The sequence below is a fragment of the Mesocricetus auratus genome, unplaced genomic scaffold (assembly GCF_017639785.1).
Source record: "Mesocricetus auratus isolate SY011 unplaced genomic scaffold, BCM_Maur_2.0 Super-Scaffold_15014, whole genome shotgun sequence".
NCBI lineage: Eukaryota > Metazoa > Chordata > Mammalia > Rodentia > Cricetidae > Mesocricetus > Mesocricetus auratus.
In genome coordinates, this window is record NW_024429186.1 from 65,184,274 (window position 1) to 65,760,989 (window position 576,716).

Genomic DNA, 576,716 nt, shown 5'->3' on the forward strand with positions numbered 1-576,716 from the left:
CTTCATCAGTTAGTTTTGCTTATCTTTTGGAAACAATAAAAATTGGCACACATTACATATAACATATTATTCTATTGGATGTCTTCAAGCAATCTTTTGCTTGTGAGGTTTATATTTACTGTATCTTATACATTCACTAGACAATTGATTAGCACCTAGGGTCTTTCCAGTCTGGGACTATTAAAAAATGTCTCTGGTCTGGAAGACATTTTTTTCTAGAGTAAACATATGGTTCTAAGTTGCTTGTCACTAGTAGATAATAGTGAGCAGCTTCCCAAAGTTCTTATTCTGACTTACAGCTCAACCTAGAATGTAATGAGAATTGCTTTTGTTTTACATCCTTACAAACACTTTCCTTTTCATTCATTTTTACTTTTGACCATTCAACTGGGATGTGTTCCTCTTTCAGTGTGTTCAAAAAGAACTTTTGAAGTAATTGTATTTCAGTTACTTTTAAGAGGTGATACAGTTACTTTTAAGAGGTGTTGTTTGCCAGGTTTCTCTTAATGGCAACATATTCTGGAGCTCTGGACTCCTGACTGACCTTAGTACCATCATGAAAAATAATATCTTGATCATCAAGAGGATCCACACATAGTCTCTATGTCCACATATGCTTTCTCCACTTCACGATTAATTAGTTCTCCACCTCTGTACATTTTCCATTTCAAGAAAGCTATATAAATGAAATCAGGTCATTTAATATGTTGAGCTTGGTTGAGTCTCCAGAGAATTATGCTGGTGATTTTTTTATTGATGAATAGTATTTGAGGAAAAGGATATACAATACAATTTACAGGTTAGTGGTTCACCCATGGAAGGACATTTGGGTTGTCCCCTTTTACTATTGCATATAACTTTTCTGTAAACATCTATGTATAAGTTTTTGTGTTGCCATAAATATTCTTTGCTTTGGGATAAATAGCCAGGAATAGGTCATATTGTAGTTGCATGTTTTATTGTTTAGAATGTACTTTTCTCTAGAGAAGGCATCTTACATTTTTAAGAACAATGTGTGAGTGATACAGTTTTTCTACCCCTTTCATTATTGTATAATTATAGCTCATTATGGTTTAATTTGCATATTAGTCTTTCTTTTTTTCCTTCTTTCTTTTGAAATGGTGTCTTGTACAAGTCAGGATGAGTTTGAACTCGCTGTGTCCTTGAGGATGATCTTGAACTTCTGACCCTCCTGCAACACATAATGAATGCTGCTGGGATTACAGGTGAATGCCGTCATGCTGGCTATATTATTTGCTTTTTTGGACGGTTGAGTTTTAGTCTTTTATATTTCTGTCCTTTGTTAAATATGTAGTTTGCTAATGTTTTCCCCAGTCTTTTGCTTGTCTTTGTAAGCTCTGAGTCTTTTGCAGGGAAAATATTAAGAATTTTATGAAATCCTATTTATTGTGGATCGTACACTTAGTATCAAGACTAAAACTGATTGCCTTATCTAGCTCATATACTGCAAAGGTGGTTTGTAGGTTTCTGGAGTAGAAAATATCTATGGTTTATTCAGTCCTGGATGATACATACTATAACACAGTACTGCTAGCAAGATGTAACTATGGGTGCATTTGTGTCATAAAGATTACAGTGTTAAGGAGTCACTTTCTCCTGCATATGAGGTCTATTTTGTGGGAGAGATTTTATGTCTGGCACTGTAAATTTGGCTAAAAGCTCATGAATGAGGAGTTCATAAGCCCTAGGTGAGAACCTCGTATTGTGTTGCTATATGGTCATGTGGTCAAACTGCATTCTAACATTCTATAGACATATATTCATACCCATAGATTTGTGCTGTTCTCATATGATCAGAGAAGCTTCTTTTTGCAATGATTAGTGGATAATGCAGAGATGCAGCATTGATCAAAGCGCAGAGTGTAAATAACCCTGAATTCTCAGCTGTGGTGGGTTATGTATACCAGCCTCCCTTTATCCAAGGCTTAGAAAAAGTTTCAGAAGCAGGGGCTGAAGGATGTGAGAACTGGCAGATGGGGAAGATTGCTATAAATTGCTGATTTCTAGATACGACATGACAGTTGTACATTAATCCGCAAAAGCTGTGTTTACCTGCACAAGACCTGTACAAGATTAAGCCAGTTAAAATTTCAGCATAGTGCCGGGCGGTGGTGGCACACGCTTGTAATCCCAGCATTTGGGAGGTAGAGGCAGGCGGATCTCTGTGAGTTCGAGGCCGGGCTGGACCGACAGCCTCCAAAACAATACAGAGAAACTCTGTCACGTAAAAACCAAAAAAAAAAAAAAAAAAATCAGCATGTCTTGTGGAGAGCTCACTGAAGACTTAATGGAAGTTGATGGCTGCTGAGGGAGGGAGAGTCATTCTCCTTTGGGGATGTGGCCACTGGTAAGTTGCCCATTCCCCAGTGGATGGCCACGCACATAGGGCAGCATAATTGGCCTTGGTGTTATTTATAACAACAAGAAGAGGGCATGAGTTCAGGAAAGAGATGGAATAGGTCTCTAGTGAAGAGTTGGAGGGAGGTAGTGGTGGGTAGATATAATTAGTATGAATTATATAAATGTATAGAATGTTTCAAAAAACTACTACTTAATGAAACTTAATTTTTCTTTTTTATACATTTTATAATTATTATATTTAAGTTTATGATCAACTATACTTCAGTTTTGCACAGGGTATGAGGTGTATGGCAGCGTATTTTCTCCATAAATGTATGGTTCAATTGCTTTCTGTGTTTTATTCAAATTTTCCTTTTAAGTCACTTGAGCTTTCTCCACAGCTGTGCAGATGCCATTTAGGCAAATTGGTTCTCTCGCGTCTTCAGGTCACTGATTTATTTGTCTACATCTACTAGTAGCATGCAGTATTGGTTATTAGACGCATAAAATAAATCTTGAAACTGGGCAAACCTGGCCTTACCACGGTCATATTAATGTTTAAATTTGTCTTAATTTTCCAATTTCTTTGACTCTTTGTTAAAAATTTTTTCAAAGTTTTTCCACATATATAAAAGCAGTGGAATGATTTTTGTAGTCATCTGTCAATTTTATATAACCAAAGAAATAATAGCTCTACAATATTAAAATTTTAATCAATAAAAGGTTGGTTTTTCTATTTATCTAAATTTCTTTCCTTCATCAGTGTTACCTAAATTTCAGTATACAAGTCTTAAACACTATTTTACATTTATATATGCATTTATTTTTAGCAGTTGTAGACAATATATTTTTATTTTACTGCACATGTAATCATTGCTAGTATATAGAAATATAACCATTTTTTCTTTATTTTGTGATTGTGTGGCCTTAATGAACTTACCTATTAGTTCCAGGAACTTTTTTGCTCCTGATTCATTTAAAGGTGGGATTTAACAGGGTGAGATTAAGTTAGCCAGGGTTCCCTTCTTTTCCTAAATTATAAGTTCCCTCAGGAGTTAAAATTCAGTGTTGGCTTCAGTAAGTAGATGAGATTTGAGCTTTAACATGGGCAACAATGTAACACAGAGAGGGTCAACTTTGGAGAAATGCTGTGTCATTGCCATCTACTGGTGTCAGCTGGGACACCAAAGCTGGGTTTGTAGAAATTGCCCTTCCCCCGTTTAAATAGACATGAGAACAAACTGGGTGGGAAGTTAGAGCTGCCTGCAAAGCCATTCTAGGGACCATTCTACTAAGCAGACTTTGGCAATTTCTTTCTGTTTCTGTCTTCCTAGTAGAGGAAAGAAAGAAGGAGGTCCCGAAAGAAGTGACTGTAGAGATTGGCCTTATTGGTGTGGCTAAGTATCCTCCCAGGTCTGCATGCTGAAGGTTTGATCCCCAACGTGACACTATTGGAAGATGCTGAATCTTTAGAAGGTGGGGACTCTGATGAGTTAAGTCCCAGGGAACGTGCCATGCCATCAAGGGGTTGGTGACACACCTGGTTTTTGTTGTTGTTTTGTTTTTTCTTTGCTTTTCTTTCAGGCTAGTGAGCATGAGGAGGTTTGCTTTTGTGTGATCCTAGCATTCGCCTACCTCACCTGAGGCCCCAAAGTCAAGGGCTGCCCTATCTTGGATTTCATACTTCTAAACTTTAGAATCCTTTTTTTCTTTATAAGTTAATTACTTCAGGTATTTTCTTATGGTAACACTAAACTGACAAAAACAGTGATATATACACATATTTACATGTATGTATTGCATAGGTAAAGATATTCGGGAAACATTAAATAGTGTATATGTCAATCTATTGCACTGAACTTTGGATAACTGAAAAACAGGCAATACAAAGGAAAAGATTATAATACATAATGTAGTCAAACTCATTTAAGGTGTGCGTGTGTGTGTGTGTATGTGTGTGTGTGTGTGTGTGTGTGTGTGTGTGTGTGTTTAAAGAAACAGTATCATTTAGGTGTTGCTCAATACCTTTGAGAAATGTTAGACTGCATATTTAGTCAGGGAAGAATGCATGCTTATTTCAATTCAGTTGTTAAGTAATACACATATTTCTTAACAAAAATATAATCAAGCAAGTACTGTTTGCAGCAAAAATGGTGGTGACTATGAATATCAAACGTACAGAGTCCTTTGATCTGTGTACAGGCTGTAAGCATTTGGAGCCTTCAGCAGGTTACCAACTGTTTAAATGACCCTGTTTTCCAGAACAGAACATTCTTGAGAAAATATTTCTTTCTGAGCTTTCAGTTGCTGTAGAACAAGATAAACAAGTTTTCCTGAAGCAAAAATAGGTAACTTTCACTTCAAGAAGTAAACATGTTATTCAAAGAAGAACATTTGTCATCAGAAATATCTGCTTGCTTCCTGAATATTAACTTTGTAAATGTATTCCTATTTCTATTATTTCTATTTATCTCTCACTGGAGCCCTGCCCTGAAGCCTGCCCATTCCTTTTTTTTCTTTTTGAGAAGGGGTTTCTCTGTATAGCTTTGGAGCCTATCCTGGCACTTGCTCTGTAGACCAGGCTGGCCTCGAACTCACAGAGATCTGCCTGCCTCTGCTTCCAAAGTGCTGAGATTAAAAGATGTGAGCCACCAACACCCGGCTGAGTATGCTCATTTCTAAACATGATTTTTTTGTACATAACCAGTAAACTCCAAACACACACACACACACACACACACACACACACACTACATTTGCACATTTATGCACACAGAGACACATACACACACATATAGAGAGAGAGAGATACAGAGACACATATATGCACATGCAAGCAGGTATATACTTGTACACAAAGACACACAAATAACATATAACACACACACACATATATATATACACAGACACACAAATATATACACACAGACACACACAGGCACATGCACACAGGCACATGCACACATACATACACACAAATCTTTTTATCTTGATGTAAAAATGCATGCAAGGTCATTCATTAACATCAAACATCATTTCCCTAATACAGTTGTATTTAGTTTTTACCAGACAGGGCAAATGTGGACTAAAAGGAGTGTTAACACTGTTCAACTTTCCCCTATGAGAAATCCAACCATTAATAAATAGTGTTAACACTCCTTTATTTTTAACTTACCTGCACTGTGATTAAGACACTGGCCACAAATCATTGTTGGAGCAACTTCAAATCAAGCTTTGAGAGTTTGTCTGTCCTTATTTTAAGCTCCTGCAATTCAGCTGAAATTCAATTCTGTATGTAAAGCACACTTTCAATCACTTGTGTCTTGTTCCACAACATTCAGAAACTCCTCTCCAAGAAAGGAGTTACTGTTGGGAGGATAAGTATGATTGCCCCAAGGGAAAAAATTAGCTTAGCTTCTACCAGTGAAGAGACTTTGAAAACTCTCAATATAATTTAAGTGGGTAGGACCAATAACCCCAGCAGTCACCCAGAGTAATAGACATAACCACACTTTCTGCACACTCCCTTCTGGTTTCAGGTAAACACAGCAAGGACTGAGCTGGAAGAGTGTGTTGTAACACAAGACAATTTTCACATTTTAATTTGAAACACAAAGAATTCTTTTTGTGTGTATCTTTCTACCCTTCCAGGGAGCCTGAGCACCTAAGCCATTTTAATGAACTTTGTCATGGTCAGCACATGCAGACTCAGGATTTGGGGTGTGGGTATGTTTTCTTACTGATTATCCATCCCTCCAGAAATGCTTAAGGCCTTCTCTGGGGATGGGGATGATGGAGGGACTATGGCGCACATACTTATCAATTGTCATTTTGAGTTCTTTCCTTTTGACCTATACTTTTGATGGTTTGCTGTGGCAAATGCTCAAATTGCTCTGAGAGAAAATTCAAAACACAAATGGAGAAAATAGAGTCTTTGCAAGGTAATTGTTATCCAAACAGGCTTCATACCTGTGGTGGTTTTATGAGAAATGTTCCTCCTAGGTGCATGTGTTTGAACACTTGATTCTCAGCACTCTTTGAGAGGTTAAGGAACCTTCAGGAGGTGGAGGCTTGCTGGAGGAGATAGGTCACTGGGCAAAAGGTTTGAGGGTTTATAGCCTGACCCCACTTTCTTCTTGCTCGCTCCTGTGTTCAGATGAAAGTATAATCGCCCATCTTCCTCCCCCTGCCCGTTGTCATCCTTTCCATAATCTATTGAATCTCCCCAGCTATGACAGTCTCTATCTTTCTAGAAACTTAAGTCAAAGGAAACCCTTAATTCCATAAATTGCTTTTTTAGGGCATTTTATCATAGCAACAGGAACAAAACGGGCACAATATCTCAGTCTTGGTGGATTGTTAGCCAACATTTTGAAGATTTATTCCCAATAAAAATATTTTTTAAATAATTTTGAATAGTATAAGAAATACTTGTAGACCTGTAAGGATTTATAGAACTTAAATTACCTTCTTTCCCAAGTGTAAATTAAATAAACATAAATATAGTCTCCTTAAAAACTAAATTGGGAAACTAAAAGAAAAACAAAACAAAACAGGGCAAATGAACGAACAAAATGAATACCAACGGTTGTGTTAAACAAGTCCAATAACGTTAGGTGACCATAAGAAATTTAGAGATTTGGTCCTGTGTGGCACATAAAAATGTCTGTTTCATATAGGACAAGCTAGTTACAGAGCACAAAATCCTTTTCTAAACTAGACATCCATTACCCTTTCTCACTTCATATGGGTCCTAGTCTAAGGAAAACAGGATGTTGGGAGCATCCTTGAAGAGGATATTGGGGCCTGGTTCCTTGTCTCTTTGTTCCCAGTGACAATGAGTTGAACACTTTAGTATGTCACATGCTTCTCCAAGATGCACTGCCTTACCTTTGTCTAAAGACAAAAAGAGGTAAGCAACCAGGGGCTTTAGCCATGGAAACCATAAACCATGAACCCCATATAAATCTTTGACCCTTGAAGTTTTATCTGTATTTGTCATAAAAATGGAAACTAACTACCACCATTGTTTTTGGCTCCAGGTGGCTCGTGGCCTCTATTTTCACACCAGTCTTCTGTGTGTCTTGCCTCTGTTTATATTATAAAGACACTTGTCATTGTCCCTTGGACTTATCCAGACAAACCAGTAAGTCCTTGTAGATCTCTGGACATTTCCCTAGTGCCAGATTTCTCCTTAAACCTATAATGGCTCCCTCTATTATGGTATCTCTTTTATTTTTCTCCTCTATTCTTCTATTCTTCTCCAAATCAGATAATAACTATGGGTTCTTTGGGAATGGATGTAACATTTGTAGGGGCTGTCATTGCCATTCTACCATTCTACTCTTATGACTTCTTGATTTCTCACAAATAATTCTAGTTTGTGAAGTCAGTAAAATGCAAAGGTACATCTCAGCTCTCTCTCTCTCTCTCCTTTTCTAGTCATATATATGGATATGCCCATCTGTGTCTATACACAGTAGTAACTTCCAACTGATACTAACTGGTGGGATCAATTCCATCCATGGAGCATTTCCACATATTTGCATATAAGTGCTTTAGGAATTTCTCCTTCATCACCCCTTTAGAGTGTAACACATTTTCTTTTTTTTTAACTTTTTATTTTTTCCTTTTTTGAAATTTAAATTAGAAACAAGCGTGTTTTCCATGTCAATCACAATTCCCTCACCGTCCCCTCCTACACTGCCCTCCACAGATCCCCTAACCATCATTTTCTGCTCCCCAGAGAGTGTGAGGGATCTTCAAAATCTGTCATATCATTTGGAACAGGACCTAGGCCCTCCCTGTGTGTCTAGGCTGAGAGAATATTCCTCTATGTGGAGTGGGCTCCCAAAGTACATTCCTGTACTAAGGATGAATACTGATCCACTACATGAGAACCCCATAGATTAACCAGACCCCAAACTGATATCCATGTTCAGGGGGTCTCGAATAGTCCGATGCTAGTTTCCCAGCTATCATTCTGGAGTTCATGAGCTCCCCCTTGTTCAGGTGAGCTGTTTCTGTGGGTTTCTCCAGCCTGGTCTTGACCCATTTGCTCATCACTCCTCCCTCTCTGCAACTGGATTCCAGAGTTCAGTTCAGTGTTGGTATCAACTTCTGCAGTCATCAATCTCTTTATACAGGAAGGGCATTTTTTTGGTTTTACGAGACAGGGTTTCTCTGTATTGTTTTGGAGGCCGTTGGTCCAGCCTGGCCTTGAACTCACAGAGATCCACCTGCCTCTGCCTCCTGAGTGCTGGGATTAAAGGCTTGTGCCACCACTGCCCCGCCAGGAAGGGCATTTAAGGTATATTCCTAAGAGTGGAATTGCTGGATCTTATAGTAGACTGATTTCCATTTTCCTGAGGAATCTCCATACTGATTTCCAAAGTGGTTGAACAAGTTGGCACTCCCACCAACAGTGGAGGATACCCCTTTCTCCATATCTTCTCCAGTATAAACTATCATTGGTGTTTTTGATTATAGCCATTCTGACAGGAATAAGTTGGTATCTCAGAATTGTTTTGATTTGCATTTCCCTGATGTCTAGAGATGTGAGCACTTCCTTATATGTCTTTCAGTCATTTTAGATTCCTCTGTTGAGAATTCTCTATTTAGGTCTGTACACCACTTTGTAATTGGATCTTTTGGTGTTTTGGTGACTATCTTCTTGAGTTCTTGTATATTTTGGATTTCAGCCCTCTGTCTGATATGAGGTTGGTGAGTATCTTTTCCCATTCTGTGGGCTGCCATTTTGTCTTGTTGACTGCATCCTTTGCCTTACAGAAGCTTCTCTGTTTCAGGAGGTCCCATGTATTAATTGTTGACCTCAGTGTCTGTGCTACTGGTGTTATGTTCAGGAAGCTGTCTCCTGTACCAATTTGTTCCAGGGTACCATCTAATTTCTCTTCTAATAGGTTCATTGTAGTTAGATTTATATTGAGGTCCTTGATTCATTTGTACTTAAGTTTTGTACATGATGATAGATATTTATCTATCCACAGTCTTTTATATGCCAGCATCCAATTATGCCAGTACCATTTGTTGAAGATGCTTTCTTTTTTCCATTGTATAATTTTAGCTTCTTTGTCAAAAATCAGGTGTTAATAGGTGTGTGGGTCCATATCAGGGTGTTCAATTCGATTCCATTGGTCCACCTGTCTATTTTTGTGCCAATACCAAGCTATTTTCAGGACTATAGCTCTATAATTATGATTGAAGTCATGGATGGTGATGCCTCTGGAAGTTTCTTTATTGTACAGGATTTTCTTTTGCCTATGCTGGCTCATTTGTTGTGCCATATAAAGTCAGTATTGTTTTTCAAGGTCTGTAAAGAATTGTTTTGGGATTATAATGGGGATTCCATTGAATTTGTAGATTGTGTTTGGCAGGATTGCCATTTTTAACTATGTTGATCCTACCTATACAAGAATTTCCATTTATGGTATCTTCTTTAGTTTCTTTCTTTAAATACTCAAAGTTCTTGCTATACAGCTCTTTCACTTTTTTGGTTAGCATTACCCCAAAGTATTTTATGTTGTTTGTGGCAATTATAAATGTGATGTTTCTCTAATATCTTTCTCAGCTCATTTATCTTCTGTATGTAGTAGGGCTACTGATTTTTTGAGTTAATCTTGTATCCTGCCACTTTGCTGAAGGTGTTTATCAGCAGTAGGAGTTCCCTGGTAGAGATTTTTGGGTCAGTTATGTAAACTATCATGAAATCTGCAAATACTCAAAATTTCACATATTCTTTTTCAATTTGTATCCCCTTGATCTCCTTTTTCTGTCTTATTGCTCTATCTAGAACTTCAGGTACAATATTGAAGAGGTGTGGAGAGAGTGGATAGCCTTGTCTTATTCCTGATTTTAGAGGAATCACATTGAGTTTCTCTCCATTTAGTTTGATGTTGACTGTACATTGCTTTCATTATGTTTAGGTGTGTTCCTGTTATCTCCAATCTCTTCAAGACCTTTATCATGAAGGGGTGTTGGATTTTTTTTCTAAGGCTTTTTCAGCATCTATTAGAATGATAATGTGATTTTTCTTTCTCAGTTTGTTTATATGGTGGATTAAATTGATGAATTTAGGTATGTAAAACCATACCTGCATCCCTGGGATAAAGCCTATTTAATCATGGTGAATGATTTTTTTTTCTGATGTTTACTTGGATTCAATTTGCCAGTATTTTATTGATTTTTTTGTATCAATGTTCATGAGGGATATTGTTGTATAATTCTGTTTCTTAATTCTGTCTTTGCGGTGCTTGGGTATCAAGGTTATTGAAGCCTGGTAAAAAGAGTTTGGCAATGACCCTTCTGCTTCTATTGTGTGGAAGTGTGGAATACTTTCAGGAGAATTTGTTATAAGCTGTTTTTTGAATTTCTGGTAGAATTCTCCACTGAAGCCATCTGGCTGGCCCTGTGTTTTTTTTGGGGGGGGGGGGGTTGGGAGATTTTTGATGACTGTTTCTATTTCATTGGTTGTTAGAGGTCTATTTAAATTGTTTATCTTTTCTTGATTTAATTTTGGTAAGTGATGCCTATCCAGAAAATTGTCCATTTCCTTTAGATTTTCGATTTTGAGGAGTAGAGGTTTTCAAAGTATGACCTGATGATTCTCTGGATTTCCTCAGCATCTGTTGTTATATCCTCCTTTTCATTTGTGATTTTGTTAATTTGCCTGTTCACTCTCTGCTGTTTGATAAGTTGGATACAGGTTTGTCTATGTTGTTGATTTTCTCAAAGAACCAACTCTTTGTTACATTGATTCTTTGTGTTGTTTTCCTAGTTCCTACTCTATTGATATCAGCCCTCAATTTGATTATCTCCTGGCACCTACTTCTCTGGTTTGAGTTTGTTTCTTTGTGTTCTAGATGCTTCATTGTGGTTTTAAATCTCTAGTGTGACTATTCTCCAGTTACTTCATGTGGGCCCTTAGTAATATGAACTTTCCTCTTAGCACTGCTTTCAAAGTGTCCCACAAGTTTGGGTATGTTGCCTCTTCATTCTCATTGAATTCTAGGAAGTCTTTAATTTCTTTTTTTATGTTTTCCTTTACCCAGGATTGGTGCAATTATGCATTGTTCAATTTCCACAAGTTTGTAGGTTTTCTGCAATTATGTTGTTGCTGAATTCTAACATTAAAGCATGGTGGTCTGATAAGATACAGGGGGTTATTCCAATTTTTTGTACCTGCTGAGGTTTGCTATGTTGCCCATTATGTGGTCAATTTTAGAGAAGGTTCCATATGACACTAAGAAGAAGGTATATTCTTTTGTGTTTGGATGGAATGTTCTATAGATGTCTGTTAAACTCAATTGGGTCATAACTTCTATTATTTCCTTTGGTTCTTCTTTAAATTTCTGTCTGGTGGTCCTGTCTGGTGGTAAGAGTGGGGTGTTGAAATCTCCCACTGTAAGTGTGTGAAGTTTTATGTGTGATATCAAATTTAGTAATATTTCTTTTATGAATGTGTGTTCATTTATATTTGTGGCATAGTTGTTAAGAATTGAGACTTCATCTTGATGGATTTTTCATGTGATGAATATGAAATGACCTCTGTCATATCTTTTGATTGTTTTTAGTTTAAAGTCAATTCGTTTGATATTAGGATTGCTACACTCACTTGTTTGTTGGGTACATTTGATTGGAAAAATCTTTTTCCAACTCTTAACTCTGAGGTACCATCTGTCTTTGAAGTTAAGGTGTATTTTTTTATGCAGCAGAAGGATGAATTCTGTCTTTGAGTGCATTCTGTTAGCCTGTGTCTTTTTATAAGCGAGTTAAAACCATTAATATTGAGGCATATTAATGATCATTGATTGCTCATTCTTATTTGTTTTGATTTTGTTGTTGTTAGTATTGTGTGTGGATTTCTACCTCTTTTTTCCTTTGGCTGTTGGTCAAGGGGGATTATCTGTTGTCTGTGCTTTTGTGGGTATAGTTACCTTCCTTGGGTTGGATTTTCTCATATCCTCTTTGAGGTCCTCTATCATTTTCATGATGTTGTTTTTAAGTTCATTCTCTTCTGCTTCATCTGTGTTGGGATATTCAGGTCTTGCTGGTGTAGAGTTCTTAGACCCTGGTGGTGACATATTCACTTTTCTGTTGTTGAATGTGTTTTTATATTGTATTCTTACCATCCCTTCTTCCAGTGTGTGCAGGAGGAGTCTCTTCCCCTCCTGGTAGGTACAGGTCCAAGGTTCCTTTCCATTGGGTGCAAGCAGGATCAATACTCCAATGGCTCTCCTCTTTCTGTAGGTGGAGGCAGGACTAGTACTGGGTCCTTGGCAGTCTTTGGGTGAGCTGGACCACCAGGATGGGATCCCAGTGGCAAGTCCCCAGGTCTCAGGTGGCTCTGAGCAGGGCACCAGAAGGCAGGCCAGAAACAGGCCCATGCTTAATTTGCCCCATGGGCAGAGAAAGGAACTAGGACGCTGGCAGTCTCTGGTTGGGCTGGACTCCTGGGATGGGATTCCCCAGTTGTAACACATATAACTGACATCTGGAGCGACCCCAGGGAATAAAAGCACATTTAATTGAAAAGCTAGTATGCAGATATCATTAGCTCCCAGGGGACTATGACAAATAATCCAAGGCACATAGTGCCATCATTGTCACCTAAGTAGTTGTGGATAAGGAATAGGTGGGGAGTAAAGCATTTTAATGAGAAAAGCAGCTGTGGTCTTTAGTCATTTTGAGGAGAACGGGATTGTGAGTTGGCCTATGTGATAGCTAGCTTTGTCAACTTGGCACAATTCTTCCTGGGAAGAATGTCAGTGAGAGATTATTCCACTGGGTTGGCCTGTGGGTATGTGCACTACAATTTCTTCTAATTTTATACACTCTACCTTGGGTGAAGCTCATTAAGACAGTATGTTCCAGAGGGAAGCTAAGAATCCCATCCTATACACAACTGTGTTGAGACTCGGGAAGTTTTAAGTGGAGCCTCCTTAAGCCTCAGGGAATAAACAGCACAGGATCTGCATGAAAGCACTTACAGTGAGCAGGTACACTAGGGTCCTCCCCACTCCAGGCTTATGTAAGCAGTCAAGACTTCCAAAAGACTCTTTCAGACCAGCTGAACTGATCAGAAGAGGCCAGGCAAGTGCCTGGAAGGGGCAGAGTGGATGAGCTGCCTGGATGAAGCTCTGATCAACTCAACTGCCTACAAAGGATGCTCTTCAGCTTGTCAAGCTTCCTGAAAGGTGTGCCTCAAGCCCCAGAGTTCCAGTTCTCATGAGTCATCATCCTTGGTGGGGAGGGGATTTGCTGATAACAACTATTTTTTTAGTCATTTCTGTACCTGTATGTTCATCAAGGTGTATTTTGATGATATCCTTATTTTAGTCTGTCATTGATTCCCTATCTGAAGTGAATAGATATTTGTGAATGCGTTGTAGATTATTACTTTAAGGTATATTATTTTTATGCTATCTTAATGATGTAAAGTTGTGTTGCTTTTGGCTATGCTGCATTTGTTTAACTCTGTGGAGATGTATTTTTTTGACTGTGTGAAACACCTGATGGTCTTATAAAGAGTTGAATGGTCAATAGCCAGGCAGGAGAAAGGACAGATGGAGCTAGATGGCAGGGAGTAAAAAATGGGAGAAAATTCTGGGAGAAGAGAGATGCAGAGAAACAACAAAGAAGAAAGGAAAGAAGGAGGGGGAGAAGAAGAGTGAATGTAAGATGTACAGAAGTAAGAAAAGGGAAAATCACAGAGGCAAAAGGTAGATAAAATGATTTAAGAAAAGCTGGCAAGAAACAAGCTAAGCTAAGGCCGGGCATTCATAAGAAAGCCTCTGCATAGGATTTATCTAGGAGCTGGGTGGCAGGCCCCCTCAAAAGAGTAAACAGCAAAAGAACCAAAGAGCAAAAAGAATATAACACAAACAACATTTGCTGGGCCTAATGGGGTTTAGACATGAGGTCCAGGGTAACTCCCTGAGCCTGACTAGAGTTTGTCAACCTGTCTCTGGCCTGTACCTTCCACATGGGAATGACTTAGCATGGCCCAGCTTAGAACTGCCTCTACCTAGCTACTGCTACCGTGGTGAGACATCGTTGGTCCCTGAACCCCATGTCATCTCATCCCATCCTTAGTCTCCCACCCCTTCCCTCAGCCCTATATAACCACTTGCCTGATATACAATAAAGAGAGTTCCTGCTTTGACAAGTCTCCCAACTCAGATTCTCTCTGGCGACTTAGAAGGGGGGTCGGGGTGGTTGACACTGTCCATCCTGCTCATCCCCTGGAAGAGACTACCTGAACCAGATCTTCCCCAACCCAGCAAATATCAATCTCTCTCTGGGAGTAATATCACAGAATCTATGGGGTATGTCTTAATTAAATTTAATGATGTGGGAAGACCCAGCCCACTGTGAGCAACATCATTCCCTAGACAGAAACTTCTGAACTGTATAAAAGTGGGTCAGTCAAGCTGAGTGCACCAAGCAGGCAACTGAGTATGCATATGTTCACTTATCAATGCTCTTGATTATGAGATATGACTGGCTGTTTGGAGTTTCTGATGTGACTCCCCCATAGTAATAGATTGTAACCTGGGGTTGTTAGCTGAAACGAGCCCCTTTCTCCCCTAAGTTGCTTTCCGCCAGGGAATTTTATCACAGCAAGAGAAACTACACCATAATGGAATGTTATTTCTAACTGCTGTAGAGAATGAGGTAAGCCAGAAAATGAAATGCCTTGAATGTTGAATCAAGCTACAAAATGTAAATGAGTACGCTTTTGTGGTTGTTCCAATGCAGTTCTTCAGTGCTTCTTGCTGCAGTGTAGACATAGATAAGCATCTACTTTGCCCTGGTCCTCAGAGCTGGAAAGCTTTAGTAGCTGTGACGTGTGTAGCCTGCCCATAGTTTGATCTGCCTTCCCACAGGAAGACAGGAATGTGTCTTACTTTAATGTGCATGTTAAAGGATGACAGCATGACAACTTCAGTGAAGATTGTAGGTACCCATGTCTAGAGACTGGTCCTCTCCTTCTAAACAGAAAGATGGCTCCCACTGCTCTGAAGGAAAGAATATGATTTGGTAGATCTATTTAATGCTTGATGCCATATAGACCAAATTTGGGCATATTTCTCAAATTTAGTTATTGAGCGGCCCTAAAGGCAGTTTTGAATGGTGTCAAGCACATTGAAATAGCCTAAAGCAGGGATGCCATGGCATCCAGGCTATATTTAAAGAGTCTCTGGCCTTCAAAAAGGATCTCTGGAATACAAGGTGAGCACTTGTAGGTAATCCTGTACTCCTTTGGTGAGTCATATGTCCTTCCTTTAACTGTCTTCCATCTGTAAGAGACCTACTGGCTTGTATTTTGCAAACCACAGACCTTGGAGTTGCTACAATCTGTATTACTTGTCACGTGATTCACATAAATAGGTTAAATATGTTTAGTGGAATGGCAGTTTAAATGAAAGTGACGCACTGTTACTGATCTCCAGCAGGTCTGGAAGGCTCTACTACACTGAGTGGATGAGTGCTGCAGAAGGCCCTGGTGTCTACTCATAATGTTTCACCACTTTATTGCAGCTATTTTTTAGAAGCAGCCATTGACACTTGCCAGAAAGTGGTTAGTCACTGCATCTCAGCTCTGTTTAGAGGTGGTCCCAAACCAACAGTGGGCAATGAAATTACCTCCAGGGAAGAGAACATGGAGAGTCAGGTAGGACTGATTTGTTTATTCTCTCTATTGAATCCTATAGGATGCCTATGATGACTGCCTGGCTATTTCTTCGATTGTACCCCAATATTTATTTGAAAATGAATCAACATCCCATGAAATGCAGAAACATTTTTGTTGAAATTTTCCTCCCAAAAGGCTTGTGGTCAGAAACTTTTGAATACCCTTGAAATATTATTATTGTTTTGTAAGTAAGATTGGCAGTTAGAGTAAAAGAAAAATCGGAGTGCTATAGAAAAATCCTAAACATAAAGGATGTTTTGAAAGCTTGTGATTTTGTGCTCTATTACTATAGTATATTTGAAGGCTAGGTACAAATATATTTATTTTATGAGCTGTAGTTAAAATGCTTAATTTGAGACAAAAGAATCTACTCTTACTATTAGAGAAAAGTAGAGAAAGGCAGCTGAGGGAAATGAAATAAATATGCTTTCTAGAAAGAATTAACAAGAACACACAATTTTCCTGATATATAGTTTATCACCATTGTATCTAGAATGATACAGTAGGGAAAAAATAGAAAGGCTTTTTGCATATTGATCACTTCTGAATTGCCTTGTGTAAACGCTTCTGGTTGATTAATTCATATCTTCATGTCTGTACACAAGCTGCTGGACATGCAAGGCATTTTATATGAACTTAACCATGAAAAATAGACTTTAAAAATGTGGTATGATATCCAACTGCAAAGTAGATACTCCAAATTTTATAAGCACATGGAAAAGAAGTTGCTATTTTGCTCAGTTATTTATTTGATAAGTGTCAATCCATATTCTTCTACCATGTGGAATTCACAAACAACATAGCAACAGTAATAAGCTTCAGCCCAATATTGTATAAACAGAAATTTACACTTGAAGGTCTCTTTTGCTTTTTTTGAAACAGCCCAATTCTCCCCAGTTAACTTTATCCAGCTTCATGGCTGAGAATCAAGTAATGTTCATTTCTAGTCTGATGTTTTTATAATGGATCCTGGTATTTTCTAACTCACTGAATGAAATTTACTAACGTTGAAAAGGCAAGGCATTAACATAGAATAGTATACATGATCATTAACATTCCAAGGCTCCAGAAGGACTGGCATCAGATCCTGTTCCAGGGGCCCACAGCGATGGGATGGCTCACATGTACTCAAACACTGTTACAATCCCAGTGAATCCAGCAGCCTGACCAACCCTTCTGGTCTCCAGTTGCAGCCCAAATGCTGTGGTTGATTGAACTGTTTGGGAGGAGACTTGGTCTTGCTGAAGAAGGTGTGTCAATTGGGCTGGGGCTTTGAAGTTTCTAAAGCTCATGCCATACCCATTTAGTGTTCTCTCTCTCTCTCTCTCTCTCTCTCTCTCTCTCTCTCTCTCTCTCTCTCTCTCTCTCCCTCCCTCCCTCCCTCCCTCCCTCCCTCCCTCCCTCTCTCTCTCTCTCTCTCTCTCTCTCTCTCTGTCTCTCTGTCTCTCTCTGTCTCTCTGTCTCTCTGTCTCTCTCTCTCTGTCTCTCTGTCTCTCTCTGTCTCTCTGTCTCTCTGTCTCTGTCTCTCTCTCTCTCTCTCTCTCTCTCTCTCTCTGTCCCTCTCTCTCTCTCTCTCCCTGAGTTGTGCTCTTGTGAATGTGGATCAGATGTGAGCGCTCAGCTACAGCCCCAGCAAGATGCCTGCCTGCTTGCTCCCATGCTCTCCTCTGTGATGATGGTCATGGGCTCAGTCTTTGAAATTGTAAGTCCAATGAACTCTTTCTTCTTTAAGTTGCCTTATTTGTAGTGTTTTGTCATGGCAATAGTAAAAGTAACTAGAAGTGACAGTGGTTTCTCATACAGGGTAACACATACAGTCAAGGCACTGTAGAATTTCATGCAACAAAAATCATAGGGCCTATGGGAAAAATAGAACTGGATATAACAGTCAACCTCTGTATAGTGGAGTGAAACATTCTAAAACATTAAAAAAGAAAGAAAAAGTAACTAGGACAGAATGTCAGCCATAATTACAAGAACTCCTATGAAGTTTACAGTGGGCTTTGTCAGTGTCCTACCTAGATCTGCTTTGATCTTTTATAATTTCTGTGTGGTCCTTCCCCACCCTCTAGAATTGTGTCTGAATGTGATTTCCAGCAATGCTAATTCTTTCAGAAACATCTTAGAGTAATGGAGCCACTTTCTCTGCAGGTGAGGGAGCAAAGTACTTGGGTTATGTACTTCTAGCTGCAGAGTGGCTTAGCTAGTGTCTGTGGATGCAAGGCATAAAAAAAAAGCTCCGCTGTTTGCTCATGTGACTTAACTTGGAACAAATGTGGCACCCCTGCAGGACGAGCCTGGAGCTGGGCTCCTCCTATTCCCCATCCTGCTTTTTCATTTCCATATTTTCATGCCTGCCTGGTTGTTTTTCTAGTTTCCTTTCGTGACAAAGCTTTTCCTTTGAAACATATCACCAACACAGGATTCCTTACTTGGAATCTGCTTTCTGAATTAAGGAGCCAAGTTTCGAATAATATCGTCTCAGACTCTCCGGCTAAGGTTTCTCAGTCTGCTTAGGCTCTGATGTGGACTGAAGGGAGAGGGTCTGCTGGGACATCCATCCTGGCTTCTGTCCTCAGGCTGGGTTACCACTAATGTTGTTTGTTTGTAGAGATCACTGAAACCTTAGCAAGAACAAAGTTTCTCCTGATGAGTGTGTGGGCTCAGTGATGTTCACCAGGCTGTTATCCCACCAGTACCTTCAATTGCCAGAGATCACACCACTTGATTTTCAAAGGTGCCTGTGTTTGTCTGTTTTTTTATCCTCCCCACCCCTGCTCCCCCTAGCATTTAAAACTACCTCAGTATGGAATTATATACCATTTGTTCTAGTATTCCAACTCAGGACACTTACCCCATATATATCCCTTCAGTTGTAGCTGTCAATGTAAATTAGAAAACATTTTTATTCTTCTTTGGAGGCAAGGCTTTCCTTCCTAGACTCAAGTTTTCAGTGTTTCTTGTATCAGAATACTGTCCACCATATACCCTTCCATGTTTCTGCCATTGTAACTTGGGAAAACATTTCATTGATTCTGAAGCCTTGCTTTCTGCCCTTAATTTCCTACTGATTCTTTGAATATGTTGGACCCTGACACCCTGACTTGAGTCATGGATATAAGAAATTGTAGGGTCTAGGGAATAGGTTGTGAGGAAAATAACATCACCTAGTGAAGTACTAGCCTCAGGCCAGAGGTTTACCTGGCTGCCAGGTCAGGTAGACACCAGAGAAAATGTGGTTTCTCCTAGTAAGGGATATTTAATGGATTCAGGTGTGGAGAGTAAAAATTCCAAGCCATCAGGTTTTTCCATTTTCACCAAGGACAATTCCCCCTGAAGGTCCTAACTTTCAGTAAGAGCATGGTACTATATGAATTCAAACGATGTAATTCAGAAACCACAGGATTAGTCTACATTTAATTTTCAGTTTCATCAGCCCTGTAGAGATGAGAGCTAATTTTAGCATAGGCACTCTATCACCTTGGCATTTTTACTATTTTGAGTTTGGAATTTAAAACTTTCTATCAGTTTCGGCACACCTAGAAGTAGTGAAGTTCCTCTGTAGCCTACAGTGTCTTCATGCCCATTATATTATTCTTAGAAAGCAATCACTTGTTCTCCACGTCATGCCTTCACCAGCCCCATTATTTCAGAGAGCCAAGAAGACAGATAATTAAAGTAAGTAATTATTTACTTTCAGCATCCTCTGGGTACCTGCTGAAGTGCAGACCTGATTATGTTCCCTAGAACTTGTATCCTGGAAGGTGGCCATGTTGAATTGTGAATTCGAAAAAGGAAGTAATTATATCATTGAGAGTGCTGTCCTTTGAAGGAGCTAATATTGTTCTTTGGGGATCATAGTTCCCACAGAGTGAGTTAGAAAAAGAATAATTTGGTACCATCAAATGCCTCCTGCTTCCTGTCTCATTATGGTTAAGAACTCACTCTTGCCCTTGAGTTGTATGTTCCGTAAGGTATGTGCCAGATACCAACCACACGAGCTTGACAGTCTTGGAATGGAAACCTCTAAAACTGCTAACATAGTACTATTATTTTCTTTCTAAAGTGTCCCACTTTTAGGTAGTCTTCAATAGCAACAGAAAGAAGAAAATGTGCTCCACTTCTGTTTTCATTATAGGAGACATGGTCTCACTCTCTAACCCACAGTGATCTGAAATTCACTGTGTAGCTCAGACCGGAATTAAATTTGATTTTGTCCCCAGTAAGAGAATTACAGTCATGAGCCACTACTCTTGGCTTCCTATTTCATTATTCTTCTTAAAGACCAAATACTGGTTTCCTAATCTCTGTGTGGTTTCCAAATGAAACACTTATCTACTGATGGTGTTTGTTCCTGTACTAAACCTTTTTAGCTTAATGAGTTCTCATTTATTAATATTGGTTTTAATGCCTTAATTTGTTAATGGGGTCCCTTTTAGAAAGCCCTTTTCCTGTGCCAATGACTTCAAATGCATTCCATACTTTATCCATTATCAAATTTAGGGTACCAGGTCTTTTGCTGAGGTCCCGGATTCATCTGGAGTTGAGTGTTTTTCTGGGCAAAAGGTATGAATCCAGTTTCATTCTTCTATATATATATACAGGTATCAAATTTGAACAGAACAATTTGTTGAAGATGCCTCAATGTGTATTGTTGGCCTCTTTATAAAAAAATTAAGCAACTGTAGGAGTGTGAATTTACATATGGGCCCTCAATTCTTGTCCCTTTATTAATGAATATGTTTTTATACCAGTACCATGCTGTTTCTATTACTATACCTTCGTGGTGTAACTGAAAATCTGGGATGGTGATAATTCCAGCTGTTCTTATATTGTTCAAAAAATGCTTATATCCTGGGTCTTTTGTACTTCCAAATGAAATTTAAAAGGATTCTTTCAGTTTCTGTGAAGATTTGTATAAGAGCTTTGCTTGAGAAAAGCACTGAATCTAAAGATTGCTTTAGGCATATTTACACCATTAGTCTTACCAATCCATGAGCATGGAGATCTTTTCATCTTCTGTCATTTTCTTTTCTCAGTGTCTTAATGTTTTCACTGCATAAATGTTCCACTACTTTGGCTAAATTTATTCCAAGATATTTTATTGTATTTGAGTCTATTGTTTGTCTGATTATTTTTCTTATTATGTTTGCCATTTGTATATAAAAAGGCTACTGATTTTTTGAGTGATTTTAATTTTGTATCCTGCTACTTTGCTGAATGTGTTTATTAGCTGTAGGAGGTTTATGATGGAGTCTTCAAATACAACATGCCAAAAATTGAATCCCAGATACTCATTCCTTGAGGATTCCTTCTACTTCTAATAACAAATTGTTCTGTTAGCAAGAACCTTTTGCTGTAAACATATTAATTCTGTCTCGTTTAGGAAGGAAATGTACTTATTAGTGATCCTAAACAGCTTGTATTTTCACTTAAAGAACTGGGTGGGGGGATAGGTTAAGCTCATGAGAAGTACCCACAATCCATTGCCAATTTCAGAACTGCTTCAAATGAGGGTAGTTACTAGTCACTGCATCAAGTTTACATACACTAGAAAATAATACATTCGTGGACAGAGCCTTTCCTTACTTGACCATGCCCATATTAAAGATGTATGTGGGTGGAATTATTGGGAGGATCTGACCCTTTGTTACTCTGAGCACAGGGAAGAGAAGCTTTTAGGTTCTTTCTCAGGAAAGCAGTATTCACTTTGTAGAAAACCCAAACAAAAGCAGGTTTTCAAATGATGCTATATAGCCCAAACCAACAAATATATACCACCCATACTACTGTGCTATTTTGTAAAACTTTATTCTGAAAATATGTGCCTTTATTTCACGTACTTAAATCCAGAAATGATACTTAAGTGTAGTCAAACCTTCAGCATGTCAACAATACCTACACTTTCACAAAGACTGCCTATATTCATGGTGGAATATAGTAAACTACACTACATACGTGCAGCTTCTACTAGTGAGAGTAAAGTCCATAAACATCACACTCACCCTTCAGGTCTTATTATATACAACAAAATCTGAAGCTCTTTGGAGGCAATTTATCACCAATTTTACCTTGTTCATTTTTATCTGTTGTGATGGTTTGAGAGAAAAATGGCTCTGCATAGGCTCACAGGGAGTGGCACTGTGAGGAGGTGTGGCCTTGTTGGAGGAAGTCGGTCACTGGGGGTGGGCCTTGATGTCTCAGAAGCTCAAATCAGACCTTGTGGCTCACTGTCTCTTCCTGCTTCCTTTGGATCAAAATGTAGAACTCTCAGTTTCTTCTCCAGCATGTCTGCCTGCATGCTACCATACTTCCCGCCATGAAGATAATGGACTAAACCTCTGAAACTGTAAGCCAGCCCCAAATAAAAGTTTTCCTTTATGAGAGTTGCCATGGCCATTGTGTCTCTTCAAGTCAATAGGACCCTAACTAGGACATCTATCAATAGAAGTTATCCTTTTTTAAGAATTACAGACCTTAATTGAGTTATGTGAGATAAGTATATTTTCTGAGCCTGGCTCACTTGACTGTGTTTAAAGGAATTCAACATGCTAGGAAGATCTGTGTGTTTCATGTAGCCCACATATACATAGGCATACATACATACGTACGTACGTGTGTGTGTGTGTGTGTGTGTGTGTGTATGGGTGGTACACATACCACACCCAGTAATGCAGAAACCTGAAAATAACAACCCTATTATTCATTAGAAAACAACAATGTCACACTCTCCTAGAGGAAATTTAAGTCTCTAACTTAGAAACAATGTTTGGAAGACACAAGACTTGAACCTCTTCTTTGCTCTTTCTTCGGAATAACACATCTGGTCAGCTGTACTATAGGTACACCAAGCTCATCATATTCGTCTCTCATTCTTTTCCAACAGTCTTCTTCCTCTGTGCTTGCCAGTGCGGTATGGTCACCAGCATCCACTTCTCTCCCCAACACTCACTGGGGCAGAGGCTTCTGTGTTCCTACTTCCTGTGTTTTCTCAGGGCTTCTGCTTCAGGGCACAACACCAACCATTTTCTCTTACTGAGGCCATTGAGCCTGCACTCACAGTGTGGGGATGCGCCTGTAACTTTTTTTTTTACATTTTTACTCTTATTTACACATCCCCCCCCCATTCCCTCACCCTGCCATCCTCCCATGCTCCCCACCCACTCCCCAGGGATAGTAAGGCCCTCCACAGGGAACTATCAAAGTCTGTTACATCATTTGGGGGAGGACCCAGGCCCTCCTTTCCATATCTTGGCTACAATACTATCCCTCTGTAGGGAAGGGACTCCCAAAGTTAATTTGTGCTCTAGGAATAAACACTGGCTCCACTGTTAGAGATCCCATAGACTGCCCTGGCCTCCTACCTGACACCCACATTCAGAGGGCTTAGTTCAGTCCAATGCTGGTTCCCCAGCTTTATGACTAGGATCTCCAGGTCAACTGTTTCTGCGGGTTTCTCCAGAACGGTTTTGGCTCCTTTGTTCATCCCTCCTCCCTCTCCACAAGTGGATTCCAGGAGTATGGCTCAGTATTTAGCTGTGGGTGCCTGTTTCTGCTTCGATCAACTACTGGGCCAAGGTTCTAGGAATGGCAACCAAGGTAGTCATCAATCTCATTATAGGGGAAGGGCACCAAAGACAGGCTCTCCACCACTGCCTAGATTCTTAGCTGGGGTCATCCCTGTGGATCCCCTAATTTTTCCCCTGTGCCAGACCTCTCTCCAAACCTATACTGGCTCCCTCTATCAAGGAATCTCCTTTCTTGCCCTCCCCTATTAATCCCCTGTCTCAGTTTTCCTCTTCTGCCCCCCTCCCCTTCTCCACTCTCCCCTTCTCACCTCCCTGATCTCTCCCCTGTGCTCCCAAATTGCTCAGGGGTTCTTGTCCCCCTCCCTTCTTCAGGTGACCATGCTTTCTTCTCTTTGGGTCCTCCTTGTTTCCCAGTTTCTCTGGTGGTATGGATTGTAGACTGGTAGTCCTTTGCTATATGTCTAATATCCATATGGAAGTGAGTACATACCATGCTTGTCTTTCTGTGACTGGGTTACCTCATTCAGGATGGGTTCTTCCAGTTCTATCCATTTGCCTGTAAATTTCAAGATTTCATTGTTTTTTTTTCCCACTGAGTAATACTCCATTGTATAAATGTGCCACGTTTTCTCCATCCATTCTTCAGTTGAGGGGCACCTAGGTTCCTTCCAGGTTCTGGCTGCTACAAAAAACTCTGCTATGTACATAGCTGAATAGATGTCATTGTTGTATGAATGTGCATCCTTTGGGTATATGCCTAAGGGTGGAATTGCTGGATCTTGAGGTAGACTGGTTCCCATTTTCTGGAGAAACCGCCATACTGATTTCCAAAGTGGCTGTACGAGTTTGCACTCCCACCAGCAGTGGAGAAGCGTTCCCCTTTCTCCACATCCTCTCCAGCATAGGCTGTCATTGGTGTTTTTGTTTTTAGCCGTTCTGACAGGAGTAACAAGGTATCTCAGAGTGATTTTGAGTTGCATTTCCCTAATGACTAAGGTTGTCGAACACTTTCTTAAGTCTCTTTTAGTCATTTTAGATTCCTCTACTGAAAATTCTCTTTTTAGTTCCACACTGGTGTTCCTGTAAATTAATTCCAGTTTGCCCGGGAATAGTCTTATCAATGCATCATGAGAGTCGGAATGAACATGCTGCAGTTGTCCCAGGCCCCCTGTGGTTGACTAACACTGAGAAAGATCTACAGTCCAACTTTTTACTGTCAGAGCTGAGCAAGTTAACTAACTTGTTTGGTAATTGTGCTGAGCTGCAAAATGTGGTCACAATTCCACTGATTCTGGAGTGCAGATTCCTTTGCAAAGTGTTGTTGTTGTTCTAACAGAAACTAGACTACATTTTATGTACTTACAGTGTTCGCTAGGATATTGCTTTGTATGATTTCCTAATTGTTCTACGCTACAATGTATACTATGTGTACCAAATTACAACTATATATTACATGCGGAGTAATATAATATGCATTGTATGCCCAACTTATTACAATATGCTGTGACTGATATCCCCTCCTTTACTTGTAGAAAGACATCTTTTGGACACTTTTATTCTTTACACTTTTAAAAAGTGGTCATATCAAGTATTCATTGTCAACACTTCAGCTACATACTGTACATTTTCATAGTTTTTGCCTCAGCCATAAAATCTGGTTTCATATACTCATGAGAAATGCAATATTGACACTTATTTATATACATCCTGTCCTTCCTTCTTTCCCAAAGTTAAAATTTTGTTACAATTTTCATATTAGTCTAGAGAATTCTTTTTAGCTATTCTTTAAGAGTAGGTTTCTCAGAAACCCCCATTAGTTTTTTTTGTTTTTGTTTTTGTTTTTGTTTTTTACATGAGAATGTCCCTATCCCTCAACTCTCAAATGGCACTTTGAGAGGGAATATACACTTTTAAGATTTTTAAGATGTGTTGCTCCTTCTGGCTTCTCTCAGTTTCTGGAAATGTCCACTGTCATTCAGATTGTTGTTCTTGTAGGCGTGCTGTCATTTCTCGCTGGCTTCTTTCAACATGTTTTCTTGGTCTTTACTTTTCAGACGTTTAATGTATTTGGGTGTGAAATTCCTTAGATTCATCCGGAGTAGAATTCATTCAACTTCATAAATCTATGGAACTTTTCCCTTGTCGTTAAATTTAGACCTTCTTAGCCATTGCATCCTTGGATAATTTACCTATTCCGCTATTTTATATTCCTTTCCTCCTTTTGAAACTCAGCGTGCACACATACCTCCACACACCATGCCAGCAGTCTGACTTTTTGCTTTTATCTCATTTTCTTTTGGTTGCCCAATACGTAAATTACTTGATCCGTTTTCATACCCACAATTCTATCCAGTCATCCTTGTTCTTATTAACCTCCTATATAACCCCTACGTTATTATTTCTTATACTTTCATCTGTCAATCTTTCATTATTCTAAGAAATGCGGCTTACAGAAGGATTTTAGGTATTTTAAAAATTATTATCAGATAATTTCAGTATCTGATTCTTCCCAGTTTTGGAATTCATTGATTTTTCTTCTCATTAATTTGATCTTTTGACTCAGTACCAGTGATTGTCTGTTGCTGTATACTTTGTACTATGGATTTTAGTTCTTGGGAATCTAAATCATTTTGTTTTTTCAAGACAGGGTTTCTCCATGTAATCCTGGTTGTACCAGGTTTTCTTTTGGGCCAAATGATGACACAGAGACTTCTTATTAGTTATGAATGCTCGGCCATATGTTAGCTCTTATTTTAATGTTTCTCTCCATCTACATTTTACATTGGGGCACTTTACCTTTCTTTCTGTGTATCTTTCTTTCCTGCTTCTCGTGTCTGGCCTGTCTGGTAGCTGCCTTATTTCTGACCCCAGGTGTGCCCCTCTCTTTCTGTCTCTTTCTCTTCTCCTTCTCCATCCCAGATTTACCCTCCTATTATTCTGTCTGCCAACCCCACATATCTCTCTCCTGCCTAACTATTGGCTCTTCAGCTTTTTTTCTTTTTAAATTTAAATTAGAAACAAGGTTGCTTCACATGTTACTCGCAGATCTCTCTCCCTCTCCCTCAACTCCTCCCATGCCCTCACAAATGCCCCCCATCCCCCTCCACCCCAATCTCTACTCCTTTCCCCAGGGAGGGTGAGGCTACCTATGGGAGTATTCATAGTCTGTCATTTCATCCAGGGCAGGACTTAGGCCTTCCCCCAAGAGTCCAGGCTGAGAGAGCATCTCTCATTATGGGATGGGCAACCAAAGTCCATTTGCATGCCAGGGACAAATACTGGATCTACTACCCAAGGTCCCATAGATTGCCTAGGCCACCTCACTGACACCCACATTCAGGGTGTCTGGATCAGTCCCATGCTGGATTCCCACCCATCAATCTGGGGTCCAAGATCATCCCCTTGTTCAGGTCAGCTGTTTCTCTGGGATTCACCAGCCCAATCTTGACCCCTTTGCTCATCACTCTTCCCTCTTTGTTACTGGGCTCCAGGAGTTCAGTTCAGTGTTTAGCTGTGGGTGTCTGCCTTTGCTTCGATCTGTCACTGGATGGAGGTTCTCGGATGGGATGTAAGATAGTTGTCAAACTACTGCCTAGTATGCCAGTCGGTGTCATCCTTGTACATCTCATTAATGTCAGATCTCCCCTCAAACCTAGAATGGCTCCCTCTATTATGGTATCTCTCATCCTGCTCTCCTCTATTCTTCCCCCAACTCAACCTTCCTGCTCCCCCACGTCCTACTTTCCCTTCCTTTTGTCTCCCCCTCTTTTTCCTGGCTCCCTTTCCCCTCCCCCACCCTGTGCTCCCAATCTGCTCAGGAGATCTTGCCTCATTCCACCTTCACTATGGTCCAATTTATTAATTGTGGACCTCAGTGTCTGTGCTACTGGTGTTATGTTTAGAAGCAGTCTCCTGTACCAATTTGTTCAAGGGTACCACCCACTTTCTCTTCTAAGAGGTTCAGTGTGGCTGGATTTATGATGAGGTATTTGATTCATTTGAATTTAAGTTTTGTGCATGGCAATAGATATGGAAATATCTGCATTTTTCTACATGCCAGCATCCAGTTAGGGTCAGCATCATGTGTTGAAGATGTTTTCTTTTTCCATTATATATTTTTAGCCTCCATTGAGTCTGTAGATTGCTTTGGGCAGAATTGTCATTTTTACGACATTGATCCCAGATCATGGGAGATCTTTCCATTTTTTGGTATCTTCTTTAATTTCTTTCTTTAAAGACTCAAAGTTCTTGTGATACAGGTCTTTCACTTGTTTGGTTAGAGTTACCCCAAGGTATTTTATGTTGTTTGTGGCAATTGTATAGATGATATTTCTCTGATTTCTTTCTTAGCCCTTTTATTGTTTGTACATAGTAGGGCTACTGATTTTCTTGAGTTGATCTTGTATCTTGCCACTTTGTTGTTACGTTGATTCTTTGTATTGTTTTCCTCGTTTCTACTTTATTGATTTCAGCCCTGTTTGATTATTTGCTGGTGTCTACTCCAGCAAATTTGATTCTTTGTTTCTGGAGCTTTCAGCTGTGCTGTTAAATCTCTAGTATAACTATTCTCCAGTTTCTTCATGTGGGCACTTTAGTGCTATGAACTTCCCTCTTAGCACAGCTTTCAAAGTGTCTCATAAGTTTGGGTATGATGTGCCTTCATTCTCATTGAATTCTAGAAAGTCTTTAATTTCTTTTTTTTAATTTCTTCTTTGACCCAGGAATGGTGCAGTTGTGCATTATTCAATTTCCACGAGTTTGTAGGGTTTCTGCAATTTGTGTTGTTGTTGAATTCTAATTTTAATGCATGGTGGTCTGATAAGATGCATGGAGTTATTCCAATTTTTTGTACCTGCTGAGGTTTGATATGTTGCCAAGTATGTAGTAGATTTTTGAGAAGGTTCCATGTGGCACTGAGAATAAGGTATATTCTTTTTTATTTGGATGGAATGTTCTATAGATGTCTGTTAATACCAATTGGGTCATAACTTCTATTAGTTCCTTTGCTTCTTCGTTAAGTTTCTGTCTGGTAGTCCTGCTTAGTGGTGAGAGTAGGGTGTTGAAGTCTCCCACTGTAAATGTGTGGAGCTTTATATATGATTTGAATTTTAGTAATGTTTCTTTTACGAACATGGATACCTGTGCATTTGGGACAGAGTTGCTCAGAATTGAAACTTCATCTTGGTGGATTTCTCCTGTGATAAGTATGAAATGATCTCCTTCAACTCTTCTGATTTATTTTATTTTAAAGTCTAGTTTGGTAGATATTAGGATTGCTACCCCTGCTTGTTTCTTAGGTCTGTTTGATTGGAAAATCTTTTCCCAACCATTAACTCTGAGGTAATGTCTGCCTTTGAGGATGAGGTGTGTTTCTTACATGCAGCAGAAGGATGGGTTCTGTCTTTAAGTCCATTCTGTTAGCCTGTGTCTTTTTTTGGGATGGGCGAGTTAAGACCACTAATATTAAGGGATGTTAATGACCATTGATTTATCATTCTTGTTTCTTTTGGAATGGTTGTTGTTGGTGGAATTATATATGGATTTCCACCACTTCCTTCTTTTGAATGTTGGTAAGGTGTGATTATCTATTGCCTATGTTTTTCTGATTGTAGTTAACTTCCCTGGGTTGGAGTTTTCCTTCCAGAACTTTCTGTAGGGCTGGGTTAGTGGACATGTGTTGTTTGAATCTGGTTTTGTCGTGGAATATCTTGTTTTCTCCATCTACAGTGATCAAAAGCTTTGCTGGGTATAGTAGTCTGGGCTGGCATCCGTGGTCTCTTAGTGTTGGTAGAATGTCTATCCAGGACCTTCTGGCTTTCAGAGTTTCCATGGAGAACTGAGGTGTAGTCTGTTGGTTATGCTTGCATCTGTAGTACCTGACCATTTGTCCAGCTTTTCTATTTCCAGCCTTCCTTCCCACTGTGTTTTTTTATTGTATCTATTTTAGTTTTCAACCCTTTCACTGTTTGAATTTTTTCTTGCAATTTTTGCTTTGTCTTTTCCTCCATTTGTTGCTTTTTTTGGTTTATTTTTTCTTCCACTTCTTTAGGGGATTTGCCCATATCCTCTTTGAGGGCCTCTTTCATTTTCATGAAGTTGTTTTTAAGGTCATTCTCTTCTGCTTTATTTGCATTTGAATATTGGAGTCTTGCTAGAGTAGAGTCTCTAGAATCTGGTGGTATCATATTTGTTTTTCTGTTGCTGAGTGTGTTTTTGTATTGTCTCCTTCCCATCCCTTTTTCTAGTGAGTGCAGAAAGAGCCTCTTCCTGGCCTGGTGGTTAGGGGACTAGAGTTCCCTTTCGGTGAGTGCAAGTAAGTCCAATACTCTGGCAGTTCTCTTCTTCCTGGTCCTTGTCCTGGTCCCATGGGTGGAGAAAAAGACCAGGAAACTGGGATGCATAAACTCCTTCCATGAGGGGAGGGTCAGTGGCAGTCCCTAGGCAGTCAGTCCCCTGGCACTGGAAGGCAATCCCTGATACAGGGCCCGATTTACCTGGTCCCATGGGTGGAGAAGTAATGGGGGAAGTCCTGTGTATATGTCAATAAATCACTGTTGGCCAATAGGGGAGCAAGATAGGTGGGACTAGGAGTCGAGGAGGACACTGGGGAGAAGAAACACAGGGAGACACCATGTAACTGCCATAGGGGTAAGAAGTCCAGACCCTTTCTCCAGTAAGAGAAATACTTAGATTAACAATTATGGAGTAAATACTTAAGTCAGAGCTAGCCAGTAAGAAACAAGCAAGGCCAACAGCTTCATAATTAATACAGTGTCTTGTGTGTTATTTGGGGACTATAACGCGGCAGAGCCCAGGCGACTGGTGGGGAAAAACCAAAGTGGCTGGCAAGGAAAAGGCTTCACTCAACAGAGAAGAAGACCAGGAATCTGGGGTGCATAGGCTGTCACAAAGCCAAGATTTCAAATGGTAGGAATGCCCATAATGACTCCACGTACAATAAAAATTGTCACGGTTCAGCTAGAATAAGAGAAAGAGTTCAGTTATACTCAGAGACTTGTTCTAAAGACTTCCTAGAAAAAAGAAAGCTCTCCATACAGAAGGGAAATGACACTAGGGAATATGAAACAAGAAATTTGGGAATGAAGGGCAAAAAGTGAAGTGCATGGAGGAATTACTCTATGGCTGAGAGTCATACTCCATGTACATACCTGCAACTGACCCAAAGATCAGCGTGAAAATGCGGGCAAGTGGGCAGTCACGTGAAAGACTGTGGATTTTATAGCTAGGAATGCAAACACTGGAGAGAAATCATGTGTCTCTTATACTTCATCTTATTTCAGTTCTTTGACAATTGTTAGATTTGTTTAATGACTCAAGATATGACCCAAATTAGTAAATGTCCTTTTAGTGATTGAAAAGAATGTATGTTTGCTCTTTAGGGCATGTGTTCTGTAACTGTGAATTTCATGTTAGCTGACGGTGTTGTCATTTCTGTTGCGCAAGTCATGATTTTCTGTTTAGTTCTGATGTCATATGGTGCTATGAGGATATTGCCACCTCCTTTCACATCAATCAGGCTGTTTATTGAACTTTGCAGTTGGATTGCTTGAAGCACATGTCTCGATGATTGCTATGCATTCTTGGTGTACTGACCCTGTTATTGTATTAATATGTGCTTGCTGTTAAGGATCCCCTATTTAATACAATTGTAGGCACCTCTGATTTTTTTATTAGTGATTATAATGTGTGTGTGTGTTCTTTCCAATTTTCCTATATTGCTGTATTTGAAGTGACTTTATTCTCATGTGTATATGTGTTCATATGTGCAACTGGCATGTGAAAGTTATAGGACAATCTATTGAGAGCTGGTTTTCACCTTCCACCTTCTTTGAGGCAGTGTGTCTCTTGTCTTTACTGCCGTACTGAGCGGTCTAAGAGAGCTGGTGTGCGTGCTGCCAGGGCACTCTCCTGTCTCCTAAATCTGCCATAGCACTGCTGGTATTGCAGATCAACGCTGCTGCACCCACCTTCTTCATAAAGAGTCTGGGGTTTTGGTCCTCAGGCCTGTGCAGGAAGTGCTTGTACCCATTGAGCCATCTCTATGGCCTTGGTGATATACTTTTAATCCAGTCTCACAAGCCCTGTCTTTAAATTTTTCTAGTTAATGTACATTTAGTATAAATGTTGATATGCTGTCTTTAACTTTCTATTATAATCTATTTTCTTTTTATTTCTTTCCATTCTTCCTTTATACCCAAATACATCATATACTGCTGTTTTATTAGCTAAGGCTACCAACACTTATGAAGTTAATGAATTTCTGTCATAAAATATACACACACACTGCTTTCCAAATATAGCATACATCACCGTTTTGAATTCTGACAGCAGAACTGATCTTCTCCTAAGGTGTCAAATTTGATTTGAATATTCAATTTAAACATTTATGAAATGTCTTAATTAAAATAATTTTTAAGGTTTTGTGTCATTCTAATGCATATCACCATCATAATATTAACAAATTTCCCCATTTTTAAATTATCCTATTTTTAAACCCTGTAGAAATTCTTGTTAGTAGATTTCTGCCCCCTGCAACTGTTTAAATTTTTCTTTAATGACTATAAACTCTGGCAAAGTTATAATAAATTTAATGGACTTTAAAAATATTTTTAAGGAGACCCAGGATGCTCTTTACTCCTAGTCTCCTAGCTTTACATTGGGTGCTCCACTGCAGAGAGTCTACACCATTCTGTAGCCATCTCACATGATATTTCTCAAAAATGGTAAATGACTTTGAGAGAATATTCTTTACTATACTAAGAAGTATAGTATACTAAGAAGTAAGTATAGTTAAGAAATAAGACTATAAAGTTACAAAGCTCAGGGAGTAAATATCTCAAAATCTCAAGAACTTGGCAAAACTTGGCTTTCCGCAAGGCCCTTCCTCCAGTTAATGGAGATAGAACAATTGCTGTGGAGAAGAGTCTTGGGCTGCCTGCCTGCAGGATGTGCAGGAGACTCCAGAGACAGTTTTCAGGAGTCATTTCACATGCTAGGACCAGGCTTTGGGAAGGTGCCACAATACTGGAGTTACCCATGCTTCTGGGAGTCACCCTGATGAAAACTTACAAGTATCTAGAGAAAGGGAAGGTTAACTTAGAAAATACTTCTAAAAGAGTGGCCTGTGGAAAATCCCAACCCCTGTTTTAGTGGTTCTGGGTTCTGTGAGAAAGTAGGCTGAGCAGAGTCATCAGGAGCAAGTTAGTAAGCAGTGTTCCTCCATGGCCTTTGCCTCAGCTCCTGCCTCCAGGTTCCTGCTCTGCTTGAGTTCCTGCTCTGACATGGAAGCTGCAGTAAACTTCTCCACCTCCCCCACAAAATGATAAAATATTGCTTTCAATACGCTTCTGCATGTGAACACAAATAGCAAAAATAAAACATAAGCTGTCATTTACCAAAGCATAATTTTTAGTTTTAGACTTGATTTTTTTCACTGTCTAAATTAGGTTGCATTAATTTCATAATTAAAAAACTAAAAACAGTGCATGCTTTCACAAAAACAAAAAAGGTTAGTGGAGGAATCTTTTTGTACTTTTTCTGGAAGCTCAGCCACTAAGAGATGCTATGAGGTTTAAGCTGAAGTCACTAACTCAGTAGAATATCACCATACTGTTGCCAATTGTGAGAGCATAATGCCCTGGACAGATATTGGGTTCTGGACGCACATGGAGATGGGTATGTGGAGATGATTACACAATGGTCCCAGGTCAGCAAGTGAAGCCAATGCCATAAGCTGTGTGTTGGAGTTACTATACTTCTTGACAGGACAGGGACATAAACATGCCGAGTAAGGGTAGTTGGTGTGTGTGAGTCACACGAGAAGCTCTTATTCTGAACTCGATGAGAAATCCCATAGGAAATGTCTGATCGATAGCTGGCTTCTGTGACCTGAGACCTTGAACATGGTGGAAACACAAGGTCATCTTGACAACAATGCTTGTACATTTTCTGTTTTCACACTGAAGCTGAAAAGCCTTATCCCAAGAGCACACTAGTGGAGTTGTCTATGGTCCTGTACTAAAGTATGCCTCTGTAACAGCGATAGGACAAGAGCTTACTCGAGGAGGCCCAAGTGAAAAATGTAATGTTCGTTTCTGTCTTGTATAGTCTAGACAACATAATTCTGTATAAAAAGTAAACATGGTTTCCTTTCCTTGTTTGTGCTGTGAAGTAGCCTTGAAGTAAATGTTATAATAACTTTTCAGCCAGGCAAATTATTGAAAACGTTTATACTATTATTTGATAAAAAGTTTCTTATTCATTAAAATAGCCTTGTTTTGAAACACAAATAGCAAATTATAAATTTAAGCCAACACACAAACATATCATTTAATTAGGAAGCTTTTAGAATTATTTGCACAAAAACAGGCTATTTGGTAAAGAAAAGGCTTTAAAAATCTGTCACATTGCTATTTTAAATTCTTTTATTTCTTCAGAGCAAGTAAATTTTATTTCAATAACTGAGTTTTTAAAAATTCAGTTTGCAAGGTCAGATCTTGATGTCTGTGTATTGAAATAAAACTAAAAGGAGACAAAGACATGCAAGGCACTGAAGGGACTTCTGGTTCTTGGAAGGCAATGGCATTTGAATCCCATTGTATACACTTGTCATTTTGGGCTTCAGCAGGGCAGCAAGGGAAAACTGCCCCAGGAACTTTTACCATGATCTTTTATCTCCACACATTTAAGAAAAAATATAAATTTAACTTTTTTTCAGCTTACAGTGTCTTGACACTCTGGATGGTTAATGAGTTCAATAAAATAAAATGGGTTGACAAAAATGTAAGTAAAATACGCACATGTGGATGACTGTTTATAGTTACATATGAAATAAATATTTAATTCAAGAAGTACTTTACTTACATTTGTACAGGGCAAACACTTTTATTTTAAATGTTTAAGTATAAAAAATTAAGCCCATATTTTAAGGGTTGAAGATCTATTCTACTTAAATTACTTAGAGGGATAATATATTTGAGGACAAGAATTGATAGAGAAATACAGTTTAATTAGATGAATTGTATCTTCAATATCATACAAATAGCTCCATGTTAATTATGTAGACTTTTAAACTGGGGAAATGCCTAGTTTTAGTAATAAAGAATTTTAGAAATAATGCTATTTAAAAATTTTTAGAACAGCAAATTACTTTTTCTCAAGCCAGCAAAACTATTTTCCTAGTTCTGTCAGTAAGAAGAAATCTGCCAGGTTCTTTCCATTATACTTTTTCATTTTCCAAATCAAGCATTGAACCATACTCAGGAAATTTCAACTCAAATTCATGTTTTTCCAGGGAGGGGTCTGCAACTCATTTTGGAATAATTGTACCTCCTCTATTCTTTCTTGTTAAGTTTTTAAAGTTCAGTTATTCATTTTAAGTGTGCTGAAAAAAAGAATACACAATTTCTCAAAAATAGTATGTACTGAAGAGAATAGACTGAGTTATGGAGTGTGTGGCCAACACTGGTATTCATGTTAGAAAATGTTTGGCCATGACACACTTTTGGAAGAAAAGTTTCTAAGTCCTGGGAACCGGGCCTTGTGTACAGTATTAGAGTTGTATTGCTACCAAAATAAGTGCATTTCTTTCAATAACTTTTGAACTTGAATATTAGATTTACCTAGTAAAAGATTACATGCAAAATTACAGGTGAGAAATCTAAACCATGGCCTTGTGAGGATAGAGAAGTCAAAGAAAATCACATTGTTAGTGTGGTGATATCAGTCTGTTTTCTACACAGAAATCTGAACAGCTCTCACCATGCCTCAGAGACAGGAAATTTTAGTTCCTATCAAAGAGTCACTTCTCACTGTTTGGGATACAATGGTACTTAGGCAATCAACTCCAACCAAAACCAACAGGATGAATTGGAAAGGTCAATTCAGGTGTTTGACAAATGTGCAAAATGTATACAATTATGGATTTTAGATATGAATCAGGGGAGTGCCAGCCTACAATTCCACTGCCAGAGAGTCTGGGAAACAGAACCTTCATCCAGCAACTGATGGAAGCAGAGGAAGACACCCACAGCTAAACACTGAACTGAACTCCTGGAACCCAGTGACAGAGAGGGAGAACTGATGAGCAAAGGGGTTAAGACTGGGCTGGTTTAACCCACAGAAACAGTTGACCTGAACAATGCGGAGCACTTGGACCTCAGAATGATGGTTGAGTGGACAGCATAGGACTGATCCAGACCCCCTGAATGTGGGTATCAGTGAGGAGGCCTTCGGTAATATTTATCCCTGGCATACAAATGGACTTTGGATGCCCATCCCACAATAAGGGATGCTCTCTCAGCCTGGACTCTTGGGGGAGGGCCTAGGCCCTGCCATGTATGAAATAACAGACTCTGGAGATCCACCATGTAGAGCCTCACCCTCCCTGGGGATATAAGTGGAGACTGGGTGGGGACTGGGGGACCTGCTATCGAGGGCAGGGGAGGAGGGGAGGGAGAGGAAGCTGGGAGTGACATGTGACTTAAGCTTGTTTCTAAATAAAAAAAGAAAGAAAAAGAAAGTTTTACATTTTGGATGGGTAGTGGTGGCACATGCCTTTAATCCCTGTACTCCAAAGGCAGAAGCAGACAGATCTTTGTGAGTTCTAGGCCACTCAGTCTGTAGAGAAACCATGTCTTAAAAGACAAACAAAACAAACAATGGCAACAAAAAAAGTTTTTAGCATTTTGAACAAGAAATTTTTGAGAACAAAAAAATGAGAGAAATGTAGGTTAAAGAATGCTTGCAAAAATTTCCTGGAAGCTGGGTGCACTATTGATGACTATAAATGAAAATAAAATGTCCTATCTAACACCATTCTTTCAGGAAAATAGGTCCAGAAATTAGTATGTATATTTTCAAATTTCCAGCTGGTTAAAGTTTCCAAGAATAAAGCAATAGTAAAAATGTATTAATGGATAATAAAATTTATTGGTGGATATCTGTTTGATCTCAGATTTAAATATGCCTCCCTCAGAGGTATAAATCAAGGTTGCCATCATATCAGAAAGCATCTTAGGGACACAATTCCACAGAATTAAACCATAATTGGCACACATAAATGGGCTTTATATTAAGCCCATTTCTACTCCACATAATAAGCTCTTATTCGCCAATAAGTAATAAAGGTACATTTTGTAACTAAAAGATAGAATCCTCACAAAGGAGGGATCAGTAGCATTAAAATGAAAATACAGAAATTTCCTATTAGTTAATTATTAGGCAGCAGGGTGTTTATTATTGCTTTGATAAGGTTAGCATGGTCTTTTTACGAGAGCCATTTGTCAAAACGATTTATAAAACTGAGCAACAGTCATCTCTTCTTGGAAGGTTGAACTTTGGGAATTTAAGTATTAAGATATCTGATGAAAGCCATTTTAAACTTTTTCTGGAAATTCATGAATAAACTAAAATTTGATGGTAACCGAGTAAGAACCATATGAAACAGACGCCACAAAAAAACCTATCACCTTGTTCTAGATTAAAGCGTGATCTCTTAGTATATGTCTGTGAATATAATAGCACTCATAGCCAAAGGTTAGCACATAATATTTTTTGACTTTGCACATCTGTCTTGTTCATTGTCGTCTTTTAGACTATAGAAAAACGATTCTGCGTCACATTTTCAGTGTGTCGTTTCTAATTGGTGACACCCACATAGTACTCATGCCTGGTTTTCATTGTGTACTCCAGATCTACATCCTCGTTCGACGTGTCAGAGGAGCCATAGAGGCATCCATTAGGACTTCCCATCCAGGCTGACATCAGCACCTTAAGAGCAGCTTAATATTTGTTTCACATAGTATTTGGATAAACAGAATATCTGCATTATTCTCCATCTTAAAGAAGACTAAGACATAAAACAGTGTATATGAAGCTATGTGGCACAAAACTACATGCTAGTACACTGCAGATCATGGAACTAAAAAGCCTTTAAACATGTTTGCATTCTACGCATCCCCCAAGGATCTCCAGATTTCTTGTTAGCAATGGGAACTTGTACTGTCAATGCAATTTGTGAGACCCTAATAATATTAACAGTAGAAAGCAGAGATTTCTAATAGAAACACAGGGGATCTAGAACATCCATTCTTCATACAAAAGCTATTTATAAAACTGCTGCTATATCACACACAGTTCTAAGAACACCACTGATACACAAAATGATCTTATAAAGCCTCTTTGATTATTTTACCTTTCATCTCTGTGTTTGACAGCTCCCATCTCATCCATAACCTCTGAGGTAGTTATACTGGCTTTGGAGTCTCACCTAGGTTATCTGTGATGTGACAGTTGGAAGTTTGTCTTCAGAAGCCTCCCGTCACTTTGGAGTACTTGATCCTAGGATCATATTGATCTTTCCTTAAGTTTTTGAAATCTGTTTAAAGACTAAATCAGTTTTTCTCCTTGGGGAAAAATTAAGTTCACAACTTTATTGCCCCCTGTTTCATTTCCTTGAAGTTATCAGCATGGTAATGCAATAGTTTGTCCTGTGTTTTGTCTTAGCTTGGTTTCTATTGCTCTGATAAAGACACTATGACCAAGAGTTATTTTAACTTTTAATTCTCAGGTCACAGTCCATCACTAATGGAAGTCAGGGCAGGAACCCAAGCAGGAACCGAAGCAGAGGCCACAGAGAAGAGCTACTTTCTGGCTTTCTCCCCATGGCTTGTTTAGCCTGATCTCATATACAACCTAGGACACCTGCCTGAGCTACGTCTTCCCACTTTTGGTCATTTATTAGGAAAATGCCCCCAGACTTGCCAATGAGCTAATATGCTGGAAGTATTTTTTTCCACTGAAATTCCCTCTTTCCAGATAAGTCTGTGTGGACGGAAGTATCTGTCCAACCTGGCCTTTCTGCCCTTCTGTCCCAAATAAACTCACAGAGGCTTAGATTAATTATAAACTGTTTGGCCAATGGCTCAGGCTTCTTATTGTTAGCCTTCTCTTAATTATTAACCAATTTTTATTAATTTGTGTATCTCCATGTAGTCTTGGTTTACCAGTAATGCCTGGATCTTTTTCTTCCATGGCAGCTACATGATGTATTGTAGTGGTATCTTGTTTTGTCAGTGGACTTGTAGTGGTGGCTTCATCTTTGGAGTGTGGCTCCAGGTGTGCAGACATGACTCCTCATAAGAAAGAGTAGGGGTTGGCTCTCTCTCTTGTGAAGTAGTCTGGAAGGGCAGAGACTGCATTTTCAGGAGCAGATAGTCGTAGGTGTGAATTTACTATTAATTTTGCAAGTGCTTTCTTAATAAATACTCATTAATCATTTATCATGGGTCTTGTGGACTTATTTAAACCCTGACTTCAAGTCTGACTACTGTCAAGTTGAAAAAAAAATCTGACTAGGACCTTTGGTTTTCATACCAAATTTCTGCTAGTTGACTATGTGATTATTGTTTCTATTTGTATCAGATATGGTTACTATTGTTATGGTGAAAGACCATGAAAGAAATGGGGAGGAAATGGTTTATTTTGATTAAAGTGTATTTGTTTATACTTCCATATTGCCGTTCATCATCAAGGGAGGCCAGGACAGAACTCAAAAAGGACTGCAGCCTGGAGGCAGGAGCTGATGCAGAGGCTATGGAGGGGTTCTGCTTGCTGGCTTGCTCATCATGTCCTGGTCAGCTTGCTTTCATATAGAATCCAGGAGGACCAACCCATGACTAGTTTCCCTGCAATGCACTGGGCCCTCCCCATTAGTCACTAATTTTGAAATGCCTTATTGGCCTATGTACAACCCACTTTTTCATGCCAATACTTAACTTTTTTCCTTTTCTTTAATTTAAATCAGAAACAAACTTGTTTTACATGTCAATCCCAGTTCTCCCTCCCATTCTCCCCTGCCCCCCAACCAACCCCTTCTCCTACCCCCTTTCTTCTCCCCAGGGAAGGTGAGGCCTTCCATGTGGGATCTTCAAAGTCTATCATCTCATATGGAGCAGGGCCTAGGCCCTCCCCTGTGTGTCTAGACTGAGAGTGTATCATATGTGGAGTGGGCTCCCAAAGTCCATTCGTATACTAGGGATAGTACAACCCAATCGAATGGAGAGATTTTTATCAATGGAGGTTCCCTCCTCAGATCACTAAAGCTTGTCTCAAGTTGGTATAAAACCACCCAGCACATCATTAGAATCTTATTTTTCTTTTGTGCTCTTTTGTACCATTACCTGTATCTAACCTGGCTTGACAGGTAATTATAAATGAATACTCCAAAACAAGCAACAACAAAAAATGTGTACCCACGTATCCATCTGTCTACCCACCCATCCATCCATCCATCCATGCACCCATATTTCTATCTTCACCCTTATGCATTCAGCTTCTAGAGCTCAGTAACATTTAAGAATGGATATGCTACGATAATATCTGCTTCACATTTCTGAGTTGCAGACTTTTGTACAATTCCTCTAATCTCAATTTTCTCAAGTAGGAAACTTTCAGACTAGTGTGTATAATCCTTTCAGCCTCAGAACTGCAAATTCTTGAATTTTCATTTCCTGTCTGCTATCCATCTTATTTGGACACAGTTTATGGTTTTCCTAATCTGACTTCTATTCAAATCAGGTTATTTTCAAACTGCTTTTTATTGCTGATTTCCAATTACAAAATCATTTGGACATATAACTGCTTTAAAAAAACACAAACACATCTGCAAGGTTAGCATTCATTTGTGTACCTTGATCAATTATTTGGGTAGAATGTTGATAAAGGCTCTGAATCTTCTGAGAAGATGTCCTTAGTCATCAACAAAGTTATCCCAGCAATATTAGCCATAATTCAAATTTACAAGTGCTCATTTCAAAAAATACAGTAATTTTTCTGAGTTATTGTTGGCTTTCTAAAGGCTCTCTCTTTTTCTGTGGATAAAATATCTAGAAGGGTTTGAAACTACTGATTCTGTCTCAAGTCCTCCAACTTTTTGCGACATTATTTTGAAGTCACCAGAGACACACGCCAGGTTCCTTAGGCTATACTATTCATTCCTTTGCCATTCAGCAAGTTAGTAGCAGCTGGCAACCTTTCAGTCTTCAGATGCCTACCATAACAATTTCCATAGTCACTGGGTGTGGCACATGGCTGCGTTCCCAGCTCCTTTGGGGAGGAAACAGGATCATAGTTTCAGGTCATCCTTGCCTGCACAGAGAGAAGCTGTCTCAACCATGGCTCCCCATAGGAAACAAAATTGTTAGCAACCAACTCTGAGTGTCTTTGGGGGGGGTGCTGCTCTTTATGGGGAGTTTGGGTGGCCTTAAGATTTGTTTTGTCCTTGCTTTGCTTCATTTACTCTTCTGCAACCAGGAATGGTTTAGCTTCTTAACTGTAACTTCAGTTTCCTGGGTTGCTTCTGTCTTTTGCTTCCTTTTCAACTATTTCCAGCATTTACAAGAATCTTTCACATAACTGGTACAGCATAAGGAGTTATTCTCAGTTTTTTTTTCTTCCAATGTGGTTTACCCATGTTCCTATAACTCACACATAACTGATGAGTACGTGAAGCTGTTTCGAGAGATCTTGTCTAAAACAACTTTAAAATGATTTCCAATGTAGTTATGACCCATTTCTTATCTTGAATATGAGTCCCAGAAACCCAGCTCTGGTTGTCTTTTCCAGATGAACGTCTAACGTCCTTTCAAACCGAAATGCTCAGGGGATGAATCTTCTTCCTCCCCAACCTGCTTCTTCCCTGTCTTCTTTCTCAGTTATTAGCAGCAACACCGCACCAGTTTCTCAGAAACCTTGGCTTCCTTCATGACACCTCTGTTCCCCCACTGCTTAGGAATCTGATCAGGCAGCCAAGGCCTTCAGTTCTGCCTCCACATTGGAAACTGCTGCCGTTCATTTCTTAGCATCCCCACTACCATTGCAATGGTCCTGCAGAAGGAACAGCAGCCAGCGTCTCCCAGCTAGCGTCTCTGCTTCTATTCCTTCCCCTTACAGTTCGCCTCCTGCATAGCAGCCAGAGAGTTATCTTTGAGAACCTGTTAATCACATTCACTCCCTTGTCAGAATCATTCCAGCGGTTAACCCTGAGAATAAAATAGAAACAATTTGCCACAGCTTTGGAGATCTGGTTTCTAGCCTCCTCTTGTCTGCTTCTGTGTCTTCTGTTCCCTCTGACCAGAAGGACATTACCTCAGCTCTCCTTAAGGCTGGTCCCTTTCCATCAGCCAGGCCTTGGCTCAAATCTAAATACACCAGAAAATCTTGCTTTCTTCTTCACTGGCCAAGCTATCGGGCCTTTCCGCACACTCTTTATTTTTTTATTTTATTTTAGAAACAATCTTATTTTACATATAATCCCCCATTCCCTCACCCTCCCATCGTCCCCAGTGACCCCCTAAGCCACCCCCCACCACTCCCCAAGGATAGTGAGGGCCTCAGTGGGGACCATCAAGTGGGTCACGTCAGTTGTGGGAGGGGTCTTGGCTCTCTTTTGTCCACATACTCTTGGTCACAGTTCTGCCCTTAACCACTCAGTTACTGTTACTTATGGTAGTTGCTGGTAGTGGAACTAACCTTATTTACTGTCTTACTTTTCTATTTCCAGTGGAATCTGTCATGGCCAGAACCTAGTCTGACATCATGGATAGTTGGTGCCAGGTGACTCTGGGACAGAGAAGTTCTCACTTCAGAGCTGTGATAGCTAGGGAATACAGATCTCTCTTGCTCTGCCCTCTCTGAGGTAAAAAACCAGTTGCTTTAAAGTATGCAGTGAACTTAAACAACATCCATACCCTACCCACACAAACAGTATTCTGTAGCATCAACCCAGAGAGTCTTCTAGAATAGTGAATAAAAACATGTTGTTGGAGGTTTCAAGATTCCATTACTGACACACAATACAACTCTGTAGAAAGATACCTTCCAGTGTCCTGGACTAGAAGAGAAACATTAGTCAAGACCAGACAAACAAACAAACAAGCAAACAAACAAATGAAAAGCAACATAAAATTAACACACTGCAAATGAAAACATGCAAAATGGTTTGTGTGTGCTCGTACACACTGGGGAGCCAGTGTGAGAGGGAGACTTGGCAAGATGGAAGAATCCTCATAATGCAATTCTCAATAAATAATTCTCTGATAACTATCATTGCAGCCCATTAAACCAAATAGGGCCCCGGTAAATCCACATATGCAAAGAACCCATCCTGATAGGACAGCAGTAGAATCAGGGTGTGAGCACTGGGGACCAGCCACCGGTATGATTAGATCAAAACTGATTAGTGCAGACTGGCCAGCCTGTGTGTGCTGCGGGTGTGGGGCTGGAACCACTCCTAGAAAGCTGGTGTTTAAGTTCACAGAAGAGGAAGCCAGTTTCGAAGAGGCTGCAACACAGGAGTTCAAACACAAAAGTAGTCAGCAAGAGCCCAATTCAGACCTTGGTCTTGCCTGCCCTTCAGGAGGCGGTGGGTGGAGCAGGTCGGGCTGATGGAAAGGGTGCACTAAGATACACTATTAGAAAAGGGACAAGGTTTTAAAGAGGTCAGCGGACTGGCCGTCTACCCATTATAAACTCGAGGGCTCCTTGAGGGAGTCCGACCTAAGTGGGCTCTGCCGGCCTGGCGGCGTTCCTGGGTCACCCAAGTCGCCTCGCTGGTGGAAGTGCGTAGTGTGGGAGCCCTGGCAAGAGGTGGCCAGGACTGCCCTGAATGGGCGGGTCCGGCGCTTGGGGCTGCAGTGTGGGCTGGGGCGGCAGCGGCGCGCAAGGGGGCGGCTCCCCGCCGGGTCCCCGTTCCCCCCTTGTCAGCTCGCCGGCGCCGCCCTCGCCCCGCCCCGCCCCGCCGGCGCCGGCCGCGCGGACCAGCCTGGGTCCCCCGAGCTGAGCGCGCCGCGGCGGCTGGAGCTGGGCGCCTCCCCCGCTCTGCCGCGCGCTCGCCCGCCTGTCCGCCCGCCCGCCCGCCCGCTCGCCCGGGCTCCCCTCGGCCATCTTCGGCGCCCTCTCCCGCCCGGGGCCGACTTTCCCGGAAAGTTTGTTGCTTTCTCTCGGCCGCCGCAGGCAGCGTCGCCGCGTCCCACGTCTGCCAAACTTTGGGGCTTCACTCGCGCCATGAGCGCCCCTCCGCTGCTGCGGCCGCCCAGCCCGCTGCTGCCCGCCGCGGCCGCCGTGGCCGCCGCCGCCGCCGCGCTGGTCCCCGGCTCCGGGCCCGCGCCTTTCCCGGCACTCGGGGCGGCCCCGGCGGGGGGGCATCTCCTTCCATCTGCAGATCGGCCTGAGCCGCGAGCCGGTGCTGCTCCTGCAAGACTCGTCAGGCGACTACAGCCTGGCGCACGTCCGAGAGATGGCTTGCTCCATCGTGGACCAGAAGGTAAGGTGCCCCGAGGCCCCGCCAACTTTGCAGCCGGCCTCGCCCGCGCCGTGCAGCCTGGCGGTGGCCGGGCTGCTGGCCCTCACCCCGGGCACTGCTCTGCCTGCCGCGCAGTCCACCCCGGACTGATCTCCAGCCTTTCTTCGCTGGTACGTCTGCCTCCTCTCCTCCCTTACCTCCCTTCCACTGGTGACAGTCCAAGGGATCGTGCACTTTTCTCCTGGTGCGCGGGCATATTCTTGAGGCTTCCTGGCTGTCCCGACTCTCTGCTCTGGACCAGAGCCTACCTGGTGCTAGATCCGTTTTCCAGCGCCAGAGTTCCCTTGGGACAGCCCAGAGCATTTCAGCACCGCTCCCTTCTATTCCATCCTCCCCTTTCAGCTCTAATTGATGCTGAGAAGTTCAGGGTGCGACCTGGACGCCAGGAATTTCTCACCTGTCAATAGTGCTTCTAAGACAGTGTGATTGAGCAGGCCAGCTGTGAAAACAACTGAGCAGTTAGTGCACCACTACCCAAGTCGTCCCTGAATTTAGCACCGCCTCCCTGTGAGCTTAGAGACATTTTCCAACAATAAAACCTGAAATTTACAGTCTTTCTGTAAATCTGGCTTCATTTTCCATGCACGCTGATCTTGGAAGATTGGAGTAGTGAGGGTCTAGGGTTCCAGGAACACCCAGTGCTGGCATTGCTCTGAAGTTTGAGGCTGTGGGACTCTGGGAAGCGGCCACTAGACTAATCGGGGGTGGGGGTTGGGGGAGGCCCATAAAGCTGCGCTAGGCCACCCATCACTGTTTCCAGTACACTTTTGAATTTAGCTTATCTCTGTGGCCATGCAGAAGGATACTTCACAGAAAGAGGCCGCTGAATGTAGGGGGGGAGGGCTCATGGTGCCACTCTTCACAGTATGAACAGCCAGGCTTCTGGGGGGGGAGGAGGGAGAGGGGGAGGGGGAAGGTAGGTAAAGGTGCAGAATTTCAACCCCCCCCCCCAGGACTGACTGGCTTCTTCTCACCTTTTAATGAATAGTCGAGAGCAGCTTTTTCTTCAACTGTTTGGAACAAAGTGTGCTGAAGTTTTTGAGCAGTATAAACAGTGCTGTGAGCACAGAGATCCCAGGGAAGAGCTCCTGGGGAGCAGTCTCTAATCCAGGAAGTGAAAATTCTGGAGGCCAGGCCAGACTCAAGTAACAGTGAGTGCCTGGAAGTTTTGTTAATTAAAAGGAGTGACATTTTATGTCATGTAATTGAACTGTTCGTAACTTCCTTGAAGTCTAAAAATGGTACTGTGCAGTCTCTCCTCTTCCTCCACATTTCGAATAAACATGTGTTCTAGACTCTAACTGCCTTACTGTATGTAGCCTTAAATAGTTCTATAGGACACCAACTGGTTAATTTGAAAAAGCACTGTCACACAAGCATACACACCACATGTATTGAAATTTCACACAGAGCCATTCGGTTCCATAAAATATTAACAGCAAATTCGGAAGAAAAATGATATATGATATAGTGGGCTAGATTCATATGAACTTTGTTTGACCCACATAACCTCCCGTCTCTGAATGGGGAGCAACATGCATGGTTCAAGATGTTTGGGTTGGACTTTTGGCTGGATCGTAAATTGCATCTGACTGGTATGGTGCTGCCTGGAAAGTGTTATCAGTACCTGGGGAGAGGTGTATGATCTAGGACATGGGATGCAGCAGGCTGGGACCTCATCAGTAGGAATTGTAGGGAAAGTTCACTTCAGAAAAAAGCCTCGAGATGATTAGAAACGTACATTGTAAAAAACTCAGTAATCTACCCAAGAGAGATAACCATACCAGGCATATCTGAAATGCAAGTTAGCTGTGTGGAGGGTGTTTTAGAATGGCAAAAATGTTATGGCAGAAAGAAAACTGGAGTACAGTCAGGAGCTACTTAGATGTGAGCCAAGACTCGGGAGAGCTGCAGGAATGCTGGAAAGAGAAGGGCACCAGCCCCACTGCTGCTCTCTAAGGGGACTCCTTTCTTCATTGTGTTTATTCTGTAGTCTCTTGCCAGAAGAAAAGTTTGAAACGTTTTCTTGGGATTGCCGTGCTGTTTTTAAAACTGGTTATGGCAAAGTGAGAGATTTTGAAATAGGGATTTTTTTGTGTCAGGTATATCCAGAATATTATTGTAAAATGTACTAGATAATGTGTCTTGACAGTGTAACTCCTCAGTTATTCTACCATCTATCCATGTAGATACCAATCACCTGTCTATTATGTATATCTGTCATCTTTTATCATCTGTCATCCCTCCATCTATCTAAATAAATCATGTAGCTGTCAATCATCTATCTGTTATCCATCTACCTATACATAGTTTACTATCTGTGTATCTTCTGTGTCTATTTTGGGACATGTTATTTTCCCAGACAGAAACAAGATGTAGAGGGCTTTGTGCTGTGTGACAGCAGAAGTGGGCAGCTTGCTAGTGTGGAGGTAAGGAAGTGTGTGTTGGGGGGCTTTTGTGCTTTGTCTTGAGTTTTCTCTTATGCATTATGAATGCGTTAACTGAGAGAAAGGGTGATGAGAGAGAGATACAGAAAAAGAAAGGGAGAATGGGAGACTACTAATATTAAAATTGGTGTTTGGGTAGCTAGGTTTCAAGTCATTTGCAATTTAGCATTTAGGCTTCTTAAGAAAAAGTTCTCTTGATTTTTGTAACCCTTCCCACTTATTGCTTCAGTATTAGGAATCTTTTTAATCTGGTTCATGGTCAAGAGCACATGAATACTAACATAGATGCCCTTAGCTTAACTCTTGGAAGTATTAGCTGACAGTTCGGTAGTTTTCAACAGTATTATTCATGGTAACTTCTCTGTGCAATGAGTACCTGAGGTGGACAGGCCTAAATAGGAGAGCTGCTGTACCTGAGAAACTTGACTTCAAGATTTTATTGATGCGTAGAACTTAACAATATAATTTTTTCCTCATTTTGGTGGTTTAGAAAACATCAGATGGCAATTCAACAGAAATTCTTTTAAAGTGTTATATCTTAATCATTTGCTGGTTGTAAAGTTACTAACTACTTTTTATCTGATAGTTTAGAGTAATATGAGATGGTCTCTTTCTTTGCATGGAAGACTGTATGAATATAAAAGATGCTATTGACTCCATTCTTTTGGGAAGCTGAGCTAAGGTCTGTCTCACAGTATTCATTCATTTAATGGTTTTGCTACACATGTGTATGGCATTGGAGCTTGGTCATACTTAAAGATCTGTTCTTTAATCAGTATGTATGACTTCTGTTTTTGCTTTGAGACCCTTTTACTTTCTCTTGTCAAAGAAATGTTGACTACATAGGGTGAGAAGGAACTGTCGTGGAGCAAGGGTGAGCATCTCAGAGGTTGACATGGCTTGTCTGGATTCATGACAGGCTACATACCTACCTTAGCATGCATGCACACACAGGTGCACCCTTACCACTCACAGCTCAAAGGACACTGAGTGAATGGTGTGCAATTCAATTATGTAGCTTCCTGTTCATTTGAGTTTTATCTTACTAAAAAGCCAACTAGAGCTCCTCTCTTGGACACCCATACTTAGGGCAATCCCATCCTGTAAGACACCTGGCCTAAGCTTTACATTTAATACTGGTCTTTCTTGCTACAGAAATTAAAGAATGAACTTTTAAGTGAAAAATAGCTACCAGAGTAACAAGGTTAGTGCTTTGGTTTGATAGTAACATTACTTTGCTTGTCATTGTTTTACATTCTTAATTGTATATTGTTTTCTTAACAGTTGCTGTGTCCCTTTTAACCCTTATAGTTAATTTTAGCCACTCTACTTTTACACAGATTGAGAAAGCTGGAAGTAATTAGCTGGTGGATCACCCCAGGGTGTGTAGACAACAATAACCTTTTAAACTAATGATAGTCTTTGTTATGTATTTTTATTCTAATTTTATTTTTGAACACAATATATACTACTAATTTCTGATTTAATGATAAAGCACAGAACTTGACATTTTAATAGGTGATTGTTAAAAAACAAAACATGCATTTCCAATTTCATGTTTATTTTCAAGTTTAGTAATGTACGAGCTACGATTTCATTGGGGTTATAAAGTATTTTGTGACATAAATGCCCTGTTCAGCTTAAGTATCATTTATCCAAAATTCTTGGGACCAGAAGAGTTTGGGCCTTTGGGTTCTTATGGATGTTGTAATATTTATAACACAAATAGTGAGATGTCTCTACAATCAGAGCCATCCTTAAACACACAATTAATTTATTTCATTTATAATTTTAGTGTTTCAAAAACTCATTTTGACTGGTAGTACTTTCATGGGGACAGGCATGGGATTTTCCTCTTGTTGACATGTTGGTGATCAAAATATCTCAGAAGATTTTGGATTAGGGATGCTCAGCCTGTGTGCACAGTGTTTGTATGTAATATATACATGTGTACACCGTATTTATACACATTTTTGAGGCATATATGAGGGGCTGGTTATTTAGGTACAACTTCTAGATATTGAAGTATTATTTCATACTTTACAATGGTTTCCATTATATTCTGTCTCATAGAACGAAGCAGTCACACTCCTTTGTATCACTGTATCAGTACAAAGATATGTCAACCTTCTCTCACAGGTGTAAACTGTGTCTGCCATAGATTTCACAAGAAGAATATTCTTTGAATTTCTGATGTGGAAAACAGTAAGTCTTGCAGATTTTATGGTGGAAAGAGTTGGATTGTAAATGAATTGATGTAGGCCATTAGGTTCCAGTTCAAGGTATTTGAAAGAACATGATTGTAGTGTGCATCGTGGTGGTGGCTACATAGAATAGACTAGAAAATTACTCAAGTTTAAAACTTTCGTTGAGATATCATCCTTAATGGTAGTTACATTGTCCTCAGTTTTATGTCAACTTGGTACAAGGAAGAGGCAGTTTGGAAGAAGGACTCTCAATTGGGAAAAATGCCTTCATAAGATCTGGCTGTAGGCAAACCTGTGGGGTATTTTCTCAAGTAGTGGTTGATGTGGAAGGGCCAAACCCATTCCGTGTAGTACCACCCCTGGTCTGGTGGTCCTGGGTTCCATAAGAAAGCAGGCTGGCTGAGCAAGCCATGAAGAGCAAGCCCGGTAAAGAGTGTCCCTGCATGGCCTCTGCATCAGCTCCTGCCTCCACGTTCCTGCCCTACTTGAGTTCCTGCTCTGACTGCCTTCTCTGATGGACTGTGACCTGGAAGTGTAGGCCGAAATAAACCCTTTCCTCCCCTAGTTGCTTTTGGTCATAGTGACTCATCATAGCATTAGAAACTCTAAGACACTGGTTTACTAGGGAAGATTCCAAAGTTTTTTTTTTAAATCATTATAACTTCCCCCCCAAGATTATTACATATAATTGTTTTATGTTTTAAATTATTTTATGCATGTTTTTAAAATGAACTTACTAGACAATATAAAAAGTGTGTATGTCTGTGAATATATGGTTATAAGCTCTCTTTGCATGTGAAGGTAATATGTGCAAAATGTTAAAATCACTGCCTGGTAAGTATGTATACAGTAGATGCTATTATCAATCATCTGAAGTTCCCATTATACAGTATTATCTTGCTAGCAAAATAAATGCATAAGTAATGTTGCAGTGTTATTAAGAGTATGCCTGTAGGTCTCAGCTATACCATTCATGATCTATTCACAGGGCAAATATTAGATACTATACTTTGAATGAACTGCTCAGGTCTCATCCTTTAAGGTTTCCCCAAAGACTAATATATTCACACTGTGCATCCAAGATAGAAAACAAAGTAAAACAAAGCAAACTGCATTTGTAGGTAAACCTAAAACACCCACAGAAGGACATTTGTACCATAATCCACATAGCATGGCATACCTCAGACTGTATTAAAGTAGATAAGATGGAGTCCAGCCAGAGTTTGATATTGTAATGGTCCATCCGTCCTTCCTTCTGTCCGTTCTTCTTTCCTTCCTTCGTTCCTTCCCTCCCTCCCTTTCCATGGGGCTTCGGGACAGGGGTTCTCTAAGTAACAACTCTGGCTGTCCTGTAACTTGCTCTATAGACAAGGCTGGCCTCAAACTCAGAACGATCTTCATGTCTCTGCTACCTGAGTGCTGGGATTAAAGGCTTGAGCCACCCAGCCTGGCTTAATGTTTGGTTTTAACCTTGGTTCATGTGAGCAATAAACACCAATAGGAATAAAAATTTAGGATGCTGTTAAAGGTACTTACTTATTTTTTAATTTTGTCAGCATTATTCTATAGTAGAGTTTTGAAAATGGCCATTCAATTTTCTTGAAACTGTTTTTTGCATGGTGCCGGGTGTTGCACAATTGAAGCCAAAGAGGGCATGATGGCATGGTCTTTCTTCTAATGACAGGACCTACAAACCAAGAAGATGATTGGCTCACTTATGGACAAAATATTTCTCATGTACAAAATATGTGAAAATTTCCCTAAAAATTCTTCTGATATAGCAAACAAATATATACATTGGTATCTAGAGACAGGGTTTCTCTGTGGCTTTGGAAACTGTCCTGGAACTAGCTCTTATAGACCAGGCTGGCCTTGAACTCACAGAGATCCTCCTGCCTCTGCCTCACAAATGCTGGGATTAAAGGCATGCGCTGCCAACACCGGGAGCAAACAAATATTTTTGTATCATTAAAACCCTGTAATGAAATGACCTCTTGAAGTTACTTGGATACATAAAACCCCGTATCATGTTGTTTCTGACTTCACTTATCTCACATTAAAAACAAAAATAAATAACTAAATAACGATTTTTTGAATTTTGTGGGCAACGCATAATTAAGAAATATCATGTAATTAGAATAGATAGAAAGGTGAAAAAATAGAAAGGTGAAAAAATGATGTAAATTCATTATACCTTCAGCAACAGTTAACCTGGACAGATGCATAGTTTCCTGTTAAGAAGTTTCTCCCAAAGTTGCAAAAGATTTTATTTGGTTGAAGCTAGACAGTTGATACAGCAACTTAACAGTGTTGGCAAATACACAGCTTAGATTTTAAAATATGCAATCATTCGGGAATTTTGTTCAACTTATTTTGGTGAAAAAGAGAAAAAATGTACCCATTCCTGGTACATTGGCATCTGTTCTGACTAAAGCACTGACTGATGAGGAATTTGTTGAATTTACTGCTTGTATTTAGGCACAATTTCAAGAATTTACAAGTGTTTCTCTCCTTAATTGTCAGCGGCCACTTTTTCATGTGTATCATAAAATGGTTGAAAAGAATGAATGTGATAATGAAGATGTTAGTGAAAAGTATGAATGTGCTTGACAAATTGCATTTCTGGTAATTCAAGGCTCTACAGATATGTGTTATCTTGTTCACAAAAGAAGTACATACACTATTAGTTGAAACTTTTTCTAACTTATGTTGGAAAAACCTGAAAAGTTTCATATACATGTGCGTGTACATATATGAGGGATATATGTATATATATATACACACATATATTTATAAAGAGATGAGATACACACACACACACACACACACACACACACCCCTCATTGGTTCCACTAATTGGATATTAAATCTTGAGGTCGCTGAAGCCTGCTGTGGTGGACAATTATCTTAAAGTTTATTTTGATCATTGCTTTTTCTGTACTCAGTGCCCCCACAGTTGCTGAGTTTAAAGGGTAACAAGACTGCTTACTTGGATGATGCAAATATCATACTTTCATCTTGGGTACTTTCAGTTTTTTTGCTTGGTTTCATATGAATTCTGCTTAAGATTGGCACCCGTATAGGCTTTGTGAGAAAGTAGTAAGTGTAACCCAAGCTCTATTTGGTCTTAATAATAAAAATCTGGAGTCAGACATAGGGGCAAAGACTGAAAGATCATGAAGGAACAAGCCATAGCCACACCTTACCTCGCTCGCCAACTTCACAGCTTAAAAAAGAGCGAGCTCCTGTTTCCTCCTGCCTATATTCCCCTCTGTACCCAACCATCTCACTTCATGTTTATCTGTTAGCTAGTGGCAAGCTCCACCCTCTGATCTTCAGACAGCAAGATATCACCACAGTTAGCATTGCTTTTCATGATGCCCTCAGTCAGAGCTGGGGATGGGTGGTGGGGAGGTAGGAGTGAGGTGTGGTTAAAAAGTCAGAAACAAACAATTCATATTAAATATCAAATACCTGAGAGATGAAACATTGAGGAGTTGCCATTTCTTCATCCACCAAGTATTGTAGTCTCTGATCAGGTGACCACCAAGACCTGGGGTTACTGATGTTTCAAAAGATGTTTATAGTTCCCTCTCCCTCTCTCTCCTTCCTCCCCCCTCTCTCTTTCTCTCTTTCTCTCTTTCTCTCTCTCTCTCTCTCTCTCTCTCTGTGTGTGTGTGTGTGTGTGTGTGTGTAGTGAGTGTGTAGTGAGTGTGTAGCATGCTGATGCGTGTGGACCATCACCTGTGCCTAGAGATTAAAGCCTGACCTGGACTGTCAATCTTCACCTTCCAGGTTGTTTGAACTTATGTTTCTTGCTGTTCACCATTATGTGCATCAGATCAGCTGGGAATGAAATTCCCAGGCTTCTCCGTAGGTGCACTGGGCTAATAGATGCATCCGGCTTTCTGTGGTTCTGGGGCTATCTCTACGGAGACATCTTCCCTGTTCAGACATTTTGTGGCTTCTTAAGGAAACTGCACATGGCCTTCATTAGGATCATTCTAAGTCAGTGGTTTTGTACCATTAGTTAAATAAACATTTGATGTTTCCTGGGTCTCAGTTTGAAGCACCTTCCTAAGCTGAGTTCCCTGCAGTAGAATGGATGGTCTTCCCTGTATCCCATTGCGTGTCTGTGTGTGTGTGTGTGTGTGTGTGTGTGTGTGTGTGTGTGTGTGTGTGTGTGTGTGTAAGAGAGAAGGAGAGTCAGAGAGAGAGAGAGAGAGAGACAGGGAGAGGAAGATGAGAGGGAGAGGGAGAGGGAGACTCACTCTGACATACTGATTTCATTTCCTTTGGATATATATCTGGGATGGTGGTTTTATTCTTATTTCTTGGTGAATCTTTTCACAATTTTCATCGTTGCTTTACTGATTTATGTGTCACCAACAGTGTAGGTAGGGCCTGTGTCCACATTCTTGCGGACCCTTTTTTATCCTGTTTGGGGTGACACCGTTTACACTTCCCTGATGGTTAGATAGTAAACATTATTTCATTATCATATGTCTGTTGATCCTCTATGTGTTTTGCTTTTACCTACCCTTTAGTTCTTAGAGGTTTCTCTCTTGCTACTGATTTTTTGAGTTCCTTCTGTGTTTGAGTATTAACCCTTCTTTACGGTCTAATCCTTCCTTCCTGAGATGGCCAATTAGATGTTTATCTCCTTTAATTGTAGTAGTGCCATGTAAACTGCATGAACTTTTTTATAATCATTTACTTTTATGAGTGTGTGTGTGTGTGTGTGTGTGTGTGACTGATGCCACCACTGATAGACCATTAGATATTTATCTCTTTTATCATTGTAAAGCCACGTGATCTGGCTCAATGTTTCATTATCCTTTGGCTGTATTTTTTTTAATGTTGCTCTTAAAAGTGTAGGGAGGATTTGCTTACTGTTGTAGAAGACCAGGCTATTAAATCCTGTGGCAGTGCAGCCATTCCTTCTTGTAGCCATTACTTAGCTTTCCTTCCAAGCATTAGGCTCCCTGTGCATAAAATGGGGGAGGAAACCCTCAACAGCTATTAACACTTGAAAGGTATCAAATGTGGTGTGCCTGTAAAGCCCCTATGCTTATTGAGATCTCCATCCAGCAATATGTTATTCTTTCCTTTAACATTTCCCTTTCTTCAACTTTAAAAACTTCTCCTGTAGATTTCTTATGATCACAGCATAAGCTCTTATTTTGTTTGTTTATTTCTTTTAACTATATTGGAGGGATATGCTATGTGTGATACACCTGACAGAGGAAACTTGCTTCAGGAAAAAAAAAAGAAACTAAATAATAGATGGTTAAGACTCAATTTAAGGGACAATTTTTAAATAGTCATCTGGGTACATTTCAGTTCTTTTTTCGTAAGCCACTGGTTGTTACAGAAGTAATATGCCTTCCTAGTGAGAAATCACTTGATACAGATTAATATAGGAGAAGCTAATGTAACAAATGCAGTCTCCAGCTAGTACCCAAAGAGGATCCTGCTGTGAATAGAAAGTTTTACTAAGTTGTAAGCACTTCAGGCTCATGCATTCCGCACACACTGTCATCCTTAAGTCTCCCTTAGGTCCCAGCCCCAGGTCACACTCTGAACAATTTAAACTGAGACAGGAGACTGCAGATCTGGCCACTTGGGCAGATGGGAGATTTACACAGCAAAGATGTTGCCAGAGTTATTTCCTAGGTACACCAGTGTTATTCTTTTCAAATAGCTGTTACCCATGGTCACCATTCCTGCCTCTCTGATTTATGCTTTCCCTGACAAGCTCTCGGGAGACTGGTTGATAGACCATGACTTATGGGTGCTTGTGATCCTGGACTGCCCCTTTGTTATAGCGATGGACCTAATGGTTGTCTCGTTGTGATGGGTAGACTATTTGGAGGTCAATCTTGGTGAATAAAGATTAACAGAAACTTTCAGCAACACCAAAGTTCAGTTATGATACAGAATTTTCTTTCTTTACTATTTTAAACAAGTCTGGTCAGTACACTGCTTATCTTTGAGTCATATTAGAGATAATGCTCCTCTAGCTAAATTCTACTAAATTTATAATTCCTAAGCAAGTTTACTGGTAAATCCTTTATAGCATCAGTTTTATTACCTCAGATTTTTCTTGCATCATTGTTCCATGAACCAGACATGGTGGCACACAAACTGGTAGTCACAGTACAGCATTCAGAGGAACTGAAGTGCAAAATCATTGTCAGCTTCATATAGATTCCATAATCTGTCTGGGCTAAAGACCCCGTGTGAGAAAGCAGAACAGAAGCAACCACAGATTAGAAGGAATATGAATGTAATCAAAGCCGTGCCTGAGGTGCCGTAAACAAAAGCGTATTTGAACATCAAAGAAATGCTAATTTTGTTCAAGATCAAATTTACATATGATTAAATTAGTTTACTTTTTGTTTTTTAAATGATTCAAGTTGATCTTAAAGTAAGATATTTTGAAAACATTTATTTTATTTGATGTGTATAACTGTGTGCCAAAGTGGATGTATGTGTACCACATGTATACAGTAACTCAAAGGCAGAAGATTTCCTGTAATTTAGTTATAGACAGTTGTAACCTCGAGATAGGTGCTGGGAATTAAACCTGTGTCCTCTTCAAGAAGACCAGGTGCTCTCAAATGCTCCCAACTACCTGTTAGCTCCAGCTCTAGGGAAGCCTTCTTCTTGCTTCTCGGGACACCAGCACATTATATCTACTCACACAGACAGATACACAAATATCTATATGAAACCTTCATGTTATACTAATGACTAGCCTGGAAAAACCATGCCTACTGATTCAATCGTGTCATCAACATCGTGGAAGTATCCAACTTCATTTTGAATGGATGTAAGTCTTACTCCACAGGATGAGATTCATACCTGAAGCTATTATTGGGTTAAAACACTGTGGCCAGACATGTTGTAGGGCTTAATGGAAGACTCACTACTATTATGCTGCAAAACAGGCATAGTATTAAACTGGTTCCTACTGACTTATTCTTATACCTGTAGATTAATTCATCTCCCAAACCTCATCTGGGATTTCTCTATGTGCAGTAGATGGTGATTAACACAGTGTCCCACAACTAGCCAAAAGAAAATAAGGTATTATAGGATGTTCAGCCCTCGAAAGGAACATATATCACCAACCCCTCTCAAGGCTCAGGGCTCATTGCTGAAGAGCAGGTAGAAAGTTTTTAAGAGCCTGAGGTGGTAGATGACATACACAGCACAGTACCTTTGATTATGAATTTATTGCAGCTTCAACAGCATACACCAGGCCAGATTTAGTGAGGAGAGAGGAGTTGGGCACACAATCCATCCCAAGTCTGTAGCTATTGGCAATTGTTATCATTTAGGAGAGGGAAAGTTAGTTTCCTCCATTAGTACATACCCAAGACTACCCAGGCAGTAAATTGGCCTTGAAAGTTTTAGAAATAAGAAGACTCAAAAATGGGCTGGTAGGGGGGAATAGGGGGTAACAAAATTTTTTAAAAATACACAAAAAAGAAAAGATAAGAAAAAAAAAAAAACAGCCACAGACCTGAGTCCTGGAGTCCAGGACTTCTTATTTTTGCTATAGGATGTTATGACCATGCTTCAGAGAGAGTGACCTATCAAGGCCATGGAACATTTGACACAAGAGACAATGAGGAGCTAGGAGTTGCCAGAGTGACTTCTTTGCCATAGAAAGCAGATGTTTGGTCAGGGCAGGAGACTCCTCAGCTTACAGCTAGAAGTCTGTCCCTTCTTGCTTATTTCCACAAATTCTGAGACTCAAAAGTGACTTTGGTATTCAGCAGCCTAGAGAGGATTACTCAGCATTCCTGCCATGGTAAGCTCAACTAACTGAACAAGTTCTAATGATTTAGAGATGGATTAGTCCACTCAGACCTTCAGCATAGTGGAACCATGAGCACCATTCAGAGTGAAGTCATGACCAAAAGTAGGAATAAGCTGGTGTACTTCAGGATCTGAACAAATTTAGTGTGTGTGTGTGTGGGGGGGGTGGGTGCGCGTGTGTAAGTCTGAGCAGGTACTCATGGACATGTGTGTGCCGACCAAAGGCTGTGCTGTCATTCCTCAGGTACTGTCCACCTTGATTTTGTTTTGCATCTCTCTATTTATTTATTTTCTGTGTGTACGGGGTAGGGGTTGGTTATATATGGGCATGCATGCCGTGTCATCTTTCTGGGGGTTAGAGGACAACTTGGAGGAGTTGGTTCTCTTCTTACATGCCGTGAGTTCTGGTAATGACATTCTGACTGACAGACTTGGCAGCAAGCACTGTTACCCTCAGAGCCCTGTGGTTTCTTGATTAGGCTAACTTAGCTTCCCAGTGAACTCTGGGGATCTACCTGTCTCTCCACCTCCCTCTGCACCATGATCCCAAGCCTGCTGCACAGTATCTAGCTTTGTAATGCTAATCATCTTAATGATAAGAACCAATGCTCTCATCAGTTAAATTTTAGTGATAACCTTCAGTTGTTATGGTTAAGAGCCCTGCGCACATTTTGGCTGATGAAATCCAGCTGTTAGTGGGATTTTGATGGTAGTGGCACTAGAAGGCAGGGGAAGTGCCCACAAAGCTTTTTACTCATCTGTGGATTTTGTCAGCAGGGTTGGCCCCACTAAGTAGTGGAGGAACAGTAAGCAGTCAGGGAAGTCTAGTGAGTGGCTTATTACAAAGCCATTATGCTGTTTTGTCATTTTCTGAGAGTCTTACGTGTGAGCTCTGAACAGCTCCACGATGGCTTCCTGGGAGAGAGTGAGGAAGAGCTCGTCTCTGGAGCATTGGGTCATAGTTGACAAAGTTCCAGAGCCTCCTCTGGAAAATTCCATGGAGTGGCAAAGGACCTTGAGCTGGTGGCTTCTTTCATGGTACGATGACCAGCGGAGGGGAGCCTCCGGGAGCAAACCTTGTCTTTTGTCTGTGGCAAACTGGAGCTCAGCTTCTTGGTGCTTGTCACTTAAAACTCTCAGAGCAGACCTCTGCTGTGGTCATTTGTCTCCAGTTTAACATAAGGCCAGAGAAGCTAAATCATTTATCCAAAATTGCACAGCTACTGAGTAAAAACTTGACTCCTTCCAACCACTATTACTTGACTCACTTGCTGGATTAATATAGCTTTGAACAGAGGTTGTGGAATTATCAAGTGGGGTGTGTGTGTGTGTGTGTGTGTGTGTGCGCGCGCACGTGTGCGTGCGTGCGGGCACACCCGTGTGTGTGCACACATGCATCCTCACACACACACTTGCACATTGTTTCTATTATATTGGTTGAAATTGACTTAAAAGGTACTTTAGCTTTAATAGTGTGGTATGATATGTATGTTAGTTCCATTTAGTCCCCAAAGCTTCTCTCATTTGAAATTCACATTCAAATTAATGGCCACCTGGAATTCTAGTGACTTTGAAGGGAAATCCTACAAGTCTATCCCATGTCTTTAGTGTTAATAAGGTGCTTTAGAAATAGATCCTTTTTGGGGTGTTAGTGTTTTAGAGAGAGATGGCTGTCTGGTTTAAAGGTCCTCTTCAACTCTAAGATGACCTGCAATTTGTTACTCAGGTAGTTGTCCATACTATATTTGTTTTGTTTTGTTTGTTTTTAGGTAACTCATATATGTGCAATAGAATTAATTTGGAGTATCCAGTCATTACTTAATGATAGTAACAATAACAACAACAAAAAAAATCAAAATTTATTTTATGGGTTGTTAATCCTCATCTGTCTTTAAAATGTCAGACTCCACAGTCATTCACCTGAAGATACTTTGTGTGAGATAATGAAGATGTTGGTTCAGAACTCTTCCTTCCAATAAGGTGTTGGCACAGGAGGAGTGCTCTGTAAAGCTAGGGTCAGGTTGTAAACTTGTGGTCTTTGTGGTTCAGGATAGTAGAAATAAAGGATCTGGGCTGCCAGGGTAAATTAGTGTTTTGCAAGTGTCTATTTTTTAAATAAATTTGTATTTTGTAACTTGCTTTTATCAATGGTGAGTTAATGTTTCCTAGGGAAACTTATTCCATCCTGCACACAATCAGCCCCAAGCCAAATGGGGGTCTTTCTTCCATTAACTATGTTCATTATTCTGATTGCAAACTGCCTTATATTTTTTGAGTGTGTATAAGACTAGCACTTCTTGTAGACTAAATATTGCCATCCTCAGACTTTAAAAAACTGTAGCTATATTGTGGGAAGACATGATTAGACCTCAGTGACATCCAGAGTGTAATCAGACTTGTTTCTAAGCATTCCTGTCCTGAATGTCACAGCACACAGCAAAGGAGCTGGAACTGTGCTTTCTTCACGATGTCTCTGTCTGTGTGGTGTTCTCACAGGCTGTGAACTGTGGAGGTCGGAGGTGTTGGATCCCTTGGGTGTGGAGTTATGGGTATCAGATGTGGATACCGTGAACTGAATTTGGGTCCTCCAAAAGGGCAGGAGGAGCTCTTAACAACTGTGCCATCGCTTCAGCCTGCACTTGGGATTGTGAATACTGCAGTGCAATGGATGAATCACATGAGAATTCCTTCTTGTCACAACCTAATGGTAGTCCCTGGCTAACAAAAAGCAGCAGGGTGGCCAGCTTACTAGACTGGATTTCCTAGATGCTTGCTTCTCAAAGGCTGTCATGTAAGCCTTGTATCAGGTCCCCATCCTTTTGAGCCAGTACACCAAGTTAAATCTGGAAACACTTTGCCCTACTTATTCAAGGTGGTTTCTGTTTAGTTTTGTTGTTGTAGGATTCTCTTAATTTGTATCTTTTTGCCATTAAAACCTATGGAGTTTCAAGTAAATACATCAGAATCAAATCCAAAACGTTGTTCACATGAGGTTGTTTTTTTTTTGCCAAGAACCTTTCCACACTTAAAACTTGCAGAATTTAATTTATTGAAAGGCATCAGATTATTAAAAAGGTTCATTTTCACTTAGTAGGACTTTCCTAGAGTAGGCTTAAAAACTAGATACATATTAAAGTGTTTATGCTTTTAGAACACCTCCCTTTTAAAGAGTTATTTTCAATTATGTGTATGTGTTTGCATGTAGGTACATGTAGACGAGTGCAGGTGCCCACAGAGGCCGGGAAATTGGATTCCCGAGGAGCTGGAGTTACAGAAACTGTCAGCCACCTGACAGGGTTGCTTCGAATTTAAATCAGGACCTGCAGAAGAGTAGTGCATACTCTTAGCTTCCAAGCTATCTCTCTGGCTCAGAATGCTGCCTTTGACCAAAAGTTTCTAGATAACTGAATTTAGACTTCATATCATAAACTAGTTGATGGGAATCTCATTTTGAATGCAAATAAAACCAAAATACTGCAATATATAGGTACATTTTTGTGTCAGATGTCAAATAATTTTATTGTTTGATAGTTCTGATAGTTCATGCTGCTTTTATTAACTAAAATAGTAGAAGTACATGTCTTTCGGCTTTAGGACCTCTGGGCAGCTACCACAAGAGTCAACGAACTCTGGTGTCTTGGAGCTGTTATTTAGTTTCTTCTTTTCACTGGGTAAAATACAGCAAGGTCAGAAAAGAGAGAGAAACTGCTCAGAAATACACTGAATTGTTTAGAAATCCTCTTTTTATTTAGAAAAAAGGATATAATATATTGGAAATGTCTTGTCCCAAGGGAACAATAATGTTCTTTATATATTTGTAGGCACTGCTTGGATAAAAAAATATATGACTTTTGCTTATTGCCGCACACTTGGTTTCTGTTGACAGATGCACTGTTGAAGTGATATTAGCAATTATGGGTTTGGAAGTCATGCTATGCAATGTTGTGACTCTTGAAAAGATGCAGGTCAGTGGTTGAAGGCTGCTTGAAAAGGGGCTTGATTTTGCATAATCATCTCCATTTATTATCTTTTCCAGATGAAAACATAATTCTATTTCAATTAAACAGTTATCTTTTTCTTTGATTTTGAAAATTATTGAAATGTGTTGTAGGTAGAATCATGGCCATTAAAGATGTTTTCACTCTAATCCTGGGAACCCTTGAATGTTATTCTTTATAACAAGAAGAGTGTGATTAGGATCTTGCAGAAGGAATCTTTCCTTGATATTTTGGTGAATCCAGACCAATTCTGCACGTTCTTAAAAATGAACAGTCTTCTGATCTGGATGGGGTTGAGAGACCAAAGCAGGTCATGTGAAGAACACAAATCACTAGATTTTCTGTTGCTGACCTTGAAGGTGGAAGAGATGGGCCAAGAACTAAAGGATACTGGAGTCATTTTGAGAGGAAAACAGAAGTTGGAGCCATGAACTTCTAGGAGAGGTGACAATAGTTGCAGGAGTTTTGAGAGAGGGAAAATGGGCCAAAGAATACAGTCAAAAACAACAATAAGAAGGAGAGGGAGCTGGGATTGTGATGTGAAGCAAGCTTGTTTCTAATTTAAATAAAAAAATGAGGGAAAAAACAAAAACAAAAACTAGAGCTTTCTCCTAGAGTCTCCAGAGAAAATGCACCCCGACCTTAGCCTTGGGAACATGCGTTTGGTGTATTTGATCCCTAGAAATGTGAGAGAAGTTACTTCTGTGGTAGTTGGCTACAGCAACAGTAGAGGATAAATGTCACATTCACTGCAGAAGGAGTAAGAACTTCAGATTATCTTGAGGCAAATCACACCATTCAGTAAAACACTGCTAGCAATTTGGCTAATGTCTTACCAGCTTTTGTCTGTTAAAAATGTACTTGGCAGGATGTACCTTGCCTGTATTTGTTTCTTCATTTGATGCAATGTCTTTCTATGAGGGTGATTTAAGTGAAAAGTGTTTGGCATCATAGGGGTACTTTAAATGCAAGAGGACTTCATAAATTTATTTGGGTTTTAGAATTTAATATTCAAGTTATAGATTTAAACTTCACCTAATCTTTAAAAATGTATATCCTTATTAATTCTGTGAGGATTGCAAACATTGTATTTTGATTATATTCTCCATAGACCCATCCAAATCACTCACCTGACTGTGTGTCCTCATTTTTGACCCATTGTGTCTCATCACTTCTGCCTAAAACTCTGGGGTTGTAACAAACCACTGGAGCATGTTAAACCTAGTAGATGTCACAGTCCTAAAGCAAACAAACTCCCCGTCTCCTGGCAGCTGTTGGTTACCCGGAGCTCTTCAGCTAGGGCTGGGACTTTGTGGCCACATGTCCCCTCTGGTTTGAGCGTGCTCAGGTTTTATGCATGCTGTCACAACATCTTGTGAGTTCATGTGTACAACTGCCCTGTTGTATCCTAAAAGCATTGTGTTCTTGTAGCTGTCTTTCTAGCACTTTTGGCTTTTATAGTTTTTCTACCTCCCCCCCCCCCTTTGCAATGATGCCTAAACCTTGGGAGGTGGGGGTGTGACACAGATGTCCCATCTAGGGCAGGTCACCCTGCAGTCATTCAGTCTCTGCTCCTACACCAGTTGTGGATCTCTGTGTTAAGTTCTTTCTTTAATTTTTTAAACCTTAAAAATGTGTGTGTGTGTGTGTATTTAGTTTATACCGCAATTGAAGCCTCCCCTCCCTCCTTTCTCCCCTCCTCCCTCTGCCCCCACTAAATTTATCCCTCTGTAGGCCTTCTGTGGGCTTCTGCAAACCACGATATATCAAGCTGCCTTAAGACCAAGCACCTCTCCCTGTATTCAGGCTGGGCAGGGCAATGCAATATGAGAAATAGGTTCCCAATTGCCAGCCAAAGCACTGGGAACAGTCTGCTCTGGTTGCCAGAATTACCACCTAGCTGCACAATGGTCATATATATATATATATATATATATATATATATATATATATGTATACACACACACACACACACATACACACACACATACACACACACACAGATCCATTCCATGAAGGCTCCCTGGTTGTTGGTTCAGACTCAGTGAGTTCCCATGAGCCAGCCAGTAGTTTCTATGGCTTTTCCTGCAATATGCGTAACCTCCCTGTTTCCTACCATCCCTCCTTCTTCTTTTCATCAGGGTTCTTTGAGCATGGCCCAGTGTTTGGTTGTGAGTTTCTGAATCTGCCTCCATCAGTCACTGGATGAAAGCTCTCTGATGACAACCAGGATAGTCATCAATACAATCACAGGGGTTGGCTAGTTCAGGCAATGCATCCACTGTTTTCAGGAGTCTTAGCCGGGGTCATCCTTGTAGGCTTGTGGAAGTTTACCTGACTGGGTAAAGACCCCCTTTCCAGTCATCCCTCTCAGCACTGTCCTCCTCCACTCATCCCCCAACTAGATCCCCAAGTTCCCATGCTCACCTACACCCCAAGTCCAACTAGGAAATCTCTTTTTCCTCTTCCTTGGGAGATCCATATGTCCCCTCTTGGGAACTCCTTGTTACCTAGCCTCTCTACGTCTGCAGATTGTAGCACAGTTATCCTTAACTTTACAGTTAATATCCATTTGTGTGTGAGTACATACCATGTTTGTTTTTCTTGTCTGGGTTATATCACTCGGGATGATTTTTTTCTAGTTCTATCCATTTGCCTTCAAATTTCCTGGTGTCATTATTTTTAACAGCTGAGTAATACTCCATTTTCTTTATCCATTCTTTGGTTGAGGGATATGTACATTATTTCCAGGTTCTGGCTATGGACATTGCTGAGCAAGTGTCCTTGTGGTGTGATAGAATATCTTTTAGGAGTATGCTCAAGAGTAGTATCACTGGGTCTTGAGGTAGATTGATTCCCAATTTTCTGAGGAACAGCCATATTGATTTCCAAAGTGGCTGTACAAGTTTATACTCCCACCAGCAATGGAGTGAGTGTTCCCCTTGTTCTACATCCTTTCTAATATGAGCTATCATTTGTATGTCTCTTTTGGCTTTTTCGAGACAGGGTTTCTCTGTATTGTTTTGGAGGCTGTCCTGAAACTTGCTCTGTAGACCAGGCTGTCCTCGAACTCACAGAGATCTGCCTGCCTCTGCCTCCTGAGTGCTGGGATTAAAGGCATACACCACCAATGCCAGGCTCATTTGCATTTTTGATCTTAGCCATTCTGACAGGTGTAAGATGGAATCTTAGAGTTGTTTTGATTTTCAATTCACTGATGACTAAGTATGTTGAACATTTCTTTAAGTATTTCTCTGCCATTTGAGAGACCTCTATTTAGGTCATTAACCCATTTTTAAATTGGATTATTTGGTTTTTGGATGCATAGTTTCTTGAGTTCTTTATATATTCTGCAGATCTCCCCTCAAACTATAAAATGGAGAAAAGAAAGCATCTTCAACAAATGGTGCTGATATAACTGGATTTTGGCATGTAAAAGAATGCAAAGAAATCTATATCTATTATTCTATGCAAAAATCAAATTCAAGAGGACCAAAGTCTTCAACATGAATCCAATAACACTGAACCAGATAGAAGAGAAAGTGGGGAACAGCCTTGAACACATTGACACAGGAGTAGAACAATAATAGCACAGACACTAAGACTGACATTTAATTAATGGGACTTTATGAATCTTAAAAGCTGTAAGGCAAAGGACACTGTCAATAGGACAAAACGGCAGCCTACAAAATGAGAAACGGTCTTCACCAACCCCACATCTGTTTTAATTTCTATCTACTGCAAAAGAAGCTTCTCTGATGAGAATGGAGAGATGCACCAATATATGGGTATCAAAAAAACTTTAGGCATTAGCTTATACTATTGATGTTTCATTAGCAACATAATAATAGTAAGCCTTACATCAAGTCAGAAGGTGGTTGGTCATTCCTATGTCCTTTGTGCAACAGTTGACTTCAGTGAGGATGTCTTAAGAGGCGGGTCATTATTGTAGCATGCAAGGTTCACAGCTGTCTGAGACTGATTACTTTTTCCTTTACGCATGCACAGTACCTTTCTAACACTATGAAAAATGGGCAGTAGGAATGGAACTTCCATATCAGCAACAACTTGATATCTACATGTTCTACAATTCAAACATGTGATTTCTTCAGTGGTAGAGTCTTACTGATTTGAATTTAGAAAAATTTCAGCTCCTTTTTCTAGGTTGGAGATAATTGAACGAATGCTATGTCCTACTGTTGATTCTTCTCAGAGACTAAGGAGATTAAATATGCAATTCATTGGAGAATGGTAGTTAAAACTGACAGGCTACTTTTGGAAATTAGGATTCTATTTTCATTTTTTACTGTGTTAAAAAATCCCCTTATGTGTATGTGGTGGCATGTTTTTCTACTTGCATATATATCTTCAATGAACCTCTTTCGGTATTATCAGTTTGTATCCTAAGGATTGATATTCAAATTAGCTATACCTTTTAATTCAGCACAAAGGTTCTTTACACTTTTCTTTTGAACAGCATGAACACAAAGGAATTTGTTTCTGATTTGCCTTTTGTATAGAAATCAAGTGCTACATGTCATTGTACAGTAAGAGGGGTTGGATTGACTTTAATAGCGAAGTCCTGTTGGGTGGCTAGCACATAAAATATCTCTAGCAAATTCATAAAGATATACAGTGGATAATAACAGACTTCTAAAATGCAGTGTTTGACTCTTGGTTTTCCTGATTTTCTTACACAAGAACAGATCTAATCCACTTTTATCATAATTCACATTGATAGTTAGAAAAACATACATTCTTTTACATTTTCAAGACACTCTAAAAAATAATTGCTTACAAATAAGGTTTCATTGTATTTTATTTGTATTCACTTCACAATTTTTTAAACTTCTTGGACTTTTAGAGTTTTGCAATGTATAAATGTTGTCTTTGACATGTCTGTCTTTGCCTGGAAACAATTATTTGACTTATTAAATAAGGCAAAACTGTCTTTGATAGGCTGAAGTGTTTTGACTTTGAAAAATTTTATTTATACCCAGAGGTTCACAGTCTCTGTTAAGTGAGTTACCAAGAAGTGAGTGAACACTGTAGACACAAGGGTCTTTGCTAGCTTCAGCTGCTTGGTACCAAAGGTGGTAGAATTATTTCCCTTACCGACTTGTAAATGTGTCCCTAGAAACAGGAGTGTATGGTTAGGATGCATATCTGCATTTGAGACTTGCTGTAGAGAGGCTGAGAAGGTCTTGTTTCTACCTTGGCTGCGTGATGATTATTTCAAGAACTGTTCTGTGAAGAGAGTTTATAGTGTTTGGGAGGATGAGAGGCACTGGGGAAAATGTTGGTCTGTTTCTGCAGGAAATAAACAACAAACCCTGGTCTGAGTCTCCTCTGAGGAATTGTACTGTTTGCCTTTTACTGGCCCTGGCTTTAAAGTCAGGAATATAGGCCTTCCTTCCTGAGCTCATTTTATGGTAGGGCCTGAATAAATATTTGTTGAATTGAATGAGTCTTTATAGCAGTAATCCTTATGATTTTTAGTGAAGCCTGCGTTCAAATAGTATAAAAGACACTTCATTGTCTTGTCAAATCTCAGCCCAGTTTTAAACAATAAAAAATCTCACACACGAAATATAGTGGCAGGACAGTTCAGGATGTGGAGGAGAAAATTTGTTTTTGGGGAAAAAACCCTCAGATAATAAGAAATGCAACCAATATAGCCTGGTGACTGGGTTTTGTTTCCTACTCACCTGTCAATTTGAGGCTCTTAGACAGTAGTGGTGAAACAGGGAGGAGCTTTTAAAATAGTCAGTAGTCAAGATGTTGGCAGCTTTGCTTTGTATTAGTAGGGTTGGTTTAAAAATATTTAATTTTTCCTATCAACTCTTAAGCTTCACTTACTTTGAAACATAATTTACACACTCATTATGTTAATTGCATTTTTGGAAAGTTTAAAATTATTTAACCTGATTAAAACATTTTAAAATTATTTAAATCTATGCCTTCAATATTTATTAATGGTATTGCAAATGGCATGGTCTGTACATATGTGTGAATACCTTCCTGCTTAGGTGTGTGTACCTTATGTCTCAGATACTTTTAAGGCTTTCTCAAGCTCTTTCTTTTCGTTGACTTTAGCTGTTGATGGTCCAGATTTTCATTCATTTCATAGGCTTTTTATTTAAGCTCTGCTGGTTTCCTGTCCCTGGTTTACTTTTTCACACAGCTGGGAGCCTCTCGAGCATTCTCAAGCACTGAGATACACAGGAGTTGACCTTCTCCATAGTTACCATAAATGCTGCTAGGTGGGTATCGTTTCTGATTTTCTGGAATCCTGTTGCTCACTAATATAATATCCAGTTCTTGATGAAGACTGAACTCTCTCAAGTGCAAATACTGCGGTTTGGGCATGCATCTGCATGCTGTAAGCTCTTCTCTTGGAGGGCAAATCTCAGCCCTCTGCGCTTAGCAAGGTTTTGTTCTTACAGATGGACTCAAGGGACACAGGAAAGGTGAGTGGCAGCCTCACTCCCAGGCTATTCCAGAACTCTCCTGCTCTTATTCATTACAAGATGTTCACTTCTCTTTCATGGTAATAGTGTTTTAAGAACAAAACATGGTTTTAGAAAGTTATTTTAATGTAGATTAAAGGAAACCTATTTCCCCACTGACAAATGTTATAGTAAGTCCGACAAGGACGTCTCTTAACTAGATATATTCATAGTACATCTTTTGACACAAAAAAGTAGTTCATCCTGTTTTTCTGATTTTTTTACTTGGTCCCCTCTCACTGCTTTTAGGTGTAGGAATATATACATATGCAAGACCAGAGTCCCTGGAGGAAAACTTGGCCAGAACTGAGAACTGAGGCCATGTTGAACCTCCCTTGACCAAGTAGTGTGCCCTTCCTATGTCTCTCCTCCCAAAGTTTGTCCCTTATTCCCCTCAGTGTGTGTTCTTTCATCGTGTGTGGTGTCTGTCTCACTTCCTGTCTAGCAATACACGCCTCATAATTCTTTTTGGCAGTGTCATCGGTCATCTGGCAGATCCAGAGTTCAGTTAAAGAACTTTAGAAAAATGACTGCAACTGCATGGTCACCTTTTGGTTGATTTATTGTTTTTTGTTGTTGTTTGATTTGTACCTGGAAATATACATGTGAATATTTCAGGCGAATGATATTACACAAAGAGTCATCAAAAGTAAGAAATCCTTATTTTACCACCTCTTTAGAAGTAATTGCAGAGAGCTTTTAGGTTTTGGTGATCTCCCACTGGATCCTTGGATAAGAATTTATTAGAACTGTGCCATTTGAATTCAGCGTATAATCTCCTAAGAGGACCATTGGCATATCATCAGTAGCAATTACTTCTGATAGCTCAAAATAACAGTAGCAGTTAGTATTAATTATAGTCAATTATATTGATTATTAGTCTTCATAGAGCTCTAATATCAGATATTACTTTATCAGATAGCATTTTAAAGTTCCTACCTAGACATTTAATATGTTTAATTTGCAAAATCAGTGAAGTGGTAGATACCTACTTTTCTCTCAGTTTATACACAAGGACAGTGAACATAGAGAGAATTGTCTGGGGTTTCAAACAGTCAGAATTGAAACTTGAATTTAGATTCCTGTATTGAAAATTCATGTTTTTAAATATCTATCTATCTATCTATCTATCTATCTATGTATCCATCCATATCCATCCATCTTTAATTGGGCTAATTATTTTGAGAAAAACAGTAGTTCACATTCCATTTTACTAGAAAATTAATTTATACATTAAGTTAAACTTTAGTTATAACTGTACTTAAATTTGCTGCTGGAATAGTGCATTTATTTGCTGCCAGCGGTGTCCTGTGTGCATGCATTTCATGGATAATGTGAACTGTTAGTTGAACAAACTAGTAAGTGATAACTTGGCATACATTTTCAACCTTGCACCATAAATATGACAGTTTTCACTTTGAACGTTTCAGTAGTCTTAATCAGTTAAGCTTCAGAATACTTCAGTGATCAAGACATTGCGACTTAGTCTCTTGGATGAGGATTGGCATTGGCAGATCAAAATTCTCTTTTCTCCTTTGCTCAAAATAGCATACAGGTAATAGTATTTACTATTGTTTCTATGAAATTTATTTCACTTCTTGTATGTTTATGAGAACATATTTTTAAATGTCTGTACTAATATCGAAGGAAGGCTCAGGCAGCTTGTATATTTGGGTGCAACTGATAAAAAATCATTTGGGTGGAACTGAAGCCAATTTTATCAGATTCTCAGCCAGCTCAATTAAAAACAAAACCAACATGAGCAGCAGTAACAGTGCTAGTAATCTGTTGTGTTTGAGAACAAAAATAGTACTGAACCAGGGATGGCTTAGTCTTCTAAGAAGTTAATAGCCCCATGAGATAAAAACATCATAGATGTTACATATTTGTCCATGAAAACCTCCAATATTTGAAAAGCATGCATTTATTTATTAAATATTTGTAATTTTTGTTGACCAAGTATGCATAGACATGTTGTTGTCCAATGAGAAAACTATCCTGGCTCTCCTGGAGGAGCATGTAGACTGCTCCTCTGACTGCACCATTAGGCTCATAGCTCATATGAGGTCTTTTTAAAAAGTAGATGCTAGCCTCTTTGCTAACTTATGCTTCCTTCACTATTATACTAAATGGCCCTCATAAGCATTATATAAATTCCTTTTATTAGATGTGTAAGTTTACACATAAATATAACATAAATTTCCAAATTGAAAATTTGTATATACTACTGACTGTAGAAATAAAATAATAACAATATAATAATATTGTAATTTAAAATTTTTGAAGTTAAGAAGTAATTTTTGTGGTTTTAGAATAGATCAGTTTTTAGCTGTGGGTGTCTGCCTCTGCTTCTATCAGCTACTGGATGAAGGCTCTAGGATGACATACAAGGTAGTTGTCAATCTCATTATTGGGGAAGGGCATTTAAGGTAGCTGAACTGAACTCCTGGAAATGAGTTGCAGAGAGGGAGTAGTGATGAGCAAAGGGATCAAGATTGGGCTAGTGAAACCCATGGAAACAGTTGACCTGAAAAAGGGGGAGCTCATGGACCCCAGAGTGATGGCTGAGAGGTCAGCATGGGACTGATCCAGATCCCCTGAACATGGGTGTCAGTGAGGAGGCCTTGGCAATCTTTGGGACCTGGGATATTAGATCAGGATTTATCCCTGGCACCCGAATGGACTTTGGGAGCCCATTTGACATGGAGGGATGCTCTCTCTGCCTGGACACATTGGGGATGGCCTAGGCCCTGCCCTGGAGGATATGACAGACTTTGCAGATCCCCCATGGAGGGTCTCACTCTCCCGGAGAGTCAAGTGAGGATTGGGTGGAAGGAGGAAGGCTAGTAGAGGGTGGGGGAGGAGGGGAGGGACAGGGAGGTGGGGAGGAGGGGAGGGACAGGGAGGTGGGGAGGAGGGAAGGGACAGGGAGGTGGGGAGGAGGGGAGGGACAGGGAGGTGGGATGGACATGTAAAACAAGCTTGTTTCTAATTTAAATAAAACTATTTAAAAAGATTAAAAAAGAATATATCAGTTTTAATTTGTAAGTTGTTTAACTTAAAATAAGAATGCATATATTTCCCTTTATTCTTTGAGAACAGTTGTACTTAGTATAAAATATTAGTTTTGAGAAAAGCACTGCAGTTTGTAAGAAAGTGCTGCCATATGGATGAAATAACATCTGTTGTCAAATTATTAATTTATCAAACTATTTAAGAGACTTTCATATACCCCATATTTTAAAATATTTTATCTTAGCCTGTAAGGATGTAACATATAAATACCAACATGTTCCATTATTTTCATATTTAATTTAGTTTAGAAAGGAAATGTTAGCTTTCTAGTTGTACGTGAAATGCCTTTTAAATTTATGTAGCAGGAGTTTTAAGTACTACAGAATCTATTTGTTCTAAACTGTATACATTCTAGCGTCTCCACTGATAAGCTATCTTTTTCTTTTGGATGGCATACTGGACTTTTGAGTATAATCCTATTGTGCTTGGAAGTTGAATTCTGTTATTGTATTCTAAAGTTATTTGAATTTTCAAGAATTGTGAGATCACAAGGAAGATGCCAGTTTCTGCCATGAAAGCTGGTCTTTAAATCACTTTAATTCTTAACTATATCTAAGACAACAAAGCAAATTAAGCACCTACTAACTACCTTCTTATTTTTTGTTTCCTCCCCTGATTTTATAAAGAGTGAGCGTGTGGGTTTGGAATTGTTCCCATTTTACACATTAGGAGGCTTTGACACACAAATGCAACAACAGGGCTGTGTAGTGAGTGAGCAACAAAGGGGGGTCTAATTAGCTTTCTACCAGATCATGGAGGAGCCACTCAGGATATTGCAGTGTGTCTGCGATGGGGCTGGAGAGCACTAAGCTTTCTAAATGCAGCATCAGCCTGTGGATTTCAAGTCACCTTAGAGAACGAGGGCCCTGGGCTGTGCTTTCCGTGCTAACACGTGGCCTCTAGTATCTGTTCTGAGAGTGTTCTTTTAAATTATTTTTCTAAAACACACCAGTTGGAAACCTAAAACACTGTGTAAGTTTTCAAACATAGTAAATTTTAACTGTAAGACCTTTGCAAGTTTCCCTGGTCAAGTAGATTATATCAGTGTTCTCCAACATTTGATACACAGTTGTTCACACTTCACGTTTTCTGGAATGGATGTATGTTTTACCTTGGTTTTGTTGCATTGTGAGTACTTGTTTCTCTTGTTACCTTGGGAAAATGATCCTGTCTAAACCTGTTTCCTTTTCAACATCTGCAAGTGCCCCTTGAATGTTGTGTGGATATCCTGAGGCAGTGTAATGCTGAACCTGGATAGAAATGATATATTTGAATTATATTAGTATATATGCTAATTATACCAAATCTGTATCTTAATTTTTTAAAAATGAAAGTCTCACAAAAGTGTACAAAAATCATGTGTTCAGGAACCGATTATTGAGAACCAAGATGTATCAGTGAGACAGCAGGAAAATGAGCTATATTATGTCCACATTATTATGATCATGCAGCCATTAAAACATGCATGAAAAGCTATGTTTACATTTATGTGAAAGATGTCATTGATAGGTGGTTATAGTTTCCAAAACATGTAACATGAGCCGTTACCGACAGTACGAAGAGGTCCAGATGGATACTCTGATCCTCTAAACTGCTCTGTTTTCTACAATTGATAGAGTGACAGGTGTTTCGTGTCCTTTTACATAAATTATACAATGATTATAAATGTTTATAATGTAAGAAATATGGGTTGTTGTTTTTAACTATTGAAAAAACATTTTGGCTGTTTACAGTAATTTGACTAATAATTCTGTCCTTAATTTCTCTTTTATTTGTGCTCATACTCCTTCATCTCTGGTCTGGTAAATATAACCAGATCTATCAGGGAAGAGGAACATACAACTTGTTTTTAAATTTATTTTCCAATGGTCTTCCAAAAAAGACTCATTTGTGTGCCACTTGCAACAACAGAAGACAAGCAGGTTCGGGCATCCTCCCTGATTTTTTCTGTCTGTTTAGTTCTGGTTATAAGGTAGGACATCTTGATGTTAGCTCATTCTTTTACACGGGTGCCCCTAAGGCCTGGCTGCCATGTTGTTTATATCTTTGCCTATTTTGAGTTTTGCTTGCCTGGCTTTATATCTGTACCTGAGTTTTTGTTGTTGGATATAGAAGTCGACCTTGCTTTATTTTCCTGATGGCATACTCATTATCTGCGAGTGAAAAGCACTGAAGTGTACTTCCTCCTCTGTCACCTAAGCAAATACCACTGTTTATCTTACACGTCCTGCAAGTCTGAGGACTCCAACGTTCCCAGGGAGAAAGAGTAATGAGTGTTAAGGCTAGATTGTGGGGGTGACAGAGAGAAGGCTAGTTAGGGACTTATTCAGGAACTGAAATGACAGATTGATGGTGGCTTAGATGAATATGAAGGCCTCAGGTGGTGAGAGGGATCCAAATGCACAATATTAATGATGGTGTTTATCAACCATAGGCAAGTTCTCGGGTTGTACCAGATCCCCTTCTCAAAATCAGTCAGACACTATTTTGGGCTTAGAATTTAAATATATGCTAATATTTGAAGATGCATGTTTTATTAGAAAAAGGGGAGTGTGGGCACGCAAATGAGCCCATATATAGAAAGGTCAGACAGCAACTTCGTGCATTACATTCTCTTCTATCTTTAGTGGGTGGTTCTGGGATTGAAATCAAGTCAGAAGGCTTTCAAGGCAAGCCATTTCATCTGCCCCAAAGATACATAATTTAACATTATATATCTAGAAATGAAAATGAGCATTTTAGATTCTGACTACTTTTATTAAAGACCTTGTGAATAAACCAAGGTTCAGATTGATAGACATTGCCCATTGCTTCTGGGCATCGTGTGTAACACGCATTCCAGGGGTGAATTCAAAAGCTAAGAGGTCACTTTCAGCACAGTCCTCTTACTATTCTTTCTCTGTGGTAAGATCACCAGGTCTTTCCTGTTGTTTTCAAACCATAACCCAACCCTGTTCATCTACTCTGCCGACCACACAGTATTGCCCATTGTCCTTTCTTTATGTATCAACTAGAGGATTTTGCTTAAATACAAGTCTCTTCAAGGCACATCTACATAAACCATCAGTGATGTCCTCGGTAGACGAAGCCCTTCTTAATTCTCTGTCTGTTTGGTGTCCCAGGAAGCAGTTGTCCTCACTCTTGGAACTCCATTGACTCGTGGCTCTCCAATGAGTACGGTGTATCTCCTCATATGGAATCAAGGGCCCATGACATAGATACTAATAAGCAGATAAATAATAAAGAAGACCAAATGATCTGGGTGATAGATGCCAGGAGACGGGTCACATCTCCTCCACCGAGGCCTCTGACCGTGTGACCTCTCAGTGACCTCTGATCCCCTCATTCCATGACTTTGCACTCTCCAGTTCTCCTGATTTTCTACCTTCCCCTCTTTTCTTTCTACTTCAGCTTTCTCATTTTGTTTATGCTGGCTGCCCGTACTTCAGCCTCACTTCCTCAGAATCACCCTCATTCATTCTACACTCTGACATTCCCTGGGTTCCTCCATTTTGTCAGGCGTTAGGCCCTTTAGTCAATATCTCTGCAATAAGTTGCACGTTTCTCTTTCCTGCTAGATCACAGACTCCATGAAGTCGAATTTCTACCTCTGAGGCAGTGATTGGTAAGCACACAGCACCCACTCTCTGCTCAGTTAAGGTAGCCACGCAGCGAAGGAAGCTTCACACACAGTTCTAGTCAGCAATGGAAATTTCACATGTTAGTGTGCCCTCATATCAAGGAGTAGAACTAGAACATAAATGGTTGTGTGTTCAGTCTGGTGCTGGGACTGATATTTACAAGTCCTGCAGTACTACTTAAGTACCTGAAGATCTACCTGATAGTCAATAGAGATACACACGCACGTTAATTGTAATAGCATCTGCAGCAGCCCATTATGAAATCATCCAAGTATGGATGAATCGATAGCAAAGTGTAGCACAACATACCTGGACACGCACATACATAGACATATCAACACACATATCCACACAAACACAGACAAAAAACACAGTATCACTTGGTCGTAAAGAAAAAATCACATCATTTGCAAGAAAATTGAGGGAACCAGAGACCATCCTGAAAAGCAAAGTAAACCCTAGATAAATATTGTGTGCTTTCTCTCATATGTTAAATTTATAGATTAAAAAAATTCCATGAATGTAGGAGAAGGAGAGTGGGACCAGTAGGAATAGAGAGAAAACCAGAGGGTGAGAAGGAAAATGAATATACTTGAATGAAGTATATCATACAAAAAGTTGATAAAGATATACATTATTTTCTACAAGAAATGTATGATAAAAATTAAAAATGGAACTGCACACTGAAGAAATAGTGCCAACAAATTAGTTCTCATCTTTAATTTGAAGCTAAGAGTGCTTCCAAATGCTCTCATTATACATGTGTGTTATACTATCTATAATTGCTATTATTGATTTTTTCCCTTCTTTAATTAAAAAGTAAAAAAAGGTAACACTTTAGTACCAAATAACATAGGCAAAGGGAGAGAGTACCTGAAAATTTACAAATGTAATTGAAGCAAAAACAATGCAATTATTTTATAAAGAATACTTTAATTATTTTAGAAAGAATAATCTTACCAACACTCTCCTCAAAGCTGTACAATGTCCATTTAAAGAAATTAGATTTTTTTGCCAGAAACCTGCTTCTATAATTACTAAATTATTTGACATCGGATTTTTCAACTATTTGTTAGCATGAAATTTTACTACTCTTCCATTTAATATTTATAACTTAGTTTTGTCTGATTGATTCATTTAAAACTCTTGAATTCTGTCTTGAGAGGTTCTACCAGTAGTTATTTCAGCCTACAGTTAACAGACATGGTATTGAATTGCCCACTGTATTCTAAGAATTTTATTCAAGGAGACTAATGAACTTATTTGTAACTCTGTGAAAGCATTCGTCTCTGATGGACATTACTCATGATGCTTGTATTCCAAAGTATGCACTATGTATGTATTAAACTATATGTGTTTGTATGTAGTTTTAGGTAGTCGATAGGGATTGGCTTCTGTATGACTTTTTCAGATACCCTGTTATTTTACATTCCTCCTATGACCTGAACTCACAGTAAGGTATTGAGTTGGAAGACTGGGGCTGAGAAATAGAGAAGAGAAGAGATAAAGAAGACAAAAAGCAATAGATGGAACCAGGAGGTCCCTATATATTTTTGGTGGTATACAGAAAATCTGTCGATTTTATAGTCTGCCACATTGCTGAAACTGTAGATTGCTTCTGGAAGTTTTTCTGGTAAAACTTTTAGAAACTCATATATCATGGAAAGTGTTACTTTCTTCTTAAATACGGCATATAATTTTGTTGGGTACATTACCTCTAGGGCTCCTCTGGCTTTAAAAATTTCTACTGGGAAATTTGCTGTGGTTTTGATGGTTTTCCCTTTATAAGTGACTTCTGGTTTTCTCTTGCAGCTTTAGATGCTCTTTATTTGTCCTATATACTTAGTGTTTTAACTATAACACGCCATAGGGAGTTTTTTTTCTGGTCCTATTTTGTGTTCTGAGAGACTCTTGAAGGTCCCATCTGCTTTCAAACTACTGAATTATGGAATGAAGCAAAGGTGATATTCAGTGGTAAACCACCCTACACAAATCATAGCACAGTGTATACCCGGGACAACAGTTACTCTGAGCCTCTACCTTTTCCATGAGATAGTATGTGATAGAAGGTCAGATGCGTTAAGTTGTTCTTGGCACTGAAGTGGAGTCTTTCTATGAAACTTCTGTTTTGAGGTCAGCATGGCAACTGAAAACAAACCCCTGTAAATGATGATGCCTACCTAACCCCCTGTTTTCTTCTTTTATCATTTTGTTGGGTGATCCTGGAATGATGCTACATTTAGTGGGGGAAGGCTCAAAACCTTTTTCTTAATACAAAGCCTAAGTGTGTCAATAATTTGAGGTGTTTGTTAACTTCAATTCTTAAGAGTGAAATTGGAATGTTTCAAATGATTAAAGGGGTTGAGGAAGTACACTGAGATGGATTGCTGAGGAGTAAGGAGTCTATTAGAAGAGCTACCATTTCCATGGACTGACAGATAGGGATCAGAAACGTGGTGGGGGCTCTGAGGAGAGTTCAGACCCCATTATTGGAGACAGACAGCATGGTGAGGGTCTTTAGGGAGAGGATTCAGAGCCCATGTGGTCTAAATAGAATCTTTTCTTAATGCTTTCTGCTGATGGTAGTTTTCATAGCATGTGCCCGAAGCCAAGTTCTCTGATTCCTAGGTTAAGACATTGAAGGAGTGGTTGTGCAGGATATGACATTTATTTACCTTTGGTACTTCTCGCTTCCCAGATGAGGGATCCTGGCCCCAGGGTATCTATTAGCCAGGAACTCATGAACCTTGAGCAGTAGGGTGCCTGCAGGTATCTTTGGCTGCTGTATGTATCATGGACTGAGCAGAGGGTGGATTCTAACAGTACATTCTTTTTGTTTGTTTTTTGTTTTATTTTCGAGACAGGGTTTCTCTGTATTGTTTTGGAGGCTGTCCTGGAACTCACTCTGTAGACCAGGCTGGCCTTAAACTCACAGAGATCCGCCTGCCTCTATCTCCCGAGTGCTGGGATTAAAGGCGTGCGCCACCAAAGCCCGGCTAACAGTACATTCCTACAAAAAGAAAACTCAGTCAACACTTACCATCTAACTTACCATCTCTTGTGTAATTAGTGATGGATTGACCTCAGGGCAAGTTTTGTGTGTTCAGACACTGGTGTTAAAATTAAAAGAACTAAGGTGCATGAGAGCTATGTGCAGTAAACTACTTGGAAAACATATGACCTACCAGAGCTGTGTGGTGGGACATCCACCATGTGCTGAAAGGCATTCAGTTTGGTGAGGAACGATAAATCTGCAATTATGTGAGAGCAGAGTTACTGAAGCTACTACCAAGGCTTATTCATCAGCATCATGGAGCCTGCAAACTTCTGATGAAACCCGTTTTTTATGTTTTTATGTAGAGTACGTAATAAAATATATGTTTTGTTTTGTTTTTTGATTTGCCACCACACCCTGCATGCCTCTTATTTCCACTCCTTTCCTCAGTGTAGCCCTTTGCACCGTGTGCTCTCCCTGAACTTTGTTCTCTTGTCCTCAACACCCCGTTTCCTTGGAGCATCTTTCTTTCCTCTCTTATTTTTGTGTTCATGCCCAGGATTGGCATAGCTGGGTCGTATGGCAGTTCCATTTCTTGTTCTTCAGAGAAGGCTTCACACTGATTCCTACAGTGGCTGCACCAGTTTATACTCCCCCTAGCAGTGGATAACGATTCCCCTCTACACACATCCTCACTAGCATTCCTTGTCATTTATTTCTTGATGGTAGGCATTCACACTGTAGTAACATGGAACCTGAAACTGTCTTTAATTTACAAGACTCTGATGACTGAGGATATTGAACATTTAAAAAAATATGTATTGGTCATTTGTTTGTTCTTTTGAGAGCTGTCAGTCCAGCATTCAAAAACGGGACTTGATTGGCAGCTTAATTTCACTTGTGTTCAATTTTTGCAGTTCTTTATATTCTTGATATTAACGCCTTGTCTGATGTATAACTATCAAAGTTTTCTCCCATTTTAATTTTTTGTAGATTCTTTTGTTGGACCAGATGGATTTTTTGATGAACTCTACCAAATTTTCAAAGATCTAACACCAACACTTCTCAAAATATTCCATGAAATAGAAATGAAAGGAAGAGTACCACACTCATCCTAAGAAGCTCCCTTATTCTCTAACTTTTGAGATGGTCTTGCAGGATAGCCTTGACACTGTTAGTCTCCTGTTTCAGCCCTAGTGTGCTGGCATTAAATGTATGCAGTATCACATAGGGCAGTGGCTAGTGCCTTTAAAGAATTGTAAGTAGTAAAAAAAGAACTCTTTTAAAACTTGTATATTAATGATTATGGTACTGTGATCTGTAGTTAATTATTCATGTATTTATAATTAATTAGCAGCATGTATATTCTGTTCTTGAGTTGAATTTTGCAAATAATCTCAAACAACCTATTTCAAGACTGTGTGTTTCCTTTAAAGGAAGAAACATTAAGGTATTTATTAATTTTCTATGTGTAGACATGGAAAACTGAACATTCCGTGAGGAAACTTGAAAAATATCAGAAAATATGGTAATAATGGTGGACTTTTCAGAGACATGCCTTAAAGCCACAGTGATGTGGGATCCCAGACAAGCAGAGCAAAGAAGGCTATAGTGATGTAAGTATTGATGTGTCCCAGAAGGGAGACCATTATGTGTGGAGACAGAGAATAAAGAGTCAGCGTGACTCCAGGTGACGGTTTATAACAGTGTACTACTAATGCTTGTGTGTCATGTGGGCACGTGTCCATGAGGGAGTGACGCAGCAAGAGGATGAGGAAAGCTTGTATCCAAGAAGACCCTTCACCTGTTTTATCTCATTTTATTTCTGAGCTGCCTAGAGACTGTCACCATCAAGGCACTTCTGCTGCGTATGAAAATCAAGACACTTCTCGAGCTTATTACTCCATATCGTTTTGGTCTTCTCCGAGTTTCTGAGAAGCTTCTGCTATACCACAGGTCTTCTCATTTCGTGCCACTAATTGCACGAAGGCTTGGAGCATCCTGCTGTCTTTCCTTTGCCATTTGTGCATTCGATTAGGGGCATGCACTGGTGCTGTTCACCACTGACAAGTCCCTGGTTTCTAGAACACTGGTGGTAGGCAGTTTAATTTTTTTTAAGTAGTTGCTGCATGTCTTTGATAGGGATTCCCCCTTGGAGTTTAAAATCAGGTATAGATTGTATAAACAGAGAGTATACTTGAAGCAGACATTGGGAATAAATGAAATTTTCAATATGAAGTATTAGCTCTCACAACAGTGGCTCAATACTTAGACAATACATATTTTACCCATCAGAATATGACTGTTAAGTGAAACTCAGATTTCTTCTGTCATGCGTCATTTTTATATGATGTAGGCCGTTAAACAGTGAAAATTAAAATGAAGCTTCCCTTTCCCTGGAATGTACTTGGCAATTATTTTCTTTGGTTTCATTGTGGAAAAGAAAAAGCATCAGTGGTTGTGTTTCAACTCCATGACCGTTTAAAATATGTGTTAATTTTATAACCTGTATCTTATCTTTATTTTATGTGGTGACAAGGCACCACCCCCGTTTCCTCCCCTGCTCCTTGTCATAAACAGTGCCGTTGGGTCTCAGACCTGGGACAAATGGCAAACCTAACACATGCCACGTTTGTTGTTTTCTCAGAAATGTTTCCTTCATGGATGGAGAATGAAGGGTAGGGGCCTTAGGCAGACACTCATGAGTGAAGAAAGATTAGGAAGTGTTTGGTAGAGTTGAGTCTAGGTACTTTCTGTAAAATCTAGCTCTTATTGTCAAAAGATGTTACTTGGAGATTTACTACTTTAATTATATCAGGTTAGGGAGAATTGAGAAAACACTTGGAATTGCTGAGTACGCTGAAGACAGCTGCTTATGACTTTCCTTCTAAAGAACAGTAAGGTGTCTAGAGAGACCTGTATTCAGTAAAACTAGCAAATGCAGCTGAGGAAGTTTCAATGACATAGCCACCCAAGGATTTAAAAATTTCATATAGGTAATAAAATGCCATGGAGAGTTGAGATCCTCATTAGAGAATTACCAAGAGATGACTTTTTAGCTTATGTCATTTCCTATATTTTATAGATTTAAAACGCTTTTCAAAAGTTTTCTTTAGAGGATTCAGTGAGAATGCATGGATATCACGTATCTAGATGTTGATCATCTTGATAGCTGCAGTCCTTAGGTTAACATTTCCTGGGCTCCCACGGTCAGCTATTATCACAGTTATTCTGAGTTTGTGCCTAAGGCATGCTTGGATACTTCTGGTAATTTGGGACAGAGGGGTTGACAATGACATGTTATTTCAACTTCAAACTACATGGATTTTTATAGTAAAATTACATTAGCTATCGTATTTTAGAGTGTGGTAGTATGGCTTTTTACATGTATGATTATGTTGTTGCCTTGACCTTGTTATTTTTACGCATGTAATTCTGTACATGTTTGTGTAATTCTTTGATATCTCTGTATTGTATTAGTTTAAATGCTCAGTGAGGACACTGTTCTGTTTCTTTCTGTAGCCTCAGAAGCTAAGCATGTATCTGGCATAGATTAGCTCCCTATAAGTCTTTGTTGGATAAATGGAAGTAACTTTGATTTTTCAGGCAAGGTTTGACAAGTCATTTTACAGTATCCATAACTCTATTTATTTAATACTCAAAAGCACTTGTAAAGACGATACTGTTAATATCAATACCATGTCTTCCTCCCTATCATGACAGTACTTGAATTTACCTGAATTTAAAAGTAAGCCAAGATCACATATATAATATTGTTGCTTAGCTTTGTTTTTCCAAAATCTTGCTTTTTCTTTAAGAAAACAACATAAAATACACAAGATACTTTTGCCTGTGTGTTCAGGTAAGGAAACTGTGGCTGGGTAATGTTTTTTTGAATCACATGAGCAATAAGAAGTTGTTAGTAGTCACACACCATTCTTGTTTTGTTGGTTTTTTTCAAAGAAAAAATAATCATGTATTATTAGATGTCTTTCTGCATTTCAATATGCAATTATAGGGTAAATAATAACACTAGTTTTTTAATACACAACTTGTATTTCTCCTTCATATTTGTAACAATGATCAAACCGTTAAAATAAATATTTTAGTATGTGACCAATAATTCTTGAAGTATGGCTCTATTTGTTCATTTTGAAAAATGTTGTCTATTATTACAGATTTTATTATTATGTAATCAAGCAATTCTATTCCTAATGTAGTTATTAATGTACTACTAGAGAAAGCCACTGAAAAAGACCATAAAAGATAGGATTCTGATTTGCTTTTTTGTGTGTGACTAGGAATAGAACCCAGGGTTTTGCACATCCTAGGCATGTTCAGTACTATTGAGATCTAACCTGAGCCCCATTGAAACTATGACTCTTTGTTGACATTTTGGTTTGGAAAGAGACTTACTTCTAAGTTAGTTTAGAAGTGTAATTGTTCTCAAAATGACTATTTTGGACATATTAGGTAGCAGAACTATACTTTAAAAATTCATTAAAGTTAAAATAAGTTCAAAAATATGATCGAAGTCCACCAGGTACTGGTATGAGAATGTCATAATGAAACACTTACTTAGCCTAATTATCCCAGTGACTCAAGGATTGGAGGGTCAGTTTTGAGAACTCATGGTATCTTTGAAAAACTTGTGGGTGTCCATGGGTGATAGAAACACAGCAGAGAGTTGAAGGGAAAACAGACACGTCAGAAGTTTGGATCCTGTCCCGACTTTGCAATAGCAAATTGTGTCCAGCTTTGCTCTTTAAGTTTTCACCTTGTTTAAGTAGCACTCTATGTCTTTAAAAGTCAATTCTTAGAGAAGTTTTTTGGGGAGCAAGATTGAATACAAATTAATATCTGAACCATTGGAGCCAGGTGAGTTTGACTTACCTTACCCAGGAGTGGATTTCTGGTCTGTATTTTTTGTTACCCCTCTCTTTCTTTTTTTTTTGCTTTGTTGCTCTATGGGACCCTTTTCCATTGCTTTCTTGTGCTAACCTTTCTGGTCAATTTGTATGTCATAGATGTCTACATATGCGATTATCTGTTCTGATAGTTTTAGATTATATGACCTATGCTTAGATTTTTTAAAATTATTTTCGCAAACTGTTTGCTTATTTAAAACTCAACCTGTGCTTAGATGTCAAACATAAGATGTTTTATGGACACCATTCCATATAGGAATTGATGCATCTTTCTGGAGGCCTTCAAACGTTACTGTGATTTTACCCCCATGTGACATTTAAACATCTGAAATCTTTCATGGAAATTATGGCACATTATATTGTATGCGAATAATCTTTCCTCCTTGATAGTTTTTCTTGCCTGTTTGCAGATGGCTTTTTCTGTGCTGGAAGATCTACTGCTCCTTTCTTCTGTGTTAGCTCTGTAGACTTATTGAATAGACATCCACGTGTAGATCCATACTTCCTGCATTATACACGGAGTCTTCAGTGTCCACTCTCTCACTCCTTGTTCTGTAGTCACCCCTCTCTGCAGAGGAGCAAGGGGAACAGTGGGTTGTCATAAAAGGTACCTCACTACTAACCTTAGTGCAATCTCTCCTCACCCTAAAGTCTCCGATGATTCTTCAGTGAGCATTGGCACTGTTTCGGTATGATTTGATGTTAACATAGGCAAGAGCAACAACTGACATCAGGCATGAGTCTTATTTAGTGTTAGGCTTTTGGCGAGTCATTGCAGAAATGTTATGCTAACTTTCACCATGTGCAGCCAGCAGATTGCCATCGAGAGGTGCACAAGTTTCTTTCCTGAAAACTGCTGCTCATAGAATGTCAGTCATGGGTGCTAGCATGACAACTACTATCATCAGAGAAAGAACAAATATAATTCACATTTTTCTTTTCCTTTCCTTTTCTTTCATTCTTTTTCCTGTTTAAGAAAAAGTCTTAAGAATGTAGCTGAAGCCAGGTGTCCTAAAACTTACTAATTAGCCCAGGCTGGCCTTGAATCTGAAATCTTCCTGCTTCACTCTTCTGAGTGTGTCATGGTTTTCCTTTGTCAACACATAGCGATTTGTATAGTACCTGACTAAACATAATAGACAAGGAAATGGCAGTGAAAATAATTATACTGTCTTCCTTTTATTCTGATGCAATAGAACTTTGAGGAACTCTTTGGAAGATCTTAGTGCATGTACATTTACTTTGAGCTCTACTATATTCTGGTGAACACTTTACACATCTTGATGTTTACAGAGTATTATATGAAGAGAAGTGGCTGCGTGGGTATCAGCAGATGGTGGTAGGCACAGAGGGTATTTTTTCATTGCATGGTTGAGTGTGTTTCTAGGAACTCTGTCCTAAATATGATATTTGAAAATAAACTTGTTCTTTTGGAGACACTGATAAATTTTTTTTCTGGATTGTTATGCCATAGAAGGTATTATCACCAATTTAGTGGTTCTGGGACTTTCTTTTGGTCAGGGAGAAGGAGAGTGAATCAGAGCAACTATTTTCAGTAGAAGTTTATATTACGTATATTACTTAATATATAATAATTATTAAATATATATATTTATCAATAATATAATACCTTTGTATTCAGTCTCATACTTTTTTCAACTCTGTCACCTACTACTGAGCATTATTAATGCTTGGGCACAGAAGCAGTGTAGAGTGTTTGCACATACTAATATGCCTTCAGATCATGTTATCTGCTAGAATGTTCCCGACAAACAGTCTTTTCTAATGGCTGGAATTTACTGTAAGTTTGCCTGCTGTAAGAATGTGTCTGGCTGAAGAACAAACTTTTTTCCATCCTTCCCTTCTTTCAGAAGTTCCTGTTGGTTATACCGAGTGACTGTCTGAAGGGGCTTTGGATGGGTACCAGAGTCTTTTCTCATACTTCAGGTATTCTGTAAAATGTGCTTGTAACATTGTATTAGAACAAGAGGGTAAATTAATTTAAACTCCCATTTTTAGGAAATGGGAATTTCCCTTAACTTTGCTAAATGCTGTTTTTGTTCTTGCTGAGGAACTTTTAGTTTTAATTTTTTGTGTGTGTTTTTTTGGTGGGGGAAATGATTTATTTCACCATTTAAAAAATATTCCTTCATATATTATATCCTGACCTTAGTTTACCCTCTGTCGTCTCCTCCGTCCCTCTGCCCCCAACTTCCCATCCATTCCTTTCTCAGTTTTCCTTCAGAAAAGAGCAGGCCGCCTGGGGATATCACCAAACCAGGGTGTACCAAGTTGCACTAAGACTAGATACACACCCTCATACTAAGGCTGGAGGAGCAACCCAGTAGGAGGATAAGGACACCAAAAGCAGGCAAAAGATTCAAGACAGCTCTTGCTTCACTGTTAGGAGTCCCACAGGAAGACCACGCTACACAGTCATAACATGTATGCAGAGGACCTAGGTCAGACACATGCGGATTCCCTGATTGTTGGTTCAGACTCTGAACTGACATTTATGTGAACACATATGAGCTTAGGTTACTTGATTCTGTGGTTTTTCTTGTGGTGGCCTTGACCCCTCTGGCACCTACAGTCCTTCCTCCCTCTCTTCTGCAGAGTTCCCTGAAATCCACCGAATGTTTGTCTATGGGTCTCTGCGTCTGTTTCCAACAGTTGTTGCATGAAGCGTTTATCCTGATGATTATACTAGGCTCCTGTCTGAGTATAACAGTAACATTAGGAATCGTCTCATTTACTTTTATTAAACTAACTAATTAATTAATTATGATGGTTGTGTTTGCTTCTATCCTAGGTCTCTGGACTATCTGACCTCTGGCTACTGGTCTTCCAAGCAGTGTCAGGGATGGGCTTCCCGTCCTGGCATGGGTCTCAACCTGTACTAGTCATTAGTTGGCCAATCCCACAATTTCTGCACCAGCTAACATCAGTACATCTTGCAGGCAGCAGAAATTGTAGTCCAAAGGTTTAGTGGCTGGGTTGGTGTTCCAGTCCCTCTACTGGAGGAAGTCTTCCCTGGTTGCAGGAGATGGTTTGTTCAGGCTTCTTACCCCTCATTATCAGGAGTTTTAGCTAGGGTCAACCCCATAGATTCCTGCGAGTTTCCACTGCACTAGGTTTCTTCCACATCCCTGAAATACACTCCAATTCCAGTTGTCTCTCCCAGTGCTCCCCGCTACCATCTTCCCCACCTTATCCCTACTATTCCTATCCCTACCCACCCCATCCCACCCACAAAATCTATTCTATTTCTGCTTCCCAGGGAGATCCATGCCCGAACCTTGAGCACTCTTTTTCTTAGCTTCTCTGGGTCTGTGGATTGTAGCATGATTGTCTTTTCCTTTACAGCTAATATCCACATATAAGTGAGTATATACCATGTTTGTCTATCTGGGTCTGGGTTACCTCACTCAGGATGATTCTTTTCTAGTTCCGTCCATTTGCCTGTGCATTTCATAATGGTATTTTTAACAGCTGAATAATATTCTGTTGTATAAATGTACTACATTTTCTTTATCCATTCTTTGGTTGAGGGGCATCTAGGTTGTTTCCAGTTTCTGGCTATTATGAATAAGCTACTATGAACATAGTTGAGCAAATGTCTTTGTGGTAGAATGGAGTGGTATATCTTGGTCCTGATGTAGATCGATTCCCAACTTTCTGAGACTGCCCCATTAGTGCCAAAGTGGCTGTTCAAGTTTGCACTCCCATCAGCAATGGAGGAGTATTACGTTTCTCCACATCCTTGTATTTTTGGTCTTAGCCATTCTGACAGGTAAAAGATGTGATCTCAGAGTTATTTTGATTTGCATTTCCCTGATGGCTAAGGATGTTGAACATTTTTAAGTGTTTCTCTGCTGTTTGAGAACCTGCTGCTGAGAATTGTCTGCTTAGGTTAGTACCTTATCTTTTCTTTTCTTTTTCTTTTTTTTTTCGAGACAGGGTTTCTTTGTGGCATTGGAGGTTGTCCTGGAACTAGCTCTTGTAGACCAGACTGGTCTTGAACTTACAGAGATTTGCCTGCCTCTGCCTCCCCAGTGCTGGGATTAAAGGCGTGCGCCACCACTGCCCAGCCCAGTACCCATTTTAAATTAAATTATTATTTTTTGATGTCTAGTTTCTTGAGTTCTTTATTTTGGAGCTCAGCTCTCTGTCAGAGGTGGGGTTGGTGATGTCCTTTTCCCATTCTGTAGGCTGCCCTTTTGTCCTATTGATGGTGTCTTTTACCTTGCAGAACCTTCTAGTTTCATGAGATTCCATTTACTAATTGTCAGTCTTAGTGTCTGCACTGTTGGTGTTTGAGGCTCAGATGTTCAGAACTGAGATGCCATCTTGGTGGGTTTTTCTACTTTTAATATTTTTTAATTTACTTAGATCAGTATTTAAAAAAATCATCCTTTGGTTCCACAGCTGGAGTTCAGGACAGTTCTCACATTCCCACATACTCTAATCTGTATTGTTGTTTGTTTGTTTGCTTTTATGTTTTTTTTCTTTTGATGTTTTTTGAGACAGGGTTTCTCTGTGTAACAGTCCTGGCTGTCATGGAACCTGCTTTATAGACCAGGCTGGCCTCAAACTCACAGAGAGCGCCTCCTGCCTCTGCCTCCCAAGTGCTGGGATTACAGGTATGTGCCGCCACCACCAATGCCTGGCCATACTGTAATCTTGGTGGATCATTTTCTGAGGATTGTGAGGGAAGAGCTAGCATAAAAATGACAGAGGTTTTCTCCGTGCATTGGTGTCAGAAGGACAACATTGATTTACCTTGGAATCTCTGTGTCCACTGTGTCCATTTCATAGAGATAAACCATGCAGTTGATTTCTTCAGGGACAAGAACTTAAGCCCAAAGAGAAAAACTGCTATTAACATTTTTGCTGGCTCCAGTGCCTTTGGACAGGCCATGGTCATTGCTAGAGAACACCAGGTCACCCAGGAAAATGCTGAGTTCACCTTCATGTAAGAATATGCATATACTATGTATATATATATATATATATATATATAATGAGTAAGTAAAAAATATATATTACTTACTCATTTTTCCTGAATGCCTTGTGGAGGTCAGAGGGCAGTTACTGGTTCTCTTGTCCCACCATAGGAATTCCAGGGATGAAACTCAGGTGACAAGCACCCTTACTCTCTGAGCCTCCTTACTGGCCCTTTTCTTGGGATTTAAAGTGCTGTTGCCTCGGTGATGGCCTCCCACGGTAGAGATCTGTACTGGTTCTATTCTGCATCCCTAGCTCTCTCCCTTCAACTCTTGTCTGCTCTGCACTTTAACTGTATGCCAACATGTGCTCTTTGCACCCGAATGAAGTCTTGAGAATGGCTCTCTTGTTTGATTTTAAAACAGAGCATTCAAACCATCTTTGTGCAAGTATGTTGAATTAATGAATGGACGGTTTCATAAATTTTTGTACTTGGAAAAACCTTTTAATTTTCGGTAGCAGACAAAGTTGTACTAAGTGATCATTAATATTGCTTATGTTAGACTTGAAATATGAATGCAGTGATATAGTTAGTATTCTTTTTCAAAATCTTGTTACTATCATTCTTTTCTCTTTTTTTGCAAAACAACTGAGAAATCCTAGAGACCAAGTTATTTAAGAGTTGTGTTTATTATATAAACAGAACATTGCAAAGGACTGAAAATAATGCTTTCAAATCCAAGGCCAGTTAATCACCTGATCCATATGCCTCTGGTCTTGGGGACCTTTCACATTTATGTGTAGGTTTCGAGCAGAAAAGAAATCATGGTGTGCATATCGTTCTTCAACTGAGCATCATGTTTGAGTTGAGCGATTTACCCAAACATGTCGGGGCAGGGGCTGCCGTGTGATGATCGTCTTTGTGGATGATGCTCACATTGAGTGGAGAAGGTCAGCCATATGGGGAGGTTAAAAATAAAATCTGCTGGCCTTCACAATCCTCTTATCGGCTCCCTAACAGGGTCAGCGGCTGACAGCGATGCGTGGAGCTGCAGTGAGTGAGGACAGATTGCAAAGTCCTACAATTGTGAATTGTGTTCTCTTGATTCCTTTTCCCTGTCTCTGTTCTGAATCCTGGCAGGTTTCGGGACTGCAAACTTAGGTGGTGTGTCTAAGGTACAGCACCACAGGACTGGGAGTTGTTTACATATTCATGTACTGAACCAACTATTTTGTGATATGTCAATCAAATACAACTAAGAAATCAGTAAACAAGTCTTTTCCTGAAGTAAGTTCCTTCTAAATGTAGCTAAAAAGAGCTACTTTGCAAATAAAGTGAATGAATATTCATTTTTTGGAACAGACACTTTGTTTGGATTGTGTTAACATATGTCTGTTAGTGAAAGTGTGAGTTACAAAGATAAAATTTCTTCTAAAAATAATATATATTGGAAGAAGCAATGAATATATACATAAGAACACACTTCTCTTTTCTGCAAATTTTAAATTAATTATATTTAGGTATGATATGCTTTGTAATTTTTGTGTCATTAATAGAAACTTGCCCTCATGGTAGTAGCCAGGAGGTAGGAATTATCTAAGTTCGATTTATGGTTGAGCAAGCAAACTACACAGCATGCTGTCTCGCGACAGAATGCAATTCAACCCTAATATGGAGGAATATTTTATGTCCATGATACATATTTTATGTATGGATGAACCTGAGGACATTATGCTAGGGACAAAAGAGACAAGTATAAAAGCATAATTCAAAGCATAGTTTCTGTGTGACTCTGCGTGTGAGCTAGGCCCCTAGCTAGTCTTATTCACAGAAATGAAAAGCAGTGTAGCAGTTTGCAGGCCTGGGAGAGAGAAATATGGCGTAGTACCACGGACACAGACTCAACTGAGCCAGACAGAAAAGCTCCAGGCCAGAGATCAGTTAGAATACCTTTGACTATTCTTAAGAATTTTGAGGGCCTGGAGAGATGGCTTAGCAGTTCAGAGTACTTATTGCTCTTGCAACATGCCTGGGTTCAGTTTTCCAACGTTCACATGGGGTCTCTCAATTACCCATACCTCTGGTTCCAGGGGGTTTGATGCTCTCCTCTGACCTCTGGACAGACACCAGGCATGCACACAATGTGCATATGTATATGCAGGAAAAACACTCATGTGTGAAATAAAAATAAATCTTAGAAAAAAGAATCTTGTACTTTACACTTAGAAACAGTTTATCCCAGTCTTAGTTGTGTACATTTGTAATCTTAGCACTCTAGATACAGAGGCAGGAAAAACCATGATTTGAGAGCCATCCTGGGCTACGTAACAAGAATCTGCCTTCCAAAACTGCAGGTGTAGGGTAGAGAGCCTAGTTAAAATTTACATGTATTTAAAAATAACTAAAAAAAAAAAAAGAAACTGGAGAATGAACACAACCTTTAAAGTAATTTTAACTGAAACATATTTATTTAGAGCCATAATTATTTCTAAAGATGAATACCTGGGTCTTTAGAAGAATTTTAGGTTTTTTTCCTGACTCCAGGATATTCTGCCAGTTTCAGAAAGATGCAGAAGTCCTGCTAGCAAGCTGATAGCCTCTAAGTTGTCCAGTTTATTGTGATGTAAAGTATTGACCCCTAAAAAACAAATATTTGTAGAGTAATTGAACACTGAATATGTGCTGAAATCACCGTGTCTAAACTTTGATTTTGTGGCTATTGCTTAATCATCCAGAAAAAGTTATTTATTCAAATATTTGTCACCTTCTTACTTAACTCTTTTGTGAGGGACTGACATCCATTGTTTCTTTTTGTATTTTTAGACATGGTCTTCTGTATCTTGGACTGAACTGGAACCAAGAAAGATCTCAGTCTTCAGATCTTCCTTTCTCGGCCCATGAAGGGTTGGGATTGCAGTGTGGGCCATATCTATCTTTAATCTTTGGCGTATAGTGACACACAGATCTTGTCCCTAAGGAGTCTAAAATCAGCCCTATGGGGAATGAGGGAGAATGAAGTGTAATCCCGAATGTGCCAAGTGAGTTGGTGATAACTGTACGTCAGGAGCATACAAGGAGGGAAGGAGGACGTGGTGCTTTTGTGAGGGGTAAAGAGGAAGCAATACCTTGTAGGAGGTGAGGGAGAGTGAAAGAAGGAGGTTAGGATATCTAGGTGTTTTAACTGAGTGGTTTGGGGAAGGGATGGACATAGCTAGTGAACATCCATTGGGAGAGGATAAAAGAAGTCTCCAGATTGGAATCCTAGAGTACAAGTGAAAGATTTGACAAGGGGGTAAACTCTAACCAATCCAACCAGCGAGGGTCGACCTGATCAGGAACAGGTAGAGGTGGGTGGAGAGAATCAGGGCTTCCCGTTCATGAAGTCAAGGACATTTAGGAAGAAGGCCTAGAGCAGAGGCTGACAAAGGTCTCGGTGGCAGTGATGGGGATGTGACCTGAGAGCTTGGTCCTGCTGGGAGGAAGCAGGTTTCTTGCTGAGTTAGAGCAGGAGTGGGCTGTAAGCCAGGACAGCCTTTCTAAGAATCTTCCTGTAAGGAGAGTGGAGTAGAAAAATAATTATTCTAGAGATGACTCTGGGTTTAAAAGGGGTTTGAAATTTTGATGCACTTTATTTTTTTAATATGGCAAATAAAAGGAAAATGTCTAACAAGCTTATTATTGTAATAATTTTAAGGGGACAATTCAGTGGCATTAATCACACCCCCAAAGTTGAGCAGCCGTCACAATCATCTAGCTTAAAAACATTTAAATTTTATTAACTCTTTGATAATCTCACACAATGCATTTCAGTCATATTCACCCTTCTTTTGCCCAACTCCCCCAAGACCTACCCCATCTCCTTATACCCTCAACATCATGTCTTCTTTATAGAAATAGTTCATATCCCATCACATTCAATTTGTGCTTGCTCGTATACTCCTGAGTGTGGGGCCATCACCGATGACCATTGCACCCTTAAAGAATACAGAATCCCCTTCCTCAGCAGCAGTCATCTGCCAATAGCTCCTCCCACAGAAAAGCGTTTTTATCTTTCTGGACAGGAACGCCAAGGATCACAAAGTGCCCGTCTCTCTCACTTTCCTACACTCTGATAAGATTCACTCTTCTGTCTCCATTGATCTGCTGGTCTAGACAGTTTGTTTATCAAATTGTATAGAACTTTTATTTTTTTGTGCTTTGCTTAGTTCACTTAGCATAATAATGTTTTCAAGACTCATATAAATTGTGTACAGTAGAACCCTACCCCATTTTTAATAGCTGAGTAGTATTTCTTTATGTGTGTCTTAGTTGTCATCAAAATGGATTTATTTGTAAGTAAGTGCTTCGATTTATTCTCCCTGTTAGCTACTGTGAGCAGTGCTGCTATGGTATTAGTGTATATGTGTTCGTTTAGACGCTGTTTTCAGTTCCTCTGGGTGTATTCATAGAAGTGGAATTGTTGGATCTTTTGGTAATTCTGAGGATCTGTTAAACTAGTGATTCTCAAGCTTCCTAATGCTGTGGTTTCCTCAACCATACAATTACTTGTGGTGATATTTTGCTTGTGCAAATAAAGCCTGTCTGCGGGTCAGAGAATGGAGCTTGCCACTAGCTAGCCGATGGAGCTTGCCACTAGCTAGCCGTAGAGGTCTGGATAAGCAGTAAGCAAGGTAGCTGGCCAAAAACAGGATATAACCACAGGGAAACAGGAAATCGCTCTTGTGTCTGCTGAGAGGACGTTAAGGAGGTAAGGTGTGCTGTGGCTTGCTCCTTCACTCTGATCTCTCAGCATTTCCCGCTGTATCTGACTCCAGCTTTTTATTATCTAGACCAATTTAGAACTCCATTTACAACTGCTTCCACTTACACTTCTTAACTGTAACTTTGCTACGGCTATGAATCGTTTTCTGATGTCCTTAGGCGACCCCTGTTTGACCCTAGGGGATCACAACCCACAGAGTGAGAACCACTGTGCGGGACTGTCTTCTATGGTAGCTGCAGTATTTCCATCCTGCCAGAGTGTGCTGTGAACAGTCCTCCCACCTAAAGTGCCTGTTCACTCTGGAGTTCCACAAGGGCTACCCCAAGTGGACTCCTATCTCACGGTGGCCTGCCTCGGTGGCTGGCTTGCTGTTCCCCTCCTATTGATGTTGCTTAGGCTTCCATGTTTCCTTCTTGTCATTTGTCTTCAAGTCATTTATGACTTCTCTTTTGTCATGGCGTTGGAGTTCTACAAACAGCTTTAGGGTACTGGGTCCTTTTTGTACTCATGCTTTGTAGATACATTGTTTGTGAATGTATTCTCTGTGTTATCTGTTTGATAACTAAAACTTTAAATATTAAAGGAGATCTAAGTTTTCTGTTTCCTTCTTTTACTGTTTTAAAAAGTGAATTTTTAATAAAAGTTTCTTTTCAGGGAATGTAGGAAGTAATGTGGATTCTTCCTGCTAGCCGCCTGGGTTCCTTAGCTGCTGTAGCTCCTAAATAACACACAGGACGCTATATTAATTGTAAAGCTATTTGCTGTTTGTAATGGTTTCTTAATGGCTAGCTCTGACTTAATTATTAACCCATAATTACTAATATATATTTTATAAGGTTTTATCTTACTGAGGATGCAGCCTCATGAGTCCTCTCCCCGTGATCACATGGTCATGACTCTCTTCACTACATTTCCCAGAATGCTCTGCAACTCCTATTCCCACCTGTCTTGCTTCCCTATTGGACCACACTTATTCATCAGCCAATAAAAGAGACATAGTTACAGAATGACATCTACCATCAGTAGGACTATATGAATTTTAATATTTATGTAGATTTGCATACCTGTCACCAAAATCAGCCTCTGCAAAGGTTCCAGGGCCCTAAAGACCCTCCCTCCCTTTGCTGCAATGACTGCTTAGCACTGACCTCTTCTTTACTCTTCTGCCTTTGCCTTTGCAGAAATGAGATTCAGGTGGAACTTACATAGGAAGACGGATGTGCAGATGTCTTTGTGTCTGCATGCCTTGCAGAGGCACCAGCTGCCTTTAACTCACAGTGTGTGTTCACAGATGATGAATAATGGACAGCTTTGGAGTGCTCATTCTGGGGCAAAGAGTAGGCACTCTTACTGCCCTATACGAAAGGCTAGGCTTCCGTGAGCAACCCGCCTTGTATGCTGGCTTTCCTTGCTCCTCACAGTCTTTCCCTTATGGAGTTGGGCTCAGCGATCACTGCCCTGTCTAGCTCACACACAAATGCTGTGGTGGCAATGTGGTTGTTGCTTTTGCTGTAAGAAAGGTATGGGGATATGTATTTGAACATTTGAAGTGTGGAAACAGGTTTGGGTTTTTTAAAATTAATTATTTTTTACATTCCAAATACAGTTCCCCTCCCTTCTCTCCTCCTGCTCCCTTCACTCCCTCCCCCCTCCTCCCATCTGCTCCTTGGATGTAGGCCTCCCCTAGGAAGTCTACTAAGTCTCTCCCATCATCTCATTGAAGAAGGACCAAGGCACATCTCTACCCCCCACACCCCTGTGTCTAGACTGGGCAAGGTATCTCTCTATATATAGAATGGGCTCCACTAAGTCAGTGGAACCTTTGCTAGTGGCCTCATATATTGTTCCAGTCACAATCTTGTCAACTTTGTTAAGGGAATCTAGTTCAGTCTTATGCAAATTCCCCATTTGTCAGACCTGAGTCTGTGATCTCTCATTAGCTCGGTTCAGCTGATTCTGTGGGTTTCCCCCTCATGGTCTTGACTCCTTTGTTCATATTTTTGCTACTCCCTCACTTCAATTGTACACCAGGAGATTGTTCCATTGATTAGTTGTGGATTTCTGCATCTCCTTCAAACTGTTTCTGGAAGAGGGTTCTAGCTTTTTGGGGGTTGGAACAGGTTTGTGATAGCTGTTGCATAAAAGGGGAACAAGAGACGTCAATAATTATATAACAGAACAAGATGGCTAGAAACAGTTAGTTGCTGTATTTGTGGAGATACATGTAGGAAAAAGTCCAGACAACAAATCAGTGATGTTTATTCCTAAGACCTGCTTTTAGAATGTTTTCATAAACCTATATTTAAGTGGACACTGACAGAGTATTAAAGCACCCTTAGCTAAAGCATCCCCTGTCTTTGGTGAGGGCATGCATTGCTTATCTTTAAATATGTCATTGTTGCAAATGACAATTAGCAATATCATTCTTATAGTTCTATTGTCCACACTCGTATTTTCATTTATTATAATAATACAAACAGTATTGTACAAACAGTAATGGAAACAATGAAATGAGTTCAGTTTTGCCATCTAATAAACTGCCTGTTTTCTATGGATGCTATTCTCCTCCATACACAGTCTTAACTCATCTGTTCAATATGTCATTGTCGTAGCATTTCTGTTGGTGTGAAGGAAGATCATGTGACCATGGCAACTCTTATCAAGGAAAAAGTTTAATTGGGTGGCTTGCTGTTTCAGAGATTTAGTCCATTGTCATCATGGCAGGGCATGGTTGCATAAAGGCAGACATGATGTGGGAGAAGGAGCTGAGAGCAGAGAAGGAGGCACATGTGGATCCCACAGGAAACAGGAAGTGGTCTGAAGCAATGCATGAGGCTTGAGCATATATGACTCTTCAAAGCCCGCCCCCACAGTGACACACTTCCTCCACCAAGGCCACACCTACTGCAACAAAGCCACACCTCCTAATGGTGCCACTCCCTGTGAGCTTATGGGAGCCAATTACTTTCAAACCACTACGGTCATACATATTATTTAATTTATTGCTTCTCTATTAACATTTTATAGGCCTGACACTGGTTTAAAAACCAAGGATAAGAAAAGGTGACTTCCAATATAAACATATTGGCCTGTTGAAGTAAAAATCATTGCCACTATAAGTGATTAATATTAAGATCATGTTTTGATTTTTTTATTATTTAGTATCATTAGCTAAGATTCTCAGCTAGGGCCTGGAGTGATGGCTCAGTGGTTAAGAACACTCATTGATCTTGCAGAGGACCTGGGTGAGCAACTACATGGTGGCTCACAACCATCTGTAACTCCAGGTTCAGGGGATCCCACACCCTCTTATGACCTCCTTAGGCATCAGGCATGCATGAACGGCACTTATATACATGCAAACATTTGTATACCTAAAATAGAAAGTTTAAAACTTTTAATTGCACAGCTAAAATATATGGTTTCAAAATAATGCTAAGGTTACATGTAGCTACATATTTGTGTATGACTTTGAGCAATGCGGACATTTTTAAAATATATATATATATATATATATATGTGTGTGTGTGTGTGTGTGTATGGCATATGTCAATTACATTTGCTAAAAATTACAGCCTTGTAGAAAATAAATATTAACAACTTATGAGAAAAGTACATTGATTTGATATATGAATGAAGAAAGGTTATTTTATTTTGCATTTTCAATTTTTTTAAATTGCACAAGCACAAATTTTATATCATAGTCTAGTGTATAGATGTTTATATATAGTTGTGTATGTGATTTTTTATGGACTAAATGTATATATAAATATACATTTTATTTAAACTTAACCATACTATGACTACAGTCTCTAATTTTCAAATTTTCTAGCATTTTTCTTTTTTTTCTATGTAGAAGGTGGTTGTCCATGTATTTTAACAGAAATGGTAAAAAAATATTAGAAATATACCTTATATGATATGTTAAGGTACTTTTAAAATAATATTTAGAGCTCAGCAGGCTAAAAACATGTTTCAAGTTTAGTTCACAGAATTTGTAACTCCAGCTCCAACAGATCTGATACTGGGTCTTCTCTGGACACCTGCACTCAATTATACATACCTGGTCCCCCATGTAATTAAAAGTAAAACCTTTTAGAAAGCAAATATCATATGCATTTTGAATAAGCAACAATAACGAACATGCAATATCTGTTATGTAGGAAGCATTTATACCTGTGTAGGGAGTTTTTGTTTTGTTTTGTTTTTCATCTAAAAAGCATGCTGTGTGACAGGAGTATAGTTTTCTGAGTCAGTAACTTTTTGTATGATCTATATTTTGATTCATTATCTAGGTGAAGTTCCAAAAGTTTGTACTTATATAAGTGTTTACAACTGTAAGAGAAATGGAGTGCTGATAAAAATTGGAAATGCTTGAATGACAAGGTTTTCCCAGAGTCTAGAATCTGTAGGGGAGATTTGTGTTAAACTGTCTTGGAAAGTGAAGTTGTGAACTTACCTAGGATGTTGTTTGTGCTGGTGTTTTGGCGTTTGGAGTAGAAACACAGTGCATAAATCTAAGTGAGTGTCACAGAGAAACCAGCAAATGACAGTTTGACCTCAGGAAAGTCACAACTTGTAAATACGTATGTGTATTTCAGTAGCCTGGGTTCACTGGAGTATGGTTCTGTTTAGACTGTTTCTGAGCATCGATTTGTTCCATAGCAACTGCCAAATGAGACTATTCTAAAGGGATTGTTATGAACGACATTCATGTCGCAGAAATCAGCTGTTTTCCGTTTGGACTCTGGAAGTTGTTTAGAACTACTTATAATGTATGTTTTAAAAGCTCTTTTTTTATTTATGTTCATGGGTGTTTGGCTTGCATGCTATGTCTGTGCACTGTGTGTCTGCCTGGTGCCCATGGAGGGTAGAGTGGGGCCTTGGATCCCATGGAACCGGAATTACAGATGTGGGGAATCAAACTTGTTCCTCTGGGAATATAGTGAGTTCTCTTAACGCCTGAGCCTTCCCTCCAGCTCATGACATGTTATTTTTGTTGTTGCATTTTAAAGCATGCTCCTCCTGAGTTGCGTGTTTGGGGTTTAATTTGTGTGGACATAATGAACAACCTCTCCTCTCACTGCATACAGTTCAGTTTGTAGAGGCCGGAAATTGTGACCTTTCCCTCAGTGATTCCTGAAAACTTCAGTACTGAGCAGAGGTGATGAGGAGAAGGAGACGGTGGAAGCTGCCCATCAATGACTACTGCTGTATTAGACCTGACAGAAGCCAAAGATGATCATTTTCCATTATGTGGGATTGTCCTAGGCACACCCTTTATGTTTCACAAGCTATTTTTAACTCTTACATTGAACTAACTGGGCCTGAGTGGCTTCCCTTCCCATGTGGGCAGATGAGATTCCCAAGAATCTTACTATTTCTTTTGGAAAGGTTAATGTATGTGGCAGGAAGACGCAATCCTGGAAGTGAGCACTTGGTTGACAGTTATGTCAGGCAGCTCCCTCCCCCCACTGCCCCCATCATCACACTGCACTATGGTGATGGGAACAGAAACAGATTCTTTAAGATGTGACAGAAGCTGTTTTGCGAAGAGCTTTGGGCGCATGATCTCATTGAATCACCAGGGTAATCCTGGGTTAATTATGCTCAGGCTCCCCTCCTGTAAATTAAGGAACTAACAGAGAAGACAGATAGGTTCTTTAAGGTCAATTTGAAATGGCAGATCGTGTAAGAATTAAACTCAGACTGCATAGCATGCCTCTACTACACTCTACTGTCTCTCATTTTGGCAATAAATTATTTTGGCAGATGGTGATCACAGAAGTTGCTTAAAGTCACAACTTTTAAGACTCTTTTTTCCCTAAAGACAAATTGTGTAGTTTTTATCCTAAAAATTGTATTTTCACTTTTATAGTAGAGTAGAAGGTGTGAAAACTTGAAATGTTATCAATTCTCATTGAATTTCCTACTTTCCATGGCGAGCTTTCCATACCCCAACTATTTGTCATCAATTGTTGCTCACATGCACAGAGGCAAAGGCAGTGTTAGGGCTGAGCAGTGGCTCCCTGGGTAGGAGGAGGACACTCTGCAAGGCTTTGGCATACACATTTAGCAAGATATCTGGGGCAGATGAGTGATTCATATGGCAGGAGTACTGCTAATCGGAAAGGTGCTTTGATATGAACATTAGCACCTCTAAGTGTTTCTGAAATGCAAGGATGGAGGGCCTGCAGTATTGACAACACAGCTTTAAAAATGGCACTCCTTTTAATAGTTAAATATGCTGGCAGATATAAATTTGTTGATCTACTTTCAAGTTGCATGTGATCGAGCTTGTCTGTAATTTTTTTTATTTTAGAGGAATACTGAACATATGTTTCCTATAGTTCTTAAATACCATTATTACATCCAATCCTAAATATAATTCCTCCATGATAAAATTTGCAATTGATGCACAGTATTACTATGTGATAAATCCTACTTTGAGATGTTTTCAAATGAAAATGGAAATTTCCAACATATGTGATTTCAAAATGACTCTTAACATTTCTTCAGGGGTTATTACACAGCAAATGAAAGGAGTTTTTATAAGGCACAGTTCAGTTGCTGTTTCTCCCCCCTCGGAATTCACGTTATTGCCACAGCTTACGAATGACAAACATTTGTGGACTGTGGCAGCAATCTGTTGGGTGTTTCAATCTATTTTGAGCTGAAATTGATTAGCACTTTATGAGAAGTGTACAGAAAATTGCCACGCTTATCAAGGCAAATCAAGCCATAATTCTGCCTTTTTTTTGTACACCTGCAGCTATGAATATTTTTTGGTGGATACATTGAGATGTGCTCAAGAATATACATATTGGACTGCATATCATGCAATTTATTCTGATCTTACTGACAGTTTGCAAACAAAAATTCAAAACAAGATGCAACTGTGCATAGCTCCCGAACTGTAGGTTCTGATTTTGGCACCCATGAATGAGCTGGGAAAGGGGCCCCAGCTGAAGAGGTATGCTCTTGCCCATCTTACTGTCAAATGTAATCTGGGCATTTGTTTGATGGATTTCATGAAATATGGAGGAAATCTGAGCCAAGGGTTTCACTTGATTGCCTTTATTTTTGCCCCACCTTGGTAATAATAAGAAGTGAAAATCAGCAGGCAGGGATGATTATAATACCATAAGTTAACCATGTTCATGGAGGATCATTAAGAAGGAGGTGGTAAGCCCTGTTGGTGAACTTCAGTGTTAGATGGGAAGAAGCCCCCCTTATGGTAATCCATTTAAAGAAAAACAAGTGTTATGGGCTGAAAAACAACAACAACAAACCCAGAGAGACCATCAATTACATGGAAGTTAACTGGTGTTAGACAGCATTTGAGAGCAGAAAAGTATATCAAAACAGATGAGTCTTCATATTGTCTCTGAGGCAAATCTGAGAATATGTGTCATGAGATTAAATGTAAGAAAATCATTGGAGAACTTTCACGTGCTCTGGAGTAAGCTATTAATTTACCTTCAGCCAGTATGAATTTCACCACGATTTGAGTGATACTCAGGAGTTGCATATTGTGTTGCCTTCTCCCTGGGCCTATCTAGAAAAACAGGAATCGTGTGGCCGAATTCTGTATTTGTATGAGTCTATTTTGAATGAAAGTGTATTTTGAATTTTTGAAATGGAAAAGAAGGCAGAAGACAAGTGTAAATGAACTCTCCAAGATCAGATCTTTTAGCTGCCTTGGTAGTGCGCCATTTTGGTGTTCTTTATTGTACACTGGAAATAGCTGCTATGGGATTTGCTTTTTAAAAATCACCCATACACATATTTTTACCCCATTGAACATTCCCTTCATGTTGTGTTTAGAGCACTGTTGGTTTTATCTTATGCTGTCTCCAACATTATATCTACCTGTTTATGTTTATATCACCTATTTATGTTTGGCTGTTCCCAAACATTTAAAGCTCATGAAATGGTCACCACACGAGTGCCACCAACATTTAAAAAAATTACCTGTTGAGGCGACATTCACATAACAGTCCCAGTCATGTGGAACTGTCATCAGTATTCATTCCTATCACTCCAGAGTCAAATCCCTGCCTCGTCACATGCATTTTGCCGCCTGATTCCACACAGGCCTGCATCCCCTCCTTTCAAAGTGAAACCCTTGGCTCTCGGAGTCATTCTGTAAATTCTTGTTATATGATTTTAATTAGCTGCACGCGTTTCTTCTACACTGTGAAAACTTTCCCCAGCCAAGTCTGATTGAACTTCCCTTCAGCACACACTTCATTTGGCCCATGTTTGATTTTATCTTGTCGTACCAGTTTAGAGGCACATGTTGCCTATAAAGCATACTGTAGTTTCAGTGTTCCTGGATTTGCATGCTGTCGTTTATTTTATGGCTCCTGATGAGTATCTTAGGGCAGAAGGACATAAATATTCCTGTCAAAATGAAAATTCAGTTCTCTCCTCACACATCTTAGCACAGTATTCCATTACAGAGTAACAACTACCATTTCCCGATTAACTATCCTTTGAAAATACCAGTGTTGTATAATGTCCTGTAATATAAGCTTACTTATGTGAATTATTTAAGTGATTATTGTGACTTGATCTTTATAAAATACGTTTTTATTGGCCAGAACATATATCTCTTTTAAATAACAGTTTCGTGTGTGTGTGTGTGTGTGTGTGTGTGTGTGTGTGTGTGTGTGTGTGTCCGTGTTCAGCCTTCTTATTTTGTTCTTGATGCTATTTGCAGGAGCTGACTACCAAACACAAGGTTCTAATATATAGGGTTGTACTTTTGCTTGCGTTCTCAGAATGCTCTCAGAGTGACTAGTAACTTCAGAGAATATCCAAAAATTATGTTTTTGCCATTTTTGTTATTATTTCTGATAGTTCAGAGCACATTTTACTAAAGATATAAAGGATATGGTTTGTCTGCAAGTGTCTTTGCCTGGCACTGTGTCCATATTGATTGACTTCAGTGATGGGGATGCATGTTTCCATAGGAACTAGAATAATAAACTGATATGGCTGTGCGCAGAGTTCCATTGTTCCAAGAAGTCATTGGTGGAGTAAAGAATGTGAATTTATATGCTTAGTAACCACAATTTTTACTTTAAAAAATAAGTGTTTTTGAAAGTCTTCATTTTATCCCCAAAGAATTACCCTCTCATCATTACTATTTCTGAGGAAACACACTCACTAGAGAAAGTCTTTGATTTTACAGACCCCATTCCTCTTTTATATGAATCTGTGAAAACCAAATTGAGAATAAGAATTGAAAATAAGATTGAGCACTATAGCCCTTCTAGTGTACTCCAGATATTTCTAATAGACAGTCCCTGTTTTTTATTGTTCTTGTAATCAGTGAATAAGTTGTGCTTAATTTTATTGACACCCCTTTTAAAAACAATTCAGCCTGATTTCAGAAGAGACATCTTTTGCATCAGAGAGGACTAAACTATGCAGAGTGGCCCTCCTCTGAGCAATGCTCTGGCAATGCTCATGACTAGAGTGGTAACAAGGAATTTTGCTCAAGCAGTTCCTATAGTGATTGCAAACTGGCTCACTTCCCAGAGCTCAACAATTTCAGCGTGAGCTTGTCTTGATTGACCACCAGTCTTTAGCATTTCTTCACACACACACACACACACACACACACACACACACACACACACGCACGCACGCACGCACGCACGCACGCACGTACGCACGCATGCATGCATGCACACACATGCACACACAGGCACATACACACACATGCACACACATATACACACACACACAGGCTCATGCAGACATAAGATAAACAAACAAAAGGATCTTAGGAAACTCAAGGAGCAGTTTGTGCAGAACTAAAATCCTTTTTCTGTAAGCAAGATCCCTACTTTGTATGCATGAATATAAAGATCCCATCAATAATGACTTTAAACTTTTAGAACATATAGTCACTTGTGGGATATATTTTAGTGGTTCAGACATTTGGGTCTGTGACCACTCACCCATCAGTGTTGGCTGAAATGCATTTACAGCCTGATCATTTGAAAACTAATTTGTTTCAAGAGTCATTGGCTCATTTAGGAATGAATTTAATCTTGTGTTTCTGGGATTACTATGTGCATGGCTGTCCACTAAACATAGTAGAAACCTCCCTGAAGGTTCCACTATGCATATTCCCCTCTTGGATTACTTCTTACCTTAGTTGTCTTTTAGAATATTTTGGCAGTGTTACCGCTGTGATCTTTATAAATTCCTAGTTCTCAGTACAGCTCACAGTCCATATCGTGTGGCTGTGGCCTTCCTCACCTTCATTTCACTCTGATCCCTGTGTCCCCTGACTTCCAGCCATGCTGGCTATCATGTGTAGAATGGACTGGCCTTTTCTCTCCTGCATTTCGCCCTGCGTGCCCTGCCTGTTCCCTTTAGCTAAAACACTCATTCTTGTTCCTTCCCAAGTCAGCACTCACCGTCCTTCACATAGTTACTTGAAATGCCACTCCTTGGCTAGTTTTCCCCAAGTGTGATAAGTAAATAGGCCTTCCCTGTAACTCTTTTGTTATCGTGTCTGTACTGTACATTCAAAAGTCTGCCCATACTCAAGCAGGATGCTGAGATCCCAGTGTCTGTGAATTGAAAAGCATGTGTCCTGGTGGTTGAACATCAGAATTTTAAGGAGTTAGAAGGATTATGGCCAGATGGGTTTAGGAGATTTTAAGTGTGCTACAGTGTTTAAGCTAGTGTCACTTGGCGATATAGTAGAGCTTTCTGGAGTTGATTGCCTAAGTTGGGTTCTACTATGAGTTTGCTACCCAAGCCCCAATTAATGCTCCCTAACGTTCCTTTCTTGTGTACAAATCAAAGCTTCTCTCACAAAAGATTCATAAAACCAAGCTTAAACTCACCAGGGTTTTTCTCATACTTTCCAACTTTATTCCTTAATGGCGATATTTAGGAAACTCTTACCCTGCCTCATTCTTCTTCTTAGATCTTGGGGAGGCCACTTCTGTTTCGCCCCATTTCCTGTCTAAAGCCTGTTGAGCTTGTAAGCCTTGACTCTGCAGTTGCTTTCAGTTACCTCCTCCCTTGCTGTCCATCTCCCACTGGTTTGTGCTGCCTCCTTTGAACATGTGCAGGCATGAGCATGGCTCCTTATGTCAGTGCTTTCCCTGTGTTTCATGCCTTTACACTAAGCAGCCGGAATACCCCATAGATGCCCATGTGCCATTGCAATGGAAAAACTCTTGATGACAGAAAGTAAGACAATTTTCTCTTGTATAAATAATAAAATCCTATCACACGATAGATATGAAAAGTTGTAAGATGCTAATTCATTGCCGGTTATGAGATTCAATACTTGACTACCTGTGCTTAAAATGACTGAGTTGCTTCTTGTATTGGTAAGAAACTTATGGAAAGGGATGTGTCAGACTTCTCAGTGGCATCCTGAGATGTTCAGAGGAGTTTTTGTTCTTAAATATATACTTTCTAATTTCCATGACTAGTTTCTATATCCCCTTTGACTTGTGAATTATCAGAATGGCCAATGTATCATAGACATCTTTTAATGTAGTTGAATAGCATTATTTTATGTTCATTTTAATATTCAGATAATACAAGGTTAAGAATTAAATTGCTTCATTTGTAGCATTTTATTAAACCCACTTTTATTGTAGATGTTCTTTCAGTGCCTGCTTTCTTGTGTTGGGGGCTAGATATAATTTAAAAAGGGATGGGACCAGCATAGCCGCTCGCCCTTGTGCTGTTTATATTTTTATTCACCATCAATGCTATTGTAGTTTCCTTAGTTCTTGCATGGCACTGCCGATCAGTCTATAAGCTTTCCCTCACTGACTTGTATATACTTTATATTTATATATTTGTATATTTGATGCGGCTCTAGAAACATGAAATGTGGTTAGAAATTTGAGCAAACACCTGATTGAGTACAAAGCTTTAAGATAAAACCTAGAAAAAGTTCAGAGTGGACCTCTGTAGACTCAGTCTGGGCAGAGATGCAAGGTCTGGGCTGTGCTTAGTCCCATGCTCTATCTTGATTCTTGGTTCCTTTCTTTCTGGGTTCCTTTCTACAATTCCAGACTCTTCAAATTGCAACCAGATGGCTTCTTCAAAGTGACATCCTCAAAATGATTTACTTTGGGTTGTAAAACATCCCTTAGCATATCTACACACTCATACCTCCCCCTTGGCTTTTCTGTTATAGCATCATGGTGAATGTACATTTTGACTGTTGAAACACAGAAATGACTGTGGATAAAGCATCAATTCATAGAAGAGAAGACAACCTTAGTTCTAATTTGCTTTTCTTCATATTGTCAGTTCTAAGAACCGCTGGACTGTGTTAGTTGTTCTTTGAACATACTAGAGGGCATATAGAAAGTGTGCTGTTTTTATGACCATAATTTGCATTTTAAAGGAGAGAATGGAGTCAATGGCAGAGAAGTCAAGACTTGAGATTAGACTGTCTTGTTTGGATGTTGGAATAAACTCAATAATTATCATTATTTTCTTGATTCTGTGGGGTGAGAGGGTACCTTTTAGACCAAGTTACATTTTCAGAATATTACCCATAGTGATCATAGTATTCCAAAGAATTAACCTAGTTCTGTAGTTTGATTCAGAAAATAATTGTTTTCATTTGTAACTGGAAACCACATGCTTGTTTTAAAAGGAAATATTTTTACTGAAAGATGTTACAGTATTATCTAACCAGATTTACTTTAAAATTTATTTTTTGAATTAAAATTTAATTTTTATTATGTTTATTTGCACATGCATCTGTGTACCATGTGTGTGCAAGTGCCTACATGTACCAGAAGAGGGAATTGGAGCATCTGGAACTCACAGGGATTTCAAAAGACTTTTACCTGTCTTATGGGGGTTGGAAATCGGGCCAGGTGTGTAGGTCAAGCCACAGAGAAAGACTGGCAGAAGGAATTCCCTTTGAATGATTCTCCATGTCAATTCACCAAGAGTAGGTGTCTGCTCAGGGTCTGTTTGCATCTCATGTACCCAAACCTTAGGGCAACTTCTGGGAACTCTGTACTTGAGCTCTGTCCTGGATTACTATGACCTTGACCAGGCCTCTATCCTTATCAAACATTTAAAGTAGAAATATGAACCATGAGTTTCTGTGTTGAGCCGAAAAGCATTATGGACCATAATGTGTGATCAGTATTGGCATAGCCTGTTGGTTCATATTTTAGCCTATTGTTCACAATGCTTGTATTTCCTTCTCCAAGGCAAGACATATCTACTTATCCATTGTAAGAAATACCTAATGGGAAACCTGTGGTTTTGATGTTTTTGTTCTTAGGGCTCCTTACAGGTCTTGGGTTGTGCCCATAATACCAGTTATTCTGGTATTTCAACTGCTGTTTGCAGTAATTCCCTCTCTTTGTGAGGGAGATAGGGAATGGGCAGTACTGCCCAGTATAGAGGAATCTGCTGTCTGAAGGGAAACACTGCATAGATTTGCATACAGTTTACTTTGGATTTACAGACTAGCAGCAGTTTTGTTTGCCTGTATTTTCCAGGATTTGCCAATTCATTTTCCTTTGTTCCTTTTGTCATGTGGCATAGGAGGGGTGGCAGTGTTCCTGTGCTGTCTTTCACCCAGGAATATATTTTCCTACTGCCCAAAGTGAAGGGAAAACCAGGTTCCCCACAGTGCTAGACTTTCAGAGAGCTTATGGTATGTCCTGTATTAAAGCTCATTTTTCTGTGAACATTTTCACTTTTGCAGCTGAGACTTGGTTGGTGGCGAAATCCAAAGAGCAGGGATCTGGGAGGATTATTCATAAGTCTGCCTCATGCTGTCTAGGTATTGGACAATTAATAAATATTCCTTTGCTTTGTGGGTGTTAGTTTCCTGTTTATAAATTTTCCGATGATCATTGAGGTTTTTGATCAGGCCTCCCATTCTGCGATCTAAGTTTGAAATAAAATAGAATGCAGATAAATTCACTTTAGGATGACAGAAATGAGACTATTTCGCTGTTCTTCGGTTTTAGTTTCTTTATTTTGATTATCTGCTTTGCTACATAAATGTTTATGGTGGTTGTAGCTCCATGTTGCCTTGACCTGTATTAGAAGATAACGCCCTCAAATGTCTGGGAGTGTCTTAATTTCTTCTTTAGTTTTGAAGGTCAATCTTGGTGGCTGCTTTCTTTTTGAATGTTGACTATATTGGTCCCCTGCCTCCTGATGGCTGCTTTAACTAATAAGAAATCTGCTGACAGGTGTTTTATGTCTTCCCTTTCCTTTGCTACTCTCAAACACTGTTTTTTATTTGGGAAAGCTTGATTATACTGTCATTTTAAAATATGCATCTCTTTGTATCTGTGTTACGGATCATAGTTGATGTTTATCTGTTGTTTTGCTTATTTGTTTCTGACAGGGAGGTTTTCACTTATTGTTTCTCCAATAATTCAGCCAGTTTCTTTCCCTTTGTAATTCCACAGTTCACATGTTGGTCCTGTGATTTCCTCAAACTCCTTAGAATCTGCTCATGATTCTTCAACTTTTTCCTTTTTGTTTCTCAGAATTGCTAATTCCATTGGTCTATCTGAAGTTTACGGATTTTTGCTTCACATCTAGGCTTTTTTTTTTTTAAGTTTTACTGTATCCTTGTTGATATTTCCATTTTGTGTGTATATTGTTTTCTTGACTTTTTGTAGATCATTATTACTTCCTTGAGCATCTTAAGATAATCTTTCAACGTCTCTGTTAGGTCTTCAAGGGCAATTTCTTATGGTTAATGTTCTTTTCATGAAACAGTCATTTGTTTCTTTGATTCTGTTTTTTTTGTATTGATGATGCTGAAAATTGGATATTATTTAATAATATGACACCATTGTAAATTAGCTCCTTTCAAAAAATATTGGGTTGTTTTTGTGTTTTATTGTTAATTGTTGGTTGTTATTTCTGAGTTTTGATAGTTATAGATTCTCTCTGTTTTGTAGATAATCTTGAGATAGGAACTAAAGTTTTCCTCCATTCACTTTTTAACCTGAAACTTTCCCACAAGTGAATGGTCACTGTTAAGTTTTCCCCACTTATGCAGTCCTTTTGTTTGTGTGTGTGTGTGTGCGCGCGCGTGTGCATGCGTGCACATGCATTGTTCTTGATTTCAAAGTCGGGTCCAAAAAGAAAGCAAAAAGAAAAAAATGAAAGGAAGAAGGAGTCCCTTAGAGTCACATTAGCTGTGGAGAGGCGGTCTTCCAATGGCTGTGGTACAGTGGTGTCCACTCACCTCCTTATGCCTGTTGTCAAGCAGCAGTTAATGAGTAGATACAGATCCCTGCTATTTAAGACAGCGTCTTTCCTGTCCACCTTGTCCCTTGCAAGCCACTTTAGGAAGGTGTACGTAGCTGCTAACAATGAAGATTGGGGATTAGTAATTCCTTTAGTGCTAGGAGTTGAAATGGATCTACTGGACAATGTAAGACTTCAAAAGACTTCAGCATCATAAATTAGGTATATCAGACATCCCAGGTTGTATAGTTATTACCTAGGTATGAGGGGGCAAAGACACCTTCCCAGTTTATTCTCTCTTTCTTCATTAATTGGAAAAGATAGCAACAACACTATGGCATGCTGCCATCCATGTAAGTCTCCTTTTTCCCATGAAGAAATCTTGTATGGAATTCCATGAAAAGAGAGTCATCTGAAATGGAAGCAGTGGCCTTTCTTTTTGTCCTTTTCTCTATTTTATCCTGCCCCGTTGGCTATCACAGCTCTGCTACTCCCTTAGTGGGCTGTGATAGCATCCTTATGGATAAGGAGGAGCCTGGGCTGTTGACAACTGTGTGGATCTTCTTATAAGTTCTGGGATGCCAAACTTCAAACATTTCTCCTAATGCAAAATAAAATAAATTTCTCTTGACTTAAAGTTCTTTCATTTTCATTGGCTGTGCTGCTCTTGTGGATCATTAGTCGTTTTTCTTCTCTCAGTCTCTGATACCATTTGAGACTCCGCTATACACTGGTGCATGCCATACCCACAGACCCGTGTAGAACAGAGACTCAAGTGGAAAAGTCCACCAAGCTTTATTGAAATATTTCAGCCCATTGATATCTTACTATTTCCTCATATCATTAAATTATTTTTAAACGCATTTATACTACTTGACATATAAATGCCATAATTTGTTTAGTTGGCCCAATATTTGACACAATTTTAATTTTTGTATAAAAAATCTTAAATTGCATGTGTTTATGTCTGTTTGGGGGCATGCACATGCAAAGGCACATGAGTGTAGGTCAGAGGGAAACTTGTGGGACTTCATTCTCTCCTTCTACCATGTGGGCTCTGGAGATCAAAATCAGGCATGGTGGCAAGTGCATGTACCACTGAGTCATCTTGTTTGGCACCATTTTGGTTTGAGACAGGGTCTTGTTGTGTACCCTGGGTAGTACTGAGAACACAGCAGTCTTCCTGCCTCAGACTTCCAGGTACTGGAATTTACATGAGAAAGCTCAGAAGCCATGTTTAATCTTCAAATCACCCTCATCCTCCACTCTTTGGGCTCCATACACTGTTTTATCTGTAGTGTCTAGCACTTTCTAACATGCCGTATGATTCATTAATGTAGTAGATCTATTCATTGTAGATAGATAGATAGATACCTAGTATATTATGGAGACTTCAGATGAGTCAGAAATGCTTTTTTTCTAAGTTCATAGAATAATAATGGCAACTAGTAGGCGCTTAAATATTTGCTGAGCAGAAGTGTTATTTTCAGGTCTGTTTATCAATGAAAATGTTTGAGGTGCAATTTACAGTTTTTCACTGTGGTTTGAGAGCACCTGTAACAGTTCAGAGCCACAAGGACTGTTTTCAGGGTCTGTACTCTGCTCTTTGTGGATGTCTGCTGCAGACATACTGTTTGGACCCCCTGGCTCCTTCCTCACATTTACTGGCTGCATTGGTTCTCTTGGGCAACCATCAGTGAGGCCCTCGGGTAGGGTGATGTAAGCAAGGGTTTATTTTCTCATGATTTTGGAGACTGAAAAAATTGAGATCAGTGTGTCAGCAGGTGTGGATTCTTTGAAGATCCTTTTCTTTTTTTTTTTTTTTTTTTTTTTTTTTTTTGGTTTTACGAGACAGGGTTTCTCTGTATTGTTTTGGAGGCTGTCGGTCCAGCCTGGCCTCAAACTCACAGAGATCCGCCTGCCTCTGCCTCCCGAGTGCTGGGATTAAAGGCGTGCGCCACCACTGCCCGGCTTGAAGATCCTTTTCTTTGGCTCCTTCATGGCCATCTTCTCTCTGTTCTCCTTTGTCATTGGTTGGTGCATGACAATCTGTCTTCACTTGTGTTTTCCTCTACTTTTAAGGTAACCTCTTCTCCTGAGGACACCAGTCAGGGAGGATTAAGGCTTGAGAACCTCGTTTTGCCACAATTAGTTCTTTGCAGGTTCTGCTTTAAACATCTGAAGTACTAAGGGTTAGAAGCCAGAATATGAATTCTCTTTTCGGGTGAGGGTGCATGGTTCAGTTAATAACACCTTATACCTTCCTGGCCTTGTCTGGAAGGCAGTTGGTGTGACAGTCTCTGAATTTTATAGTTTCCTTTCCCGATAGTGTCATTGGTGACTTTTTCCTCTAACTTTTGACTTGGCCTATCATCCATTCCTCTGTGCTCCCTCCCCATTACTATCTAGCTATCTGCTTATCTACACTCCTAAGTACTTTCCAGGAAATTCTACACAAACACATGGAGGTAACAATCCCATGGACATGTCAGTTTGGTTTGATTTTTGGAAGACAATGTGTGTCATAGATGGCCAATTACTATATATAAGAGGACTTTTATTAGATTTTTTAAAGAAATAGTTTTCCAGGCTAACATAATGATTAGAGTGTTATGTATTCCTAAGGAGCGCATCCGAATCATAAGGAGAGACTGACAAATCCACAGGGGGATAAGTGGGGTTTTAGCACACTTTACTCACTAATTGGTAGAGAAGTCAGTGTTTTTCACACTGGTTTAGCACACATCACAGTTGCTTGAATATTTGTTGAAACAGATTGCTGAACCCACTTTCCATTCCCGGATTTCTGAGATTTTGTTCTGAGATCCGGTTTGAGCATTGACACAGTTTCCCTGGGAGTTCTGATACAGCTATTTTAAAGATCAAGCCCAAATATTGGAAATTAGTAAGAGCATAGATAGCATGAGAATTTAGCAAACTTGATCAAGTAACACGTAGGTAGCTGCTGGCATTGGAGAATTAGCTAATAAGCCATATATTTAGTTAGACAAGAGGTCTTTATCAAGCTAGCCATGTACTGTGGCATAAAGCCAACTCAGTAAGGACCAACTGTTGACTTGTAAGACAACATTTATGCTCACCATTCAGTTGAATTCAAAACAAATTATAAGAAGCTAACTAACTGTTGTGTTTGTATGTTGCAGAGGATCAAGGTCACAACTGTATATGTGCTAGACAAAAACTGTATTACCCAATCCTCTATCTGAAAATTTAAATTCCATAATAAACCAGGGCCTTGAAGCCATTGTTAAGAATATACAAATTGAAATGGTGTTTCTGCACATGTTTGTTTTCTATTTTAATTTTTACTAAAAATGTTTATGTATATGGATGTTTTGCCTGAATGTATGTATGTACATCATATATATATATATATGTGTGTGTGTGTGTGTGTGTGTGTACATTCATGAAGCATTCTTAGGTTTGTTCTTCTTGTTTGAATGAAAGTCAGACTCTGGGCTCTCCTGAGAAATCCATGGAGCTTCCACATGGCAGCAGCAACTAAGGGAAAGCCATGTTCTCTCTTGAATGATTTATTCAGGAGGTAAATCGGTGAAAGTGAACTTTTCCTATCCTGACTGCTTGCTCCCAAATAACCAGCAGCTGCTTCCCAAATTATCACACAGAGGCTTATATTACTTGTAAATGATCAGTTGATAGCTCAGGTTTGTTACTAAAAAGCTTTGACTGTCCAGGTCTCCCAACTCACACCCACATTCAGGGAACCTGGTTTGGTCCTATGCTAGTTCCCTAGCTGTCTGGCTGGGGTCTGTGAACTCATAGTTGCTCAGGTCAGCTGTTTCTGTGGATTTCCCCAGCATGGTCTTGACCCCATTGTTCATCATCAATCCCCCTGTCTACAACTGGATTCCAGGAGTTTGTCTCAGTGCTTAGCTGTGAATCTCTGCTTCTGCTTCCAGCAGCTACTGGATGAAGAAAGTTCTAGGATGGCATTTAAGGTAGTCATCATTCTAATTTTAGAGGAGGAGCACTTAAGTAGCCACTCCACTTTTGCTTAGATTCTAAGTTGGAGTCATTCTCGTGGATCCCTGGACATTTCCCTAGTGACCATGGCAACTCGTATATGGAACACATTTAATTGGGGTGGCTCACTTACAGTTTAAGACTAAAGTTCATTATCATTATGGTGGGGAGCATGGCGGTGTGCAGGCAGACATGGTGCTAGAATCGATAGTCCTATATCTTGTAGGTGACGGGAAGTTAACGCAAGACACTTGACAGTACCCCGAGTATAGAAAAACCTCAACGCTCGTCCCCACAATGACACACTGTCTTCAACAAAGCCACATCTCCTAATAGTGCTACCCTCTATGAGATTATTAGGGGCAAATACATTTAAACTACCTCATTCTACTTCCAGGCCCCCATAAAAGTGTTAACAATATCACAGTGCAAAATACATTCAGTTCAACTTCAAAAGTCCCCATAGTTTATCACAGTATCATCAATGTTTTAAAGTCCAAAGTTCAAAGTCTCTTTTGAGAACATGTAATCTCTTAACTGTAATCCCCTGTAAAATCAAGATCGAAAAGCAACATATAAAAACATAGAATATACATTACCATTCCAAAATGTAGGGAAGGGAGAATAGTGAGAAAATACAGGACCAAAACAAGACCAAAAACCAGGTGGGCATACTCCAACTTCTGCATCAAAACACTATCTCTAACTCTGTTCAGCTTCATTGATGGCAACACACTTCCTTCTGGTGGACTGGTTCCACTCCCAGTTAGCAGCCCTTCTTGGCATGCATCCCATGACTCTCCAATCTCTGATGTCTTGGGTTCTCCAAGGAAACCCAGGCTTCAACTCCACAGCTTCACATAATGGCCTTTCTACTAGGTCTCCATTCAAGGACACTCCTGATACAAGCCTGGCCTCAGTGACGTTCCTTAAGCATGGTGGCTATTTCCATAACCCATTTCTTCTACCCTCAACTCAAAAGCCTGAACCACATGACCAGAGCTGCCAAATTATGCTGCTTCCTGGGGCTGGAATATGGTCCCGATGTTCAATTACATCTTCACCAGCTCTCTGTTTTCCACATTCACTGCCTTAAGCTTGGATGTTTTTTAGCTCTGTAGATCAGCCTGGCCTCAAACTCCAGAGATCCATCAACCTCTGCCTTCTCTAAGCTTCTCTTAAATTCCTTTTCATGGTTGGAAATTTAGCTGGGTAAGTAAGACCTGCCTGTCTATGCCTCTCAAGTGCTGCGATTAAAGGCCTGCACCACCATATTTGGCTCTAAGCTTTTCCTTAATTTCATTTTCCATGCTGGAAACAGCTGGGTGGGATCTTTCCCTGAAATCACTACTCCCTTTATTCCATTTCTTAATCTGTCTGTCTCTTTGAACACAAGACTTAGTTCTATTGAACTCTTTGGTGTCCCGTTTCTCCTTAAATTTAACATTTTGTTATTTAATTTCCCATGTTAAGCTTAATCCTTTTCATTATAAATTTTCATTTGCATTATCACTAATAACCACATGACAGAGTCTATACTAGGTTCTTTTGAGATTTCTTCTGCCAATGGAATTAATCCAAAAATTATTCACTTTAGGCTCAGGGAGACTCTTGCGATAAGGGCAAAAGGCAGCAGTTTTCTTCAGGACAATGTTAACAAAAATGATCTCTCCAAACAACATACTAAAATTCTCTGAAAACTCTAGAGTGAGCCCCTAACAGTTTATCAAATCACAATGGACACCATCGTCTTCTATGCACCCAATAGTATGGCCCATTAAACAGTGATTAAAGAATTTCACTGCTTTCCAAACCCAACGACCAAATTCCTCCAAAAACATGGTCAGGCTTATCAAAGCAATACCCGATTCAAAGTACCACTGCCTATCTTAATTAGGGTTTTTATGGCTGTGAAGATACATCATAAGCAACTTTTATAAAGTAAACATTTAATTGGGGAATGATTTAATCTTTAAGAAATGAACAGCATCAGAAAGTTAGAAATGCAATGACATTTCTTTTGATTTGCAGTTAGTGTATTTACTTGAATTACCTACAGTTTGAAGATAATATCTTTTTTTAGTTTTTAGATCCATTTAAAGTCTTTGAAAATAGTTTTTGTTTTGTTTTGGTTTGTAGTGATGTGTTCTCATTCTGTAACCCATGGTGGCCTTCAACTTGTGACTTGCCTTAGCCTCTATGGTGCTGGGTTTACACGCCTGTACCACAAAGTTTGACTTGTCTTCTGTGCTGAGTACTAGGTGGGATTGTTTTAGCCGTTCTTACTGGAAACTCAGTCAGTCCACTCAATGGTAGATGTATCGTTGTGACTAACCTAAGATCTCAACTGTACTTTGGGGAGTCATGTGACCCTTCATTTCTGCTCACAAATGCACTAATCCAACAGTATCTGCTCATTCAGCTGTCTTTTCATTATATTGGCTTTTCAGTTGGCCCTGCACTAAATATGTTCTGTTGGTAACCCCATAGGGCCTTCAACCTTCTTGCCTGTTCCCCTTGCTTGTGAGTTGGATGCTCTGATGAGACTATGTTCTTGTAGAATGCTCTCCAAAGGAGACTGTTTTTTCTCATGGCTTCTAACTCAGTGAGAGGTGATAGGAACAATTGTAATTCCAAGTTCTGGGTCCAGACTCTGGTGGTGCAGTGCCTCTTCACTGTGGCTCTGATTGGCTTTCCTGCCAATGCTGCTGTCACCTTAGTTACCCTGCTTGGAAGAATGTCACAGATGCTTTGCTAGATCCAGTGGTTGCCACTGTCTGCTCACAGCTGTCTTTCTCCCATCACCTGCTACCAGCCAGGCGTTGTTGACCTGCAGCATTATGCAGTTCTCCACAGTCATCAGTGATAGTAACCACTTCTTCAGCCTAACTTTGATGCTCTTTCTAACTCTTCATTATGTCCATAGGATTTCCCATTCATTGCTCTGATCTCAAAACTTCACATTAAAAGTTCGTTGGTGACTCCTTAAGATCTTCACCGTTAGTATACTAAGTCTTAGTGTGAAAGCCTAGCTTCAGCTCCTTAAATTGGTTTTCTCTCCAGGAACCTTAGTTTTCTTGCTGGCTACTTTGGTGTTTTCCAGAACATTTCTCTTAGCACCTCCTCCTCTAACCCCTTCCCGCCCAGTTCGGTCATCAACTTAGGGTAGCCTGGCATAGCTGTTGTCTCTTTAGGAGAATCACCTCAGTTTGTCTGTAAATTCTTTCTTCCTGATCTCCTTGGACATGCAGTTCATATTGTTTTAGCTATACTTCTCACCTACTTATATCTCCAGTTTGGATTGCTTAGTCTTATGATGTGAGATATGAAAATAAGTCATGAATTATAGAAAGGTTATACCAGGATCGTAACATAGTTTGTTCAATAGTTGAACACCAAAATGGAAGGCTTTCAAAGGATCTTGTCAGTAGATTCTAGTGAAAGGAATATTTGAATAACAAGTAGCAAACTGTGATTAGGTTACCTCATTCAGGATGGTTTCTTCTAGTGCCATCCATTAGCCTGCAAATTTCAAGATTCCGTTGTTTATTTTCCGCTGAAAAGTACTCCATTGTGTAAATGTACTACATTTTCTCTATCCACTCTTCAGTTGAGGGGCATCTAGGTTGCTTCCAGGTTCTGGCTATTACAAATAATGCTGCCATGAACATAGTGGAACAGATGTCCTTGTTGTATGAATGTACTTCTTTTAGATATATGCCTAAGAGTGGGATTGCTGGGTCTTGTGGTAGACAGGTTCCCATTTTCCTCAAGAATCTCCATACTGATTTCCAAAGTGGCTGTATGAATTGGAATTCCCACCAGCAGTGAAGGAGTGTTCCCCTTTCTCCACATCCACTCCAGCATAAACTATCATTGGAGTTTTTGATTTTAGCCATTCTGACAGGAGTAAGATGGTATCTCAGAGTTGTTTTGATTTGCATTTCCTGGATGGCTAGGGATTTTGAGAACTTTCTTAAGTGTCTCTCAGCCATATAAGACTCCTATGTATTCACTCATATATGGATTTTAGACATGAATCATGGGAGTGCCAGCATACATCCCCACTGCCAGAGAGTCTGGGAAACAAAACCTTCATCCAGCGACTGATGGAAGCAGAAGCAGACACGTACAGCTAAACACTAAATTGAACTCCTGGAATCCAGTCACAGATAGGGAGAACTGATGAGCAAAGGCCTTAAGACTGGGTTGGTTTAACCCACAGAAACAGTTAACCTGAACAAGGGGGAGTTCTTGAACCCCAGATTGATAGCTATGTGGAAAGCATTGGACTGGCCCAGACTCCTTGAATATAGGTGTTAGTGAGGAGGCCTAGGTTTTCTCTTGGGCCTTGGGTAGTATTTATCTCTGGGGTACAAATAGACTTTGAGTGCCCATCCCACAATGAGGGATGCTCTCTCAGTCTGGACTCTTGTGGTGGTGGTGGGGGGCTGGGCTCTGCCCTGGATGAAATGACAGACTCTGGAGATCTATCATGGAGTACCTCACCCTCCCTGGGGACTGGAGTGGTGTTTGGGTGGGGGACTGGGAGCATGGTGGGGAGATGGGGGAGGATGGCAGGGAGAATGCACTGGGATTGACATGTGAAACAAGATTGTTTCTAACTTAAATGCAAAAAGGAAGAGAATAATAAAGAAAGAAAATTGACAATGAAAAAAGGTAGCAAAGTTTGATCAAAATTGATCTAAGATTATAATTAATTCTTTAGATCTATGATGTTATGCTTGTTGATGTAAGGTACTATGTACTTAGAAACCTATTTTTTTTTTGTTCACACCTATAAATAAAAATAAAGGTTGAGCCTGTCGCATACTTTTCATTTATTCTAGCCAGGAATAAAGGCAGGAATGGTTCACAGAATGGAAACTATCATTGATGTTGCCAGCATAACCACGTTACTATGTAAAAACAATGAAGAGGCAACCGAGGGCAATGGCAAGAGGCTGTGTTGTTTTGAGGTTCTGAGCCCTGCTTGGGCTCCTTTGATCTGACCAGCAATTCATAAGTTGATTCCCCATACCCTGTACTGTGGTTTTCCTTAGATAGTCAAAGTTTCTTGTCTGTAACTTAATTGACCCAAGTAACATGACTTCATTTAAATTATATTCATATGTATGTTTATATATATATATGTAATTTTATGTAAAAGTTAAAAATGTGATTACCTGTGGCTTTTCAGTCATCTTTCTTAGTAGTTATCTCTCTCCTGTTCCTCTCCCTCTTTATCATTCTCTCTGTGCTCTCCTCTTGCAGACCCCCATACCTATTTTTCCTGTTTCCACTGTGTATCTCCCTATTGCTGAAGACACTGTATTCTTCAGACACTGGGCTTGTGCAAATTGAGATGGAGCTGACCTAGAGGCCTCCTTCTTGACTACTAGCTCTCATAATACTGAAAGGTACTATGCAAGCTGCTAAGGGAAAAAGTGATCAGTGACCCTACTGACTTATGACAATACAAGCTACAATGACCCATGCAGCAGGATATCCCTAAAGGTGTAATAGTGGCACTTACATCTTGACAATAACCAACAGCTGTTTAACTAAACAGGAGGGAATCATGCCTTCTTCTGGAAAACTAGCCAATTTCTTCAAACTAGTGAGGTCATGGATCTTAGAGATCACACTACCACCACTTAACTAAGCTAGCTTGATTCCAAAGTACATGCTAAATACTCATCCTGAAACTGACGGATACAGGTAGCTTTCGTCACCATCAAACAAGCTTCTCTTTGTAGTGGACAGAGACCTTACCAAAAGCTAGAACTGGTTAAAATCCTGAGGACAAGTTATCGTGGTCTGGCTAGCCCCAGCTGATTCATCTCCAACACAATTCCTACACCTGTAGCTTAGGAAATACGATGTCTCTAAGTGCCGGAGGACCAGTGTGGTGATATCTTGCTTGTACAAATAAAGCCTGTATGAAGGTCAGAGAACAAAGAATACCACTAGCTAACCATAGAGGTATGGAGGTTTGTGTAGACAGACAGGAAATGAGATGATTGGGCAAATATGGAATATGAGCAGGGAGAAACAAGAACTTGTCCTCTTGACTACTAAGATGCTAAGGAGGTACAGTGTAGCAGTGTCTTTCTCCTTCTCTCTGATCTCTCAGCATTTATTCGCCAACCAATAAGAGAAACCGATATTCACAGCGTATAGAAGGACATCCTCCATTAGACCAGGATGTCTGCCTGAGAGTCTATGTCGTTATATATGACTGGTAAGCTGCCTCCTTGAAATGTCAACACTGTGACTGCCTAAGTAAGAGTTTTACAGTGATATCTCCAGTTGACATCCCAACATTGACTGGCGAAATCTCACAGGGCCACACCCCTTGAGGAAGAGCTACCAGCAATAAAAGACTGCCAAGGGAGAATCTGTCTTCGAGGGATAGATAATCGAACTGATTATCTAATTCCAAGCAGTCAGCCTTCGAAACACATGAACTCAGCAAGCTCTTTTGAACAGTTAATTGAGAAATGATTTTTCTCATTTTCTTAACTGCTTAATAATTTCTATAATGACCATGTTTTTAGAGCACTGGAACCATATTCACAGTATTAATGTGTGCTCCTTAGTGTTGAATTTCTCTACTCTTGTTTTTGGTTTTTGTTTTTTTGTTTTTTTTTTTTTACCTTTTACACCTTTTTGTTTTCCTTCCCTGTGTGAAGGTCATAAGGCCACTTTTGGGAATTTATTCTCTCCACTTTTGGGAATTTATTCTCTCCTTCCACTGTGTGGTCTCTGGTAGACTTTGGCAGTCAGACTTGGCAGCAAGCACTTTTACCCACTAAGTCATCTCACTGTTCCTTTTAACTGTTTCAACTTGTGAAAGGGGTAAATTAATTAAGAGGGGGAAAAATTTAGGCATCAGGACATCTATGCAAGAGAGGTATTTAATGTATTTTTATATTAACTTGGGAGTCTTACCACCACCCTCATCTTTATTATCTTTGTCTGAATTAATATATTCCTTTCTAAAGTGGGGATTAATTTATCTTATTGGATGTATAAGTATTATAAGGAGTCATTATTGCCAGATGCTTAATTCAGTGTTTAACTCGTAGTTATTTGTGTGTTACTGCTCTATAAATTGAATCCTCTTGCCTGTAGTCTATTATACATTGAATGTGTCTAAACTAAGAATCTGAAATCCAAAGTATTAAAAATTCTAAACTTTACAGAGGGCCAACAGGATACCCCCCCACACACAAATACACCAATCCCGTAACTGAACTCATGACAGTTTTTAGCCTAGCCACCGGTACACCAAAGAGAACATTAGAGAACATGAAAAATGCATGTTCTGACTTAGGTACTGGAAGATATCTCAATGAGTATATGCAGTGATTCTAAAATTTCAATAAATCTGAAACACATGACTTTTGGCCTCAAGCATTTTGAATAAGGGATGCTTAACACAATTGTTATGTAAACAAACTTGTTACAAGATAGTGTTACTAACAAATACTCAAATTAAAAAGTAGTGATGGGCAATTGATTATAGTATCTGTAATCTGGAAAATAAAGTATTAAATTATTTATAATGTGTGTGTTTATATATTTTTTTCTGGAATTCTGGGCAACTCTTCCCAGATTTAGTGATATATAAGGAACCTGTCTTGGTCTTCCTCTTTCATTGCTCTTACTTCCAACTTCATGTTTCAAAAAATGTTAATGGAAAAAAAGTATTTTACTGATCTATGAGGGAAATGGAATTTCAATAACAGTGTGTCAAAACAGAACTTCCTGTGGTGCAATTTATTTCTGCCACCATCCCAAGGTAGATGAAAAGAGTTTCCCCACCAGAACAGCCATTAGTCCAAGTCTCTATAGCAGAGCCAATTTGATGAAATCCATTCTCTGGGTTTACTGAGAAACCCTGCCTGAAAACATTCATGGTTGCAAACAAATTAAAGTTTTACAGATGCTCAGAAATTAGTATTCACATCTCTGTGATTACTTTGCGGAGGCAGAGTTGGTATGTGCTGCGGGCCTGGAAGACAGAAAAGATGGAGGAGTATATGCTCTTTAGGAGTAGTGCTGCAGTCCTTTGATTCGGCTGCTGCTAAAGACTTTTGAGTAGTTAGTTATTTTCTTGAGACTTTTTCCTCCTTTCTTTCTTTCATAAAGCCACTGCTCTCTAGTTGGTAATGGATATGATGGACAGAAAATAGAGGAATAGAAAGTATTTCTTTGTTGTGTATGAAATGGAAATTGGTTGCATTTAAGTAGTGATTTCAATGTATAGGATGCTAAATCAACCTCAGTTCTTTAGAGATAGCTTGAAAATGGATGTAGAGTTGCTTGTAAAGTGGAATAGTGTGATACCTGTGTTCCCATCTGAGGCATTTCCTCCGTGATGGGAAGGAAAGGCTGCTCCATTCTCCCTGTTCTTGATGTGGCAGTGAATGTATTTGCCATTATCAGAATCCATTTCCTGGGAGACACACTGTCTCTGGGTTGAAAGTAATGGATTTTTATTTCATAAGATCTATTAGAGTTGGGAAGTTGTGTCTGTCTCATCTGGGCAGCTGAATGTTAAAATTAAACTTTGGTTTCATAGCTTCTGTGAGTGATCTTTTAGCTTTGGGGGACAGATTCTTTATAAAGGAAATTATTTTGGTGATCATTTTGTCTAATTATTTTGCTTGGAAGTGACAATATTCATGGGTGACAATAATGGAAGGTTTTAGGATTTTGAGTGACTTTCCTATCCATGTAAATAGTGCTAGATAAGGAAGGAGTCCCTAAAGGGTTGCCTTTAAATCTGTATATATTTAAGATATACTTAAGTAGTTAGAGATATTAATTATGAGCAAATTTGACCTTGTCCCTTTAGTTTCTTTTTATTGTAGTATTCTCCAATTGAGTATAAAACTTACATTTCCAATTTCTGGAAAACAACAAAACAAAACCAAAAAGATCTGCCTTAGTCCAGGAATAAAACAAAAAGAAAAACCCGGAGTGGAGATGTGGATCAGGGTTGTGAGTGCTTGCTGCTCTTCTGGAGAGCTTGGGTTCGGTGTCCAGCCCTCACTTGTGATAGCTCAAGGTCACCCATAACTCTAGCTTCAAGAGTTTCTCCTGCCCTCTTTGTTGGTGCTGCCTCCAGGGTACGAACCCACACTAAACTAAACTAAACTTTACTAAAACACTTTACTAAAACTAAAATATTAGAAAATCAAACTTGACCAGACAAGAATAATCATCTTCATAGTGTGATACCAGCTAAGAAATAAGATGAAACACTGTCAATTGGCCCATAGCTAAGTTTAGCGTTGTATCATCAACTACTGGAAGCCTTTCCTCATTGGATGCTATTATTTTAACAAAAACTATAAATTTTAAATGCATTCATTTGTGTATAAAATGAAAGAGTGATTCTACTTCCAATAAATTTTATTATTCAATTTTGAGTGTCATTTGAAGCATTTTGTCCCAAACAAGGAATAAGTTAGTTCAAATCTTCTTCTCTCCAAGAAAATCACTTATACATATTTCCATTTTAAATTTGTAGATGAAAGATACAGTCTCATGCATTTGATTTGTTTGCACTAAAGAAGAGGAAAATTGTAGCAGGCTTTCATGGTTCACCAGCCACCACCCCCCAATTATGATGTGGAGACTTAATTATTAGTAATGGATGCTCAGCCTTATCTTACGTTTGTCCCACTAGCTCTTATAACTTAATTTAACCTGTTTCTCATCATCTACATTTTGCCTTGGGGCTTTTTACCTTTCTCATTTACTTTCCTGCTTCCTCACTGTCAGACTGGCTGGCCCTTCACTGATTGGCTGGTCCTTGTTATTCTCTACCCTCCCCACCCTAGGGTGGTGGTGGTGGTGGCTGGTAGCCTATTGATTAGCTGGCTCTCCTTTTCTCTCTGCCCACAAGCCCTGCCTACCCCTCTACTGCCTAGCTATTGGCTGTTCAGTTTTTCATTAGACCATCAGGTGTCTTAGACAGACAAAGAAAGCTGCAGCGCATCTTTACCTAGCTAAACAAAAGCACCATAAAGAAAAGCAACGCATGTTTACTTAGTCAAGCTATTATTCTGCAGCACAAACAAATGTAACATGTATACATAGTAAACAATATTGTATTCCATAACAGAAAATGAGACAAAGTTTGTCCTCTCAGAATTAAATTGCCTGTGTAGTAAAGACCACCGTCAGCAAAACTAAAAGTCAACTTATTGTGGGAAAAATAATGTGTACTAGGTAACTGGAAATAAATTTTGTGAATCAGATTGAAAATGTACACATGCTAGTGGAAAGTGGGTGGTCACCTACTGAATTTGAAAAGGAGAAAATCTAAACAATTGAATCAATGCACTTGCTGTTCTCTTGAGTGTTTGTATGTTATGAAGGAGTATATCATGTCACATAGTCAAAAATGAAAGACCTTGGTGATGAGCAGCAGGGTCTGGTGGTGATAGGAGGGTCTCTCTCAATAGTGTAGAATTGTTGAATTCATAGTTTTACCCTGGAGCAAATTGGCCATCTTGAATGAAGTTGAGAATGAACAATGTAAAAACTTCTCCGACCCAAGGAGACATGTATCACAATAGTAACTTCAACACTGTTATGAAAACACAGTAGAAAAACAATAGTGTTCTATGCCAAAGGATGGATATATCTAGAAATTAATAGTAATTCCTTGGAACTACACACACGTATTTACATGGAAATGATATCCAAAGAATGTTTGAATGAAAAACAAAATAGTTGCATGTTATAACATAAACTATGTAAAAATTATTCTATATGTGCCACCGTGGACATTTGTAACAAGCACATATCCAAGAAACCTGTAAAGCCTGATGTGTGGTGCCCTTGTAACCTTAGCCCTTGGGAAAGTCGAAACAGGAGGATTTTTTTTGCAAGTTTGAGGTCAGTTCCTAGCCAAGCAGGGCTGCTTTGCAAACTTTGTCTCAAAAACAAAAGCATCCAAGCAACAACAAAATACTTTCTAAACAAACATGCCTGAACAAGGTGCTTAAAGCCTTGACTGAAAGTATACACAGTAAGTTTTGGGAAGTGCTTAAAATATGTCCCTGAAGATTAAAAAGTATTTTGTTTCCTCCTGTGTAAAATAGAGAGGACTGTAGTCTATCTTATGGCATTACATTGAGGGACACATTAACCATTCGTGTGTGTAGAACTCACAGTGCTGTATCTGAGAAGTGCCATCACTCAGTTAAGTGTTTGATTCTCAGGCTATAATATAATAATTGATTACCCAAGACAAATTATGGTATTGGCTAGTCATCAAAAATGATATTCTCTGTAGATGCAGATCACTATAAGACTGATGGCTTCATTCTTTGTAGTTGTGTCTGTTATTTTTTGTGTGTGTGTACTGTTTGGTAGAGTTTGTATCTTATAACTCCCCTTTATCAAGTCTGTCACAATTGTGATTAAATTCACAAACACATGTAAATATATACATTTGAGGGAATATTGTATACATCCAGGATAGACATGAATTAATTTGTGGCTCTAACCCAGTATAGATTTCTTAAATGAGAAGATTTGACAATACACATAATTGAATTGTACTAAGACGACTCCACTCTGAATGGCTTCTTGGCACATGAAGAAGTCCTAGTTAAGCATGTGTCAGTATACACTTTGGGGTGGAAGGAGGGAGGGGCAATTAGGAGTACACTGTATCTACTTTATGGCTACTGATTTCAAACAAATTTCAGATCCCCGTTATTGTCTAATCATACGTTTGGGAGGATGGGCTATTTATGAGTTGTTAGCATTGCAGCTGCTGAAACAAACAATGTGCTGTAAGTGCCACATTCATAAGCCAGCCCCCTAAATGTAGCAGATCAGCCGCTTCTAGTCTTTGAATTCAGAACAAATGTTAGAGAAAGGAATGCTTGCAGAGATGTGTAGTCTCCATTACCTCATTAAAACACATTTATAAATGAAGGCGACAAAGTAGCAAATGTCTGCATAAAACATTGCCTCTTCATTAATATTTTCTGTTACAAAAACTCTTTCTATGAAATCTGCCAGCCTAAAGGAAATAAGTGAATCAGTTTCTTTCTTTCTGATGTTTTGTTTATTTTTCCTCATATGCAAATAAAAGTTTAAAGGAAATATTTTAGCAGTAAATATGAACTTAGATAAAAACCAAATGTAGCATTTTAACATCTGGTGCAAAGAACACGTGCTTTTAGAGGGTAGTGGGGGAGTTGCCTGAACTTCGACAGGGTTAAGTGTGAGATTTCTGTCCTTGTGGAGAAAAACAGGAGCTCCATACTTCACAGTAATTCATTAATAGAAGGTTCATTATCATTAAGACAAACATGAACATATATACTTTCCTTCTGGTTACAAATTTTGTTTTAAATGAATCTTTAGAATATATATGTTATTTCTGGTTTTCTTTAGCACATATTAGCTGCAGAGTTTTCCCATGGTAGCACTTCACACATTCTCATAATGTACAAGGATGGCACTCCCTGCAGTACTCTTAATGATTTAAAAAGCACATTATAAACAGGCGAAACCCAAAGTACACAGCAACATGTGACCCTATTCAATTGTACAGAACAGTTTACTTTTGGCTTAAGGAAGACTGGGGATGAAATACTAAAAATGACTTCTAATAGATTTATCTTGAAGGTGGGCTTTATTCTAGTTTTGTTGGTAGAAAACAACGTAAGGCCAAAACTTAGTGCTACAAAATGGCTTCTTTGTCGATATATTTTATAGCTTAGGATATCAGGACTCTGTGAGGTCTCATCTCTGTGGAGTAATCACTGGGGTGTCAACTGATGACCTTTAATGGCTAGGTCCCAGAGTCATCTCTATCCCGTGCCTGGCTTGTAGGAAGGACTACAGATAGGATGCAGTGAAGCTATAGGCTGTGAACATTCTGTGTTTATGTCTGGGGCTTCTCACAGCCTGCAAGGATGGAGCTTATCAACAGGCAATGCTTAATTGTCCCTTATGGACTAGCCGAGGGAGTTACATACCATCATTTACACTGTGTTCTTTCCTTGAAACAATTCCAAACTCCTCCAGATTTCAGAAGGTTTTAAATTTCATCATTTAATGAGGTATACAACCATTTTACAGCTTCCAGAAATGATTTCTATCATTATTTATTTTTTTCTAATTCACTGAAGTTTTGGCTGATCGTTACTTTGTAAGGCTCATATGATGTGGTTGTAGAGCACCTGTGTATGTGTGTTTTGAACACGTAGGGTCAGTATTCCTTTACATGTTGAGTTTTACTCTCTTATCTCGTAAGGTTTCATGAGCCACTGTTTGTGGTGCATTGGATCTCAAAGCATTATTTACCCTCTGTCTCTATAAGGACCTATCTAGTGTAATGTTCTCAAGAGAATTTGGATTTTAGAGAACAGAACCCAGTTACAGGTATTAATGTTTGCTGTAATGAGATCATAAATCTCCCCAAAGCAATGACTCACCATTCTGGTTAGTTTGGCTGTTTTGGTTTTCTTTAAAATTTTTGTGTAAATGAGTGTTTTGTCTGCATGTATGTCTGTGCAGCAGATATATGCCTGATGTCCAAAGAGGCCAGAAGAGGACATAAGGTTGCCTAGAACTGGAGTTACAGTGCTTGTGGTCTGTCATTTGGCTGCTGGGAATCAAACCCAAGTTGTCTAGAAAAGCAACTACTGTTATTTAGTAGTGAGACATCTCTCAACACCTGTGCTTGTTACTCTCAACTGTCTACTTGGTACGACCTAGAACCACCTGGTAGACACATAATGAGATATTTCCTAGCTCAGCCTGGACTATGGGTATATCTGTAGGGGACTGCAAAAAACAAATGTAAGGTCCCTGTTGGAAGACCCACCATGAATTTGGGAAGCACCATTTCCTGGGCTAGGCCCTGGCCTCTATGAGTTGACGAAACTATTTGGGTCCTAAGGAAATGAACAATTGAGCAAGAGGCATGGGTGCATTCATTGCTCTCTGCCCTTGACTGTGGATATGGTATAATCAGCTGTTTCCACCTCTTGCTTCTGTAACTTACCTGAAATGATTGACTGTAACCTGTAATTTTAAACATAATAGACCTTTCATCGAGTTGCTTTTGGTCGGATACTTTATCCCAACTTTTTGTGAGATGAAATGAAGTAAGGACACTCACCTTTATTGTGGAGGGTCAAGGATGGGAAGAGCAATAAGGTATCTCATTTGGATTAAAATAGCTCTATAGGGGAAAATGTGGAAGATGCTAGAATCTTGACAAAATATTTATATTCTTATTTAGAATAATATAGTTGGTGAACAGTCTACTGTTTACAATACTACTGTATTATATGATTGATGGATGAATGAATTACTACTCACCCCTAGAATTAGACCTACACTTTGATACCAATTTATCAGTATTCTTTGTGATGAGACAGCAAATATCTGATACTCATCCTCTATCCTACTGAAATTTATGTTAATTTTCCTGGAATGAGATTTTCCTGCCTTATGGTAGAGCTCTTCCATATAGACACATTCAAATGCATACCTATATCTATGTACATTTAAAGATAAAACTCTCTATTGGACCAGTGGTTACTTCTTATTGGCTGAAGTGTCAACTTGATTTTCTGTCTGCCCCATGGACCTATCCTGTGTATCCCACTGTCATTATATCCACATCATTGAAAAGAAGTTGGACTGCGTCAGCTATCTTTATTTGACTAGGAAATGGCTCCCATTCACCTCTTTGTATAACCTGAGAAAGCCACTTTCCTTAAATACATGGAAGACTATATCGAAGACTATATCTTTCAGGTTCTCATCAAGGGAAACTGATCTCACTTTATTTTGAACACAAAGTGGTCACCCATTCAGAGAGTTCTCATCCATTACAGCACTTATATGCTGGCACCTTACTGGAGTGCAGCATTAATCTGAAAGGGCATTCTGATGACGTGTTAACTCTTTGTCTTTCTCAACATACAATGACAAGGGGGTGGCAATTGGGTTATGATGCTATGCCTGAAAGATGCTGGAATCTCTGTAGTCACAAGGCTCTCTGATTCCTAAACAAAACAAAATAAAACAAAACAACAACAACAACAAACACCATGTGGTTGAGCCTGGTGATAAAGGCCTGAAGTCTCAGCTAGGCTGGAGGCCTGAGGCAAGAGGAGTCAAAGTTCTGTCTGGGCTACTAGGTGAATTCAAGGCTTAGCCTAAGCAACTTAGTGAGACTGCATACAAAACTATTTAAAAAATATATAAAAAGGTTAGGGATATAACTTATTGTAGAGTGCTTTGATTGGCTTTGTGCAGAGACCTAGTTCAATCTTCAGTACCACAAAAAGAAACACATAAATAAATAGGGTGCATGTGTAATTAAGAATCTACTTATCTGATTATATAACGGTCTCCAAGCTATTGTTCTAGACTGGGAACCCACTAGCAATGGGCTTAGCAGGATTAATTCAGTGAATGATGTAAGCAGGCTTCTTGAAGATAAGTGCACTCTGTTGGTGTCAGGCTGCATATTAGATTTTGAAGCAAGTGTTTGGAGACTTTAGGTACTATAGAAGTTATAACTGAGTTTATTAACCCTCCATGACTTTGGTATGGGGCTCAGAATATTCAAATAATATTAACTCTAAGTTGATTTATTAACTTGTAGTTTTGATGCAGGGAGAGAAATTTCATTCAGCTCTGTCCCTAGGCTGCTGTATTGAAGCCATGGTGGTTAGAGCTATAAGGTAGGACGGGAGCTAAATATCAAGTTTATCTTTTTGTTTGTTTCTTTTCTTTTGTTGTCTTTGCTAATGCAAAGTCTCAGTATGTAGCTCTGGCTGGCCTGGAACTCACTCTGTAGACCAGTCTTGCCTATAATTCACAGAGATCTGCCTATATCTGTCTTCTCAGTGCTGGCATTAGAAGCATGAACTACCACACCCAACATGGTTGTTCAGCATAGTTTAGCGCCTATGTTAACTTTTTACAAATGGAAAATTGGAAACTTGATTTAGAAACTTGGGCAAAACATTATTTAGCCTAGTCAGCCTTTGCTAAGCTTGACTTATGTAGACTTTGGCAGAAAGCTGTAATTGTGACAGAGGCTATTTCACCAGAATGAATAAAGGGACATTAGAATTAGAACATTTGGAGTCTATTATTTCCAGTTAAGATCTTACTAAGTACAGAATTGCTTCCCCCCTTACCTTGAAAACAATGATTTAAAAAAAATTGCAAGGCCCCTGGCACTGTAGCCCAGCGATGGCAATCCTGATTATATTGAATACATGCAGTGTATATCTGAAAAATGCAGCACCTTGGGAGAACTAGGGCTGTTTGTAGGGCTTTGCCTTAGAATTTATAAATTGAATATTGACATAGCCAAAATACACAATGGAAAATATACACCCTCTTGCTGTTTCTGCGTAGTTAGCACACTCATTCCCTTCAGACAGGTGGCTAGTCAGCTTGAAGGTGAAAAATGTTTATTAATGTGAATATGATTGTTTGGAATAGCTATAACTGAGAACCAAAGATTCAAACATCTCTGCTCTCAACAGCTTAGAGTTGCTGTATCCTAATATTTCTGTCTCACCTGTTGTTTAAGAGCTTTTAAAAAAATGGTCTTGGCCTTTATTTTAATGCCAGATGCCAAGTTACGGAATAGAGGAGTGCCCCACTGAAGAGTGTTGTGTATGTGATCCAGCTTCATTGGCAATATGAAATGTGACTCGTACTTGGTGATTTTATTATGTGGAACAATCTACCTGATGTGCTTAGGATCCAGGAAAAATTTAAATTCCAAGCCTTGTTCATATTTACTAATGAAATACATGCTTTCAAACATGTCTACATTTGAATAGATTTTTTAAAAAACATTGTTCTGTGAACACATAGGCTCTGTAAATTACTAACATTCAAAACAACATTATGTGAAGTCTCTTTTGATGGTTTCTTAACATGTATCAAGTGGAATATTTGGGGCTGTTCTTTGTTTACAGACCTCTAAGTAATGATTGCAGTGCAAACCACATGCACATAATGGAAAATTATGGAATTCCTCAATGATGCTGTCATTTTGCAGCACCAAAGTGGAAAGCTAAGGAGGAAGGCAATATTTAGTGAGTGTCTGTACATATCAAATGCCAGAATTAGTTCATTCACATGATATTTTAAGTTATTTCCATCTGGAGTCTCAGAAAAGTCAAGGAACCTGTCTAAGGTCATCTAGCCTGTGAGTGTTGGAGTTTTGTTTTGTCTGGCTTAAAATGTGTTTTTAAATCTAATTATACTGCTTCCAATATTCAGTTAGTTTTTCATATCCGTTATCTTTGGCTTGACTTTAAATTTTCTTTGGGACTGTTTAAAAAATACCTTTCCTCATCATAGAAATGTTAGTTCTTCTTTAGTTAGTTGTCCCCTTAAGAACATCATGGGACTGAATTAAAAATGAGGGAACTTTTTTCTAGTAGTACAGTCGAGAATGTGCCTTTTACAACCTAGCTACTTGCAGGATAGTCCCTAAGGAGAATAGTTTCCAGATATGCATGAACAAAACCCAGGATTCTGCACTGAGAACAACCTTTTTTAAAAAATGTTGATGTAAGTCTAGATATTATGTATCTCAAGTAAAGGGCAACAGACTCACTGCCTGCAAACACAGTGATTGCATTCTTCCTTTGGAAACTAAGAATCTCAGCATGAGGTTTTATTTATAAACAGTACTGTTTCTCTTACAGGAGGTTCATCATAAGGTCACCTTGTCTGTCCAGATTGAAGCACTAAAATAATTGCAGTTCTGTTAACATGCTAGACAAACAGCAACACTATTTGGGAGTCTAGTTCATTGCTGAATTGCAAAGGCATAAAATGAGTATTGATCCCAGAGAAATAGTTACAACACGACAAAAAGATCATACAATGCCTGTGCAATGAATTCAGATTATTTCCTGAAGAATATGCTGGGACGATTCTGTATAAATTATACCTACGTCATTTGTTTTGAAACTACTGAACTTGATCTGTGACTGGTGATTTTCTATAGCACATGTGTAATGAATACTTGTACTGAGATGACTGGGTAGTATTTATTCAAATGATTGTACAAGGAAAACAATCTGTTTTTCTTAGTGAGTCAGGAGGCCGGAAACATTGATGTTCTGGGCAGTACCTTCATCATGAATTCTAAAAAGCCAGTAGTTTTACATATAGAATGAATTGGCTCATGCAATGACTTGTGATACCAGGTTGCTATGCTGACTTCCTGATTACAGGTATCATTGTTGCCATGAGAGGAGAGATGATTGCACCTGACTGGTGGTCGCTGTGAGCGATGAAGGCAAAGTGTTTAAAAGGTTGCATTGATGAAGACGCCTGACTCTGAGCATTGTGGGCGTGTGGTGGTGGGGGCACAGGCTTTTAGCTGTATGTCTGCAGGCACTCCATGTGGAGGAGGCTGTTGTTTAATTCAGAATCCTCTAGCATTGGTGTGTTATAATCAGAGTGTTGGCAGTATATTACTAACGGTTTATTCTTCCCATCAATAGTATTAGAAGAGGGATGTATTCACACACATGATAACAATACATGCAGTAGTAGTCCATTCAAAGAGGGATGAATTATTCAAGAATTAGGCTGCCAACTTTCACTTGTGTTACCTTATAAGGTCTGCATTTACTTTTTTTTCTTTTTAAATTGTTTGAAACTTTTTTATTATATATTTAAATTATAAACAAGCTTGCTTCCCATGTCAATCCCAGCTCCCTCTCTCTCCCCTCCACTCCCACTTGCCCCCTACCCCTCCAATCCCATCTGTCATTTCCTTCCAGGGAGGGCACAAGTCCTTCCCCAAGTGTCCAGATTGAGAGAGCATCCCTCATTGTGGGATGGGCACCAAAGTCCATTTGTGTGCCCAAAGCCCCGTAGATTGCCTAGGTCTCCTCACTGACACCCACATCCAGGGGGTCTGGATGTTTTTAAAGGCTTGTTTCTCCATGAATTTTGCCACTGTTTAACATCCCTCATTGCAAAATATCAGGAAGAGTGAGCAGGAAGAGAGCTTCCCTTCAACCTTCTCTTCTCCAAATCATCCAGTTGTTCCCAGAGCTACAGAGTGAACCAGTGAATACTCAGACTCCAGCGAAGCATCTGGTGCTGAGGAGGTCACAGTGAGCGTGTGGTGTGACTCTCGGTGGAACTTCAGTGGTGTGGTGTCTAACCTGTGTGCAGAGCTTGTTGTTTAGGCTCATGATTTCAGAGAGCTTCAGTTCACCCTGGTGGTTAAGACAAGGGAGCTCTTCAGATTATGAAGCAGGAACCTGGGGGTCAGAGGCTGTTCATATTATAGCACTTTAGGAAGCTGTGTATGCAGTAGGAAACATGGCTGGTGTGAATTTCAAAGGCCCTCCTGAGATGTCCTTGTGCTTACTAGGGCCTCAACATATCTAAGTTCCACAGCTTCCCAGCATAGTGCCACTGCTCATGGCCAAGTGTTCAAAGCATGATCTTCTCAGATTTAACCCATAGTATAATATACAGTGTGTTATTGGCTACCCATGACTCTACTTTTTCTCATTTTTTCCTCTTGCTTATGGTTTATTTCTCTTTCTCATCCTCTTTAAATACATTTCCTACGCTGCCTTCTTAATACCTACTCTCCCTGAGAAAAATAGATTGAAGTTCTCATGTGTATGATCACCAGTGATTTTATATTGAGTATACTGTTCTCTGAAATTTCAGTGTGGTTTTCACAGTTCTAAACCTGAAACCTAAGCTTGCCACCTGCAATTTTAAATATGACACACTGAAAAATAATTCTCCTTTTCCTTTGCTACCACCGATGGCCTCAGGGTTTGCGCTACAAAAGTGACTCTGTTAAAGGATCTTTCTTTTCACTTATGTGTATTTTTGTGTTTATATGTTAGTACGGACACATGTGTGCAGGTGCCTGTGGTGCCAAGAAAGAAGGCCTTGGATGTCTTGGAGCTGGAGTTACAGGCAGTTGTGACTCTGGTCTTCTACAAGAGCAGCAAGCACACATATCCGCTGAGACGCCTCTCCAGACCTTGGGAAAGGCATCCTCTTAGCCTCCCTCCTCAGGCAGTTGGGTGCTGGACACCTCCGCTCTTCCTATTTTCCCTCCATTAGTGCCTCTTTCCTGGTTTGGGCTGTCCCAACGTTTCACGGGTTCACCTAACTCCCATCTTCTAACTCCCAACGTTTCTTGAAGGTTTATGCACAACATTTCAACCAGAAAGCTGTTCTGAAAGTAAACATCACTTAAATTTTCTGCTGAAAATATCGCACCGTTCCCACCATAGGATTATTACATGGTTCCATAGCATGCTGTCTACAAGGCTTTATGGGATCTGTCCCTAAAGTACATCTTCAGGAGGCTGTTACAGCTCCAAGTTGTAGCTTTTCCCTTTGAGTCAGTGAGCACACCCTATACTGTTCCTTTACGACTCTCTGGTGTTCTCTCGAGCTGTTGGCTGGCTTTCCCTTCTCACTTCCTTTGCATTCATTTCAAGGAGCATTTGTTCATCCTTAAAGTTCTAATCCCGGACACAAAATTTATGTTTATTAAGGAAACAAAGGATTTTTGAGCCCTCTTAAAGTGCCTGGCACACTCCTTATAACAACACCATTCAAAGTCTGCATTGTAGTAGCAAAATTATATCCCCCCCCCTTTCCTTAAGCTGTGAGTTCCCCGAGGATTGTGTCAAAGCTTTTCATTTCTCCTTTCTCACATGTAGTCTGCATACAGTAAGTACCCGTCTTTCTCCATCAGTTTTTGCCTTTGGCACGCTACTCACTCTCCCCCCTCAAACTTTTTCCTCCTCAGCTCTCTGAGGATGTTATCTCTCTTTGTACCTTCTCTGTGCTTCCCACAAATCAAGTTTTTTGTTTTTTTTTCTAGTGGGGAGCATATAACAATTTCAAGATTATTGTTACCAAAATTATTTAGATCCCTCATTTCCATTTTAATTTTGTCAACTAAGCCCCCAACTTCTTATTTATTTAGTTAAATCTGATTTATTTGTTTCTATGATGTGTGTGTATACATGTGTGTGCCTATGCGTATATGTACATAACTGAATTTGCCAATATTTACCAAGTGATGGGCTCTGTTGGTGGTTTCCTCTAAGACTAACACGGAATGTGGGTCAAGTGAAGTTATTTTTGTCAATTGAAATCATCCATTCAATGTTTGATGCCTTCAGTGCCAAGAGAATTTAATTCTCCTTTAGACACGTGCTCCTAAGCAATTGATACTAAATCTTTGAATTAATGCTTTTACTATTAATACTGAGGGAAGTATGCTAGTTTGACTACAGGTATTTATCTACTAATTCCTTGGAGAATCAAACCGCAAAGGTATTAAAATACCATACATGAATATTTAATAGATAACAAATGTTTAGAGTGGTTAAACAAGAAAACAAATTAGCATTGAGCTGATTCAGCTGCTGTGGGTATTTATCCCCAGGACTGCAGAGTATTGTGAGCTATGGTGTTTCTGTTGGTGGCTGTTTGTCATCTTTTCTGCCATCTCGGCTGAACTTATGAATGGAGAAGCAGCCTGGGCTGTTTCACCAACACTCAGACCTCCCCACACACTTCCTCTTGCTCACGTATGCTTCTTTTTGTTTCCCAAACATGGCCACCTTTCATTTTCACACTCTGGGGAGCTTAGCGCAACCACCACACAGTGCCATGGTGTTGGGGTTGGGGTTGGGGTAGCCTGTCAGGTAAAGTGATGCTGTCAAATGCCAGTTTGTAAAACTTTAATAGGTTTTCTTGCTTCATTCTTTATGATGACCTCCCAGAAACTTGAAAATAGCATTTCCTTCCCTGCTGCTTTTGTCATTTGTTTTAGAAGACAGTTTTCCAATGGTTAAAAAAAAAAGATGCTTTTAACTGAAAAGTAAAAAAAAAAAAAAAAAAAACCGAAAAAACAAAAAACAAAACCCCACAAAGCCACACACTCTTGTTTTCCCAGTAATCATGATGCTTTCTTTGTTTGCTTGCTTTAGTGGGCTTTCTGGGTAGTTTATGATCATGATAGAAGTGATGACTGCAGAGATCAGGTGCCATACAGAAGTTGTGTCTTACAGTTTTGCCTGCAACCCTGTACCAGATCTTCAAAACCCAGAGGTTTTTGCAAAAGCTAATACCCCCTCTCTGACCTCCTTGTACCTCATCTGTGAAATGGGAATACGTAACAGTACTGCCCTGTAAAGTGTCACGAGAATATGGTGAGTGGACACTTTGGAATAATATTGTTCCTGTGAAATAGTGAATGGTATTTGTTAAGTAAAAATAAAACGCTCCCTTCTTCCCCACTAAGGTGGGTTCATCATTTTCTCTCATGGCCTGGTTTGTTGGACACCAGACTTCACAGTTCCTCAGGGGGCACTCTTGTGAAACTCAGGAGATGCTGAGTGAAGACATGCGAATCTTTGATCTTTTTGAAATGTATTCTGGAATTCACAGTAAATCGCTTGTCACTCATTCTCGAGAATCATAAAAGGATTTCATGCCTAGACTCTGGCTACTTACACACACTCAGCACAACCATGTTCTCACATTGATTGTCCTGTGAGATTCCACAGATGTCAGGTGTACACACTTGTGGAGAAAGATTTCTTTTAAAGATGACCCTACATATGTCTTCTCACCTGTAAAAACAGATGCCCTCACTAACACTGGCTATATGAGGAATATATATAGAATATATGAAGCTATATTTAGAAAAACCATTGTGATCCTTTACGCTTTTGTGAGTTTTTAAACTAAATGGAATAAAATAAACTATTTGGAAGCTGGAAGGCCCATAGGTCATGTATGTCTGGTGCAGCCAACGAGAAAACATGGTACTTTGGGCACACAGGGATTGGGCAGTTCGCCATGTCTGACCATTCTCAGCAATGGCAGCATTACCTCAAAGAGATTTTGCATATCATGGGGGACATCATACCCTGGTGCAATCATTCCAGCCCATTGGCCTGTAATGCTGGGAGGGAAGAACCTGGGGCATAATTCTCAGAGAGCAAGAGCAGAATGGACCTTGATGTGGGTGAAGAAGAGCTTTAGGACGAAGGTCAGTCTTTCAGAACATTTAAGTGTGTGTTAATGGCTGAAAAAACAATTCAGTCAAGCTCTGTAAACCTAATAATACTGTTTAAGTAGTGATCAGGGAGTTTGAAAGGCAGTGGAAGTCAGCCTCCACATTGTGTTTCTGCCACCACTCCGCATGTGGACACAGAATGAGTCTCCCTTAGCAGGGTTTGCTGCCCGTCCATATTCCTGGCTTCTCTCTCTCTTAGTGAAGGTTAATATTGCTGCGACAAAACACTTTGATCAGAAGCAACTTGGGAAGAAAAGGGTTTGTCTTGGTTTATGATTCACAGCGTAGCTCATGGCCAAGGGAATTCAGGGAAGACGCTCACGGCTGGGTCAGTAACGTGCTAGCAGGCGATGTCGCGGAGGCCATGAAGGATGCTTCTCACTTGCTCCCTGTGACTTGCTGCTCACTGGCTTCCTCGTGACTTGCTCAGCCTGATTTCTTACAGAACTCAGGATGGCCAGCCTAAGGATGGCACTGCCGGAGGTGAGCTGGTTCCTTCCACATCAATCATCAGTCAAACAATTTCACCACAGACCTGGGCATGAGCCAGTCTGGCGGGGGCATTTTTCTTAATTGAGATTCCCTCTCCCCAGGTACCTCAAATTGACATATAACTAGCCAGTACACTTTCTGTACTTCCTACAAAAATCAAAGTAAATGTACCTAGGAGGAGTTCTTATCATTAAAACACTTTTTATTTCATACCTACACAAACAGTGGAAAAATTTAAATAAGAAAATAGTATTTTTACATGTACTTTTAATCCCTGTACTTGGACAGCATAAGTAGGCATATTTCTGAATTTGAGGTGAGACTGTCTCAAAAGAAAATAAGAGAAGGAAAAGGAAAAGAAAAGAAATAGTATTTTTTTTTGGTTTTATGAGACAGGGTTTCTCTGTATTGTTTTGGAGGCTGTCGGTCCAGCCTGGCCTCGAATTCACAGAGATCCGCCTGTCTCTGCCTCCCGAGTGCTGGGATTAAAGGCGTGCGCCACTACCGCCCGGCCAAGAAATAGTATTTCTACTCGGCAGAATTGATGCATCATGATCAAAGTGGCAAACACTGCTGTTACGATTTCTGACGTTTATTGGTGATAGAGAGAGGGTAGAGCTGGACTTGTGCCCTGTGAGAATTGCAGTTGGAGAAGCTGCAGGAACTGAGCGCTCTTGGGCATTTGTATGGTACACATTCCTTATCCAAAGGATGAGATTTTGTTACCCACCTATGGTCTAGATATGATGAGTGCTACAAGATGCATTCAGCTAAGTCCTCAGTGGCTGCTTGGCTCTACACTCTGTATGTCATCCAGGTTCTCTTCATGGAGAGACATGGATAGAAATAAATATCTCCCTTGTTTTCTCTTTCTCTTTCATATTCAGATCTGAGTTTCTGCCAAAATGATCCATTTTATAGAAGTCTTTCTTCCAATTCTTTGTCATGTTTCCTATTTGGTCTGGGATAATTTTCCTTTGGGGATATTTTAAAACTGAAGTTTTTTAATGGATGAGTGTGGATCTACCACAAAGATCGTTGTTATTTCGTATGGGTGCAATAGCCATTTAGAAGCAAACAGCCATTCTATGTGATTTATCTCAAATAATTTAGATATTCTCAATACTAGTTTTACTCAATTGAGATTATTTAATGTTGTAGTGTAATTTCTTCCGTGGTAACTTTTCTTTGATTAATGGGCCATCTAAGCACTGGGAAGATATTGGTAAAGTGTTTGCTGCACAAACATAGTGACCTGGGTTCCATCTCTGGAACCCATGTAAAAAGCCGAATGTGGTGGCATGTCTTTGTAATTTCAGCATTAGGAAGGTATAGATCCCTGGGGCAAGCTAGCCAGCCAGGCTAGCTAAACTAAATGAGCCTTGGGTCAACTAGATGGCCTCTGAGTACCAACTTCTGAGGTTGACTTCTGGCTTCTACATGTACCTGCACACACATGCATATATACCATGGTACACAAATGCACCCTCATACACACCAGTCCCCAGCAAAAGAAGGAAAATAGTCTCGGTGTACTTTTCAAAATTAGTGGGTATTTATTTAAGTGCTGGCAAAATGACTCAGGAGGTGAAGACACTAGCCACTGAGCCGGATGACTTGACTTCCATCGCTAGGTGGAAAGAAAGATTGACACACAGTCCATCCTTTGACTTCCCACATGTGCTTTGGTGTACCCATCTACACATACACCTCCACAATAAATAACTACAAAAATGTTTTAAGAAATTAGTGTTTCGGTTTAAAAACTAACAACGAACCTACTGAGTTAGAGAATTGAGAGTTACAGTTAATTTTATTGTCATATGTTAGAAAAAAATCGTTTTTAAGACTCAGCATCACCTGGTATTGTTCACCTATGTGAAACCATGCGTTTTGCCAACTTCTTTCAAACAACTGCTTATTTAAAAATTCCCGCTATCCTTTACATTGTGTAGTGACGTAACTCAGGTTGACACTTGTGTTTATATTCCTTAGTCATTAAAACTTTGGCTTATAGTTAATTAAATTGCACGGGATATAATTAGTTTAGCTTTAAGTGGCGAGGAATCAGTGAGAGAAGAGAACAGATTCAAGTTTTTGTGATGAGTAGATACAAAACTGTATTTGTGTCGGTGCCAGCATGGAGGCAGCAGGGAATCACTTAGACAGGGCATGCAGCCAGCCTGGGATCGGAGCCTAAGCTGAGTGGAGAGGGTTGTGAATACACCTTTGAGAAACTACATTGATATCAGGTGCACACACTGATTGAGGCTCATGTGGACACGAGAGGCGAGTCATTGAAAGCTTGCAGGGCCCAAGATGGGTCATAGAAAAGTCCCTTTCGCCAACATAGCTAGCAGTCTAGGCATCCTTGAGAACTTGGGCATTACTAGAAGGAAGACATTAACAGTCAGCCACCATCATCACTCTCCTGACTCATGGGGTTCTTAAGTGCTTTTTTGTTAGACTTGCAGACTCAAACTAGACAAAGATGCAATAATTTGCCCCACCTGGCAAACTGTGACACAGAGCCATTGGCATGCCTACACCTGACTGCTGCTGGCACTGATTAATTATGTAGTGACACAGCCAAGTGAGGTCATGGGCAGAGTGCTTCTCTGTTTTGCTTCCTGCCCTTCTGTTTTAACTCTAAAACAAAGCTGCATGACATTTAGCAAGTAAAGAGAAAGGAAAAGCCAGCTTAGTGAGATGTCTGCACATATCCATTCATTAATTCAGTCTTTCATTCAGCAAATACATGTGAACACCTTAGTATGTAATTACTTAGAGGGAATGAATATTCATTCATCTTTGAAATTCAAATTCCATTTTGCTAATGAACAGCCCAATGCGGTTACCAGCCAAACAGAGTTAGCAGTGGTAAAATTAGTTTAGATCCTAAACTTTTTTTGTTTATTTACACAGTTCTTCAGGTGTCTCCAAAGGTGGGCTGGAGGCTGGAGTTGATCATGAATGTCCCCTGATGGAGTAGGAAGTGGTAGATACAGTAAAGGGCTGTATAATTTGCACCGAGATCACTTCCGAGCCCACTGTTAGAGCATGCTGTCTTGTTGATATTAATTTCTAGTCGCTATGGAGTATTTGTAATGTGTTGGGCTGTGTGGTGTGAAGCAGGTTTCTTCCATCATCGCAGTTGACCCTGAGTGGGTAGGGATAGGTGCTCTTTGTGGAACTCGCCATCAAGTCCCCACACTGGCCTTTTGCTGGAAAGAATTCCTCTCTCCTTTGCTCACACAGGCAAGCCCTGAAAGAGTCTCAGAATTCTCATCTGGCCCAGATATTTCTGAAACTCAACCTGGAGAATTCATATTTTTATTATACGTTGGTGCTTTGTCCTTTGCCAAATGTTTCATTTTTTTCTATATAGTTAAGTAACTAGGCTGGCATCAAATACACATTTTCAGTTACAAGTGGTTAGTGGCATGGTCTATCAGCCAGTTTACAAGAATGTAACATTGTAAAATTGGCTTAGGGTTTTCTACATAGAGTTGAGTCCTGAGTAGTGGAATGTTTTTAAATAGATTATTCTTGACTTCCCAGAGCCCTTTAAACTTATTTGAGACTTTCATAGGTACATATAGTGTGTTTTGATCCAATCCACCCCTCCCCCGTTCATCCCCTTCATTCATTTCTTCTGTCCTGGCATCACTTTCCCCTCCCACCTTGATGTGTTCTTGTTTTGAAGTCCAGCCTGCATGCCTGTGGGAGTGAGGCCATCTGCTGGAATGTGAACAGCTTGTTCGTGGCTTCTGAGGGAAGGGGAATCATGTTGTTTTTGTTTTCTTCTTCCTTTTGGCAGAAGCACCCTGTATGCATGGTTCCTACAGTTTCACACTGTCTTACAGACATGGCCTTCCTGCCTCAGCTTCCTGTGTGCTGAAAAGTTAATAGTTAAGGACCATCATGCCTAGGTCCAGAGTATTGTGTATATTTTTATTTTACCATAACCATGGAAAATATGATAAAATATATTGTATACTACACACACATGTTTATATACATTGAACAATAAAATCCTATATATCTAAAGTAGTAGCACATTGGCATGAAAAAATAGAACATAAGTGCTACTTACGATGGAAACAATATTTTTAGGACATTTAAGAATAAGATTAAAAGATATGTAAGACCCCATGGAGAACAGGTAGGGATAAATAAAAAGTTACACATATACATGCAGGTCAATTCAGTTGAGATCCTTCCTTGTGTCTTAAGTGGTACGATATGTGTATGTAACAAAAACAGTAAAAGAAACTGGGAAAGGCTGTGGAGTGGCTAGAGATGAGGCTGAGAGTGATATAATTTTATTTCAATTAATTAATTTTGAAATAAATAGGTCAAACAAAAGGGAAGTTACATTTTGAAAAATTGTAGTATAGAATCATATCTAGGATGCAGGCATAGGTGTCCTCCTTCATTTTATTCAGGTTTCTTGTTTTTGTGTGTACTATGTGTAGACACATATATTTAGGTGTACACAATAAAAATTTGGAGCACCTGTGCAGCCAGGATTTTCTGTGCAGGAGCCATGCCCACAGCCTCCTGTCTGACTGTATGATGTCTGCAGAGGAAGCTAGCACAGGCCTGAGCTGCTGCCCTGTACCCCTGTGGCTTCCTCTCTCAGTGATGAGCAAGCCTCGTTTGGGGTTTAGCTCTCAGACTGAGTCTCCCTCTCCTGGAGCTTTCAGTTTTCCCTTGCTTTCATGTTCTGTCAGTGATGGCATAAGGGTGTCTGTCCTTAGCCTTGCAGTCTTGGTTCGTGGCACTGCTGTCTTGTGATGGAGTCTTTGCTACTCTCTGCTGCCTGCTCCTCAGCAATTAGAATCTCATATTCTGCATGACATTGGTCCTCACTTTTCCCTAGAGCTGCTTCTTTCTTTAGCCACTCCTGGGGAGGGAACCATGACCTTAAGCAAGAGACATAAGCCTCTCAGACAAGGCCTTTGATGGGTTCATCCCCATCCAGGAGAAGAGCTCCCTCCGCTTGCCCCTCATCTAGATACCAGTGAATCCTTCCAAAGGGTCAACTTTCTCCTTAGAGCCCTTTGCCAGCCTTACAGTGGGCTGTGGGCCTATAGAAAGAGATACCTAGAGGGACTTCCCTCAAAGGTACAACTCACACCACTGTTCTGGTAGCTCGTATGAAAGATTGCAACAGTCAGCAAAGAGGACCCATTTTTCCTTCTGATTTGACAGCAAGGCAGTCCCTCAGGGGGGTCTTCACTTACACTGCAGGCTTCCCAGTCTATAAGTAGCAAAGAAACAGTACCACGAAGGAGAAACTGCAGAAAAGAAGGGAAAAAATCTTGATTTTTCGTACCTTTCACGGTACTTTTTCTCTGCTTTTTGATTAAGGGGCCCTGCAAATTATGTGGCACTTTCTGATAGGCATGGTGTTACATTCAGCAATCATCTTCTATACACAGTGCCCACTTGTTTTCATTGCATCATCCTATATTTGCCTCAAATCTCAGTGATATAATGAGAAGATATTCAGTGCGACTGTGTGGGGAATAGACCAGCACAAAACCCATAATGATATAAATATGTGGTGGAAAATTACAATAAAACCCTTGCGTCTTCCACTTTAATTTTGCCTCAAGGAAATGGCAAAATGCCCAGCTGGCTATAGCCAGTTCCAAGTGCTCTGCCAAAACTACTAGGTGGTGAAATGTATAGTTTTTTGCCCATCCCCATCTTGGTGTCTGACTGGAGGTTTGCGGATTGATATTTCAAAGCTAGAACAGGTGCCTGCCACCTGGAAGTGTTTTCTTGAGTACCATGCTAATATCAACACAGCAAGACCCAGTGAGATGTGTTCTAAATAACATTGGAAGTGCAAAACATGTGTATATGTGTCTGTTGAAATCAAACCGTAAGTAGGCCTGAAATTTTTTCATTTGGAATTTAAGGAGATATGATTTGTGTCTTGACAATGAATGATTCTTATAAAAAAAAGAACATGCTAATGGAAAACATTTAGATCAAATAGAAACACATGAAATGCTCTAGCATAATAAATTTATATTGCCTCACCTTAGACCTGTACAGGTAAGAGTTGCAGAAGGCTCAGGGAGAATCAAGTAAGTTGTTTTTGTTGTTGTTTGCTTGCTTGTTTTTTTTTTAATGAGCATTCATGTTCTCACTGCATGTATGTATGTGTGATGCCATCAGATCTTCTAGTTAAGGCAGTTGTTAACTGCCATGTGGGTACTGGGAATTGAACCCTGGTCCTCTGGAAGATCAGTCAGTGCTCTTAACTAATGAGCCATTTCTCCAGCCCAAAGCAAGTAGTTTTTAGGACCAAATTTCAATATTGGAGGCCACAAGACCTCCAATGTATGTGTGTGTGTGTGTGTGTGTGTGTGTGTGTGTGTGTGTGTGTGTGTGTGATTTCATGTTAGTGCTAGGAAGTAGTCACACATCTGTGCACTCCTGGACTTAGGAAACTCCAGCAGGGTTTCTCCCCTGTTTCCTGCAGTGTTCCAGTTTGCCATGAAACCGCTGCATAAGTTGCACCATTAGCATTACCCAACTTCAGAAGTTCCCCAGGTCAGGCTTTGTTTAGGCTCTTCTGAGCAATCTGAACAGCAGCTTCCCAGCACACATCTAAACAGACCCTCTGTTTGTCCTTGTGCCTGACCTGGGCATTCTCCCTAGAGAGAATCCACTATTCTTTAGCACAGACCACAGAGTTCTGACTGTCCCATGCGGTACGCTTCTTCCTGCAGCCCGAGGGTAAGGCCAAGAAAGCTCCTGAAATGGGATTAATGAGACTGTATTTGCATCATTAGTTTCATCTCCTAACCTCCTTCTCCCAAACCTATTGTTAGCTCCCCAAGCAAGAGCAAAATAAACTGATTTGATTGTCACCCTTGCTCCCTACTTACTTTGTAAAGTTGCTAATTAGAAGCAAAATGTCCAATCAATCCTGTAGGAAGAAGAAGGAGACCCAGCAAGGGGCCCAGATAATCTGTAAACTGGGTGATTAATGTGCGAATAATCAGGATTCTGCCGTCCTTGGGAGTTTTTTTTTTCCTTTGTATTTCATGCAGATGTACTGTTCATGTCCTCCAGCAGTTGGTGAGATTTTTTTTTAACTGGTTTCACTTTTCTCTCCTGGGTGTTTATTTCTCAGAGTGATTGGTTTTCGTTCAACATATCACAGCCTGGGTGGGTGATGCAACTGTCTTCTAAATCTATGATTTGTCCTAAAAGTTACATCCATGCTCCAGTTTTCCAGTTCTCTCGCTTGTTGCTTTTGATCCCGTTCCGTGCCTTTCTGTTGCTTAGTCTCCTTAACTGACATCACCTTGAGATGATTCACAGTTCCCACTAGGATTCACAGTGCCCCTGACCGGAAATCAGAGCCTTTGCTCCCAGGCAGACCCACAGGGTAAGCTCTAGCCTCTTCAAGACTCACCAGTTTAACAGCCCTCTCATGGTGTACAAACAACTTAAGCTCTCTGGGTTCCTCTGTCCACATCCACAGAATGAGGATGAGGGTAGAAATCCGACCTCACAAGGCTTCTTCCTGGGACAATTTTACTTACTCTGCATCGTATTTAGCTCAGTGCCTGGTACAGAGTAACTTTTTGGCACATGGAAACTATTCTTATTCCTTGTGATGGGTTAAGTTACATGACCAAGGACCTACGAGCGCCATTCTTCTTTACAGTAATGTCCATTCATATTCCAGGATCTTATAGAACCCACTGTTCTTTGAGCTAAGTCTAGCACCACTATTTTCTCCTTTATTAAATCATATTTTTGTGAGGATCTTTCAGCCACTGTGTCTGGCTTCCCTTTTGTCTTCTGACTAATCTAGTGAAGTTAAATCTGGCTACCTCAGATGTGGTCTACTGACTGATGGCACCGCCTAGGAGGGTGTGGAAATCCAGATCTTTGGACATGTCTTAGATGAACTGAATAAGCGTCTGACCTTCCGTAAGATCTCCAGGTACTTGTGAAGCACAGGGAAGTCTGCAGAGCACTGTGTTCCCGCCTGTCAATGTCAGCAGCACCATCGTTTTGCTCTAGGGAAACGGAAAGAGCCAACCCGAATTCTGTTTCAAAACACATGATATTGACTGTTTCTACAAGTGCAGCACTTTAAGCCCTATGAGGCTTTCTGGAAAACCCATGTTGGCGTTCTCCTGGGTATAATTGTTATCGATTAATGCCATGATTAAAAGTGCAACTCAGGTCTACTGGGAGGTTTGACTCATTGAAAGTAAAAAAGACACCGTGTCATTGATTGGAAGCCCTCAGTCACTCATTCTTACCTTTGCAGAAAACACTTCAGATAAATAGCAATAATCTTAGCAGTGAGAGATTTGTCTCAAGGGATAATCTTTCCAACAATGACTTGCATTGATTAAGTTCGTTGCCTTTTAACTGTTCACTTCGTTGCTGTGGTAACTGTTTTAAGCATTGGGATGCATTTTCTTAGTTGGGATTCTAAGAGAAGAAAGTAATACAAAGACACCTTGGGCTTCCTGTACTCCTGGGAAGTCACTTGCTGGGAAACTAGTGTCCTTGTTTTCTAACTATTGCTTTGCTGGACTAAGGCTCTAGAAAGGGAGGCATTGCACATTGTTTTCAGGGTCACAGCGTATGGAGGAGTCTAGCCAGCTCTCTGATTCTTGGTGTCCATGTTGGATGACAAGTGTCAGGGCCCATTAGCTGAAGAACTTTCTCTTTGGCCTTGCCTAATCAGTTTCTTGGTAGTTTTCTCCCTTTGGCAGTTGTCTGTTTTTATGGATTGCCTGAACATTAGTCCTTGTGACTGTCTGGCAGCAAGAAAAATTGGGTTTAGAACTTTGAACCTCATTGCAGATGTTAAATAACGATATTTAGACATTAAAATAATTAATACAGAATGATGCTTGAACAGCAGACCAGTAATTAAAGCACAAAACACCTTTGTATTCTTGATGCTAACCTATGTTAGCATCAATCTTTCCAGATACTCCTCCTTCAAATTGTCCTAGTTTTATTTCTGTTGCTCTGATAAAATAACTCAGGGAAAAGCAACTTAGTGACAAGGGCTTAGTTCTGAGTTAGAGTCCATTGTTCTGGGGAAGTTGGAGCTGGAACGTGAGAAGTGAGTCCGATCCAGTAAAAAGCAGATAAATAAATGCATGGGTGCAGACCTGCTTGCCTGCTTGCTTGCCTGCTCACAGCTAGCTTTCTTTGCTCTTGCACTGTTCAGGACAGGACCCAATGCCTAAGGAATAGTGCTACACACAACAGGCTGAGTCTTCCTACCTACATCAATCAAGACAACCCACTCCAAACAGGCCTCCAGACCAACCTGAAACAGGCAATTCTTCATTTATCTATCTTCCCATGTAATTCTAGATTCTGCTAGTTTCTCACTATCCTGCATGCAGGTCCAACCGTGTGCCCAGTCCTTCCCCACTCATGTCCTCTTCCTGAGTCTCATCTCTTACTCAACCTCGTCTTTCCCTCTCAGGTTCACTGCCCCTTCAGACTGTTGCAATAAGCTCTCTGGATCAGATGTCATTTCCACTATCCATTTTAATAGGGTTACATGGCTTAGTGGCTTCCCATTGCTAGAAAATTTCTAGTTTGGTCATTTAATAGCCTCTGGAATTATTAGTTAGCCTTTACAGAATTCTTGTGTGTGTACTTTGTGTGCTACACAATTTTAGTCTTTTTCTGCATCTGTATTGTATTTCCCAACCTTTTGGCATTTACTTATGCTTTTCTCCACCTGGAATGTTCTGACCACAATTTCTGCCCATTTTCTATGCTCCATTGATTTTGAGAAGCCTTTCAAGTTTGAAACAAAGAGCAGCATTTTGGAAGAAAGTAGAGATTGCAGTCATGCATGGCCTGGTTCCTGGAGGTGCAATTTTTAGTGCTCAGATTTGAAAATGTTTTGTATCCAGTCTGAGTTACCATGAATCATAAAAATGGATGCAGGGTGTGAAGCCTTGGGGAGTGCTTCCTTGATCAGTGTGTATTGAAGAGTTCATGATGGTGCTGGTGTGGATTTTCTAGGGAATGTCTCTGCATAATGAAGTATCTGCTAAGCAGAGTCAGAAAGGGGAGATCCTAATTGCCTCAGAATTGAGACTGAAAGAACTGTTTAGTCTTGAAAGATATCCTCTCCAGGTTATGGGAAAACCTCATTGCTCTATCAGTTAACCCGATAGGGATTTTTCCTTGGATAATTTGATATAATCACTGATGGCTTCTTCAGGTTCAGATCTCTTACAGGGTTGCAACTGACTTAATTACAGTTTTCCTTTACATCATTTTCCATTCTAGCAGTGTCATTCTAACGATGATACTTCGCTACCCAGTTTTAAATGTAAATTAGCAAGGCCCTACCTTTGTTAATGTGTAAAAGCATTCATTCCAAGGTTCTAATGACTTCCTACCACCCAGACTATGAATGGCTGATCTAATGGGCGTGTGCTTGTTCTTAGTTGTGGTTTCTGAATGTTCCTTTTGTTGGGACCTGAGTTCTTCAGTTATTTTGTGCCTTAGATGCTTCATTTTTGTATTCATTCCTTAATGTGTCTGTTTTGTGTTTATGGGCCAATCGTTGTGTAATAGGCAGGAAAAATTTTTAGAAGCTAGAACTATTTTTTATTACAGTTTTGTGTTGCCTAAAGTTAAATGATGATTGTTTTTACAAAAGTTAACCTGTCATCCTCCCCATTCCCTCCCTCCTTTGCTCCATTCCTTCCCATCACTCACTCCTTTCTTTCCTGCCTTCCTCCTTCCCACCCTCCCTCCCTCCCTTATTCCTTCTTTCCTTCCCCCTTTCATTCATTTCCCCTCTCCTTCCCTGGATCCTTCCATAGACATTTATGAAAGACTTCCTCCCTGCTAGGAGTATATCAATACCTGAGAATATAGTTATATGACACAGAGAGTAGTAGTATAGATGTTGCCATTTCCTGCTTGTGCTGTTCATGTAGTCCAGTAATATCTCCCATCCCTCTCATTCTCAAGTTAGCATGATTCAAAGACAAGCAACACATCAGGTAATGTTGCAGAGCCACCCTTAGGAAGCCCAGCTGTTTATTTCCAAAGGGCATGGCTGTGAATGCCACTACAAGGAGAGTCAGCACCAGAAGGAGGGCAGCATCATTTACTGACATCTCTCTTCCTCACTTCATTCATTTATGAAAGGCCGAAAAAAGGCTGAACTGTAGAATGTGGAGTCTGACGGATGGCTGGAATTTAAGACCATGCTGTGGTCTGAATTGTTTTTTTTTTCTACTGCCTATTTGAGTTTCTTGAAGGTCATGTTATTATTGAAGGCACAGTGATGGCTGGTCTGTCTACTAAGAGGAGAAGAGGAGACTAGGTCATACTGCTCTTTTAAGGTTATTTTGGGTTTTTCTGTGGAAGTATTTTATAACTTTGATTACAATCTCTTGTCAGTAAGCTTTATGTAAACAAGAATGCAGCATCCATTTATAGGCCAGCATGGAGAGAAGGAGGATGTGTGTGTGTGTGTGTGTGTGTGTGTGTGTGTGTGTGAGAGAGAGAGAGAGAGAGAGAGAGAGAGATTGATATTTTCCTTTTTTAATAAGTTGACTAAATTTCTTGATATATGTTCTGACAAATATCAAGATGTTACGCAGCATTATTTCATTATGTCAGACTGAAAAATTAAGTGTTTAAAGTTATTTCTCTCTCTCTCATATAGTTTTCTTTTTCTAAAAGGAGGGATAGTTTACAAGAGTCTTATCAGGTAGACAGCCAGCACAGAGAGTGACGGGAATGGATGAGGGATTGTGGTTTGTCTTTAGACTCACTGGAAAGCTGCAGAGCTGCGGCAACCTGAAGGTCCACCGAAACGCACAGTCTTCCAGGGGTTGGTTCTGGTTTGTGACATCACTTCAAACCGAATCGGTGACACTGAAATGCTCCCACGAAACATACAAGCTTAGCTCTGTGGCTCTCTGCTCACATTTCTGTGAGCTCATGAATATATAATCCTGTTTATATTTAAAAACAACTTCTTGAATATGCTTATGGCCCACCGCAGGATACAGTATGTATAAATGCAGGCACATGGCATGCTGTTTCCTTAGGGGCACTGGGAAGCTCTTGTGGACTGTTAGTGGAGGCTTTGGAGCAGTCATATAACTACAGAGAAACATGCTGACAGGTCGGACTCAGTGAGTCTGCTGATGCAATGAGAGGAGAAACTTCGGGCAGATTTCTTGAACCAAGCAATACCTTTTTGGCCACCCTGTACAAGTACCTGTTACCCCAAAGGGCTGTGTGTGGTGACTTGAGAATTATGATACATTCTAGTGAGTAGCTGAATTCAGAAATAAGGAGTTGATACATACTGAGGATATGTTAAAATAATTTAGGTCTTTCTAGAAGATAAACATTTGTACTTAACTCCCTAAAGACAGTCTCTAAGACTGTCAAGTGTTGTTAAAGAAAGACGTTTTGCTTCTCAGCATCTTATGTTCATTTGCAAGATGCTTTAATAAACATTTTGTAATTCCCATCACTGCAGCCTTTTTAGGAGACGAGAATATGTGCAATAAACAACAGAATTTCAGCTCAGGCATTATGGCTTCCTCAGGAAACCTGAGCACTTTCATGTGTCTCTTTTAGGCCTCTTAGAGATGACTGAAAAAAAAACCCAACATTAATAAGCATGTAATTCACAGTCCAAGAAAGTAAATTATCATCTTCTCTAAAGTCTGAATGGTTGACATGGTTGTTTCATTGTTGTGTCACTTTCTGAAACCACTGCCTCCGTCAACTGAGCTTCTCACCTTTTAATGATTTTTGTTGTATTGCCATTTGCCAAGGATTTAGCAAGTCTCCAAATTGGGTTCTTGCACACTATTAATACTTTCATCTTTACAGTAATCCTATAATTCTCTATTTGTTCAACACTTTGCTAGTTCACATTTCTTTGCTTAAGAGTTCTGAATTAAGAAGCCTGGACTTTTCTGACTTGAGCTACTGACACAACATGATAGGACTAACACCAGAGAAAGAGAATGAAAATCGGGTCACTCTCTATAGTCACTGGGGCACAAATGCGAACTTAGAGGCAAAAGTAGAGTCAATGGTGTAAAGGGTTATTTCAAGTTTTATTATCAAAATTTCAACTAATAGATCACCGTTGACCAAAACAAAGGATCAGTTGTTTTTGTACTGAGGAAAAATCACTGTAAGGTGTTCTTCTCAGTCAGTCCATACATTAGAATGGGAAAATATATTCATATTATGGCAAGTCCAATTTAGTTAGGATGAGTAGAAGGGTACACTACCAAAGGACTTTGATATGAATATGTATAACCTGATATAGGCAGAAGAAGCAAATTAGGGAATTAGCATGGGCAATAATCATGTTCACATAGAGATACTCTTAGAAGGAATTATATTAGGTAGTCAGGAGATTTATCCAATTGCTGTTTGAAATTAAGGGTACCGAGATCCTTAATGCTGTGGGCTTGCATTTGAAAGACTCGCTCATCAAGATCTTTAGACACATTATATTTGCTTTTGCAAATTAGAAGCTCTAACTGCAGATGCAAGTGTATATTGCCATGTGTGGAATTAATGCTTCAGACAGCTCATGAATATGCATGTGTATTTTGGTGGCGCTTCTGCCACAAGAGTCTGAAAAGCAGTGGGAAGTGGCTAGAACTGCGTGGAACTGAATATTGCTGTCAAAAAAAAGTGCAGTTCTCAAAGGAATAAGCTATAGGGGCAAATTTTCATTTCAGACATGGCTTTGAATACATAAAAATTTCCAAATGAGGGAAAAAAGGCTGATATTTGTCAATTTTAATTATTGAAAGCTCTGGTGACATTTTTGTAACTTGCAAGTGTTCTGAAGCCAAGCCTTTTTATTTAATTAAATGTTTGTACATCTTCGTTGTGGTTTCTGGAATGCCTGTTTTAACACATGGCAAGAGTTGTTTGTATTTAGTGCTATATTTAAATTTTAAATGCCGATTACTTGGGTCCAGCTTAGTTTTAGTAGGAGGCTTTATGTATGTATGTCACCAGGATTTTGTTATTAATAACCAATTTCCTTAAAACCAACTCGTGTCGGCAAAGAGATGCAAAGGAAAAGATAGAGCACTTGCTGTCTGACCATGCTGCTGCCATTACTTCTGGGCTATGGGACTTGTGCTAAAGGAGAAGCACTAAGGGGCATAGCTGCTTCTGCAGTGGCTTATGCTTCTAGAACAATAGAATTGCAAAATCCTTGATCCTCTGGAGACTGAGGATCCAACTGCTTGTGGGACCCATGGGTAGTTTGAATTTGCTACCTGCTATAATCAGTATAGAGTCCTTTCTTTTATAAAAGCCAGGACATTTGAGGACAGTACCTTATGGAACAACAAGCTGGTGACTGGGTCTGGCTACAACAGGACATTTATGTTTCATATACTGCAACACTACAATTCTGATATTGTAGGCATACATCAATAAACCATTCTTTCCAGAAGCTTTTAAACCTAAGCTGAACCAATGGTGGATAGTGGTGTCATTCCTGCAGCTCTGTTTAGTTAAATACTATTTATTATGTTTGGCTAAGCATTGACCACAAAAGAACGTACAACCCATGAGTTGCATGTATTTATTTTTCTTTGTAGACAGGCACATTAATATTGTCTTAAAGCATCATCTGAAATTATATTAGTTTCAGAAAGTGGTTCTCCTTTAGGGTCAATGACCTCTTCAGCCATGGGCCGTTGGCCAGGTTTACAGTATCAGGTATGAATACCATCCTATTAGTGGCCTTAAATCCAATTAGATAGCTGGTAGTTACCTCCAAGAGAAAGGGGCACTGTTGCACCATTGGAGGTATCTTGCCTGAGTTTGTGGTCACATTTCAACAATAGTCTTCTAGGTTAAATGTGCATTGTTCAGTGTTTGGTTTTCATTTCATTAGACCTTGCTGCAATGCACTGAATACAGTGAATTTTTCCAGATGTCTGTAACCCACTTGATTTTCTCTTTCCAGACCTCATAGTGTTGGAAGACTGAAGGCATTGGGATTCAGTCTCTTCTCTATTTGTGCTTGTCCTTGGGACTCTCATTCAGTCCTGTGACATTAAATATCATTTAGAGTCTGATGGCTACTAAATTAATGTCATTAACACAGAACTTGCTACAAAACAGTCAATTTTCCTATTCTGGAAGCTACAGGAATTTCTGCCTCTACATCCAAAGAATTTAATAGACAAGTTGATCTTTTATCAAAAGAAAAAGGCAGTCTTATGAAGTGACAAATGACTAAAGAATATATTTAAGAACTTCCATATTGTTATAATTAGGCACTCACACTAATTTCCATATTTAGAAGTTGGGGAATTTAAGATAGACAAACTAGAATCACTCAATTCAGGAAAGCACACCATACACATTTAAATGATTTTTATGCATACTTGTTGATTGCTATTTCACATTTAAGGTTATTTACCTAACAAACTAATTCATGCCAACATAATATACCCTCTAATCCTATTGGGAGATACCATTTAGCCAGAGAAATCAGTTGCTTGTTTAGAAGAGTGTTACAAATATGCACATCACTGTTATTTATGTATCAGTACATGAAAGGGAAGTATAAAATTTGTAATTAGGGACAAAACAAGTATACTAATATGGCCAGCTAACACATGTGAAGTGATCTGCATAAATTATATTTGTACATTTTTCTGGCTTTCCTTTATCAACTTTGCCCTTTCACCTATCCTTCAAAAAGCAGTTAATGTTAACGTCCTTAACTACTTCAGGGGTTGAATTTAGAACTAAAATATGCATTCCACAAAATACTACTTTGTGTTCAGCTGTCTTCAGTAATTGTTTTACTATGTGGAACTAAGAATACTCAAAACCATTAATCATGATTTTACACTTGGTAAATTCTGCTATAGCTTCAAAGTACAACAGATTTTCCATTTGAAAGCAATTTTAGGTTGATTCATTTTGACCATCGAGACACCAAGACCACTGATCTTTGTGTGAACTCTAAAAATGCTCATACTGAAAAGTGGAAAATGCTAAATTAGAGCCTGCAGACATGCTTGTCAGTAAATGAATATTAGGTAGGAATGAATTAGTACATGTTGTAAAAATTGGGTGAGTATAGAAAGGGAGGGGAACTTTCTGTGTAGCACATTTTATCCAATAACAATGACAATATATAAAACAGACTAGAAAATTGAATATGTATCTGTATATAACTATAGCTTATCTGTAATTATGTAAAATACATGTATGAAAAGACAAAAGCAAATTGTTTTAAAGTGTGACATTTCCTGTCTTACTCTTCACTCATAATCTCAAAATATTTAGGAGTTTGGTGAACTATTGATTCATTTATTGTTCAGAAAATTGAAATTGATGTCCTTAGGAGAATTCATACAAATACAAAAATGATATTGAAGGGACAGATGCTCATAAAATTATTTTAAATAATTTTAAGTAGATCTCAAATTTGAAGAAAAGTATCCAACTTAATGATACCACTAAATAAATAAAGCCACGGTGTGTTATTGAATCACTAAATCCCATGAATCTTAGGTAGACTTTAATACATATAAGAATTAGTACTGGAAAGATCGTCCTTACTTAGTATTGTACATCTGGAACTTTAATACACTGCTAGGGGGCTCTGGTACAGTCACTTTGGGAAATGGTTACATAGTTCCTTGGCAGGGGGATATCTGCACAAGTAATCCATGAAGTCTAGAGTGTTGCCTGGCAAATGATTACATCACATTGCACTGAACTGAAATGAGGGAGAAATGACAGAAAGTTTCACTTGAACCATAAAGATAAATGTTAAACAATAGTTTTCCTCATTTGAAATTGCTAAAGGTATTTAAGTGTTAGACTATACACTAATATATGTGTCCTTATTTTGGGGTATGCATCCGTCGAAGTTCTGCTTACCCTGCTTCATGCCCCTGTGAAGCTATACCTGTGAATTAATACAATGGCAGAAGCAGTCAGTGTGCAATGAGGAGATGGAGGAGGGCAGGCACGCTCAGATTAATACTCACTTTGTCAGTGGTGTCATTCAGACAGAGGAACTAGAGATTTCATTACAGATGGAAAGACGTGTACCTCATCTTCAACCCTTCTGTTCCCCAGCAAGCAGCATGAGGACTCCCATTTGGACCTCAATCTATGTGGGATACTGGAACCAGAGTAGACTGAAGAGATGTATACACCAACACCCCTGATGAGCAGAGTCTGATAGAGAGCTTCAAGCCATCAGGGGCCCTTTGTTATTATTCATGAAAATATAAGGTTTTGCCTGGCCTGTCTGATTGTACTTATAAGATAATTTAAATGTGTCTGGTCTGGAGAACAGCCCTGTATTGAATAGCTGAGACCATGTCATCGTCATCACCATCTTCTCCATCATCATCATCATCATCTAGTCACTGAATGACTGCTATCTATGCTGTGCTCCATATCAAGTCTACAATATTCACAATAACCCCCAAAGAGGCCGTATCTAAAGCTTGTTTATGATCTGTTTATCCAAACAAAGCGGAAGTTCATTTTGTATTTCAACCTGTACATCTCTATAATATGTGTGGATACTATAGTCACATTGGATCCCACAATTAGTACATTGTTATCTCTGTCTTCTTCAAAATGCAGGGCTAAAACTTCTCACTTATAAGGGCTTGTAATTCAAATCTTCAACCTGTCAAGTGAGTGACTGGGTAGCATATGATCATGATATTAATGTTGTATTATGATATGGATAATAGCCTGAGGTACAGTGATTCCATGACTTAATGAGTAAAGAAAATTAAACGGAATTGTAAGCAATGAAACTGAAAACTATCCTTGAGATGTGGAAGTTATACTGTTCATAAACTAAATCAGATTGAAAATGCCATGTTGTTGAGTGATTCAGGGCATTAAGTTCAGTCCACTGACAATACACTAATCAATAAGATGTATCAGCCTTTTCTGTTTTTATTTTTTATTTTCAAAATGCAAGCGTGAATACCTACAGGTATTTATCGCAGATTATTAACAGCTGCTGAGTATATTGTAAACATTCTGTTATTTGTGACATTATGAAAATTAAATAATAATTAGGCTGTACCCAGAATGTACATCTTTCTTGTAACTTGTTCACTCAGCTGTGCATATATTATTAGCAACATGACTTAAAATTTGCATCTTGAAATACATCTTACTTAGGTGGCGCTTCTAACTAGTTTACAGCTTGACTATTTAGTAAACAGAAGTGTTTCCAAACCAAACAACAGAAACAAATATTTTTAAACAAACAAAATTGTGTTTTGATAAAAAATATTCATTTAATGGAAAGATTTACACTTAGACTCATTTCCTTTACCTAATGACACGAAATCACGTTTTGTGATCCACTTAGGATTTTTGGTTGTTGTTTCAAGTAACACTCAAAACCCAGGGGAAGTCCTCAAAGCAAAACAGTCTAAGATAAAGCAAATTGCACAGGATGCATTTGTGCCTTGGAATGACAGAACTCACTAGGCAAGAGCCCTTGAATGCAGAGCACTTGGCTGTGACACAGAGGAGGGCCCTTATTGCTCAGTCAGGACTGAGTGCCAACTGGAAACATCTCTTCTCCCTCGTTCATAGTCTTCTCAAAACAAGGGCGCCTTTCGTTTCCAACTGAACTCTGTGTCATGATACAATATTTTAGGCAAATACGCTTTGAAATATTCAATAAACTAATTGGGCATAAAGATTATATTATCACCTTAGCACCAAATATATAAACTATATGGTTGTTCTTGAAAATGCAGAAGAAAAGCCCTTTAGTTAAAGAACCCTGAAACTGGTACTTTTTGGTAATATCAGGACAGGTGATTGTATACCTCAGTGCATTGTCAAAAGAGATGTGGCTGGTAAATATCATTGTTCTCTTTTATCTATTGTTTGATACAATACATGGGTTGATGTCTCCCCTCCTTGTTAAGTTACTTTAACGCTTTCTATGATTATGTCGTGGAAGTATTCTTGTGTTCTACTATATCTAAGTATACAAAGTACGAAGTAAATATTTAAAAAATGTTTCTACTCTAACCAATGATAGAAAGTTGTCATTGGGATCCTAATGCATTTTTAGACATCATTTGAAATAGTTATTACCCATTATTGCAACTGAAAGGGTACAAAGTAAGATAGTTCATGTATTCCCTCCCCCTAGCAGCCTACCCACTGCCTTCCAGTAACCCGAACACTAGCCAGGAGGGAGGACACTTCCTGCTTAATATAAACTAGATTTCTCTACATCGTGTTGTGACCACAGTGTCCTGCAGGGTATGTTATGTCCATGTACGCAATACATCCCTCACCTTCTGATTATGAACACTGTAGACTAGAACATCATAAGAGGAAAATTGTCTCTGCAGCTGTTGTCCCATTTGGAGAGATTGCTGAGGTTGCCCTTTAGGGCCTGTGCATAGCAACATTTGCCTTTTGTAAGAGGAATATCAGGCTCCTTTCAGCCTCAACTATCATCTTATTCCAAAGCTGCTTCTACAGTTTCAGATCGTTGTTACAGCTACACTTTTGGTACAGACTCCTTTCTTCATTCATAATAGCAAAATACTTCCAAATATGTAAGCTGTGGCTTATAGTTTGAGGGACTGGGGCATCAGATATCCTAGGCATAGCAGTTTCAGTGTCTACCAGCTGCATCTTCACTAGGCAGAATGTGCTGCCGGCCCCTCTACTCATTTACAAGGTGGCTCTGACCCCTGTGATCTCATCTACTGATGTTCCCACTTCTCCATAGCATTGTGCTTCTGATTAGACTTCAACATATGAACTGGGAGAATGCACAACCAGATCACAGCAAGCTTAATGTGTAATCTATAATTAATAGTGATGTCGGGTGCCAGGCATATCAAACTGTATCTGTTTCGCTTCACTGAGCGACACAGATACTGCATGCTTTGAAATTTGAGTTGCGGTGACCTTGTGTTTGGCAAGTCAGTCGTGGACATTTTTTCAGCAGCATGTCTTCCTTTCCACATTGCAATGTCGCATGGAGGCAGGTCTAGAAATGTTTCAGGTTTTTTTCACTACTTTTATGTATGTTAGGGTGATCTGTTTGTCAGTGTGTTTATTGGTCTTCCTATGGTAGTTGTTTGGGGACACCACAAGTCATACTCATCTAAGGCTAAATTTAAGAAATGGATGTGCTGCGACTGTTCCTCCTAAGCAAGTCTCCCCATCTTACTCTCTTCAGTATTTACTCTTTATTTCCTGAGGTACAGAAGTATTGAAGTCAGGCCAGTTAATACTTCTACAATAGCCTTTAAGTGTACTGACTAGTTTGATGTCAACTTGCTACAAGCTGGAGTTACCTGAAAGGAAGGAACCTCAATGGAGAAATGCCTCCATAAGATCCAGCTGTAAGGCTTATTCTTCGTTACTGATTGATGGGAGAGGGCCCAGTGCGTTTTGGGTGGTGTCATCACTGATGCAAGTAAAGCTTTAATGGACTGAAGATGAAACCAAGGATGGCATTTCCTTGTGGCAAAGTTTAATGCACAGCTGTGTCCCATCTTCTTGAAATCTAAGCCTGCGAGTGATGAGGAACTTGCGGAAGAACAGTTTGAAAACAGCAGAGGTGAGGTTGTGAGGATTTGGGAAAGGATATTTTAGGGAAAGTAGGCAGGAAGTAGACAATTCAGCAAGGATATCCAGCCATGATGGTCAATCAAGGATGGCAGTTGCATGGCATCTAGGTTTTTTACTGTAGAGAAAATAGCCTGGTACTGTAAGTAGGTTGCTTTAGGTTTTTTTGCGGCTGGGGAGAACTTAGTGAATGAGTTTAAAGCTTCCCCTCAGCCTCAAGGAACCAGTACCCTGATCAGTTAGCAGCCATTGGCACAGCTCCCAGGCCACTGCCAGCACACTTGCTGTGACTTGATGAATGCTCAGATGATCAACTGCTTTAAGAATAAGTATTTTTAGGTGAAAAACTTAGAGATGTACTTTAGGTTTCTCACCTTTGTGTGTGTGAGTGTTTGCATGTTTGTGTCTGTGATGCAACTGAATAAACAGACTGCAGTGTAATATGAATGAATCTATATAAAGCTGGAATCTGAAAGGTCATAATTTGATTTATCAGAGGTTTGACTGATTGCAATGGTAAGGAACTCAATTGGCAATATCTAAACTATGCCTATGGATGACTTGCATCATGATTAATTGCATATTATTTTATATTGGTTATGGTGTTTAATAATGTATTACACCTATGTGTCTATTCATATTCATGTGTAAATTTCCTTGGAAGACATTCCATACCACATGATTGTTTTCTTAGGCTTTTTATGTACATATATACAATGTATAATTGTTACTTTCTTAAATATGCAAGTGTGGTAAAGTTGAAATAGTTAACTGTTGTAATGACTCTTCTATGTTATTTTTTAATAAATTCACAAGAACCATAGATATTTCATATTAAAAAATCACAAAATGGGAATACAAAATGCTATATGTGGGAATCACTGTGGTGTCTCCTCTGGGGCCCAAGATGCACTGGCTTTCTTGTCTTGGTGACATCACCTGCATGTCCTTCTGTCTTCACTCTGTGACTCTTATCAGTCGACACTTCCGTTATTTCCTGATACTCATCTAAACCATTGTGGAGCTTTTAGCTTCCTGCTTATGAGCTATTGGCCCAGTTTGGGTGGTACATTCAGGAATTAATTCACATCAATCCCCCTGGGACAAAGCTCCTCATGTTGAGTTGATAAGAATAATGGTCCCAGGGAGAGGAGGGAGGTATGCATATTTTCAATTGGGTAGGGAAAGTTTAAGGGATAAAGTAATCTGAAGTATAAGCATCTTGTCAAAATAGGCATAAGTTAGGACCACTGGGAAAAGGAAGGTTTATATTTTAGGCCTGTTATTAGGAAAATATAGAGTAACAATTGATCTGCTGTGATGACTTTTGTTATCAAGGAGAAAGACATTGGTTCTGGACACAAAGCAAACTTGTTCCACAGGAACTAGGTGACTTAAGAGATAAGGAAATGGGGAGCAACCTCCTTAGCAATGAAGGAATTCGGCCTTCAGTCAGATTTGCCACTTAGCATCTTGGAAGCATCAGTAGTCATCTCTACAGTTGTAGAGGACTGAAGATCCTCTTAGAGACTAGAGTCCAGAAGAGCTACCTAAGGAATTTACAGATTGTTAATTGGTCACTGTGATCTCAAACTTTAGCAATATTGTAGAACCGACTATGAACCCGTGTGAGCCATTTGGAAAAGCAGTCTTTATTGATGGGAAATAACCCGGCTGTGAGACACATGAACAAACCACTTAGAATGACTCCACATTCTTTTGAGTGAGTTTTTAGGGAACTTTATGTAGATAGAGAATTTGTATTTTCTTTACATAAATTTCTTATGCTGGCCTTATGAAGTAAATATGAAAATCTATAGTTGTAAAATTGGCCTGTCCAGTGAGTATTGTTTAGTGGATCACTGTGACTCTCTATGGGGGCTCCTCTAGAGACATACAAATTTCCATCCTGTCCTGCCTGATTCAAAGGTAAATCAGTGACTTATGTTAAGACTACAGGGCCTGCTTGTCAGTTCTCGGTGTATCTGAAGTAGAGGCTAATACAGGATTGGGAGGTGAGCACCTGGATACACCAGGTAAGAAAGGAGAGTGCAAGGAAAAACATTCTAAAGCCTTTGGAAACTTATCTCCCTATCTATAAAATAACACAGCCAGTCTTTTATGTTGAAGAACAGTAAGGGCTTGCCAAAAGGAAACTGATTTACCTCCTGGTTGAAGGAATAAAGAAAAAGTTCAGACACCTTAAAAGTCTGTAATTAGCAGCATTGCGTTTATTATGTATGAGCAGAAACTAAACATAACTATTAAAATCAATCACTTGTAAGATGTAATTGTTATTGAAATCAATCATATTAAAATGAAATCAGATGCTTAACAATTAGCTGCATGAGAAACACAGTTTGAGCTGTTTGCTGATTGATTTTCAGGTGCCAGTAATAACCTAAGCTTTAGTGCAAGCTTTGCTAATAGGAAGATGGTTTATGTATGAAATACATGTACAGTTTGGGAATTTATATAGAGTAGAACATTGACACAATGGATCTGATTTGCAGAGATGGAACCTGTGAAATATTGTAATAAACTATGTATGATCAACATGGAATATATACTAAGAGGTGTTTGGAGAACCCTTCCCGCCAGCCTGGTCCCAGAGCCACATCAGACCCAAATGAACACACAGGACGCTATATTAATTATGAAGTTGTTGGCCTTGCCTGTTTCTTACTGGCTAGCTCTCTCCTAAGTATTTACTCCATAATTGTTAATCTAAGTATTTCTCTTACTGGAGAAAATGGTCCAGACTTCTTACCCCTATGGCAGCTACATGATGACTCCCTATGTTTTCTCCTTCCCAGAATCCTCCTCAACTCCTAGTCCCACCTATCTTGCTTCCCTATTGGCCAACAGTGCTTTATTCAATAACCAATAAGAGACAGATTTCAGAATGACATATCCTATCATCTCCTCTTTTCTGTCTAAAATAAGAGAAAGGTTTTAACTTCAACATAGTCTAATTATTTATAACAGAACAGTTACCAAGTAAGAGCATAGTTATAATATTTTGTCCATTAACATTTAGTGAGATTTAAAGAAAATATCACCTATCCTATCTTTGTGAGTCTAAAGTCCTATATGTAGCTTATCTTTTATCATAACTAAGGAAAACTATGATGATAACTATATGTCTTCAACTCCATCAAAGACCACAAAAGGATAATTCATAAACACTAGAATTGACAGAGACATCTTGCTACCTGGACAGTCACCCGAAGTTCCTCTGTAATGTTGGGGCATCTATCTTCAGTCCATAGACCACAGTGTGTCTGGAAGACTTCTCAGCAAAGCAGGAAATTTCAAACTGTCCATCTGCATTGGCAGTTTGTCAGTAAATTTTCTGTGCCCTGCAGAAAGTCTCGTCAACTCTTCCATGAAGCAGGTACCCTGAAGAATTGTTTGAGTTTAGTAGTCACTTTCCTGTGGGTCCTGCATGTCCAGTTTATACAGCTACAGTCAAGCAGTCCAGGTAAGAGCAATTTCTTGCCCAAATGGCTAATCTTGCCATGTTGAAAGCAAACTTCATAATGAGTTTCTTTGATGCCCATCTTCCTCTCAGACATAATTGATGATGCCAGGAGCAGACATTTCTCATTGTCAAGAAAACCCTGAAACATTTTAAATGCCATTTTCTGAAGGTATTTGAAAGGTTTGAAGACTATCTACCTCAAATATATCTCTGTATATCTAGAAAACCTAACTAACCTAGTTATAAGTTCTGACTATTATAAGTAACTATCTATAGTCTGTATTTAATTATGTTTATGCTTTAAAAGATCAGTATAAGCACAATACTTAATCAAGAGGAGAAATATACATATCACAAAATTGACTTTGAATTTGTATCAATAAATAAAAAACCATACCTATACAAAGTACTCATTTCCATACCATAATCCCCTTTTTCCTATAAAAAGCGATTGGTTGTGATTATTAACCAATTGTAAGCAACCCCATTTAAATGAAAACAAAGATTTGTAAACAATATGGGGATTTGGACATCATTTATTTCAAACTGCTTCCTGTTGGACAGGGACGTACTTTATACCATGGGGATAATGACAAAACTCAGAAACATGTATAAGTCCTTATTTTCGGGGTCTGTAAGGCTGCATCATCTTAGCTGTCTCAATTGTTGGAACACCTGGCCCATTGCTGCAGGGGGTCTTGGATCATCAAACCACAGAAGCCTGGAAGGAATCCTCAGCTTTTGATTTTCTGTGGAAACATAAAGAAAAACTCTTTTCCCAAGTAACTGGTCCTTATATTTAAAGTCAGAAGTCAAAGCGTTTTTGAAATATATAAGTTGGATTAATTCAGCAGCATTTATAATCAAGTATACTTTAGCAGTTTTTCTTCTTTAGCAATTAAAAAACTGAAAAACACAATAGCATACAGTATCTAGACTCTGTGTATTTTCCATCTTTACGTGGTTTATTTATTTATCTATTATTATTACTCTATTTCTTTTTATTTATTTATTTATTTCTCTGAGACAGGGTTTCTCTGGAAATCTGCCTGCCTCTGCCTCTGGAGCAAATCTTACCAGCGTGTGCCACCACAGCTGGCTTCTCTATTTATTTACCACTATGCCATTTCTTCTTCTCTCTCAATCCTATGTATATTTTTAAACACACTGTAAACCTTTAGAGGTTTTTCTTTATCCAAGTCTGACTTTACTGTAAATCCTTATGTTTTTCTGGCCACGTGTCTGTTAAAACCGCGGCTGTTTAAACTGCAGTTTTTCCAAGCTGGCGGGCATAAGTGTGACTCCAGCTCATTGCCTCAGTCTATGCTAACATTCAGCAAAAGCTGCCAGCTTGGAGATGTGGTCACTGCCACTTCCAGCTGTACATACACACCTTTCAATCGTTAGCAGAGCCTCTTAAAAGAATCTTGCTTTTTTTTTTTTTTTTGCTGAGTCAGGAAAACTCCCTTAAGCGAGCAGCATGAGTCTCTGCTTGTAGCTAGCAAAACAGAGCCCACCTAAGAAAATGCTGCTACCAAGAAGCTATGCTTATCACCATTCTTTTGTTTTTAAAATTTCTTTTAAGCTTTTGTCATTTTCCAGGAAAATTCAACCCCGCTCCTGACAACCAAGAGGAAAACGTCTTTATGTGACACATGTCCTGCAATATACTAGGATATATAAGTGAAAATTCAAGGCAACAATGAACATATCTTGCAAAAACCTTTTAAGATAGTGGAATATCTTTTATAGCTTCTTTGTGGATTTCATATCATGCATTCAGATCCCATTTAATCTTCCTTGAATCCACCCTCCTTCCTGAAACAAAACCAAATTTCAAAGAAAGAACAGTGGTGTTGGTGCATGCCTTTATTCCCAGCACTTGGGGGGCAGAGGCAGGCAGATTTCTATGGGTTCAAGGCCAGCCTGGTCTTCAGAGTGAGTGCTAGGACAGGCTCCAAAAAGCTTCACAGAGAAACCCCATCTCAGAAAACAAAACAAACACAACAACAGAAACAAAAGAACAGACACCAAGCAAAAGAAAGCAAAAACAAACCAAAGAAAAACAAAAGAATCTTGTCATGGGAGCTCTAGTTGGGACACACAGTTTACACTTCACTCCATTCATCTTTACTTGCAAGTGCTCACTGCCAGGAGTCATTGGTCCCTTTGAGGCAACTGGTTTCTGATGCACCATCAATAATAGACTCTCACTGGGGTTCCTGATGGATACTCTATTGTTGTCCTTGTCATGGGGATCCTGCTCTTTCGGTCTGTAGGTTCCGCCCCTTCAAATGCACCAACAGTTCATAGATTCTGTGGATGTTGGGCTGGGCCATCTCAGCCCTGGGCCTGGGCCTGGGCCTGGGTGGTAGCTGGGTTGGTCAGCTGGCCAGCTTTCCCTCACCGTCACTACCCAGGTGAGCTCTCCAGAACTGTCAGCACTGTCTTGGCTAGCTCACCTGATGGAGCCTACAGCATGGAGTGGGGACAGTTCTCCTGCTCTGAGGCCCTCAGATCAGTGTCCCCCACACTCACATCACCAGAGCCAATTCTACTTTTTTGCTCAGGCAAGGTGAAGGGTCCTCTCTCCAGATTGCTGTGGTGGGGATATGAAGGGGAGGTGGGTTAGTTCTCCTGCTCTCATGCCCTCATGAGAGGCATGGCTTACCTACCCGCCCCACCCCCAAAATAGGGTCAGCTCTAGGGTGCTGCCCTGGTGTGTACAGGACCCACTCTCCTGTGTGTTGTAGTTGGTGCGGGGGGGGCTAGTTCTCTCACTCTAGTGACTCTGGGGCTCGCTCCGCCTCCCACAGGTAGCAAGGGGCAGAGGAGGGAGGGCATGTTCCCCTCAACCAGGCCACCCCATAGCAAATAAGAGGGTGTCAGGGTCACCTCTGTTGCTCTCATGCCCTCAGGGCTGGATCGCCTCTGTAGCTGACAACAGGATCTGCTCTAGAGTGTTGCCCAGAGGAAGTGTAGAGTCCATTCTCCTGTATGCTGCAGCCAGTGAGGGTCATGACTTGCTCTCAAACCCTGTGACCCCAGGACCAGCTCTCTTACCTGCCACAGGTGGTAATGTGTATGGGGTAGGCACCTTTCCCTAATCCATGTGGAAGTCTGGCAGACAAGGTGGGGCAAGCTCTCTTGCTCTCACGCCCTCAGCACACTCTGGAAAGATAGCACCACCACTCACCCTTGGTGTGCATCTCACCTGGGATAACAGAATATATTTAAGTTGATGATAGAAACAAAATCACACCCTGTTCCAACATATATCTTGAAGTTGCATCTAAAAGTACGATGGGTAGCCTGGAAAGGTTAACGATGATTTCCCTTGCTCATCCCTGCAAAAGATGTGACAGTTGACTGATTTCAAGAGTTAAGGTTGGCTGGAGGGATAACTCAGCCATTAAAGGCTAGGCTCACAACCAAAATGTAAGAGTTAAGATTTCAGCTTTCTCACAATTTAAGGTATACAGGGTAATGTCTTGTCTCATGTCTAGTTGTATTCGACACTGACGAAAATTTTCAACCTGTATACATACACATAAGTTCCATTATGTTCATAGTAGCATTATTTGTAATAGCCAGAACTTGGAAGCAACCTAGATGCCCCTCAACCGAAGAGTGGATAGAGAAAATTCAGCAGAAAAAAATGGAATCCTGCAATTTGCAGGCAAATGGATGGCACTAGAAGAAACCATCCTGAGCTAGGTAACCCAGTCACAAAAAGAGAAACATGACATGTACTCTCTCATATATGGATTTTAGACATAGATCTGGGGAGTGCCAGCCTACAATCCCATGGCCAGAGAGTCTGGGAAACAGAACCTTCATTCAGTGGCTGATGGAAGAAGAGGCAGACTCCCTTGGTTAAGCACTGAGCTGAACTCAAGAAAGCCAGTGACAGAGAGGGAGGACTGATGAGCAAAGGGATTAAGACTGGGCTTGTTTAACCCCCAGAAAGAGCTAACCTGACAAGGGTTAGCTCTTGCATCCCAGGCTGATGCCTGGAAAGCCAGCATGGGACTGATCAAGACCCCCTGAATGTGGGTGTCAGTGAGGAGGCCTAGGTAATCTATTGAGCCTTGGGCAGTAGATGAGTATTTATCCCGGGATACAAATGGACTTTGGACTCCCATAGAACAATGTGAGATGCATTCTCACCCTGAACTCTTGAGGGAGAGTCTAGGTCCTGCCCTGGATGAAATGACAGACTATGGACACCCCCATGGAGGGCCTCACCCTCCCTGGGGAAATGAGGGGATATTGGGGGGGGTTGGTGGGAGGGCACGGGAGGAGGGGAGGGAAACGGAGAGGGACCTGGAATTGACCTGTGAAGCAACCTTGTTTCTAATTTAAATTTAAAAATAAGAAAAAAATAAAAAAAGAGATGAATTAGATAGCAATATTACACAGGTGGGGAGGACTCAGAATTGACACCTGTAGACATATTGCACAGTGTTTTAGTTAGGGCTTATATTGCTGCTACACAACACCATGATCAAAAAGTAAGTTGGGGAAGAAAGGGTTTACTTGGCTTACCCTTTTTTTGTTGTTTGTCACTGAAGGAATTCAGGATAGGAACTCGAATGGGGTAGGATCCCCAAGGCAAGAGCTGATGCAGAGGTCATGGAGGAGTGCTGCTCACTGACTTGCTAACCATGGCTTGCTCAACCCACCTTCTTATAGAACCCAGCATCAGCAGCCCAGGGGTGGCAACCCCCACCATGGGCTGGGTCTCCCCCATTGATCACTAACTGAGAAAATGCCTTGCAGCTGAATCTCATGTAGGTATTCCCTCAGGTGAGGCTCCTTCTTCTGAAGACTGTACCTTGTGTCAAGTTGCCACACAAAACCACTCAGTACATACAGGAACTCAATAAAACACATGGAGAGTAGAGTCTGCGCATGGTTTTTGTTGTAAAGGAAGAAAGACTGAGAAGACTCAAGCTGTATGAAAACGAAAATTTTGAGTTGAACCCTGGGGCTGCCATTGAGAGTAGTATAACACATTTACACACATGCACACACAAACACACACACACACACACACACACACGTCATACTGTACCCACAAATATGTAAAATTACTATGTGCCAACTTAAATAGCTGTATCTTTTAAAAGAATAGTATAAGTTTAACTAGAAGTAAAAGTAAAAATTTAGACACAGTATAATGGAAGCCATTCTTTCTTTGAGGATTGTTTGGGTAGAATGAAAAGGAAGTTTGTTACGCTGCTGTAGAATGTCTCCCGTAAGATGGTTGAGGACTAATTAGGCCATTTCCAGACTCATGTACTGAATGATACCAGTGTACAAAGAATGTTCAGAACATTGAATAAATGAGATAACAAAAGTTTTGGTCTCCTTCCCACCAAATTGACACAAACCTTAAGTTCTCAGTGAGTACTACATCTAAAAAAAATCTTACTTTTTTTCTCCCTAAATGTTTTGTCAAAATTTACCACAAGTTAAGAGTTAGGTTACTTTTGACAGCAACACTTTTTGAAGGAAGCAAGTCCTTAGGAGAGGATACATACATACATACATACATACATACATACATACATACATACCTATTACAGATTACTCTTCCTTCCTGTTGAGTCTAAGGGGAAAAGCAGTATGACCACCACTGTGATGCCCAGAGAGATCTCCACCTCCAGCATATCCTTTCCTGAACGTGCCGTGCACGTTTGCTGATAGTGAAACCATCAGCGACGGAACACCTATGTCCCCAACCAATGTAAGCCTCTCATGGAGCAGCAGAGAGGGTTGAATGGTGCTGTGTAGAACTGACATGCCTGTGCCATGTGAGCTGAAGGATGGAGCACCAAAATTTCACTAGGCTCCCCAGAGCCCCCTCCTTCTCTTTACTTTGCGTCCTCATGAGCTTTCCATTCTCTTGCACTCCTCTCCTAAAGGGTATTTTTTATTCTGTCATTGTTTTCAGTACAAGACCTGCAACTGGGGAAGTCTACAGAGCTGAAACTGTAGCATGGTGACATTACAAAGCCTTGAGCAGTGCAGTCACCACCAACTCAAGGGTGGGAACTTAAGCATCTCCTGTCTCCTCCTCAGTGAAGGCCCCCACACTCTAGTGACTTGCCTTTTTATTAAAAATTTACAATCTGTGTATACAAACCTAAAGAATATTGCTGAGGCTTGTCAGATTTTTGTTTGTTTGATTTTGCCATTTGTTTTTGTACAAATAGTACCATATTATAGATTTTTAAAGGCTTCTTTTTTCACTATAGTGTGTTACGGGAAGCTTTTTCTTTTGCTAGCCGCTTTGGTTTATCCCCCGCCAGTCGCCTGGGCTCTGCCGCGCCAGCCTGGTTCCAGAGCTGCTTCAATCCCAAATAAACACACAAGAGGCTATATTCATTATGAAGCTGTTGGCCTTGCTTGTCTCTTACTGGCTAGCTCTGTTTTAAGTAATTACCCCATAATTGTTAATCTAAGTATGTCTCTTACCGGAGAAGTTTCCGGGCTCCTACCCGGCGTTACATGTTGACTCTCCTGTGTTTCTCCTACCCAGAATCCTCCTGGATTCCTAGCCCCACCTATCTAGATTCCTATTGGCCAGACAGTGCTTTATTAGCATAAGACTTCCCCAACATCTCCTCTTTTCTGTTTAAACAAAAAGAAAGGTCTTAACTTTAACACAGTCAAATTGTATATAACAGAACAGTTATCAAATAAGAACATAGTTACAATATTTTAGCAAGATTTAAAGAAAATATCATCCATACCATCCTTGTGAGTTCAAAGTCCTATATGTAACTTATCTTTTATCATAACTAAGGAAAACTATAATTATAACTATCTGTCTTCAACTCCATCAAAGACCACAGAAGGATAATATATAAACACTAGGATTGACAGAGATATCTTATTGCCTGGACAGTCACCCGAAGTTCCTCTGTAACGTTGGGGCATCCATCTTCAATAGTGTATTTACCCAGTCATTTATTGAATGCCTTTTGATGTTACATCAGAAAAGGAAAACAATCTATGGGGTACACACACACACACACACACACACACACACACACACACACACCGCAGGATGTGGGAGTTGATGTCTCTCAGCTCTCAGCAGTGTGTCTTGTTCTGGAACTTCAGTACTAACCAATCAAGTTGGTATGTTGCATCATTAGTTGTGGGTTAGTTTGTGACTCCACTGATCATAAAGGATATACGTTATTGCTGTTGGTTCTCCTCCTTTGTGCAATGTCTAGAATTTTACATAGTTCTGTGTTCCGGCTACTCTATTTGTTTCAGTTGCCTCATTCAGTTTCTTGTCTTCTGCCTTCCATGTGATGTGCTCTGAGCAGTACTGTACTTGAATACAGTCACATTTACTGTGATTCTGGAATAAAGTTATCTTCCTCTAGAAAGGATCTAGACTTGCGTCTGCCTGGCATGAGAGAAGCCCCGCCATCTATTACTGACTGATTTTGAGACTTGAGTGTCTTTAGGATATGGGCAGTACATGTTTGTACTGTGCATCTGTACATTCTCTTCATTCAGACCCTCGGTTCAAGCCTGGATTAAAAAAGTCAATATTAGATTCTGCTGGAGTAATATGCTCTGACACTCACCAGCTTTATTCAGACTGTGCCTTTGCCTTCAGACACCTGCTACTAGTGAAATCATCCAGGGAAAAGTTCAAATCACAAGAATTTTGAAATTTGTTGGCATTAGTCAATGCAGTGGCTATGATTCAATGCTTTTTGTCCTGTCCAAAATTCATGTTGTAACTCAGTCCTGTATTAGGAAGTGTGGCCTTTGAGAGGTGATTGACTCATTAGGTGCTCTTATAAAAGGATTGAGAGGAATTCACCTCTGTTCACCCTTCCTTCCCTTTGGTCACGTGAGGACATAGCAACAAAGAACAATTCTAGAAACAAAGAACAGCTTTCCCCAGTCCACACAGCTCCACCTGACTATGCTAGCCTGCACAGCTGAGGGAAAGAATTCTTGCAATTTATAAATTACCCAGATTTGGGTATTCTGTGACAGTTATACAAATGGTCTCATGGTACTTTGTGTTAGTAAGTCAGTATGAAAAACCTGACCAAAGAACATGAAGGAAGGCATGATTTCTACCCATGGTTTGAAAGCATGTCCAATCCATGGCAGTTGGCCCCGTGTTAGACAATGTAAATGTATCTCTGTCCCCTAACTGGAGTGCCCAATCGGCTCTGTGCCCAATCTGCTCTATGCAGATTCAAAGTGCAGGATTGGAGATGCTAGACAGAATGTGTACCACTAGAAAGAGTACAGCCATTTGAAAGAATGACAGGAACAAATGGAGGGAGCTGGGTCCCAGTGTCATATCCCTTGCCCTAGTGTCCAGCCTATGGCTCTTTTTGGGTATACTCCAAATCACTGATGTGTTTGGAAGTCCCCAGCAGTACCCAGGGGATAGGAACTACATTTCCTAATTGTGTAGCTTCTGATGCCTTCCATTTTCTGTTTGCCTTCTACTACTAAAAACACAGTGATCTCATCCCCCACTTTTTCTATTGCTGATCTCTTATTTCCTTTTAAAATACTTCAGAGCAGAGACACCTACACTAGCTTACTACCTACCAGAGGTCTAACAAGTTACGTAAGAAGTTTAGTGGCTCTCTGCAGTCTAGAAGTGAGGCTGCACTGTAATCCTCTAAATCACATCCCAGAAAGTATGAGAAAGTCATTTCAAATGCATCTAAGAGGTTGGTAGGAGAAAAGATTTGTGAGAGATGAGTGTGTTTTTACTTGTATGCTTGGCACTTGTGCTATGGTGGCTGGAGTGTAGACTTAGAAACCTGGCAGGTGTTTTCAGATATGTCAGTCCAGAGCATCTAGTGTGTGAGCTTGGGTGAGCTGGGAAGATTCACCATGAATGTGAGCTGGCCCCACTTAGAATGATCGGCGTCTGGAGAGAGCAAATATGAGAGATGACTAGGTTTGTAGCTGAGCATTTGGACAGGATTTTCTTCTGTTGCTGTGAACATCAGAACTCCAGCCTTGCTTGCTTGTATTTACCTTGAGCTATAGATGTGGTGGTGACCTTTGTGACTTTCAAATGAATCCTGTCCAAAGAAAGGCGATCTGCTAAAATATTACATATGTCTGCAATCGCAAACACTTGATTGAACACATTTACTCTTCATGGTGATGTGCATTAATAAAGTTCAAGTTTTGACCAGTTTCTTTTAGACAGTTGTTGATCCACTGATAACTATTACACTCACACAGCTTATTTACAGCAGTGAAAGGAATGTATGTCATCACTCCCTACACCCTTTCATAGAAAGTTTATCATATGTTCTGTTTTATATATCTCAAATAAATCCCCCTTTAAAATATAAGTAAATGTTCTTAAAACAAATGTTTTTTGTATTTTTTGAATTGTGTTTTGAGGATTGTTCTTTGGAGGAGGTGGGATTAAAGAGTCAGGTTATTGCATGCAGGGTGTTATTTTAGTTACCTGATCTTAAATATAAATTCTTTAAATTTTGCCATATGAAATATGTCCTATGAAATTCATTAATCTTAACACCCATTATTTGTTAAAATTCTTCCATGTTCTGGCAATTGTCTGTAATTCTTAATTTATTAGGAATTATATACTTTCTCTACACTGTGCTGAGAGGCATACGGACATCTTCTAAATAAAGCAGCTAAAGATTTCAAAATGTAGCCCCGCAATATGGAACCCAACTTCACTGAAGCAGTGTTTTGAGTTCTGATTTGATGAAATGAGTTCCTAGAAAGATGTGGAGATGAGTGTTCAAGATTCTGTAAGGAGCATGCGCATAATGGTATTTGTGATCGTTTTCTAATATGTTTCAACTGTTAAGTCTAGATCTTGTTCATTGTGGGCGTGTTTTTATTGATTGCCAGTGTATGTGTTACCTTTACTATACAGTTGTGATCCATCTCATCGAGACATGTAGTTTGCTAAAGATTGTGCAATTACAACATTTGAGTGCAAACAATTACTAACCATGGCCTCTTTCTTCCTCCACCACCGTCACCCAAAACTGTGTTTTTTGTTTATTCATGGAGACCCACATTTCTCACTAGAGAGGAAGGAGGGAGAACCCTTTCTGATAACCTTCCTTTGTTTCAAATTGCATGTTTCTGTTTGTTGGGCCACTGGTGTACCGATGTCAGCGGTCCTGGCACAGGAAAAATAGTTGTTGGTAATGAAAATGAGGCAAGGGGATGATGGGCAACAGTTGGAAACTGGGTGAGGAGTCCCAGCAATCTCGTCTATTTCAGCAGGTGGTGCAAGTCCTTTAGCTGTGGAGCATGCCATAGACTAGAGTGTTGGAGCGACTTACACTGTTAACAGTCTAACTCACTACCAACCACATGAGGGATGAATCCTTAGACCCTTCCCGAGAAGTCAAGCTAAGGGTCACACAGTCCTGAGTCACTTGATGCCTTGGGTTAGCTTAGGATTTTAAAATGCGAGTGCTTTTGATGGTTCATGGTATTATGCCAATTAATTGCTGATGTTCATTATGATGAATTCAGTCCAATGCTCAAAATTTAAAATACGTTTAGCAAAATTTACTTAAGTTTGTGTAACTTCCATGTTACAGAGATTTTTTTAGTGTATGGGTGAAGCCTCTGCCTTTTAGAAGCTTACCTCTTGCACTCTAAATCTCTTGAAGAAATGACTTCATAGATATGATGTAAACAAGCCCTCCTCCCTTTTCCACACTCTTCTACTCGTCTGTTTGCTTACTTTCTGCACCTGCAAAATGCAGAATAAACTCTGTTCCACTGTCCCTCCCCACCCTATCCCTTCAGTCAACAACTGGCAGTTACCAACGAGAGACACCTGAAAGCTGTGGTTAGGCTAACTCCCAGACAGCTTTGGAAGCTCTAAGAGTTTCTAGGTCCCTGGGTTTGTTGAGCACCCTGTAGTTGCCTTGATGTGGGGTACGGAGAGCTGCCTAATCTTGGCTCACTTTTCCTGCTGCCGCCCCATCTCTAGAGTTCACGTGTCTCCTTTTCTTCCACTTGTATTCTCTGTTCATGAAGTAGCTTCCTTTCCTGCTCCCTGCTTATTCTTTTTCCATGCTTTTTACTCACTGTCTTGGTAAGGAGAGAACTTTATTTACTCTGTAGGAAATTATAATTTTGGCAGAAAATTACTGGCTTCTGAGCAGAGCAATCACTAGCAGAGGCACACCCAGAAAACAAACCTTGCCTCCTGGCATCTCACAGGTCCTTAGAATGGGGCCTCATTTCTCCTAAGTCTGTGCTATTGGCCCAATTCGGAGAATGCACAAACCATCTGGTGAGCTCTGTAGAGCTGATCTGAAAGCTGCCCTGCCTGTGCTCTTTCCCTGTGAACAATACAGCCTGTACAGTAAATCACTAATCTACCTATCTTGTTTCTCTCTCAGCTGAGCCTTGCAGGCTCACAGCCCTCCTCAGGGTGCTGGATTCTTCTCACCCCCCCCCCTGCTTTCCAGTCTCACCCCTTTAAAGATGATCTTTGGAGAACCTTATTCATGCCCAGGCCATGCTTCTACTTAAAAATCAGCCAATAATTTCTGTATCTACAGTAAAGCAAAACATCCTTCTTATGGTAAATATGAACTAGTCCCTGTAATCTCTCCTGTCAGAGATGGGACTTGGTCTAGCCATACACAACCATTATCCAGTCTATGTTAGCCCTTGCTCCATTCACCCTCTTCAACTACTTCTCATGTTTCCACACCCAGGTTCCCTGGTCCTTTGTGCATGACTACTTCAGGTAGGATTGGTACCCATCCCTGCCCCCTTGGCCTTCTGCTTTTGGCTTGGTGATTATGTAGGTAATGCACTGCTCTCCAGCTCTTATCACACTGTGTGCTCCTGTGAAGCAGGAGGTATGTTTTATTTCAGAATAATTCCTTATTTGAATGTCCAGCTGCTCTATGTGTGCATAAAAGTGCATGTTCTAGGTTGGGAAGAGAGCTGTTAGACTTCAGAGACAAATTACTGCACAGTGTATGGTATTGTTCTAGCTAGCCATGTGACACTTTACATTTGCTAATCTTTGTTGAAGGTCACTCAGATAATTGAATAGCTTAGTCCATCTATCACAACTATTATAATTTTTGTACAGTAAAAATTCAGTTTATAATTAAATGATGTTCAATCTTTACATAGGCTACACACAAATTAAGAAAAAACAACAAAATCAGTGAGGTATATACAACTTTTAAGAAAAATAGTCTATTCTATCAGGAATACTTGAGTGAACTGTAAAAATGGGTCTACAGTGACAGTCCCTTTTATCCAATCCTTGAATAGTTAAGTCAAAGTGCAGTCATTGTGGAGTCCTGAGGTTTTCAGGTCATTTCTGAAATACCACTATTTCCTGGTCTGTGGAGTTCTTTCGGTTCCATCCCTCTGCAGTCCACTTAGATGTGTCTGCAGGACTTCAACCTTTGGATCTTGCCCGTAGTGAAGCCGGGGCGGGAGGGAAACATACCACTGTTCTTAAAATGCATGAGTACCTGTCTGAGTCAGGGCTTTCTAGAGGAACAGAGCACATAGAATAAATATGTATTATATATGTGTATATATACTAACCATATATATGTATGTATGTATGGATGGATGTGTGTATGGATGGATGGATTTATCAGATTGGTTTACACTATGCAAGCTAAGTAAACACTCAATGGCTGTCTCACTCCAGAGAGCCTGAGAGCTGGGTAGGTGCTCAGTCCATGAAGCTGGGTACCTCAGAAGTTCCAATACAGCACTGGAAGCCTGAAGAATTCCTCTCAGTGGTAACAGTCAGGGTCAAGGGACAAGACCTTTCCTTGTTCCCAGGCCTTGCATTCGACTGCTATGAGAAGGTGCTGTTGACATTTTGAGTGGGTGTCCCCACTTCAATTAAGACAATGAAGACACTTATACACAGACATGGCCACAGGTCAACATGATCTAGACAGCCCCTCCATGGGAGTTCTTTCTCCCAAGTGATTTCAGATTATGTCCAGTCGACAGTTCAAGCTAACAATCACCGGACCCTCCATGCACAGTTGTTCTATGTCTGCGAGGGGAATTGAGGACAAGCATTGGGCAGTTTTTGTATAAAGTTTTACTTTTTCAAAGAGTCATCTATGCTATTAATATCTTATTATAGTTCTTTATTCTTAAATGCTTAATGTCAAGATAGACTACTAACTACAAGAGTGCTTTGAAATCCATGTACACATATTTTCAAAACTTTAAATATATGTTCATCACTTAGTAAATTTTGATTTTAAAGCACAGAGAATCTTTTATACATAGTACAGAGAGAGAGAACACTAAACAGACTTTGGCAGCATGTGTCATTGTTTCTAAATGTAAAGTTTTTAAACATAGATTGGTACAGCAGTTTGTTACAGTTAGAATTCAGTTTGTGTCACTTTGGGGAATATAAACATTGTTTCTCTGTCATATGTCTGTGAAATTATATCATATGCTCTGAGAACTCAATGGGATATTGGGAGTGACAGAGTTTGCTAGAGGAGAAATACATATGTATAACTATTATAGATAGAGAGAGATGACTATATAGAAATGAGATCTTTTTTTTTTCCTCATTAGGTTTCCAAAAGAGTTAGGTCACAAGTAAGGAATAGCTGTAGAATTAGTAGTCTTCTATTTTATCTGCAAATGGGTAACAGTAACAAAAAGGCATGGTCAATTCAATTGTTGGAGGATAAAGGGAAAGCTGACTGTTCACAGGGTGCCAAGGGGGCCCAGGCGTGAGGATGAGGTCTGAGTTGCAGTCTGGACCAGCATCCGTGTCTCAATATCTGGAGCAAACGTTCCAGAGTCAGCATTTTCCTGCGGGTCAAAGTAAAGACAGCATTTTAGGGACTAGAGATCGGTGATTCAAGAGCAAAATGGGATCCATGTTACATATTAAGGTGATAGGAGCAGAGTTGACACCATGAATGACAGAAACTAGTAGAAGAAATTTTCTCAAGGGACTCTGTTGGTTCCCAGAGTTTTATCTGGATAGGTTTTTACTCATCCAGGGTTCATTTCTTTTGCTTATTGAATTAGCATTTGACCTAAAGTTTGAATAATTCTTTATGATAAATATATATTTGAAAAAGAGGATCTGAAGGATGTCTTATTGATTTGGGAATCACAACTTTAAAATTTCTGCATCGATAGATTTGCTTCATGGGGTTTTAAATTCATGGGAAATTTTAGTATATTATTGAGATGGAACAAGAAAGGGCAATAGCTACAGTCTACAAAAAGAGAAAGGGAAAATGGAAGGGCTGAAATGGGTGAACTAAGGCTGTGCTTTCCAGAATGAATGAATGTTTATCTAAAAAAGCACTTACACAGAGTTCACTGCTAAAACTGTAAGGCTACAAAATGAGTGAAGCAGTATTCTGGATGCACAACCAATGTTCCAGTGCTCATAAATCAGGACTGTTCTCCACTTTAGTAAACTCTGACATGGAAAGGAAAGGGCATGAAAAGGCCTGAGAAGAAAAGCTCTGTTTATATTTGGATTTTTGTATTATCGGCTGTTCCCTGATGATGTTCCCCCACTAATGGAAATGTTACATTTAATCACTGTGTCAACTAGCATTTTTTGTTTTATTTTTGCTATCCCTTGGTAAATTAATATATACATGTATGTAGTGTGTTTTTATTATTTTCACCTTTTACTCTCATCCCCTTCTTTCCCCTGAAACTCTTCTTCAACTTGTGTGTGTGTGTGTGTGTGTGTGTGTGTGTGTATGTGTGTGTGTGTGTGTCCCACTGAGTTTGTTTAGTATTTATCATACAAGCACAGTTAGGAGTTGTTTACTGAGCATGGGCTATTTTTCAGGGGATATACCAAGATGAAATTGCATCTCACCCTTCAGCAACAGTTAACCATCAATAATCCCTCATAGAGTATTGGGACCTCATTTGCCCCTTCCCCTATTCGTGGTAAAATGTTGAAAGTCCCATTTGTGTGCCTACATTGTGCAGGTAAAACAGGTGCAGTGACTTCTGGAGTGCAATGCCCGTGTCAGGTGACAGAGACATCATTATGTAACCTACATACTATCTAATCCTCAGGGTGTTAAAAATCTTTCTTGCTCTTCTTTTATGATGTACTCTGTGCCTCGGGGTGGATGATTTTGATGTCATAGTCATGACTGAACAGTCTGCTCTCAGTTGTTTTTGGCACTTTCAACAGTCATGAGCCTCTCCATTATCTGTGAGTTTCTGTCAGGGACCTTCTCCAAGCAGGGATCTGTGCTTCATTATAATCAATGAATATAAGGAGGCAGTTTGACAGCATTTCCACTAAGCAATACACTTGTAGCAGGTTCCCCTCTAGGGCCTATGGTCTCCTCATCTGTGCACTATTGACAGGTTTATAGGAATAGGTGTGGGTTCCCTCATGTGGAATGGGTCTCAAAATCCAAGCAGAAAATTGTTGGTTATGTCATCATAGTCATGCCACTTACTGTACTAGTGAGAATATCTCATTTGTTAGGTCTGTATTTTAGCATGCAGACTGTTGATGACTTTTCTCCATAATAATTTGCACATAATCTTCTAGAGTATGGAACCTGTCCAGCACATAGGAAGTTTCTAGCTTGATTTATCTGTGTTTCGTATCCAACATAGCTTGCACCATCATGTTCTGGTAGTAACAAAGAGCAATGGCAATAGCCTATGTTGCTTTGGAAGCCTCTGAGAGAAGCTTTGTGCACCTAAACAAGACAAACGGAAAAAAAACCAGAAACCTGTTTTTAAGCTTATTAAGACACACAATTATAAAACAGAATGAGCATGTTTTGCTGTTCAGCAATACTACAATAAATTAGTGATTATGGAACCATAAAACTGAAGTTCAGTGGGAAACTGTTCTCTCATTCCTATCACTAATAGGTGTAGACGTCTCAGAAAAGACCAGCATATTAAAAATGCAAGGTTAGTGACTCAGATGTAAAAGGCGGGCATTGGATTTATAGACACTCACCTCCCAGATTCAAATCCAACAGCACTCTTTCTCTGATAAGTTATAAAGGATGCTGCCTCCTCCTTTCACATATCTTTTCCAGTAGAGTTGAGCAGCATTCTTTTAGTTTCACAACTGAAAACTGGATTTTGTGTCACAATCTCAAAAGAGAATTCAAGTATCCATATTTCCAAAGATAAAAATCTGCTAAAGTCCCTAAAAATCTAAACTCTGTAATCACGATTCAGAATGTTAAACCATGATATAAAGCCTAAAATCTTGAAAGCTGAAATTCCCCTGAAGCTAATGATATGTGTGATAAAACCCAAATTCAGGGCAAGGGATTACTGTAGTTATGGTTATACACATTGTATGCCTCCACGTATTCCATCTTCACTCAGTGGCAGCCCACAGATCTTATGGAAACTAGATGGACATCACTGGTCTCTTTGTCTTAGTACTCATGAAATCATTTGCCTTTTACTTGACTCCATGGACTTCTTTAGGTAGATATGTTTTTAATTAATTAATGACCCCTGGTTTTCACCAGTTGGAAGAATTCCATGCAGAGAAATTAACACATCTTTAAGTGGAATTTTTAACACTGCTATATCAAATGTCCAATTCAGTCGTTGGAATTTTCTTCCAAACTGATTGGGTCGATGGGAAATCCCAACTTTCATAACTCCTTAAATTTCCCTTTCAAAGCCTTGGTGGCACCCAGTTATCATTCCGTTCTTAAAGCTTGCATGTTCAGTTGGAATCTGTTTTATTTTGTGATGGAGCCCAAAGTTTCACATAGACATTTATAAAATGGCTTATCCCTTCTGGTCATTATTAACATTAATGACCAAGTAAATTCTTGCGTTTTTAGATCTTACAGGAATGCATACTGTATGTATTTACTCAGAAGAAATCTGGGGACTGTTTGAAATGTAATGACAATGCCAGTAGACAAACTGAAACATGGGCTGTTCTTTCTTTTCAGATTGGTGCTAGACATAAGTGTGTCTTCACCAGTATGGCCTGAAAAGTACTTTTCACCACTTCATATGCTTTTTCTGTGACAGTCACAGCTTTTAACTGGGTACTTGTCTTTGGTTTAGATGCTTAATGGTCATGAATTATTTTTGTTCACTGGTTCAGAAAGTTGTTGGCTTCTGTTTTTTTTAAGGGCAAGACTTCCTCCTCCCCCTTCCCAACTGTCCATCTTCTCATTTCTCTTCTGTTTCTTCTCATAGTGAGTCCAGGTTTTCCAGGTACTGGTTTTAAGATTTTGTGAGAGAATTTTCCTATGTTCGGGATTTCATTTTAGAAATTTGAGTCATAGTTATTTTAGGCATTTTTATGATTTCATCATTTTAGATCATGGTAATTGGTATCACAATATATATGTATTTGGGGATGCATGACTGGCAGCAGGAGAGACAGAAAGATCACTCTTTTGACAGCATTGATCCTTTCTGTCTGAGGGAAGACGGTCAGTGTTGAACAGAATAAAGGTTCATCATAAAGTTCAATAATATCAAAGGCATGTAACATGCCATTTCCAAGTCAAAATAAAGAATAGAGTACTTCACCATAAGTTCCACATGATCAATTCTAGTGCAGAATGATTTGGTTCACTTTTTATACACACACGCAACTGTGACACTCAATAATGAAGATAGAGAAGGATTATAGTTCTAAAATAACGAACGACTGATAGCTTTGTCTGTGTTAACATATGTTATGAATAAGAATCCAAAAATATCCCTTAACAATGCTGTGAGTTAGTTCTTTGCTTGCTTAATTGAATGATTGTTCTGGAAGAAAGAACCATTTATGACTTGTGTATTTGTGTGTGACATGCTGTTCACATGACAACAGTAGGTTTCAAGGGCACCAAGAGCGATCAGAAGTCTAGTTTGTAGTCCCTCCCATACTATTCTGTGACACAGTTCAAGATTAGATATAAAACAGAGTCCCAGAGTCCATTGTCTTTTCAGGGTTGGATTGTCATCTGTTATCCTTTCGTTGTTGGACTGGTTTTCTCTTTACTATAATTATTTTTGAATATTTAACGGGTGAAAGATCCATCAAAAGTAACATGCTATCTTCCCAAGAGAAGTGGTATGCAATGTGACAACAGATACTTTTTAATGTGGTTATTTTTGTATATTTAATGGGGAATGTATCGTTTCATCAGAAAGACACATTTTTTTCTTACTTATCGTGATTGTTTCCTATAGTGTCCTGACAACACACTCAGCATGGATAGGTTTGATTTGTACATAGAGTAAACCTAACAGTTTCCACATCTGCAGATGCTTCTCTATAAATTAGTTTTACTAGAATAAATAGAGTCTCTTCTGGGGTTTCCCTCATATTTGTTAGATTATTGACAATGATTATCTGTCACTCAGGGACCCTCATAATACAGTATGACAAAGTGACCCTTGCTCCAGACAGCAGAAAGAGAAACAAATAATTCCTTTGGCAGTGCAGTAGACTCTGATTCTTCTATTTCTTTTGTATTATTATTAGTATATTTATCTTGCTGTTTGGATGGTTTGCCTTTCTAATGTACTCTACCATCTCTGTATATATTTTTCTATGATACCATTATTCATGGCAGGAGGAAATTAATATTGGATTCTGGGTAAAGGCTTATAGTTATAAGGTTTCTTTAGCTACTAATTTTGAACCCTTACACTGTCTCATTAAAAGATAATTTTGATGAAGCTGGTTATTCTGAAACTATACTGGATGGCAGCCCTGTACTACTAAGGTCTTTATAGAGAACCAGTGATTCTGCATGCATATGGCTGAGGAAGCTGACCTACAGCCTGTGCTTGCAATGATCCCTTAAGTAAACAGTTGAGTAAAGCATGTCTGACATACCTTCTCTGGGGTCAGCCCCTTATGTCAGCTGCATCTTGGTGCTGACAGTGTGTTGTCATGGAGGCAGCACTCCAAAATGGTGATGGGAGATGAATCGCTGGAAGGGTGACCCCTGAGTACCTCCCCCAGTGATGCCTTGCAGATGTAACTGATGTGTGTGACAGGTCATGAGCAGACATCTTGACTGCCACACAGCTACAGCCTCGCTCTTGTCATCTCCAAAGCCGATTCATGCTGCTGTCATAGTGTTCCTTTGCTCTCCCATGCCTGATTGGAGAGTAAAGTTGTATTCTGCTTCTGCCATGCAATGAGCTGGAGCGGAGAATATGCAAAAATGGAGAAGCACAGAGTATTCCAGAGGACAGTAGAACAAAGTGCTGGCTGCAGCATTTCTTTTCCTTGCCGTACTGCAAAAGCATCATGTTTATGCTGTCATAAGTTTGAAAAGTACATAAAAGCGCAAAAGATATGAAAGGTTTTTACAGTCCCATTAGAGAATATATTTATTCTATGAATACATTCCATGTTTTTAACAAAATAAGGAATCTATTGTTTTTGTTATTTCATAGTTCTCTTTTATCACTTACTAGAACCTTCTAGGGAAATTCTCAAAAATTAAATATTTTATGCTTTACCACTCATTCATTTAGAACATATTTACTGAGAATTTAATGTGGTATAGTATGTTGTTGGTAGAATTTTACATTAAAATAATTAATCTGAATTTTAAAAAAAATCTATTGCTAGTTATTGCTTTTTTTTCAATAGGCAAATACTGAGCACGTGTGCCTAGGTGCTGAAGACAGCATTCATGAGAAAGACAAGCCCTACTTCCTGAAGTCTACACAGGGTACAGGGCTAGCTGCGGTTGTCATGTAAACCCATGTATAGTCCTCTGTGGAGCTGTATCCATTGCACTTCCATTGTCATGACTTCTTTCAAGTTTCAGCCCATATTTGGAATGAAATCTATTAAATTTCCCCTGCACTTTATTTAGGTTTCAACAGATTTGTAGATAGTCTCTTTTCTGTGCCATCTGCCATCTTGAGTCAGAAAAGTTCTCAGCTTCTGCTTTAATCTGAAGGTTATCTCCCCCCAAACACACAAAGTCTTGAGCATCTGAATACTGTTACCAGTTAGTGGCTGTTTGGGATGATGGGGGTGTGGTCTTTAGGAGGAAGTATGTTACTGGGGGTGGGGTTTGAGGTTTCAAAAGACTCAATCAATTTTTTTACTGATTGCAGTACAAGATGTGAATTCACAGCGGCTGTGAACCCACCTCTTCCTGCCCCTGCCCCATCATCATGTACTCTAAACCTTTGGAAATATAAGCACAAATGAAAATTTCTTCTATAAGTTGCATTGGTCATGGCCTGTCATTATAGCAATGGAAAAGTAGTAAGGCATCTTTCATTTAAAAGAACTTTCTTAGTCAGAAAAAAGTATGCATATTTCCTTGTGATTTATTGTGGTTTAATTGTATAGATGCGGTTTGGTTGGTTACTTGGAGTTTGGTTGGCTTTTGTATTAGTTACTGTTCTTTTCTCTGTGGTTAGTTACCATCACAACAGCTCACTTTAGGGAGAAAAGCTTTATTTTGGCTCACAGTTTGAGGTTACAGTGCTAGACTCACTTTCTCCTTTGGCACGACAACCCAGAGAATAGTGCCACAACCAGTGGGTATGCCATTATACTTGTATTAACCTAGTCATGATAATCCCTCATATGCATGACCAGAGGCCAACCATTGTAAATCACATCATGTTGATAATTGGGAATAACTATCCCAGTTTTGTGTTTTGCACGTTTTATATGTATGAGTTTGTATGTGTATATGCACATGTGTGTACAGGTATGCTTATCTGTGTGTGAGCATGTAGAAATTAGAGACCAGCATCAACTGTCTCCCTCTATTACTTTCTCCCTTGTTAGTTTATAGAACCTAACCTCTCATTGAATCTGTGGCTACCATTTATGAAAGCCAGCCCCCCAAGGTCTTCTGCTTCTATCCATTTGGCACACAGGTTGTTTACAGTGCATCTGTGTCTGCCTTTTCTGTGGGGGCTAGGTATCTAACTAGGGTCTTCTCAATTCTGTAGTAAACGTATTGCACACTAAGCCATCTTTTTAGTTCTCCACAAATATTTATAAATACCAAACCACAACGTATTACTGCACAGTTATATCATTAATACTATAGTTATTAATTTAATTATGGATAAGGTCAGCATCTTATTTGGGAACCCACTGACAGTAATAATCTGCCATGTGATTTCATTGTGCATGTGTTTAACAACTACTGTAATTTTAAAACATGAAAGGATTAAGAATACTTACATTAAAAATTATTTGCAATTTATTGGCAAAAAGATTTTGTAGAATTTAAACAGGAAATATCTTAGAGAGACAGTGAGTTGAAACTATAGATGCCTAAAAAATTTCATATGTCAATTCATAAATTAATGAAATGCTTGAATATTTTTATTCAATAATCTCCCCATCATGTGAATCATTTAATAACTAGAAAAGTTAATTATGTTGCAAAGTTGTTATCAGAATATTTTGATCTGCATTGGTCTTCAACTGACTGAAAATGTGCTGAGTGAGCAAGAGCAAAACTGAGAAGGAATGTTGAGAATATGACCACTCTATTTAAGACCTTCATTTGATGACACTTTATCGATGGCCTGTTCTCTGTATTTCTCTGACTTGCATCCTAGACCCAGCAATAATCACATGCACATACATTTCTGTAAGTAGAATTTATGAACATCTATGCAGTGAGATAAGTAATGTAAGGATATTTGGGCTGAGATGGGAATCAGGTGAACAAGATAAACTTGTAAGTGAACTGTTATATGAAAGTACATCTAGGCAAAGGGAATGGGGAAAAAACTGAGGCTATGAGGCTCTTGTAAAGGAGCACTGGAGGAAAAAATGGAGAGGGGAAGGTGATAAGCTGAGAGGTTGCATAAGCAAGACCCCCAAGTTCTTATGTCATCTATTAATTCTCCAGGAAGGCATGCTATTCCTTGCTTAACCTATGTTCTAAGAGGTAATAAGGTCATGATTCCTTCTTATGGGAGATAGGCAAACACGTGTTTGGAAAATAAGAATCAGGTCCTCAGAGACCTGGAATTTCCACATGGAAACCCTCAGCTCAGGAGTGAGCAGTCTGCCAAAGTCATCAAAAACACTAAAGTGTTCAAATGTGTCTGGGCCGTAACCTCTGCAGCGAAAGGAAATCCTGATTTCTAAAAATAAAGATTGCTTTTATTTTAAGAGTCAAAGGGGAACATACTGTTCAAGCAAATGCAGGTCACTGACATGTTTTGATTGTGACAATGGTATATGAAGAGAAGGTCTTGATCATAGCAAGATGCTATTGTCTTCAACTGTCTCCAGAAAGAGAACACATAGGAATACCCTGGGACTAAGAGAAGCAAGTGGAATGGGAGCAGCGATGCCTACATCCAGTGCTTCTGGGATGTGGGGACCTGCCCGTGGAATCTAGTGCTATGAAAGTTACCCTTCTTTAGCCTTTTGAGAGAAGCTTGAGAGTAGCGGGAAGTTAGGCAGAGAGTGTATGCTGGGTGGTCAGAGAGTGGATAGTGGATCACAAGCAGACATGGTGAGGAAAATGGTCTGTACATATTTTGTTAGTAGTGTCAATTTAAATTTTTGTATTTGGTATTTTGAAGGCAGAGCATTCTTATTCTAGGTATGTTCATATCTCAACTAACATTTTCTTTTCTGTGAGTGTAGAGTCAGACTTGGCTCTTGACTCCCTGTTCAAAAACCTCTGATTTTCATTTTGCCTTTTTTTCATTCACTGTAAGTTTAAAATACCATGCTCATTAAATCACCTTATTGAAATGTTTCTTTTCTAACTTTTTGTATACCCTTCTCATGACAATGAATGCAAAAGCACAGGAATTTGGGAAAGACCGACTCTAGATAAAGTGACACAGTTGCGTACTCAACGTATTTTAAGCTTCTTGATTCTTCCAAAAGACAGTATTGCTTTTTAACACCTACCAAGATAGACTAGACCTCTTAGATGATTCACTTGTAAACTAGATTCATGTCAAAATAGTCTTATTCTTCCATCTTGTAAAGACAAAAAGAAACATTTTTAAAAATGCCTTTCATAAAACATCTCTCATGATGCCCCTTTATGGTCCTGTGATCATGAGTAAGTTAGCTTGTGGAAAATAAAGAAAACAAGATGAAAAATGTCCCTGCTACTTGGGAATTGCTTCCAGTAACTGCATTAAACTTAAAAAAAATTAAGTAAATTGAGATCATAGTTTAGATTTTCATTATGGCCAGGCCTTTTGTCCATATTACGTGTGGATCAGTCCATTGATAAAATATAAATATAAATATAAATGTGCTTCTCATGCCTGTAATTCTGCATATAGGAAGCGAAGGCCGAGGGAGCTGAACCTCAAGGTGACACTTGATACACAGAGATTGTGAAGCCTGCTTGTGCCATTTGAGAGCCTATTTCAAAGGACAAACAAACCAGAAAACAATAACAAGTCACCAATAAGCAATATTAGAATAAAGTATATCATGAGTTGTGGTACAGATATTGTAGATATTGCAAGGCCAGTTACTGTTTTTCTTGTATTTCATATTATCAAAGATAGACTCATATTTTATATGAGTGGAAATTGAAAAGACTTGATCTATTTTGTTCAAAATTACAAAATAATGTTTAAATCTTATTTCCTTTTTATAAAAAGAAAATTTACTATAAAATTTTTATCACAAGATTCATGAGGTTTGTGCTGGCCTAGAACTTATTGTGTTGCTAAGGCCTGCCTTGAAACTGTGGTCTTTCTGTTCCAAGTATTCCAAGGGCTGGAATGACAGACATGACATGTCACTCAGGCATGCCTTTTCTTTTTCTTTCTTTTTTAAAATAGCCTACTACCCGCAAATAAACATCTGTAGATGTTTGTTTCTTTTTCTATGCTTCAGTCTTTATTTCAGGCTCTCCAGGGAGATGATACGGTTCCTGTCTCTTAGTGTTGGTCAGATTTATTCTTCCATGTTACACCTGCCTTTAAAAGAGCGTTGTAGAGAGAAGAGAGAGGGACAGGGAGAGGGAGAGAGAAGAAGAGGAGGAGGAGGAGGAGGAGGAGGAGGAGAAGAAGAAGAAGAAGAAGAAGAAGAAGAAGAAGAAGAAGAAGAAGAAGAAGAAGAAGCTCATGCCTATAGTCCCACCCAGCCTGAAGTATAATATAAGACTTTATAATAAATAACCAACAATAACAAATAAAACAGAAGAATAGGAGAATAAGAAGAAACAAAACACAATAAGGGTTATATAGTTTTACTGGAAAGACAGTGTTTCTATGATGTAGTCTCCCCAATATGGAGACATGGGTAGAGCTCTTATGCTTACTCTTTTTTAGATGTTTTTTTATTTAAAAATTTTTTTTAACCCCAGTTCTCCCTTCCTCCTCTTTTCTTGCACTTCTCAGAGAGGGTTAAACCCTTCCTTTTGGAGTCAACAAAGTTTGGCATACCAAATTGAGGCAGGATCAAGCCCCTCCCCTCATATCAACTGAGCAAGGGATCCCACCATAAGGAATAGGCTCCAAAAAGCCAGTTCATGCCCCTGGAATAGGTCCTGGTGTAGCTCCTAATCGTAACAGATGACCAGAAGTCTTCTCATAGCCTGTGGCTTGTTTTCAGTTCAGCTGCAGTATCTTACCACTAGACAGGAACTTACAGGTCAACCTGGTAAGGAGTAGTTTGTGGGCGGTGGAGGTGGGGTCATAAGGCTGGTTGCAGTGTTATCTTTGCTTCCTGCCCCATCCTGCCCATGTTCTGGACCCTACTGTCCAGGCGCTGTATAGTATTTTGTAAGGCAGAAGGTTGTTTCCTATTGCTGGGAACATCAAAGTGAAGAGGGGAGTTTGCTGTTTTCCTTTGTTCTTTTAAATCAGATGTGCTGCCTGATTATCAGTACAAAGAAGAAAAATGCACAACTCCTTTGGGGTTTGGCTTTTGGGAAGTTAAGTTTTTATCCCTGAATGAATGGCTCATTATCAGCATAGTCAGAACAATGGAATTCCATTGTACCAATGCCAGCATCAGATCCATGGCCTTGGCTTCCTTTTAATATAGTATATGAAATCATAAAGTTAATGCAAAAGGGTTGTAATATTAATTAGATTGGGCTTTAAAAATTACATTAGCCTCTGCCCTTCACTAAATGAAGGTTATTTTTAAAGGAAAGTGAAATATTATATATGTATGTGTGTATATATATAATCACTAATACATTTATGTCACAGAAAATTTACAAAACGTGTAAGTATGTAAAAGTCTCAGTTTTTCTCTTTGAAGTGTTAATGCCTTGTCTTGATCAATTAAATGTCATGGTAGCCATCTTACAGTTTTAGGGTCCAGTAGAGACAGGTCACTGAGCATGTGTAGTACAGGAAGTGACCAAAGATTTACTTATCGGCCTAGTGAACTTTCCCATGATCATTGTTATCTTCAGTAGCAACAAACACTTTGGAAGCATTTACTGTGGGTCTTGCCCTCTTATAAATAAATGTTTGTTCATTTTATCTCTTCCATGGAACTCGGATAAAATCCATACACCAAGTAAATGTAAGAATGAATATATGTCAACCAGTATATACACAGAGTTAATAAACACTGCATAAATAAACATAACTGCATGTCTAAAATATGGGAAGATTACTGGGATTTTGTACCCATTGTCCAAAGGATATGATATCATTATTTAGAGAAATAATAAAAAAGCAAAACTTTTGCACAATACTCATTTGCCCAGTATTTATATTTCTAATGTTTTCCTTCTGAAGTTACTCTAGGTCATATTAGTTACTAGCTGAAATGTCACATATATGAGAGACCCTTCCTAACTCCTTGTTTATGTTTACTCATTTATTCTAGTCGCTGTGTATAAGATGTTCCATTTCTCTATAGGGGTCATCTCACTCTGTTGTTAGACATTTATTTGGGCAGTTATTAGGGTAATCTGTCTTCCTAGTTATTCTTTCCATGCCATGTTTTCTAGGTGACGTCCCATGGAGAGTAAGGAATATTGTCTGGTTTTGTTTGTCATTGTATCTCTAGCTACAGACAGCATGTTTAAACATTTACTCATTATTTACTCAAGGAATGCGTCTGAGCACTTGTGGTAAGGAGAATGTATTTATACCACTTCTTTTTAGAGTGGGATGTTTGATATCTGTGTTATGATGATCAAGGTGAGTGGGATTTCAGCATAATTCCTGGTTTTAAGACAGATCAGGGGCACAGTTCTTTGAGAGCATATGATTAGCATTGCCAAATAAGGATAAGGATATTAATTTTCCAGGTCTTTCTTGTGAGCACCTTTTCCATCATCCTGTGACTGATCAAAACTTCAGGAGGAGTCTCTTCAGCCACATGTTCTTAACAGTCTAGAGGAGCTAGCAGTTACACAAGATGCTTGGCCTTTGGCAGCTGAAGACTGGAACTGTTGAAAAGAATAGGCCTCTGTCACTCTGAGGAAACTCTACTACCAGGCTCTTTAAAGTTAGAGCAGCCACTACATTACAACTCCTTTTTCAGAAGGCCTTGCTCCAGTCACTGCCAGTTGGCACTATTTTCATTGACTTCTAAATGACCTTGCTCATCTTGAAGAGCTCACTCATGACCGGAAGACCCCTTCTCTTGTTACTCAGCAAAAAATTCTGTGGTTGACTTTATATAAGATTTTGATTAGTTCATAGTGAGTCTTATGAGTGGTGGTACTGGAAGCTGGGCACATGCAATCCCATTCTTGATGCAATTAAAATATGTACATAAGCATGAACAGAATTCTCTCAGTCCCATTGGTTTACTAGGTGGCCTAACCCTGTACCAAAAGGAAAAATGTGCTGGAAATGACTCACAAAGGGTTTTTTTTTGGTAGGGAAGGGGGATTCAAGCTGAGTGTTCCATAAGCAAAACATTCAGCCACTAGCTCTTACCTCCACCTCAGAACGATAGTGTGATCAGGCTAGCTCTACGAATCTTCAGAGAAAAGTGTTTTCCATGTCTGAAACTAGTTTCCATATGAGACCCTTTGTTTCTTCCTTTTGTGCCTTCCTAGTGCTCTGATTAAATTCATGTGATCCCCAAGTGATGAGATCTTCTTTGTGTGAGCTGTTTCTCTTTAGGACTGGATCAATTTTGTGTATCTCAGTGTGGCCATGAACTAACAGAGATCCATCTGCCTGTCTTCTGAGTCCTCAGACTCCCAAAGAATATTAAGTTCCCAGTACTCCAGAGGCTGTAAGGCCTTTGCTCACTTCATGACTAGGAGGTTCTAGGAGAGTGGCAAATTTTGTCCTGGTGCTGATAGTTGAGTACACAGAGAATTGCAGAAGTATCAAGAAGGCAAGAGGCGCTGGAGAACCAAATCTGCAAGGCCAAAGGATTATGAAAAACTGAGGAAGTAAGTTCAAGAGATATAACCAAGGGACTCAGCACCCATCATCAGAAGTTGGTGGAGCTATAACACTTTGTACTGTCAAGAGTCAATGTCCCAAACATGCATAGTTTAGGGCTATAACTTACTGTTAGGTGCAGAACTATAGCTGGGAAGGTCCAGAGCCTGCCCTGACCAGAATACCTAGAGCAACTGGGTCAAAGTGCCCAGTTCTCAAGGTTTACATAGCTATAAGCCTCTGGAGTTTGGGTCCAGTTCTGTTAGCCTCTAGCATTCAGGAGCTCATGATAGCCAACACTATCCTCAGTATTCTTCAGTTGTTCCTGTATGTTTATAATTCCATCAGTATAGAGAAGTACCCTGGTGGTATTTGTGACATATGCTTTCTCAACTCATTTGTACATTTACTATTCATACCCATTCCTTGTTCCTCTATGATCAATCATTAGGTTCATTTCAGTAAGACAAATGTGTTTTGTGTATCTTCAAACTGTTTTCCATAGCATTCCTTTCTATGCTTTTGATCTGGGGCATCAAAAAATTATCATATAGAATCATTGGTCCCATAGGAAAAAGGAAAAACATTTCTGTGTAAGTGCAAAGGTTTTAATTAGATTTTCAAAAATAAATTTGAAGACAAAATGTACATTTATTTAGAAAGGCTCTGACTTCGTGTTGACTAATGATGTGTGACAGTAATTCTATAAGGGTACGATAGTTTGTGTTTGTAATTCAGACACATACAGTATAATTTCCCAGCAATTTAAAATGAAAATTTAAAATATGTGAACCAGCAACCAGACAAAGCTTAATGCTAACTAAAATTAATATTCTGGTATGGACTTGGAAACAAGTATTTATATAAAACTTAAAGACAGTGCTGACCTCAGATAATTATGCGACTTCATAGTCTGCCAATTTATGAAGATCATTTAAAAATAAACCAACCTTAAGTGAAACAAAGCTCTTATTATTAAATATCTGATTTTGATTAAAGTATTATACTTTAAAATGTATAAGCTGAAAGACATATTTCCTCCTGAAAGGTTTTGTTAAGACAGATTGGAGATCCCTTTCAAATGAGGATCTTGTACAAATTCTTGAATGATCTCATGGGTTAAGGGTACCACTGACAGGAATTTTTGAGTCTAACACAATTAATCCGTGATGATTCTTCCTTCCTCCCCCTTTTTGAACACCACCTTTTGGAGCATTTATCTAATTTTTCTTTATCAATAAAAATCTGAGAGTCAGAAATGAGATAGGAACCTGAATGATCAGAGAAGTGCCAGGGCAGTCAACAGTGACCACCTCTCTCTCTCCTTCCTCAATACAAAATTGCCAAAAATTCTTTCTAAGCCCCACCCTACTACTTCCTTTGTCTCTCTACATATCCTATGTCATCCAAAACCTCTATAGCTAATTTTCATCAGCTAGTAGCTAGCTCTGCCTCTGATTCAAAGTAAACTTTATTGGCAATCTCAGGAGTGTCAGAGTACAATCAAAATATCTCACAACATTTCCCTCTTTTGTCTAAATAAAAAGGAAGGCTTTGACTCTAGCAAAATAAAACTATATGCAATAAGAACAATTATTAGGTAAGAATTACATTTGCAATATCCAGTTCATTTGCATTTGGCAAATTCAGAGAAAATACTCCATTATCCAATCTTGGTGAGTCCCAAATTTTGTACTTAATTCACTTTCTGTCTTAACTTGTACCACCAACCCAAAACTATCTTTTTAGATGCCAAAAATTATCTTAGATAAATAATTTAAGCCTTTATTTCTCTCAACCTTACATACTTTATACCTGTTTTGTGAGTTTCTGTTTTGAATTTGATAACAAGGAAATCTGTAACTATAAATATCTATCTGGTCTTCAAGCCTATCTGAGATTCAAGGTGGATATAATATTACCCAAGTAAACAGGAAGTACAGAGGAAACATCTTCCAAAACTATAGAAATTACAAACATATCTGGATGCCTAGATAGTCACTCAAGGTTCCTCTGCAATATGGGAGTATCCATATCTGGCCTACAGACCTAGAATATCTGACAGACTTTTCTGTGAAGCAAGAATTTTGAAGGACTTTCCTATCCTATCTGGGCAAATTTCAGCAGTCACTTTCTTTTAAATTCTGCTTGTCTAACTTGGACAGCATACTGTCAGCAGTTGAGTCAAGGGCAATTTCTTGCCTAATGGCTAACATTGCATATGGAGGTTCTTTGATGTCCATCATCTTCTATGAAGTAGATTGGTGCTGTCAGGAGCAGATGTATCTCACTGTCAAGAAAAGCATTATGATATTAAAACTTCTTAAATGCCATATTCTCTAAGTCTCTGAAGTGTTAGAAGACCATCTTTCTATCTTAAATATATTTCTGTTTGACCTTGAAATCATACCTAACATTACCACAAATTTGATTATTATAGGTGACTAACTATTATACCATGTTTTGTAATTATGTTTAATATTAGGTTAAACAGTTTGTAGTAATAGCTTTTAAGGATGAGAATTTTACATTACAGTTTAAAATGAGTCACCTAGATACGATACCTTAAACAAGAGTAGAAACATATATACTGTATGTTAAAACAAAAATAACCTTAAATTTTTATCAATAAACAAAACTATCTTAAACAGTAGTAGAAACATGTATACAGTATAACAAAAAATAACCTTAAATTTCTATCAATATACAAAGATCTGTACCAATGTAAAATGTTTCACTAGTAGTTGAGTTTTTATTTTAAAAATATGTTTAATAATCTACCCTTTTATCCTATCATTCCTATATCCTCCCCTTTTTTCGCAGAAGAATATACCTGGATCTAATCTCCTGATTAGTTTCCTCCCTGATTATGACCAGTAACAGCTTGAAACCAACCGCCTCCTCAAGGGATGATAAACATACATAACCCACCGAACATCTAAAACTACCTACCCCAGCTCTTGGGACTGTGGGCAGTCTCGGGAGTGTCAAAATATCCCACAACAATCTTTAATTTTCATATTTTTAAGTCAAAACTCTTGAGACTAATTGAAGGATTCACTTACCTGCTTCAAATAAAGTACAACACTATCATTTGTTTTAATGGCCCCAAGCCAGCTTTTCTGTTGCTGTTACCTGTCTATCCTGCAGTCACCTGACATTCAGTCAGTTGCCCCTCTGCCACCAACATTTTAAAGTCCTACTAGTAAGAAATATAAATTCCTGGTAAGGAAACAGTTGCTACACATATATTAAATAGCTTATCTAGGTTTTATTCCATCTTCCTAACCTGTAAGTGTGGGTTTTCAAGCCAAGAACAGTCATCATGGCTTTCAGGTCTGAACATTAGTGCACTATGTCAGGGTTTCCTCTTCAAGAGAAGCAGAACTAAGGGTAACAACCGACAAGTCAGATTGAGGAGAATGGGCTATTAGCCTCATTTTGTTCTTTTACTGCCCAATGTTACCAAGTAGCATATACTCTTTATTTTCTAGGCATCACCCCATTGTCCCTAAAATGGGAAAACAAAGAAAATAATCACTGGAAGTTTTTTTTTTCTTCTCTACAGTTCTTAACATTGGGTGAGCCTCTTGATTTGCTGCTGAAGCTTTCATTTTGTCTGGTACATATTTCCATTGTTTTTACTTAGAAATCAATGAAGCTGTCTGAAATATGAAAACACTGTAATAGACTATCATGGCAGTTTTCTTCAGAGGAAGACAAAGAGAATGATGTACATCTGTTTTCATTTCCAAGCTGCACGTCCATATACCTAATTACTGTTGTGTGAGTAAGCTCAGAGCATCTACTGAGACTTAATAGCTCTTAGACACTCAATGTCTGTCAAGACATAATGCAGATGTGTTTTTACACCCCAGTTGTGAAGCTCTCATTAATTATTAGCACCTGTAATTGCTTGATATGAACATTTCATTTTAAATCTTAAAAAATTGCATACAACAAAGCAACGATGTAAACTACCTCTAGGATGTGGATCTCCAGAAATTGCTGCATTCGGGAGTAATGATTTTATTAAGTCTTTTCTCATTACTTTTGTATTCTTGCTAGATGACATTGTTCAAATTAAAATAGAAAAAAATTTCAGCCCCAAATAAAGCTTCCCAGTGAGTCACATCTACCATCTGCTGCTTTTAGATGGGGACTTAGTTTATTAGATTCCTTGAACATTTGACACAAAACATCAATATTTATGTGTGCTTAAGGAAGAATTTATAGTTGTTTCTTTATTAAAAAAAATAACCAAGCTGCGATTTTGTGTGTGTGTCTGTAACTATAACTGATTTTAGAATCTGATAGCCAGCCTATCATTTCAAATGTAATATAAACTTCATTCTCTAATGAATTAGCTGACCTATCTTTCTTGGAAGATATTCCTTCTTTTTCATCTTTTCCTATCTCTGTTTATGTTCTTCTTATTGTAATACAAATTCAATATAAACACCCAAACTTTTGCAATGTCTCACCCAACTACCAGATCAATGATATCATTTTATGAGCTTTCACCAGCCACACAGGAGCTCTGCACCCCCTCCCCACCACCATAGGAGCTCTGCACCCCTCCCCACCACAGGAGCTCTGCATTCCCCCCTCACTGGAGCTGTACCTGCCCCCTAACTTAAGCTATAATAAATCTCTATTTAAAAACCTCAAATTTAACATTATAAGTGAAAATGATTTTTAAAAATGACATTTGAGTTTAATAAAAAGTATAGTGAAAAAATAAATCTTGACAAGAAATGAGATTATGGATCAGATTCTAGGCCTGACTGTAGAAAAGCAAGCATGGCAAAAATTAAGGCCCCGATTTTACTGGAAAGGATGTTTTTGTTTAATTTTTACCAAACAGTGATGAGAGGAGTAACTCAAGTGAGCTCGTTTTCTAAATTTGAACCTTGAAGATTGCTGGAGTTGATAGACACCTGCTGTCAGCCACCCCTAAACAAAGAACCCATTGGTTTTGCAAAGCTGCCATAGGGATGCAGGTGCTGGTGTAAGAGAGGACTCTGTAGAGGACGAGGGGCCAGGGTGTGAGCTCTTGCCTGTAGTCCCTGCATGCGGGACTCAGTGCACTGGCCCAGAAAGAGCAAAGTGCATTTGGCAGTGCAAGTCTTTGTGGCTGTGTAGTGAACGTGCCTGATGTTTGTCATATCATGGTAAATGTATAGCAAATCTTTCTCCTGTGTATGGGTGCATGTGTATGCACGGCATACACACACACAAGCGCATCCTTGGTTGCTCATCAGTTCTGCCTGTTTTGTGTTTTGAGATAGTGTTTTACTGAACCTGGAGCTTACCAATTAGGCTCAAATGACCGGCCTTAGAGATCCTTCTGTCCCCACCTCACACCCACAGTTGGGATTATGAGCTTGTACCACCATTCCCAAAATTTCATTGAGGTTCCAGGAACTGCAACACAAGTCTTCATGTTTGTGTGGCAAGAAATTTACAGCCTGAGCTATTTGCCCAGCTGTTGTTATGAATCTTCCTATATCAACCATGATGTATTTCATTTATTTGACATTTTCAAAACATTTAAAACTATTTTATGGATATAGGTATTTCATTAACCATCCCGAATCTGTGCTCTGATCAGAGAGATGAGTGATTCTACCAAGGATCTATGGTTCAGTTTGGTACAAGGCCAGTCAGACATATCAGCTTGGGTGAGATGGTGGGGCGGGTGTTTCATGGTAGAGGGAGTAAGGAGAAATGTTTTAAAGTTTTTCTAGTTTCTGTTTCCTGTGATTATTCAGACACTGGCCACACAGCTGTAGGTCACAGTGTGAGTATTCTATCCACATGCTTCCATTTAAGGATACAAATCATGCAAGAGCAGCACAGTTACTCCCTTTCTAAAGTTTAAGAAACCATTTGTTGGTTTATTAATTAGTATACCTAGAATTATGATTGACTGCCTTGGTTTCCTTAGTTGGTCCATTTGACCTTAGGATCAGCTGCTTCAGAATGGCTTCTTTTCAACTCTATTCGGCTGACTTCCAGAACCATCTGATGTATCTCTGTCAGGCTAGTTTAGGGGCCTTAGGTGTGCTCTTATCTAATGGAACTCTCATCTGGTAGAACTATACCAAGCTAGGTGATGAGACCAAGGCAAACTCTCTTAAGCAATTGGTCACTCTGCTTTTCAGTCTTTATGCCTGTGGAAAAGAATGACTACTCTTCTGACCAAGATATTAAGTGGTAGCTCCTTTTAAAGTTCTGATAACTGAAAAAGACCATTCATACACTGATCAGGAGAGCAGGAAACATTGGGAAGTAGTACAAGAATCAGCTTTCCTGAGAAAACTGCGGTATTCAACTGTTGAGCACAACATTTTAATTCCAGGGCTTCATTAGAGCCTCACCTTTTATCAAAAGTAAGCTGGCAAGGCATTTTCATTTCCTAATTGGGCCATCTCTGTCTCCTCTCTTCCACTTGACTGAGTGGTGGATTAATCTGTTTCTAGAATTGCCTGTTCCTCTGTGCTTGGCCTCCTCTGTAAGAAGACACCCTTTGTTCCTCAGATTTCCCCTTGGCCAGGTCGCAGTTCAGCAACTCATTAAAACATGTATTTATTCTACTCTGGAGCACATTGTCTGGCCAGCCATGAATTTACAGTGAAATGTAACAGTAAATTGTGCTCTGTGGTCACAAATGCCAAATAATACATGCTGCAGTGTAGGGGTTTCCAGCACAGGGACGAATGAAGGAGCTTAAGACCAGTGCTGGGCTTGTTGGCTGTATTTTCAGTGAGCAGTTTTGTTACAGGCAAACTTGGAGAGAGCTGGGAATCACTTGTCTGGGATGTTTGTGCTCACAACCACAGAGCCTTGAGAAACACGGGGCTGATGGTGTAATGAGCTCCAGCAGAGTCTACAAGCCTCTAAGCCCTTTCAAAGCATGTTTAGCTTAATGAGGGTTTTCAAATTTCAAAGCTCACACACCTTCACATAAAAACAGATGATTATGACCAAATTAGGGAATGTTGTTCCAGGAGTGTTTCCCCCAATATGTTCTCCTTTAAGGTGTCGGCATTGTTCTGTCCCGTTCTCCACCTCCCAGACATCATTTTAAAATATGCTTTTTGAAAGTCTTATTGTATATAGACTCTATTCAAGCAGAACATTATGTCACATAAAAGAAAAGCCTTTTATAGTCAAAGGGGATTGTGAGTATTTTTCCTCCTCATAAAACCCAGAAAATTTAAAAAAGTAAATAAACATTCAGATTTGTCAGCTGTCCTGTGAGGCTAGCAGTCCATGTTCAGTGTGGTTCTGCCCTAAGCTCTGTAACCTGTTTTTGTGGGCTGGTAGTGAAAAAAAATATGATGTTGTGATGCAGTAGGGTCAGTGGTGGGAGGGAGCCACCCTTCAGTCCAGCACACATATAACAGATTGCTCTTAGTAAATCATGAATATTCTTGACACTTTTCATCTAAAGTCTTTGTACAATACCTTTCATATTTGTGGCATATTATTACTAGAGTTTTGTATTAAAAAATCTTTAAGTCACCTTAAGAAAGACAATAGCTGGGCCATGAGGCATTGGGGCCCTATGAACCCCTCACATACTACATTGTGCACACAGTTTTACAAAGGGTCACAGCACAGAACGTGGGATTTAAATGTCAGCAGTGCTCCAGAATGAAGAGGGATATGCAACTCTTCTACAGAAGGCATGAAACATGTGGACAAGAATTTGCTGCGCAGAAAGGGTGAGGAGCCCATCTTTGTCTGCTGAGTTCCTTAAACAGCTTTCAACCAAATAAGCACCCCTAAAGAATTAAAGAGTTTATTCAACTTGTACTTCCTAGTGGTCTGTCACCTGGGGCCACAGGCAAGGGGAGGATATCAAGGCTGGAACTTGAAGCAGCTAGCCAACATCCATAGTCAAGAGCAGAGAGAGGGGGAAAAATGCATGCATAGTTACTGTTCTGCCTCAGTTTTTCTAATCTTATACAATTGAGGACCAAATGCTAGGGAATGGTGCTGCCTGCGATAGATGGATCTTCCTTTCTCAAAGTAATCAAGACAACACCCTATAGATATGCCCAAGGTCAATTAGATCTAGACCATCCCTCATCGAGACTCAATTCCCAGGCTATTATAAATTGTTAAATTGACAACTAAAAATAATCATTAAAGCCTTGTACAATTTAATTCACTCAGTTTGTGGTTTTATAACCTCTAACTTTCTAGCATTTTCTTACTGTAGCCCAAGTACTGACTGCTTTGAAGTTTTTTTCTCTACCTTCATGAGTCAAAATTAATCACCTCTGTTTATGAACCATAAAATAACAGAATATGCACAATTAATTAATTGATGACTTGTATTTTATTAAAATTTTAGTGTAAAATTTTATGTGTAATATATATATGCATATATATATATATATATCTGAGTACAAGGGAGAAAAAAAGAATACAGAGAGAATTCTTTCCTGCTGCAGGGAGGGAACAAAGAGAGAAGATGACAGGGTGCCTATAAAACCAAGAGCTCCAGAAATCTACTAAAGGATTGAACATTAGGTCAAAGGGAAATCTGGATGGCTATTTGTTAGGGAATGTAACTAGAACCGAGTCTCTTAGCCATCAAAATGCAGGTCCAGATGTGTCAAATACTAAAATGTAAGGTCCGAATCTATGAAACTATAGAAAGGGAGAAAGGAAACATTTCAGAACAATGGACTAGACAAGACCACTTCCCGATTAGTCCTCAAGGCACAGCAAGCAAAAGGAAATATGAACAGATTGTATCTTCTCAAGTCAAAAGGCACTGTGAAATGAGTGAAATAGTCACTGAGTAAAAAGACATTCTACAGACCTGGGAGATGTCCGCTGAATGTGCAGTTGACAACAGTTGTTATCCAAAATACATAAACAATTCAAGTGATTCAAAAGCAAAAAATAAAAGCCGATAAATATGAACAATAAACATAAATGTTTTTTTCAAAAAGATATGCAAATGTCCAACAGGAATATAAAAAAGCACTCAGCATCTCCAATTATCAATGAAATGGAAATCAGAACACTTTAGAGTAGCCAAGAAGCAGAAACAATGTATATGCCCATCAACTGAGGAATGAATAGGGAGGTAAAAGTGGGTACTTCCAAACTAGAGTGGTAGACAACCATAAAATGGTAAAATCTTGCCCTTTGCAGCAATATTGATGAAACTGGAGATCACTATGTTAGATGAAATAAATCAGACACTTAAAGACTCTACGAGCATATTTGTATATTGAATTTGAAAAGGTTAACCCTGTAGAGACTGGGAGCTTCATGATTGTTAACCAGAGTCTGAGGGAAGTTAAGGAAGATAGAACTGGCCAAGCATTATTTAATGAGTGCTAAAAGAGAAAGCCCACAGTTAATGAACCATACATAGTAAGTTGTGTATTGCAAACAGAAATGATATGTGCTTGAGGAAATAGCTATGTGTGCCCTAGTTTGAATCTTGCGTAAGGCAGTTTGAATGAAATGTCCCTCATTGTCTTGGGTAATTAAATACTTTTTCCCCAGCTGGTACACTGTTGGGTAGTTTAGAAGGTGTGGACTTGTTGGAGAAAGTATGTCACTGGGGTTGAGCTGTGAGGCTTCAAAAACCCCACGTCATTCCAGTTCACTCTCTTTGCTTCTTGTTTGAAGTTGGCGATATGAATTGTCAGGTGTTCCTGTTGCCATGTCTCCCTGCTGCCATGTTTCTCTACTGTAATTATCAAGGACTCCTATTCATTTGGAAGCTTAAGCCCAAATAAACTCTCCCTTCTATAAGTTGCCTTGGTCATGGTGTTTTATCATAGCATTAGAAAATTGACAAATGAAATATTAATGAGTAGCAACCTTATATGATATTCTACAAATGTGCATACTTTTATGTGTCAGTTAAAAAATTCAAGAGACAATGGAACACTTTAAAGTGCTAATAATATTAATACAAGACTCTAAATTAATATCTTTGCAAAATTTATCAGGTTGCAAGAAATGAAATCATGTGAAAATGCCAGTCTTTCATAAAGTCATAAGGATTAATAAACTTTAAAATAATAATCCAACTCAAAGTTATCCTTCATTTTAAAGGCAAATAAGCAAAAAGATTAGAGTTACATATTGGCATTTCTAATATACTTAGTTATCAAAAATGGCAAAATAACATGAAGGAAGAGTGGACATTAAGCCTATAGTGTGTGACCCTTGGGTTGGATATGAAGTACGATCATATAACATATGAAAGTGTGGCTGCCTGGAACATTAGTTGAAAAAAAAGCAACAAAGAGAACATAGGTGGGAAAACAGGGAAACAGTAGTCACCTTAATTATGAATAAATTAATTTAAATGACAACAACCCAATTAAATAGTAGAGATTGCCAGAGTGGTTTTTTTTCCCAACAAGTAAGACTTACATGTATGTCATGTGCAGAACTCAAAATATAAAGGATGAGTGATTTAAAGGATGACAGAAAATGGGAAGTACACATTAATTATAATAAGTATAAATTTATCACTCACACAGGAGACACTTGCAGAGACAGAGAAGCATATTTAAGGTTAAATTCTCCTAAACCAACTAACAGGCTTCCATGTATGATATCTCCCGGCAGTACTTCACAACGTTTGATGAAAAAAACTATAGAATTTAGACAGAATTTAGAAAATAAATGTCAAGTACATAAGATTTCATTCTCCTTTGTAATTAATTTATAGTGGCAATGAAAAATCATGAAGTATATATAGCCAGTTGGCAGGTGAGGGGCTAGTCTATTTGATATTCATTGAACTTTCCATTCAACAAAAGTAGAAAGCCCATGTGGGTTTTCTCTTCATTTTTTAGCAAATAATATTTATAAAGGTCAGTTTTATTCGGGGCTGTGAATCCCCTTAGAAAGTTTTAAAAGTTATCCAACATTGGGTTTGGGCCTAAAGAGAAATAACTAGGAATAAAGAATATGAAGACTTAGGAAATTTCTGAGTATTTAGAAATTGCCCAAGTTTCTTATGAAATACCTTTAAATTGTTGATTAGTTCAAAATATATATTAGATATAAAGTGCATTTTAATGTTTAAATTGGCAAATAAAATTAGTATTCTTATCATGTATGGCATGAATAATTTTAATTATTTAGGAAAATCTGACCTTCATTGTGCATAGTCCAATTGAATGTATTAATAAGCATTTCATTGGGCTTTCAGATAATGGTGGGTAACTAAAAAACTGTGTAAGGTATGTATCTCTGTCTTCATTTTCTACCTGTCTCCTTTGCCTTAAACTGTGGGGCAAACTGCTGTTTCAATCTACATATAGTCAGGTAGTTGTATAAGAAACACTCTCTAAAGTCCTCCCAACTCAGTGGTAACACACTAAGATGGGAGTGACTAATTCATTTCCAACAGATTCTCTACTTCCAGCCTTGACAGGGTTCTGTTTCAGAGTCCTGGAGAGGTTGTGAAAGATTACTAAACACAGTTTAGAAAGGATGGAGGCTTGCTGGCACTTGGCTCTATGTTCAGACTGCCCCCCTAAGGAGAAGCAATCATTTCAAAGAAAACTAGGTTTCCCCATTCCTAGATCACAAGTCTATGAAAGAAACACCCTATGAAGTGAGCTGCACTTGTTCCCTGATTGAGGCCCTGAGCAACAGCAATTTTGTCAGCACCATAGAAGAAGAGCGGCAATTTCCTCAACCAGAACTGATACAGTGACCAGTCAGACCATAGTTTGAGCATCACTGATTCTCAATCCTCTTTCCTCATTCCTCTTGAAGCCTTCGACATAGTGGCCTTACCCCTGAAGACAGAGCTGAGATTTCTCATCTCCTGTTGCTTTCTGGGATTTTCATACTGAATTAAATTCCTATCCTAGTTTTCTTCATTATGTTTTGCATTTGTCCCATGGGACAACTGCCTGCACCCGATTTCTTTGGACAAAAGAGTTAGATATCTCACCTAGGGCTCTGCTAATAGCAACTCTCCTACTTTCCTTTTATTGTATGTGGCCTTATAAATGACATAGTTTCCATAAGGCCAAAGGTTATTATTACCTGTAGTCACGGAATTACACAATACATCTCTTGAACTATTTCACTTGTGTAACTGAAACTGTGTGGTCTTTAGCCAATCTCATTGCAATCCCTGCCTCACCTTCAATCCCCTTGGTAGCCACCATTTCACTCTCTGCTGCCATGAGTTCATTTTCGATGATCTCATGTATCAGTGAGATCCTTTTCTGTCTCTCTCTGTCTGGCTCATTTCGCTGCTCATAATTTCTTCCAGGCTCATGCGTATTATTGTAAGTTACAAGACATCTTTTAAAAGTAATAAGTGTGAATTGTATTCCAATGTGCAGGTTCTGTAGCCGTTTATCTGTTAAAGAACAGTTTTGTTCTTCATCGTGAGTGTTATGAATTATACAAGAATGAAAAAGGAATTGTAAATGTTCCGATAAATTCTCAATCTCATTCCTCTGGATGTGTGGGTTCTCCTTTCTCTGTATTTTACTCACCTCCGTTACCTCTTTTCGGCACTGGCTTATAATCTGGCTGATTGATGACAGCTAACAGAAGATGATGTCTTTAACTATCATTTCTCTGATGATTAGTAATGTTAAGTATTTTACATATATGCCAGTTATCTGCCTATCTTTTCTAGGGTTTCTCTTCAGATCCTTTAGTCGTTTTCTAATTGTAGTGTTTATTTTCCTTACTCGTATTTATTGTATGTCAACATCTTGTGGGATGAATTATCTGCAGATGCTTTCTCTTCTCCCATAGGATGTTTCTCTGCTGTGTCCATTGCCTCCCTTGCTGTGCAGAAGCTTATAGTTTGACACACTCTCATTATTTGTTTTGTTCCTATTTCCTATGCTTTGGGGAACATATTAAAAAGTTATTGCCTAGGCTGATGCTGTAAAGTTTTCCCATTGTGTCTCTCTTTTTTTTTCTAATACTTTTGGAGCTTTGGATCACTAACCCTGTTGAAGTCATATGTTGTTTATGTTATGGTGGATAAAGTATTTTATAGTGAATAAACGTGAAAATGACTTTATAAAAATTTTCAGAATTATCTGCTGTCAAAGAATACTTGGAAACTGATTATATTAAATTCTCCTATTACATAAGAAAACTTACAGGGTTCAAGCCTGTTATACAAGCTTCTATTATAAGAACTTGGGATGGGAAGTACAATCCAAAATCAAGTTAACTAAAGAAAATAGCAAAGACAACAATGAGAATGGGTATGGGAAAATTACAAAGAAATTGCAGGAAAGCTGTAGCTTGTCACTGGGAAAAAATCATCAGGCCCAGGAAGCATAGGGAAATTCTTCTTGTAGTTTAAGGGGCCATAATTAAATATATGAGGCTTGAGAATTTAAAACAGAGAAGAATTTTATCTCGCTCAGTCATGAACCCTTCACTTTATAAATTACACTGGCTCCAACAATCATGTCCCTACTTGACTATGTTACCTTGTGGCAGGTGAGTACGTCAAAGTGAGAGAATACATTCCACAATTGGAAACCAGAGTCTGGCTGATCTTGCCCCTAACTCACTGATGGGATATTACCTTCTGGGGACAACTCTTCCTTAACAGTGTCCGTCTCTTAAATCTCTGTCAACCACCATGGTGAGGACAACATTTTCAGCACACTTATATGAGGACAAAAATCACACACACACACACACACACACACACACACACACACATTTTCACATGTGCTACCATCTCTACACACCACACATGTCAACAGATTAATTCAGAGTCATAAGTATAAACTGAGGGAATAATGTGAACACCTTTATTTCTTGGCTGACAATGTAGAGGAAATGAGTGGTTCCCCTAGAGAGAAGCGAATTTATAGGAGGAAGCAGAATTCCATTAGTGCTGCATCTGTTAAGAATATTGAGTGAAATTTAACACATTTTTAGAGATTGTGAGTCTAGGCCCAGAAAATTTCATTGCAGAATCCTTCCAATCATTTAAACAATAAACAGTGTCAACACCATACAGTTCCCTAGAGAATGCCAAAATTTAAACTTCACTCTGCTCCTGTACTTTTTGCTCTCACTGTAGATGGATGAATGAAGCCCAAAAGACAACATTATGAAGTTTGCAGAATACTGCATAGGTGAAAATGTATGTTTCTTTAGGGTACAGTTACATGAGGGACTTGTAGACACTTAGGAGGGGAATGCTTGCCAGACCAATCTTAACTCAGCAGAGTGTCAGAAAAACATCTCAAGGACATGTAAGATAAATCATGAAGTTTAGGAAAAGTATCTGTGAAACATATAGAATGACAAGTCATATGCAGGAAATACAAAAAAGTATAAAACTGAAAAAAGGATAAATGTGGAGAAGGATGAAGGAATTAGTTCACCTCTCTTCTCTTTTGCTCTCTTCTTCTCTCTGTATGTATGAGATCATGTGTGAACAATAAATACATTAGAAGATCATTATTCATGCAAATTGAAACCAAGACGTGCCAACATAACCTTACCAGAATGTGTACAGTAACAATCTGAGAGATGACTGCATACTTGTTTTTTATTATTTAATTTAGAGACTACATACTTCTTAAGGTTTATAATAGCTGGGATCCTTGTTCATTGATGAGTGATTGCAAAGGGAAGTCACCTTGGACATGCTTAGCAGCTTCTGCTAAATTTGCCCAGACACCCACTGTGCACTTCAGACATAAACATAAATGTGTCTGTTGATGCACAAACTTCTGTGAACATTTATGGTGGCTTTATTTGTAGTCATCAACCAATCAGTCAGTCAACCAACCAACCAACCAAACAAACAAACAAACAAAAAAAAGCAGACTCACCGTAACTAACTTAGATGTTTCTTATCTCTAGCATGGGTGCATGCACAGTCACATATTCAGTACTATGATTGCTTCAGGAATAGACTAGAATAACCTCTCAATAAGTACCCCAGCACCAAGTCTTAAACATTTTTTTCTACATGGAAAAGGCCAGACTCAAGTTTTTTTTCTTCCTTTAAATTTATCTGTTTTGTTAACTAGCTTGTTTTCCTCAACTGAACACACACTAGCGTTACATAAGAAGCAGAACTTCACTTGAGAAACTGCCTTCATCATATTGCCTTTAGGCAGTTCACTCTGGTATTTCCTGGATTAGTGGTAGATGTGGGAGGGTCCAGCTCACTGAGGTTGTTGCCATCCCCAGGGCATATTGGATTGTATTAGCATGCCTTGCAAACCATGGGCAGCTAGCAAGCTAATAAGAGGCATTTCTCCCTAACTTCTGCTTCTGTGCCTGCCTCCAAGTTCCTGCCTTGGTTTCTGCTAATAATGGACTGTAACCTGTCAGCCAAATACACACTTTCCTTCCTAGGTTGCTTTTGGTCATGATGTTTATCACAGAAATAGAAATGTAATTAGGAAAGAAATTGGTACCAGGTTCATGGGATGTTATGACAGCCCTGACTATGTTGTTTTGGAATAGAGAGTGGTGGAATGAGTTTGGAACCTTTAGCTGGAAAATCCATTGAGTGCTCAAGGCTTAATGAGCTGTTGTGAGTGCTTGGAAGAGAGGCCTACTGAGAGAGATGCAGACAGTGGAGGCCCAGCTTCAGATGTTTGGGGAAGCAAAAACAATATCCAGGTTGTTCCGCTGTTCCTGTGATTTTAAGGATCTGCTAGGGCTATAGAGTCAGTTCTGATGAATAAAAAAGCAGTACCGCTGAGGTGAAACCTTTGCTTTAATGGAATGTTTGATATTGGTTAGCTGAGATAGACAAATCAGCTGTGGTTAAGAATAGAAGAGCTGAATGGGACATGAAGAATAACTAGGCTTAGTGCTGTTGGGAAGGTCTGCGCTTCTTGGAAAGCAACTAGAAGAGGCCATTGGTAAAGGTACAGTCTCTGTTGTCTTGGAGATGCCAGCCTATTGGAGATTCTGGGAGACTAGAGCAGCAGCATCTCTTTAGTGGAGCTGGCCTGAGACTGAGACAAACTGTGTGTTCTGTGAATGGCAGGTCTAGAGAAGGGTGACCCAAAAGGTTTTTGGGGTACCAAAGGTTGTGAGTCCCAGATATTGGACACTGAGTTGGATACCGTTAGAATTTTTGGTGTTATTTCGATTTGGTTGTGCCTGTGTCCAGGTTCTTCCATTTCAGAACATAAAATATGCAAATTACTTTGACTTTATAGGAGCACACAATTAAGAAAGTTTGGGTATTTTAAATACACTGAATTGTTAGTTTGAAATTTTAAAGACTGTGACTTTTTTGCAGTTTTTAAATTTATTAATTTATTTTTTGCATTCCAAATCCAGTTCCCCCTCCCTCCTCTGCTCCCCGTACCCCCCCACACACACCTCTCATCTGCTCCTCCCAGAGGGTAAGATCACCTCTAGGAAGTCTATTTTGAAGTTATATTTTTGCATTGTAATCTTTATATTAACATACCATATAAAGGAAAGCTTATAATTGAATAGTGACTGTGTTAATGTGTCAATTTATCAAGGGGTCAATTGTGCTGGCTATTTTTATGTTCAACTTGAAAAGATCTAAAATTATTTGGGAAGAGGTACCTCAATTGAGAAAATTTCTCCAAAAGGTTGCCTGGAGTTGCGTCCAAAGGGTGTTTTCTTGATTAATGATTCATATGCAAGGTCCCAGTTCAATGGGAGGATGGTCTTTGGTTTTATACGTAACCCAGACAAGAAAGCCATGGGCACCAAGTCAGTGAATAACATTCATCCATGACCTCTGCTTCGATTCCTGCCTGAAGCAGTCTGATTATGGATTCTAACATGTAAGCCAAAAAAAAATGAGAGAGAAAAAAGGAGAGAGAGAAAAAAATAGTGATCCCCAAGTTGCTTTTGCTCACCATATTTATCACAGCAATAGAAGCCTAACTAGAACATTCGTCTTACTTTTAGTGTTTAATTTATGTGATTAGCTTTTTGCCCTCATTTTTAAACTTGTTTTTTCTTGTACAGCATAATAATTTTATACATTTCCATAATGCATTCTGATTACTCTCTACCCTTACTCTTGCTTATTTCTGTCTTCTCTTCCCATCCCTTTCCCAGATTCATGACTTGTTTTTTGTATGTGTGTGTGTGCGTGCATGTGCATGTGCATGTGCCTGTCCCTTTTATTAGAATTGAAGATTTGTGTTTCATGTCCCCGGTTACTTTGACTTCCCCAAAAAGGCCACAATAGAGATACAAAAGTTTGTAAGTTTCTAAGAGGGTGAGACTAGGTTGTCAATAAAAAGGTTGATCTCTTTCACTAGGCATGGGGAGGTATTAGAGTGGCCGAGCATTCTAGGTTTTGGCTTCATTTGGGTATTATTTGTCTTCCTTGTTTGTTTCCCACTATATCTATTTATTTATCGGTCTGAATCATTCTATAAGTCTATCTAACTATCATCTATTGATCAAGCATATATCATCTGCTATATCATACATATAGCCTGTGAATATATATATTTTTATATATTACACATGTTACATGTACTTATACTCTAAAAAATTGAATTTTAGTTGCATAAAATATTAAATATGTAGAAATAAACTTATTAAATATGATTAATATATGTATTTAATATATAGACATAGATATAAATACTGAAAACTACAAAATATTGTTCAGATAAATTAAAATGTGCTTAATAAATAGAGTCATATTTTGCTCCTAATAGAAAGGCCCTATATGGAATAATGTATATCTCCCCAAATAAGTCTGTGCAGAATCACTGAAAAACCATAAGACAATTTTTGTGTATGTATAAAAATTGATGAAGTAATATTTAAATTCATGTGTACTGTGAGTAATATTACTTAATATAATATATAATTTCCAAATTACCTTGCAAGGAAAGAACTTGAAGGAGGAGTTATTATTCCTTATTTCTAGGCTTTGCATAGAGCTATGGTAGTTATAAGTAGTGTGACACTGGCATGAAAATGGACATACACACATACATACTCATCATGAGAACCAGCAATACTACTTCTAGGTGTTTACCCACATGAATTGAGAGCATATGTCCACTACAACACTTGAACATAGATGTTTGTAAACTTTTTATTTGTAACAGCCACAAATTAGGAGAAAAAACAGATGTCCCTTTGTGGGTGAATGGACAATTATGCTAGATTCATTTAAGGAAATACAAATAAGCAATATCTATGCAGTGTGTACAAATGAATCCCAGTACCTAGAGAATACTGTGTTGTTTCCTTTATGTGAAATTGTGCCACATGAGCTTGTCTGTGGGTTTAGAGAGGGACTCTGTACCCATGGTTAGATTATATGACAAGTAGATGGCAGAGAAAGGGCTCAGTGACCATGTTTCATGGCTTGATTATGATTTCGTTTGCATTGTTATTGATGTTTGTTAAAACTGTTAGATCTAGGAGGCCTGGGCAACCTATGGGGCCCTGGGCAGTAGATCAGTGTTTATCCCTGGCATACAAACGGACTTTGTGTGTCCATAACACAAAGAGGGATGCTCTCTCAGCCTGGACTCTTAGGCGAGTGCCTGGACCCTGTCCTAAGAGAAATGACTCTGGATATTCCCTATGTGGAAGGAAGTGGGGATAGGGTGGTAGGCCTGGGGTGATGGTGGGGGTGGTACTGGAAGAGGGGAGGGAGAGGGAACTGGGATTGACATGTGAAGCAAGCTATTTAAAATTAAAGTAATAAAAAAGGTTAAAAAACTTATATCTATGTGCTTATGTGCATTTTATGTAGTAGTACATTTTGTTCTTCGAGGAAATGGATATTTTTCTTGAGAAGCATTTTGACTCTTCTATTGTTTTTAAGACTGAGGAAAGTGGTATTTCTGTTTTCTCTTTGTTCTCTAGTGCTATGATGATATTACTGAAGCCATTTTTAAAAAGTGAACCACGTTTTCCCTTTTAATTAGCGCAGTGGAAGTGGTGACATCATTTCAGCTGCTGTGTTTATTTTAGGAAAGTCTAAGAGACATGCAGAAGTAGTTTTAAGCCTTGTCATCAACATAGACTCCGAAAAGCCCAGAATGTTCTGAATATATTTATTTTTAATTTATACAAAAAGACTCACATGAATGAAGCCCCTAATTTTATGAATAAGAAATAGATGGATTCATAATACAGTGTACTTTTCTTCAGAATATTAGATTCTGGACATTTGTTGCGTAGAAGACAGACCACTTTTTAAAACTTTTGAGTTTTGAGGTATGGTCTCCCGATGCAGCCCAGGCCTGTCTGGGACTCAGTATGTGACAGAGGCTAGCTGAGACCCCACAACTTTCCAATTTTCCTTCTTCTGGTTTCTGAGTGATTGGATTTGAGGCACATGCCTCTGCTGTTCTGTCACACACACTGACATGGGTGCGAGATTCATCACCAATTCCAGTATCAGAAATGGAGTCTTCTCCTTTTCTGGCTTGTGACTGTCTCCACCAGATTGTAGTGTTTGACATTCGAAAGATAACACTGATCAGTAATCCCTCCACAAAGCAATGTGTCAACGGAAGTCTTCATATCCCAAAGTTTCACTTGTAGCTCATTTGTTTCAGTGAAAATCTGTCACACTGAGTCAGAAAACCCTTTTTGGATAGCTCTCATATGTCCTTGGATATACAATCCAGGAATGTTGTGAAGAGAGCCAAAGGTGAGGAGTGCTGTCTAGCCTGGTTCTGTCTTGGGTGAGAGGATGTAGATCCCCCTTCAATGCCCATAGCGTGTTTACCTCCTTTGAGTCATGTCTATTCTGGCATATGTCAAAACAGGCTGACTTATTTTAGTATTTTTTTGTTCATTTGTTTGTTTTGTGTTTTGCAATATTGTCAAGTTATATGTAACAGACTTTTAATAACTGCTGATTCCCTGAATCCCAGTTTAGGTGAGAGCATTCATTCTTATCCTCACACCACATTGTATGCCTAGTATGTTTCTTAATCATGTTACTATAGAAACCTGTTTGAATCTTGTTTTCTGTTTGTTTGTTAATTAGAAAACTTCTTGGTCATTCATTACTGGCCTTCTGATACATAGCTTCTCTCCTAGTAAAGGAGTCTTTGAATACCAAGTCTGACATTCATTTTCTTTTAATTGAATGTTCTGGATATGCATACTTTTTCTAATTAGCTTATATTTTTGCCCTGACATTTATTTTATTTTTACACTAAGACAAAATATTTAGGAAGATTTTGACATCTAAACTATTGTGGTATTGCATTTACAGTTCCCTGAATGTGGTTTCTATGGACTATATGATAAGATCCTGCTTTTCCGTCATGATCCTACCTCCGAAAACATCCTTCAGCTGGTGAAAATGGCAAGTGATATCCAAGAAGGAGATCTTATTGAAGTGGTCCTGTCAGGTAGGATCATGTTTTCCATGTCTATAAATTATTTATTTGTTTTTGAGGAATTCTTGGGCATAGGTTATTAAACAACCTAAAACATATACAATGTACTGGTTTCCAACATGAGATATTTTTTAGCTCTGGGTACATGAACTTTTAAACTTATTTTGAAAAATCCTGGCTTGGAGGTATATATCTGTGATACCAGCACTATCAGGCTGAGACAGAGGATCGTGAGTTAAAGGCCAACTTGAGACAGAGTGAGTTCCAAGTCAGATCTGGCTACATAAAAAAGACTTTCAGAAAAGAAAATTGGGAGAGAATTTGCCCTTTTTCACTCCTAGTAAAGACTCTCTTATATAATCCTACTGTGTGGTTTCTCTCAGCCTGTAAGACACATCTATACCCACACCCGACCCATCCCCTCACTAATGATCACACCCGTATTGCTGCATTCTGTTTAGTAACGAGAATGACTTGGACAGCAGCAGAAACAATTATCTCTACAATGGTAGTGAGGTGCCCATAAGCCCACCAAATACCTAGAAGCCAATAAAGAATAGTGGAAAGAATGTTTGGTTTGCTATGGATTGCTAAGGCCAAAAGCCCTGGAGGTAGACGAGGTCTCACCATTTCCAAGATATTAATTAGCTCATTCCCTGAGGATTGCTGTGTTTCTATCTACCATACATTTGATTTGGGTCTTAAAATTCAATTTTTAAAATTTTTGAATTAAAAACTTATTGCCATTAGTACTGTGCCTACCAACAGAGAAAAAAAAAGGTGGGCAAATTTAACCTAAAAAATATAGCATCCTTGAACAGCTGTAGCTGGATTTTTTCTGTTAATTTTTAAAAATGGAGTCACTAGCGAGAAACGGGGATTATATGGCTTCTCTCTGCTCTCTGACTTTCGTTGCCTGCTGTCTCTTTGATTATAGGGAATCCATTAGCGTCCGATTTTCTGGACTCAAGTTCCTGGCGTTCTTCAGCTGATGTGCATTTGTCTGTGGGTGTCCTGAACTCCATGCCCTGTGTCTGTTTACTTAGTTTTATTTGCCTTGTTTGCTTCCACTCACTTTGTTCCTGCAGATCCCCTACGTCATGGTTACGTGACGACCTGCTTGCATAGGACAGCCTTGTTACGACAAAGTAAACTTTTAGTTAACAAAAGAAATCATTTTCTGTTGTTTATGAACCTGGGCCATTGTTAAATAAAAGTAATAAGTCCAGATGCTTGTTGCTTTAATCTGTGAGTTCATATGAGCTTTGCTCAGTCGATTTGGAGGGTCTTTTTCTCTTGGTGTCCTCCATCCCCTCTGGTTCCCACACTCCTTCTGCCTCCTCATCAACAGAGATTCCTAAGCTCTTAGAGGCAGGATTTGATGGAGACATTGTATTTTTGAGCTGTGTGTTTCAAGGTCTCTCTCAGTGTGTAATGTCTGGCTGTGGGTCTCTGTATTTATTCCTTAGAACCATTATCTCCATATTCTAGTGTCTTTGCCATGGGAAGGTTCTCTGTTTGCTACCAAAAGAGAAACATAAACATTAAACCAGTCACAAAACTTGTGGTCTACAATCTGTCCTGCCTACAAAATATGCTAGAGCTTATCTTGGGAATTGCCAACCAATGTCTGATTTGATTTAAGGCCCACTCCCTGAGATAAAACCCATGCCTGACTCTGAGTGAATGACCAAGAACCAGACACTAGATATCCCAGAGACCCTGAGGTAAAACCAAATACTACTGGATTTATAATAAAAGTGACAATAAAATGTCCCCTAATGATTCTCTGCTATAGTCATATATTGGTGCCTAATTTAGACATCATCATAGAGGCTTCCTCCTGCAGTAGGTGTGTGAGGACTTTAAATATTGGGTTTCTAAATTTAACTTCCCTTTGTCTCCATTTCGATTACATACACATACACTCATACATATATAATACATATAATATATATGTGTGTGTATGTATTGTATTCATATATGCATACATGCCATAGATAGGTAAAAGATACATGGATATGTCGATATGATAGATGTAAACATTGAATTTTGTTTAGATACCGTCCACTTACCTGTTAACTTCACAGACAGCATTGTCTTCCTTGCCCTCTAGTGACTAGCTCTCTGAGCAGGATTACATAATTTAAAGAAGAGAAGTGAGATTTCCTAGGGCACTACATGTCATAGGGACAAAGGAGCTTGGCTCACATACTCTGTGTTTGATCCAGGATGGATATAAATGGTATGCCATGCTTCATCTATAATGCATGGCATTTTATGGAGGAATTCTTAAGGTTCACCTTCACCAGCACCCCAGCTGCTTTTTTACTGGTTAGTTGCACAGCATTAATAAAGTATGGGCATTTTCCTTTTGCAGTCTTTAGTTTTAGCATTAAATTTTGTTTACAAAAATTGTCTGCCTTTTTTCTTCCCACAATTAAGTTTCATTTTTCCTTTGGTATGAGCACAATTTTAATTTTTTGTTATATTTAATGTGTCACCATCAGAAATGTTTTCTGAGATTAAAAAGAGCAAAAAAATGAGAGACAATCTGGGGGAAAATGTAATTTTGAGAAAGGTCATTTATTTTTCCCTCTTGTCACCTCAGTGATTTCTCTTTCTTCTGTAATTTCTAAGACCTTTCATCATCTCCAAGCTCCTTCGAGAGTTCATAGTGAACCAGGCTGCCACTGGCTAATTGGTTGGATTTCTCTTCCCTCTTTGTTTGAAACACATGACTTCTACGACTAGCAGATTTTGACCCTGTGGTTAGGAAAATATTGCTCAGAAGTGGATGCATTGGGTAGGAAGAAAAAGATGAGTAGCTGCATCACAGTGCCCTAGAACACACAACCAACTCTGGCAATCGTTCTCTGGAAACACTAAACGTGCACATTTCTCTTGGTAAAGTCAAATTCATGCCCTGGTTCAAGTGTGTGGTATATAATTGTGAAATAATGGCCATGCTCTACAATGCTCTTCATGATGGATGTCTTATGGAAGAATGATTATCTAGCCAGAGCAAAGCAGATGGGGTACAGCACCATATTTCAAATACTCAACTCTGTACGTTTAACTCTTCATATGTAATAATAACACATGTACATGTGTCTGTGTTGTATAGACACCTACATCAAGAATAGCCAAGAACAACATTTCCTTGTACGTTTTATACCTCTGTAATTGATTGTCTTCTATTTTCACTTTTATGGGAAGCTGCTTCCTTCCGTATGTTTTTATTTGTGCTCCATGTTCAAAAACGTCATTAAAAAAGCAATGCTCTACCCAAAGGAAGTTGCTTTCTTTCACTGATACAACATAAATACCTACCTCTAGGGCATGTTGACTCTTGGCCGCTGTCATAATACAGTTCCAAAGAACTTGCCATGTTTCCTTCAACAAGATATCACACAGCGCATTACACTGCTGACACTCAGGTGTTTACCTAAAGATTTAGGAATAGGGCAACACTTAAAAAAATAATGCCCTGTCGTGACAGAAGGTCCTCCGAGGCTTCATCTCAGTCGATGACACAGTAGCCGGGATGGAGGCAGAGAAGAGCTTGTGTTAGGCATAAAATTAAAGTGTTGTGAAAACCACTTGGAAGTCATTGATGTGAGGGACAGAAAAGTGAAGAAGGACTCTCAGGGGAGCTGGAGTCCCCTCAGCGTGTCAACATTCCCTTTCCCATTCCATTTGGTGTCCCTTTGCATTGTTCAGTTTAGTTGCTGAACTACACTGAACAATTTTTTTAAGTTGCTACAAAAATAAAGCAAACATGTAAAACACTCAAGAACATCTGTACTGTAAAAACCACAATAAATGTTAGCTGTAATTTGTTTGCTCTTTGCAGCCTCTAGGCAGACATTCTCAGGAAGCCAAATCTGATAACTCTGAGGAATGGTAGGTGAAGCATGGAAATGGGGGAGCAAAAAGGTTGAGTTGGCAGAAGAATAGAGGAGAGCAGGATGAGGCACACCATAATAGAGGGAGCCATTGCAGGTTTGAGGAAAGAACTGGCACTAGGGAGATTTCCAGAGATCTATCTATAAGGAAAACACCAACTGGCAATCTAAACAACAGTGGAGAGGCTACCTTAAATGCCCTTCCCCTATAATAAAATTGATAACTATTATAAATGCCATCCTAGAGCCTTCATCCAGTGGCTGATGGAAGCGGAGGCCAACACCCACAGCCAAACACTGAACTGAACTCCTGGAACTCAGTTGCAGAGAGGGAGGAGTCATGAGCCAAGGGGTGGGGTCAAGAACGGCTGGTGAAACCCACAGAAACAGCTGACCTGAACAAAGGGGAGCTCATGGACCCCAGACTGATGGCTGGGAGGCCAGCATGATACACATCCAGATCCCCTGAAAATGAATATCAGTGAGGAGGATTTGGCAAACTATGGGGTCTTTGGTAGTAGATAAGTGTTTATCCCTGGCATATGAATGGACTTTGGGAGCCCATTCCATGTGGAGGGATGCTCTTTCAGCCTGGACACATGGGGGAGGGCCGAGGCCCTGCCCGGGATGTTATGACAGACTTTGGGATGCCCCCATGGAGGTTCTTACCCTCCCTGGGGAGCAGAGGGGCCATGGGGTGGGGAGCTCGTGAGGGGTGGGAAAGAAGGGGAGGGAAAAGGAGCTGTGATGGACATTTGAAGAAGGCGTGTATCTAATTTAAATTAAAAAAAGAAAAAGAAAGAAATTAAAACTTCAAAAACGAAACAAAAAAAAGATTCATCAAAACTTTTGTACACATGTGAAGCCATAGTTTCCAAATTCGTATATAAAGCTGAGTTTATCACAGGCTGTTCTTAGCCTTCCTTGAGTACCTACAGATTCTTGCCTCTGCTGTCCTATACTTATCCAGAGCATATCCATGGAATGATTTATTTGAAAATAGGTTTCTAGTCTATGCTGAAGGCATCTTCCTCTCCTTCTATATAGGGCAAGAGTCCTGACATAAAAAATGGAGACTTAAGGAACTGAGGACATGGTTCATTTAATAAAATGGTTGCTGCATAAGCATGAGATCTGAGATCAGATCCCTCAGAACACAAGTGAAAAGCTGGACTTGGCATCATGCTGAAATTCTTGACAACTTGTATGTAAAATTCCTTCTTTAGTTAGATAACAATGATAGTTTGTCAACTACAGAGGACAGCAATGAGATTTCAGGATCCATTCACATTATCTTTGATATAGAACCTCTAGCCTCTTCTCTCAGAAAACAAATTAGTGTTCAGTACAGCTATTCAGACTACAGTCAGATTAAGGCAATGCTGAACGCTCTTCCTTGTACAGATATGTTGCATCATGCAGGTAGCTGAGGCAGGAGGATTGCCACATGTTTCAGACAGCCAGAGTTACATACAGAGTTCTAAAATGATCAGAGAAATATAAAATATTTAATAGGGTAGCATTGTAATTGCTCAGACAGGGTCTCCTCCAAATACACAGCCCAGACTAAAACTAAAATCATGACTTAGTGACCCTATTTTTTCTTAATGGTGCCTAAAACATAATCCCAAGAATCTTACATGGTTACATTGTGGAAATATCCTTATTTCTTTTTAGGAAGTGTAAAAGATTGTTTCCCATGGCATCATGCCATATACATGTTATAGAGTAGCCTATTGCTTAGCATGGCTGAGTCTTTCTCTGAAATATCCATGGCATGAAACAAAGCTCTTGAGAGAGGGATTACAGTTCATATTGTGTGCTATCCAGAGAAAGCTGTGCTTAGTTTTCAGAAGTCCATATCAGTTATGGGTGATATCTTCCCAGTACTAGCACTATGTGAGTAGTTAGAGTTGTAATAGCTCTGGATTTTAGTACTCAGTGTGTATTTCTTTGTAACTGCATCTGACACAGAAGTATCCCAATCTGAATGCTAATTTTTGTCCAATTTCTGTTACAATTATGTGCAAGCATCTACAAATATGGGATTACGTGTTGTATGATTTTAAGGACAAATTTCCTTACCCCCCAGAAGATACCTCAATCCATAGGTAGTAACAACTCCTGTATAAACAATGTTCTTTTCTAATAGTTATATACCTATGACAAAGTCCAATGTATAAATTAGTCACTGTATGACATTAGCAATGATAATTAATAACAACAAATTATTATAGTATCCTGTAATAAATTTACATGAACATGGTGTTGTCATGCAGTGTTTATCTTTCATATCATGTAAGAAGCTGGTACAGTGCCTACATGAAGAAATGGAATGAGGAGAGAACCAGGTGCATTTTAGGCTCCTGGGTAAGAGTGACATGAATATAAGCCCTGAAGAAGCTTAACGATGGATCTGATGCTCAGGACACAGAAGGACAGTTTCTGATTTTATCCCACTAATCAAAGCATGATATACTTTAGTGCATACGAATGGTTCCTCTAAATTATATTTTCAGAGCTTGGTTAAATACTGCCAGGGGAAACCAGAAAAAGCAAACCTGCAGACTGCACTGTCTGTTATCTGTAGTTCTCATAACTATAGATCATCTTGTCTCTTCTCTCTTCTTTATAACAGTATTAGTTTAGTTATCTTTCCATCTTCAAGATTTCAGTACACTGGCTTGCTTTCTTTAGGTATCACCCTAAACCCTTTAATGGCAAATAGACTGGCAAGGGCAATCACTAGGTTGTAATGTTTCCCTTACCCCCAGACTCCTACTTTGCCTCATGTGTGACCTCAGTTTCCACGTGGTGGGTTGATACATCTTTTCCTTATTTTGACAGTCTCCTTGGTTGTAGCCTCATGGAGGGGATTCTCCAAGGCTATTGTGGTACAACAGTACGATGTCTCTATTCTTCTCCTTGAGTTGTTTCAACATCCTGAGGCACAGGGTGCTTTGTTCCAAGACAGATAGGGAAGAGGACAAGCCCCACAGGGAATAGTTCTTTGAAGGCTTTATTTTTTTCTTCATACTTGTTTTATTTAACTTTTTACATATGTCACACTCAGTTCCTCTCCCTCCCCTCCTTCCCCACCCCTGAATCCTCCCAACCCTTCACCTCCACTCCATCCCCCCTCTGCTCTCCAGGGAGGGCAATGGCTTCCATGAGGGATTTTCACAGTCTGTCATATCATCCCCGGAAGGGGCCATGTTCTTCCCCATGTGCCAGGCTGAGAGAGCATCCTTCCATGTGGAATGGGTTCCCAGAGTCCCTCTGTATGCCAAGAATAAATACTGCTTCACTCTCTCAGGTCCCACAGATTTCCAAGGCCTCTTCTCTGGTACCCAGGTTCGGTGAGGGGGATGGCTGGATCAGTCCCATGCTGGCCCCTCAGTCATCAGTCTGGGGTCCATGTGTTCGCCCTTGTTTAGGTCAGCTGCCTCTGTGGGTTTTGCCAGCCTGATCTTGATTCCTTTGGTCATCACTCTTCTTTGCAACTGGGTTCCAGGAGTTCAATTCGGTTCACAGCTGTGGGTGTCTGCTTCTGCCTCCATCAGCCACTGGATGAGAGTTCTAGGATGGCATATAAGGTAGTCATCTTTCTCATTATCATGGGAGGGCATTTAAGGTAGCCTTAATGCCAGTTGGTGTCATTCTTGTAGATCTGTGAAGATCTCCCTAGTGCCAGATCTCTCCTCCAACTTTTACTGGCTCCCTCTTTTGTGGTATCTCCCATCCTTTTCTCCTCTATTCTTACCCTGGTTCAACCTTCCTGCTCGCCCATGTCCTCCTCTCCCCTCCTCTTTTCTCCCTCTCTTTCTCCCATCTCTTTCTACCCTTTCCTTCTTCCCTCCCAATCCAATTATGAGATCTCATCCCATAACCCTTCTCTGGGTTACCATGCATATGTCTCTTAGGGTCCTCCCTGCACGCCAGACTCTCTAGCGATGGGATTATGGGCTGGCAATGCCCTGCTCTGTCTAAAATCCATATATGAGTGAGTACATACCATGCTTGTATTTTTGTGACTGGGTTACCTCACTCAGGATGGTTTCTTACAGTGCCATCCATTTGCCTGTAAATTTCAAGATTCTATTTTTTTCTGCTGAGTAGTACTCCATTATGTAAATGTACCACATTTTCTCTATCTACTCTTCAGTTGAGGGGCATCTGGTTCTTTCCAGGTTCCGGCTATTACAAATAATGCTGCTATGAACATAGTTGAGCAGATATCCTTATTGTATGAAGGTACATGTTTTGGATATATGCCTAAGAATGGAATTGCTGGATCTTGTGGTAGACTGATTTTCATTTTCCTGAGGAATCTCCATACCGATCTCCAAACTGGCTGCACAAGTTGGCAGTCCCACCAGCAGTGGAGGAGTGTACCCCTTTCTCCACATCCTCTCCAGCATAAATTGTCATTAGCGTTTTTGATTTTAGCCATTCTGATGAGAGTGAGATGGTATCTCAGAGTTGTTTTGATTTGCATTTCCCTAATGGCTAAGGATGTTGAGCACTTTCTCAAGTGTCTCTTGGCCATTTTGGACCCCTCTATTGAAAATTCTCTATTTAGTTCTGTATCCCATTTTTAAACTGGATCCTTTCGTGTTCTGGAGACTTGTTTCTTGAGTTCTTTGTAAATTTTGGATATCAGCCCTAAGGCTTTATTTTATAGGAAAATTTTAATACATGTTTGCATTGTGATAGTGATGATTGCAATGATGGTATAAAGACAGCATTTGATATGTAGACATCATACTTATGTTATAGCATACTGTATATAGCTTGAATGCCATGTCATTGGTATCATCCCAAAGCTTTAATTTTAGTCCCAACTCACACAAACACACACACACACACACACACACACAGCTACAAGTTATTTCATTTCTCTAAGACTTTATCCATCATCTATAACACACTACCAACAGTATCTCCAGTGTGACTGAGATTGAGACTAATATAAATATCCAATATGTGTTTGTGGAGTAAATGCTTAAATTAATAAGATGAACAAATCAATAAATGAATGATTGAATTAGTATTCTAAATATTACATTCAAAAATTACAGCCTGTCAGAATTGCATCTCTGTGTCTGATATCAGATCCCCTTAGCATAATCTACTAGTAATATTATTACTATTACTGCCATCAAACTAGCCTTTTCCTCTGGACTTTGATGCCTTCTTTTAAGAAATTGCATTCATAGATTCATTTAAGGGGACATATGGTGTGCCAGGGCATTTGTATGGAGGTCAAGGAACAACTTGCAGGAGTTGATTTCCTCTTTGACGATGTCAGTTTCAGGAGTCATACCTGCTGTGTCAGCTCACTGGCCCTGTGCCTTTTCCATGTTGCTGAGTTGATTATATTTTAGAAACTGTTTATTCAGAGAAAGGCAGCTCTAATTTCAAACTATTGCAGTTCATTTCACTCTATCTCACACGTCAAAATGTGGCCTCGTTTTCAGTCTGATTCTTGTAACTTGTGGATATGACCAGCGCCACCAAGTAACGAGGTGGCCTGATTTGCTTTAGTCATCATTTTTGGTCCCCCCCCCCCAGTGCTGTATTTACCAAGCTTCATTTGCTTGTTAACTCTTGCTCATGGGTTCCTGTGTCCATGTTGAGCTATTCAGGGTGGCCCCGGAGCTGGCCTCAGATGCCTGTTTCAAGTCAAGAAGGAATGAGGCACGATGCCCTGAAGTTCTGGCTCACCTTCCATGCTGCTCTCAATACCCCCATGCTCTGCACACTCTGTGTCTTCATCTAACAGGGCAGTCTCTCTGCCTGAGGGTCAGCTGGCAAGACCTACAGGAAAAGTTGAGTCATATGCACCATCACTGGAGTCCAGATCTCCATAGATCTCTGTCAGTGTACATGCCATGGTTTTCAGAGAACACGTCAAGCTCCCCTGTTGCAAAGAATTTGCCTCAGGCCTGTGTCTTCACCATCTGGCAAGAGATATAAGCCAGGGATCATGGTGGCTTCCCTTTCCTTTTCATCCACTAATTGCGGACAGTATTTCCACTGCCATACAGCTAAACAGGAAGCGCACAAGGGCCATGAGAACCACACACAATGGACTTTTTCTTGTGTTCTAGTAGCCAGAAATTCTTAGGATTTACTTCTCACACTGACAATTCCTATGTTGTTAGTCGTGTGTATTTAAATTAACCATGTTAGGTCCTTGGTAAACAACAGGAACTAAGAGAACTTTACATCCATACAATATTTCTAGAACATATAGCAGCTGTTCTTTTTGCTTTTTTATGAGTTATTTTTTAAACTGCAGGCAAAAAGCCTTCTGTATGTTTAACATGCTATGCCATTGAGCTATGTCCATCATCCACCAAGAGTCTTATTAGTTTATCTAATTGAGCACTTTCAAGTGGATTTTGGGGACTTTCTGTTTAAAATAAAATCCATATTTCATGTTAAAAATGAAATCTTTACATGTGAAGGATACACAAAATTTGCTGATGGCATTAAAACTGTTTTTTACAACTATGTATTTCTCTAAATAGATATCCCCTGGCTTACCTTGGTAAAAGACAATAAATATCTTTTATATTCCAAGTTAAAGCATAGTAAAAGATTACTTTTATATTGTGTTTAGTTTAAACTAGAGGATGAAAATATTTTTGGATTCTCTTTTAGAAAAAAAATATGACATTCTGATGTGACAATTGATTGAGAGACATGATCACCCCTCTCATAGGCAGTTAATTTTGGCAACTACTAATTGTATCTAGCTATGTGTATTTAATTAAAATGAAATGAAACAGAAACTAAATTTCTATGTTATACTAGGTACTCATTAATGTTTCCGAAAACACATAACTAAGAGCTGCCATTTTCACCAACAGAGTAGCTGAAGGAATACAACTTAACCCCCAAATCACAGCCTAATCATACCCCCAGACACACACACCTTACTGTGCCTGCAATATCCTTGATATGACATACTGAAGAGTGAGACAGATAACAGTACAGCATTGCACAGTTATTTCCAAAGTCTCTTGAAGGAAATTCGGCTGCTAAATTACCCTCTAATTTCCTTATAATATGACATGTTTAGGCCTAATGGCCCACAGGACTTTGTTAAAAGAAAATGAGAAATGGTATCTTAAGAGTTCTCAATTTTGACTTTGTAGAAGACTTTTATAGTTACAAGTCACCACAGTAGACTAATTCTGTGAATTTGATACAATATTAAATTTTTCCAAATTTCCTTAATTTCTTTTTATTTCATTGTGGTGCACAGAGAATATATTATGCCCAAAAGTGTAATTTTTAAGTGCCTTATTATTTAAGTGTCAATATCGCATATTAGAAAATATAAATTTTAATTAAATCTGTATATCCTAGAATTTTCATAAATATGATTTTGAAGAATCTTTTTTTAAAATCACAAATGCTTATTTCAGGAAACAAACCTCAACAGACATGAAAATAAATGTGAATTGGGGAAATTTATATACTAGAATTCTGAGTGCAATTTTTGAAAAGTATAGATGGACATTGATTTTTATTGTTTGTCTTGATTAGCATTAATCAATATTGTTTCATGGTGTTATCTAGATGGATTGTTTCTAATACTGTGAAGACATATTGGAGTGCTCTTTGAATTCTTTCAGTGTAGTGATAATTCCTTTATATAGGAAAGATTATAGCATATACTTTATTTCCATATTCATTTCTCTGTTTGTCTCAATGTCTCTTTCTATGCCAGGCCCATGGACATACATTAGAAAGACAGACATCCAGACAGACCACACACACACACACACACACACACACACACACACACACACACACACACCCTTGACAGAAGAATCTAGAGGAGGAAAAGAAAGACCAAATTGTACATACTTTTGCAGCCGCCCATGTCATCAGAGACCCATTGGAAATGCTACTACAGAGCTATCTGGAAGCTTCATGGGAGTCAATTATTTTTGCTTGAGTTAAAAGATTGTTTATCACTTGAAAAGCTGCCAAATACCCTGTATTTGATGCTCCATGATTGGTGCACAGTGTCTCATCCATGCCACTGTCTGCCCAGCACTCTCCCGGTGGTTGGCATGCCATTTGCTTGCTTTTAACATGCAGCCCATATAAAAATCTATCATAATCTTCCAAAATTAGAAATGCAGCTGTTTTAAGTCTTAACCAGCAGTGACACTATTCATTATGCCAGTGTGGGAATCAAATACAAAGATGTATTTGAAAGGAGTAATGTTGCACCAGAATGTATGTGTGCCTCCACTCTGTAAAATAATTCACAGCCACAGACATTTCACAAGTGCTGACTTCAGGCTTTAAAATGTACAAATACAAAAATTATCTCCTTTACTGCATGCATTTTAATACAAAAATAAGGATTTGAACCAGCTCTGATTTTATTTTCCCTGTTGTGAAACAATTTCTGCCTTTTAGTTTTTAGAAAAATGTAACTTTTCCTCTAACCATTTTTTGTCATGTTTGGTTTTTATTTTGCTCAGAAAGTTTTGATCATTAATGCATGTTAATCCTGAGAACATCTATAATGTAGAACTTTAAGATTTCTTCATTAGACAAAACGATTGTTCATTATTTTTCTTTTTATTGAAAATAGATTTCTTTGTTAAAAAAAAGAAAACAGATTTTTCCCTACTGATTATAGTTTCCCTTCCCCTATTATTCCCAGTTTCTCCCCACTCTCCCTCCTTTCTATCCCTCCTTAGATTATAAACAGGATTTAGTAGATAATAATTAAATAAAATAAGATTCAACAAAAACTAACATGCCAGAGTAAGACAATACAAACCAGCAGAAGGAAAAGAGCTCAAGGGAAGGCGCAAGAAACAGAGACCCACTCATTCACACACTTCAGGATATCATAAAAACACTAAGCTAGAAGGCATAGTATATATGCCAGGTACCTGTAGCATAAGGACAGGGGGAGAGGTGGGATATGTATATGAAATACATAAAATAAAAGGACCATCCAAAGATGCCACCAAGTAAGAAGAGGTAGAAGTCTCCGTAGTTAAGAATACTCACCCTTTTATCAGCGAACCTGATTTCAGCTCAGCCCCCACATGGTAATTAATTACAATCATCTCTAACTCAAATTCAGTGGACCCAACGCCCTCTTCTGGTTTCCACAGGGTCTGCATATATGTGGTACATAGATAGACAGGCAGGCAAACACTTAATACACATAACATACAAATAAATCTCTAAATGGCAATAATAGGCTTCTTGAAAACAGCAAAAGTAGAGAATAGATTGGCTTAACATGATAATTTTGTCATATTGAAAGGCAAATAATCTAACTAGAGCAAAAAACAGCCCTTATTTAACCGAGTCATACACAACCCTGTTGTCTAGGTGACAGAAGTCTGGCAGCGGTGAAGATTTGGATGCATCACTCTGTGCAAAGACATCTTTGATTTTCAGTGACTTCACATTCTTGTTCAGAGTAGAGCTTGATAGTTTGAAGTGGTTTTCCTCTATTCTTTAGTTATCACTATTCAGATGGGTATGTGTTAATATTGACCCCCTATGAGGTTATTCCTAGTGTGAGTTTCTCACCTACAAGTTGCATTTATTTTTGATAATTTACCTAAGAAGACTGGCTTACTCTTCATTGATCCAGAACATTAAAAATACAAGTAAGCATTCACAAACTGACAAAATGAATTTAATAATATATGTTTATCATACTTATTCATCAGAATGGATAACACTGTCATGATGAAAGTTTACTAAGGTCCTTAAAAATTATCCATAGGAAAACTGATTAATTCACATCCCATGCCACGGTTGGTCTTCTACTTTTAACAGATGTATCATGACATGATGGTCATCCTAAAAATACTCATTCATGATCAATGGACTTCATAATTGGATCTCAATTTGAAAAAAAAATCTACTGCCTTTAAGAACTGGGTACATTTGAGGAATTCCCAGGTTAGATATTATGAACCTAGTTCTTTTGCTGTACATACAGTAGCTTCTGAACATCAAGGAAGGGAGTAGGGCTCTTGGCCACTGTGGAATTATACTTCTTTCATTACATTGTGTGGATTGGATCTAGTTTCATAGTTGTGCGATCATTACTCTCTTAGTTCCTTAGTATTGCAGTGTAACATAAGGGCATGTGATCTTCAGTTTAAAAATTAAAATAACCCTTTTTTAGAAATATTAACTGGCATTATCCTACATTCTTAGCTTTTTAAGAAAATATTAGACAATGCAACATGATATTACTGCAATTATGGTCAAACTTTAATGAAATATGTTTATTCAATTCCAAGCCTTGATTGACAGTCTTTCTCCTTATTACAAGTAGGTTGTGTTTTACATATTGAGGCTAGTTGATTAATTTTGTCCTTCAAGGTCAACAGCAATCTCGGGATTATCTCATGTGGAAATCTCTAATCTTGCTGGTTCTATACTTTTAAAACATTTAGTGCTGAGCAGAGGTCTTGGTTTGGCATCTCTAAGGACTGAAGTCTATTTTTAGTATCCTAGAGTACTTAACATGCAGAGGAAGGAATCTGCACAGTGAATCTTTCTGACTTAGAAACTGAGCTGCCCTTAGTAGATAAAACCATAGCAAGGGTGTGTTATAGTCAAAACCCAGTGTATTTTTGAGCGAGCTATTTTATTTCAGAGTAGTTTTAAGCATATAGAAAAGTAGCAAAAACTGTGCACACAGTTAATGGTGCTGAGATTCATTCTCCTCTAATGGTATATTCATTACTGTCAAATCATTCTTCATTCTTCATTATTGTCATGTACATCAGTTAAAATGAAGAAATCGTTGGTATAGGCTTTGAATCCACCAAGTTACTTTCCATCATTGCACACCTCTGTATCAAGAACATAGGTAGCATGACAAAATGCAATTAGCTGTCCTGTCTCTTTTGTTTCCTCTGGTCTATGACAGCTTCTCTTGCTTTTCATGTCTTACTTTGGACTTTTTGTTGTACTGCTCCTTGTTATCTTTGTTTTGTTTTATTTGGTTTTCAGTGAACTTAACTGCCTTGAGTACAATACGCAAGGTATCTTTGAGGATGTGTCTTAGTCTGCTTTATGTGATTGGTTTTTTTCTCATGATTTAACCAAAGTTGTGCTTTTTGGGGAAAGTATCCTAGAGCTGCAGTAACCGTCACATCACATGAAGGATACATTTTCTCTCTTTGGTATTGATTTTACTACCATGGGTTACACAAGTCTTACTGCTTTAGTAATACATTTTAGCACAGCTATTTTATCTTTTTTATTTAAATTAGAAGCAATCTTATTTTACATGTCAATCCCAGTTCCCTTTCCCTCCCATCTTCCCATTTCCCATCTACTCCCCAGGGAGGATAAGAGCTTCCATAGGGAATCAACAAAGTCTGTCACATCATTTGGTGTAGGCCTAGGCCCTCCTCCGTGTATCTAGGCTGAGAGTATCCCTCCATGGGGAATGGGCACCCCAAATCCATTCGTGCTATTTTATTCTTTTGCTAAACATATAAGAAGCAATCCCAAACTTTAGCTAGTGTTGGTATAAGAAACTGTGAGGCTGCTTAATTTTATGAGCTTTCTTTTCTGGGCCACAGGTGCCCAGATACTTGGTTACACATTGAACTGAGCATGAGTCTATTGCCATATTGAGTAAAGCAGGTGGCCCTCCCTGATATGGATGAATATCATTATATCCATTGAAGCCTGACTAAAATGAGAAGACTGGACAAGGAAGAATTTGATTATTCAACTTCTGTTATATACACTGGCCTTAAGCCTTCACCCTTTGGAATTGGCCTTGAACTTACGGTGCTATTGGCTTACTTGGCCTAGAGCTTGCTGAGTGAAGTTCTTAGACCTGCAAGTTCTTCATAATCATTTGCATTAATCATTATGGTAAATGTGTATCCATATTCAAGTCTATTGTTCCTAGTTTATCCACCTTCTCCAGTTGTCCATCTGTAACCCTGCTTGTCTGTCATCTGTATATATCTATCTTGTTGGTTTTATTTCTGTGGAACCCTAATACACCACCAATTCTACAAAAGAATGACAGAAATATTATCAGAATGGAAAATCTCTGTATGCTCCCTTTCCAAATCCTTCTTTTTGTAGTCAGGTTTTGTCCTAATCGTCTCTTACATCTTTATATGATGAAATTTCTTTTTAAATTTCATGAATTTATAAATGATTAAGTTGGTAAATGGGATAAGTTACTGTCTTTATAACTTTAGTTTTCCTATGGATTTCACTTTATGCTTTCCTTTTATCTGGGGGAAATGGGTTATGGATTTTTCTTACTTCTTTAGTATTAGTGATATTGAAGTACATGCACATTACTAAATAATCTTACATACCCACCAGCTTTACTCTGTAATTAATGTGCTTCTGAAGCAGATGCTAATCTGTAGGTTTTCTCTAGATCTGAATTTACCTTAAAGAGAATTTGCTTAATGACAATTTGAAGTATCAGAATGAAAATTGAAGGGACAGAGTACCTGAATGCTCCTATAAATGTTAATGTTGCATAAAACCACATCTTCCAAATTTATTATGACTCTACTACATGTTAAGTGGACTTAACTTTCTATTTACAAACTTAATGATTCTTTAAAAAATAAATATTCTAATTATGAGGATGTTTGGTTACCTTCTTGAAACCAAAGTCTATCAAAATGAAACATTCAGGTAACTTCTAAGTTTGATCACTATATAAATTTACATGTTTTTTAGATCAACTGTGTTTCCTGTTTAAGCAATAGTTGTTATTGAATAGTGAGAGGGGAAATCTTCTTTCATGAACTGAGAGATGGTTGTTGACTTGGTTTCTACTTGTTTCTCTAGCTATGCTTCTCTTTCTCCTGTTTTCCACCTACTCTAATGTGTGAGCATCTGGAACTTTTTTTATTACCTCTGACCTGTTACCATGCCAACCTGTTATATCGTCTTATTTATAATACCTTTTGGTACCTTCTTGGTGTTTTTGTCATGTACTTTTTGAACAATAACTCATCCTGTTTTGAGTATTCCCCAGAAAACTTCTGTATGTGTTTTGTGAATAAGCATGTATATCCTCTTCCAAGACTTCTTATCCAAAATAAGTTTGAGTCAGGCAGACTTATCTATGAGGTGCTGCCCTTATTAAAATACACTCGCTTGTAATCATATGATGATCTTAAAGTTTATGATACTCTGTGGAGATAGGGACTGTGTTAGAATTAGTATTGTAAGGTTGTTTTGTGAAAGTGTTGTGAAATACTCTTTGCTCTTTCTCATCCTCCTGTTGAGTGTCTTACAATGTCTATAGATTAGTATTTCTAAACAACTGCTGCTGGATATATTAAATTTATATACTGATTGTTGAAATGGCACTTATTTCACATTTGAGCTTAAATTTGCTGTGGATGATAAGCAATTTACAACATAATCATTATTACTTGTCAATCTAAAGAGAAAACTTTTTAAATGAGTGTTTATGTGAGTTTTTAAAACCCATGACTTGAAGTGCACCTAGGAATAAAGATTTTTCTGGAAAACATTAATCAGTAGATATAGCAAGAATAAATCATGTGCAATAAATGTCTTTTCTAATCCCTGGAAGGTAATTTTGAAAGATGAGTAAAGAATTTAAATACAAGTGTTTCCAAAGAAGATGTACAATTGACTTGCAATCATGTGAAAAAATGATCAACATCATTTGTTACTGGAAAATGCAAAACCAAACCACAATGATGCATCCGTTCCCATGGAGGAGGTCTACACTCACTTAGGTGGACAGTAACAAGTTGAGCAGACTGTGAAAAAACTGGAACTCCTACAAGTTGCTGATAGAAATATTAAAAAATGTAGCTGCTCTGCAGGAGAGTTTGGCTGCTTCTCAACAGGTTTCCAGTAACTCTTTCCCAAGTAGCAAAGTTATTGAAAGCATATGTCCACATAAAAACATGTACACAAATACTCATGATGGCATTATTAATTGTAAGCAGAAGGTAGAATAAATAGAATTAAGATTAATTGACAAGGAAAAATGTAATATATTAATTCAATGGATTAGTAAGCTGCCATTAAATTGAATGAAAAAACTGCCGTGTCTATAGCAGATTAAACCTTGAAAGCATTTTGATAAGTCAAAGACAGCAATCATAATATCCATGGAAAGTACACCAGAGAACATTACATAGAGTTGATGAGATGTGGAATCTTGATGCTTCATTGCATCTTTTAGGGTGATGAATATTTGAGAACTCAATAATAGCAATGATCGAGCAAGCTGATGAGTAGATTACAAAATATTGAGTATATTTAAACTTTAAGCGTATAAAATGTATAGCTTTGGAATTATATATAAATAAAGGTAAATAACAATGAAAGGATAATTTTGCCTTTCTGTTCACTTACGGAGAAGAAGAGAAGATTACATAAAACACAGAGGGCTATCATATCCAATCTTAACTTTTAAGTGCTGAAGACATATAGACTACAGAGAGTGGCCTGTCTAGAAGTGGAAATGTGCTTTATTTCTGAGAACCCATTTTAGGAATGTGGTTATTGAGGTTTATCCTTTCTTGGGAATAACATGTCAGTATGAATAACTGCGAGGATCTGGCTGTTATGCCCCACAGTTATGAAGTTCCTTGCCAAAAGAGATTTGCCTGTTACTGTGAGTGTGAGGCTCTCTGATAATATGTGGTTGTACAGTGGTACTCTTCATGTGATAACACTGTACCTCTAGCCTTGATGGGACAGATGTTTTGTGGATATGTATGTGCATTTCTGTATGTGAAAGTGTGAATATGATATACACATTAAATAGCTCTGGACTGAAGTATGAGTCCTTTCAGTGGCTTTATAATTTTTCCGGTAGACATTCTTATTCAAAATACAGAGAAGAAATAAACCACTTAAAATACCAGTTTAATGTTCATACATATAAAAGCACCTTACACCATTGAGGCTTATAGTTTTTTTAAGACAGAACAGAATTTACTATTTAAGTATACAGAGGATCCCATATGCTCTAGTTATTTGTGTTCAAATAATACTAAGAATTGGAGAATATTATTGCGTCATTGTGCATCTTGAATCCAGATGTCCCTTGGCTTGATTCTCTGCCCTCTTATGACTTTTCTCTTTATTTAATTAGTTCTTTGAGGATTTCATATAGGCTATTTTGATCATACTTAACCCCTTTCCCAACTACTTGTATAACCACTTCCTACTTCTTTGCCAATCATGTTCAGCTCTTCATTTTTAAAAGCCCGTTGATCTGTTTGCACTGGTAGTATACTTCTGATGTATGGCTGTCCGCTTGAATGAGGTCTATGTATCAGAGGCTATATCCTTAAGTGAAACTGACTCTCATTCAGGGCCTATCAGTAGCAAACAGCTCTTCATCTAGTGCCCAGATGAAGTAACTGTGGGAAGTAACCTTGCCCAATGTGTGTTATACTACTGAACAATATTAAAGGAAGAACAGAGGTTCCTGTCAGTCATGAAAGGAGACCTCTTACACATTGCTGATGGAAATGGGAGGGAGTGCAGCGACAGTGGAAATCAGTGTTTGAAGGTCTGAGCATACTGTTCACAAAAGAACTAATACAAAAAATATTAGGAAAAAAATCATTGATTTGGTCTGTATCCCTAAGAACTGTATAGGAATCCATTTTTTCTTCATGGTGAACAAAAATCAGGAGGCCAAGACAATACTGATGATAATATTTGTCAACATATATGTGGTCAAAATCCCCAGCTTGGCACAAGAATAACTCATTGACCAAGCAGTCCCTTTATATATATCCTACATTAATACTGTTGCAGGACTGAAGGTTTACTCTCTTGTACGTTTAAAATTCTACTGTCAATATACAAGCAACAAATCAGAATCACAGTGCCACTGATGACCAAACTTTTGGTACTTGATTGCCACAAAATATTATTCCATAGTTAAAAGAAAGAATTAAGAAATGTATATCTATTGGCATAAGCGTATTTGTGGCATTGTATTTTAATAGGAAAACAATTAGGGAGATTTTATTCTGTGGTGTGTCCTTTACAAAAGTCTGTTTTCTTTCTTTCATTCAACAGGAGAAGGCCTCCCTCTGGTTCTACTTTTTAAAATAATTTTTTATATTCATCATAGTACTATGCTTCTTAAGCACATTTCCATACACATGCATCTTGTATGTTAACCATGTTTTCTAGCCCCCGGTTTCTGTCTTTCTCTCCCATCCCCACTCTAATTATTCTCCTTTGTTCTTCTAGACAATTTCACTTTTACTTTCATGAATTATATACACACATGATTATTTTCAAACAATCTCATTCAAACAATTCTCCCATTCCCTCGCGAGCCATCCTCCCATGCCCCCCACTGACGCTGCCAACCCACCCCCACCCAGTCCTCAAAGATAGTGAGGCCCTCCACTGGGGGCCATCAAAGTCCTTTACATCATTTAGGGGAGGGCCTGGGACGTCTTTCATGAATCTGGGCTGCAATAGTATCCCTCCATAGGTAATAGGCTCCCAAAGTCCATTTGTGTGCTAGGAATAAACACTGGCTCCACTGTCCGAGGTCTCATAGACTGCCCAGGTCTCCTAGCTGGCACCCACATTCAGAGGGCTTAGTTCAGCCCAATGCTGGTTCCCTAGCTTTACAACTAAGATCTCCGTGCTCTCACTAGGTCAAGTCAACTGTTTCTGCAGGTTTCTCCAGAATGATCTTGGTTCTTTTGTTCATTTCTCCTCCCTCTCCACAACTGGATTCCAGGAGTATGGCTCAGTGTTTAGCTGTGGGTGCCTACTTCTGCTTCGATCTACTACTGGATGAAGGCTCTAGGAATGGCAGCCAAGGTAGTCATCAATTCCATTATAGGGGAAGGGCATCAAAGGCAGCCTCTTCACCATTGCCTAGATTCTTAGTTGGGGTCATCCCTGTGGATCCCCAAATATTTACCCAGAGCCAAACATCTATCAAGGTATGTCCTTCTTGTCCTCTATTCCTCTCCTGTCTTAGTCCTTCTGATCCCTCCTGCTCTCCTCCCTCCTTGCCTTTCCACTCTCCCCTCCTCTCCTCCGTCCTCCCCCCAACCCCCATGTTCCCAGTTTACTCAGGGATTCTTGTTCCCCACCCCTTTTTTGAAGGATCATGCGTTCTTCTCTTGGGGCCCTCCTTGTTTTCTAGTTTCTCTGGTGGATACATATATGATTTTATATGTATATGCAATGTATTATCTACAAATAATGGATAGAATATGATAGTTGCCTTTCTGACTGTGAGTTATTGCTTATGAATTAGTTAGCTTTCTATAACCATGCTCATGATAACCAAAACAACAGGGGGAGAAAAAGGCTTATGTACATTTACAACTTATAGTCTGTCATCTAGGCAAGTCAGGGCAAGAATCTGAAGCAGAGACCATAGAAGAATGCTCCTTACTAACTTGCTCAGGCTGCTTTCTTATATACTTCAGGACCACCTGCCCAGGAATTGAACTGCCCACTTTGGGCTGTACATTGCCTTATCAGTTATCAGTCAAAGAACATTCCACAGATTTTCCTACAGAGAAACCTGATTGGGGTATTTCTCAATTGAGGTTCCCTCTTCTCAGAAGACTCTAGCTTGTGTTAGGTTGACACAAACCAACAAACAAAGTTTAGTATGTTGACCTGCAATTGTATCCATTTTTTCTGCAAATGACATAACTTCTTTCTGTTCTGTGAGTTGATATCAACTACAGTTTTTCAAATATTGTGAAAACATCATAGGCTGAACATTGCAATTTATTTCTAAGGACAGTCAAGGCTATTGTTAATTTTGCTCTTAAAGATCTACTGGGCCATGATCCAGTTCTCTGTGAAAACTTATAAAGTAGCAGGACCACTGTCACATGTCTCAAGCCTTTCTAGGAGTCCCAGTCCTTATGACACAACTCTAATACATGCACACAGATAAAAGAAGACCAATACTCAAAATCCAAAAGGCAATAAAGGGTTTCTGTCTTGAATAACTAGAAAGGAACTACAATGGCTAGAATTTCCATCAAAGTGACAGATTGAAAGGTGGAAATTCATTCAGAGGCCAGACCGTCCTTACCTACCTTCTAAGATTTCTCTTGATGATAGAAGCAGTGCTGGCATAGGAAGTTCACAACAGAAATACAATAAAATCCTTGCAAATATTTTGTTTGTGTCTTGTCATCCTTAATATAACTTCATAAAGTTTACCTCGCAAAATTCCAAAGTATAAAAACCAATTCTGCTTAAGTAATTTAGTCCCCCTTGTTCCTTTGCACTTTTCATTTTTTTATAAAAGTGATATGCTAGTGAGCCATGCTTACGACACTTAATTTCAGTAATTTTAAACATTTTGTATCATATCTTATTATCCAGATGATAATAATTAGGAACATTTATTTATGTTTCAAATGTCATTTCCAATTTTTTAAAAACCTAGTTTCAAATATCCCATATTTGAGATGGGGAAACATTAGCTTTATATAGTGAGTATCTGTGCACTGACAGATCCTGTGTGAATACCCATGACAGTCTGTAGGAAAAGCCGAAATCTAAGGTGTAATCAGGAAAACACATTTCAGCAATGTATATTCAAGCAGCTCTTGTTTTCTCATGACTTTTGACCTGAGCTGCTTTGCCAATGCTTCCTGCACCTTCAGCTATTGCTCTTCGAGACTTGAATAGGCATTTATTCTCAGGTGTTCTGTCTTCTCTGGCATATAAAATTACAGGCTTCTTATATAATATCAAAAAAGTAGAAAGCTGTGGGAGTTGTACAATTTCATTATGTCAAACAGAAATACATTAAATCGTACTGTTTGTTAAAGTTAAAAATACATTCACTGCAATTGCTGGAGAAATTCAAGTATAATAATGTCAAAAGAGAGCTGAAATACTATTTAAAATGCTTTTGGTTCAATTCATGAAGTAAAATTTTGGATTACATCCTCCGTGCTTTCCCTGAGAGCTGTTGTACACACTGATTTTAATAGCATGGTTGTTTGCATCATGGAGCCATGCTGCTTTTGAGTTGGTAACTTTCCTGAGACATGAAGTCTAGAGTACAAGTCACAGCAAGTCTTCCTGTATGAAGTGAATGTTCCCAACCTCAGAACTGGGTGATTCTGATGACATTTTAACTCTTTATTAAGCATTTGGTCTTTATAGACACCCATTTCTGTGACAGAAACACTAGGAGTTCATCGACATTATGTTTTTATTAACTAATTATAAGATGATACACCCCTGGGGAGCAATGTAGAAATAATTTCAAGAATATGTATCAGTACATATTAGCTCCTAAGACCAAGATTTTAAATTACAATCAGAGCAGTAATGGATTGAATTTGAATATGTAACTTTTTGGCACTGTTAAAATATAGTTATAAATTATCTGTACATGGGCCATATAAACCTTTATGTATGTATTATAGACCAATATTTTTTCTAGAAAATAAGATTGGATGTTCTAAAATTTGAGAACTTGCTTGAAAATCATAACTGGTACACAACACCCCCCCAATACACATTAATGGCAGTCACCTCCTGGAGAAGGTAGCCTCTTTTCTGACAAATCTTGCATTTTTTGCACAATCACCTCCATTCTCTATTTTCCTCCTTTTACTGCAGTTCAGAATCATTTTGGCAGCTGAAAATTATGCTTCTCTTAAACCTGAAATATTGAGCAAAATTTGTCCCTCTTCAAAATTATAGGAAGAAAAAAAACAATAGGAATGTAGAGATATTGTTAGTGGTTCCCAACCTGGGGTTGCAACCCTTTGGGGGTCATATATCAGATATCTCATACAAGATATTTGCATTAAGATTTACAACAGTAGCAAAATTATAGTTATGAAGTAAGTTTATAGTTGGGGGTCACTACAACATGAGGAACTCTATTAAAAGTATTATAGCATTAGGACGGTTGAGAACCACTGTAGTAAGTGAGTGTGTCAGAATGATATGAAGTGGCCCACTCCATTTATCTCAGTTCCTCACACCTTAGGAACAAGTAGAGTGTTCAGTAATATTCATTGTTTCAAAATACATGCCATTCTTCTGTCTCTCAGAACTTTAAGATATGGCCCATCTGTAATGTGGAGATGCAGCCAATCAAAGTGCTGAGAATAAGTGACTGTTGAGGGTGCATCTATAAACAGGACGTCTGTAGACCTACACACACACACACACACACACACACACACACATACACACACACACATACACACTCACACATACACACTCACACATGCACACACACCTGCCAGGCTCACAGGACATCATGGAAGTGGAGATAGAAAATAAAAACCAGAGGATGGAGAAGAGAGCCCTGAAATGCTGTCTTCTAGACATGATGAGGGTGCTGCTCTCATGACTTCACTGATCACCTGAATGAGACCAGTCAGCATTCCAGCTGGCAGCTGTAATTCTACTCAGTGGGTTACAAAATCAAAAAGACATAAAAATGAGTGATCATGGTGCATCTTTGATAGGGAGTCTAGGTAAACTTGGAGGAGAAGTTGTACAGAGTATGATTAAGATGCACTGTATACATGTATGAAATTATCAAAAAAAATAAATTTTAACTTCTTACTTTCTTTTATTTTTATGAAAATAGATTCTTTTCTCATACAGTACATCCTGACCAAAATTTGTGGTCCTGCCAGTCTTCCCAGATCCCTCTTGCTTATCCTCTTACTCAGATCCATTCTTCCTCCATTTCCACTTCAGAAGAGGGCAGGCCTCCAACAGAGGACAGCCAGACACAACAAAAGAAGATACAGTAAGACAATGAAAAGCCCTCATATGGGGCTGAACAAAACAACCCAACAGGATGAAAAGAGTCCCAAGAGCAGGCAAAAGACTTAGAGAAGAACCTATTCTCATTGTTAAGAGTTCCACAAATACACCAAGCTAACAGCCATAACATACATAGAACACCTGACCTGTGTGTAGGCCCTGTGATTGCCCCTTCAGTCTCTGTGAGCCTATAAAGCCCTTCTTAGTTGATTTGGTGGACCATGTTCTGGTGTCCTCCATCCCTTCTGACTATAACAATCTTTTCCTTCTTCTGTGGGGTTCCCCGATATGGAAAGAGAGAGACGATATAATTATTGTATGATATAATTGTATCATTTTGCCCCTTTTCTTCCCTGAAACCTCTCCCGTGGCACCCCAAGCCTCTCAAATTCATTTCCTCTTTTTCATTCTTACACACACACACCCATACACACACACACACACATGTGCACACACACAAATATATTAAAAACAACTTGTTGAGCTTGTTTAGTATTGCTTGTATCTATGTGTCTATATGACTGACCATTTGGTATTGGATAATCAAGGAGAGGGCTCATCACTGGGGGTACTTAATTCTTCCTCTTTGGGCAATTGTTAAGTGCCTATTGCTCTTTATTTATGAGGGAGTACCCATGAGATTCCCTCATCCATAATGTCATGTCTATTGATATTTTCATTGTTCAGGTCTTCTTTAGGCAGCTATATTGAGATACCATGGTTGTATATTTCTCTTTCACGTGTAAAACACACATAGCAGACTTGCCAAACCTCAGTCTCCACCCCCAAGACATTGGCTTAACCTTGGGTATAGGGTTTGTTTTATATATGTTGGGTCTGCATACCCCCAGAGTCAGTTGTTCTCTGCATTTTGACCAGTTTTAAATTCTGCAATGGTCTCTCCCTATCTGCTTCAAGAAGAAATTTCTTCTATGAGGAGTGAGGGCATTATCTGTGGTTGTATGTGTAAGTATTTATACTAAAGTTAGGGATTATATTGGATTAGGAAAAGTGGCTGCAGTAGATTGTTTTGTACTATCTGTGACCTCAACAGGATTGGGTAGTGGACTAGGTTTACAGGTGTCAGACATGATTTCCCTATTTCCTGGCAGACCTATTTTGAATGACCCAACAGTGTGACACATATTCCTAGGAAATGGAATTCCCTTATTATATTCTTGAGATTCTTGTAAAAAAATTCTTTGAAAAATTCCTCATTCCCATGAGAGTGTTTTTAAGTTAGATTTTATCAATATTTCCTACCTTTGACTTCTCCTTAAAACCATTTGGAAATATAAAAAAAATATGCTTTCTCACCCCTCACCCATAAGGCCTACTTAGTAGGTATGATTCTGATATATATATCAGAATAGGCACAGATAGACAAACATAGATATATAGACATATAATGTGTGCTGTGTATGTGTGTTTTCTTATGTGTAGATATATGTGGAAGCAGGGTCTCTCAATGAATCCTGAACTGTTTTTTGGCTAGTCTGACTAGCTAACTTTCTGTTGGATTTCGTGTTCCTCACATTACTCACTGGACTATCTCACCAGTCTTCTGCACGGTAAATAGATTGAGGCTCTGCAGTTGATTTTATTGTATACCATTATCATGCTGGATAGAATTATGTATGCCATGGGTACAGTCTGCATTTGCCATATAATTTTTGGTAATTTGTGAAGTATAGAGGGCGAGACATATAAAAGACCACAATAGAAATATAATGTACTATATTATTTCCAACCACATTTACAATCGGGTCGTATAGTGATTAGCCATTCCACTTGAACATCTTACAAAGAAGAAAGATTATATGGTGCTCTCTATGACTGCCATGTAACTACTCTTTGAGTATATGAACCAAGATAAAATAAATCACCAGTCAATATTTATTCTGAAGTACAGTGAAAGAAGGTTTAGTAGAATGCATCTACTCAGACTAAAGAGAAGGAGGAAACAAGACAGTCCAGTGAAGTTCAGAAGAAAATTGAAAAATAGATAGGACTTGCCTGGTAAAATGGGAAGAAGTGAGTGGCATTGAATGTCCTTCTACATATTAAGAGATAAAACAGTTAGCATTGCTGGTCAGACTTACAGAAGGTTAGATAGTGCCGTAGATTTCAGGAGTATAAATGCAATGCCATTACTCATACTAGCACTGGGTTATGTTCTACAGCAACACTGAATTGAATTTGATATGAGGATTTGTATAGCAGGGTTCATGTTGTGGTTCAGTGATAGAGGGCTTACCCAGCATGCACAAAGCACCAAGCCTGGGTTAAATCCATAGTACTGAGAAACAAAACAAAGAAAATACTCTGAGGACATAAAAGTGTTCAAATCGCAAACAGATCATGAATGATTTGGATGTTAGAAATTTGATGATGTTAAATAAGAACCTTAGTAATCTGAGTGGGTCATAAGGATTCGATGGGTTTAATTTTGGATATATTATATCAGAGTTTTCATGAACTGAAAAGAGGAACCATGCAATGGTAATGGAGATGTAAGACAACAAGCTACTCAAGGTACATCAGTGGATAAGGGCATCTGCACTCAAATCTGAGGACCCGAGTTGATCCCTTTAAGTCACATGGGGGGAAGAATAGAGTCACATGCTTGTTCTCTGTATTCATGCACTGTGGTGCGTGTGCACACGTACACACACACACGCACACACACAAACACTAAACAAACAAATAAGTAAGCAAGTAAATTAAAGGAAAGACACTAATGGCAGATATTGGAGCCAGAAGCAATCTAGGGAGGGGTAAACATTTATAAGTTAATTGAAGCATGGGAGTGGATTACTTCAGCATATGAAATAGGCATAGATAGGATTGTACTTATTTGGTAATACCTGTCTTTTTCATAACATCGTTCTCACTGAAATGTAGTTCTAGCTTTTGCACCACCTGTAAGTGTGCTGTTGGTTATTTAATTACTATTATGGCTTTTCCTGATTTATATCATGTAAAAACTGAGCCCTACCTAGATCATACAAAGTGCCATGGTAAGTTGAGCAATACCTCCGTATTGACCAGGTCATATTCCTGGGATCTGTGAATGTGTCAGGTTAGATGAAGTGGTCCATTAAGATTACAGATGGAATAAAAATTACCAGATAACTGATTTTCAGATTATCCTTAGAGACCCAATATAACTATGATGATTCCTTTTGTTAAGATTTTGCTTTAAGTATGCGTGTTTGGCTGCAGGGCAGGAGTTTGCGCCTCTGTTCACACGGGCGCAGTTACTCATGGCAGCCAGAAGAATGTATGAGAGTCATTAGTGCTGGAGTCACAGGTAGCTGTGAGCTGTTGGATCTGAGTGTGCTTTTAACCATTGAGTCATCTTGCTAGCCCAGCTACAGTAATTCTTACATGGAGACGAGAGACTGAGAGAAAACCAATGAAATGGAAACGAGAAAAAAATTGACCTGATGTTGGTGGCCTGGAGATGGGATAGGGATGCACCATCTGGAAAAAAAAGACAAGCAGATTAGCTCCTAGCAACTCCAAGAGGGAGCTTCTGAGACCTCTATTGGGCTTCCGGTCTCTAGGATTGGGAAACAGTAAGTGTGTAGTATGTTAAAGCTACTTTTTGTGATTTAGCACAAGTGAGAAGTTAATGAAGGGTAGGGCAGATGAAGTCACAATATGCATATGACACTCTTTTCTTTTCTTTTTAAATTTAAATTAGAAACAAGATTGCTTCACATGTCAATCCCAAGTCCCTCTCCCTTTCCCTGCCCTCCTCCCACTCCCTGCCACCAGCCCCCCCAATACCCACTCATTTTAAAGGCAACAAATGCATAGACAAATGGGCATGCCTGTGAAGGTTTGGCTGACTATAATTTTGGTGACAAATAATAATTACCAGGGGTGGGTGAATTCATCATGTGTAACTCGCTGAAACCACAGATTCTTGTACACAGATTTCTGTGTAACAGGAAAGGTGGTGGCAATGTAAAGACACACAAACACATGCTTGATAGCAATGCTGAAACTCAGGTAATTACGGTTTAAATATGTGTGTCTAGGTGGTTATGAGCAAGGAGACATACTATTGTAGAATTTAGGAGAGCACGGGCTCTCTGGTTTTAAACAGGTTTGACCTTGAAACTTGTAGGTCCTTGGCAATGCCTTCCCAGCAGGGTTGCTTTGAGGACACAACTGTTCTTGGTACCTTTGCCCTTTTCTGTATAGTTCTAATCCTAGCCACTTTCTCTTTCTGTCAGAATGTCTAAAGATCTCCGACTCTCATAGACCCTGGTGGAATAACTAAAGGTCTCTCTTAGGATGTACCACTCTGAGACATTAAAGTGTATTTCTTATGGCTATGATGTTGCTCTGTTCTGATCACTTTTGCAAGTATCTATCATGAAAAAAAAAGTAATCTTACAGACATTGACCAGTTCTGTAGAAGTAGAAAACTTAAGAATACATACCACTGTGTGTGGTTTATCATTGGCAGGCAGCAGGTGGTAACTTCTAAGTCAGCCTTTGCTAACCTCAGAGGTAATAGCACGTGTATTGATAAATTTCTTTCTGGAGCACTTAATGGAGTACAAGTTTTACCCATGCCTCAAGCAATCCTGAAAACATCCCATTTAATTACAAGTTTAATTGTCCTCATTTTATAGATTGAAGAGCTGAGGTATAATGAGCTTTACTAATTCATCCAAAGCCATGCACCAGATAAATAATGAATAGAGTTAGGTAGCATGCACTCAAAGCCCTTGACCTAGAATCTAAGAGCCCGTTTCAGGCAAGAGAAAGGCCCCAGATACATTTCTGGAAGGGAAAATTGCAAGACTTATATGAGGCAGTAGATATCAAGGATCATTTAGGTATCAATTTTAGTACGGACAACAGGAAGCATTTGGCCTTTAGAACCAGGCATGGGAAGCACACTGAGTGTATGGAAGGCGCAGGAAGCATACTAGTCACACATGCCTAACACAGAAGGTGGATGCCATGGCAGAAGCTAGAGTGTCAGGTTCAAATCCCTGCTCTCCCGTACCCTGCACACTGTCCCCTTGCCATTGCTCGAAATTTCTCTTCCCTAGGCCTTGTAGGACAACCATGGTTGGGCAGCCGCCCAGGCAGCGCCCTCACATGACACAAGGGTAACCTCTGCTGAACTGTAGAATGCATTCCCCATTCAAACAGGAAGAGCCAAGTGGTCTATGAAGAAGCCAGAGAACGAAGAGAAGAGGTTCCAGCTTGGCAGTGGGACCGGGTGACTGTGTCTATACCACAGAACTTATAAAAAAAAGGAAAAAGAAAGTAGGAAGCCTTTGATAAGGACTGTGCAAAGCAAATCCAAAATTGATGTGTCTTCCCCCTTATAACACTGTTTTCAAGGAAAGTTATTATATATGCATCTTTGGAGACTTTAAAATGGAAATAAACATTTTCTCCAAATCAGCTGTCATCATCAAAATGAGAATCTGTCTTACTGTTAGAAATTCTGAGTTTAAAAAGTTTCTATTTCTAAAACTAAATGCTGATGAGAGCTACACAGTCCAAAATAGAAATCCTTTCTCCTAAGCATAAACATCTGAGCTCATGTTATAGTTAGCTGGTTGAGTTATAGTTAGCTGGTCAAGTGTTTCATGCACAGGATAGGGTATCTTTTGTTCATTGTCATGTTTATTCATCTTCCTAAAATATTAAACTAAGCTTTATACAGGATATTATTTGCCTCCAAAGATTTATTGTCTTTACAGGAAGCTATTGTCTTGTGAACTGAAGGTGAAGCCGACATTGAGTGGCATGACCCTTTCCCTGTTAGGGTTATTAGTGTTAGCCTCCATTATGCTATTTTTTTCACTGAAAACATTTTTTAAATATTTCTGAATGTTTCTACTATCTGAATAAAGTTCTAGTGAACTTCAGATAAGTCATAATGACAGAGAATTACCTTAAATGCATTTGGTATGGGATTAACTTCCTCAAACACATTTGAAATAACATTAAGGCATTTGTTTGAACAAGAACCCAGGCTGGGGAAATGAAAGCACCCTAGCGGTCATCAGCTTAGTTGATCTCCACACAAATAAGGTGTAAGTACACCAGAGACCACTCTGTTTCTGCCCAATGGGTCGCTCCTGGTATCTCCAGCAGGCAATGGCAAGAGATCATACTGCACCTATAGCCTGTAAATCACTGCTTAGTGAATGTAGATGGGTATGTACATGACTTAACTTTTACAGTTTGAGCTACTCTAAGGAAGAACTCCATTTTTTGAATCAAGAATGGAAAAACTTTGTTTGCAAGACATTTTTTTTTGTAAAGCGCCTTCAGTGATGGAGGAAAATGTTATTTCATACTTTTTAAATTAAGAGTGTGAAAGGCATGAAAACTTTGTAAAATAAGATTAAATTGCTAACCTATTGGGGGAAATGTGTGCTTTAATTTGCCGGCAATTTTAAGGGTGTGATCACTACAGGGGAAGTTAAATATATTTTTGGAGCGTTTTGCATGGAATAGCCTGGCTCTGCCTTACTCAGTGAACAGTGACTTGCTCTCCTGGTCCATTCATGGTCTATTCATGGTCCATTTATGCCTCTACATTTTGGTAGACTGAGAACTTCCTCTTACTCTCTTAGAATTGTTTTCATAAACTTAATGGCATGCCTCCCCAACTATTCAGCTCTGATTTATTTTAGTCTTGGGAATAAACCTTGATTCACTATGAATATTTCCTCACTGGGCATCAACTCCCCTTTGACATCAAATTAGCTCTGCAGAACACAGGGGGAAGAAACCCGCTTACTTAGCTTACAAGACACCAGTAAATTTAAATGTTAGGGCATAATCCAGATAAAACTGTGCATTTTTCCGTGTCTTCATGACTGAATATCCTATATGTCTAAAAAGAAGACACTAGAAAAGTTAGGCAGACATAGTAGAAAGAGCAGTTCTAGAACTGGGCTCTGGGGGTTGGTTTTGAGTATGTGAAAGATAGTTCACGTATCCATAGCTTTGGGGCATGTAAGCACAAATGATTTGTTATCTCAAACAATGTGATTGGGCTCAGTAACCCTTTATGGACACACCTCTGCTGTGTCTGTGTTAACATCGTGTCCTTAAAAAAAATAGTTCAGTTTCAGTGTCCTGGCTTTATTTGTTCATGGATGATGTTAACCTTATTGCCTCTTCTTTGCCTATGGCTTTTCTGTTCCTGGGCAGATTCACACCCACCACTTTGAGAAGTACCTAGGCAGACCTCTGTAGTCTCCAGCTCTTGCCTGAAACATCTGCAGAACATTTCCTCACGGATAGTCTAACTTAATACATCAGACCAGACCCCATCATTCCTCTGCTGAAGTCACACTCCTTACTTGAAATTTTCAGCATTAGTGAGACTGCTGAGTTGTTCTGAGTGCCACGGGTTCCATGTCATTTTGGCATCTCTTCTGAAGTACTTATCACACTAGTTGTCAAGTCTTTAGGTTGCATTTAATTTCCTCTCCTCCATACCCATTGGCACAGCCTCTGTGGAAGCCCCCTAATTTTTCGTGTAGCGTCCTTAGGCTTTTGCAGTGCTTCTCTAGGTTTCCCGAAAACCTAGAAACAAGCAAGTACTATCGCTCTCTAGAAGCCATCCAGGCCTCCTCATTTCCTATCTGTTCCGTATCACTGCTCAGAACAGTCACTCAGGCTTCTTGGTACAAGCCCTGGCGACCCTCCAGCTGCTTCTGGCACGTTTCACCCAACCTTTGGATATTCTGTGATGCTGCCAAACAGAGCAGCTGCCACTCCTAAAGTTTCCCTTTGTTTTTCTAATCAAGACACTTCTTTCTGTCTAGAATGCCTGATTCTTCACACCTTGGTAACCTTAGCATTTACCTCACAGGACTGAGCTGAGATCCAAAGTTCTACATGAAGGTTTCTCTTTACCCTTGACAGTGAATTTATCTTTATGTCATGTCTTTTATTTCATCAGGAGTTCATGAACCACACCTCACTCATTAGCCTCCTGCTTGCCTTCTCTGCTCACTTCAAAGACTATGGTAGCCATGTAACTGATGCTCAAAAAGTTTCTGAAATGAATAATGAGACGAGAAAAACAAAACTATTTTTCAAATAAGCCAGGAGGAAAGATATTGATAAAAATCCGTATTTTAAGAAGATCTCCCTAGTACTAATCACTTCAAAGACACAATCTAATTTTTCAAAATATTTGAAAGTTACAAAGGAAAGTAAATTCACTGTAATGAGATTCAGTTTATCCTTTTGCTCACAGTGAGGATGAGAAAAACCTGTTAAGAGAGAAGAAATTCTAACAATTTCTACCTTTTCTTCTATCACTCTGTAGCTTCCTCAGAAAATAATTGCATAATAATCACAATTCAAAATAGATTTCCATGCGGCACTTACATTTAAGATGACCTAATGTGGTCCAGAACTGTGAGCCCAAATCCATAACTACACACACGAACACACACTCTGTGATTCAATGCTTGCCAGCCTCAGTCACTTATGGCCATTTTCCTGGTTCTTTTTCTGGTGCTCATTACCCTTATGTTCTGTGCAGTCTTTGTGCTGTTGAGAATGTTACTGGTGGAGTAATTGTGAATTAGCATCCATACTCAGCAATTTTGAAAGCTTAACTGCTCATTTTCTCAGCGTACTGTTGGCTGGAAGTCATCATTTTAAAAGCATTTACCATTAAGGATGTGGGTTCTTGAATGTAAATTGCCTATTGGAATTGGAAGTCTAAAACCAAAGCTGTGATCCACAAGGGCAAGTGTGGTTTGTCATACAGGACAGTGTAAGTAAGAAAAAGGAAGTATCTCTCTTCTCCTACGGATAATATTCTTATTAGACATATTGCATTTTCAGTTACTTAACATAGACACATTCCCACCTGATAATTTCAAAATAATTCATGCATTTGTTTAGTTTGTATGCCTCAGAATGCAGTGGGGAATAAGCCCTGCCACAGTACCCTTTCAAATGCACAGCGACTGGAATGGAGAGTACCAGTTGACTCCAAGTGGCCATTCTACCTTTCCTTCCCCTTTCCCAGTTTGACAGTATTGTTGTGTATCACTGCAATAACTTGCCAATCCTCAGATGTAGAACACTTTTGTTCGTCTTTGTGGAGGCAAAGAGCTCTGGAAAGATGGAGAGGATGTCTGGGATTCTTACCATTTACAGGTTCCCAGGACAAGAGACTATATTTTTAAACAGCAAGAATTCTTTTCCAGCACCCTGACAGATGTTCTAAGAAACTTTTTCATGAAATTGGATTTGGATTTGATGGTAAAGTAAAGAGCATTGGTCTTTTGCGATCCTTAAAGCTCTCTGGCTTGTATATGCAAATGCATTCAGAAAGCAGTAGGAGAAGAGTGTAAGGGGACGTGGAAAGAGAGGAAACAGGAGGATGCAGAGGTGAAAGTCAAAGGACAGGGGAATCAGAAAGGACTCAGTCAACTGTAACAAGTAGCTTATACTGACTGTTGGCTGTCTGTCAGACACAGTCCAAAAACATCATAGAGACCTCCAAACCAATTAGGTACCATTTTTTTCTGTGCACTCCTCTGTAAGAAGAAGAAAGGAAACACAGGCCAAGATACCACCTCGGTCATCTCAGAGGTGAGTGATGAAAAACTAGAGGTGTGCCAAGACTCCACTCCCAGAGCCTGTGCTACATGCCACAACTTACAAAAATCATTTTTCATCATTACCATCTTAGGCATGCTACAGTGGTTATCCTAGCTCCAGGTAGTCTACAATGATTTGGTTCAGATGTGTAAGAACTAGCCCTGAGATGCTGCAAGACTGAAGAAAAATGGTTCAAATAAATCCAAGGCTTTACAGAGTGCCAATTTTTGGGTGACATTCTTCCAGAAAGATAGTCCTGGGCAATAGCAACATCAAGGGGATCTCCACAATTTACGTCAGATGGAAAGATGTGTATATTGGCCGTAACAAACATTACCTCATCAAATTCAGAATGTACCTGCTTTATCTTAAGTAAATATCAAAGACTCAAGTGCATGTCTGGAACCAGGGTCCAGCTGCAGCGTTCCACGTGATTCTTAATGGTTTGGTCTATTTGTAGAGTGTTAAGAAACTGGCTAGATACAACTAGGTTTATTCTGAAACAAGCGTGGTTGTTGTGACTGTACATAAATGGAGCCATTTCAAGTGCAGTCTATGCAGTGGATATGTCTCTCCTTGGTAAGAGCAGTAGCTGCCTTCAACTTGAACTTCCATGAAAGGTACTTCTTAGGCTTCTTCTTAGAATGTCAAGAAGTAGGTTCAAAGAAGAACCTATGTCCTCACGAGGTCACACTTTACTTCTCGGAATATTCACTTGTAGGACTATAGCCTTTGTCTCTACTTAGGATCTGGGCAACTAACTATATTTTCCCCTGGGGAATAGAGCATAGTGCTAAGACTATCTGCAAACCATACCCGTTTTCTCAGGCTATCAGGTCAAACTGGGGCCCTTCTTTCTTTTAGGTTGGAGCAATTTAGAACTAAGTCAAACATTTCTGATAAAGAAAAGCGCAGGGAGTGGACTCAAGTGAAAACAGGGCTTCAGAGTTCCGTGCTCCTTGTCCAGCATTCTGCTGGAGAGACACGTGCCTCCAGATCGGATTTTCAGGGTGAGATTCAGTGGGGTCTAGGATGGGCCTTTATCTCTGCCTACGTGGTGCTTTCAGTGGACCGTGGCCACTATGATGGTAGCTTTGAGCATTGATCCTGGTGCCTTATGTGACCTTGATGACAACAAATGAAGACTTATTATGGCATGTCTTAGAATTCACAAACAAGACAGTGGTGGTGTGTTCTCTCTCATTTGCTTGTTTTAGCAAATGATACAAGCCCACTCTGTGTTACCACCAGCTCACCTGGTCTTAGATAAGGTTCTGAAAGCTTTGTCCAAGCAGGGCAGTTTTTGAACTTGCCGACCATCAGTGGCCAGTAACTAAATGATAAAGAAGCCAGTGAAGCATTTTAACCCCCCCATAGAGTCATTGTCATTTAATGAGTCACAGACATTGTATGCCAGACTTCCCTCTCCCCACCTGACCTTCTCGTCCAATTCTGCCTCCCTTTTTCCTTCTCTCATTTAGATCAGTGGGCTGGGCTCTGTTCTTTCAAACCCTTTAACAGATGGATAAAACTGTCCTCATGTCACACAATATGGAGATCTTTTCTCTGGCCACTCAACTGCGGCCTTATCATATCCTTGAAGGCTTCTGTTTCTCCTCAGTGACTGTGTGCCCCTGGTTCTCCTCTCTGGTTTCACATTTTTTTAGTCAGTTCCTTTGACTAGTTCTTTCTAGATGCCCTCAACTTCCATTTTTTTCTTTGAAATTGTCTACTGAATCCATATCATCCATCTGGGCTTTATTGTACTTTTCCTAGTACTGGTACACTTTAACCTTCACAGGTCTCAGCGGTAGTTCTAAAATGTAGGCTTCACCCTCAGATATTCCTTACTTTCCTGTACCTGTTAGTGTCAGGAATAGTTTCTTTGATCTGTACCAGAAATAGCCAACTTAAAACAACATCAATTACAAATATTTTTTAAAAACACATAGTGTTATTTGATTTCCTATATTTTTCAGTAAGATATTATGGCTTTTCTTTGTATTTTCTCCTTGCTGTTTCCTTAGTTTAAGGAGTTCAGGACACTTCTTGATATGACCACTCTCTGCACTTTCCTCCTCCATGCCAATAAAGAGCACCCCACTAATTTCAACAAAACCCTGATGCCGTGGGTCATCAGCCTACTAAGGAAGCTGTCATAGGCAGCTTCAAAGAGATTAGTATGCAGGCTCTCTTCAGTTAGGTGGAACGTACTGGATGTTAATTATTAATTTTCAAATGGTGCATATATTATATGTGTTCTTTTCTATATGTCACACTTTTAAATAAACGGATTATAAATGCTTTAAGTCCATACTATGAGTTAGTACATTTTGGAAACTCAACTTGAAATTACAAACATTAGCCACCAACCACTTGGACTGAACTACACACTGGTCCTCTCACTACATCATCAGTAATGTACCACACATACACAGGCTACTTCTCTTGCTTTGTGTGTGTGTGTGTTTAGTGCGTGGGTCCTCTCAGCAAGAATGCAAAACCCTCCACAATGACTCTTCTGCTACTCTGTCATAAATATTCTAGAAGGTGCTCTACTTGTTTTATTAAATATTCTGAGTGTTTACATAACACTTAGACTGTTACTATAAATGTAGAGTGTGCCAGAAAATGATGTAGGCCAGCTATAATCTTTGATTGGTAAGTATAGTGACTTTAGAAATGAAATGAGATTTCTACCAGGCCCTGTATTCTTACATGCAAAAATCATCCTTTGGAAGGTTTTGCTCAAAACCCCCTTGTGCTCATGTTATTGCTATACACATACCTGCAAGATGAGCTTTAATTACCATATTTAATCTATTCTCTACTAATCATCAAATGAACAGTTCTTTACCTTGAATTTCCATTTTAGGTTCATATCCTCAACATGTAAAATACATATGGCACGAAACTTGCTTTCTGACTTGCATACTTTTTTGTTTTATCATTTATTTTCAGCTGGAACATTTGCAAAAGGAGCCTAGGGAAATCATTGTTTTCTTTCTGCCTTGTGCCCACATGATTAACAGGTAGTCTTTACAAATGGCTCAGATTTTGAGCTTACCTAAAGGGGGACGCTAATAAATAAATTGTCCTCTGTTTTTAATACTCATTTTCAAGCTTACCCATTATCATTTCAAACAATATTTTCTGATTTAAGATGAGGATTATCATTTAAAATGTATGCTAATTATGTTATGACTCATTTTTACAGTTTATTAACTTAAATCTGCATACTCATGTGAAATCTATTATTTTCATCAGACATACAATTAAGTTCTGTGAAGTATTATACTTTGTTGTGATGGGAATATTTCCTCACATCATTCGGGCTACTGTAGTTTATTGGATTGCCCTGTTTTTACCCTGACATTCATGCTGTTTAATAGAAATGGAAAACTTTAAAAATATTTCCAACTCACTAACTCCATTCCGTACAAAACATTTTAAAAAGCCCTTTGTGTCAGACAAAGCTTTAGATGAATCTCTATGAAACATGCATAACATCTTGTAGAACACATGAAGCTGTTTAATCCTACCCATTCTAGCACTAACATGATTTTTTAATGTTCAAACCTCAGAACAAAAGTACAGGGAAGTTAAATTCCTATGTTGGTACCTAGCCCAGCTTTCATCAGTGTGGCTTCATCCAGCAAATGGTGGAAACAGATGTAGAGACCCAGAGCCAAACATTAGGTGAAACTTGGGGAATTCTGTGGATTAGAGGGAGGAAGGATTGTAGGAACCAGAGGGGTCAAGGACACCACAAGAAAACCCACAGAATCAACTAAACTTGGCTCATGGGGGCTCACAGAGACTGAAGATGTAACCAGGAGGCTTCACAGACCTGACTTAGGTTCTCTGTATATCTGTGACAGTCATGTAGCTTGGTCTTCTTGGGGGACCACCTAACAATGGGAACAGGGGCTGTCTCTGATCTTTTGCCAGCTTTTGGGGCCCTACTTCTCATACTGGGTTCCCTTGTCCAGCCTTACTACAAAGCCTCTGGTTGATATTCATGGGAGGCCTGCCCTTTTCTGAATAAAAATAGAAGAGGAGGAGAGGTAGGGCAGAGGAAGGTGGTGGGGGTTGGGAAGAGATGAGGGAGTGGAAACTATGGTTGGTCTATAAAAAATAATGAAGAGGAGGAGGAGTAGAAGGAGAAAGAGAAGGAGAAGGAAACAAAGAATTCATTTTAAAGGGTATGAAAAAGGAAACTAGGCTTCATAGCTCACACTTTTAATCCAAGCACTTGAGAAGTAGAGGCAGGCAGATCTCTATGAGTTTAAGGCCAGTCTCATCTACAAAGTGAGTTCCAGGATGTCTAGAGCTACACAGTGAGACCCTGTCTAAAAATAAAAAAAAAAAAACCAAAAGTGTGAACAAGGGAAACAGAATCACAGGTCACGATCCCAGATTGAATGACTGATACTTTTAAATGTATCCTATTGCATAGGGAAGAGCTTACAAGGAGACTCAGAGACACTGAATAACTTGTCCTGAATAGGGAGTTAAACTATACATACACCCAGTGTGCCTGAATCTAGGTTCTAGTAGAAATTACAAAATATTATTTTAGCCAGATGAATGTTAAAAAAAAAACTTAAAGTGCTTAAGGAAATAGAATCCACAGGTTTACAAAAGGATAATGGAAATTAAACAAGATGTTCTTGAAGGGATAAGATGATTTCTAAATAAATTTGCACATGTGTAATGTTTTATGTCAGTTTATGGGTGGGTCATGTTTCTGGTCCGTGTGCACGCATTTAGAGGTCAAAGCAGGAAATGGCTGTCTTTCTCTATCACCCTTCACTGTTGCTTAGCAACAAAGTCTCTTTCTCCATCATCCTTCCCTATTGATTAGCAACAGAGTCTCTTTCTCCCTCACTCTTCTCTATTGCTTAGCAGCAGAGTTCCTTTCTCCATCACCCCTCCCTATTGCTTACCAGAAGTCTCTTTCTCCATCACCTGTCCCTGTTGCTTAGTGACAGAGTCTGTCACTAAACTGAAATCTGTGCTGGGCTTACTTACAATTGACATGCTCTTGTCTCTACCCCAGAATGCTGGTGTTACAGGCATTTGCAGTCATGCTTGGCTTATATAAAATCTCTGGGAGTTTTAGTTAGTTCTTCATGCTTGTTAATGGCCTTACCCACTAAGCCACCTCTCTAGGCCCTAAATCCAATTTTGAAAACAATTATTAGAGACCCTCTGACTAGCCTGGGTCATCACAGTCTGGGCAGGCAGAAGGAATCCACAGGCCAGCCTGGTACCACTCAGCCCAGATGGGTGAAAGACACCACAGGCCAGGCTGGGTCCTTGCATATGAGCTAGCTGGAGACATCTGCAGACCTGCCTGGTGCTGTTATGATGAGCAAGTATGTGGTGGAGAAACGGGAGGGAAAGAGAAGCAGAGTGATCCATATGCTATGGAAAGAGGCAGAACTGAGGGAGTGAAAGCAGGGTGAAGCAAGCTAATGTGATATAGCCCGCAATAGAGTTTCTTTTACAAACTTGGCTACACTTGTGTTTGGGGCATAGATGCTTAGAATTGGGATGACCACGTGGTGGATTTTTCCGTCAATGAGTATGTTGTGTCCTCCCCTATCTCTTTTGGTTAGTTTTAGCTTGAAATCCATTTTGTCAGATAATAAAATGGCCACACCAACTTAGCTCCATTTGCTTGGAATATCTTTTTCCACCTCTAACCCTTAGGTGATGTCTATCCTTGATATTAAGATGTGCTTTCTTGGATGCATCCTGTTAGTCCCTGTCTTTTTATTGGAGAATTGAGATCATTGATGTGGAGAGTTGTCAATGAGGTGTGGTTTTTATTATTCCTGTTACTTTGTTGTAGTTGTAGTGTGTATACTCTTCAACTCTCTTTTCATCTTGTGAGTCTAGGATTTTTATTCCCTGTGTTTTCTTGGATGTAGTCAACCTCTTTAGGTTGGACTTTCCCTTGTATCACCTTCTGGATTTATAGATAGATATTGCTTAAATTTGATTTTATCATGGAATGTTTTATTTTCTTTATCCGTGGCGATTGAAAGTTTTCCTGGGTATAGGAGCCTCAGCTGGCATTTGTGGTCTCTTAGAGTCTGTAGGACACCTGTCCAGCCTGTCTGGCTTTTAAAGTGTCCATTGAGAAGTCGTTTGAAAGTCTAATAGGTCTGCCTTTATGTGTTACTTGCTCTTTTTTTCCTAGAAGCTGTTAATATTCTTTCATTGTTCTGTATGTTTAGTGCTTTGATTACTACATGCTTAGTGGACTTTTTGGTGGTCCAATATATTTGGTATTTTGTATGCTTCTTGTACTTTGATAGTCATCTCTTTCTTTAGGTTAGGAAAATTTTCTTCTATGATTTTTTGAAAGCATTTTCTGAGCCTTTGACCTGGTTTTCTTCTCCTTCTATTGCTATTATTCTTAGATTTGGTATTTTATGTCACAGATTTCCTGGAATTTTTTGTGTCAGGAGGGTTTTTTTTTTTTGTTATAATGGCTGTTTTAAAGTCTTTTTCTTGTGAGTCAACTATGTTGGAATACTCATGCGCTGCGTGAGTTGTTGGTTGTTGGGCTCTAGTGGAGAAACAATTGTCCCGGCTGTTATTGGTTGTGTTTTATTGTGACATCTAACCTTCTGTGATTGGAGAGATTGAAATTCTAGGTGCTGATACATGGTCTTTCTTTAGGTGTGTGTTTTGTTCCTTGGTTTCTGTTTCTTCTCTTGTCCTTAGTAGAGTATTGTGACTGTCTGTTGGCTGATACAAAATTATTATGAGGTCCTGATAGGTGTCACCCCTAGGAGTTCTATCTAAAATGTGTTTCTGAGTTATGGTACCTTACAACTTAGGAATGTTGATGGGCCAGGTTGGGGACTAAGGGGGTTCGGTTCACAGGATGGAGGAAATCAGGATGTTCAGCCAAGATCTGCTTAGTCGTTATCCTTGGAATGGGAGTAGAGAGTTAGGAAATGCCACAACAGAAAGTCTGCTACACAGCAGGCAATGAGAATGGGGATTTGGATTTGGGTAATAGAGGGAGAGGTGAAGATCTATAGTTAGCCTATTTGCTTCCCTGGTCAGAGTAGCTGGTGGATTCCCAGGGAATGCCTGCTGGATTTGGGGGCTAGGATATTGAAAGCGAGGTCAGGAGGCAGTGATCTATGGGATCCACTAGAGAGATGCAGGGGGCAGGATGGGGATGGAACCTGCTAAGGTGTTCTGCTGCAGACCTGGTCATTAGATAGGGGCCTTGAATCTGAAGGAGTAGAGGGAGAAGTGAGGATCTGCAATTAGCCTACCTGCTTCCCTGGCTGGATTGCATAAATAAACAAATATATAAATAGTTATTCATTTACTACAAAAATATGCAGAGCATTTTATAATAAAATTATAGCAGCCTATGCATGGAATTTAAATAATGACTTTTAAATATAAAAACCATATTTAGTTATTTTTGTGCTTTCCCAACTATTTTGGGTAATGACTTCCAAATTGGAACAAATATTGTTCTTTCATTTATTAATACTGAAGGTCATATGAGATCTTGAAATCAATACAAATAACCCAGACTGTAATACATGAGTAAAATAGCCCCAAACATTTACTTGTAGATTAGATATTTACAGCATGATGAATTTAGGATTGATTTTTTAACCCCAATCTAGCCTATAGAGCTAATAAGCTGTAGTGAACCTAATATGTATGAGCCTTCCTATGCTCATTTAATAACCATGTGGCCTATTTATTAACTATGCATTCATTTTCTTGGCTTTTTGCTTTTTTACAGCTGATGAAGCTACTGGAATCCAGATCAGCTTCTTTAATCAGCAGTATACTTTGAAAGCATTGCTCCTAAGGAAGTCATGTACTATGAAGTATTCAAAAACATTGTTCATTTCTTTATTCTGTTCTTCTAAACATAGACTGACATTAATTTAAGTTAGCCAGCTGTATCTGGATAAAAAATCTTTACAGGGAAAGCATCCTTATTTTGTAATTTTTATTAGAGTGTATTACTTATGCAAAATAATAGATTACATTGTAACATTTTTGTGCTACATATATTATACTTTGATCATGTTTACCTTCCCTGTTCCTCTAAAACGGCTACAAAATAATGGCAAGTATTCAGCTATTTAAGAAGTTATGAACAATGACTTTTAAAACAATAAAAGATTTCATCAGATAGGCACTTGATTTTGAAGGGCTGGTAGCTTAGTCAGCATATTTTCGCATATTCTTAATTTTGTAGCAGAGATTTTAATCCTGTTTTAGAAAAGTTGAAGATGTATTTTAGTCGTCAGTCGCTTGCCTGGCATGTGAGAAGTCCTTCATAAAAGCCCCAGGACTGCTGAAATGAACTCACTAGTGAATGGAAAACGATGCTTTATTTTTTTTTATTTTTATTTTTTTATTTTTTTTGGTTTTTACGAGACAGGGTTTCTCTGTATTGTTTTGGAGGCTGTCGGTCCAGCCTGGCCTCGAACTCACAGAGATCCACCTGCCTCTGCCTCCCGAGTGCTGGGATAAAGGCGTGCACCACTACCGCCCAGCCACGATGCTTTATTCTAATGAACATAGGTAGAAGAGCTGTTTCCAACACAGGGGCTTGGTGTTGCTAATCACCCCTAGAAGGCTGAGATGAAAACTCTTTCGTCTTGGCAGCTCTTCATTGGTGTGCCGTTCTAGGTTCCCTGTCTGTTCCCCCCTTAATTCCCAGATGACTCTCTACTCTCAGACCCCAGTGAAACTGGGATTTATGCTATGGAAAGGAGCAAGGTAGTAATTAAGACCTGCGACTTACCCAAATGAAACAGAGCCCAGTAACAGAAGTCTTATACAGCGGCTGTACACAGCAGTCTGGGTGGCTTTGTGTTCAAGGGAGGTAGAGTGAAGTTTGCTATTCTGGGAAAAGAGCAAAAACTAAACTACAGATTGCTAGGGAAAGGCCTAGAAGAGGAAATTCTGTACAAAAGGGCCCAGAAAAGTTTTGAGTGGGAATGATGAGATTATTGTATATGTCATTGGTGGTCTTGATTATATAGTTGCATGTATGGTTAAATGTGTACAAAGTGAACAAATTTTAATTTATGTAAAATATATTCCAATAACCTTTAGTGGAAATGTAAACTAAGATTTCAATATTCAGAAATTAATAGAAATGGTGTATTTTACTGTAAGGAATTGGTGCAAACTTTCAGTAAATGCTATAATCACTGCCTTGGTTACCCTTTGAGAGCTTGATGGTAAGGCCCTACTGCTGAAGACATCACACACTTGAGACAAGGAGAAATAAGGCTAATATTGACTCAGAGGGTTTCACCACTGGCTTTTGTAGTGCTTAAAGGTTCTTTTCACACTGCTCAGGGAAGAAATCAAAAGACATACAGTTTTGAACCCTGTGTAAAAATGACTGCCCTTGCAAGATATGCCCACTTGCATAGTAGTAACACAAATATGGGAATAATCAGCCACTTTCAGATTGGATTTAAGTTCCAGTCCACAAGATGTAATTATGCCTGGTGCTGTTAACTGAGCCACCAACCTGTGATTGACTGGCTGTAGAGCCTGCAGGAGAACCTAGTAGTATTATTCTGCTAAATGGACTCAGTTATAAACTGACCCTTATGTTCTTATCTTTATATCCAAATATTAGTGCTTGTCTCAACCCTCATCAGAGATGTTTCTTTATAGTAGATAGTGATTAATATAGAGAGCCACAACTGTTCAACATGCAAAGGATAAGACACTAGGAAATGCTCAGCTCTAAATGAGAGGGCTATATCATACTCCCTTCCCAAATGGTTCAGGAATTATCTTGGAAGAGTGGTTGGAAAAATCATTGAAAGCCAGGAGTAGTGGGTATTTACAGTGAAACAGTATTTGTCAGATATGACAGGGCCATAACACATATACACAGACAGTGGCTGTGACAACATACACAAACCTGTTCGAAATCAAGCCAGACAAAATTACAGCATGGATGGGGGAGGGATTCATTGAGTCCCACCCCTAGCTGAAAAGCTATTAGCAATTAGCATTAGTTTTCTTCAAAGATGGGGCTCCTTAGAGATAACCTGCACACATATGGACAACACTAAGTGGATTCCATGGCTTAAAATAAAGAAGCCCATGGAATTGGGAAGAAAAATGCAAGTTATGGGAAAGAATTAGACAGGAAAGAATGAGAGGTGGATTTGATCAAAACACATTATATATGTATCCGAAGTCAGCAATAAAAACTTTAATATACTAAAGGTGTCCATCAGCACAATGCCTTCTATGTCCATAGCCATTTCTGTTGGCAATGGGAGCCTTAAGCAGAGTTGAATGGGATTCAGCATTAGTTGAACCCTTTTGTTCCTGGAGAAAGTACCCAGCGGATTTCACAGCTTTTAGGGATTTATTCTTAAAAATCAGGTATAAACATCTGTTTTATGAAAAGTACAGTGAGACTTTCAGAAATATGAAGCTAAGCATATAGACTCTCAGCTTGGAGTATCTACATGCAAACATATTGGACAACAGTGATGCTTTGTACCCAGCAACCCCTGTTGCCCTTCGTTCTGTATAATGCTGTACCTAGTCTTTGTCTACAGTCCTTCTGTTAGAAGCCTAAAGGGTAATTTGTATGCTGGTTTTCCTCATGTAAATGAGGTCATTATCCCTTTTAAAGGTATAAAGTCTCCTGTACATGATGGCGCTTTCTGAGCAACAGACTTGACCTTTCGCTCCTCTGTTCAGAGTACCTGCAGAGCATGCACTCATTAGCTCGAATTTGACTCCATGACATTTTTACTTAATTTTCTTTTTCCTTTGTGCTAGACACATGGGGTAACCATTTACATTCTTTCTTGACCTGAGATGCTCTCTAATCTCTTTCCAGCTGTGGCATTTGTCATTCAGTCCCATCAGGATATGGTGACCCTTCTTTTTCCACTGCAATTCCTAACTGTTAATTGATTCACATTAGAGAAGGAACTAGAATCAGTCCTATGGACTTAGCTCTACTTAATTACAGTTAACCAGACAGTAGATGGAAAAGCAGTTTCCTCTGGAGTGCAAACATTTTTATGAAGTAGAATGAACAAATAATAATAGTTTTTTTGTTGTAAATACTCAGGTTAAGCTGTTGGTTGGTAATAAAGAGCTTCATACCTCTCCATTATTATTGATGGTCATGATAATATTAATTATTGTAAATAATATTAGTAACAGTGATTCATACTTTGATATTTTGGATTTCAAAGGCCATACTCTTAATAACTTTACTAAGAACTTTTAGTGATCAGTCGACCAAAATGTTAAAGGCTCACAACAGCTGTGTCCTCCTCAGAGCCCAATAAGGATGGTTTCACTTACCAAGTTTCACAGAGAAGAGCAATGAGATACAGAGAAGAGAGGGTCGTTTTCCAAGATCATCCATTTGCAGTGACTTGTGATAGACCCTGGACCAGCTCTGACATCACATCCATGGCTTATCACCATTGCCATAGTGCTTAAAAGGTCAAAGGATACTATCAAGGCCATCTCTGGGAAGTTTTGTAATCTAATTCAAATTGTGATTTGATGGGTTTTGTTTTGAATTTGAAATATTGTATTTGTAGATTATTAAAACGCTGTGAAGTGTAGACACCTTGAGTTGTAGGTGGGCATGACTTTATTCTACCACAGGTGTTAATTGATCACTTTGATATGTGTGCATACATCTTGATATATTGTGGTCTCTGTCCTCCAGCAATCTCTTACTCCATGTGTGATCAGATTGATGGTTTAGTAAACAGTGATAGATTCTATGATAGAAATATACCTATAAGATGCTCCTGGGTTATTATCATGTAATCGGCCATCCTGCCAAAAGTGATCTACAGATCTCGTGCAATCCAAATGAACATTTGAATGACATTCTTCCCAAATATAGAAAACCAAAGACAGCCGACGCAATCCTGATCCAAAAGAATAATGCAAGAGATATCACTATGCCTGATTTAAAGTTGTGTATGGAGCCATAGTAATGAAAACAATGAATTTCTTGGAGAAAACAGACACAGATCACTGGAATAAAATAGAAGACCTAGATGTAAGTCCATGAAGGTACAACTAAAGGTACCTTTTTTCCAAAAAGATGTCATGAATTGATATTCGAAGAGGGACAGTGTCTTCAATGAATAGTGCTAAGAACTTGGATATCAACATCCATAAGAATGAAACTGATCTGTATCTCTGTGCACAAAAGTTAGCTGTGTACTGATGGAGGACCTCAACATAAGATGCGATCTGAAATTTCTAGAGGACAAAATGACACTTACAGAATTAACAGCTAAGTAAGACCCTTGATGTCTTTTCTCCCTAGTTGATTGTATCACAGCTTCAGCAATACCAACCAGCTAGGCTGGATATATACTCACCTGTGCAATAGTAGCACTGTTGTGATGGAGACAACTACCTTCTGATTGATTTGTGGCTTCTCCAAAGGAGGGGATCCTTGCCTGTTTCTGTATGCCAAGTCTACAACCTGTGCCTATGTAAGTCACATGACCAAGAGAGGAAGTTACTACTATACAATTAAATGGACAAATTATCATATGGACTTCTAGACATCAAGTTTGCACTTACAGATGAAAGCTACTCGAATCCTTAATCATAGAAGCCTTTCTTTTTACCAAGTGGCTGCCCTAGATGCTGAAAATTAGTGATGGCTAAGAGCCTAAATGAGATATTTTTAATATCCCTCTCTAAAGTTCAGGGAACACTGACGAAGAGGTGATAAAAAGAACGTACGAGTGAAAGGGAGAAGGGCTATGAAACGTCATCCATTAGCATGATGCAGTCGTTGTGTTCAGGAACTCAGAGAAATTACCGGCATCTCTACTGAGCTGGCACAAAACTGGCTTTGTCGCTAATCAGTCATGGATAGATAAGGGGCTCTCAGAATGTCTTGCAACTTACTGCTAAACAACTGGTTACTGATAGATTCTACTAAAGTGAGAGTCATTGCCTTCAGTTGTCCATCCACTGCTGAGATCAAGAGGTTCCAATAAATAGCTTCAAACCCATGGTCACTCACAGACATCCCTGAAAAAAAAAAACAATGAATCCTTAAACAAAAAAATAGATGGGAATGTGAGATAAAGATATGTAGCAACAGAGTGGGTGTTAAGAGGTGGGTAGATAATGGGAGTAGGGTAATAGTAATCACTATAGGGGTGTGTATGGAGATGTGTGTGCATGTGTATGTCTGCGTTCACTATAGACACACATGGAATTGTCAGAAGACAAATTGGCTAATATAAAGAAATGTGCTCAGAAGGATACAGATCAGATAAAGTGGGAGTTTTCCACAGATGTGGTGAGCATGCACCAGGACCAGAGAAACGTCCCCAAGCAGGTGGGCTGGGGTGTGAAACAGTTAGGAGTCAGTTAGGTGAGGAATACCTGCCTACAAAACACAAGGGAAGATGTGTAAAATTCGAGCATCCAACTATAATGACTGGAAAGGGAAGTTTTCTGAGACGATTGTTCTTGGTGAGTTTGTTTGAATGTGGAGAAAAATGCCCGAAAATAGTTTCATTTTCGTACCTGTCTCCTTTGATTATAAAGTACTGTATTTTATAGTTCTTTTATATATATTTATGTATTTCCAGTTAACAAATAATTCTTATATCTGTTCTGTAGCCGTTTGGGCCTTGATGCTGTCTCTGAAATAAGGTTTTGTGGTGGCCATGAAGCTCAAAGCCCTGTGAAAAAGGAGAGGGAGGGAGGCTTTTTGTGTGCTAAGGCTCTTTCATGAGTACAACCTCTTGAATTGAGTTGATACTCACATTAAACATTTCTTATGTCCTTCTATCTTCCCATTCATGAAAAAAGGAGGCTAGGCAAGGGGGGTGAACCGTTTTATTTCTATGATAGAATAGTCACAAGCTTTCCTAATTAGAATGTATGCTTGACCATCAAGTTTGGTATCTAACAATATATAGAAATATGTCCCTGGATGCTGTAATTATATCCTGTATACCTGAAATCAGTAAACATAATGAGCTTTCTGTGAACTATGACTTATAGTTATTGTGAATAAATCAACTGTGACTATGTGGAGTAAAAGACTGAAAGATAAGATTATTTTAATTTTACTTTTTTATTAGTAAGTTTTGTTCTTTCATAGATTCATAATCATGCACTATGTATTTTGACTCTCTGTCCTATCCCATTTTCCATGCCAGCTCTGGCCCCACTCCTCCCTATGAATTTCCTCCCCATTTATCAATTCTGGTTTGATTTAGTGTGTCATGGAGTTTGATCAGGGCCAGCTATGTTATCCTGAGCTTGGAACTAATCACCAGTGCCTGATGAACTGGCCAGTGCTCACAGGACTTGACATGAGCCTCCCCTCTCCCAGAAGCTACGACCAAAGGCATAGATCCAAAGGTGTTTCTCTCCCATGTTTGCTAATTACAAATGATTTTTATAGGATGGCCCATCTGTGTTGAGCTGTTATATTTTTAGCATATTTTAAACTCATGTGTACACTATATCTCCAAGTTGTTAATTAAGCCCTTATATTGAGTTCTTTTTCTTACAATCATTTTAAAATATCACTTTGTAGAATATTTTATTTCAAGTATGACTACACATTTCCCATACTCTCCTATAAAGCTTTCCAGTCTTTATTAAAAATATTTTTATTCTTATCAAAGAAAACGTTAGAAAAAAATTTACTAGACAGAACAGGATTTCATTAAAAGCTGATGATGCCTCATCCTACAGGAAAAAGAACTACAGGCATCTAAGGATTACTCTGTGTGGGAGAAACAGCCTTCCCTAAGGAAGAGCACACTGTTTAGTCATGGAATACCAAATGGTCAACACACACATTGAATAAGTTGTACTTATACATTTAGGGGTGTGTATCTCTGTGTATACAGATTTATTATATATGTATCAACAATTAATGAGAAAAGAGGACATGAATATGAAAAAATCAAGGAGAGTTGTATACGAAGCTTTGGAGAGTGGAAAGGAAAGGAGGAATTCTGTAAATGTACTATATTCTCAAAAAATAATTTAAAATATAGATGCTGTAGAGAGAGAGCTCTATGGTTATGAATGCTGCCTGCCCTTCCAGAGTACCATGGGTCAATTTCAACATCCCCATGGTGGCTCACAGTCATCTGTAACTCTAAACCCAAGGGATCCAACTCCATCATCTGGCCTTTGCTGGCAACAGGCTTGAAGATGATGAACAGATGTATATGCAGGCAATACTGCCATATAAATAAAACAGGAAAATAGAAGTAAAGCAATTTATATAGGTGACTCCTTAAATGGAAGTTTCTGTATCCTACAATATTATTTATTTGGGTCCATTAGAAATTATTCATTTAAAGACCTTGAATCTTGGATAATTTGCTTAAGCCTCATAAACTTGATTTTCTTCTGGAACATGCTCTTCCTTTCTCTGATTTCTTAAAGATGGTCCTTTACAGGAAAGACTAAAGCACAACTGCAGTGGAATTGTTTGGCTCATTTTGTATTTTAAAAGCGAACCTGTCTGCTGTGGGCCAGGCTTCAATTTCTCGTTTGTCTCCACACAGAAAGCCGCCTGAAGGCCGTCTCTGTTTCAGCCTTCTAGTCTAGTTCTCTGGCCATGTCTTTCTGAGCAGATCCTCTTTCCCGCCTCAGCCTGCCCTTGTGTGGCCACTTCTGTCTCTGACTTATTCCATCTTTGTTTATACCATTTTGCCTTTTTTAGGGTAGATTGGTTTTGTGTTGCTAATCAGTCTTATAATATATTATTCCAGGTAGACTGTGTGTATGTGTGTGTGTTCTTTTTTTTTATTAACGTGTTTGTTATTCAAAATACATTTAACACTGTATTGACATGCTCTTCTTGGCTTTCCATCATTTCTTACTGAGTCTCACTAATCAGTAGCTTGAAGTATATGTTCTGTTGTTGTCATTGGTTGCTATGATATTGGGCATGATATGCTCATGATATGCTCATGGCCCCCTAGTTTCTTCTCATGACACCTCACTTTTGTTTTTCACAGCAGATATTGAGACGTGAGTAGAAATTTCCTTTTTCATTTTCTCAACTAGGTGAAGGTATTATTGCAGATGTTGAATAATAACTCGCTGAATGATATTGCTATTGCGGGGCTATGAGCCCTTCCTAAAGCTTACTGTGTCCAGGTTTAATAAAATGGGACAGGTGGGGTTGATTCCCACAGTGGTGAATGATGGGAGAATTTTTCCATAAGTAGCATGGATAATCAGGAAGTTGAGCCAACACCCTGTGTGCACAATTGTGTGGATTGGTGGAAGGGAGCAGAGTTTAGATGGGCCCAGGTATCATCTTACCACCACTGAGGCACACCTGGGCCTCAGTCCTTCGGATGTGGGAACTACCTGTTGGCATCATCCAGGTGCCTCCTGGACAGTTGGGAATCACATCCTCATGATATACCAGACGAGTGTGAAGAAGCCACAGCAATTACACACACACACACACACACACACACACACACACACACACACACAAATAACCTTACCAATGTCTGTAACTAAATGAAATCAGACTATAAATTTTTGCTCCCTTTTCATATCTAGTCTCTTCATTTTAAACTACCCATCCTTCAGAATTGTTTAGTGTGGTCCTGCTCAATGAAGACTTCAGAGACAGACTCAAGCACTCATAGCTGCCTTCTATACTGACACTGATACACTTTCTGATTATGTATGGGGCTGGCATTTTCAACTTGACTTGTATCTCTCATTCACAGATACCCTACTTTGGTTTGTTTTCTACCCAGTAGGCTTTGGATAGATTACAAAAACCTGATATAAACCAACTCTACACTTCTGGCTCTTATGACTTGTGTGGAATGACTTGAGAAAGGCATGACAAGTCTATTTTAAGGTTTGTGATTAAAACCAGTCAGTGAGTAGTGGTCAGGAAGGAATATTAGAGGCTCCAGATAGGGCTTTCTGGGGATTTGAGTCTTTACAAATATTAAAACATTCTGTAGAGTGGGGTCATCCCACCTAGGAAGCTCTCAAGTAGCAGAAGATGATTATTGCGTGTCTCTTTTGGTTATTTTTTAACATGTATAGGGTACTGGCATTCAGAAGTTCCTCTAAGTAGTCTAGATATTAAGAAAGAAATCTATCATCAAAGTTAGGAAAACCTTCAAAATATTATTCCTTGAGTTAGACCTGAAGAATCATGGGGTGATATTAGTTACCACATAGCGGGAGCTACAGCTCACTGTAAAATAGGAATTACTGTTATTTTTTAAAAACAATTATTGCTTGTAACTCAACTAACTATATGAGATGGATTTGAAATCAGGAAATTTGTGCACCATGTGTTTTCAAAGACTGATAACGAACTGAAATACATTCTATAATTGACTTTGTGGAATATTTTAATTTCTTCAACATTTTTAATGTCTCTGAAATAAGAATTTATCCTTATAAAAGGTTACATGTCACATGGGTTGCAATATCAAGCTTTTCTTTTGGTGTTTGGAAGCAGCATCTTCTTCTGTATAGCCCAGGTTTGCCTAATGCTTTGAGTGAGCCAGCCTACCTTGAACTTAGAGTAACTCCTATTTCCTCTGTGTTAGTGGGATTCCCTGTTCTACCACACATAATGGCACTGTTTAAAAACAAAACAAAAACTTTCTCAATGAAAAAAATAATGAAATTCTATAGTTCATTTTCCAAGAAATGATAAGTTGTGATAACGAGAATCTGTACAGTTCTGATGCCAAGACTGCTTGAGTCCAGATCATATGTTACAGAGTGTGGTACCTTAAGTTCTGTCCAGTGTTCTCCTCTGTACAGTGAAGGAATAGTATGACCTCTTAGATTCAAAAGAAATGGTGTTTAAAGCATGTAATCACATCTTTGTAGTGCATCAGTCCCAACTGTCACAGCTGCAAAGAGTTAATGCTGCCCCCAAACTGCCAAAATAGCCGTTAAAAAATTAACTGAAAAACTTGGAAGATCTGACATTGTTTTACTTTATTATGCAAATAATTTTGACCTCCAGAGATGATTTATTTTGCTTCAGAAGCCTCATTTCTACTGTACTGCTAACCAGTTTAGTCCATTTTGTCCAACAATTTATAATGAACCTGTAAAGAACTACTGATTATATTAAGATTTTTGGCTCAATTACCTGTTTCAAATGCTCAGTGACTAAGGAAAGCATGTCATTTTCTCCTCTCTTGCATGCTGGAGTGTAACAATAGACTGTGAATAGAGCAAATCAAAGAGACACAAATACCAGTATGAGGGCCCATTGTGCTCAGTTTGTTTCCCTGTCATATCATTTTAATTTAGGTCGGCTGATTGATTATGACAAGCTCATTGTTTCCTTCTTGGAATCTCTAGACATGTTAATATTCCTATTCTTATCTGTCCATTTTGATTCCAAAACTTAAATGAAATGGAATTGCAGCCTTCACTTTGTTTGCCTGTGCTAAGTGATTATCTCTGAAGTGCGATTTTGTGATTAGGCGAGCCGGCATGCATATACTCAGCTAATGCTGATTTCCCCCAGGGTGCAGAACAGGTAAATTCATAATGAATGGATGTTGTGCTTTGATTTCAAATGGATGCAAAACCTCACCACGCTTAGTAGTTTTATTTTAAAAAATGTATTTAATTATTCTAAAATTAACAGGAGAATATTAAAATTGAACTTTAGTAATGTGGCATTTAAACATAAGTCAAGGGTGCTAACTGCTTATGAATGTTAATCCCCTTCAAAAACCAAAAAAAAAATTACCTGACATAAATTAGAGGGGGAGGTGTCACTGAAAATCTTTAGTTTAATTATTTATATTCTTCCTGATTAATTCCTAAAATGTCTCAACGCAGCTTGCTATTTGTATTGTCAAATTCTAGTGTTTCGTATTTTGAAAACTACAATAATTATTCAACTAATTACTGTCATAGTATTGTCATAGTTGTTTGGTCCTGGGGAGGGTTATTTCGATGGTGAAGGAGACTAGGAGTGAAAGATTGGCACAGTGTATCAAGTGTTTTCTTTAATGGTTTCAGGGGAAAAGATGCTTGTAAGTATAAGAGATCAATTTTAAGGAGGCGTTAGCATTTTAAACCAATCACCAGTGTACATGATTGGTACGCAAATCATAACCACATATTTTTAGGGATTGATTTAGTGAAAGCATTGTCAATAATATTGTTAATCTACATGTTCTTTGATTTACAGCATATTTTCTCCAAAATTCACTAGGACTAAAACCTGAGCAATCAAGTGTCCAAGGATATCTCCTAGAATAGTGGAGGTAGGGGTCTTAAGGAATTAGAGGACACCATCTCCAGGCAAGCCTTCTCCTTCCAAAAGGGAGAGACAGGTGCATGTGATTATGTGTGATGTCATGGAAGTCATGCCAGTAGCTCTTGCCAGGAGAGCATGGTCTGCCTTCAGGAACACTGAGCATGAGCTCACTTCTGCAAAGAAGTCCGAGAGACACACCTCTACCCATGCTTTCACTTTGTACTTCTTAATATGAGCAGCAGCATAAACTTGGGCAACGTGTATGTTATCCTAAAAAGTATATAGAAAAGTATAATTGAAATAATGTATCATTTGTCTCTCTAAATATTTCATAGAATAGGCAGTAAATAGAAATTATAGAAGTCCACTCCATGATGCACAGAGTCTATCGATGACTTTCTCTGAATGGAGAATGGCTGGTCCATGTGCATTAATCCCTCCATTTGATATGTGTGTGAGGAGGCTTTGGGGCTATTTAGAGGTTATACTTTTAATGTTTGGTTTCATTTTTCATCTGTTAGTACAGATGTCTCTCCAAGAAGAAAATGGTCAGACTTGTCTTCTGCAGTTGCACCCTTCAGCTTTAATATTCCTCTTCATAGTCTTCATCGTCATCTGGAGACTCAGTTTCCACATCTGTCTAAATTGAGTCTGTCACCTTTTCATTGTTTGAATGCCTTAGGGGGAAAGCAAAATCCTCTTACTATGATACTTTTATTAATTCTTTGAGAGTTTCATACATGCATACAATGTATTTTGAATATATCCAAATCCTGCTTCACAGCCTGGTTCCTCCCAGATGCACCCTTTCCAGCCTCATGTCCTCTGTGTTCAGTTTGTTATCCTCATAAATTCATGAGTATGAGCCATCCTCTGGAGCATGGCCAACCTAAAAGAGTCCACACTTTTAGAGGAAACTGACTCTCCCTTTTCCAGGAGCCACCAAGAGTCAACAGCTCCTGACTGGGAGTGAAAAGCAAAATGTTTTAACTAATATCAGGTACACACGAAGTGGAGTACTTATCCTGTCAGTCACCCATTCTCCTAACACTTTATTGTTATTGAACTGATGCGAAACATTGTCATGAAGGAAAGGAACAGAAAGGCTGCTGAGCCACTGAGTTTAACTTTGAAATTCAGAAAAAGCATAATGACTGAAAGTACAAGTCATTTCTGTATTATTTGTAAGGTGTTAAGATGATGTGTCATGTAGCCTGAGCTAGCCCTGAACAGACTCTATATTCCAAGGCTTGCCTTATATCCTCTTGCCCCCATGTTCCCCGTACTGATCACAGACATGCACAGACTGATTTTTCATAGCTTTGTTTACGGAGTTGCCTCCCTGCTCACTCAACTGTTACCCAGCCTGCTGTGTGCAGATCAGTATGTCCATTCAATTTCTTTTTCAACCTGCCGTTTCTGCAGCTTCAGCCACCTTTGAAGACTTTCAGATCCGGCCCCATGCTCTCTTCGTTCATTCATACAGAGCCCCTGCTTTCTGTGATCACTGTGGAGAAATGCTGTGGGGGCTGGTGCGCCAAGGCCTTAAATGTGAAGGTGAGTATTTTCCTCACCACCAGAAGTCATGAGAGCAGAACCTGCTGCTTCTGTGTGCCCTTTGACCCTGCGCTCTCGCAAACGTACCCTGCAAGCATCTTTGTATGTGTCACCGTGTATGGATCGTTTTTGTTCAGCTTTTATATTTCCTGTCTTTGATATTCCTAACCTCATCAACGAGCTGAATTCTCACTTGTTTCCTCACATGGACGTATTCCCCACTGCGATGCATGGGTTAATTTAGCCAGAAATTAAAACTGTATTTCCATCTTATTTAAGCCAGAAATTAGAACACTAAGCTTCAAAAGCAGCAGAGATTGAGATGGTTACTGAAAAGACCCAAGATCATTGCAGTACTGAATGAGTAAAACGGAACTTCCATGTGTGTTTTCATACCAGCCTGTGGTGTGAGTATTACCCTGGAGGGAACCCTTTAACTGGAGAACTTGGTATGCAAGAACAGTGCCATCTAGTCCCAGCACCTCTTGCAGGCCTCCCCTGTGTTCTCTATTTGGGTAGATAGATTGCTTTGAAGAGTGGCCACAGTGATCACCCATTTGGAATACGGCCTGTAAATAATATTGCCATTATTGTTTAGTTCTTACCAGTGCAATGGAAGTTCAAAGACAGTAACCTAGAACACACCATGCCCAACATGTATTGTTTTGACTAGATGTCGTCCACTCTGACAAAACACTTGAGAGAACTTCATTCACTTAAAGGAGGAAGGATGTGTTTTGACTCATGGTGTCAGAGGTTTAAGTCCATGGTCACTTGGCTCCATTGTTTCTTGGTCTATAACAAAGCAGAACATCAATACAAAGAATGCATAGCAATGTCTCTCACTTCTTCACAGCTAATAGGTTGACATTATAGAAAAAAATGTTACATACTCCCAACCTATAATGAAACAGGGTAGGCACTCAAATTCAAAAACTTGTTGTAAAATATCAAAGAAGGATCATCACATCAAACGAGACCCAAGCCTAGAAGAGCAAATACCAATCTTGTAGCTCCTTGCACAGCATCTATGCTACATGGTGGCATGGCATGATCTTTAAATGGCTTAGACAGCCCTGCTCTAATGGCTTTGCTGATTTAGCTCAGTTGGCCTCTCTTAGGCTAGCTCTGCATGATGAGTGTCCTTCCTTAGCAAACAACCCATTGTCATGGGCATTTCCAAATCCCTGGGGTCTCCACTCTATGGTCATCATCTCTCTCGTATAGCCAAGCATTGTTCTTCTGGTCTACAGGGACTTTAACCACAATGCTACTTAGCCTCCGAGGCCTTTCTTTGAAATCGTGCTAGAAACTTCCATGACCCCATGACTATTGCTTTCTGTATACACACAAAACCAGAAGCAAGTGACCACAACTCATTATGCTGTCATGGGAATCCATACCCAGAACTTCTTGGACAACAGCTTCATCAAGATCTGGGAGCCTGAACTGTGATGTACACTTTATGAAAAGTTGTCTGACCTATTTTGTAACAAATAGGGGAATCTTAAGTAGCAAGTGCCAGTTATGTGGGCATTGTGCACAATATAAATGTTGAGAGTAAATAAAACTTCCCAAAGTGGGAAATAGGCCTCCAACTACCTGCTACCTAGAAACCAACAAGTGATGTACTTTATGTATCATCTTAATTCTGTAGAGTAGTTATTTTTATCTCCACTTTACAGACTGGGAACTTGAGATAAAATAATTTGTTCAGGGTCATGTGTACAAGTAAGTTACAGAGACAAGCTTCAGATCAGTGTCACCCAAACTTGTGATGCACTAGGATTAATTTCCCCTGTATGTGCCCACACACGTATAAAATTGTAGCAGCTAAAGTGGTATAATGTTTTTATAAATGCATTTGTAAGTTTTTATAAACCCAAATTCTTTTTATTCAGAGCATCAAGAAATACAGAAATACATAATAAAAAATTTTTAAAAAACAACAAATAGGGGAGTTGTTGAGTATTTGCAACAAAATAAGAAACTGCAATCCATTTTCAAATAAGGAGCAAAAACAATCAGAGAAAACACAAAAGAAAATTTGTATTTCCAAGTAGCATCAAGACAAATTGATGTTGTGCTATGTTTTCAAATTCTTAATTTATAAGTAATGATGGAATAGATTTAATTTCTGACTAAAGGAGAGCTGTTTTTATGTTTGTTTTTCAGGATGTGGGCTGAATTACCATAAGAGATGTGCATTTAAAATCCCTAATAATTGCAGTGGTGTGAGAAGAAGAAGGCTCTCAAATGTTTCCCTCACTGGACTCAGCACTGTCCGCACTTCATCTGCCGAGTTCTCCACCAGTGCTCCTGATGAGCCTCTGCTGGTATGGCCTCCTATCTGTCCATTCCCCACTTACTTGGGATATCCGGGGGATGTTGTGATATCAATGTCAGGCCAGGAGAATGTGCTGAGAGGGAAATGCAGCCCCCGTGTTAATGACTACGTTTTCACGGGATCTCTGTTGTAGGTTGGTCAATGCAACATCAAATAGCCAACAGTTTTGACTTGGCTTTCTTCCCTGAGCTTGGCGAAACGGAAAAATATGTGAGGCTTCATCTGGTCATAAGGCCTGAGCAGTGGGAAGTAATGTGTTAATGTTGCAAAAGATGATCTCCTCTGTAAATTTCCAAAGACGTGTAGTGTCCTAAATACCTGTCTCTTCTGAGCTAGAGTCTGAAATTTACCTGTATGAAAATATCAAAGTCTTACTGTTGGGCACTACTTATATTCGTACAAGTTTGTCATAGAACATTAGCAGGAACTATGAGCACGCCAGCACTTAACTGAAGTGTTTCTAGTGCCCATGAAAGAGCTGATGGACACGGTGAAAGCATCTGTTAAGGAAATTAATTTTTGTCTTTCACACAATAGTGTGATGATTATGTGAGGTACTTAAAACAAGAATGGGGCGCTGAAATAACTAATGGCTTCAGGCTCCAGCTTTCCCTTGTCTACTTTATCTCGCCAGTACACTGACACATTATAGCGTAACTATTACAGAAATTGATGACAAACAAATTTGTAAGAAGAGCTAAGACATTTAGGTCAAGTAAACCCACCTTGAATTTGAGTGGAAATATGGGGTTACCTTTGATGATTTGTAGTGAAGGATACATGTAGGGTACTTGATTGTGACTTTAAGTGACTTAAATTTTGTTGCAGAATAAGCCACATGTCAGAGGGTCATTCACCTTTACAAATAGGAAACCGCTGTAGCTTGGGCCTACATTACTCTTTTGGTGGCATTGCCTTCTATTTTTCATTCTTCTTTAACTGAAAGTATTGGGTGAAGATAGGGACTACATCTTTGTGGTAATTAGATGACTATGATAACTTTGTACTATTCAGAAGGTATGTTTGTTATTCTATATAATCTCATAAGTGTGAGTTAATTAGACTAAATGGCATTTTTACAAAAAAAGTGCTTACTCAAATATTCTATCTTGTAATAATTGCTATTACCTTCTCGGCTTTGAAGTTATTTGGTTGAGTTCAAAAATTTGAACATGGTGGTTGTAGCCCATTGTAACAGTGGTAACTGTAGTTATTGCAAAAAATAATGTTTGGAATAAGGACATTGAAATTATGTAAAAGTAAATTATAAATATATTACATCATGTTCAAATTTGCCAAAAAGGCTTTCTAAGAATTCCTACAAGCAATCTAAAGTTTAAAGTATTTATCATCACAGTACATTATAATATAGATATTTTAAATTAGATATTGTTTATTCTGACTATGTATCAATAATAGTGTGTACTTGTATATACTTGTTTTACATATTTTATATATTATTATAATATATATATAATGTGTGTATGTATATATGCATATAGCTACATACAATATATAGCTATGCACACACACATATATATATTTTGACTCATTACTTATAACTAGTTTAGAGTTTATAGGTAAAATTTAATTTATATATCAAATGTAATCTATATATAAATATAATATGTAATTTACATGTAACCATAATTTTGATTATATAACCATAACCCTTAATTCATATATTTGTGTTTTTAAAGACAGTTATTAATTGGTGTATTTAAGCAACTGAAATAATTGTTTGATATTTGAATTGCTTGATTACAGCATATATTTTACATAAATGTCAAAATTCATTAGTGTTTCACTGATGAATGGAAATTCTCTGTATTAGAATGCTCTAAAATTCATTCTTTTCAAAGTAGCCTTTAACATTTCCATAAAGACTCTTGAAATTATGATCACATAAGATGTTAGTTATTAATGTGAGGTGCACTCTCACCCAGAACTCTTGGGAAAGGGTCTAGGCCCTGCCCTATATGAAATGACACACTATGGACACCCCCATGGAGGGCCTCACCCTCCCTGGAGAAATGAGAGGATAACGGGGGGGGGAGGGCACGGGAGGAAGGGAGGGAATGGGAGAGGGACCTGGAACTGACTTGTGAAGCAACCTTGATTCTTATCTAAATTTAAACTGGAAAATAAAATTTAAAAAAATTTAAAAAAAAGAAAAAAATAATAAAAAATTTAATAATAGATTTTAAAAAAAGATGTTAGTTATTTCTGAAACCATCATGGCCTCAAAAAAATTTTTAAATAATTTTTAATAAGAAGAACTCAGGGCCATGAGACACTTAAAAATATTGGGATCATAGGCTTCCATAGCCCTGTATAAACTATTCTCCAGGTAAATTTAGATAGTAGTCCCCTTAGAAACCATGTTTGTGACATACTCAACAAATCCAGATTACTCAATGGAATTTCTAAGTGTCTTTTATCTAGTTTCTTAGATATTAGAAAACTTTAGTCTACCTTTGGTGGGGAATACATCTCTCTGTTGACTTTGTTTCCTCGTTGCTAGTGCAGTGAGGAGCCAACTCTGCTTGCCCTAGCCAGGCACACTTTGACCATGGCAAACATATCTCTTTTCAGCCTTAGTGAATTATAACAATAGGTGATATCATGGCAATAATGGTAAACCCTCTTGGTACTGTATATAATAAAGAACAACCTATTTCAGAGAAGGATGGTGTCTTGTGCAAAGATGATATTGCTCATTAATGCTTCTAGGGTGTCTGCTTTGTAAGTAATCTGTGGTGGCATGTGCAAACTTCTAAAATAAAACAAAATATTATGCATTACAGTTGCCTATTTTGACTACAGGGTTGCTAGTGTACCCACAGAGTAAGACATTGCTATTCTACTACTTTGTTCAATTTAGGCAAATAAATTGGATCTCAGACTTATACAATCCTGCTCAAATAGAAAGGACAAAACAACATATGTTGCATTGCAAGCTGTATGTGTCATCTGCATTGGCAACAAAGCACTTCCATGATGCTCTCCCTAAACCACTCATCCTCTAAGACAGCCCAGTGTAGTAACCCGAATATAGAGCAGCTAACTCTACGTGGATGCATTTTTTGTAAATACTTAATGGTGTTATTAGAAACAAAAAAAAGTAAAATGAGATCTTTAAGTAGGCTACCCTACTTATGCTTACATGCTTATTAAGATAGGTATAATTATGAAGATTATATTTCTCTTCATTGTTCTCATCTTTTTCTTTATGAGTTAAGAATAGGTTGAAGCAAGCTACATGAGGCCTTCCTTAGACAACAATTTCACATCCTTTCCTTTTGTCCCACAAGTAACAATTGTAAACTCTAATAAAATAAGACAGAAATGGGGAAACCAGTATTTGAAGGTATCTCAGCTATCAATACAAACAATTAGGACTTGATGTTCTGCTCACAGAGAGGTTAACATGTAGGGTTTTTCCAATATGAGATATCTGTCCCAAAATCACAATGGTGTTACTATCGAGAATTCCTGATATACAATAAAACTAGAGAAATGCCACGCATAAAATTGCATTGAATATAATGTTGTATTATTACACAGTGTTTACATATGAAAATTTTAAGATAATATGGTATCACTCAGAAAATTCTAATAGAACCAGAAACTGTGTGTGCAGATTGGCCAGTAAATGTTTCTGGAATTCGTTAGATTTTTGTATGGAAAATAGGAATTTCTTTAAGACATGCCGTCACTGTGTACACTGTGTCACCCTGGCCATCTGTGAAGATGCCAGGTAGACAAGACTGACCTGGAAATTTCCAAGATCCTCCTACCTCTGCTTCCCAAGTGCTGGAGATGGGAGTATGCTCAATCATGTCCAACCTGGAAAATATGCTAACCCTGCTTCAAACAGTACAAATCAATTCTTGGAAATAGCAAAGATGAATAAATGAAAATTCTTGAAATAGGAAAAGTTGTAAAGGGTTTTTTTAAAAAGAAAAAGAAAGAAGAAAGAGAGAAAGAAAGGAAGGAAGAAAGAAACTTAAATCAATGACGAAAGTGAATCAAGAGATGTGGCATCATTCAAATTCCAAACTCATTTCACTTGGAATGAAATAATTTATCAGTGAGTTTGTACCCAGAGAAAATGGATTCCCTCCCGCAGAAGCAAACATGGGCTATCCCTATCCATGTTGGCATGTCAACTTGGCATTGTGGTGATATAAGTCTTGTTTAGGCAAATGTATTTTTGACATCCAGCTCTGAAAACATGTACAGAAACGTAACACTTACTCCATAGTTTATGTCTACTTACACAATGTAATTAAGGAATTGTTCACTCAACACAGGTGAATTTCACAAAGTAACATTTAAGTAAAGAAATCAAGCTTTGCATTTTAGTTCATGCCTGTAGTTCCAGATCAGGATGTTGAGGGGAAAATTTTGCAGTCATGAGAGGTAAGATTTTTGTGATTAGTCTAGATAGCATAATGAGACTCCTATCTCAAACAAGAAGTCAGATACAAAGAGTCAGGGTTTGAATTCCAAATGAGGTAAATCCAATGTGTGTTGAAGAACAGGAAAATAATACCTTTCTCTCAGTGGGGTGCTAGCTGGGAGGGTGCAGAATGAACTATCTAGGAGGCTAGAAGAATGCTGTATCTTATCTGGAAAGAGGTTCCATGTGTATATATAAAATTTTGTCAATATTTATACCTAAAACTTTATACTCTTTATATGATTCATAATGTAAACATTTGATATGCAGAATATGTGATATACAACCCCTGTGTAAAGGGGTCATGACCCACAGGTTAAGAGTCACTGGTCTAAAAGTATACTATTATAGCTACCCAAATAGAAAGTCATTGAGACTTTTATCACAGATCATGTGAAGAAAGGATAAAATTTTACTTTACAATTATTATTGATTAAATTGTGAGATTCATTTCATTCAGATAAAATTTATTTAGAAATAGGATTAGAAGACTTCCATTATTTATCAACAAGAAATATGCTGTTTAATTAAACTTACATTAAACTTAATGTGCCATGGCATGCAGAGATTAATTGTATTTATTTGTGTGTCCAACATTTTTTTCTGTAGTAGCCTTTTAAAATTGTTTCCTTCTCTCATACATTACAACTCTCTCTCCTTATCTATTCAATATAGTAGCTTTTGCCAAAGACACAAACATATAATTCATATAATCTTTCTTTAAACCAAGCTAAAGCAAAAGAAAAGCTGTTATACCACAGTGAATACATATGGAATGAGCACTGTAATAGGTCTCTTTCTTGATTTATAGAAACTTTCGATGATTCTAAGTCAACAAGATAAAAAGACAGTGTTACCTATATATTTTCTGGGGTTTTCTTAGAAAAAAAACTATTTTAACAGAATTTCTTAAAAGAAGACTGGAGATAGGACTCAGTGGATAAAGCACTTACACCACATGTGCGAGGACCAGAATTAATATACCCAGCACCCACATAAAAGCTACATAGGCAAAATTGACCACCTGTAATCCCATTGATCAGGAGGAAGAGACTGGAAATTGAGGCTGTGATTTCAAGTGAGAGAAACTGTCTCAAAGTATAATGGAGAGTAATCAAGGAAGATACCCAAAGTTAATACCTGGCTTCTACATGCATGCATACATGTGCACATGTACATTCACACACACACAGGTATCCAAACACACATGAACATACATACATGTCACACACAAGCACATGCAAAAAATTGCAAATAAACAAATCTTAATCAGGTAAAATTGTTAAATGCAGCTGGGAGGTGATGATACATGCCTTTAATCCCAGCACATGTGAGGCAAAGGCAAGTGGATCTCTGAGTTCGAGGCCAGCCTGGTCTACAGAGACAGTGCTCTAAACCTGCTCAGAGAAACCCTGTCTTGAAAAACAAAACCATTGTTAAATTCTTCTTGGTGCATCTATACTAAGCATAATTAATGGTCAAATGAATCTTGCAATAATGAAATCAGTGTTCTCAAACTAAATCAATATAGCAAACTAAGCAATAGTGGAGAGACTACCTTAAATGCTCCTCCCTGATAATGAGCTTGACAACTACCTTACATGCCATCCTAGAACCTTCATCCAGTGACTGAGAGAAGCAGAGGCAGACACCCACAACTAAACACTGAACTGAACTCCTGGGACCCAGTTGCAGAGAGAGAGGAGTGATGAGCAAAGGGGTCACAACTGGGCTGATGAAACCCACAGAAACAGCTGACTTTATCAAGGGAGAACTTTAGGACCCCAGACTGATGGCTGAGAGGTCAGCATGGGACTTTTCCAGACCCCCTGAATGTGGATGTCAGTGAGGAGGCCTAGGGAATCTGTGGGATCTTGGGTAGTGGATCAGTATTTATCCCTGCCATACAAATGGACTTTAGGTGCCCATCCCACAATGAGGGATGCTCTCTCTCAGCCTGGACTCTTGAGGGAAGTCCTAGGCCCTTCCCTGGACGAAATGACAGACTCTAGAGATCCCCCATGGAGGACCTCACCCTCCCTGGGGAATGCAGTGGGGATTGGATGGGGGTCTGGAGGACCTAGGGGGGGTGCGGGAGTAGGGGAGGGAAAAGGAGCTGGGATTGACATGTGAAGCAAGCTTGTTTCTAATTTAAATTAAAAAATTTAAAAAAAGAAATCCCTTGTCCCCTTCATAAAACCCATTAGTATCTTATGAGAAAAATAATATTTTGGAAATTACAAATTATTGATTTAATAATACACATTTCCTAGTTCATATTCACACACCATAATCTGAATGAAAAGCATGATGAAAAGCATGACTGAAAGAACCAATAGTTAAAGGAAAACTAATAGTTTCAGAGCCACATACATAGTTGACTAGAGTACTATCTTGTTTTGGAAATTGAGAAGCTTGGTTTTTTTTCTATTCCATAATAGTTCCTCAGTCAAGATCATTATTTTTTTCATAAAAGCCATATTTGGATCTATGTTCAAACAAAAGTTATTGCCTCTGAATTCCCCATGTATTTCTCATCAATTCACAAACTGCATAGATAGTGCTGGATGCCAAATTATTTTGGTAAAACCTCACTCTAATTAATTGTACATAGCTCTCAATGCCCCTGAGTTAATGACAGCATATTAGAAATCAAGATGAGGAGTTTTTAAAAACAAGTAAAAGATTTTTCTGAATGTACAGTAATTTATTTAACAAGTAGGAAGAAAATCACTAACATCAGAGTACGGTGCTACAGTTTTTAATATTTCAATTGGAGTTCATTTTTGTCTTGAGTTCTAGCTATCAAATAGAGCAAGTGCCTGCATATTTCCCTTTCTTTTACAAAAAAAAAAGAGACGAAAAATCATATTCAATATATTACACATTGAAACATTTCTTTTAAAGCATAAGTGTATTTTTTACTTTCAAATGATATTTTAATTTGGTGTGAGATCAGAAATCAACAAAATGAGCAAAAAATATATGATAGGTATATTTGCCTTCCTTTTAAGATAATTTAATTTTTTAAATTTATTTTTCCTATATGGGTGTTTCACTTGAATGGATAGCTGCGGATCGCTTGCATACTCCATGTTAGCAGAAGTCAGAAACAGGCAACGGCTCTCCTGAAACAGGATTTACAGACAGCTGTGAGCCACCATGTGGATGCTGAGAATAGGAACCACATTCTCTGGAATAGGGGTCTTTGCTATGAACCACCAAGCCATCTCTACAGGCCCGGTGTTTGTCTTCCTAAAGCTCTTATGTCTGGCCATCCCATATTTGCCATCCCTGAATAGATAGTGACTATGCTTCACCCCACTCCCATCTGCAAGCAAATAACAGCTATGTGATGTTTGATTACTTTAGTGACCTTTTTCTCCATTTCACGTTAAGAGCAAGAATTATTGTGAAGAAAACCTAATCTGTTACTTAAAGGTCAAAAATACTTCATTTTGATACTAATTTGTTTTCAACAAGGTACAAGAGCTACCCCTTATCACTAAGACCATAGATTTTTTTTAATCACTACTCATAATCTCAAAATGTTTTGCATCTCTGACTTAGTGGCTCCTGTTCCATTTAAAATTTAAAAGCCCTTTCCAGTTTGGACTTTGTTGTGGCCACAAAGCTGACTAATGTAGCATTTTGCTTTTGTCTGATAATACATGTGCCTGTGTTAAACATCATTGACTAATATGCATTGCTTATCTCTAGTAACTTTGTTTTTCTGTCTTTTTCTCCCTTTATTCTCCTCCTTTGCCTGATCTTTGATCTTTCACCTTCATGTTTCAGTCTCCTGTAAGCCCTGGCTTTGAGGTAGGTACTACCTAGCATTAAAAATATGCCATCACCTGGCCTTCGAACCCACCATGTAATAGTCAATAGTTACATTCACGGTTAACAGAGTTAAGATGAGAGTTCAGTCCACTGAATACAAACCTCTCCTCTGCAGTACAACTGTTGTTTGTTATATTTTATTGCTTGAATTTCCATAATCCTCAAAGTGACAAAGTTCAATATAGATATTAAAGTAATTACAGTTGATTCCTTAGGTCAAAATTTGCCCCGTAAATCCTTGCTTTCCTAATATGGGTGTCTTGTCTGAATATGAAAAGACAAGGTATGTGATATCCTGTATCCTGAAATTCTACACACTGGAACTGTGTTCTCATCCCAGATACCACAGAACCATGCAAAGTGAGGACACAGTTTCTCCATTCCTGGTTTGACTTGAGACCATGAGGACTAAAGCCATGAGTACCTGAAAATGAATCTGACCACCTCTTCTAGTTCTTGACGTTTTCAGAAAACATTTTCTTTAACATTATATATTATCACAAACTATTAGTCCTTTTGTAAGAGGCAAGTGGAAGCAGAAATTGTATATGGACATGAAACAAATTTCCTTCAAAAAATGTCAATTAAGTGCCATAAAAATTGACTTATTATCTGCCTGAAATAATTAATAGCAGTTTTATGGAGTATTAATGGAAAAGCCTACAGTCATGTTCTTGTTTAGATAATTCTCTAGCCAACTGACTTGCTAGTATTTAGTTCTTCCTTCAAAACATGGCCACTGGAAGTTGCTCCTCTGCTGTTTTCTCGCCAGAGGATATAAGCTTCAAACACCACTCTTAGTATCCATTCTCAGATCAACTTGTGGTTACTCTTGTGAAAGATACTAATGCAAACCCACCAGAACATGTTTCAGATTAAATGAAATCAACAAATCAAGATTTTGTGTGTGTACAAGATACAACATTAAGAAATCTACTTCAATGGTGCTAAATTTCTGTTTGGAAAAATCATCTTTGTTGAAAAGTACTCAGTGTAGTCCAGTATAAAAACAATGTGTGATTTTTTTTCATATTCTTGTCATTTGTTTCCTTGAACGACTTTAGATATCATTTTCGGCCTGGAGAGATGGCTCAGACATTAAAGGCTAGGCCAGGCTCACAACTGAAAATATAAGAAATCATTATTTTCCAGGAATGCATTTCCCTTTGAGTAATCCCTAGGTCATGAAACTTAAGAGAAGTGGGAGGCATATTCACTCTTCGTATCCAAGAACTGAATTTGAAAAACGAAGAGACATTTTGATCTCTGTGGAACTTATATCTGCTAAGGGCAACCAGGCCTTCTTCAAAGGCCAGCTCCTGCAGGAAATAAGAAAAACTTTTTGAATAACCTATTTTTACAAAACTTTATTTGTACACGACTTTCACAGTCATAAATGATTTTCTGTTCATTAATGTCTATAAAGAGAAAGATAGTGGAATTTGACAAGCTTTTTTTCCCTCTGAAATGTATCCTGCCAATAATTGTGTGAGCAGAAAAATTATTATAGACACTTTGGTGACTCTTCCGTTTTCAGTGTGCCCTTTGCAATGTATTCTCAAAGGTTTTTCCCTCGATGGCACATGAGTATTCAAATGGGATAATTGATCTGCCCTGTGGGATTCCTCCATCCATTATATCTCAGTGATGGCTGCTATTGGAATAAGAATCTGCATATATAGTTTCATAAAAGTATTGGTTGGGTCTCAGTAAGAATTTGTTGAAAGAGTTATTTTTATTGGATTCCTAGAAACCAACTGTGTTATGTATACTTTTCAACAAACTGCTATTTTAACAAAAAAAAACATGGTAGACTAGTTAATAGTGTTTGGTGGTTTATATATTTCATACTCTCCCCAAATGGATTTTATGAATGTCTCTCAAAGCTTTGCTTTTCCTAATTTGATGGTTTGAAAGAGAACCTGCTGTATCTAAGAATAATTTCTTCATTGGTAAAGATACACAATCCCATGCCCTAGTTAAACATTGTTCCTCCACTTACTATTAGTCCCTTTCCCATTTGCTATTGACTTGGCTTGTTGGGGCCAAGAGTTTCTATCTGAGGCAGTTGCCCTTGTCTATTACTCTAGATTGGGAGACTAGTTTTGCTTTTACGTGTGCTCTAACTCACACTGGCTTTTAATTTTTGATATAAATAATTAGCGATTACATATAAGATACAATATGATGGTTTCTTCAACATGGAGAACACTTATTTTCTTTCAGTTTTAAACAATTTGGATTTTTTAAATTTACAGTAATGTGAACAGACACAGACACATAGCATTCTGATCAAAGAACTTAGGAGAGTGGAGTCATCTTTCCTTGAAGTAAAGGATGGGAAGCTAAGGTAGAAAACAAAGAATTGAAGGGGTGAGTGACCTCTGTAGATGGAATATAACGTAAAAGATGAAAATTTAGAAAACAACAAATAAGAACAAAAGTTAGGCTTTATAGTTTTATTTCTTAAAAAATAAATTAACCAAAGTTATTTGAGACGTTTTCAGTATCTTTGAAGGGGCATCTACTAGTATAATTTTGAGGTTAACAGGCTCTATAGAAGCTTACTTTCAGCAAAATTAAATTCTCCTAGTCAAAATCATTTTGGTTATTCTTAACACTCAGAATCCCTTCAAAACCCTGGCAGGAAATACAGATCTCATTCTAAAAGCTTGTCCTTCATCTGACCATTTTACATCTTCAAACTCTAGTTTTTGTGAAATTTAAGCTACATTCAGTTCAACTTTTTACAGAGTGAACATATTTTTAAATATCAATTTGCCATAGGATTATCGTTTTCATAAAGTTTACTGACTCACATGTAATTAAGGCAAGGGAGTCTTGGCTTCAGGGTTTCATAGAAATTTCCAGGTTGTTTTTCACCATGTCCAGTGTCTATCTAGAGACATGTACTTGGTAATCTTGTGTTGGGGAGTTCCAGGAATCCTGGTGATTCACCTGCGTGAAAGACATTTTCCACTTACAAATGCATCCTGACTGCCCTGTAATACCTTGCCAGGTGTCATGAGGTTTCTCTTGCTTACTGTCTAAGTGAGCTCTCCAAACACTTAGCAAGACACCATGCACAGAGTTGCTTCACCATCACTTCTCTATCTCATGACCACTAAACCTAAATGAAGAAGAGTGGGTTTGTGGGAAAGGAGCCCTGAAGTAAATTAACATGGTAGGCTCTGTAGAATATAGCCTGGAACTTGTGTAGCGTCTACATAAAATTTATGCTCTGGAGAGAAAAGAATTGTAATTATAAATGCAATCACTATAGGGAAGAATTTCAGGAAACCGTCTTGTAAAGGGGAATCATGAATTGCTTGTCCATCCTTCCTTAAGACTTAGGAACATCTGGATCTTGTGGATCTTGAACAAAGGCTCTGAAGGCCCTGATTATCCCTCAGGCAGTTTGTCATAGCCTCTGAAAAGCTCCCAAAAACCCAACTGTGAACATTTTCTCTTTCTCACCTTCATCCAATGAAACTCCTGCGGGGCCTGGCCAGGTTGAAAATCTTTTAATTCCTGACACCTTGTAACTACTGAATTCTTTCTTTTCTCAATATATGTTTGTATTTAAATTAGAAACATGAATGCTTCACATGTCAATCCCAGCTCCCTCTCCCACACTTCCTCCCTTGTCCCTCCACCAGCTGCCCCCCAGCCCCCTGCCCAATCCCCACATCATTCCCTAGGGAGGGTGAGGTCCTCCTTGGGGGGATCTCCAGAGTCTGTCATTTCATCTAGGGCAGGACCTAGGCCCTTCCCTATGTGTCCAGTCTGAGAGAGCATCCCTCTATGTGGAATGGATTCCCAAAGTTCATTTGTACACCATGGTAAATACTGATCTACTACCCAAGGCCCCAGAGATTTCTGAGGCCTTCTCACTGACACTACATTCATGGAGTCTGGATGAGACCCCTGTTGGCCTCTCAACCATCAGTCTGGGATTCAAGAGCTCCCCCTTGTCCGGTCAGCTGTCTTTGTGGGTTTCACCAGCACGATCTTGACCCCTTTGCTCATCACTCCTCCATCTCTGTCACTGGGTTCCAGTGGTTCAGTTCAGTGTTTAGTTGAGGGTATCTGTCTCTGCTTCCATCAGTCACTGGATGAAGGTTCTAGGATGGCATATAAGGTAGTCATTAACCTTATCATCAGGTAGGGGCTATTAGTGTAGTCTCTCCACTATTGCTTAGTTTGCCAGTTGATGTTATCTCTGGAAATCTCACTAGTGTTAGCTCTCTCTTCAAACCTATAATGACTCCATCTTTTATGGTATCTCTCCTCCTGCTCTCCTCTATTCTTACCCCGACTCAACCTTCTTGCTCCCCCATGCCTTCTTTTACCCTGCTCTTATTCCCCTCTCTTGTGCTGTATGTGAGAGCTATGTGTCATGGGGAATTCCTATACACAGAAAATATGAAAAGTTTGATATGAAATAATGATGAGGGAAGAAAAGAGTGGGAAGTTAGAAATGGATCTCATATTACTAAGTTAAAAATATTTGTGTTTTCATGGGCACAGTGGTGGCTCAGCTGGTAAAGGTGTTTGTCCCCAAGCCCACAAACTGAGTTCAGCATCAGAGACCCACCTAGTGGAAAGAGAGATGAACACCTACTAGTTTTCATCTGACTTCCACACAGGTACCATGGCATGTGTGAACCATATATAAACAACACACAGGCATATATATAAGTACATTAGAATACTATATTGTTAAATATAGTATTAAATAAAAATTTGTGTCACCAGAAATATTTAGTTGCCTTCTATGACTCTTAGACATAATTTTGAATATGTCAATTTGGCGGAGTTAACTAACTTTCCCTCCCTTCTTGGGAAAAGTGTTTCTTTCTCAGGATAAATGTATAAAATACAAGATAAGACAATGTCTGGAAGTTATGAGCTAAAGTGTCACTTTATATGTATAACCCAATTTAGGGTAGGATAGTAATCTATTTTTATTTTCTCCTATAACCATGCACTAGAAATATCACTGTTATTTAGTTAGTGCTTTCTTATATTTTTAACACTCAGTTCTTGGGAGAGTAGAAATATATAGGTGGAACAAAAAGCCCCTATCTTGAAAAATCATTTTGGAAGTCACACACACACACACACACACACACACACACACACACACATATACACACACACGACTGCACTAACACTACAGTGTTGCATTAACTAACATAGGCTAGGATTCTGTGAAAGGCTGCCCAAGTGCCTTTATGGTTGATTGTTAGAGGAAGACTATAATCTTTGACATCTTAGGCTATCTTTATACTTTCTCAGCTCCTCCTTGGTATCAGCAAGAAGCCCAGCCCAGACCTCTGGCTGTTCAAGTAAAATGAAATACTCAATTCTGAGACTATATGTCCCTAAACTGATGTCCTTAATTTCACATAGATAATTAGTCATCCACTATACCCCTGTCACTTTCTATATCATGTATATTCAACCTGATATTTAAAGTTCCAAAGCAGAAGTTGTGGGCATGCATTCATTTTCTTCCAAAATGGATGTCTCCCTCCCCATTTAAAAAGTGTAGATATAGAATACATATCATTAAGTTTGCATTGTCTTTATGTTTTATTTTAAAGGTAAACATACTTATATCAAGTTTCTCTTCAGGGACCCAGCTTTGTAGGGTATTGATAACTGACATTTTAAAGAACAGGGCCTGCAATTTGTGAAAATGCTTCTACAGTTCTGATGCTTTGTCTGAAAAGGGTGGATCACTTAAATAAACCTAAGACTGTGGTGCCTTCCTCTTCTGTTTACTCAAAAGAGTAAGGCAATATAAAGTAAATGTAACTTCTGAGACTACTTTAGCACTCAGCAAATCTAGATCTCCTTATATTTTTCAAATGGTATTCTATGTGCTATTACTTTGAAAGCTTTCATAAATGGCTGCAAACATTAAGAAATGAATTCTCCACTGTAAAACACAGCATCCATCACCACTAAGCAGGGGGTACACTTTTTTCCCTGCCCTATAATAACCCTTTTAACGGTTATGAAAAGGTTTTGATCAGCCTTTATTTATGCTATGTATTTAGGACATCCAACTGAGAATTCAAACTCATTTATCTGGGACATTTGGCATAAAGTTCAAGGAACGCAGAATCAGAACACAATTAAAAAACCTTGAGATTCAGCAAACATCCTTGTACACAGCACGTGTGCTCTTATGTGAACTTCATTTCTCATGGCTTCCTATTTGCCTGGAGTCAAAGACTGTGCTGTGCTAGAAAATCTCTCACTCCCTATGTAAAGGGTAATATTTGGGGGAAGATGACTGTTTAATCTCTCTTCAGAAAGTAATCATGCTATGAGCTTCCTTGTATGTATTTCTAGAACCATGTATAAATGAGATTAGTCACTGACAAGTAACCATAAAACTGTGTGTCAGAGCACAAGCAGAGAACCCTCTGGGTAGTATCAAAATAGGAAGAGCTCTGTTGTCCTAGACAGATTTTTACTTGTTGATAGTTTCAAACCTGATAAGAGTCAATTTGTTGTCCATAAATATAGTTCTTTCAGGAAAACTCATTTCTGGTTGATATTTTACCTCACTGTGAATGTAGCTTACCCTTGATTGAAGCTTTCTGTGTGGGAATCCTGAGTGAAACAGGATTTCAGAAGTGTACAATTTGGAAAGAGTAAGATTGATTATGGTCTTCCCTCACAAAGCTTTTACTCTATTGACAATTTAAAAAACAGTGGTTGGGTAGACCAGTTGTCATCAAGTTTGGTAATTATTCAACAGGAGACAGAATGATATGACTCAGAGGAGAGTAGAAAATGAGTAAGTATTCAGGGACTCCTTAGAGAAGATGGCACTGAACTAAAAATTAATAAGGAAGATCCCTCCATACTGAGGAGAAAGGAAGAGAAGATAGAAAGAGAGAAACAGTTATGTGTACATAGTGGTAATAGAGAGGTAACTCCTTGGGCGCAGAAAAATTGTTTCTTTCCCAGTCTTCCTATATCCAGCAGCATCTCATTGAACCTCCAGGTGTGTTTGCCCCATAAAGATTTAGTACAGGTCCAACTTATGGAAGTAGGGGGAACTTGGGCTATTCTGCATGGGTTTGTGGAATGTCAATACATGTTCAGATTTATGGCATCAAAGATGGATATATAGTTGGTTATGGTTTTGTAGAATCATTACTAATACTGTTTAAGCAAAGCAATACCTGAATAGGCAGCTGACTGAATGGCTCTTACATGCAAAAGTTTCTGAATAAACTACTCATTGTGTTCCAGGAAACATCTATGACTCAGATGCTTTCTGTTAAGCACAGGCAAGATAGTTGAAAATCCTTCATGTAGGTCAAAATTAAGGCTGCACAGCATTTCTGCATCAATCTCATTTTGATATGAAAGACGTTTGTTAATTTTCATTGTATTCTGTACCTTGTTTATTAATTCATATGAGGGAAATAAAATAATTTCTGTGATACATTAGAATAAAACTAAGGAATTTGGGAACAGACCGCTAGAGAAAGAGAGAGACCATTGTCTGAAGTAAAACCACATAAGTTAATAGGTACACTTAAAAACTATGTAAGTTGAGTCAAATACTTGTAACTTTCTGTGAGTGAATTTTCTTGTCTATATGATGGAGGTGATAATAGGAGTAGTTACAAGGTTCACATATTTACTTGTATTCTATGAAAGATTTTCTATCATCACCTTGTCCAAAGTTCTAAATGAATCAGACCTTTTCCCCAGAGGTAACTGCCACAACCCATCCCTCCTTTCCCCTATCCTTCACTTTACTTTTCTCCACATTGCTAATATCGAGATTGACTTATTTTATAATTTATATACCTGTGCTTCCTGCTTACCTAATATGGTCAAAAGGACAACTGCAGAGATGGCTCTTGCAAGGGTACAAGTTGAGTCTCAACTGATGTTATGTTCATGTGAGACTTGACATAGACATAAATTATGTCACTGTGTTACAAACTGAATATGTCAAAATTATACTTCCTGTAACATTAAATATGACATTGAAGTCTGTATTTCAAGTGTCTCAAAATATTTCACCCATAATTCTCAGGCACATGCTTCTTGAAAACACTGATTTAGCATTTTGAGCAATCCATATTGTTTGCCTGATATATGTTGTTTCTTTTGTATTAAAAATATTTTTCACATAATATATCCCGATCAGTTTGCCATCCTCCAGTTCCTCAAAGATCCACTCACTTCCTTACCCATTCAAATACATGTATTCTTTCTGTTTCTCTTTGGAAACAGGCAAATAAAAAAAAAAACAAGCAAATAAAGTGGAATAAAAAAAAGGAAAGACATGATACACATATACCCAGGCACACATGCAGACACACAGACAAGATTTTGTTTTTGTTTTACAGTGGAATAATATCCCTTGTGTAAATGTGCACATTTCTATTATCCATTCATCTGTTGGTGTCATCTAGGCTGTTTCCAAGTCCTGGGTATTATGAATAGAAGAGCAATAAGCATAGATGAGCAAGAGTCTCTGTAATAAAGTGTAGAGCCCTTTGGGTATGTGCCCAATATGGGTATAGCTGGATCTTGAGGTAGATCTAGTCCGAGATTCCCCAGGAACCAACCCACTGATTGTCATGGTAGCTGTACAGGTATGCATTCCCACCAGCAATAAATGATGTATTTTTCTTAATCATTTGGACTGGTGTAAGGTGACATCTCAAGGTAGTAATGATTTATATTTGTCTGGTAACTAAGGATACTTAACATTTCCTTAAGTGTTTCTCAACCATTGTGGTTCATCTTTTAAAATCTCTGGCTCGTCCTGTAGCCCATGTTTTAATTGGTTCATTTATTTTCTTGATGTCCAGGTTTTGGGGATTTTGTGTTTCAGTTTCTTCATATATGCTATATAGTAGCTCCATTGCTGCTTTCCAGCTGTAAAAGACAGATATAATTAAGAGTCTGCCCTTGGTTGGTTGGTGGTTGCACACACCTTTGCTCCCAGCACTTTGAAGGCAGAGTTAGAGGCCAGCCTGGTCTACAGAATGAGTTCCTGGAACCCTGTCTTGAAAAAATAAAAACAAGCAAAAAAAAATAGAAAAAAAAAACAGAAAAACGGGAAATAAACAAAATCTGCTCTTTCCTAGGGGGCTTTATTGTGTTTAACAATTGGGACAGATCAATAAGGAAATGTCTATATTGTAGTCTACTCTCCATTTTTCTGATCCTCCTTAACTTCAGATTTTCTTTGAACTCTTGTCACAATGGGCTATGTGGACTGTGGATTGATATTATTTAATAAACAGAAGTAGTTTTGGCTGTTGGGCTTTATTTGAACCCTGTGTTCCTTTTTTTCCAGTAAAGTGGCTTTGACTTTTATCTCTCATAAAAGCTTGTATTTGATGTTTACATGAGTAGCAATAAACAAACCAAAAGAACAGGCAGCTTTTCCATTCAGGTTTCCAGATGAACTAACGAAGATTTCGTTTCAAAGTGAATATTCTTTACTGAGAAAATGTCTGAATCCCATTAAACATCTAAAGACAAACTGGCACTAGAAGACTAGGAGTCCCATGATGTAATCAAGGCATTACTTACTGGGATGGTGCCAACCTTGCTCAGTCATTAATGTAGAGTATCAAGTTAAAATCCTTCTCTGGAAAAGCAGGTTATGTTGTCTTTCTAAGTAGAGCTCCAGTGCAGAAACTTCACTAGTGGATAGTCATATCATGCAAAACAATTAGCGAGAACTATGACTTCAGAAAACAGGACTTCTTTTTTAAAAAGCAGTTCTATGATCGTACAACTATTTAGTACTTATTCTTGGATTTAAAATTAAGTTCCCGCCATTGTTCTGTTCTGATATTCTCACTAACTATGATATGATGTGATACCCTGAGATTGGAAATGGCCCTATATGTTCTTTATTGTCTGGTTTGCCAAATCAAATAATTCTATGCATATACCCCAAACCTTTTTGTGACTATATTGATCCTGATAGAAATTTGACATGAGGAATTTCATTCCCTGGACCAAGGACTAATACAAAATGTAAATTTTTGAGTGCATTCTTCTGCATGTGCTTCTGGTAATTATAGAGAGGTAATTGAAATCAGTTCTTTGAAGTTTGAGCCAGTTTTTGCTCCGAACATACTAATGAAACAGAATAAAACAAAATACAGCTGTTCTCTTCACAGAGCCTTTCAACATTCCTCTTGTTCCATGAAAAAAATTATAGTGCAGATTGTCCAAGTTCATAAATACATGAAGCCAAACTAGGCCTTAAGCAACAATGGAAATCCACCTAAACACAATTGTCAACTAAGTAAACCCAGAAAAACCATCATTTCTTTGGTAGGTATGGAGGAATTTAGTTAAGGAATTAAAGAGACACTGTTCCGTATCTAACACAATAGATAGTTACCTCAGCATCTGGGCTCTCAGTTATCAATAGATGTTGAAGTTACCTCAAGTATCTTGAAATACATGGATTTCTCAAATTCTAAAAATGTTGTTTTTGTTTAAATAGAATTTTGTTGTTGTTGTTGTTTTTCAAAACAGGGTTTCTCTGTGTAGATTTAGAGCCTGTCCTGAAACTCTCTCTGTAGACCAGGCTGGTCTCAAGTTCACAGATATCTGCCTGTCTCTGCCTCCAGAATTCTGGGATTAAAGGCATGTGCCACCAATGCCCAGTTTAAAAAGAATTATTATCAGCTACCCTGGCCTAGAATTTGGCAATCCTTTCTCAGGCTTCTGATGGAGGAATTATAAACATGGGCAACCATAACATGTTTAAAGATTTAATTTCAGGGTTCTGTCCACATCAACATAAATGCTTGTTAATGAAATTCTGACAAGAATGCTGAGGTGCTTTTTCTTGGACACTGTGTGATTCACACTGTGTGTGTCACAGGGTAATGGCCTTGTTCCACAAGCTCCCAGGTTGCCATCTGTTGTTGTTATCTGGTTTACATTAGTAAAGTCCTTGTTTTACAACTGAAGAATAGATGAGGCCATTTGAGCACTTAGGACATCAGCAGGTAGTGACCCTGTCTTCTGGTTTCCTTGAACTCATATTTCTTGTCTGACATCTCACACAGGTGTGTGCATGTAGGGTTCCAGAAGCAAAATACAGTATTGTAAACCGGCCTTCAGGCAGATTCTCTATTCTCCTTTTTCTAAGGTGCCAGTTATCTGAAGAAATTGAGATTTCAAACTCCCTCTGCTATCACTGTATTAATTTCTACATAAGGTACCATGCATATGTACCCTATTTCAAGACTGTGAAATGACCTTTTCATTTATAAATATAAGTCATATTGAATAACATTAATTATATTTGAAACTAAAAAAGATAATTGTAGATATATCTAAGTGACATGCCACTTGATTTTAAATTTTTAGATACTATGACTTTTCAGAGTCACTATCTTTTCCATGCTCACTTTGTTATAGCAATTGAAATCAGTTTCTGACTGTTACTTCCGTGGCTTGTCAGTTCCTGCTCTGTGGTGTCGTGTGGCACATCATTGCCTGCTTATGTGTAGAGTGATGACCAGTCTCTTTCCCCTAAATTTATAATATTTTCTTCTAATTTCTTAAGGGAATCTGATTTGAAAGTAGTAAGTTAGATGACTTCAGGAATAATTCAAGTTTTGCAGTTTGTGAGGAGAAAATTGTGGTTTAGATGAGAATACCCCTTTGCTAGGTTCCCTCTTGATCTTTCATGTGAGGTTGCCCTGTGCTCTAGAGATAATCTTATGTTTAACATAACTCAGACTAACATATCTTAAACTGAGGATAGTGTGACTTGGCCAGAATGTTGTTTTAGAATTTTTAACATTTGTGAATATTTATCAGTCTACTAAGGATGTAGGTCATCAACTCAGTATCTTTTACTCTGTTCTTAAACTTTTCAGCTGTGGAAAAAAATGTGCCTTTCATTGTACTGCAGTCTTGGAACTAGCCCAGTGACTACAGTCATGAAACACACTGAAACAAATCCTGTGCAATTACTTATTCTTCGATAGTATTAAGTGCATTGGTTTAATGAACTTGTGATTCTTGTGTCATAAGCCATTAGCCTATCTCTATTAGATCCCACAACATCTGGGTATTTTTTTTCAGAGTGATTAACATTTATAGTTTTATTTTTGATTTTTATTTTAATTTTTTGTACAATGTATTTTGATAACACCCTTTGAGTTGGATCCATCTGGTCCTGTGCTGTTTTTTTATTTGCTTATTTACTCATTTATGATTTGGGTGTTTGTTTTGTTTGTGTTTTGATACAGGGTTTCTCTGTGTAACAACAGTCCTGATTGTCCTACAACTCCCTTTGTACACCAGGCTGGCCTCAGACTCATAGAGATCCACCTGTCTCTACCTCCTGAGTGCTTGGATTAAAGTTTAGGAGTTTTTGTTATCATTTTTTTATTTTGAAAGCAATATTGTCTCATTTTATATTATCACTCCTTCCCCTCCTTCTGCTACCCTTTCCTTTCCCCCACCCTACCCTCCCATTCACATCAGAGTGGGTAAAGTTTCCCATGGGGAGTCAATGAGCTCTGGCACCTTACTTTGAGACAGTATCAACCCCTCCCCCACTATTTAGGCTGAGCAAGGTATCCCTCCATAGTGAATGAGCTCTGAAAAGCCTGTTCAAGCACTAGGGTTAAGTCCTGATCCCACTGTCAGTGGCCCCACAGACTGCCCAAGCCATACTACTGTCACCCACATTCAGAGGACCTAGTTTGATCCTATACAGGTTCCCCCGCTGTCAGTCCAGAGTCAGTGAACTCCTAGTGGCTCAGATCAGCTGTTTCTGTGGCTATTCCTCAACTGGTTTTTACACCTTTGCTTATATTATTGCTCCTCCCTCTCTTCAACTGGAGTATGGGAGCTTGACCGAGTACTTAGCTGTGGACCTCTGAATCTGCTTCCATCAGTTGGTGAATGAATGTTCTATGATGTTAATACAGGTAGTCATCAATCTGATTACATGGGAAGGCCAGTTCAGACACCCTCTCCACTGATGCTTAGGTTCTTAGCTGAGGTCATCCTTGTGTATTCCTGGGAATATCCCTAGTGCCAAGTTTCTCCATAGCCCCATAATGACTCCCTCTATCGAGTTACCTCTTTCCTTGCTCTCCCTGGCTGTCCTTCCCCCATCTTGACCATCCCATTTCTTCTTGTTCTTCTCACCACCACCACCCCCATGCAGGTTGGGAGCTTTTTACTGACTGTCTTTATTTCATTAGTGGTAATAAATCTTACACTCTTTAATTTGTATATATCAAGAGATTTACTTTCAGGTTTTCCATTTTAGTAGAATATAGATGTTTAAATTATGTCTTTAAGATTCTTTGGATTTCCTCAGCCCATTATATTATCCCCCTTTTTACTTCTAATTTTATTTATTTAGATTTTCTCCCTCCTTCTTTTGGTTAATTTGGCTAATGGTTTGTCAACCTTGTTGGTTTTCTCAAAGCCAACGTTTCTCTTTCATTGATTCCTTGTATTTTTGCTTGCTTGTTTATATTTCATTGATTTCAATACTGAGCTTGATTATTTTTTCCTGTCTACTCTTTGGGGAATGATTCGTCTTGTTTTCTAGGAATTCCAGATGTGTTGTTCAGTTACTAATATGAGCTTTCTCATTTTCTTCTATTATAGGCACTTAGTTTTATAGACGTGTCTCTTAGAACTGTTTTTATTTTGTCATATAGGCTTTCGTATGTTACGTTTTCATTTGTATTCGATTTCAAAATGCTTTTCGTTTACTTCTGGATTACTGTTTTGACCCAATTTTTCAATCAGTAGTTCAGCATTAATCTGTTGTGATCAGATAGGCACAGGGTATTATTTTCATATATACAAAACACATAATATATTAGTATATTTCATACACATATATTATATAACATATTTCATCAAATATATATATATATATATTTGATTTTACGAGACAGGGTTTCTCTGTAATGTTTTGGAGGCTGTCGGTCCGGCCCAGCCTCGAATTCACAGAGATCCGCCTGCCTCTCATCAAATATATATTAAGGCTTGCCTTGTGTCCTAATATGTGGTCAGTTTTGGACAAAGTTCCTTGAGCTGCTGTGAAGAAATTATATTCTTTAGTGTTTTTGCAGATGTCTATTAGGTACATTTGATTTATGACATTTAACACCATCTTTTCTAAGTTTTGCCATTGTCTGCTTCCCGTGTCTATTGGTGAGGATTGGATGGGAGCCCACCCACCAATACTGTGTGAGTGTCAATATCATTTTAACAGTAGTAGTCTTCTTTATGAACTTGGGTAATCTTTCGTTTGGTGCATAAATGCTTTGAAATGTAATGTCCTCTTCATATGTTTTCTTTCTAGTGAGTATCTAGTGCCTTTTCCTATCTCTTCTGATAAGTTATGCTTGGAATCTTTTTTTGAATTTTTAATTTTTGGCCAGGTATTAAAATTCTTATACCTGCTTACTTCTTGGGTCCAGTTGTTGCTCCAACTTTTTACCATATTTTTATGGTAAGGTGCTTTTCTTGAATGCAGTAGAGAAATGGATCCTGTTTTATAATTCAATCTGTTAGTCTATGTCTTTTTATTGATGGGATTAAGAACATTTGTATTGAGAGTTATTAATGACAAGTGTTTGTTAATTCCTGTTATTTCGTTATTGCTGTGTGGGTAACCCCTGCCCTCTCTTGGCTAACTGTTCTTGTATTATTTAGTCCTTGTGTCCTCATAGTGTAGTTAGCCTACCCTTAAGAATAAAGTTTTCCTTCTAGTGCTTTCTGTAGACCTAGATTACTGGACAGTAATTGCTTAATAAATTTTAAAATTTCTCTTTACATTCCAACCAGAGTTCTAACTCCCACCCTTCCCCCTCCCTCCCCCAGCTTCCCACAAACCCACCCTGCATCCATCTACTCCTCCCAAAGAATAAGTGCTCCCATGGGGAGTCAACAAAGCCTGGCACTTCATTTCTGTTTTTCTTGCTAGCTGGCATCTACGGTATCTTAGAGGTCGTAATCTATTTCTCTAGGACCTTTCTGGGTTTCACAGTCTCTACTGAAAAGCCAAATATTCTTCTAATAAGCCTGTATATATATGTGACTTTGTCTTTTTCCCTTTCAGCTTTTAATATTCTTTGTTTGTTATGTATATTTAGTATTTTGGTTATTCTGTATTGTGCATATCTTCTTTTTTCATCCTATTTGTGTGTATCTATTGTACCTTGGTGGGGGTTTCTTTTCTTAACTTGGAGAAATTTTCTCCTATGGTTTTGTTAAAATTATTTTCAGTGTGTTTGATTTGTGTTTCTTCTGTATCCCTATTATCCATAGGTTTGTTCTTTTCATATTGCCCCAAATTTTTTGCATGTTTTGTGCCTATGAATTTTTTATATTACTGAGCTATTATTTCTTCTACCTTGTCTTCAAGACATAAAATTCTTTCTTTTGGTGAGAGTGATCACTGAGGTTTTAGTTTGACATCAAGAATTTTTCATTTCGCCGGGCGGTGGTGGCGCACGCCTTTAGTCCCAGCACTCGGGAGGCAAAGGCAGGCGGATCTCTGTGAGTTCGAGGCCAGCCTGGTCTACAGAGCGAGTTTCAGGACAGCCTCCAAAACAATACAGAGCTGTCTCGAAAAACCAAAAAAAAAAAAAAAGAATTTTTCATTTCTAGTTTTATTTGAGTTTGTGTTTTCTACTTTTATGCCTTGAATTGTATCCATTATTTCATTTCAACTATGTTTTCACAGCCTTCTTCATTCATTTCCTTTTTAAGGTCCTTGGACATATTCATAATTACTATTTTGATATCTTTGTCTTGTGCTTCAGATAATGGTTTTCCTCAGGCCTTAACTAGTAGGGTTGGTGGGTTCTTGAGGAAGATCATCGTCCTGGTTGTTTGTGTGTGTGTGTGTGTGTGTGTGTGTGTGTGTGTGTGTGTGTGTGTGTGTGTGTGTATGTGTGTGTGTGTGTGTTGGTACTAGGATCTGAGGTCTGGAGCTATGATGTTTGGATTTGTTTTATTTTTCTGGTGTGATGTCTTGTCTTTATTGGGTGGGCCTTCTGTTCTTTGTTGATGGTGCCCACTCTGAGTCCTAACCAAGTAAGGTGGCTGTTAGATTTCTCAAGTGTGGTAGATGTAGTATTCCTAGCAAAGGGCTGTTGTTCACTTAGGTCAGGTAAGCAGAGGTAGATATGGACTACAAGGAAAGACTGGAAGGGGCCACCTGGAAGAGCTACTGGGATCCTGGGTCTGCATCAGAAGGATATACCCTTTTCAGGCCATCAGGAAGTATTTATTTTTCCATCACTGAATTCTAAGTATGAGTGTAAACTGTGAACATCATATTCTGAGCAGAAACCTCATGTCACATTTCATTTTGCTGTAGCTGGTGCGTCTGAAGATTCATCCCCCGCTGAGCATTAGATTTTGTTAGCAGGAGACTAAAATGCACAGAGAGTTTATGCAAGTGGGGTTTAATAACTTGTCACTAGTTGTTCCAATTTTGAAATTAGCCAGGTAACATAAAAAGACAGGGTTTTCACAGCAAGTAAGGACAATATTTAGGCTTCACTCTTTGTTTATCATTCAATATAAAAGAATTATTTATAGTATATGAGTTTAGGGGCATAAACTGCTCATAACTAGAACTGTCAGGTACCAAATATTATTCACGTAGAGTAGGAGTTTAACTCGGTACAGAATTGCAATGGTTACTAAGCAGTAGTTCTATTCATCTTTTGTTCTAAATAAATTTATTCTAATATTCCCAAATACATGTTCATGAAATTGTTCAAGGTTATTTAAGTAATAGTTCGTTTTAGGTAATGCACTTTCATAATCTGCATACTAGGTTTATTAAGTAGTCCCCAAATGATAGGTAGTAAAGCACAGTGGTATTATTATTGTCCCAAATACCAATATTTATGTGCCTTCTATAGCTCATTAGTTGCTATATTTCTTAATTATAAGAAGGATTACCTAACTTTAACCCTTTGCCATTTTATATAATTGGGAAATTATTTAAAATCACATTAATTTTTTCCCTCAAGGGAACCCAAAGAAACTGTAGGCATCTTTCAGAGCAAATACTGTGTGGAGACTGAATTTCTATCTCTGCCTTTCTGAGCTGGTCACACTTATATCCATGTGCATATGGTGATCTAGAAAATTCCTGTGAGAAGACAGGATTGGGATGAAGGAACATTCCTTGTTTTCTTTCAGTTTTGTATTTCTGTGTTAAAAGTAATTAAATAATATTTTGAAGTTAAAAAAAAGAAATGATTTAAAAGGCCTAGAAATCAAGTTCATATATCTTGGTCTCCAGTCTCTCCCTTTTAGATTATACAGAGAAACTCAAGTAGGAGATAAATGGGAATAAAAGACATTAGTTAACAGAAATCTAATTTTAGATTACCTCATATCAATGAATTCAGGAGCAAAACAAAATGAAGCAGTTAAATCAAGTATATGTCCCTGACACGTTAACGCCCTTTCTGATTTCTCGAAACATAGCAAAAGTCACCATCAGAGTCATTTATTGGTCGTGAGAAGAGGTCAAATTCGCAATCGTACATCGGACGGCCAATTCAGCTTGACAAGATTTTGATGTCTAAGGTGAAGGTGCCGCACACCTTTGTCATCCACTCCTACACTCGGCCCACAGTGTGCCAGTTCTGCAAAAAACTCCTCAAGGGCCTCTTCCGGCAGGGCCTGCAGTGCAAAGGTGAGGGTCCCCCGGGCACAAGGTGCTGGCTGCCAGACGCCATGAACCCTTAAAAGAATCAACTATCCTTTGAAGTTACTGTATTTTGTGTCACACTTTCTCTATCTGATGAGTTTCTGTTTTTGTTCTTTTTTTTTTTTTTTGGTCTGATTTGAAATCATCATGATTAGATTGCAGATTCAACTGTCACAAACGCTGTGCACCAAAAGTACCAAACAACTGCTTGGGTGAAGTGACCATCAATGGAGGTAGGGGACAGATTGGTGTCCATGTTCTGTGTTGCATGCCAAGCGCAGAGGGTAGTATTTCTGATTTATTGGGGTTTTTTTCTATTTCAATTTTCAGTTGAGATATTTGTAATTCAGCCACAAATAAATAATGGCTCAGGTTCCTCTCTGGAATGGAAACTTCCATCCCAGATCATTAGGTTTTGATATAGTAATAATAATGATGATGATGATGATACATCTTCATGCAGTACACAGTTCATATTGAAAACTTGCATGCCTGTCATTTCTTGCCTACCCTTATTTCAGTCCCTAAATCTAGTTTGTTCAGAAATACAGACCATGTTGGAATACCTACAAACAGCACTCCCTCTCATTTTTTTCTGCCTTGCTTCCTCAAAGCTTCACCCAGCCACTGGTGAAGGTCAAGACTAAGACTGAACTAGAAGCAAACAGCTACCAATGTCTAACCTTTGCAGACTACTGCTTCTAGTCTGCTGATGAGTGTGAGCCTCAATCCCAATAGGAAGAAGACCTTAGCTGCCAGAAAGTCTTTGTCTTCCTATATTCACAAATATTTCGTTGAGAACACGAATTAACTCAATCACCTTGGTAGTGTACTTAGGGTTGTCACTGTTTCTCTGTGACTTAGGATTCCAGGCACCCCTTTCCCAATCATGAACTATTTCTGTTTAATTTTCACACCAACAAACTTCCAGATCCTCTGGTTATAGAAGCTCAGAAATATAAACATATTTGTGCTATGAAAAGCTAAAGAATATACGACTGCTTTTACTCTCGACGAAATAGACCTAGAAGGGGGGAAAAGCTACGGGGGTGTAGGGCACTCTCTAGAAAAACATACTTATGCATACAGATTTCCAGCATATGAGTCCAAAATTAACTGGCAAAATCGAAAGTTTGGTGAATTTCCCACTTTATGACGCTTGTGATATTGACTCTTTTTGATCCCAGGAAATTTCGATTGGACTTGATAAATAGAACCCAGGGGAAATGGAGAAGTGTGTCATGAGGATGACCTATAGATTGCATTTTCCCATGTAGTCACAGAGATGTGGTAAATTGGGAATTTCCAAGAGATGGAGAGTCAGAGTCTCTGATCTGTTTTCCTTTTTTAAAATGAATGATTTGCATTGGTGACATGATTAAAATTTTACCATTGCCATCACTTGCACATGGACAGGATTTAATATTCAAATAACAAATACTTTAGGTATCTAAAAGTTATAGTTTATGTGACCAGTTTAATATATTGGAATACATGATTTAAGAAACTAACTGCAATAGTAGTTATAGGTGACCCTATTTTCATATGAACCCCATCCCCACATGATTTTTTTCCACTGGAGGCCTGTCTTATGAAATATTATCAGTTTCCTGGTTGCTTATGCCTGGACATGGCCTCCCATACTCCTAGGCTTCATTTTAAAGAATTTCTTCATTTTACTTTTATTTATTATTTACTTTTTTGCCTTGGAGATCTGGGAAACAAGCATCAAGCTGTGAAGTTATGTTTACTGTCTCATATATTCACATACTATGAATAAAGGTAAAAAAGGAAATGAAAAGATAAATTTTTCATAGGATTCATCTTGGGGGGGGCGGCAGCTTGTAATGGATCTGTTAGGATTCCCTTGCATTTAAGCACTGACCCCAAGATCTCAGACTTACCTTCTTGGGCCCAAACAATTTTATAGATTTGCTTAGCCCTGGAGCAGAATCTGATATTGTTATGGAAGAAGGAAGCGATGACAATGACAGTGAGCGGAACAGCGGACTCATGGATGACATGGATGAGGCCATGGTCCAGGATGCCGAGATGGCTATGGCAGAGGGCCAGGGTGACGGTGCAGAAATGCAGGATCCAGACGCAGACCAGGAGGACTCCAACAGGACCATCAGGTCAGAGCCCAGTAGGATGCAAGCGGTTTTACTCCTGAAGGCTTTTAGATACTTGGGTGTATAAAAGAAGCTTAAGGTGTGCCTGACTTCCGTATGTAAAGCTGTCGACTATGGAGGAAAGCCTTTGGTCTAGGAGGTCTAGCTGCCCAGAAAAAAGCTTGCATCAGTCCTGGCATTATTCATCTGTTGACCTATTTGCTTTGTATGTGAGGAATACACATATTTGCTGTGGTCACTATTAAGTTAATAGTTAATTCTACCTCAGAGATCACTGTGTGGAAATGCAATAATCAGGGGGCAACCTCAGCAGAAATTACTTTAAAATTGACCCCTATTATGAATATCAAGTTCTGTGTGTGTACCTCATTGTTCTTCATTTTATTTCAGAAATATGTGTAATTTTCTACCTATTATCTACATTTATTATTTTATCCCTGGGTGATCTTCAATTTTCATATTAGTAGTCAGTTCAGCATGGCAACCAGGTCAAAAGGAACTGCTGCCTGCTTTGTTATTGACTCTTATTGCAACCCTGCCCTTTCATGCTGTCTGTATCAACCATCGTTGTTTACGCTGTCTGTGGCTGCCTCCGTGCTACAATGGTTAAGTAGTGAATTCTGCAAAAAACCAAGACCCTCACCACCTAGGCCCCTTACAGGAAAGGTTTCCCACTTGATTGACATTACAAACCATATTGACACCTTTCTATCCATTTTACCAGTACCAAATTCATTAACACATTGAAATTAACCATGACTGTGCAAAAATATATTGCTTGTCTTCCATTTACTGGAATAATAAGCATTCTTTTAGTCATGAAAAGTATTAGTCTTATGAGCTGACTTCACTTTGAAGAGCATACATTTCTGCTGTGCCGGAGAATTTGAGGGAAATAGAGGGAAGGAGGAAGAGGGAGATAAAAAATCCCCAAAGAGTCAGAGTCAGTTAAAAAAAAGTGAAGGATGACAATAATCCCATGAATACTAGCTGCGTAAAAGGCAACTCAAATGGGAAAGTGTTTTTTAAGAAATCACTCAGGCACAGTTCATGCAGAAATACTACAATACAAGGTACCATAGCACATAATCTATAAATTATTATTATCATGCCTGTTACATATAATAAACTTTCCTCTGTGATTTTGAATACTGTGGCTTCAAAACACTGACAGTAAACTCTGCTGTTTTCCTAAAACGTGAACACCATCCAGATGAGTGGGGAAATCCAGTGCTTCTTCCTCTGCCTAGGGTGTTGTAAAGTGAACATCTGAAGTACCTGTCACTTTTCCTAGGAACTCGCTTTCTGAACCATCACCCCCTGACAGTACATTTTACTGAAAATGAGATGTGGATTCTTTGGCTTCTGCTTTGAAATAGTTGAAATGAGCTTTTGTTCACAAAACGAAGATCTGAATGTGAAAATGTTTCTCTGCTAACATATTTTGATGTTTCAAGCCCTTCGACGAGCAACAACATCCCCCTCATGCGGGTGGTGCAGTCTGTCAAGCACACGAAGAGGAGAAGCAGCACAGTGATGAAGGAAGGGTGGATGGTCCATTACACCAGCAAGGACACACTGGTAAGGAGACAGGGGCTCTCCCTGTGACACTGCTGCCTCAGAGGACTGTGGGGTGTGACTTCTTGGGAGTGGACCTCACAGCAGAGGCACGGGGTCACAGGAGCACATTCTATCTGGATGTGTGATGTAGGGGAATAAGTAATGGAGTTATAATAAAACCGTGCAAAGTAATTACAGCAAAGAAAAAAAACTGCAGACACCTGGAATGTCTACCTGATTTTCTAGGACAGTCATGAAAGTGGGTTTTCTATATCCCCTTCTGTAATCTAGAGTTTAAAAGAAACTACATTTCAGGGGAGGGGAGGGAGGGAGGGAGGGAGAGAGAGAGAGAGAGAGAGAGAGAGAGAGAGAGAGAGAGAGAGAGAGAGAGAGAGAGAGAGAGAGAGAGAGAGAGAGAGAGAGAGAATGAGAATGAATACTGGTGACTCTTATATATTCTCAAGACCTAAATTATTTGTTTAAAAATTAAGCCACTCGGGGAGGGAAAGGGAGAGGGACCTGGAACTGACTTGTGAAGCAACCTTGTTTCTTATCTAAATTTAAACTGGAAAATAAAATAAAATAAATAAATAAATAAAATTAAGCCACTCAGGTGTGTGATAGCTCTGTAGTCTGTTTCTCTTGTTATATGTAGGATCCTAATAGCTGAGCAATAAATTTGTGTATGCGGGAGAAAATGGCATCCTTGAGCCATGGTTCAGAGCTTAACTAGTTGATATTTGGTGAGAGCCTTTCATTACACTTTCCTCATCTCTCCCCATCAATAGCACATCCACCGTGTCCTTAGACAAAGAGGTACATGTGCCTTCATTGATCATTTATAACTTAAACGATCTTGTGGGAAAGAATATTTAAAGTGTACCTATTGTGTCTCTGGTCTATGGATGGTTGTGAAACACACCAAAAATCATGTTAACTCTTTGGTTCTGAAAAGATGCAAGTGTACACAGGTCAATCTAGGCACGGTGCCGAGAGAGGAAAGACTGTCACTAAGTCACAGTCATGAGCTCAGAAGTCAGCTGAAGAATGTGCTGTGCCATCTGCCTTTCTTAGTTTGGAACCATGAGTTCAAACCTTCCATCAAATGAAATTTGTTTAGTAACATAACATCCAGAGTTCTATCAGAAGTGAAGATACCTATCTGAATCCTCGGGATCTGTCATGTTCTAAACGATTTGCACATAAAACCCTACCTGCTATTTTTATTATAAACTATTTTATGTAAACTACAAAATCTCCTTTGGCTCATTAAGCAAATAAATGTTCAAAAAATGCTGCTCATTGTATACATATGAAGTACCAGGCATCTCTATTACCATTCACTGCCTCTAAGGTAGTTACAAAAACCTGCCACAATATATTCAATAAATAGTCTAGAGTCCAACTGTGAGTCTTGTTGTTCTAGTGTTCTTACACTTTTCACGGTCGGATCCATGTTACCTCTGGGAAAATGCACTTGTTTTTTATAAAGCACATTTACTTTTAAAGTTTTGTGACTTCTGTTTCAGAGGAAAAGACATTACTGGAGACTGGACAGCAAGTGCATCACACTCTTCCAAAATGACACAGGAAGCCGGTACTACAAGGTGAGGTTGGCTTCTTTCAGTGTTGATCATGCTCCTCCTTGCCTGTTGCTAGCTCATGCTCCTCCTTGACTTTTTCTGGGGGTGAAGGGATCCACACATCCAACTGTGTGACTCTTCCTGGGCTTGTTCTGAGGAAACTGTGCACCTGTGCTACAGAATTTTTGTGGAGATCTGGATCTAAACTCTTCTCTTAATCTGTGAATCTCACAATATCCTGCTGGGTACTTCAGTCTGGGGAGATGATGAAGAGCAGGATGATGGAGAAGGAAATGGAGGGGAACCTAAGTGGAGTAGCTTAGCACGGTAGATGGTCACAGTCGCTGAAGAAGAGTGAGTTCTCAGATCCTCAGGAACCTAGTACATCTCTGGAGATTAACAGCTAGAACTGTGCCTGGCAACTGCCAACACTTATAAGGATCAGTTTCCTACATTTATTCAGCAGCAATCGTCTGTCTTTCTACATTAAATGATCCAGATGTGGATTCTAGATAAGTTCCTTTGAACTTTGTGCTGCCTTACACAGCTGTGATGCAAAATGAAGCCATATTACATCTTAAATAGAAAAAAAATAAAATTATTACCTTATTGCTTCATGCTTCCTGAAGCACAGCATGGCACCTAATTTTTTCAATACCGACATGACAATTAACTAGTTTTGGGGTTGGGAGAGATGGATCATTGAATAAACTACTTATCACATAAGCCAGAGTATCTGACTCCTCAGCATCCACATTTAAAAAAAATTCAGGTGTGGTTCAAATGTCTTTAAGCCTAATGTAGGGATGTAGAGACAGGTGGATTTCTGAATCCCATCAGTAAGCTCTGAGTTTAGTGAGAGACCCTGTCTTAAAAGATGGGTTAAATTGGAGTGATCCAACCAGGCACACATAACTTAAAAGCAAAACTACTTTACCTATGTAACTATTTTAGCATATATTGAATCAAGGCATGTTTGACTGACACTTAAAAAAACAGCCATGAGGACTGATCAAGACCCCCTGAATCTGGGTGTCAGTGAGGAGGCCTAGGGAATCTATTGAGCCTTGGGCAGCAGATCAGTACCCATCCCAAGTATACACACGGACCTTGGACTCCCATAGAACAATGTGAGGCGCACTCTCACCCTGAACTCTTGGGGAAGGGTCTAGGCCCTGCCCTATATGAAATGACAGACTATGGACACCCCCATGGAGGGCCTCACCCTCCCTGGGAGAATGAGGGGATAACGGGGGGGGGCTGGGTGGAGGGCACGGGAGGAGGGGAGGGAATGGGAGAGGGACCTGGAACTGACTTGTGAAGCAACCTCGTTTCTTATCTAAATTTAAACTGGAAAATAAAATATTTTTTAAAAAAAAGCCATGAACACCCAATGCATTTTAAAAATGTACAATTTGCCTTTCTACCTGACACATAACCGTTGTTTAATACAAAACAAATAAAAACACTTTGAAATTTCTGGAAAATTATGGTAAACCCTCTTGTTATAAAAACTTAAAGTTTATGTATGCTATATATATTATAAAATATTTTCTGTAAATTTTAATTCCCTTCCTTACATGACATAGATTAGATTTTATTAGTTGAGTGTGTGATGTATATATTATAAAGTATTTTCTATAAATTGCATCTGTTTGCAATTCCCTTCCTTAAATAGTTGACATGCTTTTGATAAACTGCATTCACCCTATTTTGTTTTCCGCAGGAAATACCTTTATCAGAAATTTTATGTCTGGAACCTGCGAAGCCTTCGGCATTAATTCCCATTGGCGCTAATCCCCACTGTTTTGAAATCACTACAGCAAATGTAGTGTATTACGTGGGAGAAAATGTGGTCAATCCTTCAAGCCCCCCACCAAACAACAGTGTTTTCACCAGCGGCATAGGTGAAGATGTGGCCAGAATGTGGGAGGTGGCCATTCAGCATGCGCTCATGCCTGTCATCCCCAAGGGCTCCTCTGTGGGATCAGGAACCAATTTACACAGTAAGTCCAGTAGCTTTAATCTGATGTGGCATGTACTCAGGGAAGGTGCAGTCACAGACCTTTCCTCTCCCCAAGAAGACAATGAAGAAGTTTTAGTATATCTGATATGTCATAGTCATCATTTTTCTCTTCGGCCAGTATGTTAAGAGATACATGTGGTTATTTTGAATGTGAAGAGTATATAAGCTAAGCACTTCATCAGAGCCCTGTATTTTAATTCCTAGAACTCCATCAGTTAACGATGTGCCTATGTTCTAACAGAAACAACTAATTTCTAGAAAATTATCTTGTCTATAAACTCATGCTAAGAGTTGCTGTGTGGAAAAGTCAGAATTGGAACCCAAGTCTTTTTTTAATCTGAGTTCTATGCTGAAAAATACATTTTTGAAAACCAAGTATACAATGAATTTGTAATTTTAAGAGGAGTAATATATTCTAATAGAACTTTTGCAAAAATGTCTAGTTGCTGTGGTTAATGTAAAAGCAGTCCCCTGGGATGATTTGCGACCCCCGGTGGGGATCCCCGACCCACGGGGATGAGGTGATGAGGGTCGCTACTAATTTGGTGGGCCTTCACGAGCAGATCCGATCTGGAAAGTGAACTTCAAGAGGTTAAAGGAAGCAGGCTCAAGACAACGTTCGCTGATCAAGAGCCTTTATTTTTGGGGGCGCGCTGGAACTTATAGAGGAAGGATCTCAGGGGGTGGTACAAGCATGTCAATCAAGTCTCAATTCAAATATACACCAAATACGGTAAAGACAAAGCTGTAATTTTCCATCAGTCATTAGTCGCATTCCACAAATGCTTGTCAGCGTAAGTCAGGTGCAGGAATTAGGGAGGGGTAGGAAGTATTCAACAGAACACTTTAATCTTTTGTTGACAAAGACAATTACTCGGTAAGGGTTACTTCCCCCTGGCTATTCTTACACTTCATCTACTTTATGTTTGTTTTTAAACATGAATTTCCAGGAGATGTTTCTGTGAGCATTTCAGTTTCAAATTGCCAGATCCAGGAAAATGTGGTGAGTCTGTGTCTATTAATATAATCTCAGAATTTGATTACTGGAAAAAATATCATGTGATAGATAGACTTTTGCTTATCTAATGTTTTAAATATCATTGTTTCTAAACGGTAAAGTAGTATTTGCTGTATATAGTCTTATATGATATTTTATGAATAGTACATTGTTTACGGATTATTCTAGATTCCATGATAGACTACCAAAGGCTGTTTGTTGTAACAGAAAATAATGCTGTGATACAGGATTTTTCACATTTATCTTTCTTTATACTAAAATACGACAAATGGTTTACTACTAGAAAGTGGCAGGCTTGCTAGCTAGAGTGTCACTGACCTAATTTGATACTTGAAGTTTTGGTTGATATTATACAGTAAAATAGATATACAAGTAAAATTTTTAAAAATCATTTTTACAAGTTCTTAAACATGATATTTTTTACTTCTTTGCTAACAAGGAGTGATAATGAATGACAAGTGTTGCAAATGTTTTTAGTCACCACACATGCCACAAGGTAGACCTCAAGAAAGTTGCAGAAATCAAGAACCCCTGTCACCAGTGCCATCTAACACAAACTTTTCAGGTTTTGGAAGTTAACAGGTCATGTTGTAAGATGTTTTACATGCTGTTGTGTTTGCTTGATTTCATCTCTGTAGTCAGTACCCAAAATGGACAAAGGCTTTTCCTACCTCATTCCTGTGACCAACAACATTAATTGTTTGTTCACTATACCTAAGACTCAAGCACAGCAGTTCACCATCCTTCTTCCAGTAACCTGGAATTGTTGATCAAAGAGTATACTCCATTGATTGGATGTCTCTTCAGTACTGCTCTTGTCCCTGAAATACTTGTTGAGCTATTTTCAACTGAACATAGGCAATGATGCATTACATGAGAAAATTTCATAGTGAAGGTTAAATGTATGCTTGGACTGTTCATCTCAAGCCAGCAGTTTTCTGCTGCTCCTGCTTAAACAGAAAAGGCCCTGGGAGACACAAGTTACTCTGAATATCACAGAGGCATTTTACTCTGGTCAGCCATTGTCCACTGAAAGAGTTGAACTGAATTTTCAAAGATAGTCTAAATAGTCCATTTGTTAACGATGGGATAGTTTGGTTTCAGCAGGGATAGTGGGGGACTAGAATAAAGATTTTCATTGTCAACTCTCCAAGGGGATCATGGCCACAGACTTTCCAGTTATTTTCTAAGAGAGAAGAACAGGGGAAGGCGTGGATGAGATTACTGAGTGGAGAAAGTGGCTGAAATTTTTCTTTTTTTTTTTAAGAATCAGCAGTACTCGGGAGACAGAGGCAGGCAGATCTCTGTGAGTTCGAGGCCATTCTGGTCTACAGAGTGAGTTCCAGGACAGCCTCCAAACCATACAGAGAAATCCTGTCTCAAAAAAACAAACAAACAAAAAAAAAAGAATCAGCAGTAGATGAATTTAAAATAGCTAGAAAATGTGTTGTACAGTGCCAGATGAATAAAATGTAAAAGTTTTGTGCTGTTTCCATGAAGATGCTTATCAAATGTCAAGATATTGAGCCCGGATTTGCACAATTCAGTCATTATTATATCACAAGTAAATACTGAATGGGTTATCTATATAGCAAGTGGGAATTCTGGAATGGTTGTCCATATCTTAGATACTTGTAGAAGTAAGACCCACCAGGAGTAGCCTCAGTGTTCTGCCCAGAATGTGAAGCAAGCTTGTTATAGAAGTGTGCTGGGACCTCAGAATAGTTCATGAAATTTCTAGCCTATTACTGCAGAAAGAAAACTCTACGTTCAGTTATTTATCATAAAGGCCATTAATAGATTTTTAGGTAATGTTTATTTTTTAGTTTTGTATTTCATTTCTTTTTTATTAGAAACAAGCTTGCTTCACATGTCAATCCCAGCTCCCTCTCCCTCCCCTCCTCCCCCAGGCCTCCATGGGGGATATGCAAAATCAGTTTTATAATCCAAGGCAGGGCCTAGGCCCTCCACCATGTGTCAAAGCTAAGAGAGCATCCCTCCATGTATAATGGGCTCCCCAAGTCCATTCCTATGCCAGGGATAAAAACTGATCTAGTACCTGAGGCCCCATAGATTGCTGAGGCCTCCTCACTGACACACAAATTTAGGGGATCTGGATAAGTCCCATGTTGGTCTCTCAGATATCAGTCTGCGATCCATGAGCTCCTACTTGTTCACAAAAGCTGTTTTTGTGGGTTTTACAAGCCGGGTATTGACCCCTTTGCTCATTACTCCTCCCTCTCTGCAAGTGGGTTCCAGGAGTTCAGTTCAATGTTTAGCTGTGGGTGTCTGTCTCTGCTTCCATCAACCAATGGATGAAGGCTCTAGAATGGCATATAAGGTAGTTATCAGTCTCATTATTGGGGAAGGGCATTTAAGGTAGACTCCACTGTTGCTTAGATTGCCAGGTGGTGTCATCCTTGTAGTTCTCTGGAAAATCTCACTAGTGCCAGATCTCTCCTCAAACCTATAATGGCTGTCTCTTTTATGGTATCTCTCATCCTGTGACCTCTATTTTCCCCCGACTCAACCTTCCTGTTTCCCCATGTTCCCCTTCCCCTCCTCTTCTAACCCTATGTTTCACCCAGCTCCCTCTCCCCTCCCCCATGCTCCCAATCTCCTCAGGAGATCCTGTCCCATTCCCCTTCTCTGAGATATCATGTACTTGCATATCTCTCATAGGGTCTTCCCTGTTTCCCAACCTCTCTGGCGATGGGATTGTAGGCTGGCAATCCCCTGCTCCATGTCTAAAATTCATATATGAGTGACTACATACCATGTTTCTCTTTTTGTGATGGCGGTTACCTCACTCAGGATGGTTTCTTCTAGTGCCATCCATTTGCCTGCAAATTTCAAGATTCCGTTGTTTTTAATCCACTGAGTAGTACTCCATTGTGTAAAGGTACCACCTTTTCTCTATCCAGTCTTCAGTTGAAGGGCATCTAGGGTGCTTCCAGGTTCTGTCTATTACAAATAATGCTGCTATGAACATAGTGGAACATATGTCCTTGTTGTATGAATGTGCTGGAATTGCTACATCTTGTGGTAGATGCATTTCCATTTTCCTGAGGAATCTCCATGCTGATTTACAAAGTGGCTGTACGAGTTGGCACTCCCACCAGCAATGGAGGAGTTTTCTCCTTTCTCCGCATCCTCTCCAGTATAAATTGTCATTGCTATTTTTTATTTTAGCTATTCTGACAGAATTAAGATTGTAACTCAGACTTGTTTGATTTCCATTCCCTGATGTCTAAGGATGTTGAGCACTTTCTCTCCGCCATTTTAGATGACTCTACTAAAAATTCTCTATTTAGATCTGTACCCTACTTTTTGATTGGATCCTTTGGTGTTTTTGGAGACTTGCTTCTTGAGTTCTTTGTAAATTTTGGAGATCAGCCCTCTGTCAGATGTGGAGTTAGTGGATTTCTTTTCCCGTTCTGTGGGCTGCCTTTTTGTCTTGTTGACTGTGTCCGTTGTCTTACAGAAGCTGCTCAGTTTCAAGAGGTCCCATTTATTAATTATACTGCTTTCAAAGTGTCCCATAAGTTTGGGTATGTTGTGTCTTCATTTTCACTAGGAAGTCTTTATCTTATTTCTTCCTTGACCCAGGGATTGTGCAATTGCACGATCTTCAATTTCCATGAGTATGTAGGGTTTCTGCAATTTGTGTTGTTGTTGAATTCTAACTTTAAAGCATGATGGTCTGGTAAGATACAGGGGATTTTTTTCCAATTTTTTTCTACCTGCTGAGGTTTGAGGTTTGCTATGTTGCCAATTATGTGGTTGATTTTAGAGAAGGTTACATGTGGTGCTGAGAAGAAGGTATATTCTTTTGTGTTTGAATGGAATGTTCTATAGATGTCTGTTAAAACCAATTGGGTCATAACTTCTGCTAGTTCCTCTGTTTCTTTGTAAAGAAACCTAACTGTGTGAAGTCTTATGTGTGATTTTAGTTTTAGTAATGGGTATCTTTGTGTTTGGGGAATCGATGTTCAGAATTGAGACTTTTTTTCCTGTGATGAATGTGAAGTGACCTTCTTCATCTCCTTTGATTGATTTTAGTTTGAAGTCTAACTTGTTAGCTTCTAGGATAGGGATACCAGCTTGTTTCTTGGGTCCATTTGATTGGAAAATCTTATCCCAACTCTTTACTCTGAGGTAATGTCTGTCTTTGAAGTTGAGGTGTGTTTCTTGTATGCAGCAGCAGGATGGATTCTGACTTCATATCCATTCTGTTAGCCTATGTCTTTTTAAAGGCAAATTAAGACCATTAATATTGAGGGAAATTAAGGACCATTGAGTGTTTATTATTGTATGTTTTTTATTTTTTGATGGCAGTGTTATCTTTTTCTTTTGGCTTTTGGTAAAGAGGAATTATCTATTGCCTTTTTTTTGTGAGTGTAGTTAATTTGGTTAGAGTTTTCCTTCCTGTACTTTCTGTAAGGCTGGGTTAGTAGATACATATTGTTTAAATATGGTTTTGTAATGGAATATCTTGTTTTCTCCAGCTATAGTAATTGAAAGTTTTGCTGGGAATAGTAGTCTGGGCTGGAATCTGTGGTCTCTTAGTGTTTATAGACCATCTATCCAGGACCTTCTGGCTTTCAGAGTTTCTATGGAGAAAATCAGGTGTGATTCTGATAGGTTTTCCCTTATATGTTACTGGGCTTTTTTGTTCACTGCTCTTAATATTCTTTCTTTATTCTGTATGCTTAGTGTTTTATTTATTATGTGCCAGGGGGACTTTTTTATGGTCCACTTTATTTGGTGTTCTGTAGGCTTCTTGTACTTTCATTGACATGTCTTCCTTTAGGTTGGGAAAGTTTTCTTCTATGATTTTGTTGAATATGTTTTCTGCCCCTTTGAGTTTGGTTTCTTCACCTTCTTCCTATACCTATTATTCTTAGGTTTGGCTTTTTCACGGTGTCCATATTTTTTGGATATTTGTGTTAGGGATCTGTTGGACTTAAGATGTTCTTTGGTCAATGAATTTATTTTTCCTACTGTATTTTCAATACCTGATTCTCTCGTCCAACTCTGGTATTCTGTCGGTTATGCTTGCATCTATAGTTCTTGATCATTCACCCACCTTTTCTAATTCCAACCTTCCTTCAGACTTTTTTTTTAATTGTCTCTATTTCAGCTTTCAAATATTGCACTGTTTGAATTGTTTCTTGCAACTTTTGGTTTGTCTTTTCTTCCATTTCCTTTATGGATTTTCTCATTTCCTCTTTTAGAGTCTCTATCATCTTTATGAAGTTGTTTTTAAGGTCATTTTCTTTTGCTACGTCTGTGTTGGGATGCCGAGGTCTTACTGTTGTAGAGTCCCTAGACTATGGTGGCGTCATATTGTTTTTTCTGTTGTTAGATGTGTTCTTATATTGTCATCTTCCCATCCCTTCTTTCAGTGGGTACAGTTGGGGTCTCTTCCTCTCCTGGTGGGTACTTTTAGTGTTTTCTTCCAGTGGGTGCAGGTAGGTCTAAGGCCCTGAGGTGGGACCTAAAGTAGCTCAGTGCTGTCAGCAGACTCGAGGTTGCTTGGTCAGCTGCGGGCAAGTCGACCTGCCAGTAGCCCCCAAACCAGGATATCCCAGAGTAAGCAAGCTGAAGTGGGGTTCAAGCCGGGGGCCAGAGCTCACCTCTGCCCTTAGTGGGGACAGGAGTTGCCCAGCAATCTCAGCAGGCTTGTGATTTCTTGGCCCGTGGGCATGGGGGGGGATGTCTCCCTGCCTGCATTTGCAGGTCAAGAGATCCCAGAGTGTAGGTCATATTTCTCTCTGTTAAAATGTGTTGTATTCCAAGAACTTAAGAACAAAATAGTTTTCAAAGTATTATGTCAATTCAATTTGAATATTATAGCTATTGAAATTTTATCTGGCATTTACAAGTATGAAATGACCTTTGGAGTATTCAATTATATTTATATTAAATAAGGTAATAATAAATATGATTGTAAAATATAATAGGATTAAAACTTCTTCCCCATCTTTGTTTTTCTCTGGGCATGTACCTATAGGACATCAGCACCATATATCAGATTTTTCCTGATGAAGTTTTGGGTTCTGGACAGTTTGGGATTGTTTATGGAGGTGAGTTAGTTCAATAAGTTTTTATGAACTTAAAATTTTAGGTGCATAAAAGTATTATGTTACAAACAAAAGTACAAACAGGGAAAGATGTGCCTAGGAGTCACTTTAGGAGAAGTTTCTCCTGACACAGAAATTCTTAGAGAAACTGGTAAATGTTGAAAGACTTTCTGTAGATGGAAGTTTCAATCCCACCTGGTACTGAAGCCTTTTAGTCCCAAATAAACACACAGAGGCTTATATTAATTACAAACTGTGTAGCTTATTGCTCAGGCTTATTACTAACAAACTCTTACAAGTTAAATTAATCCATAACTCTTATCTATGTTTAGTCATGTGGCCTGGTACCTTTTCTCAGGATGGCATTCTCATCTTGCTTCATCTGCATCTGGCTGGTAACTGTGTCTCTTCCCAGCATTCTCTTAGTCTGATAGCCCCGCCTATACTCCCGGCCTGGCTACTGACCAATTAGCATTATATTAAACCAATACAAGTGACAAACCTGCACAGTGAACAAGAGCACTACCCCCCATTATCTTTCCTTTTCCTAAAAAGCTTTTAGTTATTGTTATATATTTGTATACCCTAATCACAGCATTGAAGCAGTTTGATTTACTTATTTAGAGAAGCTCCAATTTATAAATGAAGCAGTTCCATTTCTCTCAGCCTCCTGGATTAGACTCTTAAAGATTTGTCACTAAAGCCGAAATTCCTTTAATGTTTTCCACATTATATCCAATTCATAGAATCTGAATTTTCAGCTTTTCAAGGGCAATACTGAGTTGTTTAGTTAGAGTCTAGACATTTCAATGATATTTTTTAAGTCTTTAACTTATGTAATTGTAAAGATTTACCTGCTATAGAAAATGACACCTTAGCTTTTCTTATTTTGATAAGTAACAAGTTTTTTTGTGAGTTTGTTTTAAAAAGTAATCCTGTCTAACACATTTGCTTATTATGTACTTTTTATTATGAGAAATCTAAATATAGAATTTATGATATGAAAATATAAGTTGTTCTATTTATCCAAGCAATTTTGATTTTTATTAAAAAATACTGTAATTTTTAGGTGAAAATCTAATGGCTAGTAACCAGTCTTAATATGCAGTGCTGTAATAAGAGAGACCACGTTTATTTTTGTACAATGTAATAATTGCATAATGAAAACAATGGTCGATCTAGTATAGTAAATATATGTCACAGCACATATTGTGACAGTGAAGTGGGTGTGATAAGCTGGGTGAGAGACCAGCAAACTCAAGATGGTTTGGAACAGTGGACACAGAAGGACCTGAAATACTGTGCTGATGGGGGTGGGGATCCACAAAGAAGAATGAAGACATTAAGAGTAGACATAACAGGAAACAGAGGCCGTGAGGATAGGATCTCAGGGGTGAGTGGTGTCCACAGTGACGGGGAGTGGAGCTGCAGGAAGAGCTGGCTGTGTAGGGAGATGCTGTTGTAAACTGACAAGCCCAAGTAGAGTCTGTTAGAGTCAGCACGTGGGAACTGGTGTTCAAGAAAGCCCAGCAATGCAGTGACGAAGGGAGGCCATCTGGAAGGAACCAGAGAGAGCAATGAGAGCATGATGCAAGAGCAGGAAACCCTGAGAAAAAAAGTAGTAACAGAATTTCAAGGTAGGGTATATGAACAAAACTTTTCATTAATTATGCCTGTTAATTTTCTAATTAATTTTAATATTTCTCATTTTTATTTTAAAGGTAAACATCGTAAAACAGGAAGAGATGTAGCTATTAAAATTATTGACAAATTAAGATTTCCAACAAAACAGGAAAGTCAGCTTCGTAATGAGGTTGCAATTTTACAGGTAAACTTTTTCATTCTCATTTGAGAGTTACAAATTCCCCTCCTTGACAGTGACAAATTCCCCTCATTGGTAGAAAAATCAAAAGTTACCCAGGTATCTACAGCCTAGATAATTAAGAGCAATTGAACTGAAAAGGAAAATTGAGTCAGACTTGCCTAACCCTAACCCTCTTGAGTATGTGTATGTTGTTCTTTTGTTCTTTTTTACCTACTTAATACCACAGTTTAGAATGTCACTAATATTCATTAAATAATATGTGTATTCTCAGAATGCACATACTGAGAGCTTTCTGTCATAGGTTAAAAAGGACCTTACCTTCGTAAACACTTGCCTTTATGTGAATTGAATTTGTAGCTCTGAGCATATGAGGTGTATAACAGGTGTCTGAGAAAGAGATTATCTTGGTTTTCCTGATGCCTTTCATGGTTATCCAAATGAGTTTTAATTTGATGTGGAAAATGATACAATGCTCCTTTACAACAGCACCCTGTAACACCAGAATATTTTTATAGACGTTTTTGGGTGTATAATAGTGAGAATGACTTTTGGTAATCAAAGGGAAATTGAACAGCTGCTTGCTAACTGGTCAACAAAGCTGTCTATTCAATTTATATGCTTGACAAGTGCATGTTTTTCTGTAACTGCTGTAAATCCTACTTCTGCAGGTTAGTCCTAATTTTTGAGTCACAATTTTGTTGAAATTTTTAATTGTGTATCAAGTAACTAAGGAGTTTACTGCTTGGCATTTCTGTTTTGTTTAATGGTAAATGCAACAGATTTGTTTTAGCCAGCCCTGAGAGTATAAGCCTATTATTTCAATATGTAGGTTAGGCTGAGGCAGTAGAATTACTAGTTGGAAACCAACTCAAATTACACAACAAGATTTAGTAAGAGAAAGGTGAAGAAAGTATGATGGAGACGGTGGGAAAGAAGCTAGAAGGTATAATGACAACCAAAAACTTGGGCCTTTTTATAGAGAAAAATAACATAATTTTATGTTTCTCAGGATTTCCAAAAACTGGTGTTTTGTGCCTTTGGGCAACAGGTTAACACGGGGATCTATTCACAAGCATACCCTTAACCACAGTTACCATGCTAGTTCTTAGATTCATATCTCAACAGTGGTTAGTCTGCAACCAGAAAAAAAAGTCCCTTTTAACTGTTGAGGCTAGGTAAATAGCTAAGTGGATAAAGTGCTTGCCAGACAGACATGAGGACTGGACTTTAGTGTCTCAGCCCCCACAATAAATAGCTGGAAATACAGGAGGTGTGCTTCTGTAATCCTGGCCAGTCAATATGGCTAGTCACTGAGTTCCAATCCTGTGACAGATACTAAGATATTATAGATATTAAGTAATACCTATAAATTGAGCAAATGAGATCTTTGCAAGGCTGGCCCATCTTTCTTCAGTTACTACTCTGACAAGGTCTTCTGGGGCATATTCTTTTACAAAGGCAGAACTTCCCGATGTGAAGTGGGTACCCTCCCATTTCTAAGACCTGGAGTCTACAGAGATTGGGTTGTAATGCTGAATGTAGGAAAATATCTCTTGGGTAGTTCTGCTAAACCCTCCTTGTGGAGATTGGCTCAGACTCTGTAGTGAAGTATGTTACCTTACAGAAGGCCTCAAAATTCAAAATTGGACAAATATAGTGTGAGAAAAAGCAGAATACATTTTTATTTTCCCGAGCATATTTTCTGTGTAGATGAAAGATTTCCATTAACTTACTCAATCATTGGAACATTATGCCTTTAGCTATTTCTGAGTAACAGAAGGTAAGAGATAACAGATCATTTATATATATTTTCATTATGTAAATACTTCATTATTATGATATATCCGGGAAAATGTTAATGAATATAGAGGTTAAAGTTACTGCATAATATTCCCAAGGGACACATTCTTGTCATTTTGACTTCTTTTCATGTCAACACAATTAGAATTAAAGAATGGGTGTTTAATATTATCAGGGATATTACAGAAAACAAGCATAAAATATTTATATAATAGAATGTTTTAAATTCAAAATCTAATGTAAATATAGATGGTGTAGTATACTTAATGAAATATATATCCTCTTCCAAGACGTATTGAGTGAAGATAAAATTTATGTGTTAGTATAACCTTATCACAGTACATAAAAGGCTTTACCTAATATGTATGAATATAATTCTATTCATTATGCCAGTGCTTTTGCTTTTCTTGAAGTATCTCTTGTTTACCCATATAAAGAATATTAGAGTTTCCATTGATGATACCATATAAGACAAAAATATTGGAATTATAAAACATCAAATATAGCATATATAGTAGAGTATATGAAATATAGGAAAAATATATAAATCCTTTAGTCAATACATTGAGTATACCCAAACCTTGGTTTTATAACTATAAGTAAATGTTCCTTCTATTTCTGAGATTTCTTTATTTTTCTATTTTTTATTTTAATTAGAAACAAGCTTGGCCGGGTGGTGGTGGCGCACGCCTTTAATCCCAGTACTCGGGAGGCAGAGGCAGGCGGATCTCTGTGAGTTTGAGGCTAGACAGGACCGACAGCCTCCAAAACAATACAGAGAAACCCTGTCTCGTAAAACCAAAAAAAAAAAAAAAAAAAAAAAGAAACAAGCTTGTTTTCCATATCAATCCCAGTTCCCTCCCCCCTCCCTCCTCCCCTGACCCAATTAATTCCCTATTCCATCCACTTTCTGCTCCCCAGGGGGGGTGAGGCTTTCCATGGGGGATCTTCAATGTCTGTCATATCATTTGGAGCAGGACCTACGCCCTCCCCCTTGTGTCTAGGCCGAGAGATTATCCCTCTATGTGGAATGGGCTCCCAAAGTCCGTTCATATAATATTGATAATAATGATCCACTGTCAAAGACCCTGTAGATTAATCAGACCTCCAAACTGGCATCCACGTTCAGGAGGTCTGAAACAGTCTCATGCTGGTTTCCCACTATTATATCCACATCTATTGCCATGCACAAAACTCATGTCCAAATGGATCAAAGACATCAACATAAATCTAGCCACACTGAACCCCTTAGAAGACAAAGTAGAAGGTACCCTCGAATGAACTGGTACAGGAGACCACTTCCTGGGTATAATACCAGTAGCACAGACACTGAGATCGATAATTAGTATATGGGACCTCCTGAAACTGAGAAGCTTCTGTAAAGCAAAGGACACAGTCAACAAGACAAAAAGGCAGCCCACAAAATGGGAAAAGATCTCTACCAACCCCACATCTGACAGAGGGCTGACCTCCAAAATTTACAAAGAACTCAGGATGCCAGTCTCTTAAACACCAAATAGTTCAATTTAAAAGTGGGGTACAGAACTAGATAGAGACTTCTCAATAGAGGAATCTAAAATGGCTGACAGGCAATTAAGAAAGTGTTCAACATCCTTAGCCATCAGAGAAATGCAAATCAAAACAACTCTGAAATACAATCTTACTCCTGTCAGAATAGCTAAAATCAAAAACTCCAATGACAGTTTATGATGGAGTGGATGTGGAGAAAGGGGAACACTCCTCCACTGCTGGTGGGAGTGCCAACTCATACAGTCACTATAGAAATAAGTATGGAGATTCTTCAGGAAAATGGGAATCAGTCTACCACAAGATCCAGCAATTCCACTCTTAGGCATATACCCAAAAGATGCACATTCATACATCAAGGACATCTGTTGATCTATGTTTATAGCGGCATTATTTGTAATAGCCAGAACCTGGAAGCAACCTAGATGCCCCTTAACTGAAGAATGGATAAAGAAAATGTGATACATTTATACAATGGAATATTACTAAGCTGTTAAAAAAATAACATCGTGAAATTTCAAATGTGTCCATCCCTTTGTTCTGTAAATAGAATCACAGTATAGCACTCTGATTGCCTTGTTGCACTCAGGGATGGTGGATGGATGGGTGGATGGATGGTACATACATACATGCATACATACATACATACTTACATACAAAGATTCTGTCTACATATTTGTATCTTGATAATTTATTTTCTAGGGTAGAGTAATATTCCTTTATCTGGATTTGCAACAAGTTATCCTTCATCTGCTGAAAGACATCTTGCCTCCAAGTTTTGCCTATTATGATTAAAGCTGTTTTAAAAACCAACGTAGGGGTTTTAGCATGAATCTTTTGAATTCCGATAAGTAAATACCAAAATGCATAATTGTTAATCATGCAATCAAAGTGTGCTTAGTTTTACAAGAGGCTGCTACACTGTCTTCCATGGTGGTGGGGTAACTTTGCATTCTCACATCTTTGAGCAAGAGCACTATCCCCTCACTGCCTCATTAGAATCTGCTTTTACTGATGTCCAGGTGTCTGCAGTTCTAATAGGGGTGTACTGATGTGTTGTTTAGTTTGAATTTCCTTGGTGATAGTCGATGTAGAGCTTCTTTTAATACAGGTTTTTCTGTCTGTATAGTTTGTGAGGTGTCAAATCTCGGCTCACTTTTTTTAATCTCAAGATTTTTTTTTGTTGTTAAGTTTTGGCAACTCCTTGAATATGTTTTGGAGTGGTCCTTTATAAAGTTTGAAAAAGGCATCTTTACAAATGTTCTCTCATTGTCCATGTTTTTTTCTCCTTCTTTTGATTTGCTTGAACAGTTCCTGATGACGAGTAAAGAACATGACATTTTATATTATCCTGGATGCTGAAAAGTTTAGAAAGTGCAAAACAACCTGAGAGATAGGAGGTTTTGCCTCCGTTTCTTCTCAGCATGGTGATTTCCATTTGCATTTCGTTGTCTCTTGTTATGTAAGAAAGGAGGAAACTCATTATATTTCCCACATGTCTGCAGCAACTTCGAAATCAAAAGCTCCGTGGAAGCAGTCCAGACTTGGTGAACTTGAGAATGACTGAGTAGTGTCTGGGCATGTTCAAGAATATATATGAATGAGAACATTAAGTTACCTTTTTACTAAACAGATACTGGTCTTGTTTTCCTCACCTATTCCTAATCTTGCTGCTGAGCCAAGTCCACTTAGAATAAAAGGGGTTACAGCATGTGTGTGTGTGTGTGTGTGTGTGTGTGTGTGTGTGTGTGTGTGTGTGTGACATGCATGCACATGTTGGCTGTGGCTGTGACTTGTGGCCTCGGGTGGTGTAGAACTCAATGTAAACTGTATATCTCATATTGGTTGCAAAGTCATGGCAATACTGCCTCAGTCTCCTGTATGCTGGGATTGTAGCCAAGAAATACCATGTCTGTCTTAAACTTTTTAACTACATTAAGGTAGGATAAATCTAAATTGATTAGTATTGGAACAAAAATATAGGTACACATCAGTTTTGATGACATCTTTTACCATGAATGTTCTGAGTACATCTCAGGCTCCAGAATTCACTGAGTTAAGTTAGCTTGTGGCCTCACTGATATAAAAATAAGACAGCCACACTTATGCATGGAAGGGGTGTGTCAGTTCTTATATCTAGTGTGAATGGAACTCTTAATTGGTATAAGTAATAAAAACTCAGAGTCAGATATGGAGGAAAATGCTGAAAGATCAGAAAGAAGGAGCAAGCATTAGCCACACCTTACCTCCTTAGCATCTCCACAGACAAGAGAAAGAGTTTCTGTTTCTCCCTGCTTATATCCTGTTTCTGCCCAGTTATCGCACTTCCTGTCTATCTGTACAGACCTCCAAATCTCTACAGTTAGCTAGTGACAAGCTCCATTCTCTGACCTTCAGACGGCTTTATTTGTACTAACAAGATATTACCATACATCCCCCTTTTGTGTAAAATTTAAAAAGGTTATAAGCAATATAAGAAAAACTGTATACAATAAGTATACTAACTGTATATAACATATACAAGCAATACATACATCAACAATGTTTTTGACAAATTCTCCACTATCCTTTCTTGATGAGTCCAAAGTCTTGTACCTAATTTACTTTCTATTCAAATTTGTATTATCAAATTATCTTTTAATGTCTTTCAAATGTATTACACTTAACACATCTTTAGTGAACTTTTTAACTGAGTCTGGTAGACATGTCTCCCTCAGAGACCCAACAAAGAAATAATATTAACTTTGTAAACAGGAAGTGCCATCAAGCCACTTGCAAAAAAAAATGTGTGAAATGACAGAAGCAGCTGGCTGCCTGTACAGTTACCCAAGGTTTCTATACAACATTGGGGCATATATCTTCTGCCTATAGGCCTAGCATATCGGGCAGACATTTATGTGAGCCAGGATATTCTGAAGGACTGGACCGCCTTGTCTTGGCAAGGTTTGCAGTCACTCTTTTTGATGTCCTGTTTGTCCAATTTGGATAGCATACTGTCAGCAGTTGAGGCAAGGGTACTTTCTTGCCCGGTGGCTTGCCTTTTCCACAAATAAAGTAAACTCCATGTGAAGTTTCTTCAGTGTCCATCATCTTCTGCCGTGTAGACTGGTGCTGCCAGGAGCAGACATGTCTCATTGTCATAAAAGAAAAAACCTATGGTTTTTAAAACATGTAAAATGCCATATTCTGTAGATCTCTGAAGTGTTTGAAGATGACCTGTTCTTTCTAAGATAGCTGTTTGACCTTGTAAGCATACTTATGTGAATACAAGTTCAATTGTAATAGTTGGCTAATTGCTAGACTACATTTGCTTAATAGCCCATATAGTTGATAATAATAACTTTCAAGGACTAGATATTTGTATTACATTGTTAAATGAGTTGTATAGGTACAATGCCTTGAACAATATTAGAAATGTGTGTACAGTATGTTTCTTAACAATGTGTGTTAGCCTTCCTTCTATGATGATATAAATGTGAGTTTCAAAGATTTTCATTTGAAATTTTCTAAATATGCAAGCCCTCATTAGGTCATAACTGAAGTGGAAACCATATGAATCATTCTTTCCAGTGAGTTACAAAATAGAACAATGCACATGCAACAACTACAGATCTCATTTGGGAAAGAGAACTTTCCCTGTCCAGCATGCAAGTTGGTCTGCTGACCTCAGAGTAGAAGCACCAGTTTCATAGACAAGGCTTGAAAACACAGCAAAGTGCCAATAAGAGAAAATAATTATGCCATTATGATACCATATCTTCTCAGTAAGTGCTATAACAACCTGTCTTCCAAATAACCACAGGCATCCTTGAGAGAAATGCTTTGCAACACAGACTTCATTTCCTAATTTTTCCAAGGAACAGCAACCTGCCTTGCCCTCCCATTATCCAGTTTTTCCTTATTTATCAGCACAAGAATGAAATATAAGACAGATGCCTTGACAGAATACTCATGAATTTTAATGATTCTAATATAAGTTTAATAGGACTTTCATATCCTAGAATTCATCTTCAATTCGATAAATGTAAGGAAAGCACTAGTTTCATTCTTCATAAATGATTATTTTGTTCATTAATCCATACCATTTGTATTTTCCAAGAAAACATAAAGCCTCCTATTCTATCACTATTCAAGCCCAGTGTATATAAATATCACCTAAGGATGCCTTGCATGCAAAGAAAACAGCAGAAAGATCTAGCCTTGCACACAATGTGATTTATTGAGGAACTTACTGTTAGATGTGTGTTCTTGGTAGCAGCAAGACTAAGCAGATCTCCAAAATCTATATCAGAGGGACAGTCTTATGTAGTAATTAGTACTTCATTCAAGCCAGTATGCATCTTAAGGTAATACCAGATAGTCAGGCTCATTCGTTGCACTAAGAGGCATGCTGACCACAAAGCTTCTCGCGCCAACTTGGAAACAGCATCTTGTGAGGTGGAACATACACATGGTGAGTTAGGGCTCCATCTGTGGGTCCCTTCTAAAACTGACAGTGGTGTGGCATGCTGGACAGGAGCCCAGAATGCCGAATCTCTGTCAATGTTACATGTGTGCATCAACCCTGGCAGTATAGCGTGTGTTTAAACAACATGGATATAGATGACCTTTGTGACAGGAGCCAGACCACAGAGTAGGCCAGACACATGAATACTGAATAAACTACAGTGTCTCCAAGACTTCAGCCAACCTAGTAAGGTGATTGTCCTTCATAAGATCTGTAACTGTTTGTTTAACCAGCTGTTCTATTTTGCATCAATCCAGATGGCTGAGAGTTATGTGCCAAACGAAAATGCCATCTAATTTTAGTTGTTTTCCAGAATCAGGACCCGAGTCCTAAAGCCACTTTTGAACATGTTCTTGCAGAGAGCCAGAGTCATTCCATGTGTCATGCACCTAACATCACTGTCATAATTACAGGGGAGCCAAAGCCTACTGCTTATCAAAGCCTCGATATCCTTGACCTTATGCAGATGGGAAAGGTTTGTACTTTATCTGGCAGCATGTGCCAGTGCAACCAGACCTCCACGTGTAGGAAATTATTGGATAATGAAGGACCTTGAGTCTTGGGGTGAAAAGTCTACATTCATTCTATATATCACATAAGACTATAATCCCCCTGTTCAACAAGGCAACATCCGGAGGCATCACCATCCCTGACCTCAAGCTCTATTATAGAGCGATAGTCCTGAAAACAGCTTGGTATTGGCACAAAAACAGACAGGTAGACCAATGGAATCAAATTGAAAACCTGGATATTAACCCACACACGTATGAACATCTGATCTTTGACAAAGAAGCTAAAAATATACAATGGAATAAAGAAAGCATCTTCAACAAATGGTGCTGGCATAACTGGAGGCTGGCATGTAGAAGAATGTGGATCGATCCATGTTTATCGCCATGCACAAAGTTTAAGTCCAAATGGATCAAAGACCTCAACATAAATCCAGCTACACTGAACCTCTTAGAAGAGAAAGTGGGTAGTACCCTTGAACGGATTGGTACAGGAGACAGCTTCCTGAACATAACACCAGTAGCACAGACAGTGAGATCAACAATTAATAAATGGGACCTCCTGAAACTGAGAAGCTTCTGTAAGGCAAAGGGCACAGTCAGCAAGACAAAAAGGCAGCCCACAGAATGGGAAAAAATATTCAATAATCCCACATCTGACAGAGGGTTGATCTCCAAAATTTACAAAGAACTCAAGAAGCAAGTCTCCAAAACACCAAAGGATCCAATTAAAAAGTGGGCTGCAGAACTAAATAAAGAATTTTCAATAGAGGAATCTAAAATGGCTGAGAGGCACTTGAGAAAGTGTTCAACATCCTTAGCCATCCACAAAATGCAAATCAAAACAACTCTGAGATACCATCTCACTCCTGTCAGAAAGGCTAAAATCAAAAACACCAAGGACAATTTATGTTGGAGAGGATGTGGTGAAAGGAGAACACTCCTCCATTGCTGGTGGGAGTGCCAACTGGTTCAGCCACTTTGGAAATCAGTATGGAGATTCCTCAGAAAAATGGGAATAAACCTACCACATGACCCAGCAACTCCACTCTTAGGCATATATCCAAAAGATGCCCATTCATACAACAAAGATGTCTGTTCCACTATGTTCATAGCAGCATTATTTGTAATAGCCAGAACTTGGAAGCAACCTAGATGTCCCTCAACCGAAGAGTGGATAGAGAAAATGTGGTACATTTACACACTGGAGTACTATTCAGCAGAAAAAAACAATGGATTCCTGAGATTTGCAGGCAAATGGATGACACTAGAAGAAACCATCCTGAGTGAGGTAACCCAGTCACAAAAAGAGAAACATGGCATGTACTCTCTCATATATGGATTTTAGACATAGATCTGGGGAGTGCCAGCCTACAATCCCATGGCCAGAGAGTCTGGGAAACAGAAACTTCATTCAGTGGCTAATGGAAGAAGAGAAAGACTCCCTTGGTTAAGTACTGAGCTGAACTCAAGAAAGCCAGTAACAGAGGGGGAGGACTGATGACCAAAGGGATTAAGACTGGGCTGGTTTAACCCCGAGAAACAGCTGACCTGACAAAGGTTAACTCTTGAATCCCAGACATCAGCCTGGGAATCCAGCATGGGACTGATCAAGACCCCCTGAATGTGGGTGTCAGTGAGGAGGCCTAGGGAATCTATTGAGCCTTGGGCAGCAGATCAGTACTCATCCCGAGTATACACACGGTATTTGGACTCCCATCCAACAATGTGAGGTGCACTCTCACCCTGAACTCTTGCGGAGGGTCTAGGCCCTGCCCTGTATGAAATGACAGACTATGGACCCCCCCATGGAGGGCCTCACCCTCCCTGGGGAAATGAGGGGATAATAAGGGGGTTGGGGGGGAGGGCATGGGAGGAGGGGAGGGAAAGGGAGAGGGACCTGGAACTGACTTGTGAAGCAACATTGTTTCTTATCTAAATTTAAACTGAAAAATAAATTTAAAAAAAGACTATAATCCTCAGCCAGACAATGGTGGTGCATGCCTTTTATCCCAGCACTCGGGAGGCAGAGGCAGGCAAATCTTTGTGAGTTCCAGGCCAGCCTGCTCTGCAGACTGGATGGTGCACTGACTAATATTAAATACTCCTCCAGAAGTAGAAAGAGCTTTAATGTTTCATTTTGTGTCCTCCCACACAACCCTGGTACTCCCTTTATTATCTAAATCTTTTTTTTTTTATTTTATGAGACAGGGTTTCTCTGTATTGTTTTGGAGGCTGTCGTCCAGCCTGGCCTCAAATTCACAGAGATCCGCTTGCCTCTGCCTCCCGAGTGCTGGGATTAAAGGCGTGCACCACCACCGCCCAACTATTATCTAAATCTTGAGCTTAAATTTCCCTTCCAAGCTCTGGTGATGTCTTCCTAGAGAATATATTCAAGGACTAGGATATACATATCAAGTATAAAACCATGGTCCTTAGATCATTGAGAAATAGGAAGTAATGAGAGCTTCACCCATATCCATAAAGAAAACATTGAGTTGGGGTGGCTCACTTACAGTTTCAAAGGTTCAGCCCAATGTGATCATGGCAGGGAGTATGGCTGTGTGCAGGCAGAGATGGTGCTGGAGCTGAGAGCGCTGTATCTTGCAGGCAACAGGAAGTCAAACTGAGGGAAGCTACAGCAAAAAGACCTGAACGCCCACCCCCACAGTGACACATTTCCTCCAACAAGGCCACACCTCCTAATAGTGCCATTTCCTTTGGGGGCCATTTTCTTTCAAACCACCACCAGAAACCTAGGAGGTGCAGCCTTACTGGAGGAAGTACATCACTGTGTGTGGACTTTGAGAGTTTAAGGACACTTGCCATTTCAGTGTTCTCTCTGTGCTTCCTGTTCGTGGTTTGAGATGTGAGTTCTCAACTGTTGCTCCAGGTACCTTGTCTGCCTGCTGCCATGCTTCCCTGATGTGATGGCTACGGCCTCTTATTTTGCTAAAATTATAAAGCTAAAATTAACCCCTCTTTTGCGTGATCATGGTACTTTAATCACAGCATTAGAACAGTAACTACTATAGAGACCATAAAAGGGGATGGTTAGCTTCTGTTCATCCGGTTAGCCTAAGCTAACTTATGAGTCCTTACAAGTAAAGAATCATCTGCAGCCGGAAGCAGAGGAGAGAGCAAACACTACTGGGTGTTTTGGAAGGGGAAACTTCAATATTTAGTGTGTAGTGGATGATAATACCTAAAGAACTTGAGCAGCTTAGGGAGCTCAGGGACCTTCTGGCTTACAGCCTGTTAGGAATGGTTGCTGACAACTCTCCAGCCCTAAGTCAGCAAACCAGAATAAACTAGGAAGCCAGTTAGCCCCCAGAGCCTCCAAGTAGAACAGCTTCCCAACAACTTAATTTCTGCCGAGGGTAACAGCAGAGAAAAAAGAGGAGCTCATCAGACTTTGGACTTACAGAACTGTGAGGTTGTGATTCAATTTTCAATTCATGTTGCTTCTGATGTGTACTAACAGCAAGGAGAATGATGGAAAGATGGCCACAAGATTGTGATGTTGGTTAGTAACCTGGCTGAGCCTCTTGTCAGCTGAAAGGAAGACTCCTCTTTGCAATCGATGTTCAGTCAGTAAACTAAAGAGGAAATTGTTGGCCAATTCTTTTTGTAGTGTCAGATGTGACCTATAGTAACCAGCTCTCCTATATGCCAGGTACAGTGTATTGAGTAATACATTTTGGTTGTTATATGCATTGCTACCACATTTTACAGAGGACAAAATAGACACAACAGAGTAACTTTTGTGCATCTGGAGCTGGTAAGTGATAAGAGAGAAACTCCACACTCAGGCGAACTGCCTCCAGAGAACATGTTCCAGAAATTGTGCTCCAAGCCCAGTGGCTACTCTTGTAGCCAGGCCTGTTCTCAGTTAAAACAGAAACCTACCAAAAGGTAGGGAGTTAAAACCATTTCTAAGGGGAACAAGTACCACCATTGTTATCGTCCAAATAGCCAGTTTTGAGTTTTTATCCTTCATCCTCTGGGAATAATGAAATTATTAGTCATGTAGTGAAAATGACCATGATGGGAGAGGCTCTCATAGAAGGTTCTTATCCTTCAGCTGCTGCTCAGCTGGTCTCTTCCTGATCCTGTCTAGTGCTTTTTAAAATGATGTGAACTGACAGCTATTTATGAGGCAAAGACATGGAAGGAATGCAAATCAGTCTAGATGGGAGGAAAACCATGGGTTTGTTCCTAAGAAAGATGGCGAAATTGTTCAAATAGGGGTCAAAGCTGACATATTTTGAGGGCTGACCCCTAGAAAGTGAATGATGCTATCTTTTTCATATCCTTGTTATTAGGAAAACAATTTTGGAACTCATATTGGCAGCAGCATTTCTGATATTTGACTACATGTAATTGCATTTGTTATTTTAAAAGGCATTAGTTAGGTTCATAGGATTTCATCATATGAATCCTGAGGTGTAGAGTACAGTTTTCCTTGCCAGTTGCCTGGGACCTGCCATGCTGTCTGAACCCCCAAATAACACACAGGACACTATGTTAATTATAAAGCTGTTGGCCGTTAGCTTGGTTTCTTACTGGCTAGCTCTGTCTTAAGTATTTAACCCATAATTGTTAATCTAAGTATTTCTCTTACCGGAGAAAAGGGTCTGAACCTCTTACTCCTCTGGCGCCTACATGGTGTCTCTATGTGTCTCTCTTTCCCAGAATCCTCCTCAACTCCTAGTTCCGCCTATGTTGCTTCCCTATTGGCCAACAGTGCTTTATTCAAATGAATCAGACACATTTGTACAGAATGACATCTCCCAACAAATCTATACTCTACACTGAGGTCACTTACAAACAATTTCATGAACTTGCAATAAAAATTCATATGTTGTATGTTTTCTACAGAGAAGTAATCACTGTGCATCATTTGATACAAATGTGTCATCACTAAATATTAAAAATGTATGTCATATCTAAGATAAAATCATAATTATTCAGGCTCAAAAATATATTCAATATCTTAAAAGAATTACTCAATTTCATAAAAATTCAGTTAATAAAAAATCAGATGATGCAGAAGTTCATCTTTCAGGAACATTTAAGAAATGTATGCTGAGCATCTAAAGCATCCCAGACACTAGAGAGAGAATTCAGCTGACTAAATAGGGACACTAAGGAGATTGCTGTCTCATTTGTAGACAAATAAAGTCAATAACAGTATAATGTAAGTGTTATGAGAGAAGATTGTACCAAAGATTCTGGAGAGGAATCCAACTTAGACCAAGAGTCATTGACATCTTTCCTATAACTGAGTTTGTACCGAGCCAATTGTCTCATTCAGGCTAAGGGAACAACAGCTATGTAAGCAGGGGAAAGAGGATGTGTGCCTGGATAAGAAAATGATTTTTAGTGTATAAACAAACAGGTAGTTGTGTAGAACAGAAAGGAGAGAATGGTGAGCAGGAGGATGAAAACAGACAGGTATTGATGGGTTTCCTCTGCCTTGCTGACAGAAAGTACCTTTTCCTCAAGTTAGTGGTGACTGGCTTGTAAGCCAGAGTCACCTTGGGAAGACTATAATAGCGTTCTTTTAATAATTACCTGGAAGGAAAGTAATCCCAAGACAAGATCCATTGGGAGACTACAGCACTTGATTAAGTAAAGATATGAGTACAAATGCATGCATGATGATGAAGCCAAAGACAAGAGCATCTACTTGAGAGAAGAGGGAGTCAGCCCTTCAGTTTTAAAGTAAAGTATGCTGTTCAAGGAGAAGGAGCAAATCCATTTTTTAGAATGACCCTCAGTTATCGGGTGTCAGGAATTCACTGGACAATAAAAGAAGACAAATTTGGGTAGAATGATACTGGTTCATTGCTGGACATTTTCCATTAAATATGTGTACAAAAAGACAGATGGATGTATGACTGGAAATCAAGAGAGCTTCCCCTCAATGTGGATACCATTTTACCAAGCATTTTCCTGTTTTCCCCACAAGAAAACTTTTCCATATCTGTCAAGGCATTATAACCCATTTCCCTTTTGTAAAGCATTAGGTGAAAATGACTTCTAGGACCATTAAATACAGCAAAAATTGTAAATGACCATAATTAGAAAATGGAAGAATGCTGTGCTTTTCTCAATACTTATAAGAGGGAGTAAATGTAATCCCTTTCTTATCTTTGACAATGACACCTCACGCTCCTGTGCATGTCTATGAGGTGGGATGGCCTTCCTTCAGTTCTTCAAGCTGTTTTGAATTCTGATTCTGAACTCCTTGTTCAGTTTTTCCTATTGCAGTATGAACTGTATCACAGTCTTTTGATGATGAAACCGTAGTCAGATGCTCTGACATCAAAGCTGTTTTCTCCTAACATGCTGAATGATATGTTGAATCTAGTATCTTCTGTTCTCTTCTTTCTTGCCCCTTGTATGTTTGAGTAGACTACCCTACAAGAAAGAAAGTGAAATTATGGCAGTGATAGCTTATAACAACTTAATACTGGGAATGTATTCCCCACCCCAGTTATCAAATAAAGCAACTTTGGTAGTATTAGAGACTAAGTGCTGACAGCACTATTCAGGCAAATGCATGTATAACTTAGAGTATATGTGGAAACCAAAAGTGCAGTTTAATTCATTTACTTCCTAATAAAATGTTTTGCTTCTAGTAGTGTCGTTCTAGGAGCCTTGAGTCAAGGAGATTTTATTTTGATCTCTGAATGGTATTTCCTCTCAGCTTTTGAAAAGCCTTGCATTCACTCCATAGATGTCATCAGGCTGTAGTGTGTGAAAGTGCACCACTTTCCCTGTGCTTGACCAAATGTTTCATTTCCTGAAAATTAAGTTACTGAAATCCAACAAACAGATGGTCAGAATCCTGCAGAATCTTGTTCTGCTATGAAATGTCTGATCTGAGTTCCTGCCGTAAGCTTCAGAAATTACCAAGAATTATCCTTGTAAGCTACTGCCCTATGTTTGTCTTTGCAATGTTCAGTCATTTTTCAAAGTCAATTACCTGGGACATCAGGAAGAAGATGTTCTGGATACAATTCGTTATATATATATATATATATATATATATATATATATATATATATATATGTGTGTGTGTATATATATATATGTCAATTCACATGGACTTCGGAATTGGTTAAAATGTAATGTATCTAGGTATTAATTAATTTCCATGTGCTACATGATAGAAATTACTACATGTGTGCCATTGATTACAAATGGAGATAGATAAAATATTGATCTTTATAGTTTTAAATATCATATTCTCCAGTCTAAAGAAATATTTCAAAGAGTATAATGAAGGAGTTTGGGTAAATAAGATAATCCCATTTCTTTATATATGTTTTCTTCTTGTTCAGTATAAAAAGTCTGGTCATTTGACTCAGTGAGACAAGAATAAAATCAATTCATGTGGAAGTATGATTTTCTCAACAATACATCATAACTTTATTTATAAAAAAAAAAACTGGGAATGGTAGCTTACACCTATAATCCTAGCACTCAGGAGATTAAAGCAAGAGGATGATCATGAATGCAAAGCCAGCCAGAACTACATAGTCAATTGTAGGCCAGACTAGGACATAGAATAAGACCCTGTTCCCAAACAAAATTATTATCAATAGTTCAGAAGAAAGTCTTTCTTTGGGGGAAGATTTTTTTCACTTGTCACTCAATGTATTCTTTAGGAAAGTTATGAAACAGTAGACTGTTGTAAAAGGAAAGCCAAGGGCAGTGAAAACATGAGTTTACTTTTCTAAGATGTCTTTTCCAGTTGGGTATGCACAGCCTTTACTTGGATACTGTCTTGACTATGCTGCTTCTAAATCTGCTTGTTTAATTATGCAAACCATCCTGTGTGGAGAAATAGCAAAATCCTATTTAGTCCTTTTTGTAAAGAGACTTAAGAGTGGGCATTTGTAAAGTCCTGAGTTGCAATGAACATGCCACATAATAAAAGACAGAAAAACTCTAATAATCAGTTCCATGCTTCTGGCCTAAGACATTTTGGGAATGTTTCCTGTTTATACGATATATACTAAGCCCCACCCCATGTATGAGTCTGTTAAAGCCATGGTTTCAAGTAGGGAAAGGAGAAAAAGTATCTATCAATGAATGTTCTTTTAAACCACTAACAACTCATGCACTTAAAGAAACCTAAGTAGAGATGCTTGAAGATTGACACATATATTCAGATCATTTAGGTAGCAGAATGTGTTTCTGTTGGTATCTCCTTTCTTATTCATTGTACCATTCCTCACTGGGACAGACGGTGATATTTAAGGAACCCAGGCCTCCCAGAACACTGCAGATGTTCAGTTAGATGAAATAGAGGAAAGGAACTAGTTAATCACATCCTCAAATCCGACGATGCTCACTCAGCAGCTTTCCTCATGGAACTGGCCCAGGATAATCAGAAACTCAGCAGAGCCATCCTGAGATCCTTGCTTCTGCTGTGACCATTTTTTGTTGTTATTATTTGTTTGTTTGCTTGTTTTCATTTTTCCCAAGAAGTGGAAGTTACTGATTTTTGTTCATGATGTTTTATGTTGATGATGTCATTGTTTCTCACTGAAATACAGGTGAAATATGTCATTGTTTTGTGCTGTTAGAATTTTGTTGCTTTGGAAAAAAATTAATGAAGGTGAAACGACTAAAGGTTTTTGGTGACCCAGATCAGCACTGAAATTTAAGCATCAAAGAAGGGAATAACATAATGCTCAGAGAAATTATGCGTGACAGCTGACAAATCAGGCACAATGTAGCCATCCATGGCTAGCCATTACTCCACTGTGTAAATATTTACCAGGTGCTTAAGAACCGTGAGGGTATTCTGCGCAGTGTCCTCACCAACCAGGGGCTAGGTGGTACTTGACCTTGTCCACAGGGATCTCCACTCTGGGTAGCAGCTTCTGCCTCCTACACCAACCTGTGAAGCAGAGCGACACTGGCAGATTCTGGCTGTGATGCTACATCAGTCCGTCATGTGTACTCCATATATGAATTTCATCTCTTCTGCATTAAATATAAACTGTGCAGAGATGCCCTCATGTGCTTTTTTTTAAAGACAATATGCTTAATATTGGAGATGATCCTAAGAAGTTATACATATCTCAATATGGTATTCTAATTAAAACCTAATTAGCAATTCACTGTGCTAGAACTTAGTTTTTTTGGTATAGAAATAACTTCACTATGCATAGAAAAATAAAGATATAGTTTTTGGAAACATTAGAATTTCAAAAATATAAGACGGCACATGTGGAATTGGGAGGCATTAAGAATCTTAAGTGTGGGTTTCTCCGAGCTTTAAGCCTCAACAGTTTCATGTAATCAGCAAGCTTGCCAAACAGTATCAAAAAACTCATTTTCTTCAAGTGCTTTATTTATCTTTAATAGAACCTTCATCACCCTGGTGTTGTAAATTTGGAGTGTATGTTTGAGACGCCTGAAAGAGTGTTTGTTGTTATGGAAAAACTCCATGGAGACATGCTGGAGATGATCTTGTCAAGTGAAAAGGGCAGGTTGCCAGAACACATAACGAAGTTTTTAATTACTCAGGTAAGAAATCAATTAGAGACAGAAAAAAATAGTATTCAATATCAGATGTTATCACTGTTTAACTACAGCTCTCTAGCCTTGTTGTTTGGTCTCTGTTTCCAATCTAAACTACAATTAGAAAGGTTTGTAAGGTTGGAATATATCTTCTAATTTGTATTTATGTCACTCAGAGTCCAGCGTATTAAAATTAGTAGCACATAAGCTGACCCACACATTAAAGCCATTCTTGAAATTTTAATAGTACAGTAGCTGCAGGGCATTGGTGGCACAAGCCTTTAACCTCAGCACTCGGGAGGCAGAGACAGGTGGATCTCTGTGAGTTCGAGGCCAGCCTGGTCTACAGAGTGAGTTCCAGGACAGGCTCCAAAACAATACAGAGCAATCCTGTCTTGAAAATAAGAAAAATAGTACAGTAGCTTAATTCTGGTTCGATACAGATATTAAAGACAGTGTTTCTGTATCAAGTCTACACCTGTGTTTGTTGCTATATAATAAATACCATCGAGGAATATGCTACTTCTTCCATGGGCTTTTCTTTAGCAACATACTATGTTAACTGTAGACTATTAGAGTGTCTTGAACATAAAGAACCTTGACTGGTCATTGTGGTGTTCCTCTCAGCCTTTCAAATTCATGTTGAAGTTCATTTCATTCGACTCTTGAAATTAGTTATATATCTTGAAATGAATTAGTAATATTTTTTAATTGGGAGTAGATATTGTCAGTTGTTTTAATTGAAGCAACAAGAGCATTTCAATCATTTTGCTGGGTCTCTGGCCAAAAAGGCAAGTCAGCTGTTTGCTTATTGGCCTCTCTGATATAGCAGGTATTTCACACCCACATCTGACTTCTGAGTCTTTGTTGGTAAATAGAATAATAGAGACTTAGTTTAAACCTACATGCTATGGCCATAGGATGGGAAGTCTCTCCAGGCCATATTATGAGTGGCTTGTGAGATGCTGACTTTAAGGCCATGGAGCCATAGATGATAATGAAAATATCAGTAGATTCGTGTGCAGCTGATAAACCAAAAGAAAATATTACTATGTATGCATGTATGTACCTATCAATCATCTATCATTATGTATCTATCAATCCATTTATCATCTAGCTAACTATCATCCATCCATCAAGCTCTCTTCTTCATCATATCATCTGTCATCTATCATTTATTTATATTTTGAGACAGGATCTCAACATGAGACCTTGTCTTGCCTGGGCCTGGCTGTATAACCAAGGATGACCTAAAACTCACAGAGGTCTGCCTCGCCCTCTGTCTCCCATGTACTCATTGATGTTGTTCTAAAGATTCATTTATTTCTGAATTAGTAATATCTTTAAAGGAAGTTATTTTGACGATTTTCTTCTTTGTAGATACTAGTGGCTTTGCGGCATCTTCATTTCAAAAACATCGTTCACTGTGACCTCAAGCCAGAAAATGTGTTGCTGGCATCTGCCGATCCTTTCCCTCAGGCAAGTACAAAAGCCCCTCTCCGCAGAAAACCAACTTGACAGCCTTGCTGGCTCCATGCAGCCTCCTTCTACCTACTTTTGTTTTTGTCCCTTAAGCCCTGAATTTGTTTCAAGTCTTCCCTGAGCATTGCCATTCCCCTGTTGCCTTGTGTTTCTGGATAGCTCTGTGTCACTCACTTCTCATGAAGCTGCTTTGATGGTACCTGTGCTTTCTCAGTCTATTGTCGGGCTTCTTCAGAGCAGGTGGCCCCAGCCCCCAGCCCTGTGTGGAAAGCATGACTCTGATACTGAGTATACTGTAGGATCTCAGTGCTGCTGCCTGCTCTCTGAGGTTTGGGACAAGGGCAAGCTTCCCTTTCCTACACACAGGGGTAGGAAAAACCTGGACCTCTTTCTACAAACCCTAGCTCTACATTACATGACCAGGGTTATCTGGCCTTGCTGTGTTCCCACCTGCTGGTCCATACAGAGCTAATTTTGATAGTTATTGTGGATCCTGTCATCATACCTACCTCAGACAAGGTGATCATTGTCAATTTGATTGATACTCCCAAATTATTTTCTTATTTATGTTTTGATATTTGGAATAGGAAGATAAAGGTTTACCAGATACTTTCATGAATGAAAAGCTAGTTCTTTCTTGTAACATAAACTATTGTTTTCACAAATAGAAGGTAGAAAGTAGAATTTCTTCTACCGGGGCAATTGTTATTGTCTGCATATAGTATTTCTGAATACCTCTGACAGAGCTGAGCTAATGAAAAACCCAAACTTACTGTTTAAGTAAATTCTTGCTGTCAACAGGTGAAACTTTGTGATTTTGGTTTTGCCCGGATCATTGGAGAGAAGTCTTTCCGGAGGTCAGTGGTGGGTACCCCAGCCTACCTGGCACCTGAGGTTCTAAGGAACAAGGGCTATAATCGTTCTCTAGACATGTGGTCTGTTGGGGTCATCATCTATGTGAGCCTCAGTGGCACCTTCCCTTTCAATGAAGATGAAGACATCCACGATCAGATCCAGAATGCAGCCTTCATGTATCCGCCCAATCCTTGGAAGGAGATTTCTCATGAAGGTAATTCCTTCCCTTCAAAAGTGTCATTGGCATCCATCTTCAGTGCTATGTTCTTAATTGAATTTTAATTATTTAAGTGGGGTAAAAATGTTCTTTGTACTCGCTGGAGTGGAATCAAAAATTGTTTAAAGTGGATGGAGAAGTAGCAAAATTCCTAACACGAAATGTCATTTGTTGAAATGTGTGTTTATCAGTAAAGAAATTGGAAAGTTTATACTAAAAGGGAAGTCACACAGCCAAGGAGAGGTGTTCACACTGGATATACTTGCATTGATGTGAGGGCAGTGAGCCTTTACTGGGGTTTTGAATCATGCTCTTTTGAAGTCTCACCAGCACAAGTTGATGACATTGACATTTTCATTATCATACCATCTCCTGCTTTATTTTGTGTAACACTGGAAAATGAGTATTTTATCTGGCTGCTTCCTAGAAATGTTCGAGTTTTTGCTTTTATTCAGTGTGAGAACATAGTTACATGTGATGACCCCTTTAGGATAGGATACCTGGGCAGTCTTGCATTCTTTATGTTTATATTCTTGTTTATGTTTATCAATACTTCTCTCCTCTTAAAGGAATAGACATAGTTTAAATGTGAGGAGCTAGTGGGCCATAGGAAATGATTAGCTCAAGATTTTTAAAGTAGTTGTTTGGTAAATATAGTTGGGAGTTCATTTGATTCTCACATAAAAACTTCTAAAATAGTTTTTTAAAATCTATATCATGAAAACTAAAGATAATGAAGTCATACCAGGTGTAAAAATGATTACACTAGTCAGTAGCAGGACCAGAACCCACAGGTAGTCTGAGAATGCTTGGTTGGCCACTAACCCTGCTTTGGTAGTATCGAGGCAATTCGTAGTTCAAAGTTCATGGTAAGTGTTCAGATGTCCACCATTTAAAAGAGGATGACACATTCATAGATAGCCCTCACTCACATTAATACCTGCTAATAAATGTGTTAATACAAACATGGGAAGAGTGTGGTAAACTGCCTGAAGTAGATGAACCCCTTAGATACTGATGAAGTTAAATGCCAAGGGATATCTCCATTGTTAGAGCTTAAGTGGTTATTAGCATTAGCAGCAACCTTTAACATTCTCTAAATTCTTGTAAATTGTAGTTAGATTGATATATCTTAAAAGAATCTGTACTACCTACAAAAGAGCTCTGGTGTATGGCAAAGGAACAATTAAGAACTTAGGGAAAGGCAAAAGTTGTAAAGAGAAGCCTTCCCACCAGCCTGGTTCCAGAGCCACATCAGTCCCAAATAAACACACAGGAGGCTATATTAATTATGAAGCTGTTGGCCTTGCTTGTTTCTTACTGGCTAGCTCTGACTTAACTATTTACCCCATAATTGTTAATCTAAGTATTTCTCTTACTGGAGCAAAGTTTCCGGGCTTCTTATCCCTATTGCAATTACATCTTGGCTTCTGTGTTTCTCCTTCCCAGAGTCCTCCTTGACTCCTAGTCCCACCTGTCTTGCTTCCCTATTGGCCAACAGTGCTTTATTGACATATACACAGGACTTCCCCAACATCTCCTCTTTTCTGTCTAAACAAAAAGAAAGGTCTTAACTTTAACATAGTCAAATTATCTATAACAGAACAGTTATCAAATAAGAACACAGTTACAATATTTTGTCTATCAACATTTAGCAAGATTTAAAGAAAATATCATCCATCCCATCTTTGTGATTCCAAAGTCCTATATGTAGCTTATCTTTTATCATAACTAAGGAAAACTATAATTATAACTATCTGCCTTCAACTCCATCAAAGACCACAGAAGGATAATACATAAACACTAGGACTGACAGAGACATCTTACTGTCTGGACAGTCACCTGAAATTCCTCTGTAATGTTGGGGCATACATCTTCAGCCCATAGGCCACAATGTGTCCAGAAGATTTCTCAGCAAAGCAGGAAATTTCAAACTGTCCATTTGCATTGGCAGTCTGTCAGTTACTTTTCTGTGTCCTGTAGAAAGTCTCGTAGACTCTTCCATGAATCAGGAACCTTGAAGGACTGTTTGAATTCAGCAGTCATTTTCCTGTGGGTCCTGCATGTCCAGTTTATACAGCAACAGTCAAGCAGTCCAGGCAAGAGCAGTTTCTTGCACAAATGGCTAATCTTGCCATGTTGAAAGCAAACTCCATAACGAGTTTCTTTGATGCCCATCTGAGAAAATGCTGCTACCAAAATCTGTGCTTCTCTCCACTCTTCTGTTTCTAAAATTCCTTTAAAGCTTTTGTCATTCTACGTGGAAATTCATCATCCCACTCCTGAGAATTGTAGGAGGAAGCCATGTGCTGCCATTAGCCATGTGACTTATTAGAGGCACATACAGATGAGGTAATAAAAGAGCAGTTTACCACACTGCTAAACACACCCACTTTAGGCATGACTAAAGACATATACGGACATAGGTGGTGAACTACGTCACTAGCCAGGCCCACTTTTGGGCATGGCTAGGGGTGTTACGGGGGAAGGTATAAAAGACTGAACAATAGAAGTCTCGGTCTCTTTTTCCGGCTTTCGGCTTCCAGTTCAGTGGCGGAAAACTACTCGGCTCATCTGGGTTACTTGTTTGGTCTCTTGTGAGTAATTTCTACAAAAAATACTTAGTTTTACTTTCAGTAAGTGTGCCATTTATTATTGCAGCATCAAAAAGTAACGTGTAATAATCATTCTTTTCCAACGATCATGTCTCTTGTTAGGAAACATTGCCAATTAGATAAGATTAGCCCTCATGCTTTACATCTCTTACGCAGTAAAATAACTTGATACTGTTTCCAGAATGTAAAGGAAAACTATTCCTAACACCAGCCGGACATGTGTCTATTCTTATCAGTGGGAACAGATAAAGACGACATTGGTTGCCAATGACTTTAGAAAACAGTAGTTAAGAAATCACAATTTAAACCCATAAGACGGTTCAGAATAGAACGTAAAAATGTGTTTCTAAAACATGAAAAGTAGTTGGCAAAATGAGTTGCACATTTAGAAAAATGGTCATTTATTTTCTTGAATTTTCAGCTAAATTTAAAATCACAGTCCCCAAACTCAGAGAGTGGAGATTCATTGTGGTTCAGCTAGTCAGAGCTGAATTTTCAAAAGAGATCTAAAACTCTCTCATCACTGAAGAATGGAAGAGACAATGTGGAACATTTTAGTAAAGGGAATTGTCCAGTGTAACTCCAAAGCCATCTGTATTTGACCAAGAAATACACTTTTTATTTTGCTGGGCAAGGCTCAGGAGATTTCTGGCCACTCAGGCCAGGTGATAGCTGAAGGACTAAGCATCAACTCGGGAATATGTTGACCTATGTCCCTGTGCCTCCTCCTGGCCTGTCCATCCTCATTGGAGAAACCCAGAAACTGTACTAATGTCTTGCTACGGTCTGGGTGGCAAATGATTATTTCCCTGCCTCTGAGTGAACTCATACTTGAGTCATGAAAATAAAAGCCTGAACTGTGTCGCTGAGAATAAATAATTCCTTGATTAGAAATTTCCACAGGACCATTAGTGAGTAATTGTAATGATCTGAGAAATGACAAACACATAAGCAAAACCGGAGCCTGGTGTGGGGAATGCAACTCTAGTAGACCACTGAGGAGTCCCGTGGTACTTTAATCACACCACGGTCACTGAAAAATCAGATCCTGTGAAGTGAGAAGGCAGCTAGTGCCATGATTTTAATAGCAAAAGGAGGGGTCAGTGATCTAGGATCTGGGATACAGCTCAAAATGACACTATAACTGCTTTCTTTGCTTCACAGTCTTATCTGCAAAAATGGAGTCACGATTCCTATGTACGTGATAAGGCAACACTAGCCAATTTCATGTTAACCCAGGCTAGAGTCATCTGAGAGGCAGGAACCCTAGTTGAGAAAATACCTCCATAAGGTCTGACTGTTAGCAAGCCTGTAGAGCATTTTCTAAATTGGGGATTGGTGGGGGAGGGCCCAGCTCACTGTGGGCCAGGCCATCCCTGAACTGGTGGTCCTGGATTCTATAAGAAAGGAAGTTGAGCAAGCCACAGGTAGCAGTCAGTAAGCAGCACCCCTGCATGGCCTCTGCATCAATTCCTGCCTCCAGGTCCCTGCCTCACTTGAGATCCTACCCTCGCTCTTCTTGAAGATGAACTATTCTATGGAACTGTGAGTGAAATAAACCTTTTCGGTCCCCAAGCTGTTTTGGGTCATGGTGATGATGCATCACAGCAATAGTAACCCTAGGACAGCTAGTAATGGAGAATGAATGAGATAAAAATCTCAGAGGCGTTTGTACAAGCTAGGATGGGTCCACACATACTTGTGAATTAGGAAAGCACCACAGAACCTTGAGCTAGGCAGTTGGCCTCACTGGCAAGTAAAAATTGATTGTGTAAATAAACTGAATGCAAACTTCTCTTTCTAAACTCTTTAGGACTTCCCTTGTTTCAATAACAGTAAACTACAGCAAGCAAGAAGATAATTTTTGAAACCCAATCAGTAAAAAAAAGAATTTATCTCTACCAAGGGGGGTAGAAAAAGTAATGAGGGTTCTGTATGGTCAAAGTACACGACTCACACACATGTCAATGCGATGACAAAGCCCGTTGTGTTATGCAAAAAAAAAAAAGCACAAGGGACTTGTTTCTTAGTAATAAGCAGATAAAGAATTCCAATATAAAAATAAAAGGAGTAAATGTTTCGTGGTTCCATTTAAGAACAAAGCTGCTGCTCTACAGTTAACAACCTCTGAAACACCTGACAGGTGTGGGGGGGGTCCTCTGAAATAATGTGCTTTCTGATGTTCAAATGAAGAAAACCTACAGAATTTGTCTGTTGTTCCTGGGATTTCTTCAGAGCCACATAATTTTTGTCAGGTATTTACCATGTTCAACATATCATGTGTATTTTAATCTGTATCAAATTGCAGAGACTATGACTAGAAAAGACAACACCAAGGTGGGATGTTTTTTCAAAAGGGAAAATACATGAAATCTAGGGCAACACAAAAAGATGTACAGAGAAGTGAATCGCGCACATGTGATATAATTTTAAGCAGTTCAGGAAATGTGGAGAGAAGGAATCACCATCACCATAATGCTTAAGTTATCCTTGTCATGGGTACTAATACACAGAGCTGGGGTTGAGGGCAACAAGCTAGTTGAGCAATGGGCTGTTACCCAGAGTTTATCAGCTATCAAGAAATATATACAAATTATTCCTTCATTGATATTCATCTGTGAATGTAGATAATCTTCAAACTAAGCATGCCTTAGTTACAATCATACAAAAGAAGCCGAATTATGTAACTTCTGGATCACTGAGAATAGGCGACAGGAGGTGCATGAGGCCCAACTATAGTGCCTCGGCATGTGTGTTGTGGTGTTCATGGGTGTGCCATTTGATATACAGTTTAATCAAAGTTAAAGAATAGAAACAGTGGAAATGCTCAGGGATGAAGGCACTTACCATCAAATCAAACAAACAGAATTCAGTCACCAGAACCCACATAGAAGAGAGAGCGGTGTCCTGCCAGTTGTCTTCAGACCTTCACATATGCTCTGTGGTACCTGCCCCCAACACACACACATACACACACACAAACTGTCATATACTCACATGTGCTTACACACATTCACCCACTAAATAAACGTAATAAAAAGAGAATTCAGAATGTTTCATATAGCATCAATACTTAATATACCTGTGTATGTTAGTATTTGCCTGCCCCATATTTTGTGCCAGGTTTGTTCTAAATTACAAAAATGGCCAGTGCAAGTAAATTAACATGTAAATTGAGAGGAATACAACAATGTCAAGAAAGCTGAAATGGTATGACCTCTTGTTGTGGATGCTTTTCTTAAGACAAGGTTGTGCTATGTGGCTATTGGTGACTTCGAGCTCGCTGTATATCCTAGTCTCAAAATTCCAGCAATCCTTCTGCCACAACCTCCTGACTTCTGGAATTATTGGCACCTGCCATGAGATCCAGCTGTTCCATCGCCTTTAATGGAGGGGATCACATGTCTAAAACGGGTTGTTCTCGAATATCTATGGTAGAGGATTGGGTTCACTTGAATTTATAAGCAGTACTAGTACTTTATAAAACATAATAAAATGTGACAACAGTATAAAATATCTCTAACAGTTTCTGGACACTTAATCTGCTCCTCTGAATTTATCTCATGGACCAGAGTGTAACCAGCACTGGCTTAGAGTCAGAGAATCATGAATAGGATTAAAATGGGGTGGGGGAGGCTAGGAAGATGACTCAGCACTTATAAGCATTGGCTGATCTTGAAAAGAGCCTAGGTTTGGTTCCTAAAACCCATGTAGTAGCTCACAAAGTTCTGTGACTCAGCTTCCAGCAATTATGATGTACTCTTCTGGTCTCTAGGCACCAGGCGCGCACATGATGCTCGTACATATAGGCCTGTAAAACACTAACACACATAAAATAGTAAATAGATAAACCTTTAAAAATGTGGAGCAATGCTTTTGATATTTAGAAGTTTATAGGAAATCAGTAGAAAAGTGGGTAAAATGGGTATTTTCTAAGCATCAAGAAGAGGGGATTTTATTTGGTTTTAACTCTCCTTATAGACCTGAATCTTGTCTTAGGTATGTATGGTGACTTTTTAAAATGAACTAAAGCCAAAAATAAGGAAACAAAATTTTATGGATCAAAATAAGGGTTTAGAATTTGGGAGGGATTGGCATATGCCTTTAATCCTAGCACTCAGGAACGAGAGGCAGGCAGAACACTATGAGTTCAAGGTCAGCCTGGTCTACAGAGCTAGTTCGAGGCTAGCTAGGGCTACACAAAAAAAGCCTTGCCCCCCAAAACACAGAAATTAAAACAGAAACAAAAGTATAAGGATTGAAAATAAATTGAGGATTTTGGGGGGAGGGTATAAATATAATTCTGCCACAGATGGTCTAAAAGTTATCCAAATTTTTAAATAAACTACATATAATCTTTGTATCCAAATATCATTCACCACTAAGCTTTGGGGTTCCATTTTCTTCTCTGTAACACCCAAAATGACAATGCAACCAGGCAGATAAGGCAGAAGTATCATGAATCTAAGTCTGCTATGTCCACATAAAGGACAATTTCCAAGTGTGAATGTCATTGGAATTCTCTTTTCCCATATCCCTTCCTTTGCTCAGAACCATAGCACAGGTTATATGGTTCCTTTACATGTGTGACTTGATTGTATAGCTCTTGCTTTTGCCAGAGTTATTCTTAGAAGGAGAAAAGTGATATAGATAACCAAACACAGAGGCTGGTGAAGTGAGACATAATTTGCTTCAGTGTAAGTTGCCTCATTAAGTGAATAAGGACATCCCTGCAGTGATGAATTTGAAAGCATTTGTTAGACTAACAGTACATTGCCATCATCAAATTGATGTGTTCAATTAGAGATGAGCATTAAATTTGAGGAAGGTTGGTAATGGGCAGTGAAGAAATTACTTTTTTTTTTCTTCTGAGTTTTCATATTCCCTTATATACCATTAAGGAGGCAAGCAGGCAGTAATCAACACAGAGGCAGCCTGGGAAATTGTCTCACAAGGAGTCCCTGACCCCTGCAGACAGAAGATCATTTTCTGTGTTCACAGGTGAAGTCTGAAGGAGCACCTATTCCCAGGCCACCTGCAGTGTTATTGCTGCTCAGATCTGGAGTCACATGACTCGGTATTATCAAGAAGTCTGATCAAAGAGGAAGGCTTGACATACCACATATATAAATATGAGAAGAAAAATGTAGATACCCCCACACTGATTTCAAACGGTGTCTTTAGTGCAACATTAATTATCAAGTTGTGGTGATTTGGTGACAACAGGTTTCTTCCAGGCATGAGCCCTAACAGTATCAACAGTAATATGTATGCCTCCTTTTTTCTCTGATAAGCATGGCTCTAATTTCTCCTCTGAGTTGAGCTCATTTCTCAGCTATACAGTATAGATTATATGATATCTCAAAGTATCCAGTAGCTGTAAAATACCAGTAAATATATCCAGGCATTCACATTTTATTTTAAAGTTTTTTTGCCATTCCAGCTTGATAAGTTCAAATAAAATTGTCTACAAGTGTGTTTTTCCCCAGAAATTGGAAAATGCAGCAGTGCCAATACAAAGAAAAGCTAAATAAAAGCCGAGCACCATCACCACATGGTATGTTTTCAAAAGCCAACAGTGCTCCAGAATGCTAAGCACTTTAGAAGTAGTGCTTTGCCACGAAATGGAACCAGCTGTAGGTCCTCCCTTCACAACATATTGTTCAAAACAAAAAAGGACGCTCAGTGAATGTAAGCTTTGGTGAGACAAGACCCAGAAATCCAATGGTCTGAGAAACAAAAGAACGGCAATTGTCATCTTAATAATTAAACTGTGTTGTAACAGTTTATGAGGCTTGCAGATCCAGCAAGCCTGCTGAATATTAATGAATAGATTGATTTGTCAACATATTAACACCACTGTCAGACGTTACAGCATGCAGGAGAGGTGCTGGGACTAGCCAGAAAACTGCTTCAAAATGCTGACTGGGTGCCAGAAATACAATCATAGTTGGTAAAGTGAAGTGAATTATATGGGTCAAAGCTTCCATAGGGGAGGGTTAACATTTTCAATGATCTCAATTTAAAATTCTGGAACTATGTTTAATTTTTAGAAGAGCCTTTATTGTTTTCATTAAAAAGGTATTTAACAATTTTGAGCCTGTGGTATGTGAGGATTTGAAAAAAAAATGTCCACCAGTTGAGTGAGTTTTATATGTTTATATGTATATAAATACTTCCTATCCAGTGAGGTAATATTGGAAAGAGTTGCCCACTAAGAAAGAATTCACTTCTCAGGAAGACTAATTCAGTATAATTGGTATGATCTCTCTCTGATAAATGGTAACTTGAAAAAATGACCAAAACTTTTATCAAGTCAGTTGATATTATAAATCTCCAAAGTTGGCTGTTTATTTGTCCCTCAATATTAAAATATTTGCATAATACTTTAATTGAAATTGACTTTTTTGATCTGAAATTATTAACATGGTTGAGCTGAAATAGGGCTTCTACATGTATTGGAGATGTCTGAATAAAGGGTCAAGAATGGATAAATATTGATGTTTGCTTCTGTCTACCATAACAAAAAAGAATACTACAAAATATAGGGTATAAAAAATTAAGTAACTTAAGAAAAAATTCAAAAATCTTTATGTGGTATTTTATTGCCCTAAATTAAACCAATCCACTGAGCAATTATTCAGAATATTCTCAATTTCCTCCAGTCATAGAAAATATGCAGGAGTAGAAGGACCCAAGTTCTTAGAGACCAATGCCATGATCAGAAGCACCTCTGTTTTTCAACATACTGGCAGCTCAATTTTAATTGTCACTGCTTCCAAATGGAGGTTCATCAGCCTTCATGTGTGCCCCAGTCTCTCAGTGAATCTGATCCAAGAGCAATCTTCTGTGTTTATGTTGCTTTTAAACAAAATCTCAGAACAGATCTAACTTTGGGTTTAAAGACTATGGTTAAACATAATGTGTTACCAGCAGAGTGGCACATTCCTGTTATCTCAGCACTTAGGAGCCAGAGAACCAGATGTTGAAAGCCAACCTGGGCTGCATTGTAAAAGTATGCAATAGTGATGATGATGATTCGTGATGATAGTGTGAAACCAGCACCTCCTTCATTTTAAAGGCACAGGCACTTAGAATGGCACAACATTTGATTTGGGGACAGTAAGTAAAATCATAATGAGTTAATGTGGATTTTAAGGCTTTAACTCATTCTTATACATGTTGTTAATAACCCATATTTCCCAATTCTGCAATTAGAAGTTAGGGGTAGAAGATGGAGGGATCTAAGTAGAGCACCTAGTGTTATATGCCTATGAAATGTTTTCTTATCAGGATCACTCATTGCTTCAGACCGTAGCCATTGTGTAATCCAATGTGCTTACTTTAACTATCAGAACTTTCTGCACAGAGGTTAACTTGAAAGCCTAAGCCTTTATTCTAAAATACTGAACAAGGAATGCTTTGGAATAGGTTTTCTTAATGTTTCTCTTTATATTTATATCCATCTACTCAGTCGGACCATAGTAACACAGCTGTTAACAACTTTCCATGTTCTTGTACCTTCAACCTGTTTCTGTTCAACACAAAATCTGTTCCAAAATCCAGAAATTCAGCATTGGCAGGGATCCATGAACAGATACATAGCATCACCCTCCACCCAAACCTGTAAACCAGAATCCTCTGTTTAAAATCCTCAAACCTCTTTTGAAACATATGTGGAAGTCTGAAAAGCAGTTTAGCAGCCAAGTTCAAGCCCTAGAGGAAATAGAAATGCCGAAGGCACTTCTCAGACTCCCAGTACCTATCTGGAGGCTGTTCGCCCCAAAAATTTTTACCTTTCTCTGATTTGAGTATCCATGTTTAGAAACTTAACTCTCTTAAAGGATTTTAGTGTGCAGTGAAAACAGAGAACCAGCTATGACAGAAATGCATTTGTGTTGCTATCTTAAATTTTGAGTCAGCCAGGCGTGGGTTTGATAACCTCTATGTGCTTGTGTTGAAACAATTCATGGTTTCCAAGATTGTGTTGCCGATCTTCAGGGAAAAAATGTGATTGAATGTGAAGCAAAGAGTAACCATTGACAGAATACTGTCTACAGAGGAAAGAACTGGGAGCAGGAAAGCCATCGACTTGAGTCTCTAAAGGTCTTACACTTCATTGGATTCTGGTAATTGACTCAGGAACGAGTGAGATGATGATTTCCAGTGGCCTTGTTAGCTGCTGGCAGCCTCTGGTTGCAGCCCCTGAGAGGAGCGTCCCAGTTAGTGTTGCTGGGCAACGGCATGCTGGCTTGAGAGCTGGAATGTGAAGGGTTGCAAAACGATTTTTAAAATAAACACACAAGTTCCCATCAGCGTGAAGCCAAGCAGAGGGAGAGGAGTAGTAAGCAGTACACTTCAGCAGTCAGAGGTAGAACTGAAAGGAACTGGGGGTGTATCATTTCCTTGAAGAAAAGAGCCAAAGGGTATCTGGTGACGGCTCCATCAAAACAGCTTTCTAATCTGAAAACATCAACCTGAATAGTTTGGGTGTAGAGAAATGTGAGAATAGTAAGCATAAAGATAAAAAGTGTTGTGTCTGGACAAAAAAAAAAAAAAAAAGATGAGCACTGGGGTGACATTAAGTCTCTGCTGCAAATTAAATATTCTATTGCAAATATCCATAGCATTGTTCTGATTTTCTGAGAATAGTCACTGATGATTCCATCATCCATTACATTCTATCCAGCCATGGTGACCCATCATCCAGAAATATTATAATTAAAACATGCAAACCACATGGATACAATATAGATGTTAAAACTTAGAGCTGAGAAGGAGCCAATTTAAATTTCTGAGTAATGTATTGAAGCTACCTACCAAATGGCTTTTTAGCAGTTTTCTAATGATGCCTGAAAGGTCGGAAGGAAGAAAGGAAGGAAGGAAGGAAGGAAGGAAGGAAGGAAGGAAGGAAGGAAGGAAGGAAGGAAGGAAGGAAGGAGAGAAGGAAAGGAAAGAAAAGAAAAAAGAAAGCCACCAGATGTTTGGAATAATGGTGTTCTGATTTTGTGGAAGGAAGTCTAGGATAGTCACATATTTTTTTGTAGATTTCCAAGTTTACAGGGGCACTCTAGAGCCTTAAGAAGCCCTATGCGAACTGTGGTTTCTGTGTGGCCTTTCTTTTTCTACCTGAGTACCTGCATTTCACTTTTCCATCCAACATCCACTCTTCCCTCCTCCAGAGCATGCTCTTTCTCCTTCAGAGGAATTCACAACCTGTCCTACATTGGTATCTGTCTCTCCCATTTTCTCAGCACATGCCCTCACATTCCAAAGGCACGCCTTCCACGGTTCCTTCTAGGTCAGCATTCTGCCTTTTTCCATTATAGTTCTCATATGGTATATTTTATTACATTTTCCCTCTCCCAACTCCTACTGGATTCTCCCCACCTCCCTTCTCATCCAACTTTGTGTTCCTTCTCACTTTTTTCAGCTGTAATAAAAAATAAAATAACCAAATAACTAAAATTTATATAAGACAACAAAATTCCCAAACAAAATGAAACAGAAAGTACCCCCAACACACACAATAAAACAACAAAAACAGAACAAACAAAAACACGGAATCTGTTTCATGTTGACCAACTACTCCTGGGTGTGGTTTCTGTCCTGGAGTGTGGTTATTATAACCAGTAACACTCTATTGGAGAAAAGTCATCTTCTCTTTTCCAGGAGGTATCAATTGCAAAAATCTTCTTGGTTAGGGCTAGGGGCTTGTGTCCACACCCTCTTGGTGCTTGTATTTGTCTGGTTTAAACATGTGCAAGTCTTTCCTGTTCATGCTGCCACGGTCTCTGTTTATGTGTGCATCAGTCCTGTTGTTTATGGAAGATGCTGTTTTCTTTCACTCTTATAATCTTTTCACCTCTTCTACCATATAGATATTTGAGCTATGAAAAGAAAGGTTTTATAAAGGCATCCTATTTAGGACTGAGTGCTCCAAAGTCTCTCACTCATTACACATTGACCTGCTCTGAGCCTCTGTGTTAAGTACAGTGTAGTTCCAAAATTAAAAACCCTGTCTTATGAGGTTTGAATGATGCATTGATCAGTGAGATTCAGAATATGTCATTAGTTGTTACCTTATTTCTATGTCCCTTTAACAGAAAAATAGAATTTTACCTAAGGCTCTTGACCTATTGAATCTCAGGTTCATGGGCATCTTAGCAGTTTTGGGTATAGATTTCATCTCATGGAATGTGGATTCTATTAAATCCAAAAATTATTGGTAGCTACTGTAACATTTGTACCATTATTGCATCAATATATCTTGTAGGCAGGTCACCATTGTAGGTGGCACCCAGGGTTTGTAGCTTAATCATGTTGATAATTATGTTTCTCCTCCGGTAGCATGCAGAGTGCCTTCCAACACCACAAATGCTACTGTTAAATGGGAAGCTTCTAGTTGGGCTACAGCTTCATCTCTTGACTTTCATGACATAAGTAAGTTGTATCTTCAGCAAAAAAGGCATTACCATCAGGTTGTGAAGAGCAACCAACAGCCTTAGCAATAGCCTGTGATGTTTTGGAGGAGCCTATGGACCTTTTAGTCCAACAACTCAACAAGATATAAGCCATTCCAGCTATGGTGATTCCATGTACGTTTCTTTCACATATGTAGGTATATGAGGAAGTTTCTAGAGTATTGGAATTTCATACGGCTTTTTAAAAAGCCTTTAGTATTAGTTGTCCCTGCCTATGTTCCCTCCTTTATCCTGCCCTTCCATTCCCCTTCCCATTTAATTCTCTTACCCTAGTTTCTCCTTGTCTCTTGATAATACTATATTCCATTTCCCTTCTTTAGAGGAACTCTTTTCCCCTGTGGTCCATTATTAGCTACTTAATGTCTTGGCCTTTCATATTTAAACACATATATTTAAAACTTATAGCTCACATCTTTCTACAGAGGTACCTGCTCATCCATGCTTGTTGCTGCTCTAATCATTATAGCCCGAAACTGGAAATAGCCTTGATGTCAGTCAACAGATGGACAATGAAAATGTAGTACACTTACACAATGAAATACTATTAAGCTTTTAAGAAAAATGAAATTTACAGGTAAATGGGTAGAGATCGAAACAATTATTCTGAGTGATCCACATCCAAAAGACAAATGTTTTCTTTCATTTGTGGATGTTAGCACAGTGAAACTTTTTTCAGAATGACAACTGGAGTTAGACCAAACTGACCACCAACCCCCCCCCCCCGGGATTCTTCTCATTAGAGTTTCTGGTTCATCTCTTCCATTCCCTTTCCTTCTCTCCATCCTTGTCTTTTGGTGTAGTAGCCACAGCAATACCTTCAGGGAACTAGAAGTTGAAAAGACATGGAAGTAGCATTATGAGCTTTCAGTAGCAGCTGAGAGATAAATAAATATTGTGAATCCTCTAAGAAGCTAAGCAGTGTGGTCTGTGACTAGTGTACCTTTGGATGATCTGTGGTTGAAGTAGGAGAAATACTGAGGTGTTTGAGATAGGCTACAGACACCTGAACTTCATAACGGAGAGTCAGCTCAGAAGTCATCCTGCAAGAAGCTTAGAGTTTATTTCTGATAGATTCCATGGTGAACTAAGCAGGTGTCTTTTAAACATTTAGGAAAATAACCCTAGTCCTTAGAGGAAGTGATTAAAAGTCAGTATTTGACAGATCCTTTTACCAGGAATCGCTGTGCCGGAATAGCTACTTTCTTTTTATGTAGGATTGCCCGCTTAATAGATAGAGTAGCATCAAAGATGTCTTGTTCACAGTACGGTATTTTGTGGGATGGGAAACCACCTTGTCTTAGGGTTTCTATTGCTCCGACAAAACAAAAGCAAGTTAGGGAGGAAGGGGCTTTGTTATTTATCACTGAAGGAAGTCACAGCAGGAACTCAAGCAGGGCAGGATCCCAGAGGCCAGAGCTGATGCAGAGGCCATGGAGGGATGCTGTTTACTGGCTTGTTTCCCATGGCTTACTCAGCCCACCATATAGAACCAAGGACCAGCAACCCAGGGATGGCACCACCCACCCTAAGCTGGGCCCTCCCCCACTGATTACTAAATGAGAAAATGCCTTCCAGCTGGGACTCCTTCCTCTGATGACTCTGACTTGTGTCAAGGTGATGCACAACACCGGCCAGTATACTCCAAGTATAGCCTGTTGGGAATAATGAAGTGTGAACTAGATGGGAACATGCTAGTTAGAGAAATGTGCTTAAGAAATAGTGAATAGCCCTGGTAGATGGAAGTGTGGTCTGGAACATGGCCAGAAAGTTCTTTCTGTGTTTAAAGTGTGCTTTAGCTGGGGCGTGGTGGAACATTCCTTTAATCCCAGTACTCCAGAGGCAGAGGCCTCTGTGAGTTTGAGACTAGCCTGGTCTACTAGAGCTAGTTCCAGGACAGGCTCCAAAACCACAGAGAAACCCTGTCTCAAAAAACAAAAAAAAAAAAAGGTGTGTGCTTTGTAAAAAAAAAAATGTTCTGATAATGGAATTAAGACATAGCAAATGGCTTTATTCATTGTGGAGGGGTAAAAAACTGACAAAAGAAGAAAAGAAAATCCTATCTCATTCAGAGTATTTTTTAAAGGCTGAACAGTGGTGTGTAGTTAGAAACACAAGAAGTCCCTAATTCAGTGTGCAAAGTTATGCTGCAAACATAGTGAAGAATTTCATGTTCATGATTGTAAAACATTCATAAACTTGTTAAATGCTGGCATTACACATTTACAGTAGAATATGGCTGCTGTCTACCATATTGTGTAACAGCAAAGCCTTTGAAGCCAGGTCCTCTGGTACAGCCTCAGAACCATTGACTCAGAATATGCTCACTTTGACCAGGTTATGAGCTTTGACTAACTGCAGCGTTTTCTTTTCCATTAGAATTAGAGGTCAAAGGACCTCTAATTTCATAGGACTATGATTACACTAAATAAGACGTGGATGAAACATTTTTGAGAATATAGTCTTTTAGGTCATAAAAAGAATACCTGTGCACAAATAAAACTGGCCATTAATTTATAAGCAAAAATTGGCTGAGAATTTTATCAAGGGCATTAGAAAAGTCTAGTGACTGTTAGCAGAAGGCTGTATAGAAAGATAGATCTAAAAGGCTATTAGAGCCACCTTTAAATGAGAGGCTGAGATTGAAAAGCTGCCACATCCAACAGTCCAGTTCCCCATCTGAAACGTCTAATATACAAATGGGACCAGTAACTTAGAAAAGAAAAACCATCTGCTTTGAGTAGAATTTTAAGAGTTGTCAGTTTGCAGTCTAAGGAGGAAGGAATTAGTCCTGCATAGCTGGACTGGCAGCTTCTCAAAGTAGTTCCTAACAGGAATTACTTAGATAATATTTAGTGAACAGACTGCTTAATAAGAAATTGATATACACATATGATAATTTTTGTTTAGTGTGTGTGTGTGTGTGTGTGTGTGTGTCTGAGTATATGTGATCTGTACACAGGTGATCAAAGGCCAATAGAGGGCATAGGATTCCCTGGGATTGGAGTTACAGGCAGTTTTGAGCCACTGAACATGGGTGCTGGGATCAAAACTCTAGTCTCCCAGAGGAAGAGAAAGTACACTTAACAAGTGAGCCATCCCTCTTGTCCCCCAAGCGATAAACTCTTGTTACCTGGTAATTGTTTCCGCTTAGATATGGCCTGTAAAGGGAAAAGGGAGACAGTAATAGAGAGGAAGGGAGCTTTAGAATCTCGTTTGAAACATGAATTTGCTTTGCAAGCATGAGGACCAGAGTTCAAGTCCAAGAAGCTGTATTTAAAAGCTATGTTTGGCATTACACATACACACACATACACATACACACACACACACACACACACACACACACTCAAAGACACATGTGCGCACACACAATAGATTTACTGAAAGACATTTTGCATTATGCAGTTGATTCTGCATTGTACTGAACTTGCTTAATTAAATTGTTTTGAGAGTCCCTAAGGCGGTGAGAAACAAGCCATGTATGTCCTCAAAACCAGAAATGAACCTATTTGTCTGAGTAGCAGAAAGGCCTTCATGCTAACTGGAGAGTCTTACATTTTGGGGGTTTTTGTTTTACATTCCATTTCTCAAGAGCCACAAAAGCACATCAGTTCACACACATACCCTGCTACTTTCCTCCTTGCAGCCTAAAGTGCTCTCTCTTCATGGTACCTCATTGGTTCGCTGTGTTTATTCAGGTCACAAGGGGACTGGGACAGGCAGGCGTGGGATCATGTGCTCCATTCAGAACAATTTTTCCATCTTACATTTTCCATTTCCCCGTAGACACTCTAGTTTCTCCTCTGCCAGGACACCCCCCCCCATCCATTAGGCAGTGTGGTTCACTGCTGGGGCCCATTTGGGCACAAACCAGACCTTTTGTTGAGTTACTGTACTCCCACCTAACTAATTATAGAATTCAAAGCAGAATGAGTGAATTAATAACGTGTACTTATGCCCTGCAGTGCTCGCAGAAGTGTAATGCTGCCGCGTGCTTACCGTGGCGCACGAGCTCTCCCTTATATATATCCTCTGTCCTCCATTTTTGCTCTGTGACTTCACAGCAGCCAGAGTGGAAGGTGCACTTTACTCACCAGCGAGTAAATCATATGAATGGATGTTTTAAGGCTCCTGCCCAACACACTCTACAATGAGAGAACTATGCTTTCAAAAGCTCGCCGCAAACACATGCTTGGACTCTGAAATTGTACTAAGTAGCCTGCTTCCTCGGGTACCCTAGCCAAAGTGGGGTTCTTAGGCAGAGGTGGCCTTTAAATGTGTGCTGTTGCATCTAATTTCCCTAATCAAAAAGTTAGTGTTGATTGTGGAGCCCTTCCATGTAAGAAAAACACTGTAAGTATTAGAACCAAAGGAAAACTACAATGTAGGAGCTAATTTCCTTTCCTTAATAACAGAGAAGATTTCAATCTGTTCTGAATGAATGTCATGGCCATGGTCCCTTGTGCCAGTCTGTATTTTCAAGACCGTGTATGTTGATGTGGATCGGACAATGAACTCTTCAGAACTGCCCTATTAAAATTTGCTGGTTGGGTAAACTTGAGGAGTTTACTCTTATGTTTTTTGAAATATTAAGGTTTTCAGCAGAAAAACCCATCTGTCAGAAATTTATCACATAATGTCATTAGATACTTTGTACCTTATGTCCCTAAATTTTGTGTACATGAGCATCAAGTAGGCAGAGAGGAGATTGAATGGACAATGATCCTAACTCCTCAGAGAGCAATATTTGCCTACTAGTAGGGAATCAGTGATTGTCAATATAAATTAATTTATTATCATTTTAAAAAGCAAAGGAAAAATTCTAAAGATAAAGTCATTTCCTACAGAACTGTTTGTTTTTAGGTCACAGGCATATCCTGAGATGTGATTCATGTTAGACTATATTTTTTCCAGAGTATGTGATATTAATCAACTATCTCATTTTCTCTTTTATTTTATTTTGTATTGTTTGAAAACAGGATCTCACACTGTAACTCTAGCAAGCCTTAATATTTTACCAGTCCTGCCAATAAAACCTGCAACTCCCTTTATATGTATTCAAATAGGGGATGCATTTTGTAACAAAATGATCAATTTTGTCTTCTGAATGTTAGTCTTATATTTTTAAGACATTTAAAATTACAGATATTAAAATAAAATTCCCATACTGAAAAAGTTAGAGTACACAAATTAAAATTCACATTGCATAGTGGATTTGAATTTTTTTAATCTAAAAAAAGTGAAGACTGTATCTTTAGATTTCTCAACTAATTGATTCAGGTTTTGCTGTTATTATACAGATGTAAATGTGACAACTGTACCTCACATCTGTAAAAGAGCAGATGTGCTAGAGACTCTAAGTAAATTATATATTCATCCCATAATTGTTAACTACTTTTGACGATGATTAATTTTCAGCCATTGATCTTATCAATAACTTGCTGCAAGTGAAAATGAGAAAGCGCTACAGTGTGGATAAAACCTTGAGTCACCCCTGGCTACAGGTAAAAGTCATCAGTGAATTTTCTTACTTCAATGTGCTTCTGATTGTTTAATAGATTTTGATATTGCTGTACAAATCTTTTGTCATGTTTATATAGGCATAATTATCCTAACATTATTTTTTTCCCAAAATGCATGTGATTCCTTGGGAATTAATTACATTTTAGTGTTTCTAAATCTCTCTCTTTGTACCAGGAAATTTTGATGAAGATGCACACACATGTACACAACACATGCACTGCCCTCCCCCTGCTGCCCCACTAAAAATACCAAGGTCATAGTAGAACTCAGAAGACCAGATTTAGAAAGTACCTATATGCTTAATCCTGATAATTGTCCCAATAGATGCCCATCTGCCCAGGCCCTCTTTTCATTTAGAAGCTCTATTTCAAGTCTCATGATATTATACATGGATATAAATACACAGCAATGCAAAGTGTATGGGTGTGTATTCTGTGTTGTCTCTTACATATTTGCTATTTCCATATTGAGCTTTAACGTTTACAAAATGATGCTCCGAAATACCAAAAGATTACTTATAGCCATTAAACTGCAAAGCAATGACAACATTCCTAATTGCTTGACTACAAACATTAATTATCCTCACTTGGAGCCATGACATCCTGCAAGCAGCACGCATGCTTTAAGGTGAAGCAAATAGGAGGGTCTTGGTGCTGATGCTGCATCATAAGAATGCATGGTGAATGGGGCAGCACTGTTAGAAAAGCAAGGTCTCCTCACAGACTGTAAGAACTGACAACATAGCGAAAGCATGTGGAGTTGTAATGATCTCTGTAGTGATGTTTTGGAATTTCTTCTTCAGGACTATCAGACCTGGTTAGATTTACGAGAGCTGGAATGCAAGATTGGAGAACGCTATATTACCCACGAAAGTGATGACTCGAGGTGGGAACAGTATGCTGGCGAGCAGGGACTGCAGTACCCCGCACACCTGATCAATCCGAGTGCTAGCCACAGCGACAGTCCTGAGGCTGAAGAGAGAGAGATGAAAGCCCTCAGTGAGCGTGTCAGCATCCTCTGACTCCATCCTCTCTAATCTGTCAAAACACTGTGGAATTAATAAATACATACGGTCAGGTTTAACATTTGCCTTGCAGAACTGCCATTATTTTCTGTCAGATGAGAACAAAGCTGTTAAACTGTTAGCACTGTTGATGTATCTGAGTTGCCAAGACAAATCAACAGAAGCATTTGTATTTTGTGTGACCAACTGTGTTGTATTAACAAAAGTTCCCAGAAACACTAAACTTGTTATTGTGGATGATTTATGTTATATTTAATACATTAAACCTGTCTCCACTGTGCCTTTGCAAATCAGTGTTTTTCCTACCAGAGCCTCGTTTTGGTAAGAGGTAGTATCTATCCATGACATCATTGTGTTTGGTGTGCCCCATTGATGGTGGTGTTATAAGCAGACTCTTGAGGAGTAGATAATTTGCTGGTGTTCTGTGAACAACTCAAAATGCATGGGGGAAGGGGGTTGAAAGATGACAAGAAGGCTTACAAAGTCCTAAGATTGAGTTGCATGAAGACAGTTTTACTGTATGATTTCAAATGCTCTGGCCATTTGGTGTGCCTCAGTGTATTTAAACTCCCGTAAGTGCCCCTCAATAAGTGGAGTCATTGCTCCCAGCCTAAATGCCTTAGAATGTAAACTGCTATACATACCAGATGCATTTCTTCCTTTCTTACAGTACCAGCTGTGTTACAGAAAACCAGCAACTCAGCAAACGTTGGCCTTTTGTGTATTTTTTCAATAATAAGAAATAAATATTCTTCTCAAAATCGGTGTCAATCAAATTATTTTTACCTGTAGTCCACATTTTGTTTTCAGGACACTGAAGGACAGAAGTATCTGCCCGAATAGCATGAAAAAAACATGTCGTGTCTGACTTTTATCCTGTGTGCATCACAGTATAGAGAAACATTTCTTTTTCAGAAGAGGGTATCAGATACTGGGAACAATAGTTACAGGTGGCTGTGAGCCACTTGAGGGTATTGGGAATTAGGAGCCAGTGTGTGAGTGTTGGGATTTGAACTTGGTCTTCTGCTAGAGTACCTGGCCCTCTTAACTGCTGAATCATCTTTCCAGCTTATAGAAAAGCATTTATATTTTGCATGCCACCTAGCATAGTTAGAAAGGAGGCTTCAAGAGAAAAATGAATGGAGTCAAAGTGGTCCTTGGAGGCAGTCTCAATGTAGTTTCCTAACACATCATAAACCATAGACTTAATTGAAGACTGTCTTGGGTTTATTTTCATGTGCTATAAGGAAGGTGGTTTTGAAATAAACTACAAAACTCAAGAAAAAATCCATAAGGACATCCACTCAAGCCATGTTCTACAGGCTGGCCAGGGGAAAGGTAACACTGTACTGGCCAGATTTACAGATGTACAAGTTAGGCTGTGTGTGTGTTTTCCTTTCAGAGAGATGACAGTGGTATACTGTATGACAGAAAAAAAAATACATGAAACCGATGCTTCAAAGAATAAGTGTTGAGAGGCACTTGAATAAATCAGGGAGCTAAGACTGGACAATTTCTACTCAGTGGGATGAAGCAAGAATACTCAATCACTATGTCATCCCTGAATTTTGAACAAATATGTCTGGAAATTTAGTTTCTACATCTGCTTTAGGGGTAAAATGAGATAGGCTAGGATATAGATTTGTGTGTGTGTGGTCTCTCCATGTGTATGCATATGTGCACTCATGTCCTAATGACTACATGCAGAAGCATATGTGTGTGTCATTTGACAGACTAGTACATGTTAACATAGAGGACAATGGATGTTGTAGGAATATGAACAGCACCTTTTCAATGACAAAAGGTTAGTGAGCAAATTCAAGAAGGTGAAAGGGGTAAAAGTATATAAACACCGTCTCAGTTTGTACATAATATACACTAGAAAATCGTAATTTAAAGTACAAATATATGTATCTACCTTTTATAAACTACAATATAAAATCCTACCAGTGAATTATTTGTTCTGGGAAAAAAAGATGACCATAATGTTAATAACTATGACAGTATGTCCCACACACCATAAAAGGTCCTTGAGTGTTTGATTCTTGATTGGGAAGACGAACTTAGTTTAAACTATAAAACTACAGAGAAGTGCATGACCCCTGCAGCAAATATTTACAGACTTTTTCTTCTATGCAGTGCTTTGCTGTATGTATGATTTTTGGAGGTGAATAAGAGATTCCTCTTCAGACAGGATTTCTGACTGTTATATAGAAACAAAGAAATTGGTGATGCCTTTAGGAAATCATAGATAAAGTATGTGTGACAGCCGTTAGCTTGGAGGAAGGAAAGTGATGGGGTGATGTTGAGCATGGTTTGAGAAACCAGCAGGTACCTGTTTTTCTACTTGCAGTTCTCCCAGGCTGCACATAAAAAGCATGACAGCGGACAGGACGATTAAAAGGATACTTTCACAGGCATGGAAGTAGATCACTGAGAACTGGGCAGTTAATCCAGTGCATGCAGTAGAGGCATGGCGTGATCTGGATTGAGAAGCTCTTCTATACTGTTTTAAGGAGTTCAAATTTATATTATTTTAATCTCAGAAAACCATTCACACTTTAAATAAAAGTTAGCACCATCGACAAGCTCACCCTGCCAGCAGCACAAAGATTGGGTTAGCACTGAGGCAAAGGGAAGGACCTTAAAGACCAACTATCCTTAGTGAGAGCTCACCCAGGCAATTGTAAATAGGAAGTTGGGAAGGAGGTTCCTATAAGAGATCCTGGGAGGTGGAATCAGTGGTCTAAAGTGATTAAATGTGAAATTTAAGAGTTCAGAATGAATCTTTGGTTTGGGCTTGGATTACTATTGAAGTGTTAATTAGAGATTTACAAAGGGCGCATTAACATTTGAATGTAGCTCAGTTGGTACACTGATTGCCTTGTGTGCAAGCCTTGGGCTTGATCCCCAGCATCAGGAAAATCAGAACATGTTGGTACATACCTGTAATCCAAACAGTGGGAGATGAGGCAGGAGGACCAAAAGTTCAGATCATCCTCGTCAGCCATCTTCCTATCTGGATACCAGTGATGCTGTAAACCCTGTTTCTGTAAATCAGCACTCATTACTGCAGTAAAATAATCCATACTTTAAAAACAAGGGTATGTTATGATACCAATAGGAGCAGGTCAGATATGTTTACTACAAGAAGCCCAGAAACATTTTTGTGTCACGTTGCCAAGCACAAAGAAGGATGTGCCATGTATACGTGTCCCAGTCTGAGTCACATCACTGGCATACCCGAGGGGTGTTGTGATCCACCGCAGAGTGCGCCACATGTTCTTGCTTTGACCTGAGTAAGACAACACTGAGAGAAATGTGTTTCTATCAGCGTTGCTTTCGTTATGTCTACTCTCTAAGTAAAGGAACTACCCTGCTGCAGATGTTTTGATAAACGTGTGGTGAACCATTCATTGAGTGTGTGTGATGAGTACACAGATTTAAGAAAGCCGGCTCTCCCTTCCCATTGCATTACTCAGTCAATACTAAATTGGTTTTCTATGAGGTAGCCACAGTTTACACAGTCTTTGCTTATACCTGACTTGAGAAACAGGACTCCAGTTTACCGAAGACCCTCTAAGGTCCCTGCTACCTTTAGTTGCCAAGGGAACAACTTTTCACTTTGCTGGAAACCCTTTCTCAGCTCAACCTTCATGATGTCAACTCTTAACACCCTTTTGCGATTTGTTTGTTCAGTGTCTCTTTTTTTTTCTTTCTGCTTCTCTTTGCCTTCCTCTTTTTATGATGGATACAATTTTTTAAAAAAAAACATTTCAGCTCCTTTGCCGCGGTTTTGCTGTTTCTTTTAGTTACTAATGATTGGTTTACTGATTATAACACGTATCTTATTATCCATTTCAAATTAATAGCTACTTAATTCTAGTGAAGTATACAAACTTTGCTTCCTCGTAGATCTGTCTGCCTTTCTTTACGTTATTTCCTTATATAGCATAGCTTTAGACAGTCTAACAGTACTGTTTTACAGTTCTATATGGCTTGCATTCAGACAGTTGATACATTTCCCCTGGCACTTTTTGCTGTCTCTGTATGTGAGGTCATTCATGAAGCCAGAGAATGGGAATAGCATAAAACCAACAGCATCTTCTGGAGCAACATACAGCTCTATACCATTGCTTCCAGCCACTAGGGATATATGGGAAGCTTCTTCCAGCCTGATCATTGCTTTGATAAGTACTGCAGCCACAAAAGGACTACAGCATTGGCATTCCATGGCTGATCGTTAGCCAGTCCTCTTCATCAACAGAGTTGGTTCCCCAGCCTGTATCTACCTATTGGAACACCAGTGCCAAGAAGCAAAGGGTTTCGGGGAACGGGAAAGAATATGAGTTATAGATCCCTACCATTTTACTGACACCTAATGATTTCCTTGGATAAATGCTTTAGAATTTGTTGTAAGGTATTGACCATTTTCCAGTGTTCTTCAATTTTATTATGACAAACTACTAAATTATCAGGTTGTTACATTTTAATGCCCCTTCTGAGGATGAAATCTAATTCCAAATTTACATTCAAACCATTTTTCTTACAGGCTCTGAATGTCTGAATGATAAGACTCTATGTACCTAGCTGTGCAAAAAAATTTCTATAGCAAGGTGTGTATGCATATGTGTACATACACATACATGGGTTGTGAGTATGTGTATGCATGTTGGTGAATGCTTGTGTGTGTGTGTGTGTGTGTGTGTGTGTGTGTGTGTAGATGTGATTCCTCATGCCTATGCATGAGGAGACTAGAAGGTGACATCAGATATCTTTCTTTCAACTCTATATCGTATTTTTTGAGACAGGGTCTTTCTGTGTACCTGGAGCTCACTCTTTTGATTCTCCTGGTGGGTCATTATACTCCACAGATCTTCCAGTCTCTGCCAACAAGTACTGGGGTTGCACATGCATGCACACTTGTCCTGGTTTTATGTGGGTGCTGGGTACCCAAACACAGGGCTCAAACATCTCTTCAGCACTAGTTATCTTTTTTTTTCTATCAAATTTCTCACATTTCCAACCTTTAATTTACCTTGCAGTGTAAAACTGATGCATTTTTCTTAAGTTAGTATGGAAGTAAAAGACCCAAATGAGATGGATAAAGGTTATCCTTCTGGTTATCATAGAAATTCTGTCATCCCACATGTCTCTCTTGGGGGGGGGGGGTACTAGAGAGCTTAAATGAAATAATGCACATAAAACTCTCATTGTATAATTGACCTAAGGTATTAATAAAGCTTCCAATGGATGGCATTTATTGTTAGTTATTCCACAAATATTTCTCATGATTTTTTATGTGCTGACACCCAACAGATGAAAAAGCCCACATTCCTCTATATATTTTTCCTCCAGTGTCATGCCCTGTCTGTTTTGATGGAGTGCCAGGAAGGGAATGAACTTTGAGACTGACAGGCACAGATCCATTTCAATACCAAGCTGTATTAAATCAACTTAAAAAATTATTACAAGCCATATTAATCACACATAGACAGCACACGTGTGTGCATGCACATACAAGCACACATACAATGTTTGAGGATTACTAAATGAACAGGTATTAATTTACTTCATTAAATTATTGTGTTGTGCCTTGGCCAGAATTAATTTATTCCTTCCCCCTGCATCTGCAAGTATTGCATAAGGCTCTCTTATTTTCTATTTCAGTTCCGTTTCTTATGGATATGATTTATTTACATGACAAAAACTATTGCCACCATTAAAGCTCCTGAGTCCATACTGGCTATGCAAGCATTCTATAATCAATTCTCTCTGTTCATGAATGTATAGAATACTTGGATCCCAAAGTCCCATCCTGACTTTGCACTTAGGGCATCTAAGGTCAGTCCTCTGACTATTGTTCTCCACAATAGCTAGGTAGAGTACTTTCACAAGGATCCTCTTTCTTCAAAGTACTCTATGATTTGTTTAATTTCCCAAGTTTATTTGATTATTTTATGTATTTGGAAGTATCCAAAGACACTGTTCATAGTTATCTGCAATATAAAGTTGAATCCTTAGTATTATAAAAATGATGTTATTGGGAGAGGAAACTGTGGTCCGTATGTAAAATAAATAATTTAAAGTTATAAAAAAGTGATGTTAGAAAACATCTGGAGTTTAAAATTGACAAAAGTACTGTTTCAAAATGCTTTCCATGGCAGTTTTTTATTTTCAAAATAGTCCTGAGGTATACTATTATTTTACTTAGCAATTTAGAAACATCATTCCATCATTGATCAAATCAGCTGTTTTTTTGGCCTATGCCTTCATTGCTTTTTTACTGCTGTAAAGAAAAACAAAACAAATAAACAAATAAAATAAACCCACCAGGACCAATGCATCTTATAAGAGATAGCACTTAATTGAGTGTTTGTTTATAGTTAGGACAGTGAGTCCATGAACACCATGTCAGGTTGCATGGCAGGTACGGTGCTAGTATAGTAGCTGAGAGCTTACATGTTGAGAATGTGAATGAACACTAGAAAGAAAGAGATAATTGGGAAGGCAGAGGCTTCAAAGCTCACCGCCTCCCCCGCCCCCCGTGGCACACCTCCGCCAATAAAGCCAGACCTCCTAATCCTTCTGAAATAGTTCCACCAATTAAGGACCAAACATTCAAATGTGTGAGCCCATGGGGGCCATTCTGATTCAAATCACCACATTCTTTGGCCTTCATAGGCTCATGGCCATATCATAATGCAAAATGCACTTAGTCCAACTTCAAATGTCTCCGTAGTTTCCAACAGTCTCAAGACTGTTTAAAAGTCAAAGTCTCTTCTAAAGGCCATTTCTTTTTTTAAATTAATTTATCTTTTACATTCCAAACCCAGTTTCCCTTCTCTTCTCCTCTCCTTCTCCCCCACTTCCTTCCACACCTCCCATCTGCTCTTTGGAGAAGGTAAACCCTGGCCTAGGAATTCTAAGTCTGTCCCATCATCTCTTTGAGGCAGGACCAAGGCACCCCACACACCCCTTTGTCTAGGCTGAGCAAGGTGTCTCCATATTGAATGGGCTTCACTAAGTCAGTTTATGCATTAGAGTTAGATCTTGGACCCACTGCCAGTAGCCTCATATATTATCCCAGCATCACCTAAAGGCTATTTCTTAATCATAATACTCTGTAAAAACAAAGTCAAACTACAAACTTCCAACATAAAATGAAACAGAATATACATTACAATTCCAAAATGAAAGAAAGAGGGTGTAGTGACAAAATACAGTGCAAAAACAAGATCAAACTCAGTAGTGCAAACTCCATAACCTTGCGGCTCTATGTCTCATATCAAAGATCTTCCATGGTCCTTTGTATCTCCCACTCCTGCTTGACTGACAGCAACACACTTCTCTCTCTTGGGCTGCTGCCCTGTATGCAGCTTGCTCTAGCAGACATCCCATGACTGTGCTATCTCCAATATCTTGGGGTCTCCAAAACATCTGAGGCCTCATGTATTCAGGCATCTGCACTGGCCTGACCTTGGGGTTCTGACGGGATATGCTCTCAGCTGCAGCCACTAAGAGCACCTTTCTCTCTCTCTCTCTCTCTCTCTCTCTCTCTCTCTCTCTCTCTCTCTCTCTCTCTCTCTCTCCCCCTCTGCTTCTGTGCCTGTCTCTCTGTCCCTCCTTCCTTCTCCCTGTCTCTGCCTCTTCTGCTGTTCCTGTCCCCAGGGGCGAGTCTCCCTTCCTCTCCCCACTTTTCCCATTTACTCTCCCCCAATTAAAAAAAAAACCCTCCACCCAAGCACTGTTGCACAGAGTCTTTCTCTTGCATACCACTTTTTAAACTTGCAGTATTCCCTGGTAGTCTAGTAGTTAGGATTCAGAGCTTTCACAGCTGCCGTGGCCCAGGTTCGATTGCTGGTCAGGGAACCAATGTTATAATTTTAAAAAGCGACCCACCTCTCATTATGATCTTATGCTGGAACCAGATCTTTATCAAATAGGCCTTTGGAGAGCAAGTATCCAATCCACAGCAAGTATTATGACAATAAAATTCTAGCTTTCCTATAGATGTCTGAACTATAGAAGTGGGTATCAGGGGTTAGGAAAACTTTTTACTTTTTTGACGTTCATTTCTTATTTCTACATTAAGATAAAGAAATACACAAGTTGACTTCTTTAACTTCTTATTCATGGAGTCCAGAAGTGGATGTCAGATTTCCTGGAGCTGGAGTTACAGGTAACCTGAACCATAAGAACTGAACTCTGATCCTCGGTTAGAGTAGCATAAATGTTTTTAACTGCTTGAACCCATATCTCCAGCTGTGCAATGCCATGCTTTTATTTGCTTCAGCATTTGGTAAAGTCAGGATGACTGGATCATCTGGCCAGCTGTGTACTCCTTCTAATTCTCAGAAATGTGCTCTTGAGAAATAACAGAAACAATGCATCCTTCTGAGGGTCTCTTCTGCATCACATGTGGTGTCTAGGAGGCTGGATGCAGGTGGTTTATGTAAGGGACTCTGAAGGGCCCGCCCTACTGATTAAATAGTATCCTGTTGAAGTAAGGCACACATACCATTCCAGAAATGGAAGAACCAGAATATCTGGTGTTGTTTTTGAAGATGTGGAAACTGCTTTGTTCTGAAAAATGAGTCTGAGTTTTACTTAAGGAAGGTAAGTAGTTTAAGTGATCTCAGCTGTCAGATTTTCTCCTCTTAATTTTATGTCCACTGTCTGGCATTGGCTGACTACTGAGCTCTCACTGAGTGTTTCCCATGAGTGAAAGGCTCTTGAAGAATCTCTGGATGCTTTCCAGGAGTTTTGTGCCACTTTGCATCGAATCAGAGGCACAGGGGGACACATTTACATAATAATATAGAAAGAAGAATGAACTTGATGTGAACAGAGTAAAAGGTCTTAAAGAAGGCACATCAAGGATAGATAGATAGAGGAATTTACATAGTCTGGGTTAAATTGAGCTTGATTATCTATGACCTCAAAGACCAGGAAAATTTTACACTCCTGTCCTAAAATAAGTAGTGGCAGTTTTTTGACAATGGATTACTCTAATTCTTCATTTTCTATTTGGTAAAGGAAAAAATATTCTAATTTTTTTATTGGGTCTGAGAATTCAAATACTATCTTTAGGTTATAGTTATGTTCACAGAGAGATTAAATTTCTTCTAAGAAGGTCATTCAGAGTCCACATTTAGCTGACTATACCTTCAATAAGCTTTTTGAAAGCAGTACATTCTTTTATGATCAGCATGAATTTCCCCCTCCTGTTCTATGCTTTCCCTTTAGAATTACAATTAAATGCTAGGGACATCTCAGAGGGTATGCATTCTTAAAGTAAGCTCTGCAGAAAAACTGCAAAGTAAGCCACCATTGGGCTTCAGAAGATCGTAGCTTGTATACATAGAGAAATAACCATTAGAATAATCATCTTTAGACAGGCTCTTATCTCAAATTCTAATTACAAATTTTAGCCTCATTAGCACATGGTTTCATTTTATAACTTGGCTACCACATTTTATTGTTACAATCCATTTAAAATAAAGTGAGAAATGAGGATGATCATAAACTTCATAGCAAAAGCAAGAAATAACTGCCTGAGTAAAGATAACAACACTTTATATTCACATGGCAACTTCCTTTAAAGGCACTCAAAACATTTCACAAACATCCTCTCATTAATCCTATGAGGACAACCATGCAAATAGCTTATAAGATCTTTCCTAAGAAAATTGATACATTAAATGGCTTGTTTCTAAGTATCTCACCTTGAATTATGAACAAATGAAGTAAGCTATCCATATACATCTATTGCTATCTTCAAGCTAGCATGTATAAGGCATCTGCTGTACATGCCCCTAAGTTTTAAAATGTATACTTTAATGAAACTACTCAACACTAGGGGCCGAAGCCTTGATTGTGCTAAAACCCTTCCTGTTCCTCTTTGTCATGAAACCGAGCTACATTTCCCTCACCAATCACTGATCTCTCTGCCACTCCTACGTTGCCTTTTTCAGACTATCACACACATGGAATCACAGTTTGTTCAGATTTCAAGTTAATGTCTTCTCAGAAAAATTCCTTTAAAGAACATTTCAATTACTGATTGAATCATTACCCCACCATTTTATCAGGGTCGCATTCCATTGTGTGGATGCATCTGTCTGTTTACTCATTAACTATTGCTTTTTCCCCCCACTTTGGATTGATTATTAATAGAGTTGCTGTATATGTGTATGTATAGACGTTTCTTTGAAAATAGATTTTATTTGTCTCCTTCAAGTACCCATAAGTGAGACTGTTTGATTGTACGAAAAGTTTGTAAGAAATTCTCTTCTAACTTTTGAGATTATAATACAATTATAACCTTTCTCCTTTCCCTTTCTTCTCTCCAAACTCTCCCATATATACCTCCTTGCTCTATTTCAAATTCACGGTCTCTTTTTAAATCATTATTGTAGATAGATATTATATAAATAGTATATAGTATGTAAATAATATATATTTATGCATATATTCATTTCTAAATATAATCTACACAGTCTATATAATGTTCTTTGTGTGTATGTTTTCAGGGCTGACGATTTCACAGGGCTACCAATTGCTGTGGTCTTCCCTGGAGAAGATTATTTCTCCTTCTCTCAGCAGTCCTTAGATGCCTGTAATTCTTTGTGTATAGCCAAGACCTTGTTATGTTCTCCTGTCCATCTTTGGCATTTCCATTGATGCCATCTTTTTTTTTCTCATGGTTGGGCAGCCATGTTAGTTCATAGGGAACTTAAAAACTATTTTTCACTACCATCATGAACATATACAACAATAAACTGATCTTCCAGATTCTCTGCATTGTCCCTGGAAGATGAAGTTTTGCCACTTTAAATTGTATTTTAACTTTTGTAATCTATGTTTAACAAGGTGTCGTCATGACTTTTACTTGCAGTCCCATATTGTTAATTAGGCAGAGTATCATTTTCATATTTATTCTCAGTCCTTTTCCCTTGGAGTAGTGCCTGTTCAACTATGTTGTGCTTATGTGTGCTAATCTTACACACTTCCTTTTGTTTAATAATACACATTCATCATACCAAATAATGAATTTTGTTATGATGTCATCACACATGCATATAACATACTTTGATTATATTCACCCATCTTCCTCTCTTTTCCCTTTCCATTTAACCTTTCTATTCTGCAATAGTACCTCTTTTACTCTCAGATTTTGTTTATTTATTTTAGATTGTATGTATGGGAGGAAACATGACATTTGTCTTACTGACTTCAGTTAATATATTGATCTCTAGTCATTTTCCATAAAATTGCACAACTTTGTTATTTTTGTTTGTTTGTTTGCTTTTGTATGGTTTTGGTATTTGGTTTTTCGAGAGAGGGTTTCTCTGTGGCTTTGGAAGCTGTCCTGGTACTAGCTCTTGTAGACCAGGTTGGTCTCAAACTCACAGAGATCCGCCTGCCTCTGCCTCCTGAGTGCTGGGATTAAAGGCATGGGACACCAACTCCTGGCTAACTTTGTTATTTTTTATGGCTGGGTAAGACTTGTCTTTCTATTCTATATTGCATTCTGAAGAGCATTGTCATTAGCTATAAAGCACCCTATTGTGGAATAGTACACCAGAATTTTTTTGGTCCAATCTAATTATAACTTAGGATTGTTCAACCTTTCCCAATAACCTACTTTCACCATTCTCCTGGGCCTCTGATAACTACCACTGTTGTTACCTATGTGTTCAATGTTTTTAGATACATGTGTACTAGTTTCTTCTCTCTGCAGTGGTAAACACTTGACAAAAATAGGTTGGGGGGGGAGACTTATAATGGGAAGGTATGATGTTAGCAGTGTGAGGAAGCAGGTCACATTGTGTCTGCAGTCAAGATGAAGAGAGAAATTATAGCTGATGCGCAGCTCTCTTTCTCCATCTTTGATATAGCCTGGGATGCCAGCCCGTGGGCTTGTGCCACCCATATTTATGGTGAGTCTTCCCCTCCTGGGTGCTCCTCTGGAAACTCTTTCAAACACTCACCCAGAGAAGTATCTTCTACATTATATCGAATGCACTCAATCTGACAATGAAGGTTGGCCATCACACCCTTGATAACTACTATTAAGTTCTCAATTTCAATGAGACAATTTGTGATATTCCACAGGGAGTCATTATGTAGTACTTGCCAGGCTTCCCATGATGACCTCCAGTACCATCGATGGCTATGGCGAATCACAGCATTTCACTATGAAAATGAATTGCCTTCTATAGTATATAGGGAAAACATAATTATTTATCCTTTCATCAAGTAATGAGCAACGTCTCCCCCACCCCCCATTTCTTGAGAGGTTCCTCCTCAGCATTCTAATGTCATTTTTGGATGGATATCCAGTAATCCAGGCAAACCTGGCCCTGCCTTTCACCCACCTGCACAAGGCAGGCGTGTCTACCCTGGCCCTTTAAAAGACAAACTCCACCCACATTTGTCCTCCCCCTTCTCCTGAAGGGGTAGACAGGACTTTTCCAGTCTCCCTCTTATCTTCTGCCCTCTCTTTGTCTCTCTGTCTCTGTGTCTCTTTACCTCTTTTCTCTTTCCTTCCCTTATTTTCTTACCTCTCCTTCAATAAAATTTTCAATATGAGTCATGCCTACAGGTCTGTTTCCCGTCTGCTGGCTGTCCATCATCTGCTGCACCAAGGGTCTGAGGACGAGCCCCATGTGGTTACAACCTGTTAAGATGTATGCATAATAGTAGGTCCATGCTTCATTTTCTTGGGAACATCCATAGTTTTCCATAATATAGGTACTAACTTACACTCTTACAAACAACTTGCAGGAACTCCTTGTTTGCTTTTTCTTCACAATCATCTTTAGGCTGCTTTGCTTTGTTTTAGTTTTAGGGATTTTGTTGTTTTTGCTGTTGTTTTACAGTTCTCAATATAATCGTCACTTCGGTTTAGATCATCATTTTCCTAATAGTTTCTTATTTTGAGTATTTTTATATTGGTAAACATTCTTTTAAAGAAATATTTATTTAGGTCTTATTGCTTAATTTTAATCAGGTTATATTTTCTGTTCAGTTTTTGAAGATTCTTGTTTATTCCAGTGATTCATCCTAGTGATTAATTCATTATCAAATGTGCACTTGGAAAATTTTTTTTTCCAAAATGGAGGTTTCTTCCCCAATTTCTTGAATTGTCCCCATGCGCTGCAGGAAACTTTTAATTTGATGTAACATTGTTGAACTATTATAACTATTTATTTCTGTACTTTTGAGGTGTGTTGAAAAAGTTCTTGCAGAGTTGGGTGTGGTGTTGGGGACCCTGTCTGATCCCATTTTGAAGGCAGGAGACATTATACTGTATTGTTAAAAATAATTCTCTATTTACTGTAAGAGCTGAGTTGCTCTTGTTTCCTGGAATCTGCCCTTGCACAACTGATGACCTTGACTTGTTTTTGAAACTATCCTGATCCTCCCGGTCACCCCCTAATCACATGGGGACTACATGGTTTTGTTTTATTTTGAGATCTTTTTTCTGTATTTCTTTATTGCCCCATTATTTACCTTCTGTAAAACTACTCATGTTTTTATTCCTTAAAAGGGGCTCAAGAGGTGGATTCAGGGCTCCTTTCTTTAACCTGATTTAGGAAACAGTCGCTGCCCAGCTCTTGGGTGCACCCCAATAAAAAATCGTTTGCGTCAAATTGGCTCACATTGTATTAGTGGTCTTATTCTCCCCTTTAGGATTAACAATGGCACCTGCCTATAATCTCAGCACTTGGAAGACCATTGCTGGAGAATATAGCATTCAAGACCAGACATAGCTATATAAGGAACTTGAGCCTAGGCTGGGTCACATGACATCCTATCTCAATAAATAAACTCTCATTACCATTAAATAAATGGGTGCTCATAACAAATCCTGAAGTACTGTCACTATCCTAGTTTGATTTCTCTTACTGTAATAAATACTATGAGCAAAGCAACTTGGGAAAGAAAGTGTGTATTTCAGATTATAGTTCCATATCACCATCTATCACTGAGGAAAGCCAGTACAGGCTCTCCAGAAGGCATCTGCAGACAGGAACTGAAGCAGAAACATGGAGTGTAGGAGGAAAACAATTCCGCCATTAACTATGTGACTTACTAGAGGCATTGTTTTCCTCCTACAATGGAGAAATGTTGTTTACTGTCTTGCTCCCCATGTTTACTCAGCCTTTTTCATATGTTACTCAGAACCACACACCCAGGGGTCATACCAGTAATATTTGTCTGGTCTCTTCCTCACCAGTAATCAATCAAGAAAATCCCCAACAGACTTGCCTGTGTGTAATCTGATGGAGGCAATCTCTCAGTAAATGTTAACTCTTCACATATGACTCTACTTTGTGTCAGCTTGAACAAACTAAGCAGCACATGGTTTTCTTGGTGGCTTCACAGGGTTAGGTCTGACATTTATGTCTTTAGTACATTTAGAATTGGTTTTGTTTTTAAATTTTTCATACAATGTATTTTCATCATGTTTTCCCCTCCCAACCAACTCTTCCTAGATCTTCTCTACCCACCTAACTTTATATGTTCTCTCTGTCTCTGTCTCTATCTCACCTTTATTTCTCTTCTCCCTCCAGCCCTCCTTCCCTAACTGTGTGCCCTCTCTGTTTTTGTCTCTCAAAAAAACAATCACCAAAAAGAAAATCAAAACAAACAACCAAAGACCAATAAGACAAAAATTGCCAAAACAAAACATGGAGTTCATTTTGTGTTGGCTAACTACTGTTGGCCATGGGACCTACCCTGGAATATGGTTGATACAATACTGAAAAAATCTGATTTTCTCTTTGCCAGTGGGTATCAGTTGTAAATAGGTTCTTTGTTAGGAATGGGATTCATGTCCACTTCCCTTTTTGGTGCTGGGACCCCATCTGACTTGAATTTTGTAAATGATTAAAAATAGGGATCTACTTTTACTCTTATAAATGTGAACATTCAAATTTCCTATCTCGGTTTACTTAAAACCCTGCCCTTTCCAAGTAGAGGGCACTAGAAGAAACCATCCTGAGTGAGGTAACCCAGTTACAAAAAGACAAACACGGTATGTACTCACTCATTTATGGATTTTAGACAGCCTACAATCCCACTGCCAGAGAGTCTTGGAAACAGGGAGGACCATAAGAGAGATATGCATGGTACACCAGAGAAGGGGAATGGGGCAAGATTTCCTGAGCAGATTGGAAGCATGAGGGGAGGGGAGAGGGAGCTGAGAGAAAGAGAGGGGAAGAAGAAGAGGGGAGAGGAGGACATGGGGGAGCAGGAAGGTTGAGCTGGGAGAAGAATATAGGAGAGCAAGATGAGAGATACCGTAATAGAGGGAGTCATTATAGGTTTGAGGAGAGATCTGGCACTAGTGAGATTTCCACAGATCTACAAGGATGACACCAACTGGAAAACTAAGCAATACTGGAGAAGCTACCTTAAATGTCCTTCCCTGATAATGACTTTGACAGCTACCTTATATGCCATCCTGGAATCTTCATCCAGTAGCTGATAAAAGCAGAGTCAGACACCCACAGCTAAATACTGAACTGAACTCCTGGAACCCAGTGGTAGAGAGGGAGGAGTGATCAGCCTAAAAGGTCAAAACCAGGCTGGTGAAACCTACAGAGACAGCTGACTTGAGCAAGGGAGAGCTCTTGGACCTCAGACTGATGGCTGTGAAAAAATGTACAAGTAACATTATACCGACTGGACAGTTTGCATCTAGGAATAATCAATAATGTGTGTGTGTGTGTGTGTGTGTGTGTGTGTGTATCCATGTGTGATTATAACTAATGGAAAAAAGAGTCCATTCATTTGAAAGAGTACATGGAAGAGTTTGGAGGGAGAAAAGGTAAGGTGTAAACTGTATACTTTTAATATAATCTCAAAATGTAAAAGAAATAATTAAAAAAATTTGAAAAACAAACATCAACATAAACAAAAAGCAGGCTGGTCAAATGCTTCCACTTGTAAGGGCACTTGGCTGGCAAGTGTGAGCCCTGGAACCCACAGGGGAGAAGGAGGGAACTGACTTCCATAAACTGCCCTCTGGCTGACCTTCACACATGCCCAGTGGCACAAAAAACTAAATACGTGTTAAAAAAAAAAAAAGGAAGCCCTCCAAATCTGGAGTCCTCACAACTACGTGAGTATAAAGCCAGATATGTAGGCTAACAGACACAACAGACAGCCTACAAGGAAACTCACACCTCTTCATTCAACAACAGCTTTTGACAAATTTGATAAGAATATACTGAAAGAGCAGGGGATTTTTATCTTGTTTTAATTTACATTAGAAACAAGCTTGCTTTACATGTCAATCCCAGCTCCCTCTTCCTCCCCTTCTCCCCAACCCCCACCAACTTCCCCAGGACACCACCCAATCCCCATTCCCCTCCCCAGGGAGGGTGAGGCCCTCCATGGTGGATCTCCAGAGTCTGTCATTTCATCCAGGGCTGGGCCTAGTCCCTCCTCTAAGAGTCCAGGCTGAGAGAGCATCCCTCATTGTGGGATGGGCACGCAAAGTCCATTTGTGTGCCAGGGATAAATACTGATCTACCACCCAAGGCCGGACAAATTACATAGGCCTCCTCACTGACACCCACATTCAGGGGGTCTGGGTCAGTCCCATGCTGGCCTCTCAGCAATCAGTCTGAGGTCTAAGAGCTCACCCTTGTTCAACTCAGCTGTCTCTCGGTAGGTATTAGATAACTAACTGATGTTCTCTTCCCTGGGAAATATGTCTTCTGCTGTCAACATCCCTTGGCTGACTGTACTTCTTTGTGTAGGGTCTACTGTTGTTGTCCTTGTTCAGCTCCCTTTGGTTTAAAAAAAAATCCTTTTAGAATGTATGTTATTTGAAGGGTTATTTGCTTATTTATTTATTAATTTATTGTTTTTCAAGACAGGGTTTCTTTGTATAACTCTAGAGCCTCTCTTGGCATTCCCTATGTAGACAAGGCTGGCCTCGAACTCACAGAGATCCTCCTGCCTCTGCCTCCCTAGTACTAGGATTAAAGGTGTGTGCCACCACTGCCCAGCATTTTTATTTTTTTGAAGAATATTTTAAATCCAAATAGCATATAATACCTCGTACTTTTTTACTCTATAATAGAGCTTGAAGTCAGGGATGATGATGCCTCTGGAAGTTCCTTTATTGTACAGGGTTGTCTTGGCTATCCTGGAGCTTTTTTTTCCCATATAAAGTTGATTATTGTTCTTTCAAGATCTGTGAAGAATTGTGTTGGGATTTTGATGGCGATTCCATTGACTCTGTAGATTGCTTTTTGCAAGATTGCCATTTTTACTATGTTGATCCTACCTATTCAAGAGAATGGGGGATCTTTCTACTTTCTGGTATCTTCTTTAATTTCTTTCTTTAAAGACACCAAGATCTTGTTATACAGGTACATAGGTTCCTTATTTCTGTTTCTATTTGTTTCTATAATTATAATCATATACTTGATTTCATTCTTAATAAGAGTAAGTTGTTCAGTTCATGTATTTATGCAGTTTCCAGTGAACTTTTTTTTTATTGTTGCTCTACTAGCTTTTTTAAATCATGTCACAACGTCTATTCAATATGACTTCAACTTTTCTATTTTGTTGAGATTTGTATTGTGTGTGTGCTATCATAAAATTTGCTCTGAAGAAAGTCCTACATGCTATTGAGGAGAAAGTATATCCTGAATTTGAAAGGCAGAATATCTATAGATGTGTGTTGGGTTCACTTAGCATAGAATACAGTTTTAGTGTATTTTCTTATTGATGTTATGATTGACTTATCCTGTCCATTCCTAAAAAATAAAATGTTAAAGTCTCCTGTTATTTTACTAAAATTTATCCTGTGTAAGCTTTACTAGTATTTTCTTTATGTGTTTGGGTGCTGCTGTTTGGGGGGTATAATTATTTAGAATTATTTCCTCTTGTACAATAGGCCCTTTCAAGTCTATGTATTTACCTTATTGTCTCTTTGTATCTACTTTTGTTAAAATTTATTTTTTAAGTATGACTATTCCTGCTTCTTATGTATTCTGTCATATTGTATAACATTTTTCACCTTTTCATTTTTATTTTATCTTTAAATGTATAGGTAAATTAATTTTCATGTAAGCAAGAGATACTTGTCTTTTTTTTTTAATCCACTCAGTTATTCTTTATGTAATTGGTGATTCCAATTCATTTACTTTTACTTTGGTTATCAGTAGGTTTGTGACAGACGTTCTATAACTTCTTTAAAATATTTTTGATTTTTTTTTTTTTTACATTTTCTTTCCTCTTGAGGTATTTCCTTTGGGACTGATTTAACCTAGCAACATATTTATATTCTTTGCTTTTTGATTTTTTTATTAATATATTTTTTTCTTTGTATTTTTTGGGGCTAATAAAACCTCTTTAATACCAATCTATGTTAAATAATAGAAACAATTATCAAATCCTAAGTATAGACCAAAGAGAGAATGTCCTAGATCTAAGACTTAGCACTTGTTCCTCTGTCTCCCTCAGTTTGACTTGGTGCCAGCTCCCTTTATGTCTTCTAGGTTGCCTATCTTTTAACATATTCCTGGGCCAATTATATTTTTGTCTTGTGTTTCAGTATTTACACTAAAGATGAGTGGTTTATGGACCATTTCTATAAAATTAGAGCACTCTGATTTTGCTTCTTGAGTCCCTTTTATACGCAAATTTCATCTTTGAATGTTTTTTTTTTCTTAGTCATTCATTTCTTTGGTATTTTAAGAGAGCCATGATGGAAGTAGATTCTCTCATCATTTTTTTCATATGGGAGAATTTTTCTCTTAGTGTATAAAGGAAAACATTTCTGGATATAATCTTCTTAGATAGTAGTTTATTTTCCTTCTAAATTATCAAATTACATGTCACTACCTTCTGACATATATGATTTCTTTTGAGAAACCTACTAGCAGGCAAATAGTGTTGAGAATATATGTTAGATGGTTTTTACTTTCAGCTTTGGGGAATCTTCTTGTTTTCCACACTTAGAACTTGATTAGGCTATCTTAGAACCAACTTGTTTGAGTTTAGTCTAACTGGTGACTTTCCCCATTCTTTTCCCTGGATGTCTGTATCCTTTTCTAAGCTTGGGAATTTCACCATTATTTCATCACTTGATAAACTTTATAACCCTGTGGCTTTGTCAAGTCACTTTTGAACCCCAAGAACATATATATATATATATATATATATATATATATATATGTTATATATCTTTCTCTAGGTTGTTTCACACTCTTTGTTTATTTTGATTTTCCAGCTTTTCTTCTCTAGATATGTATTTTTATTTTCACGGGCTGCCTTCAAGCTCACAAATTTGTTTTTCTCTTTGAGATATGCTACTGTGAACACTTTCTACTATGCTTTGACTTTTGCTGAGGCAGTTTTCTGACCAAAATTTCTGCCTGAATTTTAAAAATTGTTTTTGTGTTCTCTTCTAAGTTTCTTTGTTGCATTATTGAATTTTTTCTTCACATCTTGAAGAATGTGGAATTTCCTTCAAACAGCTGTTTCAAATCTTCCTTCTTAATATTCTACCATGCATGGTGCCTACAATTTTTATATGTTTGTGGCTCCTCGTTTTGACTGTCATGTGAGGTCATGGCTTCTTTTGAACATTAAAGCATTTTCCGAAGTCTTTGTAATCTCGCTCTGTGACTCTGTTTCCAGAAATTAAAAGCAAACTGCTTGAGTTTTCTCAGTTTACACACACTTCTGTTTATTTCATTACTATATTGAATCTTAAATGCAGGTTTGCCATGAGTGCTGTATTAGTGTGTTGTCACTATTTCTTTTTGTTGTTTGATTTATTTTTTAATTTTATTTAAATTAAAAACAATCTTATTTTACATACCAATCCCAGTTCCCTCTCCCTCCCATCCTCCCATTCCCCCCACCAAAGCCCATCCCATGCCCCATCCACTCCTCAGAGAGGGTGAGGCCTCCCATGCGGGATCATCAAAATCTGTAACATCATTTGGGGCAGGACCTGGGCCCTCCTCCCTGTATCCAGGCTCCCAAAGCCCATTCGTGCACTAGAAATAAATACTGGTTCAACTTACAGAGGCTCCAGTAGACTGCCCAGGCCTCCCAACTGGTTACCACATTCAAGGGGCCTGGTTTGGTCCTATACAGCCTCCCCAGCTGTCAGACTGGAGTCCATGAGCTCCCACTTCTTCAGGTCAGCTATTTCTGTGGGTTTCCCCAGCAAGGTCTTGACCCTTTTCTTATCACTCGTTCCTCTTTACAACTGGATTCCTGGAGTTTGGTTCAGTGCTTAGTTGTGGGTCTCTGCTACTGCTTCCATCAGCTACTGAGTGAAGGTTCTATGATGGCATGTAAGGTAGTCATTAATCTCATTATAAGGGAAGGGCATTTAAAGTAACCTCTCCACTACTGCAAAGATTCTTAGTTGGGGTCATCCTTGTGGATATCTAGAGATTTCCTTGGTGCCAAATTTCTTGTTAAACCTATAATGGCTCCGTCTACTAAGGTATCTCTTTTCTTGCTATTCTTGTATGTTCTTCTCCCAATCCCACCTTCCTGATCCCTCATGTTTTCCTTTCCCCTTCCCTTCTCTGCTCCTCTTTCCCCTACCCCATCTCCCTGTGCTCCCAATTTGCTCAGGAGGTCTTGTCCCTTTCCCCTTCTCCAGGAGTCCATGTATGTCTCTTACGGTCCTCCTTGTTTCCTAGATTCTCTGGGTTTGTAGGATCGTTATCCTTTGCTCTGTGTCTAATATCCACTTATGAGAGAGTGTTTTTCTCTGTCTGGGTTACCTCACTCAGGATGGTTTCTTCTATTTCCATCCATTTGCCTGCAAATTTCAAGATTTCATTGTTTTTTTCTGCTGAGTTGATCTCCATTTTGTAAACGTACCACATTTTATTTATCCACTCTTCAGTTGAGGGGCATCTAGGTTGCTTCCAGGTTCTGGCTGCTATGAACATAGTTGAACTGATGTCCATGTTGCATGAATGTGTATTCTTTGGGTATATGCCTATGAGTAGAATTGCTGGATCTTGAGGTGGACTGATTCCCGTTTTCCTGAGAAAATGCCATACTGATTTCCAAAGTGGCTGTTTGAATTCTCATCAGCAATAGAGGGGTGTCCCCCTTTCTCCACATTCTCTCCAGTATAAACTGTCATTACTGTTTTTTATTTTAACCATTCTGTTGTCATTATTTCAAGTTCAAACCTAAAAATATCCAAATCTATATTTGAAGTAGGTTCCATATGGACCAGTGTTCATGTATTCCTTTGGCTCCATTGGGAGGTGGTAGGCCTTTTAAAATTGTAGTCTAGTAGACAAAAATTATATCACAAGGGATGTGTCCTTGGCCACATACTGTTTCTCTCTTTGCTTTTGCTTCACCAAATGTAAAGAGGCCTCCTCTGCCATTTGCTTCTGCTATGATGGATGCACAGTGCTATTACAGGTCCAGAGCAAAGGCTCAGCAGCCACAGACTGAGACCTCTGAAGCTGTGATGCAAATGAAACCAGGTATGTTGTTACCATGGTAAAGGGTAACATTCTAGTCTTTAATCTAAATAGAGATATTCTCCTGTTCACAATCATTGTTCAGCACCAAGCTTTAGGCTGTATCTAAATTTCGTCTACTGCTAGTAGAACCTCTGAGTACCAGATGTGGAATGTTATAATTCAAAATGGATACATTGGAGTGTGAAATGGACAAAAAGTAGATTTCTGGTGGCCAGTTTACAAATTTTATTGTCACCTGGATGAATGTAGCATCACTGAGGAGCCATGTTTGTGAGGATGCTTCCATTGATCTCTAACACCACCCCATGGTGTTTTGTTCATGAACTGCAAGCTAGAGGACACCCACTGAGCATCCTATCAAGACTATTTCTCAGGTAAGAGACTCCCAGGCAACACCAAGTTTGAATCCTCTAGTCCTGGGTCTTGGAAGTAATCAACAGCTATTTAATTGAAGTTAAGGCCCACTCGATAGGAGGGAGATAATGCCTTGTAGTTAAAACCTACCCACCTTACTGGGGCTAGCAAGGTGTCAGAGGAGAATCTTTTTTTTTTTTTTCTCATTAAGGAAAACATTTAATGGGATACATGTTGCACAGCTAGCAGGAGGTAGCCTGAGACACTGGGAAATATCATGAGCATATTGAGACAACAAAGCCTACCTTTACAGTGACACACTTGCTCCAGCAAGGTCACACTGACATCAACAAGACCACATGGTCCATTAGTGCTACTCTCTTTGGGAGTAATTTTCCTTCAAACCAACTCCATTTCACTTCCTGCCCCCACAGAAGTTCGTAGCCATATTATATTGCAAAAATGCATTCAGTTCAAATTGAAACATCTCCATATTCTATTAAGAGTTTCAAACGTATTTAAAGGTCCAAAGTTCAAATATCTTCTGAGATTCTTGCAATCTCAACTGCAATCTGCTGTAAAATCAAAATCAAAGAGCAGGTCACATATTTACAACATACATTATCATCCATAAACATAGGAAAATTAGTATAATAAGGAAATACTAGATGAAAACAAGGCTAAAACTAGCTGGATACATACAAAACTCTGCATTTCCATGTCTGGTGTCAAAGTGCTCCAGAGGAGAATCTTTAATCTTTAATCTCCAACTGTATCCCAAATATACTTATGCCCACAGTTTGGTTTAGCTCTCACCCTTCATCAAAGAAACTTCTATTGTTAGTAAATAGAATAATTACAGGAAACCATTACTTTTCCAAATGCAGAAAAGAATAGATCGTGAGGTATCCAGAACCAATGGATACATCTACTGTTAGGATCCAGGCATTATGCTGACTGCCCCTGTCAGCTGGCAGGATTCACTCAGGTAGTACCCTGGCCAGCCCAGTGTCCAAAGGTGTTTTTTTTTTATATTTTATTTTCCAGTTTAAATTTAGATAAGAAACGAGGTTGCTTCACAAGTCAGTTCCAGGTCCCTCTCCCATTCCCTCCCATCCTCCCGTGCCCTCCCCCCAGCCCCCCCCCGTTATCCCCTCATTCCCCCAGGGAGGGTGAAGCCCTCCATGGGGGTGTCCATAGTCTGTCATTTCATATAGGGCAGGGCTTAGACCCTTCCCCAAGAGTTCAGGGTGAGAGTGCACCTCACATTGTTCTATGGGAGTCCAAAGTCCGTGTGTATACTTGGGATGGGTACTGATCTGCTGCCCAAGGCTCAATAGATTCCCTAGGCCTCCTCACTGACACCCAGATTCAGGGGGTCTTGATCAGTCCCATGCTGGATTCCCAGGCTGATGCCTGGGATTCAAGAGTTAACCTTTGTCTGGTCAGCTGTTTCTGGGGGTTAAACCAGCCCAGTCTTAATCCCTTTGATCATCAGTCCTCCCTCTCTGTTACTGGCTTTCTTGAGTTCAGCTCAGTACTTAACCAAGGGAGTCTGCCTCTTCTTCGATCAGCCACTAAATGAAGTTTCTGTTTCCCAGACTCTCTGGCCATAGGATTGTAGGCTGGCACTCCCCAGATCTATGTCTAAAATCCATATATGAGAGAGTACATGCCATGTTTCTCTTTTTGTGACTGGGTTACCTCACTCAGGATGGTTTCTTCTAGTGTCATCCATTTGCCTGCGAATCTCATGATTCCATTATTTTTTTCTGCTGAATAGTACTCCATTGTGTAGATGTACCACATTTTCTCTATCCACTCTTCGGGTGAGGGACATCTAGGTTGCTTCCAAGTTCTGGCTATTACAAATAAAGCTGCTATGAACATAGTGGAGCAGACATCTTTGTTGTATGAATGGGCATCTTTTGGATATATGCCTAAGAGTGGAGTTGCTGGGTCTTGTGGTAGGTTTATTCCCATTTTTCTGAGGAATCTCCATACTGATTTCCAAAGTGGCTGAACCAGTTGGCACTCCCACCAGCAATGGAGGAGTGTCCCCCTTTCACCACATCCTCTCCAGCATAAATTATCATTGGTGTTTTTGATTTTAGCCATTCTGACAGGAGTGAGATGGTATCTCAGAGTTGTTTTGATTTGCATTTCCCGGATGGCTAAGGATGTTGAACACTTTCTCAAGTGCCTCTCAGCCATTTTAGACTCCTCTATTGAAAACTCTCTATTTAGTTCTGCAGCCCACTTTTTAATAGGGTCCTTTGTTGTTTTGGAGACTTGCTTCTTGAGTTCTTTGTAAATTTTGGAGATCAACCCTCTGTCAGATGTGGGATTAGTGAATATTTTTCCCATTCTGTGGGCTGCCTTTTTGTCTTGCTGACTGTGTCCTTTGCCTTACAGAAGCTTCTCAGTTTCAGTAGGTCCCATTTATTAATTGTTGATCTCACTGTCTGTGCTACTGGTGTTATGTTCAGGAAGCTGTCTCCTGTACCAATTCGTTCAAGGGTACCACCCACTTTGTCTTCTAAGAGGTTCAGTGTGCCTGGATTTATGTTGAGGTCTTTGATCCATTTGGACTTAAGTTTTGTGCATGGCGATAAACATGGATCGATCCGCATTCTTCTACATGCCAGTCTCCAATTATGCCAGCACCATTTGTTGAAGATGCTGTCTTTATTCCATTGTATATTTTTAGCTTCTTTGTCAAAGATCAGATGTTCGTACGTGTGTGGGTTAATACCCGGGTTTTCAATTCGATTCCATTGGTCTACCTGTCTATTTTTGTGCCAATACCAAGCTGTTTTCAGGACTATAGCTCTGTAATAGAGCTTGAGGTCAGGGATGGTGATGCCTCCGGACATTGCCTTGTTGAACAGGGTTGTTTTGGCTATCCTGGGTCTTTTGGTTTTCCATACAAAATTGATTATTGTTCTTTCAAGGTCTGTGAAGAATTGTGCTGGGATTTTAATGGGGATTGCATTGAATCTGTAGATTGCTTTTGGCAGGATTGCCATTTTTACTACATTGATCCTACCTATCCAAGAGCATGGGAGATCTTTCCATTTTCTGAGGGCTTCTTTAATTTCTTTCATTAAAGATTCAAAGTTCTTACGATACAGGTCTTTCACTTGTTTGGTTAGCATTACCCCAAGGTATTTTATGTTGTTTGTGGCAATTGTAAAGGGTGATGTTTCTCTGATTTCTCTTTCAGCCCTTTTATCATCTGTATATAGTAGGGCTACTGATTTTCTTGAGTTGATCTTGTAGCCTGCCACTCAGCTGTAAGAGTTCCCTGGTAGAGTTCTTTGGGTCATTGATGTAAACTATCATATCGTCTGCAAACAGTGAAAGTTTGACCTCTTCCTTCCCAATTTGTATCCCCTTGATCCCCATTTGTTGTCGTATGGCTATAGCTAGAACTTCAAGTACCATGTTGAAAAGGTATGGAGAGAGTGGACAGCATTGTTTTGTTCCTGATTTTAGAGGAATTGCGTTGAGTTTCTGTCCATTTAGTTTGATGTTGGCTGTTGGTTTACTGTATATAGCTTTTATTATGTTTAAGTATGTCCCTGTTATCCCAGATCTCTCCAAGACCTTTATCATGAAGGGGTGTTGGATTTTGTCAAAGGCTTTTTCAGCATCTAGTGAGATGATCATGTGATTTTTGTTTTTCAGCTTGTTTATATGGTGGATTACGTTGATGGATTTTCGTATGTTGAACCATCCCTGCATCCCTGGGATGAAACCTACTTGATCGTGGTGAATGATTGTTTTGATGTGTTCTTGGATCCGATTTGCCAGTATTTTTTTTGAGTATTTTTGCATCAATGTTCATGAGGGATATTGGTCTGAAGTTCTCTTTCTTGGTTGTATCTTTGTGTGGCTTGGGGATCAAGGTTATTGAAGCCTCATAGAAAGAGTTTGGCAAAGACCCTTCTGCTTCTATTGTGTGGAACACTTTGAGAAGAATTGGTATAAGCTGTTCTTAGAAATTCTGGTAGAATTCTGCACTGAGGCCATCTGGACCTGGACTTTTTTTGGTTGGGAGACTTTTGATGACAGCTTCTATTTCCATAGGGGTTATAGGTCTATTTAAATTGCTTATCTGTTCTTGATTTAGTTTTGGCAAATGATAGCTGTCCAGGAAGTCATCCATTTCCTTTAAATTTTCGAATTTTGTGGAGTACAGGTTTTCAAAGTATGACCTAATGATTCTCTGGATTTCCTCAGAGTCTGTTGTTATGCCCCCTTTTCATTTCTGATTTTGTTAATTTGCGTGTTCACTCTCTGCTGTTTGGTGAGTTTGGACAAAGGTTTGTCTATCTTGTTGATTTTCTCAAAGAACCAACTCTTCGTTGCATTGATACTTTGTATTGTTTTCCTGGTTTCTAGTTTATTGATTTCAGCCCTCAATTTGATTATTTCCTGGCGTCTACTCCTCCTGGGGGAGTTTGCTTCTTTGTGTTCTAGAGCTTTCAGCTGTGATGTTAATTCTCTGGTATAACTGTTCTCCTGTTTCTTCATGTGAGCACTTAGTGCTATGAACTTCCCCCGTAGCACTGCTTTCAAAGTGTCCCATAGGTTTGGGTATGTTGTGTCTTCATTCTCATTGAATTCGAGGAAGTCTTTAATTTCTTTTTTTATTTCCTCTTTGACCCAGGGATGGTGCAGTTGAGCATTATTCAATTTCCATGAGTTTGTAGGTTTTCTGCAATTTGTGTTATTGTTGTATTCTAATTTTAAAGCATGGTGGTCTGATAAGATGCATGGAGTTATTCCAATTTTTTTGTAGCTGCTGAGGTTTGATATGTTGCCAAGTATGTGGTCGATTTTTGAGAAGGTTCCATGTGGTGGTGAGAAGAAGGTATATTCTTTTTTATGTGGATGAAATGTTCTATAGATATCTGTTAATCCCAGTTGGGTCATTACTTCTATTAGACCCTTTGCTTCTTTGTTGAGTTTCTGTCTGGTCTTCCTGTCTAGTGGTGAGAGTGGTGTGTTGAAATCTCCCACTATAACTGTGTGGGGCTTTAGATGAGATTTAAGTTCTAATAATGTTTCTTTAACGAATGTGGATGCCTTTGTATTTGGGGCATAGATGTTCAGGATAGACACTTCATCTTGGTGGGTTTCACCTGTGATGAGTATGTAATGCCCTCCTTCATCTCTTTTGATTGATTTTATTTTAAAGTCTAGTTTGTTAGATATTAGGATTGCTACCCCTGCTTGTTTCTTGGGTCCATTTGATTGAAAAAATTTTCCCAACCTTTAACTCTCAGGTAATGTCTGTCTTTGAGGGTGAGGTGTGTTTCTTGTATGCAGCAGAAGGAAGGGTTCTGTCTTCGAATCCATTCTGCTAGTCTGTGTCTTTTTATGGGTGAGTTAAGGCCATTAATATTGAGGGATATTAATGACCATTGATTGCTCATCTTTCTTCGATTTGCGATGGCTGTTGTTGGTGGAATTATGTGTAGTATTTCACCCCTTTGTTCTTTTGGATGTTGATAGAGAGGGATTCTCTAATGCTTATGTTTTTCTGGTTGCAGTTAGCTTCCTTGGGTTGGAGTTTTCCTTCCAAAATTTTCTGTAGGGCTGGGTTAGTGGACACATATTGCTTGAATCTAGTTTTGTCATGGAATATCTTGTTTTCTCCGTCTATAGTGATTGAGAGCTTTGCCGGGTATAGTAGTCTGGGCTGGCATCCATGGTCTCTTAGTGTAGGTAGAATATCTATCCAGGACCTTCTGGCTTTCAGAGTTTCCATGGAGAAATCAGGTGTAATTCTGATAGGTCTGCCTTTATATGTTACTTGACCTTTTTCCTTAGCTGCTCTTAATATTCTTTCTTTATTCTGTATGTTTGGGGTCTTGATTATTATGTGGCGAGGGGATTTTTTTTTGTGGTCCACTCTATTTGGTGTTCTGTATGCTTCTTGTACCTTCATTGGCATGTCTTTCTTAAGGTTGGGAAAGTTTTCTTCTATGATTTTGTTGAATATGCCTTCTGCCCCTTTGAGGTGGGTTTCTTCTCCTTCTTCTATACCTATTATTCTTAGGTTTGGTCTTTTCATGGTGTCCCATATTTCCTGGATGTTTTGTGTTAAGGATTTGTTGGATTTAAGGTTTTCTTTGGTTGATAAATCCATTTCTCCTAGTGTATCTTCAACACTTGAGATTCTCTCTTCCATCTCTTCTATTCTGTTGGTAATGCTTGTATTGGTAGTGCCTGACTGTTTGTCCAGCTTTTCTATTTTCTGCCTTTCTTCAGATTGTGTTTTTTTAATGTCTCTATTTCAGTTTTCAACCCTTGCAGTGTTTGCATTGCTTCTTGCAATTTTCTGTTTATCTTTTCGTCCGTTTGTTGCCTTATATGAATTTTTTGGTTTGTTCTTTCTTCCATTTCTTGCATCTTTTGGTTTGCTTTTTGTTCCATTTCTCACATTTTGTGCTTTGTTTCTTCTTCCATTTCCTGCCTTTTTTGGTTTGTTTCTTCTTCCATTTTTTTCATTTTTTGCTTTGTTTTTTCTTCCATTTCTTGCATTTTTTGGTTTGTTTTTTCTTCCATTTCTTTGAGGGATTTTCCTATATCCTCTTTTAGGGCCTCTATCATTTTCATGAAGGTGCTTTTAAGGTCGTTCTCTTCTGCTTCGTTCGCATTGGAATGTTGGGGTCTTGCTGGTGTGGAGTCTCTAGAATCTGTTGGTGTCATATTTGTTTTTCTGTTGCTGACTGTGTTTTTGTATTGTCTCTTTCCCATCTCTTCTTCTAGTGGGTGCAGAAAGAGCCCCTTACTGGTCTGGGGACCTGAGTTCCCTTTTGGTGGGTGCTAGTAAGTCCAATAATCTGGTGGTTCTTCTATTCCTTGTCCAAATGCTGGTCCCGTGGGTGGAGAAGAAGAACAGGAATCTGGGGCGCTTAGCCTCCTACCTGGTCCCCTGGATCCTATGCTGGGTCCTGTTGTACCTGATCCTGAACAGCTGCTTCCCTGGACTCCCAGCCTCCTCTCCTTTCCTGGTCTCATTGGTGGGAGAGAAGATCTGGAGTCTGGGGGTGCTTGGCTCCCGCCGGGATTGGGAGCTCTGTGCAGTTCCCAGGCGATCTGCAGGCACTGAAACACAGGCCAGGAAGCCGGCCTGTTTACCTGATGCTGCCTGAGGAACAGCTGCTTCCCTGGACTCCCAGCCTCCTCTCCTTTCCTGGTCTCGTTGGTGGGAGAGAAGATCTCCAAAGGTGTTTTTTAAGAGGCAAACTCCACCCACTTTCTTTCTCTCCCTTTCTACCATCTCTCTGAGGAGGTAGACAGATCTCTGTCTGTTCTCTGTTTCTTTCCCCTTTGTCTTTTTTTCTTTTTCTTCTCTTTCCCCTATCTTCCCCTACTTCTTTCCTTTCCCAATAAAACTTTGTTCCCATGTAAATTTTGCCTGATGCTGTGCTTGTCTTCAACCATGGGATTTGCACAAGTCCCACCTCGGGCCATATTATAACAATCTGCATTTTAACTCCTGTGCCTAAGTTCAGAGAATGTACCAGAAGTGGAGACTATCTCAGAACAGTAGGTGGGAAAATTGTAAGTGGCAGAGGGCTATTAAGTCTTCTCCTATGATGTCTCTTAGAGTTACAAGAAAGCTCCACCCATGATGACTCAACAATATGGCTATTTAAACAATACCTGAACAGTGACAACACCAATAGACATGCTATGAGTGGGGGGGGGGTCTAGTAAGCCTCAACCATAGATAAAGAACTACAGGAAACTAAGAACTTCAGAGAGAAGGAGAATTAGTGACCCCCGGGATAGGCCCTATAATTGGTTATTCAATTATAAATGGTCAGCCTTGAAATCATATGCATAGAAGCAACAAAGATTCATCAGGTCATATATTCATATATGCTTATATATTTACGTGTAACAATAACAATGAAAGGAAAATGAGGACATAAATTTGAGAGGGAGTGAATGGAGGATACATGAAAGTGATCAGAACCTACAAAGGTAAGAGGGGTTTTATGTAATTCTCTTTGAATTTAAAAGATGCAAATAAATTTTAAAAATTCTATTTTCCAGAGAAGTGATAACTAATATTAATGTACTTCAAAGTTTAAAACAGAAAAACTAAAAATATTTACCAAAACAATCTATATATGTAGTGAATTTTCAGAGATCTGCCACATATTAGGTTTTTCATTGTGTTAGTCAACCATCTGTCAGTATCACTAAATACCTAAGACAATTAAATTTCAATAAAAATAAAAAATCTGGGCTTCCAGCTTTGGAAGTTCTAGGCTTTGATTTTTATTTTATTTTATTTTTTTGCTGCTGTTATTGCTTTTGCCTGTGGTGAGGCAGTGCATAGTGGTAGGAGAACATGGTTCCAGGAAAATTCTTAATTCATCAAGAACAAGCCAAGAGAAAGAGGAAAGAGTGAGAGTGCTCCAGTCCATACAAGAGCACACCCACCATGACTGGACCACCAGGGAGTGCTCCAGTCCTTACAAGAGCACCCCACAATGACTGGACCACCCAGGAGTGCTCCAGTCCTTACAAGAGCACACCCACCATGACTGGACCACCTGGGTGCATTCTTTTAAAGGGTCTGTGTCTTCTGGTACCACATACTGAGAAACATCACAGACTTTGTACGAATTCCAAAATCCACACCATTACACCGTGGAGCCTTAACAAAGTTACACAGAAATTTAAGGCAAGAGAGACATGTTGTTTCCCAGTTCTAGGAAAAAAAAAAAAAAGACTTGAAATCAAGATGCAACCAGACACTGACAACTCCATAAATGTCTACCAGAGAGCCTTCTTTTCTGCCAGCATCTTGTTTCTTCAGTTGTCTGGTTGATGGGAGCCCTTCTTTCCGCCAGTTTCTAGTGGCTTCAGTTCTCTGGTTGATGGACACATAATTACAATCTTTGCTTCAGTTTTCAGATGGCCTTCTCTTTGTATCTGTGTACCATGAAGACAAGTGTTGTTGTACACTGAGCTCATTCTAATGCAGGACGGGCTCATCTTGGTACCTTTAATTATACCCACAGTGGCTGCCTTTTCAAATGAGGTCACATTCACAGAGTCAGGTGATTGGGATTTGTACATGTCACTTTGAGAGCTACAAATCAACTTATTACATCATAGATCATGGATAATGAACTGAATTGGAGAAAAACAGCAACTTCTAAAAATGTATGTATAACCAATTTGATGGAATTAGGACAAGCACAATTCATAAAATATGATTATATTTTAGTATATAAAATAATTTTACCAAAGCTAGTGATATATTAAATGAATTAGTATATCTGGAAAATGTGGTCTATCACCCCATAAATTATAAAGTGACAATTTGCTTTTTTAAAGAGTATTTTTATGACCTGGAAGCAATCTAGATGCCCCTCAACTGAAGAGTAGATAGAGAAAATGTGGTACATTTACACAATGGAGTACGATTCAGCAGAAAAAAAAAAAACAATGGAATCTTGAAATTTGCAGGCAAATGGAAGAAACCATCCTGAGTGAGGTAACCCAGTCACAAAAAGACAAGCATGGTATGTACTCAGTCATGTATGGATTTTAGACATGGATGGGAGGGGTGCCAGCCTACAATCCCTCCGCCAGAGAGTCTGGGAAACAACCTTCATCCAGCAACTGATGGAAGCAGAAACAGACACCCACAGCTAAACACTGAACTGAACTCCTGGAATCCAGTGACAGAAAGGGAGAACTGATAAGCAAAGGAGTTAAGACTGGCCTGGTTTAACCCACAGAAACAGTTGACCTGAACAAGGCAGAGCTCGTGGACCCCAGGCTGATGGCTGTGTGGAAAGCATGGGACTGACCCAGACCCCCTGAATGTGGGTGTCAGTGAGGAGGCCTAGGTAATCTATCGGACCTTGAGTTGTATTTATTCCTGGCATACAAATAGACTTTGAGTTCCCATCCCACAATGAGGGATGCTCTCTCAGCCTGGACTCTTGTGGGAGGGTCCAGGCCCTACCCTGGATGAAATGACAGACTCTGGAAATCCTCTATGGAGGGCCTCATCCTCCCTGGGGATCAGAGTGGAGATTGGGTGGGTGGTTGGGGTGCCTGGGGGGGAGGGCAAGGAGGAGGGGAGGGAGAGGGAGCTGGGATTGGCATGTGAAACTAGGTTGTTTCTAACTTAAGTGAAAAAATAAATAAATAAAATAAAATAAATAGAAAAAAAGAAATAAAAATGTAAAATTAAGAGAGTATTTTCATGTTCTTTTATATGATTGATGATATGATTAACATCACTGATAAATTACAATTATAAAATATAACACATAAATTTTAAAATAGAATGAAAAACACCATTCTTGAAGAAATTTTAAACTTAGTTGGATTAACTTAGAGAATTACTCACTTCAATATCTATTAATATAGATTGATATACTTTTATACTCTAGAAGAAAATCATAATTTGATGAGTTAAATAAGTTTAAGGAGGGATAAGAAAATACTAAAGTCATTTTTCTCTACAATATCATAATTGTATTGGAGTATCAGGAACTTCTAAGCTATGGGCCAATCAAGATAAAATTAATTACCTTTTATATCAGAAGGTAATTAACACAAGAAACATGAAGTCTTTCACACCTGCATGTCTAAACTAAGTATTGGCCTACAGAATTGTCAGCCATCCTGAGAGCAAATCAGTAGACTATTTTAATGTGTCTTTAATTATATTCATTAATATTCATTTGAGGAGAGTGCATCATGGTTTCTATTTCAAGAACAAAAGCTAAAACATTAAAGCAGGCTTCTATCTAGGATGTTCAGTTTGAGCCTTGTCTTTTGTAGACGTTTCTCTGAGGAGATCATTGTGCTTTGAGGCCTGTATGGATGGTAAGCTGACTCTCGTTGTAGACCAAAGGTAAATGACTTGATCTTGATTGAGTGATTTGCCTCATCACCTTCCTGAGACCACACCAGCATGAGGAATTAATTGGTTCATGGACATGAATTGAGATGACAATCAGTATAGAGGGTCTTAGTAATCACCAGAACACTCACAGCAATCTCAGTTTTGGGTTCTACATAGCGCTATTAACATATATTCATTTAACATTTACCGTGTGCCAGTCACTGTCAGCATTTATTCCCCAAATATGTCTAAAATGCCCTGCCGTTATCATCATTATTTGTGCCAGAGGAAGCTGAGCCACAGACGTAAGCAGTAATACATATTAAGTAGCATAGTGCCATGGTCAGAAGAGAGGTGCCATCTGTTCTCCCAATTCTCATGTGCTGCCTAGGAGCCCCCGGAGCTTTCTTTGGGACCTCTCTCTGGACATTGGGGTACTTCCCCATGTCAAACTTCTCCTCGGGCTGTTTCTCCTAATGTTTTGAGAAGGATGGAGACAAGTAGATTCCTGCTTCACCCCAGTGGATGGGGCTGCTCACAGAAGACCTTTTCTTCAATCAAGGTGTTTTACCCACTGAGATTTAACAAAGATGTAGCTTGTTCTCTACCTTCTGCTCTGACTTTGTCAAATAGTTTCTGTTTTCAACTGGCTATAAATTCTGGAGAGTTTAGACCCATAGCTCTGGGAATACAGTAAAGCTGAAGGGAGGGGGCGCTCTTGGACTCCAGACTGATGGCTGAGAGGCCAGCATGAGACTGATCCAGATCCACTGAATGTGGGTGCCAGTGAGGAGGCCTAGGCAATCTATGGGGCCTTGGGTAGCAGAGCAGTATTTATCCCTGGCATATAAACGAACTTTGGGAGCCCATTCCACATTGGGGATAGATACTCTCTCAGCCTGGACACATGGAGAAAGACCTAGGCCCTGCTCTGGATGAAATGACAGACTCTGGAGATCCCCCATGGAGGGCCTCACCCTCCCTGGGGAGTGGAGTGGAGTGGGGATTGGGTGAGAAGGTTGGTAGGGGGTGTGGAAGGAGGGGAGGGAGAGGGAGGTGGGATTGACATGTGAAACACGCTTGTTTCTAATTTAAATTAAAAAAGATAAATGTAGTGTAAGTCGGTCAAGAAGTTGGGCATGGAGGAAAGTCAGGAACAAGTAAATTCAGAGTGTCAGCTACTTCAGTAGTGATTTTACTTTAACAACATGCAAAGCAGTTGTGCTTTATGGGCATCAAATCTTATAATGAGGCTATAGAAATTCATAGTAAAATTTCTGACCCTAATTTTATAGGTCTAGCTAGATTTTATAAGTCTGGTATTTGAGTATTGTAATGATAACTTATAATTTCGATAAAATGATCCATAGACTGTGTTTAGGAAAATAGTATCATGAGACACATGTTAAATAAAAGCAATGATTATGAAACAATATGCTAAGTACTATTCCAGACATGGTGAGGTGTGAAGCATGAGCTGAACTTTCTTTCCTTTTCTTGTTTTGTTTTTTTGTGACAGTGTAGTTCAAGGCTGACCTCGAACTCATAGAGATCCATCTGCCTCTGCCTCTGAAGTACTGGGATTAAAGGTGTGAGCCACCACCACCCATCATGAGTTGAGCTTTCTTTTTAGGACAGCTTAGACAGGTTACATATGACAGCTCTATTATAAAATTTATTATTAACAATAATAAAATAATTTCTCTAAAACATAAAATTACTCAGAAACACACCACCTAACAGCTGTACAACATTATTAGGGTAGAAAAATCTGTTATTTCTCAAAGTAGGTGCTAGTTTACACATTATGCAAACTTTCTTCATGATTGCCCTTTTAGATGTGAAACAGAAAAATACAGGAATATTGCTTTCTTAAAGTATTTACGACACTACTCCCAAATCCTCCAGAATGTTAATGGTGATTTTTTTCAGGTCCAGGAATATTAGCTAGGTGACAAAAAGTAGTGCAGATGGAGGAACAGGACGGGGTATTGTAAGTTGTGTAAAGGATGTGGAGGAATGGAAGGGGCTGAAACCAAAGAAGTGTCCTGGATGCAAGTCATGCAAGACAGAGGACCCAAGAATGGTTATTATGCAGTCCCAGACTTCAGAGCTAATGGCATTATATCTCACAAACTGTGTGAGAAATGGTATGCATTTGGGGGGAGTTGAGAAAATGCATTTACGTTTCCTATGTTGAATATAAGTTACAGATAATATGTTGGATGGGTAGTTTAGATCTGGTCTCTTACGACTGACAGGGATCAGGGTTCTGGATGTAGAGCTGTCATCATATAACTGGCAAAAACTGACTGATCCCTCTCTATAAAGTACAGGGTGAAAAGAAAGAGATTGTAGTCTTCCGGACACAACAATAAGAAAAGTCTTATAGTTTCTCCATGCTAACTTTTTTGAAGATAAATAGCTAAATTATGATGACTAACAGTAATATATAATCACATGATGGCTTTGAATTTTATAGTAATAAAGCCTACTACTATCTAACTGATTCAAGTTGACATATCAAATGGATTTTATATATCATAGATGAGGGACCTAACAATTTTGCCTTCAAAGTACACATTAGATGTTTTAAAAACAGTTTGATGCTAAAACAGAAATGTTTATGATAATCTAGTAACTTGGTGCATACCTTCATGCCGGGAACCAAGAATTTGGAGCGGTTACAAGATTGAGAAATGAGTATAATTTTACTGTTCTGCCCAGGATACACTCTTAGAAGCAGCCTCTCCCCCCACCCCCCCAGGGGAAGAGACAGCTCCTTGAGGAAGATCCCTGTCTGAATGAAGTAGATTTGTAGGCTTTGCCCCCTTGTGGTCATTACAGTTATTTGCATGATTCCATCTGTGTTGTTGGTTGAAGACATTTTTTTTTCCTCTGAAAAGACCTTATTCCTTACACATCACATTTACAATAATTCCGGTTAAAACATAATACAATAAACTGCAAAATGTTGGTGAGGGAGCGGCCATGCTGATTAAGTATCTGTCTGATGATTTATTCTGGGCTGACATGTCTGCTGGGTGACCACCCTGATATTTATTTCCCCCTCACCTATTTTTCTCATAGTTCTTTAGAAAAAAAAGTGAATAAGAAAACTGAGTAATATTATTTGGATTACACAATGATATTAAACAAAAGATAACACCCCTAGCTTAATGAATGCATAACATATGTTTGCATAAATGATAGAATTTTCTCTGAATTTCAACTCAAAGAACACAGGGTAACTTCTACCTTTTTTTTCTAGCTTGGTATGTAAGACACAGATTTTCTGGAGATGTGAATTATGTAAATGTCTCTAGAGGTGCAATAGCCATTGTCAGATAACTAAAGTGGGGTAGATAAATTCTCAATGGCCACAGTAACTTGTAAGATCACCACTATTAAATATTTTATATGTTTTGTTTCATTTCCTGATTCCTTCTCACATGAAACTTGATATTTTATGTGCTTGTAACCTATGAAATAGTGGAACTAAAAGGTGCTCAGATAGCATAATCTTGGCTTTCGTGACTTTTCTTAAGGTTGTACGCAGAGGTTTCTGCTCTTCCAGGTCGCTAATTAAACATAGAGCCTGAAATTTATTTCACAAAATTTTGTTTTGCAAATCTCAACAACACCATTAAAATTCAGTATGATGCACACATGAACAAAATTTCACTAATTTTTTATGCTAACAAAATCTAGACATTTTGATGGATCAGTGTTAAAAATAAAGGCTCTTGCTGCCAAGCCTGATGACCTGAGTTCAGTGCCCGATGCCCACCTGTTGGAAGGAGAAAAACCAGCTCCCACAAGATTTCCTCTATCCTGGCCACTGCCCGCCCAGCGTCACACACAAACAAATATATGTGGTGCAAATTTAGAAATCTCTACTCTTTGGGTGATCGATCAAAAGAATATTTATCTTTATTTTTCAATTAAGAAAATTTTCTTAAAGTTATATCATTAATAAGAAGCCATATTAAAAAAAAAAACAACAACAAACTTCAAAATGCACAGCCTTGACCATGGAGAGAACGTAGGGAGTGAGCACTGTCCTTCATTCCTAGTACTAGAAAATCAGCTCTAGTTATGAATGCTACCAGGGCTAAGTCATTTGTGTGTGTTGTGAATGATGGCTATCAAAAATTATTTTGATTACTATCCCATGAATGACTGGCTCCCTTCAGAGCTATCAAGTATCCAAGGTATGCAGACTTCTACCGTCTGCATGATGCAAAGCCAGTGAGGCTGTCTCTATCAGGTGCCTGGAGACCTGGGAGAAAGCATGGCCTTGGATAGCACAGCAAGTCTTTTCTACTCTCCAGTTGAACCAAAATCACAAGATTTCCCAGTGCTTAACTGTTTAACATAGTCCCATGACCTTCTCAGTCTGAGAAACTTAGACCACACATAGGTATGTGATAAATGTCAATGGCCTCTGCTGTAAACATTGTATCATTGCCGTTGGAAAATAAATACTGACATGTGTGAAAAACACATAGTAAGCACAACTGCATTACACTTTTGTAGGATTTTGAGGGGGAATTATGTTTTTTCTTGGTTTGGGGTGGTTGTTGTACTGGGTTTTTGTTTGTTTTTAGAGAAAGAACTTAAAGTTTGGTAGGTAGGACAGGGGAGAGAATCTGGAAGGACTTATGGGAAGAAAAGAATATGATCAAAATACATTTAAATTTAAAAATTGTTTTAAATAATAAAGCTATAATATAATAAAAATGAAAAAAGTTGAATTAACACGTATACACTGGATTTAAATAAATGATGTTTCCTTCCCTTTGGAGACTATATTGTACTGGATAAAAACATGAACATCAAGAACATAAGTGCCCTTATAGCAATAAACTTAAATATGCTTTGATTTCTCCAAAATATGTGTCATTTGCACAATTCAGTAGGAATTGTTCACAGATTACTTTTGATACATCTTTATTCAAAGCTGTGAGAGAGTGAGTCCTGATTCAGGGTGGGGATCCAGAATTTGCTCAAAGAGTTATGTGATAAATGGAAGGTCATTTAATTTGTATTACATTTCCCTAGATACACATTTTTATCCCCTTCATGTTACATAACAGTAATTAATGTGTGTGGCTTTTATTGTGTTTCCTGTGGATATGCATGTTACAGCAAGGCAAACTGGAGCATTCAATCAACCCTGAATTCCTATCTAAAATCACAGTGAAGGAAACTTTCCTATCTTTCTGTTCTCACTTCAAAGCAGGTAGCTATCTAAATACATAATACAGAGTTAACACTTCATTTCTGAAAATCATGAAAAAAAATTCTACTATCTCTTACTATGATAATGCTCTGTGACTATTTGGAAACACTAAGTCCAAAATTCATATAGACTAACATTCAGTAGAAATACAGGAAGAAGGGTTGATTTCCCCCTCTTCTATGTTTTAGTGAAAAGGCAGAGGTTCCATGCTTATGAGGCATGCTGCAGAAATATGTGGGCAAGCAAGCTTATAAAATACCGTGGTCAAGAGGGAAGAGAAAATGGCTGAATAATCACAAAATTTTGTGTCTATAAAAAAAATCAAGTGTTGGTGACAGTAGAACGCATTGTTTATAGTCTCATAAAAATATTTATCACAAATTGCTTAAATATTTTATTGAATCTAATTCCAAAGAACAGTGGCAATAGACTCCATTGGTTGTTGTCTGCTACATGTCAGCTCTGCTGGGGATCTACTTCACAGAGTCACTGAGCTGGCAGCAAAGCTGTGAGCGTCATTTGACAGTGAGTAAAGGCAGTGTGTGCTGGAAACAGGCCTGGGATTGGTATCTAAGGTGTTTATTTTGTCACACAACTTCCCAATAAATATTTTCATATACTTATTCTGGGTATTTGGTAGTTCTTGACTTAGAGTTTTACTATTTTAAAAATAAATAGCCTCCTGAATATTTCTAATGTGAGACTCTTATTATATAGATACAAAAATCAAGGCCCCCGTGAGGCTAACAGCATTACATAACTACATGTTAACCTAAATTCTGATTGCAAACTTTACTTCACATGCAATGTATCCTCATGGTCATCCCAGGCTATGGCAGCAAGGGATTGAAGACTTGAAAACTTGAAGACTTGATGCCAACACTGACTGAGCAGTCACGGAAAAGGAGATAGGGCTATAGAATGCTCAGCAAAACAATGAAAAGCCAAATAAACTTGGAATAAAATACAGGGACATATGAGTTCTGAGAATGAACTGATGGACAAGGCAGAGGAGAGACTGAATATTAAATCAAGAAGACAAAGAAAACGCTCTATGATGTGGGAGTCAGCAAAAGGCTTTGACTCATCAGATAAGACTACTTACTAAGCCTACCCATGAGGCTGAGGTTTCTGTAGGCAGTCACCAGAGGCAGCAGGAGGGAACACAGAAACCTTACCTCTATTCTTTCATCCTGGTTTCCTACATGTGGAACTTTCTTGTTTCTCAATGGGCACTCACTGCTCAGCAACCCAGACTTCCTATATTCTTGCCTGACTATGACTTATTTCCCACATTGCCCCCAAAATGACATTTCTACAACCAGAACATATCACAGAGATCCCAGTTTTCCCTGAGATGTCCTACAGGGACATCTTAATATGAATTTTGGCTACTTCTAAATTTTCTTGTGTATTATCATTTGTCTTCAAGCCTTAGTATAAGTAATCTTTCCATTGAAATCTATTAGAACAACTGATCATACAAATGGAGAATAAACTCTGGGTAGTGGTGGTGTATACCTTTAATCCCAGCTCTCTGGAGTAAGAAACAGGCAGATCTCTGAGTTCAAGGCCAGCCTGGTCTATAGAGTGCGTTCTAGAATAGCCAGAGCTACCCAGAGAACCCCTGTCTCAAAAAGCAAGCAACCAACCAACCAAGCACAAACCAACAAATGGAGATTAAACACACAGCACCCATCTTCCCAGCAATGTCTGCAGATCTTCTCCAGCTGACCTTCTGGAATTTTGTAAGCGCTAGCATGATACTACCTGGTGCACTTTGCTTCCCATCTCCTTTGTTCCCTAAGGTCACAGGGCAAGCACTTTGTTAGGTCCTTCTTTGTCCTGCCATCCCAAGTGCAACAGATGCCTAAGCTCAATGGAAGCAGAAAGGCAATAATAGAGAGGGAGACACACACTTAGAGATGATAGAGAGGAAGTGAGTTCACAGAGGAGACAGTAGTTTCAGATTGATTTCATTTTGTCATGGAGCTCCTTTGTACAGCAATCCCTTCTTGATTTTTGACACAGTCCACCTTTAATTTTATTATCTTTTTCTTTGTTTTTAATCTTGCACCCTACTACGATAGCCATTAAAAAAAGACATAATTTGAATTCCCATGACTGGAATCTCTGTTACTTGTGACCAAATGCCTTGGTAGAATCGGGAGGCGTGGGGAAATGACCTTCTGCTGGTGACCGTGTCCCAGAAGCAGCAGATAGCAATTGACTTCATGGGATCACATCAGCTATTGCTGCCTTGAGCACCAGCCTCCAGCAGCACATGGCTTGAGCAGGAGCCTAGGAGTTGTGAGACCAGGACAAACTGACAAATGAGAACTTTTCCGAAGGCCAAAGCTTAGTTCTTCATTTTATTATTCTTACTGTTGCTCATCCTCCTCTGTCCTTCTGATGTTTCCTTTCAGTGTATCTTGATTTTCCTTCAAACTTTTACATCTTTTTTGGCATTTTCCTTCTCTCTTGTCTTTATTCCCCTCCCCCCACACAGCTTATATATGCCAGTAGAATCTTTTAAACAATATAAAAATTACAATATTGTTACATTCTATTTTTCATGTAAATGATTACAATGAACACAAGTAAAAGCACTGTATTTTCCACATCCCTTACATGACTAAACATTTTACATATTACAAGTGAAAAACAAGTTCTCCCAAGAGCCCACATACATTCATGTCCAAGCAACTTGCTATAGATTAACAGCGTGTAAGCAAGCAAGGTGTTTTCTTCAGCCAGTTCTTTTGTTGGCAGGCTACATTTTGATGTTACAAAGAAAGGACCAGTAATTTTATTATTTATCTCAAAAAGTAATCTTATGAAAAATCTTAGAAAAATCATAAATCTAAACTTGTATATATGAAAAAGTACCAGTCAGTTCTATTTTAAATCTTTAGGGAGTATACTCACTCGTTAACAGATACATATATATATATATATATATACACACATATATACATATATATACATATACACACATACATACATACATACACACACACATATATAAAATCTTTGATCACCAACCAATCCTAGCAAGAAAGGCATGTCAGCTTGTTGAACCCTTCCCCCATAGGGACTGCTGACCAGCTTGTGACTAGGAGCAGGAATATCCTGTTCCCCTCCTTCCAATTAGACCTGTATGCAAGTTCCTGTTTTCTGCCCATCCTTATTTATTTTATCCATTTATTTATCCATTTATTTATGTATTTATTGTTTTTTTGAGACAGGGTTTCTCTGTGGCTTTGGAGGCTGTCCTGGAACTAGCTCTTGTATACCAGGCTGGTCTCGAACTCACAGAGATCCACCTGCCTCTGCCTCCCGAGTGCTGGGATTAAAGGCGTGTACCACCACCGCCCTGCCATGCCCATCTTTATTGTCTAAACTCAAGTTCCTGTTACCCACCCATCCTTTGCCAGAGGGCCCTGGGAACATGAGCTTCTCTGACCTTGGTAGTTTTCCAACATGCCTGCTTATTGGTTGGTATTTAATGCTCCTCTCTTGTTACAATAAATGCCATTCTCCTTGCAAGAATGAGCCACTATCTTTTGTCTTCATTTAAATCCTCAGGCCCTAGCCAGGATCATTGAGAAGTGTTGTAGCCCAAAATCGCTATATTAGCTAAAATAACTGGGTTGCGAGTTCTTATTTCTTGTCTTTAACTCAGTCAACTATTTGCCTTTCTAAAATTTTAGATTATTTTCTTTGGTTTTTTACCTTAAAGATATTTACCAAAAAACAGTCATTTTCAAAGCTTTGTTTCAGGTATGATTCAGACTGAAACCTGTGAACACATCTCCTAATATTAAGATTTAAAGAATTTGAGCTAGCTGGGCTTCTGGGACTCTTTTTTTCTTTTCTTTTCTTAATCATTAACCTAAGCCACAGTCTACATGGCTCCTCAATAGAAACTCATGTGTTCTAGCGGTGTGACACTTCCTTGTTTTATTTTTTCTATCCACTGCAGCCTTTGCTTTATGAAATTGCACAGATGACTTGGTCTTTTCTTGGGGATGTCTCTCAGATGCTAAGATGAGGAAGCTGTGCCAGTCCACGAAAGGGTTTCCCATGAAGTTCCTGATCAGCTTCAGCCTGTTCCATTTCATTGCACTTCATTCACCTTTCCATTGCAAGAACCATGATTTTGTTGAGCCAGATAAATAGATTTTTGTTCTTTGCTGGCCTCTCATTCCCCATATACAAAGACTTTGCTAGAGTTATCTGTTAGCTCATTGCTCCAAGAAAAGTTACTCTGTGTGGAAGGTGTAGAAGTAAGACAATATGAATTCTCCTTGCAGGATTTGATACACCAAGAAAAAACAAGAACAAAACAAGCAAAAAAAGCCTGGTAGTGGTGGCACTCGTCTTTAATCCTAGCACTTGGGAGACAGAGGCAGCCTGATATCTGTGAGTTCAAGACCAGCCTGGTCTACAGAGCCAGTTCCAGGACAGCCTCCAAAGCCACAGACAAACTCTGTCTCGAAACCCACCCCCTCCAAAACAAACAAACAAACAAACAAAGAAGGATTGTATTCCTTATCTTCTTATGGTTTGAAAGATAAACTTACAAGTGGCCCGTGTTGATTTTGATAAGAAAGAGTAAGAAAAAAAAAAAAAAAACAGACTGGGTAGTGTTTTTGTAGGAGGCCAGCTTCATTTACAGAGTGAGTTCCAGGACAGGCTCCAAAGCTACACAGAAAAACCCTGCCTCAAAAAAACGAAGAAAAAAGAAAGAAGGAAAATGGCCAGGCATGATGGCACTTGCCTTTAAGGCCAGCACTCAGGAGGTAGAGGCCAGCAGATCTCTGTGAGATCAAGGTCAGCCTAGTTAGAGTCTGGTACACACACCGAACTCCAAGACAGCCAGGACTACTTAGAGAAACTCGTTCTCAAAACAAAACAAACAACCCCCCAAATCCAAAATGTTTGGTATGGAACTCCCTGAGTTGGTAGTGTAGAACACTCCAAAGAAGTTTGACACTCAGGGTGCTCTGCAGGCGACAAGGAGCTAACATTCTCGAAGGCCACTAGAGATGGTCCTGCCAGGCCTATCATTGATGTGAGTGTTGTTTATCCATCAGACAGTGATTTCATTCCAGAGATCCTTAACTGATACATGTTCTGTTCTTTTTGGAAGGATGAATTTATGTTATTATTTTTTTTATTTTTAAAGGAATCATACTACAAGCTGGGTGTTGGGGGCGCACGCCTTTAATCCCAGCACTCGGGAGGCAGAGGCAGAACTCTGTGAGTTCGAGACCAGCCTGGTCTATATAGTGAGTTCCAGGACAGTCTCCAAAACAATACAGAGAAACCCTGTCTCAAAAAACCAAAAAAAAAAAAAAAAAAAGGAAATACTACTACAAAGAATATTGTGAGACTTGAATTAAAAAGTCAAACAATGTGATGGGAAGTTTAAAACACCAAATGTTACATATTCTTGTTCCCAATACTTTTGTATTAGAAAATCCTAGCAGGAAGTCATTCATGTTGACCCTCTTATAACACGATCAAATGACTGTCATTAAGTACCATATGATTAGCTTAATATTAATTTGTGGCAGAGGATGCAAAAAGTAGGGTGCTAGAAAGTATGGAAATTGATTTACCTATTAGGAAACATATCCATCTGAGTTACAAATGAACAAAAACAGAAATCCCCACGAATGCACTTCTTAAAGACATCTCGAGCCACAGTCTACTAAGACTTTTGGGGGAGAGTGTTATAACCATGCAGCCATAAGAATACTGTTATGAAACGACAGTTAATATAATAGACTTACTTATCCTGATTGCCACTCCACATGTAAAACGAAAAGCGGCTCCTTAAAAGTTGAGTAGGACACCAATATCATGTGTTCATGAAGTTCTTATGGCTGGCCACTGAGGCCAGGTGACACAACACAAAGTCATGACAGCACGTGAGCAGTCCCAGAGATACAATGGAAATGAGTGGTGACAGTCCTCCTTCAACTCACAGAGTTATAAATACTCCTCCCTCTGAAATGTCCTAACACAAACCTCAGAGGGACAACACAGAATCAGTTTATTCATGCATATTCGATCTGCCAATCGCCCAGTTTTGGTATCTAAGGGCCTCCAAGTGTGCAGAACATTGTTGAAAGGACATGGGTTTATTAAAATAAGCCCTGATTTCCAACAGGTGTCACCCAATTTGTGACACAGAAACCGTTGATTATTTGAAAGACCACCCTGTCCTTAGAAGAAAATTAAATCGGGAATGTAATGGTAGTTTAAAAGTTGTAATCAGAATCGGTGCTGGACATTTTCCCTTTGTCTTTCCAGACCTGCTCTGCTGCTGCTGGCCATCAGTATGTGTATGAACTCAGTCCTCTGGTTCAGGGACAGGAATGAAACAGCGAAAGGAAGAAGGGAGGTGGGACCAATTTCATTATTTCCCATGCTCTGTCTCTTAAAGAGACAATGTATGCCAGCTGCACAGGCTTGAGGAAGGCTAAGACTTTTGTCAAGGGGCTCCACCATTTTTTTTTTCTAATTACTCTTTCTTACTGTTTCTAGAGGCAGAGAAAGCAATGGCTCCCTCATTGTAAGCCCCAGCTTTTGAGTCCCTACCTCTTCTTGGTTTCTTTTCTGACACCCTCCACAACATCAAGAAAATTTGACTAAAAACACATAACTGATTACACTCAATGAGGTCAAGAAACTTTGTCCGGTTTGCTAATGGCCCAGAAAACTACCTGGCACTGGGTGGTACTCAATCGGTATTTATTGAATGAATTGTTTTGGTTATACTCTTATGACCATTGTAATTTTTGGGATAAAGATATTTATCTCATGCCAGCATAGAAAGTAAAGACAAATTTTCATATAAATGTAACTCTGCCAATAACATTCATTTTTATTACATATAATAGATTGTAACTATCGATATGTGTATATAAAAATGACATTGATGAATGAGAAGGCTCATGGTACTAACCTTCAAGATGGGGAAGGTGCTTGCTGCTTACAGGTCTAATTTAGCGTTGTCAGCAGGAGATAGTACTCCTGCAGGGTTCTGCAGCATGGAGATACAGTGTATTCTGGCATCTAGAAATCTCATTATGCCTAGAAATGAAGGAGGAGGAGGCATGCATGAGACTATGAAAGGAGGTTGCAGGGTAAACCTCAACCCTGTTAAGTACTCATGGGAGGGAGAACAGTATTAGTTATTTTTCTATGGCTATGATAAAATACCAGGACCAACATAACATAATTGAAGAAAGAGTTTATCTGAGCTCATGGTTCCAGAGGGTGAGAGTCCCTGATGTCAGAGCAAAGGAATGAATGGGGGCACAGGCATGAAGCTCACACCTTGAACCACAAGGACGAAGCAGAGACAAAGAACCACAAATGGTGTGAGTCTTTAAACTCTCAATGCCCACCTCTAGCCGCATACTTCCTTCAACATGGCCTCACCTCAAATGGTGCCACCAACTGGCAACCACGCATCTAAGTGTCTGAGACTATGGTGGATTTGAACTACCACAGAGGGAAAGGAAAAAATGATTCTGCCCCTCCTTCCCTAACTGTAAATGTGTGTGCATATTTTATATCCCTCAAATTAGGAATAAATTAAGAATTTCCATAGTTGTAAAACTATGTTTTATAATTGGTATTAGGCTGTGTTCTTTGACCTTCTTCAATAATGACACTGTGGTCTGAGTATGTCCCACTCCAAAGTTTCACACCTTGGAAGCTTAGTTTTCCGGCTAACGATGTGGAAAGGAATGGACGCTTTCAGAACTAGGGGCCAATGAGAAATCTTTAGATTAAATGACTGTGTAACTAGGAAGTAACTGTGTAATCTCCATTTCTCTTGAGATAGCTGTTTGTAATAATTTCATGTCTGTACTCCTACCATGACATGATGCAGCTAAGAGAGTCCCCACCAGAGCTTAGCTGATGCCTGCCCATGCTTTTAAATAGCTAAAGCTATGAAATAAATAGTAAGACTAGCCTGTTTCAGACATTTTATTATAGTAACATATAGTGGAACAATTACAACAAAACATTTAACTAGTCCTGTTTCAGCCACATTACAGGTACTTTTCCAAGGACTTTTGTGCAGGGGTTTCAAACTCAGGATAACCTGATATCTCTATGAGGTGAGGGCTATCATCTGCAATTTACAGATAAGGAGAAAGCCTAAGGGAGCAGAGTTACTTGCTCTAGGCCACACAGCTAGGGAGTGATAAAGATAAAAAGGAAGGCTGAGAGTAGGTACTTTCCCTAGCCTCTTATGTAAGTTAACAAAAAACATAAAAGCACCAAACTGACCAAGGGTGGTGAGAACTATCCAGTTAAGCTTGCTTTAGTGAGAAATAACAAATTTTGACTGTGTTTTAGCTATCACAGAGAAAATGAGTTCAGCACTTACAAAAAAGCCTTTGTGAGTTGGAATTCTTATCATTATGAATGTAAAAAATGATGTGCTTTTCTAACAGGGATAATTTAGCAGCATTTTTTTAAGGTTAAGGAAAACATAAGAAACTAAAATGAAAGGGTCTAAAAAGTGGTCACAAGCCAGTGTGTCAAAACTCTACTTGCAACTCTATTTTCTATGTTACCAATAAACTTATATTTCATATTGTCTTACAGAACTGCTTAAGAACTGTACATCCCTTGGTAATTTGAAAATAGTCTACACTATAACTGAAAATGAGAAAAGATAAAAAGGTATTCAATCAAGTAACTTCTAGTGTTCAAGTCCTTGGATTCCTGACTCCAGCAGATGGCAGCCTAACAAAATAATTTGTGTGTTCCACATTAACACGTCACAGACTTCTGCAAGTCCTAAGTATTGGGAGCTCTAGTATCTGAGCTCTGAACACACAGGCTAAAAAAAGTAAACAAACAAAAAAACTGGGTAGCAGACTCCCTCTTCTCTAATCAGATAACTTTTATTCTGGGAGAAAACACTGCAAAAATTGTTTTGTCTGTTGTTCTTCTTTCTTGACACACCCAACTAGCTCTAAGCAGCACAACGAAACCAAGTCTCCATGAAAAGAAAGCTATAAAACATGACTACGGTGAATTCCTATATTTTAATGTCACAAGGAAAGACTTTAGAGATAACATCCTGTTCTAAATTAAATGGCTCATTGCCAGAGGTTTTCATCATTTGGGTTTTTTTAACAATTGAAATTGAAAACTTGAGTGTTAAGTTTGTGTTAAAGCTGCTTTCCATAATGGATTAGAATTGTTCCAGTTATGTAGTTGGTATTGGAATGCTTTCTTCCCCCTTTGCTCTCATGCGTTAACTGTTATTTTAAGGTAAATACAGGACATTAGGCCAAGATCATGAATTAACGAAGCTACACTGATGAGTATATTACTAGCAGGGAGGAAGCCTCGATTTCCACTTTTTCTTATGTATTGTTTCCTTTGTCTCCTTAGTACCAGTTATTTGACATAAGAAATCAAACAGATTTGCAATTAGCCTAAGATTTACTTTCCTCTGAAGGAGTAGACTAATGCCAGCTTCTTTTTCTACCTGTTTTCTCATCTGCCTCAATCTCTGAAGAATTGGTCTTTGTGTTTTATAGAGCTGTCATTTTAAAACCAGCAGTTAAAGAAATCATAATAAACAAATCAACCTTTGCTATAAGAACTTCTTAGGCTCCATGGCTCTCTTCTTCTCCAAGCTGGAAACTCCAGGTGTGAGGCGACAGCAAGAAGCTGCCTTTCCAGGCACCCAAGCCCAAAACAGCAGCTACAGAGAGCAGGTATCTAGAGCGAGGCACTGAGGGACGTCGCATCCAGTGCAGGAGAAAGAAGATCTGCTCAAGTTGTGAAGAGTAGTAGATACACAAAGGAAGTACAGAGGGCTCCCCGCCCCCTTTGACTCCTAAATTCATCTCTCTAGGACTAATGCTTGGAGATTTCACACTGCAATTATATAGAAACCTTCATTTGTGTTACGTTGACTGAGAAGAGAGAAAGCCCAAGCAGTCTGATTAGTTGTCTTAGAAACTGAAGAGGCTAGGTGGGGCAGAAATTAGAATGGTTTTCTGAGGAGATCCAATGGTGTTAGAGGCAAAGCCCTTTCAGAAGAAGGAAGCAACTGGCTTCCTTGATACCTCTGGGGAGTATGAGATACGCAGAGAGGAAGCTCAGCTCAGTGAATTGATGCACAACTCTGAGAAAACTGTAGAGCTTCAAGGAATAATGGTGAGCATTACAACTTAGAGACTGTTGGGAGCATTCTATATTAATTAGTGTAAGTGTGATCCTCTTGTTGCTACTGTGTGTACATGGAAAAGATGAGCATTTTCAGTTCCATCTCAAAACTATTTGGGTGAACTGGGCAGCCTGTCTCCTCTCTAATAAGTTTCTGAGAACCTAACTACTAAACTTTATCTGGGAGAAATCCATACTTATTTCTCTTCCCAGTGCCTAAGAAAATTTAGCTGTTGTAGACTGGATGAAGTCAAAGTAAAAAAGAGATAGCACTCTTTTTAAATTTATTTGGAGATTTTATTGATTAATTTATTTACTAATGCTGACACAGAGTTCATGGATGCATGGGCATGATCTCCCATGTGCCTGTGAGAGAATGCTTATTTTCACAACACATTTTTTAGAGGTCAGAGGACAACTTGTAAGGATTGTTTTTCTTCTTTTACTATATGGGCTTCAGGGAATGAACTCAGGTTTTCAGGTTTGGGGCAGGTGTCTTTACCCACTGAACAGTCTTATCTGCAGAGTACTTTTTCTGTTAGTTATTGAGAAACACTGGCACTCTCTGGTTTGATGACGATTTTTCAATACAGCTGTGTCTTTTCACCTCTTGGAAACATGGTTCAGCTGTTTTCACCCTAGAGTTCCTTACAATTCTCAGGAGGACATTCTTCTCCTCTACAGAGGATGCCCAAGGCAAGAGGTGAAAGGTGAGAGGCCCAGGGAAAAATATAAAAGCAAGTAGAGATCACCAAGGACATAATTCCTTCAGTTCAGGAAGGTCTTTCTATAGTCACTGTAAGGGCGTGATCAGACACAATTCATCGAAGTGTGTTCCAGCCAATGGTGGGTAGTTATGGGTTTCTCTCCCATTCCCAGGAGCCCCTTTCCTGAGGAAATGAGAGGTGTACTATTAGTTCATCATCTCCTACTCTCCTGACAGGGTCTGCAATTTAAAGTGAGACTATTGTCCAGGACTCACTGGCCAAATCCCAAATTGTTCCTTCTTTGTTTTCTCCCCACAAGTAAGTCCCAAAGGTCTGGCTCTGCCAGTTCTCTCCTCAATCAAGATGCAGTTCCAGACCCATTTTCTCCACCTTTTCTTCCTTCTTGGCATCCCGTGATGGAAATAGATCTTCTCTTAGCTACTGTCTTTTCACACTCTCTTTCCATCAGCCCAATTTGTTTTCCCACTTCATACTAAAGAACTCCAAGGAGGGAAGCTAATAAAAGCCATTAAAGCAGAAGTTGAGTAACTACAGTCATTAGCTTCTCTGAAGGTTTTCCTCCTTCTGTGTATTATCACCATGGAAGGCTAGGCTGATGTTTAGCAAAGAGCACCTGTCAAAACAAAAGAAGAGTTTCACACCTCACACTTTTAAGCCCCAGGTAAGAAACTCAGCCTGGTGGATCGGCAAAGAGGAAGACAAGAAACCTGAAACTCCCAGACTTGGAGTAGAGTTAAATGAGTTTCCTCTGGGTACCAACAGGCTTTTGTTTAACACGATTAAGTCCTCTTTGTTTTATTACAGACATCAATGCAAAAACAAACAGTATGATCAAGATAAAGGTCCTGAGCAGCATTCTGTTTCTGTTTCTGTTTCTCTCTCTCTCTCTCTCTCTCTCTCTTTTTTTTTCCAGAGAGCTATCACCACCTCTCAGTGGACAGGCTTAAAGGAACTAAACTGGTCCCCAGAAAACTGATGAGCCAAGCGGAGCAGGTGGGCAGGAAAAGCTTTGGGCAGCTGTGCGGGGTGGGGGTGGGGGTGGGAGTGGGGATAGAAAAAGTGTGAAGCCCTTATGTCCATGACCAGATCAAGTGATAAGAGGTCTGGTTTCCTTTGCTCTCCAATTAATTGTCTTCTTTTCAAAACAGTCTTAGCTTTCACGAAGCCCCCAAGGATGCTAAGACATAGGCCAAGCGAAGGACAGCAACCAAAGAGCCCTTGTTGGGGCTGCAACTGGAGATGGGTTGTGTAACACAGGCTGAAAATCTTGAGTGGGTAGATGGGTGATGTTTCAGAGAATCACCAAAACGGTGAAGATTGACCATTTAAGAGGCGGCGGCAGCAGTTGTCTGAATTGTATCAGGGCTACCGCAGAACCCCAACTACTGTGCTTCTTCAAAGTAATTCTTTCTGTACTAAGTTAGTTACGGCACTAAGTCCTTTTTAAAAAACAAACCATGGACATTGTCAGTGTAATCACTACAGGAACGACAGAAGCTGGGGGTCATCTGTATTCAGATTTTTAATTACCTCGTTTTAGTCAGGGGCATCATTAGAAGTTTATTATTATCAGTCCCTATCTTGTGATCTTAATTGGCTTCCTTCACAGAAGACACCGAGAAGCCAAAGCAGAAGCCCTGGCAGCCTCCCAAAGATGGTGGCCAGATGAGTAGCACCTTCCGCTGGCACTGGCTGAAGCCAAGTATCAGCCTTGTTCCGCTAGACTTGAGGATGCTTCAACACTCGAACGTGGAGATGGTGCTGCTTCAGTCGTTCCAACCTCTTCAGAGGCAGGGATTTTTCCCTCATTTTCATCATGGTTTTTGGAAAAGGGTATGACAACTTACCTATTACTTCTTGTGGCTCTTTTTGATTCTTGTGGATTCTGGGGAGAAAAAAAAAGTTATTTACCAAATCTGTATTCACTGACATTCTCAGATCTCCAGTATTGGCTGTAGTTATTTTGATACTTGCTACTCAAAAAGTATGAGTGGTAAGGATCCTTTAAATTAATAGTTTGCATTAACAACATTGGGCTTAAGTAAACAACAGTTACATAATTTCCAAAATGTTTGTTGTTGTGTTGCAAATAATGACAAATTTTGAGGCATGAGAAAAAGGGAACCATTAGGAAACAAACCTTGTACCATTAGGAAACAAACCTTGTTTACGGGAAAGAAAATGGCCTCTGTGAACAGGGTCACTGTCTGCCTTTTTGCAAAAGGAAAATAAGCGAGTTTTAAATTTTAAACACTGGGGTTCACTTCCTAGAAGATCAGGCTAATGATATCTCTGTACTCATTTTTTTTTATATACACTGACTTCTGGGTCTGTCTTTATTATTCATAGAAAAAGGTTAAATCACAAATAATCTAGATTTGAATGATCACCAAAATTCAAAGAGACAAAAATCCGTTTTAAATGACGATATATATAAATGTTTTAGCGGGGAGGCCAGCATGGGACTGATCTGGACCCCCGAATGTGAGTGTCAGTGAGAAGGCCTGGGCAACCTATGGGGCCCTGAACAGTGGATCAGTGTCTATCCCTGGAATACAAACAGTCATCGTGTGCCCATAGCACAAAGAGGGATGCTCTCTCAGCCTGGACTCTTAGGGGAGTGCCTGGACCCTACCCTGAGTGAAATGACAGACTCTAGATATCCCCTATGTGGAAGGAATTGGCAATAGGGTGGGAGGCTGGGGGGGATGGGGAGTGCGGGAGGAGGGGAGGGAGAGGGAATTGGGATTGACATGTAAAACAAGCTATTTAAAATTAAAATAAAATTAAAAAAATAAATGTTTTAGTATAGTATACTAACGGTTGGGCTTCTTGTTTTCATTTTATGGCTAAAATTATTATATTATCTGTATTTTTAAATACATTCCTGACTTATTCCTTTAAAATGTGTTATTGTCATCATAATGATCTGTTAACATAAAGGAGAACATCTACAAATGTTACAGAACGAGCCAAGTAATCAGCTAGACTCAGGAGCAAAATTTTTATTCAATTAAATGACTTATATAGACATTGAAGTCATTAGTCTGAGCTGTGAACCCAGATATTTTCTTCCAAGACTTTTATCAGAACAGCAATACACATGCTTCCTTCCCGACATACCCTACAGAAACACTGGAAAAACGGGCTTTATATTTCACTTATGTTACAAATTTAACTCTAGGTAAATGAAATGAAAATAAACAACACAATGAGAAAGCCCACTTCAGTGATGGAATTCCTGGAAGGTGAGGTCATACCACTTGCCATGATCATGTATATTTAAGTATAATATCTAGGCTGCATGGCTAGTTTCAAATTTAGAATGAATCTCCTCAAACGTGACAGCTGATAATATCCCTTCTACAAAACAGTGAGAAGCATAAAGAGGAAAAGAGGTACAAAATTTCCAGCCACTGCAGTTATGATGAAATGGCTAAATGCAATCTAAGCCATCCATAATGACACAAGGACCACATGAAAGTCTTTCCTTCCTTGTACTACCAATCTCAGCCTCTTGGAGGTCCCACTTCTGCTGCTGGACCAGGCATTCTCAGCCTCCAGAAGGCAAATGGTTCCCTGCTCGTCTTCATTTTTGCTTATCTGGTAGATTTTTTTTTAATAAAATAGACACAAAAATTTGCTTTATATCTTAAAAGTTTCACTGTATTGAAACAGGATGATGAAAATACAGCTGTTTCCCACAAACACGCTAGGAATAAAAATGCAATGCAATACTGTTTTCAGGAAGAGTTATCAAAATCAGGGTGCCAATCACTCTTAGAAGCAGCGGAAAAATTATTTGTACTTCAATATTTATATTTATTAAAAGAAAAAAGTTTTTGTGGAAAGAAGGTGCAGAAAAAGGGCACAGTATTAGCTAAATATTGTACCTTAGAACATCAGTCATTTCCCTCTCAATAGTACAGAAAGGGTCTAATTTATAAGTTTTCCATCTCCCTGTTATGCTGGCTTGTAAGTTCTGACACTGCTACTGGTATGTTAATGAGAAGCTAGCGTTCCATTAAGAGAAAACCATATGCTCTGCTGCCTACTGTGAAAGAGAAAGCATGTAATGTGGCTGTTGCCTTAGCAACACATTAATTCATTTTGTCAGTGTTGGCACAGATCATTTCATTTATAAGAAAACAAGTATAATAGTTTACCACATCTATAATATTTACAGTGTTTCTGTTACAAAACAGTGACAAAATGAGTTTAAAAAATAGAGTTGGTATAATAGCATTAAAATATGGAATTTGTGGTAAAAATTTCCCTGTAAAAATGGAAAAAAATGAAGATTGGTGTAAAATTTCTTTTCACAATCCTACTTAAAACATTTTAACACCAAACTGTTTGCTTTTTAGCATATTTGTATTATACTAATAATGTGCGTCTGCTGCAAAAAAAATTAGCCCATGAAAAACACAAGTGCATTAACAGTTTCTAATGAATGTTAAACAAAATATTTCATACAACAGTTTTGTTAAATTACAACCATTATAAACCTAATCGTGTGCTAGTGTGTTACTCATAACAAGGCTAAACATTTATCCAGTTTTATCTGTTCTCCCAGATGTTTATTAGTATTCTAGCGCTTCTAAAATATTTAAATTAAGCCACCCTATTTTCTCACGTGAATGCATTTTGGGTTTTATTCATGAAAGATCTAGTCACATGTATATCTAAATAAATATAGTACACTGTATATGCTTTATGCACAAGTGATACTTACTGTGAATTGAGATAATCTGAAGGCATGATAAAGGAGAGATAAGTCCTGTTTATTAAAGCCTGCACCTGCAGAGAGTATCAGCTCTACCAGTCCTCAGGGTATTCCACACCTGTAAACACACATTCTCAACAGCAAACACTTTGCGTCTGTGATGTTCACCTACCTTTTTTTAACCAATAAAAGGGAACCTTGGAGAAGATAGCAAGCAACTATCATTTGCTAGTTTATGTAGTGATTCAAGTTTTATGTCGTTTGAAAGACAGCATTTAAGCTTTTACATGAGTTATACAAATGGGTGCACACCACTGCAGGGATGGCCATCTAAGTAATGAATGGCCAATTATACTTTCTACATTATGAAACACCTTCCTAAAATATCAGTGTTCAATGGGTTCATGCAAAGCTTTGTGAACCAAATGTGGTGTTTTGGTTTCTACTCCCTGTTATTCCAGCAATGATTTAAGGTTGGATGGGATTCTTTCTAATTAGAACCCAAGACCCCAGAGTACTTTAGAGTCTCCTGTAGAGACCGGCAATGTGATCACTCCAAGAAACTCTTAAGAAAATAAAATTTATGATTAGCTTTGATGAAAATAACGTTAGTTTTAACTTCATATTATCTCTTCTTTGATAGCAATAAAATACTTTGAATGGCTACATCACCAGAAGAGAAAATATAACCAAACATCAATGTGATTTTACGTGATGGGGAATTAAATGTCTCTGAAATGTAATCATATCACATTGACTAACCCAATAAAAGTAACTTAATGAAGTATTTTATCTAATTCATATGTTTTGCTTATTAGTTTGTGGTACTTGAAAAAATAAAGCTATAAACTTTTTAAGATCCCTCTTTCAACTCAAGCTTTTTCTATCAATGGGACCAGTTTGTCAGCAGTTAAATGATGCCTCATTTATGATTTAAGTACACTAAATTATAGGTAGCTTTGTAATGAAATTCATTGATTAGACTTACTACAAATAATGTGATACATATTACTGTAATAAGTAAAAAGTTATATTGGGATATATAAAACCTTGTGATTTGAACAGTTTTATTATTTTCTTTCCCTTTCCAAAAGCAAATAATATATGCAAAAGTTCTTAGATTCAATCACTATGGAAAACAAGGTTCTAAAAGGGTCAAGATATGTATGCATTCACATGCATGTATATATATATTTATTTTACTTATTGTTGTCATTATTATCCTTTGATATATAAACAAAATATTTTTATATTTAGTCATTCCCTTATTTTCTCATGATGAGTTCTCAAATCCACATTTATCTTTTAAAGTAAGCTATTATACTTTCATGATTTGATTAAAAGAAATATATATTTAGAAAAAAATACTTATATCTCTACTGTTCTCAACCAGGCTAGTTATCACTCCTTTCATTGCAGCGTCAACTGATGTTATTTTCATACAAAAACATGAAGTCTACAGCAGGAAGACCATATCTGCCCAGTTATATTCAAGGCTACCCATATGTCCTTCTATCCACCTACACCCACACACTAATTTCTATCTATAACCTCAACAGGCTAACATGTTTTAGTCTAAGGACTTTAACTCTAGCAATATTAAATCATTATGCTGCTTCCCAGTTTTTTATTCACAATATTATAAAACAAACCAATTACTGAAATATATAATACACTATATATAACATATTATATATACAGATGTATTTATATGGCTGGAAGAGATGGCTGATTAAATAGTGAAGAGCACTTACTGCTCTTGTAGGGGATTAGCATTCAGTTCCCAGCTCCTACATAAATGCTCACAATTGTCTGTAACTACAGTTCCAGGGCCTCTGATGCCCTGTTTTGGCATCTGTGTGTACCAGATATTCATGTTTTGCAATTACATATATGTAGGCAGAGCATTCATACACATAAGCTAAAATAAACCACTTTGATAATTGTAATATACGTAAAATAAAATGAATCCAAGAGAAGTTAAAGTAGCCATTGTTAATCTATCTTAAGAATAATAAAGGAAAACCAAGGAATTATATAAAATGGATCTAAGTATGAATCTTTTAAAAATAATGCACGATACCCAATAATCCTTGAACAGGTATTTGTTGGGTAAATAGACAAGACATTTATAACCATACTTTGAACTCATTCTTCTCTCTTAAGATATACTTTATAATTTAATGGTATATATAATCTTACAAGTAGGGAATTTTGCACATGAGTGCTGATGTAAGTATTGGAAATGTAAAAGCAGAAAATCTGTTTTAGCTTTGGAATTAAAATATTTATGTAGTGTTATTTCAGTTCAGTAGTAGATTTGCTAAATGTTGAAGAAGTGGAGAAAGAATGAAATGGTTTCTCATGTCCTTTGGGATTTTGAGATCTGAAAAGTTTAAAAGGCTTCTACTAAAAGAAGGCCTGAATAATTTCCAAACTTCAGCCTCTTCATGACTTGTTTTTGCTTTTGTAGAAGGACATGTGATTTCCTATATTGTCAATGAGAAATTCACAGCATGGGAAGTAATCCTATAATCATAATGTGGAAAATTATATAGTACATATTTTATTTTAAGATTATATTTCATCTAAGAAGCATATATTATAATAAAATGCAAATTTACATTGCCTTGTTATTTAAATCCTCAAGGACTTTTTTGAGGTATGATTTATTTAACACAAAGTGTAATGTGATACAAATATACTATAAATAGTTAAATAAAAAGATCTTTGTCTAATATGTTATTGTAGCATAGACAAACAGTACTTCGCTAAGAAAGCAGATATGATTTAGGCTCTGTTGTTTCCTTAGAAAATTCAGAGTTTATCTTACCTATTTTACCCAGAAGGCATAGTATTTGCTAATTAAATGAGGAAGATATTAATTTAATGTGTGCTATAATATTTAAAGTATATCTATCTTACTAATTTTTACATTAGTTAATGCACAATACAAAGCTTTAACTTAATCTCAAAAAAGATTCACATATAATCATTGTGTATATTTATTGCATACAGTATAAGGATTTGCAATATATACAAATACTGGAATGTCTGAATTGAGCCCATTAACAAATATACTACCTTATATGCTTATTATTTTTGTAGTAAGAACACTTAAAAACCTCTTAGAGCGGTTGTATGCAAAGAGTAAAGTGCATTGTTATTAATTATATTTAAGCTATGTAATAGTTCTCTTAAGCTTTATTTTCTTATCTGCATTATGTATTCTTCAGCATCTTCTAAGAATTCTATCCCTCATATTTTCCATTTTCTTATCCACTCATTGAGTCACTTGATTTTGCGCTTGCTATTTTAATAATTCTTTTATTTTTCATTGGTTTATACATATATACATATATATTACGGAGATTATGGTCTTGTAAATAATGACGTCTTGGGATCTGGTTTCAAACCTAAATCAGATAAAAGACCATGTTACTTTAGTTTTATAGATTTCACTACCCTGTAAATGTCCTTTACTTAGAAATATTGACCAACAGGTTAGTTATGATACATATTTCTTTAACTTGACTTAAAAAGAATATAAGAGAGATAGAAATTTCCCCCAAGTTCATGTGTCAATTGTTCAAATAGCCACCATGAATTTTGCATTCTTATTTCCTTTCAACTTTTGGATAAATGTGCCAGCAGCGTAGAAGCAGAGCAGTGCAGCCCAGAGGCATTCATTGTATCTGCAGCATGGACATCTTTCTTGAGGGTGCTATGCTTTAAATTGTTGAGTTTGACTTCTTGTTTCCTTGTTTAGTTTGCTTTTTACCACCCAGATTCAGAAAAAGAAACATGCGCCCCAAACACTCTTACACTACAAAATATGCAGCAAAGAAAAGAAAATGCTGTTTAGTTACAGTTCTTTTAAAAGAGAATGACTCAGTATGAAAACAAAATGAATATTTAAATCAATAACTCCATCTCCAGAAAAGTGTGGCAAGCATGCCTGTATTCACAGTGCCTGGTAAGCTGGAGGAGGTAGCTACACCAGGCCAACCAGGGCTACATAACTACACAATGTCTTAAAACCAAAGCAAACCAAAGCAAACAGCAAACAAGCAAAAGAGTCAACCCAATCCTAACAAAACAAAACTAGACAAAGAAGAGTTTGCAAAATCTTGAAACTCAAGTCATCTGATTAATCTAGGATAGCAATTATTAAAATAGTATTTCTTGCTTCTCTCTGTTTGAAATGGATGCCCAAATTTTCTGTCTAATTTTCTCATATTCCAAAAGTGAAGATTCTGGTTCTTTGCTGTGTATTTTTTGTAGAATGGAGGTCAGAACTATTGCACATATGTTGGATTACCAAGATTCAGTGGTCAATAAATTTACCTTTCCCTACAAGAGGTGATGTTACCACTCATGCTAATGTGTTTTATGAAAACTGTAGAAATAATTAGGTTCAGACATAAATTATCCTCTTCTTAGTTTTCATGTGGCAAATACAAAAATGATTTTGATCATAATTTCTTCATGTAATTGTGAACTTATCGTTAAAATTTAAATATTATCCAACTGGTGTTGTATGAAGTTTCAATAAGCACAAAATGGCATAATATCACATAAAAGTGGCCAAGTAGTATCTACTTACAAGATATAATTCTAATAAATTATTTTTTGGATTTAAGAGTTATTTGATGTATAGCCACAGATTTAACATATATATATATGTATATATATATATATATGTGTGTGTGTGTGTGTGTGTATACATATATGTTTTGGTTTTTATCAAATTTCTACAGCTCACTTACAAACTTCCAAGATTAAGGAAGTTTTTGCTTAAAGTGGCATTTGACTTAGTGAGTTTTACATATAATTTAAAAATTTACATAAGTTCCAAATCAATTTTCTGTTTAAATTCTTATATTGCATACAGTAGTTGGTATTTTGTTATTCATTATATGTGCTTACTATTTATTTATCATAATAATTTTGCATACTAAGCACAAATGGCTGTAAAAACTCTAAACTGAGAATTATATGTCTTATTTTCCTTTTACCTTTGATGTTTTTCCTGTTAAGCCCATAGTAAATTATTACACTAAATATAGTATAACAGATTTTGATGGCCAATCATTAATAACAGTTAGTTACTAGATTGTATATTAAATATTTACTGAAGCTACAAATGTTTACCCTTAAAACAGGTGAAGTGCATACTATCATCACAAGTATGGTAGATTTTAGGCTTTGTTTTGAATGCTAATTTAAAAAATATATGTATATCTTAGTTTGGTAGGTGCAAGGCCTCTTAGGAAGTTCCATTATTCAAATTCTAAGGTAAAATGTGAAATCTCCTGAAACATTGAATTCATTTATCACCAAAGCGAGAAAGAATAATATGCTGAAAAATAAGTAAGACAATGTGTGAGAGAAAGAGAAGGAAGAGGAGGAATTACTAAAAAGTAGAAAAGTACAAGGGATTTTTTTGGATGACTGAACAACACTGACAATTAAAGAAGAAAGTTAGAAGCTCTCTCTCTCTCTCTCTCTGTGTTTGTGTACATGTGCACTTGTGCATGTGTATGAATGCATGTGTGTACACACATGAGAAAGAAGCTTAGTAAAAGGATATGATTCTGTCTAAGGCCAAAAAGGAAGAGATGACCACCAGGGCCTACCTCAGTGCTAACTAAGCTGGAGTGTGATGTGTGCTGCATAGAAAGATCAACAGGTGGCCCGCTGGATTGAGACAGCTATGTTGTTTGGCATGCAACACGGTAAGTTTGGAATTGAGAAGGAGGAACAACATGAAAATATGGTGCAGACAGAAGATTGTCCTAAAGAAAAATTAAACACAGAATTATTTTTACACCAGAGGGAAAAAAATAAGCAATGAAGTCACTCAAAACTACCTTTGTGAGTCATAGTACTGACTCAGGCTCTGGAACTACAGTGGTGGGAAATCACTCAGCAGCCTCATGGAGCTTTCTGTCTGATGGAAGCAACAGCTAACCTCAGTGGTGAGTAGTCACAGAGCCATCGAGCTAACAACCTGATGAAACCAACAGCTAACGACAGTGATGAGGAAACAGTTCCAACCTCATGAAGCCTACGAAGTCTAGTATTTAACCCATTATCAAAAAACATTTCAATAAAACTCTTGTTAACCTGTTTATAGGATAGAAACCAAAAGTACTTGGTTTTGACAAGAGCAGATGAGTGATAGAAGGTACAGAGCAGATGTTCTCAACGTGTGGGTCATACTCACTGTGGGGTCCAGCCACCCTTTCATGGGAATCACCTGAGATCATTGGAGAACACGGATGTCTACATTATGATTCATAACGGTAGTAAAATTACAATTATGAAGTAGCAATGAAAGTAATTTTATGGTTGGGGCGTCATCACAACTTAAGGAACCGTAATAAAGGGTCATAACACCAGAATGATTGAAAACAACTGGTATAGAGGAAAAAAAAACACACTGGTAAGCTCTTAAATAGAAACGAATTTATAGTGCTTGAGGGAGTAGACAATGACCTGTGTGGTCATTGATTTGCTGTGGATAGAAAAAATTGGGGGAAATAGGCATAGATGGCTAAATAGGAGGTGTAGGCAGTTAGAACCCCCACACTATAATGTCATTTCATTGTATTTGTGTTGCTGGAAGACTGGTTTGGAGAAAGAATTCACTGTGAGTGTTTGGTGGTAGTGGTGAGAGATATAGTGGATTCAGGATACTACAAATGAGAACATTATCAACAGGAGCAGTATTGTTAATGGTGAGTAGGATGATTCTAGATTTGGGGAGTAAATTAGTCATAGTGGTAATAGAAGCAGTATGCAAACCAGAGAAAGAAGAATGTTAAGGGAAACTTGTGAGGGGAGAATCTTTTTAAAAAGTTAAATACAGTATTTTATTTTTTTGGTATTTATGCGACAGGGTTTCTCTGTATTGTTTTGGAGGCTGTCGGTCCAGCCTGGTCTAAAACTCACAGAGATCTGCCTGCCTCTGCCTCCCAAGTGCTGGGATTAAAGGCGTGCACCACCACCGCCCGGCTAAATACAGTATTTTAATGAATTTCATACATGCACATTAGGTATTCTGATCATATTTACCCTAACTCTTTCCAGTCTACTCCCTAACCATTACCACCTTATTGTACTCTTTTCAAAAATAGCTGGTTCATTTAATGTGCTGCCAATATACTAACGGGTATGGGATCATCTACTGTACTATGGCCTTAAGAGAAAAATCAGCTCTCCTTCCCCCAGCACCAATAGAACTTCAGCTAGAGTGGTTGCTCAGGAGCCCCTTTCGTGGGAATCTTTCCAACTTTACAATCATTTTCTTATGCCAAATTGTGGTTTAAAATTCTTATATAACTTAAAAATGAAATGACACAATTACTTGCAAAGGCTTCTGAGATACATCAATTTACGTAGCTGGTTATGTCCATTCCCAGTAGAATGGGGTGTTCAGGTTCTGTTGTTCCTAAGGGCTTTACTCCAGGCCGGTAAGAATGCACAGTAGTCCATCTTCTGTGTCGGGGAGCTTCCAGCTATCACAGTGTCTCTGGTTCCAGCACAGATCACGAATTTGCATTCTGCACACATTACATCCCATTTGCTAATGATCAGACTTTGTAAAACTTAAGGCTATATTAGCCTCAGAAAATAATTGTGAATCTCTGTTATAGACTGTCACAATTAATTATGATGAATATTTAATTCAAAATTAGCTTAATTATAGAAGTATAAATAGAATTTATGGTATCGAATTTACTTATTGCTTATGAAATTTAAGCACATCTGTATAGTATCATTTTGATTTTGTAGGAAGTAAAACAGCTATGAATTTATATGACTATGACTTGACATATGGACATCTTACCACAATATAAATTGTGTTATTTTTATAAATCCACATTGTAAACTTTTGCTACACAAAACCCCAAACAACAACAAAACTATTAGTTTCTGATAAGGAAAATGGATTTATGAGACTTTTGTGTGCATGCATGCTTGATACCTACTGAGGTCAGAAGAGGGTGTCAAATACCTTGGAACTGGATTACAGACATATGTGAGACACCATGTGGGTGTAATAAACAGAAGCATGTTCCTTTGCAAGAGCAGTACGTGCTCTTAACTGTTGACCATTTCCAGGCCTGATGTATACATTTTGTGAATATTGTAAGGAATGAGTCCTAGATGATAATGCTTGCCTAAGATTCTCACTAATCTGGGTTTGATGACTAAGGTTACAAAACCTAGATATATTTCAACTTTAGCACTTAGAAACTAGAGGCTTGGAGATCAGGACTTTTGACTACATGGTGGGTTTAAATCCAGCTTGAGATGTGTGAGGCCCTGTCTTAAGAAAAATCAAGGTTAAAAAAAAAAAGACCAACATCCACAGCAGGCAGCTCATAACCACCTGTAACTCTGCCTTCAGGGCATTCAATGTCTTCTTTTGCCCTGTTCAAGGCACATGTTACATACATCCATCTAGGCATTCGTGTATGCATAAACACACACACACACATACACACACACACACACACACACACACACACACACAAAAGCTCATGTTAGCGTTCACTCTTTAAAAAAAAGTAGCATTTGAACACAGGTAGATTAATTCAAACACAGACATTAGTTGCTTTCCTCATTGACTAATTCCAGCATTCTATGTTTACCGTTTTATGAAGAAATCTCATCATTTTGTGTTTTCATGGAGTATTCCTCTTGACTAAATCTTACAAATTTGAAAATACTTTTCAAATTTCTTTTGGTGTTTTGAATCCAAGGTAATACATTTTATTCTTTTTTTCTTCCTTTTTAAAATTTAAGTTAGAAACAAGCTTGCTTTACATGTCAATCCCAGGTTCCTCTCCCTCCCCTCCTCCCCTGCTCCGTCACCAGGCCCTCCAGTCCCCCACCCAATCCACACTCCATTCCCCAGGGAGGGTGAGGCCCTCTTTGGAGGATCTCCAGAGTCTGTCATTTCATCCAGGGCAGAGCCTAGGCCCTCCCCCAAGAGTCCAGGCTTAGAGAACTTCCCCCATTGTGGGATGGGCAGCCAAAGTCCATTTGCATGCCAGGAATAAATACTACCCAAGGCCCTATAGATTACCTAGGCCTCCTCACTGACACCCACATTGGGTGGAGGGAGAGTCTGGATCAGTTCCATGCTGTCTACCTAGCCATCAGTCTGAGGTCCAAGAGTTCCCCCTTGTTCCAGTCAACCATTTCTGTGGGTTGAACCAGCCCAGTCTTAACCCCTTTGCTCATCAGTTCTCCCTTTCTGTCACTGGATTCCAGAAGTTCAGTTCAGTGTTTAGCTGTGTGTGTCTGCCTCTGCTTCCATCAGTCGCTGGATGAAGGTTCTGTTTCCCAGACTCTCTGGCAGTGGGATTGTAAGCTGGCACTCGACTGATTCATGTCTAAAATCCTTATAGGAGTGAGAACATACCATGTTTGTTGTTTTGTGACTGGGTTACCTCACTCTGGATGGCTTCTTCTAGTGCCATCCATTTGCCTAAAGGTTATTTCTTAATCGTAACCTCAAAATGCGTTTTATTCTTAAAACAGTAAAAATGCTTTAGTATTAAAGTTTAAGAAGCAGACATGAGATGGTTATTAATGTTGACTGACTTTCGAATGCACATTTGAGAAAGTCATGTGCTGACTCCTGGGCCACACAACAAATGCACTAACTCAATTCTGGGAAAGTCACTTAACTGCTCTGTTTTACAATGCATACTACAACAATTGTGTCTGTGACCTCCAGAATTGCCACCAAAGTTAAATAACTGGATTAAATCGTCCGAAGCAGGAAATAATTGAACGCTGCAAGGCCCTTCCTTGTATTTGTTGTCTTTAGTTATCATTTTAAGAAATGCAGCTGCCTAGCGAGGAAGTGCTCAAGAAAAGGCTGCCAAGAGCATCCTCTCAGCCCTCAAGCATCCAGCCTCTTCACCTGTGCTGAAAGTAGAGCAAGACCAGGGGAAAGAGGAACTCCCTGGGTTTCCTGTGGCTGATCTGCATGAGAAAGGATGGTGCCACCAGTTTTCATCCCTAAATTTAAAGACAAGGCACGCCGTATTAAAAACGAGCTAAGTTAAGTTTATCAGATAAGATATAAGTTGACCTTTTCCCTTACTGAAATCGGTATAGTGCGGATATACAAAATTGTTTCTCAAAAAAAAAATCATAAGAAATTGAGAAAAGGAAGCTGCATTCTTGGATATTGTCACAAGAGGGCATTTATGGATTAACTCATTGCATTTTTTTTCTGTATTTGAGAACACTAGAAAACATTTCTAACTTGGACAGATAGACTAGGAATAATTAAGATAAATCATAAGGGGGAAGTCTTTAAATTTTACTTTATTTCAATTCTGCTTTGGGAAATTGGCTAAGTTTTCAGAAGTTTCTGTCAAATGAAGAGTTGTATGTATTTATAAATTTTAGATGTCAGTACCTCAATTTCCTCAAACACTAAGGTGTTAAATGTAGCATAAACTAAATTGTCCATCCATAATTTGTTTCTTATATTTGTTTATGTTTTATTATACAACAAACATTTAAAATAAATCTTATTATAACTAGTAAAAATAGTTGCATATTAAAATAAAATTTTATATTTTTTAGAAAAACAAGCTAATTAACATTCTTGAGTATTTTGAAAGCAGGTGCCATTTAGATACAAGTATTTTAACAAAATAATGAAAGGCTCAGTTATATTATGAAGTAGGTAATGTGTATTGGTAGAGAGAGAAAATTGACACACCAGGAGGAAAATAAACTGAAACCATCTCCTTACAATTTTTTCTTGAGCCCTATAAAGCTGAATTCCCTGCCGCATTCATCCCCACCAGATCAGTCCTCGAGTAGTCTGGGCCCACAATGGGCACTGAACGAACATTGTAAATGAATAAATGAATAAATGAAAGCATCTCAAACCAAGGAGAAATTTAGAAATGGGGCAAGGGGGACTTTTCAGAGATTTTAATTAAGCAACTCTCTTGTTGCAATGATTGCTTTCAAAGCTTCAGATTCCCTGGAAAACTTTTCCCAGTTACCTGGGGTTTCCAAATAAATGCAGAGTTGTTACCATGTAAACAAAGCATCAGGAGAGCTAAGGTGGTTATGTCCACACATTCTATTTGCAAGGACAAAGCAGGTGTAGATAAAGTACCAACTGTACCTAATGACTCCTGAGAGGTCATCTAATCTCACAGTACAGGGCACTACACATCAGGAAGAAGATATATATATATATATATATATATATATATATATATATATATATATATGTATATATATATCCAACTTATCTAATATTTCACACAATTCCCTTTTTTGATGGATCAAAAACCAGTAATCAACTATCAGAATGTTTAGCAAGCATTATATAATCATTGTATATAATTTCAATCAAAAGTCTGTACTCTTGTGGCATTTTAGATAACCTGTGATTTTATGAGGGACAGTATGCAATTTTCTTTAGGCATTTTAATAGGATGAACATGCTTTAGATTTGTTTTCCTACTTGTGTTGAAGTCTCAGCTTTTATAGCCATTCCTATCATGCAACACCCAAATGACAATGAGACAGCATGAGTCATCAAAACCATTGAGTTAAAGAATCCTGGGTCCAGAGCTCAACTCCAACACTTACTAAGAAAATGGTTTTCTCTAAACCTATTTTCATCTACAAAATTAGAATGATGCTACTCTACATAGTGAACTATTCTAGGTAGCAAATTTGAGGATGTGTAGTTTGTCTGATGAATAAAAGATAGTCTATAAACTTCAGAGTTTATATTTAAAGGGCCACAGACTTTATGAATCTGGTTGAGAAATTTAAGATGGTGGTAGATAGAAAGATTATCACAAAGTACAACACACACCCTTAATATTTTCATACTTGCTTGCAACCAGTTTGAAAACGAGGATACTTCTGACTAATTAGAGGCGGTGGGAGTGATAGATGTCATCTTCAGTCCCAGACAATTAAGAGCTATAAACTATCATCATCAGTACCACCCCCTGCCACACTACTCTTGAAATGCAGTAGCGAGACAATGGCATCTCACTATAGCAAGGCCTTTCTCACTGAATCCTCTCAGTGCGCCCTAATGGAGTAGAATCTAACAGACCAGCATTTGACCCAAATCAAGTATATAACATTGGTAGTGCTTTGTCACTGACCTTTAGGTGTTAAATTATTACTGAAGCATAATGTAGTCTATGATAACCAATATGATTTTACTAAAACACTTTATTTCATGAATAGGGAAGCAAATGTCTACAGAAGCAAGTTTATATAAAAGCAAAGATTAGAATGCAAAATAATGAATGAAAATGGAGGTATAGGCGTACAGGCTTTTCCTGAAGTGTTACCACTGGTGTATCACAAACTTCTTTCTTAAGGTCCTCTCTATAAATATGCCTGATATATATTCCAAACTTAGTTACTAAAAATTTCCTGCTATTCTTCTCTGGATCACCATTGTTTTATCATTTTTCAAATGTCTTTAATTTACCCATTCTAAATTGAGATAATCAGTTATTCTACAAAGGATTATTTTATGCTACTTTCTCCAAAGGAAAATTTCATTATGGTAATATACATATTGGCTGGAATTTCTGATTACAGTTTGCTTTTCAATGTTTTTTTTTTTTTTTTTTTTTGCCTTATGAGGATGTTGCTATCGTCATTCATCATAGTGGATTATTTGGCCTATTTTATATGCATACTGACTTAATCTTTGACACATTGTATTTCATTACCTAATTATTGAAAAATTAAAAGCAATATCCTAAATATTTGATGCAAGTAAAATGGACTTTAATAATATAGAAAAGCAAGACTAGAGTTGGACACTTTATTCAAGGACAATCACTTAAGAGAAGCCAGTGGGAAATGAAGGAGGAGTCATCATGCCAGGGAAAGAGCAGTTGATAAACTAAATTCTCAGGAACCACAGGGAAGAGAGAGTTTCAAGAACAAGGCGAAAAAGAATCATCACATAAGCAGTGAAGAACTGGAAAAGTAGTCTTTGCTGAGTTTTGAGCACAGTGATTCTTTTTCTGAGATACAGTCTTTTTATTTATTCTTTGACAATGCCATATATGCATATAGACAATATATTATGATCATATCCATCACCGGAAGCTTGCCACTAACTCTTCCCAGATCCACCTCTATCCCATCACACCTTCTCGCACAACCTCCATTTCCTCTTCTCATTTCTGAAATAACCCACGGAGTGCAGATGTAGCACAAAGATTCCTAAATGTTTTTCTCTTTGCAACATGAGGTGTATTACCAGTTCCATCAGCAACACTGTGTTCTTTTTTTTTTTTTTTTTTTCGTTTGTTTTGTTTTTACGAGGCAGGGTTTCTCTGTATTGTTTTGGAGGCTATCGGTCCAGCCCAGCCTCGAACTCACAGAGATCCGCCTGCCTCTGCCTCCCGAGTGCTGGGATTAAAGGCGTGCGCCACCACCGCCCGGCAACACTGTGTTCTTACAGTAGGAGCATCTCAAAAAACAGTATAAGGCACCATGGTCTCCCAACAAAACACAGGTATTTGGAACCCTTTAGAGTTATTTTAAGCCATTAGCCAGGAGCCAAGCAGTACTTTTATACAAATAAAATTTCTATTATTCCAAATCGCTGCTCCTCTCCTCTCCCTTCCCACGTTCTCATCTCTCCTTGACCTCTCCTCACTCCTCTTTTCTCCCTTCCACTCTCTTCCTTTCCTTTTCCCTCTTCATCATAACATGACTTAGTGCTTAAGCACAGAGGAGCATAAGCTCAAAAGGGACGAGGAAGTGTCCAATTGGTTTTTAGTGAGCTATATTGCAGTTTCTTTGTCACAACATTAACAGTCATTCTTAATCTATATACCTCATAAAACCTTTTCTGTTTTTTTATTATAGCACTACTTGAATTACACCAGCAGTTAACAAATTTCTGCAATATACTAGTACTAAATGATCCTTCGACAAAGAAAGAAATAAGAGTTCTGAAAGAACATCTAATTAAAATTGGCATTTGAAGATTGCTCTGACAGAGCAGTCATGTTATACATGAGGTCTGATATGATGAGTAAGAATTCAAGGGCTTGATATTATTCATATGCTTTCCATAGCCAAGTTACAAAGATAATCATGACTGTTGTTATTAATTATTATTATATGAGGAAGAGTCTTGCATATCCCTGTCTGGCCCTGAAATCTCTATGTGAGTATAACCTTGAATTTCTGATTCAACCTTTACCTTTTGAGTTCTGGGATTACAGGTGTAGCACCACACCCAGCATATTCTCTGATTGGTAGTTGGTATGGTACCAAGGGCTTCCAGAATTGTAGGCAAGTGCTCTGCCAACTGAGCTACAAAGCTGCCAAGAACTAAGTATCATTGGAATCAAACTAGAAAAACAATTTAAATGTGGGAGTCTATATCATAGTTCATTGATCAATAAGCACAAATACTTTTCAAGAACAGTATCTAGACTACTAAATTTATGGTATTAGCCTTCTAGCTTTTACTTTAATTTATTTTAGGGTCATATTATCCTAACTGATAAGTTATAAAAATGTTAATATATATGTATATATATATATATCACGTGAAATATAAATAATTTAATAGTATTAGTGCTAATTCTCAAACATCCCTCCAGACACTAAGTCAAAACTTTTGGAGACAGATCTTGGAAAAATCTTGAACAAATCACTCATTTGACTTTGAAGCTTATAGAATGTTGATATCCACAGCACTAGTGCCAGAACTAAAATAATACACTGTCTCTGGTACTGGATGCTTCACAGGCCCTCTGGGAAAGACTAATGTGTGTAATGTATACTGTGTAGCTGAGAAATCTTGCACTGACTCACAGACACTACCTGAAAGATGCCTGGTGGATAAGAGTGGAGAGGTAAATGTGTGGCTCAAAGGCAGCTCCAGGTTCCTTCCAGGGTTCTGTCTTCTGTCTAATACATGAACCAATGCACTTCCTTCATATCCTGATCCCCTTGAACCATCCCCTGCTTTCTGTTCAGCACACCCATGTACCACATCAATGAATATTTGGTGACTGGATGAATCATACACATTACACCTCAACAACATTGCTCTTATGACATATAAAATATAAATACTGAGATGCAGAATTCACCTTTGTTTTATGCAAGTTCTTCTTCTAATTTCATCTTTCTAATTCAAAAGGGCATGTAAGAAATAACTCCAAATTTTAACTAATCTACTCTAAAAATCACTTTCTAATTTGGTAATTTATTATTAGCAACCATTGCTTGAGGGGCTTCTCACAATTAATCAAGGTTCATTATAATATTTGGCTAGTTCAAGGTTGAGAAGAACAAAATTTGCATTTATGTAAAGTGGTCAGGCTTTTTTTTTTCAGCTTGGAACCATTATCCCAAGAATGCAGGAAACAAAACTGAGGATTGGTTTGCTTCATGGAATCACAATTGGTCAGAACTCTTACTGATTGTTTTTTTAAGAAATAGTTTCTAGCTTGACAATGGTGGTGTACACCTTTAATCCCAGCCCTTAGAAGGCAGAGGTAGGTAGATCTCTCTGGTTCAAGGCCAGCTTGATCTACAAAGTTAGTTCTAGGACAGCCAGGACACTTACATAGAGAAACCCTGATTCAAATAACTAATGAAGAAGAAGAAGAAGAAGAAGAAGAAGAAGAAGAAGAAGAAGAAGAAGAAGAAGAAGAAGAAGAAGAAGAAGAAGAAGAAGAGAAAAAGAAAGAACTAGGTGTCTCTCTTCTTGAGACCTTTTACAAGGACATTGAAATAGGAATATTTAAAGGAAGGAGTGCTGATTTCTAGATACTTAACAAAGATTAAGGTGATTTAGTTAAAATACTTACTTAACAGATCATTGTTAGTTATTTGTTAGAATGATCACACCTGTGATGTTTCTTATCCAGGTGAAAAACCTGAAACCAGCAGAGTCATGGCTGCTGTCCTCACCATCTGTGTCTCTATATAGCAAGCATGAGTTTGTTACTGCTGCAGGGAAATGGGACTAATTGCAACCCTCTTCTTTCTTTCTTTTTTAAAAATAAACTTTATTTAAATTTTAAAAATCTTATTTTATGTACTGATTCCTGTTCCCTCTCCCTCTCATCCTCCCACACCCACACCAACTCCGCATTCCACTCCCCATCCACTCCTCAGGGAGGGTGAGGCTTCCCAGGAGGGATCATCAAAGTCTCACACATCATTTGGGGCAGGGCCTAGGCCCTATCCCTGTATATCTAGGCTGGGAGAGTATACTTCTATGGGAAATGTGGTCCCAAAATCCATTCGTGCACTAGAGATAAATACTGGTTCCACTACCAGAATCCCCATAGACTGCCAAGGCCTCCCAACTGACACCCACTTTCAGCATCACGTCCCTTCTTAAGTTCATTTTAGGGTACGATAGCTCACTGCTGTCACTATTATTTATCAAATGGTTATTTTTCAGTGATTTCCGTATTTCTATTCATTGTATAGATGTTTCTCGTGCTCACTAGAGGATTATGCTTCAGTGAGCTTATGTTTCAGTTCTATGCTGGTTCCTCAGCTGTCAGACTGGGGTCAGTGAAGTTCCCGTTTGCTCAGGTCAGCCATTTCTGTGGCTTTCCCAGCGTGGTCTTGACCCCTTATACATGAGTCATCCTTGCCTGTTTGTTCACCTTTGCATTGATTTCTTATTCTCTGTACAAAGGCATTATGTCAAGACTATACTTTCAGGGATCATTTCTATAGTTCGTTACAAAGGCATTATGTCTCCTTTTATTTCTTATTCATACAGTCCTGCATAAAGCATCCAGTAAGGCTAATTGAATTACTGAAGTACATTTCTCTCAACTTACTCCAATGCTTCACTTATGTGCCCTTTGCTAAAATTAAGCCCCTCTGAGGGCAGGCAGGATTTTGAGTACTTCATCAGCTGAATTTTGTTTGCCCTGAAGCAGTGGCACAGCAATGCTAATAGTGTAAAAACTTGATAGTTTTTACAATCTGTTATTCTCCTGCCCTTGATTAAATTACAGCAGTAATTTCTTCTAAATATAGTAATTCCTAAATCAACACTAGCCACACTTTGATACTATCCCTGCATGAAAGCAATGTCAACTATCATGTAATGATTTTGTTAAAGAAATGATTCTTAATTACATCATGAATCATGGGGCAAACAGAATTTTAATAAATATTACAGCACAGGCCAGTTATGTGCACACAACAAAGGCTAAAGACAGGGAACACTTTCTCAGAAAAAAATTTTGTGGAATTAGTCAGACTGATAAACCACTAAAATAAAAATCTTAAATATTGCCTCCACTGAGGTCATGTGTATACACACATCCAGAGGACTTATAGTAGAAATGAGAAAATGGATACTATTACGATATGTGATGTCATGAGAGTTATATTAAAAGACTTAAAGCACATCAATTGAACAGAATAATAAAGGGAAGAGATTCATAATGCTATTATAGTATGACACTAGAAAAGTGTATAGTTAGCATACATTTTACATGTACATTGTATTTAATTTGAAAGGAACCTATATGTCCTAGGTTGTTTTCTTCTCTCTCTCTCCCTCTCTCCTTCCCTTCCTCTTTCTCTTACTTTTTCACTCCCTTCCTCCTTCCCTCTGCCCCTCATTCCCTTCCTTTCCTTCTTCCCTCTCTCTTACTCTCCCTCTGCTTCTCCTCCACCCCCCTTTTGAGACAGTTTTGATATAGCTCAGGTTAGCTTTGAAACCAGTATGTAGCTCAGCCTGGGGTTGAACTACTGATTCTCCTCACTTCATCATATGTGCTGGAATTGCAATTGAGTGTCACCATGCCCTGAATGTTTGTTTATATTATAACGGAGAATAGGAAAAAGATGGAAGGCTCCCTAATTCATTTTTTAAAAAGAAAGTGTTTTGAATGTTAAAATCTCAAAGATTTACTTTTTAAACCAAACTGTATATAGTTAATATCATTACTTGTACAGAATTATAAATATAGTAATGGGTTATAAGATTACACAATGATAAAATATTCAAGGATCATTGCTTCTTGAAATATAGCAACATGGCAACCATGGTGGTTCTTAGGCTCTGAACTAGCCTGCTGGCAATGACATTGAATATACTGTTAGAGCTGCTGCCTCTGCAAGCAGCTTCCCTGTTTCAAAGTTGAGGATAATGATACGGCATAGCTCAGTGAGTTCATAAATATGAAATGTTTAATTATGCATGGCACAGAGTGAGAGACCCACAAGTGTCAGCTGTTATTATCTGCAAACTGATGGCCCAAACCCAGGTTTGTATAGAAATGAACCTCATGACATCTGAAAAATTCAGTAATTCCTTACAAATCGGGATGAATGTGTCATGTCATGGTGCTAATGGAAATAAATCTGATAAAGTTTGTCTTCGGGCTAACTGGATAAATAAATATACCTCAAATCTGAAGTTAAAATATTTATCAAAATTCCTGAATCACTCAAACTTCTCAGGCCCGATCTTTTTTTTAATTAATTCTTTTTCATTTAAATTAGAAACAATCTTATTTTACACATCAATACTAGTTCCCTCTCCCTCCCATCCTCCCATGTCCCCGACTGACCCTCCCAATCCATTTCCCACCCACTCCCCAAGGATAATGAGGCCTTCCATGGGGGAATCATCAAAGTCTGTCACATCATTTGGGGCAAGGCCTAGGCCCTCCCCTCCTGTGTCTAGGCCAAGAGAGTAGCCCTTCATGGGGAAATGGGCTCCCAAAATCCATTTGTGTACTAGGGATAAATACTGGTTCCACTACCAGAAGCCCCATAGACTGCCCAGGCCTCCCAACTGACACCCACTTTCAGAGTCACGCCCCATTCTTAAGTTCATTTTAGGGTACGATAGCTCACTGCTGTCACTATTTCTTATCAAATGATTATTTTTCAGTGATTTCCATATTTCTCTTCCATTGTATAGATGTGTCTGTGCTCACTAGGAGCTTATATTTCAATGATTACATTTTAAGTTGAAAATGTTTTATGAAAAATCTATTTTGCATACATAATCTACTAAACATCATGGCTTAGCCTAACCTTCCTGAAACAGGTTGAAGTTAGGAAAAGTCATCTATCCAAGCATCTATTTAATAATAAATGTTGAATGTCTCCTACCATACACTGTGTACTGCATTTGAAGAAAACAGAATGGTTGTATAGCCACACCATTAAAGTACACAGAGGAAAAGGTCTTGGAACTGAAGATGCTTGGAGCATTGAACTGAAAGTAGTTACTGAATGAAATGGAGAAGGGTACAGTAGAGTGACAGTTTCTCTTCTGACTGAGTTCGATGCTTGATGACATTGAACATCACCGTTTAGTGCTTTAGCAGGCACAGGGGTCCTCAGGAAAATACCATGTTTTGACTATAGTGTTTTTTCTTTATTTTTATTAAGTATTTATAGCAAGCAAACATGTGCTGTAAAAACAAAGGCTAAAGTACCAGTTCACCAAAGTCCAGCCTAAGACTTTATTAGGCTTGCTTACAGCACCCCTGTGAGGCATTACAGGATTGTGGGTGATCCTAAAATAGTTGCCACACTGACAATTTGCATCTTCATGGAAGTTGTACCTTGGAGTCTAGCTTTCAATCGTCCTTCTAACTTGTAAGTAGCTTAGCATGCTCCAAGGTCACTTGCAACTAGATCAGGAAGGAATAGCTGGAATCCCAGGTGAGGGTCACTTGAGGGTCACTTGAACCTGTTCAGGGACAGACCCTAGCTCCATTACCATTATCACAGACTTGACTATCACTGTACCATTCTGCTCTGGTTGCCATGGATACGAGGGCAAAGTCCAAGATAGCATCTTGTTATGACCAGAGGACAAACTAGCACACAATATGATGTTATATGTCTATCAGCCTCCCGGTTCTTGCAAATCTCTCGCAGATAACATCCATTTCTACTCTGCTGTAGATAGTGGGAAACACCATCAAGCAGATCTTTGCTACGAACTTTCTAGCTGCCTTGGATATAACCTCTTACTTGGCTTGTTTACCTCTTTCTTCCTCCAGCTTAATCAGTTCCTTGCTGGAAATCTCTTCAACCTCAATACCAGCAAGTTCCTGAATACGCCTCTCAGCAATGCCCGATGCTAGCATTTCTGAAGTACCGCTACCTCCTTGCTGTTTCATCAATAGCAGGGGCACTGTTAAAGCCTTTGGATGCGATGCTACAAGTTGAAAGCTTTCTTCTAAAAGCATTTCTTCCAGGGACTGTGTGTGACTTCTCAGGATATAGCAATATTCCAGACAGCATTGGATATGTTCAAACCTTTCCAGAATTCTCAAGGAGGTTGGTTAGTGTACATTGCTTCATCATTTTTTGAGTGCAATGTGCTGAAGTATTGGGTGAATGAGGAGGCAAGGCAAGCACCTGTACAGATGGGCATGTCGTCAGTAATATGCAGAGGATGGATCGTGTTCTTTTGACAGCATGCTCGTACCTGTGGAGTCACCTGATTGAAAAAGTTGTCTTCAGACAATGCTGATGTTCCCCAGTCTCTCTCGTTATCCTGAAGATGAAAAGGGACAGGATGCATATTCATACTCTTGGATGTCCTAGGACTCACCACATGGTAGTTTTGAAAAAGCTTTAATTAGAATCTGGCAACATTTCCACCTCAAAGAAGTGTTTTGTAATCTTTTAATGTCATGAATTTGGGCACTGCTTAAAATGCTGTAGATATATACACGTACATTAAATAGTGACATTGACATAAAATATTTCTTCTGATTATATTTCACATCTATTATTTTCCAGTGCAGTTCTCCTTAAAAATTCTGTATGACGGGGTATTAGTATTTTCTATTTCATGCTGGCCTTGACACTACACAATTTATGGTGTTTTACAGAGTGTTGAGGCTATTGTGTGATAAAAATATTATTTGTATATATACATATGAAAATATATATGAGATAATTAATGTGCTATTTTGATAGCTCATAAAGATTTCTAGCCTTAGTCTAAATGATCAATAGACAAAGTTGTATGCATTTCTGTATTATTGATGTGACAAGTGCTTGCTCCTTTCAGTCATTTTCCCAATATTTTTGTCTATGGGGACAGCAGGTTTAACTGAAGCGTTACAGATTCATTATCATCTAATATAGCAAGTATGATGGATCTCAAAAGTTCTAACTCATGTGCAGTAACCAATGGACTAATTGCCTTCACAAAGGGGAGACATTCTGAATTTTACTTCAAGAGTAATTGTCTTCCTTCTTGTAAGGAGATACAGATGGAGGTTTTGCAGGTATATATGGTAGGACATAAAAGACACTAGCAAAAACACTGGGGCAACATAACACACCGTGTAGTGTCAGTTGTGATGTCGCTGTTGACTGGATTCTGTAATTCTGCCTCTGCTCAGCATTCTGAAAAGTTGCCTTACCTCTTTCACTAGCCCAAGGAAAGATCAAAACTCAAAACTCAAAATTTGAGATGTGATTTCTATTGAGTGCTTATCATATTGTAAATATCATAAATCAAGTTACCGAAGTCAGGTAACAGGTCTAGACAGTGTAGATGGATACAGGGCAACTTGCCAAATATGTGAGGAAACTTTTGAGGTAATGATACTGGAAAGCCAAATGGCCTGAACATCAATGTGCCTGGAAAAACAAAACAAAACAAAACAAAACCAACTCTTAATGAATTAGCGATTAGTTAGAAATTTGTTTTCTATTTACAGCATACATTTTTCTTTTTCCTTCTTTACTTTATGTGCCAGAGAGTCAGCCAGCTGACTTCTTTTGGGACAAAATAGCTGGAAGAAAAGTAGGCACTGTTAAGCTAAAACCTTCTATGCCAAGTTGTAAACTACAGCAAATTTTCATGGTTGAGTGGAAAAAAATCCTGAAAGACCAGGCTTATAATGGAAGTGCTGACAAAACCAGCTCTTGCAGCACAAACGGCAGGACTATTACCAGGCCCTTAGGGTGGACTAGTTGATATCATTTGCACTTTAAGCAGTTTAGGTGTTAAATTGCATGCAATTGCACAGTGTGATAAAACACCCTTCAAAGATATGAAATAATCCCTCTTTTTTCCTGCACTATTTTCTTACAGGAAATCTTAACTCATAAATGGTAGTATTGGGTAATTTGTTTCTAGTAAAATGCAGCATAATCCATTTAGTTACAATGCTTATCCCATTCCAATGGCAAAATGTAACAGGTGTAAGGTGCATTCAATAGGCAGTGAGCCTAATTCACAGATCTGGGTGTAGATTCAGATACACATTCATATTATTCTCTTGCTGGTTTTTAATGGCAATTTAATGCCATTTGACTGAAAGAAAATAGGAGAGAAGTGGATTTTTATGTAAAAATTTAATATATAAACTCCTTTATCATCTCTCACTTTCTAAGACTGAGAACACAATGAAAATAATCTGCTTAAGTTCTGGGACAGAAATGGGGTGTTTGTTTGGTTGTGTTCACCATCCTGTGCCATGGGTTGAGCACTCTTCATCCAGACAGTAGGTGCAAAATGAAAATAAAAATTAGTTTTGGTTTATGGTGAAGTGTTCTTGAGAATAGCAGGATGTTGAGAAGTTTTTTAAAAACATTAATTTATGGGGTTTGTCAACCTTGAATTGGTCAAATATGGATACTTGAAGGCTGGCATCAACTGTTAATGAAAATGATGGTTACAGTAGTTCTTAAGCATATGTTCCTGGGTAATTTTAGAAAAGATCCAAATAGTATTTGATTTACTTTTATTAACGAGGAATAGAGAATCTTTTGAAGAGGTCTAAGGACCAGATGTAATGTTTGTCCTGAAGACAGACATATGGTGTGTCTTTCACAAATAAGGCTACTCTATATCACTTGCACTAACCTCTTTGGGTGTAAAGACTGAGTATTTACTCTGTGGTATCCACACAGTGCATTCAGGACAAGGTCTGATGGTTAGAAAAGGCCAAACAGCAGCACTCTATACATAGGATCTAGAAACCTGCCAGACACAGAGACAAGTGCTATTATTGATGAATAAAATATGATCAGTTTTCTCAAGGAATTTATAGAACAGTGAGTGAAATTCAATAATAGATTTATTAATATTAAAACTTCAAACAGAAACCTTAACAAGCCATATAGCAGAAGAATGCTGATTTTATGAATGAATTTGAAGTGAATAGGATGTGATTGTTTACATGTATCACTTTCTAGGTAGCTATGTGAACTGCAGGAACTCAAAAATAACAACTCTCTCAACTCAGTGGGCTGTCTTAAGGAACCACGGGGAATCAAGAACAATTGCTACTGCTGATTGAACCACAAATGCATGGACACTGCAAAAGTGCTACTGGAAAAATTTCAAAAAAAATTAAGGAGACATTTGTATGTCACCGGAGCTACAATGCTGAACTTGACTGGTGCAGTGTCGCTGTAGAACGTGGCAAGCGTTGAAATAGTATTTTCCATTCAATTAATCCATGCAGTAAGATGGTTACCCTAGCTTGAGGGCAGGTGCTTGTAGATTTCATGGGAGCACAATTAAGTTGGCTGATTACTGAGCATCGATTTCTGTGACTATTGTTTTTGATGAGGCAGTGAACAGCTTTGAGTGTAACAGCTTGAGGCATCATGAAGTTCTGCAAGCCTGCAGGGATCCACCTTTGCTTCATGGATGTGCTCTTCACATTTCATTCTGCCAAGTGCATGCGTGCACACACACACCAGAGCACAGAGAGTTTTCTCAACACCGCAGAGTAATTTGTAATTTGATTTCAAAGATAAAACTTCAAAATTGGTGCAAATAATCAACTGCAGTATCAACACATATTGAAATATGCCTGGAAAAAATAAAGACCAGAGTGGCAATTGATCCCAAGGTATCATATGTGTGTCCTTAAGAAATTCACCTTCATCTCAAAGCATGAATAAAGTTTCAACCGGAAGAAAGAGTGGCCCAGAGAATGGGAAGAAGGGACCATTTAGGTTGTCATCTGAGTAAGATCCTTATTATTCCATTTAATGTTAGAAATTTGACTATTTTTATAGCTTTAAACTCATGATTCTAAAGGTTAACAACCTTTGAAATAGCTAATTTTCACAAAATCTGTTCAGGCATGATTTTCCTTTCATTTTGCCTGTTATCAAGTGGTCTTATTTTGATTTGAACAATTGTGTATTTAATTCAGAGAGATTCCACTTTTATTTGAGTCTTTCTTTTCTATTTCGTCTTTCTAGAAAAATATACATACATATTTAAAGCATACATAGTTTTATATATATAGTCTTCTGGAACTGTCTCCCCCGCCCATTTTCAGCACTCCATTCTGTACTAAATACATATATGTGTGTCTATATACCCATGTATATATGTGATATCTGATTCTCTTACTATTTTTTACATCATTTTAGAATTCAGTAAAAATTGCTTTAGTCTTGTAGTTATTTTTAAAATGAGGATAACATTTTTATAGTAGTGTATGAATTAAATTAGAATATCAAATTACTGCTTAGTAAGTTCTACTTATTATTGAACTGTGGTTAAAAAAGTGTATTCTATAATTTTTTCTTTTGGAAATCACTGAGGTTCATTTTATTTCGTAGTGGGTAACTATATTTTTCTGAATCTTCATGAAATGAATTTACTTCTCATAAGGTCCAAATCTCTCTCTCTCTGTCCCCCTCTGTCTCTGCCTTTTGTGTGCATTTGTATGTAGTGTATGCTTGTGCTGTGAACAGTGTACGTGTTTACTCATGTAGCTGTCTGTATGTGTAAAATCCAAAGGGTAACATCTGGTGTCTTCCTGGATTTCTCTGCACCTAATTTTACAAAGGTCTCTCACCGAACTCAAGGTTTGTTAGCATGGCAGACAGACAGGTGAACTTCAGTTATCCACCAATTTCTGTACTTCCTCTATGGATTTCAGTCCAAATGATCAAAGCCTGTCTTTAATTTTCATGAATGGGTACAGTACATATTGGCCATGTTTCCCTCTCTCCTGTCCAATTCTTCCCGAGACCCCCGATTCTCCTGTCAAATTCATATCCTCTTATATAATTATTGTGTATATATATTTAAACATGCATCTATATACATTTGTGTAAATATATTGTGTGTATAAGCATTACTGAATCCAACTAATGTTGTTCATATGCACAGGGATATAGGTACAAACACTTTATTATAGGCAACCTATTAGGAGGCTTTTACGATTCTCCATTCCTCATCAACTCTTCTGTCATCCACGCTAGGGTGTTGACTGGTGCAGCCTAATGCAGGTCTTGTTCAGGAAACCAGAGTTATCAAGAGCTCAAGGTTGTTTTCTGTCACATCCAGAAAACACCGTCTAGTATAAGTACTTCTAGTACTTCTGATCCTCCAGCTCTTATAATTTCCCAGTCCTTTTTCCTGACACAAGTGTAAGGTTTGGGTCACATATTCTGCATTTGGGGATGGACATTTTACAGTCACCTAGTCTCTGTTCTTTGATCACTTGTTCCTCTCTGTAATACCTCTGTATATGTCTTCTGAGTGCAGGTATTACTCATTCTTTCTGTTTTTGGTCAAATTTAAAGATGCGCTTCTCTACAGAGTTTCATAAAACTTTTTTCACACTGCTGTTGCATTTTGCTTTGTATAGTTCAATGATACATTCGTCAATGTGTAAAAGCTCTTGGAAGTGCATCTTTGAAATTATTGGTATTAGAGGATACTGCCCCTTCATTTTGTTCATGGGATAATAGTAAGAGCAGTTCACATTTCATTTGCTAACCATCTGTTTTTGGAAATTATGACCTCCTCAATATATCCTTTATACTCCTTTTTAAAATCCATCTCTTTCTTAATTCTGTTTTTATGGGCCATATCAAGATATGAAGAGATTTCCTTTCCATTGGATTAATGAAACCTCCCAGATGAACATCCAAGGAGAGGAGATAGAAAGAGTGTTACATATAGCACAGGCTTTGTCCTTGTGAACTCACTAACTAGACTTTGACTAAAGATCACAGCTCTCATCCAATGGTTCTTTGCTTGCAGCCTCTGGGTTCACTAATCATTCCCTCTCTCTAACCCTCAGAGTTGTCAGTGACTTCTGACAATTAGAATCGGTTTTGTTACACTGTGTCTAACTCTATAAATAGTTCCTAGTTCCTTTACTTAACTCCTTTAAAATTACTCCCTTTGAATATGACGAATATTTTCTTCCAGGATATATGCTGACATGTTTGGAAGAGTCTTATTGATTCTCCTGCCTTTCATGCACCAGGACACCAGGTACATGGTACTGTGCCTAGCTTGATAAATCATTTTCAACATTATTTGTATTTATTCCAGAATAGAGTTTTAAACAAAAAATAATTTTTTATTTAATTTCAATCATTCTGTGTGATTCATGTCAATCATGTGTCTAGAAAACATTTTTTCTTATTCAGATTTACTGTTTCATCTTTAAAAATGAATTTTAACTCAGTTATATTTATTAAGTATTCTGATAGACCTCATTTCTAACCTTTACCCCTACATTTTCCCTGTTATTTCCCCATATTTAAATTTGATTTATGAAATGGACATGCTGACTTTGATCCGTAAAAAAATCTTCAAAGATAGATATAAGTCCTATATATTTATTATATACATTCTTAAAATGTGAAAAATAAAATATCTATTAGTGATGCCTTCTTAATTACTATAATTGTACAAAGTAAAAACATAGAAGCTATGGGTAATAAACTGTCAGGTCAAGAATGGGAATAATTTCACTGAGAAGGGTTTTGAGGCAGGACAAGACAGGAGCTTTTGTAAATGTGCCCTTTATTAATCTCTACACTTATATTTAAAAATATTCATAGTGTTTTGATAGCTTTATGTCTTATTTCTGTAAATTATTTGACACTTTTCACAGAATGAAGATAGATAATACTCTTCACACAAGATATAAATTTAGCATACTTTTATTCTCTACTACCCCAAGATCTCACCACAAAAGCAATATTAGAAATTTTATTTGCACATTAACATAAGTTTATTCCATAGTAGTTTTTATAATGTCATGCTATTGTTTATATATGGTTTGTACAGTGGAATTTTATGCACGAAAAAGTAATCTTATTGGAGAATATGCTATAGTAAGATGTGTAAGATGAGTACTTTATTTGGTCAGGAAATTAAGTTTACAAAGGGATGGGAGTTGCAAAGGATAGGATTACCCTGATGATTATGATCTTGAAGATACTCAAAAAGTTGGCCACTCCTTGTGAAAAAGCTAAATGTAGTTAATGTTAGACTTACTTGGTAGTATTTATTAGTGGACTGTGTTTTTTTCCACAGAAAAAACAAACTTGTTTGCAGTTTGAAATAATAAAGCCCCAGTTTCTAGCATAAGTCAATAAAAACAGTATGTTAATGCAATTTTTTGATAAAAAACCCCTGATTCTTGGCCATGTAATGATTACACGGCAATATAGCACTTAAAAATAGTTGCGTCACTGCAAGATTATCTTATTCTTTAATTCACCACGTCTTCATACACTTCTTCCAGAGTCCCACTCTGGTACACATAAAGGACTTTTTTTTCTCCTGGAACTCCTAATATTCAAGGAATAGAAGATACAGAATTGCATATACAACCAATGAAAACATTCTCTTTGGCTCCTCTCCCCACCATTGTGTTGCATTGAATCATGTCAGATATTTACTGACTATTCTGACTCTCCTTACTCTTACTCTATTGGATTTTGTCTCAACTATTCAGCCTGGCTGGAACTCACTTTCTCCTTTATAGGTTCTTTGCTCTTATCTTCTGGGCTACAAATACCATTTCCCCATTTTCTTCATTCTCACTCATTTTCCCTAATGTGTGTGTGTGTTTTTTTTTTTTCATCTGTACTTATTTCCTCAGGGCTGAAAGTTTGGCTTTAGGATTTCCTATCTTTATCAAGGTCAGCTATCAAACTCACCAACTAAATGTTCCTAGGACTTTCTCCCTATTACATATAAAGCCCTTCATCTCTTATATCTATACAATGAATATTTATTCATAATAGTTCTACTAAAACTCACTTAGAGTTTAGCATGAACCAAAATTATTCTAAGAATGTAGGTCAATAACTCAAATGTGAATATAACTAGCAAACAACTTTTGCTATTCTTTGACTTTAAATAAATATTTTTGTTATACAGTGGTTTTAGATGCAATGAACAGGGCAAAAATAGTTCCTTTATATTTTTCTACATTGTTGACATCTTATATTGCCCCTGGAATTGTTACAACAAAGAAACTAGATTTCATATATTACTAATATTGAATCATCAATGTCTATTAAGTTTCATTTGTGTTCCTCTGAAGTCTATTTTCAATTGTGTGTTTTAAGTGAAGAAATAAATATGAAAAGTGGACTTTTCTCATTGTGCAGTTTACCTTACTAATTATCTCTTCCTCTCCCATTCTTCATTTCCCTGATCTCTTCCTTTCTTCCCTTCCTTCATGGTGCATGAACCACACAGTGAGGATGTGTTTATCTGAATGGAATTTTATGTTCTAATAAGATACAGTCTTTGTATTTAAAAATGTGCATTTTGCTATTGATCAGGATGCTACTTGAGCATAAATTGTAAGTAGCTAACATAAATGATTGGAATTTACATTGACCTTAAAAGAAAACTTCCAATAAATGGTGTATCAATTTAACTAATTTCTTTTTTCATATTTTAAGATTTATTAGGATGGGTTTTCACTTATGTAATATGTTGTATACACAAGAATGCGTTAGGTAAACTGGATAGTGGCAAAGTAGGGGAATTTCTCTTCCAACCAGAGTTGTCTTTGTGATGCCTGTGGTTTTCTTTGAAATACTTGGATGTAAAAGAGTACCCTGAGTCTCTAGTCACAGGTTTGCAAAAAACAACTGTCTGAAAACTGAATTAAAAAAACGCAATTCTGGACTATGCAGTGAAAAGCTCTCACAAAATGAATGACTAAATGAACAAACAGAAAACTGAAAATGAATAAATAAATAGTACAATGAGATCTTGAACCATCTGGCCTATTCTTCTCCAGATGTAAAATAATTATTATTATTTTAATCCAAAGTATTCATACTGTGCAAGATACCTGTCTGCCTTACTCAATCTCCTTTATAGGTCAATTGTCACGGTACTGCAGGGATGGTGTTTAGGACACTTTCATTTTATTTCATAACACATCCAAAGTGCATATATGAAAGTTTGTTGCACAATAGGAAAAAATAATCTGCTATCAGTGAAACTGAAAAGGAAAAAAAATCATGCTTTCTTTGCTATAGTACCTAAGCCTCAAAATGTACCGTACAGTGCTTGGTAAAGATGAAAGACAGAAGCCGCCAGGTAAGGCTTAGTGATGGAGCACATGCTTTGTTTTTGAGATACCCTAGGTTTAGTCTCTACCCAATCAGAACATGAAAAAGGACTGCATTTCAGGATTTGACATGGTCTTCACTTTCAGGTTCTCACTGCTGGCCACTCAACCAATGGGTGCAGACTGCAGCATTATATTTCATCATACGGAAAGCGAATTGGGACAATATGTTCATTCAGCAGTGACCTATGTCATTTCTTTTTTACTAATTATGTTTCTGAGGAGTCATGCTTATGTAGAAGACAGACCATTTCCTTGAGATGTGCTTGTGTCAAGAATAAGCTCATACAAAACAAGAATGTGGAGTCTGTCTGTCCTTCAACTCATCCAGCAAAGTTTCTAGTCAAACCAGAATGACAGGAGTATGCTTTGGCCTGTTTGTGAGGTTCTGTGCTCCAAGTCAAGTCTGAGGGTCTCAGAATGCTGACTTTGCTCCTCACATATCTACTCTGGGCTTCAGGCTTATGATTTCCTAGAGAACCACTTAGGATATGACTTGATGAACTCTGTATTGTGGAGAGAAGAGGACTAACATGTCTTCTGTTTTTTTCTTAGCCCTGTGTCTGTCCTGATAACCCATCTCAGGAGGGAGGGTAGAAGGATGTCCAGGTGCATTAGAGTCAGAGGAGCAGGAAGGATACAATCTTTCCCACATCTCTTCTGTCTTCGTCATCAGATTTGACTTTCATTTATTCCCCACTTGATTCTCCTCCCACCTTCCTTCTCTTCCTCTCTTCTATTTTCCTCTCCTGTTACACTCCTTACTCACCTCAGCTTGTTGCATTTACTAAACAGACTAAGGCTTTTGGGCATGAGCACAGTATTTCTTTATCTTTAATTTTCTGGTCACTGATTTGAGTTCTTGTGACACTGGACAAAAGCACCAGTCGGGATTCAGTTGGGGGAGGAGTGGAGAGGGCTGGAGGGCGCAGGGCTCTTGTTGCATGTGCTTGAATCCAGACTTTCCTGAGCTCTCTACCGTGAAGAACTGAATGACCATTCAACTATCTGAAAGTTAGTCATTTGACATCATTTCTTTCCTAAAGCTCCATAAGGGGCAGGCCATGAGGACAAGTGATTCGTGTTCCTGAACACAATCGTATCAAATTCCAGAAATGTCTTGTCTCGGTTCTTAACACTGGGATGATTCAACTTGGTTCTAAAGATCCCCGAGGGAGAGTGGGGGTGGGCTAATATGGAGTGTTGTGGAAATGGACCGATTGTGTTCCGATTCCATGTTAGCCCTCAAGCTTGTACTTAGTGCCTGTGCTTGGTGGGGAAAGCCCAAGCAGAGAATCTGAGAACAGACTTGCCATGGCACCTCCCTCTCCTATTTTATTACCCTGAGAATGCCATTCCTCCCACCAAGGAGAAGTGTGATTGCTTGCATATGCCATCTGCTTGCAAACCCCTGTGAGCTGAAAATCTCCCCCAAAAGGTTTCTGAAAGCCCCCTGTGAACTCAAACCACTATGTTTTGCTCAGCTCAAATAAACATCGAAAAAGTATCTAAGCATTTGAACTTATAATAACATATTTATCCCAACACATGAGGCTACTCATCATTGGTGTATGTGTAATATATAATTGCAGCATGCAGAAAACAAACAGCTCTCGCTCAGAGAAGTCTCTGGATCCCACGGGGCACTAATCATCTACCAAAAATAGAGATGGTTGGGGAAAATAACTTATAATTGCATTGGCAATCCACTATTAAAGTATAATTTCATGTTGTTTTCATTTCCAGCAAATAAATAATATAAAAACTGATTTGAAAAATTGCTCACTGCACTTAGTAGCAGACTCAAACATGAAATCTAAAAATTGAATATGTATACATATTTTGTTAAGTGTGCATTTAAAAAATCTAGGAAAATATGCACAACACATATATATGTATGTGAAGTCATATTCTTAATTTATAAATAAAATTTGGTTTGTACTGTTATAAAATTTAAATTATGCTCTTCAAAATATAAATGTATGCTCTTATTTTATAAATAAAATTATGAACATATGTATATATAGTTCCTTTTAATGATTTTAAGACATTTATATTTATGAAGTCTTAGTTTCACTGTGTGTTTCCAGGTACAGAAATACATTTTAATTCTGTTTGCATATATGAAGCATGGGATTTCAGATCTACCAGCAAGCTGAAATTGCAATTACATAATACCAACTGAATTGGAGTTATTTGAACCAGAGAATTTATATTAATGAAAATTATGTAAGCTTAATCAAAAAAGGCTAAAATTGGCATTCGGCAAAACATCCAAAGAAGCTAAAAATAAGAATGACCAAAAGTTCTTTGCTTCCGTTGGCTGCTATTTTTTGAAAATCTGTTCACTAAACAGGTTATAGCTGTAGCAGTAAAGTAATTAATCTGATATCTCTAAAATGCTATCTATATAAATCTTATTTAAAACTACCACATGCCTAGGTAGTTTAGCGATCACCATATATATATATAAAATAAGACTTTAAAAGAGAACACGGCAGAATGAAAGACATCATGCAAGATTAAAATGGGGACAATAGTAAAAAGAATAAGTAAGAATAAAATAATTTTATAGGTCCATTATTCAACTTTGTTTAAAGGAAACAAAGGATTTTACATGGCAGGGCATTTAGTCTGATGTTTTACCTCTTGGATCTATCACCACGAAATTTTGTGAGCCCTGAGGTGTTAAGTATATCGACTGAAGGTATAGCTACTTTTCAAGATGGTAAGGGCAATTTCTGGTTAAGAAGGTTGAATGAGAGTTAAGCACAGTAGTCTAGGGAGAGATTCCAAGACAACCCCAGGGGTTTTCTATCAGGATGAAGGCAACAACTGGGAGTATAAATTGAAGATTGTGTGGGTATGGTGACTAGTATAAAGGAAAGTAGCTAAAAGTGTTGATTTTAGAAATTATTGTTGACTTGTCTACTGGTCAGAACAGTGACTAACACTGGGTTTTGTTGCTTACCTGAGCAGCTCTAACAATAATGCAGACCTTTCAAAGAACCTTACTAAAACAAGCTTTGCAATTAACCTATAGATACTCATAGAAAAGATCAAGGAGATCTCACAGAAGTCCGAAAGGGGTAGAGAAAATCTAAGGCAGCTACTTGTGTGGGTTTTGTATAACATGTAACCTTTTAAAATAAAATGATCTGCATTGGCTCATGTAGACTGTGGGAAGGCTTGGCGAGGAACACTCTTGGGTATATTCAAGTCTGTATAAATGACTCTCAATGTGTCATCTGAAAGCTGTTAGGATTGAAAAAGGCACTGGAACCGATTCTTTCTTTTGTCTCCAGGAGGATTCGAACAGCCCACTCTCCTGGACTCAGAGCAAAGTCTTTTTCACACCTCTCCTGAAGACACTGGTGCTAAGCATGCCTGGGCCATATGTAAGAGGCGGTGAGCGAAAAGACAGCCCTGCTGGTGCACCCCCAGTGGCTTTTAAAGGGCAGAGGCAAATTGACATACCACCCTCTACCTACTCACGCTCTGTAACTTATGCTGTTCCTTGTGCCACATTTGGGAGTTATCCTTACAGAGGTTACGAGAATTTAATAAAGCAAAGCTTCACTATTATATAGGGAAGGATGTCCATGAATTTGAAGTTCTCAAAATTGTAATTGAGGGCAAAGTTACTTTAAAGATCAAATTAAATAGTGAAATGTGAAATATAATATATTATGTGGCTGATATAAATATGTTAGCTTTGAGGGCTGTTGGCACAGCTCAGGAGAGGAGTGCTTATCGAGCATGACTGAAGTTCTTCATAACTGAAACAACTCAGTTATGAGAAAAAACAGCTGTTCCACCTTGTGACTGGGGGACTCTACTCTAGCCACTTAACTTCTCATTCTTGGGCCTACTACCATCCTATCAGATTATCACACCCCAAGATAGTAGACTTGTCTATGGTACTTCTATCACTAAAATGTTGGCAGAACTTGACCATGTTTTTGGGTTGAGGAGGTAGCTACATTGGTGAATGCATACTCTAGCATGCAGGAGCTGTCGGTTCAATCCCAGGCACCACATACAGCAGCAAATGTGGTATTGCACACATTTGTCAATGCTCAGGAAGGAGAGCAAGAAGTAACACATCAAGGTCAACCTTCACTCCTGGCCAGGCTGTAAGACAGGACATGCTGACCATATAGAAATAAATCTTTAAACAAGAATCTGTCCATATTTTCCCATCCCAGAGACTCTATTCACGGGCACTGAAATGTATACTAACCAAAGTGACCTCAATCTAATTTTGAGAACAAGACTGCTAAAAGGGAACAGAGTGAGAATGGGGTCCAAATCCATCATGTATTTTAAAATATTGTCATTGACCTAAAATGAGTTCAGGAAAAATGGAGAATCAATCCAGAAACTTGGGTGTTTAACCTCCTAGAAGCTCAGTCCACCGCATAGGTGAGCAGCTGTATCTCCACCTGTAGCAAACTGCGATGTGGTGAGGCTATCCTGAACTGGTCAGCTTTACAGCAATCAGCCAGAAAACATTGAAATGTTAGAAAGGTGTCTTTTACAAATTTTACACTAATACTCTCCCAGCCAGTGCTGTACATATTTGTACATATTTGACGTACAGATTTGGACATATTTCTTCTTAAAATTTCATTCTTTTATTCTCTTTTAAATGAGAGAGCAGGAAGATTGAGTCAGGGGAAGAATAGAGGAGAGTAGCAAAAGAGATACCATAGTAGAGAGAGTCATTGTAGGTTTAAAGAGAAATCTGGCACTAGAGAAGTGTCCAAAGATCTACAAGGTTGACTCCAGCTAACAATCTAAACAATAGTAGAGAGGCTACCTTAAATGACCTTCTCCAATAATGAGATTGATGACTACCTTATATAGGGTGTTGGTGAAGGGCAGGGGAGGAGGGGAGGCAGAGGGAACTGGGATTGACATGTAAAACAAGCTTGTTTCTAATTTAAATTAAAAAAAGAAAAAAAAGATTCCTTTCCCATTAAATGCATTACAATTATACTGAAGGTAAAAAACTGCAACAAAAAACAAACACATTTCAAAGGCATTTGGCACAAATAAATATACTTTTCAGGAAAATTATATCTATAAAGTCATCTACAGATTCATTTCTTTGCAATTTTCAACCTGGAATACTATTCTATTTAAAATTTAGTAAAGTAAAATGCTGTCTAAATTTTGTGTATTACCGAGTTATGGATGTATTTATTATATGTATATATTAAATAACACTGTACTCCTGTTATATTTATTTGTGTACAATGATGGTACTTATGTATATGGAATTAAGACATCTAGAGAAAGCTCCATAACTTTGAAACTCAGCAAGAATACATTAATGATGAATTCCATTACTTAATACAAGTTACTAATGTTATGACTCACTTTCCAATAATAATGTGTAGGGCTGGAGATATAACTCAGGGTAGAGGACTTACCTAGTCTCAGCAAGGCTAGATAGTCAACTATCAGAATTATACATAGAAAACAATGTGTAGTATGGGTGAACACTCAGTGTGTGCCATTCACTCTGGAAAGGACTGTTAGATAGGCCCACTGACTGCTCAAAACCTTTCTGGCTGCTTGCTGCTTCTTGACTCATCTTGGTAAGAAACCTTGCGAAGATCCTGACTATTGTGTTACCCCATGTCTTGCATTGCATCTGAATGAAATAGTAACACTCCTGATCATCAAAGATGATGATGTTGCCGATTGATGATGATGACAGTAGTGATAACTATTTATGTAATCGTATTGCACTTCTCAACAGATATCCAGAAGTTCAACCATTATTTTCTTTGTTTAGTATTTTTTAATTTTAATTTTAAACAGCTTGTTTTACATGTCAATCCCAGTTCCCTCTCCCTCCCCTCCTCCCACACCCCCTCATCATTCCCTCCCAGCCTCCCACCCCATTGCCAATTCCTTCCACATAGGGGATATCTAGAGTCTGTCATTTCACTCAGGGTAGGGTCCAGGCACTCCCCCTAAGAGTCCAGGCTGAGAGAGCATCCCTCTTTGTGTTATGGACACATGATGTCTGTTTGTATTCCAGGGATAAACACTGATCCACTGCTCAGGGCCCTATAGGTTGCCCACTATTTTCAAAAGAGTTAAAAAAAATTCAATTGCTTTTTCCTCTTGACTCTAACACTCTTCGGTTAGCTGTTTCATTCCTTTGATTTCTTATTCCTTTGTTTCTGATTCCTCCTCATTTTGTCATCCAGTGAAGAAGACAAAGTCTCAAAGATCCACTTTGTATTAACTTTTTGCCTTCTGTCTTAGAGGTTCTTAGAAGCATTTTCTCAGGTGGCCTCTGTTTCTTAGAGACAAACAAAGGCTTATGGCTCCTTTAAGGGAGGCTTCCTGACTCAGCATAAGCAGCAAAAACCACATGGCTCTTTATCAATACTGTTTAGCAGATAAAAGATCCGTGGCCAGAGAAAGACAGAGATATACAGCAAAGACAGACTCAGATGAATAAAAGCCCCTAAAGGGTTTACAACATGTTTAAGAATATGTGTAGGCTTGGGAGACAAAAGAAAAAGGGTAAAGTCATTAAAAAAGAAAGAGTAGCTGGACAGTGGTAGTACAGGCCTTTAATCCCAGCACTTGAGAGGCAGAGGTAAGTGGATCTCTGTGAGTTCGAGGCCACCTTGGTCTACAGAGCTAGTTCCAGAACAGCCTCCAAAACAATACAGGGAAACCCTGTCCTGAAAAACAAAACAAAACAAAACAAAGTGTTCAAGACCTGACCATGGGAATAGAAACAATAAAGAAAGCACAAACTAAGGGATTCCTGGAGATTGAAAATCTAGGTACACAACAGAATACAAGAAATGGAAGAAAGCATGTCAGGTTTAGAAGATAAAACAGAGATAATTGATACATTCATCAAAGAAATGTTAAATCTACAAATGTCCAACACAAATCACCCAGAAAACATGGGTAAGTATGAAAAAAATAATCTAAGAATAACATGAATAGAAGGAGAATAATCCCATGTCAAAGACCAAGAAAATATTTTTAACAAAATCATAGAAGAAAAATTTCCTAACTATAAGACAGACATGAGTATAAAGGTACAAGTAGCTTACATAAACACCAAAAATATTGGACCAGGAAAGAAAGTCCTTCCTGCCACATAATTATCAAAACACTGAACATATAGAACAAAGAAACAATATTAAAAGCTGCAAGGGAAAAAGGCCAAGTAGCATATTAAGGCAGACATATTAGAATCACATCTGACTTCTCAAGGGAGGCTCTAAAAGCCAGAAGGGCCTGGACAGATGTCCAACATACTCAATCACAAACAAGTCTCAAGAGATACAAGAATATTGAAATAACCTCGGTATCCTATCAGATTACCACAGATTAAATCTGGGTTTCAAAAACAAAAGAAAGTCTACAAATTAATGGAAACTGAACAACACTCTACTGAATGACCATTATGTCAAAGGAGACATAAAGAAAGAAACTAGAGGTGTGCTAGAATGCAATTAAATGAATACACAACATACTCAAATTTATAGGGTACATGAAAGCTATGTTAAGAGGAAAGTTCATAGCACTAAGTGCCTTCATAAAGAAATTGCAGAGATCTCATACTAGGAACTTAACAGCTCACCTGAAATCTCTATAACAAAAAGACAAAAACTCACCCAAGGGGTGTAGAGGGTAGGAAATAATCAAAATCAGGGCTAAAATCTATAAAATAGAAACAAAACAACAAAAGAACAATCAATTAAACAAAGAGTTGATCTTTCAGAAAACCAGCCAAATTGACATATCCTTATCCAATCTAACTAAAAGTCAGAGAAAGAATATCTAAATGAGTAAAATCTGAAATGAAAAGGGGGACATAAAAACAGACACTGTGAAAATCCAGAGATAAGTAGGTCATAATTCAAAAATCTGTACTCTACAAAAATGGAAAGTTTAAAAGAAATAGACAAATTTCATGCTATCACCCAGGAAAGCTGAATTAGGATCAAGCAAATAATTTAAATAGTATAACCCCTAAAGTAATAGAAACACTCATTAAAGAGCCACCAAACAAAAAAGTTCAAGGGCCAAATGGTTTTAACTCAGAATTCTACTAGGATTTTCAAGGAAGAGCTAATACCAATACTTCTCAAATTATTCCACAAAGTAGAAAGATAAGGAACATTGCCAATTCGTTTTATGAGGTCATAGTCACCCTGATTCCAAAAACACCCAAAGACTCAACAAGAAAAGTGTTGCAGACCAATTTCCCTCATAAACAGTGCCTTAAAATACTCAATAAAACATTCACAACCTGAATCCAAGAAACATCAAAAAGATGATCCACTATGATCAAGTAGACTTCACCCAGAGATGCAGGGATCATTCAACATATGAATATCTGTCAATGTAATCCATCATATAAATAAACTGAAAGAAAAAACCACATGATCATCTCCTTAGATTCTGAAAAGCCTTTGATAAAATCCAACACAGCATCATGATAAATCTCTTGGAGAGATCAGGAATAAAAGGGATATAACTAAGTATAGTAAAGGCAATTTACAGTAAGCCTGTAGCCAACATCAAATTAAAAGGAAAGAAAATAAAAAAGTTGCACTAAAGTCAGGAACAAGACAAGGCTGTCCACTCTTTCCATATTTATTCAATATAGTACTTGAAGTTCTAGCTAAAGTAATAAGACAACTAAAGGAGATGAAGGGGATACAAATTGGGAAAGAAGTCAAACTAGTGTTATACACAGATAATATAGTATACATATGCAACTCAAAAAATTTCACCAAGGAACTCCAACAGCTGATAAATACCTTCAGGGAAGTGGATGGATACAAAATTAACTAAAAGCAAAAATTAGGAGCCCTCCTATATATATATAAAAGATAAACAGGTCTAGAAAGAAATCGGGGAACAATACCTTTCATAATAGTCACAAACAATATAAAATATCTTGGGGTCCCTCTAGCCCAGTGAAAAAAAGACAAGATGACATATGTTTTTTTTGTATGACAATAATATCTAGTCTTTTGAAAAAGAAATTGAGGAATGTATCAGAAAATAGAAATATCTCCCTGGCTCATGGATCAATAGAATTAATAATATTAATTACCATCTTATCAAAATCAATCTACACATTCAATGATAGCACCATCAAAATTCCAACACATTTCTTTACAAACCTTGAAAGAATAACTCTTAACTTCATATGGAAAAACAATAACCTCCCAATATAGATGAGACAATCCTGTACCACAAAAGAACTTCTGGAGGTATCACCATTGTTAGTATTCAGATATCTGTGCTGGCCTGTCCTTGGGGTTCTGACAGGATGTGCCCATAGCTGCAGTGACTAAGAGTACCACCTGTGCATATTCACTATGTTCCCTTTTAAAGGGGCCCTGCTTACCTCCCATCCTTCTCTATTTCTTTCTCTCTCTCTCTCTGTTTGTTCCCCCTCTCTCACCTACCCTTTCCTTACTTTCCTCCTCTTTCCTCTCTCCTCTCTCTTGCTGTTCCTGTCTCTGGAGATCAGTCTCCCCTTCCCTTTCCCCCTTTTTTATGATCCCTTTCCCTAATAAAAAGCCCTCTCCTTGAACCCAGTCACATGGCATCTTTCTCTTATGTAGCGCTTTTCTTAAATTACAACAACCATGTGTGCTCTCCTGCTACAGATTTGTAGCACTAAAAAAAACATGGATTTGGCATAAAAATAGACATGTTGAACAATAGAATTGAATAGAAAGCCCAGGCATAAATCAACATACCTGTGGATACTTGATTTTTTTATAAAGAAGTATGAATTATACATTAGAAGAAAAGAAAATATCTTCAATAAATGGTGCTGGTGTAAATGGATATCAACATGTAGATGAATGCATCTAGATCCATATATATCACCCTGCACATAACTCAAGTCCAAGTTGATACAACTCTAAGTGAATCTAAGACCAGATACACTGAACCCGATAGAAGAGAAAGTGGGAGAATAGCTTTGCAGGCATTGCAATAGGAGACAATTGGCATAGGTTCCTGATCAGAATACCAATAGCATAATAACTAAGAACAACAATCAATAAATGGAATCTCGTGAAACTGAGATGCTTCTGTAAGGCAACGGACACTGTCAATAAGACAAAATGGCAGCCTACAGAATGGGGAAAGATATTCATCAACCCCATGCCTGACAGAGGGCTAAATTCCAAAATAAAGAACTCAGTAAACTAGACATCAACAAACCAAATAATCAAATTAAATTGCACATCTAAACAGAGAATGCTCAAGAGAAGATTTCAAATTGTTGAGAATCACTTAAATAAATGTTCAACATCTTCAGCCATTAGGGAATTGCAATTTGTAATGACTCTGAGATTCCATTTTACATCTGTCAGAATGGCTAAGATAAAAAAACACAAGTGACAGCTCATATGGAGAGGATATGGAGCAAGGAAAACACTACTCAATTTCTGGTGGTAGTTCAAACTTGTACGGTCACTTTGGAAATCAATATGTCACTTTCTTAGAAAGTTAGGAAGCAATCTACCTCAGGACCCAGCTATATACACTCCTGGGTTTATATCCTCTGTTCCTACCACAAGCATACGTGTTCAACTCTGTTCATAAAGGCTTTATTCACAAAAGGCAGAAACTGGAAAAAACCTTGATGTCCCTCAACCAAAGAATGGAACATAAAATATGGCACACTTTTACAAATATGGGGTATTGTTCAGCTGCAAAACAAAACAGAACAAAATCCCAACAACACCATGAAATTTGCAGGCAATGTATGGAACTAGGAAAAAATTCATTCAGGGTGAAGTAACCCAGATCCAGAAAGGAAAAAAATTGGTATGTACTAACATGTAAATGGATATTAGTTGTTAAGTAAAGGATAGTCATGCAGAAATACATAGACACCATACAGGCAAAGTAACAAGAAATGTTCAAGGGAGGACCCATGGATCACCCCGAGAAGTGGAAATAGAATAGATATTGCAGATGGGCTATGATGAGGGGCAGGGGGATGAGACTAGAAAGGATCAGGTCAGGAGAGGATAGAGAGAGAGAGAGTACTGGAAGAGACACCTGGAATTGGAGGTTATCTCAGGGACAAGTTAGAAACGTGGTGTAATGGAAACTCCCAGGAATCTCTGAGGGTGAGACTAACTGAGACTCACAGCAATGGGGGATAAAGAGCTGGAACATGCCATCTCCTGTAATGAGATAAGACTTCCAGTGGAGGGATGGGACATCAAATCAGCGACAAAATTTACGTCTACAATTTGTCTTGCCTGCAAGATGTGCTGGGGTAAACGTGGTACAGAAGTTTTGATCCTCCTGCATCTGCCTCCTTCAGCAAATCCTACCAGCATGCGCCACCACAACCGACTGCTACACAAGTTTTGAGAGTGACCAACAAATGACTGGTCCAGCTTGAGTCCCATGCTGGAGATTTCTCCTGACACTGCCTGAAGGACCAAAAATCAGAGGTCAAATAGCTCAAGATAGAATCAAAAGCACTCGAAAAAACAGAAGCCACTCTTGTGTCCAGTTGGGTTGCAAGGATCAGCCTGCACAGGTCCTTAGACCTGGAACCTGTGGTGGTCATCTGCTTCTTACACATCTCTGGCTGTTGTTTTGGTCTAGAAGAACCTTGCAGTTGTGGGAAGTCTATACTGGTTTAGTTCTGTTGTAGTAGCTTCTTGAAAAAGAACAGGTAGCAAGGCTGAGCCCTGCTTATTTGAAAGGAAGCAATTAGAAAAATCTGGAAGTGGCAGTGTCCAAGTGGTGCTATCTATATGCTGAATCATACAGTCTGAATTGTACTTCCATCATGGAGTCAGTGAGCAAAAGTCTGGTGGTCTACTAAGGTCTAACGGCCTGTTACACTGACTTCACAAAGATGACTGGAACCCAAGAACAGAAGTTTACAAGCTGTTCACACATGATATTGGCAGAAATAGTATAAGAACCTATAATCTGATGCCTATGCCCTCCATCCTCTGCTTTATGTGAGTATGGGCTCGATTTGGGCCCAACTCCTACAGTCACTCCTGCTTGGAACTTTCTGGGTCTGCTCCATGTGTAGTGGATCTACCCCAGAAAGATTGACCACCTGGAGTCCAACCACACCTCAGTCTTGGACCTTCCTATACCCTCTGCCCTCTACCCTCCACTTGAGTCTTAGAGGAGAATACCAGGAGAGGACATGTCATCCAGAGTTGCCCACATTGAAGTCTTGACCCACCTACCCCATTGGGAGATGAGAGGAGAGGGAGAAACCGCACCTGCACCTGTGAGGAGCCGCCCTCGCTATCGCTATTGCCGTTAGAAGATGGCGCTGACATCTGCTGTCAGTTGGAGTTAACCGTTAGAAGATGGCGCTGACATCTGCTGTCAGTTGGAGTTAACCGTTTAAGCTGTGCCTCTCCCGTGGCGTCATCTGGGGTGATGTGCAAACCACCAATCCCGGCTCTACACGTCTCACTCGGAGCTCCTAGGCTTATATAAGGGGCTGGGTTTCTTAGCTTGGGGTCTCCCTCTAAGAAGCTGATCATCTATCTCTCAAGATGCATTAAAGCTTTACTGCAGAAGGATCCGAGTGTTCTGCGTCGTTCTTGCTGGCGAGACGGTAGCGCGGGACATCTGGTGCCGAAACCCGGGAACTCTTCAACATCGCCGGCGCCGCGGGAGACCCCTCGGAAGACGGGGCGGATTCAGAACTGCAGGGACGTAAGTTCAGAGAGGTATGCTTTATCCTGAACACCCCTTTTCTCGACTTTGGCCTTAGTTTGTCATCACCGTGGGACGGGTCAGTGGAGGCTTTGGTGCTAGTCCTGTTTGTCCTTCTCCTTCATCGTGGCTGGTGCTGATAGAACGGTGCTGTCAGTCTGGTGCTGTCAGTCTGGTGCTGTCAGTCTGGTGCTGTCAGTCTGGTGCTGTCAGTCTGGTAACGGAGTTGAGCGCCGTTTTTTAGATAAGCCGCTAGCGCGATGGGATTGTCACAGTCAGTGGTTACTGCCCTACAGACTGTGCTAAAACAAAGAGATCTTAAAATTGCACCACGAACACTTCAAAATTTTGTGAAGGAGGTAGATAGAGTGGCACCATGGTATGCTTGTTCCGGGTCCCTCACTGTGGCCTCATGGAACAAGCTAGGTAAAGAACTAGACAGGAAGCATGCAGAAGGAGATCTCCACTTAGGTACCAAAGCCATTTGGAAGCTAGTTAAAAACTGCTTGGAGGATGAGGCCTGTCACCCTGCTATAATAGAAAGTCAGGGAACCTTAGAGGAAGTTCAGGATAGCATGTCAGAAACTGAACGGAGTGAGAGAATGGGAGCTCGCAAAAGGAAAGACATGTCTAAGAAAAAAGGCCCTCCCCAAGAAGTTAAGAAAGGGGAGAGAGAGAAGGGAGTGATCATTCACCCCCTAACAAATCTAAGAAAAAGAAAAAGCCAGAATCTAGTCTATACCCTACAGTAGAGCTAGAAGCCTTGGAGCTAGATAATTCTGATTCTGACACTCTGTATTCTAGCGAAGAAGGTGGTCTAGAGGAGGAGGTGGCACGGTATGAGGAAGAAAGATATCACCCTGATAGACACCGGCCACTGAAAACAAAAATGAATGTGAGGCCACCACCTATAAATCCGGCGGGCTCACGCCCCTCAGCGCCTCCGCAGTATGAGCTTCGGCTGAATACTGGTACTGACTCTTTTTACCTTTAGAGGAACGGAGAAAAATACAAGTAGCTTTTCCAGTATTCGAGAATGTGGAAGGCGGAAGAGTACATACCCCTGTAGATTACAATCAAATCAAAGAATTGGCCGAATCCGTTCGTAATTATGGGGTCAATGCTAACTTTACCACATTACAGGTGGAAAGGCTTGCTAATTTTGCCATGACTCCCACTGACTGGCAGACGACAGTGAAAGCAGTGCTTCCCAACATGGGACAATACATGGAATGGAAGGCTCTCTGGTATGATGCAGCCCAGGCACAAGCTAGAGTTAATGCCACGGCTGAAGATGAGAATCAGAGGCAGTGGACATTTGAAATGCTGACAGGTCAGGGTCAACATGCCCTTAATCAAACCAACTACATCTGGGGTGTCTATGGTCAGGTGTCGGCCGCCGCTATTAAAGCATGGAAGGCCCTCACAAAAAGGGAGAGTCCAGTGGACACCTTACAAAGATTGTCCAAGGACCCCAAGAGCCATTTTCAGACTTTGTGGCCAGAATGACAGAGGCCGCCGGTCGCATCTTTGGTGATTCAGAACAAGCTATGCCCCTGATTGAGCAACTTGTCTATGAACAAGCAACCCAGGAATGTCGAGCGGCTATCGCCCCTCGCAAAAGCAAAGGTTTACAAGATTGGCTCAGAGTGTGCAGGGAGCTGGGGGACCCCTAACCAATGCAGGACTAGCTGCCGCCATTTTACAAACGCACAGGCGTAGAGATTTATCTAGTCGAAAAGCTTGTTTTAATTGTGGGAGAATGGGGCACCTTAAGAAAGATTGTCAAGCCCCTGAAAGAACAAGAGAATCGAAGCTTTGCCATCGTTGTGGTAAAGGTTATCATAGGGCTAGCGAATGCAGGTCAGTCCGGGATGTAAAAGGGAGGCTTCTGCCCCCTATTGAAGAACCCAAGGTACCCCAATCAAAAAACGGGTCACGGGGCCCATGGTCCCAGGGCCCTCAGAAATATGGGAACCAATTTCAGAAAAGCAATCAAGAGGAAGTAGAGGTTTCCGAGGAACCCCCGGAATGGACTTGCGTGCCGCCTCCGACTTCTTACTCATGCCCCAAATGAATGTTCAACCGGTCCCAGTCCATTCCCCTGGACCTTTGCCCCCTGCCACCATTGGGCTTATTCTGGGCCGTGGCTCCTTAACTTTACAGGGACTCATTATATATCCTGGAATTGTTGACCCGTATCATAAAGAGGAGATTCAAGTTCTCTGTTCTAGCCCTCGGGGTGTATTTTCTATAAAGCAGGGAGATAGAATTGCACAACTGGTGTTGCTGCCCTCCCTCGGGGATGGAGAAACCTACACTTTACAAAAAAGGGCTATGGGATCTTCTGGAAGTGATTCAGCCTATCTGGCTATACCCCTAAATGAGAGACCTACAATAAAATTGTTAATTAATGGAAAAGAATTTGAAGGGATAATGGATACGGGAGCAGACAAAAGCATTATTTCACTCCATTGGTGGCCGAAGTCTTGGCCCACTGTTGTTTCATCTCATTCTCTACAAGGTCTTGGATACCAGTCCTCTCCTGCCATCAGTGCCTCAGCCTTAACCTGGCGGAATGCTGAGGGCAAACAGGGATGTTTTACCCCCTATGTGTTGCCACTCCCTGTAAATTTATGGGGACGGGATGTGTTACAAGCCATGGGCATGACCCTAACTAATGAATACTCCCCCCAGGCATCAGCCATTATGGCAAAGATGGGGTATACAAACGGTAGAGGCTTGGGTAGGCAAGAACAAGGCAGAATAAAACCCATTACGCAACACGGAAATCGGGGTAGAAAAGGACAGGGTTTTTTTTTAGGGGCCGTTGAGGCTTCACGACCCATACCATGGAAAACAGAGGAGCCGTTATGGGTCTCTCAATGGCCTCTATCCTCTGAAAAATTAGAGGCTGTCACAAGATTAGTGCAAGAACAGGAACGGCTGGGGCATCTAGAGCCTTCTACCTCCCCATGGAATACACCAATTTTTGTTATTAAGAAGAAATCTGGGAAGTGGAGATTACTCCATGACCTGCGGGCCATTAACAATCAGATGCATCTTTTTGGCCCTGTTCAAAGAGGCCTTCCTTTGCTTTCTGCACTTCCTCAAGATTGGAAGCTTATTATTATAGATATTAAGGATTGTTTCTTCTCTATTCCACTTTACCCACGGGATAGACCAAGGTTTGCCTTCACTATCCCCTCTCTTAATCATATGGAACCGGACAAGAGATTTCAGTGGAAGGTACTGCCGCAAGGCATGGCCAATAGCCCAACAATATGTCAGCTGTATGTGCAGGAGGCTTTGGAGCCAATTAGGAAGCAATTTACATCTTTAATCGTTATCCATTATATGGACGATATTCTTATTTGTCACAAAGAGTTAGATGTTTTACAAAAGGCTTTCCCCATGCTGGTGGCTGAATTAAAACAGTGGGGATTAGAGATTGCCTCAGAAAAGGTTCAAATTGCAGATACAGGCCTCTTTTTGGGCTCAATGATTACTCCCAAAAATATAGTTCCTCAGAAAATAGAAATTCGCAAAGACCACTTACAAACATTAAATGATTTTCAGAAACTTCTGGGAGATATAAATTGGTTGAGGCCCTTTTTAAAAATTCCATCTGCTGATCTAAAACCCCTCTTCGATCTCCTGGAGGGTGAGCCTCATATCTCCTCACCCAGAAAATTTACCCCTGCCGCCCACCGAGCCTTACAGATGGTGGAAGAGGCCTTACAGGAAGCACAATTACAACGTATTGAGGAGTCACTACCTTTTAATCTGTGTGTTTTTAAGACAGCTCAATTGCCAACTGCAGTCCTGTGGCAACATGGACCATTACTTTGGATTCATCCAAATGCTTCCCCTGCTAAGATTATTGACTGGTACCCTGATGCTGTTGCACAGCTCGCGCTTCGCGGAATAAAAGCAGCTGTTACACATTTTGGCAGGGATCCTGATTCCTTGATTGTGCCTTATACTGCTGCACAAGTTCAGACCTTGGCAGCCACATCTAGTGATTGGGCAGTTTTAGTTACTTCCTTTTCAGGACAAATTGATAATCATTTTCCAAAGCATCCAATTTTACAGTTTGCCCTAAACCAGGCTATAGTGTTTCCACAAGTGACAGCTAAAGACCCACTCCCAGATGGGACTGTGGTGTACACTGATGGATCAAAAACTGGTATGGGAGCTTATGTGGTCAAGGATAGGGTTATATCTAAACAATATAATGAAACTTCACCTCAAGTTGTAGAATGTCTGATAGTACTGGAGGTTCTTGAGGCTTTTCCAGGACCCCTCAATATTGTATCAGATTCCTCTTATGTGGTTAATGCAGTTAATCTCCTTGAGATAGCTGGAATAATAAGATCCTCCAGCAGAGTTGCTAACATCTTTCAAAAGATACAAGCTGCCTTGTTAAATAGGAGATTTCCTGTTTTCATTACCCATGTCCGAGCACATTCTGGACTCCCAGGTCCCATGTCCTTAGGAAATGACTTAGCGGACAAGGCTACAAAGCTGGTGGCCGCTGCCTTGTCTACCCACACACAAGCAGCAAAAGAATTCCATAAGCGCTTTCATGTGACGGCTGAGACCTTGCGCCGTCGTTTTGCTCTATCCAGGAAAGAGGCTAGGGAAATTGTTACTCAATGCCAGAATTGCTGCGAATTCTTACCTATTCCCCACATGGGAATAAACCCACGTGGCATTAGACCATTGCAGATGTGGCAGATGGATGTTACTCATATTCCCTCTTTTGGAAGGCTTCAATATGTTCATGTTTCTGTTGACACCTGTTCTGGCGTAATGTTCGCCACACCCCTAACAGGGGAAAAGGCCTCATATGTGATTCAACATTGCCTTGAGGCCTGGAGTGCTTGGGGAAAACCCAGAATTTTAAAAACAGACAATGGACCAGCATATACCTCTCAAAAATTCCGACAGTTTTGTCGGCAAATGGATGTTACCCATCTAACTGGCCTACCTTATAACCCTCAAGGACAGGGCATTGTGGAACGTGCCCATCGTACACTCAAATCATATCTGATTAAACAAAAGGGGAGTATTGAGGATGTTCTACCCTCGGTACCAAGAGTTGCTGTATCCATGGCACTTTTTACCCTTAATTTCTTGAACTCTGATGCCCAAGGCCACACTGCGGCCGATCGCCACAGTTTAGAGCCTGATAGGCCAAAAGAAATGGTAAAATGGAAAGATGTCTTGACTGATCTCTGGAAAGGCCCGGATCCTATTCTTATAAGATCCAGGGGAGCTGTGTGTGTTTTTCCACAGGAGGAAGAAAACCCCCTGTGGATCCCTGAAAGACTCACTCGAAGAGCTCCTTCACAACTCCAGAATAAGAAGGATGGAGGCCAAGTGGGTGATGAAGACTCTCCTACTCGGGATGATGGTTCCTAGTATGATGGGAGAGTTACGGTGGGCCATCATGTCTACCTTCCCCTACCGATGCCAGTGATGCAGAATGCCCAGGTGTTCCCTAGATTTTTCACAACTAATAGAGAGTTGGGGCTTGCCTTTTTGCCTTTAGATCCTCAGATACAGAGTTTTCAGGATGAGAGAACCTTGTCATTAGTAGGAAGCTTGTGCTTTACTGTGATTTCTTCATTAAAGGATAATTTTATTCATATGGATCCAGAAAGATCTAATGCTAATCCTTTTGAATTAATGGAAGTTGTACTGATCTTTCTCCTAGGATAGTGAGAAGGGACAGATTACTTTTGATTGGAAAGGGGCATTAGGCAACAGTCTGAGTGAGGGACAGAGCTATGGATCATCTGATTGGTCCTCCTCCAATGTTAAGTATACCCCTTTTAAGAGAACTAATTATTCAGCTGCCCTTTATTTGGGTTGTGAGTAATGATACCTTAGGTAAGAATCAGAAAGAAATAAATTGCTCTGCTTAGAATTGTTTTTATGCATTATGCTGGGATGCTATTAAGCACCCTTTTGCTTTGGTAATGCGCATGCCTCGATTTGTTCCAGTTCCTGTTGAGACGCCAAGTAATTTGAGTTTGTTTAGGGAAAAGCGAGATTTTTGGGATCTCTGCTATTATTGTGGGCCTGATAGCCACCGCCGCGGTTACTGCTTCAGTTACCGCCTCGGCCCTTGCACTTTCTGCCACTGTGCAGACAACTCAAACCATTAATGAACTATAGGCCACTGTGACCATGGTCCTAGATAAACAGGCCACTGCCAATTCTCAGATACAAGGAGGCCTGATGTTGGTAAACCAACAGATTAATTTGGTTCAGGAACAATTGGATATATTGTGGCAGATGGCCCAATTGGGATGTGAACAAAAGTTGCCTGGCCTTTGTGTCACTTCAGTACAATATGAGAATTTTACAAGAGCAGCTAACCTGTCACAAGCTCTGTCTCAACATTTATTACAGAATTGGACTTTTGAGTTTGAGCAGACACTCCGTGAGTTGAGAATGGCGATCCTGCAAGTGAATTCCACGCGTCTGGATCTTTCTCTGATGGAAGGCCTCTCCTCCTGGATTTCATCTGCATTTTCTTATTTTAAGGAATGGGTGGGGGTAGGATCATTTAGCCTAGTTCTCTGCTGTGGAATAGTGTTGATGCTTTGGATGGTGTGTAAGCTCAGAGCCCAAACAAAAGAGACAAAGTGGTGGTGGCACAAGCACTTGCTGCCTTAGAACACGGAGCCTCCCCTGACATTTGGTTAACCATGTTAAAGCAATAGGTCGCTGGCCTCCCAGCTCTTGCACCCCACGAGGCTAGTCTCATTGCACGGGATAGAGTGGGTAGGCTTCAGCAGCCCAAGGAGTTGCAAGGCTAAGCACTGCACAGGAGAGGTCTGCGGTATAACGACTTTCTCCTGGGAGATAAGTCATCTTGCATGAAGGTTCTATGTCATGATCTCCTTCCCCCAGAAAAACAACATCGGGCTGGTCAGGGCTCTCTCTGGGGATAAGACCCTGGAGAGGAGCTTTGTACATGTTCCAAATTTGCACATGGGGATTTGACCTCTATCTCCACTCCAAAGTTGTGGGTGTCCTATTGCCCTTAGAAGATGGCGCTGACATCTGCTGTCAGTTGGAGTTAACCGTTAGAAGATGGCGCTGACATCTGCTGTCAGTTGGAGTTAACCGTTTAAGCTGTGCCTCTCCCGTGGCGTCATCTGGGGTGATGTGCAAACCACCAATCCCGGCTCTACACGTCCCACTCGGAGCTCCTAGGCTTATATAAGGGGCTGGGTTTCTTAGCTTGGGGTCTCCCTCTAAGAAGCTGATCATCTATCTCTTAAGATGCATTAAAGCTTTACTGCAGAAGGATCCGAGTGTTCTGCGTCGTTCTTGCTGGCGAGATGGTAGCGCGGGACATGCACCCACTGAAAGAAGGGATGTGAAGATGACAGTATAAAAAAAAACACACTCAACAACAGAAAGTCCAATATGACACCACCAGAATCTAGGGACTCTACACCAGCAAGACATGAACATCCAAACACAGATGAAGCAGAAGAGAAGAACCTCAAAAACAACTTTATAAAGATGATAGAAACCCTCAGAGAAAAATTCCTTAAAATAATGGAGGAAAAGACAAATAAAAATTCAAGAAATACAAAAATCTCTTAAAGGATACAAAGACAGCCAAGAAAAAAAAAGAACCAAACAAGAAGGTAACAATTCAAACAGTTCAAGGCTTGGAAGATGAAAATAGAAACAATAAAGAAAAAAAGAATTAGGGAATAGGAAATAGAAAAGTCTGGTAAATGATCAGGAAGTACAGATGTAAATATAACCAATATAATACAAGAGATGGAAGAGAGAATCTCAGGTGTTGAAGACTCACTAGAGGAAATACAGTCATTGACCAAAGAAAATGTCAAGTTCAAAAAATTCCTAACACAAAATATTCAGGAAATATGGGACACCATGAAAAGACCAAATCTAAGAATAATAATAGGTGTAGAAGAAGATGAAGAAATACAGCTCAAGTGTACAGAAAATATATTCAACAAAATCATGGAAAATTTCCACAACCTAAAGAAGAATATGCCTATGAAAGTAAAGAAGCTTACAGAACACCAAATAGACTGGACCACAAAAAGAAGTTCCCTCACCACATAATAATCAAAACATCAAACTTAAAAGAATAAAGAAAAAATATTAAGAGGAGCAAAGACTTCTCTATGGAAACTCTGAAAGCCAGAAAGTCATGGATAGATACAAACACTAAGGGAAGATGGATGCCAGCTCAGACTGCTAAACCCAGCAAAGCTTTCAATCACTGTAGATGGAGAAAACAAGAAAGCCCGTGACAAAACCAGATTTACATAATACATATCTACAAATCTAGTCATAAAGAAAGTACTGGAAGGCAAGCGCCAACACAAGGAAGATAACCACACTCACAAAGGTATAGACAATAGATGATCCCACTTTACCAAACACCAAAAGAAAAAAAGGGAGGGGGATCCACACACAATATCACCATCACCAGCAAATCCAAAACGAATAAGAATTAACAATCAATGGTCCTTAATACCCTCAATATCAATGGTTTTAACTTGCTTGTAAAAAGACCCAAGCTAACAGAATGGATCTGAAGACAGAATCCATTATTCTGCTGCATACAAGAAATACATTTCAACATCAAAGACACAAGTTATCTAATAGTAAAGGGTTGGGAAAATATCTTCCAATCAAATTAGACTTCAAACTAAAATCAATCAAAATAGATGAAGAAGGTTATTTCATATTCATCACAGGAAAAGTCCATCAAGATGATGTCTCAATTTTGAACATCTATGCCCCAAGTACCAAGGACCCACATTCATAAAAAACATTAATAAAACTCAAATCACACATAAAACTTCACAAACTTAGAGTGGGAAACTTAACACCCCACTCTCACCACTAGATAGGACTACCAAACAGAAACTTCACAAAGAAACCAAGGACCCATCAGAAGTTATGACCCAATTGGGTTTAACAGACATCTATAGAACATCCCATCCAAACATAAAAGAATATACCTTCTTCTCAGCTGCACATGGAACATTCTTTAGAATCAACCACATACTCGGCAACATAACAAACCTCAACAGATACAAAAGATGTAATAATCCCCCATATTCTATTGGATCACCACCAAGCTTTAAAGTTATAATTCAACAGCAACACAAATTGCAGAAATCCTACAAACTCATGGAAAGTAATGGGTCAAGGAAGAAATAAAAAAAGAAATTAAAGACTTCCTAGAATTTAATGAGAATAAAGACACAACATGCCCAAACTTATAGAGCATTTTGAAGGCAGTGCTAAGAGGAAAGATCATAGCACTAAGTGCCCACATGAAGAAACTGGAGAATAGTCACACTAGAGAATTAACATCAGAACTGAAAGCTCTAGAAGAAAAAGAAGCAAACTCACCGAGGAGGAGTAAGATGCTAGGAAATAATCAAATTGAGGACTGAAATCAATCAAGTATAAACAAATAAAACAATACAAAGAAGCAATGAAAAAAAGTTGGTTCTTTGAGAAAATCAATAATATAGAAAAAACTTTATCCAAACTAATCAAAAGGGAGATAGATAGATAGATAGAGAGAACGAGAACATGCTGCTAATGAACAAAATCAGAAACAAAAAGGGGGACATAACAACGGACACTGAGGAAATCCAGAGAATGATCAGGTCACACTTTGAAAACCTGTACTCCACAGAATTTGAAAATTAAAAAGGAAGTGAACAATTTTCTGGATAGATATCACTTGCCAAAATTAAATCAAGAATAGATAAACAATTTAAATAGACCTATAATCCCTAATGAATACAAGCATTCATCAAAAGTCTCCCAACCAAGAAAAGCCCAGGATCAGATGGTTTTAGTGAGGAATTCTATCAGAAATTCAAAGAAGAGCTAATACCAGTACTCTTCAAATTGTTCCACATAATAGAAGCAGAAGGGACATTGCCAAACTCTTTTTACTAGGCTACAATTACCTTGGTAACTAAGCCACACAAAGGCACAACTAAGAAAGAGGACTAAAGATCAATATCCCTCATGAACTTTGATGCAAAAATACAGAATAATATACTGGCAACTCAAATACAAGAACACATCAGAAAAATCATACACCATGATCAAGTAGGCTTCATCCCAGAGATGCAGAGATGGTTCAACATATGAAAATCCATTAAAGTGATCCACCATATAAACAAACCGAAAAAGAAAAATCTAGTGTGATCATCTCACTAGATACTGTAAAAGCCTTTGACAAAATCCAACATCCCTTCATGATAAAGGTCTTGGAGAAATAAGGGATAACAGGAACATACCTAAACATAATGGAAAACAATATACAGCAAAACAATAGCCAACATCAAGCTAAATGGAGAGAAACTTAATATTTTTACTCTAAAATGAGAAAGAAGACAAAGCTGTCTTCTCTTCCCATATTTTTTCAATATTGCATTTGAAGTTCTAGTTAGACCAATAAGACAACAAAAGGAGATCAAGAGGATACCAATTGGAAAGGGGGAGGCCAAATTTTCATGATTTTCAGATGATATGCTTGTTTACATAAGTTCCCTCTAGGGAACTTCTATAGCTGATAAACACCTTCAGCAAAGTGGCAGGATACAAGATTAACTCAAAAAAATCAGAAACCCTACTATATACAGACAATAAATGGGCTGAGAAAGAAATCAGAGAAATATCACCCTTTGCAATAGCCACAAGCAACATAAAATATCCTGGGGGAAACACTAATCAAACAAGTGAAAGACCTGTGTGACACGAATATTTAAAGAATGAAACTATAGAAGATAATAGAAAATAGAAATATCTCCCAAGCTCTTGGATAGGTAGGATCAACATAGTAAAAATGGCAATCTTGCCAAAAGCAATCTACAGATTGACTGCAATCCCCATCAATATCCCAACACAATTCTTCACAGATCTTGAAAGAAAAATACTAAACTTTATATGGAAAAACAAAAAACCCAGGATAGCCAAAACAGCACTGTACAATAAAAGAACTTCCAGAGGCATCACCATCCCTGACTTCAAGCTCTATCATACAGTTCTAGTCCTGAAAACATCTTGGTATTGGCACAAAAATAAACATGTAGACCAATGGAATCGAATTGAAAATTCTGATATTAACCTACACACCTGTGAACACCTGGTTTTTGACAAAGAAACCAAATTCAGTGGAAAAAAAGAAAGCATCTTCAACAAATGATGCTGGCATAACTGGATGCTGGTGTATAGAAGACTTCAGACATATATATATATATATATATATATATATCACCATGCACAAACTTAAGTCCAAATTAATCAAAGACCTCAACATAAATCCAGCCACACTAAACCTATTAGACGAGAACATAGGAGGTACCCGTAAACGAATTGGTACAGGAGACAGTTAACCTTGTCACCAAAACACCAAACAATCCAATTAAAAAGGGGGTTACAGAACTAAGTAGAGAATTCTCAATAGAAGAATCTAAAATGGCTGAAAGATACTTAAAAAGTACTCAATATCCAAAGCCAATCAAAACAACTCTGAGATACCATCTTACACCAGCCAGAAGGGCTAAAATCAAAAACACCAGTGAAGTCTATGCTAGAAATGATCTGGAAAAAGGGGAACACTCCTCCATTGCTAGTGGAGGTGCAAACTTGTGCAGCCATTTTGGAAATGAATATGGTGGTTTCTCAGGAAAATGGGAACCAGTCTACCTCAAGATCCAGCAATTCTACTCTTGGATATATACCCAAAGAATGCACATTCATACAACAAAGACATATATTTAAATATGTTCACAGCAGCGTTGTTTGTAACAGCCAGAGCCTAGAAACAACCTAGAGACCCCTAAACCAAAGAATGGACAGAGAAAATGTGGTACATTTACACATGGAGGATTACTCAGCAGAAAAAACAATGAAATCTTGAAATTCACAGGCAAATGGGTGGAACTGTGTGGAACCAGTCACAGAAAGACGAGCATGGTATGCACTCACTCATATATGATATTATACATAGAGTGAAAGACTACCAGCATACAGTCCTCACCACCAAAAGGGGGGAAATGGAAAAAAGCGCTGAACAAATAGGGAGCATGGAGGGAGGGAAGAGGGAGGTAGGAAAAAAGAGAAGTGGAGATGAGGAGTGGGGAGGAGAACTACAGGGATCAGGAAAACTGAGACAGGAGAGGTGTTGGGGGAAATCCTGTGCATTTGTCAATAAAGTACTGTTGAGCCTATAGGGAACCAAGATAGGAGGGACTAGGAGTCCAGGAGAACTCTGGGAAGGAGAAACACAGGGAGTCAACATGTAACGCCATGGGGTAGGAGCCTGGAACTATTCTCCGGTAAGAGACATACTTAGATTAACAATTATGGGGTAATTACTTAAGTCAGAGCTAGCCAGTAAGAAACAAGCAAGGCCAACAGCTTCATAATTAATATAGCCGCCTGTATGTTTATTTGGGACTGATGCGGATCTAGAACCAGGTGGGCGGGAAGGCTTCTCTCAAAGAAAAAGCTTCTCTTAACAAGAGGACTAGAGGAGAGCAAGAAAGGAGATACCTTAACAGAGGGAGACAGTATAGGTTTAATGAGAAATCTGGCACTAGGGAAAATTTCAGAGATCCACATGGATGACCCAAACTAAGAATCTTGGCAGCAGTGGGGAGGTTGCCTTTGATGCACTTCCCCTATGATGAGATTGATGACTACATTAATTGCCATCCTAGAGCCTTCAACCAGTAGCTGATGGAAACAGAAGTCAGCACCCCACAGCTAAGCACTGAGCCCTACTCCCAGAATCCAGTTGTAGAGAGGGAAGAGGGATGAGCAAAGGAGCCAAGACTGTGCTGGAGAAACCCACAGAAATATTTGTCCTGATCTAGTGAGAGCACAGGGATCCTGGTCATAAAGCTGGGGAACCAACATTGGACTAATCCAAGCCCTCTGAATGTGGGTGCCAGCTAGGAGGCCTGAGAAGTCTATGGACCTCTAAAAGTGGAGCCAGTGCTTATTCTTAGTGCACAAATGGACTTTGGGAGCCCATTCCCTATGGAGGGTTACTATTGTAGCCCAGATACACTGAAGAGGGCCTAGGCTTTCCTCCAAATGATGTGATAGACTTTGATGATCCCCCGTGGAAAGCCTCAGTATCCTTGGGTAGTGTGTGGGAGGTGTGTTGGGGGGTGGTTTGGGGGCATGGAGGATAGGAGGGTGAGGGAATGGGGTGATTGATATGTAAAATAAGATTGTTTCTAAAATAAAATGAAAAAGAATAACAAAATAAAAAATCAATGAAATGATTCCTAGTGATAGTAGTGGACAGGATCCTGGAATTATTGCCATCACATAGGCATCATGCTGCAATTGATGGAAACAGACATAGAGACCCACAGCCAAACTATTAGGCAGAGCTTGAGGAAACCCACAGAACAGGTGGAGGAGGGAGGCAGAGGGGTAAAGGATACCACAAGAAAACTCACAGAATAAGCTAATCTAGGTGCAAAGGGACTCACAGAGGTAGAACTGACAATCAGGAAGCCTACATGGGGTTGATTTAGGCCCTTTGCATATATGTTCTACCTGTGTAGTTTGATATTCTCATGGGAACAGAGGCTTTCCCTGACTCTTTTGCTTCCTTTTTGGATCCTCTTCCTCCTACTGGGTTGCCTAGAACAGAGAATGTAGAATAAGGATTAGAGAAAGGAAGAAGAGAAATCCAGCTCAAATACCAAGAAATTTTTTTCAAATCATAGAAAAAAATTTCCTAACCTAAAGAAGGAAATGTCTATAAGGGTACACGAAGCATATAGAACACCAAATAAATTGGGCGACAAAGAAAGTCCCCCCCAGTAACCCAGTCACAAAAAGACAAGCATAGTATGCACTCACTTATATATGGATTTTAAACATGGATCAGGAGAGTGCCAGTGGGCACTTCCACTGACAGAGAGTCTGGGAAACAAGAAAGAACCTTAAAGACATACATGGTACCCAAGAGAAGAGAAATGAGGCAAGATCCTCTGAACAGATGGGGAACACGGAGAGGGGTGGCAGGGAGGGGGACCTGGGAAATAGAGAGGGGGAGAAGTGGAAGAGAGAGTAGGATGTGGAGGAACAGGAAGGTCGACTGGGGGGGTAGGAAAAGGGGAAGAGGGAAGCATAGGTTAGAAGACAGATCAGGCACCATTGTGACCTCTAGTGATCTAAATGGATGACACCAATTGACAAGCTAAGCAATAGTGTAGAGACCACCTCGAATGCCTATTCCTGATAGTGAACCTGATGTCTATAACTATCCGGGAGCCTTCATCCAGTGACTGATGGAAGCAGAAGCAAACACCCGCAGTTAAATATTGAACAGAACCCAAGGAACCCAGCGACAGAGAGAGAGAGAGAGGAGCGAAGAGCAAATTGGCAAAGAATGGGCTGGCAAAACCAGCAGAGACAGCTGATCTGAACAGGGGAGAGCTCTTGGAACCCAGACTGACAGCTGGGAGGCCAGCATGGGACTGATCCAGGCCCCCTGAATGTGAGAGTCAAGGAGGAGGCCTGGGCTACCTATGGGGTCCTGAGCAGTTGATCAGTGTTTATCCCTCAAATACTAACAGATATCGTGTGTCCATAACACAAAGAGGGTTGCTCTCTCTGCCTGGACTCTTAGGGAAGTGCCTGGACCCTACCCTGAATGAAATGATAGACTCTAGATATCCCCTATGGGGAAGGAATGGGCAATAGGGTGGGAGGATGGGGGGAATGGTGGGAGGGTGCGGGAGGAGGGGAGGGAGAGGGAACTGGGATTGACATGTAAAACAAGCTAATTAAAATTTAAAAAATGTTAAAAAAAAAGAAAGTCCCCTCAGTACATAATAATTGAAATACTAGGCATACAGAATAAAGAAATAATATTAAAAGCTATAAGCGGAAAAGGGCAAGTGGCATATAAAGGCAGGCCTATCAGAATTATACCTGACTTCTCAATGGAGACTCCAAAAACCAGAAAGACCTGGACAGATGTAATGCAGACTGCAGATGCTAGCCCGGAATACTATATCTAACAAAACTTTCAATCACCATAGATGGAAAAAAATATTCCACGGTAAAGCCAAATTTAAATGGTATCTGTATACAAATCCAGCCATAGTGATGCTGCTAGAAGGAAATTTCAACCTAAAGAGGGTATCTACATCCATAAAAACACAGGGATACAGGGATTAAATTATCTCAACTAGTGAAAGCAAATGAAGGTGGAAATGCTCACATACACATGCTATCACCACCACCACCACCAACAACAAATAACAGGAATTAAAAATTATTTGTTGTTGATATCACTCAATATCAATGGACAAAAGATACAGACTAAAATAATGGGTCTAGAAATAGGATCCATCCCTTTGCTGCATCCAAGAAGCACATCTCAACATCAAAGACATTACCTTAGAGAAAATTGTTTGAAAAAAGACTATCTCCCTTGTCCCAGGTTAAAAGCTTCAGCTAATGAGTGAATGTGTCATACATACTGTCTTCAACGTGTGGGTCCCCAGCCGACAGTGGCCCATCTGTAAACTATCTGAGGGAAGACAGGCTTTCTGAAAAGAAAGTGAAGGGGGGTAAGGGGGCTAATAAAGGAATTGGGAGCAAAATAAAGAAATAAATAATAAAATAAAAACTATCATGGAATATGGAGCTGCACAGGGTAGGTTGTCATACAATATTTATTGAGGGGGAAGTCACTTACATGAGAAGACCAGAACCTGAGGTCAGTGTTCTGCTGGTCTCTGAACTTCAACCGGAACCCCAAGAGAACGGTGACCCCTTCCTCCTAACCCTTATGCCCTGCTTTCTCCCATGTACCTGTGACCATGCACAAATGGGCATGGTTAGTGCTAAGGGTACTTGAGATCTCTCCCTGCAATTCCCCTTTTAGTCTAAAGAAAAGAGTTAGACTTGAAACAAAACTAAGTTGCGACAATCTACAAAATGTCTCAAACATATATAAAGCATATATACATAGTATAAGATGATAAACAAATTATAGTCTACCTATATTCCATCCTAAGCATATTTATCCTATCCAAACCTTAAATTTATCTGAAAGAAATGCCCAAGTCTGATACTTACTTCCAGTCCCAAACCTAAACAATTGAAAACTAACTGTAACAGGTGTAAATTATCCTTTAATATCAACTGTAGGGAAAGTGGGCATAGTATTTTGAGAATTACTTCCTACTGAAATGGGATAATCATACCCTCATGGCATCCTATAGGAAGAAAATGTTAGTGTAGTGAAAGTCTCAAGTGGACTAGCCACAACATTTGTACCCAGTTTCAGTTTGGTGGGAAATTCTTGATTGGAGTTCTTATTTTGATTGAAGTTCTTGTTGAGGCTCTGGCCAGAGTGTAATAAGAAGGTGCACCATATCAGTTAATTATTCTGGAGTTGTCTAGAGCTATGTAGTCCTAAACTGGTTTCAGGGTGGTAATTGTCAGTTCAGATGCATCAAGTCAGGTCAGGTAGAATCGATGAAGTGGGGTCCCATTTTCTTTCCGGAGTTTTTGAAGATTGCTATCAGGAAATTCTTTGCTTTCTGTGAACAACTCAAGCGTTAATGTCAATAAAGAAATTTCAACTTTTGTGTGTATGCTTACTGGGAAAGGCAACAATAAGGAAGACAGTAAATATGGGGGAAATTAGACTTTCAGAGAAAGAACCGAGTATAAACAGATTACAGTCCCCAGATTTTGTTTTTTTTTCTGTCTTACATCAATTGGCTTCTTGATATAATACAGAAATTCTGAATTTTATTTTAACAACATGCTTGGATTTAGAGGAACAGAGCTAAATCCAACTCCACCTCCAAAACCAGCATTGGTTTAAGTGAATTCAGACCAAAAGAGTATTAGGAAGTAAAGAAAAATAGATTTTATAAGGACATAAGTTGAGAGACTTAGACATTGATGCCAAATATCAGATTCTTCTTTGTTGATTCTTCTTTTTGGCTAGCCATTTTCTCTTCTTTAGGTATCTACACATTCAGTATCTTCTTGCTGTTGGGAGATGGGTTTTCCTGTTAAGACAAGAACAAAACACTTCCTTTTCCTTTGTAAGGTCTCTATACACCTCGTGGAATATGACTTTGTGGATGAGCTGTTATTGTTCCTCCTCCTGAGGTGTCTCCTGTTCGGATAAAATCTTGATCAATTTTGATGGAATCCAAAGCTTTTCTTCTCCTGCAGAAATAAAGGCAAAACCTCTTCCCCAATGTAACACGTATCCTGGTTTCTAAACTGAGGTCATTACATCCTTGAAATACACCTGCTGACTTAGTTCAGAAGTTTTTTTTCTGTACTTCAGTGACTTTCTGCAGCTGTTTGTCCTTTCTCATTAGTGTTAAGAAAGTTTAGTGTTAATAAAGCATTATGTAATCTGTGTTTGGGGGTCTTTGTTTCCCCTGGCTGATTATGGAGCATTTCTTTTAAAGGGAAGTTAGATCTCTCAACAACTGCTTGTCTTGTAGGATTGTATGGTATGCCAATTATGTGCTTTGTTATAATATTTGAAAAACTGTTCCAATTTTCTGGAGACATATGCTGGAGCATTGTCAGTATTTATTTGTACAGGTATGCCCATAAGATCCATCACCTCTACGAAGTGTGTGATAAAAGAATCAGCCTTTTCAGAGCTAAGGGCAGTAGCCCATTGGAAGCCCGAAAATATGTCTATTGTATGGTGAACATATTTTAAATTTCCAAATTCTGGAAAGTGAAACACATCCATTTGACCAATTTCATATCTGTGAATACCTTTGGCATTACTGCCTGCTGGCAATGGAGTTTGATTATAGAATGAACAGGTATGGCAGTTTCTTAATATTTCCTTGGCTTGTTGCCAAGTGATAGAAAAATCCTTTATGCCTTTGCTATTATCATGGTGTTTTTTTTTATGAAATTCTGAAGCTTCTAGCACACTTCTTGTTAATAAAAAATCAATCTCATCACTACCTTGTACTAGAGGACCTGGCAGACCCGTGTGAGATCGGATATGTAATATATATAGGATGAGTTCTATTTCTGATGGCTTCCTGTAATTGTATAAACAATGAGGTTAATTCTGTATCATTGGGAATAAATTCAGTGGTCTCAATGTATAAAATGACTGTCTCTGCATATTGAGAATCAGTAACTATATTGAGAGGCTCTGTAAAAGCATAAGTATTGTGAGAATAGCATACAACTCTACTTTTTGTATAGAATTGAAAGGACTTTGAACTACTTTACTTATATTTACTGATTTATAACCTGCTTTTCCTGACTTGTTTGCATCAGTGTAGAATGTAGGGACTCCAGAGATTGGCATTTTTCTTACAATACATGGAAGGATCCAAATTGTTTTCTTTATGAATTTGATTCTCTATGTTTTAGGATAACTGTTACTAATCATTCCCAAAAATTACTGCAAGTCCTTTGCCAATATTCATTATGCTTCCATAAGGAGGACATTTCTTTGTTAGTTAAAAGTACTATAATCTCTGTTGTGTCCCTTCCAGTTAGTTGACTAAGCCTTAATTTGCCTTTTAAACTCAAATCAGAGATATTTTCTATATATGTCTTGAGTTTTTTATTCTGTTTATGTGGCAGAAATATCCATTCTAGTATGATATCTTCCCTTTGCATTAAAATACCTGAGGGGTATTCTCTAGATGGTAAAATAACCAGAATACAGTCTAGTTTTGGATCCACATAGTCCACATGTGCTTCTAATATTCTCTTTTCCACCCATTCCAATTCTTTTTCAGCCTCAGCTGATAATATTCATGGACTCCTTTTAGGGCCAATTTTATGTGTTTTAAATCATGCCCTTCTACTCCAATAATTGCCTGTAGTTGAAAAATCTCTCCTAGTAGTTTTTGAAGGTCATTAAGAGCCTTGTAACGATCTATCCTGAACTTTACTTTTTGCAGTATAACTTTTTGTAGATCTATTTTATATATATAGAATCTCCTCTTCGTATTTTGTCAGGGGCAATATGTAATCCCCAGTGAGGTAAAATTTCCTTTACTGCCTCAAAAATCTTTTCCAAAGTTCCTTCTTTCAAATCAGCCAGCAGTATGCCATCCATATAATGGTAAATTATGGATTGTGGAAATTGTGAATTATTTCCAAATGTTTTTGCACAAAATACTGCCACAAAGTAGGACTATTTAACATTACCTCTGGTAAAATCTTTCATTGGAATCTCCTAAGTGGTTGAGAATTGTTATAGGTAGGTACTATGAAGGCAAATTTGTCCCTATCTTTTTCTTGTAAAGGTATGATGAAGAAAAAATCTTTTAGATCAATTACTATAATAGGACATCCTTTATCTATCAGACAAGGCAATGGCAACCCAGGCTGTAGAGAGTTCATAGGCTGAATTACTTTATTGATGGCTCTCAGATCAGTAACTATCTTCCATTTTCCAGATTTCTTTTTATTAACAAATACCATGGATTGGTAATTCTTTGATATGTCCAGCATTTAACTGTCCCTGAAACAGCTTTTCTAAAGCCTCAAGATTCTCAGAGGTCATAGGCCATTACCGTACCCAGACAGTTTTATCTGTTATCCGTTTTTAAGGGTAGGGCTTTTGGTTCCTTTGTAGGCTTGGCACTTGCATCCTGCTTCTGCACAGCCTGTATGGTTGGCATCTGTTTTCTGTAGTGCCTTACAGTATTCTTTCTACTACCAAGAGCTTCTATCTGATACAGGAGGAATGTTAATCTGGGTATTCCATTGCTGTAATAGTTCACAAACTCAGAGATTTATGGTGATGTCAACAACATATGGCCTCAGTTTTCTTCTTTGTCCTTCTGGCCCTATATAGCCAGCCCATCCTGTACTTTGTTTAGTTGAGATAGGCTTACAATCTCTAAGAATTGAACAGTTACTTCTTATAAGGGTCATCTGGAAGGCCAGGATTTTTGAGTTATGATTGTGACATCAGTGCCACCTTATTATTTACCTTAACTGGTAATTTGGGTAGTGATCCTGTATAGAAGTTTGCCAAAACATACGTTTTTTATTTCCTCCAGTTATGGGTCTGTGATCTTGTATGGAAGTTTGCCAAAATATATGTTTTTTATTTCCTCCAGTTATGATTGGTTCATCTTCAGTAGCTAATCTATAATCCAGAGCAGTATTATTCTTCATAATAGGCAGCAGATCTTCTAATCATCCTGAGAGATTGTCCTTCACAGTGACGAGGAATGACCAGACCACTTTTGGCATGGGGGCCTTCGAGAGATCCCCAAGAAGTCCCAATTTTAAAGTGTTGCCTTGTCTGTCTGTGGTTGACCGACATTCATTGGTCCAGTGTTGTCCTTTAGCACATCTCCTACACAATCCACAAGGCTGAGGCCTCGTGTTCGAATCATTCCTTGTGGGGACCACAGACCCTGGCTGGAAAACCACTCCTCCATCAGCCTGGGAGCAGACAGCTGTGAGACAATGTTTACTGAAAACAATCCAGTGCCATAAGCTCCTGATAAGGGCTTGATAAGGGCTGGCTCACTGAAACACCCTGACTTGGATCTTCCCGATGGCTAGCCACTTCTTCCTGTCACCCCTGCTGTTCCCGATTCGGGTGTCAGAGATTTAACCACGAGACAGGAGGAAAGATAAGTGTGTTGGAGATTTGTGTGTGTAGGTATGGCAGAAGTTTTTCTGAAGGGAAGCGTTTTTCCTTGGGAAGTTCTCCTAGGCCGATTTGGGGAGCATAAAGATTTCTTAACGCAACCGACCAGTCTCGGTGTCATCAATCCCGACCCCCTCGCCACATTCTTGGATACAGGCTGTGCAGGAGGTGTGGCAATTCCTAGGAGGATAATTATTTCTAGGAATGCTTTGTCTATGATATCTTCTTAGATGTCCTATTCTACCACAGTTAAAACATCTGGTATTTCGATATCATTTTAAACCTCTGGAGATTGCCTCTCCAACCCATATTTCTATATCATCACAGTCCCTTGGTCTCTCTTCAAACCTTTAGAAATCGCCTCTCCTACCCAAGCTTCTGTATCTTGATCTTCATACTCAGTATTAGCTGTATACAAGACCCATTCCTCCAATGGTGCTGATCTGATTTTTAATGGCCAAAGTACTTGTTTGCATTGTGGATTTGCATTCTCATAAGATAGAGAATCTATAAGTATTTACCTAGAATCTGTGTCAGTGATTCTACTGCTCTGGAGAATATTTCCAAGAATTCAGTGAACCTTTCTCTTGGACCCTGTAACACCTTGGTATAAGGTTCTATTTTCTCTCCTTGTTCATGAACTTTATTCAAAGCATTCAGAGCTGCTGAATGGCATAAAAACAAGATGTGTCCATCACATGCAACCTGAGCCTGTGGGTCAGCATAAGCACCCTCACCAAAAATCTATCTTCGGGAGCTTCATAAACTTTGTTCAAGCCTTGAAGCTAGAGGACTTTTGCCTCTTCCCTCCATAAAGCTCTCCATTGTAGTCAAGATGAATTTTCTAGCACAGATGAGATCAATTGACACCAATCCTTTGGGGCCACCTTATTTGTACTTGCCCAAGAGTTCAGGAGTTCCCTGACATAAGACAAGTGAATACCATGAGAAACAATGACTTTTTTGATTCCCTTCAGGTCCTTCATCTGTATTGGCTCCCATTCATAAGCAATGAACCCATTTGAATGTTTTTGCTTGTTTTTCAGTCATTGATATTGGGAAGACCATAGGAGAGGTCATAAGAACCTTAGGGAGGTCTTCCTGGCATCTGAGAGGTACAGGTAAACCTCTGTCATGGCTTGTTGCTTGTACATCTGATTCTGATGTAATAGATTTGAGGTCGTCTGAGACCTGCAATCTGTTTATCATTTTTTCCCAGAGTGCTTGAAGTTCTTTGGTCAAATAAATTTCCAAGGCCTTCATAGAAGCTGTCAGTTTCTTGGTTTCATCCTTTAAATGTGATTCCAAGCATTTAATATTCTCATCCTTAGATATTATCTGAATGGTATGTAAGGAATAGTGTTCTATCTGATAGCTGGTCATTATCTACAGACATGGAATGAGCTTTTTCAGTAAGTTTATTAATCTGATGTTCCAGTATTTGAGTTTTACTAATCAAGTCATCAGACATGGAATGGGTTGTTTCTACTAGCATGATAATGTCCTCCTATTTTCATCATTAAGGTAGTATGTCAAGAAACCAATCCTGTCTTGGAGGCGGCTGTTTTTAAGTTCTAAGATATTTACTTTGTTGGTCATCTCTCCATTGCCCTCAAGATTTTGAATTTTTGTCTCTAATTTCCTGATAGTTTGTACGACTTCCCTGCTTTCAGCCCTATTATCAAGGCCTCTCTTCCAAGATAGTATATGGATTATGAAGCTAATCGTTAGCAGTAGACATAAATATATTTGGGGCCTGTCATAACTCTCTCCTAGGATGTCATTCATACAAGAAGCAGTGAGATCCTTGATGCTCTGCATCGTAAGATTGTCCATCATGGTACAGAGTAGTCAATCTCCTCACCATCTTAAATTACCAGAATGCAAAGCTTTTCTCCAGTGATCTTGAGTTGAGGTGTGGATTTTTACTTGTAGTAACTATGTTTGGCCAGCAGGTGGCACAGGTGTACCACCACACACACATGTAGCGTCTGAAAATTCTAAGTAGCTTTTAAAGGAATTTAGCAAAAAGGATATTGTTAAAGGGAAGGGAAAGTAGCATATTGTAGGGACCTGCAGGGGGTGGGGGTTGAGGTGGAGGTGAGGGGATGAAGAACCTTGTGGGCAGGAAGGGGAACAAATGCATGGGACTTTTGGGCTAGGGTACTTGCAGCTTCTCCAGGTGGGTCCCGCTGCAGCTGCAGTGGGAATCAGCTCCATTCTTGGGGTTCGATGGTGGCAGTGGCAGCTGCAGCAGATGAGTGATGGAGAGAAGCAGCGCCCACGGAAGCAGCTTTTGCAGCACAAGTGATGTGCACGGAATAGGAAGGGCCCCGGGAGTAGCCAGAGAATAAAGGAGATGTCCTGATTTGGGGAGCCCGAGTGACTCAAGAGAGACTCCGGGGACACCATGCACTCAGAGTTAATGCTTGCCTCAATGGCTCAAGTGTGGGGCTGACTGTACTTACCACCCCAACTCCTAACACCAGATATCATGGAATATGGAGCTGCACAGGGTGGGTTGTCACATAATATTTATTGAGGGGGAAGTCACTTACATGAGAAGCTGAGAACCTGAGGTTAGGGCTCTGCTGGTCCCCGAACCTCGACTGGAACCCCAAGAGAGTGGTGACCCTTTCCTCCTAGCCGTGTATGCCCTGCCTTCTCCCACTACCTGTGACCACGCCCAAATGGGCTTGGTCAGTACTATGGGTATGCAAGATCTCACGAAACAAAAGATAATCCAAGAAAATAGGCCTAAGAATTAATTTGGTGTAGCCATTTTAATATCTGACAAATTAGACTTCAAACCAAAACTAATCTGTCATAGTGAAGGATCTGACATAATCACTAATGTAAAAATTCACCAAGATGACATTTCAGTTCTTAACATGCATCCCTCAAACACAAGGACACCCATATTTGTAAAAGAAGCACTATTACAATTTAAATCACATACTGACCCTCACAAACTGATAGTAGGAATCTTCAATATCCCAATCTCAATAATGGAGAGGTCATTGAGACAAAGACTACAAAGAAAAGTACTGAACCTAACAGATGTTATAAACCAAATGAACCTAACAGATATTTACAGAAAATTTCATCCAAACACAAAATATTATACCTTGTCTCAATCAGGGTTTCTGTTTCTTTGAACAGGCACCATGACCACAGCAACTCTTAAAAAGGAGCCATTTAATTGGTCCTGGCTTACAGTTTCAGAGGCTTAGTCCATTATCATCATGGCAGGAAGCATGGTGGCATGCAGGCAGACAGAGCACTGAAGAAGGATTCAAGAATTGTAAGTCCAAAGCTATCAAAGGAGAAACATAAACTATCTAGCCAAAAAACCTTTGACCTTCAATCTGTCATCCATTCAAGATATTCTAGAGCATCAGTGGCACAGAAATTGTGGAATTATCCCACAAATGTCTGATTTTACTTAGGGCCCACTCCACAAAATTGAGCCCATACCCAACACTGTTTCGGTGATCAAGAGCAGACAATAGATAGCCCAGAGACCTAGGATAAAGTCAAGCACTTCTTGTCTAAAGGAAATGTGTCAACAATATAACCCCTAATGATAGTATATTATACTCATAGATCAGTGCCTTATTGACTCATCACCAGAGGAGCTTTTTCCTGTAGCAAACAGTAGCACATGCAGATTCCTTTAGCCAGACATTACATGCAGAGAGAGTCCTTGCAACATACAGCTGTAAATGGGATGTCTACACAAATCCTTCCCCTCAGATCAAAGGGAACCCTGTGGAAGAGAAGGAGTAAAGAGTGTTAGACCAGAGGAGGTGGAAGACACAATGAATCAACTAAGCAAGCCTTATATGGACTCACAAAAACAGAAGAAGCAAGTACAGGGCTTATGCAGGTCTGTGTCAGGTCCTTTAGAAAATATCATAGCTTTCAGTTTAGTATTTTTATGGGACTCCTGTGTGTTTGATTGAGTGGGTCTCTGATTCTTGTGTCTGCTCTTGGGGCTCTTTTCCTTCTGTTCCGTTGCCTTTTCCAGTCTTGATGTCACATTTTCTGCTTTATCCATTATATTTTCTTTTTCATATTTGGTTGTTATCTCTTTTAAAAATGACATTTTTTTCTGGATGAATGAAAAATAAATGAATGATTCTAGGTTTTAAGCACAGGGGCCATTAATATGTGGATGTGTTTCACAGAATAACCTCTTGGTAGAAACCTTCAGCTGTGAGCTCTACACCTGTTTTATTGCTGTTCTCTCAGACCTTCACAAAGATGGATAAAAGATATTTTCAACTTATCATTCATGAAACACAACTTGTTAGCTCCTTCTTGTGTTCCATTCTTCTTCATACCATGGTATATGCCAGTGATAAAAATAATTATTTATCTTTGACTACATTTAATAAGCAAACAGAAAGTATCTTTAGAAGTAATTCCAATATACTGAGAATATTTGTCATTCTGTTTTGTTATTGTTATTACTCTTGGTTAATCTACACTTCTATTCATCTGGACTAAAATAGATTCCTCAATAACCCCATATACAATATTTCTTAATTGATATTCATGTAGGACTTTGGTGTAGTATTATAAAGAAATTTGGACAGAAGTAACCCAAATTCATGAATGTTTATGCTCCTGGGAGAAATGACACTTTTGGTGGTTACTTCCATACAGAAAGATAATTGGTCAGAAAGACCCCATTGGTACACACACACACCAAATGCAAGTTATTGTGTTACACTTCATTCTCCACTATAATCAGATGGTAAGAGTCTATTGCTGAAGACACCACAAACTTAAGGTGCAGGATACATAGGATTAATCGTCACAGACCAGAAAACTCAACCTCCTGTCTAGCTTTTATAATACTGGAAGGTGCTCTGCAAACTGTTAGGGAAAAATATACCAATGGTCTGAGTGTTTCCAAAGCTACTTGTTAGGCAAGATATATTGATTGACGCAATAGTGGAAAAAATGTTCAGGGGGTAACCTAAGAGTCTTTTGGTTGGGATTAAGGCTTGTTCCACATGTGGTAATTCATGCATGGTATTGTAAATGTGGTCAAAACCTTTGGCTTAGGAAGTCATAGACCCTAGGAGAGAACCTAGGTATTGTTTGTTTGGTTTTTAATGGTCATGCTGTCAAACTTCTAGCTATATATCAATGTTTATATCCAGTAGATTTGTGCTGCTTCTAATCTTGCCTACAAGAAACATCTTATTGTAAGGAGAAGTAGTTATTGCAGAGATGCATTGCTGGGAGTGCTGAGAATAGGTGACTGTGAATGCTCAGTCGTTGAAGGGGCATTATATCAACTTCTTCACTCCAAAGTTCAGAGAGCATCATGGAAGAGGAAGCAGAAAGCATAATACCCACACGGTGGGGAGGAGTGGTGTAAAATGTTGTTCAGACATGACTTTACTGTTAGATGTTTGAACTCACAGTAGCTTGTTTACACACACAAGGCCTGTACAAAGTCAAGTCAAATCAGAATCTTTGCTTGGCGGCCAGAGGGAGTCCTGAGGTTCCACCTCTGAATGAGGAGCTATTGGCAGGGAACCCCTGGTGGGTTCCCATAACCCAGTGGATAACATAATGCCTATGCACATGTGGGCAGTGAGAATTGAATTCCATGGATTAAAAGTCAAGTAAAACTGAAAAAAAGGAAGACATGGAATTGAGTGGGAGATATGTTAGGGTAAGCCAAGATATGATGGGGAAGATACATTGTATGTACTTGCATGAAAATTTCAAAGTGTAAATAAAAATTAAAGTGAAGAAAATACTGGTGCTCTGCAGGGAGCAGGCTACAGCTGACCAGCCTCTCATTGCCATTAGGATAAGTACTGACCAATACTAATTGTAAATGAATTTATCAATACTGCATATACTGATAACATGTATATGAAACAAATGCTTAAGGTAAATATTGCATTTAATTCTTAATGTACATGAACTCTTAGGAAAATTGCAGCATCAGAAATGACCACAGACTGTTGCTATTTATCAAATTTTACAAATTTGAGAGTATGAAGAATTTTCTATTGTGTTGTATAATAATGCCTTCACCAGTTTGTCATTTCACTGGTAAATTGGCTAATTTACATACCATACTATATATATGTATATTTGTATGTGCTTAATGTTTATTTAATAACACACAGAATATATATATATATATATATATATATATATATATATATGCTTTGGTTCTATCCCACATCGTTTTTATTGAAAATAAAAATATTGTAAAAAGAAAATGAAAACTATTCAACCCATTTACATACATATGCAAATATACTTGACTAAAATGTTAGGATAGATTATTTTTTATCTTGTCATTGTTAATAGACTAAGACATACTACAATTTTATCTCAAATTTTGGCAATTTGGCATAGACTTTAAATAGTTTTCACAAACTTTTTGAGAAAAGAGACACATCATTAACACAGATATAGGTCCACACTCACACACATTCCTGTAGTTTCTAATCAACTCCTGGTATTGTTAGTTCACTTACCAATACTGTCTCTTTTTTAGAAAATGACCCAAATTCCTTATTCATACTGAAGATGTCAGTTTTTTTAAACAGTTATATCTTATTGTCTCCATATTTCTTTTATATTTTAACATATTTGTGAGAAAGCACTAAAGATTTAAAGAAATGGACTAATCAATTCACTAATCAAGCCTGTCCACTTCATATTTTATAGAGATAAATTAGCATACTTTTACAGAACTACCATACAGTTTTTTATCAATATGGAAAATAAACTCCCTTTTATGTTTGATATTCTTTCCTAGTTACACTCAGCTATTTGAGAGGATTTCAAGCAAAAGTTTCTATTTGTTGTTAATTTCAATGTCTTTTGAAATCAAACCCTTAATTTCTTTTCATGTCTGACAGCCTTCTAGTCTTTTGAAATCTTTGGTAAAGCAATGAGCATTAAAATAGCATGTCATTAATTTCACACCAACTAATAGGGTTACATCTTCCTCAATCACTAAAAGGAACTGCAAGCAATAATTTTGCTATTTTCTAAACTAGGAACTCCTACTGCCAATGTACAACATACAGTTTAAATTCTCAAAGCATGTTTGGCCATTGTGGCAATAATTGAAGCTCCAACTTAAGTGTAATTGCATCTAACTAACAGTTCTTTAGATGGTCAATTAGGTGGTATGTTGTGAGTATTGGTCCTTCCCATACCCAGTGTGTAGTAAAATACTGAAAGAAAAATATACCAATACAAATTTTAAATTGTAACCAAATTATTTCCTCTTCCATTATCTACATGTTTATTTAACTAATAGAAAAACCCAAAATAACAATAATGGATGTATTACAAAACCATAACAACCTTTATAATCTTTAACTATATGAAAATAGATACATTTCATAATATTAATAACGTGAAAGAACCTCTGATTTTTGTTTCAACTATATTTTACAAAATCCCGACACTAATGGGGGAGACTCTTATAAACTCCCTCCCCTAGGTAAGAATATATTGGTAGCTCCTTAGAGGGAAAGTGTCTGCTTTCTTGAGCGATGCATCCTCCAAGAGGTTACCCCTTCTCTGGTAGATGGTCCTACACACATGCACATATAGGCAGCAATAAGTGTCCTTAGTTGCTTTAAAAATTAATATATTAAAAAGGAATAGTGAGTGGTGATGGGTTAGAGAAGAATTGGTGGGAAGAGCATGGGAATGGATTTGATAAAAATACATTATATGAATGTAAGAAATCCTCAAACAATAAAAAACTAAAAAAATACAAAATTATAAAGCATGAACATTGCATAAAATTGTGCAGCATATTTTGATGTGCATGCATGTGAAATGATTGTTATTATCAAACTGATTAACCTCATCAGATAGGGGCTCCAGATTCAGTCTCCATCAACTTCACCCATCCTTACTACATGTTCTTAGCTCCATCTTTAGGCAGGTACCCTAGAATTCTGGTACTAACTTCACTTATCCCCAGGATCCAAGTGCAGCCCCTCTCCAGGCAAGGGACCAAAACACATCCCTCACGACCTCATGACCTGCCTGAGGACCATGTGTCTTGTATTACTTTCTTGCCTCCCTTCAGGTAGTGTCCCCACACTGCTGTTGCCAACTCTACACACCCTCACTGACCACTCTCTGTCCTGCCTTTGTTTTTGCAATACAATGTTTATCAAAGTCAAAGAGGAACACATAACAAAGAATAGACTGGATTAGGAAAAAATTTCCCATGTCATATAATGGTTAAAACACTAAGTGTACAAAACAACAACAAACGTATATTGAAAGCAGCAAGAGAGAAGGATGAAATCATATACAAAGTTAGGTCCACCAAAAAGCAGCAAAGTTTCCAATGGAGACTATGAAAACTAGAAGGGACTGGTCTGATGTTCAACAAGTTATGAAACGCCAACGATGACAGCTCAGATCTAGGAAAACCATTGATTATAATGGAGGAAGAAAAATATTTCATGAAAATAAAGGATTTAAAGAATTCTGACCAATAGACCAACTTTGAAAGGATACTGGGTGAAATACTTGGATCTGAAGTGAAGGTTAAATATGGCCGAAAGAAACCCTAAGGGAAAAATAGGAAATTCAAGTACACCGAATCAAAAGAGGTCTAATAAAATACCACAGAACAGCAGAATCATGTAAATTAATGCAAAAATTTAAATAATAACCTGTAATGCTAATAGTACAAACTCCCCAGTAGAGAAACACAGAGTAACAGATTGAACCAGAAAACGGGATATATAATTTTGTTACCCCCAAGAAACATACCTTATGATAAATAATAGTATCATGTTAGAGAAAAGAGTAGAAAAAGGTTGTTCCATATAACTGGATATAAGGAGTAAGGAGATATCTAGTCTAATATCTCATAAAATGACCTAATAAAAATGAATCAGAAGAAATAAGGAGGGATTTTCATACTCAGTAAAGGAAAAATACATAAAAATATATTGTGGTAGCACAGTTCTTTCTTTGTTTCTTTGTTTCTTCCTTCCTTCCCTTCCTTCCTTCCCTTCCTTCCTTCCTTCCTTCCTTCCTTCCTTCCTTCCTTCCTTCCTTCCTACTTTCTTTGTCAACTTGATACAAACTAGAGTCATCTGAGAGGAGAGAACCTCAACTGAGAAATATTGGGTTATAAGTAAGTCTATAGGGAAGTTTTGTTTAAAGATTACCATGTAAGGGTGGGCATGGGGTGTATAAGGAATCATATTGAGCAAACCATGAAAGCAAGCCAGCAAGCAAAATTCTGCTTCAGTTTCTGTCACCAGGTTCCTGCTGTGAACTCATACCTTGAATTCCTTCAGTGATGAAGTGTGTGCTGCAAGTTGTAAGATGAAATAAACTTTCCTTTAAAGCTGTTTTTGATCATGGGGTTTTATCATAGCAATAGAAACACCCAGACAGTAGTTCTAAGTATACATCAACCAAGCACAGCAGGATCCAATTACTTAAGTGAAACATTATTAGATTTAAAAGCAAGGATTGGGACCAACATAGAGATAATGGTTTTTTTTTCAGTGCCTTATTCTCACAAAAAAACAGGTTATCTAGAAAACACCTAAACAAAACAAAACAAACAAACAAAAAACTCTGTACATAGACCATTATAAATCAAATGGTCATAACAGAAATCCATGGAACATTTAACTGAAACACTAAGGAGTACACATTCTTCTCCATAGCAGTGAAATGTTTTCTAAAATTTATTATATATTAAGATGCAAAGCAAATCTCAACAAATATAAGGAGATGATATCACACCCTACATTCTTTCTGACTACCATGGAAAAAAGCTAGATAAAGACCAATAGAAAACATAGGAAGTACCTAAATATATGTAAAGTAAGCAAACTACTACTAAATGACAACTGGGTAAGGGAAGAGTAGACAGTAAGACATAAAATCAAGACTGAAATGAATGAGATAGAAATGAAAATGGTAATTCAAAGAATCAATTAAACCAAGAGTTGGTTTTTAAAAAGGCTAACAATATTGGCAAATCACAACCCATATTAACAAAAAGAAAGTGAAAGGATCCCGAGTTAGAGATGACAAAGAAGGCAAGGCAAGAAACGCTGAGGAAATGAAGACAATCCTAAGGAAAAACTGAGTACAAACTGAAAAACGAAAACAATGGATACATTTCTGTGCATATGCAACCTATGCAAGATAAATAAAAATAACTTAATAATTTAAGTAGATATATAACAGCTAATGCAATAAAACAGTAAATATTTAATATTCCAACCAAGAAAAAGAAGCCAAAGGGCAGATGGTATCAGCACAGAATTCTATCAGACATTCAAAGAACTAACATTCCTTAAGATATTCCACATGATTGAAAAAGAAGCAACACTTCTGAATTCCTTTTAAAAATCAGTAATACTCTGATACCCAAACCTAATAAAGACCTAGCAAAAAGAATTATAGAACAGTATCTTTGATAAACACAGTTGCAAAGTTTTCAATAGAATACTAGGAAACTGAAATCAAGAACAAATCAGAATTATGAACTATGATTATGTGGGTTCTATTACAGAGATGGCTCAACACATGTAAACCACTAATCATAACCCACTACATAACTAAAGGGCAGAAACCTGATCATCTCACTAGATGCAGAAAATGTAAAAATCTAACATTCATTGATTATAAAAGTCCTGGAAAGCCTAGGGATTTAGAAGATAGATATCAACATAGTAAAGATAATATACAACAATCCCACAGACATCCTTATCCTAAGTTGACAAAAATTAAAAGATATTTTCAGTAAAACCAGGAGCAATACAAGGACAGGCACTCTCTTCCCTCCTGTTCTTGCTAATTCTGGGAAGCTTAGTCAGAGTAATAGGACATGAAAACGAGAAAAAAGTGACATAAATAAGAAAGTAAGAAGTTAAAATATCTTCCTTTGTAGATGATATAATTCTGTGCATGAAGGACTCTGAAAATTCCATCAGAAAAATCCCTACAGATGGTAAAAATGCAATAAATTGAGAAAAAAAGCTATTTGCTCAATTAACACTCAAGAATCAGTAGACTTTCTATATACTAATGACAAATATGTAGGGATAAATGAATGAAACAATACCATTCACAAGAGCTAAAACAAACCCCAAAACTAGCAATCCCATCTAAAAATAGAATAAAAATAAATCAGGAATAGATTAGTAATAAATAACAACAAAACATACTAAAACTAAATCTAACCAAGGAAGTGAAATAACTGTATAATGGTAACTTTAAGACATTGCATAAAGAAACTAAAGAAAATGCCAAAAGGTGGAATCAATGTTTATGGATTAATAAGATTAATATTGTGACAATGACGATCTCATCAAAAGCAATATACATATTCAGTATTCAGTATAATATCTGTCTAAATTCCAATGCGGTTCTTCACAGAAAGTTTAAAAAATCTAAATTTTTTCATGGAAATACAAAGGACTCACGATAGCCAAAACAATTCAGAATGAGAACAACTATGAACTTCTGAAGGAATTTCCATCCCAGACCTCAAGTTATACTACAGAGCCATAGTAATGAAAACAGTACAATGTTGGCATAGAAACAGATTAAATGATCAATGGAATAGAACAGAGACCCTCAAAATAACCCCACATTCCTACAGCCAAGTGAGTTTATATAAAGAGGCCAAAAAAGAAAAGCCAGCATCTTCAACAAATGATGCTGAGCAAACTGGGTAGCTTCATGTAGAAGAATGAAACAGGCTCCTTATCTCTGAGGGTGCACTAAACTCCACTCTAAATAAATCAAGGACCCAGCAAAGGCCTTACACCTGATATAGGAGAAAGTAGGGAATACACTTGAGAACTCACTGTCACAGGAAAGGACTTTATGAACTAGAGTCTCATATTTCAGGCATTAAGATCAATGTATTAAATAGGACTTCCTAGAAATAAAGAATGTCTGGATAGCAAAGGATACTATCATTTAAATAAAGAACCACCTCACACAATGGGAGGAAAGTCTTTATCAGCTCTGCATTAGACAGAAGATTATTACCTAGACTGTGCAAGGACTCAATAAATTAAACATCAAAAATGCAAGCAACTCTCTTAAAAATTGGTCATGGAACTAAATTTGAGGTTTTCCAAAGATGAAACACAAACAGCTGAGAAATACTTTTTAAATGTTCTGTATTCTTACCCACTGAGAAAAAATAAAGCTAGTTTGCGATTCCATGTTAGCCGAATCCACCCTCTGCACAAAAATGTCTCAAAGTCCTCAATGTAAATCCAGATACACTGAACCTGACAGATAAAAAAGTGGGAACTAGCCTTGATCTCACTGGCACAGGAAAAGATTTCTGATCAGAACATTGAAGGCACTGAGATCAACAATTAATAAATGGGTCTGGATAAACTGAAAAGTTTCTCAGCAAAAGACTGTCATCAGACAAATTGGTGGCCTACAGAATGGGAAAAGAATTTTTACTAACTGCATATTTGATAGAGGGCTAATATCAAATATATAAAAAGAACTCAAGAAACTAAATTTCATAAACAACCCCCAAGCAAACAAACAAACAAACAAACAAATAATATAATTGAAAAAGGGGTACAGATCTAAATAGTGATTTCTCAATAGAGGAAACTCAAATGGCCGAAAAACTCTTCATGAAATCATCAACATCCTTAACCATCAGGGAAATGAAAGTCAAAACTACACTGAGATTCCATCTTATACTGTCAGAATGACTAAGTTTAAAACTGAAGAAACAGCTCACATAGGCAAGGTTGTGGAATAAGGTGAAGACTTACTCTTCCATTATTGGTGGGAGTGCGAACTTGTACAACCACTATGGAAGTCAATATGACAGTTCATCAGAAAGTTGAGAATGAGTCTAGCTATGTCACTTTTGGGCATATACCCAAAGGATGCTCCATCCTACCATAATAACACTTGCTCAACCATGTTCATTACTCCTCTATTCCTAATAGCCAAAAACTGGAAATAAACTAGAGGCCACTCAACAGAAGAATGGATAAATATACTGTGATATATTTACACAATGGAGTATTTGTTACTCAGCTCTTTTAAAAAAATGACATCATAATATTTGCAAACAAATGGTTGGAACTAGAAAAAAATCATCCCTAGTGGGTTAAACCAGCAAGGCTAATATTGTATGTATTTGCTTATATGTGGATATTAGCCATTAAATAAATGATAAACAAGCTACAATCCATAGAGCCTGATGGTGGAAGTCATGCTCTCACCCCTGGGAATGGCAAATAAATGTTTTGTGGATGGAGATCTTCAAGGTAAGATCCTTTCAGAATACCATCTACCTGGCAAGGACCTGTTGAAGCAATGCTGTAGAACCATGTGCTGATGTTAGGGAGCTCATGGGCTTCAGGCCTCTCTAAATTTCATTATGTTTTTTTCCATGATAATTCTTAGTTTTTCTTTGTCAGTTGTGATTATAACTGTGTTTACTGGAAGCAAAGATTGATAATTTTTCTAAAAGTCTCCACAAGGAAATTAAATCTTTCTACAGTCATTCTTAAGAACTGGTTTCTCTGGTTACCTCTGACTGCGTTTGCAGTCATCTTGAGGAAGCAGCAGGGACTGACTAAGTATAATGACTGGCTTAATTAATTATTCCAAAAAATAGATAACTATATTCCAAATCTTAAGAAGTTGGTAAATGGTTTCTTAAAAGATGACATTAAAAGCTTATTTGGACACATAGGAAAAGATAAAAGTTATGAAAGGTCAGGTGTCAGGTCTCTGGTGTCAGGACATTCATGGTTAGATATCTTTTCAGTTAAAACTCTTAGTTCCTTTGGAAGTAAAAGTACACATAGAAACTGTTAGGAAGAATAGAAACTTGATCCAACAGTTAAAGAATTAGCTAATCATTATGATTTTTAGAATTTATAAAGCATAGGATTACAACTGTTGTGCACATAAAAGTGATGTACATATTTTTTAAGAATTGACTTACACTTGGAAATAATATCCTAGGTGTGGCATCATATATACAGCTGATCACAAAGATATAAAGTATCACATTGCTAAGTGTGGGAATCTTTTTTGTAACCACATGTTTGAATAAGGGAGAGTATGAAAAAGATGTGCCTGGCTAGATATAATTATTTGGCTGGCAGTACAAAATTTAGTGAGGTAGGATAAAGTTCAATGATATCAAAGGAGTGGGAAAGAGGAAAATAAATGAAACTAGGTAAATGTTAATGATTTTTTTTTGGTTTTTCAAGACAAGGTTTCTCTGTATTGTTTTGGAGTCTGTCCAGGAACTTCCTCTGTAGACCAGGCTGGCCTTGAACTAACAGAGATCTGCCTGACTCTGCCTCCCGAGTGCTGGGATTAAAGGTGTGTGCCACCAATGCGCAACCAAAGTTAATGATTTTTTAGGAAGTGATTAAATAGAAATGGATTGCAACTGTCCATGCTCGAATGCATTAGAACTTGTATAAATAGAACTGCTTGAGTTATTCAACACCATCTGTTTGAAAGACAACCAGTGGTCAGACTCTTCATTTTTTGCTGACTTTACACTTCCATTCTGTAGCTGAGAGCCCCCCGGGAGCTAGACTCTGGTACCCTGAGAGATTAATTATAGAAGAATGGACTTGGGGGACTCACAAAGATACCTTTGGGAGGGGGAAATAGAATACATTTTATGGGTGCGATGGAATTGGGAGTTGTGAGGGGGGTTATACATGGATTAGACTGGGAGAGGTAGGATAGATAAGAGTGAGGGAGGGAATGAGGATAGAGAGAGCTAGAATTGAAGAGCATTTGAGGGGTGATATGGAAACCTACTGCAGTGGAATCTTGGTATAATTAATGAAGTCTCCAAATAGTGAGGGAGTCAGAACCCCTACTGACCATCATTTGTCACCATACCCAACCCCATGGGACACTCTGAAAGCAGTGCTAAGAGGAAATTTCGCAGCACTAGGTGCCCACATGAAGAAAATGGAGAAGAGCACAACTGAAACCTCTAGAACAAAAAGAAGCAAAGTCACCCAGGAGGAGTAGTCACCAGGAAACAATCAAATTGAGGACTCAAATCAATTAAATAGAAACAAACAAACTAAAAAAAGCAATACAAAGAATCAATGAAACAAAGGCTGGTTCTTTAAGAAAATAAACAAGATAGACAAATCTGTACGCAACCTAACAAATGACAGAGACAGAACATTTAAATTAACAAAATCAGAAATGAAAAGGGGGAACATAACAACAGACACTGAGGAAATCCATAGAATGATCAGTTCATACTTTGAAAATTTGCACTCCACAAAATTGGAAAATCGAAAGGATATGGACATTTTTCTGGATAGATATCACTTACCAAAATTAAATCAAGAATAGATAAGCAATTTAAATAAACCTATAATATCTAATGAAATAGAAGCAGTCATCAAAACTCTCCCAACCAAACAAAGCATAGGGTCAGATGGTTTCAATGCAGAATTCTACCAGAAATTCAAGGAAGAGCTAATACCAATACTCCTCAATTGTTCTACACAATAGAAGCAGGCAGATCATTGCCAAACTCTTTTTATGAGGCTACAATTACCTTGATACCCAAACCACACAAAGATACAGCTAAGATAGGGAACTACAGACCAATATCCCTTATAAAGATTGATGCAAAAATACTCAATAAAATATTGGCAAATCAAATCCAAGAACACATCAGAAAAACCATCCACTATGATCAAGTAGGCTTCATTCCAGAGATGCAGGCATGGTTCAACATATGAAATTACATCAGTGTAATCCACCATATAGACAAACTTAAAAAGAATAACCAGATGATCATCTCACTAGATGCTGAATAAACCTTTCGTCCAAGAGGTCTTGGAGAGATCGGTAACAACATGAACATACTTAAATATAATAAAGGCAATATACAGCAAACCAACAGCCAATATCAATCTAAATGGAGAGAAATTCAATGCAATTCCTCTAAAATCAGGATCAAGACAAGGCTGTCCACTCTCTTCATAACTCTTCAATATTTTACTTGAAGTTCTTGCTAGAGCAATAAGACAACAAAAGGAGATCAAGGGGATACAAATTGGAAAGAAAGAAGTCAAACTTTCACTATTTGTAGATTATATGATAGTTTACATAAGTGACCCAAAGAACTCTACTAGGGCACTCCTACATCTGGTAAAAACCTTCAGCAAACTTTTAGGATACAAGATTAACTAAAAAAGAATCAGTAGCCCTAATATATACAGAGGATAAATGGGCTGATAAAGAAATCAGAGAAACATCACCCTTTATAATAGCCACAAACAGCGTAAAATATTTTAGGGGTAACTCTAACGAAACAGGTGAAAGACCTGTGTGACAAGAACTTTTAGTCATTAAAAAAAGAAATTAAAGAAGATATGAAAAAATGAAAAAAAACTCCCATGCTCTTGGACAGGTAGGATCAACACAGCAAAAATGGCAATTGTACCAATGAAATCTGCAGATTCAATGCAATTCTCATAAAAATCCCAGCACAATTCTTCACAGACCTTGAAAGGACAATACTCAACTCTATTTGGAAGAACAAAAATCCCAGGATAACCACAACAATTCTGTAGAATAAAGAAACTTCTGGAGGCATCACTGTCCCTGACTTCAAGCTCTACTATAGAGCTATACTCATGAAAAGAACTTGGTATTGGAACAAACACAGACAGATACACCAATGGAATTTAATTGAAGACCCTGATATTAACCCACACACCTATGAACACATGATTTTTGACAAAGAAGTTAAGACTATATAAGGGGAAAAATCATCTTTAACAAGCTGTGCTGGGATAACTGGATGCTGACATGTAGAAGACTGCAGATAGATCCATATCTATTGTCACACACAAAACTTAAGTACAAATGGATCAAAGACCTCAACCTAAATCTAACCACACTGAATCTCTTATAAGAGAAAGTGGGAGGTTCCCTTGAATGAACTGGCACAGGCGACCACTTCCGGAACATACTGCCTGTAGCACAGACACTGAGATTGACAATTAATTAATGGAATCTCCTGAAACTGAGAAGCTTCTATAAGGCAAAAGAGACAGTCAACAAGACAAAATTGTAGCCCACAGAATGGGAAAAGATCTTCATGAACCCTCCATGTGACAGATTGCTGATTCGCAAAATATACAAAGAACTCAAGAATCTAGTCACCAAAAACATCAAATCCAATTAAAAAGTCAGGTACAAAACTAAACAGAGAATTTTTTATAGAGCAATCTAAAATGGCTGAAAAACATTTAAGAAATTGCCCAACATCCTTAGCCATCAGAGAAATGCAAATCAAAACAACTCTGAGATACCATCTTACAGCAGTCAGAATGACTAAAATAAAAATCACCAATGACAGTTAGTGCTGGAGAGGAAGTGGTGAAAGGGGAACACTCTTTCCTTGTTGGTGGGATTGCAAACTTGTTCAGCCACTTTGGAATTCATTATGGCGGTTTCTCAGAAAAATTGGAACCAGTCTACCTCAAGATACAGCAATTCCATTCTTAGGTATATACCCAAAGGATGCACATTCATACAATAAGGACATCTGTTCACCTATGTTCATAACAGCATTATTTGCAATAGCCAGAACCTGGAAGCAACCTAGTTGCCCCATCACTGAAGAATACAAAAAGAAAATGTAGTGCTTTTACACAATGGAGTATTACTCAGTGGAAGAAGTCAACGGAATCTTAGAATTCACAGGCAAGTGGATGGAAGTAGAAGAAACTATCCCAAACAAGATAAGCCAGTCACAGAAAGACATACAGAGTTTGTACTCACTCATATACAGATATTAGACATAAAGCAAAGGTTTATCAGCCTACAATTGCCAACTTCAGAGAAGCTAGGAGACAAACATGGCTCTAAGAGAGACATACATGGTCTCCCAGTGAAGGGGAAAGTGAAAAGAGCCCCTGAACAAATTGGGAATATAGAGGGGGCAAGAATGTAGGAGAAACAGGAGGGAAGAAGAGGAGGGGGTAGAACATGAGGGATCAGGAAGATGAGCAGAGGAGAGCAGGAAAAGAGACTCATCAATAGATGGAGCCATTATAGGTTTAAAGAGAAGTCCAGCACTAGGGGATTGTACAGAGATCCATAATGATGATCCCAACTAGGAATCTAAGTAATAGTGGAGAGGCTACCATAAATGCCCTTCCCATATAATGAGAATGATGGGACTTGAGTTTCATTACAATAAGGCAAGAATACCCATGCTGCATACTAGAGTCTATGTATCAGAAATTGACTACTTCTTTGGGAGCTTTTGGCTAGTGTGTTCTTATAGGAATCTGCCAATGGTATAAGCTAAAAGTAAAGCTTTTGTTTACCCTCAAGAACTTGATGGTAAGACCCTATTCCTGAAGACATTGCATACTTGACTCACACAATAAGGAAAAATCAGGCTGGTATTGATTGGGTAGCTCCATTCCTACCACCTTCATTGTGCTTGATAGTATAACGCACATTATATTACAAGAGGATACAAATAACAATCATTATTAACCAGGTGTGCATTGTGACCTTGAAAGACATGCCCACTGGTTTAACACTGGTATTGGAGTATGTCCTGTTCTACAAGATGAAATAACTATTTGGTACTGCTGTTGGAGTCAGAATTTATGGCTAGATTGATCATAGGCCTTAAGAGTGAATCTACTATTATAATGTTGTTCAATGAAAATAATGTTAAACCTCTTCCATTATCATGACTTATTCATAAGTCCATAGATTAATGCAACTCTGAGCCATCATCAGAGAAACTTCTATGCAGTAGATGGTGACGTTTATTGGTATTTGGTAATGCATATTAACATAAAGACCCACAAGTGACCAAGGTGTAGAGAATAGGGAACATGGAATGCTCAGCCTAAATGGGACATGTTTAAGGCTCTTTGTGGAAGGCGCTGATAAGAGAGTGTAAGACTCTTAGACAGTGGGTGGATATCTACAAGGAAAGAGTATTTTCTTGAGACAGAGAGAAAGTTGTTCCCATGGATATGACAGCATGCACAAGACTTGTACAAACCTCAAGCTAGACTAAATCCCAGCATAGATAAAGGTGTAGGGCGTTATTTCCCAATCTAAGCTGCAGAGCTGTAGGCATTTTATAGTTGCTGGAAGAGAGAGTCAGTTTGCTCTAAAAGTACAGGTCCTGGTAAGGTGTCACATTCAAGAACATACGAACAACATAAATTGGAAATGGTGGATTTATTTAAAAGAAGAGAAAATTAAAAAGACACAAAGTTGAGTGGGAAGGGAATGGCAAGTAACCAAGGAGGATTTGGTGCAGATGCTATAGAGATGATCAAAATATATACAAAGTTCTCAAAGAATAGTCAATTATATATATTTATGTATAAATAAAATAGATAAAAGTATACAGATTAGTGAAATGAAAAAATTTTCATGTTATGATACAGTATTTTGATAATGATACCATGTAAAATGTCCTGTAAATTCATAATAAAGTCTACATTAAAGTATCACTGTATCTTTTTTTAATCATTTTTTATTTTAATTTTAAATAGCTTGTTTTACATGTCAATCCCAGTTCCCTCTCCCTCCCCTCCTCCCGCACTCCCCTTCCTCCCCACCCTCCCACCCTATTGCCAAATCCTTCCACATAGGGGATATCTAGAGTCTGTCATTTTACTCTGGGTAGGGTCCAGGCACTCCCCTAAGAGTCCAGGCTGAGAGAGCATCCCTCTTTGTGCTATAGGCACACGAAGACTGTATACCAGGGATAGACACTGACCCACAGCTCAGGACCCCATAGGTTGCCAAGGCCTTCTCACTGACACTCACATTTGGGGGGTCCAGATCAGTCCCATGCTGGCCTCCCCACTGTCAGTCTGGGGTCCAAGAGCTCTCCCCTGTTCAGATCAGCTGTCTCTGCTGGTTTTGCCAGCCCATTCTTTGCCAATTTGCTTATCACTCCTCTCTCTCTGTCATTGGGTTCCTTAGGTTCAGTTCAGTGATTAATTGTGTGTTTGCCTCTGCTTCCATCAGTCACTGGATGAAGGTTCTCGGATGGTTATAGACATCAAGTTCATTATCAGGAATGGGCATTCGAGGTGGTCTCTCCACTATTGCTTAGCTTGCCAATTGGTGTTATCCCTTTAGATCACTCGAGGTTGCTCTGGTACCTGATCTGTATTCGATCCTATGATTCCCTCTTCCCCCTATTCTACCCCACCCCCTCAACTTCCTGTTCCCCCATGACTAACTCTCTTCCTCTTCACCCCCTCTCTTCTTCCCAGGTCCCACTCCCCCCCACCCCTCGCCGTGTTCCCCATCCATTCAGGGGATCTTGTCTCCATCCTCTTCTCTTGGGTACTATGCATATATGCATATCTTTTAGGTTCTTTCCTGTTTCCCAGACTGTCTATCAGTGGAAGTGCAGACTGGCACTATCCTGATCCATGTCTAAAATCCATATATGAGTGAGTACATGTTTGTCTTTTTGGGACTGGGTTACCTCACTCAGGATGGTTTCTTCCAGTGCTATCCATTTCCCTGCGAATTTCAAGATTCCATTGTTTTTTTCTGCTGAGTAATACTCCATTGTGTAAATGTACCACATTTTCTCTATCCACTCTTCAGTTGAGGGGCATCTAGGTTGCTTCCAGGTTCTGGCTATTACAAATAATGCTGCTATGAACCTAGTGGAGCAGATGTCCTTGTTGTATGAACTTGCCTCATTTGGATATATGCCTAAGAGTGGAATTGCTGGGTCTAGTGGTATATTAATTCCCATTTTCTTGGGGAATCTCCATACTGATTTCCAAAGAGGCTGTATGAGTCAGCACTCCCACCAGCAGTGGAGGAGTGTTCCTCTCTCTCCATATCCTCTCCAGCATAAATTGTCTTCGGTGTTTTTGATTTTAGCCATTCTGACAGGAGTAAGATGGTATCTCAGAGTTGTTTTGATTTGCATTTCCCTGATGGCTAAGGATGTTGAGCACTTTCTTAGTGTCTCTTGGCCATTTTAGCCTCCTCTACTGAGAATTCTCTATTTAGCTCTGTACCCCACCTTTTAATTGGATCCTTTGGTGTTTTGGAGACTTGTTTCTTGAGTTCTTTTTGACTGTGTCCTTTGCCTTACAGAAGCTTTTTTTGTTTCAGAAAGTCCCATTTGTTAATTGCCGATCTCAGTGCCTGTGCCACTGGTGTTATGTTTAGGAAGTGGTCTCCTGTACCAACTCGTTGAAGAGTATCTCCCACTTTATCTTCTAAAAGTTTAGTGTGGCTGGATTTATGTTGAGATCTTTGATCCATTTGGACTTATGTTTTGTACAAGGCGATAAACATGGATCTATCTGCAGTCTTCTGCATACCAGTACCCAGTTATGCCAGCACCATTTGTTGAAGATGCTTTCTTTTTTCCATTGTACAGTTTTAGCTTCTTTGTCAAAAATCAAGTGTTCATAGGTGTGTGGGTTAAAATTAGAGCTTTCGATTCGGTTCCATTGGTCTACCTGCCTATTTTTGTGCCAATACCAAGCTGTTTTCAGGACTATAGCTCTATAATAGAGCTTGAAGTCAGGTATGGTGATGCCTCCTGAAGTTCCTTTATTGTATAGGGATGTTTTAGCTATCCTGGGCCTTTTGTTTTTCCATATAAAGTTGATTAATGTTCTTTTCAGGTCCTTGAAGAATTGTGATGGAATTTTGATAGGGATTGCATTGAATCTGTAGACTGCTTTTGGCAAGATTGCCATTTTTATTATGTTGATCCTACCAATCCAAGAGCATGGGAGATCTTTCCATTTTCTGGTATCTTCTTTGATTTCTTTCTTTAAAAACACAAAGTTCTTGATATACAGGTCTTTAATTTCCTTGGTTAACATTATCCCCAGATATTTGATGCTGTTTTTGGCTATTGTAAAGGGTGATGTTTCTCTGATTTCTTTCTCAGTCACTTCATCATCTGTATATAATAGGGCCACTGATTTTTTTTGAGTTTACCTTGTATCCTGCCACATCGCTGAAGGTGTTTATCAGCTCTAGGAGTAACCTTGTCCACTTTTGGGTCACTTATGTAAACTATCATCTGCAAATAGTGAAAGTTTGACTTCTTCTTTTCCTATTTGTATCCCCTTTATCTCCTTTTGTTGTCTTATTGCTGTAGCTAGAACTTCAAGTACAATATTGAAGAGATATGGAGAGAGTGGACAGCCTTGTCTTGTTCCTGATTTTAGAGGAATTCCTTTGAGTTTCTCTCCATTTAGTTTGATGTTAGCTGTTGGTTTACTGTATATTGCTTTTATTCTATTCAGGTACATTCCTGTTATCCCTGATCTCTCTAGGACCTTTATCATGAAGGGGTGCTTGATTTTGTCAAAGGCTTTTTCAGCATCTAGTGAGATGATCATGTGGTTTTTCTTTCGCAGATTGTTAATATGGTGGATTACATTGATAGATTTTCTAATGTTGAACCATCCCTGCATTCCTGGGATGAAGCCTACTTGATCATGGTTGATGATTTTTCTGATGTGTTCTTGAATCCGGTTTGCGAGTATTTTATTGAGTATTTTTGCATCAATGTTCATGAGGGAAATTGGTCTATAGTTCTCTTTCTTAGTTGTGTCTTTGTGTGGCTTGGGTATCAAGGTAATTGTAGCCTCGTAGAAAGAGTTTGGCAGTGAGCCTCCTGCTTCTATTGTGTGGAATACTTTGAGGAGTATTGGAATTAGCTCTTCTTTGAATTTCTGGTAGAATTCTGCATTGAAGCCATCTGGGCCTGGGCTTTTTTTATTTGGGAGACTTTTGATGACTGCTTCTATTTCATTAGGGGTTATAGGTCTGTTTAGATTGTTTATCTGTTCTTGATTTAGTTTTGGCAAGTGATATCTATCCAGGAAATTGTCCATTTCCTTTAAATTTTCAAATTTTGTGGAGTACAGATTTTCAAAGTATGCCCTGATGATTCTCTAGATTTCCTCAGAGACTGTTGTTATGTCCCCTTTTTCATCCCTGATTTTGTTAATTAGCATGCTCTCCCTCTGTCTTTTGGTTAGTTTGGTCAGAGGTTTATCTATTTTGTTGATTTTCTCAAAGAACCAACTCTTTGTTTCATTGATTCTTCTCAGTGTTTTTCTGGTTTCTACTTGATTGATTTCAGACCTCAATTTGATTATTTCCTGGCATCTGCTCCTCCTGGGGGAGTTTGCTTCTTTTTGTTCTAGAACATTCAGCTGTGCTATTAATTCTCTAGTATGACTGTTCTCCAGTTTTTTCATGTGGGCACTTAGTGCTATAAACTTTCCTCTCAGCACTGCTTTCAAAGTGTCCCATAAGTTTGTGTATGTTGTGTCTTCATTCTCATTGAAATCGAGGAAGTCTTTAATTTCTTTTTTTATTTGTTCCTTTACCCAGGGATGGTGCAATTGTGCATTGTTTAATCTCCATGAGTTTGTAGGGTTTCTGTGATTTGTGCTATTGTTGAATTCTAATGTTAATGCATGGTGGTCTGATAAGATGCAGGGGGTTATTCCAATTTTTTTGTATCAGTGGAGATTTGCTATGTTTCCTATTATGTGGTCAATTTTAGAGAAGGTTCCATGTGGTGCGGAGAAGAAGGTATATCCCTTTGTATTTGGGTGAAATGTTCTATAGATGTCCGTTAAACCCAGTTGGGTCATAACTTCTATTAGTTCTTTTGTTTCTTTGTTAAGTTTCTGTCTGGAGGTCCTGTCTAGCGGTGAGAGCAGAGTGTTGAAGTCTCCTACTATTAGTGTGTGAGATTTTATGTGCATTTTGAGCTTTAGTAATGTTTCTTTCACGAATGTAGGTGCCTTTGTATTTGGGGCGTAGATGTTTAAAATTGAGACTTCGTCTTGATGTATTTTTCCTTTGATGAATATGAAGTGTCCTTCTTCATCTCTTTTGATTGATTTTAATTTGAAGTCTAATTTGTTAGATATTAGGATTGCTACACCCGCTTGTTTCTTGGGACCGTTTGATTGGAAGATCTTTTCCCAACCCTTTACTCTGAGATAATGTCTGTCTTTGATGTTGAGATGTGTTTCTTGTATGCAGCAGAAGGAAGGGTTCTGTCTTCGTATCCATTCTGCTAGTCTGTGTCTTTTTATAGGCAAGTTGAGGCCGTTGACATTGAGGGATATTAATGACCATTGATTGGTGATCCTTGTTTGTGCTTGATTTATTGTTAGTGAAGTTATTTTGTGTAGTTTCTCCTCCCTTTTTCTTTTGGTGTTTTGTAAAGTATGATTATATATTGCCTGTGTCTTTGTGAATGTAGTTATCTTCCTTGGCTCTAGGTTTTCCTTCTAGCATTTTCTGTAGAGCTGGATTCATGGATACGTATTGTTTAAATCTGGCTTTGTCATGGAATATTTTGTTTCTCCGTCTATGGTAATTGAGAGCTTTGCTGGATATAGTAGTCTGGGCTGGCATCCTTGTTCCCTTAGCGTTTGTAGGACATCTGTCCAGGATCTTCTGGCTTTCATCGTTTCCATTGAGAAGTCAGGTGTAATTCGGATAGGTCTGCCTTTGTATGTTACTTGGCCTTTATCTTTTGCTGCTCTTAATATTTTCTCTTTACTCTGTAGGTTTGATGTTTTGATTATTATATGGCGACGTGACTTCTTTTTCTGGTCGATCCTATTTGGTGTTCTGTAAGATTCTTGTGCTTTCATAGGCATATCTTTCTTTAGGTTAGGGAAGTTTTCTTCTATGATTTTGTTGAATATGTTTTCTGTACCTTTAAGTTGAATTTCTTCACCTTCTTCTATACCTATTATTCTTAGGTTTGGCTTCTTCACGGTGTCCCATATTTCCTGGATATTTTGTGTTAAGGATTTGTTGGTTTTGAGATTTTCTTTGGTTGACGACTCTATATCCTCTAATGAGTCTTCAACACTTGAGATTCTCTCTTCTATCTCTTGTATTCTACTGGTGATACTTGCATCTGTAGTTCCTGATTGTTTACCCAGCTTTTCTATTTCCAGCATCCCTTCATTCTGTGTTTTCTTTATCGTTTCTATTTCAGCTTTCAATCCTTCAACTGTTTGAGTTGTTTCCTTAATTTTTTTGGTTGTTCTTTTTTGGTGCTCTTTAGATTCTTTGAGAGATTTGTTTATTTCTTGATTTTCCCCCCCATTTTATGGATTTTTTTGTTTGTTTTTTCTTCTATTTCTTTAAGGGATTTCCTCGTTTCTTCTTTGAGGGTCTCCATCATCTTCATGAAATAATTTTTAAGGTCTGTCTCCTCTTCTTTGTCTATGTAGTGCTTTTCGGGTCTTGCTGGTGTTGGATCCCTGGATTCTGGTGGGGTCATGTTGGTGTTTCTATTGCTGAGTGATCTCTTATTCTGTCTTCTTCCCATCTCTTCTTTCAGTGGGTGCTGGTGGGGTCTTTCTGTCTCCAGTGGTCTCCTTCCTTCCTGCAGCTGAAGCTGGGGATGCTGACACGGAGTTTGGGTCCTGGTAGGGCTGATGTCTTTCCTGAAGCTGGTCTCTCTGGGGTTGGGGTCTTGGAATTGTTGACTTCTTTGATATGTGGGCAGGTCTCCTGAAGCTGTACTCACTGGGGTTGGGGTCTTGGAAGGGCTGATGTCTTTCCTGAAGCTGGACTCGCTGGGGTTGGGATCTTGGAAGGGCTGATGTCTTTCCTGTGTGGGTGGGTCTTCTGGATGCCAGGAGAGGCCCAGAAGATCAAGGGGATGGGTGATGGGCAGGCGGTCCTCGCCGGAGACCCAATCTCACCTGAAGCTGGACTCGCTGGGGTTGGGGTCTTGGAGGGGCTGATGATCACTGTATCTTATTCATCTTTACTTTAATAAAATTATGGATACTAAGTCTATTTCACAAATTTCTTTTATAATTCTTTATAATCTCTAAGACTGCATTTCTGTGTTTCTTTTATACTTTTTTTCAAGTGGAAAATTTGCCTTCTAGCAAGCACTAACAGTTTGAAAGTCATGAAAAATTTATAGTTTCTGACAAGGTAAGTTACATCTGAGTGTTGCCTTCCTTTACAGATGGGCAGGTTGGAATGGTGACTAACTTCTCTTGTTTGTAACCCAGATAGGCCAGTGATGGCCGATGTTCTTTTGTATATATGTTTCTCTTATTGGTTGATGAATAAAACACTCTTTGACCAATAGAGGCAGGAAGATCGGCAGTGCTAGGAGATGAGGAGAATTCTGGGAAAGGCAGACAGAGAGAGACCTTGGAAAGATGCTATGTAGAGACCGGGAGGATAGGATGTGTTATGCATTCTCTGGTAAGATAAGGCTGTGTAGAAATACATAGATTTATCTAAATTGGTTAATAATTAAGACAGGGCTAGCCAGAAAGAAGCCCTAGCCATCAGCCAAGTGTTTAACAATTAATATAGCTTTTCTATGTGTTTGTTTGGTGTGACAAGTAAACTCCAGTCACTGGCCGGCTCTAGCCCTGATAATGCTCAGTGCTGTTCTGTTGACTTTTGGTGTCTGCTTCTTGGTTAAGTAAACAGTCAGCTTTGTTACTTTATTTATTAGAACTCTACCCAAAGTAAAAACTGTTTGAATTTATTGAAGAGTTACCTCATTCAAAGTTTAAAGCCAACTATTGGCAGGATACAAAGGGTTTTCTTAAAGAAGTTTAGATGGTCAGGATGGGCATGCTCACAGAGAATTTCAAACCAAGTATATTGACAGCAAGAGTGAGTCATTCCAACTCCAATGGGATAGTGTTAAAGGACAGAGGAGAGAAATAAGCAGTATTAAAAGTCACTGGCACAGGAATTTAGAGAGCACATATAAATTAGATTAGAGTTTCTATTGTGCTTTTGACCTCTGAGGACAACAGCAGCAGGAGAAAGGAAAGAGAGGCAGAGAGAGAGAGAGAGAGAGAGAGAGAGAGAGAGAGAGAGAGAGAGATGGAAAGTGGGCAGGGCCCTTTTAAAAGGGTGAACATAGTGAATGGTACAGGTGGTGCTCTTAGTGGCAGCAGCTGAGGTCGTATACTGTCAGAATTACCAAGTCAGGCCAGCACAAACGCCTAAATACTAACCCTCATTGCCTCATCTGTGTTAAAGCAGTACTCTATACTGAGCTACAGCCCAAGAAGCTCAAGAAATTCTTGATGTTGTTTTGTTTCATTTCATTTTGTTTTCTTTGTAAGACAAATAAGATATATAGAGATTTAATTCAAATTAAATTTCCAAGGGATAAGGGTAATTGAATTGTAGTGAATGTGTACCCTGTCCTTGAATGCATTGAAGAAAAATACAAATTGCCATTATTTAAGATGCACCACTACATAAGTAGTTTGCAGATAAATTATGGAACAGGGATAGTGTTGGTGCCAATGAGGCATTTCTAGTTCGTTTCTGGTGAGAAGACCCCCAACTTGCAGAACTCTCAACTGTTGAATTAAATTGTGCAATTGGTGGTAGACTGGGGTGTAGTGGAAGAGGAGCATGCAGAGCTGAGTCGAGCTACTTCTGATTTATGGGGTCCTAGAAAGTGCTTTCTCAAGGCAAGAAGTCCAGAGTTCCTCAAGCACTGCCTACACCTTTGTACTGAATTTTAACATTAAATGAAATGTAAAAAACCATCACCAATGTCTCTCTTTGAAATAGTCATTGTAGTTCATGAAGCATTTCAGAAAGTCCTTATAAGAAATAAGTATATTTTTGATTTTGAGAATGATCATTTTCAAAATGTATGGGAAAACCTACTTATGTTCAAATTGAATTTAGGAAAATTTATTTTAAGAGGATACATATTCAAAATGCTCTTTGAGTAGATAAAAGGAGACTTGAAGCAGAAAATAGGCAACCACAGGAGGAGCTACGTGAACTGTGACTACGTTGTGTAAGGCACTCAGAGATTTGTGACAGCCAATAATGAGACAAGAAGGATGGATTCCATACCTCCTACAGTCTCGTGAGTAGAAATTGATGAATCTTTGTGATTAAATTATAAAACATTTCTGTACAGTGTGAACAAATATATTGATAATACTCAGAAACTGGTTTTACAGTTTAAATGTAGACTCAGTGAATTCAAGGACATAAAATCAAAATTTAGCACATTGAAAGTTGCTTATAACAATTTTATTTGTAATTTCTTAACAATTCATCAATAAATTATTTACAAAGGAAAACTACTACTGTGAAGACCTTAGCTACTGTGGTCCACGAGTTTCTAGTATAATTTACCATGAGGTGGATCTTATCCTACCAAATTGTTCATGTTCTTTTCTACACATTTCTCTTTCTTTAGATATGGTGCTATCTGAGAGGATTTTTTAGTAGAAATGTTGATGTGGGAAGTCCTGTGATTATGTCAATAAAGCACTGTTGGGCCAATAGGAATCTAGATAGGTGGGACTAGGAGTCCAGGAGGACTCTGGGAAGGAGAAACACAGAGAGTCGAGATGTAACGCCATGGGGTAGGAAGCCCTGAAACTTCTCCGGTAAGAGACATACTTAGATTAACAATTATGGAGTAATGACTTAAGTCAGAGCTAGCTAGTAAGAAACAAGCAAGGCCAACAGCTTCATAATTGATATAGCCTCCTGTGTGTTTACTTGGGACTGATGCGGCTCTGGAATCAGGCTGGTAGGAAGGCTTCTCTCAAGGAAAAAGCTTCTCTTTACATAATGGTGATCAGGAGTGGGATGATGAATTTCCACGTAGAATGACAAAAGCTTTAAAGGAATTTTAGAAACAGAAGAACTGAGAGAAGCACAGATTTTTGGTAGCAGCATTTTCTCAGGTGGGCTCTGTTTTGTTAGCGGCAAGCAGAGACTTGCAGCTGGCTTAAGTTAGGCTTTCTGACTCAACATTAAAAAAAAAAAACCAGCAAGGTTGTTTTAAGAGGCTCTGCTAATGATTGAAATGTGTGTACATACAGCTAGAAGTGGCAGTGACCACATCTCCAAGCCGGCAGCTTTTGCTGGATGTTAGACTGTGACGGTGAGCTGGAATCATGCTTATGCCCGCCATTTTGGAAAAACTACAGTTTAAAAAAGCTGCGGTTTTACAGATAAGACACGTGGCCAGAAAAACATAAAGATTTACAGTAAAGTCAGACTTGGATGAACAAAACCTCTAAAGGTTCACAGTGTGTTTATAAATATACATAGCATTGAGAGAGAAAAAGAAAAACGAAAATAAAATAGAGAAGCTGGCTGTGGTGGCGCACGCCAGTAGGATTTGCTGCAGAGGCAGAGGCAGGCCGATTTCTAAAGAGAAACCCTGTCTCAGAGAAAAATAAATAAAGTAAAAGAAATAAAGTAATAATAGATAAATAAATAAGCCACCTAAAGATGGAAAATACACAGAGAGTCTGGATACTGTACGCTATTGTGTTTTTCAGTTTTTTAATTGCTCAGGAAGGAACAACTGCTAAAGTACACTTGATTATAAATGCTACTAAACTAATTCAACTTATATCTTTTGAAAATGCCTTGACTTCAAAATTTAAGTATAAGGATATGTTACTTGGAAAAGGAGTTTTTATTTATGTTTCAACAGAAAATGAAAAGCTGAGGATTCCTTCCAGGCTTCTGTGGTTTGATGAACCAAGACCCCCGGAAGCAGTGGATCAGATGTTCCAACAATTGAAACAGCTAAGATGATGCAGTCTTACAGACCCCAAAAATACAGACGTATACAGGTTTCTGAGTTTTGTCATGATCCCCATGGTATAAACAGCGCCCCCTTCCAGCATGAAGCAGTTCGGAATGAGCAACGTCCTAATTCCCATCTTGTTTATAAACCTTTGTTTTCATTTATATGGGATTGTTTATAATTGGTCAATGATCACAGCCAATCTCCTTTTAACGGTAAAAGGGGGAATTATGGTATGGGTATGGTTTTTCATTTATTGATACAAATTCAAGGTCAATTTTGTGATGTGTATATTTCTCCTCCTGATTAAATATTGTGCTTATACTGATCTTTTAAAATGTAATGTGTAATTAAATACAGATTATTGATAGTTACTTATAATAGTCAGAACTTATAGTTAGGTAAGTTAGGTTTTCTAGATATATAGAGAGGTATTTGAGACAGATAGATAGTCTTCAAACCTTTCAAAGACCTTCAGAAAATGGAATTTAAAATGGTTTAGGGTTTTTCTTGACAATGAGAAATGTCTGCTCCTGGCATTACCAATTACATCTGAGAGGAAGATGGGCATCAAAGAAACTCGTTATGGAGTTTGCTTTCAACATGGCAAGATTAATCATTTGAGTAAGAAACTGCTCTTGCCTAGACTGTTTGACTGTTGCTGTATAAACTGGACATGCAGGACCCACAGGAAAGTGACTGCTGAACTCAGTCTTACAGGGTTCCTGCTTCATGGAAGAGTCTACAAGACTTTCTGCAGGACAAAGAAAAATGACTGATGGACTGCCAATGCAGATGGACAGTTTGAACTTTCCTGCTTTGCTGAGAAGTGTTCCAGACACATTGTGGCCTTATGGGCTGAAGATGGATGCCCCAATGTTGCAGAGGAACTCCAGGTGACTGTCCAGGAAGCAAGATGTCTCTGTCAATCCTAGTGTTTATATATTATCCTTCTGTGGTCTTTGATGGAGTTGAAGACAGATAGTTATAATTATAGTTTTCCTTAGTTATGATAAAAGATAAGCTACATATAGGACTTTGGACTCACAAGAATGAGATAGATGATATTTTCTTTAAATCTTGCTAAATGTTAATAGACAAAATATTGTAACTATGTTCTTACTTGATAACTGTTCTTTTATATATAATTTGACTATGTTAACGTTAAGACCTTTCTTTTTGTTTAGACAGAAAAGAGGAGATGATGTGGGATATCCTGTGATTATGTCAATAAAGCACTGTTGGGCCAATAGGAATCTAGATAGGTGGGACTAGGAGTCCAGGAGGACTCTGGGAAGGAGAAACACAGAGAGTCGAGATGTAACACCATGGGGTAGGAAGCCCAGAAACTTTTCCGGTAAGAGACATACCTAGATTAACAATTATGGGGTAATTACTTAAGTCAGAGCTAGCCAGTAAGAAACAAGCAAGGCAAACAGCTTCATAATTGATATAGCCTCCTGTGTGTTTATTTGGGACTGATGCGGCTCTGGAATCAGGCTGGTGGGAACGCTTCTCTCAAGGAAAAAGCTTCTCTTTACAAAATGTGTCCTCTCCACTGATGTTTATGTCAGTAACTAAGGATTTGAAAATCAGCTTTGTAGTATATAAAGTGTTTAGTTACTGAATTGTTTAATGCAGCATTGTAATATAAAGCTAGAGTCAAAATGCCAAAATTTGAATGCAAGCTTGATCAAATTCAGTAGCAGTGCTCCGCTACTTAAGCGTTTATAAGACAGTGGTGGTAATAGGGACAATTACTGGATTTAAGATAAGAATAAATGCAAATATGTCACTTAATTAGTGTGATCGAATAAAGTGGCGTTGTCTCAGATGAGAACTCTTAACTTTTTTGTATGTGGCTATTTAGAACACAAAGGCAGGCTGGATTCTGTGGAAAGAGATTGTCCCTTCTACATAGAGAAAACCAACGCTCTGTAACAAACCTTGCCTTTAAGAAGGAGTTTGTGAAATAGTTTGAATGGAAATTTAATTTTACACATCCAATAATTTTCCCTGAAAATATATGATAGGCCATCTACCACAATTATGAGAAAACTAGGGTTTTATAACTTTGAAATATTTATCCTCAAATTATGCCCATTTACCTGTTATACTAATCAAAGTTGTAGTTAAATCCATTGCCCATTCTTTACAAAATTGCACCATGTTGCATTGTTTAATAACAGCAGTTACAATTTGATTTGACTAAATTGACTTCAGAAATGTTGGAATAGCTATTATAATAGTCTGCTTCTCCAGAAAAGTAGAATGGACAGGATACATGTACATACATGCACATGCATGCATACACACACACACACACACACACACACACACACACACAAACATACAAACTCATACACATATCCTCATTCACATTTATTAACAGACATTAACATACATGCACATTAAATACATGATTGAACAAACTAAAAATTATTTTAAAAATGGGGGAAAAAGAATTGCATAGTGGCACCTTGTGTACCTGCTGAGGTAGGTCATGTTATCCTTGAAGACATGTGTTCTTAACGGAAAATTCAGTACTCTATGACTTGTGTCTCTAGATGAATCTTAAATACAGAGGCTAGTGTCATTGCTGTTGGTTGCCCACCATAACTGCATGGCAAGACCCTATTGTTGAAGACACTACGTTGATCTAGAAATAATTTGGAAATGATCTGGAAAATTTTTCCCTGTTGACTAGCTTTCACAGTACCAGAATATACTGTTAAAGCCACATGGATGGGGAAGCAGGAGGAAGTACATTTGATGATTTTACTCAGTGGTGAATCCTGCATCCTCTACTAATGCCCCACGAGTCAAGGTTTATCCATTAGTACAGGAGGAGAATGGTGCTTAGAAAAGTAACCAACCACTTCATGATTAGATTGGAAGCTCATTCTACCTGAAGGAATGAATTCTGTGTGCTCCTGTGTCTGAGGAGATCATAGAATGTCTATTTCTGTTGCTTTCCTAAGTGAACATGTTAAACTGCCTTCTGAATATATTTATGTGATGGGGGAAGTCCTGTACATTTGTTAATAAAGCACTGTTGGCCAATAGGAATCTAGATAGGTGGGACTAGGAGTCCAGGAGGATTCTGGGAAGGAGAAACACAGGAGTTCGAGATGTAACCGCCATGGGGTAGGAAGCCCGGAACTATTCTCCAGTAAGAGACATACTTAGATTAACAATTATGGGGTAATTACTTAAGTCAGAGCTAGCCAGTAAGAAACAAGCAAGGCCAACAGCTTCATAATTAATACAGCGTCTTGTGTGTTTATTTGGGGACTACAATGTGGCAGAGCCCAGGCGGCTGGCGGGGGATAAACCAAAGCAGCTAGCAAAAGAAAAAGCTTCTCTTAACATTTATGCATATAGATTAATAGTGGTCCCAGCCTTGCATAAAGAAAGTTCTTTATGCAGTAAGCGGTAACTAATGTAGAGTTAATATTGAAATTTTATTTTGAAAAATATAGAAATAATAGATGCATATTTAACATAAAAGGCACTTCATTTCCTACAGATAATTCTATAATGTATGTATGTTTGACCTCAAAGCATTATATTGAGCAAAATGTATGTATATATATTATTTTTCAATTAAAAATAAATATAATCTCTGGTACATTTTATTTTATTTTTTAAAGATTTATTTATTCATTTATTTATTATGTATACAATGTTCAGCCTGAATATATCCCTCCATGCCAGGAGAGGGCACCAGAGTTCATTAAGATGGTTGTGAGCCACCATGTGGTTTCTGGGAATTGAACTCAGGACCTTTGGAAGACCAGGCAGTGTTCTCAACCCCTGAGCCATCTCTCCAGCCCCTTTGGTACATTTTAAAATCTGCTAAAATGCACTATTATTTTCTTAAATCATTCAGTGTAACTCCATGGGGCTGTGTTTACAGAAAACAAATAAATAATTATTATTCTACAGATCAAAGATGCATCTCTCTTATGTATATACTATTAGTGTTTGTAATGTCTTATGTATCTTTAATGTTAATCAATCCACTGAACCTAGATCATGTTGGAAAGAACTTTCTAGGCCCCAAACTAAAAGGATTTCAATACTTCTTTCTTGAGACTTATTGAGAGGAATGAAAAACATAAACTTCCTAAACCATAAATTTTCTTTAAAGGAGGTACATGGCTTGACATTTAATAATGAAGGGCTTTGGATGGGTTTAATTTGGGTGAATTAATTCTTAATTCATAAGAAGTAAAGGATAAATGGGACTCAAAAAATTAACTGCTTCATACGGGAATGAAAATATTGGCAAAACAGACTGGGTCCCTGTGCTGAGAGTGCCAAATGGAAACCTCAAACCAATAAGCTATCTGCAGTTGACACCTGCTGGCAAAGGAAAACAGTTTTCTTCAGTGGAGGCTCACTGGGTATATTAACCAAACTTAAAGGTAGACTTCATTCCCAGCAGTAGAAGACCAACAGAAAACAAAGTCAGTGGCATCTTTGTAGACTTTTGTTTTATATTTCCTTGTTTGGGCATTTTTATCTTACTGTTTGTATATTATGGTTTTTAATTTTGTATTTTATGGTATTACTGTGTGTGATTCTTGTGTTTCTTTTCCATTTTTGTTTCTCTTATTCTAATTTGTTGTTGTTTGCCTGTTGGTTTTCTTTTTAAAGAAAGACAAAAAGAAAGGAAATGGAATGGGATGGATGGAGAGGTAGATAGGAGTTGAGGGAGGAGAAACAGTGATGAGAATGTATTGTATGACAAAATCTATTTCAATTAAAGGTAATATAAAGGTAAATATTGTCAAAATTACAAAATCAACTTTTCCATCACTCTAGGATTGCAAGTTTACATGGCACATTTATTTAAGAAAAGTGGTTGAAATGTGGTAAGAATAGCAAGCTTGGAATATGTTAAGATGTGTCAATACCAACTTTCATGATCTCTGTTGTACCTTGAACCAGGAGTGATGCAAAAATTCATCATCTTCACAGCCACTAGCATATTATAGACAGAATCACCTTTATTTGAACTGTCAGGCTGTCCTCCATACACTCCCACTTAGGACAAGGGTTTGAATTGATTTGATGCCACTCAGGTCTTAGTCTGCCCGTGTTTTCCTGTGATGCGAAAACTATCTGTTTCAGTCACATTTATTCTGTCCGAGGAATTAATAGCATCTGGAGTAAATAATGAATTACCACCCTTGACCACAAAAAAGCATAGTCTTAGGTGGGGTTTCTATAACTGTTACCATGGCCAAAAGCAACTTGGGGATAAAAGGGCTTACTTCAGTAACACGTGTAGCTCATTGTCTAGGGAAGTCTGACAGGAGATTAAGAAGAAATCTAGAGGCAGGAACTGAAGCCCAAAACTATGGAGGGATACAGCTTACCTGATTTCCCAGTTGGCTTTTTTATATACCATATGGGAATCAGGGGTGATATGCCCTTTGTTAGACCGTACATTTTCGTAGTAATCATTAATAAGAACAATATCTCATAGATCTGTAAAAGAGCATATAACTTATGCTTGGTTTTGTAGGAGCCAACAGTTGTGAAACTTCAGAATTTGAGAAAGAGTTTCGATATTGTAGAGAAATGATTTTTTTAATCTTTTCAAATTTAATTTTTATTTAAATAACATTTTCACTTATTTTACATACTGATTGTCTTTCCCCTTCCCTCCTCTCCTCCCAGTCACCCCATCCCCACTCTCCACCCCCCTCCATTTCCACTCAGAAAGGGACAGCACTCACATGGATTTGGATAAAGCGTGGCACATCAAGTTGAGGTAGGACTGAGCTTCCTACCTTGTGCCAAGCCTGGACAAGGTAATCCAACATGGTGATTTTGATTTCATTGAATCTGTAGATTGCTTTTGTAAGATTGCCACTTTTACTATGTTAATCTTACCAATCTAAGATCATGGGAGATCTTTCTGGTTCCTGATATCTTCTTGAATTTCTTTCTTCAAAGACTTAAAGTTCTTGCCATACAAGTCTTTCCCTTGTCCTGTTAGAATTAACTCAAGATATTTCATATTATTTGTGGTTATTATAAAGGGTGCTGTGCTGGGAGAAAGCCCTGACCATTGACAGGTCCAGAGAGGATGTAAAGAGTTGGAGGGGGATTCAGTGAGCCAGACATGATGGTTGGAGAATCTTGAAACCTGACTGACTAGCAGTCAGAGTGACTCTTTATTTATACAGAATTTAGTAAGCAGAGATACATTGATGTTGTTCCAAAATATAGATCATATCATTTTTGTCTTTGGATATTTATTTCACTTACTCTTGCTCATTTTTTAATTGTCATTGATAAACTATGACAGAACAGTATTATCTTTTCCAGTTATTTTACCTCAAGTATTGTCATCATTGATAAGCAGAGTTAAACATTTTACTCATTAGCCCTATAACCCTATTTTTAAGAATCTAGAGATATATGACAGCCTGTTCTCAGGCTAGGAGCTTTTGTGACTAAAAGGACATTAGACCAAAACAAAATCTCCAAGCCAGCCTTGGCTGATCACCATGTCCCAAGTAATGCATTATTACCTCTTAATGGTCTGAGTATCCAAGAAAAAAATCCTAGGCCAAAGCTGGTACAGTTATTATTCAAATCTTGTGTAATACAATGCTCTAATTTTATATCTTTATGAATTTTTATATGTCTAATCCTGGCATTCTATTAATCCTTGGTCATATGACACCACAGTCACATTGCATGTGCAGAAAGGGAGGGCCTGACATCTCATTTTTTATTATCTTTCCACTCCATATTTTGCTCATCAATATAAGTCTCTGTGTAGGGCTGAGGTGACTTCAGCTAATCTAACTTTGTTGCTGTATATGCCAATAATTGCCTGTGTGTATAGTGGGAATAGATTTGTATTCTCAACTGTGGCTAGCTCATCTAGCCTACTGAATCTCGTTGACCTTTTTGAGTTACTTCATTTTGAATATCTTGCTCCTGCATAAGTACAGGTATAGATGTTTCAAGACTGTCTCATAGCTTCATACAGAGACCTCTGGCTTCTTTATGTGTATCACAACTTCCAAAGCATAAGGAAAACCTTCAAATAGATAAGGATATCTACCTAAAGATAAGAAGGGTTGTATGCTCAGGACTTCGCTGGGGAAGCTGACAAGCAATACTCTTAGAAGAAGTCATAAATAATTCATAAGAAATTTCCCATCAATCCAACACCCCCAACTGTACAAATATTAAAAGTCACTCAAATATGCAATAGGTGGAGACAAAAAACAAAAGTGGTGTGGCAGCTATCACTGGCTCAGTTTTGGTGGATTTTTGTCAAACAGCTGTACTGGCCTTATGACATTTGCTGTTCCCTTCAGATATGACTGGGCTCTGTATTTATTTTTTGTCCCACTTGTCACTTGTATATAGGAGAGATATTGGTTTTTCTGAGTTAAAATTGTATTCTACCACGTTACTGAAGGTGTTTATCAGCTGTAAAAGTTACCTGGTAGAATTTATGGGGCCACTTATGTATACTATCATATCATCCACAAATAGCAAAAGTTTCACTTCTTCCTTTCCAATTTGTGCATACTGCCCTGCTTTTGTTGTCTTATTCCTCTAAGGTAGAACTTCCAGTACTATATTGAATCGATATGGAGAGAGTAGAAAGCCTTGTCTTGTTCCTGATTTTAGTGGAATCTCTTTGAGTTTCTCTCTATGTAATTTGATGTCAGTTATCACATTGCTGTATATGCTGCATGCCACTTTCATTATGTTTAGGTATGTTCTTGTATACCTGATCTCTCCAAGACTCTTATAATGAAAGGATATTTGATTTTGTCAAAGGCCTTTTCAACATCTAATGAGATGATCATGTTGTTTTTTTCTTTCAGTTTGTTTATATGGTAAATTACATTGACAGGTTTTTCTATCTCTGCATCTATGAAGCCTACTTGATAGTTGGATTCAGTTTGCCAGTATTTTGTTGGGTATTTTTGCAGCATTGTTCATGAGGGAGACTGGTCTGTAATTCTCTTTCTTCCTTGCATCTTTGTGTCATTTGGGTATGAGAGTAACTGTTGTCTCTATTGTGTGAAAGAATTTTGTAGAGTACAGGTTTTTGAAGCATGTCCCAATTATTCTCTGGATTTCCTCAGTATCTGTTGTTATGTCCCCCCTTTCATTTCTGATTTTGCTAACTTGTATATTCTCTCTCTGCCTTTTGGTTAGTTTGGAAAAGGTTTTTTCTAACTTGTTGATTTTCTCAAAGAACCAACTCTTTGTTTCATCCATTCTTTGCCCTGTTCTCTTTTATTGATTTCAGCCCTGAAGTTGATTATTTCTTGCCACTTACTCCTCTTTAATGAGTTTGATTCTTTTTGTTTTAGAGCTTTCAGTTATGCTGTTAATTTGCTAGTGTGAGTTTTGTCCAAATTCTTAATATAGGCACTTAGTGCTATGAACTTTCTTCTTAGTACTGCTTTCATAGTGTGCATCAGTTTGGGTATATTGTGCTTTCATTTTCAATTGATTTTAGGAAGTCTTTAATTTTTTTCCTTATTTCTTCCTTGACTTGGCGGTTCATTCATGTACCGTTCAGTTTTCATGATTTTGTAGTTTCAGTAATTTGTGTTGTTGTTGAATTCTAACTTTAAGCCTTGGAGATCCAATAAGCTACAGGGGTTTATTCCACTTTTTTGTAGGTGTTGAAATATGCTTTGTGACTGAGTATGTGGTCAGTTTTAGAGAAGGTTCCATGAGGTGCTGAGAAGTTATATTCTTTTGTGTTTGGGTGAAATGTTCTACAGATGTCTGTTAAGTCCATTTGAGTCATAGCATCTGTTGGATACCTTATTTCTCTGTTAAGCTTCTGTCTGAAATAACTATCCATGGGTGAGAGTGGGTTGTTGAAGTCTTCCTACTATTAGTATGTGGGGTTTATTATGCGATTTAAGCTTTTGACTTTCAGAGTCTCTTTTTAAAATCGAGGTGTTATTCTGATAGCTCTACCTTTATATGTTATTTTGCCTTTTTCTTTGCAGCTCTTAATATTTTTTCTTTAATCTGTATATTTAGTGTTTTGATTATTATGTGGTGAGGGGAGTTTGTTTTTTGTTCCAGTCTATTTGGTGTTCTGTAATCTTCTTGAATCATCATAGGAATGTCTTTTTATGATTTTGTTGAATATATGTCTATGCTGTTGAGATGGTATTCTTTTTCTTCTGTCTCTATTATTCTTAGGTTTGGTGTTTTCATGGTGTCCCAGATTTCCTGGATATTTTGTATTAAGACTATTTTTGGATTTAATATTTTCTTTGACAGATTAATTTATTTCCTCTAGTGTAGCTTCAACACCTGAGAATCTCTTTTCTATCTCTTGCATTCTGTTGGTTATGTTTGTATCTGTAGTTCTTGTTTATTTATACAGATTTTCCATTTCCAGAATTCCTTGGATTGTGTTTTCTTTATTGCCTCTATTTAAATTTTAAAGTCTTGACATCTTTCCTTCACATGTTTAATGTTTTTCCTGGACTTTCTTTAAAAGATTTAGTGATTTCTTCTAATTTTTTTGTTTGTCTTTTCTTCAATTTCTTTAAGGGAATTTTTCATTTCCTCTTTAAGGGCCTCTTTCATTTTCATAAAGTTATTTTTAAGGTGGTTTTCTTCTGCTTCATATGTTTTCAGATATTCTGGTCTTGCTGTTGTAGAACTACTAGGTTCTGGTGGTGGCATATTACTCTTCATTATGGTGAAGTGCAACAACACTCAGAATCCTCATAATTCTGCTGTCTATCTGGGTTTGGGGTAATTATAGGTACAGGTGTTGATTCTTGTGATGTCTTTGTTGGATGGGTTTTCTCTTCCTTTATTGTCCTTTCCTTTATTGTCCTTTGGGCTTTATAGCCAGGGGTTTTGGTGACTGGTTGGTTGTCAGGTTGAGTAGGAGATTACCTTAACTGAAGTTTGTGTGAATTTGGCTGCCTAGGTTCAGATACAGTTCAGTTCTTCTGGCTGGTATGGGCTTTACTTGTTTCTATGTGGTCTGTTCTTCCAACTGGTATGGGTTGTACGTGTGCCTAGGAAGTTTGTTTTCCCAACTAGTGTAGGTTTTTCCCAAGCCTGTTCTACCTATTGTTATGGGTGGTGCTTGTACCTTTAAGATCTGCTGATGTTGTTGGAGAGGGATTGTTCAGAGGGAGCTTCTACTTCAAGTTGTTGCAGATGGTCTTTATGCCTCTATGGGCTACTGTTGTGGTGGGTTTGGGTGGTGGAGTGGGTCTTGTAGGCTACAGAGTCTAATGGGTGATGGCAGTGGTGGAGCGGCCTGACTGCAGGAGTCTCATCTATTGACCATCTCTGTTCATTGCCATGCCTGCTGCATAGCCTGTGTCCGAGAACGTGCGGAGGATGTCGGGGATTGACAACACAGAGACCGGAAGGCTCCTCAAAAGGCTCTCCTTTATTCCTACTCTGGCTGGTTATTATATACCCTGACACTAGAGGTGGAGGTGGGTGGGTCTGAAGAGGCGGTTAGTCTTTGGAAAAGGTCAAGGACAGGGTGGTTCCTGTGGGCAAGCCCTTTTCAGGAACTTATTGCCCCGGGCATTGTATTCTTTTTAGTAAACATGATTTTAGTAAACATTGTCTTACAGCTGCCTGGTCCCAGGCTGATGGGGAAGTGGGTCTCTGGCCAAGGTCTGTTGTCCCCACAGTTCATTTTTTAAAACAGACTTTTAATGCTTTCTTTTCTTTTTAACTCTGTTTTTTTAGTCATTTGTGTATTCTGGGTAGTAATCCTCTGACAGATGTAGAGCTGCCAATGATTCTCTCCCACTTTTTGGGGCTTCCTTTGTATTTAATAGATTGTCTTATTAACTGTGTAGAGGTTTTAAGTGTTATGTGATCTCAGTTGTTAATTGTTGTCTTTAATTCCTTGGCAAAGGAAATCCTACTCAGAAAATCCTTTCATATGTATATATGATATAGTTTAATGCATACAATTCTTCTAGAAGTTTTAGGCTTCACAAATAGGTATTTGACCTTTTTCAGTTAAGATTTTTGCGCAAGATGGTATGTACAGGTTTAGTTTTATTCTTTCATGATTTTCCAAACACAAATTACAAAATACTATTCTATTCTACAGTGTTTCTGGCATCTTTGTTAAATATCAGGTGACTATACTTAATTGTCTTCATGTTGTATCCACTATTTTGTTCCATTGACTACATGTCTATTTTTTGGACCTGTACCATATTGTTTTTATTACTATGGCTCTACAATATATCTTGAAGTCTGCAAGGATTATCATACATTTTTTTCATTATGAGTAAGTAGAATTTAGCTGTCAATCACTGGATTGCCTAGCCTGTCTGGAATCTCTGTGGTTACAAGTGAATTTTAGAGTAATTTTCTTTTTATCACTTTCTGTGAGTAATGTTATGAGGATTTTGAATCTGTAAATATTATTTGCTACTACTGTTATTTGTACAGTATTAAATTTACCAATCCATGGGCATCTTTATCAGTTTCATCAGAAGTTTAATGTTTTTTTTGTAGAGGTTCTACAATTCTTTTGTTAGGTTTATTCTTAGATATTTTACTTTCTCTGGGGATTAGTTGGACTGTATTCATGATCTCTTTCCCAGTGTTTTTATTGTTGATGGATAGAAAATCTATTGACTAATGTAAGTTTGTTCTGTGTCATGTCAGTTTCCTGAAATTATTGATCATTTCTAGAAGTTTTTTGATGAAATTGTTGCATTCCCTTGTACATTATATCATAACTTCTGAAAATGGGGACAGTTTGAGTTCTTCTGTTCCTATTTATTTTCATTAATTTTAATCAGTGCTCTATTAATCCAGTTAGAACTCCAAGAGCTACATTGAAAAGTAGTAGGGACCCCTCAACTTCCTGTTCCCCATGACCAACTCCCTTCCTCTTTACCCCCTCTATTCTTCCCAGGTAGAATAGGGGGAAGAGGGAATCATAGGATCGAAGACAGATCAGGCACCAGAGTGACCTCGAGTGATCTAAAGGTATAACATCAATTGGCAAGCTAAGCAATAGTGGAAGGACCACCTCGAATGCCCATTCCTGATAATGAACTTGATGTCTATAACTATCCGGGAGCCTACATCCTGGGACTGATGGAAGCAGAGGCAAACACACAACTAAGCACTGAACTGAACCCAAGGAACCCAGTGACAGAGAGAGAGGAATGATGAGCAAATTGGCAAAGAATGGGCTGGCAAAACCAGCAGAGACAGCTGATTTGAACAGGGGAGTGCTCTTGGACCCCAGACCGACAGTGGGGAGGCCAGAATGGGACTGATCTGGACCCCCCAAATTTGAGTGTCAGTGAGAAGGCCTGGACAACCTATGGGGCTCTGAGCTGTGGATCAGTGTCTATCCCTGGTATACAATCTGTCTTCATGTGCCTATAGCACAAAGAGAGATGCTCTCTCAGCCTGGACTCTTAGGGGAGTGCCTTGACCCTACCAAGAGTAAAATGATAGACTCTAGACATCCCCTATGTGGAAGGATTTGGCAATAGGGTGGGAGGGAGGGTGGAAGGGGAGTGCGGGAGGAGGGGAGGGAGAGGGAACTGGAATTGACATGTAAAACAAGCTATTTAAAATTAAAATAAAAAAATAATGTAAAAAAAAAAAAAAGAAAAGTAGTAGGGACAGTGGACAGCCCTGTCTCCTTCCTGATTCAGTGGGGTTACTACAAGATTTTCTCTATTTAGTACTGTATTGGCTGTGGGTTTGTCATATATATCCTTTATTATCTTTAAAGTATGTTCCTTCCTTGCCTACTCTCCCTAGGATTACAATTATGAAACCATGTTGGATTTTGCAAAATTAATTTCTTCATTTATTGAAATGATCATGTAATTTTTGTCTTTTATATCCATTGGTGTGATTTATTACATTCGTTGACTTGTGTTGCTGAACCATCCCTAGACTTCCTGGGTGAAACCAAATTGGTCATGGAAAGTAATATTTTTGCTTGCATGTACTTTGCAAGTATTTTGTGGTGAATTTTTTAATGTATGTTACTGAGGGCTATTAGCCTGTAGTTTAATTTTAGGTTGCATTTTTTCTTATTTTGATATTAAAATAATAACAATAACTTTGTAAAAGGAGTTTAGGACTACCAATTTTGTTTATGATTTAAAAATAATTTAAGAAATATTGGCTATAAATATTATGTGGACATCTGGTGAATTCTGCTATCAATTCAACTGTGTTAGACTTATTTATTTATTTACTATCCGTTTTCTGATTTTTTTTATGTTGGAAGGCATTTTATTACTGTTCCAATCTCCTCATTTGTTATGAATCTGTTTAGGTCGTTCTCTTCTTGTTTTAACTTTGGTGGTTTGGATTAACCCAGAAACACATCTCTTTCTTTTAGATTACCCTGCACAAGAGAGTACAGATTTTTTTGTTTGTTTGTTTTTTACAAGACAGAGTTTCTCTGTATTGTTTTGGAGGCTCTCGGTCCATCCTGGCCTCAAACTCACAGAGATCTGCCTGCCTCTGCCTCCCGAGTGCTGGGATTAAAGGCATGAGCCACCACCACCCGGCCAGATTTTTTTTAAACATATTCCCTTATGATATGCCGAGTTTCTTCCGTGTCTTTTGTAATGTTTCCCTGTTCAGCTTTGATTCTGTTAATTTTGGTTCTCTTGTTCTTTTGTTAGTTGGACCAAGGGTTTATCTTCTTTATCTTTTTTTGGTTTTTGTTTTGTTATTTTGTTTGTTTTCAAGACAGGGTTTCAATGTGTAACCTTGGCTACCTTGGAACAATCTTTGTAGATCAGTGTGGCCTTGAACTCACAAAGATACACATGCCTCTGCTCCCTGAATTCTGGGATGAAAAGGTTACACCACCACCAGCAGGCCAAATGTTAAAAAACATTTTTAACTGTACACATTTTGCACACATGCCACATACATATTTACCTTTACATTCTCATCCTATTGGGTTTGGTTGGACTTAATTCCCTAAACAGTATCCTTTCCATAACAGTGAAAAATAACTCTATTGATTGGAACTAAAATACTTTACTGTGGCTAAGGTGTTGAAAGCAATTTCTGCTCCGGAATCCTCTGGGTTTCACTGCCTCCATTGTTATTCTGAAAGTTTTTCCATTTTACATGGCATGTTTTTACATTGCAACTTTCTGTATTCTTTCTTTGCTCTGCACATTTTATATGTTTTTATTCACTTTTTATATTTTAACTATGACCTCCAATGGAAAGTTTCTTTTCTGGTCTTGTCAATTTGATGTTCTGTGTGCTTTTTAAAATTTAAAATTTTGTTTTTAACTATATGGGCATGTCTTTCTTTTGTTTACAGAAGTTTTCTTTTATGTTCTTGTTGAGGATTTGGTCTATGTCATTACCTAAGATTCTTCTTCATCTGTAGTAATTCAAAGTCTTAATCATTTCACCATGTGTTAGTTCCTGCTTTGTGTTTTAATTTTTCTTTTTTACAATATTTTGCTTGAGTGGTCTAATTCCTCCACTTCATCTCAAATCCCGGCTATTGAAACATTTATTTGTGAGGTTTTCCCTTGATGAATTTGGTTTTTGAGCTCTTCACTTCCATCTTTATTTAAGTTCCTCTCAGTATTACTGTTTATTGAATCCATTTTTCAAAGTGAGTGAGTATATAACATGTTTCTCTTTCTGTTTCTGGGTTACCTCTTTCAGATGGTTTCTTATAGTTCCATCCATTTGCCTGAGATCTTCAAAATGTCATTGTTTTTTTCCCCCTGGTAGTACACCATTGTAAAAGGAAGCTTTTTCTTTTAGAGAAGCCTTCCCGCCAGCCTGGTTCCAGAGCCGCATGAGTCCGGAGAATAGTTCCCGGCTCCTACCCCATGGCATTACATCTTGAACTCTCCTGTGTTTCTCCTTCCCAGAATCTTCCTGGACTCCTAGCCCCACCTATCTAGATTCCTAATGGCCAGCAGTAATTTATTGACATATACATAGGACTTCCCCAACACACCATTGTGTAAATTACCACATTTTCTTTATCCATTCATTGGCTGAGGGGCATCTAGGTTGCTTCCAGGTTCTGGTTATTACTAACAACACTGCTATGAACACAGATGAACAGATGCCTTTGTGGTATGAATGTGCATGCTTTGGGTAATTGCCTAAGAGTGGAATTGCTGAATCTTGAAGTAGACTGGTTCCCATTTTCCAAGAAACCTCATACTGATTTCCAAAGTGGCTGTACAAGTTGGCACTCCCACAAGCAGTGGAGGAGTGTTCCCCTTTCACCACAACCTCTCCAGCATGAATTGTCATTGGTGTTTTTGATTTTAGCCATTCTGACAGGAGTAAGAAGGTATCTCAGAGTTGTTTTGATTTGCATTTCCCTGATGGCTAAAGATGTTGAGCACTTTCTTAAGTGCCTTTCAGCCATTTGAGATACCTTCATTAAGAATTCTCTATTTAGATCTGTACTCTATATTTTATTGGATTATTTGGTGTTTTACTGACTAGTTTTTTGAGTTCTTTTTATACTTTAGAGATCAGCCCTCTGCTACATGTGGGTCTGGTGAAGACTTTTCTGCTTCTGTAGGCTACTATTTTGTGTTGGTGACTGTGTCCTTTGCCTTAAAGAAGGTTCTCAGTTTCATGAGGTTCCATTTAACATAAGAAAATCCATCAATGTAATCCACCATATAAACAAGCTGAAAAACAAAAATCACATGATCATCTCACTAGATGTTGAAAAATCCTTTGACAAAATCCAACACCCCTTCATGACAAAGGTCCTGGAGAGATCAGGGTAACAGGAACATATCTGGACATAATAAAGGCAATATATAGTAAATCAAGAGCCAACATCAAACTAAATGAAGAGAAACTCAATAAGATTCCTCTAAAATCAGGAACAAGACAAGGTTGTCTACTTGCCATATCTGTTTAATATTGTTCTTGAAGTTCTAACTAGAGGAATAGCACAACAAAAAGGAGATTAAGGGAATAGAAATTAGAAAGGAAGAAGTCCCGCTTTCACTATTTGCAAGATGATATGATAGTTTGCATAAGTGAACCAAAAAATTCTGCATGGGGACTCCTACAGCTGATAAACACCTACAGCAAAGTGGCAGGATACAAGATTAACTCAGAAATCAGTAGCCCTGTTATGTACAGACAATAAATGGGCTGATAAAGAAATCAGAGAAACATCACCCTTTACAATTGCCACAAACCACATAAAATATATTGGGGTAACACTAACCAAACAAGTGAAAGACCTGTGTGACAAGAACTTTGAGTCTTTAAAGAAAGAAATTAAAGAAGATACCAGAAAATTGAAAGATCTCCCATTCTCTTGGATAGGTATGATCAACACAGTAAAAATGGCAGTCTTTAATGCAATCCCCATCAAAATACTGGCACAATTCTTCACAGACATTGAAAGAACAATAATCAACTATATGTGGAAAAATGATAGACCCAGGATAGCCAAAACAACCCTGTACAATTAAGGAACTTGTGGAGGCATAACCATCCCTGACTTCAAGCTCTATCATAGAGTCATAGTCCTGAAAACAGCTTGGTATTGGCCCAAAAATAGACAGGTAGACCAATGGAATGGAATTGAAAACCCTGATATTAACTCTCACACTTACAAAAACCTGATTTTTGACAAAGAAGATAAAGCTTTATAATGGAAAAAAAGAAAGCATCTTCAACAAATGGTGCTGGCATAACTGGATGCTGGCATGTAGAAGACTGCAGATAGATCCATGTCTATCACCATGCACAAAACTTAATTTCAAATGGATCAAAGACCTCAACATAAATCGAGCCACACTGAACCTGTTAGAAGAGAAAGTGGGACGTACTCTTGAACGAATTGGTACAGGAGACTATTTCCTGAACATAGCAACAGTAGCACAGAAGCAACTTAGATGCCCCTCAGCTGAAGAGTAGATAGAGAAAATGTGGTACATTTACACAATGGAGTACTACTCAGCAGAAAAAAAAAACAATGGAATCTTGAAATTCACAGGCAAATGGATGGCACTAGAAGAAACCATGCTGAGTGAAATTACTCTGTCACAAACAGACAAACATGGTATATACTCACTCATATATGGATTTTAGACATGCATCAGGGGATTGCCAGTCTACAGTCCACACTGCCAGAGAGGCTGGGAAACATTGAGGATGGACATACATGGTACCCTGGAGAAGGGGAAGGGGACAGGATCTCCTGAGAAGATTTGGATCATGTCTGAGAGGGGAGAAGATAAGGAGAGATGAGGAGGGGAGAGGAGGAAATGGGGGAAGAATAGAGGAGAGCAGGATGAGAGATACCATGATAGAGGGAGTCATTATAGGTTTGAGGGGAAATCTGGCACTAGTGAGATTTCCAGAGATCTCCAAGGATGACACCAACTGGCAACCTAAGCAATAGAAGAGAGGCTACCTTAAATGTCTTTCCCCTATATTGAGATTGATTACTACCTTATATGCCATCCTAGAGCCTTCATCCAGTGGCTGATGGAAGCAGAGGCAGACACCCATAGCAAAACAGTGAACAGAACTTCTGGAACCCAATTGAAGAGATGGAGGAATGATGGACAAGGGGGTCAAGACTGGGCTGGTGAAGCCCACTGAACCAGTTGATCAAAACAAGGAGGCGCTCATGGACCCCAGACTGATGGCTGAGAGGCCAGCATGGGACTGATCTAGACCTCTGGAATGTGGATGTCAGTAAGGAGTCCCTGGCAATCTATGGGGCCTCTGGTAGTGGATCACTATTCATCCCTGGCAAACGAATGGACTTTAGGAGCCCATTCCATGTGGAGGGATGTGCTCTAGGCATGAACACATGAGGGAGAGCCTGGGCCCTGTCCCAGATGATATGACAGACTTTGGGGATTCCCCATTGTGTGCCTCACACTCCTTGGATACCAGAGGGATGATGGGATTGGGGTCTGGTGGGGGGTGGGAGAGAGAGTGAGGGTGAGGGAGCTGGGATTGACATATGAAGCAGGCTTCTTTCTAATTAAAAAAAAAGAAATTCTTAAAAGAAAGTCCTTTAGCTCTTGGAGGGAGAATTGTTACCAACTTTTACTATATAAATTTTGTCAATCTTGGAGCATGGATGGAATTTCCATTGTTTGTGTTCCTCAGATTCATTTTTCTTTATTTCTTTCTGTTTTTATCTTGAACTTTTCTTTGCAGAAGTCTTTCATTTCCATGATTAGATTTATTCTATATATTTAATTTTGATGTTGTTGTGAATGTGGCATTTTCTATAATGTCTTTCTAAACACATTCTTGGGTCATTTAAAGGCTACTGATTTTTGTATGAGGTTTTGTATCCTAAAATACTATTTTATTTGTTTATTCCAATGAAAAGATTTTCTTTTTATGTTCTAGCCAGGGGAATAAGACAAAGAAAAGTTAAAAAAGTAATGATGACTTAAAAACATGCATGGAAATTATTTTTGTTCATACCTGAAAAATCCCATGAAGTTCAAATATGCAAACATTAAAACACTGAATTCTACATGATTGTGGGACGAAATAAAACATACAAAAGAAATTCTTTAAAATTCATTGTTTATTTATTTAAGGTTCCCCAACTCAGTTTCTCCTCCCTCCTCTCATCCCAGGCCCTCCTCCAACCTCCTTTATGCCTCCTCACCCCCCACTCATTTAATCCTTTCCCATTTGTATTCAGAAAAAGTCAGGCATCCCATGGATACTGACAAAACATGGCATGTCAAGTTGTAGTAAGACTAAGCATATCTTCTTGTATTAAAGCTAGACAACTAGGTATGAGGAATAGGGCCCCAAAAGCCAGTAAAAGACTCAGAGACACTGTTTCCACTGTTAGGAGTATCACAAGAAGACCATAGTGCACAACTCTCACATATTTTCAGAGTGCATAAGTCAGTGCTATGAGCCCAGGTGAATTGCTTCTATGGGTTTTCTTACAAACCCTTGACCTCTCTGGCTTCTACAGTATTTCCTTCCTCTCTTCCCCAAGTTCTGCTTCATGTTTGACTGTAGGTCTGCATCTGTTTCAATCAGTTGCTGGATGAATTCTCTCTGATGACTGTTGGGCTAGGCACCAATCTATGAATATAGCAGAATATCATTAGGCATCATTACATTGATATTTGTTTTCTCCATTCATGTTAGGTTCTCTAGTCTATCTGGCTTTTGTGTCCTGGTGCTCCAGACAGTGTCAGAGTGGATTCACTCTTGTGGCATGGGTCTCAGTCTGGAGCAGCCATTGATTGGCCACTCCCACAATATGTGTGTCAGCTTTACCCCTTCCCAGCCTTCCTAGTGCATCCCATAGGCAGGACAGACTGTAGGTCAGAGGTTATGTGGCTGGGTTGGTGTCTCAATATCTCTACTGGAGGTCTGGCCTGGTAATAGGAGATGCCTAGGTCAGCCTAACTATATGCAATTGCTAGAATTCTTAGCTGGCTTCATCTTTGTAGATTACTTAGAGTTTCCCTTGCACCAGGTTTATACCTGACCCTGCTATGCTTCCCCCTGATCCAGTCATATCTTCCAGTACTACCCTCTCAACTGGTCTCTCGTGTTCCCATTTCTGCCAGACGCTAGTACAACAATGAAATTTCTTCTATTTGCCTTTTCCAGGGAGATCCTAGTCTCCCCCCTTGGGGCCTCCTTGTTACCTAGCCTCTCAAGGTCAGTGGATTGCAGCATGCTTATCCTTTAATATGTGCCTAATATCCACTTATGAGTGAGTAATATAATGCTTATCTTTCTGAGTATGGTTTACTTAACTCAGGATGATTTTTTTCTAGTTCTTTCCATTTGCCTGCAATGTTTTTAACAGCTGAGTTACACAATACTCCATTGTGCAAATGTACAACATTTTCTTTATTTATTCTTTGGTTGAAGGACATCTAGGCTGTTTTCAGGTTCTGGCTATTATGAATAAAGCTACTTGTTCCCAAGTTTTCTTAGAAACTGCTATTTGATTTCCAGAGACTTATATTAAGTTTCCACTCCTACAAGCAATGGAGGAGTGTTCCCCTTGCTCCACATCCTCTCTAGCATGTGATGTCACTTGTGTAAGGTAGGATCTCAGAATCATTTTGATTTGCATTTTCTTGATGGCCAAGAATGTTGGCGGTTTAAGTGTTACTTGGCTATTTGAGATTATTTTGTTGAGAATTCTCTGTTTATGACTATCCCATCTTTTAGGTAGATTTTTATTTTTTGATGTCTAGTTTATTATATATTTTGGAAGTCAGTCTTCTGTCAGATGTAGGGATGGTGAAGATCTTTTTCCATTTTGTAGGCTGTTAGCTTGTTCTATTGATATTGATGGTGTCCTTTTCCTTCCAGATGCTTTTCAGTTTCAGGAGGTCCCATTTTTTACTTGTCAGTCTTAGTGCCTGCACTATTGGTGCTCAGTTCAGGAAGTTGTTTACTGTACTAATGCATTCAAGGCTATTTCCTACTTTCTCTTCCATCAGATTCAGTGTAACTGGATTATGTTGAGGACTTTGATCCATTTGGACTTGAGTTTTGCACAGGGCGATAGATAGGGATCTATTTGCATTTTTCTACATGCTGATACCCATTTATACCAGCAGTATTGGGGGAAGATTCTTTCTTTTTCGATTGTACAATTTTAGGCTCTTTGTCAAACTTAGGTGTCCACAGTTGTGTGGATTTGTGCTTGGGTCTCAGATTGTATTCCATTGCTCCACCTATCTGTTTATATGTCAATATCTTGTGGTATTCAATATTAAAACTCTGTAGTTGAACTTGAACTCTGGGATGGTGCTTCCTTTGGAACATCTTTTATTATGCAGGATTGGTTTAGCTCTCCTTAATTTTTTGTTTTAAATCTTGTTCTTTCAAGGTATGAAAAGAATTGTGTGGGGTTTTAATGGGATTGTGTTGAATCTGTATATTGCTTTTGGTATGCTGGCCATTTTTACTATATTAATCTTACCAATCCATGAGCATGGGAGATCTTTCCATCTTCTAATATATTCTGCAATTTCTTTCTTAAAAGATTTGAAGTTCTTGTTATACATGTCTTTCACTTTCTTGATTGGAGCTACACCAAGAAATTTTATATTACTTATAGCTATTGTAAATGATGTTTCTCTTATTTCTTTCTCAGCCTTTGTTTATATATAGGAAGACAGCCAATTTTTTTTCTATTTTTAGTTAATATTGTATCCAGCCACTTCACTAATGGTGTTTATCTGCTATAGGAGTTCCCTTGTAGAATTTGTGGAGTCAATTATGCATACTATCAGATCATCTGAAAAATAATGGCATTTTCACTTCTTCCTTTCCAATTTGTATCCCCTTCATTTTCTTTAGTCATCTTAATGTTCTAGCTAGAACTTTGAATAGATATGGAAAGAGTGGACAGCCTGAAGCTGTTCCTGATATTAGTGAAAATTCTTTGAATTTCTCTCCATTTAATTTAATATTGATGTTGGTTGTAAGCTTTGTTGGTTGTAAGCTTGATTGTATGTATGTATGTATGTATGTATGTATGTATGTATGTTTTGGTATACTCCTAGTATCCCTGATCTCTCCAAGACTTTTTTATCATTAAATAATGTCCATTTCTTTTGGAATTTCCAATTTTATGGAGTAAATATTTTTGAATTATGACCTAATAGTTCTTTGGACTTCCACACTGTCTGCTGTTATGTACTCCTTTCTGTTTCTAATTTTGTTAATTTGGATATTCTCTGTCTGCCTGTTAATTAATTAGTTTGTATATAGGTTTTTCAATCTTGTTGGTTTTCTCATGGAACCAACTCTTTGTTCTATGGATTCTTTATATTTACTTCTTTTTTCTACTTTACTGATTTCAGCTCTGAGGTTTTTTTTTTTAATTTCCTACTGTCTCCTCCTCTTTGGTATGTCTTCTTTTCATTCTAGATCTTTCAGGTGTGCTGTTATGTCACTGGCATGTAATTGTCTAGTTTTTTTTTATTTAGGCACTTAGTACTATGAAAGTCTCTTTTAACACTGATGTCATTGTGGCCCATAAGTTTGGGTATGTTTTACATTTATTTTCAGTGAATTCTAGGAAGTCCAATTTCTTTCTTCATTTCTTTCTTAACCCAGTGATAATTCAGTAGATAGTTGTGCCATTTCCCTGATTGTGTAGGCTTTCTGTTGTTTCTGTTATTGTTGAAATTCAATTTCAATCTGCGGTTGTCTGATATTATGTTTGGGGTTAATTCCATTTTGTTGTTCCTGTTAAGACTGCTTTGTGACTGGGTATGTTGTCAGCTTTAGAAAAAATTTTGGGAGGTACTGAAAAGAAGGTGTACTCTTTTGTGTTTGGGTGAAATGTTCTGTAGATAGATGTCTCTTTGTTCCATTATTTCTCCATTAAGTTTCTGATAGAATGACCTGCCCATTGTTGAGAGTGAGGTGTTGGTGTTTTCCACTATTCATGGATGGGGTTTGATGTGTGATTTAAGCTTTAGCATTCTTTCTTTTGGAAAAGTGATACCCTTGAGTTTGTGGCATAGATGTATAGAACTGAGACATCCTCTTGGTAGACTTTTTCCTCTGGTGAGTGTTAAATGTTCTTCTCCATCTCATTAGTTTTGGTTTGATGTCGATTTTGTTAGATTTTAGGATACTAACACAAGCTTGCTTGTTAGGTCCATTTGACTGGAAAATCTTTTTTCCAAACCTTTGCTCTGAGGTAATGCCTATCTATGATGTTGAAGTGTTTTTCTTGTATGCAGCAGAATGATGGATCTATATCAATTCTGTTTGCATTTATGTTTTTATTGGTGAGTTGTATTCATTGATATTGAGATGTACCAACAATCGTTGGTTCCTATTACTATTATGTTATTGTTGTAGTAGTGGCAGTAGTGTGTGTGTGTGTGTGTGTGTGTGTGTTTCCCTTATTTAGGTTTTGTTGGCATGTGATTATCTATTGACTTTGTTTATATGAATATAGTTAATTTCCTCTGGTTGGAGTTTTCCATGTAGTACCTGCTGTTGGGGTGGATTTGTGGAAAGATATTGTTTAAATTTGACTTTGTCAAGAAATGTCTTGTTTTCTCCATGTATGCTGATTGAAAGTTTTGCTGGGTATATGTGTGGGATGGCATCCATTGTCTCTTAGAGTCTGCAAGACAATTGTCCTGGTCATTCTGGCTTTTAGAATCTTCATTCAGAAGTTGGGTGTATATCTTATAAGTCTGCCTTTACTTAGCCTTTTTCTCTCACAGCTTTTCATATTCTTTCTTTGTCCTACATAGTATTTTGATTATTGTATGACATGAGGACTTTCTTTTCTGATCCAGTCTGTTTGGTATTCCATTAGCTTCTTGTACCTTTATAGGCATGACCTTCTTTAGCTTAGGGAAATTTTATTCTATGATATTGTTAAATATGTTTTTGAGCTGAGATTCTTCTCCTTCTTTGATGTCTATTATTCTTAGCTTTGGTATTTTCATGGTGTTCCAGATTTTCTGAATGTTCTGTGCCAGGAGAATTTTAGCTCTAACACTTTCTTTGACTGATGAATCTGTTTCTTCTGTCATGTCCTCTGAGATCCTCTCTTCCATCTTTTGTGTTCTGTTAGTGATACTTGCATCTGTATTTCCTGTTCTCTTACCCAGATTTTCCATTTCCTGAATTCCCTCAGTTTATAGTTTCTTTATTTCTTCTATTTTGATTTTCATGTCTTGCATAGTTTCTTTACCTCTTTTTTTTTCTTGGCTTTCTTAGCTTCCTTCTAGGGGTTTGTTGATTGTTGTTTTCTTCCAAAATTTTTTTTTTGCTACTTAGGGGGTGATCATCTGCTCTTTAAGGATCTCTGTCATTATCATTAAGTTGGTTTTAAGATAAATTTCTTTTGCTTCTGCTATGTTGGGATATTTAGGGCTTGCTGTAGTGGGATGGCTAACTTTTGGTGGTGACATACTGACCTCAGGCATTGTCTATGTTTTTACACTTACATTTAGGCATCTGGCTTTGGAGTAATTATAGGTATAGGTGCAAATTTCTCCTTGTTTGTTAGGTGGGATTTTCTTCTTTAGTTTCTATTTCTACTTTGATCTTCTGTGGTTAGGTATAGGGTCTCTGCCTCTGTTGAGAACTGGAATTCTGATCACTTTTGGTCCAGCTGGGGGTTGCTGCCCAAATTTGGGACTGAAGTTCTGGCTCTCTGTGTGACCTCTGATCTGATTGGGCATGTCCTATGTTCAGGTGCCTGCCTGAATTCTTGTGGGGTAGGTTTCAGGTTGTTGGCTTGGAGTTTGGGATTCAGGATGTTGTGGGTCTTCTGTTTTTCAGGATGCTGGCTTGCCCTCTCGTGGGGTAGAATCCTTCTGCTAGAGGTGTCAACTAGAATATGGTGATGGGGAGAAGAGGAACAGTTGGAGTTATTCTGAGTTCACATTGTAGGAGGGGAGCAGTATTCCCAGGGGATCAGGATGCTGGCCTGTCCTCTGGGATTCAGGATGCTGGCTTGACCTCTGGCAGAAGAGGAGGCTACCACCATAGGTGTGGGCCATGACTTGGTGACCTGAAATTAATATACATGTATATCTATATATACATACATATTCAACTTATATTTCAAAACAAAATTATAGTGAAAAGCACATTTATAATGAGATAATAATGTTTGGAAATAAATTCAGGAAACATATTTTACCTATTCATAGAAGAAATAAATCCATTAAAAGAAATTAATAATCTAAACAAATAGAAAGGCATGTGTATTCTGAAGTTTGAAAATATTGATGTTAAGATGGAAATATTCCTTAGTTTGTATTCCAGCTGTGTCTTCTAAGAAATCAAAAGCTAATACTAGAAGTGAGTTAATAAAACAATATTCAATATAAAATACAATGATGCTCTGCTATTTGTTATACTATGAGTAAATCTTGAAAATTCCTAAGTGAGAGAACACAAGCACAAAATGCCAGATAATATATGTAGTTTTAGTATGGACTAACCTAAATATAAGAATCTTATTCATTGTCCCCATGTTATGGGAAAACAGAAAATAGAAAGCTTCTGCTGATGAGAAAATGGTTTGATCTGGAATTAAATAATATGTTGGTTGTTCAATTTGCTCATGTACTAAAAGCTACAAAATTTTAAAGAGTGTATTTCATAATGTATGTCATGAATTAATTAATACATTAGTTGAATCATGGCAACATTTTGCTCATTCTTTAGTTGGAGCTTATTGTTTCATCAAATCTTTCATCAATAATAGTCAACAATAATCTCAAGACTTTATGATAAAGGTGCTTACTAATATCAGTGTGTTCTGCCTTCAGTGTGAGCTGAATTGAATACTATATTTAATTTCCTGAGAAATTTTTGAGATAATTATTTAGGTCTTGTTAGTATTTTGCCATTTGTCTCCTATCTATCTATCTATCTATCTATCTATCTATCTATCTATCTATCTATCTATCATCTATCTGTGTATATATACATATATATATAAGTAATTATTAAGAATTCGTTGTTACCTTTGTTACATCATTTTCCATTTTACTTGTTTGATAATCTCAATTAAGTGTATCCTCAGAATGACTATGGAGCAAATTACAGGACAAAAATGTCATCCTATACAACACATTATTCATGTAAGGAAATTCTGAGTACAAATGGAGTTCTTTGATAGATTATGTTTATATTCTGACAGTGGTGACATATTATCTTGTCATTGAAGTGAGTAGGTAGCTTTGAACTCTTTCATATCATCAAATAACTCATTATGTGCCAAGTAACTTGTCAAATGTCAGAGGTTCTTCTGGACAATTTAGAGTCAAAATAAATTGTCTAGTCAGATGATAGCAAGCTAGGCACTTATAGAACTTTTTGGTAGATTATTGTGGAATATAATGCTGCATCTATTCAGGAAGAAATTCTAGAAGAATAAGCCCTCTCACTCCAGTTTCTTTGTGTGAGTTATAACATGTCTTACAGCTGAAAAATCAAATAAAATGCTATCTATTTTGGACCATTTATAATTATGATAAGACAAATTTGTTGAAAGAAATTTTCTCTATTCTACTCATTCAATGTTTTTTTGACAAACATGGAGAATTTTGATTGTCAATTTGTTTACATTTGCTTACATATATAGTTATACAGTTATACAGAAGTGGAAATGAAAGATATGTGTAGCTAATGTGAACATGAATAATAATTAATTAGAACAAGTATATTTTATTTCTTTGAATACATGTCCAAATGTAAATTAGACAATAGAGATAACTAATATTTACTGAACTTTCTTTCTCTGCATGTGTATATGCTTGTGTGTGTAGGTCAAAAGACAACAGATGTCATTTGACAGAAGCCATCTACCTGTTTATTGAGAAAGGATATATTACTGGGGTAGAATTCTCTAAGTGGGTTAGGCTGGCATGCCAGTATTGACAATGACATGTTAAACTGTATTGACATCTTCAAGGTTATGGAAGATGGAGAGAGTCCATAGAAGTAGCACAAATTCATCCAGTTAGTATGCCGTTCAAGCTGAAATTCCAATCTATCAGACTTTTATAGATAACGCTTTAACTGTTATAGATTTTGGAGTTCAATTAAAAGGAAAAAATAAAACTATAAGAGTTACTACTTACAAGTTTGGGGAAAGAATAGGATAAATAATTGATTGAAAGTATTAGTTCTAGATTTTTTGTTGATTTCCATAGTATGACAGCAACTCCTATCTTACTAAGAGGACTCTGTTATTCAGAATTATTGTCAGGTCTGCAGGATATTTGATCAGGCACACCCTCAGATATTAACCTGTATCACAAGACATAAATATTAGAGCAGACTTTCACTGCTACTCAAGCTCTTTCACTGAGTAACTTCACTCAAGAGATAAAATTGAACTGACCCTTTCTGGAGACTCAGAGGCAGTCCCAATGAGGTACCCTGCTGGGGCATTCCACCATTCAAATCTCTCGAATATAAATGAACAATTCTTGGAGAAATATATTGAATTTCAAAATAAATTTGTTTTATCACCAATATCGATTGCACCCAATATTTGATATTCTAGAAATCTGCACAGTATTGAATCTGGGTATGCAAATTATAGTTTAATAAATGTGACATTGTACCTCAAATCAATTAGGATGTACACATCAGGCAATAAAGTTGTCAAATAGGAAACAACAACTGTTTTAAGCACTGAAGAAAAAGTCTTGCTTACTGTGAGTGGGATTGTGAAATAGTATAGGAGTTTTCAGAAGCAGAATGATGGCTCCTAAAAATACAGTTGTGTTATGTATTCCTGGGTATAAACAGACAAACAAATAAAACAAAACAACCAAAAATGACAAAAGGTAACAACAAAAAAGAAATAATGAAAGAAATAACAAAGAAGGCAGGGTTTCAAATTGATCATCCACCATGTACAAAGCTTTTTCTTAGTACTAAAAAGGTGGAAACAAAACATGTACCTATTATCATATCAGTAGATAAAAAAATATGGTATATACATGAGGTAATGTTGCAACGAAAAGCAAGAGAGGTCAAACATATCTAATCTGGATGAACATTATAAGTGTAACAGCAACTTCAAAAAGCTAGTTATTGAAGGGCAGATGTTCAGTGAATCCACTTACATGAAACACCTAGAGAAGTGATAGTCTTAGGGACAATAAAATGGTGACAATAGAGGCAAAGAACCTGGCAGTATGCTAAATGAGCAGTATCAGGCTTTTTTTCTTTTTATTTTCTTTCTTTTTTTTGGGGGGGGAACAGCTTCTCAGAAAAGTGCACAAAAATGTAAATGGCTTTGATTTCAGAAAACTATGTACTTAGAAATGGTTAAACTGGTAAATGCAATACTGGAGGTAGTTAATACAACTAAACTTCATAAAGAAAGGAGAGAAAGGAATGAAGCTTAGTGCCAGTCTCCTGAGTAAACCATGTTCACTTTCAGGCTACCAAACCCTATTCAAGCACACTAGATGGATGTCGTCCAGAGGCTCACATGCTAGGATGAACATATACTTATCATCTAAACCATGGACTGTTTAAGAGTGCAGGTATGTGATGCTAAGACCACCAGCTTATATCAGAATTGTTCAATTCTGAATAACAAAACCAGAGTGATCATTTAGAAACAGAGCATCTTCTACTAAAAATGTACAACAGCATCCTTTTCCATGTGTGGTTAACAACTTCTATTTTGGGCAGTCTGATTCTGATGACTGTAATGTAGATGCCCAAGCTACCTTTTTTTAAAAAAAGTTAGAATTCTCTAACTAAGGAGAAGATGAGAGGTATTATTTTCTTCATAATTACATTTTAGTCACATAGGCTAATGTCTGTCATGATATAATGATGTAATAAGTTTACTGGTGTGTGGTGGTTTGAAAGAAAATAGCTCCCAATTGGAGTGGCACTTTTAGGAACTATGACCTTATTGGAGTAGATGTGGTCTTGTTGGAGGAGGTGCATTACTGTGAATGCAAGCTTTTACTTCTCCTTTTTGCTCAAGATACTTCTGAGTATTTTTTTCTTTTTTAAAAAATTCAAATTAGAAATAAGCTTGCTTCATATGTCAACCCCAGTTCCTTCTCCCTTCCCTCCTCCCCAGCTCCCTACCAGGTTCCCCCAATCCCCCACCCAATACCCACTCCATTCCCCATGGAGGGATTCACCCTCCATGGAGGATCTCCAGAGTCTGTCATTTCATTCAGGGCAGGGCCTAGGCCCTCCACCAAGAGTCCTGGTTGAGAGAGCATCCTTCTTGTGGGATGGGCACCCAAAGTCCATTTGTATGCCAGGGATAAATACTGATCTACTACCAAAGGCCCCATAGATTGCCTAGGCCTCTTCACTAATACCCACATTCAGGGTGTCTGGATCAGTCCCATGCTAATCTGGGGTCCAAGAGCTCCCCCTTGTTCAGGTCAGCTGTTTCTGTGGGTTAAACCAGCCCAGTCTTGACCCCTTTGCTCACCAGTCCTCCCTCTCTGTTACTGGTTTCTAGGAGCTCAGTTCAGTGTTTAGCTGTGGGTGTCTGCTTCTGCTTCCATCAGCCACTGGATAAAGGTTCTGTTTCCCAGACTCTCTGGCAGAGGGATTGTAGGTTGGCATTCCCCCATCCTAGTCTAAAATCCAAATATGAGTGAGTGTATACCATGTTTATCTTTTTATGACTGGGTTACCTCACTCAGGATGGTTTCTTCTAGTGCTATCCATTTGCCTGCAAATTTGACCACTGTCTGTTGCCTGCAAGATATAGGAATATAGGACTCTCAGTCATTTCTATAGTACCATGTCTGCCTGCATGCTGCCATGTCCCACCATAACGATAAAGGACTGAGAGAGAGGGAAATGGGCATTGAAGAAACTCATCATGGAGTTTGCCTTTGACATGGCAAAAGCAGTCATTTGTGCAAGAAACTTCTCTTGCTTGGACTGTTTGACAGCATGCTGCATAAACTGGACATGCACGACCCATAAGAAAGTGACTGCTAAATTTGCAAAACAAAATGAACAGTCCTGCAGGGTTCCTGCTTCATGGGAGAGTCTGCCAGACATTCTTCAGGACACAGAAGAATGACTGACAAACTGCCAATACAGTCAGACAGTTTAAAATTTCCTGCTTCGCTGAGAAGTCTGCCAGACACACTTGGCCTATGGATGCTCCAACAATACAGAAGAACTTTGGCTGACTGTCCAGGTAATGAGATGTCTCTGGCAATTTTAGAGTTTATATATTAGCTTTCTGTGGTCTTTGATGGAGTTGAAGACCAGACTGATAGTCATGGTTTTCCTTGGTTATGATGAAACATGTTACATATAAGAGTTAGACTTACAAAGAGAAGATTGATGATAAAATATTTTTTTTTAATTTTGCCAAATGTTAATGGACTAAATATTGTAACTTTAGTTTTTACTTGATGACTCTTTTGTTACATATAATTTTATTATGTTAAAGTTAAACCCTTCTTTCTATTTATATAGAAAAGAGGAGATGGTGGGGATGTCTTCTGTATATATGTTTCTCTTATTGGTTGATGAATAAAACATCGTGGCTAATGAGGCAGGAAGTATAGGTAGGAATAGGAGACACGGAGAATTCTGGGAAGTGGAGGTAGAGAGCAGATACCCTCTGAGACCAGGAAGGTTGGACTTGCTGGACCCTTTTATGATAAGATAAGACCATGTGCAAATACTTTGATTAGCAGAAATGGGTTAATAATTAAGGCAGAGCTAGCCAATAAGAAGTCCTAGTCACCAGTCAATAATTTTATAACTAATATAGTGTCAGTGCATTTATTTGAATGCTGAGGCAGTCATAGGACCAGGCTGTCGGGGTGGAAACTTTCTTCAACATTAAACAATAGATGTATATGCAAATTTTTTGCTTCATTTCATCTCTAACCTGCCTTAAGGAAGATGCCAAAACCCATGCTCCTCCTTGAAAGGCACAGCCTTAGAATGTGGGTGGGTTCTGATGAAGCACCATCATAAATCAAGAGAATGTTTATTTTAAATTCCATTCCATTACAAACAGATAATGAGTATGGTATTTATTTTGTTTATTTGTACATCAGGGTGTAAATCTTCCTTAGGGTCTCAGAAAGTTTCTTCTACAAGTCATTAGATTTCCCATCAACATTTTGTTTCAACTATGGGAAACGCAAATTATATTTCAGCAGCAATATATGGCCAGTGTCCGCAGTTGTAATGAAACAGTGGATACGTACTACTGGATGATTAGTACCATAAATACAGTGCTCTTCTAATGACTCAATATTGTCTATATGCATGTGAACACTTCCTTAATATGTTGAATTATTATTAAAGTTAAATTATTCTATAACATAATAATTGAATGAGTATGGATAATTTTAGACAGTCATGTTATACAGGTACAAAGCATATCCAAAAGTATCTGAGAACATATTCATTTTAGCCATTTTCCTGCATATAGCCTCAAGCAATGTAGGGGGAAGAGAAATTTGTGTGTAAGTGAGTATGTTTGTGGTCACAACTGTGTATAGGAAGTAAAGACCAATTGTGGCAATATTTTTCTAGTTTTCAATTCATGGAAGTAAATTTATAATTAGTTCTTAGAATTCAGGCTCCTTTCTACCTGACAATTTCTCCCTTTATAATTTGTTTTTCCATAAAGAAGTGAAGTGGAAAAACAAAAAGTACCATGTCAAGAGAACAGAGTTCAGAGCAGAAATCTTGTAATTGAACCACTTTGTCTGCAAGGAATGTGCTGGGAGGTGAAGACTTTGGAGAATAGGTTTGTAGGGTATTTTATTGTTGCTGATTTTTTTCAGTGTGAGATGCTTGAATACTGAGAGTTTGATCTGTAGGTGTTAGTCTAGTTAAGAGTTAAAAAACACGAATGTGTACATAAGTCAGGTTTATCAAAACCTAATAGTTTTAGAGATAAAGATTTAGTATAACTAGTTTTTAAACTAGCTTTATCTATAGAGATGTAGTTGTTTTAGTATAAGGATTTAGTTTTTCAAAGGTTTCCCCCTGTATACATATACATGTACTCATACCCATATGCAATGAATGATGATGCTAGATAAAGAAATAAGATGAAATCCTCAGGCTACTCTCCTTTCAACCTCATGGAAACAAAGTCCCCAGTAACTGATTCTGTGGCAGTTGGGGCCAGCTGCTGTGTGAATTCCTCACTATTGATGTTGCATTCTACAAATGACAGAAGCTCTAACCTTTATTTAGCAGGAGAAGCCATTAATCTGTCTTCAGACTTTCCCCTACCTCCCACAGAAAAAAACAATTTGCTTTTCAAAAGTTTGTTTGGATATGAAACCAAATTCTGTGTTTCCTCTACAGATGGTTGACCTCTTTCAGTTGATGACTGCATTACTCATTTAAACAATTATACAGGTCAATATAGTGTAATCTAAATTATTTAGTCTCTCAGTGTTTTTTCAGACACTGCTGACAGTTGGAGGGATTCCAGCTGCTGCTTGTACCTGGATTTGAACTCCACCCAATGATAACAGAGCTTTATCCTGAATTCCCAAATTGTCCATTGACTGCTGTCCTACTTGGCAATCCTTCCCACTGTTCTTTAGTATCAGAGTGTCCACAAAAATGATTCACTGCTTTCAGATAAAAAGTTAAGAATACATGAGTTTTTAAAAGTATCAGTCCCACCTAGCTGGTCTTTCCTTTGAAACCTATCTTTAAAATATCTTTCTTTTTTTTGCTTGTCCTCCACAGGGAGCAATTCAAATCTACAAAACAGAGGAGGAAAATATTATGATAACCTTTTCCATCCTAATTTGTACTGAGGGCTCAGTGTGCACCAGGATCAGCATTAATTACTGTATAGCATTTCAGCAGGGTAGTTCATGGAAATGTCAGAGTTAACTGGGGGGAACCTGGGGGTCTCAGACACATCATGGGAGAGAAAGCAAAGGAACCTGCACTCCATGGGTCCATGCACGTTTCCAAACATGAAACTTGGAATTGGGGTGGGAATAAACTCAGAAGTGTCATGGTTATACCAAGACAATCCAAAAAAGTGGGTGAATTGAAACAGAGAGGAGGCTCAAATGCAGCAACATTTGTGGGTATTTTCGGCATTTTTGTGATTATTTTTAAATTAGGAAAACTTAGGATCCCAGAGTTAACCTAACAGCTGTAAAAATGACTCGTTGTAATAAGGGATCTAACTTGTTCAAGTTAATATATCAGTTTGAATTAATGAATTTTTAATTCAGACTCTCTTTGCAGCTTGAATTCAGACTAATTACAGGTTTTAAATTGTCACTAGTCGGAGCTCAGCCAAGGCATATTTCCTCTCCTCTTCACTTGCACCCTGAGAATTCATGAATCAATTTTTTTTCTGGGTCATGACTTTGCCCCACCAGGAGCAGAGAAAATGGTTCAGTGAGAGGAAAATGTGATGGCAGGCATCCCAGTCGGTCACAATGTGGACAAAAATGGAAGGAAGTAAATTACAGAGGAAATTTCCCAGCAATTATGGGGAAAAGCTGGAAGATTGCATATATAAATGAAATAGTAATCAACTTAGTAACTATTTTTAAGTCCTGCAACTGGCTTTTCACTTGTAATCTGGGATTATTGACTATTTTTGAGGAGGGATTCCTTGTGTAAAACTTTCTTCTAAACAGCAGAGGTCACCTTAACATGAGCCCCTTTTGGGGTGTAGGTGGAAGAGACTTTCTGATTAGTAGTGATTAAATTCTAAACCTCCAGCATCCCATCTCTTGTTTCAGTGGAAATAAGAGTCAAGCACATATTGTCAGTTGAATCTTTTTTTAATGAACATATAAAAATTTCAAAATTAAATACATGTTAAGTTAATTTATTTCCTTTTCCTCCTCTTATATATGAATGAGGTGAGTATGAAATTATTTAATAATCCCTAAATTCAGCTACATTTTAAATTTACATATCAGTATTCCACTTTGTAATATCCAGCACATCTTTTCCCAGTAGTAAATACCCACTATGACTTAACTTAAAACTAAATGTGCCCATGAAATGATACCTATTGATAAAGATACACAGCATGTAACTCAACATGGAGAGTTGGCCCAAAAGTCAAGACATAATTGTTATTTATGAAGGCTTCATTTAAGGAAGGAAACAGTGACTTAGAGAAACTGATGCTTTAGGATTTGCCTACTGTTCTAGCCCAGGATGACTACCTCAGCTATCAGGGGTGTCAGACTCTCGGGAGTCAGAAAAATGTAGTGTTTCTGTTTGTTAAGATTTTACATGAAATATTATTTTAGTGGTTGCAAGTTCAATAGAATACATTTTTAATTAGCAAGCCTGTTCTGTTATATCCTCTTTAAAATATAATTCATAATTTCTAATGAACTAATTCATAAATATAATTAGTTTTAAGAAATTGCTTCTAGTAACACTTTTGTGCAAATGCCAATATGTCATTGTCATATTGTAAAGAACAATAACTATTTTGACAATAATGATAATGCATATTGAGACTCCCTCCTTCTACTTTTTTTCCTTTCCTGCTAGTTAACAAAATGGCTGTAACTTTCACACTAGGACTCCTAAGATAGTTGCTATCTTTCATGTAATGAGGGTGGGGGTTGGGGTTTCAAGAAATAAAAATTCCCAGGAAATTCTTAAATGCTATTTTAGATTTTAATCACTTTATTAGATTTCTTGCTTGAGTGATTTGTGCAGAAAACATTCTATCTATTTTGTTTTCCTCTGATTACCGAACTGTGTTATACACAAAAGTCTACTTGAAGCTTGCTCACAGTTTAAAGACAGGTTTAATAACAGGTGAACACTGGAAAATATGCAAACAAAATGGCAGACATGAATGACTTCATTTAAGGCATAATTGCTTCTCATCAACCAAAGAAATCATGCAGAAACAGTCTCTGTTTTACCCTGCCAGGAAGGGACCAGAGAAATCACTCAGGCAGAGATACCAAAGGACGGTCCATTCTTGGGTCTCAGCCAGACAACCAATCCACACACTGATCCAAGTTTAAGACAATAGTTCTTAGAATCACCGTTCATCATAACAGATAATTATACAGCCAGTAAGACAATAAGGTTTTTTGGCCTCTGACTACATAAACTAATTGCTGGCTGTGGAGCTCTGCCTGGAAGGCATACAGCACAGCCCCTGAAATGTCTTCTTATTATGTGGGCACTGGTATAATTTGGGTAGACAAGAGAGTTAGTGTCCAGTAGATTCCATATGGTGCCTTTTTCTTATCTGTAGATTATTTACTCCTGACAGACATTACCCATATTCTAAATGGCTCCTTCCTCCCACTTGGAAAGAGGTTTGAAATAAATTCTGATTAGGTTTCCAGTTGTTTAAAAAACAACAATAAAAATGAAATTCAAGAAAATGTAGCCATTTAATTGTATAGTTTATCTGTGTACACTTCAAAAAATAAAACTGGTATATAGAACCTTCTTTGTTGAAACATACAGACCATCCATATATCTCTTCCATCAGGCAGACAAAAATAAGAGTTACTGAACAACACTGGGTTCAAGTGTGCATTTGCATTCAATAAAGGCATGTCTTCATTTTGATTTTGTTTTGTCTTGTTTTTTTTTTCATTTTACTCTAATAGAGTCTATCATTACTGCATTTGTTTTCCATTTATTGCTATCATGAAAAATAAAAGATGCCTTCTTTGAAGGTATTTGTGTAGACACTAAATAACAGTGGTCCTTCCCTCTAGGGGCAAATTATATCTCTTCAACTAGTATAGCAGAAAACACCAGCCAATCAACTTGAAGTTGAATTTTGACTCAACTCTTGACCCTTCCAGACACAAATCCCTACTCTACATCTGGTATCACTGAACCAACTTAGAGTAAAAATAATCCCTGTTACTGTTTTTCTGTGTATCTTACTTCATTCCCCATTGCTTTTAAAAAACAATTAGTGCTTTATGATCTCCTGAAGTCTTTGGCATTCCTGGAGCTCTCTACATGATATTTGTCTGTCTCCAGCTCTTGGGGAAGAGAAAAGCTCTGGGACAGAGTATTTTGATTGAATAAAGTTTGCAATTCATTAAAGGCTTTCTAGTTTCCCTGTGCAGATGCTGACCATGACATCATACACCCCGAGGCCTGCTAGGGAAGAGAAAGAGGACAAAATCAGCAAAAATGAGTTTTCCTGGCTTGAATTGAGAAATGTGCTTGTTTTTTGTTAAACACTACAACTTCTCAGAGAGAGGCTGGCAAGGGCGATTGCATTCTAATCATGTGCTACCTTGGAGGCACAAAGCCCTTACTCGTAGAAACACACTTCAAATCTGCACTTTGATCCTCAGGATTTATTTAAATAAAACAAACTTCCAAGCAGCACCATCCATTCTGAAAACAACTTTTTAAATTCTATTATTAAGAAGGACTAAATATGCTACCCCCCAAATTTCCATTTTATTAACTTTCATTATGAATTCATGAAAATAGAGTCTGCTGTAGAGAAAGGAGATAGCTCTCTTCTGAAATAAGGTGATTCACAGATGGAATTAGATGCAGAAGACCATACTGAGAGTAGAGAATCTGTTTTCCTTTGTCCTACATCGTCCTGGCAGTTGGGATGTATAGCACTAGGATTAGAAATAAAGTGATAGTCAGATACAGTGAATAATGTTAGGAGAAATGGAGAGGGGACCCAGTCCTGCCATCAGATAAATGTGTCCACCGACAGTTTCACAGAGTGCTGCAGTGTGGACACTAGTAAATACTCATTGGATTCTTTACCCCCATAGAAGATCTATTTTTGTATTGAAAGTCAAGAGAACTCACCAATTATTTGTGGTTTAATTTGAAGAAGAAAATAAAAGCACAGCCAAGTCCAACAAGGCCAGTCTGTCTGTGGCTGTGACAGTGTTTTAATGTATTCTCTCATTGTGTGAGTATTTTTTTCAAAGTACACAGATCTTAAATATCATAGCGAGAAAGTTGATATGGCTTGGATTTCAGATGATAAACAGTACCAAACGGTGTCATATTAAAATGTAAAAACTATGTATGCGTGCCACAGCCTCTGCCTGCTATGAGTTCGGTTGTAAGAATGTTTCTCTGACTTCTAAATCACACGTTTACTAAAATGAGCTCTGCTAGATATCAGTTTGCGCACAGGCACAATGTGTCTCAGTCAGATTCATAAAACAGAGAGCTGAACTGCACTGTGCCTTTTGACATCAACAATCTGACTTCAATATTTCTCCACAAAAAAAAGAGACTCCCGACTCTGTGCTGTTGCATTGTGATGGATAGCTTTGCTGCTGACGGCACTGAACATAATGAGCACATTCATCAGTGTGGGGGGCTGTGCACCCCCACATCCTAAGATTTCCAGCTAGTGGCTTTGAAACGCCACGCACACACCTGCATCCTCGCGTCTTCTTTACAGAACTGCAAAGCCACTGTGAAGAAATATTATTATAAAGTTGTCTGTACATCAGGCTTCTGGTAATTGCCTATCCTCTAATTTTTCTTTGCCTGGAAACACTTGTAGGCACATATTTTAATTTAAGCTGCTCTGTTTGACTCCTCTGATCATCTGGGTTTTCATTGTCACTGCCTCACAATAATTTAATGTCATATATAATGGCATCAAATTGGGGAAAGCCCTAAAAGCTGCCAATCCAAAATGATCTGAATGTTCTCTCGTATTCGTCTAGATGGGCTTGATTTGTTTGTGCCAACATTATTCATTACATTCTGTATCTAACTAGGCCAGTGTTCTCTTGCTCTTGCATTTTCTATTCCTCTTTCTGCATGCACTGGGGTTTCTTAATCAGTCTGTCCCTGTGCTATAGTTCCTGAAATGGTGGCAAGTCGTGCATTTTCACCACACGATAGAACAAGAGTATTCTGACAGCTCTCTCCACACTCCATGTAAACATTTTACCATACTGTTCTTTAACTTTGTTCTTATAAAACAAAGCTCATTTTGTTTGCAGCTAGAAGATGAGAGTTGGACCACATGCACAATTCAACATTTGCTGTAGATTTATACTTAATAATATTACAGAGAGCTAACTACTATTAATGAAAACTTACTTAGGAGGCCACTCCAAAGATGATCATATATGTCTTCTTGGGAGGAGAAGAGTTTTATTTTATAGCTAATTAAAACTTTCTAAGGATGCTGTGGATTTTTGTGCAAATTAAAATTAATTAGAGTTATTAAGCAGCCATGAAAAGAAGGATTTGAGAAATAGTGAGAAATATTATTTAAACCCTAATGGAATTCAGTGAAACCCACAGGTCTATTACAGGCCCCTGATTTGCCAGGATCACTGCAGGGAATCTAACATTAATAAGCACACTGGTAATTAAATCATTTGTTACTTTGTCTGTAATGTTGTAATGTTTCACTGATACTCTGTCAGAGCTCTTTGTGCAGATCAGAGCTAATCAAAGGTAATCAATTTTCAGCATTTGAGAAATCTGTAAATGATTATACATTCATCAGATCATTTAGTGGAGTGCAAGGAAAGTGCAATGCAATTAATCTTCCTGCATGAGGAGGAATTACCACCACAGAATTCAACAGTTATAATTAATTTCATTGTCTTGCTGTGAATTTTGATTGCTTTTCTTTGGACTGTATAGTACAAATGATGATTCATTGCAAAGTATTTGCAAAGCAAACACACCAGTGTGCTATGCAAATTAAAGAAGCTGTATAACAGATAGGTTTCAAACTTCCTATTTACTCGGGGTTGTTGAGGACTAATTTGCCAAATAATAATTGCTTGTTAACTTTATACGCTCTTCCCTTGAATATTAAGATTGGTAACCAACGTAAACAGAAAGCATGCTATTTTGTATTTTATAGTATGCATGCAAAATATCAGTTAGTGCTTGCTTATCCCTTTTACCAAATAAGCATTAAAGGTGCTGACTTAACACTAAAATCATTTGCTATTGATTTTAGTGAGACAGAATAGATATAAAAAACTTATTATGCAAGTAAATTTGTTTGAAAGTATGTTGGTCTTTTTATTATTGCAAATATAAACCTGTAGGAGATTTTCACTTCAAATAGGCGATAATTTGAGTTTATTTATGATCTAAAATGTCAGTATTTTAATATCATTTTGATACATAATAGTGTTATTAATTCTGTGCCCTTTAAAGATTTCTTGCTCAATTCCCTTCAGTTTGCCAATGTTCTGTTCACTTCAGACTATGCTTGGAAACAAAAACTGATGGAGAAATGACCTAAAGTATAGTCTCACATTTTGTGATTTACATTTAAACAAAATGATTTCCAAGTGGAAATGAAAGTCATAGTTAAATAAGGAAAATGCATATGTTTAATGTTAATTATTTGCCAAATGACTCTAGTTTCTGCAATAATTAAAATGTAGAGCACAGTTTCCTCCTTTCCAAATTGCTTTGTGAAATCCAAATGCAGACTAGGACTCCCATTAAGGGTCTGGAAGTGTTAAAACAAGCTCCCATTCTATCCACACATTAGGATCTAAGAACAAAACAAACCTTACTTTAACACTTCTTAGTAAATTATGTATTTTGATCTCAATTGAAAACTAACATTAAATATTATATTTGTTTCAAATATATTCTATGCATGATGTGACTGAGGGTTTTGTTGAATTCACATTGAGAAATAAGTGACTTTCCCATATGTCAGTATTTTAACCCATAAATTAGCTTAAATTAGTTCAGTCACCTGCTGGAACCAGAAGAGTTACTAGAAGATTTAGCTATTCTGGAAAATTCAACCGTACAACAGCAACAAAACTCATATTGGCCAACTAGGTGGACACATTTTGAAATATGTAAACAATAACAAATCATGGCATCTACATTTAAAAAAATCTATGGAAAAATAAACAATACTACAATGCAGATTGAACTATGCACAGATACAAAAGCGAATTGAGTTTGTTGGTGTTTTTTTCCTGAGAGAATAATTCAAACTGTCTTGAAATCTAAACAAAATAGTTAAATAGTAAATGATGACCAAATCACTATTCGTTATCAAAATCAACAGAACAACTGTGGTAAAACACTTCATAGCATCAAATCTGCCACATGCTTTTAGATATATATCTGTGGTGAAGGTGCAATGAATACCTCAGCCAAGATTTGGATAAAGAGAAATGTTAAGCATGACAAAACTTGTAAAGCTGTATGTGATTCTTTGTTTCTAAGTTTAAATATACATAAAGAATCTAATTTTCATAGCTCTTTCCTTTGGATTTGTTCACAATGCTTCATTTTTGTCTTTGCTAACATCTTCTTTTTAAAATGATTTTCCATTGTTGCGAGGATCATAGTAGTCCATTGTAGATGGTTCAAGTAACAATATATTTTAAATATGGCGTGATTAATTTTTAGTTATTTGGATTGCTAAGTTCAGAAAATTCACTTACAATAATTTTTTTTTGCAATTGGCATATTCCACTATTCTTTTAAGGTTAAATCAGCATATTTTACTCCATTTGATCTTGTATATTTAGGTATTCATTTCATCACCAGAAATATGTACTCACTGAGATAATAGAGGGAATAGAGAAACAAACATGTCAGACTAAGGGTGCAAGAAATCCAAAAAACATCATGTTTTCTATGCTCTGAATCTTGGGTCAACTTCGAAGGAGTCACTACACAAGGCTCACTCATACAATGGGGGACATAATTGGCTTTGCAGGAAATTTGTTTTATTGGGAATGCATTATGTACCAGCACATAGTAGGTATTCTTAGAAGTGAATCTTTTACTGTAACTCAGAAAATGAAAAAAGGACATGTGGGAGAAATCATGATGGGAATAGAAGAGGAAGTATTCATAATTAGGGTAGGTTACATGTGAGTGTAAATGTTTTCCCCATCTCTAATAATGACCTCTGTTACAGATATCAAGCAAACAAAAATATATTCATATTAATTAAACATTTTGAACATATGTTAGGGGTGGTAAGATGTTATGCATTTCTTCACTTTGTTTCTGAAAGTTTTTCTTCGGTAACTAATTCACTTTAATTATTCTAGTCTTCTATGTCTGCTTGTTCATCCATTTAGGTCTCCTGTATTACTTCATTTAAATGTCCATGGCACTCCTTAATTGTTACCTCAGTTTGTATTGGAACAAAAAAGTTTGAAATTGTAAAAAGACTTCTGCAATTTCTAATAGTCTGTTACATCATTATTTTTAAGTAGTAAAATTAATTTTAGGATTTATCATTTATTTGTGTTAGCAATGATTTTCTACATATGATTGAAGAACACAAAATGTGCATAAACTTAACTTATTGGTAGTCAATTTGAAAAACTAATTCATGGGTTAATATCAAGCTATCAAATGTGACCTAAGCATTTTTGAAAGCAAATATCTCTCATATAAGATAACATGTGACAGAGACTATCTGAAATTGTCAGGTGTTTTATAATACCTTGAAAAATTTTCTAGCTTGGACTTAAATGAAATTTTCTGCAAGTAGAAAATAAAGTCAGTACTAATTTTATATGAAAATCCACATTTTATTTGATTTTGATAATTACAAATATGGTTCAAATCGTTTATTTGTCATATAATTTAAAACTTGATGTTTGCCCCAATGCAACATTTGGAGAACCTTTCTACAGTTGAATAAATATCATTATTAACAAAATGTGCCTCTTGAATACTCATTATCACTGGTGACTGTCACCATTCATTTACCAACCAACAAATTTTTCCTCCTTGTCTTTTTTTATTAATTAAGAAAATAAAAGTTTTTGTTGGACCGACAAAGATACTTGAGGGATACTTAACTATAGTAATTAATGAAGTCTAATTGAATGATATATATATGCATATATATGTAGATTTTACAAATGTCATTCTGTCCTTTAAAAGCACTAAGAAATTTTGTTTGACGTGAGATGGAAAGCAGTACAAATAGCCTATCTGACTATAAGTACACATAAAAAGAAGAAAAAGCCTGACAGGTTCTTGCGGGATCATAGTCTGTGTGAAACACGTGAAACAACACGCATTCATAACACCTTTCCTGTCTGGCTTCATCTGTATTCATTTGTTGTCAAAACAGGTTTCCATATTTAACTTCTTTTTTATTATGCCTTTTCCTTTATTTTCTGGAATGATACGTTATTATCTCTGAAGTGTAGATTTATGCCAAGTTCTATGCACTTCAGTGTGAAGAGTATGGCCCACAACTCTGGGAATCTGTTGAAGCTGTGGAAATCAAATGAATAGTCTAAAAGCTTGATGGCATCTGTGGATAGGAAACTCATTAAAGGCCCAGCCCTCTGTTTTATTTCTAACCACATTTTCCCTGTGGGATTTCAGTGTCTTGCCGGATGAAACCAGCAGGACTCATTACTTACAAAACAATGTTTAGAGTCCTTTCGTGGTATTGGAATGTTTCTGCCAGTCAGGTAAAGAACCTAGGCCTTTATCCTTCTGGGGACAATGCAGCCAGCTCACATACTGCTTGCAAAAGTCATGCCTTTGAATGTAACTGCAGGTGTTGCTTCCAAAGGCTGTTGGTTGGTACCCTCCTATGCAATGTTCAATGGGATAATAGAAAATTCACTTTGGAATTCAAACAAAGTCTCAGAGAAATAGAAATAATAGGAACACAATTTTGAAACTTCCTTAGTTTTTCCCACGAACTATGGACCATGACTAATACCCTCAGGGCAAAAAACATCCCTGCCCCTAAGGGATGTATACAATTCAGTGTTTCAAATAAGCAAGTTTCATGACCTCACCAATTTTGTAGCTTCCATTCATTTACGAGAAAATAAATTTGAGGGAGAAAAGAAAGCCATGTTGTGAGATAGAACTTTAAAACACCCACTCTAATAAAAGATCAATGCATTTGAATATGAAGTACAACAAATAGGGATTTTCCCCCCCTCTGAAAGAAATCATTTGCTTAACTGGATTCCCTAAACCAAATTAGTGTAGTACTTACTGAATTGCTTGCCTCTCTTTGGTGATGTGGCTAGTGGCATTTTGGAAATATTCTTAGAACTTGTAAAGTTCCTGCAAGAATAATAAGGACCTTGCCATTGTGATATCAAAGAGATTCAATCACTTAAAGTAGTACTATAGGCTTGTCAAGTGGAATTGCTTTTACAGATTTGCTGAATAACTCATCCATAATGGCTGAAAATTTCAGCCATTTTGCTAAAGCATCCAAGGCAGAAGAGATTAGTGTGCACTATAGAACAGCATATGTATAATCAGGTGGGAGTTTAGAATACGTCTCACAGTGAAGTACCATTTAAAAATCCCAAGCTCTAGTCATTGCATTATGGAAAACAATGTGAGCTATCTAAAAAATGAAGTGTGACTTGTCTTCCACTGGCTGATGAGCCTTCAATTGCATTTAACATTGGTAAAATATATTTCTAAACAAAGTTGCTATATTTATGCTTACCTTTACAGATGTGAAGGTTGTAGAATTGACTATAAAGAACTTAAAAAACATCTAAATATGGCAATCACAGAGAAGTTAAATAGTGAGGAAGTGTTAGCCTACTTGTTGAGAAATTAATATCAATTATATTCTTATTAAAATATTATGATAAGCTGGCAACAAGCATCAGGGTGGTTAAAATGACAAGCCATAAAGAGTTTCCTTTTTAAACATGTTTTTGACAGTGGAGACATGCATGATATTTTTCAATGGGTCAGTTTCAACTTGTAGGCTGAGGGCATGTACTTTCACAATTTTATCTCAAATCTGAAAATAAAATCAGGAAATAAATTTGGCAGTTTAAACCATATCCCTTGAGTCTGGTGCACTTTGCAGTAACAATCATGAAAGTAGTTTCTGGGGGTGTGTTTGGGGAAGGAAAACATAATTTCAAATGTCAAACTCACCTTTTATTTTCTATATAGAAAATGTCACAAGTAAAATACTTGAGGTTTTTATAGTCTAAGACACAAATAAATTTGTAGAGAATAAATATTTATCTCTTACCAAGACTTCAAAATTTGAACTTTGAGAATTGTGCTTGGCTTAAATTGTACGTGATATTCAATGGAATATAAACATAGATATAAAAGTCATTTTATTGTGAATTGAAATTTACAGGCCTGCTACCTTTTGAAACAATGAAAAGGAAAATATGCAGTAGAAAAAGAAAAAAGCTTGACTATCATAATGCACATAATGACATCATCTTTTAACTGGATGAAATTTGCTGGAAAGTAGTACATGAATATCAGAATGTGTTATGACTAGAGTAAGTGCAACAGGGGTAAGCAATGTAATAGAATTCATAAAGCCAGTCATGGTGGTGCATGCGGTCAATCCCAGAACTCAGGAGGCAGAGGCAGGCAGATCTCCATGAATTTGAGGCTAGCTTGATCTACAGATTCAGTTCTAGGACAGCCAGGTCTACCCAGAGAAACCATGTTTTGAAACACACACACACACACGCACGCACGCACGCACGCAGAGAGAGAGAGAGAGAGAGAGAGAGAGAGAGAGAGAGAGAGAGAGAGAGAGAGAGAGAGAGAGAGAGAGAGAGAGAGAGTCACAGAATTCATAGACTCAGTGCACTCAGAGCAACAGAGCTGGATATACAGAGCCCATTTATCTTTTCTGTTCAGCAAACTTGGGGGATAGGGCCTTGGACAAGCAGACAGTAAAAGTTGAGTGAGATGTGATAACCCCTCAGAAATATCTAATAGTTAAACTTTTAGCTAGAGTTGAGGAAACATGTGAGTGGCTCTACCAGGATTTATTTTTTCTCCAATCCCAGCATTCTTCATGAAATATTGCTGCAAAGAGAAGGTTAGAGTATTTGTTTTAAAAACACAGAAAACTATTTAAAAAATCAGCTCACGTATCTGATGACTCATTAACTGCTGAAAGCGGGGTTTATTTGATGTTTTTGGTGCACCAGCTTCTGCGGCTGGCTGCTTCCTCCTCCTCTTCCTGTCCTCTTCTTCCTCTTCCTCTTCTTCCCAGTCACTCTGAGTTCTCCACCCAGCTCCATCAGCCCCACTTAGGGTTTCTAGGAGTCCAATCACTAAACAGCACTTCTTCCATCTTCAGAAAAATGAACATCAGAAGCAGCTAGATGAAACTCAAGATGCCAGCCTCAGTACTGGCAAAATGGAAGCTAGAAGCTAACAAGTAACCCTGACAAAACCTTGCCCCGTCAATAAACCTTTGTCCCAGCTACAGGCAGTGGCCTTACTTGCAGACCTCAGCAGGGGTGGCACAGGGACTAGAAAGAGCAGATCTAGCCCTACCTCTGTCCCTGTTGCTTCGACCTGAAGAAGGGTGCTGAACTATTTTTCTCCTGATCACTCCCGAATGGTCCTTTCATTACTTGTGACTTGAGAGTGAAGGCTGCATGGGTGCCATAAGGTCCCTTCTAGATAATGGGGCAGCTGTTTCCTTTACTAATATAAGAAGGCTTGAGAATCAGGGTTGTTTGGCAACCATTTCCTGAAATGGCTGGTCAGATCACTGATATTGACATCTTGTTTGTTCCATGCACCTGTCTCGCCTCCTTGTCCTACACCTTACTACTACATTCTTTTCTTCCTGCCATTTCTTTCTGTGTATATGTATTTTCTAAAGTTGTCTTGACTGTTTTGTTATAAAGCCTTTGTGGATTAGCGTACAGTTTTGTTTTATTAATCTACATATAACTTACCACCCTCCATCCCATGGTAGCTTCCTGTAAGTGAATATCTGAGACAGATGCTGCAGCTGAAGGGTGTCACATTAACAAGACCCATGAATTTGCTTTAGAAGAGGCTAAAGTTTAGTTTTCCTTATTAAGCTGCCCTAAGCCTTTTCTCTACTCTCACAATCCTATACTGTATGCTCTTCTCAGATGTTCTCTGTGCTAACTTTGACCCTGTTATCCCCAAAGGACAAATCAGCTGTTTCAGAAGAGTACATTTAGATTGAAATAGGTCTTTCTCACTACCTAATTCACAAAAGAATATCATTTGTTCAGTCTAGTGGAGGCCATTACAAACTGCCCCTAAATCAAATAGATACTGATTTTTTTGCTAGTCAAAAGCCTGTTCCCCAGGTTAGATACAGAATGCTGTAGAACTGTTAGAAATCTGAGATCTTGTATGGCATTGTCATCCAGAAGCAGATTGTTCACAGCTCCCTATCACTGCGTGATCTCTGCACACATTAATTTCCCTAAGTGTTAAGTTAACAATTACTATCATTTTGTAAGAATGTCTTGTTCCTCAAACTGATTTTGGAGCTGTATAGTAGAAAGTTGATGGGGATTCATTGTTCTTTTCTCATGGTTGCTAGGAACATCTTGCTTTAGGAGTTAGGACAGTGTGGGGTTGGGCAGGACACTATAAGAGAGGTTCCCAGTTCTGACATTCTGACCACCTCTAGAACATTGATCAAATTCCTTGGAGTATGGATTCAGGACTAGGCTAGAGATTAGCTCTCACAACTTGCCTGTACAATGATCTTGTCATGTTCCTCCATCTGTCTCAGCTTCATCTTCTTGTTTCTAAAATCAGAAAAATAGTATTGATATTTGAGATTTATTATGAGGATTCTACATATATTATAATGATTCAACTGTATGGAAAGTGGATGGCATAAAGTAGAAAAGCAAAACATTATCTACTAGGAAAATGTGTCTTTACTTAATTTAAGTCTCATGCGTTGTGATTCTACAGTGGACAATATGAAAACTGCAGAAGTTTATTCATCCTTAAATAGGACTCTTTGTGGTTGTAGAGTGATGACTGCAGTATGTTCTGGTGTAGTCGTACTAAAAAAATGTCTATTGTGTATTTAACACACATGATTTTCACAACAGCCTTGTGGGGTACCATTACTTTGCCATCTACTTATGGGTGATATGAAGGTATAATAAAGTTATACAAGCTGACTAAGGCCATCCAGATTCTAAGATTCAGATCTGATTCAAACCTCCAGTTTTGAGCCCACACTCTTAATAGCTATGTTAGAAACAAAAGTGAGGGGATTTAATCATTTTTATGTTGATTTCTGTAATGACTAAGAATACATATTTTAGGTTCAGTGTATAGTCCAAAATCTATTAAGGAACTTGAAATTAATCATCACATGTAGGAAAATCTGCTACTCAAACACTTTTATCTATTTATTTATTATTTACATCCTGACCTCATTTTCCACTTTCCCCTCCATCCTCTTCTGCTACTCACTCCCCATATCTTTCCCTCTACTCCCCCAACTACTTCTCCTCCATTTCTCCTCAAAATAAGGGCAGAATTCCATTGATACTGACAAAATATGGCATACCAAGTTCTAGTAAGACTAAAAAGCCCACTTTGTATTAAGGCTAGACAAGGAAAGCCAATATGAGGAATAAGGTACCAAAAGCTAGAAAAAGAGTTAGAGACAGCTCTGCTCCCACTATTAGGACTCCCACAAGAAGACTAAGTTACACAACTGTCCCATATATGTAGTGGGTCTAGGTCAGTCCCACAAAGACTCCCTGGTTGTCAGTTCAGTCTGTGAGTCCTATGAGCCAGTTTAGTTGAATCTGTGTATTGTCTTGTGATGTCCTTGACTGCTGTGACTCATACAATCCTTCCTCCCTCTCTTCAGTAGGATTCCCTGAGCTCTGCTTAATGTTTGACTGTGGGTCTGCATCTGTTTCTACTAGATGAAGTATCTCTTGTGACTATTGGGATGGACACAAATCTATGAGTATAGCAGAATATTGCTGGCATCATTGCATTGATATTTTTTCCTTCAGTCATGTTTGGTTCTATTCTAGGTCTCTGGGCCATCCAACCTCTTGGTCCTGGTGCTTAAGGCAGTGTCTTTGGTGGGCGCATTTTCACTGCATGGGTCTCAGGTTGGATCAGTCATTGATTGGCCAGTCCTACAATCTCTTTGTCACCCTTACCCTAGCATGTCCCACATGTAGGATGGACTATTAAATGTTATGTGGCTACATTTGTATCCCAATCACTCCACAGGTTTGACCTCACATTTTCAGTGGATGGTCACAACCTTCTATTGAGTAGCACCAATTGCTTTATTCTGTGAAGTCACGTCACTTAATGCTCTCAATGGCTTTGGGAATTCTACAAGCTAACTTCCAAGGCTCACATTCAAGAACTCTGCAAAGAGGGAATGTGTGGAATGAGTCAACTCATGATTTTTCTCTGAGATAAGCAGGAGGCCCTAGCCACTGACAGTTCCCAGTTACGTTGACAGAAAAAAATGAATGTGAACTCAAGTTGTCTTTCTTACTCCTTCATCAAGACTCATAGTTTCTAAATTTTATTATGACCTACACAAACTTTATGAATTACAATTTCTCCTATCATAAAAATTTAAAATTATGGTCACATTAATAGTATTTTAAAGAAAAATGTAAAAGCCAGAAAAGATTTTCCTAGTATGTCATCCATCCATCCATCCATCCATTCATATAACATACAATGTAAACTATTTCATCTTTTATGAAAGCTGTGATGACAAAATCATGGCTGAGATAGACAGGGTGCCTTTTTCACAGAGCCAATGTTCCAGTTAGAGCAGAAAGAACTTGTATTATAGAAGTGAAGGAGTTGCTGTCTGATTGTTAGTCTTAATAGCTTTTAGCAAATGACAAAGAAGATTACAGAGAGCACTTAATTTAGGAAAATACCCCACATAGTTTAAACTTTGTGAATAAAATGCTGATAATAGCCACTAACAGGTAAAAACAATTTGGGGAGGTGTGTGGCTTCATAATCAAATTCTGCATTACAAAATATTTCACGAAAGTGATAATTTAAATTACCAATTTTATTTGCAACTGCACGCACAGTAAACCAATGCTAAAGATACAAACTTAGAACTTAGAAACATCAAATAATATCCATAGATTATGGAGCACAAACCCCTATTTACATATCAATTTATCTGTCTACACTTAAAATATGTATTAAGCTTGCAATTTTGTGATATGACTGCTTACTTAGCCAGACAGTTAATTGAGCAAATGGATATTTTGGAAACCTTATAAGGGAAGTTGAGTACTGTTACTATATGGGAAGGTAGTGTTATTGCATGTCACTAAAAGAAGTTGCTCAGAGCTTTGCTTCTTATTTCAGACACTTAGATTTTCTATTTTAAATGTTTCTATTCTACTATTCCTGACATTTGAATTCGTCATTCACGTCTGTGACATGTTTTCATATTATCATTTAATACCGATGTCAGTACCAAACATTAATAAGGGTGCAAACATCTGTTGTTTACTCTGAAATGATTAGCTTCCATATATAATAATGAAAATTTACCCTATTGCAGTGATGTTTTTATTTTTAAAAACCTGCAAACATTTTTGGATTCTGGTGATGCCTTTCAAAAGGCAATGAATAATCGATATAGGCAGCTTGACTTCTTGCTTCTTAATCTGAGTAGTTCTAGGATTCTGGACAATGAAGTCTATTCTAGATGGTGCTCACATTGCTAAGTGTCTATTAAATATATCAGGGCATACACAATTAGTTGTGTTTAGCTTCATGTAACTCAGAAACAATGCAACAAAAGCGCTAAAAATCACCTGCATTCCTGGGGAGGAGGTTCTCCATTTTATTGTCCTTTCCTAAGTTTGCTAGTTCCCTCTTCAGTGGTGTTTAAGACAAGATAGAACTGGTTAGTGAACTCTGGAGGAAGCACATTTCTTTTGTTGGTAAACCTTTAGGTATCTTTGAAATTTTGTTTCTTTATTGCTTTTGGCAGCACTCTCCATTAAGTCTATGGTTCAGATATAAGGTTCCCTCTATGGAACTTACAACACCTAGTGTGCTCTGACCCATTGCTCACCATACTCTTGTATTATGCTCTTGTCAGCTCTGTAGAATACTGCCTCCTTCTCCATGACTCCTTCCTACTTTTGTTTTTTACACATCTATGAGTATTTCAAATTGAACAGATATATCACATATCTAAAGCTTAAAAGCTAACTAATCTTTTCCATCATAGTATAAGTGGAACAATGATCCTGTTTGTTAGTTTGTGTATAGGTGCTATCCAGTACACTAACAATATGCCTGGTCATGAAGGAGTTCAAAAACTGACAAAAACACATTAAAACACTACACCAGAAAATGGGCTGCATAAGCTCACCGAACATGAGTGAGCTTATACACTCATGTTCCAAATTATTGAATCATGAACACATAAATAATACCATAGGACTCAGGTTACCAGGAATTTTATCAATATGGGATGAAGAATACTAAAGACAGCATTCAGTCATTCAAGGACAATTGTCTCAAATACAAGAGAGTAAGAACTCCAGAAAACTTTGAATAGTTAAATATTCTTTGAGTTCAGGATTACAAAAGTTGGCAGAAGTACTAGATAAATAGTTGAGAAATAGAACGAGTTGATGCCATTTAAATGCCAAACACTTAACTTACCAGATGAGGAGTCATCAAAAAATGGTAGGTAGAAAAGTGGTGTTACTAATGTCGAATTCCAGATGAATAATTTGTGCAGAAATATTTTATGGATAATGGTTCTTGGTGGACACAAATTGTGGCAAAGAATCTATGGGGAGGAGGGAAGAAGGCAGAGTCAGGGTCAAGTGGAAACATGAAAGCTTGGCAAAATGAGCTTGGTGATTTACAGGATGAGGAGTCTGGTAGGATAATTTGTAATTTACAGATTATCCCCCTGATGCTTGGAGGATGAAATGTATAAAGCAAAATAGCACCCGAGGATAAGAACATATGGTCTCTTATGGACAAGACATGTAGGGGAAGTTTGATGAGCAAGAGGTTGAAAATGCTAACTGGAACAAACACTTGAAAGCTAGGTAATCCTACCTCTAGTTCCTGGGGGCTGTAGGTAGCACTGCAGGATTTGATTTTAAAGAGTTTGCCAAAATTCTACCTTCTCTTCTTTTATTTCCATTCCCTATCCTGCTGTCTCAATCCCTGAGAAGACTGACTTTAAGGACATCTTTAGTGAATGACTTCACTGGAAATTCTCATCTCTGATTCTCCTCTTTACGATGTCTATTCAGTGTTTGCTAAGAATAAGACCCTCTCTCTGTACCGAAAGATGGCAGAGGTTGGGTACAAGTCAGTGTTGTTCGTGTGTCATCCATTGCAGAAGCTGTTTTCAGAAAACTGGTAACTGATGAAAATGTTTCACATAATTGGAGGATAGACAGTGTGGCTACATCCACCTATGAAGTGGTGAACCCCCCTGACTATTGTGGGCAGAACCGCATGAGAAAACATGGCCTCCCCATGAATCACAGTACATGACAGATTATAAGAGAAGACTTTACCACATTTTATTATATACTGTGTATGGATGAAAGCAATCTGAGAGATTTGAATAGAAAAAGTTATCAAGTTAAAAACTGCAAAGCTAAAATTGAGCTACTTGGGGTGCTATGACTACAGAAGCAGCTCATTATTGAAGATCCTTATTATGGCAATGATTCTGACTTCAAAGTGGTGTACCGGCAATGCCTCAGGTGCTGCAAGGCCTTCCTGGAGAAGACACACTAGATGGTCCTGCCCACCACCACTGAGCAACTCACTCACAGAGCCATGCCCAAGGGTGGTGGCAGTCCTTGGCCCCATGCCCCACCTGTCTTTTCAGCTGACTTACTGTCTACCTTTAAAATAATTCTAGGTGGAAATTAGGTATATGTTCAGAAGGATAAAAATATCTAAGTAAGACGGTTTGATGTAAGGCTAAGCATTCTTAGACTAGATGAACCTCTTACCTTGCTCTAACTACAATGTAATGGAACAAGCAAATATGGAACAAAATAGAGCACAACGAAATAAAAAAGACCTATAAGGTCCAGGTTAGCCTCCGACCCCAGCTAGCCTGGGTGGTCTGGTCCGACTAGAGTGTGTGCATGGCCAGCACCCAGGGGTGCCATTTGCTTGCCTTATACCCTGTCCTAGACTCTTCAGATAATAACTCCATCTGTATCAGCCTTCCATTTAACATTGGAAGAGGTTAAACTCCGACACACTGAGGGCATTTAAATATTCGGAAGAGAGGAAGCCGGATGTGATAATGCAGGCCTGCAATTCCAGGAGGCCATCCTGGGCTATCCAGTGACGATGGAAGCAACAGACTGATAAAATTAGCATTTTTATTTTTGGTTTTTGTCTAGTGTTTTTGAGCTTTGTTCCTATTTGAGCCACTTTACCTCTTTAAAAAAAAGGTGTGCTTAAACAGTGGAATGTTTGTAGTGTTCTTTCATCAACATTTTAAAGTTACGGGCAAGCATATGTAATTTAAGTGCATTTTCAGAAAAGTGACCTCAAATTCATATGTCAGAAAAGAATTAGCGTTAAACTGGGACGTTAACAAATATAATCGAAATCGAAAAAAAAAAAGAATAAGACCCTCTAGGTAGATGATTTAATATGAAAAGGATAAAAGTTCAAGCTAGGGAAAACTGCCTCTTTCCACACAGGCCCATACTATTGTCTTAATGTTGATGAGTATTTAAAATTAAACATGGATATCTAATATGATGGATACATATGATAGATCATATGATATCATATGATACATATGATAGAAATTAAGCGACATTTGTCTCTCTGTGTTTGGGCTGTTGCTAGCTCCATCTATTTTACCTTTGCATTTAATTTTTATTAGTAGCTGAATAATACTCCATGTGTACATGTGCCACATTTTAATTATCTGTTCATCAGTTGATAGGCATCTTGGCAGTTTCTGTTTCCTGGATGTTGTGAATAGATAAGCAGAGAATACAAAAGAACAAGTATCTCTGTAATAAGACATAGAGTATTCTGGGTATATACCCAAGAGTGGTATAACTACAGTTGGTGGTATATTTATTTCCAACATTCCAAAGAATCTCTGCACTTGTTTCTATAGTGATTTCATCAGTTTTTACACTAACAGTGAATATATGTTTCCCTTTGCCCAGCAGTTTGAACTCTGCCAGCATCCATTGTAATTTTTTAAAAAACCAGAGCCATTTTTGACTGCCATAAGATGAACTCTCAAAAAATTTTTTAATTGTATTTCTGTGATGATGGGGGATTTATTTCTGTATGGTGTGAATAAATATTTCTCTTATTGGTTGATGAATAAAACACTGATTGGCCAGTAGCCAGGCAGGAAGTATAGGTAGGGCTACCAGATGAGGAGAATTCTGGGGAGAGGACAGACACAGAGGATGCCAGGGAGACTCCGAGTAGCTACTGAGGGAGCAAGAGGACCTGGCAATACCGGTAAGCCAAGACAAAGTGGAGACACACAGAGTAATAGAAATTGACTAATTATTAAGAGAGAGCTAGCCAATAAGAAGCCTGATTCATTGGTCAACCAGTTCATAATTAATATAAATCTCTGTGTGTTTTTTGGGGGGCGTAAACAGCTGCAGGGCTGTGATGACTGAGGGTGTTTAGATTTTTAAAAACTTTTTCTCAGTAATTTATATTTTATCTTTAGCTGAGGAGCTATTGGCATCTGGTAACTACTGGGAAAGTCAAAGTCCATTTTCTTTAATGGTTCATTTACTACCTTTTAGAGTAGGCCCCACACTCCACATGAAGGGCAACACAAACTGACCTAGATGAATTTAAAAAGACACACATGGGAACACACACTCACTCACACACAAACACACCCACATGAGAGGAAGAGGAGGAGAAAGAGGAGAGAAAGCACAAAGTTGGGGTTGATATGGGAGGAGTTGGGGGAGGAAATGAATATGATCAAAACTACCATGAAATTCTCAAATAACTAATTAAGGCATTATTTAAAATAATCCAAGCTAAGTACCTGGGGGATGTTACTGATTAAGGTTGGGATGAAAACTATGACTGTAAAAATCATGATTACCAGGAAGGCTATTTTGGGTGTTGAAAAAAAACATGTGCTTCTAGGCAAGGTTTTTTTTTAACCCTTTCCTTTGTTTCTAATGGGATAAAATATCTGCACTGCTCAGTGTAGAGAAGTAAAGCATTGCCTATAAACCGTTACAACAATAAGAGTGTCAAAGAAATACATAAGTATATTTTGACCACAGTAATGAAAGGTCCCTAACCAACTACAAAATGGGAAAGAATGTCCATTCTTCTGTGGTAAGAAAGAATATGTAATAGTTTGTATGTGGGGCAGGTCTGTCATTTTGACCATCCTTTCTTGTAGGCTTATGTGATGGCACCCTTCAATGTAAATAAGGATGTAGATCTACATCCTTGTTTCAAGTATTCCATGTTAAAAAGGTGAATTTATATAATGATTAAGGAGATGACAGGTTTTCTTCGAAGGAATCTTTTTACATTCAGGGTCTTTCTATGAACAATGCTGTGATTAATGACTTAGTGTGTTCTGCTTGCTTGATTATCTTTGCCTAAGTTAACATATCTCCAAATAGAATTTCCTGGCTAAAGAATATGTGTCTATTTGACTCAAGCAGCTGTGTGACTGTTTTTACTAAACTGTGGTACTACATATATTCACATGTGTCACTTATAACTCTTGTCATTATTTAGTGTCATCTCTCTTATACGTCCCATTTTCACACTATAACAGAAAAGGTTATCTTGTCAATTATTTATATATTTTGTGTGTGTTGGGGCATGTGTGTGAAGGAAAGTAGATAGAAGTCAGAATACAACTTATACCGGTTAGTTCTGAGGATTGAATTCAGGTTATCAGCTTAATGGCACATATCTTACCTGATGAGCATCTCACTGGCTCCTGGAGTCAGTTTTTGTGTTAGCTAATGTGTATTACAAAATCTACCATGTGGAGGCTTTAAGTTTCTGATCTTCACATGTCTAGCTGGTGCCAACACTAGGGTCCTGGTTTACATTGTAATCAGGGTAGGGAAGGCACATTACCTGGAACTCTGGCCCCAGTTTTGAGAAACCGGTGGCATTTTCTACAGTCATCACTTATCAACATTGTCTCATGGTGTCTATGCCAATTTTTCTCTATGAACACTAGATTAAAGTGGTTTCTTTTGATTTTGTTTGTCTTTCTTCTTCCCTCCCCTCTCTTCTTCTCTCCTTTCCTCTCCTCTCTTCTCCTCTTCTCTCCTCTCCTCTCCTCTCCCCTCCTCCTGTCTCCCCTTCCCTCTCCCCTCTCTTCCCCTCCCTTCCTCCCTTCCTTTCCCTGCCCCTCCCCTCTGGTCCCCCTTCCTTCTCCTTTTCAGCTCTCTTCTCTTTTCCCCAACCTCAGCCTTCTTTCTCAGCTAGTCTTCATGTCCCACTGACACCTCAACTTTGGGTTCTTCTCTATATCAGTTGGAGGAGAAAGCACCTAAAGGTGCTCCATGACTTTCTTACCTAGATTTCCTTTCTTAATATTCCTGAGAAAGTAAGTTATTGCTGGGTCTCCTGAGTTGGGCTAGGGCTTGAAGAGAGCCGTTAAGCTTTGACAGTGCCATTGATGGTGGGAAAACCTGACTATGGAGCAGTGCGATGAAGTATGAAGTGTAAGATGAACTGCAGAACATAAACCCCCAAATGGTAAAAAATGAACAAATGTAGGAAACGTTCTTTGTCATGGGCCAGTTATAACAGTTGAAGACAGAGAGAAAGTAGAGTGGGGGGAAAATCGGAAGCTTGAGGAAGAAAGGGGCAAGTCACTGGATGCCCACCACACTGTGACCAGAGGAAAGGGGAGTTTGAAAGTTTGGGGGTGGTGTAAAACATGGGAAGGACTTGACAAATGGAGTGAAAACCAGTAATTTAAGGAATTAAATCACTGTGAGACTTGGGCTTTGCCAGGCAACGGAAGGTAGTAGAATGAAGGATGAAGCTATGCCTAACAGGAAGACTAATTTCCCTAGTCTAAAGCTTCAAACCGTGCATAGAGGTCATTAGCTGTGAGGTGGGATAAAGCAAAGGTAGTCTGAGTGACAGCAACAAGGATGAGTCAAACGCTAGGACAGAAATTGGGGAAGGAGTGCAGAGTTGATCTGCAGGAAAAGGTTATGAACGGCATGCAAACGAGAATTGAGGAATTGGATTCTAATCACTCTGTCCTACCCTGTTAGTTTTGGGGAAGACAAGAATTTCAAGAGGAGAAGGGCCAATCTTGAAAAAAACTGGTTCTCAGTGAAGGTGGAGAAGGGAAGGCTCTCTCAGGCAGTGCCTCATAAGAGAAAACAATGCTCCGAGAAAGCTAGGAAAGGCTAGTATGCCTGCATTGTGGACAACAGCAAATCAGGCTGGACTGGGAGAGAAATTTAGCTCTGTTCTGAAAAGAACATTCATACCTGTTCAATGCTGCTGACAGATCTCTGGAGTTTGACAACCCCTTTGTTCCTTCTCTGTGACCTAGTCAGTAGGGGGTTAGTTGGTTTGAACTCCCAAGACAATGCTGGGTAAAGCACATTTGAGAATTAAGCACAGAATCGTGTGTTGGCAGTGGGAATCAGTACGCTTAAAGTTTCAGAAAAAAAGTGATATTCACTCGTGGGATAAATTAGTTTATATTTTAATGTGAACCTCTCTCAAAGTGATCCACTGTCATGAGTTGTGCGGTAGAACTTGAAAAAAAGTATTACTAAATGCTTTAAACATCACCTTCTACTATGAAGATATCAAGGCACGGAAGGAAGCAATTTATTCATGTAGGATGTGAGAATTACAAGAGAAAGAAATAAGCTGAAGCCTTGAAAAAAACATATGTATCGAAATCAACCTAATGTACTGACATTTGTCATGCTTGGTTCTTATAATTTAGCTATCATAACAAAGCTCAGACCTGGGTATCAAGTTAGGAAAGGAATAAAGAAAAAAAAAACAAGGAGAGCAATTAGGAGACAGGGACATGACAGCAGGCCTGCTATTTTCTTGCTGTCACTCCAGCTTTTGTGAGACTGTGGCATGAGGACTAGGCAGGTCTGTGTGCTTTTACAAGTGACTGTCCTGTCAGTTTTGGGCAAAGGGGACCTCAGACTCCAGTTGGATAGCAGCTTTAGATTTCTGCTGTCTTGAATCAGTCATTTCCTGTTTGGTGTGAGTTAACAGTTACTTTGGAGATTTTTTTTCCTTCTGAGTCATTTCGCTTGATAATGTCAGCCATGGGCTCACTGGGACATGTTGTATTGTCAATCTGTGATTCTCACTTTGGGCCATTTCTGTTGCTTGTTTCTCTTCTACTTTCGATTTCCCTTTGGTCACCATCCCCTATTTTGGGAGAATTCAGTCCACATGCAGAGAAATATTATAGGTTAATCTCAGCAGGATGTGTGAGAAAGAGACCTTGGAAACAGGATGAAACTTGGAGTGTCATAATTCTATTTACAGAGACTTGATCCTTGCTTACATGGACTGATCACAGTTGCTGAAAAAAAATAACTCTGTGATATTTTCATGGATTGAGCCATATGGTACCGCCCTACCTGAACCATCATTCTGTTCTCCCTTGCAGACACCAAGGAGTGCAATATGGACATCCCGTCTGACTACACAGTATACAAACTCTTTACCTAATCTTGCAGATGGGTTTCATATATTCAAAGGCCTGTTTATTAATGTGGATATTTTTTCTCTTGCTTATTTACATATTGCTCAGAAGCCTGCCTACAACACAAGACAAATTTGCATGCATGTCATGTCTCGGGAGTAAAGCCTACTCCTTCACAGTAGGGCATGTCATCTCACATAGAGGCAAGTCATTTTGAGGGTCTCTGTCTCCATGTGTGGTGGAGACAGTGCCGTAAGAGCACTCTGCAAGAAGCATTTGTCTCCATAACTGATTCAGAGTTCTGAACAAATGTAAAGAGATGTTTAAATGTTTGGAGAACATAGGATATATTAGAAAGAGAGGAACCTGGAAGTAGAGATAGAAGGAGTACAGCCCTTGCAATAAGATGGGTTAAGGAATATTCTTGAATTTGTTGTTTAATATAATGTGCATGATTAGAAAATTCTTAATTTGAATTTTTCATCTATAAATTGGAAAAATAACTTATGTAAAGTTGAAAGGATTTCATACTACATATGTGTTATTTGAAGTGATGTTAAAATTAGTTTAGAATTAATACCTATATAATGGGAATTGGAAGTATTACTAATAAATGGAAATAAAATTTTATTTTATTATTTATAATTAGTTTGTGTTATATGCATATATTTATGCGTATGCAAATATGAGAACATGGGTGTTGATGGATGGAAGCCAGAGGTCAATGCCAGCTATCTTTCTCAGTCACTATCTACCTTATTTTTTAAGACACTGCCTTTCACCAGGACCTGAGACTGATTTGCTGGCTGACGAGAAAGACTTAGGACCCTAATGCCTCTAATTCCCAGTGGGAGGATTAGATGTGTCCTGTGGGAATGTCTATAAGTTATTCTTGATTAGTGATTAGAATTGAAGGATGTAGGCTACTCTGGGCAGTGCTACCTCTGAACAGTTGGACATAGGGTCTATAGGAAAGCAGACTCATCAAACTACAAGGAACAAGCTTGTTAGCAGCCTTGCTCTCTGTTTCTATTTCAGATCTAGTTTTAAGGTTTCTTCCAGGAGCCCCTGTCCTGGCTTTCCTCATTAATGGACTGGAACCAGTAGCATGAAATAAACCCTTTCCCCTCCATTGCTTTTGGTCAGTGTTTTATCACAGCAAAAGAGAAGCAAAGAAGCTCAGAAATTCATACTGAGTGTGGGGCATTGCTGTGACAGATCTGACCATCTTGTTTGGGGGATGATTGTGGAAGCATTTGGAAATTTGGGTTTGAAGTACACAGATATTATGAGATATTGTTGGGGGAGCTCTCAAGACAAGAATTTGGGAGAAATGTGAACAATGGAAGGCTATCCTGTGAAGCTCAGAGGGAAGATTGAGAGTTCCTCAAAGACTCTTGTAGGATTGTTTGTATGATGCTTTGAATGAACAATCTGTAGTCTGTGGTCAGCTAAGGCTGAGTCATTGGCTGTTTTTAAGAAGATACCAGCACAGCTTAAATTAAAGCTTTGATTTACATAGACAGTTGATATGAACAGCATGACTGAGGACATATCACGTGGGAAGTGTTGATTCAGAGTCAACACTTAGAAGTAGTGGCTCAGGAGAACAAAGGCTTTGTCAAGCTGGTAGTTGGACATGGTAATGTGTAAGCCTCCTACATGATTCTGGTTTGAGGCCTGGGATAACATGACAGGATTGTAGTCCCTTTGGAGGGTTAAGGAGGTTATTGATGAAGGTGCAATCATAGTTTCTGTGAAGACCCAAGCACACTAGAGTTGCCAGGTCCACAGAATGATCACAAAGGACATCAGCGGGTATTAAGTGGAGTGGGTATTAAGTGAGTTTATCAGACAAACTATGTGTGTTGTTGTTTCTAGAGCTGGAGAGTTGGGGCTACCCTAGCTTTTTTGAGCTCAAAAGATAACAAGTGATTTCCACATATCAGAGCTGAGCTATTGTTGGATTTTGGTTTTCCTTAAGTGTTATTTTGGTTTTGTTTGAGTAGAATTGTTTTATGCTTTGGCTCTTCCCTTTGGAATAAAAAGCACTTAAGTTTTTTTGTTCTTTTTTTGTATTTCATAGGAACCCATCATTGACACTGATATTTTAGAGAATTTAAAATTTTAAAATGTTAAAATTTTTTAAGAATGTAGGATTTCAAAGTTATACTATGTTTATATCCTATTGAAAGCATGACATCTTGGAGATGAACAAGAAAAGGACTGTTGTGTCTTAAGAGTGATGAATTTGAATGTGAATTAGACAAGGTGTCAATAGGGTTATGTTTGAGTGTGAAGTAGACAAGTGGTCAAACGTGATTTGTTTGGGTGTGAAGTACAAGAGGCCAATAGTGATGTTTTTGAGTATGAGGTAGACAAGGGATTAATAGCGATGTGTTTGAGTGTGAAGTAGGCAAGGGTTCAGTAGTAACGTTTGAGTGTGAAGTAGGCAAGGGGCCAATAGTGATGTGTTTTGGGGTAAGGTAGACAATGGGTCAATAGTGATATGTTTGGGAGTGAGGTAGACAATGGGTCAATAGTGGTCTGTTTGAGTGTGAGGTAGATAAGGGGTCAATAGTTGAGTGTGACATGGACAAGGGGTAAATAGTGATGAGTTTGATGTTAAGTAGACAAGGGGTTAATTGTGCTGGTTATTTTTTGTTAGCTTGTCACAAGCAGATCTACCTAGGTAAAATGACCTCAACTAAAGGACCTCCTACATCAGATTATTTTGTAGGTACGTCACTGGGAATATTTTTTTTATATAAATGTGGGCAGTGTCATAACTAAGAAGGTAGTCCTGGCTTATAAACAGAGGAAAGCTGAGCAAACCTTGGGGAGCAAACCAGTAATCACCATTCCTCTCCTGTTTCTGTTTCAGTTCCTCCTTCCTGGTTCCTGCGCTGAGTAGTCACAACAGCTACCCTAGATGATTGGAAATAAACTGTAAGATGAAATAAACTCTTTCCTCTCCAACTTGATTTTGTTCAGTGTTCTATCATAGCAACAGAAGAACAGATTAGGACAATGTGGCAGGTACTTTACTGAAAGCCATCTTATCCAGCTTCTAATGATGATTTTGAGTGTTATATTCCTAGTACCTTTGGAAATGCCTGACAAGTAGTAGATCAATTCATTTCTGTTTTACCAACTATAAAGTACATTCATTTTTATGAAAAAACATTTAATGTTCCTTAATGGTTACTCATATTTATGGAGATGGAATTAGAATTCTATGGATGATTGCTGGATAATTTTCTGACAGGAAAAGAAACTAAACAGGAAAGGGATTTAGATTTTTTTCCACTCTCTGTTTGTGTTAAAATCTCTTGGTTTAGATGTGGAATAGTAGCAAGCCACCATCACAATAATAAGAGAATAGTTACATTGGTCATGTGTTTTCCTTATTTGCATGTATTGCCTTTCTTTCCTGGAATCCCAGCCTGCTTTGCTTGTTTTATTATTACTGAAAAACAGCTTACTGCCTCAGTCAGCGTCTCAGGTATAGAAGCTGTTCAGAATTTATTAAGCAGATTTCCATCTCTTCACATCAAATACTAGAGAATTTATACTAATGCTTATATACTAATGCTTATTTCTCCTTTCCACTCCTGGAATTATGAAGCCCACATCTTATATTATCTTTATATTCACAAAATTTCATTTCTGTGTTTATCTTGAATTTTAGCAAAGCATTTTTTCTTTTGTTTACTTTCCTTTTTCTACCTTTACTTTATTTTGTTAAATGGTTATAAGGAAATTTACAGTGATTAAAAGGAAAATTACACTAAATATGTTTCAATCAAACTTCTTAGTTTAGTTATCCATAACAATCAAGCTAATGTCACCGTGATACTTTATTCTTATAACTTCACTATTCCTGTGAGACATCTATAGGAAGAAAACCTCAACATAGCATACTTTGAGTGAAGAATGTGTATTATTTTCTCAGAAGTTATTTCTTACATTTTTATTAGATAAAACTTCTAGATGGATGGCTGCTGGCATGGAGACACACTTTGTTTCTATCTGATGGGACACTAAAATACTTATCTACAACATGGATCAAGATTGTGTGACCATGTAGGGTCAGCAGCAAAACTATTATGCACCCTATATCACCATCTCCAATGTTTGCACGAATACTGATGCTTTTAGCAAGCCTAGGGACTAAATCTGTCATTCCCTGTTCATTTAGAAGTTAGTTCAAGTGAAGTTTTAAACCATGCCAACTCTAGTGTGAGCATGATAAAAAATAATAAATAAAGTCACAAATCTTTTTTTTCATTGTTCACCTGCTCTGTTCTTAGCACTCACCAAGCATGATATCTTACGTAGAGGAGTTATAAAGATAACTAAGAATTTTCCCTCAATCCCAGAGAGGCAGTTTATAAATTCAAAGACGATCAGACTGCTCAGTCTAAATCTTAGCTTTGTAAGCTAAGTAAAACATAGTTTTATGTGGTGTAGATGTCTTTTTATTATTATTTTAATTTTAAATGGCTTGTTTCACATGTCAATCCCAGTTCCCCCTCCCTCCCCTCCTCCCGCACCACCCCCATCATTCCCCCCAGCCTCTCACTCATTTCCTTCCACATAGGGGATATCTAGAGTCTGTCATTTCACTCAGGGCAGGGTCCAGGCACTCCCCTAAGAGTCCAGGCTGAGAGAGCATCCCTCTTTGTGTTATGGACACACGATGTCTATTTGTATGCCAGGGATAAACACTGATCCACATCCCATGGCCCCATAGGTAGCTCAGGCCTCCTCACTGACTCTCACATTCAGGGGGTCTGGATCAGTCCCATGCTGGCCTCCCAGCTGTCGGTCTGGTGTCCAAGAGCTCTCCCCTGTTCAGATCAGCTGTCTCTGCTGGTTTTGCCAGCCCATTCTTTGCCAATTTGCTCATTGCTCCTCTCTCTCTGTCACTGGGTTCCAGGAGTTCAGTTTAATATTTAACTGTGGGTGTCTGCCTCTGCTTCCATCAGTCACTGGATGAAGGCTCCAGGATGGTTACAGACATCAAGTTCATTATCAGGAATGGTCATTCGAGGTGGTCTCTCCACTATTGCTTTTTAAAGCCAATTTGTATCTTGAACTTGGTGTAGACTAAGGGTCAGGAGAAGTGGGGTTTCTCATTTTTCCTCAGCTGCTGTGACAACAGATCTTTTAGTAATTATAGCCAGCTACAAAACAGTAAGCAAAACACATGAAGGGACATTTAGTGATGGGGCAGAACTACAGGTTCTTGGCCCCTCTCTGTCTTGAGGTTGCAGGATACTGTGAAACTGACTACTTAACTTTTGAGGTTCTTTAAGGAGACTAGAAGAGGGGAAACTTCAATGAGGTAACTGTGATCTTCTTTATACCTACAAAATTTTATAATCTATAAACTCAATAGGCTAATTTACAATACTGAGAAATCAATGCACAGCTATGTGAAACAAAGCATTTCTATTACAAATAACTCCTTTAAGTAGTAGCAACATTTCAATAGTCTTGTTTACATTAATGTGGTAGAATATATCAGTGAAAGCCTGCGTTATAGATACATTGTATATATACTTAACACATTGAAGGTTCACAGATCACTAAGATTTCTCTCTGTATTTCAGGGAAAACAAAGTCTGAACTCCTACAACAATATGTATTAGGACAATCATTACTACGAATTGAAAATATTAAATATCTGAAAAATACTAGCAGCAAATATAACCATAATTCATGCCTCCCGATAGAGTCTGGCGTGTGTGTGGCTTATCTTTCTATAGTAACATGTTGACAGCAGAGAAATAATGATGTTTAATTCAAACAATCTTTTTATGGCAAGCAGGATATGAAAAATATTTCTGATACATTCATCATGTTTTTATGTTCTGGGATCATCTTGCAAAAGCATACTAAAATCTTTCTGAAATGTGTGGTCCTTCGATTTGAGCTGCTAGAATATTATGACTCCCTTTGTCTTCTATTTTGTGATTTTGCCAGTAGTTGAAACACGGAGAACAATAGAGTGTACATGAATAGAATTGAGCATCCGCGAAGGTGTAAAGATACTGAAAGCTGACAAAAGAGGAGCACTAATGAACAAAAATATTCACTTCAAATTCTTGAGTTAGAGATTTGTATACCTATATCTTCATGTCATTGAAGGTTTTAGAAAAAACAAACACTTATTCGGATGAAACTGATTCTTTTCACTAATGCCTGAGTGCTAGTTATTTCAACTAATATGGACATTATTTAGTAGATACTTAAAAGAAAAAAGATAGTGTTTCCATTATTTATGGAGCTCAATCCCATATTAAAACATAATGGGACCTCAAATCCATCTTTTTCAATTATTTATCGATTTATTTGCACTCATTTCCCATATACACTATGTTTCTTGATCTAAACCTTATTATCAGCAACCTTCATCCAAAAGTCAATTGCTGTATGAAAATAACCTGTTACTACATACAAGAAAGTTGATTTAGAAATCCAAGTGCAGTTGTATATGGGGACTTTCAAGTTTTTTAGAAAGCCCTTCCATTTCTTCACTGCTCTTACTGCACAGGGTTTCCTCCAACTCTTTGTCAATCATGTTCTCCTTTTTCTTGAGCTCTCAATGCTGCCAGATTCAGTGAAGCACAGTAAACCATTCTATGTGTGTGTTCAGCATGCCAACCATGACTAAAGGAATTGAAAAGAAACTTGTGTCTGTATCAAAAATAAGCACAGAAGATTTCCCTGCTCTTTCCCCCTAAACAGTACAGATTAACAATGATTTACATATCATTTACATAATATTTGGTGTTATAAGCAATTGAGAGATGATGTATGTGGGAGGGCATGAATAGGTTATATGCAAGTACCAGACCATTTGCAAATTTTGAGGTCTGTGGGGAGGCCAGGGCTGAAGTCTCATGTACAGTAAGTGACTTTGCTACTTGATCAGAATTAGCAATCTGGTTTTCTCCTCCTGCCAGAAGACTAGTTGGGACCCATTAACTGATGCTGAAAAGTGAATTGGTTCAGTGCCAGTGGCACTTGCATCATGATTTAACTTTCAGTGTAAAGGACCTCCAATTTCTGGACTTACCTGGCTCCTAATCTTTGCACCTTGTTATTATACTGATTTTTCACAGGAATTTGTTTTTCCAGTTGGTTGTTTGGAATAATTTATCTCTATTGAAAAAAAAAAACAGTTTCTTTACAGCAAACTTTTTTGGGGGGGGGGATGATTTGTGCACTTCTTTCTGTCTGTGTTGTCCCACTAATTTTATTTTTACCTAGATATGAATAGCTTGGATTCCCTAGATTCCCATAGCTGACAGATCTAAGGCAGCAGCATTTTATTGGGTCCTTGGCATAGTGTATTGGTAGACTTCCTTTGAAGAAGGACATTTGATCCTCTCTGTCCTTCACATAGAATACTCTCACGGTGAAGGACAGCCAACCGAATCCTGCCTTTGCTGCTCTGTGCTCCGGTTGAAGCTTCCCTTCAAGTTTCTCTTTCTTCTCCATGACAATGGCTCGACTGTCTTGATCTATTGGGTTCCACATGCCTCTGATATGACAGAAGCAGTTTCCAGTGGCCTTCACTTATTGGTTACCGGTAGTCTCAGTCTATCTGTGAAATATACTTGCATTTATTGTGAAGATTTTTGCTATGTTCATCATAATTGGACCATTTTCCAGATAACACAGACCCTCAAGTCTCTCTTTACACAGGCCTGTATTTGAAGCTCTGTCCAATGAGGAGGTGCTGAAGTTGCCCGACAAAGCTGCTACAAGAATGCTTGTTCTTTTAGAGAAGTCATAATGTCCATAGTCTGGCTCAAAGCTCATTTTTTAAAGTCAATAAGACATACTAATATATGTTGGAAATCCTATTGAAGACTGCCTTCAAAGTTCTTCCCCCACAGATAGTACTCTGGCATGGCATCCTGACCAGAGGATGTGGCTATTGACCTCTGCTAAAGTTTGTGTAAGCAGATAAGGAGGCTGTGTCTTATGTGTCAGCTCTGGCCCAAATAAATCATGTGACACCACATCTCTTCTTTTAGTCAGACTGATTTATTTATTCAGAGAACTGAACAGAGGAAGATCTTTCCCTTCACCAGTAGTCCAAATGTTATATAAATGAAGATGCCTCCTTTGTTACTAGCTTGCATAGAGTGACTTGCAGAGCATGAAAGTTCTGCCTGACTCCATGTTTTTATTGTACTCCTTGTGCATTCAAGATCAGTAGACTGAAATGGGTAGAAGCTATCCTTTATTGACTAGGCCAGACATGAGAAGAAAAGAATGAGGACAGACATGATAAATGCTATGTAAGCTTTTTAAAATGAACTAAGGAAATGATAGAATTCTGCAGCATAGGAGATGAATTTAAGGTATGTTCTTTGAGCCCAAGTTTGTGAATACAGACAGAAAACAGACATTTTGTCACATACCCTCTGAACTCTTTATCATTGTCATGATGGAGGAAGATAATTGTGGCTTAAGAAAGCAGGGTTCAAGTGTGTCAGGACTACATGAAGTAAAGTATGAAATTAATACTCCATTATTCTAAGGGAAAACACACAAAAGATTAAAAGTTAAAAATATAATAGTTCTTTAACTGTATCTTATGTTAAAACTATTTTCAAAATTAGCAAAACACTCTAGTTTTCTCTGCATGTGTAGAAAAGCTGGAGATCATCCCCTTTTCTATGATTATCCTCTGTACTATAGTGGAAACACCAAAGGAATTGAAATATAGGATACAGAAATGTCCTTGCATCAAGACCTAGGTCCTGAGAAATAAGAGTTAAATGAGAATGAGGCAGAAGACACATATATAAAGACTCCCATGTACATTACAACATTTTTATTTTTTTGTGTATTATATCCTTCCAGGCTTTTTTCCTAGGTTTTTAAAATTTAAATTAGAAACAATCTTATTTTACATACCAATCCCAGTTCCTTCTCCCTCCCAGCCTCCCATGCCCTCCACCCTTCCATCCTATGCAACTTCTGCTCCCCAGGGAGGGTGGCATTTTTATTATCATGTTCTACAAAACATCTGAGAGTTAACAGTTTGTCTGCATGTAATTTATGACATGAAAATGATAATTCTAAGTAGTAGTTGAGGAATTTAGCTATGTTGATGTTTTCTACTAAAATGTTGATAAATGTGGTTAGAACATAATGATGACTGTTAAGAAATAATTGGAAATTTCAAAAATTTAATTTGCTTGACCAGAAGGCATCATTTCACTGACTGTATTTCTTCAAATTATTTTTCCATCTGTGGTAAAAATCCAGTTAGATTATTGCATATAATGGCATGCAAATCCATATTCATGTTGTAGAACAGTGTCAGAAATTCTTAAGTCAAAATCAGTTACAGTTCAATGAATCCTGTTGATTCATGAAAACCTTATTCATTGAGGTATTTTTTATGCAAGCTGTTCTAGAGACTTAGAAGACAGTGTTGAGCACTGATGAAAACATGTCTTATGTTGCATGTCTATAATGCAATTGGTGCTTCAAGGTAAGGAAATAGTGGTGTGATAGGGGACAATATTTTGTCGTAATTGGTGCCAATTGTGATTCTCTCTGGGCAGGGTGCATGTTGGTATGTCTATTACTCTGATACCTGATATTATAGGTTATGGAAAACCAGGAAATTCTTCCTGTCATGTTCTTATTCTAAAAACATATACAACATTTTTGCCCTCACTGTGCTATTCTTTGTATTGTGAGTCATTTCCTCCAGACTTTTTTTTTCATTTCCTAGTTCTATGATCCTTCAGTTGACACCTGGCATGAACTTTATCATAGATGTTTAATAGCTAATTTTCCATGTCAACTTGATTTAGGTAAGATATACACAAATAGTAGGCAAGGGATTGTTTCCTGTGTCTGGAAGGGTGCTTCTGGAAGTGATGAAAGTTTGGATTCATGAGCTGAGTAAGAAATATTCCTACTTATTATGTAGTGATAGCCACATAATTCAATAAGGTAAGACTCTGGATAGTGAAGAAAGGTAAGAGGGAATGGAATTTACTTTCCTTCCTTCCTTCTCCTCGTCCTCCTCCTCCTCCTCCCCCTCCTCCTCCTCCTCTTCCTCCTCCTTCTCCTTCTTCTACATTTGTAAGTCAGATACCTGTTCTTCTATATTTGGTTTTTAGGACTTGCACCATGGGCCTTCATGTTCTCTGCCCTTTGAATTGGAAGTTTTACCTTTAGTTCCTTGGCTCTCAATTATTCCAACTTGGACTGAGCAATTACACTAGATATTTTTGGCTTCAAGTTGCAGATGGTATATCATTGGACTTCTGTTCCTTTGTTACAATGTGAGTTAAAATTATAATACTATCCATGTTTATGGTTTATTTATTAATTATATTACCTTATAAAAAGCTCTATGAAAAAGTCACAGTAAGATATCTTTATGTCTGGTTGAAACACGCAAAACTTTGATTCTGTAAATATGTAGATGACCAGTAGCAGGTCTTGTTCTTATTGATCATTTGCTTGAAATGTATGCCCAGTTGTTAAGAAAATCTTGCATTCAAACCTGGTATGCTTTCCATTTCTCTCGGTCTTTTATCCACTTACAAACTATAAATAGGTCTAGTTTCAGTTTTATCTTTAAAATCTGTACAGTATCATACTTTTGTTTTAAATCTACAATCTCAATGTAGTAATCTGAAGTGAGAGATTATATTCTAGACACAAGATCCAAAACAATATGAATAATTCTAAATGTTCAAAACAATAGATACACACTTATCAACTATTAACTACCAATATTGGGATTTCTATATACTGGGTGTGATAGTAATTGTGCATATATAAAAATAAATACTGAGTGTACGTATGTCAAACTCACATATATAGTAACAAACAAAAGTAACAGGGCTTAGACTATTTTTTTCAGTAGGTCGTATTTTATGACTGATGTTATTTTAAGAGTTCTCACCACGGTGATCATACTAGAATGTTGAATTCCAGTTGACTTTCCTGCTGTTCTGAAGTTTTATGTGGAGAGTACACATCTTTACATATCTGAAGTCTATTGCTCCTATAGTGATGTACTTGGTTTCAGCTCTTCCACAAACTTTCTAATGCTCATGCATTTTGCTTATTTTTCTAAACGTAACATTAGTATCCCAGGATTTGTGATCAGTTCTTGAATGAAATTGTCTCCAGAATAGATGTGAGAAATGTGTACATTTCCATACATGTTTTATAAATAGCATAGAGTAAGATATGATATTCCTTTACTTCTGACATGCTTATTTTGAGTGCTAAACTTCATGTCTCTATATGTGTTGTGTGACACACTCTTTTTCTTTAACCAGAAAATGCCACAGGATTAGTTTTCCTTAGGTTGGGGCCTTCTTGAACTGTTGGGAGAATCCCCACTTCTCAAGATGTATGTATACTATTCCTTTACACACTGTCTTCATGAATTTGCCAATATTTGCTTGTAAACAGTTTTGGTGATGAAGCTTGGCTTTGTGTGCCTCTCTCATTTAATTTTAGCATCAGGGTTACAGAATTATATATAATGACTTTGAAGGGCTTTGTTTATGTTTGGTGTTCTTTTGTAATTAATAATGACATTTTAAAAGCCTATTCCTTGAAAAGTTGATGTTCTTTTTATTTTCTTAATTAGTGATTTTAAGTTTTGTCATTTATTATTTTGTTATTGTCTATTGCTCCCAGAATCAATTCCATACTGCTGTGATAAGGAGCCTATCTTTACTTTAAATAAAGACACAATATTCTCTTATCTCTCTTTTGGATTTTTAAAATTTTTAGAGTTATCATTGCTCCCTACAGAACAGTGTGTTTTGGGAGAAGTGAGATTTACATTTTTTTTGGTGACCACTTTAGTTTCTGTTTGCTGGTGGTTTTCTTCAAGTGCCTGCCAGGTCTTGGTTATCTTTTCATAAATGTAAAGTGTAAATGAGGTTCTAGGTTGAACACTTCTGGTATCTGAAACAGAGTTTCAAGATATCTGTAGACAGAAGAGTAGTTGCTAATGGAATTTGAAAGCCTTTCTTGTCATTTCACACTTTTTACTCTCAAGTCATGAGAACAAACGGGCCCAGGATAGTTTGAGTGAAATGAGAGTGGAAAAAAATAACCATTTTCTCCCAGTCCAAAAAATATTTGGCTTTTAAGACTGGCAAACATATTGGACTCTATCTCCTTTATATATGTTGGAGGTTGAACACCTATGCAACTTTAAAAAGTCCAAGTTAAAATCGCCTTGCTTCCCCTTAATGATTCAGATAAGAGTAGAGTTATAATATACATACATATAAGTTCCCCTTTAATACTGCACAAACAAGCAGACTTTTGCTCACCAATGAGCAGTATCCATAAATTTGATTTTTTAAAAATAGACTCACTAGCAATATTTTTAAGTTTCTTGGTGTGAAGTCTAAGTCATGTGACATATACTGGGGGAGATATAATAAATGCAGAACAATTTTATATTAAACGTAATGAAAACAATGATTCTGCTTGAATTCATAAGCCCATTTGAACAGACGGATTAGAGCTGACAATGGTGAGGGAACTTACTTCTCTGTTGTCTTTCCATTGTCAACATAAGAAGGGGCTTCTGAGAAGACTGTAGAATTCACCTAAAATCCCTGGAACACAGCTTCAGATGGCTATGAATGCAGCTCACAGAACATCTGTAAGTCTTTTTCTTGAATTCTTACTCTTGCCAGTTATTAATGAGATCCTATACATTCCATCCTGCATCTCTAGTTGTTTATAGATATTGTGATCAAGTTGTTAGGTCTCTCCTTGCGTACTAGAGAGATGCAAATAATCTGACATGCAGCTCTCCAATACTAACCTTAGACTATTTGATTTCTCACCTTCTCAGCAATCTGTTCCTTTAAGATGAGTTTTTTCTAATAAGCTCCCAAATCTTCAAAGAAGCCACTGAAAACTGTATCATGATTATTATCAAACATAATATTTCATTTGTCATAGTTGTATGTTAATATCTTCTATCTTGCTGTGACAAAATATACAACAGCAGCAACTTAAAGTGTTTTGTCTTGGCTCAATAGTGGGAATATGAGTTGGCAGGTCACATTTTGTCCCCTGGAGACACACAGAGAGAATACTGGCATCCTATCAGATAGCTTCATCCTTCATTTCAGTCTAAGTACCTAGTTCATATTTTGGACAGGGATACTCACTAGTGTGTCTCCTAGATAATTCCAAAATCCAATTGAATTGACAATGAAGAGTATCCATCACTGGGTACAGTCAGTTTGCCTTACCAAATTTAAAACTAAACAGAAGAAATACTAAATAATAGTGAATAAACATGCTTCTGCCTTTCAAAACTGGGAAGACAGATACAAATGTTTGTTTTCTATTACCTTCTATAACTTGGGTAAAACATCATATGCACAGATATGTTACATATGAAACATCTCAAGAAGAAAAAGGGAGCTAAATAGACAAAAATATCATAGTCTAGGACTTCTCTTTACTAAAAAAGAAGTTAATTTTTAAAATGACAAGAGTAGACTACAAGTCAATGGATTAATTTATGTAAGTAATAAATTGTTTGATAATTCCCTGATTTTCCTCCTTTTATTTTTCAACTCCATATTAAACCTGAGAGTAAGTCTACTTTAAACTCACTTCTGACATAAATATTACTGTTTGAAAGGCTAATAAATAGGTTCTTCAGTTTAACATTTTAACATATATTCAAGTGATCATGAATTTGAAAAAAAAGGAGAGATATATTGGAGAATTTCAATTTCAAGGGAAGAAATGGAAGAGGGAAATGATGTAATTATATTAACCTCAAAAAATAAAACAACTGAATTCCTGGAACCCAGTTGCAGAGAGGGAGGAGTGATGAGCAAAGGAATCAAGACAGATCTGGTAAAACCCAGAGAAACAGCTGATATGAACAAGGGGGAGCTCATAGACCCCAGACTGATGGCTGAGAGGCCAGCATGGGAATGATCCAGAACCCCTGAATGTGGGTGTCAGTGATGAGGCCTAGGCAATCTATGGGACCTCAGGTAGTAGATCAGTATTTATCCCTGGAGTATGAATGGACTTTGGGAGCCATTCCATAAGGAGGGATGCTTTCTCAGCCTAGACATACGGGAGAAGGCCTAGGCTCTGTCCTGGATGATATGTCAGACTTTGGAGACCCTCCATGGAGGGCCTTACCCTCCCTGGGGAGCAGACAGGGGATGGGGTTGGGGGTTGGTGGGTCAGTGGGGCGTGGGGGAGGAGGGGAGGGAGAGGGAGCTGGGATTGACATGTGAAGCAAGCTTGTTTCTAACTTAAATGAAAAAGGGAAAAAAACCAGAAAAAAATAGTAAAATGTGTGTGTGTGTGTGTGTGTGTGTGCGCGCGTGTGTGTGTGTGTGTGTGTGTGTGTGTGTGTGAGAGAGAGAGAGAGAGAGAGAGAGAGAGAGAGAGAGAGAGAGAGAGAGAGAGAGAGAGAGAGAGAGAGAGAGAGAGAAAGTTGGCTAGCTGGGAAAAGGCAGAAATAAGAGAGACTTTGAGAGTACCAAGATAGACGACTGAATTCCTTGTAGTTTCAGTCTTGGACATTTTCCATGAATTTTACTGTAGTGGTCTTTTATAGTACTTACTTCCTCATTGCTAGGACCAGATAGTTTGCAAGAAGCAAGTTAGGAATTTACATATCCATATAACCATTTACTTTTGTTTGAGATTAGAGTGTACAGACCATCAAAGTATCAAGACCTGGGGTTCAGTGAATATCAGGAACATGAGATTGCTCACATCTAGATGGAACAAGAAACAGTGAGAAATGAATGCTAGTGTTAGTCCAAGGTGCTTCTTTTATTCAGTCTACTATTACAGCCCATGGAGAGTGCTGCCTATGTTCATGGCGGGTTTCCCACTACCAGTTAATAATCTCTGGGAAAGTTAGCACATACCCACCAGGAATCATACCTAATTAACGTGCAAAATATTTCTTAATTTAAATCAAGCTGATAACTGAAATTAAGAGGGACATGCCACTGTTTATCAGGCCCTCTGACAAAAAGTGTCCACTTGACTTCTATCCATCTTCCATGATACCTTTCTAAAACACAAGTATAAGAAGTCATTTTACTTCATAAAACTTTCAGTGACCCCCACCACCACACATAACATGCGTTCTTTGAAGTGCCCTCTATACCTCTGCACAGGTATCAGGAACAATAGAGAGGATAACATAAATCCTTGAGGAAGACGAATACACAGTCAGAGTTATAAATATTAGCAATTATGAGTATCAAATGAATCAAATTGTTGTCTGTTCCTCTTGCCGTCTCTGGAGCATACAAAACAACTGCTTTAATGATATGACTCTGATATTTTATCAGCACTTTCTTTTGGGGAATTATATCTTGCTTTCTCTGTTTTAATCCTCCTTATTTTCACATAAATGAAGATAGTGGTGCTGATTATTATTGACGCTGAGTTTCAACGACAGAAGCAAGAGTTTAAACTATCAACAAAGATATACAAAGCAATAAAGGCAGAAGAGACAAATACTATTAAGGCCTCCATTCTTGGCAGTGCATTTACCCGTATTGATATGATCTTAATTATAAAGTGAACTCCTGGGATTTATTTGTGATCAAATTCAACATTAAAAATAGCACCAACAACTTTTTGCTGATTCTCTCTGGCCCATATTCTTTCAAGAATGTTAAATCTGATGGTATAATTATAGTTCCAACTAAGTAACTCAATTGATAACATAATGCACTAAATGAAGACAGGAAAGGGAAAGGAGATGTTTTTAAATGAATTTTTTTTGGTGTTTCTAATAACGCTTTATTTTTTCATTGCCTGAGACACCTAATCCTTCCTAGAAACTTTGCTGTTATTGTAGTACCTGCAGAGTGATATCACTAACAGACCTGGCTGCGTGTTTCTGAGCAAGAACAGCTGTGCAACAGACTGTCTGCACAGTCCCCATTTCGGGATGCAGCTCAGATCCCTGACACTAAGGCAGCACCGCACCAGCTGGCTCTGCTCAGTGCACTGCTATTCCTGGATGATTTACCTGTTCTCGGTCCTGTCACCTTACTGTTCCTGCCATCTAATTAAAATCTTCATTCCTGGATTCACTCTGCTACAAATTTGTAATGCTCTCTGTGTTCTTTCTGAGCCTAAACTGGCCATTTTTACTTTTATGATACATGATTTATTTTTAAATTCATACAAGATGCTTGATTATTTATTTGTGGTATATTTTAGCTCTCTTGTGGAGTCTCGATCAGAGTAATCCTCTTCTAATGTATTCATATAGCGTAAAGATCTAAATTTCCTAATCAAAATCATGTCAGCAAAAGTAGAGCTGCTCTTGGGATAACATTTTAGTCTAGAAAATGATTTTCCTTTAAAAAGGATTCAATGGACATGATGACATAAAAAGAAGTGGCAAAATTACACACAATCAGTTCACATAATCAAAACAGCAATGTTTTGTATTCAGCAAGGATTTCTTTTCTACTGTAATAAGTGGAACAAAATAGTCTTTTTGGAAATCTGCAACTGTGTTACGGCTACAAATGCAGTATGAGTAGCTTTCTATAGAATTAAGGATGTGGATTTTCAAAACTTCAGAACAAAGTCTCCCTTTGAGACATGATCCCTAAATATATGTTTAGATAATAGCTTACATTGACACTGATACTTGACTTAAGATTTATTAGAGGCTCTATTAAATAACATGTTTATTTTTAACATAGCACAGCTCCTGCAAGTAGATGGAAAAGTTGCATTTTAATTACAAATCCATTACAAAGAAATACTTAAGGAGCATTTCTGGATTACCATGGTAAGCTGTTCATGTCTTATAAGGACTCAGTGACGTCCTTTGTGCACAGGTATGCCAGCATACTATTCTGCATGTGTTTTATAAGGTGAGATGGTTTTCTTAGAAATATTCTACTTGTGTGAAAACAGGAATCATGTATAGCACATTTTATCATCCTATAACAACTTTTTTATAAAAATGATTATTAAATGTATTCATGGAAACTGAGTGAACACCAGTGATTGTTAGGTGCTCCAAGAGATTAAGGTAAACAAACCTTTAATATGTAAAATGGTAGCATCTCTATATTTAAGAGGCAAAAACAAAGTTAATTAACATGAGGAGTGTGCATAGATCTGATGAACATTCTGCTTTTTTAAATTAAGGGATCTTTTGATTTATAACCATAAATTTACATATGAAAGTGTCCTGGTTATGCAACCACTTCCTACTCAATAATCAAATGCGTCTTTGGTCTTTTCTGCAATTTTGTTGGTAGGAAACTGAGTTATACTTTACACCTCTTCATTCTTCATGGCAAACTACAGCCTACTCTGTGAACTTTGTAACAACTATTTTAAGCACTGCAATAGCTTGGATTCATTAGGAGAGTAGAAGAACCATAGCAGAACCAGAGTTGATGCAGCATTGATAACATCTTCTGGTTGCTAGGTTGCCCCAGTCTTATAAGATCTCATATCCTCAGTACTGGGCATGCCGCAACCATTTACAGAAACCTTTTCCATGAACCTCCAAGCCGCCACCATAATTTAACACTCCGCTGATGGGGGATCTCCTTCTGCATATATGTTTCTCTAATTGGTTGATAAATAAAACACTGATTGGCTAGTAACCAGGTAGGAAGTATAGGCTGAGCTACCGGATGAGGAGAATTCTGGGGAGAGGATGGAAAGAGAGCAGCCAGGGAGATGCCATGATGCCGAAGGAGCATGGATTATGGGTAAGCCACTGCCTCGTGGCAATACATAGTTTAGTAAAATGGGTTAATAATTAAGAGAGAGCTAGCCAGTAAGAAGCCTAAGCCATTGGCCAAACAGTTTATATTAATATAGGTCTCTATGTGTTTATTTGGGGGCGAAACAGCTGTGGCACAAGGAGGAACAGAAACTCTATCTACTCTCAACTGAGAAGTAACATCTCTCATGGGGACATATGCTGAATTTTCCATTTCCCAGAAGCACTTTTTTTTTTCTGATTTCAATCCACATATGTGTCTAGAAAGTAAGACTGCACCCTCAGTTTAAACAAGCTTCAAAGATTCATAACAACTTGTAGATTAGGACTGAATAGATGACTCAGAGGTTAAGAGCACCTGATGCTCATGTAGAGGACCTGTGTTCAGTTCCCAGTACCCACATGACAGTTCATAACCTTCTGTAATTGCAGTTGCAAGGTATCTGATGCTCTCTTCTGTCTTCTACCAGCACTAGACAGGCACAGGATTTGTTACATACAGGCAAAAAAATACTCAAATTCATATTACATGCGTGTCTGGTGCCTGCAATGATAAATGGAGGCACTGGGTCCCCTGACCCAGAGTTACAAATAGTTGTGAGCCACCATGATGATGCTGGGAATCAAAACTAGGTGCTCTGCAACTCTCTAAATATCTTAAAAGGACAAATTTACTTAACAAACTTTTATGATTAAATTATAAAATGTCTAAATTAACAGTTAAGTAAATATGTATACCTAATTATTGTAGGCAACTATACAGCTAATTATCAACTAATGAATAAATATATTACACAATTAATTACATTGTGTTTAAGGTAATTGTTTATATAATTATCTGAGACACACATTTATTTGTATTTTCAGATTATCCATCTTAATCTACAAATAACTGAGAATATTTAGACAAATAGATATGTAATATGACTAAATATAATTTTAAATTAAATGATGATCAACATAAATGAGAAGAATTTCAAGCTCAAAGTTAAGAAAAGCATAGAAAAAGCTACAAGTTCCTACTGTTAGACAAAATAATGAACACACACTTTTCACACACACACACACACACACACACACACACACACACACACCAGTTGCCTGTACAAGATACTATGTACTCTTCTAACAAAACTATATGCAGAGACAGAGGCACAGGGCACAGTGTCTAGGCGAGATCATCCTGCTTTCAGTGCATGGTTACACATGCTGTAAGAGACTCATTCTGTAGGATCCTGTCCCCTGGTACAGAAAATGTACTTGACATTGTTGACTAATGGGAGATGGCAGAACCATAGCTTTAGGAAGACGCATCTTGTGAGGATCGACCATTCTGGATAAAAGCGCCTTGTTACCTTTCTCTTGTCACTATTCTGATATAGAAACACTAAAAAATAATTTTATCATGTTACATTAATCATGAAATTTGTGGTTTTTAAACAGATGAAATTATGTTAGTAATTTTATTTGCATCATACTAATAACAAAGACTACGTGACATTGATTCAGTCCTAGAAGATGCTTATTACACGGCTCTTTTTTCTCTTGAATATGTTCCTCCCTCTTCTTTCCCTCCCCCTTTCTTTTCCTTCTTTCTTTATAATATACACCACATTCTGCTATATAGCAGAAGAGATCCGTTCCTGTTTAAGTTATTAAGTACGCATATGTTTTTATAGGCTATGATGCTATGGTTTTACGATGATGGTTCTTGCTTTTGATTTAATAATTTTGTGAAAATTATAATCGATCCTAGTTTCAAATGAGCAGCTTACAAATTGATATAAACCCCTTTAAAGATGCCCTCCAAATGTATTAGGGGCACATCAATGAATGTGGTGTTAGAAACCTACAGGCATCAAAACAAAATGCTTAAAATGAATAAATAAATGTTTGCTGGGGCTGAGTATAATTTTACCAAACTACAAATATTCATGGTTCAGTTGGAAGCATGTCTGTCTCTTGGTCCATTTTCCCTTTTTATTATTAAAGTATCCAAAGATAAAAATCACACCATCTGATACCCAGAATTACCATTAAGTAAACTTTTGTACTACTGAAAACGTACATCAGGTGCTTGGGTAGAACTGCGGGGGAAGCAATGCCCTTGTCATCTGGCAAGTTTTAAAAGTCTGCATGCTGCTTAGTCAAGAGGCCTCTTTTTCTTGCAGAAAGAGGAAAACTTTAGCACAGGAGAAACCATGCATTAATTTGTTTCTCCACTTGTGTGTGTGTGCTCGTGAGTGCTGTATACATGTATAGATCTGTGCCTCTCATGGGAGGGCACATGTGAAGAAGCAGGGTTTGTGTGAGGTGACTTTCTCTACTGCTATCCATCTTATTTTTAGGACAGGGTCTCTCACTTAGCCCAGAGTTCACTGTTTTATCTAGAGTGGCTGAACAGTGAGTTCCTAGGATCTGACTGTATGCCCTCTCCAGGGCTGGGGTTAATAGGTGCACACCACCGTAACTGGTTTTCACATGGATTCCAAGTATCTGCTCTCATATATCCTCATGCTTGGACAATTAGTGCATCTGACATTTAACCAGTGACAGTCAAATCCACTCATCACTGGATATAATTAATATTCAGAATCTACTTCGTTTATTACAGATCCAGTACTGCAGAAAACTACAATAGATAAGGAAAGCACTCAATGGGGTTTTTAATAAAATAATTGTAGATATAACTCCTTTGTGTTATTTTCAGTGTATAGTTTCAGCTTGTCCATATTTTGTAGTGAGAGCTTCAGTGGGGGAAAATGGTGATTGAAGAGTATCTGGTTGAAGTCCTTATTTTCAAAAGAGAAAACTGGTCAGAGAGGATAGGCCTGATGTGCGAGTGCATGTCTTATGACACATCTCATTTCACTATGCAGATGAAACAAGAATAAAACAGTTCAGTATGCAGGAGTAGAACCCTCTCTAAATCAATTCGTCAAATATTAGGTGGCTTTTCCTTTCACCCAGCACATGTAAAGCAATAGATACTCCAGGAAAAATGCATGTAACAATTACTGCTTAAGACTGATACAAAGACTGACTTATTTATGAGGAAATATTTCACCGACAAAACAAAATAAGCCTATTATGTTTAGAGAAGGAATGAAATTGGTGGCAAACTAAAGCACAAATCACTTGTTAAATACAGTGAATAAGGAATTTAGAACAATGAACTTAGAGGGTATGATTATGATTCGTGAAATGTCCATAGTCCTTCCAGTTCCAGTTATTTGATAAAAAATGGCTGAGGTGCTACCTCCACAGCTTCTCACAATGTCACGTTAACTAACAGAAATGCAGCCTATTCGTACTTTTTATCTTTCTCACTGCATCTGTCTCAAACCCTTTTTATATACTTGCTTTTATCTAGGTGTCATAGTCTTCCTAAATGATAGACTGTAATCTTGCCACAGAAAAGATGAAACTCACAAAATGATGGATCTGATTTTCAGAGATGCGATGCAGTCAGGTGGCAGCTATCTGGAGATGAGCTTGCAAGAGATTCAGAATTATGTGCCCTTTATATTAACCCTTGACCCCATGAATACAAAAACCTGCAGGAAATTCCTTTAAAAATTTGTTTAAGAAGAACGTACCCTTCAGGTATCTCAGAATAACCTCAAATCACAGAGTTTTCATGTCAGAATAAGAATCATATCTTCAAATTCTATCCGTCACTTTCAGTATATGCAAATTAGTCATGTGTTTGGCCTTTTTAGTATAATAAGAATATATGTATGCCATCTACTTGAAAAAATTTAGGAGTAAAAATGAGAATTAGCTGAAGTTCTTATGGAGTCTATACCCTAATGAAGGGAGCAAGCATATAAAGAGATACTAAAAGAGTGACTCTGAACTTCTCTTGGAATTGTAGAAATTTTTGTAAGGTAGGGATCATGCCCAAAATGTGTTTTGATTTTATTTGAGAAAGCATATCTGTTTCATAGGGCTGAAGTTCTGTGCATGACTGGTTAACATTCCTAAGAATTTGAAAGGAAAATGGCTTGAAGCAGAAGGGGAGGTGGGGGAAATGTCAAATTCTGCTGAGCGGATTACATGGTAGAAAATTTCAGAACTGTACAGTTTAATACAGAAATGTGTTTAGTGATGAAACAGGACATTAGCATTCAGATATATATCATCTCTATATTTCAGTGGAGAACTGAGAGGTTATGCTTTGGCAGTGTTCTGTAGAGTACAGTCAGATGCAGTTACTGAGATTCACAAGAGGCACCGTTTTAAGGACTTTGTGTTTACTAACTAGTTTAACCTGTCACCTCAGGAAAAAAATCAACAGACATTATTTCTGTTCTACAGATAAGAAAAGTGCGGCCAGAGAAAGCAAGTGCTTTTAATACCTCATGGCCTATAAGTGGTAAAAAGCAGACATTTCTTTAAAGAGTTGATTCTTGGTACCAAATCCAAGAATTTAACAATTCTATTCAGAAACTCCCACTTGTAATTTGAACAATGGCTTTATGTATTCAGAGAGAATTTTTAAAATTCTGTGCTAACTGAACTCCATTTATATTAGGAAAACCTGAAAGTAATTCTCGAAAACTATTAAATCCTATCTTAAATTTTGATTTTATTATGATATTAGAAATAATAATCAAATGTACACGAAGGCATAAAGAAGCTAGAAAAAATGCAAATACGATAACTTTCATTTTGAAAGTACCTTTTTAGGAGCCTGTAAGATCACTTGGCATGTAAAGGTACTTGTCATTAAGTCTGATAATCTGAGTTAAATTAGGTTATCTGGAAATCACAGGATAGATGGACACAATCAAATTGTCCTTTGACCTCTACAAGTGTGTATGGGTGTACAAATGTATTCTCCCTACCAGCACCCAACCATGCCCTCCCCCCACTGCATCAATGGCCACAGGCCCTATCTGCACCAACCGGAGGAAGAGAGACCCACAGAGGTACAGGCTCAACCTGCACCAATTGAAGGAAGAGATGGGTAGACAGAAGTGTAAGGATGCATTCAACTACATAAAGAGCGATATGGCAGCATCAATAACTAGTGGTTCTACAAGAGCAAGACCTGAAGAAACAAACTGGACTGGTCACTCAAGCAGGGTTCTCTGCCAGTGCTGTTTGTGCTGTGTCTCAAGCCTCTCAGAAGTCACATAGGGGTATTTGAGTTTTCACTTAAAACACCTCCAAGTAGACCCCTTTTATTCCTCCCATGTTTTTGTCTGTTTGATATATGCCTTCTCTAAAAATATGACAAGCATTGGTTCCACTTGAAGGAGAAGCTTGAGAGGAAGCTGCAGCCTGAGCAGAGGAGATCCCTGGTGGACTAATTCACACTTTTCACTTTCTCTGCCTTCCAGAAAGTTTTCTCCTTCATCCTACAGGCCAGAGGATGCTAATTATTTCCTGTTCTAACCAATATCTATGTGCCTTGGATTACTAGTTCCATTAATCCTGCCTCTATCTTTGTAAAATGCTTCAATTAAATTCTCTAATATTTTTGGTTGTGGGCCTAGCCTTTAATGGATGAGCCATCTCTCCAGCCCTCAAGTAAATTCTCAAAATTCTGGCTGTGTCTTTCAGCTTTTCCTGCTGGAATATCCATTGGTATAAAATAAATTTTTAATCAAGAATATCAATTAAGTATTGTAGAGCCTTGGTAAGAATATGCTCTGAATACCTATCTAGAACAAGATGTCATCTGAAATACCAGTTGCCCTAGCATAGTTCAACAGTGGTCAGCCTCACATGTTGCATGAAGTCCTACCTATATTCCATTCATTCTATATTTTAGTATTTATTATTTATAACACCACTCTTAGGTCCAGAGTCTGTATGAAGTATGATTTTATATTTGTAAGTGGCAAACAATATTTACTTACAAAAGCTAGTTAGAATATCCTGGTTGTTTTTTGGTTTCTTTTTGCCAACTTGATACTAGCTAGAGTCATCTTGAAGGAAAGTACTCTCAGCTGACCAAATGACTCCAAAAGTCTGGTTCTTAGGCAATCTATTGAGCATTTTCTGGATTAAAGATTGAATTGAGAGGGCCTTGCCCTGTGTGGGTGATGCCAGCCCTTAGCAGGGGTGACCTTGAGTTTTTATAAGAAAGCCATGAGGAGTGCTTTAGTTACTTTGTTATTGCTGTGCCAAAACACCAGGACCAAAGCAGTTTATCAAATAAAACATTTAATTTGCAGCTCATGACTTCAGAGGATTAGAGTCCAAGAACATCATGGAAGGGAACTCAGGCTCAGGTAGGCTGGCATAACCCTATAACAGTAACTGAGACTTTACATCTTATCCACATGTAAGAGACTATCTTTCTATCATCTTATGGAGAGACGTATCTCTTCCAATAGGGCTCTCCTTCATAATCATTCCAAAGAGTTATATTAACTGGGGACCAATGATTTAAATGTTTGAGTCTATGGAGGTCATTCTCATTCAACCATCACTAGATCAAGCCAGATGTAGCATTTCTCTATAGCTTTTGCTTCAGTTCTTGACTCCAGGTTCCTGCCTTGCCTTGCTACTGTGACTTCCTTTGATGATGTGAAAGTTTAAGGTAAATAAACCCTTTCTCCCTAAAGTGCTTTAGGCCATTGTGTTTTATCATAGCAGTAGAAATCCTCACTGATGGGTGGGATATTGAAATGAGAGACATTATTGTGTGTTTTGGGAAGGATTGTGGTGACATCTGAACCATTGTCTACAAAATCCACTGAGTGGTCAGAGTTTAGTGATCAGTCTTGTGGGAGTGTGAAGACAAGAACTTTGAGATCAATGTAGATGACTGAGGTCTCACTTGTGAAATATCAGAAGGAGTTTCCAGAGTTGTTTATTCTAGCTGGACCACTTGATATTCTAAATTAGAATTTGTGCTTTTGGTCAGATGAAACTTCAGAAATGGCTAAGATTAACAAGAGACCATAAGCGCTAAAATGAAACCTTTTTTTTCTGGATAATTAGTACTAGTCAGCTGGTGCTGAGAATTGTTTATGATTAGCAAGAAATCAGCATCATTGAGGTAAAATCTTCTGGAAAGCATTTCTTCAGGGTCAGCACACGAAAGCTGTGGTCCATATTGTACCAAGACTGTACCTTATGGTAGCAGTCAAAGTTTGTAATGTGTAAGAGTCTCCCAGTTGGTACTGGTTTTGAAGGTGTGATGAAGGTCAGGGAGAGTAGCTGAGGCTTGGCACTGTGACAGACCAGGAGAAGCCATCAGTGAAAGTAAAGCCTCAGTTAAAGTAGAAGCACCAGAATTAAAGGAGTCATGGAGAAAACTGAGGCTCCTCATCATGGCAGCATCAGAGTCCCTGAAGAGGGGACAAGAGAGGCTGTGGGTGAAGATGTCACCCAAATGCCTCAGAATTCTCAGCATTTTGGAGATGACAGTAGCATGGGACAACCACCATGTTGAGTAGAGCCATCCTGAGTCTACGAAACATTCTCCTGCAGATGGCAGAGTTGGAGATGGGGAGTTGTCTCCTCCCACTGGATCTCATTGGTCCCTGAGGTCTGACACAGATTTACATTGTTGAACTTTGATCTAACTTTAACTGTGTACCATAGAACAATAAGCATGGAATTCCTTTTTATTTGACAGAAGGTCACAATTCAGAGACATTGGAATCATGGAGAAGGCTTTGGCTATTTAAAAAGGGCTTTGTATATTTTGTATAGGCTTTGGACTTTCAAAGGAATTTTCAATTATTTTAAAAAGTGAACTACTTAAAAGTGTTAGAAATGTTAAAGACAGTAAGAATTTTGGAATGTTTAAAATTGTTATATTATTAACGGTATCTTTGAATAACAAGAAATTAAAGGTTATGATTTAGTGACATGATTGTATGTTAAGTTGACAGAGGGTCAATGGGTTTGTCTTGCTTGACACAAACAAGAGGTTTCTAGAAAGAGGAATTTAAAATACCTATAGGTAAGAATGTTGGACATTTTCTTAATGTTTGTAGGCCTGGTTGTGCTCAGCCCCTAGGCAGTGAGGTTATGAGTTGCATAAAACTGTAGAATGGGCAAGCCATGGGAGAAAACAAGTAAGCAACATTCCTCCATTGCTTCTAACCCTAATTCTAACCCTAACCCTAACTCTAACCCAGCTTCCTCTCTTGAGTTCCTGCCATGACCTGCTCTGATGGTGAAATGTGGTGAGGAAATATATAAACTTACCAAGGCTTTTCATCAAAAATGTGTTTTGGTCATAGTGCTTTAACACTTTAGTATACACAAAGACAGATGATATCACCTCATATAACGTAAAAAGAACTTAGAAGTACAAAGTATTTGTCATTACTTCTTTGGAGAAAATATTCTGTGTATTGTTCTTCATGTTTTTACAACTGAGTTCATTGATATGTTGACTTGGATGGTGCCAGAAGCAAGTAGGATTATAGTTTCTTTGTTTACATTGAGCAAATGTCCTTTGGGACTTCCTGCCTCTAATAATTGTATCCTCTAAACAATATATATAAGTAGCAAGAATAATTTAAATCTTCAGCAAGAAATCATGTGACTAGCCAGATAAATGTCTGAATTCTAAACTATGAAATTTGAGATGAATATTGTCTCAAATGTAAGGTAGTAAGAACAGACAGTATGGGACTTAATGACATTCTATTGTGACAAAATTTCTAATCACTATTTCAACTTGTGCCAACTTTTATGTATGATTTAACATTGTCTATAGTTCATCTTCCCATCAAAACCTTGTTTTGCTCTTGAAGCATTTTTAAACACATATTATGTGTTTTCATGGATATATCTGATCATCAAACTTTTAGCTGTTTGAAAAGTAGCTATAAACATACTTTTTAGGTCAAATATTCCTAGAACATATTAAAAAATGTCAAGGGATAAATGATACTGTTTGGTGAAAACAATGTTCACATTAAGGTAAGGAGCTTCATGTGCTCGTTCTCACATCCGTGAAGGTAAGTGGGTTTTATGCTGTTCTAAAAGTGTATTAACTTTTTTCAAACTGTATGTCAATGATTACAATTTTAAGTGATAGTAATAAAGTTACGTTGCCCATTAGATTCAGAAAATGGTGAATTGAATGCTGTATGCAAAACTGATCTTCCAGTTGGAGTTTTCAGAGCTTTTCCCATGAAAAAGTACATTGCAAATAGATCAAGGGTGACATTGCACAGTGCAAACTTTAAATATATTCATACAATATAACTGTTTTGAAAAGACTGTTTACAGGAGACTGTTTAGATAAAAGAAGGTTAACTTATTGATGTCTAACACTGGTTGTCTTGTACTTACACTTAGAAGTTACAAATGTCTAAACAGATTAAAGTTACTTACCCATGCAGCAGAAACTTAAGGTTGCTTACTTTCTTCTGTTGCTTGAATCAGTTTAAGGGTTCAAGAAGTTATTCCATAAACTTTGAAACATAGACACTTCTATTCAAATCATACGCATCTACTAATGTACTGCATTTTCTCAGGACAGTCAGGACTGTTCCAGGTCCCTGACTTCAAGGTTCTCATGTTTTGGTTAGATAAAGAGACCAAAATAAGAAATAATTAAATCTTCCATGTCCCACATGCCAGGTGACACATATATAGCAGGTGTTCAAGTTAGGGGGTTATCAACAGGAACTAAAGAATGTGAGAACAGGCTTTTTGAAGAACATAGGAATTAAAATTAAATTTGTAGAAGCAGAGGGCATGCAAGAGGTCTGTGTGAGAAGTCATTCTGTTCTCCCCTATGAGAA

General features: G+C 38.5%; 1 protein-coding gene and 1 pseudogene across 1 annotated transcript; both read left to right on the forward strand.

Moving 5' to 3' along the window:
• The first annotated feature begins 43,528 nt into the window (after positions 1–43,528).
• On the forward strand, positions 43,529–346,780 carry Prkd1 (protein kinase D1). The gene is given in 20 exon segments (XM_005076271.4): positions 43,529–43,821; positions 43,823–43,948; positions 205,931–206,069; positions 261,162–261,293; positions 263,469–263,629; positions 271,904–271,927; positions 289,475–289,685; positions 289,856–289,933; positions 291,631–291,835; positions 293,290–293,413; positions 294,922–294,999; positions 296,702–296,981; positions 297,952–298,004; positions 304,036–304,108; positions 305,827–305,933; positions 323,664–323,825; positions 325,200–325,298; positions 326,103–326,370; positions 344,891–344,976; positions 345,798–346,780. Coding segments are annotated over 20 exon segments (2,757 nt in total). The 5' UTR covers positions 43,529–43,689; the 3' UTR covers positions 346,017–346,780.
• Positions 346,781–542,804: 196,024 nt separating this feature from the next.
• LOC101824093 lies at positions 542,805–543,262 on the forward strand (annotated as a pseudogene).
• The last annotated feature ends 33,454 nt before the right edge of the window (positions 543,263–576,716 follow it).